Source organism: Manis pentadactyla, chromosome 8, assembly GCF_030020395.1.
Source record: "Manis pentadactyla isolate mManPen7 chromosome 8, mManPen7.hap1, whole genome shotgun sequence".
Lineage (NCBI taxonomy): Eukaryota > Metazoa > Chordata > Mammalia > Pholidota > Manidae > Manis > Manis pentadactyla.
The window spans coordinates 125,057,299-125,634,014 of NC_080026.1; the positions used below are offsets into that span (position 1 = coordinate 125,057,299).

Below are 576,716 nucleotides of genomic sequence, written 5' to 3' on the forward strand. Positions count from 1 at the left end.
AAGGAAAAGCCAGCTATCAGAGTCTAGCTGGGCATCCCCCTGTGGTCTCTGAGATCGTCTCTTGCACTTCCTCCCTGGTCTGGGTCTCAGTGTGTAGGTATGCTTTCTCTGCTGAGTTTGTTACCCCTCCCACCCACCTGTTCCCCTGAGCCTAGGGGAGGTAAGAGAGGCTGGAAGAATGGGCAGTTGCTGACCCCACCTATCCCCCTGTCAAAGCCATGTGGGTAGACAATGTAACATAGTAGCCTCATGGCAAAGGGATTGGGGAGCAACAAGACATGTTTGGGGACATGACCCGGATGAGGCGTCTGGAGGTGCAAGCACAGTCCAGATTCTGCTCCAGCTCATTGCAGGACTTTGCTTCCTGTGGCCCTGCCCAGTTTGCAGAGTACCGATCTGACCATCCCTGGGTTGTACAGATGAGGCAAGAGAGGCCCATGGTGCTGTGTGACTTGTCCCGGGTCACACAGCTGTTGGTAGCAGAGCTGGAACACAAAGCCAAGGCTTCTGCCCCCTGGGCTGGCTGCACCGCTCTGGGCTCCTCTGGTGGAGGAGAAGGTGCAGGCATGAGCTCTCTCAGCCTTGGCGCTCTCATCTGTAAAGGGAAAGGGTCGGACCAGATTAGTGATTCTCAACCCTGCTTGCTCCTTAGCTCCACCCAATGCCCCTGGAGATTCGAATTCTGGAGCTCAGGCAGGTGGTCTTCAGAGGCTGGGCAGACTCTGTTAGAAAAAGAAACAGCAATCACACATGCATCAGCTCCCTGTTCCAGAGGGAACCTCAGCAGAATCCTGAGGTCATTTATAGGGGAGCATCAGGGACATCAAACAGGTACAAGGAGGGCTCATCAGAAACCAGCATCCACCGTAACAGCTGAGCACAGGTTCAGAGAGGCTCGTTGGCCGAAGGACGTCTTTACTGAGTGACCTCTGCTAATGCGTCTCCTCCCCTGCCTCCCACTGGGGGAGATGGCATGTCTGCAGCTGGAGAATTTGCTGGTGGGACATTTAAAAAGGAACAGTATTTTTCTGTTCTCTGCAGAGCCGTGGGGATTCCTGGGCCCTTTGAAGTAATTCGTGGACTCATTCAGGAAATTTAGTGCCCAGCTACCGGGTGCAGAGAGCTGGGCTAGGCTCTGGGGAGGATTGGGGCAGAAGTGAGCCTGCCTTCTAGACAGTTCAAGGGAGCGGAGTCCATGGGAACAGCCCACATCATGGGCTGGGCTGCAGCAGGGATGTGCGCGTTGGCAAGATCTTGATGATCTCTGAATGCAGTGAAGCAGAAAGCCTCTGTTTTCTGGGAGATCAATTTGCTGCATTACAGAATGATTTTTTTTTTTAATTGCCTCAGCCTCTGTCTCATCCTCTGCCATTTTTTAAACAAATCGAAGATTTTTTTCCTTTAATTCAGTCTGCTATCTTTATTTGTAGTGTATATCTTAATTCTGCCTCTGGTAGCAAAACAACAGTGGCAGCGGCAGACTGGTCTAGACCTCACGAAAGGTATTTGTCTGGCAGCTCTCCACTGCAGCTGACTGCTGGTTCAGCGTATTGGACTTGAACCATCTTCTCTGTGAGTAGAGATGGAGCAGAGGACAAATCAGGTGAGCAGAAGCTGCCTACTCAGAGAAAAGGTAGGGGAGAGAATGGGAAATTCTGCAGAGGAGCCACGGAAGATGGAGCTGGGATCATCCCAGGGGGTGGCTGACTAAAAGGGAGCCACAAACAAGAGGTGTCACTCCTAGACCTGGACAGCACCTTTTGGTGTCCCCTTCCTAATACTTTCCTGGCAGTTGGCAATCCCTGTGGTTTGTGACCCCACCCCTTTTCCTGCTTCCCTAGCACCCCCCAGGCCCACAGGCCTTCATCTGCCCCCTCCTGGCGTGCTCTGGACTCCGCCCACCCTCGCTGTCCTTCCCCTGTGCTTACCTGCCGCACACTGATGGTCACAAAGCATCAGCATGTGTACTTCCCCTGCAACTAGACATTGGCCACATGCAGTTGGCTTTTCAAAATATCCCTCCCAGTGGCATTCTCAGGGTTTTTTACTGGGTATCATATAAAGAACAAAAGATTTATCCACGAACTTCCTACCCCAAAACTTTTTACCCCTCATTCATATTAATTGAATAAATAGATCAACGTTTTGTTATCTCCAGCACTCCTTTATCACAGGTACACTGAAGGGAGCATCTTCAGTGTTATGTTGAAGGATCACATTTTCCCTTCTTTAAAATTGTTCCCTTTACATCAGTTCCCAGGTGTGATACGGCAGGGTCAAAGGTGTAAGCATTCTTTTTTTTTTGACTCAATTTTTTTGGCCAGATTGTTCTCCAAAAGGGTTGTGCCAGTTTACAAGGCCATCCCTGGAAAATTTTTTCCTGATTTAATCTTTCCCAGTTACATTTAAATTTAGAAGCTGGTCATTTAAATATCTCATTGTTTGAGTGAAAGCCTTTTGTTATCTGTTTGAACATTTTCCCAGGTGCTTTTCTATGAATTCTATGAATTGTCTGTTTACATCCAAGGTTAATTTTTACAGCGAGGAGCTGCACCTCGGAGGGGCACCCAGTTATCATGCCTGACCAGGGGCAAAGCTGTCAGAATCAGAGGTGCTCTATATCCCCTCTATATATGTTTAAATTTTTTCTCTTAAAAATACTCAGATTTAAATACAGTGATACCTAAAAAAATAATAATAATAAATAAATAAATAAATAAATAAATAAATACAGTGATACCTAATAGAAGTAGAGTAATAGGAGGGATTTCTTTAAGTTATCCATCTGGTAATTTTTGAGGTGCAATATCATTCAAGAACTCCACATTCCTGTTTTCTCTCTTTTTACCCGTTTGCCCTGGTCATGTAACGTAGAGACCGAGTCCTCCCCTCTCTGTTGTGTAATGACTGCATCTGGCGTCTTCTCTCCCAGTGTGCCCATCCCTCCATCTTCAGGAAGTCTATATAAGCAGAGAGACCATTGGGAAGATTTCAGCCGCCAGCAAAAGTAAGTCCATGTTTCATTCAACCCTCCATTCAATGCTCGTTTCTATGTCTGTGTGATGGACCCAAGGAAAACCATGTTCCTGCAGACAGTTCCGCCCACTCCCGTCTTCCTGCCATGCTGCAGCCAGAGCCTTTTTCCCACAGGCCTGACCAAGTGAAAACCCTTGGCAAATCCCTGTCGTGGAATGTTTGACTTGCGCTTTGAAGTCCTCCGTTACGTGACCACTGTCTACCCAGCCAGCCTCATCTCCCGCCATTCCTTCCTCCACCTAATCAGCATCCCCCCCACATGCTTCAGCCCCACCGGCCCATTCCCAGCGGGCCTGCATATCCCTTCCTTCCCTGTCTGGTGAAATCCCCCTCATTCGCTGCTTTCTGGCTGGTGCTTCTCTGACTTCTGTTCTTACCCCTGAGGTGGGGGGTGGGGGGGTGGATTCGAGCCAGACAGCCTGCACCCGATTCTGTGCTCCACCACTTGCTGGTCCTTTGGCTTTAGGAAGTTGTTGAATTGCCCTGTGCTCAGCTTCCTCATCTCCCCAGTGGGAATAAAAAGCCGTAAATCTTCTTAGGACTTGGGGGAGCCGCGAAGCTAGGGAGCTGATAGCTAAAGGGTATAGGGTTTCTTTTCAAGGTGACAGAAATGTTCTAAATTGACTGTGGTGATGATGGAATGTACCTGTGAATATAGTCAGAACTGTTGAATTATATACTTTAAATGGATGAATTATATGTGAATGATATCTCAATAAGTCTCTTAAAAACACTAATCTGTCTCAGGGTGGTTGTGAGAATTACTCGATTAGTACATACTTAAAGTGTTTCAGGCAGCACATGGCGTATAGGAAAGATGCAGTCAGTGCTACCTGTCATTTGTTGAATTTTTGGGTAAGGGGACCTCGTGTTCCAGGGTGGCTGGCTGCATCCTGGGCTAGATTGTGGCCCTCAGAGCTGGGACCAAGGCTCTTGGGTATCCTTCACTGGCCCAGTAACCCCTCCTCTCATATAACATCACTGAATTAGACGTTTCCATTGTTACGAGGACTTTCATGTAAGGACCTGCTTGTGAGCGAGGTGCTGGTGTTGGGCCTGTGCTTCCTGCTGCAGAGGAGGGCTGCCTCTGGCTGGGAGCTTCTCCAGTATTATCCCCTCTCCTGTGCTCAGAGGAGCAGCAGCCTATCCCACCATGAGGTTGTTCCTGCCTCCACACTGCTTCAGGGAAGACCCACCTGGGACTGGACTGCAGGGGAGCTGGTTGTCACCTGTTTTGTTCCACTGTCCCCTAGTGATGCAGTGCTCGGCTGCAGAGGACATCCTGTTTCTGATAGATGGCTCTCACAGCCTCGGGAAAGGGAGCTTTGAAAGGGCCAAGCACTTTGCTGTCACAGTCTGTGACGCTCTGAACATCAGCCTGGAGAGAGTGAGTGCATGTCTTGTCTTTGTACCCTGGTATCTTTGGTTTCAAGTGACAGAAGTCTAATCATAAGCAGAAGAGGGCATTTACTGGCTTGTGGAAGGGTAAGACCAGGAGGGTGCGTCCTGGTTCCATGCATGGCAAGAACCAAGGGCTCAGCATCTCTCTTTTTTGCCTCAATTTTTGTGTCCTCAGTTGGCTTCCTTCCCAGGCTGGATTTCCTTGCATAGCAAAGGTGCCCTGAATTGTCCTTCAAGCCGGTGACCCCAGTAAAAGGAAAGTGGACTTCTTTCCCTGTAGAGCTGGCAGAAGTCCCACAAGGGCTCTGATTGGGTGGCATAGGTCACATGACAATCCCTTAGCCAATCCCAGCAGTCTGAGGGAAGAGATTGGCCAGACCTGATCATGTGGTGGCCCACGTTCTTGGGGTGGGGGTAACACGTGGATTCTGTTTCTCACTAATTGAGGTTGTATTTGTCAAGCATGGGAAAGGGAAAGCATGCTGGCAGGACACAACTGTAACTACTGCAAGGACTAATCTTCGAATGAAGCACAGCTCCTGCCCTCTCTGTTCACTTGAAGGAACTACTCCTGCCTGATGAACCCAGCCAGTTTCTTCATTTCTTGTTCTTCAGGCTCCACATAGTAGGTCTTAAACAGCAGCACAGTGTGCTCGCTGTGGCTCTTGTTGCTAAACTTGGCATCTTGGAACAATCCACGAGAAAAATGGGCAGTGAACACAGTTCCCAGAAAACAAAACACAAGTGTTTCTTAGATTTGTGAAAAGATGCCCAACCTTACTCAACCTAACAGCAAATCTCCAACTGATACACCATTTTTCACTTACAAGATGAGCAAAAATCCAGAAGTTTGGTGACATGCTCCATTGGCAAATCTATAGGATACTGCTGTTCTCACACGTGGCTGGTAGGAGTATAAACTGGTGCAGCCTCTAACCTGACAGTATCAATCCCGATTACAAAGGCTTGGACCCTGTGGCCCGACAGTTCCACTGCTAGGAATTTATTCTACAGATTCTCCCAGATGCAAAGTAACCAACACACAAAGCTGTTCACTGCAGTGTTGTTTGTGATCGTAAAAGATTTCGGGCAATCCAGATGCCCCTTCGCTGGGGACAGGTAAATCCACTGGGATGCATTCATCTAATGAAACACCAGGTAGCTTCAGAAAGTGAATGAGGGAGCACTCTGATGTGGAAAGACACCGAAACAAACTGAGTGTAAAAAGTAAGGTTTAAATGGCATGTATACTATGTTACTTTTAATGAAAAATAAAGGGAGATGAATAGAGTCTATATTTGTATTTGCTTGTTTACACATCAAGAAACTCTGGAGGGATTTATTAGAGGCTAAGAACAGTGGTTTCCCAAATACAACTTCCTGCATACCGCATACCCAGATTTTGTCCTCTTTGAGGGAGAGGGTGGGGATGAGCAGGTGGGGCACGAGAACAGGGGGTACTCATCTGGGTAGACATTTTTATACTTTATGGATGTTGAACCTTGTGAACCTAGTCAAAGATCAAATAAAAATTTTTAAAGGGCATTTTGGTCTGGTAAACCGTAATTACTTGAATTAGAGACTAGTTGTAGGTAGGTTGAGGAAGCAAGTGGTTTTCCAAGGTGACGTTCCTGGGTTAATCCGGAGTAGTGTCTTTTAATCAGGGCCAGATTTTCTCCAGAATGCATGTCACCTGGGCAGAGGGAGCACACCACTCTGGGCGGGGTCAGTCTCTCGTGGGTATCTGAAGGTGGCATCGCAGACATCATTCCGTCTAGCATGAACAGTCTAGAAGTTCCGGCCGTGAAGTCAGTCCATTACAGACCCTAAGAGGGCCAGGGCCGAGGACTGCCGAAGCCCCGCCACCTTCCACTCAGGGCCCTGCTTTTAAAAGGAAGCGATTCCCTGTGATGTCTCCCTAGTTTTTCATGGAGGAAGAGCCATAAAAAACAAACACCGTTGGCCCTGGCAGTGAAGTAGTGTGTTCCGAAATGGGTCACTGAAGACCCTGGAGGTGGCAAGTTGGGAGACACGAGCTTACAAGTTACTAGTGAATGTTTCACAGAGGAGGAAACAGGCCCAGAGAGGCTGAGTGCCGACCTAGGTCACACAGTGATTGTAGGAGAGCGCTGAGTGGGAGAACTGGGGCCCTTGACTCTCCAAGACATGCTCCATTTGGTCATTTTCCCTTCCAGTGGGTAGCCCTGGGCTGGGATTAGGTGATGACACTTAGCATTCACACCGCGCTGTTGTGTAGCAGGAGGGCAGCTGGCAGGGTGGCGCTGTGTGTGTGTGTGTTTGGAAAGGGTGGCGCCGCAGTGTCCTCAAAGGGTAAGAAGACCCAGGACAAAAGACTTCACGGCTGGTGCTGTTGGGAGGAGTATCACAACCCACAGGGTTCCTGAGTTCAGGGAATTTCATCTCAGTGTTGCAGGACCGCATCTAGAAATGTGGCAGTAAGTTCTGGAGACTGATTTTTAGGTTAGACACCAGCAAACCAGACAGTGCCCACAGCAAGGAGCCAGGATAGGAAGAGCCCCGGAAGCTTCCATGTGTGAGGGGACCTGATTGACATTTTCATGTGAAAAGAGGGTGAGAAGTGGCTCTATTTTATTAAGAGGTCAGAATCTGGGTGTTCAGGGAGGTGTATTTGGGCTTGTCCTGAGAAAAACTTTCTCACAGCAAGACTTGTTGAGCAAAGAGTTTGGGTGTGGGTCTCAGAGAGGGGGTGAGTGACTTGACCTCCAAGGTGCTCAGACTTGCTGGGATGCTGGTGAGTGGTTTTTGCATAAGGACCATTTCAGGTGGTTCAGTTGGACTTATGGCTCCAGGTTTCTGTAGCTGCATTTTTTAATTTATTTATTTTTATTTATTTTATTTATTTTTTATTTTGGTGTCATTAATCTACAATTACATGAAGAACATTATGTTTACTAGGGTCCCCCCTTCACCAAGTCCCCCCCACAAACCCCATTACAGTCACTGTCCATCAGCGTAGTAAGATGCAGAATCCCTACTTGTCTTCTCTGTGTTGCACAGCCCTCCCCATGCCCCCCTCCACATTACACATGCTAATTGTAAAGCCCCCTTTCTTTTTCCCCACCCTTATCCCTCCCTTCCCACCCATCCTCCTCAGTTCCTTTGTAGCTGCATTTTTTGTGTTTTATTATCTCCATGTACAAGGGATTTGATCTATACATCTTACTTTACTTTCTGGGAAGAAAATTTCAAGTGGCTGTAAATTAAGGGTCTTGATGGATACTCTGTTGTTGAGGTGGATTTAAGGTGTTTTGAAGTCTCCCTCTCAGCACTTAAAAGCTGAGAAGTTCACTACTTGGCTCTGCTAGAATGATGGCAACAGAGTGATTGCAGTGTGGTGAGAGATTTGGGCGGGCTTGCTCCTGAGCATACAGTAAACTGAAGATAAAAGGCAGCTTTTTTCTCCCAAACCACCAATTAAATTAAATGCCTTAACTACTGACTCAAGCTGTTTTCATCTTGTTTTGTTTTGAAGTTGTTTCCTTCCTGTTTAATTGAAGTAAATATAGCCAGCTGTTGGTCTCAAAGGAGTTTTTTTAAACTAACTCATTAACTTCACTGAATAAAAAGATATTTGATCAAAAGTACTCTTCCTACTCACATGTTTTCCATTTTTCCTAGCCCCCCTACCTGCTTTATTGAGTATCCTTCCAGAATAGCATCATGCAAATACAAGCAATGTGAATATATATAATTATTATCCCCCTTTTTACACAAACTGTAGCATGCTATACATGCTGTTCTATCTCTTGCCATTTTTTCTTCATGTTATCTTGGAAATCTTACTGTATCTAGGCATACAGGAAATATAGGCATTAATATAGGTGTTTTGTTTTTTTTTTTTTACAGCTTATTAGTGTTCCATTTTAAGGATTTACCAAGGTTTAATCAGCCCCTTATTGATGAACATTTGCTATTACAAATATACCATGAGCTTGTAAAGAAGTCATATCACATCTGTGGAAGTGTATCTGCAGGGTAAATTCCCAATAGCCCCATGCATCTGTGATTTTTCAATAAAGGTCGACAAATTACTCTCCATGGATCCTGTAGCATTTTTGCTCTTACCAGCAATGTTTGAGAACACTAGCTTCCCCGGCAAACATTGACCTAACTTTTTGCTCCATCTCAGTGTGCTGTAGTCAAGCATCTTTTCTTACATTAAAGAACCATTTGTATTTGCTGTTCTGTGATCTTTGTTTATACTCTTTACCATTTTTCTCTTGGAATGTTGATCTTTTACATATCAGTTCCTAGGCACTCTGTATATTGGGGAAACTAACCCTTTATCATGACATGAGGTGCAAATAACTTTACCATTTGTCTTCATTTTTTTGGTTGCACTATGGTATGTTTTGCCCTACAGAAATTTTCATGTAGTCAGGTTTATCAGTTGAAAGACTTGATTTCCAGTTCATAGTAAGGTCTTTGACACTTTGATGTGATAAAGGGGTTTTCCCACGTTTTCTTCTAGAGCTTTCATGGTTACATTTTTCATGTTTAAACTTTGAATCCATTTGCAGTATATCCTTTATTCTTGTGTAGGTGGCTAGCCAGTTGTCTGAACATCACTTACTGACTAGATCTTCTTTTCCCTACTGGTCTGAGGTGTCCCTTTTATCACAGGCTACCTTCAAGGGAGATTTCAAAAGGGTCGCTCCTCAGAAACTCCTTCTTGAGCTTCTCTTCTGCCCTCTTTTCCAGTGTCCATCTTCTGCCCATGCCCACCCAAGACTTAAACTTCTTCCTACTTAAGACACCAAGGGTGGCTCCTCAGAACCTCTTGTTGAAGGAAAGTCTGATGGGCCGTGTTCACCGGGAGATGATACAGTTGGCCCGTTGTGGCCGAGTGCTCTGATCCTCCCCCAAGCACCAGCCCTGTTCACGGGTCATCAGTGTAGGAATTTAAGTGGTGAGCAAGGGCAGCCTCACTGCTTCAATAGGAATCACTTGACCTATTTGCCATTTTGGCCTGAATTGGCATTAGTTATGAAAATAGGAAGAAAGAGTATCATTTCTCCAGGGGTTTTGCAGAGCCAATGATTAGGTGCAGGACTTGGAAGCCTAAACGTTTATAGCCTTCTCTGCGGGGGACACACTAGTGTCCTAAAGGTCCAGAGAATGACTTTAGTTTCCTTTCTCCAGTTTGCAAGGCATTAGATATTCTCATATGCCTCCTGAATTGGGATGTAAGATCTGGAATCACCCGTGGCTCTCACTCCTTCCCCTGCAGAGGAACTTCAGCTCCAGTACAGCTTGTCTCTGGGCAGGGTGCTGACTGACTATGGTCTGAGAGCCTGGAAGGACTGACGCACCCACAACCCAGGGTGGCGTGTGGTGGTCGTGGTCAGTGGTGACCCACCAGTGGTGGCAGCTGTGGTTGGCTTGGGTGGCATCCCTGGTTGGGTCAGCAAGTGTTTTGCTGAAGGCCTGAACTGGCCAATGAGAAAGCAAGCAGTGTAACTGAGGTTAGTAGGGTCATCCTCCCTACACTTTAGTTTCTCCTACAAAATGTGAGTATTCACAGTGTCTCTTTGGTAATAATGAGATAATGTGTGAGATTGCTCAGAACACTGCCTGACCTGGGAGGCAGTTGGGCAATGAGAGCAGAGACCCTGCCCTAAAGGTGCTCCCAGCTCAGCCGAGAGCTGCCAGACTGGGGGTGGAGAAGGTTGAATGGGGGCTGTCAGCACAGACCACCAGCAGATCCAACTGTTTCCTTCCAGATGCTCCTCCTGTTTTCTAGAACCTTCCTTTAGGGGACTGGAGAAAGCTCTGGCCCTGGTATTTGTTGAGTGGGCAGGAGGCAGGGCCAGTAACCTTTCTGGGCTCTTCTCTTCCCTTAGGAATGTGTTTGACTTGACCCTGCTCTGAGACCGCTGGGCCCCGTGTCTCCCACTGCCGGTCAGAGTGGGAGCATACCAGTCCAGTTCCACTCCTTGTCTGGAATTCCCATTGGATTCATTTTCAACCCAACAGGAAGTGAAGGCAAAAATCAAAAGGATGGTTTTCAAGTATGTATGATTAGATGCTACAGGGTTAGGAGGAAGCCAGCTGCTCTTCAGCTCACTCCCTTGAAGGGTGTGATTAGCTTCAGAGAGGGCCAAGGGCCAGCTTCTAGAACTCCAGCTGAGCACAGTGGGGTGACGGCATTCCCTCCTCAGGCTGCCCCTTATTAGTACATGGTAATGTCCTGGGTGGGAACGTAAATGCAGTTTTAAAGAAAGTACTTACCGCTATTACCTGTAGTTGTCAGCTACCAGGAGAAGGGGCAAGTGAAGGTCAAACCTGCGGTGAAGAGCCTGAGGGGGTGGGAGGAACCCCGGGTCCATCCTGGGTCTGCCCCTGCAGCTCAGCACACTTCTCAGAGCCTCAGTGCTGTGGTCTGGAGAGAGCAAGGGCCCCTGTGTTACCAAGAGTGCACTGAAAGTGGTGAATCACTGTGTGTGTGCTCATACGCACCCTGCAAGTACGTGTAGTGAGTGCCACAGCTTTACTCACAAGGCAGCTGATATGTGTGGATATGCACATGTTTCTACATGGGTTTTGTGAATAAATGTGATGTATGTGTATTATATACATACACACAAACATGTACCTGTTCTTCATAAGCCCTCACAGAAGAATGCCTTTACTTGCCTCTTGCCTCCCTGGTCTCTGCTGCTCTTTGCACTGCTGTCCCCTGAAGCCCTACTCAGGTCCCAGCCACTTACGGTTATCACCACCAGCTGCTAAGGTCCTGAGCTCTGAGGCTCTTTTTCCAGCCACAGGCCTCTGTAGGTCTGCCGGCACCTCAGGAGGCCGCAGTCCCCACGCTGGGTCTGGCAGGAACCTTGGGACCTCTACAGGCCCCAGGGGCTCCCAGTGACTTCATCTCAGGCTGTTTATCCCGGCCTGTGGGTGCCCTGGACAGAAGGAGGGGCGAGTCAAGTACAAGAAAGTAGAAAGGGAAGAAACACGTTAAAATGTTTTTAGAAACTACTCAGTGTACATTAGCCCTCCTTGTTCCCCTGTGTCCTCTTCCCTGAGGCCTCCAAGAGATGTGTTTCCTGTAGAGGACAGTTATAGCTTAATAATGCCCATACCTTGGGCCCAGATACACAGAGCAGTACTTGTCAAAGTGAGGTCTTTGGTCAGAAGATCTGGGTTGGAATTGCCTAGGGGTAGGAATTGGCTATGTCACGTCCCTCCCAGACCTGCTGAATCACTCTCTGGGCAGTGATACTTAGGACCTGCCCTTCTAAAGACTCTCTACCCACTGCCTCCCTGTGAGTGTTAAACACTAGCTTTTTGTCAACAGCTTTATTAAGCTGTAATTAAGTACCGCAAAGTTTATACACTAAATGCATGCAGTTCCGAGATATGAGTATATTTTTAGAGTTATGCAACTATTACCATAATCTAATTTTAGAAAATCTTCGTCATCCCAACAGGAAGCCTCATAAATAGGCACTTCCTCAGAGAAGGTATACAAATGGCCAAAAGCACATGAAAGGATGCTGAGCATCATTAGTCATTCAGGAGATGCAACTCAAAACCATATGGGGTACCACTTCACCCCCACGAAGGAGGCTGACATAAAAGACTGTAACAAGTGGTGGCAGGGATGTGGAGAAACCAGAATCTTCTTAGACAGCTGGTAGGAATGTAAAATGGTGCAGCCACTCTGGAAAATGGTTTGGTAGCTAAACATAGAGCTACCTTCTGACCTAGCAACTGCACCCTGAAATAACTGAGAACACATGCCTGCAGGAGAATTTGTACACTCCTGTTTACAACTGCAGAATTTATAAGAGCCCCAAAGTGGAAACAACACAGAAGTCCAAAGGATGAACTGATAAACTAAGTGTGGTATATCCATACAATGGAATACTGTTCAGGAATGGTACGATGCATGCTGCAATGTGGAGGAACCTTGAAAACCTCATGCTAAGTGAAAGAAGCCAGACACAAAAGATGTTGTATTGTATGATTTCATTTATATGAAATGTCTGGGATAGGCCAGTCTGTGGAGACAGAAAGTAGATAGTTGTTGCAGGGGGCGGTGGAAACGGGGACTCGGGAGTGACTGCTAACGTGTATAGGGCTTCTTTTTGGGGTGATGAAAATATTTTGGACTTAGCAGTGATGGTTGTACAACCTTGTGAATGTATTAAAACCAGTGAATTACATACTTACTTTAAAAGGTGAATTTTATGGTACATGAATGATATCATTATTAACCTAATATTTTATTATAAAAAAACACTTCGTACCCATTGTATGCACACTAACCATCTGCAGAAGAAAAAGCAGCCTGTCAGTTTAAGTTTAGGGCTAAATGTCCAAAACTGGATGACTTTGACTCAAATGATTTGGCCTTGCCCACTTCCAAAAAGCGAAGCAAGTCGCAGCAAATTGGTCCATAAAGGCACGTTAGAGATTGTCTAGTATCTCTCCCAACCTCTTACCTTACAGAGGAGGATGCTGAGATGGAGAAGGAGCAGGTGGCTGGGCCAGGACCCCAGACTCGCACTGCCAGTCCAGTAGGCCCCCACCCATCTGTCCTTTCCCACCCTCCCACCCCCGTGAATAGTCGGTTCAGCCTCTTCTTGGCGCTGTTGAAAGTTGCAACTAAGAGCTTGAGAGCATTATTTGTGACATATGAAATCCAGTCAATAAGAATGTGCTAGATGAGGACACTGGGGATGGAGAAAGAAGCCTCTTTATGTGTCTGAACAAGGTCAGCTTCTCTTCTGGGGATGTGGCCGGTTAGCACTTGTGTATCCTAGGGTGACTAGGAGAGGCAGCAGACAAGGCAAGGAGGCAGTAATGAGCTTCTTGGCCACAGTTGCAGGGTCACTGAGGACAGTAAGCATTAAGACTATTAAACAGAACAGAGGAATGTTGGCCCGAATGGCAGTGATGACTTCCTGGGGCTCTCTACCCTTTTTCTGCAGTAAAGGTTTAAGTGCTTCCAGACCAAAATAATCCCCCAGTGTTTTGAGGTGGCAAAAAAACCCACTCTGACCACCACCTCATTGCTACTTTGTAATTAGTTTTAAAAATATTACAATAAAACCTTCCAGTATTGCACCCTGTGATAACATAAAACCAGATAAAACGTGGCCTGCAGAATTGGCTGCAAATGTCCAGCAATCCTGGCCAGCTGGCCTGCAAGTTCACTCAGTCACTTCATTAATCTCACTTAACACAACTCTGAGTCCTTTGTGATTGAAGTTTTTTGGACCCCATCTATAGCTTTATCAGAGTTTTACAGTATTCAGATAGCTCTGCAGAAATAGCACTCACCACTTTACCTCAGCACAAAGCCTTTTACAGCTTTCTCTGGCCTCTTTCAAACCATGTTAACATTTACATGTAGCTTTGAGAATAGTTCTGATTGCAAAGCATTTTATTCTTTTTTAACCTAATAGTATTTGGTCTGTATTTTTGCATAAAGCTGCATTATTTTTCATGTTGATCCCTTTAAATGGTTATATAATAGTCCAACGAATTGAGCAATCACAGTGTACTGTATCATCCCCTCAAAGGACACATTTAGGTTGATTCCAGGATTTTTGTCTATTCCTTAAAAAAAGCTATAATCAACAGCCCTTTACCTACAGTGGGTTTTCTTTTGAATTATTTTCCAGAGTTTGTTCCATGGACTGCCAGTGTCAGAATCACTGGCAGAGGAGAGCTGATTTAAAATGTAGATTCCCATCATGTGATTGTATATTAATGATACCATAATAAAAAAAAATAATAATAAAATGTAGATTTCCCAGACCTGGTCATGCGTCTACCACTTTGGACACCCGCAAGGTAGGATCTGAGAATCTGTGTTATCAAGTCTCCCTAGGAATTTTTTATGCTCACTGGGATTTGAGACTAATTCCAAAGGTGAACTTGGAATAGGCTGTTAGTTGATTCATTGTGCAAACTCCCACTGGCACAGCACTCTCGCAGCCCCAGGAGACCCTGGGCACAGCATTTAATCCTCAATACTATTATTTTCCTGCTTTCACAGGGAGGCACGCAGAGTCTCAGGTTAAGTAGCTTCCGCATGCTCACCTGGCTGATATATTGCAGGACTAATATTTGAGCATCACTGACCCTGGAATCCATTTCTTAATCACTTAGTACACGATGGCAAAAATGTTTATAGATGTAGACCCCTCCCAGAGCCCATGCATTGCAGTCCTAACTCCCTGAGGCAGTGGTCTCTCTGTGAACTTTCACTTTCAACCTAGTTTAGTCCCGTTGGGGGCAGATTAGAAGAATCTTGGTGAGACTCTTGCCTCAGGCCTCCCTGTCTGGAGCCAGACCCTGGGCTCAGAACAGTCTCTGAGACAGAAACGCTCTACAGAGTAAGGGAAGTGGAGATAGCAGGGTTTTTCTCATTTCCCAGAGTTCAGAAGCTGCTAGGAATCTCACCTGACTTCTGTCAGAAGTCTGCAAAGCATTCTGGAAGGGCCAGGTAGGGTGCAGAGGTGCAGAGGGTAGCAGTATAGGCATTTGTGTGCTGAGTCGTATGAAGGGTGGGTACCCAACAGGCCAGTAGAGTTGGGGGCCCGGGCTCTCATGTCCTTGAAACTTAATTTCTCTCTAACCACAGTGTAGAGTCTCATGGGGCACACGGCTAATGGCACAGAGGCATGGTCACTGGGGTACCTTGGCATTTGGTGAGAAAAATTCTGTAACCATTAGATAGAAGAGTATAGAGCAGGGGTCAGCAAATTTTGTCAGTGAAGAGCCATGTAGTAAATATTTTAAGCTTTGCAGGCCATAGGGTTGTTGCATAGATAGTACATAAAAGAATGGGCCTAGCTATTTCCCAATAAAACTTTATCTACAAAAACTGGCAGCACACTGGATTTGGCCAGTGGGCTATAATTTGCCACACTATGGTGAGGAAGGACCATTGGCTTTGGAATCAGCCTGACTGGGTTTAAACTCCAGTTCTGACCTCCACTAGGAGGGTGAGAGGCAGGTGGCATGACTGTATGTGTAACATTATGGTTTAGAACTTGGGCTCTGGGGGTGGAGGGTCCAGGCCTCAAGTCCTGTGTGCACCGCTCATGAGCTGTGTGACCTTAGATAAGTCCCTACTCTGAATCCCCAATCTCATAGAGCTGTGGCAGGAATTATGTGAGTTAAGCATCTTTATACACACACATGTGCCTGGCACACGGTAAGTGCTCAGTAAGTATGAGCAGTTAGCATTGCTGTTCTCTGAGCAGTGGTTTCCTCATCCAGTAAATGAGGATAATATTGGCACCTTTGACTGTAGTTGTAAGGAGTACACTCAGCAACAGGTGGGGGAGGGGTTTGGCATGAAGTAGAAGCTCAGTACTAGCATTACCCTTTAGAAACGGGACATGATGCCTGTGCCTCCTGTCAGTCAGATGTATTCACATTAGAGTGACTGTAGGCCTCTCTGAGAGGAATGTGTTAAAGAGAGCCATTGTCCTAATTGATACTCAGTCCAATCTGAGAATACATGTGCTCCCCAACACCGAAATCTACATAGTCTATGATTAGCATTTCAGAATGATGATCTAATGGGGTTTTCTCTGCACGTGGTTAATAACCATGGTGATTCTATCAGCTGCCATGTTGTCGCTCATGTTTGGGTGTGTTACCACCCTCTGCAAAATCCACTGTAGTGAGTCATTGTTTTCTGCCCAGTTACACGAAGCCAGAAGTCCTTCCTCTGAGGACACTTGCATGAGTGTCCTTTCTTGACATTAAGTAGAGAATCTGTACTGGGATTCCCAACTCAGCCCTTATCACTGGGCTGTCGGGTTAGAGAATCTTAATGAGCCATGGCAGATGGGGGGCCTTTAGCATCCTGATGAGATGGAACCACTGGAACCTGCCCTGACCTGGAAGTAGTCAGAGAGCCCTGCCTTTCAGCACCAAGCCCTGCCCTGGAAGTGGGCCAGAAAGGCCTGGCGGTGGAAATTACCCTCCTCAGACACTCAGATCAAAGCCCTGCCCTTCACTTATGCAGATTCTTTGCACACCATTTTCCCAAGCTCGGTTATCTGCTATCCCACCCCAAGGAGGTGTTGCTCTGCGACAAGAAGAGAAGGATGCAGGGGCGGGGAGGTGGGAGCTGGGTGTTGGGCAGGCAAAGGAGAGTTGTCAGCCCGGAACCACACTAGTGGGGAGAGAGTAAAAACACACATACATGAAGAATGATGTTAGGACAGAATACAATGAGATGTGCCTGGTGAATCTTAAGTCCACAGGAAAGTTAACTTCACTGTTGTTGTGGTTCAGATGGTGAGAAAGTGCTTATCTCAACAGGAACTCTCACTTAGAGTCTCTGCCAGGAGAGAGCAGCGTCACTAGTAATGGAGGAGCCCATTGTTTCAGGTTCCCATTCCAACTTCACCTCCCAAGGTTGCTGACTCTTTCTTCTTTGTTTTTTTTTTCTTGCTGGTGAGCTCAGAGGAGGGTGCACAGAGACAGGCCTTGCTCTGAAATACCTTCTGTGCAAAGGGTTCCCTGGGGGCAGAAATGCCTCTGTGCCCCAGATCTTCATAATTGTCACTGATGGAGGGTCCCAAGGGCACGTGGCACTGCTGGCCAAGCAGCTGAAGGAACGAGGCATCACTGTGTTTGCTGTGGGGGTCCACTTTCCAAGGTAAAAGTCCCAGTCGCTCTGGGTTGGCGTGGGGACCATGGTGTGGCTGAAAGGGGAACTGGAGAATCCTGCCTGTTCCTTTCTTCACTTGGTTATATTATTGCTGGAGCACAGAGGGTTCCAAGTCTTTGGAAGTCTGAGGATTTGCATTGTCTTTAGTCTGGACCCTTGGTTATAAGAGCCAGAAACTTGACTTGAATTTATTTGGGTAAAAATGAAAATTCATGGACTCACCTCATTCACAGACCCATTAGATAGGTCAGGGGTCCCACAGAGTGAATGTCAGGTTCCCCTCAAGAGACTTGAGTGTCATGAAGACTCTGTCCCCTGTTGGTATCTGCTATACCATCAGCCTGGCTGTCTCAGGAGCCTGGAACAGTGGTTCAGGCAGCACCCAGCCCACATGTTGTGAGCTCCACCCTGCAAAGACTCATTTCCCCAGTTTCAACCTGAATGACCCGAGAAAGGATTCTGATGAGCCTGAGTCACAGGCCCGCTCCTGAGGCCAGGGGAGTGGGAGTCTGTGACTGGCTGGCCCCCTCCAAACACATGTGTCCAGATGCTGGAATATTCCTTCTAGAAGAGAGAGGGGCTCCGCCCTTAAGACTTTCAAACTTAAAATTAGAGATGTTGTCTCTGGGCCTCCAGTTATCATAGATGTTAAATGGGTTGACTCTGGGCACTGTGCCTGTGCGTAGAAGTCTCTTTATCGATTTTAATACATAATTTATTCTCTCAATAAGTATAGGTTGTCTTCCTTGTGCCAGACACTCTTCTAGGTTCTCAGGATACAGAGACAATACAAAGGTCCTGCCCTCATGGAGCTTCCATTCTAGGGAAGGAATAGATAATAAACAAGTGAGTGAATGAATAAGTATAACAGGTGGAAATAAAATGCAAAGGAGAAAAGGTACAAAAAAGGTGCGAGGTTAACAGTGATGAGGAATAGAGAAGATAGCTATCTCAGGGCGTCTGGCAAGGCTTCTTTGAGGAGTTGATGTTTGAGCAAAAACTGATATTTGGAAGGCTTGAAATGAGGACCAAGCCTTCCAAATATCAGAGAGGAGAGTAGGCAAGGCAGGCAGATGGCAAGTGCAAAGGCCCTGTGGCAGTGGCTAGCTTAGTGTGTTATAGGAACAGCAAGACAGCTAAGGAGTGGCTTGAGCCCAGCAAGCAATGGGTCAATTATAAGAAGCAGGTGGAAGAGGTAGGCCGGAGAAAGGTCCAGAGACTTTCTGGTTATAGTAAAGACTTTAGAGTTTATTGTGAGGAGGCTGGGAGGTCTGTGGAGGGTTTTGAGAAGGGAAATGACATGTATTGGTTTCTGGGTAGAGAGCAGACAGGCTCAGCAGGGCAGAGGGAGAAGCAATAACAGGGGAAGTGGGGAAGCTAGTTAGGAGGCCTCTGGAGTAGCTCACACAGAACAGTTGCTTGTAGCAGCCAAGAAGCTGTGACCCCACTGGGGAATGGTTGGGCTTCCGATACGGTTTGAAGGCAGAGCAGTGGACTGGCTGGTGAGTTAGACAGGGTGTGTGAGGAGAACTGAGGGCTTTGGCCTGAGCTCCAGGGTGAATGAATGGTGGTGCTACTCGGTGAAATGGGAAAGATGGGCGGAGGAAAAAGGGAGATTAGTTCCGTTTTCACAGTCAAGTTTGAGGTGCAGATTGGACATCTAAGAGCAGCAGCTGAGTTGACAGTTGGATGTAAGAGTCTGGAGCATAGGAGAGAGGACAGGCATAGAGACTAAAGCGGCAGGTGGTATTTACAGCCTCAATAAGATCACCTAGGGAGTGAGTGTGGAGAGAGACGACAACCAAGCAGACACCCTGGGTGTGCCTCCACCTGGTGGGCTGGTGGTCGCCACCACCACCACTGTCATTGTCATTGCGGAGAGGCTGGTATTTAAGAGAAGCCGCTTTGTCACTGGCTTCTTTTGTGTCCTTGAATGTAAACCCCTTGAGGGAGGGAGTGGGTCTTTGCTGCATGGCTCCCTGCCCAGCATTCTCCTCATGCATGCTGGATAGAGCACTTTGCACGTAGCAGTTACCAGAAGGTCTGTTGAGGAGGGAATCCATCACACAGGGGAAATATGTGGCCTGTTCCAGAAGTTTCCTGTCCAGCTGCTAGTTGGAGCGGTGCTGCTCAAATGATCTGTCATGAAGGTGCCATTTGTTTTGTTTTTCTAATCCATCACAAATACTTTTTTAAAAATACAAAAATAAAAAATGAATTACTAGAAAAATGGAACAAAAACGAAGACAGACTAAGAAGCTCAAGTGTTTATTATTCGATCCAGCAAACATAAAGTGACTCTGTCAAGTTGCTATACAACTAGTGTCTAAATGTTGCTCTCAGTGTCCGGGCTTGTCTGGTTCTAGACCAGGTTCAAACAGTTTGGGGACCTGCATTAGCCCACAGACTATGCTTTGGCATCCCCGGCTTAGAGAAATCAAGAAGCCATTGGTCAGGAGAGGGGGCACTGCCCAGAGCTGCAGGCACAGGAACCCTCTAAGGAAGCCTGTTGGGCTCCTGGGCCCACCCGACTCCCACCCCCACAGCTAGTAAAAGGCCAGGACTGTTGACCAGTGGTTCTCCTAGCCCGTTCCCTGGACCAGCAGTATCAGGATCATTGGAACTTGCTAGAAATGCACACACTTGGACCCCACCCCATTAAATATGAAACTGGGGCGAAGCCCCTCAACCTGTGGTTTATCTGGCCCTTAGTGCTTGCGATGCCCACCAGAGTTAAAAACTGGGCAGCAAGATCCTCTGAATGAGATTAAAAAAACAGATGCTCATTCACCTTCTTTCTCCTTTTTAGTGTTTATTAAGCACCTTCCCTGATGGTTCTCAACTAGGGGTAACCATCTGAATTACCCAGGGAGCTTTTCAGAAAGTCTGTTGCTGGGCCAGGCAGAGCTGCCCACTGATGCCAATGTGAGGCCAGCACTGTCCCAGGTACCGGGAGAAATGGCTGGTTTATATGGCTTCACAGGAGAGTGGGGAATCTTACCTAGGCAAATTTTAGAGGTAAATGTTTTTGCTTGGTCTATTTAAAAACATTTTTATTGAAGTATTGTTGGTTATAATATTGGTTTCAGGTGTACGACATATTGATTCAATAATTATATACATTGCAAAATGCTCACCATGATAGGTGTAATGGCCATGTCACCACACAAGGTTATTACAGTATTAGTCACCATATATAAGCCTTTACAGTATTAGTCACCATATATAAGCCTTTACAGTATTAGTCACCATATATAAGCCTTGCTTTATTTTGATGAAATTTTGGTGGGCAGGATTCTAAATGCATCACTTACTGCCCTATCATCTTAAAAGGAGGTTTCTCAACATGATTTAACCCTTTCTTCATGCCCTGGGGTCACCATCCCCACATGGGCACTCACAGTGATGCCCTCCAGCTACTGAAGTGTGCTGGCTCTTCTCTCCAGCTGGCCTCACGTTGCTGACCTCTGAGTTTTTAAATCCACAGTTTATAATGCTTCAGTGTGTTTTCCTATTGATAGCTGCCAGTGTTCTCCTGCTATCACCTAGAACCACTTTCCTTCATTTCCTTTCTGGTTAAGTTGTTCTCCTCAGCTACGGGTTACAAAACCAGACAACTAAATCTGTTAGGACCATGTCTCTGATAGGACCTGATGGTTCCAAGTGTGCGGAAGTATGTGGACCGTAGCATCACACACTGTGGCCCGTGGTTGGGTGTCCTGCGCCTGTGGTTCACCTCTGGGCTTCACCTGCATCCTAGATGGCCGACATTGCGGCTGAGTGGCTTCTGGGTTGGTGGGACTGTGTTGTGTCCACAAGGAGCCCATGGTCTGGTGATGGCTTGGCAGGAGGAGGGAGGCATGGTGTGGAGCTGTTAACTTCCCTGGTGGGGGTAGGGGACGGGTGGCAGGAGCTCCACATGCTGGCCAGCAAGCCGTTGGGGCACCACGTGCTCATGGCTGAGCCGGGGGAGGACGCCACCAATGGTCTCTTCAGCGCCCTCTGCAGCTCTGCTGTTTGCACCGCCATCCATCCATCCAGGCATGGGCAGGAGCAGCCTGGCCATGTGGAAGTGGGGATGCGGTGGGGAAGCTTCCCTAAGGCGAGAGGTTAGGACTCAGGAGGCTCCCTGGGGAGGGAGGCTGAAAGGAACAGGGCCCAGCAGCGGTGGGGCATTCTGCTCTGGAGTCGGCCTCCCTGTGGGTTCCTCATCTGGGAGCCCTGAGTTTGTCTCCACATGGCAGAGAGGCCCAGGGCTTGTCCCTAATTAAGGAGCAGGAGCCCAGGCAGCCTCCCCACTGTGGTCAGCATGGGCACACGTCAGCTTGGGGTCACCTAGGCACCACTGTCAGGGTCCACCCGGGAGCCAGAGCAATGTGTGTAAGACGTCCACACGTGCACAGCACGTGAGAGCTGTGCGGCCCGGGGCCCATGCCGAGGAGCTGCTCAGAGACCAGCTGCCCAGCCAGCGGGCAGAGCAGGGCCCCTCCCCTGGGGTGCTCTGCCTGAAAGAGGCAGAAGGTAGCTGGGGCTGAGGCTGGTGGAAGCACAGGCAGGGTAGTGAGGTGTGACCCTTTCTCCTCCGTCGGGTGTGCTCTGTGCCACAGACTGCAAGGTGCAGACTCACCCCTGTGAGCGCAAGACGCCGGAGATGGTCAGGGAGCTCGCTGGCAACGCCCTGTCTGGAGAGGCTCACGGGGGATGGATACACTGCTGGCCGTGCTCTGCCCCTTCTCCAGGTTGGTCCACTCAGTCTGGGGTCAGAGGTCCAGCACCTCTGGGGATCGAGGGTGGGGGTTGAGGCCCCCAAGGCCGAGTGCTTGACGGGGATTGAAGGAAACCTGGGACAGAGCTGCAGGGGCACAGGGGCAGTCATCTGTTTGGGATCAGAGTCTTGTGCTCAGGGTGAGTGACGGTGGCAGGTCACAGCCATTCTGGAGGGCTGGCAATGAGCCAAAAGCTGGCCCTACAGGGCAATAGTCTGAATTTGGGAGAGTAGTCTGGTAATTTGGTTCCTCTGAGCACTGGTTTCCATACTTAATGGGGGCTGAGGGAGGCAAGAGGCTTAAGATCTTGGATGAATTCCAGTTGTGGAGGCTGTGGGGGGTGTGGGATTCTTCAGGACTGGAGCTCAGACATGCTAGAGCACCTGCTGCCCAGCCATCAGACATTCCCTCAAATCCCTGCACCATCCTTCAGCACTTCATCCAGACCACCCGCCACACAGCACCTGGTCAGTAACTGGCGAGCCTACCCTGATGCCCTTTCTGGAGGGCTGGGGCAATGTTTGAACCGGCTGCACCTTTGCCCCGGACTTGCCCTCAGTGACTAGCTCGGAGCACACACAGCAGTGAAATGGATTGGCCTAGAAGCGTGAGGGCTGTCCCAGGCCAACAGAGAGTCCACAGGCCATCTCGACAGGGAAGGGCCATGCCCTACACGTGGGTCAGAGGAAATGGGGCCTTGTGCCATGTCAGAGGCCACCAGCAAACGTGTCCTGAGTGCCTGCTCTGAGCCGGACAGTGCATAGTGAGGAGACAGGTAGAGTTGCTGCCCCCAAGATACCCATCCAGATGGAGCCTTGGACAAGAAGACCAGTGACCACCCTGAGGTGTCCCAGGTGCCAGGAAGGGGCCTGTCCTCCCTGGAGCATCATGGAGAAGGGGATGTTTGAGCCATCTTGAAGGATGCAGGAACTGGTGGCAGGGGACAGAGGCAGTCAGAGCTGGGGGTCCCGGGAGAGGCCGGTGGGTAAAGACCATACTTCATGGCTCTGTGCTCAGACTCTGGAGTGAGGCTGTTGAACTTTTAATTCCAGAGTCACCACTAAAGAGCTGGGAACCCCCCTCTCCCGGTTTCTCCATTTGCAAAGGGGGGTGATATGAGCACCTACCCCAGAGGGTTGTTCAGAGCATGCAGCGAGTTAATATGTAGAATGCTCTAATGTTGCAGGCTTCTGGAATGATGGCTGCCTATAGTAAGCTCTTCATCAATTCCCTCATTCAAGAAGTACTCACTGGGGGCCTCTTATGTTCCCAGCACTGTCCCAGGCTCTGGCGAGTCAGCCAGACAGCTCACACATCTGGCCCCACAAGCTGATGCTCCAGTCAGTGGGCGGGGGCAGCAGTAAATCAAATGAACCCATGAAAGAAACTATTAGGTTGTGGTTAAGTGCTGTGGAGAAAAAGTGCAGGGATGGATCAGGGTGGGGCAGGCAGGTGGCTGGGAGCCGATCTATTTGCTGTTGTAAATAGAGTGGGCAGAGCAGGCCTTGCTGATCTCGGCGTCTGAGTGGGGAGGCATCGGGCCGAGGAGCTTTCTGGGCTACAACTTGGGGTTTTATGCAGACTACTAGGAGTAAACATGGAGTGGGAGATTTCTCTCTAATGAGTTGGGAGTTTGGCAAACTTTTGATTTCAGCAGCTGCTTGAGTTTATAATTGACCTGACTTTTATTCCAAGAAAATGCTTTGCTCCAGGAAAGACTTCGCCTTAGAGGTGAGCCCCATTAGCCTGCCTCTTCAGTGGGCAGCCTGGGGTGGTTATCTTGTCGGAAAAAGTCCTCACTGGAAAACCTCAGGGAACTATATTGCCAGGGCCCAAAGGAGGGAATCTTCTTAGGTGAGGCCGTCCCCTGGAGCTGCTGCCAACCCACAGGACTACGAACGGCTCCTGCTGAGCAGGCCCAGCACCCCAGAGGCTCAGGGGAGCTGGAGGCGAGGACGTGTGGGCTGTGGGTCCGTGTCCCGGCTCTGCTGTGTTCTGGTGACTGTGTGACTTTGGGCAGCCTGACTCCCCCCTCTGATCCCGTATCCCCACCTGGAAGAGGGAGGTTGCTGCCTCTTCACATAGCTGTGGGTTTGAGGTCAAGGTGGGGACACCTGGAGCCTAGAAGCCACCACGGGAATGGTGGCCCTTTGTTATCACAGAACGTAGTGCTCAGGCGGGCCTCGGAGGTCATCAGGGCCAGTAGTTTGCATATCCTCTTGAGCTGTGGAGCCTCGTATGAACACTTGTGCAAACCAGAAAAAAAGCACATTTGGAGTGAAGGGGTGGCACTGTGAGAGGCGCCCTGGCCAGTCAGTCTCCTTCCCTCTCCATTGAGGCTTCAAGGAATGCAGTTGAAAACTACTGACAGAGTTACTGTGTAGAAGAGGGAACTGAAGACCAGAGAAGGAAAGTAACTTGCGTGGGGTCACAAAGCCAGAACCCAGTGGCCTGCTTCCCAGCGTTTCCTGCCCCATCCCCACCTGCATTGTGCTGGCCGCAGAAGGTAACTCAGAGTAGAAAACTATCACCACAATTCTGAGTTTTGAACCAGACACCTCTAACTTCGAACATGATAGCCAACTTAACATTATTTTCTTTTTTTCAATTTCCTCTGGATAGTTTGAAACATCCCCTGCTCTAGGTGCAGATAAAAGCTGGGGTAGAATCAAGAAAGAAAACAAAGTCTTTCTTGGCCTGCTTCTGCATTGGAATCCTATATAAGCTTTCACTGTTTTAGATAACATTCCAGGTTTCTGCCTTGCCATTAAAACTTGATCTCCACCATTTGTTTCCTTGGGTTGTAGTTGGAAGAGAGTATTTGTAACCCACCCCAGCACCGGCTACCGGACCATCTGCCCAGGTAAAGTCTGCCTCTTGGATTCTCCTGCTCTTTCTGGGCCCCTGGACTAGACTGGCTTCTAAAGGGGCATTGCACTCCTGGGGCAGAGCATGTGGCTGGAACCAGCTCCAGGTCACAGAGACAGGCATTTCAAAGGCAGGCACAAGCATGTGTATTCTTTTTTCACTTGCTCAATAGTGTTTTTTTCACTAAGAATGGAGTGAATGCTTTGGAATTGCCTTCCTTAACTAGTGTCCCTTGCATTGACAAGATGCAGAGAAGGGCTTGCATTGAGCCCCAACTCTGCAGAAAGAAAGCCTCACATCCCAGTGCCAAACTCAGGGCAAGATACCTGAGCCTCAGTTTCCTCCTCTGTAAAATGGGGTAACATTTGCCCCATGCCCGGAATCCTCTTTTCCCTGCTCTGTGTGATAGAAGGTATACATGGGTGAGGATTCAGGAGATAATGCCCTCAGGAGTGCCTCATCAGCTATGAAGTCCCAAGCAAACAGGAAGGCTTACCAACATCTTTAAGCGTCATTCAGCTTGGTCCGCATTGAGCCTGCACTGCTCCTCACCCAGGGTCTGGTGCATTCCACTGAGCTGGGAGCATAGAGGCTGCACTCAAGTTCAAGTATGTTGGCATCCATCCTTTTAATGATTTGCTATTCCTGATGAGGTAAGAAGCCTGCATCCTGGAAGTTGTACATGTGGGCACTGTGGTGTTTTCTACATGGGGTTTGGCATTCTGTGTTGGAGTTCCCATGTTACCATCTCCTGAAACACGGGAGAAACTTAAAGTGGAGTTGTTTGTGCTTAGAAATAAAATTTCAAGGACTTGCAGTTTTAGAACCAGAGTGAACTGGATTTGAGTCCTAATGCTGCCCTTTTCCAACTATCTGACCCTCAGCACATGACTTCTAGTCATTGATCTTCACCTTCCTTGTCTAAAATGGGGGTTTTTATAGGACCCACCTCCTTCGGTTGTGTCAGTGAAATGAGATAATGCGTGTGTGGTACTTAGAACAGGACCGAGCCCATAGCAGTTGCCCAGTTGAAGGCCACTGTTGATGCTATGAATGGGTTCCTGGTTGTTCTCATGTTCCTCCAGCTGGCAGAACAGCAGGCTGGGTGCCCAGAGTTAGTAGCCTTAATAATTTCTACCTTTGAAAAGTATACATTTTAATTATAGCAAGTGAACCACCAAGTATATCAACATTTTTAAGTAGAAAGGACAGAAATCACCAATTCTAATGGTAGCCACACTCAGCTGTTTATCAAACCCTTTGAGCCTGAGATACATGAACCCAATGAAGGTCCTGCCTGTTCTGTCTCCCTGGAAGGGAGGACGTGTGGTATTATCTGCATTTTGCAACAATCGATAAGGAAATTGGTAAGGAGCTTAGATACTGACCACGAGGTATCATAGCAGAATGGGCCTGATTTTGACACTGGCTGCAGTTTCCTCTGTGAGATAACCACCTTTGAAAGATAACCCCTAATTTGTACGAAAAGCAAACACCGTCTTACCTGTTACAGAGTGTCTGCTTCATGTCAGGCTGTATGCTAAGATTTCCCATGGATGAGTTCATGTAATCCTCACCATACACTATGGAATAAGTTCAGTTTTCACCCTGTTTATATGAGAATACTGGAGCTTGGAGGGGCTAAGTAAGGTGCCTGAGTAAGTGGAGGAGGCCATGGGTATTGGCTCCAAGACCCAACCCACAGAGGCTGTCTAGAACCATGCCGTGGCGGGCCCAAGCAGCAGCACCGTCCGCACCGAAGCATCCCCCTGGTCCTGAGACCCCAGGCCGCTGCCGCGATGCTGCTGAGCTCTTCATTCCTGCCAGGCTCGGGTCTCCTTCCAGTCAGTCGTCACAGCCGCCTGGAGCGCCTCCCGGCCCTCAGCAACCATGGGTTATGCAGGCATGTTGGGTCAGTTTGTAGGGCTGCTACAAGAAAATACCACACCCGGTGGTTCAAACCATACAGATTTATTTTCTCACTGTTCTGGAGGCTGGAAGCCCAAGGTCGAGGTGTTGGCAGGTTTGGTGGCTCCTAAGGCCTCTCTCCTCACTGTCCTCACATGGCCTTTCCTCAGCACATCTCAGGTGTCTCTCCCTCTTTTGTGAGGACACCAGTCATATTGTGTTTGAGCCCACCCTATGACCTCATTTAGCCTTAATGTCCTCTTTAAAAGGCGCTATCTCCAAATACAGTCATATTCTAAGATACTGGGGATTAGGACTTCTGCATAGCAATTTGGTGGGGGACACAATTCAGTCCGTAACAGTCCAGGTCTTGGCACATCCCCAGGTGGGCCTGTCATTCACAAAAGACCTTATGGGTCCTTTACCACCCACACCCAGCCGCTCCTTTGCATACCTCGCTTTCTTTCCCCTCTTTGCTGCTAGCTTCCCAGTAGCCCCCAGAGGAAGGAGAGAGCAGGGCCATGGTGGGACAGGGTGACCTGCCAGACTCACACCTCTGGCCACACCCCTTCATGCTTCTGGGCTGATGTGCTAGGCTGTTAATTGGCATCTCCTTGACAGGCCCTGTGACTTACAGCCCTGCCAGAATGGGGGCACATGTGTTCCAGAAGGACTAGACAGGTACCACTGCCTCTGCCCATCGGCCTTCAGAGGGGAGGCCAACTGCGGTACATACACACAGGACTCCTAAGACTGACCATTGGGGAGCCGTAGAGCCAGGGTTCCCCCTTCCCACCCTTCTAGCCAGCCACTAGGTAGAAACTGGCCCTTGGGCTTCAGAGCCGCCTACTTTCCAAGTACCCCACTGCTCTGTCATCTCATGTGATACAGCCTCTCAGTGGTCTGTGAATAAGTAAGTCAGGTGGTGAAGCCCTGGGTGGGGCAGCGGCTCCTGCTTGTTAGCTGTGAATGGCTGCTGCCTGAGCTTTGTGTGTCCGAGCCTGGCTGCAGGCTGGAGCCAGTCCAAGCCTGGGTCCTGGTTCTGGGTAGTCTCTTCTAGAAGAGGAGCAGGGAGTCTCAACCATTTTTTGTTTTAAAGGTAGGTTATAATAGGCTTTACCCCTTAGGGTTGTTGGGGGTTTTAAATAAGATTACTTATACAAAATGCTTAGTGCAATGCTTGATACATAGTGGGAGCTTCTATATTTTAAGAAAATGTAGCTCTGAGTCAATTAGAGGTCTATGAGGAGGAAGTAAATCTTGATCCCCTGCCTCACAAGCTACACAAAAATCAATTCCAGATAGATCATAGATCGAAGAGTAAACGGCAAAGCAGTGAAGCTTCTGGAAGAGAATGTAGGAGCATATCTTCATGATCTCGAGGTAGAGTTCTCAAGGAGGACACAAGAAACACTCGCCATGACAGAAGAAAGTTATAAAATAGTTACATTTAAATTCTTAAAAAGTGATTGGATGGAGACCCGTAGAGCCAGACCTCTGTGTCTGGCCCTAACTCTGTGATGTGCACTGGTCACTGACCCCTGGAGCCTCAGTTTCTCTACCCTGTCTCCCTCCTGGGAGGAGGTTTTCTCCTGCCCTGTGAGGTGGTTGGGCATCTCGGGTGGGATGGTGATCTGCATGACCCAGGTGGCTGCAGCATGATGGCTGCTGTGATTCCGGCAGCCCTGAAGCTGAGCCTGGAATGCAGAGCCCACATCCTCTTCCTGCTGGCCAGCTCAGTGGGCACCACCCTGGAGGGCTTCCTGCGGGCCAAGGCCTTTGTGAAGCGGTTTGTGCAGGCTGTGCTGAGCGAGGACTCCCAGGACTGCATGGGTGTGGCCTGCTACAGCAGGGACCTGGTGGTGGCGGTGCCCGTGGGCAAGTACCAGGATGTGCCAGACCTGGTCAGGAGCCTTGATGGCATCCCCTTCAGCAGAGGCGCCACCCTGACGGGCAGTGCCTTGCAGCAGGCAGCAGAACGCAGCTTTGGAAGCACTGCTAGCACAGGCCAGGATCATCCATGCAGAGTGGTGGTCCTGCTCACTGAGTCACGCTCCCAGGATGAGGTGGCCAGCCTAGCACATCACATGAGGGCCCAAGTGCTGCTCCTGCTGGGAGTGGACAGCGAGGCTGTGCGGACAGAGCTGGAGGAGAGCACAGGCAGCCCCAAGCATGTCATGTCTACAGCGGCCCACAGGACCCGTTCAACCAAGTCCCTAGGCTGCAGGGGAAAGTGTGCAGCTGGCCACTGCCAGGTAAGGTCCCAGTGGTTATTGTTGCGCATGCTCTGTGAGGGCTGCTCTCCCACCTCTCTGATGGCAGCAGTGCACGGAGAGAAGCACATTGCCAGTTCGCACATGCACACGCACAACGGAAGCAAATGCTTCATGAAGTGATACCAGCCTTTCTACCTGAGATGTGTTCTGACATTTCCTGCTCAGTTTGACAACCAACGAAGTTGATTTTGTGACCCTCCACTGGAGCACAGTTCAGGAGAACACCGTGCCTGGGGGTAGACACGTGCCGTGTGGGGGGCGCAGCCAAGATTTAGATGCAGAAACACATCCACTCTGACTTCTAGACGTGGAGGTGGGAAGGTGCATGTGGAGTTCGGCTCCTAGGCCCAGATCACTCAGCAGAGGTGAGACCAGCTTGGAGGGCGGGTGGGAGGAGGTCTCCCCATGGCAGCCAGAGTGGGTTTTCTAAAAACAGTTTTAGATTTACAGGAAACCTGTGACAGTAAGAGTTCCTGCATATCCCATACCCAGTGTCCCTCTTGTAAGATGTTAACAAGGTACATTTTTCACAATTAAACCCATATTAATACATTATTATTTACTAAGTCTATATACCTTGTTCAGATTTCCTTAGTTTCTACCAAATGTCCTTTTCCTGTTCCAAGGATTCCACCCAGGATACCTCGTTATGTGTAGTTGTCATGTCTTCTTAAACTCCTCTTGGGACTTAAGTTTCTCAGGCTTTCCTTGTGAAAGAGTTGTTTTTAAAAGCCAGTAAGTCAGATCCTCTTTCTTTGACCTTTCCAGTGGCTCCCTCTGCACTTGGAATACAAGCTACACTCCTTCCATAGGCTTCCGAGAGCTCACTCGGTGGGCTCTGCAGCCCTGCGTGGGGTGGGGGAGCTCCCACACAGGCCCGTCCCCGCCACAGAAGCCCCACGTACGCCTCCCGCTCACATGCGCCTCTGCAGTGCTCAGTGAGACCACCACGCCTCACTCCTTGTCCCGGCCCACCACGCTGCTCCTTGCTGGCCTCTCTTTTCCCCCAGTGGCCTCTCACAGAATTTGTAATTCTCTGTCGGGTTCATGTCTTTCTCCCTAGACTGTCAGCCCATCGAGAGCAGGCATCAGTCCATTCTGTCCGCTTGGTCTAATTAGTGCCTTGTGTACAGTGCACAGCACGTGAAAGGTGCTCAGCGATGGGACAGCTGAGGGTGAAGGGGAAGTTGCTGTCACCAAGGGTCCCCAGAGTTCAGCGGCTTACCTGTGATAGGCCTTTATGTCTCTCACATCACAGCTCAGAGGGGAGTGTGGTCTGGGCCAGCAGGGTGACTTGGCTGTCTTGGGGGCCCACCTCTAGGTCCAAGGTCACTGTTTCTCAGCCAGCAAGAAGGAGGGAGAAGGGAAGTAGAAGGCAAGCAACTTTTTTTTGAGGACATAACTTGGAGGTTGTACATTTATCTGCAGTCAGATCCAATCAGACACATGGCCCCACCTAGCTGCCAGGGAGGCTGGGAATGTGGTCTAGGGGGTCATTCACATATCCTGCTAATATTCTAGAAGAGGATGGAGAATGGCCACTGCCGTGGACAGCAGACTGGCCAACCTGGGCTCTGCCCACCCAGACTAGTCCCCGCTTTGCTGGCCTGGCCCTTAGCCTGCCCGCTGAGGCCTAGTCTGCTTGCTCCCACAGGCTTCCAGGCTGTGGCTGGACCTGGTCTTCATGTTGGATGCCTCAGCCTCAGTGGGGCCTGGGAACTTCGCCCAGACGCAGAGCTTTGTGAGAAGCTGTGCCCTCCAGTTTGATGTAAATGCTGATATGACACAGATGGGCCTGGTGGTGTAAGGCAGCCAGGTGCAGACAGCTTTTGGGCTGGACACCCATGTCACCTGAGCGGCAGCGCTGCGTGCCGTGAGCCAGGCACCCTACCTGGGTGGGATGGGCTTGGCAGGCACAGCCTTGCTGCACATCTATGACAGTGATGACTGCCCAGAGGGGTGCTCGGCCTAGTGTCCCCAAGGCCGTGGTGGTGCTCACAGGTGGGCAGGGGGCAGAGGACATGGCTGTGCCCACCCAGAGGCCGAGGAACAGTGGTGTCTCCATCTGGGTGGTGAGTGTGGGGCCTGTCCTGAGGGGGGCACTGTGGGGGCTTGCAGGTCCCCTGGACTCCCTGATCCACGTGGCGGCCTACACAGACCTGAGGTGCCATAAGGATGCACTCATCCAGGGGCTATGTGGAGGTGAGTGGGGCTGCCTCCGTGGTGGGGACCTCAGCCTGACCCTTCACACACACCACTACAAGGACCACAGCTGCTCCCAGTTGCTGAACCCTACCCACGTGCTAGGCTCTGTGTGAAATCCTGTGCTTACATGAAACTGCAGAAGCTACAACTGTCCCCATTTGATGTTTAAGGTGCAGACAATTGAACACAGGTACCTCTCCTCAAACTTGAGAATTTCTGCACTCTATTTAAATAGAAGATATCATTAGGATACCCACAGGTCTCCCCAAGGGTGTAAGACCCCAGGTTGACCCTGACCTGGGTAGTGAATGACAGAGCTAGGAGCAAACAGGCCAGCCTAACTTCAATGTTTCCTTTTGCCGGTGACATCCACCTTTTAGAAACCGTGTGGCCGTAATGACAATCGTAGGCACTGCCGCGTGCATAGCACATCTGAGAGAACGATCTCCATACATGTGTAGGAAAGCTATGTGGGAGTTGGCTCTTTGACTAAGCCACACAGGATGGAGCACCAGCCATGTGCCAGACTGTTGCTTAAGGCCCCGGAAACACTAAGGTGTGTAAGACACTACTCCAGTGGCCTCCCACCTGGGCTGGGCTTCCTCAGAGTAGGGGTTTTTGGGGGTGATCCAGGCTGGTTCTCCTTTGTAGAAGCCAAGAGGGCAGTCAGCCTCTGCAAACCCAGCCTGTGCACAAACAAGGGCACCTGTGTCCTGCAGAACAGGAGCTACCGCTATGAGTGCCAAGGGGCTGGGAGGGCCCTCACTGTGAGAACCGTGAGTGTGGCTGGTCTGCCTGTGGGGTGGTGGTGGGGTGGCCTGGGACCTGCTGAGGTCCAGGAGCTCAGCCGGAGGCAGGTTCTAGGGTGTTTGCTCAATGGAAGGAATCAGGCAATCACTTGTGCATCCATGCACAGAACATTTAGTGGGGTCTCCTACTTCCCAGGCATTGTTCCAGGTGTGGGGAGCACAGCAGTAAACAAGACAGTAAGAATCTCTGTGCTTGTGGAGCTTCTGTGCTGGTGGGGGAGACAAGCAGTTCACGTACAACATGTAGCATATGAGGGAAAAATCACGGCAACTGGGAGGAGGGCCTCCTAGGGAGGCCTGGGTTCAGGAGCAGTGGGTCCAGGGCGACTGGAAGACAGAGGATGTGGGCACAGAGCAGGTGGAGGGCAGGTGTGGTGGGAGCAGGTGGAGGGCAGGTGTGGTGGAGCAGGTGTGGTGGGAGCAGGTGGAGAGCAGGTGTGGTGGGAGCTGGCCAGAGTTCTTTTATGAGTGTTTCTACTTGCTCAGAAAATGGGCACAAGGGCCGCCAGCTGAGTGTGGATGGGGAGGCGGTTTGAGAGGTGACTGGGAGAGGAAGGGCTAGACCAGGCCAGGGAGGATGATGGCTGGGCAGCATTACGGGCCCCCCTGTGGCTCCTGGTCCGATTTTAAGTTAGAGTGGCCAGCAGCCAGAGGAGGATTCCCACCGGGGCCTTGGGTTTCCAGCCACCGGCAAAGGTTGGCTTCCTGAGGCCGGGCAGTGGATCTGAAGGGCAGCCAGATAGGGCCTCTCATCTGGCATCTGCTTGGGTTGTGGGGTAAGAGCAAGACGTGCAGGGGCCCGGAGGCTGCTGCTTGGCCGAGAAGAGGACTCAGACCCTTCTCATGTCCTCACAGTTCACTTCTTTTCTAGGGACCTTGAGAGATGCCCCCAAAGCACGTGATGCCCACCAAGAGCCTTCAGGAGGGCAGCAGCTGTACCCCTCCCAGTGCCTATCAAGAAGACCTGGGCACCCTGGAGGCTGCAGGGTACCTGCCCTCAGTGGAGCACCCTGTCTGGTGGGAGTCCTTTGAGCATCTGCCTCCAGCTTGGTGCAGAGGCCCCCTGCCCACTCTCCTCACCCAGGGAGAAGAGATGCTCCAACCGCAGACAGGGCTGCTTGGGGACACAGCAGCGGCCGGCTCCGCCCTCTCATGACGGTGTTGGCGTGTAAGTAAATATGTACTTCGTGTACCTAGTTGTGTCCTGTTGAGCTTGTGTCACCTGCCCCCTTTTCCCCGAGGAGAAACAAAGGAATCTAGAGACTTCTGATGGCCTCTGTGAAGTTCACTTTGACCACAACAAATGCTAAACAATGTTTTGGGGACAGTACTACTCAAACGGAGGTCCTGACTAGCATCCTGTGGACTGTGAAGCGACGGCATCGCAAGGAGGAAGTGGGGACCTTTTCACACACCTTTCCCCAGCGATGTCCTGTATGCATCTGTTTTAGTTTGAAAAGGGACTTGGCATTTTTTACTTCATTTGGTGAGTGGCTGTGTGTGTGGGAGAAACTTGGAAAGACCCCAGACTGGAATGTGAGCCGTTACCCAGCTTGTTTGGCTGGTAGGGAGGGACCGAGTGCACCCACAGTCCTGGCCTCGGGCCACGTGAAGGTGGCCTTGGTTCTTGGCAACATCCCCTTGGAGGGCCGACCTTTCAAGTTTACTTAAGGGGCTTAGTTGTGGGGTTGGTTGTGGGGTATTTGAGTGCTTTTATTCTGCTTTTCGTGGGGCAAAGAGAATAGCTCAACAAATACAAAGAAACAGAGGGTTTTGCTTTTTTAATCATGTATCTTAGGCTGTCTAGGTTATTTCATATCTATTTTTTTAAGGAATATTTCAAGAAATGATGTTGGTTATTTATTTAACAGGAATATTTGTATCTGTGTGGGAAAGAGGCTTAGGTGAGCCAGAGACGGGTAAGATTCCTCAAGGGAGGAACAACCTAAGACAGGCACAGTCGCAGGGGGGCCATCAGGTGAGAAATTGGGGATCAACAGAGGTGAGGCTTAGAACCCCACCCCCCATTTTGAGAGAAATCTTCTGCATACATGAATGTTTTATTGCCCTTGTCTAGCTTGGATTAACACATAGTCTACAGGCACACACCTGATCATCTACATTTGCTCTCTTACAACACTAAACTATGTTTTCTACCTTTATCTCGCATCTACCTACCACTTCAGCATTTTATTAAAAATAATAATAAACAATAATAATAAGGGAGAAATGTGGGATTCACATTTAAATCAAGTATAAAAATCAAATGAATATTCATATTTGACCTGATTGTTTATAGTTCATGATGCATGAGCAAAACCGAAAGTTTCTGTGACGACTGCCCTTGTACTGTTCACCATGTAAGAACTTATTCACTATGTAAGACCTTGTTCACCATGTAAGAACTTGTTCGTTATGCTTCAGAAGATTGGAGACTGTTGAGATATAAGCTTGGGGTTGATTAATGACTGTGCATTGAGTCCCCTATACAGAATTTTATTGTTGTTAACAACCATTTGATCAATAAATATGAGAGATGCCTTCTCAAAATAAGAAAAATATGTGAAACATTTAGAATACCAATCATTGTATTAGACACTGTATTGCATTTATATACAATACAATCTATGTAACATTGTGTTAATAAAAAACATTAGTTATAGCCCTAAAAAAAAAAAAAGGCTTAGGTGGAGTATTTTCTGGCAAACTAGGTACTTTCCATACCCCTGTGATATCTAAGAATCAATTCTTCCCCTTGGTTGTGTTTCAAGTTGGGTTTTCAGTAGAAACTTTTGTAGAGCTCCAAACTAAATCCAGACACTGTATCATAGCTTTTCTTTTTAATATAATGTTTTTGTATGCAAACATTCAAGTCTACTTTGATTTAAATACTAAGTTTTAATAACTTCAGGGATTTCTGGTGCTATAAAAGCACTTGAAGATGTTGTCTTATGGTATTGTTAAACATTGAAAATAAATTTTTGATGTGCCAAGCACTGTGTGATGACATATCCTTCAAGGGATATTTTCATTCCTGTTGTTATGCTTACCTTGGCAGAAGGTGACATCAGAGCTGGGTCACATGTCCACCTGGCAGGTGCCTATAGGTGATGTCAGAGAACTTACATGAATCCATTTTCTTTAAGAGCAGTTTAATCATTTTTCTAGTTTTGTATGTTAGTCATTTCTAGGCTCTGTTTGGTTCTGGGCTATTTGGATGTTCGATTTGAATTGCTTGGATTTAAACAAACCCACAAAACTGGGTTTACACAGTAAAGGCTTACTGTTTCTATTTTTAGATCCCAACCCTCAAAGACTTTTTTTAAACCTTGTCTACTGAAGGTACCACTGAATTGGGCAGAGGAAATTCCTGCTTTATTATTACTGCCTAATCAGCCTAGCTGTTTTTTTTTCTTTTAAAAGTAATTGGCTTTTACTTACTATATAAACCTTTTCTCCTTGGAAAAATTGGAAGATTTATGGCCCATCTGCAATGTTTTATTTTTACTGAATGATTCTCACTCCAGCCAACTTGCTTAACACCCTAGTTCTAATAATTAGTTGATTCTCTTGCTTTTCTACAAAGACATCATTTACATATTGAGTTTTGTCTCTTCCTTATGAAGTTTTATACTACTTTGTCTCATCATTTTGCATTAGCTAGCACCTCCAGGATAACGTTTATAAAAATAGTGTTAACAGCATGTGTCTGTCTGCTTCTGGATTTTCTCATGTTATTTTCTGTGGTTTATATTATCAGACTAGGAATGCTTACTGCCTTTCTTAAATTACTGTCATTAGGATACTGAGATTTGTGGTATGCCTGCCTACTTTGAGACCTCTCTTCACATTTACTCTATTCATATGATCAGTGTATTTTCAGTTGTTGACCCACCTTTGACTGCTTGGATAAGTGATAGCTGGTCATGATGCATGATTTCTTTAAACACTGCTGCAATTCATTTGCTAACATTTTAAGACTTTTTCATCTATGTCCAAACGTGAGATTTGGTTTTTCTTTTGTGATATGTGTTGGAGTTTTCATGTCAGAGATAACTTTCTAAAATGGAAAATACTCAGCATTTTCTTGTAATTTAAAAATTTTGTCAGTATCTTTACTTAGGGCCTCCTTTTTGATTCTGCTGGTTTAACATAACCTTAGGTTGTCTTTTTTATTGTATCTGTGTTTTCAAGGAACCCGATTTTCTGTTTGGTTGTGTCATTTTTAAAAGAAACATACTCATACTTTTGGAAGGTTGCCTAAGTAGAAATTAAAAGAGTTCATAAATGTGTTTATTTTCCCCAACAATTATTCAGGAGTGTGTTTACCTTCTAGGAGTATTGATTTTCAGTCACTGCTACATGATCAGTTTCTGTTTCCTATGTGTGGGTAGATTAATTATACTATGAAAATCCTCTTTCAGCCTCACCTATGCTAAGATCCCACCTGTAGTTCTGCCAGTTTTTACTGCACGTATTTTGAGTTCAGCATGTAAATAACCAAGGTGTTTCCCCCTTGAGGTAGAAGTCTTCCAGGCCCTGCCCCAAACCATTCCATGAAATACAAGAAAAGTCCAAAATATAATGAACATTTTATTTTTAAAAAAAAACAAAAAACTAACTCATCACTTGGTAAACTGACACCAAGTGTTTATAACAAAAGAAGTAAATGCCCTGGGATTAGAAAGACAGTAAGAATCAAAAAACCTCTACTTCACAAGAACCAGTGTTAGAGAACTCTGAGAACCCCCAGAAATGAGGCAGAGATGATAGATGAAATGTTGCAACCTGTGTTAAACAGTCATCAAAAGAGAAGACGGGCAGCCCAAAGAATGGCACTGCCAATTTTAAGATGAGAGACCACTGCAAACAAAATTCACCACCCTTTTCTTGGAAGGGGCCTGGACCTTAATTTAGCACAACTTAAACAGCATTATATTAAATACCTCTTCCCTTAAAAATGGCCTGGCCACAGGACTGAATCTGTAAACAGAGTAATCTTTTTTAAATATGGTAATGTAAAAAAAAGTCCGTTTAATCTCAAAAGATACTTTTTACTGGTTTTAAATTACAGAGTTTGAACCTTTTTTTTCCTATAATACAGTATCACATAAATTGTATTTAAAAGCAATTGATCCAGTCCTTAATTTAGTGGTGATAGTGTCTTAGCTTAGTTCCAAATATCTTCCCCTGCTACTGTCTCTCAAAAAGCAGGTCATAAAATCACAGAAGATTGAGCTGGGCCTACTAATTTTGGAGAGAAGAAACCTGGAGGCAAGGATGGTTTAACCCCAACACTGCTGAGTATTGAATAAGAGATGATGGTCAGGAGTTTAGGTCTTCTTGGTCATCAACGGCACGTGACTGGTGGGCCAGGGCCCTGCTACCGTGATCCCTCCTTCCACCCAAGCCTCAACATCAGAAGCTTTTCACTACTTAAAAAGCTTGATAAAGCAGTTGATGAAAACTTCAAAGAAGAAACATAGAATAACCCTAAATACAGCATTGTTTACATCCAACAGACTGAAGTTTCCAAAAAAGCCTTCTTTTTCTGTTGTATTACTTCCTTTGGCTCCGAAAGGCAACAGAGCCTCCTCTCAGCTGAAGCTCTCCATCCACGGCACCCCGGTCCTTATCCTGTCAGAGTTGCCACTTTAATGAAGCAGGATTGTCACCAAGGTCCTCACCGATGGGACAGTCTTTAGATGAAGCCTGTTTCCTAGCTTGTTCCTTTTTTCTCCCATTCCTAGGGTACCATTCAAGTGTCAGCACCCCCAAAAGAAGAAACTTAGTTATTCGCTATAGCAACCTCCATATGCATAGAAAAATGTAAGAGAAAACTTTTTTCAGATTTCAACTTTTGTGTGTTCATCACTGCTGGCGGCACCGATTAAAGGATGGTGAGGCTGCAGCGGAGTGCTGGGGGTGGTCTGTGATGCCCACCACACAGTGAGGGAGCAGTGACAAGCATGCTTATGTGGATATAATAGTTACTGGCTCAAAATATCTCCAAGTAAGCAGGATAGAAATAAGGAGCCAAGTTTGCCAAAAGCAAGGGCAGCTGTAGGCGTGTTTACTATGCAAATGAATGAATTAATCACACTTTTGGCCTAGCCCTCAAGGGAACCCAGTAATGACATCCGCTCTCGGTTTATACCTTACCAAGCCTTTTGCCACTAGCTGGCTGGGTGGCTGTAGGCAAATCCTATTACCTCTCTGAATCAGTTTTTTTGTTTTTTTTTTCCAGTTTTAATGGCAGAAGTCCGTTAGCATCACTGACTTCTGTATTTAAAAACTATCCAGTCACAGTCTGTCTCTGAACTTCAGCTGTTCTCCCTGGAATCTGTGCAGAGGCCAGTGGTGGGGATGTGTGCAGGATGCACGTGTCCTCAGGCTGATGTAGGTAAGAACACTGGACTCAGGCCCAGACACCTTTCTGGCTGGTCAGTGCCAAAGACTGAGCCAAAAGCATGGCGGAGCCCCAGCTCCTGCCAAGAGCGAGACCCCAATGCAGCTCAGAGCATGGGCCCCACCTTAGGGACAGTTCTGCCATTCCCTGGGGACCCTGAAGGAGGCAGGGAGTGACTGCTTACCTTCGCTTTCTGGAGGACGGAGCCTTTGCCTGTGACCATGACCGAGAGGGGCCTGCTCTTGAGTGCTGTGGCAGAGTTGACTGGGGTACAGTCTGGGGAAGGGGTGGCAGCTCTGGGCTGTGGTGACAAGAAGAGAAAGAGGCCTGAGTCAAGGGGAGGGAGATGTGCCCACATGACCCGCTTCCCCCAACCCTGGTCCAGGAGGCTCTCTGCAAGAAGCCCAGAGGAGCTGTGGCTCCTGGCACTCACTCGGGGGCTCACATTCTCCAGGTGAGTGGTGTCCACAGTGGTGCCCAGCGTCACGGGCCCGGCCTCAGCCTTCTTCAGGTTGTCCTTCACCTCCATGATGTTGAGCTCGAGGTCCACACGCCTGCTCTCCTCCATCCTGCACTCGTCTTCCATGTCCTTCAGCTTCTGCTCCAGATTGGCCAGGACTCCTTTGTCTGTACAGAGAATTAAGCCGGCTGCAAGCAGCAGCTTTCCGGCTGAGGCCAGGACGCCCGGTGGGTGGGTGTGGACGCCAGTTTTGGCTCCAACACCCAGAATTGGGATGGGCCTCTCTGTGTGTAGTGGGCAGCCTTAAAACCCAAGTCCTATGTTGGAATCCTGCAAAGGCTGGAGAAGGTGCTAGAGAAGGCTCTGAAGAGAGCTGTCTTCACAAGAGGGTGAGCCTGCAGCCTGAGTCACTTCCGGTAGGCCCTCCAGTTGTTTGGGTACCTGCTGCTGTCACAGTGACCCCAAGGGGAGGGAGCTTTGATGGTTGGGCTGTTTCAAGCTGCCCCACACAGTTCCCTTAATCCTTCTGGCCCTGGGTACACCCCGAGGCCTAGCAGAGCAGTGGTCCTCAGACCCTTGTTTCTTCGCACCCTGGAGTTCTCAGGTGGTACTACAGCACCTTGGTGACCTAGGACATCACTGCTGGAGGACAGATGGTACCACATGTGCTCAGCATAGTCCCAAACACCACAAGTCAACAGCCGCTGAAATTAACTTGTGCTGTTTCCAAGTTTTATGGTAAGTAAGCATCTGTCAGCCTTTGTTGGTGACAAGTAGTCCCAAGGATCACTGTTTACAAAAAACTCATGGAGAAATTGATGTTTTGGGGATTGGAGTAAAAAAAATACAGGTTCATTACTTGGAGAATTATTTTCTTACGGTCTGTGGCTTATTGGCTGGGATCTGCAGGGCTTATTTGCCAGGAGGATAAACTATAGTGAAAACTTTCTCCTACCTAGACTATCCAGAGGAGAGAAGGCGCTGGGGACCTTCCTCCCAGCCCAGCTGTACTCTCGGGGTTCTCAAGGACTGTCACACACAAGCCTCTGGTCACACGCATCAGCACGTGTCACGACTCCCATCTCCTTACCTCCGTGCCCTGATAGCCAAGGCTACTGAAACCTCCAAGCCAGTGGGCAGAGATGTATAGAGACAGATGTATAAAGGGACAGGACGGCTGGGGGAAACCGGGAGTGGTGGAAATGTTCTAAACTGCATTATGGCGATGGTTGCACAACTCCGAATATGCTAAGAACCATTGCATTAGACAGTGTACATGAGTCAGGTATACGGTCAGTGAATTACCTGTCAGTAGAGCTGGTCATACAGAAAGGCAGTGACTGTGCCCCATCCCCAACCATCCCCCACCAATCACGTCACAAGCTTCGCGAGATTCAGCTGAGTTTGTCCTCAAACCTGCTTGTGTCAGTGGTGCTCCGTCAACTGCACTCAAGGTACTAAAGTGAGCACAGAGTCATGCTGTGCAAGTGAAGTCAAATGCCTCAGGAGAGGCCTGCAAAAGGCAAGCCGCTAGGAAGTGGCTGATGGATGACAGGTGGATTCAGAAAATAATCTACAAGGACTCAGATGTCTTTGCCAGTGTCTGGAAATTAAGGACGACACCATACAGGTGTGGTTAATGCAAGGACGAAGACATGGGACTCCCGTCAGCCGGACTGAGAAATATGCATTTGCTTTAGTGAAAGTAAAACATATATAACTTTTAGAAATGCCCTTTAGCCAGCTTTCCCAACTACCTCCTTGTCCTGTTGACAACAGGTCAGATGGTCCCTCTGCACAGGAGAGCAACCTTTCAGATGGGAGAGAGGGGAGAGAACATTCCGGGGGGGCATCCACCAGGGGCAAGGCCGGCAGGTCAGGTGCTCAGGTCACGGTTCATCCCAAGCAGAAGGCCCTCCTGGGGTCCCTCCGCCCGGGCAGCCCCTTACCTGTGCATCGTAACAGGGCCTCTCTCAGCTCCCGTTTCTCTCTCCGGAGCTGAGCCAGGTGGCCCCGGGTTTCTTCCCTCTTCTTCTCGAGCCTCTCCTTCTCCTCTGTGTACCGCTTTACTTCGGCTTCTGTTCTGTTTTTGCCAAGTTTGATCTCTACAGACCCAGAGAGGAGAACCCCCAGGTCAGCCCGTGCGACACAGGGCTGTCCCAACCCGCTGCATAGGCTCAGACCGAACCCTGGACTTCGGCAACAGATCAGAGCTAGACACCGGGCTAGCCTAGCAGAGACCGAAACAGGACGCTGGGCCCACGCCTGCTTGGCTGTGTGACCTTGGGCAAGTCCTTTCACCCCTCTGAACTTGTTTCCTCATCTGAAAGGGAGGGGATCAGACCAGCTTCCAAACATTCAGCTCTCATCTAGCACAGGCACCTGCAGTGATTGCTCTCAACCTGTCCTTCGTAGGTGGGCTGGCCCCGGCTGGGGTGACGGCCTCAGCGGGGGTGATGGCTTCAGCGGGGGTGATGGCCACAGAATCAGGGCAGCTTGGTGGGAAGGAGACTTTCTGCTGTTCATCCTGGACTTTGACTGTCATTCTCAGGGAAGCCTCCTCAGGCTCCAGACTCTCTTGTGGCATCTGGGTTGGAAGAAAACAAGTGCACAGCCAGCTGAGGGGCCAGGAAGGTGAGGCTGACTCACCTGCTAGGCAACAGCTGGTACCTGCAACTTGGGGTTCTCTGGGGACTCCACGAGGGGCTCCTCTGGGGCAGGGCCTGGGTCTGCAGAAACGGTCTCAGCCGGAGGGTCCAGTGGGGGCGGTGTAGTGGAGGGGTCTTGGGTCTGGGCAGCACTGGGGCCCTGCAGGATGGACTGGACAGGCGTGAGGTCCAGGTACACTCGGTCAGAGTCAGTCTCGCTTGGAGCATCTGTCACATGGGTGGCTTCCTCAGGGGATTCCACCTGCAGAGGAAAGAGAGTCAGGTGGCTTTCACCATTGCCCCTACTCCCTGGGCTCCGGAAGGGGCACCAGAGCTGTCTCAGAGCTCCTGTCCTGGTCGCATGCTGGAGTGCAGAGTGCCCTCCCTCCTGGGGAAGCCTCCTACTGAGCACTGGCCTTCTAACTTCAGCTCAAGTCCTGGATTTGCCATTCAAGGTGGGATACCCAGGACACAGCATTTGAGAAGAGACTCGCAGTACCTCCCTATAAGGTGGTCAGGATTAAATGAGGTCATCCGCAGAGGCCTTTAGCCCAGTAAATGGAAACTGCTGTCAGGATGACTGTTCCCCCTCAGCTATCAGTTTGGCCCTGCGTCCCAGCACCACACCCCTCAGCCCCAGCACTGATCCCGGTGGTTAACCAGCTGTTTCATCTAGACAAGTCCCCAGGCAGGGGGGACTGTGCAGCCCCAGTGGACAGTAGATGACCTCTTAGGTTTTTGCTGACGACCCTGCAGGTGACTTGGAGTCTGCTCATCTGAAGGACAATCCAATGAGCTCTGGTGCTGAGACACTGAGGTTTAGCAAAAGGAGGAGTGGACAGCCCCAGGCCGCTGCCCAGCAGGGTCCTAACCATGGCCGTCAGCTCCGACATCGCCACGTCGTCATATAGCATCTCCTGGTGATCCTGGCTGGGCAGGCCATCAATGTAAGTGTTCGGCTCTGAGAACTTTCTCTGCATCAGTCTGGAAGACATGGCAAAGCAGGAGAGGGGAGATTCAGAACTGGTAAAAGCCACCAGGGTCAAAGGATTTATGAGTTGAGGGGCAGGGACCCCGTAGGCTGTGCAGGGCCCCTGGGGGCCAGCACTGACCTCACTTTGAAACCCATTTATTGAGGGTTACCTCTTTCCTCTCCCCCTAGGGCCTTCCTACTAGAACCCCTGGTTCCAAATTCCTCCTCTAGGAAAACAAACTTCCCAGGCCCCACGCCTGTCCTCTCGGTCTCCTGCTGCCATCTCACCTGGACGCCTCCCTCTGTGGATCTCATTCCAACGACAACAAAACCCTCTCTCATTCCATCTTCACAGTGCACTTGGGGCAGCTGAGACCAGACTTTCCCCATTGTGTACATAAGAAAATGGACTCTGTTTCAGTTCGCTTGGCCAGCTGCCACCAGCACCACTTCAGCCACCCCGACCCAGGTCACTTCTCCCCTGGCCTCAGTCTGCTGGAGAGGGCTCCACGGGAACGTGCGGAACTAGCAGCAAGGAAAGTGGGCGACCAGGGTGGGCCGTGACTGCCATAAGGGGCTGGAGAGACGCCGCGGCCACCTTGGGCCTGAAGCCTGGCGCAGCGCCGAGCTCTTCCCTGGGCCTCCCTGAGGGCTGCCCCCTGGCGCTGCTCTTCCTGCTGCTGGAGGGAGTTTTCGGCTGCCCTGCTGCTCCAGTGACCACCAGAGGCCAGTCTGGGCCTGGGTAAGGAAGCCCGGCTGGGGACAGGAGGGTGCAAAGGGGAGGCCCCTTTATACTCACAGCAGAGACGTTTTGGCTGCGCTCACAATACAGGAAACCCGTTCGGCATCCACGTAGTCATAGATGAAATCTTCTGGGTCTGTCTGGGAGCCTGACTCAGAGAGCAGGAGGCCCAGCCAATGGCCCATTTCCTCGGAAGACTTGGCCTGGGAGGAGGCCGAGAGGGCCGTGAGCAGGGTGGAGCGCGCCACCTGGTGCCCAGCCCCTCCCCGGGGCCGTGCCCCCTCATTTCACTAGCATGTGCTACCCCAGTGACCTCACGTCACATTTCCTGCCACTAGTGATACCTTGAGGCCACCTCCACAGTGCTGTAGGCATTTGTCCCAAGTATCACATGTGACTGACAAACACGTATTACTAGAATGCTAATGGGCTAGGAGAGAACTGCTGAAATTGTTTTATAGGTTGACACCTCGATTTTATGAACTGTCACATGTCCGTTGATTGCCCTGGTTCATATATACACAACTGTCTGGATCCCTGCTATGAAATAACAAAATTCAAATTTATGTTTGTGTTTTCAGTAAAGTCAAGATGTCTTAAATACCTCAGACCAGGTCAGCTAGCTCTGAGAAGCTGTGAAGTTGGTGCCTGGTTTTTTCCAGGGGACAATTCATTCGAATCAAATACGTGTATTTAGGTAGTTCAATTAAAACGCCTACATCATTAATTGCCTTTGTGACAAGAAAAACCTGGGAATTCTGTCAACACTGTAGGTTTACTTCCATGCCAAAAAACAGCTACCACTTTGGCATTAACACAGCACTGCTCTACCCCCTTTTTGCTACGTTTTTCTTACAGAGGCAGCTATAAGCAGCGTCTGACATTGCCCATTCATTTTCAGGTGGGTTTCTCAGTACAGGTTTTCATGGGCATCCTCTAGTACCAGCTGCCACCATCCCTGCCCTGGGCACCTGGGACACCTTCCTAACTGGTCTCTTGTGGTCCTTTCTGGTCCCCTCCAAACCGCCCACCACCTAGCAGCTGAAGGAGGCATCTCTAACTCCATATCTAAACATGCCACCCTCCCTTGAAACCTGTAGTTCTTGGGATCAACCCCCTACTTCCCTCCTGGCCTCCTCACATATTCACAGCACCCACCCCACTGCCTTCCAGCACCTGTAAGTAATCAACAAACTAGGTAATTAGCTGAATACGATCTCACTCTTATATCAGAATGTAAGCTCCATAACAGAGAGCACATCTGTCTCATTTACCTTATTATTGTACTGAGTACATGTCTGTCAGTGGGACTGATGGATAAATGACAAGCTTGATCGTGGGAAGCAAATGGATGTTGGGTTCAATACAGCCACCAGAGGGCAGTATTGGAGCAAAATTGGGATGAAGATCCTGGATGTCGGACTAACTGGGTGAACCAGGGAGTGTGCTTATTATGTGCGTGTAAAGAATGCTAGCTGCAAGCTGGCCCCGGCTCAGGGCGAGAAGGCATTATGTCACCTCTTATTTTTGTAAATGTAACATCACATCAAACACAGGGTGGGGAGTGGGAGAAATGTAACTGTATCACAAACCTAATTGTTCTCTGATAAGCCCTATCCGTTGTTGTCATCTTTATATACGGAACCCCAACTGGTGATACACAAACCAAATGAAACCCACTGTGAGTCCCCAGGTTTTTCCAGCAGCTCAGGGAGTTATAAATACTCCACCTGCACTATGAGCAGGAAGTAGCTCATTGTCCCACTCCTGTAACCCAACCACCCTGAGGTCAGAAAGGGAACGGAATTTTTTTTTAAATGCAAACAATCTCAGGCAAAGGAAGTAAAAATTAAAGGCAGTTTCACTGCTTCTCCCAGTCTAGGATTATAGTCCCTGCAGCTTGCAGCAAACAGCCGTGACCTCCATGCCCTGGCTAGGCCTGCCTCCCTCAGGGGCCGCCGTACCTCCAGCTTGAGCAGCTCCTCGCCCTTGTGGAGGATGCGGAAGGAGTAGAGGTGGTCAGGGCTCGGGTCTGGGACCACCTCGCAGCCCACCAGGCTGAGGGGCTGCTGGGCCACCTTGCTCCTGTTCCGGTCCTGGTAGATGTGCAGGTGACTATCCCTGATGGAGCACCAGCGTGACTTCCACTGGCTGTTCACCAGCACGTTCAGGTAACCTGCAGGAAGGAACGAGGCTGCAGGAGGGCCTGGTGGCTGCATGTGCCCAGTGCTGCCACTTTGTCCAGTCCTTCTGGAATGTCTCCCAGAGTCTCAGTGCCAAGATCTGTCATACTTCGCCCAAGAAACTTGCTCACTTTGTGGAGACTGTGAGTCTCACGGCATATTCTTTCTCCTACCTTCGGGTGAGCGGCTAGGCCCTCTGAAGGTGGGCAGTATAGCTCTGCTGGTTTCTGGAAAAGGTATGTCCAGAGGGAAGAGCTGTGTCATTGCCTAGGCCAGGCTGGGCGTGTGGGTGCTCGGAGCAGAGAACAGAGGCTCCCACCACGGCCTTGCCCTCAAGGCCTTATGCCCCCAGCAAGCACAGCCGTCCTCCCTGCCTCTGCTCATTGAGGCCGTGTGCAGGGCCTCCTCGCTGCAGGAGCAGCTCCCTTGCCTCTCCAGCCTTACTTCCCTCAGCTTCCCTGACAGCCTTTCCATCGTGGGGTCGCTCAGTCTCAGCCTGCAGAGTCCTCCCCCCGCCGGCCTTGGCCATCCCTGCGTCCTGCACTCCCTGCCCTGCCTTCCCTCGGAACACTTGGATCCCGGAGCAAGGCAACTGGGCTTCCAGGGGGGCAGCCCCAGCTGGACACAGCGAGCTCCTCAAGGGCAGGGGCTTGCTGTGGTCATCACCAGGGCCCAGGGCTGTGCCCGTGGCCTCTGTCGGCCACCAAGGCAGGACTGCGCCCATCATGCGGTCCTCTGTTCTCACATGGTAGCATGGGCTGGGTCCAGCTTCCTGAGGAGAGGACAAGTGCTCCCTCTCTTCCCTGCCCGCTTAGGCCAGCGTTTACAGAGCTGACCCCACATGCCAAGCACAGTCAGGTCTGGGGCTACAAAAATGAGTAAAACCCAGTCTCAGGGCCGTTTGAACACCCCCTGTGTGATGAGCTGACATCGCTGCTGCTCACCTTCCCAGAGGCCCTGGCTTACCAAGTGGATGCCTTCTCCACCTAAGGGACTGGCGGCTGCTCTGAACCTTAGCTGGGATGAACTGGGCCCATGCAGCAGGGTCAAAGTGCACAGCCACCTCCCACCCACCTGGTGCGGGACACACAAAGGGGAATGTGAATTTCTCAGAGACATGACACTTCACAGCAGCAAAGCAGAAGAATCAAGCCTAGGACCGAGGACTTCTGGAGCCTCCAGGCGGGTGCCCCACTTGCCCATCACAGTTCTCTGGACCAAAGAGCACTTTGCATCAAGAGAGGTGGGGAGTTCAGAGGCCGAGTCCTGGGAAGGACAGCGACTGTGTTCTCTCCTGCCCTTCTCTGACCACAGGGGACAGAAGCATGCTTCACCGCTGAGACTTCCAGCAATAACTCACCGTATCTCCCAAACAGTGACTCACTGAAGCCAGGCCCCTGTGCCAAACACCATGCTCTCTGAGGCTGCAGAGGCCGGCAGAGCCAGGCCTTCACCTGAAGCCTGGGCCGGAGAAACAGGAGGCCCAGGCTGGCACATGGGTTCCATGAGGAAGAGGAACAGGCCTAAAGATGCATAGTAATGGCCTCCAGGCTGCACGGAGAGCTGTAGCAGTGAACGGCAGGTCTGGAGCCAGGACAAAGGTTTATCCAAGATAATTTCTGGGAAAGGTCTTTCTCTCCTGGTCTCGGTTTCCTCAAGGCTGAGTGAGACTAGCAGAGGTGACCTCCAAGAGCCTAGCAGCACCCATACACACCCTCTGACCTGTACATGGCTTAGTTACCTCCCTAATGTTATCAACAGTCCCACCTACGTATTTGCTCCTCCCCATGGGCGCCATCCCTCTCCAGCCCCTGCCAGACCTCTAAGGTCCAGGTTCCAGAAGTCGTTTATGACCACAGAGTGGGAAAGGTTTACTGTCCCTGAGTCCTTGTAGCTACTAAGATGACAGAGCAGGTGGTTATGGGTTTATAGCCATCATCTATTTTGGACTGTAGGCTCTCAGGAGCATGTCCTCCATCTGCTTGGTCCCCTTTCCCCAACACTGGGCCTGCCGTGCCCTAACATTATTGATCAATGAACATAATTTTTTAAAGACCATTAGGAGGACAGCCATCAATTACCCTTCACTTTCCACAAAGGATGCAGCACTGCAGCAAGAGCCTGCTTAGGCATGAAGAACCACCTGCAGTGCAGATACACAGAGGCTGCGGACCACTACAGACTCATCAGCCCTAGAGAGGTTTGAAGCAAGAACTAGAATCTCTGCCTTTGCGGTCTGAGCTGCCTTCCTGGAGATGGGCTGCAGCCCAGTAGAAGAGCACCTTAGTCCCAGAGGCAGCTGTGATTCTTACTGGATGTCTCGAGGGACTTCTCTGCAGGCTCCAGTGAGGTAGACTTCTTCCTGCCCAGGTTCATTAGGTTGCTCAGTTTGAGGCCAGCAGAAGATTTCTTCTTGACTGTCAAGATGAGAGAAAATGCCATCAGCACTGTACACAGCCCACTCACATGCCCTTAGGAAAGATAGGAAAAACAGTGGACTCATTCCCACTGCATCTGCCCCTGGGTGCGTGTACATAGACACATGCACGTGCACACACACACACACACACACACACTCCTGCTCCCTAAACCAGGGTCCACAGGCCAGAGTCACAATTCTCTAGAATCATACTCAAGAGGGACAAACCAACTTCTCTAACAGAATATGTCAGCATTTAATCTTTACAGACTGTATTGATTCAAAGACATTTGAACTAGGGTTAGCAAACAAGAAGAAATGAAAGAATAATCTACCCCCAGCGATTCATGGAACTCAACTTCAATCTGGTCATCTCTCCCTTGTCCCTGGATCTATTAATGTAGTATTTCCAAGAGTTTATACGTTGGAGGCATGTTAGAATCAGCTGTTAGAACCCACTAGGGTTGAGCCAGCCAGCCGGCCTCACAGCCCAGAAGCCACCCCCCTCCCACCCCCAGGCCGAGAGCCACAGTGTCGGTACCGTCTTTGGCCTCTGGCACCTCAGGGTGGCCATCTAAGGAGCTCCCACAGTCTGAGGCGGACAGGTACTTCTCAGTCAGATCCGGCTGTGGAAAAGAGAGACAAGTGGGCGATCTTGTCTGGGAATGGTTACTTCAGAGATTACAATGTAAGGGAAGATAACGGCTCCTGAGGGTAAGCCAGGCGTTACCTGCAAGTCCATGTCAGTGGTGGGACCCTGGCCGGGCTTCACCTTTCTCAGGTCCCCTGCCCCATCCTGGAGCACCTTCCCCTTCTTCAGGCCACCACCCACCCACTCATGTTCCCAAGTTCTCAAAACGGCTATTCATCCTGATGTGACAGCAGCCCCACAGCCACAGGGAAAGGCCCGAGGGTCACCACCCCGACTGAAGCTGTGGGGCTGGGAACTGAGGGGGCTTGAGGCCTGAGTGCTACCAGTGCGCCAGGCTCTGGGGAGGGCTGGCCTGTCTGCTCGGGGTCAGGTCATGAATCGTGTTCCCGAGCCAGGTGGGGTGCTCCAGTGACAGACCCCTCTGAGCCTGCTCTGCATGCGTGTACAGTAGGGATAACATCCTTGTCTGCAGTCCCGGGGCTGAGGGGGACTCAGGAGAATCCCCGGCAGAGGGTAGTGGCTGTTGCTGTTAGAATGTGAACCCCTCAGAATGTTCCAACAGGCTTCTTCCAGAGAACTGCTTCCTCCAGGCCTCGGAAAACAGGCTGAGGGGCTCCCAAGCAGTGCTCTGGCCTTAGGCAGGGACACTGAGGTGCCTGGCCAGGAGCTCTGCATGCCAGGTCTTTAGGGAGAGCTCGTTTCTGGCCTCAGTGATGTGAAGAGGACCCAAGTTTACTCAGACTTTGGTTTTCGTGCCAATGACCAAGGAAAGAGTAAGACAGTTAGAACCTCAGTCCTCTTCAGTCACTTGGCAGGGCTGTGGGGACTTCACGGGGTGGCCTGCGCCTTCCTGAAGCACAGAGGGCACCTCCCCTCTCAAGCCTCTGCCTCCTCCCTGCCAGGGGCGGGGACCCCAAGATGATACACAAGGGACCTCTGCTTTGCACACACCCAGGCACCTCCCTGCGGATACACAGGGACATGACATGCGACCCCACAGGTGACGGCCCTCCCCTTCTCCAGCACCAGCCCAACTTCCCAGACACTGACCCTTAAGCAGGGGCCCCACAGCTCCATGCAAATGAGCACTAGAGCCCTTTGGCTGGGGTCAAGGTCAAGACAATTCCCCCTGTGCTGGAAGCTCTACTGGGGAGCGCATGGGAAGGAAGAGCATCATAAAATACATCTTGATTAAGAATGGGGCATAAAGTGAGTTTTGTTCTAATAAAGCTTTCACCACAAGCAAGAAAATATTTTAGGTCTCTTATCAACTTCCATCAACTGAAGCTACTCTCCTTATCCAAGCATTATACACTTCTTAGTAATGGGGATGAAATGCAAAAGCAAAGCTCTTAATCTTAAGCTTTTAATTTTTATGGAGAAACAGTGGAATGCTTCCAGGCAGAGTAAATGCTTACTTTCTGGCAGTTCAGGCGCTGGGCTTCTGGGCTGTACTGGTTTCCCTCGGATGTGCCTTCTGAAGGCAGGCCACTCACCTCCTGGATGACCTGAAGGAAGACAGAAGCGGTCAGCGGCGGCCAGACTGAAACAGGAGCCCCTCAAGGGGCAGTAGGCAGGGGTGAGAGACGGTGCGTGGCTTCCAAGGAACAGAGACCACCTCCAGCGCCACCTGCCCTCGCCTCAGGCCCTGGCACCCGGGCTCTACATGGCCTCAGGGCTGAGCTGGGCAGGCTGTGGTGAGAGAGGTGTGTTTTTTTAGGCCCGCCGTCCTGCAGGCCCCCATGATTTCTGGTAGCAGGCAGGCGGCTGGTGGGGGACAGGGCGGATTATTTGCAGTAAAGCCTAAGGATGGCCAGAGCAGCCAGCCTCACCTCCAAGAGCCCCTTCCTTGTCCCCATCCTAGGCAGGGGTGGCTGTTCAGTTACGAGTATGATGAAAAACTACAATCGCCAAACAGCCCCCTGGCTTTGGGGGGCTGTGGGGATTGCTGTGGTGTGTCACCACGGTGCTCAGAAACTAGACCTGCAAATTGCCTCCGTCCAGCACCAGCTCTTCAGAATTGCTTCTGCCAGTCCCCTGCACCCTCCTCCAGGAAGGAGCCTTTGAACCGGCACCAGGGGCCTGCGCTGGGGGCACACAGGTCAGAGGGAGCTGTGGCCGCATTAGGCAACACAGCCTTTTTGAGCCGGGGGCCACCTGGGACATTCCTGGAGGGTAACAGCCCAGGGAAGCCACAAACACACTGCCCTCCTAGAAGCCCTTTGGAGATACAGACTTAGCAGAGAATGATTTCAAAATCCTCCTGTTTCAGTCTCCGCCTAAGGGTTTAAAATTAGGTTTAAATCAGAAAAGCCAAAGAGCAGAATGCAGAATGGCTACAGGGACAGAGAAACTTAAGGTATTTCTCACCCAGACAGACTCCAGTGCTGGACCTCGGTCCACGTGGTGAGCCAAATGTGCAACATGGCACTATGGGGAGACGGCAGGCCCTGGAGTCAGCCCCCTAGGGGTGTGACCTTGGGCCTGGCCTCAGTCAGCACATCTGTAAGGTGGGGCAACACCTACACCACAGGGCTGCTGTGGGGACATGAGTAAAGTACCCAGCACATGGCTGGCATGTTCATCACCATCCTTATCAGCTGGGTCCTGGATCCAGATGCCCCAAGCAGTGGAAGCAGGCTAAGCCGGGAGGGGGTGGGGATCCTCGTCCCTGGGACAGACCTCCCTTGTGCCTTCTGTTTCTGGGACCCTCATTCCATCCTCAGCATCTCCCATTTACTGTCATGTACCTACCCCAACCTGCGGCAAAGGTGTGATGATGCAGAGCTGCCCAGGGAAGGTAGGTAGGTGGGACAGTACAGATGCATCTGGTCACGAGCCCATCAGACAGGCTAACAGCCCCACCAAACTGCGAGTGTGTGCAGGTCTGACAGCCAGACTCTCATAGCAAGTCCACTCTGCACTCATGACCCGGGAGGAAGAGGGCCTCTCAGTGAAGGCCAAGAGGCTGTACCTTCTGGAGGTGGTCTTGTCTTTGAAAGCATCAGCAAGATTGGGGAGGGGGTTGGCAGGGGTCTCAGGAAGAGGGCAGGAGAGCTGGGGAGGGAGTCTGGGAGTCAGAGGAAGGGCACGTAGCTCTGAGCAGTCAGAGGAACAGCACTGGGAACGGTGAGCAAGAGCAGTGTGTGTGCGTATGTGCAACTATGGTCAAGAATTTGTGCACTTGCATGTTTCTGCATGCAAGTGTGTGTGAGAGCACACACATACATGTGTGCAGATGTGGGTGGAGGGCGGATACAATGCTCCTATGTTGGACACACATGCATGTGGCTGTGATGGAGGAGGGGGCAGCAGGGAGGGACGGAGGGGATCTCTCGGGCTCTCTGCCCTCCCCAGAGGCCCTTCTGGATTTGGAGATCTCTTTGCAACATCGGGCCCATTCTTGGTACCAACCTTGTATCTTCTGGAATTGTCAAGCTCATCTTAAACATGGGGCGGGCAAGTCCACCCACCAGGTGCTCCATTGTTATGGGGGCTACATCCTGGGTAGTGTAGGCAGAAGTGACCATGTGCATTTGTGTGGTAGAACACACAGGACTGTGGTCAGAGTCCTACGTTTGCAACCCAGTGTTGCCACAATGACCCTAATCAGTTACCTCCTCCCTCTGAGCCTTAAATGCCCCTCCTGTAAATGGGGATAGTGACGCCACCCAACTACCTCTAGTGTGATGAGGTGAGTTACACTTACTAAAAGTGCATGGCCCATGCTAAGTACTTAACAAGTGGCAATGGTATTTATTCTTCCTTAATTAGGAATCTGGTGATGCTTCCCTAGAGGCCAGAAGAAAAATGGATTTCAAGCAGAGCCCAAGTCCAGGCACCTGAGAAGGATGCAGCCAAATACTGTGATCCATTCCGTTCAGACTGATTGCTACCGCTTAGAACACAAGAAGCCCTGTGAACTTGAAGGATCACAGACCCTTTACCCATGACAACACCCCCCCTTTGGGAAAAAGCTGGGGAATCAGAATAGCAGGAGCCCCCGGGAGCCCAAGGGGGGGCAGGCCCCCTTCCCCAGTGGCCTGGAGCCTCCCTCACCCGGAGCCACTGCTCAGCCTGGTCCTTGCTCTGCAGGCCCAGCACGATCACGTCAGCATTCATTGGCGTGATCTTCAGCTTGTGCTCCTTCTTCCGCACTTGCTTCTCCTTGTGGATGACGCTGCTGCCCAGCAAGTTCACGTCCAGCTGAGGGCTGTGGTCCTTGGAGGATTTGTAACACTGCAAGAAAGGAGGTAGGATACGCTGCTTGTCGGGGCCTCAGGCAGATTCTGCAGCGCTGGGTCCACAACAAAACTGCAGGCTGGACCCCTGTAGTGCAGAACCGTCACCTCAAATGCTGCCAGCTCCTGTTCTCCGCAGCAGAGTGACCAGGCAGACTCCCCCTCCTCCAAGACCCCCCCCACCGGCCTCAGCAAGGATGCTTCAGGACCCTGCTCATCCACGCTGCCCTAACTGTAATGCAGGATGTGGCTACCCCTCAAATACGTCCGCTGCAGGGGACTCTCACATATCTGGGGAGGAACAAACTCCATTTCACTGCCTCTCTGCTTTTCTTGCTCAGCCTCCCCAGTAAGAGATCCACAAGGAATGGAGACTAAACGTACTCTCTGATTAGGTAGGCAGATGTGCTAGCCAAGAAAGGAAGGGACTTCCTTTCCCTACCAGAGAAAATACTTTGCCCCTTAGTTTGTCACATGTAAAATGGGGGTCCTCACAGGACTACCTGAAGGCACAGGACTACCTGAAGGCACAGGACTACCTGAAGGAACACCTGTACAGAGCAGGGCACATACAACCAGGGACAGAAGGGTGTTTATGACGTTTCCACGGAACCTCAAATCAGGACGTAGAACTGAATTTTAATTTAAAGTAACAGGAAACAGGGCTGTGATCGGAGTATTACCTTCTGACTCCCTTATGAGTTTTGTCTTATAATCAGTAATTCAAAATACTGTGACTTCTGAGAAGACACGGGGCTCTCCTGGATGGATGAATGTAGTGGCCAGAACTGGGGCTGGGGGCCAGCTGGGGAGTCCCGACTGGGTGGCAGGCTCCACACAAAACCTCCAGTGACCAGAATGTGAGGAAGAATGAGCCTCTATCAGGGGGACAGAAAGATCCCAGGGAAAAATGTCTACAGGACAGGACTGGGGGAGAGGTGGTGGTAATCACAGCCTCCTTTGAGTCTGACGGAAACGACTAGACTTTTCTAGTTAAGTAAAAGGACACTCATCCATGCATGCAGAATCCTGAATACAACTTCAAATTAGGGAAAGGTGGAGATCTGGTGGAAGAGGCTCTAGCAGTCTGGTAGAAGGGGCCATTTCCCCACCCTCTCCCTCAAAAGACAGAAGACCAGAACTCGATGGGAGGCCACTGACCAGGAGCCTGGTGTCCTTGATGATGCAGAGCTGCTTGGCCCACTGCCCCAGCCACTTCTTGCGCCACAGGAAGGCACAGATGCGGGCGTCACGCATCAGCTCGATGCCAGCCTCGGGCGAGGGCCACTGGTAGGGGGCGGGCTTGCCCTTGCAGCCCTCCTCTTCATCGTAGGACTCGTAGGAGCTGCTCACGATCTCTCCGTCCTCTGCAAGGAAGACCCACTTGGTCACGGCCCCCGCTGGGCAGGCGGTGCTCCTCAACATGCTTCGTCATTCGGGAGCGAGCGCAGCGGGCGGGGCAGCCAGTGTCCTCCAGGCTACAACACCCCTGCCCCTGCACCCTGGACCCAGCCCCACTGCCACCAGCCAGCCGCAGAGCCGGGCAGACTTTCCGGGCCCCAAACAGCCTCAGCGATGACCCTTGCATGCTGCTTCTGGCCACAGACGTGAACAGCTGGAAAACAGGAGTTTCTCTCCTTCCTCCTCAGGTCCCGTCACCTCACACTCCACAGAAACCTCTGACAAGACACACCCACAGTCACTCTTGAGAAGGCCGGTCCCCCTGCCCGGGGCTTCCGTCTCCTCGACCGAAGGATGAGGCGGTGGGGTGACCATCTCTCTGGGTCCCTCTGGGCCTGGCGCGCTGCCATTCTAGGGGTGACCGTCTGAGCCCAGAGCTGGGCAGGTGGCAAGCCTCCACCAGCTGCCTGCCCGGCGGGCCTGCTCTGTCCCCGGTTCTGCCCTGAGGGCAGAAGGGGACAGAGCTTCTCAGAAACGCAAGGCGAGATAAAGCAGAACGTGGCTCTCAGATGGAGGCGGCCACCTCCCGTCCTAAATGGCCCCCTCAGCATCATAGCCCTTAAAAAAAAACCTTATCCTCCACAGATCTGGCCTCCTTCCCTTCCACTTAACACCTCCCAGCACCAACTCAGCTTCTTCTCGTTTCCAAGCCATACCCTTCCTCCACCTCTGGCAGCGAATGAGCCAAATTCACATTTTAGTTCTGTTCCAGTGAATCTCCAAACTCACCAAGCACAAACCGCACTCGGCTACGTGCCCACTCTACATGCCCCAGTTTCTGCCCCCACCACCCCGCAAGAGTTACTGCTCTCCGGGCCCCACCGCGCTATTCAAGGCCAACAAAAACTAGGGGAAGAAAATGTAAATCAGTAAAACCCTGAAAAGCAGGACACACAGAAAAGGGAACCTCAGGATTCCTGGTCCAACCCCTGGCTCAGCACGGGAAGCCTGTCGTAACCTCGATGCTATTCTAGCCTCTGCTTGAATTCCCCACAGACGGGGCGCTTCCTACCTCATGATCACCGGATACCACCGTTACTGGGCATTCCTAACAAAGTCAGGCCACTGTCGACTCCCCTATGACCTGTACAGACATGTTCTGTCCCCCTAAGTCAGGGTGAATGAAACTCCCCTTTGCTCTCCACGACATCCTTCAGAAAAGAGACGGCCTGTGGCCCCCTGCTGCCCCTTCTCCAGAAGCCTCTTCTATCTGCATAGCTGGGCTCCTATGTACTAAGAAAGCAGAACCACATTTCAGTTAGAATATAGCAGAATGAACAAGGCTACTGGCCCAGTTATTCAGGCTACAATGCCAATTAAAATGTGTTTTATGTTGTTTTAATATTCCTAAAAATAACACTTCAAATATTTCAATACCGGTTTTCTTTAAAAGCAGTGTGGTACTACTTGCCTTCATAGCTTAATAAAAAGTTGCACAGTTCATAATTTTATACCTATTCAATAAGCAAAGGTTGAAAATAGCAACGCTACCCAGAGGGAGACCCGGAACGCTCATGTGGCTGGTAGCAACGTAGATTAACACAAGCTCTCAGGAAACAATCTGGCAGCCTGTTGTTTCGAGAGCCATAAAAACACCCAGGCCCTTTGACCCAATAATCCCAGTCCTGGGAGTTTATCCTAGGAAACTAGTTTTCAAAAAAGGAAGGAAGGGGGAAGGTTACATGCATCAAGACATCAATTCACAGGCTATTTATCAGTCAGCAAAGGGATATCAGGGAAAGTATGGTTTCATCTGCTTGGGAGCTTACGATACAACTGTAATCAGTGAGGAGTGTTGGTAAACTCGATAAATACAATGGTAAGTGAGAAAGTACCACTAAAATTACATATGTGAGTAGATCAGTACTAAAAGGAAACAGGAAGAGCTCAAAATGGTTGATTTAATCCAGTGGTAGGATGGGGGTGATTTTATAAATAAATGTCCTCAGCGTCAGTATCATATCATCTGTACAGTAAGTGAGGTAAGTAGGATGATGCGATGTCAGTGTCATTCAGTGACAAGGTTTATCCTTTAGTAACGAAAACTGAGGGCAGGAGGCTACGGAGTCTAGTGCACAAAAGTTGGGGTAATCTCCCGGCTGCCTGGGCTTCTAGGGTTGCCCCATGTGTCCCACGGAGAATTTTAACACCTGCCCGTCTGCCACCAGGGTGGGGATGGGGATGCTGAGAAGAAACAGCAAATCAGTGTGTCAAGTTACCTGGAGTAGCTTGGAGGAAACTTAGGGAAAACATACTAACAATTTTATTCATCCCTAAGAGCCATTATAGCATAACCATAAATGGAGGATAGTCTTAAACAGACGGTTGGCTTCCCGGGCTGGCGGGATGAACAGAAGTGAAAGGCAGGGTGCTCAGATAATTCCATCCCTATTTTTGCAGTCCCCAGGTGGCCTGCACCCTACAGCGGCTGAAGTCCCCAGAACACAGGGCAGAACAAGCATGCAGCACCCGGGGTGCTTCAGCCATGCATCTGGGTGCAACAGGCAAGGGCTTGTGGACAGCAGAGTAAGCCTCTCCTTCTGGAAGGATGACATACGGCATGTACATGCAGGATCTGCGCACAAAAGACAGGAAGAGGTCGACGGTGGTTTGGGGAATGCACCCCAGGTCTAAGACCCAGGCAGCAGGCAGCAGGCATGGGATCACTGACATTCCAGCTCTGGGGACAAGCAGTACCCAAGGTGATCGTGGCATAAATGACTCCTTCAGGCACCTGCACCCATCGGGGGATTCCAGTGGGGGTACATCTGCCAGAATGACCTGTGTGATACCAGAAGCAAAGAAAGGGGTAGGATGGAAAAAGACAAGATGAAGAGAGGGACAGACCTGACTGCAGAGTCGCAGAGACCCGGGTGGTGACGGCTGCTCGCCCACCGTGAGTCAGTGCTTCCCCGTGGGCGGTGCGGGCTTGTTCGGAGAGGCCCTAGCCTGGCCAAGGGCATTTTTTTCCCAGCCCCTTCACATCCAGAGACGACCAGGTAACTACCTGTCACCAGTGGAATGCGGGTAGAAGTGATGTGTGTCACTTCTGGTTGGCACTTCTAAGAACTAGCTGGGTGCTCCACTCCCTCTCTGCAGAGAAGTGTGTGTGTGGCCTCAGAAGGCACGGAGCCCATACTGGCAGGAGCCTGGGTACCAAAACTACCTGCTGAGCGGTAATACCCACCTTGAACTGCTCTGTGAGAAGCAGATCTGTGTTGTGTTACTATAAACTAAAGCGGAGTTCATTTGTTACAGCAGCTACCGTTACGCCAGCAGGAGACGTCATCAAAGAGGTAGCTGATGTCTTGGGCAAGCAGGACCGCCCCTCGCATCTGCCATGCAGGCCATCAGTAGGGAGCCCACTAAGCTTCTACCTGCAGAGTGGAACCTGACCCAGCAGAGCCAAGTGGGGACAGTGCTGGTGAAGCAGGACAAGAATTCAAACAATGGGTCTTGGGCAGGAAGTCAGCAACATCGCTGTTGGCCAATGAACTAGACCAGGGGCCAGCACCCAGTGTCAGTCCTCTTGCTGCGCCCTGCATGCCCCATTACTCAGACAGGTACAGGGGACAACAGGTAGGAACTGAGTGCAGGCCGGCTGGTAATGCAGGTGAAGCCTGCTCTTTGTGGCAGGTGTGCCCAGTTCTCCCCAAGTCATCCTTGGTCCTTGTCCTGGCAGGAGAGGAAAGGCAACCAAGCATTTTCTTACTCACCTTGCTGTGCTCAAGCAGTCCCTGTGACGTCACTCACTGCCCCCCCCCACCCCGTCCCAGAGGCGAACACCAGGAAGGTTCCGTCCTTCTGACTACTTGCTTGTGCCCAGATGAAGGATCTGCCACACAAACAGGCCCCAGAGAGTGTCTGGGAGGCAGGCCCCGGCTGGCACAGGCCACCCTGAGAGAGCCGGGCTTCAGGTGCCCGGGGATGCTCACCATGGTGAGGCACCTCTCCCCACCTGCCAGACGCACCCTCAGCTCTGGTCTGAAATCTCAGCCTGCCTGGTCCCTCGGCTACACATCACATCTCAGTGGGTTCAAGTGAAGTGATGTCTGCCCACAAAGCCAGCCTCTTCGAATGGAAAAACGTAGTCTGAACAGGCCCTCACCTCCCACCCAGTTCCTGCCATTGGAGGCAATAGGTTAAGTGTGAAGAAAGGAGTCCAATCCGATGGGGCTCCGAGTGGCTGGTCCCCTCTCATCCCTGGTCCTGTTCTTCATGGAGCCAACAGCCCCTTTCAGGCACGTTCATTCCCACCAGCAAGGCTCCTCACCTCTTACATTTGCAAATTGCTTTATGGCTTTCAAAGACTTTCACTTACAAAGGAAGGAAAGAGAAGGAGGTAATAGGGGCAGAAAGGACCAGAGTTCAGCTGCCTGGGGAAAACAGGTCACAATGTTTTTCTTCCATAATGTTTGGGGCCTTTCTGGGTTCTTGGATCCCTAAACCAAGAACATTTCTTATCTGACATCCTCAGGCTGAGAGTCAGTGACCAAGGACAGAGGGCTCCAGCAGGAGCCCTGCCCCTGTAGCACAAGACATCTTTTTAGTACCTAAGTGAGGTCAGTCACTAAGTAACCTTCCACAGGCTTGCAGCCTCATTCAGAGAGAAGCAAAGTCCTCACCGTGTCCTGCGGCTGACTTCTACGTTCCCATCTCCTGTCTCTTCCCCTCCCCCTCCCCTGCTCCTACCACACTGGTCTCCTTGCTGTTCCTCAAAGATGCCAAGAGCTCTTCTGCCTCAGGGCCTTTGTATGTGCTGTGCTATCTGGAGAGTTCTTCCAGATCTCTGCCCCCACCCACTTCCCACTGCATTCAGGTATTAGCTCAAGGTCACCTATCAGAGATGCCTTCCTTTATCTAAAACAACACCCTCTCCTGCCCCAACCCAGCCCCTGCTGTTTTCCATCCTAACACTTTATCATCACCTGACACAAGCTGTGTTTATCTGCTGTCTGCTTTTTATCACAGAATCTGAGGGCTGTGACTGCTCTCCTGAGCAGGGCTGAGTGCCTGACTCCTAGAAATGTACTTGGCACACGATGGGACCACAGTAACCATTAGTTTAATGACTCTGGCTCAGCCTGACTCCACTGCCATTGTTTGCAAGGGCCTGGTAACCCTTAGCCAACACACCTGTCCCCATCACATTTCTGTGCTAACTCCAGCAACACCCAGGTGGGAACACCAAGAGCATGAGGCACAGTGAACTGGCTCATTGAGGGCCATCCCAAGCCCCTCCTTGCAGGGGAGCTGGGTCTGCAGGAGGTCTCTGTAGAATGTCAGAGCAGAAGCTCAGTGCTCTATGGCCAGCTTGCAATTCAGACCACACTCTCTGGGAATAACAGCCCAGGCTGCTCTCTGCTCCGAGCACCAGCATCTGTGCTGGAAGTACTGGACCCCCCCCATGCCCCAGCCCTGGCCCCAGGATGTACCATTGAGGGATGTGTCATATGGCTCAGCCTCTTCATAGTAACCCTCTGGAGACTCCGTCTTTGGGATGGAGAGTTGTTTCTGTTCTGGAATCTGTGGTATGAACAAATAAACACTTTCAGATATGATACACTGGGAACAACTTGGAATTAACCCTTCGGGTGGAAGAATGGGGAAGTGTAAGAGGAAGAAATGCCTGGCTGGACTTCCAGCAAGTTGGGACAGAGAACATGGAATACCATGACTCCCATCAGCCACTCTGTCCATACTGTGTGGTTTGCATCCAGTGGAGGGCTGTAGGTGTGCTGCTTAACTTCTCCAAGCCTCTGTCCTCTCCTCTGCAAAACAAGGCCCAAACCGCCCTCCCACCCCATACGTGAAACAGCATCGTGCATGTGACTGTAATGCACACAAAGATCTGGACAGGCTGTTGTGGTCACTATTATAGCATCCAAACAGCATATACCTTCTAAAAAGGTTAAGAGCTAATCAAAGGCACATGGGGTATGACCACGTTTCTAAATCCTAGACTTTTATAGCAGTAAGTTCATTTGTTCATTCATTCAGCAGATACTGGATGACTTCTGTGACCTAACTGCAAGGGACGCATCCAGAGGCTCAGGAGTCAGTCTGCAGAAGGACTTAACTAGGTAGTGAATGTTCCAGCTCCTGATCAAGTGCAGCCCTGCGAGCAGGGCTGTAACAGGAAAGGTCACATTTCTCTGGGAACCAGGAGGGTCTGAGGAACACTTAGGACCTGGAGGACAGGATCTTTGAGTTGAGTCTCAAAGGGGACACTGAGCTGGTTATTGGACAAAAGGGTGAATGAGCACAATTTGAGTAGAATAAAGAACATATGCAACTGTGAAGAAGCAGGGAGCAGGAAGTCATTCTCTATTCCTCCATTATTCCACCTGTAAAATGGGCACCAGACTATTAAAATAACCTTATAAGCAATAGCAGGGAGAAAAAATAAGTAGACTATTGCATGAATATTATATTATACAGGTCATAAATATGTCAGCAGCCATCCACAAGAGTCCCAAGTGTCTTTCTGAATCATGAAACCCCTGAGGACAAGTAAGAACCTTCATGATGAGCTGAGAACAGAGACGGTGAAATCTGAAGTGCGCTCTCACTCCTGGATTTGAAAAGTCCTTGCGCTGGGAGTTCCACGTGAGGCACAGGCCTCGGCCTCCAGGGAGCTTCAGATGAAAGCGGTGGAAAGCCCTTCAGGTGAAGGGGTGGGGGGGGGGGATGGAAGAGGAGGCAGCCAGTGGATGGACTGCACTGGGTCCTGAGCTCAGACAGACTCCGGCCCTGGAGAATGCCCTGCCCTGCCTGCAGGGGAGGGATCTAGACCCTGCCTTGGAAAATGAGCTTATTTTAGGGACCTATGACAGAGCTCCCCTAGTCCTGGCCCACAAGAGGTGGGACCGCAGTCAGCCTGGGCTCGGGGTCCCTGCGGGACGGTACTCCACATGCAGTGCAAGCATGACGACCCTGGCCTCCCCCACAGCAGGGCGATGCTCCTGCGGCCACCCCACCAAAACTGGGGTCCCCGGAGCCACGTCCTGCGGTTTGGTGCCTAGAGTCTGTGTGGACGCTGGAGTGAATGTAACTGGGTTTGAATTGGGCTTGAGGACTCCATGGCTTTCCTGTGGGCGTGTGGCAGCCTCTCTGACCCTTGCTTTCCCTCTCTCCAATGCAGGAATAGAGCGAGGGTTGTCTAGAGGATTCATCGGTAAGACAAAGCGTGACAGTGCTTTCCCGGGGCCTGGCCCATCACACATACAAGGAGGCTCCTGTCTGCGCAGTCGGGGTGCCCTCCACGACCCAGGGATCTGCGGGAACCAGGTGACTGGACTGCTGTGCAACAGGCTGAGCCAGGGCTACATGAAGAGGGTCAGCAGAGGCCGGGCCACAACCTTCTAACATCACCTGGCCTCACACCAAGACAGCTGATAGGAGCCCCAGAGGCAGGCTCCCAACAGCGTTTAGCGGCGGCAGGTGAAACACCAACACGCAGGAAGGAGCAGAATAATCTGCGCATTTCCTGAACAGCCCCACTGCTGCTGCCCTGGGGCTGCAGATGTGGCTGTTAATGGGAACGGCTGTGCGTGGCACTGCAGGCCAGACTCCTTCCTAAGGGTGAGGATGTGTACTTGCACACAGTGCACACAGTCAGTAGCTGCTAGTTGGTGACCTTTCACCTTTGCTGCCATAGGCCTGGCAAGACGTCTCTGTTCCTCTCAACCCCTCCTGGCCCTTGGCCAGCCTGAGCGACCCAGCGGGGGTCCTCTGAGAGCCGGCTTCCCGGGGCCTGAGGTGAGAGCGTCTCCTCACCTGGGCAGCTGCACGGCCTCCGCACACGGGTCCTGGGGCTCCCGCTGCCCAAGCTGGGCCCCCAGTTCCAGCCGCCAAGAGGCCAGCAGGCAGGGCTGGGACCCCTCTCCCAGGGAGGTGAGTGCTCTCTGGCGATAAGCTCTAAGCACCCAAGATCTGGCGCTGGTCTGGTCCCTGTGGTTAGGGCAGCGGGGGAATGAGCCTTTCTGCAGGAGCTGCTCATGGTCATTACCACCTGGGAGGCACGGTGGAGGGGCGTTTACGAGTCTCCCAAGCCTCTCACTGTAAAATAGCCTGTTAAGTGAATCTACTGGGAGAAGCAGTAGAGGGCAGTGGTAGGAATACAACCTCCAGGGCTAGGGTTCAAATCCTAACACTGGCACATCCAAGCTGTGTGACCCTGGGCAACTTACTTGGCCTCTCTGGGCCTCAGTTCCCCATTGTAAAAGGGAGAAAGTAAGAAGTGTCACATGGGGTTGCTGTAAGGATTATACTGTGCTCTGCCCTGTTAAATACCCAATAAATATTAGCTTTTACTAAACTAAAAAGCATACATCAATCACAGGAGAAAAGTTTGGTGGAGGAAGAAAAGATGCCCTGGGGAGACAGAGACGTCTGGGCTCCACCAAGCTTATATGCAAGTTCAGCCTTGTTAAAAAAGGCAGCAGTTCCACCTTCAAGGCTGTCAGGGCCAAAGATAAGTGCCAGGGTCAAGTTAAAGGATAAAATGGTTTACACAACAATCCAAAAGAAAGCCACATAATCACACAAATACAATGGCCCATTTTCAGGGATCAAGGGAATAGGAGATCCAAACTTCCCAGAGGTAAGAATAAAGGGCTGCTTGTATAATTCCTGTCGTGGTGGTGATGCTGCAGGCTGTGAACATTACATGAAAATGGAGAAGAGACGTGGCCTCAGGCCTGAAATAATGTTCTGAGGGATCGAAGGGTCAGGGAAGCAGGCCACCCTGCCCAGACCAATTGGCTTGAGGTCTGCAAACTTCTGTGAGGGCCACACAGTGAGGACTCCCAGATCTGCAGGCCACTCATGGTCTCTCGGCACAGCGATTCTGCTTTGCAGCTGAGGCGCACAATCTCCCATGGCTAATACGTCACTGAAAAGTGTGGCTGTGTTCCAGTAAAAACTCATTTACAAAAGCAGGTGGCTGTGGTCCCCGGGGGCTGTAGTTTGCCAATTGTGACTTAGATTAGACAGGAGAGCTGAAGAGGAGGTGTGGCTCAGGTGCCCTGAGGCGCCCCTGCAGTTCTGAGCAACCAGCTGCAGTGCACACTAGGGAAGGTTCCCGAGTGGTGGATGGCAGATGCAGCCGGACACATGGTGGCACTTGCTAAAGGCACCCTCCCTTAGCTCCCACTCCCATTACCCTCAGCATCCTGAGCACTGTGGCCCTGGGCACATGATGTGACAACCATGGTGACATCCTTTCGTGGAGTAGCTGTTTCCCCCCAAAAGCAATTCATCTAAGACCAGTGCCAACGTATGTTCAGGCCTCAAAGGGGAGATGGGGTGGAGGCGGCCATGCTAGCCAGGAGCATGAACACGGCCAGCAAACATCTGTTTCTCCTACAGTGACCACAGCACCTGGCGGTACAGACAGCAGCCTGGAGGTGCCACAGCTGCGTGAGTCACTGGCCACACCCACGAGGTTGCTCCAGACCCCGGCTGCCCCTTCCGTGGCTGGACGGGTCTGCTATCCGCTGATTCTGTGGGGGATGGAAGGGGACCCAAGCCACCAAAGAGAGAATCAGGACATCCTAAAGGACGGAGGCCAAACTGCTGGCCCGGCCACAGGCACTGAGGAGGACCCCAGGCAGACATCCAGCTTCTGCTGCGGCCACAGCCAGCAGTGAGCAGGCATTCGGGTGGACAAGCCACCGTGGCACTCTGAAGCTCTGGAGTCGGGGTAGGAGCGGGTACGGTCTCCTCAATCTGAGGAACAGAGGTCACGGGGTCACCCCAGGCTCACGCTGCCACGCTCCCACCGTGCATCCGCCTACTGCAGCTGCTGCTCCGCTTCTCCTCCCTCAGAGCCAGAAGACACAGCTGTTCGCTGCTCCGCCTGAAGCCACTCCTCTGGGGGCCCTGGACTGACGGTTATGGCTGCTTCAGCCAGACGACCAGAGAGGCAGCGTGAGGGAGAGCAGAACCGTGGGTGCGCAGGAGGGAGGCAAGAACCTGGTGTGTGCCAGGCCCTTCCTCACTCCACATCAGGAAGCCCCATGGGGTGGGAGGGACCCTTTGTAAGCATGAGGGGGTAGCCGCTCAGGTGTGGCGGTCACCAGCATCGTCGGCACGGCGGGGCACCCAGGACCTCGGGCTCAGCCCATCAAGCCTCATCTGGCCTGAGACGGAGTCCCGCCAGCTGTCACCCAGCTTGAGGGGCCTCGTGCAGTGTGACACTGTCCTCGCGCCCCGCCCACTGCGAGAGCAGCCCGAGGAAGCCCGCTGCCCTCAGGAGGGCATGAATGGTGAAGGCTGCCCTGGGGCTGGGACCCTCGAGTGTGACCTGAGCCCACAGGCCTGGTGGTGAATGGCTCGGTGGGAGCTCAGTGACCATGATGTCCCCCAGCTTCCTGCTGGTGCTGACCCCCCGGGCACCCGCAGGAATCCTTCCCACTTCATGCCTCATATCATTCTAGGGAACCTCCCCAGTCCAGCCTTAGAGAAGAAAGAACTTAGTTCAAATTCTGGCTGTGTCCCTGGAAGCAGGTAGTGCAGTGTGGTATGATTTACATTTGTAGACGTTCACTGTGACCACAGCTAGACAAGGCCCTGCTCACATGGTGCTACCTAAAGGGCCAGGTGTGACCTCAGACACATGGTGGCACTTGCTAAAGGCACCCTCCCTTAGCTCCCACTCCCATTACCCTCAGCATCCTGAGCACTGTCACCCTGGGCACATGATGTTACCTGCGGGCAGGCGTCACTTTGCTCTCTGTCCTCCAGTGCCCTGCCCCATGCCCTGCACACAACAGGTGTTTAGACAAGGCTAGATGCTTGGTGGATTGATACCTGTGAAAACAGGTAAAAGTTTATGGTACCCAAGCCAGGAAATCAGGGGCCAACACTTACGATCTTGGGTGCTGGGAGGTCCGGAAGACCCTTCTGAGGGGCTGAGGACTGCTGGTTGGGCTCCCCATTGGTCAGTGGGTTCTGCTCCTCGGGCGCTATGGGCATAAGCAGAAGAAGGCTTTGGTGAGGGGTGCCCAGCCTCACAGTGGGGCTCGCTACCCAGGAGTGTCTGGTCACACATGCCCAAGAGTTCTACTTGGGCAGGTGTTAATTACCCAGCCAGGCAGTCCCAAGAGCCAGTGTTGTTTTTCCTCCAAGAATAGGGCACCGTGGTGCCCTAGCCACAGGCGGATTCCTCAGAAGGAACTGGTTTGGGGTTGCTGGCAGGCTCTGCACCTTCTTCTCCACCTGTCCCATGCCAAAAATGGCCTGGCCACAGACTTCAGCAGGCTGCGGCTGCCCTGCAGTCACTATATTGAGCTGCCCTCAGCACCGACCCTGTGATTACAGCTCTTTCCACCCCAGTTTCCCCGGAAGGCAAATGACCCTGGGCCCAGTGACTGCCTTCCTGCAGATGAGTTTTGCTGAGCCCCAGGCTGAGACTGGGACAGGAGGTGGCAGAGCCACAGTGAAGAACTTGGCCACCAACCTTCTTTGTGCTTTTAAGGAAGAGACACAAAATGCTTTCTGAGCCTGAGAGACAGGCGCAGGCAGGTCTGAGCCCAGGGCTTTGCTGGCTGATATTATGAAGCCAAGCTTTGAATGGGACTGAGTGCTCTGGGGTGCTGTGCCCCCACCTCTTACTGAGCCTCTGCATTTGACTCTCAGGCTTGGGAGTGGGAGACAGGGCTTCTAGCCCTCCTTCGTCTGCAACTAGGCAGCTTCCAGTGGAAGATAAAACGTTCTGCCGAGAGAGCACCTTTGCACAAAAACTGACAATTAAGACAGTTGCTGACATCACCACATCCTCCTCCCATCACCCTCAGCATGCATAAAGTCCAGGCTTCTATCAAAAGACATAAAGCTGGAGCTGTGGGATCAGCACGCCACACAGCTGCTTTCTTAGACAATCTGAATTATGACTTCCTATTCCTGGACTACTGCTGGGAAAAGCTGAGAGATTTTAGGGACAGATTCCTTATCCACTAAACGGCTGCGAGACCTTTAAGAGGCAAGAGGTGGCCTGATGAATTATCCCAAAATATATCAACCCAAAATATCATCTACCAAAATGCAACTTCCAAAAATAACTCTGCTGGGCCTGTCTGTGGTGCTGGCTGGGAAGAGGGCGGTGTGGCACAGGACCAAGGCTTGTACCTTTCCCACTCCCAGGGGCTGGCCATGCCATCAGCAGTCCCAGCCCTGTACCTTTGTCCTGGGACTTGGCATTCGGTGGCTTGTTGACCGTCACTTTGTTCATATAAATGTATTCCTCATCAGAATCTGCAGAGGGAGGATGCAAGACACAGGCTTCATGTGATTTCATGAAGGGCTAGGGCTTCTAGAGAGAAACAGTACCTCCCCACCCCCACCCCGAGACACTGTCATCAGCTTGGGATCCACAAAAAGCACACAGCATTTTGAGCTGATTGAAAGAGTCCATTATAGAGCTGACAGATTTCCAAAAAAAGAAATGTCAAATTGCTGAATGTGAGTTTTCTGGTCCTATGGGAGCTGTGGTGGGGGTGTGGAGGGGAGGGTATAGAAGGATAGCTTTAGGAATAAAAGCCTTAAGTAAAAAGCTTGAAGCACCCATACCTCAAAGATCCGCCTCCTATTCTACCAAGCTCTGGGTTTTCTAGCATTTTATTTAAATAGTAAAACATTTCCTATCAGTATTCTCACTCTCATCTGAGTTACCTGCAGGCTAATCAGAGTGCTGTCCGTGTAAGATAGGTCCATGGAGGGTCTTGTAGTTCCCAGGCCCACAGGTGGGGAGCCACTGAGGTGTGGGCATCTGAGACAATTAGGTGTGGGCATCTGAGACAGCCAAATCCTGAGCTCTGGGTCTGATGGGGAGAATGTGCTGGGAATTGGAATCGGAGCGCCGCTAGCCACGTGCTCTATGCTGTAGGCTGTACACAGCAGTGGCACAGCCCTTCCCCTGCTTTAGAAGTACTTCAACGCAGGTTGCTCCCGTTCCAGTGTTTGTCTGGGCAGAGAAAGGCTAGTCTCCTAACACTTGCTCAGTTTCTAATGCCCCAAGGCCTCTATCTTCAGATGACACAGACGAAGTTCACGCCACTGCTTCTCCTCTCAAAAATCCTCCTGCATTTCTTCTGTGGCCCTTAATTGGCATTTCCTAGAAGCCTGTGGCTGATAAATCCCAGTGGCTGGAGGCTGTGTCACTGAGCCAAGGGACCCACTTCAAACCCCTGGCGAAGGAGGCAGTTCAGTGTCAGTCAGTTCCACACCACGGGCCACCCAGACTCCTGCCAAGAGGCCCACAAAAACAGAGCCGTTACAACCCAGAGGAACAGGAGGAAGATAGGGCCTTCTGCCGTCAGCCTACAGAAATGCCACCCCAGTGCCCGGCCCTGCCAGGACCAGTCAGCAAAGTCACCCCTGCACCAAGGGCAGTGTCAGTGTATTGGTGGGGGGCGGGGTGAGGAAGAGTGAGTTCCAAACATAGGCACAACTGCGTACTTCCACCAGGACTACAGCGGCTGGGTCAGCACCTCCTCCACAGCAGGGCACCGGGGAAGCGCTCAGCCGGCGGGAGGCAGAAGATACCCGGTTCTCAGCCAAGCTCTGCCATTAATGGTGTAATTCTGAGCAAAACACCTGACCTGTGTGCCTTGATTTTCTTGTCTGCATAGTATGGAAAACAATGATGATGAAGCATTGCCTGTTTCTACCTAACAAAATTCAAATATTAGGTAATTTGAAAAAGTAAGATACCCTTATAACTAACAAAAATTAAAAATGACAGCCTAAGACATGGGAAATAACTCAGAGACTCAAAAATAGGAAATGCTGAAATAAATCATGGCCCTTCACCATATGGACTAGCATTCACCTTCAAAAATAAATGAATTATTGGAGAGTGTGTAAACTGGCACAACAATTTTGTTGAGAGTAATTTAATTCTAAGTGTTCATATTCTTTAACCCAGCATTTCTACTGTCAGAAATGTATCCTGAAGATAAACTCCAGCATGGAAACAAAATTTTATTTGAGGATGTTCATTGCAATATTATGTGAGATTTTTTTTTTTTAGTAAAAAAAGAACAAGACTTAAAGCCTAATCCTAGGTTGATGGTTGGACAGTACTGTTCATCCGTCAGTGGTTATCACCCAACTGTGAAAAATAACAAAGTAGCTCCATGTCTGCTGTTTACTAAGATATGTAAGACTTACAGTGAAAGGATCATGTTTAAGAAGAGCAAAACAAGAAAAATTATGTGAACTGTCATCACATGGAGATGCACAGACAGCAATTCTAAATGTAAAAATACTGTAAAGCAGAATGCAGAGGCGATCCACAACTGCACGAAGATATTCAACACAGATTAAGATCAAAAAAGGAATCAAAGGAATGTAAATAGTGTTTAATGTTCATTTTATGTTTATTTCTTTTTTGGTGTGGTTGGGTAAGCCCCCCATCCCACACCCCACGAGATACTGTTATTGTTATAACTGTTGGACCCTGAGCCCAATGTTTCCTCCCCAGGCTGGTGATTTGCAAATTGCAGAGAAAACTCACAAGGCTGCCTCTCCTTCCTTGGGTGCTCTGCAAGCTGTGGTTGACTAGGTTTTGCTTCTCTGTGTTGCTAATCCAGTACCATTCAGGTTGGTAAATAAGAGGCTCCCAGACTATTCGCCATCCTGGGAAAAGCCCAGTGAACGTGGCCCTGGAAGGGGAGGCTGCTGAGCTGTCCCATGTCTGGGAGGCAGTAGCCGTGGGTTGGAGACCTTTGTATTATTTTCTCATTCATCTTCAGAAGTGCACTGAGCACCAGCATAGGTGCTGAATACAGCAGGGAATAAAACAGACATTGTCTCTGCCTTCATGAACCCAATGTGGGAGGTTGGGGGAGGCAGACCCAAATGGGACAGTTACACAGCTAAGTAGGAAATGATGACGGCCACAGGTAGGGTTGGAAAGGGGAGCTTGTTGTGCTCTGAGCTAGTCTGCAGAGCAGAGTCCTTCCCAGAAACTGTGAGGAGCAGGGAGAGAAGGGACATGGATTCTCTTTGCTGTGGTTGGACAGACAGAACATCTGAAGCTCTTCCTATCAGAGGGGCAGCCTATGAAACTCTCAGTCTCAGAGCAGGGTATTGGTGGCCCCACAGCTCTCAGGGGTCAAGGCAGGGACAAACAGCAGGTCCTGGATAAACAGACCTCAATCTCTGCCTTGATCTCACCATCCAGGCAAAAAGCAAAGAGAGGAAAAAACTTGTATTACAGTAATACAGCAGAAAATCTGAACACCCAAACGGGCAATTCCAACCGAAAAGCATAAGCATACACAGATGCTGATACTCAGATCGAAATGTGTGGGCATCAGCAGCTCAGCCAGGGTTAGACCACAGACTCTCAAAATGAGTAACCTGCTGTTACCTACAAGCCCCATCAGGCTGAGCTAATTTTCTGGAACATACACAGCGCGGTAGTCTTGGGAGGCTGAGAGGAAGATGAGTGCTTTAATTTCAGGGGCTTTGGAGTCTGTCCTGTGGAGCCCAGAAATCAACATGGTGCAGATTAATCTGGAACATGGGGAGATGAGGGGGGTATAATGGTTAGGGGTCCAAGCCCAGTTCGCCACTTACAGTCATGTGCCTTAAACAAGTGGCTTTCCAGGCCTCAGCTCCCTTGCTGGTAAGACAAGGATAACAACCAGGTGCTGTAATCCATGTCATTTCATATGTTAAACCCAATGCTAGGACACAGGAAGTGCCCCAAAAATGTTAGCTGCTGTTATAACCACTCTGCCATCAAAGAGGGTGCAAACATGACCAGAAGCTGACGTTCTCAAACAGTGGCTTATTAATAAGTGGGCATCAACCTTGGGAACAGAAGAGGCAGCCACAGGCCTTGGTATAGCTGTGCACATGGTGGTCTGGGTGGCACTCTGGGGACCATTCACACTGGGGCACCCCCTGGACTGTTCTCAGCAGCTCCTGAGGCCCAGCAAGTTGCAGTGACCAATGGTGGGGAAGGCCTGGCTTGAGAAGAGCAGAACTTATGAAGATCAAGGGTGAAACAGGTCCTCCTACATGAAGCTACCTAGTACATTAAACTGAAAAGGGACCCTACACAGGGGACTCTGATATAGTGGTGAGAACTAAGAACCAGAGGTGAGACCCCATCACAGAGGTGCTTTCCAATTCCCAACAGAGGTGTTCTTTGTCATTGAACATTCTCAAGTCAAAGCACATCTAAACGGTCTGGGGAGTGTGCGTTTTAAAGGTTTTCACTGATGAACCCTTCTGTGAGTGATTCATCCCTCCCCAACTCACCTTCTTTGTAATGTGGATTGCCCATTTGCCATTCCCACCTTTGATGTGCTGCTGACCAGCACTCATAGCAGGCCAGCATACGCTGACTACAAAGCCAGGAGTCTGGGAACCACTGGGTGGCTTGGAGAGCTGCAAAGGCAGGATGGGGCCCAAGGAAAACGACTCTGATGAAAGGCTACAGAGCTGGATGATTCCACCAGAAGAGAAGGCTGCCAGACATATAGCAACATGCTTCAGCTTGACAACATCTCTGTTATTCACAGCACAGAAACTAGTTCCACAGAGAACAAGGAAAAGGCAAAGGGACCCTGAAATATAGCCTGGAGGATGCAGGTTGGATGAAAGGGTGAATTCCTGACTGTGACGCAGAGCAGGCGCACTTCCCTTCTCTTCCCTGAATTTAGGCTGCTCCTGCTGCCATGCAGATGGATTAGATGCCCTCAGATGTCCTCTTACTGTCCCCAAACATCACTCCCAATTCTCAAACATCCAATACAAAAATATACTCAACTAAACTGTTATGATTTCACAAGAAAGCTTTTCTTTACAGAAAAAGAGAAAATCTGAATGTGCTAGATATGAAGCCTGTGTCTATAAGACTTGTACAAGAGTTTCCAGACTTGCCTTATTATTCACAAAAGCCCAAATCTGTGAACAATTTCCATGTCCATCAACAAGTGAATGGATAAGCAGATTTTGGTATATTCACAGAATGGAATACTTCTTAGCAATAAAAGCAACAAATTACTGACACATGGACAAATAGCATGGATGATCTCCTGAGCAAGTAGGGTACACACCATAGGATTCCACTCATATGAGGCTCTGCAGTGGGCAATGCTAACCTATGGTAGGAGAAATCACAAGGGTTACCTTGGGGTGGGCTGGAGAGAAATTCCCCGGAAAGTGACCAGAAAGAACTTCCTGGGATGAGGGAAATGTCCTCTGTCTCGTTTTTGATGGCAGGTACACAGATGTATACAGTTGTCAAAACTCACTGAACTGATAACTAAAGATCTATGTACTTGACTGTATATAAAATCTACCTCAGTAAAAAAAAAAAAATAGAAAAACAATGAACTCGGGGTTCTGTGATTTACAAAGTCTTAAAACTGTTTTCTTGCTTTCCCTTGGGCCATCTGACAGACACTGGCCAGGTTATTTAAACTCTCCAGGCCTCAGTTTCCCCATCTGTAATAAGAACACTAACCTCATAGGGTGTCTTGAAGATGAAACAAGTTAATACGTGTGCATATGGGAAGTACTCAAGCATTACTATTATATAACAACTTATTATCCCATCTCTACTTTCAACCAGGAAGGAAAAGTGCTTTGAAAACACTTTGTTTAAAACCTCACTCAAGGACTGCCGTGTTGAGTGTTCAGAGATTTCTGGGAGTCTCGTTCACATTGTATCACTCCCGCACTACTGTTCTGGGCTGAATTTTGTCCCCCCCAACGCCAAATTCATATGTTAAATCCTCAATATCTCAGAATGTGGCTGTATTTGGTGAAAGGGTCTTTAAAGAGGTAATTAACATTAAATGAGGCCTCTAGGGTGGTCCTGATCCAGAATGACTGGTACCCTTATAAGAGGAGACCTGGACACAGACATTCACAGAGAGAGAAGACAGTGTGAAGACCCAGGGAGATGACTGTTTACAAGCCAAGGAGGGGCCTCAGAAGGAACTATGCCTGCTGACACCTTGATCTTGGATTTCTGGCCTCTAGAACTGTGAGAAAATTAATTCCTGTTATTTAAGCCACCCAGTCTGTGGCATCTTGCTGTGGCAGCCCGAGCACACATACAGCCACTGCTCTGGTCCCACCGGGACCTGAGGCCCGGGCCACACTTACTGCTGCTCTTGGTATAACGCCGGAGGAGCTCGGCCAGGCCGCTCTTCTTCACCACCGCTGTGCTGCTCAGGCTCTCCTGGTCGAGAATCTTGAGGAAGGCGTCCAGCTCTGTCAGCAGCTGCTCCAGGGCTAGAGACAGAAAGCAGAAGAACCCTCAGAGCAGCTGCCTTCTCTCCAAAGGCCCAGCTCAGATACACCTCTGGAGCCCCTGGCAGCCTGCCATAGACTCGAGGGCCCAGAGGGTGAAGGGTTGGGGTGAGACCTGGCAGCACATGGAAGGCCTGGTTGAAAGGCAAATTCCCAGTGTCAGAGTAATGGGGAGAGGGAAACAGGCCCTCGGCTTGCAGATGGACCACCTCTGCCGAGGCTACAGGCCTCCCATTTGCTGGAGTAAAGTGGCTAAGGTGGCCCAGTGAATCCCATCAAAGTCTGGAGACAGGATTGTCTTCCTCAATAAAAGGTCAATCAGAACAGCTCAGAGTCTAGGGGACTTGAACACAGGTCAAACCTGCAACCATCAAAAGAAGTTCTGTGGCTGACTCGGTTGTTAATCCTTTCCCCAAGGATGGAGAAACAAAGGCACTCCAAGGAAATGAAACAGTGGTTATTTTGTTCCCGCAGAAGACTGGATGACCCATCAAAAGCCATGCTTGGACAGGCAAAGCCTTCCCCTGGGTTTCCTCAGTGGCTGGGTCACCTTCGCTGCCATTGAGTCCAGCATCACTCCCCAGCTAGTGAAGGGCTCTGGTCCCCAGGAGCAAAATACCAAATATAGCTTTCTCAAAGGCCCCCATTGCAGAAGCACTTGCCCATTTCTAGCTGGAGCCACCACGTAGAAATGCTAGTGCAGAAGGCAAGAGTCTAGGAGCGGGGCATTCACTGTTATCTTTGCTGTTATTATTTATGACCTAAATCTCTGCTAAGAACAAGACGCTCATTTGCTGATGGGTTCATCATCTCGGCTGCCCAGCTGGCTCTCCAGAACATGCTCATCGCAGCAGCCGGCTCCTCGAGGTTCTGAACAGTGCTTTCCAACCCTGGCTGCACTGGATCACCTGGAAAGCTTTTAAAAATCCCGATGCCCAAGCCACACCCCAGGCTGATTATCAGAACCTCTGGGAGTGGAATCCAGGAATCTGTAGTTCTTAAACCTCCTCAGGTAATTCCAGCATGCAGTCAACGCTGAGAACCACAGGTCTGAACACAGGGCCAGAGGCCATACCTGGAGGGTGCTGCTCCTAAAGATGGCAGGCAGAAGTCATGACCTCCCCTGGATCACCTGCTGCAGGAACCGAGGGGTCATGCGACCTCTCCAAGCTCGTTTCCTCACTGAAAACTGGAGACAATTACGCGGGCCCTGCCCATCCCACAGGGTTACTATGGATGACAAAGTCTCTGCAGCTCTCCACAGCTGAGCTTGTGAAATCATCATCATCTCTTCTCATCCTGATTCTTTTTCTCACCCCAAGCATCATGAATTACTCATATTCCCCACCAAGTAGCATTCCTCTCTAAGATCCCTTTAGAGAAAAAGCAAGAGCTTCCAATGTAACACTCCCTACCTTACCACGTAACAGAGAGGGGGGAAAGGAAGCCCACCTCCTCGGAGAAGCCTTCCCTAACCATGCTTTTCCAGATGAGATATTTCGTGTCATGTCCTAACTCAGCATCTAATTCCTGCCTTCATAGCCCTAATCGCAACTTATTAACAATATGAACATAAAATATTCTTAAAATAAAAATTGAAAGTAACTAAAATCAGCAATGAATAATATTAATGGTCCTATTTATCTTGCTCATTTTTTTTGATTTTTAAATTTTGATATCATTAATGTACAATTACTTGAACATTATGGTTACTAGACTCCCCCCATTATCAAGTCCCCCCCACATGCCCCATTACAGTCACTGTCCATCAGTGTAGTGAGATGCTATAGAATCACTACTTGTCTTCTCTGTATATACTATATACTGCCTTTCCCATGTCTCCCCCCCTACATTATGTGTGCTAATCGTAATGCCCTATTTTCCCCCTTATCCCTCCCTTCCCTCCCCCCATCCCCAGTCCCTTTCCCTTTGGTAACTGTTAGTCCATTCTTGGGTTCTGTGAGTCTGCTGCTGTTTTGTTCCTTCAGTTTTTTCTTTGTTCTTATGCTCCACATATGAGTGAAATCATTTGATACTTGTCTTTCTCTGCCCGGCTTATTTCACTGAGCATAATACCCTCTAGCTCCATCCATGTTGTTGCAAATGGTAGGATTTGTTTTCTTCTTATGGCTGAGCAATATTCCATTGTGTATATGTACCACATCTTCTTTATCCATTCATCTACTGATGGACACTTAGGTTGCTTCCAGTTCTTGGCTATTGTAAATAGTGCTGCGATAAACATAGGGGTGCATCTGTCTTTTTCAAACTGGGCTGCTGCATTCTTAGGGTAAATTCCTAGGAGTGGAATTCCTGGGTCAAATGGTATTTCTATTTTTAGTTTTTTGAGGACTTGTTCATTTTTAAGTTGTATGTCTATCTTTCTCACCCTTGTACAGTCTGTTAGCTCAAGGAGCATTGAGACCACATCTGTTCTGTATCTTTGGCACCTCACAGTTATAAGTGTTGAATGAATTTTTATGGAATGAATGAAAAAATGAATGAATACATTTATAGGCACCTACTAGTGCACAACAACTCTAAGAGGTAAGCGTTATTATACCCATTTTGCAGGGGTGGACCTGGTGGCCCAGAGAAGGCCCATAAGGTCCCACACAGCCCACGGCAGGGCGCCGGTTTACCACCTGATGCCAAGGCGAGTGCTTGGTAACTCCCTACCCAGTGCCTCCGTGTAGGGCCTTCTTCTAGTATCCCTCAAAGGCCTGGATCCCCAGAATTAGACCAGAGCCCTAGCCTACCTCTTGCCTCATCAGAGAAAGGAGCCCTTGTGCTTTCCTGGTTCTAAAGGAGAGCCCAGCACCCTACTTCTGTTCAAACACTCCCCTGAGTCTCAGTGGGGTAGTAGCCTCTGAATTCCATGCCTGCATAACCAAGCCCCTGGAAGGAAGATTGCCATCAATTGTGGGGCAAGTTGGAGGCGGGGAAAGAGGGTGAGGACTGGTTTCGGCAGACAGCAGTGATAACAGGACTAAGGACTAGTGGATTGTCAGATCATGCCCTGGGGCTAGCCAGCACGCTCAGAGGAACAGATAGTACCCATTACAGATCAGAGCCCCCTGTCCCTGGCGGGAGTGCTCCTGGAAGCGTGAAAGTAGTCCTGAAAGAAACTCTAGTCTGTCCAAACTGGAGATGCAGAGAAACCTCCTCTCTCTCTCTCTTCAGCATCCAGGTGAAGTACAATGAACAAGGCAGCTTTCACAGAGGTCTGGGTGTCCACTTCCCTCTGGCTTCTCAAAAGTCCAGTGAAGGTAAAGGGCAGCCAGTGGCCCAAAAGCCGCATGTGGTAAGCGCTGGTCCGTGAGCCTACAGGTGGGACGGAAGATGGCCCTCCTCTCTACCAGAGAGATGGGACGGCAAATGACAGCCAAGGTGAGAGAGCAGGCCGCATCTGCGTCGGCTTGAGAAGAGCCACGGGCCAAGACTAGTCTCTCAGCCCTGCCCTTGGGTACAGGGAAGAACCCCGCAGGGGCGTCCAAGAGGCCAATGGCTTTTGCCCAGTTTACTTAAAACTGATCAGCCTCTTAATGGAGTGGGCTTTGAAAAGGCACCTGCCAGAGCTCTCAGAGCCCACCACTCAGTACCAGGTGAGACCCCACAGGGTGGCTAGCACCCAGCTGGGCTCTCAGCCTAAATTTCATGGGAAATTAAAAAGGGGATCAGGACAATGTGGTTCTTGCCTTTTGCAAGCTCACGGGCAGCACAAGACCAGCACAGGAGAAGCAATTTACAGACCAAGGCACACCATCAAATAGTCAAGAGCCAAGCAGGTGACATCAAGTATGACAGGAGATCGGGTAAGAGTCCTAGGCCTGGAAGGCTTCTGGGAAGAGGCAGAAGTAGTGTAAGGCCTTAGGATGGTTTTTATTTTGTTTCTTTTTTTTTTTTTGAACAGCTATTCACAGGTTTCCTGTTGGCTGCTGGAACTCAACAGGCTAAAACTCAACAGTCAAACTGGGGAAAATGAGGAAGTGACACTGAGCCTTGACCTCAGCTATAGTGGATGAGGAAAAGTGAAAGGGCCTTGCAAGGCAATTAGGATCTCAAGCTGCATTCTTCCTGACCTCCCGGACTCTTCCAGGATGTTACTGCGACTTCTGCATGTTACACAAAAAGAAAACAGCACAAAAACGGAAAGGGTCTCCACTTTCACATCCTTGGACATTCCCAAAAGCTGCCCAATTCCTGGAAAACAGTCTTTGTTTATTTTCATGTGAGCAAATAAGTACTGAGCCAAAAGGTATAAAGGGTTGTGCCTGGCTCTGGGGAAGCAAAGGTGACCCAGATGGGCTCCTGAATCCTCCCAGTGGCCCTTTCTGGAGAGGGGAACAAGTGATTTACAGGGTGAAAACAGTAGTAACTCAGGAATATCTCCAAGGATCAGGAATGCACCAAAGAGAGACAAATTCTGGGGTTATCAGGGAGCGGGCTTTATAAGCTGGTCATGGGACATTTCAGGAAGAGGGAAGGATATGCTCAGAAGACGCAAGGGCTGAAAGCACATGGTAGGTTTGGGAAAGCACCAACAGCTTTGTGTGTGAGGCATACGCAGCATGGGGACGGGGCCGGGTAGGTCTCAAGGGGAAGAAGGTGGGCTCTGAGGCCGGAACTGCAGAATTAGATCATGTGGGCAGATCATAAGGGCTTTATTTGCTTTGTGAAGGAGTTAGTGCCTTATCCTGCAGGGCCTCTGGGCCATGCAGTGGGGCAGGCCATGCAGCGATGCTCTTCCAGCAGGCTAGAGACAGAGTAACTGCAAACACGGGGAGGATGGTGGAAGCAGACCAGGAGGGGAGGCAGGCAGGCCGGGTAGACAAGTGTGTTGTGTGCAGTGAGAACAATAAGGGTGCGACCCAATCACAGTGGCTGGCGGTGTAGGGGGGGTGGCTGTGCAGGACGCTGCTCTCCTCCAGTCCTCGCCACCTCCTGCAGGTGCACGGTGTGGGAATGGGCTCCCAAGGCTGAATTACAACCTAACTCGCTCACACCTGCAGCCAGTAGTGGCACTGGGGTTCAAAGTAGTTGCTGTCTGCCATCTGTTGGCTGCAGCCCTTCTCAAGAAGTCAGGGAGGTTTGTCTGGGTCATGGCCTCTGCCTCCTGTTCCAGCAAACCTGGCAAGGCAGGGGGTGGGGAACGGAAAGGAGAGGTTGGACTCTGAATATCCGACAGAGGTGATATTCTCATTCGATACAGGGACTGGAAGAGAGGATGCCCCTGGGTGGCTGAGAGGTGCAGAATGCCACCAGACACAGAGGTCTGAGGACACTGCAGGGAATTAGGCAGCCTGTGGGCCCTGGTGGTGAGCCAGGCTGGTGGGCCGAGGAGAGCACTGAGGAAGCAGCGATACCCTCCTGTTCCGCTAGGATGGCTGTGCCCCGTGGAGGGCTGAAGACTCGCAGGACCAGGAGCTGGGGCCACGGAGCCTGGGGTGTCCTTTCCCTTCCTGCCTGGATCCTTCAAGGTCCGTCCAGGCCCCTTCTCCACAAAGTCGCTGGCCAGCAGTGCCCAGCTCTCTTGCCAGCTTTTGACCCCCTAGACTCCCCACTGTCAGATCCGGTCGTTCACGGTCATCTCGCTGTGCGCCAAGTCTATTCCAGGCGAGGCAGGAGCTCTTTCTGGTCAAGGGCCCGTCTTTGCAGTTTTGGGCCCCTGACAAGGTGCTAAGCATAGCAGAGGCCAGTGATCACTCCTTTTGGGTCCAGCTACAGGCTCCTGGAAATAACCATCCACAAAGGCAAGGCCCTGAGAGGCACCAGTGACATTTTTCGACCCTCAAAGCTCAGAGGAATGTGGCCATTTCACGGAGGCTCTGGGATGTGCTCATCCTGCTCCCCTTCCACCCCTCCCCCGCCCCCCATCTTCTCATGTTGGTCCCTTCCTCATCCTCCAGTGGAGGGAGCGAAAAATAAGTGTGTTGTTCATTCTGGAAACTGTAGGCCCTTGTGCTTTCCGTCCTGGCTCTGTTAAAGTTCAGAGTGGTCTGCTCAGGGTCTGACAAATCATCAATAAGATTCTTGTTCAGGACTTCCAAGGCCCACGCAGAGCTGGGCGCTTCAGCTGCTCGATTCATTGCCCTCTGCCAGGGCGAAGCTCTGCCTCCAGATGACCTCCTCCCCCAGCTTTTCTCATCTCGAAGCCGTCTTGCTTTTTGGTCACTAGGCTCCCAACCGTAAATGTCTTCCCAACATGCCGAAAACACTGCTCTTCATAGTTCCCCTGCTGTTTTATGCACACACTTGTATTTATTCAGCTGCATTTGCTGAAGACCCATGACTGAGCATGATTTTCCTTCCAAACATGAAACTAAGCAGACCTATTCTTGAAGTATAAAGACACACACCCCCTTCCTCACTCCAAAAATTCCCAAGAGCGAGCAACTGGGCATATTATCTGCACGAACTCGGCTGCTAGGGACCAACCAAAGTCATGGGGCTGAAAGGTTGTGTGACGAGCTACAGTGCCACCCAGTTGCGATGGAGGGCAGAAAAGGCTGAGAGGCCAGAGGGAGACATCAGGCCAAAGCGCCCTTTCTTCAAAAGTGTCAAATACCAAGCAAGTCTTTACAAAGTACCTGCTGTGTGCCTGGCATGTTAATACAAAGTGGATTTTCTCCTTCTTTTTTATGGTTGTAATAGACACATAAAATTTACATTTTAAGCATTTTGAAGTTTTCAGTGGCATTGAATACAATCAAATGTTATGCAACCATCATCACCACTATCTAGTTCCAGAACTTTATCGCCTGAAACAGAAACTCATTAGACAGTTGCTCCCCATTCCTCTCTCTCCCAGATTTGTAGCAACTACAGACCTGCTATCTGTCTCCATGGATTTGCCAATTCTGGACAGTTCATAAAATTGGAATCATATAATATGTGGTCTTTTGTGGTGCTTCTTTCACTAGGCATAACGATTTCAAGGCACATCTATGTTGTAGCATTTATCAATACTTCATTCCTTCTTGGGGCTGAATAACAGTCCTCTGAATAGACATACCACCATTTATCCCTTCATCATTAATGAGGAAGTATTTCTTCTAAACAAACAAAAAAAATATTTTAGTTGTGATATAATTTGCATGCAGTAAGATCCTCTTTTAACTATATAGTTTCAGTGTTTTTACAAACACACTCAGCTGTGGTAATGACCACCACAATCAAGATATAAAACATTTCCAACAACCCAAGGTAAGTTCCTTTGTGCCCCTTTGCAGGTGACCACTTCCCCACTCCCAAGCCCTGCATAGTCTTTGGAGTCTGACTCTTTTTACATGTAAAGTAAGGCATCTGAGATTCATCCATGTTGGTTGCATGTATGAGAATCTGTTCCTTTGGATTGCTATGTAGTCTATTTTATGGATGTAGGAAACCTGTATGTCTCCATATATCCATGTAACTCCTCTGCTGTATGGTTCTGCATAGACACAGCAGGTCCTGCGTCCTGACACCAGACTGCCATGCTACTGAAGGTACCTTCCTGCCTATTTGAAAGGGCATGCCTTCTCTCGATATTCTTGGTGGATGACCATACAGGGGCATGTGCAAATCAGTGAATCTCAGCAATGGCTGCACAATGGAATCACCTGGGGAGTTGAAAAAAATTCGGGATCTCCCCAGAAATCCTGCTGTAATTGCTCTGGGTGTGGTCTGGGCCTCAGGAGTTTGCAGAACTTCCCAGGTGATGATTCTTAAGTGCAGCCAAGGTTGTGAACCACTGAGACAAAGTTGTGATTATTGTTTTGTGAGGTCTTTGTACTTAATAAATTTATGATTCTTTTAATGACAAACTTCCATAGCGCTTCTATATGATTCAACTCTGATTTTACATGTAGAATTTTCTAGGTTCGTGCCTATTATATAAAATCAGATACACTTGAAAATACACTTTTCCCCGCTTCAAGTCCTTTCCTTTCAGGACAATAGCATGTGGAAGGCAAGCACCAAGGTGCCAATGTTTACACACCATTGAATTCAGCTCTTCTTCCTGCTTAAACAAGTGGGAGTTCTTATCCTTGACAATCAAGCACCCAAAAGATTTGCAGGCTCCCCCTCCAGCGGTTGTCATTGATCCTGCCTGCTTGGACCCCAGGAGACTGAACCAGAAATGTAAATAACTTCCTCCAGTATAAATACTCCAGGAGTTTTTCTTTATCTCCATCTCCAAGAAATGGCAAGGGGGGAGAGGGTTTTGTTCCATTTACTAGCGCTGTGAATGTGCTGCTCCCTGCCAAGCCTGACCTCCGGGTCAGCTTGTCATCATTTTTGCAAGATCTGTGTTTTCTCACCTATCTTGGGGTCTCAGCACTTTAAACACTCTCCCCAAGAAGAGGCCGCCCTCCGCATTCCCGGCTTCGCTGTGCAGGCTGAAGAGATGGGACAGATGCTTTGCTATGGCTTGAGCTTGCACTACTGGAAAAACAACTCGACTTGCTCACTGGTACTTCTCAAATGGAAAAACCCTCCCCAAGAGCAGAATTCCAAGCCCAACTATGGAGCCAGCTGGAAGCAGAGCTGCTCAGATAGGGCCCTTAGGAAATCCACACACTAACCCAAAGGCATCAAACCGTGCACACGGAAGCAGCGTGGCGCCAGGCCTGCCAAGGGCCACCGCAACTCCGTGTCCTCCTGCCCATCCAGTCCAACAGCACACATGCTACTGGCGAGTCTTCCATCTTTATTGTTTTCTATTTGTCCCATGAGTGCAAGTCCTTGTTCCCCAATGAAACTGAAAGCTCTGTATAGGTAAAGGACTGCATCTCCTGGTTTGGCTTCTCTCACTGTGCCGAAACAGTGCTCAAAGTCAGTGCTTAGAAAACATCTGCTGAGCATAAGGCTTCCAAACAAACAGACACACACACACACACACACACACACACACACACACACACACACACACGTCCTAATGGAAGCTCCTCCTGAGTCGTCTCCTACTAAAAGAGTCTGGGCTGGTCTGTCCAGTAGGGACAGAAAAAGGGCTTACCAATCCCTGGCCACAATTTCAGGCCCTACCTGGGCCAGTTAATATCTCTGGAATGAGCAGTCAGGGGCTGCCCTTGGCAGTCAGTGGGGCTAGGAACACACGAGGCATCTCACTTCTGGCTGGCACACTGGTGGGAAAACTTCCTCAAGGGTGTAGGTGGAAAGGGCATGGTGGCGGTTGCCCCCCGTGAGCCAGGAACCCTGGGCCAGAGGAGCTTGACCCACAGGACACTCTAGCAGCTCAGGGGCACATGAGGGCAGGGACAAGACACTCCAGGTTCCAGCAGCCACCAGGGTCCAGGCCAGACAAAGAGGCTTTGGGGCCCAGGAGGCCTTTGTTCCCCAGCCCAGTTAGGACATTCCTTAAACGCAATCTGCCAGAAGAGTGGCTTCATTCAGACTCCCAGGAGGCCAGTTATGCGGGTGGGAGGCACAAAGATTCAGCTGGGTGGCTCCCTGAGTGGCAAGTCTCACAACTGGCACAAACCATTTCAGTCTCTGAACAAGAGGCTGTTGGGGGTCACTCAAGTTCACACTGGAAGTTTAGGAAGTACTGTGTCTGATAGGAGAAAAAAATGGCAGCTAGAAAATAACCACGGTCATCTCTCAGTGGCGGGATTATGGGGAATCTTTTGTTCCTTCTCTACACCCTTCCCTACTCCTCAAAACAGAAGAGTGAGTTATTACACACAGAAAAGGTGCTGCTCTAGTGGCCGCGATGCTTTTGGTTTTTGTTGCAAATTTAGGCTTGTTCCTGCTCACATACTATTCATATTAGAGAAAAAGGACACGTACTAAAGATGTATGGAAAGAAAAAAATCACCATACCATTCGGATTTCCTGTTTATTCCCAGCATTTGGCAAAAGTAATGAAACACCATTGGACTGGTGTGCCGGGGTGGGCTGGGGGTGCTTTCATCCTGGGCAGGCCTCTGCCCGCCACAGGGTCACACTCAGTCCCGGCAGTCTAAAGCGAGCAACACCCTGACCTCGCAGTCAGCCGGAAGGAGGCGGCGCCGTCCCGATGCAGCGCCCAGCAGCCCACACAGGCAAGGGTGCTGCGCTGAGGCCCCGAGGAAGCTGGGCGGGAAGACGAAGGCCTCCAGGTGCCCCCAGCATCTCTGCCTGGCCTGGACCCTGGAGGCTGCTGGAACCTGGAGGGTCTCACGCCCGCCCTCACGCTCCCCTGGCTTCCTGGTTCGGGGTGAGCCATGCCCTCCCCACCTGTACCAGGTTTCAAATTCAAATTGTCTAAATCTTAGTTCAAAATCTTTTTTCATTCTTGGCTCCACCACATATTGGCTGTGTGGCTTTGGGAAATTTAACTAACTTCTTTGTGCTTCATTTTTCTCATTTGTAAATGGGAGAAAATAGTACGTACTTCATAGGACCAGTGAATAGATCACAAAATAATCCCATAAAGTGCATACACTAAGTTAGATGTTAGCTGCTAAAAATACCCTAAATTCCTCCTATAAGATGCATATAGAAAACCTTCATGAACATATACTCCCCCACCACACATGCATGATAATTTTAGTAAGACAGCTTCAAAACGCTAAGTGGAAATATCCATGCTTGGTTTTGCAGAACAACTGAACTAGGTCCTAGCAGAAGAAGGACAGCAGGGGAAACGGGTGGAATTCAGGTTAAGACCCTCTAGGGAACCACCTTTCTAGAAACACATAATGCTGAAAATTAAGCAAGTGGAGGTTTCCAAGGCTTCCTAAAGGTCCCCAGCCCAGGTCTTAACAGGTTAAACACACCAGAACACATAGGCAGAACAAGAGTCAGTGCCAGACCGTGATTTGAGAAGTAGCTGCCAGGTTCTTCAGCTTCTTTCCACCCTCTACCTCTCTAACCACCATCTGCCCTCCTTGACAGTCCACCAAGGCAATGCTCCTTCAGGCAAAGAACAGCATCCAGCGCTATTGCAAACGTGGCCTCCCGCAGGATGACCCATAAGCATGCACAGTGATAGCTATTGCTTCTCCCCCTTCCCCAGCATCCACCTGCCCTTACCTGCACATCATTTTCCTTTGGGAAACCCCTTTACCTAACTATATGTGTGAGTTGGATGGGTCTAGAATGCTACCCTCCACTCCACGGGCAGCCACATGACCTTGGACCTAGCCAATCAGAGTGCTTCATTCCTCCAGTCACAGTGATTGGCTTAGGGATGGCCTGCTGACCAGGGCCAAGCCAATGAGCATCAGCCTTGGGACTCTTTCTGGAACTACCATGAAGTGTCTCCTTCCCCGGGGTCTCTGAGCTGCTAGCACGTTACCCAGAGGCCTCTGTGGCCATGTCTGAAACAGCCTGCCTGAGGAGGGAAATAGCCTCGAGATTCTGAGGACAACATCTCAGCCCCAATTAAAATTGGCTTCCCCCTACACCACTCAATTATTTGTAGCCAAGATGTCCCATTTTTTGGTTAATCCAGATTGAGCGGGGTCTCTTCTGCTTGCAAATGGAGATTAAACTACCACAGTTTTTGACCCTGGAATCTGGGCCAGGCAGTCTGTATATACAATTTCAGTTCCTCCTGTGAGGTAGGCATTATTCCCATTTCATGGAGGGAAGCCAAAGGAGGGTCACACTGTACATATCAGAGCTCAGATTCAACAGGTCCTTCTGGCCCCATGCCTAGTGTTTGTTACGTTAATCTGAGTCTACTTTACATTGGTAAAGATCTGCTTATTAAAACAGACTGTTGAGAGAACAGAATTCAAAAACATTGTGATGAGAGCAAAGTGTGGGGAAAGATCCAGGGAATAAAAGCACTTTGAGAAGTCTGGGATAAAATGTCACTACGGCCTGGGTGAGGGCAGTGGGCAGTGAAGACCAACTTCTGCCAGCCTTAGAAATAAGTCAAGAGTGGGAACTGACAGGGATTTCCAAAGGCCCAGAGGGCAAAAGCAGAAAAGGGCATGACATCTGGGGAAATGGAAGGATCTGAACAAGACCTTCACTTATTCCATGCAATGCTGATGGATTTCAAGACAGTCAAGCCCTCCAGACCAGCCTGATGGGAGAAACAAGGGTAGAAGCTACAACTCTTGGCTCAGGAAACAAAATAGCTAGGTGAAAATCTAGCCCCAAACCTCCACACCAGACTCCCCAGTGCCAGGGGCCAATCCAGAGGATGGAACAGCTGATGAGATGGGTGGGGTGTGAATGTTAAGTTATGGAAGAGAGTAAGAAAAAGATCTGCTTAAAATAGTTCTTAATGTAGGAAAAGTGGAAAAGCAAAAGTCTCCACACAAAGGGAACTTTAGTAAAAAAAATTTCTTGACAAACGTAGTTCTGAATGGCTGTCTAGCTAGACTAACCCTGCTTCTTCTGAGCAGAACATCTCTAATGGACAAGAACTGATAATCAAGCAGAGAGCTGTGTATGATTGCTTTGTGTAGATAGACCCTGTCAACTTGGAGTCAATCCCTTGCAGAAGTTAGGAATCAGTAATGAATACAAATTAATTGTTTTAGTCTACTTAGCATTCTTTCCCCCTTCTTTTGGTAATGGGAGAACCTGTTCCATTGGGTTCTTACTTTCTAACCCCCAGCTTAGCCACAGGAGGTAGAGATGTAGCAGAAGACTGGCCATCCTTCAGGACCCAATGATATGTTTGAGCAAGGCCAGAATTTTCCAAGGATTTGCTATATGGATTTTGGGAAAAAAAGGTCTTTTTTTTCTTTGGATTACAATCCATGAGGATGTATAGTTGGAACTGCAGTTGACACTTCCCTTTCAGGATAAAGCCAGAAAACGCTGATAACTAGAGAGCTACCCACATTGCTAGAGTCCCTAGGTCCAGCCATGCCTGAAGCTAACTCTGCACTTACCAACTGCATGAACCAATAAATTCCCTTTTTCACATAAGTAGCTTTTTAATCACAGATGATCAAAAAACCCTTATTAATATGCAAGTGAAGTTTGAACAAATGGGGGCCCCATGTAACCACCTCCTTTATAAGGCATATCTCAATTTCCCAAAGGCATAAAATGGCCCAATAGCAATCTAAATTTCCTGCTCCTTTTGAAAGTCCAAGTACAAACCCTACAGGGCCAGGAAATTTCCTTGAGTAACTTATACATGGTGCCCAAAACATGAGAAAAACTGGTTTTTATGGCCAACAAACACTGAGGGCATGGCTGTGATGGTCCTGTTTAAACCACAATGGAAAGCAGCAGGCCTAGGAATGCACAGGGGAGGGGAGAAGTGGGGCTGCATCCCTGACAGAAGCCCATCTCTTCTCTCTTTGTTGACTGGTGCCATGTCCTTGCGCTGCTCTCCATGGTCATCAGAACAGAGTCTGCAGCAATGCTTTTCAAACTGTGGGCATGACCCTTTAGTAGGTCATGCTGTTAACTCAGTGAGTTAGCAGCAGCTTCAAAAATATAGTAGAAGATATCAGAATGCACTGCATCTAGTTAAGGAGTATACCTTTCACAAAATCTCTGTTTTGGGTGCATGTGCCTCTGCCCTGGGACACAATGTGAAATACATTGCTTACCATGATCACAATCAGAAAGTTTCAAAAACACTACCACAGGCCCATGCTCTCTTATATAAAACCTGCAAAGCCAGAGATGTTTTGGAATTCAGTATATTTCAGATTCTAGAAGAGGAGAGAGCATGGCGCATATCCTCCCAGAGAGGTCTGGGAAAACACTCAGGAATAAAACACATTACTATTTCCATAGCAAAATGCAAATACTCATGCTAAATGGGCTCAGTAAATTATAAGTCACCTCACATCACTTCCGACATCTCCAAATTAATTTGTGCCAACCTTGCAAAGAAACTTCTGGTTTTCCAAGTTCTGGGATTTTGGAATTGAGATGAAACTGTGAACCTATTCTTTTTCTTTCTTCTGTCTCAAAATCGACTTATGGATGATGGTGAATCCACACTGGGCTTTTAATGAATGTATGCAAAGTCACAAGGCCTAAGAAATTCAAAGGGCTGTGGGCAGGTGGGCCTTTTAAGGAACCTCTTCAAATTAACTTTGCTTCTGAGTTAGGTTTGCTGATTGATGGTCTAATATGGTACTGTCCCACGGTTTGGCCACTATGTGGTTAGTCTGAATACAGATGTGCTGTAAAGTGTAAAGATGGAATTCCAAAGACTTAGTGACTACCCCCCCACACACAAAAAAAGAATGTAAAATATCTCAACAGTTTTTAAAATATTGATTACAAGTTAAAATGATAGTATTATTCATGTACTGAGTTAAATAAAATATATTCTTAAAATTAATTTCACTTGCTTTTTAAGTTAAAGAAATTTTAAATGTACTTTGAAACTACGTAAATACTTTGGTTTATATTTCTGTTGGACAGCACTGGTCTGAAATGTTATCATAGACAGAGAGAAAAGGGACTTTGTCAACATCATAGGGTTCATTAATAGAAAGTTAAAAGTCCTAAAACTGACCAAGGCTTTCTAAACCTTAATTCAAGTCGTTTGCTGTCCTAAAGAGCAAAAGGAAAGCACGAGGCTCATTCTTTAATGGGAGTTCCTTGGGAGCAGCAGAGAAGGGCTCGGAAAAGGTAGAAACCTCCGAATGCATTGGTCATGATTTACGGAGGTCAGAAGGGGCAAGGAGAGAGAAGCTCTCTTCTCAGGAAAAAAGCCGTTGACATGATTAAGATGATTTGGTTCCTCGGTGCAAGCTGTACTTTGTTTACACGAACAAGAGCCAGTTATTCATCACAGAAATGTTCTAAATTAAACCCTTGAAGCCCTATTACATAAACAATGTAAAGGTATCACAGTTTTGAGTTGGATCGTTGTTTTTACTTAATGGCTTAGCCAAAATTTGTCAAAAGAAATTGCTGATGTCCAATTTCCGGCTCTTTCAGCACATTTCAGTTTGGGAGAACACTTTAAGATTGTGCTTGGTTCTTTATTCGTATCCCCTTTCCCATACTGGTCAATCTCAGAGGGACGTTAGCTCCTCAGCTCCCTGCCCCGCGTCTTCCCTCTACAACAATTTCTCCAACGCGGTGGCCCCCAGCCTCAAACAGCCTGGAAGTGCCTTCAGCCACTTTTTTCTCCGCTGTACCCAAGTTCTCCAAGGCATCACCCATGCACACCACATTCTCTCTGAGCTCCCTTGACCCTCTAACCAGGCTTCAAGAGCACTCCTGGGCGTGGTCATCACTGCAGCCCACCGGCTCGCCCTGCTCCACCCCACCACCGCCCTGGCCCTATCTACCTATACCAACTGGTCAATAACTATGTTCTGGATATCAGCTATACATCAGTGGCTTCTTTAAAGATGTATTTGAGGGTCTACCCTCCACCAGGACCATGCTAAGCAATGCAGTGGGGCAAACCTTTAATGTCCTATTTCTAATTTGCATGTATTCCTTGAAATCCTAAAATATGAATGCACGTTACACCTCTGTTTGCATGTAATGCAGTAGCATTTCCTTTATTACCTTCAACCACAGTGCCACTAAACTGACAATGCTTCTTATAATCAAGTGACATCTTAAAATCAATCATTCTGCAATCAGACCCTGTCCTCCCAATCACAGGGATTTTCCTTTCTCTCACAGTGAGGAGGCTATTTGCACGGTGTTAAGTTTCTTTGGACAACAGTTTACTTTCTGTTTTTAAGTCCCTTAAATGCTGAAATTGTGTCTGTTTCGAACCTCAAACTAGATTGTTACAGTGCAAGAGCTGGCTCTTGGAATTCCCTTTAGGTGCCCCTCCTGTACCTGCTAGGTACCTGTGAAGGCAGAAGGTGACTGTTAGGCACACAGCCCTGAGCGGGAACTCCCAGGTTTGACTGACAGGCAGTGCTGGGCCTGGATGAAGACTCCCTGTCCTCCATCCAGCCCACGGCTCTGGAAGTCCCTGCCCTTTCCATTCTAAACTGGTTGTTGGGACCACATCCAGCATCTCCAGAACAATCCCAGCTCTGAATCCCAAACCTGGTTCAGGAATTGCTTAATTAGGAGAGAGGCTCAATTGGAAAAAACTGGGAAAAAGGGAGCCGCCTTCTTTTTTTTGCCTTAACTGTTGTTCTGAAGGCCATGTGGCATAAAGCAAAGCAAAAATACAATTGACTCTAAATTAGCAACAAGAATTAATAGACCTTATGATGGGCCATTTTCTACTGAAACTTAAATTATGAAAATAGAATTACCATTAAATGAATAATAAAATGCTATTATTAATAAACTGGGAAAAGAGAAAGAATAAAATCAAAACAGAGAAACCACTTTTAAGAATAAAGTCAGCCAATAGTCAGTTTATCGCCCTGAACTCTTATAGTAAACCCATATGTTAGGTATGACCATTCCCCCAGATGAATAAACAGGGAGGTTAAGTAACTTGCCCAAAGTCACATAGGTAGTTAAGTCCAGATCTAAATTCAAATCACTCTGGCCCTCCCTCTATCACCCAGGCTGGCCTTTCTTTCAATTTCTTCTTTCATGTCCAGAAGGTAAAACTTAAAAAAAAAAAAAAAGACCTGTAGTCATTTGAAAATAGAGCCTAGCAAAAAAAAGCATGTCTAAGACTATATTTATATATAAATACAGAAGAACCCTGCTGGCCTATTTTAACCCTGCCTATTAATGCATGTTGCCAGTGACTAAGTCATATCCTATGAGAACAGTAACACAGTAAAAGAGAACAGTAAAGGACTCAGGGAATACATGTAACTTACAACAGGTGCTGAGACCACGGTCACTGAAGTTTCTGGTGTGTGACATTGACTTGTTCAAACACTAGATAAGTTTACCTGTAATTCTTGCCTGGTAATCATTGTACTAATGCAGTATTTGTTAAGATGTGTGACCACATTTCAAAATATATCAACTTTATCACTGGGTTTAAAATGACTTTGGGTTTTAAAAAGACGAAATGCCCTCTCATAGAGTTAAGTAATCAGAAACGATCAACCACTCAAATGTACTTTTTAAGCCCCACGTGTAAACCCTCCGCATGGTAACTGGGAAATGAAAAGTGATGGGAACGAGGCTGGATGACCACGTACCAGTCCTACTGGAAGTATTCATCCAGGTCCTCTGGAAGTGAGGCACCTTTCCCTGCCCCCTGCACGGCAGGTCTACTCAATCAGTGGGTTCATGGGAGGGTTACACCTGTTAATGGAAAGGTAAAGGAAGGGGTTTGGTTGGCAAATGATGCTTTAATCAAAATCTCCCTATGGCTATTAGAAATAGGTTCCAAATATGTGATCTGCTGGTTGAGTGCAGACCTGGTCAAAGAGACCCAAATAGCACTCCCTGCACTGTAATAACATATCTTATCCATCTTTCATTCATTTAAAAAAAAGGTACTGGCATGGTCAGGGCAAGAGGCAAAGGAGGTCAGTGGAGATTTAGAAGACTAAGAAAGCATCCCATCTTACCGGTTTCTGTTTTGGATTTCTGCCTTGGTGCTACATTCCTGTCTCAACTGAGCACACTTTTGTGGCGGACACCAAAAAGGGTCATATATATGACACTGCCACCTTACTAGAGCTAAGAATGAACAAAAGCCACAGAGACCGAGTGTGATAGTTAATTTTAGGAGTCAACTTGATGGGACCTGGGCTTCCATAATCACATGAGCCAACTCCTTATAATAGATCTCTTACCGTACAGATAGATAAATGGATAGATGGGTGAACAGATAAATATCCTATCGGTTTTGTTTTTTTCTATAGAACCCTAACACACAGAGCTTTTGCAAACTGAGGAGATGCCCTGCGCAAGTTGAAAGACATTTAGGAAAAGGCAAGAAAAACTTTATGTAGTTGGGAATTAAAACATTACTATTGCCCTGAAACCTGAAAACTCCTAGGTACTTTTCTTTCCCAAATTTACCCCAACAGACATGGTTTAAAACCCCACAGATGTGGACAGTCTCTTGAGTGTTGAGGTTCAGAAGTTCTCAGAACTGTGGACATGCATTTTCTTTTCCAAGCAAAATTTCTACATCAGTACAATTTCTTCCACTTATATCGGTTATATTCCTGTATTTCTTCCACTTATATATGTTCTATTCCTGTGAATTTATAGGACCAAGTGCCAAGAAATAAACCTGGACAGAAAATGTTGGACAAGTTTCTTTCTGAGAAGGTGTGGGATTCTGTAGTGATTCTGTGATGTCTCAACTGATCCCAGTCCAGAAATAGCAACGAGACCATCAAGAATATTCCCAAACTCTTGACATCTGGCTTTTAAAACAGACCCTTACTCTTGAGGAATTCTGCCAAACATTAAACTGAAAGTCTAAAGACAATATTCACTTGAGAAAAGCATTGCCCCCGACACGTGACACCTGAACAGAGCGAAGCGGTGGCACCATCTTGACATCCCTGTGGCAACTAAGAGGTCACATCCTCTTAGTGGAGTGTTGCTTCAAGCCAACCTTCTCACAGCTTCATTTCTTCAGGCATTCATTCCTTCACCAAATACTTATGGAGGACTTAATACTTATGGAGCACCAATATGCATGAGACCTTTAGACTGTACTACCAAATAATGATCCTCTTGGAGTGTACATCAACATGCCTCATGATAAATTCCCTTGCTATAATTATGTTAGCTTTTCTGCACCTTTTGGATGAACAGCGATACAAAATTCCTGGTATTCTTAGTGTCCTAGGATTCTGTGATTCTCCAGGCACAAAGTAACGGCAGAAAACCTATAGGCTATTTTATTATGGCAGCTGTTAAATTCTTTCTTATGATGGACTGGTAGTGAACAGAATAGATCCTCCCAAAATATGTCACTTTGGCATATTGATTATTTTAAATTAAACTTACTTAAGAAACAGCAGATATATGAATAACACTCTGACCTTCCTTTGTCCCCCTGAAAGCAAGAAATAAATCTCTCATGTGAGGTATCTTCCCTATACCAGGAGGACAGAAAGCATCCTTATCACCAGAGATAGGGAATTCAAGGCCAAGAAAGCTGTATAAACAAACCTTGTTACTTCTTCATTGATTTGCTACATCAAGCCCAAACCCCTTTGTTTTGTCAAATCTTCACAAGTAATTGTTGCTTTGCCTTAAAGGTATAAAAGCTGCCTGCCTTGGTCACTTCTTTGAGTCTTATATTTCCATGAGCTCCCATATGTATGAAATGTTTTTCTCCTGCTAATCTGCCTTATGTCAATTTTTAGCCCAGCCAAAATTTTTCCCACCTACAGAAGTGGGAAGAAATCATACTTATGTTGCAGGGTTGACATGAAGATTAAATGAAATCACACCTGAAAACCACTAACCACAAAGCATTATTCAGTAAATGTTAAGTAGTTATTATCCCCCGAAGGGGTTGAATGGTGGCCCCAGTCCAAGTCCTAACGCCTGGTCCCTGTGAATGTGTCCTTATTTGGTATTGGGTCTTTGCACATGTAATTAAATTAAGGCTCTCAAGATGGGATTCTCCTGGATTTAGGGTGGGCTCTAAGTCCCATGACTGGTATCCTCGTAAGGGAAGGAGAGGTAACTGTGAGATGCAGAAACACAGCTAATAGGCCACGTGAGACAGAGGAGTTAATGCTGCCACAGCCAAGGAACGCCAGGCACCACCAAACGCTGTAAGAAGCGAGGGGGAAGTCTCCCCTAGACTCATCAGTGGGACTGTGGCCCTGCTGACACCTTGATTTTGGGCTTTGGGCCTCCAGAACAGTGGGAGAATAAGTTTCTGTTGCTTGAAGTCACCTAGTTTGTGGTAATTTGTTACAGCATCCCTTGGAGACTAAGACACCCCCTTCAACTCATGGAACTAGGACTGCAATATTTGTTGCTAATCTTAAGAAGGAAAAAAAAGAACTCAGTAAGGAACAGATTTACAAGAGATGACATGGCTGGAAAAGGTCTGATTTTCCATTTGATCATAAGAATCTAATTAGGTTTAATATCAGCCAAGACAAAACTTCTGACTTTGAAAATTTGCTGAATTTGAAATTTACCATTCTGGTGAAACCAATCCCTCCATTTTTGCCATAAATAATCATGAACAACTTTCATGAAAAGTTGGGCAGATGGTGAGCCGGGGATTCTAGGCCCGAGCCCAACAGGTGCGGGCTAGACAGCTTCATGGAGCCTATTGGAGAACAAGTTGTCCAGGCTGCCCCCCCACCAGGCTCAGCCCTCATTAGGTGACTGACAGTGGGGTCCAAGCCTCACATACACTGGGAGTTGTCTTGTGAAAGTAGGTTCTGGACACAGGGGCAGCAAGTTCGGAAAACAGGTTTCTGGGAGTTGGGGTAAGGCAACTCTTGGATTGTACGCCAGTTTCAGAAATTCCAAGTCGCTCCTCTTGGAAGGTCCCTTGAGTGCCCTGGCTTCCCATGCCATGTGTGCACACCACACATGCCACAAGGCCCAGAGCCAGGCCAGCTGTCCACTGTGCCATTCTTAAGTCAGTGCCCTGGGCCCCCAGCGGCCCCAGGCTGCAGGAGTGAAGCTGAGCTCCTGTTCTGGTTTTGAGTCCTTGTCCCTCCTTGGTTTTCACCACATGAGCCTCCAACTAACAACACTGAGCAAAGGGCCCTGGCTGGGCCCTGCGTAATTTAGACTCATTTTACTTAACTCTCCACAATGCTATAAAACAGACATTATTAACCAATCTTAAAGTTGAGGACATGGAGTAAAATAACCTTCCTGAGGTTACAGAGGTAAGCAGTGGCGGAGCCACAGCGAAGCTCAAATCTTTGGCCTGGCATCCAGTGCTTACTCCCACACGGGGAGGCCTTTTGCCTCCAACATTCAGCCTGTTCTGTTCATAACACAAAAATGACAATTTGTCATGTGATGGCATGTATGCCAAGGTGTTCTGCCCACAATATTTTATTTAATCCTCACAAGCCTATATGAAACATGTCATTATTCCCATTTTACAGATGGGGAAATAGGGCTCTCTGAAAGGGAAAGTCAAAGCTACATAGCCAATACGATGTGGAGCAGGACGTGGGCCAGGGCCTGAGCCCATGCCCACTCCCGAACCCGAACCCTGGCCCTGCACTGACTTGATAACGAGGTCACCTGTTGCTGAAGTCGAGGGGTGAGAACCAAGCTGTCACTTCATTTTGTTCTTCGGGGCCCTTTCCCCTGCTGACCTCCCGTCTGTGAACACTGCCGAGGTTTGCCTCTGGGCTCCCGCTGCTGCCCCGGGCAGGAGGGGCCTGGCATCGCCCTGCATACGGGCAAGACCCTGGGAGCCTGGACCAGTGTTCTCGGGTGGCCAGAGACTGAGGGAATGTATTCTCTCCCAGTCCTGCAGGCTGGAAGTCTGAAATCAGGTGTCAGCAAGGGCTGTGCTCCCTCTGGGGAAGGATCCTGCCCCGCCTCTTCCCAGTTTCTGGTGGTTGCCAGTGAGACAGGGACCATGGGCTTAGACAGAGTGGGGTGAGGGCCTCCGGAAAAAGCCAGGCAAGATATTTACAGTCAAAGCAATGTAACAATGTAAAGTCCCTATCGAAACTCTGTGTTCAGCATTATGCAAAGTCAAGGTCACACTAAGTCTCTAGGGTAAAGATACCAGACTAGGAACGTAGACATCTTCAGTGAGATCAGTTAAAGGTCAAAAGGCCAGGAGCAACTTTGCCTGGAATGTCTGAGTGTTCTGTAGGGTATCTCAGCATAACCCATGACTTCACTGTAAAGAGCCCTAGCAAACAGACAACAACCCAGCCCACCTTGAGGGCAGGGCAGGTGGTACAAGTCCACACCCTAAGCCCTCAGTTCCCCAAAGTCCTCAACTACCTATAAATCCCCTAGACAACGCACCACCCTGGGCTCTCTTGTTCCCCTCTGGCGTGAGCCAGGAGCTCTTTCCTCTCACTTTATTTCTACATAAAAGCCAGTACCTTGCTCTCCTACCTTGAGTGTTTGTGAAGTTCATTCTTCGGCTTCGTGAATAAGAACTCCGGCATCACCAGCAATCCTTGGCCTTCCTTAGCTTATGGCTGCATCAGTCTGATCTCTGCCACTGTCACATGATGTTCTTCCTCTGTCTGGGTATTCAAGCTGCCTTCTTAGGAGGACAGTTATCTCTACTGGACAAGGGCCCACCCTAATCCCAGCAAGACCTCATCTTAACTGGATGACATCTGCATAGACTCTGTTTCCAAATAAAGCCAGTATTCTGGAGGTTAGGACTTAAACATATCTTTTGGGGGACACAATTCAACCCACAGCGAGTCCCTCTCTCCACAGCCAGCCTGGCTCAGCTGATTTACCCTCAGGCTGGTGACAGAGGGGCAGGATGGGGGTCCCTCTGGGTCCTCCTGCTCCCCCTTGAACCATGAGTTTTGTTTTAATATGCATGCCCCAGACCAAGTAAATGAGCTTCTCTCTTGAGGGGTGGGGTCCAAGCACCTGGGGGCTCCCCAGATGATTCAATGAGTAGACTGGATAGGAACCGGTATCCTGGGGCATAAATTTACTAAACCATTGGTTCAGAGAGGGCGTCATTCATATGCAACCAACACGAACACTTCTCTGCATGTGTTTCCAGGGTTTCCCTGACTCCTTCTATCCTGACATCTGGAGCCATCCAGGCTTGTTTAAAACCTGCTTCTCCTCTCCTCTCCCCACCCCCAGGCCTATAAGCTTCATGAGGAATATCCCTTGTGTCTTGATCACTTACTCACAGTGCCGAGTTTGGTGGCTGGCACACATCAGCTGCTCAGGACAAGCTTGAATGAATGAGTGAGTGAATGAATGAGTGAGTGACTGAATGGACACAGGTACTCTGAAGGGCATTTTAGGAGACAAAGCCACATCAGGAGGGTCAGCTGAACCCTGCCATTTTATCCAAGAGTTCATAATCCATATGGTGGGACAAACCCCACCCCACACCACCCCACAACTCAGGTAAGAACATGCTGAATCTACACGATTGCTATTCGATGGGGCAGGGGTTGGAGTGACAAGTGACTGAGTGATCAGAGAAGGCCAGATGGAGTCTGGGCTGGGCTCTGCGGATGTGGAGAAATGGAGACGGGGCAGTGTTCAAGGTGGTGGCACGAGCTTTGGCAGGAAGAGCGCCTGCAGCATGCGCTTCAGGAAGGCCACCAGTGACACGGGACTCCTGCGGGTGGCCAGGCAGGCCCGAGAGCGCTGTCAACCAGGTGGAGAGGTGTTCACCTTGCTCTCCAGATGAAGCCATCCAGCTGGCACGAGGGCGTCAGAGACGGCTTGGAGCAGAGGAGTGATGACGGAAACAGAATTGCAGAGAAGTTTGCTGGCTGTGGTGTGTATGTGATGATATGGAAGGAGCCAGACCAGCAACCTGATGCCCATCTCTGCTCCAGCCCAGCCACAAATTCAAGTTCACCATTCTGACAGAGGTGGGGCATTGTCAATACTACCCAGAAACTCCTAACAAGACATTTATTACAAGGCAAAAGTCTGAAACCAGTACTTCAACGTTGAGGGGTTTCAATAGGAAAGAATTCCCTCCCCCTTTTCAGTATGCATGCTGATTAAATCATTGTGATCATCTTAGCAAAGAAAGATACGAACTCCTCCAAGTCCTGCTTGACTCTCAGGAACATAACAGTGCCCTGCGATACAAGTAAAATGTGCAAAAGTGTTTGGTGTGTACGTTGTTTTCTTTCACTCCTAAACTAACATATAATCCAGGGATCCCCACGCATGGCCCTGTGGACTCTCCAGCGAGTCCAGTTAGTATTGGTATCTTGGCTGATTCCTGGGCACTAACATGATAGTACACATACATGAGGCACAAAATTCAGTACTAAGGTGGCCATCAAGATGATCTATAACAGGCTTAAAATAACTTTTTAAATTATTAGTAAGATGAAAATATAAAAAATTAAGATTCTAATCAAACTGAGGTCCAGTTTGAGAACCACAATCTTTATGTGACATAGAAAACCATCTACAGTAGCTTCCAAGGATAGTCCTTAGCCCCCACCACACTCCCTACAGAATTCACGACCTTCACAAATGCCTTTCCAGCCTACCCCATCCAAATCCAGTTACCACAATCAGCATAAGGGGCAACCTTTGTTTGAGCATCCTTGATTTTCTAGATACCCATCATGCTTTTGTAACTATCTCTATCTTTGGGGCTGACATTGATGACAAGGGGAAGTGTGTTCCTAGCAGGAATGTTTAGTGAGCAGATTCAGGAATTACAGTGAAGAGCTGTGGGTCTCAATGCCCAGTTACAAGGTGCTATCTCTTAGCAAAAACGGAAGATTCTCAGATTCCAACTAGGCAGCCCTGGATTAGGTCTGGCAGAGATCCTGTCAAGAGGAAGCACATGGCCTTCCAACAGAGCAGGCTGTGTTAGGGTCCTCAAAACCGAAGGACAAACTATGATAGAAGGAAGGGGAGGGAAGGGATCAAGGCCTGTGGACAGGTCATTTACTTGTCACTTGTGCCCATACACTTTCTAAAGGATTTTTGAAAATGGAAACAGAAAACTAAAACCCAACCTGAAAGAAGGGGAAGGAAAATATACCCCAAAGCTAGGCTAGAGTTTATGAGGAATATGAAATATGAGCTCTGCCTTTCAAAATAGTGAAAAAAGAAGTCAGGTATAGGAGAGGAGACAATTGTTCGTATCTAATCAAAGGAAACATACCAGTTCTTCAGAAGGGACAAGCCATTTCCTGATACTAAGTTGTAAGAGGAATTCCTCACATTCGACAGATCAAGGCTCCCCTAGTGTTTTTTTCATATTAACACTTAGGGGCAGGGTCACACTGATCAGCTGAGATGGTTGGGCCATACCACACCCATGCACAAGGCCCCAAACGCATGGAAGGTGACAGCCCACACATCACTTTCTGGCTGAGCCAAAAGGAAAATAGAGCTTTGGGTGACTTCCCATCTCCTCTGAGTAACAGGAGCCTTCTAGACAAAAGGCAGCAAAACAGAATACTGCCTGTGCCAGGGCACATCATCAGCTGTTTGCAGATGGACATGCAGGGATTTAGAGTCATATCAGGCCAACCTTACATTCTTTGAAAACATGCAACAGAGGGCAAATTTCAGGGTGCATTCCATCTCCAAAATGCCAGTGGAAAAATGACCCAGTGATTCGGTCCATCTGTCTGTGGAGGCTGTCTTCCTAGCACATCCCTCCCCTCCTTCAGCACAGGACAGCCCAGCACCATACACTAAAGGGACAGGATGTGGCTATGGGCAAGAGCTAAATGTGAAAGCGAAATGTCTGTAGAGTAACAAGGAACTGACCAATAATGAGCCCAGTCCCGAAAGCAGCGATAACAAAAGGCCAGAAGCCACACTAGAATGTAACCTTCAGTAAATCACTGTTAATTGCCAGGGAGCAAGGAATGACTGCCTGCTTGAACTTGCAAGTTTATTTCAGGTTATTCCAAAGCCTTCCTGGGCTCCCTGGCAAGGAGGCAGAGGCGGGCAGAGGGGGTGGAAGAAAGCCTGCTCTCCACTCTTTTTTAACTGTTACAATGTTTCACAACAACCACAGCAGCAGCTGAGGGCTACGGGACTGCATACACACTTCATACAAACAGAAAGAACGTGACAGACTTAATCTTCCCACCCTGACAGGCCAGGCTGAAGCGTGACATTTGGAATAATGACAACCCAGACACATTAACGTATTCCACGTGCAGATAGGGAGCAGAAATATGAGGCATGAGTCACCAGGAGCAGGATTCCACAAATGGCAGCTGAGACTGAGCTGGTGAGACCCTGTCCCAGGGATATAGGAGATAAGAGGGTCTTTGAGGCTGCACATGCCCCCAGGCAGCTGTCAGCACGGTGACGGTATGCCACTACTGCACAACTACAGCCCAAGGAGAACAGGGACAAAAATCCTACATTCATGGAAACTGAATGTGGTGGGCACTACAGGTGTTCTTTGTGGCAGCTGTTTCTTTGGCTAGGTGTGAAAAATCACTGCTGATTTTTAAAAACTTTATATGAAGAATTTTAAATGAAAGTCACGAAAAAAATTTAATGAAATATTTCAAACATACAAAGGAGAGAACAGTAAAATGTACCCCCATGAACCCATTGCTGAACTTCAGTTGTAAACATTTTGCCATTCATATTTCATCTCTGCCACCCCTTTTTCGCTGAAGTATTTGAAACAAACCCATGTAGGTTATATGTTTAAGAACCGCAATATGAATGAATACCTCAATGTATCTCTATTGGATAAAACTAGTGTATATTAATTCAAAACTGATGATCATCCACAACAAAATGAACATGCCTGAACCGTATTCTTCAGTTATTTTGGGTGCACACAGCCCCAGTGCAGGACGCAGAGGATAGCAACAGAAGGAGATGAGATACCCTGTCGTCTTTGGCCACCACCAAGCAGTGTGACCCTGGACAAGCTGATCAACCTCCCTGACTCTTAGTTTCCTTGCACTAACAGAGAATCAGAGGTTAGTTTCTTAAGTTTTATCCAAACTCCAAATATCCAAATCCTGCTGTTCTCAGGCCTCTCAGGGTCCCAAATGAGCTCTAATACTGCCTGTGATTATTTCGCTTGCACACTCTCCTTTGACTAGTGCAGTATCTGTATGCATGTTGGTTCATTTTAAATCCACATTCCATGGTGGGGAGCTAATTTTTAAAGTAACCAGATTTCACACCCCTAAGCGCTGCTGGTTAGTTAAAAGGTTCCAATCAGAAGTCCACACCCCCAAGGCAGCTGCTACAAGACTTCAGGTATTTTTTGAGGATGCTAAATCAGTTTCATGGCTGAAACAAGTAGTGTTCTGGATAAACGGACTGGCTGGACATCTTGTTCCAGCATCCTGCCCTGGCATGAATAGGATGCAGGATGTAAGAATCTAGGTAAACCCAGCAGCCTACATACACCATTGAGAGTCACATCCCAGGCACAGGACAAAATGCAATGCTCACATGTCACTGGAAGATTCTGTTGCCTGAGCCACTATGGTGGCGAAATCCTGTCACCAGCATTTTCCTGCACCTGCCGTGAGTGAGGCACTGTTTGCGCAGACCCCTGACTGCCAGAGCTAAGGCATCATCAGGCCAGTAGAACAGACTTGCAGACGATTCTTCTATCTCACAGATGTTTGGGGGCGGCTGGCTTCACTCTGCTCTCACTTTAACATTATAAACGGAAGTGACGTAGGGGAGGAGCCTGTGGGCCACTTCTGGATCTTAACATTGGAAGTCCCTGTGTTGGCCAAAAGCACCGACTATGTGGTTATCTTCCCACTTCTCAATTTTTACTTGCATTATTTCCCTCCATCTGGAATTCCCTCTTTTGTCCCCTTCTCTATAAATTCTTTCCATCTGTTCAAGCCCAGTTCAAGTCCTGCTTCCTCCAAAGAGCCTTCTCCAGCCATCAGAATGTCGGCGGCAGCAAAGCCGTGCTGAACCGATCTCCCCATTTCCCATGACCGGGAAGCGTATTTTGGGACTGCAGGGAGACTGGGAATTATTCACTGTGACAAGGCTGGTGTCCACAGGGCCTCCTGCAGGCCCACCATCGGCTGGCAGGGACCAGGCTGGGACTCACTCTTCCTCTCTCACCCTTCCCCACTTGCTGCCAGGCAGAGCAGCTGAAACAATGCTGACAACTTTCCTCAGCCTGGCTGTCGACGTGCTCAGTTCTCAAAGAAGAAAGGCAGGTGGGTTTGTGCTGGGGAAGACAAGGGCAGGGACTGGGCCACCAGGTTGGAAAGAAGAAATTCAGGTCAGCGGGCAACAGGCAGGCCCACGGGATAAGAGGGCTCCTGGGGTGGGTGGCTGTAAATGCTGATGCTGAAGAAAACAATACAAAAGGAAAGATGAATTACAAGGTCAGAATTTGGGCAATGGAAAATTCCGTGTGTTTACTTAATTTTTTTTTTTAATAGCACAAGAGCACAGGGAAGATTAGTTTTTTGTGGGGGATGGGGGAAGGCCCTTTTATGGCTCATAAACATAGTGAATTAAACAGGATTTCAGTGTGTGGGTAATATTGGTGAGTCCTATTGTATTTTATCAGAGAATAAAAAAAGATAAAATGGAATGTCTGTCCCCACGAGAACTACATTAACTTCTCCCCTGCAAGTCACATCCTGTAGAGACAGCAACAACGAAGGTTTCGTTCCCTTAACTTGGATGAAACAGCAAAATTCTTGACTAATTTGTTCCAAATTGAAGTTTTCCTTGGGCCTGAAGAGTGAGGCTGTAGTTGTTCTGTGGGGAACCTCAGGACGGCTGGTGGGTTTAATCCCCAGAATGACCTCTGGTCTTGTCCCTTGCTCCCCGGACAGTCACCCGGGCAGGCTCCGGGGCTGCCTGTGGGAGCGCGTGCTCCCAGCCCAGAAGCCTTGGGCACCGCTCTTCATTCCAGTGGGTTCCCAGATTTTCCCTCTGTAAACACTAAGCCCAGCCCTGGACTGACTTGCCATTGTTTTGTCCCAGAATTTATGGCTCAGATAAGGGAAGCTGCACAGGGCTGGGTGGGGTGGGAGGAGCAGGGGTTGCCACTTATGAACTAACCTGGTATTTACTTTTGCTTTAATTCTCCGTATCTCAATGTCCAGAACAGGCCGAGGGTGACCAGCTCCGGAAGTCTCATGATGCCAAATACCTTCTCAATGACTTCTTTTGTGTATTTTCTTCTATTTTTATTAATTTAAACTTTTAGTGGAAAACTGCAATGTATGCACATGGTAAAATGTGTATGAGTGTGTGTGTGTGTGTGTGTGTGTGTGTGTGTGTGTGTATCAATCAAACAGCAGTACAACACAGACAATGAAAAGTTTTCCTCCCATCTCAGAACTTCAGATATTGGTTCCCTCCCTGGCAACTACTGTCAATGGACTATGCACCCTTCCAAGAATTTCCTCTACATAATATTCTGTGTGAAAATATGTAGATGGAAAAATACAGATAAAGCTCTTTCATACAAGTAAGCTCAAACTACATATAGCATCTGAATCTTGTTATTTTCACTTGCCATATGGTCCCTTGGAGATCCACTTTGGGTAAACATGGATGTTTAGATTATGAAACCTTTAAAAAAATCTATTAAGAAACCTTTGTTATTGCTGTGTCTTAGAGGATGTGACTTGCAGGGGAGAAGTTAATCTTTTCCATCCATAATCCTTTTAACAGCTACATGGTATTCTACTGAATGGATGTAATATAAGTTTAATAATATATCTGATGTTTAGAAAACATGAAAGTTGTTATTTTGCAAAACTGCATTACAGGAAATGCATAGGAATGAGGAAAATCTCCCTCTTCCTCTTTAACTTTCAGTCCAAGCACTTCAAAGTCCCTCTGGGTTACCCCAAAATGATGGTACTGGGACATTCACTGGTGGACAGCAGCAAGAGCAGGGCAGGGGGGATAAAAGCCAGGCCCCCAGAGCTCTGGCTCCTCTCTCCGGCCTCCCCCTGGAAGGGTCCCAGCCTTTGTCACCAGGTTACCTGCCAGTGTGCACCCCTCAAACCCCAAGAACAAGTAACAAGATAATCTGTCCCTTCTCTGCAGGCAAAATCAGCAAAAACCTAGGTCCACAACAGACAGAGACGGACCAGGACCCCAAGCCCACATCTGCCTAGCATTTGTACAAGATACAAAATGTAGGAGCCCCCCAGTTTACGTGTCATGTCAAAGAGCAACAAAGCACAGCCCCATCGATTGAAACCATCTCACGCAAATACACGCCCAATCCACGCTCACTCCTGTTGCTTCAGCATTCCAGGCTTGCAAGGACATTTTGTTGGTTACTTCATAGCCCTTAACATGCCCACCCCTTAAATCTCCCAGGCAACCTGACCCTAAACATCCCAACTGAAGTTACAGATTTGAAATGCCTGCACATTATCATTGGATTTTTCTGAAACTTGGTCATTTAAGCAGAAAGAGAAAACGTGTTTCTGGGGACTTTCTGCATGAGACAAAGAGCACAGCTGGTTAAGGCTCTGGCTCGGAACCACAACGCCGGGAGCAACAGGCCCGACAATCAGGACCACGGTCTCATTCTGGGGGCTGCAGATGCGTCTTCTTCCCTGGAGGGTCTTCACGGATATCCAGCTGAGCGAGACAGACTTCTAGTGGGTCTTGAAGTCCCTCCCCGAGGCTCCCCTTCCCCAACCCGGGCCTCAAAATAAAGGCAGATGCCACGAGCCCTGGCTTTTGTGAGGCCGTTCTCACTGGTTTGGGAGCAGCAGGGTTCGCTCCAGATTTATTCCCAGATTTCTCTAGCTGCTAGCATTTACACAGGAGCTGCCAGAGTCCTGAACTCACCCCCTCGCTGGATGATTCTAGAAGAAAAAAAGAAGTCCTGCAGCTGTTTCAGCTTTTCTATCCTTGGAAAGGCCTTCCAACTAGGAGCTGGAAGGGACCCAGAGCTGACGCTGCATCCTGAAGAAACTCTTTCCTAGACAGATTTTAGAGAACTGTGTCTGTGGGTAGAGGGGTGAGGGGACGAGCAGGGAGTGAAGCCAGGGCGGGGAGGGTCCAGGTGGGTTCGAATCCCTCAGAAACAAGCAGTGGCACGTGGGGACAGGGGTATGCCTCATGGCTGTGGTGAAGGGAGTTTGTCGTGCGTGTCTAAGCATTATTTCAGGTTCACTAGGATCTCTGTGCTCACTGAACCATCAGCCATTACTGGGGGCTACTGTCTCACCCTCTAGAACAGGGGTCAGCAAGCTATGGCCCACTGGTCATACTGAGATGACCACTGTTTATTTACATATCATCTATGCCTACTTACATACTACAGTGGCAGAGTTGAGTCACTGCCACACAGACCATATGGCTGCCACAAGTCCTAAAATATTTACTATTCACCCTTTACACAAAAGTTTTCTGGCCAGCAGGCAAAACTGAGGATATCATATAGGTACTACCATAAAAAGAGAAAACACCCATGTCCACAAAGAAAGCTTCCATTCATTTTTATTCAATTAATTAAATATTCAAGATAGTGATAAGAATAGAGTACAATGTTTTAAAATAAAAATATACTAATGAGAATGAAAATCTTTGTTTTAGAGGGGTATAACATTTTGCTTAATTGGGGTTCAAAGGTAATGCTCTGACCAAATTCATGGCAAAAATTCATCTATCAAAACCATTCTTAGCTTGAAAGCCATTGGCCTGTGCAAAAAGGAAGGCAACTTCAATTTTTGATTTCTTATTTCAATTCCATAAAAATCTAATGGGGAAAAATACACAATTTTTAGATTAGATTTGGGACAAGAAAGTATCATGTGGCCAATTGTATTGTTGCTCCTACCCCCTAAAAATGTTCCCCCCTTAAAGGAGCCACACATGCTAAACCGTTAGAGAGATTGTGAGATCTTCCAGAGGAAGGACATGTGTATTCACTGCTACACCAGTGCTCTGACTTGTGAAATAAACCAACATATTTGGAGCATCAGCTACGAACCAGGCCTTGTCCTCGGATCTGGTGGAAGTAAGGCAGGGGTGGGGAAGGAAATACAAACAAGTACGAAATATTACCTACATGTAAGGATTTTCAACTTAGAGAAGGAATAATGCCAGTTAAATAATAGAACTAAACTCCGATGCCAACCAATGCTGATTCTACAGTAGCTTCCAACCAGCATATATATAAGCCATCTTCGCTGGAGTCTACAGATAGATTTCCCTTAACTCAGAACTGAAGAATCTCTAGACTCATTGCTCCTCTTGGAAGAGGGTTACAGCAATTATCTAACTCAAAAACCACAAGGAAGAGCATTTTGAAGCAATCTCATGGGCTGAAACAACACTGTAAAGTTAGACCCCTGATAATGCAGTTGAACTTGTTATGTCCAGAACTGTCGGCACTCAATTAAAAACACACACAACTTCAACACCATCCAAGGGATAGGAACACTGAAGACCTAAGAATAGAGAAACATGCAAAGAATAAGAGACCACCCAGGCAGAATCAGCCAGAGACTGAGAATCGATTGGAGCTTTTGGGCCTCCCTAGAAGTCACCACCCACAGAGCCCTGGGCCAGGAGGATGGGAAGGAAATGGTGGAGACACCCCAGAGGACTGGGCTTGGCACATCCTTCACCTGCTTTCCTAACACAGGGAAGGTGAAGGGCACTTAACTTGGTGTTTTCAAATATCACTAGGCGGCATAGTTAGTTAAGTTAAGGTCATAATCCACATAAAAAACATCTCCTCTGGCCCAATTTACTAATTCACACTCACCGCATCCCCCCCACCTCCTACCCCCAGACTTCCCAAATCAAAGAACACCTTTGAACGACCAACGTGAAATGCTCACGTGAACTCCATGTTAATTAACACTTGAAGAGTTATCACACAAGTTTTACAGATGGAATATTTTACTGGGTTATCTGAGAAGCCTGGCAGAGATATTTCTTTTCTAAGACTCTTCAGAGGGGCCAGTCTGAAGGCAAGGATAAAATGTGGCACAATTTGTAAAACTGGATTACTCTGGGTAAAATCCAGCCAAGGACAACGACATGCTTCTTGGAAAGAAGCCACCTCTGTGCCCGTCAAGGTGCGATGAACGGGAAAGACAATCTGTCGGCCACTTCCTATATCAGGCACAGTACCATAAGCCCTGTGCATTTAATCAAAGGAGAGCTACACCTCCTTCAGTGGTCAATGCTGTCTACAGAACCAGGGTGTTAGCCAAACAGCAGTTAATGAACAGAATGGCTACTGGTTTCCCCAGTATGATGATAGAATTATTCCTTAATTATTTGAGTTCTCATACTCGTTTAGATACAAAAATAAGTAGGATACATTTCTGCCCTCGAATGCCTAAATTTCAATTCAGCAAGACAGTAATGAAGTAAGGTCTGGGGAACACAGAGAAAGGAGCACCCATTGGCTGGAGAGGCTTTAGGAGATGGCATCACCACAGGTGGCTCCATCTCAAAGGGACGCTGAGAGCCCTCCCCAGGACTGAGGGTGTCTGTAAGAGGGCTCAATTGTGTTTTCTGCTATATTTTCTGACAGTTACTTACTTCCCCAAAAAACTGAATCATGGTTTGTCTGGATCTTTGCTGGTGCCACACCTCCAATGCGCTGTGCCCCTCTCTGCCAGGAAGCCTCTCGAACAAGGAGGGCTGTCACAGCACAGACTCCAAGTCGAGGGAAAGGGCCTTCAGAACTGAGGGCATGCAGCACCAGTGCTCCAGCACCTGCAAAGGGAGAGCTCTGTTGGCCAAGAGCACGGAGATGCGTTCTTCCTTACATTGCCAAGGAATTCACAGGACAGCTGCTTACAGTTCCTCTTGTTTCAATGCTAAATATATTTTTTAAAAAAAGCATTAGCCTTGTACTGACACGGGAAATTGACTGGAATTTTCAGTCAACCAGGCGCAAAACTCTCTCATACTACTGACGCTTATACCGCTTACTTTATTAATCCTCACCAATCGATACTCAAGTAGACACCTGGATGGAATACATGAGAGACTGGAACACATTCTAAAATCAGAGCCCTTTCCAGAACCAGCTGAGAAGCTTTCTATGAACAAATATTAAAAGTGCCATCACTGTCTTCATTATATCCCCAGAGGCCAGGAGACTTAGGATGTAAATGAATACCTTCTAATATGATGGATGACAATTTCCTCATGAGAAAGTCTTTTTTCCATAAAGCAATGTTCTCTTGCTATTCCTGCAAATGTACCATCTGCCACATTCAAAGACCTCTGCTTCTAAGATGATGCCTGAAATGTAATTAGCCCCCAAAGACCAAAATTAATGGCTTTGAGAAGTAATGGCCCCTTCATCCTCCACCTTCCCAAGGCCCTACAGTCCTGGAAGTCCCCAGAGAGGACCTATGAAGGAAATCAACCTTGGCCTACAGGGTACACCGTGTACACCAACACATCGCTGGTCATCAGTAAGAGGATCAGGGCTAGCGAGCCCCAGACCCACCAACGATGAAGAGGTACCTGGCTCTTCCATGTCTTAGGACAAGACACATACCAGATGAAGCAGGGACTATACAACGACACCAACTATGTGCTTCTAACCTGTACCAGCTCTCTTAAAACAGTGATGTCTGAGACAAAGTCAGCAAAACCAGAATCTTCAAAACCAGGTCAGACTGACCTAGCCTAAATATCCTATTTTCCCACAATAAAAAACAAGGAACAATCACCCACCATCCAGTGGAAAAGTTAAAATCTTGGAAAAATTCTCCCATAAGACAAACCTTTGTGGGGTAACAAGGAGGTGGAGGAAGAGACAGACACTTTCTCCTTTAATGGATGTTCTGAAATATCAAGGCAACTTGGGTTGCATTTTTATTGCCATTTCTAGGCAAAATCCTTGAGATTTCTTGTTCCACATGGATTTACCCCACATTCCTATAAGCAAACTCTTCCAGGGCAGTCACATGATGCTCTCTTAATCCCATAACCTCCAAACCCCAAGTGTTTGATGAATTCTGAGGAAGTGAAAGTTAAGTAGGTCTCTTCCTTGAGTAAATCAGTTCCCTTGCCTTACAACTCCCCAGAGGGTGGAAAACAGCCAAGGTCAGCAGTGTGAGTCTGCTTGGGAAGAGATGATTTCATTGGTGGGGACTTTATGGGGCTTAGTGTTTTATGTGGCAAATACTTTTGCTATCCTTTTGCAATGGAGGAAAAAACAAAACAAAACAAAACTCCATCCCTGGCAGGGATCTTGAGTCACACAATCTGTGAGGAGAATGTAGCCCAAGTTCAACTTCACTTCCCCAAGTCTGGGTTCTCAATGGAACTTAGTGCTGGGGAATGACTAAATTTATGCTCAAGAGGTTTCCATTCCAGGATGTGGGGCTCTCCTCTAAAGGCCCACTTACATCAGTCATTCCACTACGAGGGAGCAGACAATGGCTCCAGAGACGACCCTAAGTAGAATTTCCTACCACACTGCCCTGGACAGTCTCTCCATTGACAAGGCACCCAAAAGCACCTGATTCTGAACTATTTGAAAGACAACCCCCCTGTCTTCTGTCTCCAGGTGGTCTGTCTCGAACCCTTGGTTTCCTCATGTCTACAATGGGAATGAAAAACTCCACTTACCTTCATAGAATTGTAAGGTTAAAAAAGATAATTCACATAATGTGCTTTTTAGAGGGTATGGCAATATGAGATAACTTATTTATTACAAGCTTCCAGATGGCAGGAACAATGTTGGATTTGATTCGCACAATCTCTGACAGAGATAAGGGTTTACAAAATGCTTGTGACGAGTGGGTTTTTTAAAAATTAAGAGGGAGAGAACATGTCACAGAACTATAAAAATTAAAGCAGGGTGGCAATGGCATATGAGTGTACAAACAGATCAGGAAAAGACTAGACAGTATAGAATAGCCCCTAGTACATATGGTGATTTCTAATAAAGACACCAAGAGAGATAGATTATTGAAAAACAATGCTGGTACGACAGGGTAGCCATCTGGGAAAATACACATTTAGACCCCTATGTCATATTTTATGAAGAAATTCAGTGTTCAAAACTTAAAATATGGAAAATAAGGTCACAGAAGTACTAAAAGAAAACACAGCTGGTGGGATTGTAAAATGGTGCACTTTGGAAAACAGTTTGGCAGTTACTCAAATAATTAAACATGAGTCACCACACGACCTAGAAATTCTACTTCTAGTTATATACCCAAGAGAAACAGAAATATATGTATATATAAAAACATGTATACAAATGCTTATAGCAGCATTATTCATAATAGCCAAAAAGTAGAGACACCACCACATCAGTGGATGAATGGATAAAAAAAGGTGTGTTTTATCTACACATACACATATCATGGAATATTATTTAGCCATGAAAAACATGCTACAATTGTAGTACTCATAACATGCTACAATTTAGACTGACCCTTGAGTCAGTTAAAGAAGCCAATCATAAAAGTCTACATATTATATGATTTTATTTATATGAAAGTGCATTATAGGGAAATCTGTACAGACAGAAAGTAAATCAGTGGTTCTTTAAGGATAGTAGAAGAGAGAGAATGGAGGATAATGCGGTGATAAGGACGAGGGGTTTCTTTCTGAAGTGATGAAAATGTTCTAAAATTGACTTTGGTAATGATTGCATATATGTGAATATACTAAAAACCACTGAATTGTACACTTTAAATGGTATATTATATGGTAGGTGAATGATATCTTGATAAAGTTGTTTTTCAGAAAAGGAAAAAGATTTTTTAAGGTATAATTTCAGGGAAATACTTTCTAAGTAAAAATGAAATCTAGAGCCATAAAAGGAGATAAATTTGGCCACACATACAAAAATCATACTTCAGAAAAGTAAACATACAAGTGAAAAGACAAGAAACAGGGGTGGGGTTGGATCTGCAACTTACATCCAAAGGGCTAATTTCCTTAACATATAAAAAGTACACATAAAATTAATTTTAAAAGGCCCAACTTAATAAAAAAAAATGAGTAATGCATATGAACAGAGCATACACACACAAATGGCTTTTACATATAAGATTTCAACTTACAATAAATGATACCATAAAGAGATACCTTTGCCCATTCCAGATGGGCAAAGATGAAAGGTATAATAATGCATCGTGTTATGAGGGTGTAGAGACTGTGCTGACGAGAGTAAAGAGAACACAGCTTTCCAAGAGGGCACTTGGGCAATATCTCATCAAATTGTAAATGCACATACCCTTTAACCCAGCAATGCTACTTCTGAGATTTTATGTTGCAGATATCCTTCATGTGTCTCAAATGACGTACATGCAAGGACATTCCTGGTGATGTTTGTCATAGCAAGGAACTGGGAAACCCTTAAATGCTCAATGATTACATAAACTATGCCATCAACACATAAAGGAAATACTGAGCAGCCTTACAAAGAATGCAGCAGATGTATCAGGAATCAGAAGGTCACCAGTGAGTATGCTTCACTTGGGGAAAGGGGCACAGTTATGCATACATGGCTGCTTATATATGGGCTGGTCTTTTGAAGGCTACGCAGTAAACTGGGGTAGTACTTGCTTCCAGCAAGGGAAAGTGAGTGAATGTGGTCTGAGGGTCTTACTCTTTAGGGTACCCTTTTGCTTTTTAACACTTTATACCTTGGGGTTGGAAAGGAGGAGAGGGAAAGGGACACAGACATGAGGGGACAGGCGGAGAAAGAAAGAAGGGAAGAAAAGGAAGAGAGGAACAGAAAGAAGGAAGAGGGCAGGAGGAAGGGAGGGAAAGAGGGAAAAGTGAGCCAGGGACCATGAGGGTCACTGCAGAGTGCAGGAAAACTATTTGGACAAATACATCCTCGATAGATATTATCCAAGGTAAAATTCTAGGGGTTTTCACATTCCATGTCATAAATTTCTGCCATATATGCATACTTCATAATAAGCATGTATGATTCTTACCATTAAAAAAAGAAGCAAAATTACCGCACTGAACTGACAGTAAAATAGCAATTTGAAATGTGTGGCTGTTGATTACACTATTCTCAATTATTTAAAGTAACTCTATTGGAAAAAGTGAAAATAACAAAAAGGAGAAAGAAAAACTGGGTTAGCCTGGTTGGGCCCTACCAGCTTGGAAACCTGACCTTTTATCTTTGCCCTAGAAAGTCAATGGAGAAATGGAGACACAACCCAAGAGGGCGGATGGAAGCACAGCTTGGGGGAAGGGGGTTTGCAGACACCCTGCCTGAGGCTGCCAGCACTGAGACCCCTGCTCCCAGCTGCAGCCCAGCTCTGAGGCCAGCAGTCTTCACCAGTTCTACCTAACTCCCAGCTCAGCTTCGCTTCTTCTCCATCATCCCCTCCCACACGGCTGCAGGAATGAAGCAGACAGACGGAGCTGGGAGCCAGGGATCAGGTCCTGGCTGTAGCCCTTTACCTCTCCCAGTACCAGGACCCTCATCCACTCAACAACAGTGGATGTAGCAACATGCTCTGCCCTGGAAGGACTAGGCTCCCCCAAACCCAAGAGCCTATAATGACTGCAGAGGGTTTTACAAATATGTCAAGAGGAAGGGTCATCATTCCCTAAGCTAACTGCTAGAAGACAGTATGTGGTGCATGAGAGGAGGAAACATTCTCTCTGATTATTTGGGGCTTTCCCTGCAGCCATAAATCCCACCCTATTCTTGGCTTCTTGCTGCCTTCAGCCTATCTCCACGGCTGGTGGGGGCCTTCCTCACTGAATCAATGGCATCTTGTCTGTGGTCTTGACCCAGCTCCAAGTGATGAACCGGCTTCTTTGGGAGCGTCTGCTCAGCGCTTGCTGAGAAGGGCCATTGTTCCACACACACTTGTCCGAAGCCTCCATTTAGGGCCGGCTGCGAGCGCTGAGGGAGATGGTCAGCACCGGGGACATTTGCCAACAAACGAGAGACAGCTGGTGGGCTTGAATGGCGTGTGCCTGCATGTTGCCTGAGGTGAGATTTCTTTTCTAAGTGAGAACACCCTCATTTATCTTTTCCAATTTGTTAAGAAATGGGGAACATGCTCACCTTCCCCTGCCCTGTAAGAGACCATGACCATCACATGACCACAGAGCTCAGAGTGTCATGGGGGCAGCAGCCCAGGCCGCCTGCACACCAGCTAACCACCCGCCTCTGGGCCCACAGAGAAGTGCCCAGGTCACACAGGCTATGTCGTGTGGCCGGGCACCATGCCTGGCCCCCGCTGACCCTCCACACACCTACAGGAATGCTAGACCCGTACACTCAACAGGGACCTCCAAAGGCTCGAGGCCTGGTTGAAAGAGGCAGATGGGAAACTAGACAGAAGCTCCCGGGAATTAACCAGGAACAAAGTGAAGGCCCACCTGTGCGCCAAACACTCCAGTGTGCATTTTAAGGGCTATAAATCTAGTCGTAGGGATAATACAGGGATATGAGGAACAGAGAGCCACATCCGCCAGCACAGAGACATGCCAACTGGGTCCCGTGTGGAACAGCAGCGGCTCGGGCCAGACGTGATCAGTGAAAGCTGGCTGCCTGGAGGAAGAGGGGCTCTGGGTGAAGGCCGGTGCGTTTGGGAAGAGTAGAGGGATGAGAGCACACGAACAAAGGCCTGACTGGGACATGGCAGAGAGACAGGACACCTGGAACCCCAGCTCAAAGAGAAGCCCCTTTTCGGGCTGGCTGTTTCGTCAGGCCAGGGCTCTCCTCAGACAGGCAAGTGCCAGCAGCGAGCAGCGCTGGGGAGCCCTCCTCCCATCCCACAGGGATGCACGAGGTGGCTGGACTGTAGCTGGTGGACTCAACACTCCCTTGTACACCAGAATCCAACACGGCTGTAGGTCCGCGCTGAAACAACGTGCGGATGGAGATCGGGTCAAGCTCCGTCGGGCTAGACCAGGCAGCAGAATGTGCTCTAGGGCCTGATGGAGCTGGCTTGGGGTCCTGCCAGTCTGGCTGTGAGCTTTTGCTTGAGCTGCCTCTGGCCTCAATTTGCTCCATCCCCAGAGGCAGGACAGTATTTACTGCTGGATTCCTGCCTCCCTGCCCCCACGTCCAGTCCTGATTCTGCAGGCCTGGAAGAAGATGAAAGTGTCTGACGGGAAAGCTTCGGGAAGCCTTTTATTAACATTCTTAGCTCGGCCCAGCTCAGGGGAACAAGTCCCTGCATTCCAGGGGCCTTCTCCCCGAGCGAAGCAATGCCAAGAATGTCAGTGCAAGAGTCTAAGGTGCTCTTCCTATCAGCACCCTCCCAGCGTTTAGCTACTGCAGGGAGGCCACAGGGACCAGGCGGAGGGTGGGAGCTGGCACTTCATGTTCTGACCACCACCTCTCCGGGGCTCTCTAGGGATTAAATGAGATGGTGGGAATAAAATGCCCAGGGGAGGGTACTGCATAGGAACCTGTGACACGGTCACTGTCAGATGTGGGCAGCAAGGCTGATGCTCAGTGAGAATGAAAATCCACCTTCTGAGAGAAACAGAATCCTGCTCACCAGCTTTGTACCAGGTGAGTTTAAGGCTCAGGTCCTTGGTTACCCCATGGAGACAATGGCCATCACAGGACTTCCGACATCTCACTGGGGTATTTGTGAAAGCAAAAAAGGGAACATATATTGAAATATAAAAAGTAAAAGGTATTGGTATTCATTTTTATTTTTAATAATCACTCTTGATTCTTGATACTCCACTTGATGTCAAGGTGGCACCAGCTGCAGAGCAGGGAAGATGAAGGCAGGGCTGACAGATGGGGGGCTCTCCCCCAAAAGGTGGTGCTGGAAGTCAGGAGAGGCAAGACGAGCGTGTCCCCAGCGCCCAGCCCTACCCAGGTAATAGCTGCCAGGAGGCCAGTGGGACCCCACTGCCAGGCCAAGGAGTACCAGCCTGGGATGAGTGAGCAAAATACACCCAGCAGCAACGTGTCCCCAAGATAGATGCTCTTGTGGGGTTGCAAATGGTATCCAGGCCAGGTGAGCACCGGTCCTGTGAAACTTGTTATCCTCTGTATCTTGTACTGGGTACCCTGGCACAGAAGGGTCCACTGCCTACAGGACTCAAATGAGCATCACCGGCCTGACCCAATCTCTTACTGAGACTTCACTCGACTGTGATACTGTATCTAATTGCTCATCTCACCAGCCAATCTCAAACACGATTTTACCCAACCCTGAGTTCCCATGAAAAAGAGAGCCAGCCTTCTGGCCATAAGTGCCCCCAGGGAATTAGGAACAAATTAGCAATGACCAGGAGGGCACTGTGGACTTCCCTATGCCTGCTATGCAGTCCCCAGTCCAACACTGAAATAATCACCTTTTATCCACAGCAAGTGCTTTTCAGTTTTCAAGACACTACTATGGACAGCTTTTCACTGATACGCCCAACAAGCCTGGATGTGAGTAGAACAGTGACTATGAGAATGGGGAAAACCGGGCTGGGTTGACAGAGGGCTAATGAGGCATCTGTTCTCACACTAAAGGGTTCAGAAACAGGAACCGGCTCTTCATGACTCAGCCTTCCCCTCCCCATGCACAGCCTAATGGCAGCATTAGTAAAAGCAAAGGTTTTAGGCATCATAAAAAAAACATGGCAGATGCACAGCAAATTCAGCCCAACCACACCTACCACAGTAACTAGCATTTGGGGCTCTGACCATGTGCTGAACCTACTGAGCAGCATAAGATTTCACCCAGTCCTTACAAACCTCCAAGGAGCAGGGTAATCACTCCCTTTCAGAAGAAGAAAAGTGAGCTTAGAAAGGGCAAGTAATGGCCCAAGGTCACAGGTATCCAAGCTAGATGCAAACAAGGTCTGCAACTTGTGACCATTATTATATTTCCTACAGTCTGAACAGTGGGGAAATAGAGCATTTGGTGTCTCTTCAAGGGAGAGGCAATTCAGAGATGGCTCCAAGGTCAAATAGCTGCTCTCTTTCCCTGGCTTTGCCTGGTGGGAGGGACGCGGGACCATCGTTCAGGAATCCCAGGCAACTGTCCCACACCTGCCACTAATAAGCGGCGTGCCTGAGGGCTTGCTCCATGCCCACCCACCCAGAATGCCCTTCAGAAAAGTGTGGAAAACTGTAAGAGGTCTCTGTCGTCTCAACCTCTTCAGACAAGTATGAAGTCTATTCTTTTAGGATGTGCTTACATTTTTCCTGTGGACAAGACTTTCTGGAATCCAAGGTGGTGTATCTGGTGGCAACCTACCCATTTGTAAGAGGCAGAGGCCACATAACTGGGTGGCTGGGGAGCTCAGCACTGCTTGTCAAGTGCCCCCAGAATAAGACCCGAGCTCCCTGGCATGGCCCAGCTCTCCTCCCTCATCTCTCTTCACCCTCCCTGTGGCTAAGCTCTGCCCCAGCCCCCACCCCTACACCACCTAGCTCATGCTGGCCTCAGAACCTTTGCACTTGCTGTTCCCTCTGCCTGGAACTCTCGACCCTGGTTCTCCACACGCGGGCTCCTCCTCTTCATTCAGGTCTCAATTCAAATGTCACCTCCTCAGAGAGACTCTCCATCACCACCCTGGCTGCTTTTGTGGGACCATTCCCCCAACTCAATCACTCTCACCATACCCTGTTTTTGTTTTTCATGCTACTTACTACTATCTGGAAATTTTTTAGAACTCTGTGAGGTCACGGTCTGCTGTCCACCTCTAGCATGTAAGGTCCACTAGGGCAGATGCCTCATTCGTGTTGTGCCCAGCTTTACCCCAACACCTAGATGATACCTGGCACATAGTGAAGCTCAAAAAAATGCCTACCATGTGAATACTTAGAAATTCTCCCATGCAAAGGGACCATTTAAGGACATCAGTAAGTTCATTAACAAAATTGCAAATCCTCTGAACTGGAAAGAACCTTGGGCTGACACTTGAGTATAAGAAAACAGAAATGAAGATTTTGATGATTCCGTCACTGAGGTATCAGTATTCCAGTGGAGTCAGGAATTGGGAATGCAGGCCCGGAGATGTGGGGCAGTTTTTGGACATTGTCAGTAAACAGACAGGTCAGACAAAGGACAACTAGAAGATGAGATGTCAAGAAATGGCTTTCACGCATGAGAAAAAACAATGGAAGAGTCGAACCAACAGATCCAACCTCAGGGTTTTTTCCATTTTCTGAAAACCTTAAGCCTTAGTTCTTGGCTTTACACGCCGTTGGATTTGCTGCCCACCCACGGAGCCACACCCCAAAGAGTTCCCTGCGGCCCACGCTCACAAGACCCGGGGCAGCTCCAGGTCCCACCTCCTGGGCCCCGGTGGCCCCGCAGATTTACCACTGCTCAGAGCAAAAGTGGTCCAAATGGCTCTTCCCAACCCACACCTCTGAGTCATGAGAAGCCTTTTTTTTTTAAAAAATGACAAAAGGAAAATGACTACTATTTCAAGAGATGGAACAAATGTTTGGGGCCAACTCCATGCAGATCAAACAGTCCCAGGGTGGGAGAGGTGGGAGAGGCAGTTTATCTTGTTTGGACGTGCCGATTTTGAGTGAATAATCCCATCTCCCATGTGGAGAGCAGCAAAAATGAACTGCTGCTCAGAGTCTAGCAACTTTGCATTCAATCCATCAGGTACCAGAAAAATCCAAGTCCAGTGCATTTTTACTACACCTGGTAAACCTTTGCACATCAGCTCCTGGTCAGGACCCACACTATCACTGTAGACCCAAAGATGACTCCAGGTGCTCGGAGTGAGCAGCTGGAGGTGAATGGGAAACACACAACTATTAGAAGCAAGCTCTGCCTTCCCAGGCTTATCCCAGGGTGGGAATGCCCACTGCCCTCCCCTCGGGATGACGGCGGACTGCTCATCAGCACCACAGCTCCGGCAAAACAGCAGCTCCGAAGTCAAATGTAAGGGTGGTCGGTTATTAGCACCTGATGGGCAAAGGGTCTGAGACAGTCCAGCAGTTGGTAAGAAGGAAAGTGGCCCCCCATGGAGGGTACACAGTGAGGAGTTCCCTCCCCATCTTTCCACAGCACCACTGCCCGCGCTTCTGGGGTCATCCTCGCTATGCCAAATTCTGCTTCAAGTCCGATTTGTAGACCTCTGATATCAACAGTAGACTACTATCAGCAAACTCCCACAAATCCCCTTTCACCCCCATATGCCATTCCCCACCCCAACAGAGATGACCTTTCCAATAGGTACCTTTTTGTTCATGTGTGTACGGCTTTATGAATTTTTAGTGGCTGTAAATGCTTTCATCAAATGTCTTCTTCTGCTTCTTTCCTTTCAGTCAGCACTATGTCTTAAAGATCCATCTGTGTTGCTGGATCCACTGCTTCTACTGCTGCATAATTCTCCAGGATGTGCACACCTGCCGTCATAGTGCACCTGTTCACTCTCCCAGGTGACCCCAAGCCTGCTTTCCGCTCTCAGCCACCACAAATAATGCTGCAGAGATCCTCCTCGCCTGCCCCATGTGGACCCATGCAAAAATGTCTGCATGTTCTAAGAACACAAGGCCTCCTGAAGCTTCTCATTCCTGTCAGCCTAGGGTGGTCGTTTCGGTCCGTTTGTCTCTGACGACTAAAGGAGCCCAAGTGTTTCTTTAGAGGCTTGTTAGCTTTCTGGAGCCTCCTTCACCTGTACCCTTGATTCACCCTTTCTACTAAGATTTCTGCCTTTTTCTGGTTGACTTGCAGAGTCAACTCTATATATCCTGAGGTGTTAATCCTGCAAAGGTTTAGACGTCATAAATCATTTTTTCCAGCTGCTACTAACTTTGCCCAGGATGTCTACTTGAGAACAGAAGCCCTTAACTTTGATGTAATTAAACTGTGATTACTTGAGAACGGCAACCATTTCTCAATCATACAATTCCAGTTTCCTGAGCACTCACAATATACCACCCATGAGGTTAGGTGCTGTGGACACCAAGAAAAAGGATGGCTTTTGACCCTCAAGGAGCTTACAGGCTCCTAGGAATACAGACTTCCCATCACCTGTAACATGGACACAATGACCGTGGCCGTGGAGGGCTATATACATGGCGCAGTGAGGAGTTAAAGGCTGCAGGGCATCAAGGTCAAGGAATGAAGGCTGAGTGAGCCTCAACAAATAAGCCTGGCAGAGAGCCTGAGGGGAGGACATCCCAGGCCAATGCAAAAGCCCATCCCAGCATATGCAAAAGCCCAACTTGGAGATCCACAGGGAATCCAGCATGGCTGCGGCACAGAGCAGAGTGAGGAACGGCCCCAGAGGCTGACAAACAGGAGGGGCCGCACAGAAGGAGCTCAGATTTTCTCCAGTGCATTACAAGGGGAGGGCACATTCCCGTGCTCTCCCCACAGCCACTGGCAGGTTGCCTGAGACACTGCCTGCACTCAAGGAAGAGGGCCTGGTTCAGGGGCCTTAAGAGACCTGGGTTCATCTTAGCTACAGCAGTAATGTATGTACTTTAGTCTCAGAGAAATCCATAGACAGAATACTCTAGAAAGGACGGGCTTGTGAGCATCCACATTCAACCACCACGGGGATAGAGACAGCCACTGGACAGGTCTGGACTGTCCTGAATGACACGAAGACTCCCTTTCCTGGTCTCCGCTGGAAGCTGCTCTGCTGCTGCTCTTGCATGATGGACGTTCTCAGCCAAAAACTCCCAACTGCCCAGTGTGCTTTTGCCGGAAATGTGCCAAATCAAGTCGTTAGTGACAAGCGGAATCATACCCAAGACCCCTCCAGGATCTCTGCCAGCCAGCTGTTTCCTCCTGATTTTCACACTCAGTAATGGTAATTTTTAAGGAAAAAATAAAGGCACTGGTAGAGAAAATTTTACTCTGAATGATGTGACTGCCCTTATTTTTTCCAACTAAGAATTAATCTGCTTGCACAAACACATGGCAGCCAAGTATGAAGGCATCGAAGTGGGCAGCACAGTGAGGTGCTCAAGGCTTCAGCGGCTGCACACCCATGTTCACAGCAGCATTATTCACAATAGCCAAAAAGTGGAAACAATCCAAATGTTCATCAACAGCTGAATGGATAAACATAAGTGGTATTTTTTTTTAAAGGCTCTCAGGGGTTCAAAGCCAAGGTGTCAAGGCTGAATGAGCCTTGACAGATAAGCTTGGAAGCTGGAAGTCACTCCACCCCAACAGAACAGCTCTCTGCACTCTCACTTTCTCTCTCCAGGCTGCCTCAGCCTCCCCCACCACAAAAGAGAAATCTTGTTCTAGGGCAGCAATCACGTCCTTTGAGGCTTATATAGCCTTTGAGAGTAAATAGCCTTAGGGTATTTCAAGAAAGTGGGGCTGTCACCTGATACCTTTACACACACACACACACACACACACACACACAGTGTGAGGGTATTTCAAGAAAGTGGGGCTGTCACCTGATACCTTTACACACACACACACACACACACACACACAGTGTGAGGGTATTTCAAGAAAGTGGGGCTGTCACCTGATACCTTTACACACACACACACACACACACACACAGTGTGAGGGTATTTCAAGAAAGTGGGGCTGTCACCTGATACCTTTACACACACACACACACACACACACACACACACAGTGTGAGGGTATTTCAAGAAAGTGGGGCTGTCACCTGATACCTTTACACACACACACACACACACACACACACAGTGTCCCAAACAATGCACTCACTAGTTCCTCTCCCTTGCACGGTAGCCCCACCAGCTAGGTTTGTTTAGGGCTGCAAAGATGTAGAAGATTGGCAGCCACTCCCCTCTACGCCCCTGCCCTGCCCTCCAACCTACCAAAGGCATTTTCCAGCACAATCCCTGCAACCACTCTTGCTGAGGTGACCCCCAACTCTATGGCTAGAGGAGGGGAGCAATTCAGGGCAAAAACACCTCACACTCGAGAGGCCTGCTTAGCTCAGAGGCTCCTGCCTGCCAGCTGCCATGCCCTCCTGGGGAGTCCAGATGTACTTGAGAATCGAGGCTGAAACTGACCTGCGCCCACTCTCTTGCTCTGATCGTGGGCCCCATGTTCTCACACAAACAATGTGGGCTGCTGGTTCGCTCTGACGTCAACATTTCAGTGCCTTCCTGCATCCTTGAGAGCACTGGGGCTCTTACCTCAGGGTCTGAGATGCAAAACTCCACACATTAAGGGATTCACTAACAAATCAGAGTCCCCAAAGTCTCCTCCGGTCATGAGCGGAGACCTGGGGTGGGGTGGGGACATGGGAGGGAGACATACTTCAGAAGGATTCGATCTCAAAAGCAACAGACTAAATGCTCCCTCTGAGAGCAAAACAGCCTTTCCCACTCTCAAGGGAAGCAGTGCATGGCGAGCCGGGAGCGACACCTGGATCCCATAACCCTTGGCAATTTGCTCCCAGCCTGAACTGTTTACAGTGACACACACCAAACCAACATCAGATGGGCGGGAGCTGGACACTCGCCCACTGAGAAGCCAGGAGGTCAATGGGAAAAAATGATTTTCGTCCATGTTGAGCCTTCATGTTTGGAACTTTTATCCAAACTGTGGCAGTGTTCTCATGCTCCCCCGGTGCAGATGCCAGGCCCTCCCTTGATCCAGGGAGCTTGGATGGCAGTGGGAGGAGCCCCACACAGGGCTGACACTGTTTCTCCCACCCCTTGGAGGTTAGCAGGCCACAGGGCTATTTTAGGATCCACAGAGAGAGGATAAGAACCCTCTTTCTTGGGAATCCTAGTGACCATGACATTAACTGCACTAGGCCAGGTGGGATGGCTGGCAAGGTCTGGGTTAGCAAATGGCTTGGACCATGAGGGTTAAGGAAGATGGCCTTCTTTGCAACAGGCCATGTGGAGCAACACTTTCTAGGGCCTGATGAAGCATCAGGGGCCATGCCAAACAGATGTTCACCAGGCCTCCTCCTCCTCCAGGAGGGAATGAGATGCTCCTTGCCTGGCCCAAAGCAAGCCCCACTTCCCCACCCTGACTCTGAGATCATCAGCTTCTCCTGGGAAAGCCTAGGATTCTAGCCACGGCTTCTAGAAATTGAGGCTGGCACTAACAGAGAACTGGGGTCAAGGGAAGGTGCTCTCTTTCTGGGTCTGTCTGGCTTCAGGTTCTCAGGAAGAATCCCTTTTTCAGACTCAAGACCCAGGAGATCTGAATGGAATTGGCATTAAAAAAAAAAAGAGAGTGAGAAAGTGGGAGAAAACCAAGAGGGAAGAATAAGGGCATGAAAGGAAAGAGTGGAAGGGAGGGGAAAAGAGAAAGAGAGAGTGAAACGGCTGCATGTGCAGGAGCAGGTGTGAGACTGCATGCACTCAGAATGGTCCTGGGGTGCTGAACAAACACTCACACTTGCTTGTCATAGTTTTGCATTAATCTGACAGGCTTTGCCACACGTTAACTTTCAGGGTTTCTGGGATGTTGACTTACTTGGAAAAAAAGGCAGGCTTCAACTGTCTGCAGTGAGACACGAGCCTCTACCTGCAGAGACTCCCTCAAGAGAGCCCCCAGGGTGCAGACACCTGGAGCTGTCGCAGTGCAACGCTGGTAACACTCTAGACAACTGCACTAGACCATCCTACACACCACGATCCTCAGCCACAATTCTAGCAGTATCAGCCGCAGGGACCTCATCTCTAAAACATGCTAAGAGACATGTAACCCAACTCTGCCATGCCTGTCACGGGCCAGCGGCCCTGCCCTAGGCATTCGAGCAGCAAACATGAGGCTATTTAATCCTTTATTACTTCTACCCAAGATCTACTACGTCCCTATCTTTCGTTCCACTATGTAGGAATCTGCCAAGAAGCCACAGGGGCCCTCTGTTAACTGTAGTACCTAATGGTGGTGTCCATCTTTATTTCTTCAAAGAATGTGCTAGAAGGAGATTCCACAAAAGGCCTGACAATGTAAAGGGCAGTAGGGTGGCAACCATTTCAAGCTAATACAGGGCCCAGGATTTTAACCAAGAATACTCGCTTCCAAGGAGAACCAAGATGGTAAGATAAAGATGTGCCCCAACCACAACCACCCAATAGGTCCCAGCCCCAATATCAGGGATACCAGGCACCTCAGCAGAGTTCCTTCCAAAAAAGGACCACATTTGAATTTTAGTAAATCAGCTCAATATGTTCTAGGACTGTAGGCCTTAAATAAAAGGAGTCAGTGAAATCTCTGAACAATAAGCTCATTCAACACGATCCTTTTTTCTCCCCCCATCTGGGGACTTGAATAAAGTTAACATGAATAAATCCTGTTGTGTAAAAACGGGGGGGGGGGGATAAACGGGGGTGGAGGATAGAAGGAAATGGCAGGATTCCCACTTGTTGGTCTACAAGGAAGGCTAAGACAGTCCCCAGAACCCAAAAGGATGCCAGCATGGCAGGGCAGCCCTGGAGAGATGGTGGCAACAGTCTGCAGGCCAGGTAAGAAAGTACGTGGAATTTCCCCACCCATGCACCGCATCACCCCCGCTGCAGCCCTCCCATACTCGTACTCAAACCAGAAATGGGCCATTAGGCTGCCCCAAATCTGGCCCTTCCCAGGCAGAGCAGCCACAAGCCAGTCCTGACCCTGCATCAGGGACGTTTCATTTCAAATATGCACAGAAAAGATTTCCTGCCTCTTCCCCTATCTCCACTGTCCTTCAACAAAGCCAACACAATTAGAACTAAGGACCACACCAGCTATTATTCAATTCTTCCTGAATACTCCAACAGGTGGAACAGACTTGCCTTTGTGAGCTACTAGTGGCTTGGACATATTTGTAAGAAGAGTTGCACATGTGAAATGTTCCTTTGTAATTTATGGTTGAAAGTGACCTGGGCTCGTGTGGTCCTCGTGGATGGAAGTCCCACGGCCTTCCAACACACTACAGTTAAGGATGAGAAGACACAGATCCAGCAGCCTAGGTCATAGAGCCAGACAAGCCAATTCGACATTGGTTTTACTTTTTTAATGAAAACCACCAAGACCTTCAGGTTCCATTAGGTCCACCACCGTGACACTTCTTCATTCTCGTGGGATGCCATATCCCATCTCCTAGACTGGTGCAGTAAGCCCTGGTCATTCTGCCTCTGGCTCACGAGGTTTCTCTGCCTGGAAACAAGAGGACTGATCCCTTATATCACATGGGACCAAGGGCATTATTTTGTCAAATCACGGGCTTCCCCCACCCTGCCTTCAAAATCAATCCTAGCTAGCACAGACAAGCAGGACTGCCAAGACCAAAAAGTCGGCCAGGAAATACTTATGGTGCAGACTTGGGCACTCAATTCCAATTCAATAACTTTATTGGTTTAAAAAAAAAAACTACCTCAGAAGGCTGCCAAAGTCAATACATTAGCACCATGCGTATGTAGCGGCAGAATTCTCAGGGTGGGAACGGGGACCTAATGCTTGGATATTCCATGACCCTCCTGGGCTCATCTGCTGCCTCGGTTTTAGGAGGACTGTTTTTCCTTTGCTCTAAAGAGAGGGAGAGCTTCCACCATCACACTGTTTGTGCCTCACAGAAATCTCTCTCGCATTTAGGATACCTTCAAGCAGTCGGTCTTTTTGTTTTGTACCAAAAATCTTCACCCTCTTCTGCTACACCTCCAGATTGCTGCAGACATGCGACACCCAGACCTCAGATTCTATTTACGACCTGTGATGGTCTTAATCTAACCACGCACTTGATGGATTCTTCATCTCAGACTACAGTCTCACAAGCCACCAGGGTTTGTTTTAACGTCAGCTTTTTGGACGTACGATTTACACACATACATTGCCCCACTCTTGAGTTTTCAGAAACATGTAGAGCTACCACTACGACTATAAAGATTCAAAAAAACAAAGATTTCTATCATTCTAAGAATTTCTCTCATGCCTCCTTTTTGTCAACCCCTTCCTCCAGCCCCAGTAACCACTGACCTGCTTTCCTTCCCCATAGCTGTGTCTTTTCCAGAAAGTCAGATAAATGGAACCCTAAAGTGGCTAGGGTTTTTGAGGCTGGCTTCTTTCACTCTGCATACGAGCGTATTTCACTCATGGTTAGTTAAGACTGCTAGTTTTTAAGCTTCGGACTTTTACTTTCTGGTCAAAAGAGACAGAATCATTGGCTCTAGTTCATCTTTGCTATGGAAAAAACAAATTTCTGATTTGGGGTCTTTTAATAAAGCTGAATCCTGGGAACATGGTGACCCACCATCTCCAGGTGCCCAGGACTAAGGTTTCTTGGGACTTGGGACTTTTCAGTGGGAAAACCAGGAAGGTCCCAGGCAAACCAGGACAGCTGGTCACCCTCCTTGGGGAAGCTACCTCCGACGGCGGGGCTGCACATTCGCCAATGGGGTTCCTTCCGCTGAGCAGCAGGCTGCTCTCTCTGAGCTAGCAGCTGACTATCCTTTCTGGGTTTAATCATGAGCAGAAGGCCAATCTGCTGGGGCTGAGCCCCCTGCACAGAGCTCACCGCACTCCCCAGGCCTGCAGCCGCCCTGAAGTCCCTGGGAGGGGCTCTAGGAAGTGAGATGAGAACCCAGTAGCCTGTTCAGAAAACAGCAAGCAGGGCTGGTGGTGGGCTCAGCGCCCCTCCGCACACCTCTCTGATATTTAACACCCACAGAGCTGTGACGGGAAGGTTCTCCGGCTCACTCTGGTTTTGCACCAGATCAGTACAAGGCACCCAGGGTAAGGCCGGCTCCTACACGGTCCTCCTACTCCTTGCTTAATGGGGTTTGTGGTTAGTTTGTTTTGAGACTAACTAGGGAGAAGGTGAGAGCCAAGTGATAGAAAATTAGTAAAAGAGCTGGAGGTTCTTGTTGGTAGGTAAGGGTCTCTCATATACAAACTCGAGTGACATCAGAAAAGTCAGGCAGGCCCAGGATGTGGCCCCACACACAAGGCTTCAGAAGGAGCAATTCCTTGCCCTTCTCCTTCCCAGCTGACTGAAGGGGAATACACAGATGCTCTAACAGGCTACATTGCCTGGGAACAGGCTGAGCAGCCCCAACTCTAACTTCCCAATAGCTTTGAAAAGCAAGTGATGGGCAGAGCTGGTATCCAAATTAACAGCGGGGACCCCCCACCCCAAGGGGGCAGGAATTGATAGGGTTAGAGCCATGTCATAGAAGTTTTTGGGTATTTGCTCCCCTGAATTAGTTTAACATTGCCCCTTCTCAAACTATTTACCAGTAGCTCTTACAAGTTATTCCATCAGGCAGCCTGTGAGGCAGGTTAGTAATCATTATCCTCACTTGTACAGATGAGGAAACAAAGCCCAGAGAGATTAAGTGACTTGCCCAAGGTCGCACAGCGAGTTAGTGGCAAAGGCCAGATTAGAACTCCCAAGCCCCAGAGTGCCCAGGCCAGTGCCCAGCTCCATGAGATCCCTCAGCCATGGGTCCAGAGCATGGGCAGAGCCAGGTCTGTGCCCTCGGGAGCGCTGGAGGCCAGGTGAGCTGCTGCAGACGGCACAGGCAGACTCATACTCACAAGCAGAAACCTGCAGGATCCTTCTCTGTACCACCAGACAGCAACACCCCTGTGCTGGAACAGACAGAAATAAGGCTCACGTTGGAAAAGCCTTGCATCTCCACTTCTGGAATTTGGCTCTGAGACTTTGCGTCATTTCCCTTGGTGAAGCAGGTCTGCTCCTGAGGGCCAGGGTATGGGAGGATATGCACTCCTGTTGCCTGGAATGTATTCATTCAGTCATTCCCAAATCATGTCACACCTACTATGTGGCTGGCAGTGCACCAGCGACCAAGGACAGGGACACTTCAAGGGGAAAGACAAGATCCCTGTCTTAGGAAACAGACATACAGACATATAAGACAATGCGACATCAATTCAACTAATATTTGTTGAGTACCCTATGATGTGCCAGGCATTGATGAGGCTACACTTCAAGTCGGGAGAGAACACAGAGGCAATCAGGGGAGGCTTCGTGGGAGGGGAGGCATGTGGGCTAGGTCCTGAAGATTAAGGAGAATTTCACTGAGCAGCTAGTCCCTTCTGGCTAAAGGGACACTGATAAGGAATGAGTGTGAAATTGCTTTGAGTAGCTCTTTCTAAATAAACCCTTGCTGTTATTAGAACAGGAATTCGACCCTTTAGAAATTCAATCTTAGGGATACTGTGTTCTATTTCTGACTTTCAAGTTGTTAGGCCTCAACTGACCCATCTCTCAAATGGGAACAAATCATCCTTGTTTCAGAGGGTGGTTCTGGACTTCACTAACAGCTCTGGAGACACGCTTACACAGAAGTCCTTGAGAAGCAAATTCCTAACATGGCCGATGGCATGCTCTTTCCCACTAAGTCTGCTGCTCTCTGCTTGCAACAGGAAGTTGGTTTTATTTATAAGTATCACAGTCCTAAACTGATCTTTGTTGGACTATGCACATTCCCTCCCTCATTTCCCTCTCCTGCTCAACACATCCCCCCTCCGAAGATTCCTCGGTGACCACAGAGCAAGAAGCGTTGAAGAATGCTGTGGAAAATGATATGGACAAACATTGGAGGGTCTTTTCTAGAGGGGGAAACCGAGGCCTGAAGAGCTCAGTGACTCACCCAAGGGAACAGAACATGTGGGTGTCCCGGGTCCCAAGCCACTGCGTTCCTCATTGCACCGTGACTGCTCTGCTTCATGTGCCCCCAGCCCAGGCTCTGCATAGACATGCCATCCTCCCCCGCCCTCAGCTTGGAGGAAGTCTCCTTACTCTGAATGACCAAATTCTTTAGGGAACATTTCCCATCATTAAAGGGATTTGGAAGAAAACTGGCAGTTTCCTGAGCTTTGAAGCCTGTCGGCACCTCTTGGCCCTATAACTATGCCTGGATCCACAGTTCCCAGAGCTCCCAGCCCTTCATAACAGGGTTCGGGCCCAAAACAGAGGTCCCCTACCCCCCTGGCCTGACAGCACCACAGGTGACCTCTCGGTATCTGTTTCAGACTATCTCATTGCCAAAGCATCAAGGGCTTCCACACAAAGATCCACACAAAGTCAGAAGGGCTCAGGGTCAAGTACAACCCTGAGCTTAGGACTGAAGCATCACATTTGAGACTGTTTCTAAGCAGTGTTCCCACAGCCTTTAAAGTCTATACTAGCTTTAAAGATTTAAATTTAATTACTAAATTTCTGCAGGTCCATTAGATTTCTGCAAGTACCACAAGATTTGGTTAAAACACATTGTGTGAGTATCAGCTTCACTCTGTATTTGCTTTTACTTTTCCAGGTGAAGGTGTATATATATATAATTACTTATATTTTTTCAGTGGTTCTCAACTTGGGCTGCACATTAGAATCACCTGGAGACCTTTAACTATTAAACCACCCAAGCCGCACCCACAGACCAATTAAATCAGAAGGTCTTGGGTGAAGCCTATACATCATTTTTTTTTTAAAGCTCTCTTGATAGTTCCCATGTGTAGCTGAGGTTAGATGCCACTGCCTTAGGTAGACCATCAATGGGGGGAAAATCTGAGCTCCTAGGCATGGAAAAGTAATAAATAAGGATGATTTCTCCCAAGGCAAATGAATAAAATCCATCTACCCATCCCTTTTAATTAGTTTTTCTTTTTTCAGACCTTCCCTGACCACAGAGCTCAGGATTCTCATACACGTGTCCAAGTACTTTCACTGGCCTGACTTTTCATAGTCATCTCTATGTTACCCTAGCAGTACCCTAGAATGAAATGCCCTTTCCTGGGATTCAGGTGATCCAACTCAGAAACAAACAAAAAACCACAGGAAAAGAATGATTACACTTTCAACCAATTACCATGATCCAAATTTAAGTAAGTATCTCAACTGTGCCTGTTTGGATTCGAATGATGCAAATTCAGGAAGCTTCCATGTGGATGTTCCAAGTACAATCCACAGATAGTAGGTCAGTCACATTTGGCCCTGGTTACACTCACCAGCTGGAAGAACAGTAGGAAACAGAATCCTGGACCACATGGTGTGAGTTCAGCCAATGGGCTCATGCACAGCCATCCAAGGATGCCCTTATGAGAGTCATACATATGAAAACATCAAGGATGGGAACCTTTTGAAGGTACCCTGTATGCGTTAGCACCACTTACACAACACTGGATTCACATACAAAATACAGCAACTCTACCATCACTATGTATGACAACTCTCATAATACAAGTTCCATTGCTCTGGGAAGACACCCCCACAAACTCTCCCCACCATCCACACCCCTTGTTTTTGCTTGAGAGCGCCACGGCTGTCAAGAACAGCTTAGAAGGGATGAGAACAAAGCCTGGAAATGTTTCAGCATTTGACACAGGGTGATATTCCATCTTCTCTTTAGCTCCAGAGATCTCTTTACAGCATACAAAACAATGGGGAATCAGCACAGACCCTAAAAATAATAGGCTAGTTTTGGAGGATGTAAAATACATAACATGCAGGCTGAGGAACATGAAAAGCAATTTATCCTACATCAACTGCTTTGTAAGATTTACAAATTGAGAGAAAACATTTTTAGACTCTGAGACAGTGATGAAGCCGTCTACCTATCAGGAAGGGAGAGCTCAACATTAGGCACTTCAGGACATACTAGCAGCATTCACCAGCGAGGCTGAGAGATTTTCCTCCAGAATGCAACACTCCAAGATTCAAAGATGAGTTGGATTAATCCCTGTGATCCAGAAAATTCTTAAATGTATCCATTTATCACTCTCTGTGTCTGATTTACTGCAAGATGATGAGGCAGATATATGTGTTATCAAAAACATAAACACTCTGAACTGGAAAATAAGCTTCCTTTAGATGGCAAAAAGCCCCTAACTGATACTCAAGGGTGGGAGGATTTTAAGCTTCCAAGAGAAACAGATAATTAAGAAGACTTTCTCAGGTCAAAAGGGCCAAGTCAAAAGCTATTAAGACAAAAAACCTTCTAATAATAACTGGGCATTTGGAAAGAAGACCCCAAATATTATCATTTGCCATAACTTACAAAGATGAATATGTTGACTCTCAGAAAGTAGCTTGCAACTTGGACCTCCAACCTGCAGCTAGTACCCCCTGAGCTCCGCCACTGGGGAATGGCAGACACTGAGCTGGAAGGGCCCCCAGAGGCCAACACTTCCGGTCAGGAGGGCACCTCAGGTCCTGAATTCCCTGTGAGGGTCCCTCCCAAAGGGCAGAGGGGGCATCGTGGGGACGGGAGCACAAAACTGTCATTTTACAAGGAGAGGGCCTGTGACTTCCTCAAGTGTTCTGAGACTACATAAGGGCGCATTCAGTCATTCCGGCACAAAACTGACGTGATCTCAGCAGAATTTGAGACAAAAAAAAAAAACCACCCCCGTTTAGATACGTGAGAGTGGCTCCAAGGAGGATTCACAAAAAGAAACTAAAGGTTGCCAACTAATTTAACCCTGTCACCCCAGCTGGCTTTCGTGCTCTTGGCAAAGGCACTTCCTTTATACGTGAAGTGCTGCTAGGATTTAGGCCTTTCGCCCTCACCTGTAACCAGGTGACCCACATGAGAAAAAGCTATGAGAAAATCAAAAGACGCGACTAGTTTAGGGAACTACAGCCGGTCCCCAAAAGGTTCCTTCACGTCGGCTTCAGAAAGCAAAAACCACTGGGAAACAGATTCCTTGGGAATCTGGCTTTCTCCTTCATTACTCTCTCCCAGGGGAAAACAAATATAGAATGAGTATTTCCTCTCGCAGGTCTGGCAGAGACAAGTCCGGGACAAGAAAAGTTCAAGAGGCTTTCCTAAAGGAAAGAGGAGTTGGGGGCGCCCACAGCGTCCCGTTTAAGGGGCAGCTCTCTAAGCTTTTCCAAAATAGCTGCAATGCGAGGCTTCTAGACTCCAGCCCCGGGGCTCCGAGCACCGGTATAAACGGGCACCGGGCCGGCTCACGCACCAGGATTTGGCCAAACCCAACCCTCCCCGCTGCACCCTGGACTAAGCCCTGGGGCCGGGACTCCTCCACGCGCTCCACCTGCCGGGCATCCCATTCGGCCCGGACCCCTGCGCTTCTCCTCATCCCACTGAGGGCTGGAGGAAGCGAGAAGAGTCGGGGGAGAGGCGATTGCCGGAGCAGCGGGGAGCAGAGCTGCGCGCCCACCCCACCACCCAAGCGCATCCCCACGCAGGCTCTTTCCCGGTGTCTGCAGGAGGCCCGCCCCTCCGGCTGGCGTCCGGCTGAGGACCCCAAAACTCGCTCCTTTGCCTCCGAACAGCACAAAACGATTCCGACCTCACGCGGGGCCTCCTCGGTCCCAGGCATCTTTCCGGGGAGGCCGGGACTTGGGGGTGGGCGGTTGCCAAGCGCACCCTCCCTCCTCCAACAGGTGGGAAGCTTCGCCACACCGCCCCCGCCTCCGCGCCTGGGAGGATCAAAAGGCCTGGGCCGCGGTCGCCCCCTAGGAGCCCCCTCGCCGCGGTTGCCCCGGACTTCGGCCCAAGTCTGGGCCGGGCGGGGGCGGCTGGCTCTGCCTACCTGGGTCCCCGCGGGCCGGGAGGCGCACGCGGAGACGCCCTCCGCCATCCCCAGCCCTCCTCCCCGCGCCGTGCGGGGCGGGAGGGGAGTGGGTGCGCGCCGCTCCCCGCGCCCTCACCTTTGTACCGCTCCATCGGGCCCTGGCGTGCGCTCCTCGCCGCTCCGCTCCGGCGCTGTGCTCTCGGCGCTCGGCTGGGCGCCCAGAGCCGCCGCGCTGGCCCCTCCCCGTGAGGTCACGCTCGCAGCCGGACCTCCTGGCGCGGCTGCAGCGCCCGGGCCCTCGGACCCGTCCCCACCCGCGCGCCGCCCCCGCCGGGGAACTCCGAGGCCAACGGAGCAGCGTTCAAGTTCGCGCGCGCCCCGCGCCCGCTCCGCGCCCGCCCCCCACTTCACTTCTGGGCCCCGGGAGCGGCGGGAGGGAGCGAGGCCGGGACGTGCCTAAACTCTGGGAGAGGCTCCGGGGAGGAGCGTGCTAGGTTGGGCCTTCAAGAGCTGTTTTCCGAACCGGCGGGGGTGGGGGGCTGCAAACCCACTGCCTGGAGGAGGAAACTGAGGCGTGCGCCGGAAGGTAGGGACGTGTCTAGAACGCCTCCAGCTGGAGCCCCTTGGGCCAGAGCGCTGGTGCCCTTGGCCCCATCCTCGAGGAGCAACAGGGGGATAGAGGTGCCCAAGCCCTGTCCCGCGTCTGTCCCCGTTCTTTGTGACTCGCTCCCACCCTTTTGCAACCTCTCTGGGCAGCGGCTGCCGATCGCACACACATTGGGGCGTGTGAAAGCGTCCTACCACCGAGACCCAGGTTCCTGGGCGCAGTTGTTCCAGGCTCTCCTGAGGACTAGAGTTTCTAGAGCCGCCTAGGCAAATCCGGGAGCCCGCCCGCCACGGGAGGCATCTGTCCCCCAGGGAGCTCAGTCGTGGCTCCAGCTGCACCCCACGCTGCGCTTTTATTCTTTACCTTCTGCCATCTGTCCCTCCAGTCTCAACACGCCCAATTCTTCCCCATCTACCCCCAAAGGAGATCACGTTTTCCTTTAAACTTTCTGATTTTCACTTTAAATTCTCAGTCATGGTCTTTGCAGGACGCCTGGGTTTTCAACAAGTCTCCCCCAACTTCCTTGAAAGAACACTTGAGGATTTGTTACTGTTGCTGTTTTCTACAAGACTTCCTAATTCTTGGAACAGAAGATTTAGCTCTCATGTTTGGAGACCTTTAGCCCCTGCAGTCCTAGAACTATTTTTCTTAGTTGTATCGGCAGCTAACATCCATGGAGCCCTCCCCAGAAGCCTGGCATGGTGCTGAGCTCTACATGACCTGCCTTTTCTTTTCCTAATAATCCTGGGATGTGGGGATTATGATTATTTGTACCACATGGCTGAAGAAACAGGTTTACAAAGGTTAAACAACTTGCCCAAAGTCCCATAGTTAAAAAAGCACAGAGCAGGCATTAAACCCAGGTCTGCTTCTTCCAGATATTTGTACACAAAACTTTCCCAGCCCTCATAGAAAGTGCAAGGCTGTGTTACCATCTCGTAGAGCTTACAGACAAGTGAACAATGACAGCACAGACAGGTGGATGCTCTGATGAGATGGAAGCACCAGGGATTCTGGGAACCCTCTGGTAGAGGGTCCTGAACCAGCGTGGAAAAACCTTGTAAATCTGGGAAGAGCTGATGGCTGAGCTGAGTCTTAGAAGATGAGTTGGAGCTAGTAGGTGACCAGAGAGACAGAGTGAATACAGCCTCCCAGGCAGAAAGGACAGCAAGGACAAAGGCAGCAGGTAGAGCTGCTTCAGTGTCAAACAGTTCTCTGTTGCTGAAGCCAAAAGGGAGAAGCCAGGAGCGGAGGAGGTGGGGCCAGAGAGGCAGGCGCAGGCCTGTTTGGAAGGCCCAGAAGACTGAGTGACCTGACAGCCAAGGGGACACGCATTTCTGAAATATGAGGGTGCCAGGGGTTCCTCTGAGACTAGGTGGAGAGTGGAGGACAGGAGACAGTTGCACCAGCTGGGTCTGAACAGGGAGGAGAGGACCAAGGGCAAAAATACGCAGGCAGTCTGGTGCCAGGGCTCAGGGCCTGAGCACAGGTGTGAGGGGAAAGGAAGAGCTGACACGGGCACTGTAGTTTCCAGCAACCTGGGTGACTGGGTGGAGATGTCATCATTCATGTGCTCAGTCTGTCCTCAGATATTACCTGAGGCCCTGGTAGGTGCTCAGGGGACATGAGCAAAGTGGGCCAGGGGCTCTCAAGGGACTAACATAGGAAGTTGGGGGGTGGGGGGGTGGGACGGCAACAAGCAGGAAAAGCAATGAGCACCTTGAGTCTGAGTCAGATGCAGACAAGGGGCAGTGGGCTGGGGAGTTGGGGGCAGAAAGTGAAGGGCCCACGGCACCTCCAGGGCAGTCTGAGCCCGCACACTCACCCATTATCTCATTTAATTCTCTCAGCCACCCTTTCAGGTGGGCCAGGCTCAAGAAATAAAACAAGAGGACCCTGTGGCTAGAAGGCTGACATGTCAGGGAATCTGAAGACAGGAAATGGCCTCAGCAGGCCTCACGAGAGCTGGAGATGGCACTGGGTCAGGATGGATGGTGCTCTCGCCTCGTGTCCTCTTTTTCTCTTTTCCCTCCTTCCTCCCTTTCCTCCTCTTTCAAAGGGCCCAGCATGGCACCCACATCCTATCTACAGTGTCCACAGACCACCTCAGTTTCTTTGAACTCTCAGGGAGAATCTGATTGTGTGGCTCTTATTTTGAGACCAGCTTTGAGTCTGGTAGCTGGTCACTCCCGGCCAGATCCCAGCCCACCTGCAGTCAGCAGGGGCCAGGGGGGCGAGGATGCGCCGTGCAGCCCCACTCAGCAGGGTGTCCAAGCTGACCCTCCCAGAGGCGCTGGAGGGTGGGACTGGCCCTGACTGACCTCACTAAGAGCAAAAGACAGGGATTAAACCATCTCCATCCTACAAATGAGGACTCCAATAAATCAGACGCCTCACCCAACTCACCAAGTTAAGTAATCTCTTTCAGAACTAGGACTCAAAAGTCAGGCTTCCTGATTCACACCCCTCAGTGCTGCTTTCCCAGGGCTCGACCGGGACAGGGCTGTAGCCCAGCCAGGCCTCCCGCGGCCAGCAATTCCAGTCACCATGAAGCTCCCTGCCATCCGGGGGCGGCTCCGTATCTCTGTCGTGCTTGCTCCCCACTCACCAACACCCCTCCCACCCCTCCTCCCAACCCCACGCTGGCTTCAGCCCTTTATTACCTCTTCCCAAATCCTCTCTAGTTTATGGACAGACACTTGGCCTCTAGACAAACAAAAATCAATCAAAAATGTATGCGTAGTGAATTTAAAATGGGAATTTGCCGCCCTTTTCAAGAAGGAAACCAAACCCTACTTACAACTGTCAGTAGGACTCCTAGGCCTCTGGAGAGCTCAGCACTGCTCCCCGCTCTGCAAACCCTGGCTGGGTTTACCTGAACTACTCACAAATTCTAATTCATTGAGTTTCTGGCCTTAAGATTTGGTTTCCAGCTCATTTTCAACCCTCTGAGGGCTATGATTGACCCCTGCCCAGACCCACAGAATCTAAAATGGGCTGTTCTGACACCTACGGTCCTGAAACCAAATTGAGTGTCCCCACCTAGGAGGCTGGGTGCTGGGTGTTCCTGCCCAGCTCAACTGGCATGGGGGTGCACCACAGCCTCCGGTGTGCGGGTGTAGGTAACAGAGACACCAACAACTGAATGCCAGAGGGTTTTCTCCAGTAATTCCTAAACCAATTCTTAGCAGCAGAGAGGTTTCTCCAGCCACAGGGGAGCTTCTCCATGGACTCAGTGAGGAACAGGTGCTACTAGGAGGCGTTTGCTTCGCAAGCATTCATTGTTCAATTCTACAGTGATCCAGGCAGCAGATAAGATTCCCTCTCACGTCATAGATGGAGACCTTAAGTAACCCGCCCAAGGTCACCACTGGGCAGGGCCCAAGCAAGTCTGGTTTGAGTGACATCTCTGACCCAACTTCCCACCAGGGTCTCTTTTGCAATGTTTTGTCAAAAGCAACTATTCTTTACTTCATTCCTACTCATTCTTCAACAACCAGCTCAAAGGTGACCCCTCTGAGAACAGCCCCCTTTTCTTCTCTCCCCACTCAGCAAAGTTCTACTCTGGTTCCTCAGCCTTTCTACCCCTATTCCCACCATCCACCTCTGTGTGGTTTCATTAGTCCTCTGTCCCCACGTTTAACACAGTACATGCTCCATCATGACGTTGAATGAATGAATGAATGACTTTTCCATTTTTTCTCTCTTGGGGTTTCTGTGAAAAGGGAAAAAAAGTCTTTGCTGGTTCAGATTGATGAATCTAATTAGCAAAGGGCGTATCAGATCTAGCTGGGCCTGGGGTGGGATGAAATAGGAGGAATATGGCATTTGAACCAAGCCTTGAAGGGTTGAATTAATTCCTTTTAATTGTGATAAAATATACATGACATAAAATTTACCATTTTAGCCATTTTAAATGTACAGTTTACTGACATTAGGTACATTCACATTATTGTACAACTGTTACCACCATCCACCTCCAGAATTTTTTCATCATCTCAGTCTGAAACTGTACCCATGAAATAATAAATCTCCATTTCCCCTTCTTCTGGTCCCTGGTAACCACTATTATACTTTCCATCTCTCTGAATCTGACTATTCTAGGGGCCTCCTATAAATAGAATTATACCATACTTGGCATTCTGTGTCTGGTTTATTTCACTTAGCATAATGTCCAAGTTTCATCCATGTAGCATATATCAAAATTCCATTCCTTTTTAAAGCTAAATAATATTTCATTGTATGGCTAGACCACAGGTCGTTTACCCATTCATCTGTCAATGAACTTTGGGTCTTTCCCAAATCTTTTGGCTATTGTGAATAATGCTGTTATGAGCCCTGACGTACAAGTATGTGTTCAAGTCCCTGCTTTCTATTCTTTTGGGTATAAACCTAGAGTGTGATTGCTGAGTTATGGGGTAATTCTGTTTAACTTTTTGAAGAACACCAAACCACCATTCTTACACTCCCACGTACAATGCATGAGGGTTCCAGTTTCTCCACATATGGCCCAATGTCTGTTTTTGTCCATTTTTTATTACCATCTTAGTGGATTTCTTTCCTTTTTTAAGACTCTAAAATCAGTATGGCATATGTTGACATTTCTTAAATCTGAATGCTTGCTATACTAGTGTTTTTTATATTATACAGTGAGGACAGCTGGCTGGGGTCCAGTCCTCTCACAGTTTTACATTTGGGGAAACTGGGTCTGGAATCTCAAATTGAAGTGTTCATTAACTACCCAGGTGACTGAATCTCCTGACCAGCATGTTTGAAATATTCCAGAAGGTAAAGACAATGAAAATTTGGCTTAAGGAACAAAAGCCAAGGCTGATAGGAAGGGGAATAGATGGAAGAGAAGAGAGAGGAGGCTGGAGGTGGGACCTCTGGGTGCCCCCTCAGTTGGGCTCTGTGCCAAAGTCTACAGCAGAGGCAACAGGGAAAGTAAAGAAACTCCAGCACCATCACTGCCCCCTGCTGCCCCCCACCCACTAGGCACCTGGCAGAGCAGAGGGCTGTAGGCCTACAAACAGGGATTTGGTGACTCTTAGCTGCACCCCTAGGAGATGTCTATTCTGGTCACTATTCCTATAATGATTTAGTTTATGGAAAGGGCTATATAATTTTTATAAATTTCCTTAAAATACTCCTATGAGGTAGAGTAAATGAAAGGTGACTCTCAAAAGACCTACATAATTAAAGATTAAAGAGTCCAATAATGTCAGTGGGGGAAGTGGTACATATAGGACCCCCTCATTTCATGCAGAGAGATCAGTGATTCTAGGAACGAGTATCCTCGCCCAGGTCACACTGTGGGTCAGGGCTCATGGCCAGAGCCTAAGGGCCTTACTGTGGTCTGAGTGTTCAGGGGCTTCCTCAGTCCCCAGGACCACAGATTTTCTGGGTTTTCTAACTGTGTACAAGGGGTACACTGTCTTCTTGAATCCCTGCAGTGCTAGCCGGGCCCCCACCCTTTCTCTCCCTCTCAGGAAAAGCACAGTGGGTGCTCTTATAAACCATCCCCCACCCTCCAGATTCCACTGTGCCCCCTCCACTGCCCAGGAGAGATCAAGGATTATGCCCCCTTCCACATCTTTCCCACTGTCCTCCTGAAATCGCACGGCCACTCTAGTTAACAGGTAAGATTCTCACACTCTTTTCTGTCTTCTCTCGAGAGGGGGGTTAGAGGCAGTGGAAGGACAAATTCTGCCCACCCAAAACAGTGGTTCTGTAACTGACAACAAATGCATCCTTGTCCTGTCCTTTTCTTTCCCCAATTGCCTTTGTCTTTGCCTAACACTCCCCCGCCCACCTCCAGGCCGTTTGCCTCCCATTTCTTGCCATGATTCCCAAACCATCAATGTAGACCGTTTCGGAGCTGTTTGAAAATTTGGAATCCATAGCAAATCCAACCATGTGACCTGACATTAAGGCCTCGGGACCCACAGAGATGCCAGCACCTGTAAGGGTACCAGCAACTGGCAGGCGGCACCAGGGACAGACATGGTATTCAGGAAGAGCTCTTACTCCATCTGCTTCTCTTCAGGGCTTGGCTGCTCTTTCTCTCTGGGGAATCCTCAACCCAGGTAATCCTGAGGAAGTCACACAGTGCCACTGAAGTTTGCCTGAATTCCAGGGCCTGGGCAGTTGCCAGGGGCTTCATCTTGAATTTACTTCCTTGCTTGTTTTTGCTGACTCTTCCTGCGATTGCTAAGATCATCACTTCTCATATGAGGCTCGGGCAAAACGTCAGTCAGCAGGACCAGAACTGGCAGCCCCACAGATTGACCAGAGTCCTCATCACGGAGACCTCGGAGGGGAATTGTTCATTCATGCCAGAAGCAGAGAGCACTTCCTGCTTTTCCTCTTCCGGAATGCCCTTCCCCACCTCAGCAGAATCCCAGCAGGTGCTTCCAGACCCTGAGAGGCCCTCTCCCACTAACAGGGCTTCCCAGGAGGTCTTGAAATGAATGAAGCGTCAAAAGGATTCTCACAATCCTGTAATACTTTCTCCCAAGATGCTTTTCTCATTTAATAACAGAAAATAATGACCTTTTTTTTTTTTTAGGTCTTCTCTCTCTAAATAGCCTATAGGATCGCATGAACAGTAACTCAGTATAGGCCTCTTGCTAACCAGTTAGGGCTGGCAAACCTCTGGCGTTTGGGTCAGACGTGCTGGGGGTCTGCAGACCCTGCCACAAGCCCACAGACTCTCCCGCTGAGTCACCAACCTCTCTGCCCTAGGTGCTTCTCCAGTGCTGAGCTGTCAATGAATTTGGCTCCCCAGGCCCCTTGAGGCTGCCTGGGCATCACACCAGGCCAGAACAGTTCAGCCTCTGAATCCTTCTGCACTTCGCACGGCTGTGCTTCTCTGACTCTCATTCCTGGGTTCCAGAGCACCACTGTCCCCTGGCTGACACATGTGGCTACTACTTATTCCAGCACCTTGAGCGCTCCTTTTTGGACCCCTTTCCATTATTTGATGGATGGAACGGAATTTTAAGTCTTTTTCTTCCCAAAGTCATTGGGGCAAGGGGTGGAAATAGGAAGAAATTACATAAGGATTGGCCCAGCCTTGCAGAAAAAAACATTTTATTAGCATCTAAGGAAAAGTAGATGGGCACTGATGGGACTCCTGCCAAGTAGCCCCTGTGGCAGGTGGGAGTGACCTGGAAGGCCACCGGGAGCATAAGGAGTGCGTTTTTGAGACCCTGATCTGAGATGCTTCCTCAACAGGGCCTGTGTGCTGCTTCTAGCTAGTCCATCTGCCTACCCTTAGAACCACAGCACGGTTTTTCTTTAAAAGTGCTGATTTAGTTCAAACCCTTCAGTTTCAAGGTTGGAAACAGTGGTGCTGAGAAATGGAATGACCAACCTACAGCCATATATGCAGGTAGTGGCAGGCACTGGACTGGAGCTGGACTCGGAGTCTCCTGATTCATAGTCGGGGATTCTTCCTGCAGCAGCCACTGGGTAAACCCAGGGTCTTAACTGTTTCCTATGTGATGAGAAATGCTGCTGCACCTGGCCAAGGCCCCAGTGCCGTCTGCTGAAAGCCAGCCTTTGTAGAGCTCCGAACACCAGGCTTCTCACTGGGAGGAGCCTAGCACATAATAATTGTCCACAAATCATTCACGAAGGAGGAGGGCATTCTCCACTGGAATGACTGCATCCCCAAGGGGACAAAAACCGGTTCCTGAGGGAGGAGGAAAAAATCTAATATACGGTACATAAACACACAAAGCATATAAAGTGATACACAGTGTACCTGTGGCATTAAAATTTCATGGAGGACTGAGATCCTGGCCACCAATTACAAGTACATACGGGGTTTTCCCCACACCACCAAGCAATTCTCTAACACCAGCAGGGTGTCCTACAGTTCACCTCTATTTTGACAGTATCTACCTGGAGAGAGTATCAGATCCCACAAGTAAGAGTTCAGTCCTACCAGACTGCACTGTACTTCCCATGCCCCACTTCAGGCACCACTCCCAAGTCCAGGTTAGCACCTGCAATTCTGACCCACCACTATAGAATGGTGGTTCCATCAACCCCCTCCTTGGGTTCGATTAATTCTAGAGCTGCACAGAGGACTCAGAGGTACATTTTACTTACCAGATTTCCAGTTTATTCTAAAAGGATATGGTTCAGGAACGGCCCAATGGAAGAGATGCACAGGGCGAGGTGTGGGGAAGGATGTGGAGCTTCCATACCCTCTCCAGGTGCACCACTCTCTCCAAATCTCCCCATCTTCACCAACCCGGAAGTTCTCTGAATTGCGTTCTTTGGGGTTTTTATGGATGCCTCATTACACAGGTTTGATTAAATCGTTGACCACTGGTGATTGGTTTAACCTAGCGCCCCTCTCACCCCTGAAGGTGCTTTCCAAAAGTCACCTTATTAACATAAACTCAGGTGTGGTAGAAAGGGCTTGTTTTGACTATCAAGACACCTTTTATCACTTAAGAAATTCCTAGGGTTTTTGGAACTCCATGCAGAAATACAGGGCAAAATGTCTAAAAACCGCCTGAAGAGAGGCGATAGTTAAAGGAAGGTAGGAAATACTTGGAATATGGGCTACAGTTAGATTCTCTGCTCCACCTCCTTCTAGCTGGATGACCTTGGACAACTTATGTAACCTTTTGTACCTCTGTTTCCTTCTTAGTCAAATGGGAATGAAGATTGTACTCACCTCTTAGGTTGTTGTGAGGATTCCATGAGATAATATACAAAAAGAATTAGCTCAATGTCTGCTATGTAAGTTCACAATGGTGTTAGACAAATAATTACAATGAAAGAAATAATTAAGATTGCTGAAAGTGAAGAAGTCATATCCCACAACATGGTAATGTGGTAAGTCATTCATGGCAGAGAAAACAGAGCTACCAGTCTTCCCACACCATGCTACATGCAGGACGGTCCTATTTGGTGCCAAGGATTGGATACTGGTGCTTTGATTTCAGCCACCCAGCTATCCACTCAGGAAGCCACCGTCTACCTGTCTGTGTGTGATGCTAAGTTTGGTGCCAGGTGCTCTGTTGAATAATAAATTGCACAAAGCCCTTGAGGGATTTATAGCCTCAAAGGGGAAACTCCATCGCCACTGGTAAAAGAACCTAATCCACTGTTAAACCACAAAAATTCAACTAAGTAATTTAAAAGATCAAATCGACCTTATTGAACATCTGGCAGCATCCCATCTAGCAAACAGAAAGAAACTCTATGGAGCTGTAGAAAAGGAAAGGACTTTAAAGGCAGAGAGGGAACGGAAAAAGGGAAATTATTAGCAAAGAATGTATTGTTTTAGGCAAGGTCGCCCTCTTAAGGGGAATGGAAGGGGTCCATCAGTAAATTTCCTAGTGCTGACTAGGAAATTCCATGTCGACTGGTTAAAGGTTACATCACTGTGGAGACAGGCAGGGAGGGAAGAGAGTTGAAACTGCAGAGTTAGGTTCAATATTAACTGTTGGTTTTGTTGACATCGGGCCTTAACATCAGTGGCTCCATTTGGGCCTATGGTTTTCTTTTTAGTGCTATTAAGCCAGTGCTTTACAAACAGTAGCATGTATAGGACTCACCTGGGGATCTTGTCCACAATCATATTCTTATTCAGTAGGGGTAGGACCAGACAGTCTGTATCTCTCTCTCTTTCACTGCACTTTTTAATTTTAATTTTATTTATTTTTCAGCTTTCTGCATTTCTGACAAGTTCCCAGGTGACACTGAAGCCACTGGCCCTGGACCACAAATTAGGGAGCCAAATTATGAAAGAAGCTGCCTTTTCCCACAGTTAGCCAAACTGAGGAAATAGTGTTTCTCTTTCTGTGCTGATGGCTGTGCATTACTCTGACCTCTTATGGGGCCCACAGAAATGTCTAGAAAATATCATGCTGGGAAATTCTGGGACAAAATCTTCAAGGCAAGTCCATCCTGCAACCTAAGTCACAACTGGTGTCTGGGATTTCAAACACCGTGTTCCAACGAGCCGGCGTCAGTGCTCCCGCAGGATCACACACTCATACTTGTTTTTCTTTCTCTGTCAGGGGAAAAAAACAAAAAAAGATACAGGGAGAAGAGAGTAATTGTAATGCGCTTCCCGGCATCCTTTTGGAAGCAGCCTCAGGTAGCCACCATTGCTTCTGGCAGAAACAACCGAGAGAATGTAAATGGGATTCGTTCACAGAAGAACCTCTAGGAGGGCAGGAAGAATCCCAGGGGATCTTGCTCTGTCACTCGACTAGAATTTTTAGTGTAATTCAAGTAATGTTTATGGAATGCCCCAGAGCAGAAGGGATTGTGGTGTGGGGCTTGGAGCCAAGAACAGGCAGGTCCCAGAGGGCATGAAACAACAATCTTTTTTTATTTTTAATTTTTTTTTTTATTAATGTGTTTGAAGAGCAATTTCCTCAGAAAAACAGTAACCTGTTAACTTATAAAGATGTGGCAACTTGGGCCTTTTAGGGAATGAAGTTGCAGGTGTGTTTGTGGATTTGTTCTTAGATCTGTCCACCCACCAGAGGTCTCTGGGTAACATTCCTCTCCTGCCTCACTCAACTACTGCTGCTTAACTCAAACTGGGAATACCAAAGTGGTGCCTGTCCAACCATGGGCTAGCCCACAGGTGGGTCTCCTGCAGGGGGTGTGGAAAGGGGGGACAGCTTGGGAAGCTGTGAGAAAGGTTTTGCTGAGCGGGGGTCATGTCTTGATTCAAACATGCCCTTCAGTCTCAAGAGTTGAATGTGTGGGTTAGAATCCCAGTTCCACTATTTACGATCTGTGTGTAATGTTTCTTCATCTGCAAAATGGGGATGCTAATACCTACTTCATAAACACATTGTAAGGATGCTGTAAGAGGAAGCATGCAAAAAACAGCATAGCTTCTGGCACTGAGTGCTCAAAAAATGGTAGTGGGTGCATTTAGTAAGTACCCAAGTCAGAGTACAGGGGAAAGAGCTAAAAGCCTAGAAAGTTGTCTTTCTACCAATCCCTACCTTCTTGCACACAGACCCACATTCAAAGCCCTCACGCTAAGCCATAAGGGATACCCCCACCTGCCAGAGCTTCTTGGCCACTCCCACCAGAGAAAAAGCTAACAGCCATTTCTGAGCCTCTCGCATCAGAGCTCTGGAAATGACCACCTTGCTCTGGGTCATCAGCTTTGCCAATCTTCCGTCCTTCCGCATCTCCAGCTGACACTTGGCTGGGTCTTGCTCTTCTCCAAATTGGACTGCCTCTTTTCCACTGCATAGCTTTTGTTGTTAACAATAAAATAAAAAGAGCTTTATTTACATCTTTCCAAATTACAACACATTTCCTATAGAAGGCTTTGCTGACATTCTAGAATCCATTAGGCCAGTCATTCTTTACACACTTATACCCTCTGTTGTGTTTGTAGGATTAGTAGATTCATGTCTGTTTGCTCACTATTTTTCTCAAATGCTTAGCATAGTTCCTACTTTGTAGCAAACCTCTCAAGATTGGATATATATACAGATAGATAGATATGTATATATAATATCACAATTCTTTTACAACATCTGACAGATTCCAATACACTAGTGTTATCAATAAAATTTTGTTACTTGAACTAATTTTATTTCACAAATTTTTAAAATTAAGATATAATTTACAGATAACAAAATTCACTCTTTGTGGTGTATAGCTCTGTGAGTTTGACAAATGTATACAGTCATGTAATCACCACTGAAATTAAGACACAGAACACTTCATCACCTTCAAAATGTCCATGTGCCCCTTTGTACTCAACCCTCCCACTTCTCTGTCTTCTAGAAACCTCTGATTTGTGGTTTTCTGTCATTACACTTTTGCCTTCCCTGGAGTATCATACAAATCTAATCACATATTTTTATTTTTAAAAATATTTTTGCTCTGCCTTTTCTCTCACTTAGCATAATGCATTTGTGTTTTACCATGTTATTGCAATAGCTCATTCCTTTTTATTGCCAAGTATTTATTATTCCTTGCATGGATGAACTACAGTTTGTTTATCCATTCTCCATTTGAATGACATTTGGGTAAAAAGTCAGTATAAACATATATAGGTTTTTGTGTGAACCAAGGTTTTGATTTCATTTGGATAAATACCTAGGGGTGAGATTGCAGGGCTCTATGATAACTGTGTATTTAACTTTATAAGAAACTGTCACTCTGTTTTCCAAAGTGGTTGTATCATGTCACATCCCACCTGCAGTGTATGACAGTCCCAGTTGCTCTGTATCCTCACCAGTACTTAGTATGGAGAATTCTTTATATGGTTTGGATTCTAGTCCTTCATCAGATCTGCAAATACTTTTTTCCCAACTGAGGCTGATTGTTTCATTCTCTTTATGATACCTTTCAAAGAATAGAAGTTCTTAATTTTGATGAAGATTAAAAATTTTATGGATTATCCTTTTGGTATATCTAAGAACTTCTGTCTAACTCAAGGTCATGAAAAGTCTCTACATATCCTAGAAATTTTATAAGTTCAGGGTCTATATTTAGGTCTTGGTCTGTTTTATTTCTTTTTTATCTTGTGAACATTTCATCTGCTTTGGTCCCAAATCTGATCTTCAGTTTACTTGTCTATGTGGCTCTCCAGCCATTACGCTTGTTGAGGGCAGGGATGGTGTTTTCTCAGGGACAGCATTTGCGTGATCTGAGAGTGAGCTGACCTTGAATCAGGAGCCCTTGACACCTCACTTGCCTCACCCAAGTTCTTGCCTCTTATTCGTGTTCATATTTCCACAGTACCACGCACCGTGTCTCTCACTCTAGATACTAAAATTTAAAGATGAGATATTAGAATGGCTTTAGAGCTACTTAACCCATTGAGAATCAAGGAAAATTAGCACAACTAGGAAAAATCATTTCTAGTCATTCAACAAGCATCGAACGTATGCTGTACACATAGTACTATGCATCAGAAGTTTGAATGCTGCCGGGTGGCCCAGACCTCTAGAAAGTTATTCCATCTCCTGTGACCTTTGTATAATGCTATTCATCACATTTCCCAGAAAACAGAAGTCCAGAGTTGTATGATTAACCAAAGTGCTCTGATGGGTGTTTTAAAAATCTGAGGCACATTCAGGTAGAAAGCAGGAATGGACAGAGAAATAATACGTGAGCCCTGAGTGTGGAACAACTTTCTCTCTTGAGTTAGGGCAGGGCCTGATGTGAGAGTCAGGTGCCAAACTTCCTGGGATACTTCTCTCTCATTTTCTAGCTGCATTTTTCCCCCCTAATGTGAAAATTTTCAGGTAACATCTCCCCTCTGGCTACCTGGGGAGAATGGAATGGGGTGTTCTCCATCCAAGGGTCTTAAAGATTCAGGAAAAAAAATTTTTTTATTCATGTTGTGAAAAATATGAATATGAATTTTTTTAAAAATCTGGAATCTGACCTCCTGGCGGTCTTAGTCTGATCAAGCTACTACAACAAAAATATCATAGACTAGGTGGCTTATAAATATCAGAAATGTACTTGTTACAGCTCTGGAGGCTGGAAGTCTGAGATCAGAGTGCCAGCACGGTTGGGTGAGGGCCCTCTTCCAGGTTCACACTTCCTGTTTTCTCCTCACCTGGCAGGAGAGACTGAGGTTGTTTCTGGAGCCTCTTTCATGAGACCCTCATCCCAGTCATGAGGACCCCACCCTCATGACCCCATCACCCTCAAAGACCCCACCCCCTAACACCATCACCTTGGGCATTAGAATTTCAGCACATGAGTTTTGGGGAGACACACAGACTGTAAACTGACCTGTTTCAGGATGTTTTACAGAAGGCACTCCTAACCTTAGTCCTGAGAGAGACGTGTCCTTGACGACAGAGCAGCAGACCTAGAAGTGTGTGGGCTACAGCAGAGAAGGGGTATCTCAGGTGTGTGGGGCCGGGGTAGGTAGATGCTTCCTTGGGTCTCTGCTCATGTGCTTGGGCAAAGAAAAAAAAGTGACTAAAGAAGGACAAATGCATTCTCATCTCTGGAAAGATCTGGAAAGACTACCTCTGGAAAGTACCTCAAAGCTTTGACAGAACCCTTGGTCCCAGGCTGGAAAAAATCCATTTAAATACCATGTTGTTGTTTTTTTTCTTATTAAATTACGTAGATTGAGAAATGGTGAGCGTAAAGTTTAGGGATTTGAATTTAAGCACCTTCTGGGGGCAGGAAAAGACTCATTAAAAGAGACTTTATGACTTTGGCATTTTTGCATTATTTAAAAGTTACCATTACAGAAAATGGAAAGGAGATGCCAAGATTTCAATTTTAATTTTAAAGCAAACATAGTCCCTTCCTAGAGATTAATAATTAAAATAAACTTCATGCTTCTAAGGAACTGCCTACTTTGGGCAGTATTTTTAAAAATTATAATTGTGAACCCCCAGCCCCAGGATCACTGAGGGGCTTATTAATCATCTCTGTTCCCCTTGTTCCTTCCTTCTGTCTCCCCCTCTTTCTCTCAGGCTCTCTCTTTCTCACACACACACACAGAAATTACAGGGTTCCATTTTAACCTATTGAATCAAACTCTGGTGGTGAAACCTAGGAGTCTGCATTTTTAACAAATTCCTGGAATATAGACATGGCCATTCAAGTCTTAAAACCACTGATGTACAGGCCCTTTCTCCTCATGGTGGTAACACCCAGCGCTAAACACTAATAAGACTAATGATCATGCTAATATTTTGCTGCCATTCACAAGTGTTACTCTATGCGCAGGGTCAGTGCATCACATGCGCTGACTCACTGAAGCCTCCTGGCAACTCTCTGGGATGAGCATGGCCCCAGCCTCAGCAGGGAGATGAGGACAGCGGGGCAGGAGCAGCCTGTGCAGCTCTGCTGCCCAGCGACAACCAGGCACAAGTGCATCTTCCTTTCTTTTCTGGGAAGGAAAAATATCAGACTGTTATCTGCTTCCTTGGTGTTGGAGAAGCAGGCCCTGTTTCTCCACACCTGGGCAGGGCATCACGGTGTCCTGGGGCTGGGGGTTGGCACACCGGGGGAGTCTGGCTCAGGGCTCCCTCCACCCCCAACCGCTCCACCTTGCTGAGGAGCTAGAGACCTTTTCTCACTGGTTGGGACGCAATATTAGTTTTCTCAGGGTCTCATAACGAACTCCCACAAACTGGGTGGCTAAAGACAACAAAAATGTATTCTCTCGTAGTTCAAGCGTCCAAAATCAAGGTGTAGGCAGAGTCACGCTCCTGCTAAAGGCCCTAGGATGAGACTACACCATGCCTCTTCCAGGTTCTGGTGGAGCCTGGCACTCCTCGGCTCGTGCCAACTCCAACCTCTGCCTCCATCTTCACGTGGCTTTTTGTCTGTGTCTCTGCGTCTTTTCCTTTTCCGTCTCTTTTAAGAACACTCATCATTAGATTGAGGGCCCACCCAAATCTAGGATGATTTCATCTCCAGATCCTTGCCTTAATTATACCTGCAAAGACACTTACTCTAAATAAGGGCATATTCTGAGGTTCTGAGGGAACGTACCTCTGGGCAGAACACTTTCCACCCACTACAGACGCTTTCACATGTAAGGCTCAAAAATAAAAACAACCACTTTTACATAAAAGAAGGATTTGTAATCACAACTCCTGGCTTCCTGTGCTGACTCCCTCCAGCCAGGCCCTGATGGCAGCTCCTACATTTCCCTGGAGTGACTGTCTCAGGAGAGAACTTAAGAAGGAGTTTTCTACATTCACCCTCCTGGCATTGTCCTGGCACAGTTAACAAGATTGTGTGCCATTTTTTCACCATTCAGAGGTTTCTCAAGGTTGTGAGGGGAGAAAGCAAGGAGATCAGAACCAAGGGATCATTTTTCCTTTAAGCAACTATGAACCTGACCAGCTTACTCTGATCCCCTGCTTGCTTTCTTTAAATGCAGACAATCTCTTTTTGATCTCCTTGCAAGCGAAGTGCCATCTGAGTGGATTCTGATAGAATGTGTTCAGAGGTCTAGATGCTGGCTATGCTGCAGGGTGGTGCTAGTCATTTCCCAGGGAGGCCTCTGGGGACTGCAGCCCTCTTTGGGAGGGCAGACTTCCCAGGCCTTGGCTGACTTCTGGTCCCATAAGTTAGGGTGACAGTCAGTGACAAAGCCTGGGGATGGCTGGTTAGTCACAGACCAACTCCACTGTTGACCTGAGACCACACAGTGTGGGGCAGGGCTTCCCAGATTTGGCTGATCATCAGAATCATCTGGAAGCTTTAAAATTTTGTTTTAAGAGACAGCATCCCAGCTCCCAGCCTAGAACTGCGGAATCAGAATCTCCTATGAACTGAAGCCTGAGCTTTACAGTTAAGCCTGGCTCCAGATCTTCTTGCCTCCTCCCCAAACTCTCTGTGCGGGCTTGGACAAGTCAGGCGGCCTCTGATCTGTACATCGAGGGGTGACAAGGTTGCTGGCAGAGATCAGAGGTGAAGTGTATGAAAGAGCCTGCACCCAGTGGAAGCCATTTGATGAATGATTAACAAATACCAGCAATTTACTCTGAGTTGCCCAAAACGGTTTGTTTTTAGGTGGAGGAGAAGAGTAATTGTTCTTTTATTTTTTTGTAACCAGGAGAATCCAGCTGAACCTTGCTCCTATCTGAAGGGAATAGCCATTGACACAAGAGACACAAGGAGGCACTTCTGAAGGGAAATGCCATCGACATTTTCTAACTTTGAAGCGTATGTTTTCAGACAATAGCAGGAGCGAAAGAACCTACTCTTTCTGTGCCAGCATCCGTCCAGTTTAGAACAAAATGTTATTCATGGCCAGACTCCACCTTGCCGAGTAAGGCTGGCATTTGTCTTTGCAAGGACGGTCCTCTGGGCAAGGGTTAGAAAACCGCATGCTCACATGGAGACCCCAGATGGCTGTGACAGCCTCAGGAGGAATGTGGCTCTTGGACTTGATGGGAGGGGGCCAGAATCCTACCTGCTTGCCAGTGGGCCTCTCTGTCCTGGGTTTATGCTTTGCAGATTAAGCACAGTAATCTGTAGAAAAGTACTTTGCCCCATACCAGGCACACGGAGGCCTCAGACAATGTTAGCTGCTGTCATCATAGCACCACCAGTCATCCTTTCCTTATCATCTGGACTCTGTACCCTCCAGCCTGATTCCCAGGCTGAGTCTGGAAGCTACCCAGGCTCTGCCCTGCCTTCAGGCCCTTGGGGATGTTCTGGGAGGGCCCGCCACTGACACAAGCTAAGGGCAAAGCAGAAACAGCCTCTGCTTTGAAGGACAAGTTTTCCCAAGCCAACTTTTCTTTTTATCTGATGGGAAGGGCTGAGTTAAGAGGTAACAGCAGGGGGACAGTGCATATAAATACAGAAAAGCCTCCCCAGGGGTTGCTATTGTGCTTAGTACAATGGCAGAAATGGCAGGCCCTGGAGAGCATTTTTATTCAGTTGAGATTGGAAAGTAAAATAAATGTGGTCATATTACACCCTTCTTCAGAGCTGGATTCACTAAGGCCCTCACCTGAGGGCTCTAGGAGGGGAAGGGGCCCTTTTGGTCAGAGTCCTGGCCTCATCTGGGGAGAAAGGAGGTCAGGGTGTGGAGGCAGGTCCTCCAGTCTGGAGTTGGGATTCCCAGAAGCTTTGGGCACTGATCCTCTGACCACCCTGGGCTTGCTCAAAAGCTGCCAGCACCAAGTCTCCACCCTTCCCAGGGCTTTCCGGCCAACAATGGGCATGGCCAGCAGGGCAGGGCTGGTGACACAGCCAGACCAGGCTGTTTGGCTTTGTGAGGAAGAGGAGCCCCCAGGGATGGGCAGGAGGGGCTGAGCAGGACTGGTGGCTCCCTGGAACTGAGGAAATGTCCTCGGATTCTGTGAGGATTGGCAGCTCAGCCTTTGCTGACTTTGTTTTGAAGTAATACAATTGGAAAGATCTTTCTGGAACCAAGGGCATCTTTCATGGAGTCTCAGCTCTTTCTGCATGTGGTGTTTCTAAGCAAACCTCAGGCAGGCTAGGGAAATCCTCCCCACCCAGGAACCTGGGGCCCAACAGCTCTAAAATGCCTCTGAAGAGCTGAGCCCCAAGCTGGCACGTATGGATGCTTCCATTTTGAGCAGCCTGCCACCCTGGCTGGCTAGCGTTGTGGGGACACTCAAGTCCTTCCTTTCATGACATTCGTCCACATGCTGAGCTTTTAACTGGGGAGCTGGGGGTGGAGGGCTGGTTTAAGGAGCACTATGAAATAAAGTATGAGTATGCTGAGCTCAGGACTGGGCCAGGGCTAAGTCCTTATTGCATGGCAGCAACTTTGTTCATAAAAGCTTATGCCTGAGTATTCATTTTGTGTTATGCCAGGTCTTGTTCTAAGTGATTCTCACAATAACTATTTGGGGTAGGTATTGTTGTTATTCCTATTTTATAGAAATGGAAATTGACACTTAGAGACATTAAGCAAATTGTCCCTAAACAGATCATTACTGGTGGAGTCGGAATGAAAATCCAGGCAGTTTGGCCATGTAGCCTGTGCTCAACCGCTATGTACTTTTCGATCCTTAACTATTCATTGGCAACTATTCAGAGAATTTCTATCTTAGTATATTACTGGACAAAGAAAAGGTTGTTATTGAAGCATATAAAAGAAGTTGTGGGCTTGTTTTAATGCTGGAGTATTCATATAAAGACTAGGGGTGGGGGGAGGTAGTGGAATATCCCAGAACAAAAGCTAAAGTTCTTAAATGATAAAGCTGTTTAACATACTACCAAGAAACCCTCATTCCCCACTACCAGCTGTTGACATAACGCTTTCCTGTCTCTGAGCTGAAGGGCCCCCACCCATAAGATGGCGAACCTCCTGCTTCTCTTCCGAGTCCTAGGTTCCCGCCGGCGCCATCTGAACCCCAATCACCCGTCGCCCCCCTAATCCCAGCACCTAGCCAATAGCCACCAGCCCCATAGAAGTGACACCACAATCACCCCATGCCCCTTCCTATATAACCCAGCACCTTTCCCTAATAAAGCGGAATTCTCCGGTGAATTGCTGCTGTGTGTCACTCCTTTCCTTTCATTGGTGCCGAAACCCGGGAGACGGGACACCCCAACTGGGCCCCGTCTTCCCCCGACACCAGCAGCAGCTTGCCCTCGTCCCCTTTTTCCGGGGCTGGCTCCTCACGCTCACCACTCCTCTTTGGCCTTTGGGTAAGTTTTCCCCCAGAGTGGGCCGCTCTTCCCCAACAAGGAGGGAGCTCTCCCCGCCTCAGGCCTTCACGGCTGCGGCGGACCCTCAGGCCCCTCCTCCAACAGCCATAAACGAGGTGACTCCTTTGCGGATGAGAACGCTCCCTCCCCCCACCCTTCCGTTCCTTCCACCGAAAACTCCTAGTACTAGGTTCCTCGGACTCCGGCATCTGCCTTCTTAGAGAAGCCTGGGTGACGACCCACACTTCCTAAGAAACCGACTCGTATGCGAGTTTCCGCAGACCCCCAAGGACCACCGGGGACGCCCTTTGTCTCCTTGCCGTCTGCTCCCAGTCCGAGGGTCTCCGTTCGTCTTCCCCTGTTTGTCTCCTTCTCTGTCCTTTAGCCACGGGAGCCTCCTCATCCCTCCCTGGAAGCTCACCTCTTGAATGCCTGCTCAAGTATCTAGCCACCCTCTCCCTGACGCCTGATATAAAACCAAAACTTCTCCGCAAATACTGCTCCCAAGATTGGCCGACATGCCCCCTAGACAATCACAACCAATGGCCCGCAGGGGGAGCTCTTGATCCTAACATCACTCGCGATCTCTTTAACTACTGCCAGCGCCTGAGAAAATGGAAGGAGATTCCCTGTACCGAAGATTTCCGCCTCCTCCCCCGCCTCCCCCCAAGTTCTCCTAGCCTGCAAGCCGTCTCCCCTGCAGAAGCCTCCCTTTCACTCCCTTCCCCCTCCTCTCCTACCACAGCCCCTCCCCCTTCCTCCACCACCATCTCCTCCCCCACCTCACCCCCCTGCAGATCAAGCCTGAGCCTTTCAGCCCCCCTCTAAGTCCCAAGAGCCTCCTCCGTCTTTGCCCCCATCACCTGTTTCTCCCCCACAGACTGAGCCAGACCCTTCAGTCCCCCTCAGACTCGGTCCGGAGGGCCTCCCAAAATTATCGCCCCCCTTCAAGAAGTAGCAGGATCCGAAGGCATCGTGCGCGTTCACGTCCCTTTCTCCTTAGGAGATTTAGCCCAACTTGAGAAACGCCTAGGTTCCTTTTCCACTGATCCCATGACATATATCAGGGAGTTTCAATGGACCCTCCAGTCATACAGCCTCACACATCATGACATTTTCATGCTCCTGGCCAATACCCTCCTTCCTGAAGAGCACAGACGAGTTTGGGACTTCACCCAAATGCACGCCACCGAAACCCACAGGACTGACCCCACCTATCCCCCTGGCCCCACCGCTGTCCCCGAACAAGACCCACACTGGGATTATAACACCACTGTGGGTCTCCGCTCTTGAGATATTTTTGCCTCCTTAATAGCAGGTCTGAAAAAGGCAGCTCGTAAAGAGTCAATTTTCAAAAGCTCCAAGACATAATTCAAAGGAGGGAGGAGACACCCTCCGAGTTCTTAGACAGACTCACTCAAGCCCTATTACAGTTACCAGCCTGGACCCAGAAACGCCTGACGGGAGACATGTCCTCATGACATACTTCCAGGCTCAAAGCTACCCCGACATTAAAGCTAAACTCAAGAAGTTAGAACAGGGCCCCGCTACCCCACAGACTGAGATCCTAACAGTGGCCTTTAAAGTCTTCCATAATCGGGAGGAGGAGAAAGAACGCTGTAAACAAAAGGCTGATCAGGCCAATTTCCAAATGTTGGCCCAGCTGATAAAACCACAACCTGGGCGCCCCTCTACAAACAAGCCCCCCCCAGGAGCTTGTTTCAAGTGCGGACAAGAAGGACATTAGTCAAGGGCTACCACCCCATGCCCCAGATGCCACAAAAAGGGCCACTGGGGGTCTGATTGCCCAGCCACCCGAAGGGGAGGCTGGACGAACAACCCCCATCCTAAGCCCGCCGTAGTGGGGCTGGCAGAAGAAGATTGACGGGGCCTGAAAGCTTCTCGCCCGACCATTTCCATCACCAAACAGGAGCCCAGGGTTACTTTAATAGTACACGGTCGCCCCATCTCCTTCCTCCTAGATACAGGAGCCACCTTCTCAGTCTTGCGAGAATACCGGGGCCCTACCACGCCTGCCATTACTCCTATAGTCGGGGTAGGAGGTAAACAGATCTTCCCATTGAAACCCCCCCCTTTTATGCACAATCCAGGACAATCCCATACCTTTCTCCCACTCCTTCCTGGTTATGCCCCAGTGTCCCATCCCTTTACTAGGACGGGACATCCTTTCTCTCCTCCATGTTTCCATAACAATATCCACTCCCACAGCCCCCAGTACCCCCTTTCTGATGGCCCTCATAGCCGACGACCCCCCTCTACCCAATGAAAGTTCCAGTTCCGCCCTTATACACCCTGTAAATCCCAAAGTTTGGGACATTACAAGCCCCTCCATGGCTCTATGTCCTCCTGCCTCCATCAAATTACATGACCCCTCTCAGTATATCTGTCAGGCCCAATACCCCCTAACCACTTCAGCCCTCATAGGCCTCCAACCCATCATTCAAAATCTTTTAAACAAAAATTACCTCAGACCCACTCACTCCCCATTTAATACCCCCATATTAGCTGTTAAAAAAACCAACGGATCTTTCCGCCTTGTCCAAGACCTTCACCTCGTCAACATGGCCATCGTCCCTATCCGTCCCTTAGTCCCAAATCCATACACCCTTTTATCGCGGATCCCTGCCTCAGCCCCCCACTTCTCAGTCCTAGATCTCAAGGACGCATTTTTTTCTATCCCTCTGGACTCCTCCTCCCAAGATTTTTTCGCCTTTACCTGGATGGACCCATGCACAAGACATTCTGAGCAACTCACTTGGACAGTTTTGCCACAAGGTTTCCGAGATAGTCCCCATATTTTTGGACAGGTCCTAGCTCAGGACCTCAAACAGTTTCATCATGATCACTCTGAGTCCACCTTATTACAATACGTGGACGATCTTCCACTCTGCAGTCCCTCGTGGGAACAGTCTCAACATGACACTGCCTCCCTACTTAACCTTCTAGCTTCCAGAGGTTACCGGGTATCCCCTGTCAAAGCTCAAATCTCTTCCCCTTCTGTCACTTACCTCGGATTCCTTCTATCTCAACAAAGAAAGTCCATTACCTTAGACAGAAAAAGGCTGCTCTCTGACCTGCCCGTTCCCAAAACCAAGACAGAAATCCTTTCCTTTCTAGGCCTGGCTGGGTATTTTAGAGCGTGGATCCCTAACTTCTCCCTGTTGGCAAGACCCCTATACGACCTCAGCAAGGGCCCCCCTGAAGAACCATTATCCTCCTCCCCCCGACACTCCTTCATTAAGCTCCGTCAAGCCCTTGTGGAAGCCCCAGCTCTCCATCTTCCTGACTTGTCGAAGCCCTTCTCATTATACATTCATGAGAGGTCCAGTCAAGCTCTAGGAGTCCTAGGCCAACATTATGGCCCATCCTTTGCCCCAGTAGCTTATCTTTCCAAGCAATTAGACCCCACAGTTCGGGGATGGGCCCCCTGCCTACGGGCATTAGCCGCTGGACAGCTCTTGCAGAAGGAAGCTCATAAACTGACATTCGGGGCGCCCCTTACCATTCTGTCCCCACATCACCTAAAGGATCTCTTAACCTACAAAAGTTTACAGACTCTCCCTCCCTCCAGACTCCTGACCTTACTGTCCTCTTTCCTCCAAAATCCCGTTCACCCCCTTTGCCATCCATACCCGAATCATGACTTTTTCCTCCTTTACTGCTCCCTCGCTCTCTCTCGCTTTTTCTCCTCATTCCTACTGTCTTCCCCGCCACCCCAGCCTCCTTTGTATGGTGATTCAAAGTCAGACAGACTTACACACAGCATCAAACAAAAATTACTGCCCTCATTGCCACATCAGACTGCCCTCTGAAAGGCTGCTCCGAGCCTTTATACCTCCACTTTCCTCCCTCCACCGAAGTGCTCACTAGCAGCTACCTTTATTCTCCCTACCTCTGCTTCCTCTATGACCAAAGACAAGCCTGTTGCAGGCGATGGCCAGACACCTACGGGGGATGTCCCTACTGGTCTTGCGCCATTCACTACATGGGTAACTCCCTGTACCCACACACAGTATTACTCCTCCAACCCATTCTCTTCAATACTAGCAAACCCCTTCCTTACCTGGCTTTAGCCCATTGCAGGCCCTATAATAATCATTCTCCTCGCCTGTCTCTTCTTGCCTTGTATAGTAAAGTTTGTCAAATCCCAAGTCGGTAAAATCTCTAATCAAACTTTCAACCAGCTTTTACTCAGGAACTACCAGCTTTTAGCCACAGAAGATCCCTCACCCTCACGTGACCTCCTCACCACACACTGAGATGGACCCCTCTCTCCACTGGAAACTGTTTCTGGAAACAATGGCCGCAGACGCCTGGCTTCTGGCACCCGTATCCTCTTGGCACCATTAGAATCAACAAGTCCTTGACCTATGGTTACAGGGAACCTTCATTGATTTCCAACCTGAAGAAGTCCACATCTACTCATCCTTACTGTGGGGAGTCCTATCAACCCTTTCCCCCCAATCCTCAAGCCCTCACTCCCTTCTCCGCCCCCGTTCAGCAGGAAGCAGTCAGAGAGAAAGCAACGTCCACAACCCCATAGAGGAGAAAGGGGGGAATGAAGGGCCCCCACCCATAAGATGGCGAACTTCCTGCTTCTCTTCCGGGTCCTCGGTTCCCGCCGGTGCCACCTGAACCCGTCACCCCTCGCCCCCCTAATCCCAGCACCTAGCCAATAGCCACCAGCCCCGTAGAAGTGACACCACAATCACCCCGTGCCCCTTCCTATATAACCCAGCACCTTTCCCTAATAAAGCGGAATTCTCCGGTGAATTGCTGCTGTGTGTCGCTCCTTTCCTTTCATGAGCTCCCACCCTTACCTCGTCTGGCCTCACAGCCCCGTAAGATAGTCAGACCAGGTATTTAACTCACTGATGAGGAAGCTGAGGCTCAGAGTTTACAGGGTTCTTCAAGTCTAAGTGGTTAATTCCTCATCAGGAATTATGTGCTGGGTCCTGTGTGGTGCTTAGCATGATTTATTATTTAGCGACCATCTCCTGTAATATTTTATCTGTTTTGCAGATGAACAAACTGAGGCCTACAGAGGCTAAATAACTGACCTACGACACACAGCTAGTAAGTACCCCCTAACCATTGTTCACAACTGGTACCAAGGTGATAGTAACAGGGCTCATGGCCACGTGAAGGGAACTGGCCAGTTCCACACTGAGAACCCACTCTGGGCAGGGCGCCCTGGGGGATTTAGAGTGGGGGAGATACAGTCCTTGCCTTCAGAAGGCCACAGGCAGTGGGATGTGGAGGAAAACAAATGGGATTTGAAGCGGGACAGAACTGGGCAATCCCAGCTCTGATGCTCCCTGGCTGAGTGATCATGTATAATTAGCCTCTGGGTTGTGGTCTTCTCACCTGTACAGTGGAGCAGCAATTATCCATCTGGTAGGGCTGTCATGAGGGACACGGTTCACAAAGCCTGGATTTCCATGTAGGGAGCATCTCACTACATTTCAGCTGAGGAGCAGAAACACACACAGAGCTGGCAGTACTCGCAGCACTTGAGAAGCGCCAAACGTGATGTCCAACCACAGGCCTGCGCAGAATTTACTGGGGCAGGCTGGGCTGGGCCCATCAAGGCAGCTCTTAGAGAGGGTGTGAACTCAGACTCGTCTTTGATTTAGGGCAAATGGAACCCGTGGGGAATTCACAGGGTAACTCCAAAGAGCTTCAGGCAACTGGTTTCAAATAAAGTTGCCATTACCTCCTGTCCCTGGGGCCAGATCCTCATGGTGCTCCACCTCTTGGAAAAGTTGGACATTGTACAGAAAGAAACGCCATTGGCAAAGCTGCAGTGGGAAGAGGGCACGGCATGTTCAGTTCAGTGAATTTGCAGTGTTTTGGAAGGGTTGAATTGAAGATTCAAAGGTGGGGCGTTGTGGGAGGGGAAGCTACAGGGCGGGCGAGGCCTTGAGGGTCAGGCAGGGTTGGACTCCCAACAGAGGCTTGTGAGCTCTGCCGCGTGTGTGTGAGGGCTGCCCACTGAAGGAGGCAGAGTCAGCTTTCAGTGAAATGGTCAACAGTGGCAAAAGCCACAGAGTTCAAGGTAAGGACTGAGCACAAACACTAGCTGTGGTTAACTATGGACCAACATGGCGATGCTGGCGCGGGAAAAGGCAGAAGTGACAGAACACAGACCTCCAGCTGGGGCCTCCTGCCTGTTTTCTACAGGTGAACTACACGTGCCAGCTGTCTCAAGAGTAACCTGTCCCCAGCTTTGAGGTGAGGGTCCACGTGAATGCTAGTGTGACAGGCCCCTGGACAGGTGCTATGGACTGTAGTTTGTGCCCCCCTGCCAATGTGTATGTTGAAATCCTAACACCCAGAGGGATGGCACTAAGGGGCAGGGCCCTCGGGAGATGATTAGGTTGCCAGGGTCATGGAGGGTGGATGGGCTTAGTACCCTAGTAAGACACTTGAGAGAACTTCCTGCCTCTCCTTCTGCCATGTGAGGACACAGGAGAGGACGGCTGCCTGCACACCCGAGCAGGCCCTTACCACACACCAGAACGGCCCGCATCTTGATCTTGGGCCTTCCAGCCTTGAGAACTGTAAGAAATAAATGTTTGCTGTTCAAGCCACTCAAGTCTGTGGACTTGTTTTACAGCGGCCCAAACTGACTACAACAGGCTTGATACACACAGAGAACGGCACGGCTAGAGGAGGCCATCTGGAGTGTCAGTACCTCCTTGTATTTTCTAGCAGGCCCCAAATCTTGGCTGTGAAGATAAGAAGTAAATCAAAATCTGGAAGATTTCTTTCACTTGCAATTTGATAATGCACGGGAGGTCAAAGTGTGAAAGATGTTTTTCCTCCCATTGCACTGTAGTTTCTTAGTAAAATGGCCAACACACTTGGTGGTTCAGAGCTCTTGGCCTCCTCAAATCCCCAGTCTTACCTAAATGATGAGACTGTCACTTCTCAGTGTCCCCAGCAAAATCAAACACCAGCTAGACTGGTACAGTGCAACAGCTTTATTACAAAATGTTTTTCTTTAATCAACTTGGTTAATATGGTCTGAATTATTGGACAAATAGTCCTGGAATATACCATTGCTATCTGTTGCACTTCCCTCTTCGCCTGTGATAAAAACGCATCGCTGAAGCTTTGGTTTGCTTCAGAGTTTGCCATGGTTATTGGACGTTGGGCTCACACTTTTTCAAACCGGGAAGACCTTCAAAGCGAGCAGGGGAACAAGAAAGGAAGCATGGCGTGGAGGCGTTTAGGAATAAAGCACACACTTTATTCACCGAGTTGTGAGTACAACAGGACGCGGATTACAGCGGCAGGGGAGTGGCAAGTCTGCTGTCAACAGGAGCGCGGAGCAGGTCGGGAGGCACGCACAGCAACGGGGACCAGCCGGGCGCCTCCGCTCTGCACACCAGCACGCGGGACTTGGGCGCAGACCGACACCCACTCACTTTCACAAGGGACACGACACATCTTTGAAACAGCAGTTCTTCCAAACATTTGCTTTCATATTTCTGGAAGGGATGGGAAGGTAGGAAGACTGTATGCCTTCTGACACTTAAAAAAAATTCCACGAAACCCAACTTAAAATGAAAGGCAAGAATTTCAATGTAGGACTGTCAGCAACTCAACCACACACATTTATTACCCAACAGGCCTGTACATAAAACCCCAGAAGAATATCAATTTTATGGACAGTCATTTTCTCCTCCAGACTGAAGAGAGAGATGCACGTACAATCGTTAAGTGGTTACCACCTTTCTGAATGACAGTGTATACACGTTGTCTTCATCAACCTTCGGTGAATGGGCTCAGAAAGTGACCCACGGGATCTTCATTCCTGGGAGAGACAGACGCTCTGGGGAAGAATTTTATTTAATCACAACTGCCACTCGATTACACTAAGCTTCGGAAATGTTGGATTTGTTTAATTTTGCTGTGAACACGTATGTTGTTTAGAAAGTTTCTTTCTTTCGGCGTAAACTGACCTCCTCCCTTTCTTTTTGAGTTTGCCCTAAATTATCCTTTTCCAAATAAAAACACAAAAATCCATATGCAAAGCATGCCAGTCATCATCTCCCCCACTGCTTCCTGGGCAGCACATGGAAAGAGAGTGATTTTTTTAAAAATGATAAAGTGAAAGTTTCTCTTTCTTTCATTACAAGTTAGGTAGTCCCCTTAATGTCCGTCTTTACCATAAGGTGGTGTCCCTGCAAATCTCAAACCTGAAGTAATCTCTTTTTCTGAGTAGAACATTCTTCAGAAAGGAGTGCTAATGAATGAATCTTAGGGCATAGCGACAAACACTTGGTTTGTCAAAAGAAGAGAGTTCTAAAAATGAAATAAAATCAAGGCTGGTTTAGGAAGTAAATTAACCAGTGACCAGAAATACAGAAGTGATTTGTAAAAACTGAGCTTGCTTCAGAGGATGCAGAAGGGTGGAAGACAGTTTATTTTCCCTCCACTATTTTTCATGACAGAAAGAGGGCTCACACAGCCTGCAGGGGCTGCCCGCCCCTTTGACACGCAGGACGCCAACACCAGGTTTGCTTTAAAGAGTTTCTAGGAAGACCTACCTAGTCAAAAGTGGTTAGTTTCAATTTTTTAAACCTGCAAAAGCGTATATATTTTACATAATCATCTGAGAAGCAATTCTTTAGAAAAAGGTGTCTGCTTTGAAGTGTAAAGAAATTAGGCGTAAGTTTTATAAACATTCCAGCAAGACTTCTCCGAGCAGAGTTGATTGACATAACCAGACTGAGAGAAAAGCTAACTCTGGCTTTTCTGTTTGAGGTTTCAGAGAATAGGCAGTTTATCTTTAGTCGCTGAAGAAGTCACTTTGAGAACATTTCCTAACTGACCCACACAAACATGCAGATGCATAGTGAGCTGTAGAAGTTTCCAAATGCTCTTTACGGCTCATCCTAAATCACAGAGGAAGACTAAATGGTATCCTGGCTTCTCTGGAAGGAACTTTAATGGAAGCACTCTTTCATATTGATTTCATGCAATCAGTGTGTGATTAAAGAATCACAAGCAAGCTCAAGGCTCAAAAGTAGTGTAGCCCTTTGTGTGTGTACCAGGGAAGCTTGCCATATATTAACTCCTTTCCCGGAGTGAACAATTCCCATTAATTTGACGGCATTAACAACTGCAATTTTTATGTGTAGTGCAGGGGCCGGTGCAAGCAGAGAACACTGATCTCCTATGCAATGGTCTGGACATTTTGAGGACAAGCATGCTGAGCCCAGTTCAACAAAATGGATAGGGTGTTGTGGCCCATACATTAGACTGGGCAGTAGGGAGAGGCTGCTCCACGACCTATCCCTCCAGCTGGAGCCTTCCGCTGGGCAGCCCACCCTGCATTATGGCTTCCAGTGCCCCCTCCCCAGAGCACAGAGCTGCTCTGCTTGCAGATAGGAGGCTACTGACCTTTTCTTGGCGTAGTTTAAACTAGCTAATACACCTGATATGGAAAGAAACTTTCATCCCTTCTAAATTGAAGGCAGAACTGAATTAAAAGATACAAAAAAGGTAGACTTTCATTAGTGGGCATAGATTTTGGGCTTAGTTCTTTAACTATCACTGCAGCTTTTATTACACTGACATTTGATCTGCATGTGTGCAGGTCATAACTCATTAACTGATGAAAACCTTTATTATCCCCATAACAAAAAAACCAGTCCCACTGGCGTGGGGACCCATCAGGCGGTCCTTGGTATTGACTGCAGGAGGGAAAACCTGGAGGCACACCGTGGTCCCCACCCGTCACACCTCACCAGAGCAGAGCAAGGACTACATGCAGGCACGGTGTGGAGGCCACCAAGGCAGGAGAGGCCAGAGACAAGATGGGGCAGTGGAAACTGCGAATGAAGCAGGAGGCCACTGGTATGCAGCCTGACTTCCATCGAAGGAGGGGCTGGTCTCCTCAGGTCTGCCTCCATCAGAATCATCTGCAAAATGTGTCAGTGTGTCCAACACACACACACACACACATACACACACTCTTGTGAGAACAGGCCTCAAACACTCCATGCCTAGCATTGGAAGGACAGGCAAATTTAGATTCCTGGGAAAGAGCACAGGAGGATTACAGGAGACAATCACGGTAAGCGCTGCAGACCCAGTTGATGGAGTGTCGTGAGTGACAGGTCTGCAGCACGGAGTCAGAACTCTATTTGCTTTTCACCATTGGTGTCAGCTCTACTACTTCTAATACTTGGTACCAGCAGGAAGAATTTCTGCACTTTTCTTACTAGTGGCCTATGCAGGTGAATTCAAATGTTTTCTCCTTTGCCTTTGAAACGGGGTTTAAATTCCTAAGCAGAACCCAAAGCATGAGAATAAATGTGACGTCCTCCTCTGTGTGGAGAAGGAGATACTCCCCCTCATCTGACTCACATCCTGTTTGAGGCCTGACCAGAGCTCTCAGGGATCATGGCGTGGTCTGACGTGCAAGTTTTGGTGAAATCCTAGACTCCAGTTTGAAACTCGTGTTGCTGGGGTTAAGGACTCTGCTGAGATGCTCTGGTGTCCACACACAGCCAACTAGGTCTGTGGTCTTCAGTGTGATGTTGCCTTGAGCTGCATTGGTCATGTATGCTGGCTTCTGATGCCAACACCTTCCGTGAAGGACGCCAGGCTGAAGATGTGCTTTAGCCTCACTCTAGACCTTTGAGTCATGCACACCTGTGCAAATGCCCCTTACAAGCTGCAGCACATCATGACATATATTTAAGCATAAATGAAATTTAAGAGTACATGCAGATTCTCAAAACTACACTGGATGAGTTAAAACACGCACACACTCTCTCTCTCTCTCTCTCACACACTCACACACACACACACACACCCATGAAGTCAACAGAGCTAGGCCAAGAAGCAAGCTGAAAAGGCTCATCTTCCTTTTAAATCACTCTGAAGCAATCTACCTTGGTGTTGCAGAGATTTAAAAGACAAAAACATGCCTTTCCTTAGCCTACTACTAAAAAAGACCTTAAAAAAAAACAAACCCAAATCAGCATGGGCTTGCTCAGATTCAGAGATGCTGGGGAACAGCAGGGGACGCAGGGTGGATGAACTGGCATTGGTAGGACTCAGAACTTTGTCTTTTTTTGGCCAAGAGAGCTACGGCCCCTGGGCAAAAACCATCTAACAGCGAGCAACTGGGCTGGTCAGGAGAAAGTTTTTCCCTCCCCCTTCTTTGCAGCAGTGGGGCCCGAGACACTGCCTGTCCTTGCTGGGGAGGAAGGATGAAGCCCACTCTCTGCAGCAGAAAATGAGTTAAGGGATGTTTTCCTTTCATTCCCTTTTCCTCTCTTTGCCTTAAATTACTTTGGCTGCTGTTCAGCGCACTCTACCAGAGCGGCCGGGTTCCCCAACTCTTGACTTCCATTCTGCTGGAGCCCAGGCAGGGCTGCATCAGGCAGTGAGGAAAGGAGTGTGCAAAGGGGCTGCCACCAGCCACGTGGATGTGTCCCTCAGGCTCTTCCTTCTCAGCCACAGTGCTACATCATAAATAGATTCATACTTTGGAATTGATTACAACTGCTTTTTTCCATGTGGCATCCTAAGGGCACTTTCTGGCTCTTATCCATACAGTCATCACTATTGTTGGACAACAGTTAAAGGAAAACAAGAGAAGTAGCTCCTGTTGGGTACATAAGGTGACGTGAAAAGGTCACATGTGAACACTACTGTCGAGTGTGGGAACATAGAAATTTCTACCCCTTTGCTTCTTGGCAAGTGTTGCCATTGGCTAGCTCAATATCTGGCTCTTGGGTGTTTTAATCAGATTTTCCCTTTTGCTTGTTGCTGAGGGACAGTAGCCTGCAAATTCTCCACTCAAGTTGAGCCTTAATACAGCATCCTATGTGTCACTGCCATCGTCAGCCCTTTTTCTATTTGCCGTCTACACGTGGGACCTAGAAAAGTCTTGCTTTTTTCTTCATGTCGTTGCGTCTCCAAAGAGGTAACTTGTCAAACTCCTGTATGGACATTCCAAAGATATCCCGAAACACTTCCGGAGCTAAGTGGCGCTGTGATGGGAGAAAAGAACAGTGGTCAGTCTGGCTGGCCGTGTGCATGGCCTTGAGCGAGGCTTTCCAGTTGACCAGTACTCATTCTGAAGAGCAAGGCAGCATGATGGAAGGGGCTTGTGAGCAGGCACTGGACCCAGTAGTTCCTTAACTAGTCATGCCAGGGGGGTGCCCCACCCCACCCCCGGACAAAAGAGCTGGCAGAGTATTAATGATTATTCTAACACTGAACGGCGATGGGACATAGGGAGGTGATTCATTATGCTGGAGGCGAGTCCACTTCAGGTCCTCGGGATGTGGAGAAGATGTAGGGAAAATGGACCATAGCAATGAGAAGGCCAGAGAGAGAGAGAGAGAGAGAGAGAGTGAGAGAGAGAGAGACTTCCAGGGTGGTCCTGGGGCTTCCTCCTGGTTCAGTGGTAGGAGTCCAGGTGGCTGCCTGGACGACTGAGGAAAACCTTCCATCTGTCATTCCTCCTAGGAAAGTTCCCTTAGGATATGGGAGCCTTTATTCTCTGCCAGGCTGACCGCACATACAAAGGAACTGCCTTTTGTCAGGGAAAAGTAATGTTTTTTTTTTACATGACTGGCAGCCAGAATTTTTCTTAATTAAAACCATGAGATGGAGGACAAAGGTCAGCCTTCCATGTCTAAGGAGGTCTTGGGTATGTGTAGCCAGCTGACTCTTTAGCAAGGAGTGTGGAGACGGCAAGAGACACCTGTCGGTACAGACGTCTACTGAACGCTTCCCCTCCAGCCGCCTCAGCGAACTCAGCCCAGGCTCGGGGAAGATGACGATGTGGGGCCATCCGAAGGGGGAAGGAGACTCCTTTCTGCATCACCAGCCGTAATTCCGGCAGCCCCAAGTTTCCAAAGGGCTAAGATCAGGCTGTGTCTTCAGGATTTTACCACACACTTGGAGTAAATTCGGATTTTTCCTCCAAAGTTATCTTAGTTCTACCTCCACTTTGAGGTTGATCATTTTTATTTTTGCCTTCACTGAAACACTTAGGGGAAAGCTGGGGTGAAATGCACAGGGATCTACAGTCGGCACCGGATTTTAAAAAAGTTTTTTGTTTACCTCCAGCCTGGTTCTGTCCACATCACGCAGGATTTTGTTGCGCCCTCTGTTGGTCACCATCAGCATTTCATATGGAAATATCTGAGAAGCAAAGAAAAACACCTCTTCTAGAACATCCCTGTCCATTTTATTAACAAGGAAAATTTAGCTAATACACAGGACTCCCCAGGTGGAGCTTCTAAGACATCATTAATAGAGCAGCTGAGTTATGGGTGCTCTTCACTCAAGTTTCCAGAGGCCAGGAACAGGTTCTTACACCATCCCAACTCCCCACCACGACCCACACAGCGCTGTGCCTTCGGGGGCTTTGTTGAGGGAAAGAATATAAACTGAAGGTGAAAGTTGAGAGGCACTGAAATGATGGGTGCATGTTTTATCTGGCAGGATGACACTGGGATGCTTCAACAATCTTGTTCTGGGACTGGCTCACGAATCCACCAAGCAGGCAGGCCCAGAGGCAGTGTTCTGACGGGATGACACATTGAAATAAGCCTGTTATGCTCACCAGGGAGCACAGCCCTTGCACACCTTTGCTGTAACGTGATGTTCTGAAGCTAGGGTGACCCACCATCCCAGTTTTCCCAGGCCTGAGGAGGTCCCTGGGGATGCAAGACTTTCAGTGCTGAAACCGGGGAAGTCCTGGGTACACTGGGACACGTTGGTCACCCTCTCTGGAGTGGTCTGTAATCGCTCCATGGGCACTGGGCATGCCTTGCAGTGCTCACCGCAGGGGGCTGACTTAATAGCAAGGTCATAGGAGAGATGTGCTGGTCCTTCACGGTGCATGCACAGCACCACGCCCAGAGAGGGCTTACACCTGCTGATGTGATGCGGCAAAGCCAGGTGACTGCCAAGGGGCTCTGCGACATGGCTTGCCTAATGCACCAGCCTGGCACCAAGGGGCCTCAACCCTGACATGGTGAGAAGGCAGATGCCCAGCTCTGGTTCAGGTCGTGCCCCATTTGCTGTGCCCTCAAGAGAGGAGAGAGCAGAGGAGCTGCACTTGCCTTTGGTTCCAACATGTTGGGCATGGATACTCCCCGGTCCATTCTCGTTCCGGACATGTGGCCATCTGGGAGCATCTGCAACAGAGAAGGCGGCTCAAGGAGGGGTGTACCCCAGCGTGTGGAGCTGTGGGCTCCCAGACCTCCTCATTGGGTCTCAAACGTTCGCCACCATTTCAAAGATAGGTCATTTTAACTATCACAAATTTTTCTAAATAAGATTCTTGCTGAATAAGAGCATGGATACTGGAAATACTGCTCTTTTATAGTTAAGTTGGGGAAAGACCCCAGCTCCATAACTATTGACTAATCCCCAACTTAGACTCACGCATGAAAGGACAATTGGCCCTTTAACAACAACATAGATTTGAACTGGGTGTGGATCCACTTAGACATGGATTTTTTTCAGTAACTATGTGGGAAATTCTCTTGGAGATTGGTGACAATTTGAAAAAAACATTTTTTTTTCTCTCGCTGACTTGGTTGTAAGAATACAGTATATAACACAGATACAAAATATGTGTTACTTGTTTATGTCTTTGGTAAGGCTTCCCATCAACAGCAGGCTATTAGTTAACTTTTTGGGGAGTCAAAAAAGTTTTATTTAGATTTATGACTGCAGGGGGTCTGCATCTCTAATCCCTGTGTTATTTATTCAAGGATCAACTATATATGGTATATCAAGAAATTGCCAAGGCTCTGATTGTTTTCTTGTTTTAATCTTAGTTTACTTTGCATTTTTTTCCTTTTCTCATTCTCCATGATAATTTTGTAAGGTTCAGGATCTAGGAAAAAAGGAACGGTACCAGAGCAGCTCTTTCCTATTGGCTAAGACAGAGTTTCTTTTCTTGTGAGACCGCACAAAGGAGGGGAGGGCCTAAGGCACTGAGCAGGTATAAGTCAAAGAAAAAAGCTATATATGGACAGACCTTTGACGCTAGTCCCCTTCCACCACAGAGAGGACTATGTAAGGCCAGAGCCAGAGAGTCCTCTGACACCTGGCCTGGTTCACGCCGTGACCCCCAGGCTGCAGGGCCAGCTTAGGCATGCACGCTCTGCATGGCCCCTCACATCCATGGTCTAATGCTTAGACAGATCGGCCTGCAGAAAGATGTTCTCAACAGAAACCCTTCCCTGGAAAAGCAGCTCATGTCTGGATCAGAAATGGCTGTTTTGCTGTGTGGCCCACTTGAAAAAGAGAGTAGTCCATACCTGGTAGTCTGGAGAGGAAATAAAAAGAAAATATCAGAAGGGAAAGACAACAGAAAAGCACAGAAACATTATCAGAGAGACTACATCCTACTGCAGCCCCCCAAACACTCCCCAGTCACCCGTGCTCTGTCCCTGCTCTGGTCTCTGCACCTGCTGCCCCTCTGCCCCCTTGAAGCCATAAACTGCCTGCTCCAGTTTCAGCCAAAACTGCCTTTTCTCGTGGAGCTCTTCCCTGGCACCCTAAAGGTACTTCTGCCTTCTCTCTGCATGTCCGGGCACAGCATTTACCACACGGAGCTTCTCTCTTGTTCATTTGATCATTCATGCCCTCTCTCCCTCTCTTCCTGTCCCTCAGAGACATTTGCATTCTGAAGGTAAAGCATTGTTGTGCTTATGACCACACCTCCAGGTGTCTAACCGAGTGCTCAGCACATAGTAGGAGAATGAATCCACTCTTACAAACTTCCTTTTCATGGTCTCAATTCAATAGAGACCCTTTGTGATTTTCATAAGTGCGCCATTATCTCACAGCGGACAGATGTGACCCTGCTTCAGGCTGTAAGACAGCATGAACCCAGCCAGGGTACTTGTGATGGTCTAGCCTCCCATTAGCAGCCCGGCCACAGGGGCCTCACCTCGCACCCCTCCACTGACGTCTCCATAGCTGCTGTACTGAGCGAAGTCTGTAGAAACAGGCTGAAAGGACGAAAAACACATTATTAGAAAATGTACTCCACAGTGATCAGTTTGGGGTCAGGTGAAAAGGAAGAGAGGATTTACAAAATCCTAAGAATTCTTCCCAAGCTGAATTCCTTGACCTTTATTATTTTTCTTTCCTTTTTCTTCTTCTATTACTATGAAATCCCTTTGTCTTTTGTAGTATGTCCAGTGCCACTGCTCAGAAGGCCCTTGGTAAGCAGGTATCTCTTGCGGATAAATAAAAACACGTTTCTCCATGGAGTCACGCAATTACATTTGTTCTATGCTTTGTGGGAAGGGTGATTCCAATACTTTCCTATATCTTTTTACAGTAGAGATACTAGCTCAAATAATTACCTTTGTTGATTGTGGAAATATCTGCCACACAATTAATTAATCTAGTCTTCCAATAAATTTATACAGCTGTTCTGTCTAAAGTCAATTTCTCTTTCTCTCAATCTTATTGATAAGTCAAAGTAATTTACAAAGAGATCAAGGAGATGGCAGTTTTCATTACATCCCAACACTGAGATCATAGTGTCAGCCATATCCAGACAACATGTCAGCACTTCCACCAGGACTGAACGGGGAATAAACTCAGAAACAGTTAATTGACACTCTTACCCGGTGAAGCCCATTTCTTCCATAGCCTGGGAGAGAGGAGGTTTTAGATGACAGAGCATGTGAAGCTGAATGAGAAAAAAAGACAAAAAAAAAGAGCAGTTGTTAGGAGACTGGAAGGCTAATTCTTTAATGAAATCAGCAGTGCATCTTCTACCTTTCAGAATAGAAGATTTAGAAAAATGCACAGAACATTGGGCTCAAATGTTCACAAAGTGCTGTCATATGTGCGTGAGGCAGGGATTATGGGGGCAGTGATTGAGGTCGGGTGGGAAAGGAAGTGTGCTTGGATGCTTTATCTCTGGATCCTCGATATAGCTCTAAAAATGCTGTAATTATTTCCATCTTACGGGAGAAGTTGGGGCTAAGAGAAGTTAAGTATCTTACCCAAGGTTGCTCAGCTTGTAAATAACAGACTAATAATTTGAACCCAGGGCTATTTGGATGCTTAAGTCCACATCCCAGCTGTCATGGCAGGATTAACTGGCCTGGGAGCCAACCGTGTAAGTTATCAGATTCACTGGCCCACTGCAGGTGGGTTCCTGGGAGGTCTGGGAGAGGGCATCCCATCAATCAACAGCATGGATGCCTCATAAACTGCTGGGTTCTGGAGGCAGCCGAGCTGGGCTTGAATTCTGGCTCTGGAACTTAAAAGGCCTCTGTACCTATAGGCATGGTATTTCATTTTTTCTAAAGTCTTCACTTCTTGGCCCATGTAGATGTAGTGCTATGTGGGTGTGCTGCTCACCTGAGTTAATGGGAGAGTCATAGCGACCGGCTGACAGGGATGACCTCTCCCGGCCCTCCTTCTCCATCTCTTCTTTTAATATCAACTGCCCCAGGCCCGAGTTGAGCTATTCACAAAGCAAAAGGAAAGCAAATCCCGCCATCACTTTCATGCAGCTGCAGTTCCTTCTTTCGAAGGTCCTGAAGGAAGTTCCTGACCCTGAAGAGGCCCGGATGCAGACAGTCCCAGAGCCTGGTGGCTCCTCAAGAGGTAGCCTAGGTTTTGGACCCTGAACCCCTCCTTAGCCTTTTCATTATCAGGACTTCACTTCACTAAGCCCGGCCCCAATCAGAAGAACGTTCTTTCTCCTTTGCCCTCACCCAAAGCGCCAGCAGGTGACCTCGGGAGGTGTGTGTGGGTGCGGATTTTAGGTGGGAAAAGGGAGTTTTGGAACATTGTTCTTTAGACAGAAATAACACTGATTTATTTAAAAATAAGAAAAATTAAAGTAAAACCTGCTCATTGTACAGGTTTTAGAAAATCCAAAAGGAAAAGAAGAGTAACCAGTAATCCACCACCTAGAGAGTACTACTATTTACATTTCAGTTTATATCCATCCAGTATTTTTCTATGCACATGTCATACAAAACCAGGATCATGCTATAAATGGACTCATGTCCCTCCGTGTAACTAACCATACAACCTCCATATATCATGTCACGTGCATTTCCTGCATGATTAAGTATCTTTGGAAAATGCCATTTGAAGGGATTCATCAGTCCCTTATTGGTGGGAGGGTTTATAATTTCCTGGCTCCCTCTACCCCAGGTTGTAAATTGCCTCTCCTTTCGGTCTTCTGAGGTGCTGCAGGCCCATGCTAGAGGCAGGAGGGTATAATGAGGGCTTCTTGGTGGCAGCCCACTCATGTTCTCTCCTCTCTCCTAGCCCAGACATACACACAACTTACATGACTCCTGAGGGAAGACCTGGAGAAATGCTCAATCCCCAGAGAATTTCTTCTGCAGAGCCCGCTCGAGAGAAGGGAGGTGTCACGCTAGCTCGGTGGACACCTTGGCTCGACCTGGCCCCTGGCATCCATTCTTCACGTGCACAGCCCACGCAGGATCTCACTCTCTTTACACAATCCCGAACATCCCACGTCCCTCTGACCTCCAGCCTCCAGAGCCCACTGCGTATTCTGCCTTGGAGTCCCTCGATGCCCATCTTGCCTTGACTACCCGACTGCCAGCCCCGGAGGCATGGGACTGCCTCCTGCTCATCCTGGTGGTTCGCCCACAGCCGTCATTCAAAGAGATGGATCAGCGGAACGGAATGGAAGAGCGCAGCAAAGCAGTTCAAGGACAAACCTTCATCAATTGCTCTTCTTGCAGCTGCCGGCGTCTCAGAAGCTCCTCCTCATCTTCCTCTCTGCCACTAGATCTGCGTCTCATGTCGGCTCCTAATTCCACAGCAAAGACAACTTCTCACGTTAGCACCATGGCGAGGGGATTTTCAGGGACTAGTCCACCTGTGCTCACCTTGTCAGGCTGGCAACATTGTCAACAATACAAGGTAAACCAGAGCCTACCACTGATTTGGCACGACTGGCTGGCTTCTCAAGACAGCGGGCCCACTGACAAGCCAGTTCTAAGTGTGATCAAATAGGCATGAACTTTGACCTCCCAACAGTGATCTGCTCAATTAGAACTTGGTTTGCCATGACCACTGGATCTAAGTCAGCCCAGTGGCTACGGGTCAGGGCTCCCTATAGGTGGAAGGGGCATTTACGGTTATTATTTTGATGTTCCTGAGGTCCTTTTTCCAATTTCAATTTCAAATTCAATTCCTTGGACAAGTGGAATCCAAGCTCATCTATATACCAAATAGGTATGATAGACACTCTCGCGATGTTTTAAACTCTTGTAGTTTTCTCTGTTTCTGAATATTTAGATTTGTCATCATTCTGTCACCCTGTTTTCTACCCTTAATAAACTCATTAACAAGTGTGCTTTTTATTTTTATTTTAAGGGATGGGTCTCCAATGTTTCCCTTCCCTCAATCCTTTGAAAAATGTTCACAAAAGAGTTTTTTGATTCATGGGTTAATAAAAAGTGTTCAAACAGCTAAAAAGTTACTTATTTTGGTACAATAAAGCAGATCATGTACGATTTTTAAGCTTCCCAGAAAAGGGGAGACCGGGAGTGGGAAGGAGGAATCTGTCTGAATGGTTGGAAAATTAAGATAATTATTGTTTTTTCTAAATTGCTTGGGTTAAACTGGCTATGGGAGGAAACAGGAAAGCTTGCTAATCTAACCAAAATAAACGTTAACTAATAGCCTCAGTTTTTCTCATTTTGATTAGTGGACCAGAAATTTTCTTCATTTTTGGAATCCAGAAGAGCTTGAAGCTATTTAGTGATGATGGTTTCAAAACTGCAATGTTAATTCTCCCTCCCCAAAAGCGTAGTTGTTTTAGTGATCCCACTAAGCAACGTGACCGAAGTAGGAACCTCAAAGGCCTGCAGATCTAATTGAAGGGCACGGACTAGCAGAGAAAAGCTGATGATTGACTCTTAGTTTCTAAAAATCATAAACGTCAATGGGCATTTTCTCTCTTTAATCTACACTAATAAAATTAATAGACACAAATTTGCAGGAATTTGATAAATCTTAAGTCAACATAATGTAAAGAATACATGTGAATAATGAGCCCAGAAGGTAGAGTCTCCTTCAACTATTTCTATAATTATAAATTACTTTAAGACATACTCATATTGCTTGTAAAAGCTATTCCAAAGAGAATTTGATGAAAAATAGTGTGATGAAGAAAATTTGGACATTTAGGAAAATTGAAGGCCTTTTAGGTTTTCAACAGAAATGTGATAAGCTAGTCATATGTTTGGAAAGCTGACTCACTAATTTCAGTCTTAGTTTCTGAATTTGCTAATACTTTTTAGGCCAAGTGATTTCACTACTGACAAAACAGGAAAGACACAGACACAATTCTAAAGTATAAATTTGTGGTTGAAAGCAAAGCATGAAACAGCTCACATGTGACATTTTAGCAAACAATTCATGAAAATGATATGTGTAAAAGTCATATAACTTTTTTTCAGTTATATGTTTATTTCAGAACAGCCGCTAGTCTAATAGCCCTTCTTAGTAATGGAAGACGTGATCTAGCAAGAAAAGTGAAAGTCTTTCAGTGTTAAGATGAGAATTGTAATTACAACCCAGAAACAGTCTAACAGAAATTTAACTGAAAGAAGTCACGCTTCTGGGGACACTTGGTAAATTCATCCTCTAAACTTTAAGTATACAGAAAAGTGTTCTTGGCAGGAGGCTTTGATGCAGTTATGTTCAAAAGAGTTACTAATTTTGTGTTGGTGACTCTGAGAGCCCGTGCAAATCATCAGCTTTAGACCAGTTCTGCATCTCAGTGGTTCTGGTTAGTACAAAGCTCTGGTGGTTGGGTTTTTGTGACTTTGAAGCATTTTGCATCCATGTTAATACCACATTAGTTCTTTTCACTATTCTACCTCTTGGTTATACTTTTCTTAAAAATCTGTAGGATAGGATACCTTTTCTTGCATATCTTTAAGCACTTTGAGAGCTCCTAGCCATTTGACCCTTTGGCTTAGCTGCAACAGTTGCATACCTATGGCGGCAAGTGAGGGGGGACCAGGCCAATGGTCCGTCTCAATCTTTGGTATCTCGCTGGGGTCTGGAGCCTGGGCTGCTGGGAACTTGGAAAACTTGATGATATCTTCTGAAGACTTGCTCTGGGCTGCCAGGGCAGCTGCATCTAGGTGGGAATCAGGGGGAGCTTAGCTATTGGTCTGCAAGGCCCTGGTGGTACAACCCACTTACAAAGTTTCCTTGCTCTCTGGCAAAAGTTTCAACTCCAGAAAGCTGTTTATCACCAGTAGCATTGTCCTTATATTCTGCCAGTAGCAAAGCTTCCTTCTACATCTGTTCTGCATCTGAAAAACCTTGTTCTGGAGCCGTGCCACTCAGTATTAGCTGTAGCTACATGTGGCTATTTAAATTTAAATTAATGAAATTAAATAAAACAAAAATTCAATACAATTAAATATCAGTTCCTCAGTTACGTTAGCCACATTTTAAGTGCTCAATAGCCACATGTGATTAGTAGCTACTGTACTGGACAACAGAGTTATAGAACATTTTCCTCATAGAAAGTACCATTGGACAATACTCTTCTCGAGCAAAATTAGAAATCTGAATCAGTAATTTGAAATGAAGAGTCTAAAAGCAAGATGCTGTCATTTGATGTAGTTGCTAATCATAAGAGAGTTGGACGGCTTTGTATCTTTGCAGCTTCTTAGCCACAAATATGTTGGTCCAGTTCATTCTAATCCTTAGATATTATGTATGCGTTCTTGAGTGCTAGGAATAGAAAAGGGAAAATCCACTTTCAGCTTGCAGGAACTTAGTGTTTTGGCTTACCTATGCTGCCTTATGTATGTATATACGCAAAATACTCAGTGTTCTGTTCAAGGGTCTGCACTTAAAAGTGAGCCATCCAATTTTAAAACCAGGAAAGTGAGACTAGCAGCACCATTAGTTCATTCAGTTCTTAATGGCTCTACTTAGAGTTGTGAATGGCTTAGAGCCAGCCCCAAATCTAATCACAGAGACTGAGCAAAACAAACCAGGTTAAAAGGTCAGTCAGTCCCTGATTCCAGCTAATTTTGCAAACTGGCCTGGGATGTATATTACTGAACATTTCAAAATAAATTTATGATGCTTTAAATAAAACTTTCTTCTTCCCTGGGCTCACATATTGTAATATCTGGAAATAACTTTTTGAATCTTCAGCTCCAGTTCCCCACCTTTCCAGTACCCTACTGTGTGTCACTGTCCTTAAGTGACTTGACCAAGGTCACTCTATGTGATAATGAAGGGTAACGTCTTGGCCAGGCATGAAACAGTGTTTCTCTGAATCTCTAACCTCATGAGAAGAAAAAAATTCAGCTTGAAAAACACTGCCTACTATACCCTCCTCATAAAAAAAGACAAAATGTGTTAGCATATCTAAGACTGAGTAGTTCTGCATTACAAAAAAAATTGTGACTTCATTTTCCCACTGACACTAGTTATTATTGTAACATCTATTTCTATTGCATGGACCTATTTTGCAGGATATCCTTTGGGAAGTTCTGCTCTGGTTGTGCTACTCTTAATTATAACAGATCTACTGAAAATAAACAGTAAAGCCACAGTAAATTTCACAAAAAGAAGTCACCTAAACCTTTCCAGATAAATAACCTAACATCTAATCTCTTTAAGTCTTAATTATTTGATTATTTTTGTTCAGAGGCAGAGTCCTAGACATTTAAGTATTAAAAAAAGTAATTTCTACATTGATAAATCAAACTCTGGGAATCTTATGCTTACATTAAAAAAAAAAGCATGACTTCAAACAGTACTTACGCATGGGAATTGGTGAAGTCAGTAAACATTCACATGTTAATGAGTGGGTGAGAAGACATTAAACCATAAAAAAAATAAAAACAATGTTAATAAACTTAAAAAAGCAAGCACATGGCATGAATATCTTAAAAGAAAAAGATGAAAAAAATAATACTTCTAGAATCACTACAATACATAAATTCTCCTTTTTTCCCCTACAATGTTGGCTTAAATATTTTCCTTGTACATTTCCAACTTTATTTGCTTTTCATGTCATCCTAATCCTTAAGGACTCGTTAACATCAGCTGGATTCTAAAGCCAGCCTTCAAATTTCCAGGCGCAATTTGTGGGTAATTTTCTGAAATCACCTGAAGATCAGTCTTGGCTTTCTATCCATTCATAAAGATTTATGGCAGGTGAATCTACAGAGACCTAATAATGGTGGAGGGAAATGTGATCTCCATTTAGTATTGTGATTTCCTGGGGTTAAAAATTCCATGTTCCCAGGAAAGGAAAACACAATTTAAAATCCCTATCACTGATGCTTAGTTTGCAGGAATTTCAGACAAGCTGGCCTAAGTCACTTGTTTTTGCTGATGAGAAAACCAAGGGACAAAGAGATCATGTCCATATCACAGAGGCGAAGAGCTGGGAGCAGGGCTAGGACCTCTGTTTCAGCATGTGACCTGTCCACTCCACCACAGGGCACAGATGTCTGCATGCCCCATGAGAAACTGGGGAACTGGACAGTCAAGTTGACATAGACTTAGTCAAATTAGTTTTTCTCGGTAGCTGGCTTTTACCAGTTTTAATTCTTTAAACTAACTGCAAGCTCATCAAAATTATTATAGAGGTTGGTTAAATTATTTGATGGCCAAAACAAATAACACAAAAAAGTCTTGTTAGGGTGTTTGTGAACTGTTGTGTGACCAGTTTTCCCTTCTTTATGTGTGGATTGATACATGGTTTGATGGGCTCAGCAAATAGGCTAGGGGCTTCCTACCCAAGTTAAGTGCTAGCTAGGAAAACCAACCCACAATATTTGCATCTTAGGAGACCATAAAGGCAGAGTACACTGGGTGCCCCAGTTTTATTCTCCAAAGCAGATAAGCCTTTCAGAGGACAGCAGAATTCAGCTGATGCTGCTATGTAAGAGCTATGCAGAGGAAAGCAGGTTTTACCATGCTGTTTGTAGATGGGTGGTTTTCGGTAGATGTTGATCCCTTGATCTGTGGAAATGAAAAGCAAAGGTGTGTGATTATGGGAACCAGCCCAGCAGTGGGAAAAAACAGATCAACCAAGAGGCAAACCAAACTGAAGACTCTCGAACAAAAATAACTCAGAGGCTAACTTTTGTATTACAAAGATTCAGGTTATTGGAAGAAGATATTACAGGAATGAGAGAATTACTACAGACAAGTGACATGGAATCCTTTGTAATACATCTTAGGGTAGATAGAGATGTAATTAATTCATAAGCCATTTATTTAAAATACACGTTTCCCTAAAAGTGGGATTAAAACAGGAAGAAATGCAAGCGGTGAATGTACTCTGATGGTGAGGAAGACATAACCATTTTGGGGAAGATCCCCAAATTGCTACTGTCTAGAAATTGAGCTCCCAGCAGACACCAGTGGCTCAATTTACTTTTCAACTAATGAATGGAATAGTGGAAAGCAATGTAGTAAAATAAAGATTTTTTTTTTTCAAACACAGAAACAGTTTTTATGTGCAAGGCTAGTCTGATGTGCTGACAGGATGTTTGACAAAATCTTAGCTTATATAGGCCAAATTCAAAAAAAAGGAAGGAAGGAAAAGAAAAAAGATGCCAAATATTATTCATATATTTATATCGGACCCCATTTGATTATGCTACCATTTCACTTTGACTGCAAATACTAAGGAAATTTCAAAGGGTTTATTTCCCCAGAATCTTGGACACTGTATCTCAGTGGGGCATTCTTTTTTTTATTATTATTCATTTTATTATCATTAATCTACAATTACATGAAGAACATTATGGTTACTAGACTCTCAGTAGGGCATTCTTCATTTGAAAAAGTCACAAATGGGCAACATTGATTTTCAAGGTTCAGTGAAACTTGTTTTAAAAAAGCAGTCCTATCTCAGTGGTATGAATCTTATTGAACCATCTTCTGTTTTATTAGTTAGTTTGGAATGCAAATGGAAAATGATTACAGATTCCAAATATATATACTAACATTAATATAATGGGAAATTTATTGAACTACTTTGAATAGCTAAAAGAAGCAAAACAATGTACTTCCTATGGAAAAATGATATCATGACCTCTGATAAACAATTTTTTTGCCCTTAAAATTTGAGCTAACCCTAAACATCAAGATATTGATGAGTTCTGATTCTTCCAGCTCCTGATGGCAAATTGCCATTTGTATTGTGACAGTAAAGGCTTGTGACTATGGCAAAGCTTACAGCACCAAGCCTAAATTGCAAGATACCTCTGTGGGCTATGGAGGTGGTTAAACACAGCAGAAGGACCGCCCAATTGATCCAACTTGATCCCCCTCTGAATCGTACATAGAAAGAATCTCCACATTGGAGACAGATAGGAAAACAAAAGTACTCTCAAGTAACACTGTGGTCTGTCTTTAGGATGAGGGGATAACTAGATCGCCAATGTGATAACTAGCCAATGACATGGAACCACAGAGTGATATCATAGAAGGCACTAGTATCAAGGTAAAATGAAAATTTTAGTAAAAACAAAATAAGACATTAGAACAAAGCAACTCAACCCTTACTCCTTCACCCTCTGCTTCCCATCTCACTTCAGAAAAGTTTGAGAAAACTTAAGCTTTCAATACAATCCTGGCATTTTACATATATAACTTTTGAAAAGCCCCCCTAGGTCAGATCCTGCAATTTAGGGTTTATTGACTGTGTGCATCCCAATTAAAAGAGCATGAGAAATGGAGACGAGACAGAGGTATGTGGCTACATTCTACACTGTGACAGACACCAAGACATAGACCGTGTCAGCTCCTACCTGGAACATGGAAATGTTTAGGGGCCTGAGCGTAAGTTGGAGTTAGAGGGCGGCTGTCTGGCCGGTAAGGGAGAGGGGAGTTCCGGCCGCTGGACGGCTCATTGCCTCCAATGAGAAGAATGGAGAGAACAAAATGAGAGAAGGGAGGGTGATAAAGAAAACAAAGCAAGCATAATAAAAATTCAAAACAAGCTGGAAGGAGGTACATCAAAAAGGAGAAACAAAAGAAACAAACTCAATTTATCAACTTGGCTTGCAAAGGTGATTTAAGGTTTGTTTAGTTTTCCGAAAGAGAGGTTCAAGGTCAAGTGGAATTAGGTTAAAGCAGCTAGCAATAAGATGCGTCATTCCAGTAGCATGCGGTTGAAGGCTGTGAGCTAGCAGTAAACTGATTAGATGGAAATCACTTGCTAATGATTCAGGATCAGTTGTCAGATGGCTAAATCCCGAGCATGTAAAGGAGTGGGATATGCAAACCCAAATACAGTCACTTCCAGGCATGATGACAGAGGCTGGTGGTGGGGATGGATTCCTCTGGATGGAAGGCTAAGCCTGGGACCCTGTGGGGTCACGCAGTGCTCCCCCTTAGCAATACCAAGTGCTGTTAGGACAGCCTATGTTTCTGTTTCCTCACTTTGAAATACACGTGATAGAAGTAGACCCCTTTCTTCCAGGTACTTCAGCACACTTATACCTCTCCCATCTTGTTCTTCAAAAGCTTCTCTGAGGCTCCACCTAGTCTAGCAATTCCAGCAATAAAACAATTCCTGAGCAGCTGCTAGGCTGAGCTTCCACTAAGGAGAAGGAAATGAATGAGATACATACAGTCCCTGCCCACAAGGGGCTCCAAGTCCAGCTAAGGAGACAGACTTACGACAGATACACAGAATACCATGTGATCACTCAGGAATATGAAAAATTCTATGACACCCAGGTGAAGGTGCCATCGATTCATCAGGAAAGCTACAGAGAGATGTTAGATTAAGCTGGGCATCAAAGTGTAAGCTCACCAGGTGGGTAGGTGGGCAGAGGGGTGAGAAGGCCCAGATTCCAGAATGCTGGAACATCATGAGGAAGGAAAGGCCATGGTGTGTGGGTCAACAGGACTGACCACTGTGGCTGGACAGCATAGTATTCATGGAGGAGAAAACGGGGAAGAGGCTGGAAAGGTTCGCTGGGACTTGGCAGCAGAAGCCTTGGGAGCCACCACAGTCCCCGGCACTCCCTTCGGACCAGGAGAAGCGCGGGGGTGAACGGAGGCTGGTGCAAAATTAGAAAGAGATCAGCTACTGCTCTAAATTCTCCTCCGACCGCACGTTGGAGCAAACATCTGATCCAAGAATACATTAGAAGATGCAGGACTATCAAAAGTTAATGAATTAGAAATCTAATTACTTTAGTTATTGAGTTAAGAGAGTTCTTTATTCTGGATACAAGCCCTTTTTCAGATATATGATTTGCAAATCTCTCTCCCATTCTGCGGGTTGGTTTTCACTTTCTTGATAGTGTCATTTGAAGTACAAAAGTTTTAAGTTTTGATGAAGTCCAATTTATCAATTAATGATAACAATTTTAAATAAACCTTTGATCTTTAGAAGATTGAGCACGAGCCAATTTCTTCAAGTCAAACTGTTCTAAATCTGGCCAGCAAAGTATAAAAGATGTCAAATGCTGGGGTTTAAAAACAACATATTGAATCGTGTTTTAATTTCTCAGTATGTATATGTTTAGGTAACCAGAGCACATATCTGTACAAAGGGGCAGTAATTATTTATTATAGGCTCAAATTTAGATTCCACGTTTTTGGTTATCATGTTCTGAAACTTTGGTCTTTTTTCCTCAAGGGTCAGTTTATCATCTAGCTCCCAGTATATGACAATGTAGACTTTACCATTGAAGTCAGATATTAGCTTCTAAATATTATGAAGCTTAAACCAAACTGTTGACCTACTAAAAGCCTCATTTAAAAAATATGACTTCATTTACTATTATTCTCCTAAAGAGAATTAAACAGCCCATGTCTGGAAAAGTGAATAAAAAATACACAGGTAGAGGCAAGCAGGGGAAGGAAGAATATGGTTTATGTGTAGAAGGAAATTCAATTTTAAACCTACTGAATCAGAAGAAGATTTTATTCACCTTTGTGTGCTCAGCATAATACCTGGCCAAGAATAAGTGCCTAATAAACGTCTGTGAATGAATCCTTGAAGTAGACCACCTGCTGACTCCAACAGCTACGAATGGCCTAATTTAGTAAGCACGACTGCAGAAGTGACTGTCACCTTTCTCTTGATAATGACATCCCGATGCTAGTATACAGCAAGGGGATCCCAAGAGCACACTCTTTATGTAACTTTCCTGCTCGAGTTGATCCTCAAAACCCCAATTTAATTGGTTCACTTAATAAGAACTGTTTACTCCTACAAACTACAAAGAAATTACTCACAAGGGTAATCCATAATTGAGAACCAGGATAATTCTTGTGAGCTGTTCTCCAAAGAAGTTCTAGAGAGACTCAACTTCCTTGCGTTATTTGAGATGTCTCCAGGCTGCATAGCCTGAGCACTGGCCTCTATGGTTTCTGAACCACCCTGCTCCCTGCCTCTTAATCCTTCACCTCTAACCTTCCTGTTATTCAGGAACATATTCTCACAGGTTTGGGTCATAATACCTAATCAGATGAAATGCCATTAAATTTGTTTTGATAGTTATGAACCATTGTTATGCACACACAAATTTTTCTGCGTATAGGGGACACACAGGTTTAAGGTTATTAGAAATAGCATTTGACCAAGTATTAAATATCTTTCTATCAATAAGATGCTCTGCTGGCAAATGGCAGTAGAAGCCCATCGCTTCTTGGAGACAGTTGATGACCCTCAGAGGCAACTGCCTGAATTTCCAGTGGATGAACTCTGGCTGAATGCTGTCTCCAGTTGGGCACAGTTCTGTATTGGGCTGTGTATCTTCAGCAACCATTGCCCTTTCTTGTTGCTAGAAAAAACCCTAGTGTGTGCAAGTCTTTGCAAGTAGATTTGACTCTATAATTATTTAAAACCTCCACAAAATATTTAAAAATACTAGATAAAGAGAGACTCAGCAACACACCCATCTAAGTGATTCTGCCCAAGATGATCTCCACACGTCACAGTGGTTCATTGGGAATAAGGTTTCAGGATGTCTAATGTTGCTAGGTCCAAAATACTTAGCCCTTAGAATACCAAAGGCATTACCAAATTTTGGCAGTTATTATTTATTTATTTATTTATATTAAGGTATCATTGATATACAATCTTATGAAGGTTTCACAAGAAAAATAATGTGGTTACTACATTCACCCTTATTATCGAGTCCCCTACCATACCCCGTTGAAGTCACTGTCCCTCAGTGTAGTAAGATGAAAATTTTGGCACTTTTAAAAGAAAAATTCTCAAGAGCAGGCTTCTTTCCCTTTTCTGACTTGAACACCTTATCTTTAAATGGTAAAACTTTAAATTCTATCCTGGAAGGAAATATCTGATGAGGGCCATAACAGGTTGTTTTGGTGCTGAGTTCATTACTTAGGCAAAAGAATAGGCATCAGATGAAATATCATATATGTATGAGATATGATAAGGTGCTGTTATTATTAACATCATTGTCATGATCTGTCAGCCCAGAGTTAAGACACTACCTAAAAATAATAATAGTGTATATATCACATTCATAGCCATTTTGTTACTTTAAATAAGTCCTTGTATTGGTTCACTCAAAGTTGTTGGTGATCTTCACCATTGTGATAGGAGCTACCACATGCATATTTCTTGGTCTTCACTTTTAGCTCCTTCCATGGCAGCCTAATAAGCCAGTTTTCCAGTCCTTGGGAGACGGGCGGCTTGCAGGACGCTCACTGTACTAACAAATTCAAATGCTCCGCCTTCACTTTCAATCCTCTTTTTGGCACCCCGAGAGCCTAAGTGACAAGTTCTAAGACAAGAACCTGGAAATGGCTGTGTGTATGTATCTACTGGGGGGACTCATCCAAGTACTGCTTAGCTTTCTGGATTTTAAGTGCTTATATTCCAAAATATGAATGAGTATTTTGAGGGGTCCTTAGGTTGGCAACATCCAGAATTCCATGTAGAATTCAAGGTTGCTGGTCCTTGTCTAAAGCTTCAATAAGTGTTAAGGTTTCCTTCAGCAAATGTCAAACACATATTTGCACCATAGTAACTTATATCTATGGCAAAACAGGGAAGATTCCTTTCAAAGAGACTTAATATATGTAGCCCTCTTGTTCACGAATCTGATTTATACTTCATGGACACAGAACGTAATGTCTAGAGGTATTTCAAAGGGGAGGGAAGAGAAACTCAGCAAACACAGCACAAACAAAGCCCAAAACAAAGTGAGAATAGTTTCCAAATCCCTAAGCATGCACCTGTCCAAATGGCCCAACAATGACGTACCGATATAGAATGAGGCTGGAAGGGAGGTCAGAGGACAGACAAAAAAAAAATCACAAAATAACATAGTTGTTACAGAAAATGGATGGAGTAACCAATGTAGCAGAGAGACAGCCTGTGATGTGCGTCTCTGCTAAAAACTCATGCAGGCATCCTCAGCTCAGTGAACCCTGGGGGCCTAGGCCACATGCATTAGAAATAAGGACCAGGAAGTGAACTTGGCAATGGGAGGCTAGGCTTCTGGCTGCCAAAGCGGCAAGCGGCCCCTGCTTCTAGCTGAGATGGACATCTTACTCTGGGGTCCTCAGGCTCCCAGCTTACATTTGTTTTAAAAATAATTCCCCTGAGATCATGAAACAAGCTCCAAGATAAAATGTAAATGTTCAAAAGAAGGGCCCTGGAAAGCCCTGGGAGACTCTTTAAGGATATCTTGATGTGTTTCTCAAATGGTCATAGGTACCTTCTACACTGAAATTTCGAAGGGCTAGAGAGGTCTTCCATGTAAATAGATATATATTTTTCAAAACTAAGAACTAATTCCTTGGAGAATCAGCATGTAGCCATTCAACCATATTATGCTTTTAAAGCAATATCTTTAATATACAAATTCTCCATGATTTTGCAGTTTAGCAAAAGGCTCATCTGATTTTAAAACTAGGCTTCAAATTCAGACTGAAGACAGAAAAGAATGTATATCTACATTTGTAATAAAGCACCATTTAAGCACACAGAGGTATTGTAATTTTCATAACCATTTGGTATTTCTATTGAAAAGTAAAAATTTGTTAAATTTATAATTTAAATGACTGAAAGTAGTTATCTTAACCTCCATAAGAAGGTGATTTTCTAGTTAAAAAGAGATGGAAAATAAAAGTTTGTTTTAAAAGTTATAACTCATATATATTTATGCTGAAACCACCCCCACCCGGCATGACTCAGGGATGGAAAGGCCTGGGGTCTGGTCTTCATGTTGCCACTTCCTAGTTGTGAGCCTTTGACCAGGTCACTTAACCTGGGCCTCAGCTGCCCGTCTCCACCCCACCAATGCTGTGAAGAGTGAATGGAATATGCAATTAAAAGTGCGTTAAGAGGGGGAAAACACAGACAGTCGAGTGCTTATTACACACCAGAGCCATTTACCTCCCACCCCCCCAGTGACCTAGGAGAGGTTTTATAGATGAGGTAAGTGACACTCCAAAGGTCAAGTCAACAGACCAAGGTCCCCAGCTAGCAAGTGAGAGAGATCATATTCAAACCCAGGACTCCAAGTGTCCATAGGGGTCTTCATCTCCATAAGGCTGCTCACAGACACCAGGTTTTGTGAGTCTCAGTATTTTGTGATGTGTTATTTGTGCAAACTCTGTATAACTGTACATGGCATGGGACATTTTTCTTCCTACAAAAAGTATCTCTTCTGGAAGATGAAACATGTAATAACCACACAATAAAGCTTACATTTTAATGAATTAAAAATGGATTTTCTCTTGCACATTAGAAACAAAGAACAAAATCTTAATTTGGCCAGTGGCTTCAATATTAAAGTCTCTTTAAAATACATCTCTGAATTTTGTTCAATGATTTCTTATGGTTTTATAAACATTCTCTAAAGTACCATCTGGACATCAAGGTAACAGATTTCTCCCCTCCAAATACTAATTAGCGATAATAACTGAATAATCTGTCAAGGTTTTTAGAAAGTGCTGTGCTTATGGAAAAGACTGATCTCTTTTGCTAATGGCAAGTGGCATGCCTTCAATATGCATGTCAGCAGTATATGATTTTCACAGCATAGTAAAAATAGTAAATGCTAAAAGAGGACACATAAAATAACCGCATGCTGATAAGTGCAGTGCATCTCTATTTTAGGCTCAAAAATCCAAGTGAGCAAAAGGAAGATAGTTTGGGTAGACTGCAAACCAAAGTCCAGTCACGTAGAACAACATGGAGCTACTCGACAGAGGCGTGAGGGGTGTGAGCACTTGGCACACAGGGTTGGAAGCCTTTAGGCCTTAAGACCCCTGCCAACATCTTGCCTGCTACTCCTTCAGCTATTTTCATTGGTTAATTCGGTTTGAATCAAGAGCACAGAAAAAGTTAGCGTCCTTCTGGGAGCTCACATTCTTGGTAAATTATGGCCCCTTCGTGACTCCTTGGGACTCCTGGCTTCCTGACACGCGGAGGGGAATAAGAGCCCCAGCTGAGGACGGCCACGGAAGCATAATGGACGATGAGGAAAACAGAGGGAATGGGTGGAAATGTCGGCCCTGAAAATGAAGGCCTGGCCTCTCTTCTCTATCTATCACACAGAAACCAGGACAAATCAAAAGATTACTCTAAGGGTAATCTCAAGGAGAGAACTTTAAGTTATACCATCATAAAACTTTTTGTATTATCCAAATGTTTTAATATTGTTAATGGCTTGTCACCATTAAGACAACTTTTGGATATTCGTTGCTAAATACTATTGTGCTTTGCAGAGCCTTACCATATACCAAATTGGGCAAGCACCCCAACTATATATTATATTTTGCTTTTGACACATAGAAAAACAAAATAATAATATATATATATATATTTTTTTTCTAAGCAGTAGACAATGGATCTTACAGTCTTAAACATACTTCCTGTTTCTTCATCTAAAGCCCTTAGAAATGACATATTTCTACTGATGAGAGAGCTTATGCCAATTCTAAGACAGTGCTGGGTGTAGTCATGACACACGCAGGCATGCTGAGAGACCCAGAGCTCAGAGCTAACTCTTGGAGATACGCCTTATTAGCCTTCCCAGGGTGCTAATAAATCTCCACTATGCAGGGTGCTGCCTGGAGGAGGCTGCCTCCTTACCTTTGATATGGGGAATGAAGTGGTGTCGGAAGGGGGAGTTGGGGCGGGAGTCGCTGTGGGTGGAGCTGAGGCTGCTGGTGCGCAGGGAGGACAACCTGTGCACACCAGGAGACAGCAGCTCTGTGCAGAAGGAGGCAGGGGCAGGGCCAGGTGGAAACAGAAAAGAAGAACAGAAATTAACACAGGAGCGGGGACAGTGCCATCGTTCCAAGGGCAAGAAACCAAGAACGTTAATCAGGAGTCTGAAAGAGGAGGAAGGAAAAAGGATTAGGAATGCACCTGCGGAGGATTAGGCGAAGTGGGGAGAGTCTGCAAACAGGCTCGGGTGGGTACAGAGTCACTTTCTGAGAATAAATGGCGTTATGAAAAGGAAAGGTCACCAGCACGCTCTCTGTCAGGATGACACCAGCTACTGTCGAGCCAGGACCGGGCACATGACTTACACTCAAAAGCTGCTGTTTTACAAAAGCACCTGACAAAACACAACCCTCTAAAATACATGTGAAAAAATAAAATGACCATCATTTCAAGAACCTTGAAAAGGAGTGCTTATAGGTAAGAGTCAGATTCTTTAAGCTGCAAACTTCTCCCCAGTGGAAGTTTAATTTTATTTTGCCTACATAGAAGGAAAACCTGTTTGTGCCCCCTGGGTGGCAAAGAGCTGCTTATGATCCTGACAACTGTGCACTGGTGGCACTGGGGAACTGGAAACGTAGTATCGCGGAGGGAGAAGGGCCATTAAGACTAAATCCAGACCTAGGGGATTTGTATCACCATCTGGCATCCAGGTGTTCTATACTGACAACAACTGCACCACCGGAGCCCCACCGACTTCACTTTAGAGCGGAGACTGTGAAAAAATAGCCATTAACCCTAACTGGCATCATGCGCATCTGTAATACATCATGAAGAGAGAAGAGCACTTAGGATGGGGCTGTTCTAGAGGCTACTGGCATCAGAACCATGGCTGGAGCAGATGATAAACCTTCTAGTGCTCAACAAGGACATGACCTGGTAGGGAAACAGCCTCCCTGACTGACCACTTCCCTCACTATTCAGGGGTCTATGGAACAACTTCCTAGGAACCCCATGTCGTTCTGACAAGGTCATAGCTCCGGTCTCAGTGACCTCAGCATATGGCCATATGGACAGGTGATGACATAAAGGATTTCCCTCTACCCACATAGACAAGGGCTTAAATCCAGACCCAGCTCCAGGGCCTGAATAAAATGAATATAGTCATACATGATTAAAAATAAAAGGAATTCATTTCCTGAAAATTCTCATTTAATGTAACTCAACAAATACTGAGTAAATATGAGCTTAGGGAAAACTATAACTCACTGAAGGATCAAATAGTAAAAATTCAATCCTCCACAAGCATTAAATCTATGGCTTTAAAGAGAAGATTGCAGCCTTTTTATTTTCTGTTCATTTCCTTTGATTTTATTATAAAATAAGTTAGCATATGAATGGATTTGTTCTCATCAGCCTGGGCAGAAACAAGAAGCTTAAAGCGAAGTCTTCATAGGCATACATCACCACCAAGTTTATTTAGAAGGCCAGAATCTTCCTATGTGAATCTATTTCTCAGGGAATCCTGGGTCTGTGCTGTAATCTTTATTCTTTTTCTATTTCATCCACTAAGAGTAACAAGGACTAAATTCTACACAAATGAAGGTCAGCTGAAGTCCACTACTATTTGATATTCTCTATCAAAATCTATCACTAATGCTTTTCTATGCTGTCCAAGTCTGACTCAGAATCTTAGGGCTGGAAGGGTTCTTAAAAATTATCAATACAACCCTGAGGTTATACCCAGGACTTCCTTCTAGAAGGTGCTTAACAAGCACGTTAGTAACACCATGTGCCTGGATAGGAGAAACACAATAACCCCATCAACATATAGCTAATACTGGATTTTAGATTAATCTGATATACCCAAAAAGGCACATCGGAATATTTTCTCTTGAACATCATCATTTTAAGTCTCAAAGTGATGAGATTTTCTTCAAGTCTAAAAAAAGGAAAAGAAACATCTCCCTTGCTTCCAATTGTTCACTGTTAAGTATACTTATTTAATAAATCATAATGAAGATAACCATAAATAACATGTTTCAAGAAAAGATGTAACACAAACTATAATTGGATATGAGTTTTCACTTTTTTCTGGGAGAGGGGTAGATATATTTGGCAGCCAGATTTTTAAATACACTATCAGTGGCGGGGGAAAAAAAAATCACATAGAAACATAGACTGTAACATAGAGTAAATCCCAGGAACAGCTGTCCTTACCAGGTCTGTGAAAATGCTGGGGAGAGCGAGACGTGGTCGGAGTGTAGCTGTGGCGGCTGTACACGGGGGAGTTGATGGAGCCCTGGCTAGTGGACCGGTGGATCATCCGATCCCGAACATCCTGGTACCCCTGGAAACAGTGCGAGATGGCAGGAGCAGAAGGTGTACATCGTGTGAAGTGAAATCAAGTTGTGCAAAAGTTGCCCAGGAACTATCATGTCTACCTGTTCACGTATACATTTTAGGGACATATTCCTTAAATAAGACTGCAAACAGGCATTCCATGGCTAATGCTTTTGTTCAAAACCTGTAGAACTTGCATCTACCAAAATTTTAAGACATAAAAATTAAAAACTCTGATGTTGATAGAGCTCTGGGAAAAGAGGAAATAATGCCAATGGCCACATGGATACTATGCTTTACAGTTTGACGGCATGGTCATTTCATCATTTCATCAGAGCTGTACAGTACGGTAGGTCACAGGGAATTACCTCCCTTCTCCACAAATGCAGACGGTTTCAGAAGGTTCCAAGCAGGAAAGAGACCTGTGTGCAGGTGTGTACTTCATACAGGCAGAGCGAGCCTGAGAACCAGCTCCCGACTCTGATCTCACCCCTCGTTCTGCCAACCCACACTGTCCATAACATTGATCCGACGACAGTTTTAAGTAGATTTTCTGGGAGAACAATCTGGTGGTGGCCTCAAACCTAATAATTTCATTTCCCACTTTGGGTAACTTATTTCAAGGCAATAATAAAAAGGGACCTTTAAATGAAAAAATTCACTCCAAGATAATTATAATACCGCCATTTATAAAGACAAAACTTCATATTACATGCTTAACACACTGGGGAATAATGAAGTAAATTATGACATATCAATTCAATGGAGTACAGTACTGCCACTATTATGCCATCTGTACCCAAGAAGGTGGTCAATACAAGGGGTGGGTCAAACCAAAAAAATACTGAAACCAAGGGGTAGAGTGTGAAGGAGCTACTCCGTTTTGCAGATTGGTGTCATCGGCTTCCTGAAGATCTTTTACTAAACGGCTTGCAAGAGTGACTATAATTTGGGAGCTGTGTCTTTGCTTTTGAATGCTGCGGAGCAGAGAGTACGTCTGTGGCTCACTATGGAACAGTCACTGATGTCCCTGTGAGATCTGCATACAATGGGAGGTGATTCCCACAGGAACAGCCAACCTGATGGACTGGATAAAAGCCACTGAAAGACCTGTTTGCCCTGAGAAGGGGAGCAAGACTACTGAAATTAGACCAGAAGGAGTGGCCTCTTATGAAGCTGGCTCTGCTTACAGGGCACTCTATGACCACTGCAGGCCATTTCAGATAATCCAGCATTTCAGATCGATTAACCATGAACGAGGGGAGAGAGTCCCACCTCGGGACAAGTGGCTTCACTGCCCGCTTCCCAACCCTTTCCTACCACTTAAGAGTCACAGGTCAGATCAGTGGAAGGCTGTTTTTACCCCATAGTCTCCATTTAAAAAGAAATTTAGTGCTATGTCCTATGTCTTCCACGTAAAGAATCCCACGTGCATCATCATGTTGCACATGGGTTTTCTGTTCTTCTGTTTAATGTCCTTTTTCAAAAATTCCAGTCTAGGAAAGGTCCAAGGAACTGCCAAGTTCCACCTGTTATAGTTTTCAAAAATGGCACTTACTTCTGCTGATGGAGTAGGAGACAAAGTCCTTGGGGACTGGAAGAATAAAAAAGAATTTAAAGTCATAATGGCATTCACTTACCAGTTTTAATTACAGTTGCACACCCTCCAACACCCCTTTCCTGTCCCCGTCTTCTGATTCAGTAAGTTCAGAGTGAGGCTCAGACAGCGACACAATGACAAAGCCCGTGGGAGATCATGGATGCTATGTCTCTGCTAAGGACCTGGGTTTTGATAAATACATTTTGCTGTTCTAGGTGATTAAGCTTGACAAATTGGAATTATTTCCCCTATATACTCAAACTATGCTCTGTTTACTACTGTGAGTTAATGTCTGTGGAAACACAGAATTTTATAAACATGGTTTTTAACAAAATTATAACCACAGCAATCACATAAAATAGTTTGATGACTAAAACAGGCCTGTGATGACCAGGCCTGTAGCATCCTGCTCTGGTGGCCTTGCCAACCACCATTCACCTGGCTTCCATCCTTCTAGGCACACAGGCTTCCTCAGGGCAGTCAACAGACCAAGGCCTCTCTCACCTCAGGGCCTTTGCACATGCTGTCCCCTCTGCCAGCAGCGCTTTCCACTCAGATGCCTGCAGGGCCCAGTCCCCATCTACAGTGAAGTCTCTACTCAAATGCAGTACCATGCAGTTCCTTCTGTGACCCTTCTATTTAGAGTAGCAACCCAGCCCTGGCATACTTTTCCTTACTCTGCTTCATTTTTCCTCAAAGCACTTTCACCCTGTAAAATTGTATATCTGTTTGTGTATTGTTTGTTTCCGACATTAGTGCAAGCTCCAGGAGGGCAAGGACTCCGTTTACAGCTAAGTATGCCCAGCAACTACAGCCGGCCCATATTAGGCACCCAACAAATATTTCCTAAATGAATGAAATGTTTACAATTAAAATGGAAAAAGCTTTCAAATAGAAATGAGCTGAAATCAAAGCATAAGCATTCTGAAGGTCATGGCCAGTGGTGGATTTCTCAGCTTTAGAATTTGTCCCTTTGCCCAAATTTGTGAGAAGCTGCTGGGCTCTCTTGTGCTCTGCACTTCAAGCCCCATGGGCTCATGTGAAGCTACAGCCTGTCTCTGGGCGGCCTAAAGGAATAAATAATAAAATAGCTTGTAAAGCTTTCTAAGTTGTAAGATCCATGTTTCAGGGAAGATTTCACTGATACATCTGATTTTGATCTGGGGCACCCTTCCACTGAGATTCTGCGCCCAGAGAAACCCACAGGTCACCATTCCAGGCTATGACAGGAACGATGCGGATCATGACAGCAGCCAGCATTTTGCTAAGCGCTTATGTGCCAGGCAGTGTTCTAATCTAAATATCTCACTTAATTCTTACAGAAACCTCTAAGTTAAGTATTATTTTTATCTTAAGTTTACAGATCAGGAGACTGAAACATGTAATTTTTCCCAAAGTCATATGGTAGTAAATATGTGTCTGATCCCAAACCCAAACAATGTCCATGCCAGAGCCCAACTCTTGAGAGCTTGAAGTTTTACTGCCCAAAATGGAGCCATTGGGAAATACTCAGAAATATACACACATTCCCCAAACCCCAAACCCCATAAAACAACTCACCTCCCCCTTGCCTGTATGACTTGAATACTAGGCAATTCTCATCCATTTTGACCCAGGACCAGCCCCTGTGCACTTTCTTCAGGAAACTTCCTTTGCCCTCTGTCCCCTTAACTAAACTCTCCAGGTCCCAATGGCAACTGAACAACCGGGGCCAATCAACCTGCCTCGGGAGAGCCGCTGCGATGCAGTTACAGCTTTACGACCACTAGGAGGCACTACATGAAAACAGATAGTACTTCGGGCCCAAAGGACTGTTTGAAATACAGAGCTGCTATAATCTGGAATAAAACCCAGACTGGAAGATAAATACACAAGAAGAGCAATATAATATTATAAATAAATATAAAAATAATTATAAGACAATAAATATTGTATATATTATTGAGAACAAACTAAATAACATCACATTTTCATGCCTTTTCTTCCTGTAAGGTGTCAAAGCACAGTTTACAGTCTGGTTTAACCTTGGTTGAACAGCTAATTTTGGTCCACTGCTTAGGTAACATCTCTCTTATTGGACTCAAATTAGTCCACAGGTGGTTCCAATTTTAAAAAAATAGAGGGAAAAAAATTTAGAGAGAGTTTAATAGGCCAGAGGAAATGGTCAGGAGCCCGTGAGACCTGGGTAGGCAGTGACAGCCCGGGACCCCCGACCCAGAGAAGGGATGGGGAAGAGGAGGACCCCAAGGGGCTGAGATGCTGTGCTCCAGCTTCTGGACCATTAGTGTTGGAAGAACACGAATAAGCCCCAAGAAGACAGGTTAAAAACAATAGCAGTAGCTGTCATTTGCTGGACATTTACTGTGAGTCTGGCTATCTGCTAACTGCTTTAGTAGATGAGTTTATAATAGATTAACTTTAATAAATAACAAATTATCTAGACATTATATAATACTCATCTTTAATAGACAGTTTATTTAATCCTCACTAACCCTGTGAGGTCGATTATCATTATCCTAGCTGTTTTACAAATGAAGAAACTAGGCTGCGGACGGTTGTCACATGGCCAAAGCTGCACCCGCAGCATGAGGAGTCCGGGGCTGGGCCCAGGTAATCTGATTCCAGAGCCCTGGCTCACCCCATTGTGCTGAACCGTGGCCCCAACCCCTCTACTCTTTCTGATCTTACACATCATATCTTTAGATGCTAGAAACTGCAGCTGTCTAAGTTTAGGGGGTACACTCTCCTCATGATCCCCATGAATATCCTTCAGTTTGTCCCAAGACCCCCCAGAAGACCCCCCCCGCCCTCACTCCCTTTGCGCAGCTCAGAATCTGCCGACAGCCCTGGCTTGCTTTCCAGAGCGCCGGTTCTGCTGTCCCACCACCCAGGACTGAGGCTTATCCATCCTTCACTGCTGCTTTCTCTGGCCGGTCTGCTCTCCCCAGCACAGGGACGGCCTGACAGGTGTTAGGATACCTCAGAGCAGCCAGTATGGATGTCTGCAAGCAGTAGGCAATCAGAAGGACCATCGGGCTTATTTAGATTCCAATCAGTAGTTCTTGCACATGTCACAAAACAGAAGTAAGTTATTGTACAACTCACAAATTCTAGAAACCTATTACCTCTCCCAGGCTCTGCCTCTCCTGTTTGTCATCGTAGGCCGAAGTGTAGAAAGGCTCATAGGTAATAAGATCTGGACGTTCAATATCATAAATTGCCTTGACCTTGGGAATGGCTGCTAAATCCTTGTAATCCAGGATTTCATTGTCCACTTTTGCCTGGCACAGTTAAACAGAAAGAAAATTACTCCGCATTCTCATTTCTTTGGGGAATTATTGTTGCTGCATTTCATGTCTTGCTTAAAAAGCAAAGACCTTAGAAACAAACAAAAACCAAAACACTTCCCTTAGCATAGTCATACTCTTTAGAAAGTTGCCCATTTATACCATATCTTAATCATGTTTTAAAAAGAAGTCAACATAAGCTTAGGAGAAAGTCTACATAGAATTCATCAAGTAGAGAAGCCTGGAAGCTTTTAGGAAAATTTCTTAAATTTATTACAGAGAAGGAAAAGCTCAAGCAGATGGTCAAAACATCCTCCCAGATGGCCCAAAACAAGAACTGCGTATTTGACAAACCAAATATTTAAATATCTTTGTGGCAGAATTTAAGAACACTCAGTATCAGTGTTATAAAATGTATAATTAATCTTCAAATATCTATATGCAAGTTAGGCACAACAATTTTTAAAGTCCTGCATCAGATCACTGCACTTTACAGGACATCTGCTTGATGGGTCCGCTGATGGCCACATTCATATATTAAGTTCAATCACCCGGAGGAGAGTATGACTGAGAAGACTAATCTACAAAAATGAAAACAGGACCTCATAACAGAAATAGAAATCATTTTGAATTATTCTGTTTTGGATCACCCACGGCACTGTTGCATCCCACTTCCTTACCTGCCCCGGAAGTGTCTCTTCCAGAACTGGATACTTACATAGATAGTGTGACCCGGAGAGCCAGGGATACTGGAGCCTGGTCTAGAATAAATGCTTTCGGAGGAAGTCCTGGTAGGCTGTAAAACAAACAGCGACTTGTAAGATTTCAGACCATGGCTGCATAATCAAGACTGGCCTGAGTCCCTAAGCTTCACTAAAAACTAAGCTGGCTAAAAAAGGAAAGATTTGTGATGTTTCTGCATAGGGAAAATATAATCTAGAAAGAAAGGTAACCGAGAACTAGCTGTGTAATCAGCCTTGAAAATGTATTTGGGGATTTTCTTCTCACCTTCTCTCCCTTGTCCCTTACAAGACCATCTGACCCTACCTTTAAGCACATTTCTCTACAACTCCATTGCCACAAGCCTGGCTCCAGTCACCTCCTTATGTTAGTTAACCTTGTCATTTTCTCTCACAGTGTCATTCCTATTTTTTCCTTCATGAATAAAATACATAAGCCATATTTTCTGGCTTCCTTGTATCATACCTATCTCCCTCATCACTTTTAATTATGACTCCTGCCCTCATAGGGTTTATTTTTTCACTACTGTAAATGCCCAGTGTTTTGCACAGGTACTTAGAAGGCATACTCATTGAGAGAATGACCTAGTATTTATTACTTACAAACAAATATTCAGTGTGTGGACACGACTCATGTGAATTACATGATCTGAGCCTGACCATGCAGAGACTCACTGAAGTAAGGCTAGTGGGCAGCTGCACAGGAAGATAAAAGAAACCAGACTTTATAATGTGTTTACAGAATCCTGAGAGTGAGATGGTGGTGGAAGCAGGAGAGAAATGTATAAACCAGGATTAATTGCTCCTATCTCTCCTTGGCTTGGCAAATTCTGGAAAGCTCTGCCAAGAAAACCAAAGGCCTAGTCTTAGACAACTTGCTCTCCTCTATGCAAGTATTTCTTGGAGAGGATATCTTATAGTTCTTCATTAGGAATAGGACTTTTTTCTTTTGGTACTGTTTCTACTGGTATTTGGCACCTTGAATGTGAGTGTAAGTGGACCAAAAAAACCCCCTAGAAACAAGGATGCTGTATCACCATGTAATTCACATCTTAAACAATGAAAGCAAGCCCAGTGGCCAAGTCAAGTCAGGTAGTGACTGGACTCCCTCTAACATAGGAATTCACTGGAGGGTTGTGACAATTGTTCTGGACCAGTGCCTCCCGTATCTCTGAGCTACCTGGGTGGATGGGGTGGAGGAATCACACTGTGCACAGGTGGTTAGGCGAGGCTCATCCCCAGGACAGGACGGTAGGTCTGGCCCTCGTCCGCAAGACCTGCCACGGACAAGCACTTGCCTTCTGGAGTTACAGATTTCCAATCACAGGCATATCTCAGTGAGAAAATATCCAATTCTGAGTATATTGAAAAAGGACTCTCATAGTCCTCGATCCACTTCCCATTAGAAATACTAAAGTGTCACAACTGAAGTGCAGCCCTGCTTTAGCCTGAGATGCTGCCCTTCACAAAGCTGAGCCAGTAGCCGTCTCTGCGGGATGGTCACTAACTACAGGTAGTCCTTTGGCTTCCAGTGGCCAGGAGCTAATATTTGCCAAACCCAATACCAAAACTTCATAAGTAACAACACAAGAATACTAGTAGCAGCTAACATTTACTGCCCGCTGACTATGTGGCAGGCCCTGTGCTGAGCACTTCCTAGGTTTGGTCTCATTTTGATTTTCTCAATAACCCCATGCAGTAAGTTCTGCTATTGCCCCTATTTTACAGATGAGGAAAAAGTATGTATGCTCCCAGCCACACAGGTAGGCAGGTGTCAGGACTTGAGGCAGACAGCTAGAGACAGAGCCCAAGCTCTCACCTCGGCACTAAAATTTCCCCCATACTGTAAGGTAAATGTATCATTTACTCCCCACCAACATATGGGACAAATGAGGTAAAAAGAAAAATATTGACATCAGCCAGCAGTAGAGGGTCCGCTAACGGAAAATACTTTTATTGTAACTGGCTCTCTAAGAACCTGGCAATGGCTCACTAGGTGGGGGTGGGGCAGAAGAGGGTGCACCGCAGGAGAGTCAGGCGTCTTCGGTCCCTGGCGTTGCCATGGCAAAGGCCTGTTTTCATTAACAAGCAGCTAGGACATTACATGAACAGCCAAAGTGCACACTGAGCTTCGGGGTCTCTCCCACATCACTCATCCTTACTTTGGCCAAATGTGGGTCAGGGAGCCTGTCTGCTGTAACGATGCACCCGGGGGCGGCTCCGGGCATGCGCGGGCTGGCAGGAATGTAGGCAGAGCACATGTTGGGAAGTGATTCCTGATGCTCTCTTCCAGGGATGAAGAACCCCACGGAAAGAAAAGATGTCTTGGCTGAGCTAGCCTGGGTCAGTTCAGTCTCTGCCTCCCTGTGAGTCACACAGGTCCTTGGAAGCATGTATCTGGTTCATGCTTTACAATATTAATATTGTCGAGCTAAAGATTTTAAGAGTTATCTGACAATCTAATTCTTGTTGAGTCTCATTTGATTCTTTAAAGGTTTTCAGATCTGAATCACCTCTAATATGCATATGCCTGCCGCAGTTTCTCTGATTCCAAAATAAATATTTCAGGTTTTTTGTAGTTAGATGGTGTTCATAGTTAAGGCAATTGTTCACCAAACCCACTGATGCTCTGGCTCCTGTTGGAGAGACACTCAGCCCTGTGCATCTTCAGACTGTTTAGCCTTATATGAGAAGTACTCAGATGTCTCCTGGAGATTCAGAAACTGCCCTTTCTTTCATTGCCCTGGCCATTGTTTGCTTTTGCTTCATTCTGGCCTCCTAACCTTACTGTAAAATTTACTTCAGTGGACATCTGGCTTATGGGTTGAGTTATATACTTGGTTGCCTATTTTCTTACAAGGCCCTTACAGTAGCATTTGTTTTACAATGGCCCTTCAGAAATGAAATAACAGGATAAAACACAACCCTGTATAATATAGTGGAGTTTATAGGCTGGCTTTGGAGTCAGATAACATGGTTCAAATCCTGACTCTCCTAGTTGCATGACATTCTATGAGTTTATCTTTCCTTTTTCACTTTCTTTTTCTTTTGACATGCCTGAGCTTCAACTTCTCCATTTATAGAATGGAGGAGTGGGCTTTAACACCCACTTCATAGGGATAAATGAAACAATCTATAAATAAAGCTTCAGGCACCTTGCCTGGCACATGGCAAGTACCCAGCATTTTCCAGACATTTGAGATTAAACTGGATTTCTTGGATGCCTTCCCATCCGAACTCAGAGATGCTAAGTAATTTATCACAGTACACAGGGCAATGGTCCCACCTGGAGTTGACCTTCCCCTTGTTGAGAACTCGGTAAAGTGACTCTGCATAGTCCCAAGGTGGTGATTTACTGCTTAGGTCTTGGCTCCAGTAACTAATGCCTGTCCTGTGTCTGGTGGCAAAGACTTTGCACAGCCTTGTCTTATCTGACAGGATGGCTCCTGGTTTTCTGCCTCGTGAACTGTTTCAAGGCTAAGTGGCACACATGATGGTCTGCTTTTTGCCACAGTTCCTAATGGCTGCTGTCTTGCCAATGGGTTTCAGCCCTGGGCAAGTTCACTATGGATTCAGTGAGACTGAGGAATGACAATGGAGTGTTCTTGGGGTAAAAGGGTTTATTACCCAGCTTGTTCTTCGGGTGATAAGTCGAGCACTAGAATTACGTCTGCATCCAACAGTCTGCAGGTCTGCAATCCTCCTTCATCTCTGCCTCCTCCCAGAGCACCGGGCAGAGCTCTTTATATAGTGACTCAATCAATAATAGCTAATTACCTACACATGTGGAAGCAGTAGCCTAGCAGCAGGCCAGTTACATCACCAAGTAGTTGAGGTTCAGGTGAGGATCCTGGCCATAGGAACCTTTACTTTACCCACAGCTGCCCAAGTGTATTTTCTCAACCAGCAGAGGTTAGAAGTCTCTCCCTTATAAGGATACTAAAATTACTTCTAAAACCTGAACTACTGTTTCTGGAGTTTTAATCTTAGATATGTGGAATTTTACATTTTAATTCTAAATATAATTCTAAACATGTTGAACTATAAATGAAAGACACCTTATTATTAAAAGAACCTCTTTTATTCTTCTAGCTACAATTTTTCCCCTAATTAATACCTAACTTGCTGAGGGTCTCTGATGGCCAAGATATCTTCAAAAGGTACAGAACTATTTTCCAATATGTCAGCTCAAATCCAATTCCAGCCAAGTTGAAATTCATTTGATATAAAGAGTGACAATTGACTAGCGTGCTTTCCCTTTTTCAAATCCCATTTAGTGTCTTTTACCATAATCTTAACTGTAGTAACACACACTGAGCTGTAACAACATTTTACCATGATCCATATTTCCACAGGTGATCCTTATGTGCAGTTATTTAACCTGAGTAATTATTTCTATCCATTCGGAGATCCAGAGTAACAACAGTGACCCAGTAATTATGAATTGAATTCACTAACCCAACAGGTCAACAGCCTTTGTTTCTGGAATTCTCTATGAGAATGATTATGAACAAAATGACTCTCCTGCCTATATTATAAATGAAGATAATGTCAACTATTTATTCCCAAAGGTATGCCCCACTTCTGTTCTGCAGAGAAAGAAAACAAGGATCTGTGATCAGGCTATTAGAAACAGATGCAGTTTACTAACTTTCCTTTAAGTACCCTTTATTTGTGCCTTGCAGAAAAAAGCAACTTGAAAACAGTTGAAAAAATTCAGTTCTTTCTTTTGATACTATCTTTGGCACACACACACAAAAAAGGCAGGGGCAGAGGATGGGGTGGAAAAGGAAAAATAGATGTAGAAAGAATTACAGACTGGCTGTGATCTCTCAAAGTATTTTGCCAATCAAATTAGGCAAAGAATTCAATCCTTATTCTGGCAACAGGAAGAAAGGAGCTTCAGTAAGAACTTTCTAGTTGTATGTTGGCTGTGCTGACTCAGTCTCTCATGACTACATTTACCTCCCCAGCACACTTTCACATACTCACTTTTGATTTTAAAAGGGTTTATTTTCCTAAAAAAAAAAAAAAATCAACAAGGAGCAGTGTCATTAGAAGACTAGCAGTTCAATGGGAAAGAGAAAACATTGGCATTTGATCACTCACCGTTGATGCTTGAAATGCATGTCTTTCTTTTTGCATGAACTCTTTTTAAAAAGCCCTCTAAATATCTTCTGGCTGATTTTCCCCCTATGCCCTTGTTCATCTGTTCTACCACTCAGAAGGCAGTCACAGAATGAAAATTACATTGACGAGATCTTTCTATGTTTTACTCCACCTCCCTGATTGACCATTAAAACTTACCAGAGCTCTGCCTGGTGAGTGAGCAGAGAAATGACATTGTCCATTTACTTTCAATTATGGGCCACCATGCACGCCTGGGCCGTCCTTAGAAGGAGAGTGCTGGAGAGTACTCCGCCGCCCCTGCCCTCCCCCTATTCAGCAGGAGCAGGATGCAACAACTACAGTCATCTAATGTGCATTCACCCAAAGCCATGCTCTACGAAGGGAGAGAAACTACAGCAACTGGCCATCAGACTGGGAAGATCTTAGGAACATCTACGGGACAACTGCCGATGTAAGGTGATTGACACCTTACACGAACTGCTCTGAGGTTGACAGTACCTGCCTTGGGTTTTTGTTGAAGTTCACCAGACAAGGGGGTGATAACAGCTGCAGAAGAAGGAATACTTTAAAAATCTGCATACATGAAACATTCACTGTGAAGTCAAGAAAGGGTGAAATCACTTCCTTTGGGAAAAGGAATTTGTCTTAAAGAGGCAGCAGGAGGCGCTCAAGACACACCCTCCTCCACCCTTCTCTGGAGATGCCATCAGCCTGTACTGAGGCCAAGAGGCCTCAATGTCTTTCCAGTATAAATCTTAACACCTGGACCTTCTTATGCATTGTAAAGACATACCTTCATTGCGTGTCTTTCATTGAAAGAATAAAATATTTGAAAGCTAGGAATAAAGCACCATATACTACAGCGACGTTAATAAAACAATAACCAACACCACTGTTTCCTTGTTCTTGACACATGTAAAGCCTCTAATTAGCTCCTTTTAAAAAATAACACATACAGTATTTGGTCGGCATACTACAGGCTTGTACGTGCATACATTATGATAGGTGAATGTTAGTTTCAAACGAAAAAACATCTCACACCCATTTTGTAAAGCGGTCCACTCATGCTTTACCCTCCAAGTGCACAGCAGAGAAGCTGCTTTTTAGGATAAAGCAAGTGATCCACCCCAGATTACAGACTTGGTCCTGGGAGTATCATGTGCTTTGTCTATGATGAATTATAGCAGAAATCACAAGTGCTCAGTACTGAGTTTATCTATAGGCAAAAGTTTGCTATTCATATAAAACCCTAGCAAGTGAGTGAAACTGGAATGGGTTTTTCCTAGGTAATTCTATGTTCGTCATTTTCTTTTACCTGTAACTCAGCAAGAGGAAAGGAGGAGCAATTTCACCACATAAACAATAAAAAGACTTGCCTCCTATATATTTGACTTTCCTCTACAACAAAAGCAGGGCTTATTTCGGGGTGGGGCACAGAGTGCTGAGTGTCCCTGCAAGGTTACAATCAGTTTGTCTGATAACTAAAGGGGGGTGGATAGTATGTGGCTAAATGACCTGCTGCACAGGCCCCAGTATTTAAAAGACCAAAATATCTATGTGATGTGAGACTTGCTTTGGACTTTTCAGGCTTCTTAAAGGTTCTGGTGCACTGTCCCCCATTGGCCAGTGGGTGCAGGGACTCTGTGTCAGCCGGCCTGTTTCCTCTGCCAGGTCCCAAGCTGTTGACAGCTTTCTGTGAGAGTGCTAAAGGTGATGTCCCTGATATCTGCGGTCGAATAATGGGAATCAGATGTCCCCTCTGAACAAAGGAAAGGAAGGAAGAAGTTACTAAAACCAGACCTCTCTCTCTCCTCTTACCCATTACTTTCTCAAGATGTTCTGTATCTCTTAAACTAACGGGTCTGGAGCAAACCCAAACATTTCACACTGGATGCCGGTGTTTTTCTTTGTGAAAATGCATCACTTGGCTATAGCCTTAGGCTAACAAAATAGAACGTATCTTAGTATACTTTTGGGAAGAGACCCAAAAATGACTGAGAAAGCAACTTCTTGCCAAGTCTAGGTACTAATTTTGAGCAACACTCATTTGCTATTCCTCTGGATTTAGGAGACTAATTTCTCTGTATGTGAAAACTGCCTGTGGAGCGAAAGCTTCAGATAGACTGAAGAGCGTCCAGCAAGTGCAAGTGGGCATGTAACCCAGCACCACAGCCAGCACGATGCTTCCGAGGCCTCGATCCTGCAGGTAAGCGTAGCTGATTATGACCTGCGTAGCCTTGGCCTGATTTCACTCTACAGATGCACAATCTTTGGGGGTTGATAATCTAAAAAGGGTCTTTCCACTTGAAAACTCTACACTTCCAACTATCTTTAAAACCATTTAAAGAATGAAGGTAAAGTTTTAATAAATGTAGATCAAAACCAATACTCTTCTCGGCCTTACTGCAGTCCTGGCAGGCCCAAGAAAATGGCGTGGGCACAAAGCCCAGACTAAAGTGCTATGCTGCCTTCTTGAATTGTCAGCAGAGCTACAATATGGGTTTCATCTGGGCAAAGATGGGATTGTGGAAAGTCACTTGTAATTTAACAGGCCAAGGTTTCCACTGATTCTCAGGGACCCCTAAAGAAGGTCGAGCGTGTGCAGGGCGCACAACCTCCTGCTTCACTGCTCATCTGGGGAGCTGGCTGAGTCCTCACCTTGCTGCTGTGCGGCTGCTGTGGGTCACGCTGCTCTCCCCCATAAACACCGTCAGACTTAGCCAGTATTAATCTCACCCTCTGTATTCCCAGGATTCTCTCTCTCCCTCATTGAGGTATAGTGGAAAGAACCTAAGTTACGGCCTCACAGAGACCTGGGTTCCAATCCTTGCTCTTCCACTTACCGGTGGGATAACTCAGGGAATGAATGTACACAGACTCCCCCAGCCTCTGAAGAGTAAGTACCTGGCCTTACTGGTTTCCTTTCCGCTTGGCTACTCCTGGGCCAAGCGCTGCTTTTCCTGAGCTCCCTGCTTCTGCTGTTCTCGTCATGGGGCCCACCCCTTCCGCATCTTCACATGCTCACGTTCTGTCTAGCCTCCAAAATTCAATCAAAGACTACTTCACCCCTGAGCCGTCTTCTCTTATCTGACATGCCCTGACCTGGTGATCCATGTCCTGTGAAATGCCTCCATACCATTTTATAATTATTTATCTGTCTCTTCTTCCTACTAGTATAGGCCAGGAGCAACCAGTCCAGCACTAACTGTACCTGGGTGCTTGGCAAACATTAGTTCCCTGAAGAAACCTGTGAACACAGGACCAAAAGGGTAGCTTCTTGTGTGCTTGCTTTAATGAAGACAATGCTTTAGCCACTGCTGTCAACGGAAACAGTGATCAGAGAAGCAGCCAGAATCAGAATGTGAGATACACTCCGTGGGGTGAGCAGCAGCATCTGCCTCTGCAGGAGCCATAGAAGTTATGTGGGCAAAGCAGCAGGGGGAGGAGAAGCAACGGAAGCCTGCGGCCAGGACAGTGGTTCTGAGCCCTCTGCCTGGACACAGCGCCAACCTGGAGAAATGGAGACCGTCCTGTGCGTCGAATCAGACTTTTGGGATAAAAGAAATCAGATGAAGAATGACGAATGTTTGGTGGCTGCCATGAAACAGGAAAAAAAGGACGAATGAGCAAAGAAATGTCAACTCAGAAACACTATCCAAATGAAAAAACCTTCAGGAAAACAGATCTGATGATAAACACCAAGCGGCACCACTCTAGTTTGATGTGTGTGTGTGTGTTTTGAGGACCATGTTTAAAAGCATACTAACTGGTCTTCAAGTTATGACATCTTTACCTACATTCCAACCCCATTTATTTTGGCTTATACATTCTTATATATGAAAGCAAGAAGCCCATGAAGCCACTGAGAGATGTTCTCAAGAATCTTGTTCCAAATGCTCTCAAAGTCTTAAAGATCAAGGATGTGGACTACAGTGGGGTAGACTAAAGATTTCTAAAACATTTTCATTTTGCTATGGTAACTGCACTAATGTGACACCCAGTGAAAGGCCTGGGAATCTTGGCTCAAGATTTGTGATCTGTAGACACACCCTTCAGAGAGCATAACGTTTATTGCCTTATTCAAAAACTGATTCCCCTTTGGACCCCACCAGCGTCAGCCTGCAGCCCCGTCGGAGCCCACTGGAACCTCGTCCCTTGAGGGGCATCATCCTTCTTCCTGCTGGGCTCCCCAGGGGTGAGTGCCCCAAAGGCGGGCCTGACCTCCCACGTGGACAATGTTGGCTTTAGGAAAAGAGCTTTGAAATTCTCTGGAAAGCTTTACAGAAAGGAAGAAAAAAAACCAAAAGCTCCTCTTGGCCAGAGAGAGTGGAAGTACTTCGCTAGTTGTTCTCCTAAGCTTATCCAGAGAGCTGCATCAAGATGTGACCAAAAGTGGCTGTTCGTTGTTTTAAAATCTAGTAATAGGAGCAGCAAACTCGGGCAATCCTTAAAATGACACACATTCCACGCTGTCTGCACTGGTATTCTTCTCTTCATCACCCAAAAAATTTCATCAGGGATGAAGTAAAAATGATTATTCAAAATTACTACAAGCAACTGTAGAAGTAAGTGCAAACCACCAGCTGCTTGGGTGGTTTCTGGGTTGCATGCCCAAGCTATGCTGTGAATTGTACATTCTTTTGATAAAAGTGACAATATGTACTGTCTTTAATGTTCTAGTACTTCATAAGGATGACCCACTTCCAAAGCATCCATGGTTCCTCAAAAATCTCACTTGCCCAGACTTGGGAGACTGTTCCAGCATATGCCTGCCTGGTTGATGGACTGGAGGGTTACACACATGTGCTCAAGCGGAAGCTGTATATTGACAGAGACCAAAACCATCCTGGTATTGGTGGATACATTTGTTTTCAATTTCTCTTGTCTTTACTCTGTTATCCTATGAAAAAATGTTTCTTTTTCCCTCCATCAATTTAAAGCAAGCTGCTGCTGGGGTTACATACATAGCTCCTCATGCCTGCTACGGGCAGTCTCAAAAGACTGAATAACATACTCTGCAGTCTGGCTTCCAAAATAAATTCAGGCCAGTCTTTTCACTGAGATGCCAAATATAGTTCAATTCCAGTTTTTCCACTAAATAAGCTAAACTGAGAGACAATGGACTGGGATCCATTCTGATTATTGCTCTGAAAAGCTGGGTGTGTCTGAACAGGGTACAGATTATGACAATGACCTTACACCTGTGTGCAACAATTCGCTTCTGAAACAGATGAAGCGTTGCCATCTGGAAGTATTCGGAGAATTAACTAAGACCAGGGGAAGGCTTCAGCAGTAAGAGATAAAGAGGGTTTCTGCCAGCATGTGCAATGTTCTAGGATAGGTCCCAAGATGTGTTAATGTTTCCTAAGGGTTAAGTTACAAAATAATCCAGATGTCGCTCACATGGACATGTCTGGCTCATCATTATTTCCCCCAAAGCATCAGACAAAAGTGTTGGTTTTTGGAGATGATGGCTACTTGATGAGTTTAGATTTGAGAGGTCAGCAAAATGTCCCAAGAGCTGGGCATGGATGCAGAGTTTGGGTTGGAGCAGTGCATTATGGACTAAAAACAAAAAATGCCTGGTGAGGAGGGTACCAGATGTTGGAACTCGAACTCGATGAATCATTTTTTTCACATCTGTATGCTCTGACGTCTCCCTTGAACGCTTTCCTGAGAACCTGACTAGTGAGGTGAGGCTTACTTTACCCAAAGGAGACATTTTGGGGAAAAAAAAGCCACAGTCAGTTTAAGGTAGGAGGGGACCTGCTCCTCTGGCCAAATTGCCTTTCAACTTGGTCTGCTGTAGAGAGAAAAAATCACAGAAAAGCACCTTCAACCAAACTCTGGCCCCAAGAAGTAGTGACTAGGAAATACATGGCCTGTCAAGGCGCCTAGCATCACAGCCAATGGTTTCCTTACCTGCAGCTTCTCCTCGGTCTTGGTAGATTGCTTACAGTCGGGATGCCAAACGGTTGAACCTGCAAAGACACAGCACATCACTAAGAGTTACAGGAGGTGGAAAGCAGCCACAGTCCGAGAGACAAAGCTTCTGACAAGGGCTCGTGTCCCTCCTTCCCCATCATGGGGGAGCCCCAGAGCCCTCTGGCCACCTGCATTCTGACAACTCCAAACTTTAGGTGAGTTTTCCTCACCAAGTCTGAGCTTGTTCTAGAAAGGTCATAATTCTAGACCCCAGGGACCACCAATTGGGCACAAAAGTGTTTTGATGCAAGAGATACTTAATTCTTGACTGGGTATTGCTCTTTTTTAAAGAAGCCACATTGTTGTCCTTTAAAAGTAATGTCTGTGAGCCTGCTACAAGCTGCACTGAATTTCAGAAATATAAGCCATAAGCCATGTGTCCATATAAGAAAAAAAAATGTATATGAGGGAAATAAAGTCAAGCCAGAGAGTCTACATCCAGAAGCAAAACTCACTGAATTTTTTATTGATTCAATTACAGACTCATCAACACAGATATGGGAAATCAAGCCAACTAGTAGAAAGGTTGAAATTTGTATTACAAATGCAAAAAGGTTTCTTGAACTTTCAACCTTTTAAATAATGAAAAATAAAAGTCTTCACTCTTGAACTAGTGAACTTCACTCTAGAACTAGTGAAGTTACTACTTAAGTATCATTTTCCATTCCTGGAGGAATGCCTTAATTTCTCAGTGAGGCACTCTCGTGGATCTCCCAGTGTCACAGAACAGAGACACTTACATCTGATAGAAAGCACTTATCTTGTAAAGAATTCAAGCCTGCCATATGATTTGGAATACCTAGGAATATAATAGACGTCCTTTATATGATTATGGATAAGACTTATGTAAGTCCTACATTCATATAAGGAAATGTTCAAATGTGGGGACAGGCAGAACTTGGAGCACTTAATAAGACATAAGCAAATAAAGCTACTAAGTTATAAGCAGTGAGTAAATGATAGAAATTCAGCAAGAGTCAGCATGAATATTAGACTTTCTACATTTCATCTTTGAAATCTTTATCTCTTCAAGCAGCCATCTGTGCATGTCAAAAGTCACCAAATTAAAGTAACTCTTAAGTTATTTAATACCACTGAGCTAGAATAATAATGACAAGGAAAATATATTTTATATCAGAATAATACTTTAATCCCTCTTAGCTTGCTTAACCCAGCTGACCCCCACCCTTCCCCCAAAATATCAAACAAAACCAGATAGACACACAGTCCCTTCAGCTCTAACATTTACTCTGAGGTTGGCTACAAAGCACAGGAAATCCTCTTAACGTGGGGAGCCAGGACCCACGGGGTTAGGGCTGGGCCTGCAGGCAGCACGTGCTGTAGAGGTTTAACTGAGTGGCTGTCCTTGGCCAGCATGCCAGTTTGCACAGAGTGTCACCCTGTTCTCCAGAGGTCACAGACATAAGGAGTGTGACTCAGGGAACATCAGATGCTGAGGAAAATGAAACTGTCCTTCTTCAAGGTGTGCCAAAAGGGTAGATAGATAGCACCAAAGTCCAATGCCAGAAGAGATTTACAACAATCCCTGGCATTCCGAATATAGCCCATTCTAGTGGAAAATTGTTTATTTGCAGTAAGAATGCGCTGTATTTGTTCACAGCTTGAAATCACCCTCTTTATTCAGCTTCCAGAACCATGTGAACGTGCGGTGCTGCACCCAGAATCTTTGAGTCTCAGGTCCCAGCAGACCTAGACTTAACATGCATGCCTGTGTCATTGTTTTTGAGGGCTATAATGAGACACTAAAATCTAAAACAAAGCCTGGAGACCAAATAAAGAAAAAGTCTGCTCTATGCTGATAATGAACAGTGACACCTGACAATTGCTACTGCAGATTTACAGCCTGTCCTCGGGGTAATGTGTCATATAAAGCCCACATGAGACCATGGACCTGGGTGCTTGTCACATGCCTTTATCAGGCCCTTTAAAGTGCAATGATTTTTTTTTAATTAGAATTTTTCAGAGTGATCATTCAAAAACTAAAAGGATGTTTGGGCTGTCGATGACTCATACAGATTTCTCATAAAGCATTTTTTAGAGGAGAGTATTAAACTTTTGCTTTAATACTCAAGAGTCATTTCTGTTGACTTTCCTTAGTTGCAGAGAAACAAAAGCGAGAGGGAAGCAAACCATTCATTAAAAACACACATAGTGTTAGAAGCAAAGAGAAATGAAGAAATGACCTGCATAGGCAGATGAGACCCAGTAATTACCGAACTGAATGAGCAACAGCTCTTACGGTTCTTGCTAATTTTACTGATAAGCCCTTGTCTATTTAATGACTCTTTTTCTAGCTAAAAATAGTAAAATGTTTGCACAGATGGTGCTGTTTGACTAGAAGAGAATCCTCCCCTACAGCCTCTCCAAGAAGCTTCAGAATTTTAGAGGAGATTAAAAACTCGCCATAGTTGTACACTGGGAACATTTCTCAAAATTACTTTCAATGAAAAAAACAAATCCAGTGGCCTCCTGAGAATACATGCTTCCTTGCCACCAGAGACGTCTCCATGTCTCTTCCAGGGACGTTGGGTGTGTTCTCTCTCTCTTTCAGTATGAAAGCTATGTCATCTTAATGAGTGAGATACATCCGTGATGCAATTTCTCAAATATGATATTTTCTTCTTTCTGCAAACCTAGACAAAAGCAGCCTGACAGGCCTCAAAGAAAATCCTTCTCACAGGACAGTGAAAGTATAGCCATCCAGTAAGTAGCATTTCTAGAAATGTTTTTTCTTTTTTGATCTTTTTTCTCAAGCACATTGGTGGTGGTGGGAGAGGGGTTGGGAGGAAGCCTTGCTGATGTTCACTCTTGCCTTACTTCCACAGTATCAAACATCAAGCCCTATTCATTCATTCATTCATTCATTCATTCCAGAAGCAACATGTTCCTTTGTCAACAGCCTCAGGGGCTCCCAGCCTGTCAATCAGCCTGTCAATTGCTTGGCTGATTAATATCAACTGATGAGGTAACTTCTGGCTCCATTCATTTTGGATCTGGGTAGATGATCCAAATTATCTTGCTGCTAATGAAATGTCTCCTTCTCTAAAAACAAATGAATAGAGCAAGGTTTCCTTTCCCCAAGTGGGGAGAACTTACTGGGTTCTTGAGTCTCCCTTACCTTGAAGATACATTTCCTCTCCTTCTGTGAACATCTGGTTGCATCTGCTGCATCGTGCACAGCTGGGGTGGTAATGTTTGTCACCTGCCTGCAAGAGAAAGCATAGGGAATATTTAGCTGACTTCTTGTCATTGTTCCTAGCCTCTTTCTGGACTTGGAGATTTGGAGGAAAAATAATTGTCCAGTTAACCAAACTTCCTACACCAACAGCTGACTCCATTGGAACCCAGGCCTGCCGTGATGGGGCTCCCTTGCCTCTCAGAGCTCCTGGCTTCCATGTCTCTCGTGGCCTGGGCTCCCCTGGAGGGCTCCCGGTTGCACACCACGTGCCCAGGATGAGTCCACTCCATCTCCCAGAAAACCTCCCCTCAAAAGCATTTACATCCAAATTGATGTTGGAGACTAAGGCTGTTTGATACTAAAGCAATAAAAAGAAAGGCTCCTCATACTTAGCAGGTTTCTGCTTTCTTAGCAAAACTGACTAAAATAATAAAATCTACCCAGCTCACGTGAAGATGAGCAAACCATAGTAAAAGGCATCACCCACTGCTTTTATCTCAGAGGAGCCCCAACATTCTTCTGTGTTGCTTATAATAATCTTTTGCCAAAGTCTTATATTAAGTGTTTTCTGAAGAAGGCATTTAACTGAGGTGGCTCTGTATTATTTATGGGCATTTCATATTCCTAAGTGTGACAGATGCCATCACATCAGGTGATGACTTCCCCAAAGCAAAATGTCACTGGACACAGGGACAACTCTCTAGACAGGTGCCAAGTCACATTAGCATCATGCTCCAAATGCATGCTTGATAAAATCCTTTCATTCAGAGCTTAGCAAAAAATCACCACCACCTAAAAATGATCAGATGTTCTCTGTGATTAAATCATTTTATCCATCAACTGTGAATACATTTCTTTTGCACTAGCCATGTGCAAGGCAGTACAGAGAGTCTAGAATTAGAAGTGGTTGTGCTCTGTGCCTGCATGAAAACTCAACAGGAAATCAGAGGTCAGGTGGTTATGTCTTTCTCACACCCTCTTGTGGAAACTACAGAAAGCACTTAGCAACTGGAGTGTGAGATGATGGTCGGCTACTCAAGGTCATCAAGTAGAAAAAAATTGAAATCATTTGAAAGGAGACCCAGGAATGAAATCTTTTCAGTGGTGCCTGTCAGAAAATTCCAGAAGTGGTGCTCTTATTCTTGTCCCCACAGTTTTTTTTTCTGTGATTTTGTTTTTAATTACCTTAAGACTTATGATCACATAATTTACAGGTTTGTGCTATATCTCCGCTAATCCTATTGATTTAGCAAAAGCACCATTACCAATCATACTTGTACAGTAATTCTACAGTTGTTTTTAATAGCTGTTTAAAAGATAATCCTGAAATTATAATGTATTTTGACTTTAATAAAGAGTTCACAAGCAAAGTTTGCTGCTATATCCTGTCACACTCAATTTTAAAAACATATAACCTGGTTAAGACTATAAAATGTGAGAAGTGTTAAATATTCTTTATTTAGTATCATACATAAACCACACTAAAATGCCTTTCATTAAGTAAAAGGCAACATTTTAGATACAGCTTATTTTAATTAAATTGGCATAGTCAAGACCAAAAGATAGTGGACATTGTCAACTTATCTTCAGCCCTTGCCTTTAATAGGCTAATGAACACAACTTGAAACACAAGTGAGTCTTGCTGTTCTTTGAGACAATGAGGGTATTTCTTCAGTATTTAAATATATTGATACAACCAGTTATATAAATCTAAATATAAAACCAACCTCTTACAGGTTTTGAGATGGTATTCACTGTCCCTGTGAAAGTTGAACATTACTAATAAAATCCAATCATATCTTTGGAAGGGGAAAACGGTGACCACACTTGCTGAACTAGAATTACTATCAAGGTTCAAAAATCTGATCATATTCATCTAACCACAAGCCAATCTTATTTAAGTCAGGACTGTCCAAAAAGAAACATTCTACCAGCCATTCATGATCTGAACTCTGGTGTATGGTGTATGAGACCAATTTAAATATATGGTGCAAATAAAAAAGGTCATGAGACATTTCAGTTTTTTAATAAATAAGGCAGTGGCCTTATTTATTATTTATTATTTATTACTCCTTAGTAGCTTTTTTGAGATAAGCTATCAAGTCGGCCCTTTCTGATGACCTCTTAATGCCAGAGAAGATCATTTTTGTTCCAGGGATGTACTTCTTGGGATTCTCCAAATACTCCATCAGTGTCTCATCTCCCCAGGTGATGCCTTTGTTCTTGTTGGCATCTGTGTAACAAAATCCAGGGGCCTGACCTGTCTTTCGCCCAAACAGACCATGGAGGTTTGGCCCAGTCTTGTGCTTGCCTCCCTTTTCCACAGTATGGCAGTGGGCACATTTCTGAACAAAAATCTTCTTGCCCTTCTCAACGTCACCCATTTTTAAACCGCTCTTTCTTCGTGCTCCTATGAAGGTTCCCATTCGCAAGCCAGACGTCCCACTCTCTAAGTCCAAGGACACACCGGCCTGCACCTATGTACCGGTGTTAGTGCACCGACATTTTTTTATTTGTTATTTTTTCTCAGGGGGGTGAGGAGGACATAGGAAATGTCAATGCAAAGTAATTTCTTCCCTTAGGTCATCCGGGGTCAAATGTGAGTGAAAGGAGGGAAGAGAAGATACTTCTATGCCATTTTGGCTCAGCTGGGATGTCTATGCTAGGAGGTCCCATTCAGTTAGGACAATCTGGATTCTCAAGGAAAATATAAGGGAAAGAATTAAAGCCCCTTTATAGGAATCTTGCATCATCTACAGTGGAAAGCATACTCCTCAGTATACTAGGAACAGAAAGAAATTTCTTCAAGTTGAGAAAGTGTATGTAATGGTTCAACATTAGAGCAATCTCATTAGACATGGGAACAAGACAAGGATGTACTCTGTCACCAGTGTTTCTCTAGCCAATGCAATAAGTCAAGAAGAAATAAGTATGAAGGTCACTAACAAGAGTTCAGTCAAGTGCCTAGATTAAGAAATTAACATATAAAAGTCAAAAGATGATTTCCTACTTATCAATATAAATTAGGTCAGTGTAATGGGAAAACAGGATGCCATCTGTAATAGGGACAAATCCTTCAGTGCACGATTTATGTAAAGAAAACTACAGAACTTAACCGATGGACATAAAAGACTTAGAGACATATAATATTTCTGGGTAAGAAAACTAAATATTGTAAAGATGCCAATTTAACTAAAATGAACTTATTAATTCAATTCATTCCCAATCAAATAGTCACAAGGGTTTCTTCTGTAGACCTTGACAAGCTGACTCCTCACTGAATGGAAGAAAAAAATGCAGACAAATACTAAGATATATTTTGAAAAAGGAAGCAGCATCAAAGGGGGATTTTTCTCTTCTTGTTCTAGGAAGTTATTCTAAGGTTAAAACAACTAAACGCTTTAATACTGGTGCAGAAATAAAAAAATAAATGAGTGGAACAGATAACACAAGGAACCAGTTGCACAGCCATGCACACAAGAGAATTTAGTCTATGATAAAGCTATTGTTTCAAATGAGTTAAAAAGTGGATTATTCCAATAATGATGAGAACATGGATTTTCCACTAAGAGAAAGGTAAATCCAAATTCCTAAGTCAAACTACACAAAAATGAATTCTAGGACTTACAAAGCCAAATGTTGAAACAAAATTATAGAAATATTAGAAGGATACATAGGAGACAATTTTAATAAATTTGGGGTAGGAAGGCTTTCCAAAGGCAAAATCTAGAAACAATAAAGACAAATACTGACTGCATAAAAAAATGAAAGTCTCTACACATGAAACAAAGTATACAGAGAAACAGAAAGTACGTATTTGCCACACATTTCAAACAAAAGATTATTATCCAGAATATATAAAAAAGTGTCTATAATGAAAAATAAATGGCAATTAGGCAAAGGGCAATTTCCAGAGGAAATGTGGATGACCCAAATTAGCTCAATCCCACCAGGAAAAAGGGAGACACAATTTAGAAAAAATATATTTTCTTCATCAACTTGGCAAAGATAAAAAGAAGACTGATGTGAGGAAAACAGCCATTCTTATACACACTGTTAGTGAGCAAAATTCTTTTGGAAGGCAACTTTGGCAATATATATTAAAATTTTAATATGCATATACTCTCTGACGCACACAATTTTACCTCCAGGAAGCTATCCTACAGAAATTCTCACACATGTGCCCAGAAGTATATGTATTAAGAATACCCAATATTATTTATAACAGCAAAGAATAAACAGAAAACAACCTAAATAAGAAAGTAGTTAAATAAGTCATTGAATCATATGTAGCTATTCAAAGAATGAAGTAAATATATGGACTTACATGGAAAGAGTTCAAACTGATAATACTAAGAGGTAAAATTAGTTGGAAAAACAATGCTTACAATATAGTCAAATAATGTACTAGACAAAAGGGTGGAAACACTGGGATAAGTCTGAGAGGATTCAAATCTAGTTTCAGCCCTATGTGGTCTTATGAAGGTAGCAATCACTGTAACCTTCAGCTTCCTTATCTATGAAATGGGTATACATGGATAAATGATGAGAGGGCTATGAGGAACCTAGCACATTGCCCCACACCCCCTCATGGGTCCCATAGTCAGGCTCTGTTCCTATTCTTTATGTCAGAGAACACACATGTCTCTGTACATCGATAGTCTATGTGTGCCCTGATGGAGAGAAGATGAGGAGAGTGCAGACCAGTTTGCTGGGGTTACCACTGGGGAGAGAGGCAGGAATGGGGAATAGAACCTAACACTTTCCTTTGTATGCTTCTGTGTCATTTTGATCTTTTACAATAAGAACATATTTTTGTGTTACTGTATAATAAGAAAATAAAGACCTAGAGGACAAATAGTCCATCTGTTGTGTAGTCATGACACCTGGGCTTGAGTTTTCACCTGGGCTTGTTCTAGGAATGAGATCTTGGGCAAATCACAAACTCTTGGAACCTCTACTGAGAAGTAGAGATGATGATATTGATGATGAGAAGAATAATAAAAGTGAACATTTTTATTGTGATTATTCTGTGTAACTTTTACATTCTTCATAAATGCTTCATCACTTGTCTCATAGTAACCTAATTAGGTAGGACTGTTACTATTCCCTGCCTTGCAGGTGGGCAAGCTGAAGCTTGGAGAGGCGTAGTCGCTCATCCATGGTCACACAACTAGGACGGGGAGGCCAGGCCGTCTGGTTCTGGAGTCCATGTTCCTACCTAGAACCATAACTAACGGTCACATGGTACCCCACTGCTACCACTTGTGCCCAGACGTGCATTAGGGTGAATGATCAGCTGATATTTTGAAAATATTTTGAAAACAGTGTGACGTACTACATGCAACAACGATAATAGGAATAACACCCCAATAATCCTCTGCACAGAGACTGTCACAGGGCCATTCACTAAAAGGCTCCTTAGTGTGGCTTGGGGTGCTGATGCAAGGCTGTCTGGATGCTCTTCCCAGGCACAGAGTCACAGGGAGGGGCTGGGTTGTATGGACTGTCACTCAAGATGCACCGAAGGCACGTCAGGGCCCAAGGTGGCAGGGCTTTGCTCTCTAAGCCATTTTAGCAAAAAGGCTGCTAGGAAACACCACCACCAGAACACCAGGGACATCTGCCTTGACCCAGGTGCTTAATTCAGCCCACGACGCTGAACATGCTAACACATTCAGTGAGACAGACTCAAAGGGCAGTTCCACAGCCACTGAGTCTTTCTGCTTTAGCAGCAGCACAGGACTGGGGGGCCATGTTGGGTCAGGTGCTCAAGGATAAGGAGCCCCTCTTTTGCATGTGTGAGCTGCCTCCTCTCTGTTTCATTTCTTCTTACACCGGCACCCAGGCGATTCACAGACAACCCTGTGCACAGGGCCAGGAAAAGCACCAGAGCTGAACAGACCTGTAGTCACATGCAAACTAATGGAAAAAAATGGATGCAGCTGCATCAACATCATTTAAATTGGAGTCATTCTCAGAAGAAGGGAAAGTAGTCCGATCATGAGCAAAATGAAAGACCAAATAGTGCCCATATAGGAATGGATATTATGCACACTTTTTGTTGTGGAGAACGGGGTATTGATTACAAACATTTAAAGCGTAGTGTGGACTTTGTTGAGAGAGGGAACTTCATAAGCAACAGGTACCGGGCCTCAAGCCCATGCCTCTCACTGGAGCTTGCCCATGCCATGCCAGAGAGCCCGATGCACGGCTGGGCTTGTCCTCACCGCTCCCCGCCCATCTTTGAATCCCGCCATTTAAAAAAATTAGAACCTTATTTTCTTCATTTTCACATATTCAAAATGCACGTTAAAAGCCTACACCTTGGCTGGCATTAACCTCTATGGACAATAAGTAATTTGCTCATTTAGCTGAGTTGTATAAAGCACCTACTCACATGCAAAGTGTTGAAAATTGCTTGTCTTTAATAGTGCTGATTAAGTCAGGCTTCTGCGGTTATTATTACTATTTGGTTAATCTCTAAATTGAAGTGTGAGTTTTAGCATACAGGTTTGAATACCATCTGGGGAAATACATCTACTGTGAGGCAGGATTTAGTGTAAGGAAGGCCCCTAAATTATGATGAAACCCATTGTCTAAAAGAGCAGAAAGGAGTTCTGGACTCCTGGTGGATGCAGGGGGTCCTGGGAACGGGCTGTAACATTTGGAATCAGGAGATACTATTTCTTAGTTTGTAATCCAGGAGACCTCAATTATGTCACTGCTTACCCTCTCCCAGCCCCAGGCCTCTCATCTGTAAAAAGGGAAGGGTTGGACGGGACAATTTCAAGTCTCATTCAGCTGTAAAACTCTCTGATTCTGTGTGAAATGCCGTATCTCTACAAGTTCACAAAGCAGTAACAGAAAAGCACATCGGGTAGAGAAAGGAAATTCTTACCGGCAGGAAGTGAAGTTTAACCACTATTCTATAGTATCTGACACCCAGGAAGAATTCTGCTGCCCCGACTAAGCCCTGTGCCAATTGTAACAGGCCACCGGCAGCTGGAAAAGAGAACTGTAATTATCAAGCCCATCCTTGGACAGACAATCTGCTTGGCTCCTGGATGGCTAACTGTCCTAGGATTTCAGCTTCTCGTTATCCCCTTTCTCTTGGAGTGCTCCACTCCTGATATGAGCGCAGGAGATGTTGACCTTGAGGTCAACCTTCAGCCATTTATAACTGATGCCCTACCTCCTTCCAAACAGGACGTTTGGATTCTTAGCAGACAAGGCCATGATCTAAAAACTTTAGAGGATAAGAAAAATCAAAAGACTTTAAACTCCAGCAAACATGTTTGTTGTGTCCGAGCTTCTTAGGAGATGAGGACAAGAGGCGTAACAGGCTGCAAAAGTTTTGCTATGTGGTAAAAGATGGTCATATAACAATTGTCAGCAGAGAGACAAGGTTTCCTGATTCTAAACTAACAGCAGTCATTGTAGGCTAAACTTCCACAGGGTCTTGCTCTGTGACAGGTATCGTACCAAGGACTTTAAATGCCTGGTCTTATAACAGTCCTGTGAGGTACATGCAATTTTGCAATCTCATACTGTACACAAAGAAACTAAAGCTCAAAGTGAACAATTTAACCAAGGCCCCCACTGCTTCCAAAAAGTAGAGCTGGGCTTTGAGTCCAGGCTTACCCTGCTAACCTCTCTAAAGCAACAAAGGAATTCTCATAGAGGGACCTTGGCTCTAAAACTGAAAATCATCTTCCATGCTAATTTTGCTGATGGCTGGAAATGTTCAAGTAATTGTTTCTTATACAGACACATGAGAAAAACCAAGGGTGTAGCACTGACAGATAACTGAATGAAGTCATTTCCATAGAGGAAGTTAAACTCTCAAGGTCTAGGTTTATGGTTTTTTCAGATCTAACTTGATTCAGAGACAGTGCTTAGAATGCCCAGAGGAATAAACAAATTACTTTCCTATCCCTAAGACTCTTGCAAACTTAGCTGTGGTTGATGGTGACTTCAGATCAAGGAGATGAAAACATTTAGAGGTTAGTGTGTTTGCCTAGATCAGGAGTTTTCTAACTTTACTGCACATAAGCAACACCCAAGAGCCTTTAAAAATCGTTCAGTGGCCCTAGGGTGAGGCCCAGAAATCAGCTTTTAAAATTTTGTAAGTCTGTAGATCATCGGGAAACACCAGTCTGGGTGGCACCAAAACCCCAAATCTGATGGTAGATGAGGAAGCCGAAGGGAGTAACAAGGATATGCTGTTTACGTGGCAGGTGCGTGGGTGGGGAGGCAGAGGCAGAATCACGCCAGTCCCCTGTTTTGTTCCTGCGGAAAGGCGGTGCGGTGGCTGACTCAGCCTTCTTTGCACTCACTGCTTTTGCCCTTGAAATGGGAGAGGTTTCCAATGCATCTGGACTGGCCTGCTCTCCAAGTTAGAAGACTCATCTGTTCAGGAGGTTTTCTCCTGATGTAGCAGCCAGAACAGGCAGGATGGCGAGGGTGTGCCTTGGCTCACAATCTGTATCCTGAAAAAAGGTGAATAAGTCATTCTGCCCAGGAAGCCTCGCTAACCCCCAGAGGGCTCTACACCAGTCTGTGCGGAACCATCCCTCACGGATGAGAGCATCTTGCAGCCCACTGCCTTACCAACTGCAACTCAGTGGCTTACTTTTCTCAGTGAAGATGCACAAATAGCACAGAGAGAAACACACCATTGCTTTTCCGTGCTCTGGGTCCCTTTGACCAGCTGCTCAAAATGTAAAAGACAGAACCTACTCCCTTCTTTTATGGGGAAGTGGGGTAAAGAATGAAAAGTGTGGCAACATCCAGTGCAAATGCATATTGGCTTTGCACAAATGATTACTGCTTTCTCATCTCTTTCCAAGGAATTAAGGGCAAAAACTTTAAAGTGGTCTTTACAGTTTAATAGTGTTATGTAAATGTTATTAGTAAATGTGTGCATTCCTAAAGGGCCTAATCAGTCTCTTTAAATTGATCTCTAGATTCAGTGCAATCTCTACCAAAATCCCAGGTGGACTGTTTGTAAAAGTTAATATGCTGATCCTAAAATTTGTACAGTGATGCAAAGGACCTAGGAGAGTCAAATTTGTTTAAAAGAATAGGATAGAGTTGGAGTTGGAGGATTTAAACTACCAGATTTCAAAGCTTACTATAAAATTATAAGTAATCAAGATAGCATGGGATTGGCACTGGGACAGACATACAGATCAGTGTAACAGAAAAGAGAATTCCAAAATAAACCCACACCTTTATGATCAACTGATCTTCAATAAAGCACCAAGGCATTGGATGGGAAGGGACAGTCTTTCCAACAAATGATGATGGGACATTGAATCAAACCTCCACTTCACGCCACAGACAAAAATTATCCTAAAATGCATCACAGACCTAAATGTAAAAGCTAAAACTAAAACACATCTAGACAAGTACATTGGTCAAAATCTTTGTAATCTTGGTTTAGACAAAGATTTCTTAGTACACAAAAGCATGATTCATAAAAGAAAAAGATTGATAAATTGGATGTCATCAAGATTAAAACCTTTTTCTCTCCAAAAGACATTAAGACCACAGACTATAATAAATTTCTGCAAAACATTTCTAAAAGAAGGACTAGTATCTAGAATATATAAAGAACTATTATAATTCAATAAGAGACCGAGTGACTCAATTTAAAAATGGGCAGAAGATTGAAATAGACCTTCACCAGAGAAAATATATGAATGCCAAATAAGCACATGGAAATATTTTAAACATCATTAGTCATTAGGGAAGTAAAATTACACTACAATGAAATACCACTACATACCAACTATGACAGCTATAATTAAAAAGTCTTAACTATAACAAGTGTAGAAGAGGATGTGGAGAAAGTGGAACCCTCCCCCACTGCTGGTGAGAATGCAAAATGGTACAGCTACTTTGGAAGACTGGCAGTTTCTCAAAAAGTTGAACATAAAGGTACCATGTGACCCAGCACTTCCACTCTTAGGTTTAGAAATGATAACATGTTCACATAAAGGATTCTTTGTAAAAGTTCATAGCAATGTTATTCATAATAGCCCCAAACTGGGAACAATCCAACGACTCTGGTGAACAGTTGAACAAAAGGGAGAATATTCAAATAATGGAATATTGCAAAACTATTGCTTTTTATTAAACAGAACAGACTATGGAGACATGCAACAACAGAACTTCAACAATATTATATTAAGTGGAAGAAACTAGACACAAAAGACTATTTGCTGTGTGGTTCCACTTATATGAAGTTTCTAGAAAAGGCAAAACTAAAGAGTTATAATAGATTAGTGGTTGCTGAAAATGGAGATGAGAATAGGATTGGGAGTAGGACTGATTGCAAACGATCAGTCCAGATGGGATGATAGTTCTATAACTGCGTTGGGGTGATGGCTGCGTCCTGTATACAAGTAAGAAAAATAATCAAACTATATACTTACAATGACTGAATATTATAGTTTGTAAACTATCCCTCAATAAAGAGACATGACAATTAATTAAAAAAGAAAGAACAGAGACAGTAGCTGGAGAAAAGTCCTAACCAAGAAGACAGGAGGAACATTTTTACTATTCACTATCTACAATGACACATCAGGGTGCACATGCATTCAATTGTTTTGGGGGGTCCAGATTCTTTGGGGAAGCTGTTGAAAAGCATGGATTCTTTTTCCAGAACAAAATAGATCTGCATATATTTAACCTAGATATACACATGTAATATTGCACTGTTAGCAAAGATCTGAAGATCTAAAAAAAAAAAAGGTTTGCTAATATAATCATTTCTCTGTTTTCACAAGAATTGCTCTTCTCTGATATTACTTACAAGAATCACTATTCCAAGAAAAGAAACTGGTCTGCAGAGAGATTAAGTCCCTTGCCCGGGACCAATTCCGACTGTGCTCAGAACTGCTGAGGCTTATAGCCTTCCAGCCCCTCAGGAGGTCAGTTCCAAGGGAGGCCCCCTTGAGGTCTGCTCCAGCAGAGCAGATCTCCTATGACTTCACAGGCCCATCTCTAAACTTCTTCTTTTTCTCTTTTAAATACAAATAAAAGTTTATGGCTCAAAATTAAGACCTACATTTTTTACAACCTGCAAAGGCTTAAAGAAAGACTAGATAATTCTTTAAATCCTTAACAAAAATTTTACGTTCACTCTCTCTTGCCCCCAGCTATTAAAATGGTGTCTGACCAAATGTTAAAGACCACTATAAATACCACCAAGTCCTTTAAAGACAACTATCCCAGATGTTACTTCTTGACACAGGCGGTCTTTGTGAAATGAGACGTGTGACCCTAAATCCTCGTAAGGCAGCCTGACAGCTCCCGACTGCCTGTCATTTTCAGATGTAACAGCAATGTTGTGTCTCCCGGGTACCAAATGTGCTTCCTTAAAACCAGGAACTGATTCAATAGCATGGATAACATCATCTCATTATTCTCTTCTGGTGCAATATTAAGGAATACAGCACCACTCAGAGGGTAAGCAGGGCCCACAGATTAGGTGTCGAACCTCCTTAGCCAAATCTGGCCCTCCAGCCAGGCATCCTGTTTGTGGTTGGTTTGCTGTTACACGGTTTGGCTTTTTTTTTTTTTCCTCCTTGGTCATCAAAAATGTTACAAACTTTATCAGATCGTTCTCTCTTATAAGGTAGGTAGGAAGTCTGAATACTCTTTACTCCCCTTTTTTGGAGGAGGAAAGAGGTATGTCTTTATTTTTTTCTTTAAGGAAACGTCTCTATTGAAGTATAACATACACCGAGAAAAATGCACACATCATAACTGAGCACTTGCGTGAGTTTCCCTAAAGGCACCACAGCTTATAACTAGTCCCAAATCAAGTTGGAGAACATTGTTTGCACCCAGAACACCCTCTTGCCCTCTTCCCATTACTATGACATCTCAAGACTATGCTGACTTCCAACTCCATATGCTAGTTTCACCTGGTTTCGGAAGCAAACACATTTAGCTTCCGTTACTCAACATCGTGACAATCACCCACAATGCTGAGGGCACTTGTTCCTCCCTACATCTCATTCTTACGTAGTATTCATTCATGTAAATATGCAACATTTTATTTATCCATTCTACTCTTGATGGACATTTGGGTAGTTTTGAAAATCCCTGCTCAAGTCTTTTGGTGAATTACATACACATTTCTTTTGTTGGTAATGGAACAGATAAGACTAGATGGTATATGGCAAGGTCACTGGGTATGTTTATGTTTAGCTTCAGTAGCTGCTGCCAAACAGTTGTCCAAAGGGGTGTTTGCCTTTTATTCTGATTTTAATCTGAAAGGAATTTGAAGGAATTAACTAAAGAAGAATCAAATTAAGAGTGCTTTGCCAAATGGATTCCCAAAGTGTTTTTCTAACCGCTGTGAAGTGAATGATCTATTTTAAATGAAATGGTCTCTAAGTAAACTCTCTGTAGCTTAATCCCATCAGGTATCCATTATTCCAGGACCGCCAGCATGCCACTAAATAACTCTCAATCCTTTCGTGCTTGCCCTTCCATTGGTAGTATCCTTTAAATGGATGGACAGACATGGATGGAATGCAAATAACCTTTAAATTTAATTCCTGAATTGACTCAAATCAACAGGCAATGGCTGGCTTGCCCGGATCTCTTTGCGGCAGTCTTTGCCATAAGGCCTCAAAAGTGGCTTCTTCTAGTTAGGGCCAAGGCCTGCTGGAAACAGTTAAAAAAGAATTGGGTTTTGAAGGTTGAGGGCTTCACTGGCTACTTAAAGATCTAACTTTTCCTCTCATGATTGAGCTTCAACATTTCTTATCCATTATTTTCACTGTTCATAATAACCTTTGTTATTAATTCTTGGGTGGCCTGTTCAGAAAGACTGTTTGCATTTAATCCACACAATGCTTTGTGGAGTACTCTATTTTTTTAAGCCTATTTATGGGCTAAGGAAAGCCTTCAAAGCTACAGTTAGTGCTCAAAATCTAGGGTTTTTGATTAAGTCCATTTTCCCTTTCCCCCTCATCCTGCTGTATGTCAAGGGTGAGAGAGACTGAAAATTACTTTGGTAGCTGGACTGCTTAAAAATAATATGAGTTCTTCACTCCTCATTCCAACTTCTTTCATAAATTATCATGAAGGAAAACAGAAGCTAACCACTCACCCACACCTAAGATCCACGGGATCTCGTAAGGCTATCTATCCCTCACACTCTAGCAAACTCACTTGAGGGGATGATAATTGGAAATGGTTGACAAGAAAAGGATCCCGGTTCCTGGAGTCTCCTCGGCAGGGGGTCAATGGGACCATTTAAGAATATGTTATTAGGCTGCCCCAGTTTCTGTATGTGCAATGTCAGGAATGATACAAAGGTGGATGCTTGAGAAATCTGTTAGGTTGAACCATATACTGAACATCCAGAATGATTGGACATACCAGGACTCACCTGTGTGTTTCCCCCAATCCTATGTACTTTCTGAAAGGACTTGCATGTTCTAAAATGTGAAAGGGTATTAAAGTGATGGTTCTGCCTAGCTTGCAAGATAGCTGTGTAGGTAAAAGAAATGTTAATTACATATAAATTCACTTTGAGTCATTGGACATAGAGAAAGGATGATCTAGCTTGAAAAACACCAGATGACGTTAGCCATTTTCTTTCCACTTACACTTGAAGGGCATTTTTTAAAGGGGTCTCTTCCAGAAGTCGGACCTGCTACTATGAACATTCAGGAGGGTATCAAGTCTGCTGCAGCTCTGCACGTGGTAAGAACGATTAGCATAACTCCAGGGAAGGAACCAAGAGAAATTCATCACGGTTCTTAATAGGACTTGCTTTCCAAACTCAGACACCACCCTACAGGCAAGGTCAAAGGTTTTACATCCTTTCCTTTCTTAACACAAGAAGATAAATATTTGCCTTCAAGTTCCTCTTGAAACCTAATCCCAATTGGATAATTTGTGTCTCTTGTGCAAGGGCAAACACTTAAAGTTTCTTTTTACTCATGATCTCATTCCTGGTCTTTCCAAAGCCAGAGCATGTTGGATCAGGAATGTACCATGACAGTAACCCAAAGGGTCTCTTCCACGCCAGCCGCTCCAAGGGAATCAACGATCAATACATGTGTCCTGGTGGCTCAATGGCACAATTAAATGCCTGTGGTGGGGGCAGAGAAGCTGGGAAGGAGTACAGTGATATCAGAACACCGGACAGGTCCCCTTTATTTCCTATCTTAGGTATGATTCTGCAATTTTTAGGAAACATGGGAAAGACATGAGTTTTTAATTAAAAAGATTTAAATTTGTTATATAGTGTACAGCAAATGTGTTATCCCAATTCAGTAAGATTTAGTTTGTTAACTGCTTTTCTTTGCGAAGTAGCTATCTCTAAAGTGCATTCCTTTCTGTGATTTCTATCCTTCTCCAGGAATTACAAACATTTCCCCACCCCACCCCACTCTTTCTCCTTGCTTGGAACTGCTATTCTAAAATAACTCTTGCAGGACTTCATGGGGCTGGGTGAGACACACAGCTTTGTCCTAGCTTCGGATCTTCGGCAATCTCTTTAAAGATATTTCCACTAAGACCACTGCTCTGAGTTATCAACTCTTTTCCTTGCTTTTTTGATGCTTCAGCTCTGGGCTGCTTATAACACACTATCAGACTAAAAATATTTTTTCTTCCCCAGGGTTAGAGGAGCCTTCGGCGTGGGAACCAATAGTGGAGCAGGCAGAAAAACACAGCTTGCTTTTAAAAACATCCTTGTCTGATTTCCTTTCCCATTGTGGCTGGACTTCACCCCCTTTAACAAACAGACACACCTTGCAGCCCAGAATCTACAGAGCCCCAACTCTCTCGTTTTGCTGGGAGCAGTGGGGAGGGGTGCTTCTGGCCGTCCCTGAGTATCTGTTTTAATTGTCAGTAGGAAGGAAAACCAGAATGAAAAGTAAACTCTAAGAAGGAAGGCCGATATCTGAAAGAATTCAGGACCCCCCAGGTTTGGCAATGTCCCAAATCAGAGCCCGCTGAAGGCAAGGCTCATGCCTTTGGATGGGAGCCAGAGCATTTCTGTATCCTGCAGAGAAACAGACACCCAGATTCACATTCCACGCTCTGTGCACTGGGCGGGTGGGTGCTTGCCCTGCCCCAGTCTTCTGGATCCTTCTGGAAGGGCTGGCCTCGGGGGATGGAGCCAGGATAAGAGAGGAGTGGTGGCAGGGCCCTGCCAGCTGCACCTGCCGTTCCTCCACCAGTCAGCCAGGTGATGGCGGACCTGTTAGAGGGGAACCAGGGACCCCGCCGTGGTTGCGCGCTGGGACCCAGATGACAGCCTGAGCCCTTTATCTGCCAGTGATTTTGTGAACTCCGGGCTCCATTTTGTGCTGTCATCTCACTCCATAATCTTCGACATGCTAGACTGTGAACCAGAGCTGGTGTCAAGCCTGCGTTTGCTTTAGGGCAGCAGGCCAGCCCGATTTCTGAGGTAAAGGCATCCAAATGCTCCTTAGTGAACTGAACTTACAAGTCAAAGCGAGCCAGCTTCTCTGGGGACAGACCAATGGGAGAGGCCCAGCTGCCCAGGCGAGGACACGCCGCTGGTACCTCTGGCCAGTCCTCAACCCCTAGGGCTCATCAGCCTGGACTCTTTACTGAGGCCCTGTACTGAGCGAAGGACATTTTCAACACGGGTGAATTTTTATTAACTACCCTGTGGACCACAATACTCTCTGGATAAGAAGTCTCTAATACCATCCCATTGCTTACCGACAGAAGCTGAATTTCCTAACCCTGGCATTCACCATCCTCCAGTCTGGTCTCAAACTACCCATCAACCTTTAACAAATTAGAGGGGCCCCTCGAGAGGGGTGCAGTAAGTCAGGACAGGCTTGGACATTAGCACCTTTAAAAATCTCCCCAAGGGATTCCTAGGGGCAGCCTAGGCTGAGAATGAGCCTTCTTTATCTCCCCAGACAGGCATTCCTTTCCATTTGCACTTAATTCTTGTCCCAAATATACACTTTTATCCATTGATATAAAGTAGACACCATTCATCTAATGCATAATTACATTATAACTGCTGGTTACTTAGGCTTCCATTTCTCAGAACCAAGAGCAATTGCCTTATTCATTTTTGTGTTTCTAGAGTCCAACTGTTGCTAAGCACATGTAGGGTTTAGGGTTTTTTTTTTTTTTTGGTAAAAATTATCTATTTTATTTAATGAAATACCAATGCTCTAAGCTTGGTTCAAATGCTGCCTTTTCTAGGGACCTTTTCTTGCCAATCTAACCAGGTCCCTTCCTTCCTCTGCACTCTTACAGCATTTATTAATTCCATGCATATAGCCTTGAGCTTGTAGATATTTCTGTGTTTTATGACTTCTGCCAATTTTTAAGTTCCATGAAGGCAGGGACTGTCTTTTATAATTGTGTATTATCACTATAATTATGTTAGCACATTATAAGCATGAAATGCGCAATTATTATTACTTAAAGGATGAATTATACATCAAAGTAGTAGACCAAAACTATGTTATATAAGTACAATGCTGAGAAAAATCATGTTGCAGAGCAATGGCAGAATACATTTTTGAGAGCAAGCGATACTGGTGAATCCCCAGTAGGAGTTTATTCTAAGCTGTTTTCCTTTTAAAAATTCTTTTTGTACCTCCCTCATCTCTTTCTGGAATAGTCCAATTTCCTGCAGTTTTTCTCCTAGTGCATTTTTTAGCAAAGAGCAATTTTTAATTCTTTCAGTATGCAATAAACAGGTCATCTGCAGAAAATACTCCTAATTCTCAGCAGAAAACCCATCAATATTCTCCAATATTCCCTTCCAGCTGCTTATTGCATCAAAGTTTAAAGGCCTTCCTATCCTGTTGGAACAACTAGTTCCCCCTCTGCCACATTCTCAAACTTGAAGAAAGTGGCATCACTTTTTTATCAGCAAACTATCTCCAGTGGACAGACGCTCTCTCAGTGCCTTCCTGGAGCAGAAAGGCCGGTTTGAGCAAATCAATCCAATGTGACTGATGTCCTCATTCCTCATAAGAGGAAAGGGAGGCAGACAAGGGAATGACAAGTGACAAGAAGGCAGAGACTGGAGTTTGTTACTGCGAGCCAAGGAATGCCTGGGCTACCAGCAGCGGGAGGAGGCAGGAAGGGTCCTCCCCTAGACACCTCAGAGTGAGCTGGCCCTGCTGACACCCTAACTGCAGACTCCAGCCGCCGGAACTGTGCGAGAATACATTTCTGCTGTTTTTATTTCTGTGAAATACTTTACAGCACTTTGTTGGGGCTGCCCCAGGACATGAATCTAGCTGGCGTGAGGTGGGTTTCTGTCTTGAGTGCCCAAAGGTGCTATTATAGTGTCAGAAGTGAGCAGGCATTCCTCCATTGCAAAACTTAAAAAGTGCCTTGGGCGACACAAGAGGCAAGCTGTTTCCTCAAACTATTAAAAGCAGATCACATACCTGCCACCATCCTTTATTTTTGCATGAATGTTACTTTCTCCTGAGAAATTATACAAATAGATGGTACTGGTTATGCTGGCCTCGCATTGGATACAAACTTGGGAACCCAGCGATTCATGTTGGTTAATTCAGGGAACGTGCCATTGACCTGAGGGCACACAGTGAGTGGGCACCGGTGAGCTAAGTGCTCCCAGGGAATCACAAAAGACAGTTTATTCTGCTTCCTTTTCAATTAAAGTATCAGATACACAAACACGTTTCTCATTAGCCTCTTACTTTGCTGAACTCCTTAAGGAAATTCCTAGAAGTCTCACAGTTCTGGCTGGTGCTTTTCTGAGGCTGAATGAGAGCTAGACTTGCAAATGAGTGACAGCAGATGCCATCCCTGGGTTTCTGGGTTCTCCTCCAAGATTAGGGCTGCTGATCATGGAGAGAATGGCTTTTGCCCCTTTCTGCATAAACAGGAGGAAAAGCCTGAGATGGAACACTCCTGGTTTTAGACAGAGGAAATGGAGTGGGTTGAATTGTGGTGCTTACAAGGTATGTCCTCCTGGGACCTCAGAATATACCCTTGTTTGGAACAAGGGTTTCTGCAGATATAATTAAGGTAAGAATCTTGAGGTTGTGTCATCCTGGATGAGAGTGGGCCCTAAATCCAACAGCATCTGTGTAAGAAAGGAAAAGGAGACACAGACCCAGAGAAGGGGCAACGGGCAGATGGAGGCAAAGGTTGGAATGACACAGCTGCCAGCCAGGGCGCTCCCAGGAACCACCAGAAGCCAGGGGAGAGCATGGGACAGGTTGCCCATCAGAGCTTCTGGAAGGAACCATCCCTGCTGATACCCTGATACCAGTTGTCTGGCCCCTGGAACTTTGAGAGACTATCAGTTTGAAGCCACCAAGTTTGTGGTACTTTGTTACAGAAGCTCTAGGAAACTAAGATGGAACAGCTTGCACACAGACTTAAAGAGAGGACAGTGTGGTGTGGGCCTATCCTTACTCACCATGACTCACAATCTACAGCATTACAAAAAACTTGGAATTTTCAAGACTTCACAGAAATCTCATAATCAACCATGATGGTAACCCTAAAATTTGTTCTGAACCCTAATGGTCATGCAAAATCATTTATTAACTCACTACTTGCACACAGTGCTGGGCTGGGAGTAAGTTAGGCTGAAGCAAGCCCCCCCCTTTACTCTGTGGGGAATACAGAGTGGTACCCAGACACACAGGGCATGGTGCAGCAAACAAGACATCATCTTTAACTGTCTGCCAGGAATCATTTAAATATATAGTTACATGTTTTTTGTATGTGGCATGATTTCTTGGTGGAAGGTAAAAAATGAGGCCACTATGTAGCTATTATAAAGAAGTCATAATCCAGTGACTGTAATGGGGCATGTGGGGGGCACTTGATAATAGGGAGAGTCTAGTAACCGTATGTTGTTCAAGTAATTGTACATTAACGATATAAAAAAAAAAGAATTCATAATCTATAAGCATAGACCCTGAGTCACTGCCAAGCAAAGGAAACTGTAGCATATGCATAATATGGCTATAGTTGTATAAAAAAGAGTATGTACCCTCCCACATATATCTGTGCACAGGAAATGGGAGAAAGGCAAGATACAGAACTGCGCATTTTGTATATGACAAAATTTATGTGACTAAACTCATATTTGCTAACACTTCTGTGCATGTCAGGGAAATTACAGACCAGACTCTCAACAATAGCTATCTCTGGGGAGTGGGATTGGGGAGTTAATGGAGGATGTTTTCTTTTATCTTATACCAGGGCTGGAAAACCATAGCCTGTGGGCTAAATCTGGCCCATAGCCTGCTTTTGTAAATAAAGCTTTATTGTAATGCAGCCATGCCCGTCTAGTGGCACGGTGTCCCAAGCTGCTCTGGCCCTGCAATAGAAGGGCTGAGTAGCTGAGACAGAGACAGTATAGTTCACAAAGATGAAAATATTTACTATCTGGTTCATTATAGAAAGAGTTTGCTGCCCTCTGCCTCATATGATTCTATACTGTGGTTATTTGTTTATTCATGTTTATTTACAGTGAGCACACATTACTTTGTAAGGAAAACTTTAAGTTGTCTGCTTGGACAGCGGCAGGGGATCCCTGGACAATCACCAGCAATCTTCCTGGAAACAGCTGGGAACTCTGGAGTTTTTAGGTGGAGAAGAAAGGATCTAATGGCCTGGGAAAGGGAAGGTGTTCTAAAAACGAAGAAAATACGCAAGAAGGTTTGAGCAAGACCTTCTCAAATATCCACTGAAAGCCCAGAAGAGAAATCCACTCAGTGGCCTAGCACCTTGCTTCTACATAATGGCTTCAATACCCCACAGGCCTTTTGGAGATACCCGCTCTCCGCTTACAATAAGCAGAGAAGCCCCTGAAGGCTGAGTCTGGGAGTGTTGGGGGCGGTGGACGACTGAGCTCTCTGCAGTCTGCTTCGGCGCTCTCACCCACGGGCTGGGTTTTTCTGGGTCTCAGTGTCTTAAAGTTTGAGAAGGTCAGACTAGATTAAATCTGTGGAACTTCTGTGCCATGATAGTTCTTGGAGTCTTGAGCAAGAACTACCTTTAACACAGAAAGGCAGGTGGAGAAGAGATCTTTCTGGTTGGAGCAAGGCCAGGTTCAGGAAGCAGCCAACTGAGTTGCAGCCCTTGTTGCTGTGAGTTCAGATTAGGCAAGGCCCCGGTGACCAAGTGGCTCTAGGCTGGGAGTGGCATAAGTGAACAATTAACCTGTCAGAAACTCCTTTCCAATATTCTCACTGCACACTAAGTTATATTGCAAATCACAGCACATATTTATTAGTGAGGACATCCAAGGCCATTATGCTGTCTGAGGAACTGTGTTAAGCTCAAGTTCCTCCAGTGTGGCTCAGGGGTGGTTACAGGGCCAGTAAGAGGTGGTGTTCTTTGTGGTGGGGAGAGAAGCTGGATGGCGCATTGGAGGTCATGCACCGACGCCCCCATGTGCCACAGCCAAGCACTTCTCAGCAGTCCTTCCCCCAGCCCCCCAAGCTGGAGGGCCTTCGGAGTTTCCTCACATCCACAAATAGCATGTGGGCACCACCTTCCTGCTCCCACCGAGGAAAATGGGAAGCAGCCGGGTTGGCCCCAAACCTGGGTGAAACTTGGTTATGAGCCAAGGAAAGCTCTGGCGGACCAGCGTGACCAGGCTGCGGACTCTGCCCTGTGAGCGTCGTCATCGGGACTCGTTGCGTGCTGGAAAATTCAAGCCACCAGACAATGAGTGACCTGCCCCAGCAGCCCAACGCAGGCTGCCTGGTTCCACCCAAAGGCTCCTGCCATGGATGTGGAAACCTCTGTACACGAGCACAGTAAACAGTTTCTGCCTCAACTCTGTGTAGAGACAGCAGTTCTCTCACCTCAGAATGGGCCTACAGAATCAGGTGTACGTGTAAGCAAAGGAATCTGATCTTGGCCTTCTTCAGCACTGGAATATCCTAGGGCCAAACTCATCAAGACTGGTGTCAAGGGAAGGCAGGCAATTGGAAGTACTTGGTTATATTAAAGATACAGAAGAAATGCTTACACATCTACATTTTAAGGCTATTCCCTAGTCTTTTTCATTTGAAGCTTCTACCTATGGCTGGTATGGCATTTTTCTTGGTTTAAGCTTCACATTCTAAGGGAAATCAGTGTAATGCTGGGAGGATATGAAAGGGAAACTGATTCCTAGGGCTGCCCAGTGGAACCACCTCGGTTAAAGTACATACATGTGACTCAACAGCAGCTGAACTTTTTACTAGTAGATCTGCTTATGTAAAGAAAATGAGAGCTTAAACAATCAATTAAGCCCTATCAGTTAAAAAGTGACTTAAGATACGTCAGCTAGTTATCCCTTAGAGATAGATGAATAAGCTCATATTTATAATAGTTATAGGACATTACAGGTATTACAAATATTTATAAGCTCACATAATAAAGAAGAGGGAGATGAGGTCTTAGTTCTCATTTATTTGGCAAAGCCTGTGGTAGACCTTGGGAGTCAGCCAGCAGACACCTGGGAAGGAGGAGAAAAGGGCCAGATAATATGGGCTTTGAATGGAGACATCTTGGGTCCAAATCCCAGTCCTGCCAGTAATCACCTGTACACCCTCAGGCAGCTGCTCTCAGCCCCAGTTTCCTTTTTTGCAAAACAAAGATGAGCGTAATATTCACAGATGTGCATGTTGTAGATAAAAGGACTCTATGAGATAGGTTTATGTAGTGCTAAGACAGTTAGAACAATAACCACCACCATAACCACCCTTTAGTAGATACTCTATACCCTGCAGAGGTTAAGGGGGGCTGACCCACAAACAGATGACTGCAACAGGATAAGACTCTCAGCGTAAGGGGCCAAGTGAGGAGGGCATGGAGAGAAATCATCCAAGACTTCTGTGCTGGGGAGTCAGGGAGCTGTCACAGAGGGGGAGCACTTACATTCAAAGGTGAGGAGTGGTTTATCAGGCAGACAGCCACTGTTCCTCCCTTTCTTTCTCCATCCCACCCTCCCCATCCATCCATTCATTTACCTTCCATAAGATAACATTTCAGGTGCTGGGAATATGGCAGCACCTGTCATGTTTAGATTCTAGAAGCGGGTGACACACAAAAGCTATGTGTACAAACACAGAAGAATTTCAGATCATTGGGAAAAAAGTGCTACAAAGATAAAACAGGGCTGGGGATGGAAGACGACCTGGGGGTCGGGTAGTGGGAGGCAGCTTGGGCCGGGTGAAGGAGGAGGCCTGCCCAAGGAGTCACAGGCAGGCTGAATCTTAAGGACACCGATACCTGGGGGAGAATGTTCCAGGCAGAGGGACAGTGAGTGGAAAGACCCTGAGATGCAAAGAGCGAGTGCCTGAGGGACAGAAAGACGGCTAGTGGGGCTGGAGTGAAGGAGGGGGAGAGACGTAGGTGGCTTGGGGGCAGGGATAGGGGCTTAATCACAGAGAGCTGTGTCAGCCAAGGTAAGGTTTTTCGATAGGTTTTTATGACTGAGGTTTAGGAGTCAAAGCAAAAAACCCAGTCAAACACTCCCCCCACCCCAACCCCTTAGGCTTTAAAACTCTTTATAAAGCACAAAAGAAGACTGGAAATGTCTACCCCACCCTCACCAAGTTCTTAGGCCCTAAACTTTGTAATGTAAGAACCAACAGTTCTTTAATCTGCTGCCAGGCCAGATACACTTTGCATCCTAAATAAGCTGCCAAAGCAAAGCAGAAAGCTGGATTCAAACTTCGTTAGAGGATGTCCTCAACTTTGCAGAACACACTTCTCTGTCTTTTCAAGTATGTTTATTTGGACAAGGTATACGGATATAAGCACGGATGCAAAGAGCCAGCTGCAGAGAACCAAGACAAACTAATGGGATGAATAAATAATCACTTACTCTTAAATAGGAGTAGGGAAAGATAAAAGCAGTCTTAAGTGTAAGCAAACATTTCTGCTTCAGCTAATGTTTATGAGCAAAAAAACGACCTCATCGTGAAAGCAAGCTGAAGACGCAGACACATATTTGCCAAAAACATTCTGGGCTTGGTGACCACATAAAGCGGCAGGGTTTGTCCCCTCTGTTATTAAGGCCCCCTCACCCCAGGGCAGCACCTTCATTAAGCCTGTGCAGTTTGAGGTGCTGGGTAAACACATACAAGGTGCCCCACTTAGAAAAATGGAGCTGAGGTCAGTCTATGAACTTCAGAGTGAAGAACATGCTTGGCTTATTTCTCTCTATATATAGCACCTTTACATCCTGTATATTCAAGAAAAGTTCCCATTTCAAGTCATCTGCCTCATCTGGACCCCCCCTTGTCCTGCTACCTGGTGCAGGGAATGTGGGTCCTTAGGAACAGCTCCCTTCTGATTTCCTGGAAGATATTCTCAATCCTCTAAGACTTCATACTAGGGTATACAGAGAAAACAATATATATTTTTTCATTTGTGATCTATGAGTTTTTTCTTTTCACTGTATAATTTTCTTAAAAACAAAGAGACTGGGGGTGTTATGCCTTTGTGTCAAATCCTAGGGGTTGGTACATTCTTTATTTTATTGAATCCATGAGGCCATTGTAGTGTGGGGGGCTTTAAATAATAGACGTTTAATTTCAGGGCCTCATGAAGAAAAATTTATAAAGCCCTGTCTCCCAAATCCTACAACCCACAGACCCACTTTTCCTGTATCCTTAAAAGATTGCTCTGATAATCCCTCAAACATTAAAAGCAGCTTGGATGGGGATTAGATTTATAGTTTTGAAAAAAAAATATGCAGAACAATGTGGGCAGGACACAGGTTGCAAACATGTGAGCTTCTTGCAGACCAGGCTCCTGGGTGGTCTCTCTATGGGATTCACTGACATTCATTTGTTTTTTTTTATTCACTTTTTTATTAAACTACTGAGCAACCAATACGAGTAGGCATAGGCACTGTGCCACATCCTGGGGATAAAATGGGCCTAAAACACCAGTGTTCTCTGCATCCATGGATCCGAGATCTAGAGGATGAGGCGGTGAATTTTAATAATGAGGAAATGCTGCTGATAGAGCCCATGGCACGTGATATGTTGGTGACTTCAGGTAGAGGTAAAAGGACAGTTTGCCTCACCATCAAAAGCAGAAGAAGTAGCCTTTGAAAACACTATGGACCAGTGCAACTCCATCGGCAAGAATGGACTTCAACAAGTAGAGGCATTTCCCAATAATGTCTGGCCAATGCCACTTGCCATCTCCTGCCCAAGCCGGGCTGGACGGGAGTCCCCTACAGAGTGCCCTGTCTCATCCTGTTGGGTGGCAGCTCCTGGACATCATGGGGCTCAGTGCAACATACCATGTTCTCGGAGAAACCCTGTGACAAGGTCACATACATGACTCGGTTATAAGAGAGAACTCCTTTATGAGCTTGTGACATCTAAGGCTCTGACTGCAGCACGGGCCCACCAAAAGGACAAAGAGGGGAACTGAGCAAAACTAGCTTCAGATGTTTTGTACCAATATTTGCTAACTTTTTCTTCACTTTGTAATCTATTAACCTAGAGAGCAAAGAAGCGGTAGCATATGCTAAAGGCGTAAGAACATTTCTAAATGGGAAAAAGTCCTGCCACTGACTTCACTGTTATCTGCAGATTGGGAAAAGGTTGTGACTATTCTATTTCATGGACAAAATGAGACCCAATTCTAAGAAAAATCAGAAAGTTTGAGACTCACTGGTAAAGAAGGGAAAAGAAAAAAAGAAATGAAAGCACGTAGCTGCAGGTTCCAAAGAAAAAAAACAAAACAAAAGTTTACAGTTAATTATTTGCTTTATAAAATGGACTATTATGAGATTTTTTTTTAAACAGAGTATATTCCCAGGATGCACTTAAGAAAGGATTCAACTTAGAAAAATTTGATTACTATACAACCAAGGCACTGTACCAAACAAGGGGAGCGGCCAGAGCAGAATATATATCCAGAATGGTGCTTCACCCCTCTTCCCCCACCAAGCCCAGAACGTGATTTCGAACAAAAACAAACCAAAATAAAAACCAAAATGGTCAGGGCAAAAAATAATTGTATTGTCACTGTTCCCTCAACTCGGACACCTCCCTTGGGGCCTGGCCTCCAGGCTCACAGCCTTCTCTTCCTTGTCATTTAGCGGGTAGAGGCCAGGGATGCTGGTAAACATCCCACAAGACAGCCCCATGACATAGAACCATTCTGTCCAAAATGTCACTGTGCTGAAGGTGAGAAACTCCGGCCTACATGAGGTGAAATCCTGATGGTCCCTCTATAGAGTTAGGGAACAAGGAGGGTTTAGAACTTTTCCAACCTTTTAAATTAGCTATTATTTAGTCAGAAGGAAACACCTGCAAACCTCTGTTCTCATGAGATGATAGTCCCTGGACCAGCTGGACAAGCCACTGATGCAAGAGTTAAACTCATTGACACATGAAGATGCCTAAGCAACCACGAAAACACTTGGTCACAACTTGAGTTCAAAGTGCCATGAGAAGAGGCTTAGCGAGCCTCACACTTGGTCTTAAAAAGCCTTCTCCATAGTCATTTATACCAATAAGCCATGGCAAATTCACCTATTCTGGAAGTACGTAGGCAGCCACCAGGCCTTTTGATCCATTATAGACTGGCAACAATTATATTCTAATGACTTATTTTCACTTGTCAGAACCTGTTCGGGTAACTTAAATGACTTCCCCTCATACGGTCTCAGGGAAAACAGTCTGAGTTTTCTTTTAAATCCCCTATCCCAGTGCAGTGAGAGATGAAGCCGCTACAGCGACCACATTCTTGTTGATTTTGGGCCAGACTCAAGTTTTTTTCCTAAAATCATAAATCTATTTCTTTTACAGCTGAGATGATTTTTCTCATTTCATTCCTCCTTTAGTGCTACCACCGTACATTTTAAAGCTTTTTTTCTTCTAAAAATTAAACTGTAGAGTGTAATAACTAGGCTTTTAGAAAACCTTTTTATTAAAAAGGCAAAAATCTCTAGGTTTCTTTCCTTTCATGCTTAAAGGTGGCGGGGGGATTATCAAGTTTTTTCAACCTGTAACTGTAACCAGATATGAATAATACCCAAACGTTTGCTTCCTCATTTTCATTCATGGAGCCCTTCTTAAAGCAAACCCCACCCTCCCACATCTACAGTAACAGATTAATCTACTCAATTCCCCGCTCAGTCAAATCCCCCAAGTAGGACTCCAACGTCCTTTCATCTCAAATATCAGTTCCACAGAGATCCCCAAACCACAGGAGAGACGCAACAATCTGAAAGCCACCCCCTCTTTTCAATTTGGGGGTAGTAGCCTGAAAAAATACAAACGTTGTTTAAAAGGTCAATAAACTAGAATTTTCAAATAACCCGCCTATCCTGCATTCCTCTCGTACTTTATCAACAAAGAAAGTAGCCACAGTATTTCATTTTGTATCATAAGAAAAACAAGAAGTTTAAGTAAAATGTATTCCAAGCCAAACCTGTGGCTTCTGTCGCCTGCAGTCAGCAGACCACATCTGGAGGACCCTCGGGGTCTCCAGCGTCACCATGGAGCCCAGGAAATCTCCCATCTACCCTGCAAAGCAAAGGACACTTCGTGCAATGCCTGCTTTACCTTTGGCCAGGGCTCCTTTTCTCCAATTTCTGCTCCTTGGGGGTGCTGAGCTGGGAACACCTCTGGGTTTCAAACTCAGAACCCAGCGAGGAGGCTTGTAAATGGCAGACCTCAGCAGGACAGGCTGCAGCTCCCTGCCCGCCTGCCCGCCTTAGTTACATAAGAGGGCTTCTCTCTGAAGCTACGCAAACAAGACGTGCATCTCCCTAAAGACACACTCAAGAAAAAAGAACAGCAGGCTAGGCGCTCTCACGCCTGCCTCCCTCTCCTCGCTGTACTTGGCTAGTTAAACACACCAGAAACCACTATGGGCCAGTCCATGTCTCCACAGAAAGGAGGGGTGTAGGTTTTCTTTTTTAAAGGCAGGTGGGGAAAGTACCATTTTACATCCGCTCACAATTGTCTGCAATGTTAAGTCTGACAGTAATTGTCCCTGAGGCAGAGACTTGCATTGAAACCAGATTCTCATGCTTTTTACACATCTTTCTTGGATTTAAGATGATGGGAAGGTATACAACTGAGCACAGCTCTCTAAAGCTGACACCTTCTCTCCCAAGTCACTGCATCTGAGGCACACGTTATGGAATCCTTTGTGTAAGTATAATAAAACTGAGTGCAACTTGATTTTGTTTTCATTAGTTCTTCAGAGTTTTCATATTCATAATTTTGGGGGGGAATATAACTAGAAAATGGCTTTGCTTATCATGCTTCCTTGATTCCTATTTTTGGTACCATTCATATTGTGCTTTCTTTGCAGCAAAAAATACATTCAAGATACTTTATGCACATTACATCATTGTCAACTAAATCATCCTGCAGAAATCCCAGATGAGCCAGTGACAGAAGGAGAAGCCACAGGCTCTTCATATATGTAAACACAGAGAAAGAGCCCGAGCCGTCTGCTGTGGCAGCACTGCATGTTTTCATGTACCCCTTTCTCAGGATGAGGGAAGGATTCTGTTACCACCCTTGGCGTTTTTAACAAGATTAAAGTGATTTAAGGAAATATTTCTTGGAGTTTATTGCCTATAAAGATCAGCAAATGAAAAGACCCTTTGTGTGTATGTAGAATCTAAGCTGGTTTGGAAGCTTTAATCCCAAACACTGTTGAAGAAGTGTAAGGCTTCTAGCAACACAGCAGTGCTTCCAAAGTGGGGAGGAAGCTACTGGATTGCACATTCAATTATTACAGGGGGTTAACCGATTTTCTAGTGCACTTCTCTTCTGGGGGTCAAAAGCCTCCATGAATGCGCCTCATCACATGCTTGTAGGGCCAGTTTCCCCCAGTGTGATCTGTAGCTCCTCCCCACTACCACCATCACCCAGAGCAGGGTGGCAATGTTAACATGCAGATCCCAGACCGCGGCCTGCACCCCCTGAATCAGAATCTCTGGGTGAGAGTTGGGCATCTGTATTTTAAACAAGAGATACAGGTAGTTCTTATGCACAGAGGTTTTAGGACCCCAGCCTTGGCTGGTAAAACCAATCAGGTTCTATGCCTTTTGCTTCTTTGAGCTCAGAACTTTGCCTCCAGTGTGTGACGTTAGCAGGCAGCCGAGTGTTTGTCAAAAGAGTGAAGGGGTCTTATTCAGTCATAAGAAGAAAACAAATCCTACCATTTGCAACAACATGGATGGAGCTAGAGGGTATTATACTCAGTGAAATAAGCCAGGCAGAAAAAGACAAGTACCAAATGATTTCACTCGTGAAGGGCCCCCACCCATAAGATGGTGAAATTCCTGCTTCTCTTCCGGGTCCTCGATTCCCGCCGGTGCCATCTGAACCCCAATCACCCCTTGCCCCCCTAATCCCAGCACCTAGCCAATAGCCACCAGCCCTGTATAAGTAACACCACAATCACCCCATGCCCCTTCCTATATAACCCAGCACCTTTCCCTAATAAAGCGGAATTCTCCGGTGAATTGCTGCTGTGTGTTGCTCATTTCCTTTCAACTCGTATGTGGAGTATAAGAACAAAGAAAAAACTGAAGGAACAAAACAGCAGCACAATCACAGAACCCAAGAATGGACTAACAGTTACCAAAGGGAAAGGGACTGGGGAGAATGGGAGGGAAAGGAGGGATAAGGGTGGGGAAAAAGAAAGGGGGTAATACGATTAGCATGTATAGTGGCGGGGCGGGTGGGCACGGGGAGGGCTCTGCAACAACACAGAGAAGACAAGTAGTGATTCCACAACATCTTACTATGCTGATGGACAGTGACTGTAATGGGGTTTGTGGTGGGGACTTGTGAAAGGGGGAGCCTGGTAAACATAATGTTCTTCATGTAATTGCAGATTAATAATACCAAAAAAAAAAAAAAAAGGAGTGAAGGGGTCCCTTGTTACCAAGGAAAAAGGGGAACTCAACCCAGCTACCAGTCACGTGGCTGGAAGTATTCAGGCATTAGAGCTGGGACTGCTGCTCCCCAGACTCATCTCCTTTCTGCTCTATTATATTTAGAGTATTGGCTCCCCTTTCAGATTTTATTTACTTAACCACCTTGATAGAGATGGTTCTTCCAGGATAGAGAGAAAGAGGATGGTTCATCTTCAAATGGACCAAACAAATTTCCAAATGTGTGAGTTTCCAAGTGAAAAGGGCTGAAAATCATCACCATGGGGAGTCAGGGGGCCGAGACATCTACCTGGTTGGACAGCAGTTGAGAGGGCCTTCTTGTCGACCTGCCTTTTGTACATCCACATGACTATGATTTTGGGAAAGAAAGTGAAGAGTAAAGAATGAATACATGGGCCCAGGAGCCTGGCTGAGGTGATGGCAATGTTCTAAGATTGGACTGTGATGGTGGCTGTAAACCTGTATGTTTATCAAAGATCACTGATTAGCACACTTACCAAACCCAAATTAACACTGAATCACACACAAATCAAACTTGGGTGAATTATAAGGTATGCAAATAAAGGTGCTGCTAATAAAGGGGGTAGTTGCTTCAAATCTGTCCTGAGGGGACTCAGTGCTATAGCAAGGAACTGATAAGAGCCGCTTTGACAGCCCATAGAAACATGAGAAATGTCTTTATTATCATACTAAACACTGAGGAAGGCCTCACCTGGGGACATGTGCCAGGCATGCTGCAGAACAATGAAACAGAACAGCACTAAGCTTCCAGAAGTCCCTACAACACAGATCCTACTCTCGTGGATGCAGTAGATTGAATTTATGGGCACATATATGTGAATATTTAAAATTAATTTAAGAAATTTTTCAGCCAAAGCATTAATATGACTATTAACTTGTACATAGGAAATAATCACATAAAACTACATCAGAGAGTAAATAGATTGGGGTGAGCCTGACACCTTCATTCAAACAGGAAAGTGTGAGCTCATTCAAAATACTGGGCTTTTCGAAATTTGTTTCTTCATTTATAAAATGAAGGAAATGGGGGGAAAAAAACTTCTTGAAGCACTGTTTGTCAGGCAGTGCCCCAGATGACTCACTGATAATCTGATTTAAGCCTTTAAGAGGTAAATATGGTGATCCACATTTTACAGATGAGGATGGGATGGCTCAGAGAGTTTAGACAACTTGTGAACCATTATTTAGCTCCAAGCTTAGCTACTGGAATAAAATACTGGTGTGACTGGTTCTATCAGTTCTTTCCACTAACCACTCCTTTCTCCCTCCCTCTTTACCCAAGGCCACTTCAGGCTCTGAAATTCCAGCTTCTACGTTTCCAAGATGCCTGCAACTTCAAGTTTTGCTGCAGGGCTGTGAAAACAGGTAGTTTGTACACAGTTTTCTCTTGCAAGGCCACTCCAAAATGTCCTGTTGTGGGGTGGGGGTGGGGGCGTGAATTACCGTGCCAGTTCATTTCCGCTGGGCTGGATGGGCACCAGCCTGAACCATCCCTCCTCCTGACCAGCTGGCCAACTCTAAGCAGGTCCATCTGCTGTAATTGGCAGTAACACCCCTCCCAAGGTGGGAAGCGGTGAGGCCCCCGAAGCAAGCAGGTTCAGGTGGAAAATGAAGTAGGAGGAAGCCTGTTCCCAGGGGGACAGGCTGCAGGGCAACATGGCTGCCTGGGGCCCAGGGGACCAGATGCTCCCCTTTGCCCTGGAGCATTCACCATCTCTGGGGTCTCTTGGGGAGCTCATATCCTTACCTAGAGAAAGCTGTGCCCAGGAGAGAGGTCATCCTGGAGACCTTTGGGTGGTGCCATTTTTCAAGATATACTCCCAGGTAAGATGCTCATTGAAAGAGGCTAAGTAAGGCATGTGGACAAAACAGAGCTGAGGTAGCTTGAGACACCACCTTCTGTCTGAGTTGTCCTGAATCCAGAAGCTAGAGAAGATTGCCTGAACCTAAAGGGTTGCCAAATGTCTACCAGAGGTACAACCCAGATTCCAGAAGGGCTGGTCCTGGGTGTAAGAGCCATTTGGGTCTCTTGCCACCCACCATTTACCAGGGAGGCAGATCCAAGTGGGGGCAAGCATTTCCTAAGAGGGCATATCTTTCAGATGGAGAAACGGATCCAGGTGAGCCCACAAAAACCAGTTTTCCTCATAATTAAACTAAAATAATGATAGTCCATAATGGAAAAAAATATTCTTAGTTTTTAAAATTTATAACCTGACTACTTTCAGAAATGATTATAAGTGGAAATAGCACATTTGAGCATGCAACTGAACCAAACGGTGAAACCAAATCACAAGTTTAAAATCAAACAAACAAGGTAGGAAAAAAGTGACCTAAGAATTCAATAACAATAGCAGATGGAGATAAGTTTCCCACTTGGCACCTGCCTATAACTACCCATTCCTCAAAATCTAAAGCCAACCCCTTTTCTAACAGTTGACAAGAATCTCTTTTAAACTTGGGGCATTGACTGCGTGTGCCTCCTACTTGGCCTTCACACATCTCTGGGTCCTCAGTTATCTTTTGTGTACTGAGATACACTGCCAAAGATTAAACTCTTTTTTGCTCCACTGAGAGTAAGTCACAAAAATTACCTTGGAATTCATTGACGGTCACCTCTCTTGGGTGATGCACCTTGGGATCAATCGCTGAGAAAAGTGATCTAATCATCCCCTTTAGATTTACAGTGGTAAAAGAAGACAGAACAGAGGCAGGGATGAAGCACGTGGGGAACAGGGTGACAGGGAAAGACTGGTACTCCGGGTCCTTGAGAAAACAGACATGAGCCCTTCTGAGGCCCAGGAAGGGCTGGGTCCTGGAGAGTAGAAAGGACAACTCTGAGGGGTCATCATTTCTGTGTCCAGAACAGGGCCAGCCCAGGAGATCCATCCCTTCCCTGTGCTTGGCATAACATGTCTAGGAAGGCTGGCTCTCTGCTGTTGGGTCCTAGTCATTTCTAAAGTTGAGAACCACCCTCAGACCCTGAAGATGCTGCAGTAGCCTTGGGCCTACAGGGGGGTGTACCATTAGGTATGCCTTTCTTATCTATCAGAGAACAAGTCCTAAATCTTACATTTTCTTCTGGGGGCACCCATGTTGGGCCCACAGCATGAGCTCAATACTACTTGTCAATTTCTCTGGGAGAACTACATTCACCACTTGGTTCAACAGTCACCCCTCTTCCTACCATTTCACCAGCACTAAGCAAAACTCTTCAATAAGAAGTTAAATAAAACTAAAAACAAAGCATCATTTTAACTCAAAATACACATTCTTTTTGTCATTTCCAGATAAGGAGGCCCTTCCACATACCCTGGGAAATGGGGTGATTTTCTTCATAAATATCTACTTTTTACTTCTGAATGCAGTCTTCTGTTACCCTGGCAACACATTTCCTCTTGTCACTAATGTAGGAGAAAGTGGATAACTTTGGGTGAATCAGGTAGATTTTCATCAAGTCATTTATAGTGTCAATGTACTTATGCCCTACTGGGCCAATTCTAAATCTGTTAATGATGGAAAGAACAAAACATTAGCCTCAGTTTACTCTTTGCAAATAAGATGCTGCAACCAAGCCATATGTTGAATTTAAACTTGGGCTAACTTTCCTGCACTGGGAAGATTTTATGTTAATCAAGTCACACTTTACGATCCAGGGCATGGTTCTGTGTGACGATAACCTGTGGCCAAGCAAGAGAACAGAAGTTTAAATGACCGCAAAGGGAAAGAACCTGGCATACAATTTTGCATTAAGACATTTACTGACTTGAGTACCATTGTTGTCCTTTACCCACGGTTTTTCTACCTAACAAGTTAACTTTCAAAGACTGGAAGAAGAGCCAGAGAGAGAGGGGATGGAAAGCAACATGACTACTAATTATGCTAGGGGGTTTGCATGCCTTTATTTTTAATCCTGCAGCCCTATGAGGTAGCATTTAGTATTCTCATTTTACAGATAAAGTACCGAGAATAGCAGGACTCCAACTCTATCACCTTGTGCATCTCTGCATTGATAGATGTATTGGCACATATGTATGTACCAGTGTATTTAAATTGAGAATCCACATACCATAAAATTCACCTTTCAAAGTGTACAATTCAGTGGTTTTTAGTATATCACAGACTTGTCTGACCATCATCACTATCTAACACCAGAATATTTTCACTAACCCCAAAAAGAAACCATGTACTGATAAGCAGTAGTCATTTTGCCTTCCCCCAGTCACTGGCAACCACTAATCTACTTTTTCTCTGTGGGTTTGTCTATTCTAGATGTTTCATGTAAGTGGAACCATACAATAACTATTCTTTTGTGACTGGCTTGTTTCATCACTTAGCATAATGTTCTTAGTGTTCATCCATGTTGTTGTATGTATCAGTACTTCATTCCTTTACATTGCTGGGTAATATTCCATTGTATAGATATATCACATTTTGCTTAATGAGGCCATGGCTACAGTTTATTGTTAGGCTATAGTTTTAAATTAGGAAGGATAACCAGTGTCCTTCTATTGGTCCTATGCAGACACTGGTTTTCCACTGAGCTCTGGAGAGTCTTAGACTAGAGCTCTGTGGGGAAAGAGTGCTCCCCCGCCTGAGACAGCATCCGGCCTCTGTAACATTCTCCACGGGTCCAGCCAGGTGCTCTGTAGAGCCAGCACCCAATTAAAGGAGACAAGACACTATGAGGTCTGACTGCATGGAAATACAAAAGACACTACAGACTCTGTGACTTTCAGTGACATTTACACTGGTAAAAAGCCAAAGAATCAGCAAATGGTTATTGTCCTGTAAACAGGTGCCACAGGGCCACCAATGGGACTTACTTTATTCTACAGGAATAGTATATTCTGGTCCCTGGGCAAGTTATTTTGGGAGGTAGACTACTTGCATTTTTTGCAATGCTCACTGCCAGGAGGATCATGAAACTGTGTGTGTGTGTGTGTGTGTGTGTGTGTGTCTGTTCGTTCGTTCCTATCTCCTGAGAACTGAGAGACCTTCTGATCATGCTTCTGTTACTGATTAGCTCCTGGGTCTCTGGCACTTGGTAGCCTCATCTGTTAGCGGAGGCCAGTACTAACTACCTTACCACTTTACAGGCCTGTTGTGGGAATTAAATATTTATGAAGTCATTTGAAAATGTCAAAACTATTATACAAAACCAGGATATTGTGGTGGTTCACTGCCCACTGGGACATAGTCCAAGCAATATTGCTAAGATTACTTGGTTCTTTTCCCTTCCCTAATCCTCAAAAATATTTGGGTCCACAATTAAGTGGAAGAAGGAATGAATTCCTCTGGGCACAGTGAGAATGAGAAGAATGCAATTAGTTTTCTGTATGAACATGGATTATTGCTCTTGCTTTGCATGTCTGATACATATAAGAAAGGGAAAGTTGGCATTTCTGCCTGTCTTTTGCAAATTACATCTCTGATGGTGACAAAAATATTATATGTCATGCCAGTGCCATGGGATAACCTATGTTTCCTCTCAGTAGATAACAGGTTAGTCCAGACTGAGACCTACTCATCGCTTATGGCTTTACAACATAATGTGCTTAAATACCTACACCAAAAGGAAAGAAGGGGACAATCTTTTTTTTTTTTTGGTAAGGATGTGGAGAAATTAGAACCCTATTTGGTTCTTTTTTTTATTATTAAAGTTTCATTGACATATAATCTTATGAAGGTTTCACATGGCATCCCTGTGGTTACTACATTCACCTATATTATCAAGTCCCCCTCACACCCCATTGCAGTCACTGTCCGTCAGTGTAGTAAGACAGGCTATACAGCCTTCCCCAAGAACCCCCTACATTATGTGTGTTAATCATAGTGAAGGGCCTCCCAATTTACGATGTGAAATTAGTGTCACAGGAGCATCATAAACATTTGTCCCTGGGTTTTATGAAAAAGCAGTTTTAGTCAAAAGTAAAACAAATATTTTAATCCCTCAGAAAATCTAGGAAAAGGATTTGGTGAATCCATTGTGATTCCATTTTCTACATTGCAGGAGATCAGCAGGCAGAGTCTAAAGCAAGCCTAAATCCTACCCTTTCTTCCATCCACTGTTTTCAAGTTCACAGATAAGACAGGGCAGCTTAGCCCCCACAGGCATGAGTGGAAAGGCATTAAGGGGCCAGAGGACTAGCCTTGGCTACATTTGAGGGTCTCTCTCTTACACTGTGTGGACAGGCTGAGCCATCACATGTTCCTCCCGGAGAGTACAGGTGTCAGAGTGAATACCACATACAGAAGATGTGCCACTAACCTTTTCAGGTTGATTGGGTGTGGGGAATTTAGGACAAAAGGAAAGGGAAAGCCTCTGAGACCTGAGTAAGAAAAGCAGCATCCGGCGGGCCGTCCCCTGTGAAGAACTGCGGACAATACCACTTCCTCTGTCCCTGAGACAAGCGCCCGCAGGAGCAGCGCTGCGGCAGTGGTCTGGCAGGTGTGGCCGCTGGGAGCCGAGCTCCTGGCAGCCACTGGATGATGGATGGCAGCCTTGGTCCTGAAGGAGTGGGCAGAGTGCAGGGTAAACACCGAGCCCCTGGGGGAAGGGACTGTACAAGGCTCCAGAGACACCAGGACAAAGTCGGGCCGCCCCTGGCCTGCTGATGGGCGGGCTCAAGACACAGGGATGAGCCGATTTTCTTTACCGTTAAGACCTTCTGTTTTCAGAAGTTTGATATTGGCATTTTTTTCTGGGCTGCTTTCCGTTTGGAACTATTTTGTTGCTGTTTTCTTTCTTCATGAAGTTGGGAGGGAACAACCTGTATATAGAAAGGAATTTTGCTGGAGTGAGAGGTCTCCTGGAGCCATCCACCAAGGATGGAAGGGAGTTCCTACAGGGGAGGGCCCCGATGTCTACTGACATCTGTGACCTAAGTAGCGCCCTGTACCACGAGGCTGCTGAAACAGGAGGGGAATCGGGAGAGGGAGCCTGCTCCAGAGGAGACTCAGAGGGAGAGAAGGAGATAGAAGGTGATCAGCAAACTCGGGTATTACACGCTTAATGTGCTTCTGGTCTTCCATGTTAGGAGGCAGACTGCAAACATCTTCAAAATTCTCCTGAATTTATAGGTTAATTAGCATAAGCTTCTAAAGATGTGCCATTTACAGCAAGATCCCTCTAAAAAGAGAGTCTTGTTGATGAAAACAAAACTGAAAGCCAAATAACCATAACTAGGTTATTTGAACTGTTGGCTCTGACCCTCAGATCCAAGGCAAGAGAACTGTGGAACTCAGATCCTTGGAGTCAAAGGACTTGAGAAGTCAAGTGGTCCGAGGCTTGGATTTATATATGCATGTTTAATGCTTATCCTTAAGAAACTGAGGCTCAAAGCAGTTGAGAGACTTGCCCAAGGTCACACGGCTGTGAGTTCCAGAGCCTAGAGTAGATCCCACATCCTATTACCTGGAGCCCTTTTCATTAAAACACCAGCCGCCCTTCCAGCTGATGAGGTGGGTAGGGTTTATGACTACTGCAGAAGAACAGAGAGAGAAGTTTAGAGCAGGGTGGAGTTTCAGAGGTAACATGCCATTCCCTTACCTGTGAAATGGACAGTGCCAATGACCTGCCCACAACTCAGAAATTAGTGACCCGGCTGAGCCTCGAGCTTCTTGACTTTTGCCCAGGCACCTTGCTTCTCCTCAAAGCTCCCTGAGGTGCCCAGTGGCATCTCAGGGGAAACTAAACCCAGGGAAGAGGCTTCAGGGCACCTCTGGTGCACAGTGAGGGTTCAATTAAATCTACACCAGAGCTTTAGCTCTCCCCATGACGGTACTTGTGAAAGTTCCCAGGTTTACAGGAGTGGCTGAATGGTGGCCCCCATAAGATACATCCACATCAAATCTCTGGAACCTGTGAATGTTTGGAAAAAGGGTCTTTGCAGATGTAACTGAGCTAAGGATCCTGAGATGAGGAGATCGTCCTAGATTGTCTGGGTGGTGGGCCCTATGTCCAATAACAAGTGTCCTTCTAAGAGAAAAGCGAGGGGGAGTTTGACAGAGAAGGGAAGACGCAGAGGGGAAGGTATGTGAAGATGGTGGCAGAGATGTGGGTCATGCAGCCACAGGCCACCAGAGGCTGGAAGAGGCCAGGCCAGGTTCTCCCGGAGACCCTTTGGAGGGAGCAGGGCCCTGATGACATGGCAGTTTGGGACTTCTGGCCTCTAAGAACTGTGAGAGAGTCAGGTTATGTCATCTTAATCCATGACTGTTGTAGCAGATACAGGAAACTGATACTTTTACAATCTCTACGCATAAAATCAATCAGAAAAAAACAACCACTCCCACAACAAGCACAACAAAAAAACCAAGGATCCCAGAAGGGATGAGCAGAATGTGGTATACCCATACAGTGGAATACTATTCAGCCTTAAAAAGGAAGGAAATTCTGACACATGCTGCAACACAGATGAACCTTGAGGAATTATGCTCACACACACACAAGAACCTCCACTTATGTGAGGTTCCTAGATTAGTCAAATGCACAGAGAGAGAAAGTAGAATGGTCGTTGCCAGGGCAGGGGGTGGGGCTGTTGACTGTTGTATACTCACCATTATTGTTTAGTACATGTAGAGTTTTAGTTTTATAAGATGTAAAGAGTCATAGAGATGGATGATGATGATGAATTAAGATTATGAATGTATTTAATACCGCTGAACTGTCCATTTAAAAATAGTTAAGCTAGTAAAATTTACATTAATTTTTAAAACTGGGCAGGGAAAAACCCAAAAGGCAAGGATGACAGCCTTTACACACTCACAATCATAATGTTTCAGCAACAATGGGGTCAGAGAATGAAAGGCAGAGAAGGAAGGCGGAGTGTGTGGAGACCAGGCCTGTTTTCCAGTGGAAACCAAGCCAAAGTGACTCATGAGCTGTCACATGTCAGTGCGCTGACCCTGCAGGACGTTTTTCTGGATCCCACACCCATCTGAGGAGGTCAGCACATCCACTGGGTGGATCTTGAATCGACCCTGAACACAAACGACTCCCAGAAGTTCCAACTCTGAAGACATTTGTGGAAAGCCTCCAAGCCTTCAACTTACAAATGGCCCTGGCTGAAACCAGAAGCCAGTCTGGTGAGAGGCCCCCGAAGCCACAGCAGACATTCCCCTCCAGGGAGAAGCCAAGGTGAGCAGGTGTTCGTTTCTTCAAAATAACACATTCTTGGAGTTAGCTGATTTTACGTATTCCTCTCACAGTTGTTGAACTGAATCTGAAGGTAGTTGGCCTCCCTCCCCCAAGCCTTTTTGCCCCCCAGATCTTTGGGGGGAACACAGTTCCACCTGTGGACTGAAGAGACAGCCGCTCCGATCCTCAAACATGGCTGAGCCAAATCCTTGGGCTGTGTTTAGTGTCTTCCCACCTCTCTTCCTATGGCTGGACATCTGGGAAGTGGCTCTAGTGTTTTATTATTGTTCTTTGAAATGAAATTTCCCAATTGCTCCCAACTCAACAGGTTTACCTCAGCCCCAAAGAGCAGATCAGACTTGGGAACCCCAAAGGAAATGCTGTCAGGCCCCCTAGGGCTCCGTGTGAGAGGAGCTCTCTGGGGCTCTGGGGAGGGAAGAGGGCCTCATTCAGGGGACAGGCAGGGAGCGCCCACCACTGCACTTGGAGTCTTATGACTTCAGGCTGCTGTCTTCCCCAGCAGCCTTCCTGTCGATGTGCTTCACCCTGGGCCAGAAACCCAGCCTTGACTCTGCTTGGGCTGACAACTACAGCTCTACTGGAAAGGCCGTGAGAACTTCCCCACCCACCCAGCGTGGGGGGAGGGTGGGGTCCCCTTCTCAGGCTTCACCGCAGTCAATGCCACCACCATGCCATGCCCAGAGTTGTGCAGTCGTCTCCTAGTTGGCCTCTCTGTCCCCACCTTCACCCCTCTTCCATCCACTTTTTTAAAAAATTGGAGGTGAAATTCTCATACCGTGACATTATCCATTTTAAAGCGAACAATTCTGTGGCATTTAGGACACTCACGATGTTGGGCATCTGCCCCCTCTACCTAGTTCCCAAACATTTCAGCTCTCCAAAACTGGGCACCGGTGAGCAGTTCCTCCTCACTTCCCCCGCCCTGCAACTCCAGGCAACTGCCAATCTGCCTCCTGTCTCCGTGGATTTACCTCCTCTGGACATTTCCTCCAAATGGAATCACGCCGTATGTGGACTTTTGTGTCCGGCTTCTTCCACTGAGCGTGTTTTCAAGGCTCATCCAGGAAAAAAATTCCATGTGCCAGAATTCCTTCCTTTTGTAAGGCTGAACAATATTCCACTGTCTGTGTATATATTACATTTTGTTTATCTGCTCGCCCACCCATGGACACTTGGGCTGCTTCCATCTTTGCTGCTGCGAACAGAGTCGTTACAAAAAGGGGGAACACGTGTGTGGGTACCCCCATTCTTTTACAACAGTCTCATCTAGTCACATCAAACTCCAGCCACACTCACTTCATTGGCCTCCCACCCTTAGGATAAAGCCCTAATTCCTGAATGTGCCTCTCCAGGGCCTCACACCTTGACACCCCCACTCCTCCAGCATCCCCCGTCACACCTGTGGTCCTGTCACGTGTGCTGTGCTTGCCCTCACCGCTGAGCCTCCGCAGAGGCTGCTCCCTCCTCCTGGAGCACCCTTCCCCTGGGGAAGAGACAGCTGCATTCACCACCACTCACCTCCTTACTCCCCAAGTACAATGAGCTGCACTAGGTCCTCGCACAGAGCAGTGCTGGCCCCTCTGTATTTCATGAGAGAGGGTGTCACAGAGCTTGTGTGGGATGAGCAACGCCACGCTGGACCTTGCTGTGAAATCCCCCAGAAGCTGCTCAGAGATACTCTGGCAGCTCTTCAGGTCTCTGCCCTATGTCTCTGAAACATGCCCTGCTGAGGAGCTGGAAGGTATTGGTGTGGATCTGGGGCCCTGGAGTCTGCCCAACAATGTGATAAGCTGCAGGACCAGTCAGTCCCCCTTCCAGCTGCTGGGTGGCCTGACTCACCTCTGCTCAGTATATCCTCCACCCAGAGACGTGGGACGGGTCTGAGGCAATCTTTACTTTTTCAGCAGGAGTTGGTTCACACCCCACAGGCCTGGGAGAAGTGCGGCAGTGACTCTGATTCCCTGGGAATTCTGGCCCCAATTCCACAGGACAGACTCGAGCCCAAGAGTTGCTCAGCTCAGCTCAGCCCAGAGGCAGAAGATGGTGGGGCTGCTGGGAAAGCAGGAACCAAGCTCTCTGGTGCGAGGCGGTCACACCTGAACTTGACAGGCTTCAGCTCAGCCCAGGCCCCAGGGTGTTCTGGGTCACAGAGGATGTGGTTTTCGAAGGGTGGAGACGTCTATGCCTTCACGAAGCTTCACCCACCCTTTCCTTTCTGAGCCTCTGCTCACTGAGTCTGTACTCTCACATGCACACATGTACACACAAGAGCACAAACACATACATACTCCCACAAGTGCATACACGTGTACATTCCCACAAGAACACGAGCATACACACCATACATGTGCATGGTCCACACGGACACATATGTTTGTGCACACATGCTCTTCATTTCCTCTTTTCTGACTGATAAAAATAAGAAGTCTAATATGACACCTCCTTCTACGTAATTCCAAGTAGCCCCTTTATCATTCTTTTTCTTCCTTCAAATTCTCCATCATTCCAATTTCCACATGAACATTCAGCAAACTGCCTGTACACATGAAGACATGTGCATGTTAATTCTCTAAGACATTTATCATCCACAACTGTTTCTTCCCTCCATAGGTGAGAAAAAGATGAAAAAAGTGGAAAAGGAGACTCATGTTTCTGAGGGCCTCTGAGGAAAATGAAGGTGGCTTTGAGCCACTCGGCCACTTACCTCCAGGACCTTCCCTGTGATAAACTGGTGGCAGGCTTCACATTTCACCCCAAAGAGCCCCTGGTAGTCCTTTTCGCAGTACGGGGCACCATCCCTGCAAGACAAAGAGTGTTCAGCTCCTGAGAGGAGGCCACAGGGCGGGGGAGACGCCGAAGCACATCCCTGTGAGCCCTTTTCCACAGAACGGTCGTAGGACATACTTCTCTGCCACCCAGCACTCCCATGCCCGGAGAGCCGGTGAGATACGATCAAAACACACGGAACCAGATAACCCACAGAAATAACAGCCAAACCACCACACGATCACCACTGTGATTCCTCGATTGTCTCAAGTCCTAAGAAGCAAAACCCTGCCCCGCCCTCTTGCACCACCAGGCCAGATGCGCTTCGGCTGTGGTCCCAGTGTTCACTGCCCTCCGAGGCGGCCCGCACGCTGCCTGCCCCGTCTGCTTGAGCTCACACACCAGAGCCCCCCAAAGCGCTGAGACACCAGCACGTCCTCAGCCCGCAGGCAGCCTGAGGGGCCCGGCGCCTTCTCGGATAGCTTCCCACAACCTCCTTCGTTCACCTCGGAGCACAGTAAAAATGCCATTTTCTCTGTGTACCATTGCATTGGAAATATTTAAAAGCACCACTCCAGCCAGCCCAGTAACCTATGACTGCACAGCCTTCAGTGTTCGTTTAAAAGACGGTCACTTTTCTTTTCTTACTTCGGCTGTGCCTCAGAATCACCTGTGGAGTTTTCCTTCCTAATACGGCTATTTCAGCCTCCTCCCAGACCTACCCAGTTAGTTCTCTAGGAGGTGGGGCCCAAGCTACCTTCTTCGTTTTACTATATTCTTAAGTTAACTTCATTTAATATTTCTGAATAGGTGATATATTCACCTGGTTGTAGAACTTTTTTTTAAAGCATAAGAAGGTGTATAAGTGAAAATCCTTCCTCATCGCCACTGGACCCCCATGCTTATCCTTTGCTCCTTAACTCAAAAGGCAACCACTGTAGCTAGTTTCTCCAGGTTACATTAAAAAAAAGAAAAAAAAAAGGCAGAAAAGCCTTCACTGACTTGAGCTATAATCTACACGAGCGTCTGAACCTACCACAAACCCATTCCCCGGAGGGCCGTCTTAAGCAAGGCCCTAATAGGTCAGTGCCTAGACCCTGTGTGTCTTTTGGGTGGCCTACAAATATGTCTACATCCTGAAAGAGCAGGACAAAGGTCTACTAGTTCCAAATAGGGGGCAAGATTAACCAAAGCAAAATTAACGAATGCTTAATTGGCTACAACATACAGAGTAACAGGTCTGCTTCACTAATAGTTAAACCAGGCAATGATGATCATTTCATTAAATGTATGGTAGGCAAACTATGGTGATGGAAGAATAAAATTCTTTTCAAAGAGATTAGAAAAACTAAGACAGTTTTAGAGCAAAGGTTCATAATGACTGTGGGACATGAATGTCTTTCCTGTCGGTGGGTTGGGGTGGGCGGGTCCCTGAGGGTGGAGCCTACGGGGGAGGGGCCAAAGCACCCCTCCCACATACAGCATACAGGATCGCGCGGCCGAGACCCCGCCTTACTTGCTGATGTACTCCCCGGTGAGGACCTTCCCGCAGGACTTGCATTTGAAGCACCCCAAGTGCCACTGCTTTTCCAGCGCCAGCAGCGCCTGCCCGTTCTTGATGTCTCTCCCGCAGCCGGCGCAATCTGGAAGAGAGCGGCAGCCGGCGGTTACTGCATTCGTCCTGCTAACTCCAAGCTTTGAGGCCAGTTCTGAACCCCAGTGTGCACCATCACACACTCAATAAATATTTACTTGAGCACCATTTCATTCTGCTTTCTTTCCCTGCAAAAATCCTTCCCAGCCATCTCATGGGCCCCGTCCTCACACAGCATGGAAACTTCACGAACCTCTGTGGATCCAAGGGGATGCATGTCCTTCATCCACTTACTTCCTTGGGGGTTAACCACCCTCTGAGCTCCTGCTGGCCCAGAGAATATTTAATTACAGCGTCTGGGCTGTGATTTACAGAAAGCTTGCGTAGGCTTTTGATTAATTGAGGGCACATGTGAGTCGCTGAGCACCTCAAGCTGGAGGCCTCACTTAGCACTATGTATGTGGTTCCTGAAATGCTGCCATACATCTCTTTTTTGTAAACAGGACTCTACTTCTTTATCAACCTAAACCAGACTTTCGAGGATTTGGGATCATTAGTTAAATGGCTCTTAATTCCTTAGCCTTAAATTCTCCAAGGCTGGCGTCTGTGCAGCAGATACAGAAGAAAGTTTCTTCATGGTGCAGAGTGGGCCCTGGAATGAGGCAGCCTGGTTCTGAGCCACAGTACCCAGGCTAGTCGGCCTCCTTGCAAAGCCAAGTTTCCTCCTATGGAAGCTGGGTCATTATTAGCGCCTGTCTCGAGCCTTTGTGAAGACTCAGGGAAATAATAAAGTTAGCACAGGGGAGGCACAGAGGAAGTGGCTGTATGGATGTTTGCTTTAATTATAATTGCCATTACGATTCTGATTATTGACTACTTCACCATTAGGGAAGTTGAGTATTGAAAAGAACCCAGAAGAATGTAAATTGGTACAAACTTTTTGGACAGCAATACAAACATCTACAGACATTTAAAATCAATGTACCTGAGAAAAGGAAAGAAAGCACAGCTGGCAGGTTGGCCACAGTGCCCCCAACTGATCATGAAAACACTCATGGAATAAAGCACCGTCCAGACAAGGCCTCTTGGTAGACATCCCCCTCTTCTGACCACATCTGTGGCTGCTGCTTCTTTACCAATAACACTTCTAGCCCAACTTGAACTCTCTCTCCTCCTAGAAACACTTACGAAGATGCCCAGTCACTGACCTGCGCCTGTTGCCTAACAGCTCTCCACCCAGAACTGCTCCTGCTCCCTGAATCCTCCCTACTAACGCCCAGCACAAGCCCAAATCCTACAAAAGTTCCTTCGAATTCCACCCAGAAATGGCTCACAAGTCCTCTGGTTTTCTCCCTTGCTGCAGTTACAAGAATTTGAATTTTTTTTTTTTTTACTACAGGTGTGTTGCTGGTGATCTTCGGTCTATGGGTATTAACACACCTTTAGACTTAGCAACTTCATATCTAAGACTTTGGGACTTTGGTCTATAAATAAATTCGCAAAAGAGTGTGTGGTGTGTGTATGTGTGTGTGTGGCACCTGAAGCGTATATTCATTCCTGGCAGCACCTCTGTAATAACAAAACTGAAAATAGCCCATGTGGACATTAATGAGGAACTGGCTAAAATGATTATAGTATATTCAATAATGGAATACTACATATTGTCAAAAATAATGAGGCAGATTTGTGAGCTGACATTGAGAGAATGTCCAAAATAGATTATGTTTAAAAATCAAACTTCAGAACACTATACATAGTAGGAAAAGAGTAAAGAAATGAATATGCACATATGCTTCTATGTGAATAGAATATTTCTTGGAAAAAAAAAAACTCTTAAGACACTTCCCTCTGTGAAGGAAGACTTTTTAAATTCACATCCTTTGTATTGTTTGAATTATTTTTTTTATCATGAGAATTTAAAAAAAATACTGAGGAAATAAAGTTAAAAATGTATCTGCTCTACAAGTTATGACTATTACAGATTAGAATTTCTTTAATTACAGCCCTTCAGAAGCTGAGAGCATCTTATGTGGTCCCAAAGCATCGTGTATTTTTTTTAAATCTGGGGTTTATATGTATCCCAGAATCTCACCAAAAATCCTATAAAGGGGATTTCACATCTGGAAGTGTACTACAAAAATAAAAACAGAAGGCAATGATATTTGTTCACAAATACAATTTTTAAAGGTTAGGAGCACAGTATGAACTTAAGATGAATTGACAGTTTTTAATCCAAGTTGAACTGTATGCGTTCTTCATTAAATCATGTCCACTAGGTGGCAATAAAGATTTAAGTAATAAGAATTTTGAAATCAAAATAAACTAGAGATGGCTTTTCAATTCCACAGCTGAAGACAGCTGGACCCAGGGAGGTTGGCAACGCTGTTCAGAGTCTCCCCCTGCGCAGCACCGAGGTCTATGGAGATGGTAGGCACGGGGATGGTAAGAGCACAGCCTTTAGGATCAGAATGACTTGGGCACCAACTTGCAAGCTACTGTCTCTGCACCCTCACTTCCTCATCAGTGAAATGCTGACCCATTTCCTGGGTTGCTGGGAGGAAGACAGACCCTGAGATGTGAAGTGTTATGCATGACACTTATGCTCGGCACATTTAGGGTCTCACTGTGGCCCACCTTTCTTTGGTAGGGGCAGAGCTGCAACTAGAAACCACATTTCTTGATTCTAAGTTTTGCTCTCTTTATAAGCATGTTAATGCCCAGATCCCCGGAACTCTGAAAGCAGCTGAGACACAGTTTGAGAGCAATAATGACCTCTCTGATCACTCTGCACTGAAGGCTTTCAATGAACCAGGCACGTAAGGATCTTGTAGGCATGGCACCATTTATTCTTCACAGTCATTTAGTCAAAGTGCCTTGTATTCTGGGGCCCTCTGGCCTCTGGTGTCCTGTAGCTCTCAGATCCTCTATGCCCTGCAGTGTCCCAAGGAGGCCAGATGGTCTACAACTGATTTTGATAATGATTTATAGAGAAACATTCACCAAATGCTGAATGCTTGGATTGCCAGCCAGCTGGTAAAGCTGAACTCAAAGTAGAGGTGAGAGAGTAAGTAGAGGCTTCTTCATCCCAAACCTTAAGAAATAAATTTAAAAAATCAACACAGACCACCTCCTAGGAATAGAATACTGGCCTACATCAGCTGATTCAAAGTATTCCTGTGTGTTTCACAGATGCTACCCATTCATTCCTGTCTGGACAAAACCACATTCTCCTCTTATGCCTGATGTCATGCTGGGGAAAGTGGAAAAGATGCACAGACAAAAAGATTCGTGCTGGACTGTTCACGCCTCCTGTGCTCATCCCAGCTAAGCTCTTTTATAAAGAACAAAATGTCCTACTCTCTATCTTCATGTTTTTCAGCTGTTGAGAAAATTGTTTCCACATCACTGAAGCAGCTGCTGATAAATATAGAAAGCTGGTGATTGGCACTGGAATTATTGCCAAAGTCAGAAATAGGTGAATACGGAGTAGCACCAAGGACATCAAACCCCCTAGCAGCTCGCCAGTATTCTATCAAGGATGAATGAATAATGACCAAATGTGAAAAAGGGAAGCCACCACCATCACCATCTTAGATGCTTTGCTACAAGCCTTTCATTCTTGGCGCCAAGAGCCAAGAGAAAAGCAGGAATGTGGTGACATATGTCCAGTTAAACCACCATCCACATACACGCCTGCTTCCACATTTACAGCACTGTGTTTAAAGGCAAGAAATCCTGGAAAGTGGGGATCTTGCCTGTCTCCGTTAATATATCTAATTAAAAAATTTTTTTGGCATAGGGCCCTGGACACCTGGGCTTCAAAATCTAAGTTGAAGAAGGTAACAAATGGCTCTTGGGAAGGAAACCAGTGTTCCCAAGCTCAGAAACATGTCATCAGTAAGGCGGCACTTCAGGCCCTGTCAGACTGGATGTCTGTGTCTCCTCGAGAACGATTTCTGCCTTTCTAGAGTTTCCTGCTGGGGAAGAGTAAGGGCCAAAAAAGATGTCTTAGGCTATGAAGGTGCCGCTGAAGAAGAAGGCTGAGGACATGGAGCTCTAGAAAAGGCAACCGTGTGGTAACTAAACTCCCATTTACCTCCACCCTCCCAGGCCTGGGTACTGTAGTCATGTCTAGAACCATTAATGAAGGTGGAAACTGCCAGAGCAGTTACCCATCTATGATCCAAGCTCCCAGAATATGAGATTTTCCTAGTGTCTTGGAAATTTTGGCTTCAGTGTTAGAGGTAAAGACAATGGCAATAAACATCCCATCTTCCAAAAAAGGGTGCTAGGAATACCCTTGCAGGACTTAACAAAAGGCAGTAGAACCTGCCTCGTGGCTATCAACCCCTATTGCCTACCTGCTGCTGTGAGAGGGGTCAGAGGATCCTGCAAGGAGGGGAGACCAGCCTCCCACTCCCTTCCTAGATGTTTCCTGAGGAGGGAAACTCAGGTCCTTGGGCTGCCGAGGGATACAAGAGAAGCTTGATGGCAGATTTCTTGGGACAAGTTGGCTTGAGGGTCCTGGAGCTGGGAAGCATTCATGGACAGAACGTGTGGAGCCTGCTGAATTTGGAAGATGTGGCAGGCAGGAAGCTGGCTGGAGCCTCCCTTGATGACAGGCTAAGGAGCAGACGAAGTGGGAATGGTGTGCACCTCCATCATTTGGCTCATGGGGGCCCTGGGTCCTGTGGCTGGTCCTGGGTCCAAGCAGCTTGAATGCACCCTTCTGAGAAAGCTGCCAGCCAGGGTGGGGGACTTCATTAGCAGGAGGCTCTGAGGAGACCACGAGGGAGCAGGACCTAAGGCTGGGGAGGAGGGTGGGAGTTTTTGCAAAAGGTTTGCCAGAAATTGTACTGCTTTTGTCAAGGAACTCAAAACGTGCCCCAGAAAAACATGTCTCCGGCCTGTGTAAGCTGAAAGAGAAGCATGACAATGCCAGTTATAACACCTTGTCTCTCCTACCTCTGACCTGCTGTGTCCTGCCCAGACCTCAAAGTAGCTGCAAGCAGGACAGGAAGGAGGTAAAGCAGGAGTGAAAGAAGAGGCTCCTCACGGCAGTTCTCTAATTCGGGCCGGGTCTGAGCTGGGCAAAGGGTGCAGCTCTGCAATGGGAGCGAGAATAAAGGTTTCCACCGGACTGGACTTTAAGAGCTGGAAGTGACTAGAAAGCTGCGGCCTCTGCCCAAGATATTATTAAGGGTGGGAGAGGGAACTCTGATGGAGGATAATAAAAGCAGCTGTAGGAAAAAATTAGACTCCTCATTGTTTTGCTCCACGTGTGTTTTGGCCCGTGCTACAAGCTATGGTGCAACTCGTGGCGGTTAAGGACTTCGGAGGTAGGGAGACCAGAGTTGGATCCCAACTATGACACTGAACTGAGGGACCTGGGCAAGCCAGGAAACCCCTGGGCTTCAGTTTCTTCATCCGTAAAACAGGTAGGGGGGCTACTGTAAGGATCGGAGAGAATGAATATGCGCAGTCACTGGGCGGTGTTGGGCCCGTGGTGAACGCTCTGTGGCTACTGTTCTCGAAGCTGCAATAATCTCATAAAATCTGCATTTCATCTTTCCCTTAACAAATAAACAAGGCCACTGTCAGCCTCTGGGAAGGAATTCTGGGTTCTCTGTTTCCATAATCACCACCATCATTGTATTAACATTATTATTAGAGTTATTATTCAGCTTTTTCACTTTTGAAAGGTCTTGCACTTCTGTTATCTCAATCCACCTGTCGGGCTTCTGCTCCCCTGTAAGGACAGTGATTATCTGCATTTTACAGATCACAGAACATTTGAGAGCCAGAGGACCTTGGTAAATGCTTCATTTTGCACACAGGAAACTAAGGCCGAAGGTGGGTCCATGCTTTGCACAAACCGCACAGCTAACCAGGGTCCAGTTAATGGCAGAGTGGGACTGTCTGTTCCTCATGGCACACGAACCCAGGCCTTTACAGCTTACAGGACTTCGCTGGGTAAACCTCCAGTCACAGGTCAGTTTCCCTGGTTATTGCCTCTCCCACTGTCAATGGGCAAAAAATAGCTGTGATAGAACTACAGCGTGAGGTGTTCGCTTGGGGGTAAAGATTACATGAGTAGAGAATTATTGGAAAATAATGTGTACCATAAAAGGGACCAGAGAGTTTACTCATTTTTAAATTGATGCTTGCTGATATACTGACATGTTAGAAAATATCCATAGGGATTCTGAGTCAGTTCAGAGTATTTCCTTTCTTTATTGTGAAATATTAGAAATTAAGAGTAAAAAGAAAATCAAGTGTCAGTATTGAAACTTTTGCCATATAAGTTCCAGAAATTCAAGCTTTCCCTGGAATCCTTTTTAACAAATAATAATAAGAAGAAACTCTATTTTGTCATCAACAAAGATTAGCACATAAATTCATGGCTTCCACGTAGGTGAAAAATAGAAACAAAATCATTTCAGATTTAGGTTATTATTAATAGAAAGTGGAATAAGACTTTGGAGACCCTATAAAATACTCAAGTGCTGTCCTTTCAATAGATTGTTAACTACAAGCCCTCTATCCCTGGCCAGGACTCAATCTAAGGAGTACCAAGGAAAAACAACAAAACAAATTTGAGTTCCAGAGTTTGGCTAACTTGAAGTCCTGAATTTAATGACATCATATCTTGTTATTCAATTGTTCCTATAGCACATGGATTTTCCTTTATCTTGTGTGATAAAATGGTGAAGGTCAATTCTTCAGAACAGCTGTCCTAGCCAAAAGAGAGAGAAGGATGGGACACAAGAGAAGACTAACCTGAATGTGGGTTACATTTTGCTAGGCTAACAAGCTGCCTTAGACACAAGCCTTCAACACATGTCAGATCAGCCTCCAACACAAGGATTCCTTCCTGGAAATAGCTGCCTGGAGGCATGCAGTAGCTGCCCACTTTACATAGAACTGATATTTCCCGTTTTCCAGGGTTCCCATCCCTCCATAGGGTCTAATGTCAATTGCCTCCTGTCGTCACACTTGACTGCATGTACCTGTGTTAACAGCCTGGCCTTTTCTGTAGGCCCTTCAGTTGGCAACCCATGGATTTATAAATGTCAAGGCTTTAAGAAAGTCCAGGTTTTCCTTACGTTATTTTCATAAGAGTTGGAATAAAGTTTTAACATCTTTAAGATATAAAGGATTTGGGTACTTGAAAATCTTTCCTTGACCAAAAAGGCCACATCAGTTAGTAGTGATAAGAATGTTCATCTAACAAGTAGATATCAGTGATGGCTGACATTTTTCCATCTTCATCTTGCTGTTCAATGTTCCAAACCAGACATTTATGAGTTGACAAATATTGACTATCCGTAGTTCATTAAAAAAATTTTTTTAACCATGTAGAAATGCATCCACAATTTTCTTTTTTAGCATGTCATGGCAAACACCGTAGGTATGGGGTCACTGTAGGAAAGGAGAGTTTGAGGGCAAAACAGAACATGGTGCTGTAAATGTGTTAGGCTAAGCACTTTTCAAGAATCAGTTTTAAAAAGTACTTTGTAATTTCTGAAATTCGATGCTGCCATTAGACAAAAAGCAACAAGAGGTCACAGGACAAATCCTGGTGGGGGTGGGGCCAGTCAGGATGTTCGAGCAGATGCAGTGTATTTGCCAGTATATAGGGGGGAAAAGGGGCCTCAATGGTATAAATAATTTATATCTCATATTCACTCAAAATGAATTATTTTAAAACACTATGTGCTGCCTGAATATATAACCTTGAACCAGACATTCCATAATTACTCATGTCCCTGATTAGGTCACTTGTTCCCTTTGCTGTCTTTGTGGCCACGATGTTAACATCACAAGCCAGAACAGCGTCTGTCCTGCTATTTTAAGTGAAGGTTCTTGTTGTCTTTGGAAAACAATACTGCACAACAAACACGTTTTCAGGGGCCATAATAGCAACAGATTGTCAGCTTTCATCATGAAAGGTGAAGGCTGGCCTGGAAGCAAGTCATTTTCTAAGTCCTCTATAATCTGACATTTGGCAATAAGTCCTAACATTCTTCCTTAATAGTGTATTCGTGTATTTTTATAGAATTTCAGTTACTTTGGTCATAATATTTATAAGTACAGACCACTTGCACATGTGAAATCTCCAAGTCTAATCCCTCAACCAGTGCTCACAGAATTCTGTTGAGGGTAACTGTGGATAATCGAGGTCAAGCAACCCTCTCCTTCAACTACTACTGGGTGTGTTTTTCCCATATTCATGACCAGAATTTAAATGGGAAATTGAAAGGAGCCTGCTTGCTTGCTTTTCCTCTCCATTAGTTGGTTATTAATTTATTAAGCAGAAATCCCGTGGTTAATGCTCCAGGCATGATGATGAGCATCAGAGAAATAGAGGACAGTCTGTCATGGGCTTGGTACCAACCCAGACCTGCACCCCAAAAGCATCAGAGTTAAGAGTCTGCAAATCTCTCTTACTACACTGATGGACGGTGACTTCAATGGGGCATGGGGGGGACTTGATAATATGGGTGAATGTAGTAACCACAATGTTTTTCATGTGAAACCTTCATAAGAGTGTATATCAATGATACCTTAATAATACAAAAAAAAAAGTCTGCAAATCTCTGCTAGTTACCTTTGGAGGATGGCTTTGAATGGCCCATGAACATACCACAGCACTCAGAACCGGATTCAATACTGATTCCAATGGGCCTGTGGAGGCTGAATTTCTCATGGCCTACTTGGAACAAAGTGAATTAAATGGGTGACGTATCTAGGGTAAGGCTTCCAGGTTTTTGAGAGTATACCTTTATGGAACAGAACATGTACTTTGGAAAAGATACTGAAAACTGGTTAGAAGTTGAGAACGTTAATGCTTGCTTAAAGACAGTGTCCACTGCCTTGTATACGAATCTCTCAAACAGCCACTCTTCTATTTCCCCAAATATCAAATACAAATAATAGCATGCCTGTATTTCTGGAGGGATGTAATGGAGATTCGTTGATGGGAAATAGAAAATATTAGCATAAAACATTAATATTCTTTTGTCACCTGCTCTAATTTTTAGGTTTAAGATCCTATTACAGATAACTGTGTGTGTGTGTGTGTGTGTGTGTGTGTGTGTGTTCACATGCACATTTTCAGAACTGTAACCAGAAGGAGGGCCTAAACATAATTAATAAACCATCACCCTAATAAGTACAATCACAACTTCAAAATGTGCAACTACCAATTTCAAACCCCAGCTGGTGGAAGCCAGGCCCAGAGGTTCATTGCTTTGAGGCCCATGCCTGTCAGTCTCCATCAGTCCCTGTGATTGCTCAGCATCATTTCTGATGATGCAGACATCACGGAGATTCATCTGAGATTAAAAGTAGGATTCTCTTTTCCCTGAAAATTGCCACCAGGATATAGCAAGAGGATGTTGTTGAGAAGCTAGGAAAACAAAGCCAAGTGCCAGGCAACCATGGGATGCTCTCAGAAAGGCTATGGTCACACGGCAGCCTCAAGGACACCAATTTCCAACCTGCATGGGTGAAAAGTTCAGGCCACAGCTTCGATGGACAAGGTGTTCTCGCTGTGGGGTTTCCCCAAGGACAGGGCAAGTGACTGCTCACCTAGCACATGGCTCTACCAGTACTTCTCTGTGGACTTGGAGCTGCTCTCCTCTCTGCGTACCATGTATAACCCAGATATGCCCAGCAAACATTGTTTGATCCCCGAGCCACCCCTCTAAAGGACAGACGCTGTAGGTATTTCTGTGGGAAGATGGAACTGATGAACCTGAAGCTCAAAGCCTGAGTCCTCAGCACTGTTGATACCCTTTTCTGGACAGTGTTTGGAAAACTGGGGTCACAGTTCTACCTGCTGGATACACAATGACCAAGTAGTCCTCTGCTCAAGTTATGGCTAGTGGTGGGGGAGGAAAAGGGGTAGAAAAGAGGATGGAAGGAAAAGGGGTAGAAAAGAGGGAGCAAAGAAGGAAGAGGGACAGGTGCGCCAGCAAAAGGCGGCTACCTGCAAGCACCTGGGGCCACGCAATGGTGCCCATGCCACAGCCTGTCACACTGTGAGCAGTAGCGGACACCAGCCCAACAGTGTCTGGGAGAGGTTCAAAAAATTGGCAGCCACTGCTTTTGAGATTTGAGATAGTCCTTGACAAACCCCTCTTAAAACTGCCAAGATGAAGAGAGAACCAAGATGGCGGCGTGAGTAGAGCAGCGGAAATCTCCTCCCAAAACCACATATATCTATGAAAATATAACAAAGACAACCCTTCCTAGAATAAAGACCAGAGGACACAGGACAATATCCAGACCACATCCACACCTGCAAGAACCCAGCGCCTCGCGAAGGGGGTAAGATACAAGCCCCGGCCCCGCGGGAGCCAAGCGCCCCTCCCCCCAGCTCCCGGCGGGAGAAGAGCAGGCAGAGCGGGAGGGAGAGGGAGCCCAGGACTGCCGAACACCCAGCCCCAGCCACCCGGGCCAGAGTGCAGACACAGTGCATGCGCGGGGCCCTGGATTCTAGGGAAACGGGACAGTAAGACCTGTGAGCAGGTCCCCGCAGCCGGCGCACCCGGGACAAAGAAAAGCGAGTGCTTTTTGAAAGTCTTAAAGGGACAGGGACCCCACAGCTGGACAGAAGTGCCCCGAGACACCTAGCCCAGCAGCAGGGAATCCTGGGGAACTCTGGGCACCCGAACCCCCGCAGCGCAGCTCGGAGGCCCCTCACCGCAATAAACAGCCTCCCGCCTGTTCCCCCTCCGACGCGGCTCCGCCATATTGGAGAAGCAGCCTGAGGCAGGCCACGCCCACAGCAACTGCAACGCTACACTCCAGAGCGGCCGGACAAGATCAGAAGCCCCGTCTGCATGCAGCTGCCCAGCACAAGCCGCTAGAGGCCGCTGTTCTCCCAGGAGAGGAGGGCCACAAACTGGCAAGAAGGGACTTTCTCTTACCCAACACACACGCCAGCTCCCCACAAATATATCTATTGCCATGAAAAGGCAGAAGAAATTGATACAGACCAAGATCACAGAGGCAAACCCTGAGAAGGAGGTAGACCTAACCAGTCTTCCTGAAAAAGAATTAAAAATAAAGCTCATAACCATGCTGATGGAGCTGCAGAGAAATATGTAAGAGCTAAGGGATGAGGTCCAGAAGGAGATTACAGAAATGAAACAATCTCTGGAAGGATTTATAAGCAGAATGGCTAAGATGCAAGAGGCCATTGATGGAATAGAAACCAGAGAACAGGAACGCATAGAAGCTGATGCAGAGAGAGATAAAAGGATCTCCAGGAATGAAACAATATTAAGAGAATTTTGTGACCAATCCAAAAGGAACAATATCCGCATTATAGGGGTACCAGAAGAAGAAGAGAGAGAAAAAGGGATAGAAAGTGTATTTGAAGAAATAATTGCTGAAAACTTCCCCAAACTGGAGGAGGAAATAATTGATCACACCGTGGAAGTGTACAGAACTCCCAACAGAAAGGACCCAAGAAGGACAACACCAAGACACATAATAATTAAAATGGCAAAGGTCAAAGACAAGGACAGAGTTTTAAAGGCAGCTAGAGAGAGGAAAAAGGTCACCTACAAAGGAAAACCCATCAGGCTCTCATCAGACTTCTCAACAGAAACTTTACAGGCCAGAAGAGAATGGCATGATATATTTAATGCAATGAAACAGAAGGGCCTTGAACCAAGAATACTGTATCCAGCACGACTATCATTTAAATATGAAGGAGGGATTAAACAATTCCCAGACAAGCAAAAGTTGAGGGAATTTGCCTCCCACAAACCACCTCTACAGGGTATTTTAGAGGGACTGCTCTAGATGGGAGCACTTCTAAGACTAAATAGATGTCATCAGAGAAAATAAAATCACAGCAAAGAAAGCAGACCAACCAAATACTAACTAAAGGCAAAAAATAGAATCAACTACCCACAAAAGCAGTTAAAGGAAGCACAAAAGAGCACAGAATAAAACAACCAACATATAAAGAACAAAGGAGGAGGAATAAGAAGGGAGAAAAATAAAGAATGACCAGACAGTGTTTAAAATAGCTCAATAAGTGAGTTAAGTTAGACAGTAAGATACTAAAGAAGCTAACCTTGAACCTTTGGCAACCACGAATCTAAAGCCTGCAATGGCAGTAAGTACATATCTTTCAGTAATCACCCTAAATGTAAATCGACTGAATGCACCAATCAAAAGACACAGAATAATAGAATGGATAAAAAAAGCAAGACCCGTCTCTATGCTGCTTATAAGAGACTCACCTCAAACCCAAAGACTATAGGAACAAAGAAAGACTGAAGGAACAAAACAGCAGCAGAATCATAGAACCTAAGAATGGACTAACAGTTACCAAAGGGAAAGGGACTGGGGAGAAATGGAGGGAAGGGAGGGATAAGGGTGGGGAAAAAGAAAGGGGGCCTTACGATTAGCATGTATAATGTGTGGTGGGGGGCATGGGGAGGGCTGTGCAACACAGAGAAGACAAGTAGTGATTCTACAGCATCTTACTACGCTGATGGACAGTACTGTAATGGGGTTTGTGGGGGGGATTTGGTGAAGGGGGGACCCTAGTAAACATAATATTCTTCATGTAATTGCAGATTAATGACAACAAAATTAATTAATTAAAAAAAAAACTGCCAAGACCCAAATGAATTAAAAGCCAGGACTCACATACTCGTGGTCTCTCCACACAGCGAGTATGTTCAGTCATAAAATGGAATGGGGCACTGATAAACGCTACAACCTGGATTGACCTTGAAAACACTAGGCCAAGGGGAAGCCAGAAACAAAAGGCCACTGATGTATGGTTCCATTTATAGAAATATCCAGAATATGTAAATACTTAGAAACAGAAAGCAGATTGGTAGCAGTCAAAGGCTGGAAGCAGGAGGGAATAGGGAGTAACTGCTTAATGGGTATGGGGTTCTTTTTTGGGAGGGTGAGGAGGAAATGAGGAAAATGTTTTAGAAGTAGATAGAGGTGGTTGTATGACACTGTGAGTGTCCCAAAATCTTCACTTTAAAATGGTTAATTCTATGCTTTGTGAACTTCACTTCAATTTAAACAAAGTGTACCAAGAAGGTTTGTTACTCCATTGTAAACTCTGGTTTAGTTTGTAATTTAGTTGTAAACTTTAACCTGGTGAAGACTTTTATGACAAATCTTCAACTGGCTATGCCCCCTCCCCAGCATACATGGGCTTTTGCCAAAGAGGAAATTACTCTTGAAATTCTACATCAGTTTCTCAGGTTCAGTACTCATTAACAAACAGCAGTTTATTCACTCTTTCCCAAAGACAGGAAGAAGAAAGGGAGGGGTAGGATGTCAGTTTCAGTTGATCATGTGACCATTTAATAGACACATGGCTGGAGGTCACAGCAAGGGCACACTGCAATAAGACCTCAGTCTAGAATGGGCCTTTTCTTTTATTTTGTAAAGTTAGCATTATTTTATTTTTAATATACTTTGGTTGTAAATAGGTTACAGACATGGAAAAAAAAATTTCTCTATATAGTAAAAAAATGACTTCTTCCCCTGTACTGTCTCCTAGCCACTCCCTCCCTCCCCACTGAAGATAAGTGCTAACTAAAAGCAATTTCTCAAATACCCTTCTGGGGACAATTTATAGGAATATAAAACTATAAGTACATGCAGCTTAATTTTTACTGCTACTGAAAAATTAAAATTAAACTTGGGAATGACTGCTGTTCCAATCATTAAAATTATAGTTTTGCTGGTAAGTTGTTAGAAGGTGTGGGTCTTAGTACCACAAGAGGCATATTTAGTCAAACAAAAACAGCACATAGTAAAAATGCTGTTATTTTTCCATTCACAGAAACTTTTTTGCAGCCACTTTCTGTTTTTGTCCATTAGCTACATCCATCCCCTATTCAGCAGAAACTTTTCTTTCTTTCTTGCAGCTAAGATAATCAAGGCTGGTTCAGTGAAAAGATGTGGCATTCAGGGATCTTTATGTGTAGTTCATAATTGTTACAGGTTGTAGTCTGAAAAAGCTGAATATTAATGATTCTTTTTGCAACATTGCTTGTTCTTCTGCAATGAACCTCTGGCTACTACAGAAATTCCAAACTCTCTCCACTCTCCACTTCACACTCAGTAAAGCAATACTGGAACTGACACGCCAGGTTAGACCCCTTCCCCTGCAAGCTACTCCCCTGATGCCCCCGGAGGTGAGGTCTCCCTCCAATCTCACATTCAAACACACTGGGGAAATGCATTCTATGACACTTCTACTTTAAAAAACAAAAACCTTGTGATTTTGTTATCAACAAATTTATCTGAAGCAATAACTATTTCTCCTTTCATGAAATGTATAAATAAGATGAGAAAATGAAAGTGAGTTTAAACATGCCAATACACCTAACTTCCCATGCTCCCAAGCTGTAACTATGTAATTTTACAAAACCACAAAGATCATCTTCATTCAAGCAGCAGTTAGAACTCAACAATCTGGACCTGGGAGCTGAGATTTACTCCCTCCAAGGCTCTCCTGGGATGACATCAGTTCATTCGCTAAGTGAACATTTGTGTCCTTGCTAGGTGTGTTGTACTATTCATAAGGATAAAAAAAAATACAATCCTTGCCACCTAGAAGCTCATAGTTTGGCAGGAGAGATAAACACACAAAGCACTAACAGGGCCACATGGTAATAACTGCATAACAGACATGCAAAGCACAGTTCTGGCCAGGACACGTGGGCGCTGGCCCTGTTACCAAGGGGTCTAAGTGCCTTCAAGGGCTTTCAGCCTTTTGTGTGACACTCAAAAGAATAAATGCTTTCTAAAGAGAAGACATGAGCAAAATGCTATGGGAAAAATGTCTGTAAGATCATACACATCTACAGCACTTCACAATATCCAGTAGAATGTCCACCAAAATGTTAATGGAGATAATCTCTTTAGATTTCAGATGCTTTTTATCTCCTTCTTTGTATATTTCAGTCATATTGTATTGTTTTACCATGAACACCTAAACCCATTTAAAAAGGGAAGATTGTTATTAGCCCCATTCAGGATAAAGATGGCTTTGGTTCAATTTCCAGAATGTTTATCCAGAGCGTTATGAGCTAGACTTTGTGTAAGAGAGAGAAAAAACCAGCATCTTTGTATTTAGTGAGTTCATTATCTTGGTGGCAGAGGTGGGCACACATTTAACAACTAACCGTGAATAGGTTATGTACCAATGTAGATGTTTTAGTTGTGACAACTGTATCATAGGATTATGTTAACTGCATAATAAAGAATTTGGCTGGTGCCTGGACATACTTGGTGCTCAAAGAAATGTTTGTTGAATGAATGAATGAATGGATGACATCCTCTATCTTTGTTTGCCATGGCCCTTTCATTTACCTTCTTTGTCTTTCCTCACAGCCATTACCTGTGCCCACAATCAATGGTCTCCCCAATCCTGATCACTGACCTCAGACTACTGATTTTGCACAGCACTATCACCTTCATCTTTCTAGAACCTTGCTTTCACAGGGTCATCCCCCAGGTTAATAACCGTCCTTAGGAGCTGCATATTGCCAAACTCCGCAAGGCCTCCTGAGACCTGGCCCCAGTTACTCTTATCTTCCCAACTCCACTTCTCAGGATATAGGCCTTGGCTCTGTTTGGGTTTCCCCCTGTACTGCCTTTTCTGGAACCCTCTCCACATTTAGATGGTCCTCCCATGCAGTATCTCATTTAACTCTCATAACAACCCCTAGAAGTAGCTATTTTTTTATTTTTAGATGAGGGCACTAGGGTTCTGAGACATCAAATAAATTGCCCAAGGCTCCATGTTAGGATTCAAACCCAGGCATTCCGAAATGAAGAGGCTATGCCCTTAACCATTATGCTACACCCTCTTCTGTTCCTGTCTGATTCTAAATATCTTTAAGCTCAAATTCTAGTCCCCTAACTTCCTTAAAGAATAATGTTTAAAGTGATTTTACAGCATCTTACTACGCAGATGGGCAGTGACTGTGAAGGGGTATGTGGGGGGGACTTGGTGAAGGGGGGAACCTAGTAAACATAATGTTCTTTCTGTAATTGTAGATTAATGATACCAAAATAAAAATAATTTTAAAAAAAGAATAATGCTTAATACATAGACGAGCTTATTCGGTGTCATGAATCTTTCAAGCACTTCACTTACATGAATCCCTATAACAACTCACTGAAAAGGGAACTATTCTTGTTTTCCATCTAATCGGCAAAGAGGTGGAGGCAGAGATTGAGTTCTCAAGGTCACACAGCTTGTACTGGTAGAACTGGGATGACAGCCAGTCTACAACTGGTCCAGAAGCCATACTCACTAGCAGTGCCCTGCCGAGCTGCTGCCATCCTATCATACAGGAAGTGAGTGTCTAAACAAGGGGCAGATCTGTGCACAGAGACCCTGCCGTAAAACAGACTCCGACAATCCATTGGCTGTGTGTGTATGTGGTCCAGACTTCAGTGGTTTTTATATTGGTAGAAAATATCAAATGGGCAGCAGATAAAGACAGCTATCATGAAAAAAGCAGTCACAAAAATTAGAGACTGTTTACACAAAAATTCAGAAACTAATGCCTAAACAATAAGCTATTTTTTAATAAGTCCACAGCACTTTTATACATGTACTCATTTAATCCTACAAGTTGGGTAATCGACTACCAACCCATTTTACAGATAAGGAAATGGAGGATGAAGGGGCAAAGAGATTGCTAGTAAGTAAGTGGCAGAGCCGGGATCTGACCCAGGCAGATGTTGGTCGATCATCCCCGCTTGAGTTGTTGTTAGATGCCTCAGCAGACAAGTCCCATTCAGCCGGCAAATGACTTTTTAAAGAGAGAACATAAAGATCAAAGAAAAATTATCTTGCAACTATTAAAAGCTATTGCACCAAATAGAAAAGTAAAATAATTGAAAAATTCTTCCTCCCCTTTGAAAACATGCATGTGACTGTTTATCTGAAATGGCTGAAACTCAGTCCAAGTAGAACATTCGCCCTGGTACCTGTAGGAGGGCCAATTGCTGGCAGAATAATGACAATGCTGGGCAGAGCGAGGAAGATGGGTCTGGATGTATTTGTGCGTGGGCGTTTGTCATGTCAATTCGCCAAACCCACACGCAATCAGATACCCTCTGAAGTAGAGTGACTGTAGACAGCAGCCCACTCCTGCTCAGGTACCTGAAATAGTCAGGAGCCATGCAGGAAACAAAATCCAAACCCGATTCCCTGCACTCAAGGCTGCCACACACAGGCTTCTCCCTCACATAGCTCCTTACCCCATGGGGGCCCCAGCCCTCAACTCCGGGCAAGCACATGAAGAATCGGGTGGAATTAAGCTTTAGAGGAGTGGACATACCTCCTAGTAGAGCATTATGTCTTCTGGACATGATTTTATTTTAAAGGTAGGGTCAGCTAGACATGGGCAATTGACTTTTTTATTAATAATAAAAGCAGTTTAATTAATTTTCGTCATAATCCTGAGACAGAACTGTTACTACTTTCTTCATGATATAGAGTATTTGTTACTTACTGAATTCAAATTCCTTTATCTGGATGCCGCAACAGTTTTAATTAATTCAGGGGCAATAATCTTTAATTAAGGTAGTTTGTTTCTATGAATAACTTCCTGATGGCTTCCACTCCCAAACTTTGCTACAGAAGGAGGGCAACTGTGGCATGTAGAAAGCACACAGCCCTTTGGGGCAGGACACATGGATAAGCCTGCTGACAAGTCACTCAGCAGAGAGTGATACTTACTCGGTAAAATAAATATCAGGGTTGATATTACGGAATGTGCAGTCAGCCTGGGTTTGTAACCCCGCGCCATCGCTTACTGTCTGTGTAATCTGGGGCAAATTACTTAACCTTTATGGCCCTTTATTTCTTCATCTTTGAAAAGGGATCGTTTTTTTTACCAACCTCTAGGGTGCTTATGAGGAATAAATGAGCTAAAATTTGTAAACCAGTCTCACAGTGCCTGATCCACAGTGAGTACTATGTGAATATTTGATGAAGAGAATAAAATAGATATAAAGGTTAGAAGACTTACATGCAGGAAACAAGCAGAGTGCCCCTGTCATCTCTGGCCCTCCACGGGGAGTTCTCCTTAAATCTTAGCAATACAGACACAGCAGCCCGCGAGCTGCTGAGAGATGCTGCCCCTCTATCCAGCAAGCTCAGAGACGATCCGTGCAAATTCTCATCCCATCACTTACTTAGCTTCTGTTGGCTTCCTCTCTACCTCTCAAACTGTCTTTCACCTGTTCGGTGATGATGGGAAACCAGCTACAGAATATGAAATAGCATTGCAGTTCACAAGAGCAAACTCATTTTTGAAGGAACAGAGAAAGAGGACTTTGGCGCTCTGATCTATTTCACTGACTCTGTGAACATCATCAAAGAAGAACCTCGTATTGTTGCTTTTATTTAGGAAGATCTGTCAACTTGAAAAATATTATATAAGAATTTAAGTCACATCAGGATAGGTTTAAACTATAGGACAAGTCTTAAAGAATTACAAATAACAAACCTAGTTTTCTCTAAATAGGCTCCAGTGAATCTCAGAGACTTGCTGAGACTCCTCTTGCTCTAGTATTTGAGTGCCTTCCTAGTTCAGGTATTTTGCGTATGTGTATCCACATATACGAGCTCTTTATTTTACAGACACCCACACCCACATGCCCCAGAAGTGCTATTTGAGTACTTATCTAAATAGACAAGTACTTGTTGAAAATAAAAATGTTCTGACCAAAGCAGTTGCATAGAAAAGAGATTTTATCCACTGGGCACAGAGGAGAAAATACGATTTGGTCCAGCAATGTGCACATGAGCACTGACTGTGACAACTAGCATGAGGGATGTAACGGATCTGAGTATTTGGACATTTATAATTTTTGTTTCTTTTTAATGTGCATAAATGTGTGTCATATAAAATAGAAAATATAAACAAAGGGAAAAAAGTTTAACAAAAATTGGAATAACCATTGTGCTAGAGCTGTGGGCTAGGAAACGTGTTCCCAGATTGCTCGGACAGGGAGGACTGGGAGCTTTTGAATATTCTGCTTCTGTTTCTTAAACCAAACAATCAAGAGTATTAAATGAAACCAAAAGAGAGAGCCAAAATCCAGGAGTCAAAAGACCTGCTTCTAATTTTGCTTTGTTATTAGATAGCTTGTGTGACCTTGAGTAGGCCCCTGGCTTCAATTTCCTCGCCTATCAAGAAAGTCACCTGGACTAAAGGACTCCACAGGATTCGAGGATACAGCCGTTTCTATTACAGGCCTATGAACGTGACCCTCTGGTATAGCTGGCATCCTTTCCTGGAACTCATAAAATCCTTTTTCTTAACTGAAGAATTCCTCCAAAACTTTTGGTGATATAATTTCAAAGCAAGCCCTCCCAAACCATGGGGTGACTCTCCCCACCCCAGGTCACCTTCCTAGTGTGGGGCACAGGAGGTAAGAACAGTGAAGGACTTGAAACCCTACTGGGGGCCTGGCATTGTGCCTTGCTTTGTAGCTGTTGTCCTACCCGGGCTGCTGTTATTTACCAACAGGGCATATAAATTCACACGTTAAGGACCCATTATGTTGAATTAAGATGTGCTAATATGTTTATTTTCTTCCTTCCTCCCAATGGTCAAATGCAATTTCTATGCAAATGCTTTGGTCAGAACACACTTATTTTTAGGTACAAGGATTCTTCTACTTTGACAGGAAGATTTGGAACCACTATTATAAATTGCACAGAATTCTTCCGGAGAAGAAGTGGCTTATTTCATTCTTATCTACTGAGACTGGCAGAGCTTAAATGGGCTTATTCCAGGTTTCCTGAGGGCTGACAAAATTCACAGAAACCAAAGCAAACCTCTAGACCACTTCTTAATGCCCCAGGGAAGAGATGGAAGTAGAGCTTCATTGCTTGGTGCCCAGAGCTCAGAATACATCTCAGTGAAGAGTTAACTGACCTACCCAATATTATTTACAAGAAGAAATGGTGTAATTGGTTGCTATTTTTATTTGGGGGGTAAGTTAGCTTTCTTTGCATTCCCATTTCTCAGTCAAGAACTTGTCGTAAAGAATTACAAATCTCATGACGTATGTTATCAGCCTGTTCCCCACACCTTCCAACCCTGCTTATGTGTCATCTATTAAGACAGGTCTCCCCTGATGGCCCCACATAAAGGCAGCCCCTTTACACTTTGTCTTCCTACTTTAAGTTTCTGCATGTATTAGACATGTTGGTATGTGCATCTACTGTCTGTCTGCTCCCAGTGGAAAGTAGATTCCTGAGGAGGCTCTTTTTTTTCATGGCACATCTCCACTGTGAACGGAAGCACACATTGTAGGTGCGCAGCAAATGATACATTCAACAAGTAAAAGTCAGAAGCCCTCCATTGTGAATAAAGAATATTTAAAAGAAATAAAAAATAAAGAATTATTTAAGGGTAACTATAAGTTGCCACATTTGCCCTAGCCACTGTAGGGATAGCTTTCTTAACACACAGTTATATCAATCACTTCACCATCAAATGTTTTCACAGCTCGGCCTCTATGATTAGAAATGGGCATGTCTAGTGTAAAGCTTTACAATTCTTTTCCTTTGTTTGCTCTCAAAATGCACTTTGATGTCCCATTCTCTTTAAGTCTTTTTGAAGTAAGGGAGATGCTTCTCACTGCATGGGTTTCAAAGAAGGCTTCATGTTTTACAATAAAAAATGCCTTGGTTAGGACTGCTCTAGGCTCTAGCCAGCAGTTCCACAAAAATGAAGGTACCTGCCTAAGTACCATTGAGGAACTCATATCAATGGGAGGTGAGGGCACTTACTGCTGGAGCAGGGCATGTCTTTAGGGCTGGACGACATGGGCTGTGCACAGAGTTGACAAAGGCAGTCTCTCCCATTAAACGTGACTCGGTCTCCGGGTGGAAACGGGCGCCTGCAGACAGAAAGACATCACTCTCAAGGTTATCCCAGCAATTTCATTCCTTTTCCTTACTCCTGCTTGCTGCCCTATGGTGCCAATTCATTTCTTTGAGAGGCACGAGCCAAAATGTCTGAAATGCAGTCTTAACCCAGCCAGCCAGCTGGATGTAGGCCAAACAAACAAACATGCCTCATTTAAAGAAGGGAGAATACACTGCTTCTAAAGGCAACCAGACAGTCAAATGGAATGATTTACCTCTAATCATTAGTGGAGGGATGTTCCAACAGGTCTTAGCCAGGCACACATGATAAAATTTTCCATTTTCTAAATGGAAAATCCTTCGGGAAGATATTTCTTCATTAAGAAATATCTTAAATGCCATAAATTCCTATTCAGGCTAACGGCCCCTCCCCAAGAGAACTGGTTACAAGTGAAGCATTAACTCTTTCAGTTTCCTGTACCTATGTGATAATTATGCTGAATTAGGCTTTGTCCTGAACATCTGAATGGGTGAACTGAATGTTTCACAGTGTTAGAGACCCAGTCCCTTTTGAAGAAATACAACACTGCTGTAAATACCTGTTTAAAAAAAAGCTTTTTTTTTTTCCAGAAGGATAATTTCCTTTCATGGAGACATTCCTCAGTAACAGCCCATTATGCAAAAATACCGCTTTCTCACGTATGTTTATCAGTTTCTTCTCCTTCCAGGTCAGCAAGCGGATCACTTTTTAAAAAGTCGTAATTAACAGCCATCTGACAATTCCCATGTCTGTTTATTTGCAATTGGCCAATTTGCCAATAATCTTCATCAACACAAGTTTTCAAATGTGGGATTCTGTCAATTAGGAAATGTAAAACTCCCAGGTGAAACATCCCCACACATCTGAGTCAGAAGCAATTGCTTAATAACAAATTCAAGCTTCTTGACAGAGTTTTACTTTCACAGCCACTATCCTTCCTTAAGTTGACCTGGTGCTGCCTGACTGTTGGTGATTAACTGTAAAACACAGGTACTACATTTGGACTTAAATCCACAAGTGATGTGATACCATTCATCAAGGAGAATTTAAACATCCCCAAATTTGGTGCTGAGTTGAGATGGCCTTCTCTCCTCTTGCGGTGCTGTTACTTTCCATTGTTCAGAGAAGGCGCAGAGAGGTTAAGTGATTTGCCTGGATTGACCAGCTTGCCTGGAGACCAGGGCATAGGAGGTGCGGGAGGCATCCACCAACTCAGAACTTGCTCTTTCTTTAATAATCAAAGCCACACTCCAGCAGATGCCAGTGGGTCGACTGCTTCATTCATTAAACCTGAACAAGCCCCTGTCTGCTCTGTGAGGAGGGCATCAGGAAGTGAAGGGTCCCTAAGCACAGGCAGCAGAGGGTCTTTGCCTCTCTGATCAGGGCCCAGGACTAGAAGGAGGCCGGCTAGGCACCTGGGGCCTGAGCGCCCATGTGCAGACCCTGCACTGCCTGGTCCCCCATGTGAGAGCCCCCTTAAATCACCCTGGGCGCCTCACTTGCCTCACCCTAGTCCTGCCTGTGAGCTAAGCCTTTATTTCTAGACTTGAACCCCACATGGATCCACTATGGGATAAACCAGGGTCCAATTCTCAGCAGAGGGCCAGGTCTTTTGAACTTTGACTCTTATGTTATAAATGACCCTCTTCCTTACTTTCCTCTTTCCCTATGTCCTCTGCCCACATGGGTTCACTTCCTTTTTTATTTGCATGAATGTAACAGTAAGACAACTGGATTTAGAGTCAGGAAACCTGAGTTTGGATGTTAGTCTTGCAACCTGGGAAAGTCCCTTAAACTCAAGAGCGACAGTAATTCCTGACTGACTTCACACAATTGCCATGAGGGTTAAATTAAGTTCTACATGAATGCAATTTGTAAAATGTAAAGGGGTCCTCCAATTCAGGAGGCCTGGAGTGTCAGTTAGCAGTATAGCACTGAAGAGCAATACTGAGCACCCCTTTGCTGGCTCAAACATTCAGGGCTGGGGCTGGGGCTAATAAAGCTTCACACATCACTACCAACTTTAAAACAATGATCTCTTAGAGTCAGGATCAGGAGTTTATCTGGGCCAGGGCCTTCCAACCTGGCTAAGTAACATCATACTTGGGAACCTTCCAGAAACTACTAAGCATAAGAGGTCGCAGAAGAAAGGCTAGAAATAGATGTTTTTAAAGAGTCCACCCCCAGGGTGGGATTGCAGAGATCATTCAGGTTTGGGGGAATCACTTGTATCTAGTCCGCCAATGCTCATTTTGCAGATGAGGCCATTGCCTTGGGTAAGTTATTTCATCCAGGTCTCAGATCAGTGCAGGAAGCCGGGCTGGAACTTGGGAGTCCTCAATGCCCAGAGATCTTAATGAGACTTTGGGCTGCAGTCTGAAAAGCGAGCCATCAAGAGGAAACCTTGCTTTTGCTTGATTACAGAAAAGCTTCAGGCTCATTAATCCAGAATTTTAAAATTATGATTAACACCTATAAAAAGTTATTATAATAATTTTACTACGAATAATTCATCTAAATCTTTTTATGATTTAACTGAGTATTACCCTTGTTAATTAATAATATATAATTAAATTTACCTTTCTAGAGCTTACATCTATCTGGTCTAGAAACACGAAATGCTGAAAACCAGAACAAAGCACCTCCTGGAACCGAGTTTTTGCAAAGGCAGACAGAGCACATGACTGTCAACTCCAAAAGCCACAGGATTGCCGATAGAATCAATTAGTAGAATGACTGGCCTTGGTTGGGGAGCCTCATTATAGGAATCACACCTGTCCTAAGTTCTACATTGTAAGCACTCAAAACACAACAACAGTGAAACCATCAATTTTTCTCACACTTCACACAGTTGACCTCTCTCTCTTTTTGGTCATTTTAATCAGGTTGCTTTGCGCAGTTAAGATTTCACTTTGCTAGTTCATAATGGCCGAAGTGTGGGGCTCAGCCAGGTTTTCCCCCAAAGATTTAATTTTTTTAGATATTGTGGATTATGCAGTTTCTGTCACAATTCTGCCACTGTAGTTCGAAAGTAGCCATAAACATGCAAACAAATGGCTGTGGCTGTGTTCCAACAAAACATTTACAAAAACAGGTATTGGGTTTAATGTGGCCCACGGGGCATAGTTTGCCCACCTGGCTTCAGAGTAGATGAGACTATTTTACATACACATACGTGAACTTTTACTTCTGAATAAACCTTATCTTTCTAAGCAGTTATGACATTTCCTCACAATGTTTCCATTGCTCAAACTGTTTCAAGACCTGGAGCCACCTTCACACTAGGTTTCACACCACTTAAAATCAGTCATATTATTTAGCAGAGGCCATCATGGAAAAGGTTTCCCAACTAAATTACTTTTTGACTAAGATGAAAAAAGTAAGGAAGCATCTGAAAAAGAATGTTTAAGGACTAAGTACAACTCAAGACCAAAGTGTATATCCCAGCAGAACCAAGCACCTGGGTGTTGGGAGAAGCCATCACTTACTTGCAAATAGTACAAGCAAAGCAGTTGGGATGGTAGGTCTTGCCCAGGGCAGTCACCACCTCTCCTTCCACGAACTCCCCACAGCCATGGCAGCGTGTGCCATACATCCTCTGGTAGTCCAGTGTGCAGAGATATTCCCCATTCTTTATGAAGAAGCCCCCTTGTGCCAGGTCACAGCCGCACACTGTGGAGAGACAAGTTCATGGCTGGTCATCATCTGCCAGGCTGCTGGGCAGCCGTGCCTTCAACTGCATGCTGGTAACTTACTCTATGATCTCAGTGGTTTGGGGTTAGGGGAGGGGCCTGGTACAAAGAGCTATTTATTGTTGGACTCTGAATTCTCTCTTGCCTCCCTCCCCTTTCGTTTCCCTCCCTTTGGGAGCTATGCAATATCTCATACAAGTAAAATCCATTGGCTAGGTCTCAATATCTAAGATTCAGAGATAATCCACCTTTGATGGAAAGATACCATTGGTTCATGTCTCAAATACGAACAAAGGGATCCCTGGCAGGGCCATTTAGGAAAGGAGCCCAGTGCTTGCCCACACAACTGCTTGGTTTGGACTAAGACTGTTACTGAACTGAGTAATAAATTCCCACTATACCAAAAGCAGGAGCTGAAATGTCCCCAGTGTCTATTTTTTCACACTCTGGAAATACTTTCTCACAGTGATGAAAATTTCAGACATTCAATTTTCTCTGTGCAGTAAATAGGATAAGCCAATTATTTATATATTAGGGAGAGATAAAAATGAACAGAGGAATGAAAAGAGAATATGTTTAAGATAAAACCATCATTCAGGACCTTAGTACATGCAAAAGGGGATGCTTTGCTGTGTCTGGATTTTGGCATCACTTTCAAAACGGTGCAGCTGTGGATCATGGAGATGGTGCAAAGAAGCAGATCCTGGGGTGGATGCCAGGGGCTTGGGCCTGATCTACATGTTCAGACAAGACCAGAGGAAGGTGCAGCCACTTGTCCCAAAATAAAGCCTACGGCAGACCCTGGGAATAAAGGTTTTTCTAGTGCCACAGGCCTGGTAAGTACCAGCTAAAGCTGGAACTCTCCAATCTCAACCTGTCAATTCTCGAGGTTAGGTGACTCCCATATAATCAAGGGCCTTCAGCAAAGAATCCAGAATTCTTCTTGGTTATTCCTGCAAACATTTGGAATGGGCACTCAGTGAGGGTAGGGAACAGGTGACTTCAACCACTAAACTGCTTTCCTACAGACGTGTTCTAGGGTTCCTCTGATTAGGTCCCATGACTCGTTAATGCATCTAGATGATTTAGAGCTGAGCTCAGTAAGACTGTGAGAGAGCTCACTACTCTCCCACTCTCAGTTATTTACCTGTACTGACTGAAAACTATTAGAGATGTCAAGGTAACATAGAACCTACAAACAAGTTTTCCACCATGGATTTATCAGTCTGTTTAGATCAACACTCCACAGCTATGACCTCCTTTGCAATTTATAATTAAGTAACCCAAGATGATGGCTTGAGTCCACCACACATGAAAATGACCACCCTATAAATACCTCTGTGATCACATTACCTGGAAACCAGCTCATTCACCACCTGCTGCCTCCGCTAACCTGACAGTGCCCCAGGTTCTTACACCTGCTTCTTCCTTGCCAAATGGGTTCTGCAGGTTGAGGGAACTCAGGTTCGGACTAACATCACCTGGACTCTGTAAATTCCTTCTGCAGCAAGAGACAAAATTCTGGGATTGGGGGGTGGGGTCACAGAACATCTTAGAGATTTTTCTTCAATATTTTTCTATGTGCATATCTTATTTTTCCACAAGATGACAAGCGCTTTGCTGGTGGGCAGCTGTGTCTGGGGAGGTCTTGCCCTGTGCACCAGGAGAAACCTCAACCTAGATGGGGGAGGGTTCTTGACTCTGAATGAGAAAAAAATTCTGGAGCAGGTCGGAAGAGTTTAGGTAAGAAAGGAATTCATTAAAGCAAGAGTAGCCCGAACGGCAGCTGCCCTGCAGGCAGCAGAGAGCAGGGAAGAGCCAGGGGCAGGGAGGCTCAGTATAGCGCAGATCCCTTGTGAAATCCTAAAGCAAGGGTCACCTGGCATCCAGTGTCTGCTTAGATCTGCAAGGCCTGGGAGCTAAGTCTACCAGCCCAGGATCTGGGGGAGCCACAGAGCACTGGATGGAGTGAGATTATGTTCTGAGAACTCCCCAAAGCACAGAAAGGAGATTTTCAGGCAGGCTACTAAAGAGGAGGTCACAAAGCTGCAGTTTCATCCAGGTCACCCAGGCGACGAGAACTTGCAGGCCCAAATCTGAGCCCTCAGTTGTCCCTCCCTACTTTTCTGGAGTAGAACAGAGACAGAGTGAAGACGTGTGCTTAAGTCTGGAGCACAGAATGGAGTAGCAAAGTGACGAAGAAGCCTACCGCTGGAAGAGCACAGAGACAAAGCACAGTAAGTCGAGCAGTGAGAAGGCTTTACTTAAAAACTACACACTTGAAGAAAAGGGAGGGCGGGTGACCTCAGAGAGGAGGAGCACTAAAGGATCTAGAGTTTGGGGTTTTATAGGGCCTTTTAGGTAGGGGTGAGCATGAAGCATGATGGATACAGGTGATTCATAAATCCTGTTAAGTTTTGTCTTAAGAATAGGGTTATTTAGGTGACTGTGTTGGGTGGGATCTCAGCCTTCTTCACCCACATAGGTTCACTGCCCTTCTGAAGTCTCTCTCCTGCCCTGGTCCCAAAGTCACTTAATTGATTAAGAGGAGGGAAGAGGAAGAACAGCCTATAGATTAAGTTTAAAGAATAAACTGGGCCCTTTTCACAGGCTAAATAGATCTGACAAAGGCATGACCCTTGTCCCGTTTCCCTGCCCTGCCTCAACTTTATGGGTAAGTGTCCTCATCTTTACTTCTTTTGATTGTTCTTCAGGAACCTTCAACCATGGCATCTAATGTAATACCGGGAACAATAATTTTTGAATTAAGTTGAATCCAGCCGCAAACTTGGCAGTTCCCCTGGAATTTTACCCCTCAGTGACATCACTAGTTCTGATGAATCGGTTGTTCTTCCAAACTTGAGTATTTTTCAAAGCCACTGGAAGTGACAAAACAATGAATTTGGACTATCAGTATAGTAATTCCCTTTATTCTCTCCTCCAATCACCTAGGGTAGGTTTAAAAATTCGCAAATCCTTTGTAAGTGGATCTGGTGGTAGCAGGTAATCGTGCTAATGCAGATTTTCAGACAGCTTCAAAGCTAATTCTAAATGTTTTGGAGATTCCTCATATTTGTGGCTTCCTTAGTGTTCCCCTGCACAACCTTTCTAGTTCACATGGTGAAATCGACAGACTCTCCTTTATTGATAAAGTGCTAGTTTACATGAGGCCAATAAAGCCTTAGAAAAATGACTTTGCAATTACTGTTGAGAGTTGTCAAACTACAATCAAACTCTGCTCCTTTGCAATGTGGTTTGGTCTAGCCCTCAAATTCAAAGCAGTGGCCCAAACTGGCTTCGCAGATGGACCACCATCTCTGGTGGCTCTTACACAAGGAAACCAGCATCTGCAGAAAGACTCACGGAGGCAGCAGTCACTATCAGCACACAAACCAAACCCTGAGAAGGAGAATCTATGCTGCCAATACCTAAAAGATACTTAACATGATTACATTTCGGACCAGACACAGAACGGACCAGTTGTGACATAGTTTCAGACTCCCCCCCTTTTGCCCTCCAGCCTTTTCTTGCCTTTTCCTCTTCCTCTGATCACTACATCTCAGTCTCCTTGGCCAGACCCTTAAATGCAGGCACCTCCTCTGAACTCCATCTCCTTCCTCTAGAACACAGGCCTCTCTGCGATTTCATCCACTTTTACAGCTCAGATTTCATCCAGATCTCACCCACTTTTACATCTTTAACTATGACTCTGTACAAAGGGTCAACGTCTTTCTCTGTGATGCCTTCCCTACGCGTTAGGCCTTTATGTTTAGCTGTCTGGTGGACATAGCATGCCTGGCTCAAACTGGCATTTTTCAAACCCTTCCCTCTTAGCTTCTCTGCCATCCTCCCCAGTGACCTTCTGCTATTCTTCTTCTAGTTCCTATTTCAACAAAATGGTAGTACTATTCATTCTGCTGCTTTTATACTACATTTTTTAACTGGGCACTAAATCCAATCCATTTTCCCAACAAAACATTTCTGTGATCCAGTCCCTCCTCTGCCTTCTTGCTGCCACCACTAGCGTGCTGGCCTTCAGCATCACTCTCCTGTACTAAAACAATTTTACAACAGTGCAAACAACAGGCAAATAACAACAACTGGAAACAACCCAAATTTCATCAGTACAGCAATAGCTGAATAAAGTATGGTATGTCCAGTCTAAGGATCTGGTATTGAAAAGAAAGGATTAAATCAATATCTACAATCTAGAGGCCTGTCCAAGATGTATCATTCAGTGAAAAGACCACCACAGAGTAAAGAATTTTAACAATCCCATTTTTAAAAAAGGTCTATATTTTTATGAACAAGGATGAGGTTAGCACAAACATGGATTATTAAATTGGTTATCTCATGAGGATGAAGAATTAACTTTTTCTTCATGTATCTATGCATCAGCTCACTTAAAAATATTTTAATTGTGGTAAAATACACACAATATAAAATTCACTGACTTCATCACTTTTAAATGTACAGCTCAGTGGCATTCGTACCTTCCTATTGTCTCGCAGCCCTCACCACCACCATCCCTAGGACATTTTTCATCTTGTAAAACTGAAACTCTGCACCTCTTAAACAAGAGCTCCCCATTCCCTATTCCCCAGCCCCTGGCAATCACGTCTACTTCGTCTCGATGAATGTTTCACTACTCTAGGGACCTCATGGAGGAAGCTCACTTTAATAATAGAATGTTAGGAAAAATTATCCGAAACTTATAAAAAAGGTAAGGGAGAGAAGCATATTCTTCCAACTTCACACTGCAGCATTAACACCTCACACGAGGGTTGTTTCATTACCCAGAGCACTTGGGCTCTGTTTGACAAGCAATTTACTATTGATTAAAGGCCCAGACTTTCAAAGTTAGTGGTAACGTGTAGATTCTTGTCTGATACAGATGCAGATGATTTATGTACATTTTTATTGTCCTGTTGGACTGCTAATCAGTTTATATGTAACCCTGGCATCTTATCCTGACAGTCTTCCTTGAATACCTTTAAAACCTACTCCTTTGATTCTCCTCTGAAGAGCTTTACCTTCCTGCTGGAGACCCGTTAATGTGTTGAATAAACCTTTCATACATGTTCACACTTTATTTTTATGAGTGTCATATATTTAACTTTTGAAAATTACACTTTGATAAAGGGGGTTACTCTTTTTAACCAAAAATATCTGCAGATGAATGTTAAAAATCGTTTTCAAAAGCCTTGGTCTGTTTCACATTAACAGCTTAGCAAATAGTTTTAACTGATGGCACAAACCTTTCACATCCAAATGGTCACAGAACAGCCATTAGTAAGCTAAAGCTTCAGTGGGAATATATTAAATTTCTGACTTTGGTTATGCCATTTATCTTTGCTTTAGTTGAAAGTTAACATATGCCCAGGAAAAAACATAGATTCCTTTCATTAAAAAAAGTAGAGCTGCCAGTAAACGAAATGAATTGCTTTCTTCTCACTCATCAATTATTTAAAATGTGCCCCATTCCAGGCCGCACTGAACTAGCCTGCTTTGCCATCACAACATCATGGCCACAAACAGCCATACATCTTGTTGAGATTTACTCTTGAATTTATTCTCTGCCAACCACCGAATCTAATACCTGGATAAATAGGAAAATGTACATCTAAGCAACTTTACCCAAAATTTGTGAAATTAGTAACAGGCACATCTTAAAATTTTAAATCCTTAAAGAAAAAAGTAACAGGAGCTGCCCACATGGCAAAAATAACATGGAACAGGAGGGGAACAAAGTACAGAGGTGTCAAATAACAGTGAAAACAGAACGGTATTTTAGTGGCATGAACAGGGCTGCAGTAGCAACTATTCAACTTTCTAAAAACAGCATCTAACATTTTATGTCGCAGCAAATTCATTTCAGCAACATTCCAATATGAAGTAGTTCATATTGCCAAAAATTTAGGAGAATAGACAGTAGGTAAAACTCTACCCAGAAGTGGGTAAAATGCAAAAGTCATTTTCTTGATCTCAATCAGCAGACTGAACATCCCTGCTGGGCTGCTGCTCCCACTAGTATTTTAATCAATTCATACCAGAAAGAGAGGGAGGGATATCAAGCAAACGTGATCCATGTTTACAATTTAGTTTTGAGCAACCCAGGAATTTTAACTGGGGGATGGGAGCCTTAGGTGGGTCCTTTCTTCTCTTTCCTAGGATGGGGGCTGGTGTTTTGGTCTGGTTCTCTGCCAGCTGGTCAGCCCATCACAGGGCAGGAGGAGCCCTTCTGAACTTGCTCCTATGAAGTGGAGGCCCCCATGGCTGGAACCTGGGTGACACCTGCTCACTTCTGCTGCTAGGGGCCATGTGCTCCAAAGTGCTACTTTACCCTCAGCCAGGTCAAAGCCCTGTCCCACCCCCCTGAGGCAGTACCACCCCTGCCTCCTCCTAGACCTCTGTGTGCTGGAGCCGGGGGCGGGGCGGACACAGGGTAGGGAGCTCTCAGACACCTCACTGGAGGATTGGCACTGTGAATACCAAATACTTCCCATTCTCTGGTCCACCTAAATTTTAAAAGAATTTTATTTCATTCAAGATGTTATTCTGTTCATTTCCTGAAAGCAGACTTTGACATAGTGTCTTCCCAAACCAGCAAAAATTCCTTTAGTTTAGGATCTCATTTAATTAGTTTTTGCTCTGAAATCCAGAGCCATGTGCTTGAAAGTACCATATACTGAAGCTCAAGGGTACTATATGCTTTAGCCTAGAGCTCAAAAATAGCTGCACAGAGGCTCATAAACAATAGTGTGAGGGGGCAGCTTCCTACCAGAAATAACTATTTGCTAATGCATTATCTTTGAAGCAAATACTAAGCCTCAAAGAACACATTTAAATAGTTCTCCACATTCACCTCTAAATGCTCGTCAAAATCAATGATCATTTCTGGGAAAGAAGACAGCTAGAGGTCCAACCAGATGGCAAAATGGACCCCCAAACTAAGGCATTTGAGGGCTAGTATTTAATTCAGAGTTTTAATTTATAACAGTAAGTAAAGAGCCTTGGCTAAAAGGAATCATTTTAGAACCTCTTTTATTAATAACATCTTTGACTACACAGTAAGCCTATTTTTAACATCTGTTGTGGAACTTCATGCGCAAACAATATTAATTATAAACAGCTCAAATAACAAAGATATCACCCAGAATAATCTCTCCCAATGTGCTAATTTTGTTTTGTTTTTATGCCTTCTAAAATTTGGCCCATAATACAAAAACAAGTGCTAAAGTCTTCCATGATAGGATAGATTACTTTAATAATCAGAAGTATCAGGCATGAGGGATGAAAATGTGCACAAAAGGCTGGAAAGGCTGGCTATGCTTACCAGAACCTTGCTTTCAGAGTGTAAGCCCATCTCACACTAGGCCGGACAATTGAATTTAGGGCCCATGGTAAATTTTATTAAGATCTATATTCTCTCCTTTCCCCTTCCACTTTTCAGTCCCCATGAAGAGCTGCATCACACATCTTTGCCTTTTATGAATTTGCAGACATCAGGGAACTAGCCTCAGTGAAAGTCACATGTGTGTCTGCAAGCTGACCTGATAGGAAACAAAGGCACAGAGGCACCACCATTTTTACCAGCAGCCACACGAAGCAGTTGCCATGGGCTTTATTAACTCTTCTACTGGACTGTTTTTCTCTAGCCTCTTGCCTGTCCACTTTACCCTGCACACCTCCTCCAAATTAATATGGTAAGAGACTGCTTTTGTCATGTGGTTCTTTTCTCTGCCAAACACTTTAACCTTGTATATCAGGTCCCCACATCTACCAAACATTCCTCTCTTCCTGAACACCGACGCTTTACTCCAGCCAAACTGACCCTCTCACCCCCAGCCGGACAGACACCTCCTCTCACCTCCTGCCCATGCGAACCCCACCCAGCCTCCCTGGCCCCACTCAGGTCCAGCCTCTTGAGGAAGGCTGGAAGCCCCCAGTTTCCTCCAGCTCTGCTTCCTTGGGGCTCAGGACAGTTACTGACATTTGACTCACTTTTAATATATGTTGTCTTGTACCTGTGCTGCCATTGTGATTTTCCCCTTATCTTAAATGCAAACTTTTAAAGGCAGAGACCACTTCTTATACTATCTTACATCTCCCACAATACTTAAAGAGATGGGAAATTCTTGTCCTCTATCATTTCCCTCTATGCCATATTGCTTTAAGCCAGGCTAGGGTCTGGGCAGTGTGGGCGGAGCCAAGTTCCTTTGGCACAGCTTAAGGAACCAGTAATCCTGTCTTTGTTTCTGAAAGTACCTGGGGCATCAAGAGGGAGGTACCAAAGTAGTAATTCCACCCCCTTCAACTTCTTGAGTCTTAAGACTCTGAACTTCCTAAGCAACTGAAATTAACTGCAACTCAACAACACAAGAGACCCCTTCAATTCACACGTATATATATGCATAGGGTCATACTATGCTCTACTTTGTGTTTAGCAATACCAAGAAGGCCCTGAGGACAGAAAGTAAGACTGGAGCTGGTTAAATGCACCGTAAGTTTAAGGTACATGAGAAGGAAAGGAAGTAGAATGGAATGCCAGGGCAGCAAGAGCAACAGAAGCTGGGAGAGAACACTTAGGCAGGAAAAGTAGATGAAATTGGGATGAGGCCAAAGAAAAAGAGGTCAGGGTAATAAGTCTTTAAATATATGGTGGGTTATTTTTAAGGAAATCAATAATCAGCTCTTTTTCATCTAAGGACAAAATGTGGAGAGTTGACTTTACATGTTCCAAGAGATGTAGGTTAGACAAGCTTACGGCTTCAACCACAGAGGCGACTCCAGCTGCAGTACAGCTGAAGATGTACCGTATCTGTATTAGGAAGTATTTACGATAGAATAGATGGCCTTTCTTTCCAAGACAGCAAGCTTTGCACTTACGCTCTTTTATAGGAACAAGTAATAATGTTACTTTCTTGACCTATATACCTAGGTCAAACCATAGGGATTATACTGCAATGAAAAAAACATAAAATTCATCATCTTACCATTTTCTAAAGTTCCATTTTGGAAATGAGATATAAAGTGCTAGTTCTGACAGCATATAAACTTGATAATAAAATTTCACTTTTAAAACTATTTAACTTCACTTTTACAACTATCTAAACATAGAAACCCCTTAATTTGTACATTCAACCTGTCTACCCCCCAATTTTCATCTGTTTTATTCCAAAAAAATCCTTGCATTTTATAAATGCACATACTGTACATGGAACGATCCTGACCTGGTAAATGTATTATAAACTCTTAGAGGGCAAAAATGGAAAGTGCTATTAGAGCCAGGATGTTTTCCCCAAGCCCCTTCACAGAACTGAATTTTCTGATAGTTTTAGATAAACATTTAAAAAATAATTTTGTTGTTCATGGGCTCTCTTGATGGACTGAACATCGCAGAGGCCAAGGGATGTTTAAAAGCTATCAAAGGGTAGCATTTTCTACATCCTTGGACACATAATTAAGACTCATTGCTATGTGGCAACAGTCTCTGTTAAAACATAATTCTCTATGAGGATTTCTGCCAGTGCTACCTTGAGGAAAGAGTTCACTTGATCTGATTTTTAAAATCTCCCACAGATACCTAATGTTTAGAAGTCTTTTAGAAACCTAAGTGGCTATAAGTAACATGTAACACTAGTTCCATTTCTGAAGAGGAATAAAGTTACAATTAATATTTAAAATGCCACCTTTCAAGTGTCCGTGGAAATGTCACAGTTCCATTCATTTCCAGTAGAAGGTCAATGAAAGTCAATGTCAACTCTAGACACACCCCTGCCTTTATTACCCACTGCCTCGAACAAGACAGCCCTTCCCCATGACCACAACTGGCAGGCTCCCCCTTTCCAGTTCTGGAAGGTTATTTTCTGAAGCATCCATGCTCTACCACATCTTCCCACTCCTCAGCGACACTTCCTGACCGCTGAGCTCTAGGAGGGCCGCTACGGTCTCAGACTCACTGCACCTGGGCTCTGGACTACCTGACAAGCCCCTGACCTGCTACCAGCCACGGTTCCACTAGGAAGCAAGCACACTGCTTGCCACCAGCTCACAGATTTTTCAGGGGCAGGTACTGTGTCACATATATCTTTCAATCCTCCACAGCCTAGCATGCAAATGGGTAGATAACATGCTTTTATTCCATGCTCTTCACGTGGTAAAGATTCCCAGGTTGAATTATGTAAAAATTAAGTGACTTTAGTAAGAAAAGAATGCAATCTGTTCTTTGGAATAACAAAGTCCATTTAATTGACCTTTATTACCAGGAGGAATTAAGTGGTGGCTGTGTTTTGTTTTAGTCCTTTATCTGTCGGCTCAAACTTCTCTTCCTAGAGAGGTGGGGGTTGGGGGAGCCTTTCCTGACCACCTGCTCTCTGCCCCCCAGCCCCAAACACACCAAGATGTTCCTGCTGCAAAGCTCACATTTTTGCCCATGCAGCTCTATTTTCCCTTTATCACACTGATCACAGTTGGCAGATGTGTATGATTATTTGAATGTCTGATTAGTATCCTTAGTCTATTCATGCTACAAATACCATAGACTGGGTGGTTTAGAACAACAGAAATTTATTTCTCATCGTTTTGGAGGCTGGGAAGTCCCATATCAAGGTGCCAGCAGATTCTATCCGGCAAGAGCCTGCTTCTTGGTCCACAGTTGGCCATCTTTTCACTGGGGAACTCCCTGGGCTCTCTTCTTCAAAGGGGGCTAATCCCATTCATGAAGGTGCCACCCGCATGATCTCATCTCCTCCCAAGCGCTCCACTCCTAATACCATCACCTTGGGGTGTATGCACCTTGGGGTGCATGTATACCATATGAATTTTGCAGGAACACAAACGTTCAGGATATGGCATATCTCTATGAAGTCAGGTATTATGACTAACCTGTCTGTTTAACCTGATTATGTATAACTTTTTAAAAATCACTTAGCACTCAAAAAGTATTTGTTGAGTAAACAAATGTTACTGTTTATAATCAGAATGTATAGCATGCCCTACAGGTTAGCCAGGGTTTTCATCATTCACAGTCACTTGATTTCAGTTTTCAGCTTTGAACTTATGGATGCAGATCAGCCAGGCAATCGGGGCTTCTATACCCTTGCGTCTCTTGCCCCATTCAGAATCCACCAGATATATTTGGATAAAATGATTTTTTCCCCATCTCCTTATTACTAGGTATGTTTAGAGACTATATTTTGTATCTACTCTTTAGCTGAGTATTTTATGACTGAATTCTACATCTAACGAAGCTGTGCTAAAGAAAAGCCTAATTCCTGGGAATTTCATAAGAAAGAAGGGCCATGATCAGACAATCCTCATCTAGATGGGCCTGAATAGGCTACTGAAATACTCTTTCTTTTGTTCTTTCCATGGGCCTCCACTTTTTCCCCTCCACCACCCCACCACCAGTTAAGTCTCATGTCCAACAAAACAGTGGCTCTCAAATTTGGTGAGCCTAGATTGCTGGTTAGAAATGCTAGACCCCAACCATTGAGATACTCATCAAAGAGATGAGGGTAAGAACAGGAATTTGAACCCTTCACCATCATCCAGGTCACACTGGGGTAGGTGCTTCTTGGACCATATTTTATAAACTCTGCCCTAGGGGTTTCATAAATTTAACATCCCTCCAGGTAGCTTTCAAACCATATACATGGTATCTCCTGATACAGCATATCTCCTGAGACTCGCCTAATTCTCACTAAATAGTGGTTCTCTTACTTGTAAAACAAAGAGAAACTCAGCATTTTAGAAGCCTCCAGACATAGCAGAAAGGGTGTCTCTGGTTCTTAGTTACACCACAAATGCTTTTCTGGGAGGGAAGCAGGACCTACTCAATGACCCTGCTCGGCTTTCCACGGCAGACAATGGAACACTGCAGGGACTTACAGGGGTTGTTCATTTGTATCACGGGACAAGTAAAGGAACCTGACAAAGGCCACTTACCCATCTCAGAGAAAGGTGACTTGACACCTGTATGGTTTTAATGTGGACAAAAAGATGTTAAGTTGTTTATCCCAGTTGTATCATGGTTGATCTTATCAACCAAGGAGGGATTCTGAAAGGAACCCTACTTTGGCTCTAAGCTATCAGTCAGTTGATAATACCTCTCTGGACACTACCAGAATTCTTTCTCAGATTAAATAAAAGAAAAAAAAATGACAAGGTAGGGTTGATTCTTATAGGATACTTTCAAAACTACAACCCAAACTGCACTAATTCAATCTAATTAACAGCAGCCAAATCTCAACCATAATGGTTGAAAAGTTTGACTATATTTATGTAAGTGCAGTTTTTCTACTTTTCAGGGGATCTACGGTTACAATATGGTTTAACATAATTTCAGATGCAAATCCGGGCCTGTTCCCAGGATTTATGTTTCTCAAAACTTCCCAATTTCACTCATGTACCACCTTCACTACTTTTTTTTGGAGAGATTTGATATAGGGACTAGTTTTTGACCTATTTATTTTATTTCCTTAATGTCTTTAAAAAATAAGCTCACTTGTATTATGCACAGTTATTTTAAAAGGCAAATATATACCATAAATCAAAACTTCCAGTGCCACTTCTCCATATATAAAGAATTTGTAGAAATAAATAGTAAATGGTGTCATTCCATTTGAGCTTTGATATGATTGCTCTATCAAGTCTTTGGGCCTGAAAGCTGTTCTTTGTTGCAGAGACCTCTGCTTCACAAACTTAGGATTGAAAAAAGGACTGAAGAGAGAACATTTTTTCACTGAGTGAAAAATGCTATGTCTGGAAAACAATTTCACAAAACACAATTTCCTCCTTCCCATGTTTATGAAGATATCAATTAAAATAAAACCTGAGGGACCTGGAATTAATAATTTGGAAATAATGATCTATGATTAGCATATTACTCAATGATAAATACTTCATTCATTCCACAAATATTATTGAGTGCCTACTCTAAGCTAGCCTTATTTCTGAGGACTGCTCATAAATCTCCTGCTCTACTGGTACCTGCATTCTAGTAGAGGAGCCAGGCAATATATAAACCATAACCTAAATTGTACACACACACACACACACTTGTACATATCAGACAGTGTCAAGGATGAACTCAGTGATAAGTGACATTTGAGAAGAGACCCAAAGGCAGTGAGGGAAGTCATCAGGCACATATCCTGGTAAAAAGCTTGTCAGGGAAAAGGAACAATACGTGGGAAGGTCCTGAGTCTGTCTGGTGCTTGGTTGTTTAAGAACAATCAAGCAGGCCAGGATAGCTCAGCAGAATAAGCCAGGGAGAAAATGGTGGGAGATGAGGTCAGAGAGTGACAGTGGGGAGTGGAAACCAAGGCCAAATTAAGGTCTTTGGATTTCATTCTGAAAGATGGGGGAATTCTTTGGAAAGATGACAGGATTTGACTTTGTTGTTGTTGTTGTTGTTTTTTAAGCTCCTTGGCTATTGCACTGCAAATAAACTGCAGGGCCATACAGGAAGACCTGATACAATTATTAATTCAGGAAAGACATGAAGGTGACTTGCAAGAGTGGGGTGATCTTTGGATAGTGATAAATAGTCAGACCTTGTATCCACTGAAGATAGGGCTGACAGGATTTGTTGGTGGATTACTTGTGGCATGTGAGAGAAAAAGAAAAGTTAAGAATGATTCCAAGATTTCTAACCTGAGCAACTAGGAGGAGGAAGGTAATTGGCAACTGCTAAAATTAAAAGGGTAGAGAAGAAGAAAGGGGTAGGGATGGTGCGAGTAGTAATCAGGAGTTTGATTTGAGAGGCCTACTGGAGATGCTGAGAAGGCCTTTGACGTGGGCTGCAGTCTGGATTGCAGGGAAAGGTCCAGAGCTGGTAATTGTCAGGGTGCAGATGGCACTTACACCATGAAACAGGGTGAGATCACTAGAAAGGGGACCTAGAGATGAGGTCTGAGCATGGGGCACTCCAAGGGCTTAGGGTCAGGAGATGGAAAGAGCAAGCAGGAGGACTGGTTCAATCGTTGCTTTAATAATGCTTGAGGAAAATATCAGCTTTCCTGTCCCCTCTATAGTATACACACTTCCATAACTTTGGTGTACAAATCATTTTCTTCTAAATGTGTTCCTCCTCGATCAGGTTGGGTGAAGTGTGGCACACCCTTTCTCAAGAAATACGCTTTCATGTACATGAACTGAGAGTTGTCGAGAACTTTATGTAAGAACCTGAGATTATATTTGCAAGATACAAGTGAGCCTGCCCTCATCTTATGGATGCTAGAAGAAAACATGGAAGTCCTGGGTCAGAAGTGAAAGACTTTATTACTCTCAGCAGGTAACATGAGCTTCATATTTGTTCCTGGTTCCCCATGCCACCCAAGTCCCCCAGAGGCAAAAGACGTGGACCTGGCTGGCTGCTACAAGTGCAGTGGGTTCATGTCACAGCTGGAGAACTCTGAGCGTAGGAAACCCCAATCTTTTATAATGAGCTGCAAGCAAACGTGTCCAACCTTTGCTCCAGAGATAATATCTATTATCTTTGTTATACTAGACAGCAAACAAATTCATGCTCTACTCCAGAGGGAGACACTAGCTCTATCTTCCAAGGTTCTTTGCTGTATATCCAACCTTGATAACATAATTCAGAACAAAAAGTTACTAGAGCCTCTGCTCACAAGAGACCCAAGGATAATTATCTCCCAACAAGAATCAAAATTGTTAAGCAGTGTATTTTATTTTGGAGAATTTATAAGCCCTTTTTCTGTTTCAGTTAAGAATTCAAAAGCTTAACTATTGAAAAAATCTAAATTGTATTATCTGACTCAGTAACAGTTTAAATGGTATAAAATTCAAAAGAGAAAATACTCAGGATTATCATTTCATAAACAAAAGATGGCATGAAAGTGGGGTTTTCATTTGCTGTGAGAAGGGGACACATTTGTATCAGACTTAGTTTTCTTGCATCCTGGGTAATTTTGTAAAACTATTTCTGAACGACTAAGATTTTCTAAATAGGTAATGAAAGCCTGAGTTCAGCTCTCAGGGGATTTAAGAAACTGCTTCCAGTTCACTGGAGTTTGATCAATTTTCCACTTGAGTCCAAAAATAGCCATAGTCAGTCCACCCCTGCAAACCCAGGTGAGAAAGCTAAAGGTCTAAACCAGCATAAAAAACTAAGTAGCAGCAACGTCTTAGCCAGGAGTTGCCTGGCAGAAGCCTTCAGCACCAAGTTCTCTCACCCACTGTCTCTGCCAGGCAGATATGTGGCTCTGTGTTCAGTGATGGATGGTTTTACTTAACACTGAAGTTTCAGAAGATTCTGCTACTGTCTAATAAGCGTTTGAGGACATATATCACTGTGAGTACTTGACAAACTTTGTCGATTAACTATGCCAAAACATTAACTAATATTCAGGTTCCAAAGGAATATGTGGTCATTGTTTGTTCATTCATTTGCCTTACTGAGCGCCCACCATGGTGGGCATTGTTCTAGGCACTGGGTACAGAGTAGTGAACAGCACAGACAAAAATATCTCTGCCCTCAAGGAGCGCACTTTTTTGTAGGGTGCCAAAGATAAATGAATGAAACCTGTTAAATAATGGTAAGTATTAAGGAAGAAAAGAGAAAAGCAGGGAGAGATTTGATATAGGGACTAGCTGAAGTTCTAGGCAGAATAGTTCAAGAAAGGATCACTGAAAACAGAAAATATGTCTAGACAGACTTTCTTGGATTTTCTGGTCACTGGTATTTTCTAAAGAACTTTCTGGCAGAGAAATGGATCCAGGGCATTATCCTGACACAAATGCTTAGGATAAGCAGCAATAATTATACTGAACAATATAACATATCAATATGATGAGCTATATATACATGTATGTATATATATAATTATAATAAAGTATTAATGTATAATTAACTATTAAATATATAATAAACAGGTTTCTTAATCTCTCATAGAGCATGTATTACAGCCATGATGCAGACAAAAGTGCTACATTAAAAACTGCCACATCCCTGGAACTATGTCAGAATGAAAGGATAGCATTTTACAAAAAACTCCTTTAAGTCAGAGGGATGATTGCTGCTTAGGGGCAAGGGTGAGAAACAAAGCTACTGATTACTGAACATAAAGAATAGCTCCATCCAGAACCCTGCAGCCATATTTTACTCCCATTGGGTTATTACAAAGAATAAGCAAAGCTTTGGGGATCTCCTTTTCTTTTAATCATAGAATCCATCCGTTAATTAAATCACTTTTCCTCGACTCATCACCAGAGGGGTACGGAACATTTTCCAAGGTCACAAATGGGAATTGGGTTCTAGGTGTTTCTACACTGGCATTCTTTATTATTCGGTTCCTGCCTCTTGCCCTTTCCCAGGGAAATTCCACACACGATTATACAGCTTCAGCTGTTGCCTGGATGCCAAACACTCTGAAATGCTTCTTGCCAACACAGCCTAGTATCTTGAGTGCTAAGCCGACTGAACTCTGGATGCGCCATGTGTACTAGGCCTCAACACATGGCCAGTTGAACTCTCTCCCCGACGCTACCCTACCCGTGAGCCTCTGTTCCCTCAGTTGGTGGCAGCCATCTGTCCTCCAGGCATTCCAACAGGAAACCTGGATCCTCCTTCACTCCCCACATACAATCCCATCAACCTTAACTTTAAATGCCCCTTAAGTCTGTCCCCCAGTCTCTGTCACACTTGCTGTCACTTCACATTATTTCCACCTGGACTATCATTATCTCCCCAATGGGCCTTCCTGCCTCCAGTCTGCACCTTATGTATCAGAGCACTTACTACTCAGCATCATAAACGCTGTTTATTTACGTCTCTTCACATACCTCAGGAGTTGCAGACAAATGTTGTATGCTGTCCCTTTATTCTCAGCACTTAGCATAATAACCTGCATGGAGTATATGTTCAGTTAACATCTACTAACTGGATAAATAACTCCTGGACCATCAGATCCCAAGATGTCAGACACTTCAGGAAGTGAGATGGGTTCACCAACAAAATTCCTGCTCACTAACCATGATCCTGTTACAGCTAAACCAGTGAAGTCATGGACTGATTACTGGTTTACGTTTGAGCCATGACCTGTAACCCCGAAGTAATGCTTTTCCACCATTGTACTTGTCTAGCTCTCGTGTAAGATGTTTAGTGCCCTCTTTCTCCTTCTCCGTTCAAAACCCAATCTTAGTAAAAAAAGAGCTCACCTCTGCTTTTTGTTCCCATAGTATTTGCATTTTAGGGTTTTCTTTCTAATTGTGCAAAACCACCACTGGTCCCATTCGAGGACTGAGGCTTTGGCAACATGGTATATGTGTAAAGGAGAATAGGTTGAGAATTGAAGGGAGAAATTCTGGCCCCCAAATCACAGTCAGAACCTGAATGTTTCCCTCTGTGCTCAACCAGCTCTTGCCCAAAAGCCCAGGCTTGTTTTAGCAAGTGCCCTCTCCTCAATATCCTCTGTCCCAGGACATTCGCTCACTATCTGCACGTGACACCTCCACTGCAGCCGTAACAGGAAGAAGACAAAACTGGAGTCTAAAGACGCAGCGGCAGCCTGGCCCGCCTGGGTCAGGAGGAAGACGGCATTCCTCAAGACTTCTGTTTCTGCTGGGACACCATCCTAATGGATGGATTAAAAGTAGAGACTCCAAGGAAATTTACAGTCCCCATCTGACAGTGAGGGAGAAGGAAGCAGGTCCTGGGACGGAGGGCGAAGGGTCTTTGTGGAGAGAGCAGCCCCACATGGTCGCAGGCGAGGTTCTCAGTAAGTCTGAGAAATGGCTCTGCTCTGTACCTTCTGCTCACTTTTTCTACATACTTAAAAACTGCTCTAAAAATGAAGGTTCTTAATTTAAAAAATGGAAGAAAGAAAGAAATGGCACTGGCTAAGGAGCAATGTCTTGTTCAGGAGATGGCCTGAGAATACAAGGTCAGTTGTCGCCTACTCAGTACTACAACTTCCCTCGAGGGGACCTTGAGGAATCTCTAGAACTGTGCTGTCCCATACCATGGTCTTAACTACGTGGAGCTATTGAGCACTTGAAATGTGACTAGTCCTAATGAGATACGCTGATGAGCTAGTGTGAAAAAAAAAGTAATGTAATATCTCAATAGTTTTTATATTAATTACATGTTGAGATGATAATATTCTGGTTATACAGGGATAAATAAAATATATTATGAAAGCTAATTACCCCTTTTTACTTTGGTAATACTATAGCTATTCGAAGATTTGGAATTACATATGCGGCTCACAGCATATTTCTATTGGACAACACTACTCTAGAGTCTTAAGAAAAAGGGAAGAACTTGCTAGAGGATAAGGAATGGGGAGCTCAAGCCATTTTCTTTGGATAGTAAAGAAAAGGGTGACCCCACGGGCTGGGGAAATAAGACAGTAAACATTGACAGCCTGTGAGAAAATTCACAGGAATAGAAGACATTTATTTTAGTAAAGTTTTATTCAACTAAAAGTAACTCCTACGAACAGCAAGTGCTCCTAAAATATGATTCAGCTGATAGAAAGATTCAGCTTTTCAGGAACATATTTATAGCATGAAGCAAGTATATACAACATTCCAACAGAAATAACATTCAGTGTTCAAATTTAAGCTACAAGAGAACAAGAACAAGGACGCTCCCCACCCACAGGGGAAAAATGAATATGTCTTCTAATTCCTTGATGGGTTGAACAGTGACTACCCAGAACTGAGACTAAAATATTGTTCCTTCAACTAGAAATATAAATGCCTGCAGCACTGTGGTCGTTTATGGATTGTATTTGTTTCATACCAAACCCAACCGTTGAGCCATAGCTCAGGAAATTAATGAGCAAAAAATAAAACAAAATATAATGCCTGACTTCAAGTTAGCCACTCGGGATGTGACCAGAAAATATTTTTTCTCTGACGTGCCACCTGGCTCTAATTCAGTGCTTCTGGGTTCTCTACATCCACATACGTGGCTATATACATATATACATATATACATATATGGAATTGGCAAACTTCAGACATGGGGTGACTTAAAAATCCTTTGGCCCAGCCTCTTCATTTTACAGATAAAGACACAGAGCTACAGAGAGAGAGGCAATCTGCCTGAGATCACAGCTGCTCAGGGGTGATGGTGGGAACAAAGGCCACACAGTGTGGCAGCGCCCAGTACCCTACTGCTTCCTGATGACCAACCGGAGCTGTCCGAAAACTGGGAAGTTTTCTTCTTAGTTGCAGGAGTTTTCAGGAGGATTAAAGGATCTCTCTCTTTTTAAAAGTTATTTAAAATTTTTTTCCTGGAAGTATAGCTAACATACAATATTATACTAGGTTTAGGTGTACAACATAGTGATTTGACAATTGTATACATTATGAAATGCTCACCGTGATATGTGCAGTTACCATCTGTAACTACACGAAGTTATTTCAGTAATACTGACTCTATTCCCTAGGCTGTACTTTGCATCCCCGTGACCTCCTCACTTTATAACTGGGAGTTTGGCATGCTCAGTGACATAGTCTCACCTGAGCTAGATGCCAGTGCTCTTTTTCCTGAGAGGTTTATACTCAGTGATAGAAACAGCTGTAGACTCCAGAAAAGCCCCTGCCCATTCTTTTCCGCCTGTCTGAGAATCACTGGGCAGCCTGGAGTCTAGGTGAGAACCTCCCTGGCTGTGAACTGGTGGCTTAAGATGGCAATGCTGAGTTCATTGCCTAAGACGCCCAAGATGCAACACGGTTTGCAGGGATGAGAGCGGGTCCCACATACAGAGGGCAGGGGGCAGCTGCAGAGCAGGCTCACAGTCTTGTCCCTCTTCCATCTCTCCTGTTTCCCTCAACCAAACCCGAGCCCCCCAGACACACCCTCAGCTCAAGCAACTGTTTTCCTGAACACACAAAAACCCCTCTCTTTACCCATTTTCTCCACTCAGCCGTGCCTTGGCTCCAGAATAATGGGTCAACATATTTCATTCTGAGTTGCCAACTGATGAGCCCTAAAGGGAGGCTTGTTAATAGAAACCAACCTCAAATTGGTAGCTTCTTGGATGGGAGGTATTTTTCTGCTTGGAGGCATTCCAAGTGTTCTTGCTTAATTCCCACTTAACACACACACAGCAGGATCCAGTGACCTAGAACCCCAGCCGTACAAGTTTCTGAGCCCTCCTGTAAATAATGGCTTTGGGGACAAGGTGACTTTGTACTATGAGCCCTTCATTTTGAAGGAAAAGATAGATGAAGTACAAAACACAAAATTGCACTTTCACTGCTCTTCCACACTTAAATCTGCCCTCCCAAGATCAGGGACCTCAGCTAACACCCAAAGGCCTACGTGCCACAGGTCTTCGGGGACTCAGGCTTCTCCTTGAATCTAACCCAACCCAAACCAGAGGAAGTCAGTGATTCCAGGGCTTGTGAGTACATTCACTTATCACCTGGAGTGAACAGGAAGGCACGGCCCAAGACAAGCTCTGACAGTGGCATTTCAGCAAGCCCGCAAGCAGGAGGCGCCATACCTTTGCAGGTGAAACATTTGATGTGGAAATGTTTGGTCTGAACCCGAAGCACTTCACCCTTGCACGGCTCCCCGCATTTATGGCAGTGAATGACAGGCTTCTCCGAAGGGTGGTGAGGGTCTTGGGGATGGGCCACTGCAAGAAAAACAAAAGAGCCATGAGAGTAGAAGGCATCCCTACGAAAGCCATCTGTGGGGCCCTGTGTAAAGGTACCTGTAATTTTGGTATCAAAAGAGCCACATATTGATCCAGTAAGTGGGAACTGTGCCCCTTCTCCCCCATGCCATAATCATGGGGGTACACGGGTAAATTCAGGAAATGGTGGATTTGACAGACCAGTGGGGAAAACACCAGGGTTGTTCTTCTGGGAGCCAGAAGTCCCCTTATTTCCAAGCTTCTCTAGGACTACACAGTTGGGGCACTAAATATACGATCTTGTTTGGTTCAATATTTTGTAATACATATTTTTAATACATCTTTGAGTTAGAAAGCACCTTTTAGCACATTCACTGCAGACTAAGTTCCTTAAAGATGGGGACATTTCTTAAAATTCCTATTTTTGCTTCCCATTTGCACTTCTCCCCGTTTCCCCTAGCTGCTCAGAACACAGCAGAAGGCTCCTGCCCCAAAGGAGCCCAGGAAACGTTCATTCCCTTATTAGCTTGAACTGGCTGGTTTCTTGTCTGTTCTACCAGGTAGTCCTTCCTGATCTTAGTTTGGCAACTCATTTAACCTCTCCGAGGCCTGTCATGAGCCTCTGATTGTGTGCACCATTCCTAATACATACTTCGCAGGGCAGTCATTTTTTAAAAATTAGTAACTATGTGGATCTCTCTGAACCTCACCTCCTTCTTCTACAAAACATAGAGGATTCTGAAGGTCTTTTCAAATTCTAAAACCATATGTTGGAGCCTACAGTGCTTGTTTCCCCAGTTTCCAGAATAAGGCCTTCAGAGAATAGAAGTTACTGTGGTTGTCCTGCCCCAGGAAAAGGATTTGCAGCCTTTCCTTTACGAAGGACTAAGACACAGGCCAGGCAGAGTCTTCAGTTAATGTGCAGGCTCTCCAGCCAGAGAATGCAGATTTTCGCTATTAAATTCCTTTTCTGACTTGGGTCCTCAGGAGGAGGAACCATGTGATATATAAAAATGTATTACATAAGTACCTACATGAGCGTGATATGGGATAAGAACAGGGAACCCAAAATGAATCAGCCAACACAAAGAACAAAGATGATTTTTTTTTTCTCAAATGGTAAAACTGAATTGGACAGAGGGACTGTGGGTAGATTTTACTGACACTCAATTTAGAATGCACCTCGCTGCTACTAAGGTGCTCGCAGGATCCCACAGGTATAATAAGGCATTGTTTTTCTCAGACCACTGTAACGTTCTCATTTCACCTGGAAAGGGTTTGAACCAGACAGTCCAAAGGCTCCATTACGAGCTACATTCTGGGAAACAAGGTGGTTCTTGTGAGATTTTGACGAGGAGCTGAAATGCGTAGTTTCACGTTGAACACCTGATCCAAATTCTCTGCACCGGACGTGGGGAGGACCTGGTACCAACACTGTGGTGGGCCTGCATTGCCTTATCTTCTGCTGGGATCTCTCCTGGAAATGTGTTTACAACAGGAGTCTGTATTATCTAAAGGAATTAAGGAAGGGCATCCTTTCAAGATCTCTAAACAACCACTGACTTTTAAAGTGATATGTAACAAGGCCAAAAATCTATTTACCTGGGCATTAAAAAATGGTTGCCCTTAATACCAGCTTTATTTGCCAGTGGAGAATATGCAAATGGTTTCTTTAAGTTAATTCTTGCTTCCTATAAGAATGGAGGAAAGTGGTATGCCTTGAGCATCTGTCGACTAAATGCCAAGCATCATGCCAGGTGTTAACACACAAGTCATTTTATTCCATCTGCACCAGCCCCTCTGTCTCTTGGTAAGGTGGGTAATGTCATTCCCATTTGACAGATAAGGAAACAGAGGAAGGTGAGCAACCTGCCCCAGGAGCAGGTAAAGGAATCTCAAAGGTCTCCACTCCACCCTTTCTGACTCCCAGATTCATGCTCCTCCCACACTATTTGTCTAAATCAGAGATTGTTATAAGTCAGGCAATAATTTATTTCACCAAGTTCAAGTGACATTCTCAAAGCAGAAGCTAAGACTTGGCTTAAAAAGGGAATGCACACAGTGTGTGTGATGAAGTATGGCTAGCTGGGCATGGCACCCAGGTGGTGATCCTCAAGGTAGCTCTGCCCATCCTCGAATCAGAACCCCCTGGGCTGTGTATTAAAAATACAGATTCCTCAGCGCCACTGAACTGGGACACAGTGGGGATTGCTCCTCAGGCGATTTTTAGGCATATTACAGTTTAAGAACTATTTCCCTTTAGAACTCAGACAATATGGGTAAGCAAGTTAGAGAGAAGAGTTAGAGTGAAAAAAACAATCCACAAGACCATCTTCTTCAGAAACAATAATAGCACAGAACAGCTTACTTGTCTTTCCATCATACATCAGCCTATGCAGACATACATCAGAACAACCCACTTGTGAAGGAATGGACTTTTCTTATTAGGGAATGACAGAATCCAAAGACCAAAAGAGACTCAGTGTTTATTTCACCCCAACTCAAATTAGTGTAGGCAAGAGAATATTCTCTGATCTTCCCTCCCAATAGCACCATCTCTCCCTTAACCAGCCTTGGAAACCACCCTGCACTCTGCTTGATAGTTTTCCAAGGCCTGACATCTGCATTATCTCATTTCTCTGCAATGTAGGAGGAACAGGGACTGTCAACCCCAGCTTACAAATGGGCAGACTGAGACTCGGAGGAACAAAGTGATTCACCCAACGTGACTCAGCCAAGAAGTGAAGAGCAGGTAGTAAACTAATGCTGTGCTGCTCAAACCCAAACAATCTCCTAATCACGGATGCTTGGAACCGTGCTGTCACCCTTGATTCCACCCTCTTTTTCATCCCTCACTAACCTCTGTCCACTTCCACATCCCTTGGTTATCCCTCTCTCACCCCATGCACCCAGCCCTCAACTCCTGGCTCTCCGATTGCTGAGTTTCCTGTGCCCTGGCTTCTTCCCTCCCACAGCCTCCTGCAAAGAGGAGCTTAATCTCCCCTCCCTAAGTGTGGGTGGCGCTTGCTGACTTTTTCCCAAAGACAACAGCGTGGAAAGTGGGGGGAAAGAATAACTTTATAGTGGAGAAACCTGACAGACACTATCTCAACCAGGAGGTCGAGGTCAAGGTCAACGTCAACAGTGATAGTCATGCTGACAGGATGCACCTTGATCTAATGGGATGAAAACTGGCATGGTGCTTCTTTCTTCCAGAAAAACTCCGTAATCCTAGTCTAATCACGAGAAAATTCCCAAACTGAGGGACGTTCTCCAAACACCTGCCCAGTACTCTTCAAGGGTGTCGAGAACATTAAAAACAAGTTGGAAAGTCCTCTTGTCACAGCCGAGAGGAGCCTAAGATGACGAGAGGACTAAATATATCTGATAGCTCTCCTGGCCCCAATCAATCAAGCCTAAAATTCCCTGCAGGGCCTTAGGGATCTTCAATAGCATGACCCACACCAGCTACTGTGATATCTGAGAAGGAACTACATCTGCCGAGTACTTATCGCTGTGCTGAGTGATTCTGAACTTAGGCAGCCTGACCCCAAAGAACGTGCCTAAAACACTCTACTATTTATTTGTGTAAACATACAAATCCCCCTATGGTGGAACTTCGGACCACCTCCCGGTCCGTGATTGCCATCATGCCCAGTGACTTCATGCGTGCTGTGCCTCCCTTGGAAGGCCTCCTATTTTTCTCACCTGTGCAAATCCAACCTGACCCATGGGGCCCAGTCCACATCCCGGCTCTACTCTGAAGCTTTTGCTATGGCTTAGATGAATCAAAGACCACTTTCTTCTCCCAGTCCTTCAGCACCGAATACCTGTGCTGTCACCCAGGCACTTCATTTTCCCTTGCGCTGTGCTCATTTTGCTTTGTTTCACAATGCATCAATCCTGGCCTGGCAAAACTGCTACAATCAATGGTCAGTTCCTTTAAATTTCTGGGATACTTCTGATTTCACACATCAATAGCCTGGGTTGTCATCTTTTTACTTCCCAGTTCAATTTTTGAATTAGGAAAAATATGGTTATGAAGCTACAGAGCCCTGAACTTATGACATCTCAATGAATAACTACAACACCATTATACTATTATATAGGTATTATTTCTTGAACCCTTGTTATGTCCCAGGCACTATAAATACTCATTTATACCCACAATCACAAATAATCCTCATGGATACCATACAGGAGTGCCGTCTTATCATTCCTGCAATACAGATGATACCTTTGCAGAGAGGAGACACCTTTGCAGAGAGGAGGACACCTTTGCAGAGCTGGGTAACTTGTTCAAGATCACACAGCTAAGAACAAGTAGTCTGGCTCCAAAGGCCACACTCTGAGGCTGGGGATTTCCACAGGAAAGTCTTATCCAGCATAGATGGAAATCAAGCTAGTGCAATGTACTAACTAAATACTGATTACCCAGCTCAGAAGAGGTGACCACTCAGCTGCACCATAATACCAAAGGTCACACCTGCTAGCAAATAAGCAGATGGGAAATAATACTTCAAATGTAAAAAGAAATTACTCCAGGCTGCAGCAAATGATGGGAAAAGAACACTTACAGGGTAAGGGTTGTACAGCAAGGAAATACAACCTACCATCAGGAGGGCTCTCCCTGCAGCCGCCACCCTGAGCAGAAGCTGCCTCTGGTTGGCACTGGTCTGGATTTGCAACCACAAAATGGTATTCTGCTGGTAAGGTTGATTTCTGCTCAAAGACAGGAACCCTATTCTCCTGGCAATCTGCATTTTAGAGACCCTGCTTCATTACTTAGAATATTTTCTATTCCTCTACTCCTTTCATTCCCATTTAACTATAAACACAGCACAGAGATGAGTTCTCTGTACTCCTGCTTCTCTCCGCCTCCTACTCCCGTTCTTTATGCTACAATAGCACTAGTATTGAGCCTAGGAAACAAGAAATGCAAGAGCTTAAATAAATTCATAGAGTGCTTAATTTGCAGTTTACCTAAAAGTCCATTTCCTGGTATGGCAACTGGTAGTTACTTGAAGCTATGCACTCTTACCCTGTCATTAGTTGCCCCAAATGATCACTCTCTTTAATTGGCTTCCACAGCCCAGTTTTGTTATACCACATTAGCTCGGTGATCAGGAGTATGATCTGGCACAGAGCTTGGGGCTCCCTCAGCCCAAACTCCCGCAGCAGGTGAGCCGTAGGGTGGTTCTGCTCTAGCTTCCCAGCCATTTGTCGCTGTCTGCTTGCAAAAGGGCCTGATACTTGATTCGCCTTTTCTGGGGCAACTCAAGATAGGACTTTGCTATTCCTCTAAACATAAAAAAGACACTGTCAGCAGTCAGTCAGCTGGAATCCTGATTCTAGAAACAGCTCAGGCTCAAATCCAGTTAATCTGATTCCCTCAAGGCCCAGAGGTACTAGGATTATAATAATTCAGCCAGGAAAGTCCCTCCTTGTAAATCACATGATGCTCCTGCCCTGATGTGCTACACCTGCCTTCTGTAGGTGACGGTTAATCTTAGAAGGGATTTAAAATCAGCTTGGTGTCTTCTCCTCCTCCTTGTAACAGAATGACCCCCCCATCCACGCACCTCTTGCTTGAGATGACTCACTGAGACAACACCCTTTGCTGACCCCCCTCAGCCTTTCTCTGACAGCGCTGTTAGTAATTTTCCTCTGGAGTACAGTCATCGGTATAAAGTGCCACCTCTCTTCCCTAACAGCAGTCAGAAAGGACCTTGGTTGAGGAGTTAGGAGTCCTGACTCCCAGTCCTGCCTTGTGCTTCCACTTCCCTGAGATTGAAAAGAGGGGCTAAGCATACAGGACCTGCCTCTTGGGCTGGTAGTGGAGACAACATGAAGTCTTCCCTTTGTGGGAGCCCCAACAGCACCCGCCTGGCACACGGAGGTCCGTGTCTGCTGAACGTCAGCCAAGAGTGTTGCTAACCCATGAGAGCAAGAACTTCCAAAATCTAACGAAGTCCTTTCTGAAATGTGATACTGTCACCCAGGATCTCAAACAGTCCCTGTACGAGCAATGCCATTGAGAAATGGAACAAGCCAAACAGTTGGGCAGTGGCTTCGGTCTGAACCCTGCTGGCAGAACTCTGCATCTTTACGGACTGCTAGAGAGTCACTTCTGTGCCAATTCTGCGATTGGGAAGGAAAATCGTCCCCCTAGAGCCATTTATAAAAATGCAAATTAAAAGAGAGGGTCACAGTCTATTAGCATTTAGGCTTAGGGGCCTGAGACCTGGGTTAGCCTTGGCATAGTACCACCACTGCATTCTGCCACCTAATTCCAAATCCAGACATAAAAAAGGCAAAGAAGCAAGTTCTTGCTCGATGTGTCCCAGTGAGGTACAAGCCAAAGGCTGATAACAGCACAGGAAGCTTCCCAGCTTTCTTTGCCTTTTCTTTTTGGCTGCTTCTGCTTATTGCCCAGGACACATTTGGAATAACTAACTAGTTAAAGAAAGGCATTTTAGACAAACTGATAAATATGATGAATATGTATGGGTATGGTACTTCACAACTTACCAAAGGTGTTCAAACATAGTAGTATCTCCCTTGATCCCATCAACCCCAAATTCTCCTCATTCTACAGATACAAAAATGAAACTTGAGTGATGTGAAGGGATTTGCCCTCAGAATGGTGAGCTGGAGCCAGCTCCTGCCAGCTGCAGAGAGCAGACCGTGCATAGCTCTGCCCAACTGTGCGGTCAGTGTCTTCACCTCAGTAGCTTGAAATCAGTCATTACACAATGGAAATTGGCAGATTGTAAATCAGGGCTTTCCCCTGTCCCCACTCCCAGTGCCAGCTGTTAAACACATACCAGCACACCACTGGTCGAGGTTATACTGCTAGTAAACAGCAAAATGAGGCTTTAATTCAGGTAGATGCAAATTTCAGAAACAAGAAGTTGAACCCTTTCTGAAAAGGCACTCTCACTCCTACTCTGTGAATAAACACACAATCTCACCTTCCCCTGCATCTCTCCGTTGTTTGCGTGCCCATGGGGGTGATGAATGCAAATGACTTGTGTTCCCAGCATCCACCATGCAGGATCAGATGTGATTTTATAAATGCCAGAAGCACTCTCTGGGTGCTTAGGCTCCTCCCAGACCTGAAGTTCTGGCCCAGTTAAGCTTTTTATATGACATAGCTTGCCTGCTGTTCCCTTCCCAAGAAAAGGCAAATATGCATTATTTATACTTGACACCTTGCCAGGTATCCTCCTAGGCATCCAGGTGATAGCATAACCCCAGGTGGTTTGATCATTCCATCATCATTTTACTTCAGGGGTTCATCTGCTTGAATGGGAGAGAAGAGATTATCTCCTGAATTTCAACGAAGCTTAGACTTAGTCAAGTCAATCACTGGGAAAGAAAAAAATATGTTTGAAGTCCAACATGGGACTGGAAGGAGAGGTGAGGGAGAGATTTAAAAATGCTCCCATGAAAGAATAAAGCAGGGGCGATCTCGCTTCCCAACTTCAAGCTCTACTACAAAGCCACAGTAATCAAGACAATTCAGTACTGGCACAAGAACAGAGCCACAGACCAGTGGAACAGAACAGAGAGTCCAGATGTAAACCCAAACATATATGGTCAATTAATATACGATAAAGGAGCCATGGACATACAATGGGAACATGACAGCCTCTTCAACAGCTGGTGTTGGCAAAACTGGACAGCTACACGTAAGAGAATGAAACTGGATCACTGTCTAACCCCATACACCAAAGTAAATTCTAAATGGATCAAAGACCTAAATGTAAGTCATGAAACCATCAAACTCTTAGAAAAAAACGTAGGCAAAAATCTCTTGGACATAAACATGAGCAACTTCTTCATGAACATATCTCCCTGGGCAAGGGAAACAAAAGCAAAAATGAACAAGTGGGACTATATCAAGCTGAAAATCTTCTGTACAGTGAAGGACACCATCAATAGAACAAAAAGGCATCCTACAGTATGGGAGAATATATTCATAAATGAAAGATCCAATAAAGGGTTGACATCCAAAATATATAAAGAGCTCATGCACCTCAACAAACAAAAAGCAAATAATCCAATTAAAAAATGGGCAGAGGATATGAACAGACTCTTCTTCAGAAATTCAGATGGCCAACAGACACATGAAAAGATGCTCCACATCGCTAATCATCAGAGAAATACAAATTAAAACCACAACAAGATATCACCTCACACCAGTTAGGATGGCCAACATCCAGAAGACAAACAACAACAAATGTTGGCGAGGTTGTGGAAAGGGGAACCCTCCTACACTGCTGGTGGGAATGTAAACTAGTTCAACCATTGTGGAAAGCAGTATGGAGGTTCCTCAAAAAACTAAAAATAGAAATACCATTTGACCCAGGAATTCTACTCCTAGAAATTTACCCTAAGAATGCAGCAGCTCAGTCTGAAAAAAGACAGATGCACCCCTATGTTTATCGCAGCACTATTTACAATAGCCAAGAAATGGAAGCAACCTAAGTGTCCATCAGTAGATGAATGGATAAAGAAGATGTGGTACATATACACAATGTAATATTATTCAGCCATAAGAAGAAAACAAATCCTACCATTTGCAACAACATGGATGGAGCTACAGGGTATGATGCTCAGTGAAATAAGCCAGGTGGAGAAAGACAAGTGCCAAGTGATTTCACTCATCTGTGGAGTATAAGAACAAAGAAAAAACTGAAGGAACAAAATAGCAGCAGAATCACAGAACCCACGAATGGACTAACAGTTACCAAAGGGAAAGGGACTGGGGAGGATGGGTGGGAAGGGAGGGAGAAGGGGGAAAAAGGGGCATTACGGTTAGCACACTAGTAGCTGGGGGTGGGGGCACGGGGAGGGCTGTACAGCACAGAGAAGACAAGTAGTGATTCTATAGCATCTTACTGTGCTGATGGACAGAGACTGTAATGGGGTAGGTGATGGGGACTTGATAATAGGGGGAGTCTAGTAACCATAATGTTGCTTATGTAATTGTAGATTAATGATACAAACATAAAAAAATAAAATAAAATAAATGAAATGAAATGAAATAAAATAAAAAATAAAACAAAATAAAATAAAATAAAATAAATAAAATAAAATAAAATAAAAATGCCTCTGTGAAAACTCCGAAGTGCAACCTTCCAACCCTTGGGAAATAACTTCTTACCAGCAGTCAACAGATATTGACGCTGTGAGTGCCGCCGTGCGTGCATGCGGTGCCAGGATCTGCAGGGGACTCGAGCCTGGCTGCCTGCGCAGCCCCCCCGCCCCCCGTGGAGGGCAGAGATTCCAGGTATGTGCCGAGCCCACAGGAAGCCCCACCTGGCGAAGCTAAGCAACACAGATAGAAAACCACTTGGGAGCTGTCCTCTACCTTAAGAAGACAGAGAGGCACGGTCTGCATGCCAGGATTTCTGAAGAAAGACGCATGCAGCAGGCAGGGGCAGATAGGTGGAGAAAGTTGCACGCAGGAGGGAGTGGAATTTGACACGTAGGGTGGGCTGTGGGTGAAAGAGTAACAAGAGGAGGAGAGTTCGGAGAGCAGGGACACCATGAGCGAGGGCCCGGAGGCGGGAGAGCCCAGGCATGCTCGGGGCACGGTAAGTCGGGTGGTCTCCTGGGACAGGCCCCGGGGACAAGGGCAACCACAGGGCAAAGCCACAGCATTTCTCCCCAGACAGCCCTGTAAACTCCACATCCGACTGCCAAAAGCCTTCCGTTTGGTAGGGTAGAGGCAGGAAGGTCCAGGGAAGGACAGGGAGGGTGAGAGAGAGAGATTATAAATGGGAATGAATGAATATAAATACAAGTAGAGACTAAGTCATATGCCAGAAGAAAAGGGTAAGATGAGGAGAAACCAGAAAAATGCTTCAAGAAGGAACCACCCGCTCAGCTATGCCTTAAGGAAAGGGAGAATTTAAGTGGATAAGAAGGAAGTGGAAGGCATCTCGGACGACAAGAAGGGTGGGATGGGGTATGTCTGGAGAACATCGGGACATCTGGTTTGGCTCAAGCACAGAGTAAGTGAAGGGCATCAGGGAATACAAGGCCACGAGCGAGGTTTGCCCCTATGCCGCCTTGAAGAACAAGCTATGAGGAAAAGACTTTAAAGGTACCCCATTTCCCCCTGGGCCGAGGGTATGGAGAGGGGTGATATGATCAGAGTATAGTCTGGCCTATTTCTTAGGAGTTGAGACAGGACTGTTTGTCAGCTCGGAGTGCGGGCCCACTGGAGCCCCGCGCTGTGACGGGATGGCCTGTGCGGAGGGGCCACCTCCAGGGGGAAGCCAGTCCTGGTTCTGGGCAGACAGACTTGGTTCCAATCTTGGCTCTGCCCCTCTTAGCTGTGTGATCTTGAACAGTCACTTTTCTTCCCTAAGCCTCAATTTCCTCTTCTATAAAATGGGGATAAAATCCTGCTTTGACACTTAGGAGGATAAACGAGCTACTGTATATAAAGTGCTCATTGCCTTTCCTGATAGTGAATGTTCAAGAAAGGGAAGCCGTTTCTGTGTCCCTGGTGTTTCAATGCAGGCATATGGTGGGGTGTAGTTCAAGAGCCTGATCGTAAATGCCCGTGTGCTCCACCTTAAACTCAAACACGGTATGTAATTTCTCACTCTGTTGTCCTCTGCGTCTTCTGTGCTATGTGATACGCAGTGACTGTTCAGTTCGCCCCATGAATCTTACAGCTGTCTGTGCCACCATTTCAGGTTAACCCATAAGGGCTACAAGCAGTACGTTTTGTTTTAATAGCTTTTTTGAGAAATAATTCATGTATCACACAATTCATCTATTTAAAGGCAAATTCAATGATTTGGGGGATTTTCACAGAGCTACAGGACCGTCACCACAATTTAATTTTGCAACATTTTCATCACCCCAAAAAGAAACATACCCTTTAACAGTTACTCCCTATTCATTCACCTGCTCAGTCTTAGGCAACCACTTACCTATTTTCTGTCTCTATAGGTATTTTTTTTTGTCTCTATAGATTTTAAACAGCAAGTTTAACTAGTACCTGTTAGTCTCAGCCTCTCATCATTTGCACAGCAACTGGAAGGAGCTGTGTATACACAGTCAGGGTCACCTAATACCCTCTACTCATCTCACACATTATTCATGCCTGAAATCCTCCCCACTAAGGCATATAAGTGTTTTTCATCAATACATCCCCACCCTGAAAAATGTCCTCATTATCATTTCAGCCCCAGTGCCCTCTTGGTAAAGAGTTTCTGAAGACAAAAAAAAAAAATTCGAATGAGATACAATTAGATCCAGTTCACATCTCCAGTGGGAGTTGTCACAAATACAACCTGCTTGGAGGTATGTCCACACCAGTGTCAGCACCGAAGATTTGCCAGAAAATTAGAAACAATAAGCTATGACTATACATAGTTGATCCCTCAAACACAACAGTGTAGACTTCTGATTCATTTTTCAATCCCTCTGCCACATAGCAACCAGAATGAGCGTGCAAGGACGTAAGCCGAGCAGACCGCCACACTGTCCAGGGTGCCCTGCTGGGGATGGAAAGCCCCGCCTGCCGCTGCAGCCTCTTCTCTACCCCGCTCCCTACAGCTCCCAGGCACCAGATCCCACTGCTCCAGGCACATGCCCCTTTCCCATCCCAGAAGGCTCATCTCATCCTGTCCCCAGCTATTTGCAAGGCTGGCTCCTTCTCCTTCCACTCTCACCCTAAAGCAATCTCATCTGCCACCTCTCCGGGAGCTTTCCTTGGACCATCTAAGTAAAGGCAGTCTGGTCTCCTGCTTCCCCCATCTGTTTACTTTCTCTATACTTAACCACAGTCTAAACCTTCTGTTTCTCTATCTTCTGTCTTCTCTACAAGGAACTGCGGGTATATTCCCAGGGTCTAGCACCTTTCCTGGCACAAGGTCTGTGTCTATGAATGTTCAATATGTTCATTTACTTAATATTGGCCTGGTTTTCTCTCTCCCATACCAACAGCTTCCAGTTGAAACTGAAAGTTGGTTGAATACCTTGAGTTCAGCAACAGTATCAATTAGGTAATTTTGATGATGCCAGTAAACTCAACACATGACGCAAGATAAGTCTCTGATTCAGAAAAAGAAGCTGAAGGAAGGACCTTATCGATGGCTCAGTGTCAAATCAATTGTTGAAGTTTCTTGCAACAAAGTACAATTTCCCACTGATGTGAGCCACAGGCGGGAGGCCAGGCGGTACCAGAGCCTTGGGAAAGCCAACTAACTACGGTGTGCCCAGAGAACGACATACAGTGGGAAGAGCAGGCAGGGGCCGCTGCAGAGTGGGCGGTCAGCTTCCCCTGCAGGAATCCTGAGCACACCTGGATTCTGGCCTGACACTTTAAAACAATTGTTTTTACAAGACCCCCACATCCATGCACCAAATCACTTCATTCCACAGCACACAGACGAACAAGGGTCATCGGCTTGCTTGCCCAGGGGATGCGGTCATCAGCACCCGAGCAGGCAGAATTCCTTCAAGTTTTATCACTGGACAATAGGCATTACTGGCCACAGGAAGCCGTGCATATGGTCCTGGAGTCGCATAGCAAGACAAAGGTTTGCAAAGTCTTGAGCAACTTGAGGTGAACTATAAAGAGATTACTCAGCAGAATGAGGTGGCCTTCCTTGGTTCTCCAACTCACGTACCTCAGATCTATACTAGGCCTGGGACCCAAAGCTAATTTGCTTAATCATCTCCATATCAATGCACACATTACCTCTGATTTTACTCAGCCAAGAGGAATAACAGTATTATCAGCAGTAAGAGATCAAACAATTATTGAGTTCTTGCTATAGGCCAGTCATTGTTTTAAATGCTTTTCATGTATTGATTGATCCAATTGTCACAAATGTCCTATAAAGTTAATACTCTTACTCTCTGATGAGGCAACAGAGGCACAGGAAAGTTAAGTGACTTGTCCAAGGTCACACAACAAGAACAAAGTGAAGTTGGGATTTGTACTCAGGCAGTCTGGCTGCAGACCTCCGACTTATGAACACAGCAAGGTTTTTAGGCAAGCCTATACAATCCTGAAGGCTTAGGGGATAATTTTACAAAGCCACCAAGGTAAATGGAGTGATAATCATACTAAGAAAGAGATGGGATATATACAGGAAAGGGCTTCACAAGTTTGAGTTCTGAGCCAGTCTCTGTTGGGAACCTAGCTGCAGGCAGTTTGACGTTGCCACTCCAGCAGTTACACATTTCATTCTGCTTGTCACTATATCTTAGTTTTCTTCTCTGTGCAAGGAATCTCTGCCCATTCTCTTTTGGCTCTGGGCTGTGTACCTACCCTGTTATTTAAATAAACTCTACAGATCAACCGACCCTCAATCAACATGTACTGAGTACCTACTGCATGGCAGGAGCCATGTTTGAAGCTTTTACACATATTCTTTCATTTAAATGAATCCTGACAATAGAACTATGAACCGGTTAGTAGTGGTTCTCTTCCCATATGTTTTTATAAAAGTTTAAGGAACAAAAGAGGCTTATATGTATAATGATCAAGGATGCTAATAATGCATGATGGCAATTGCCTGTCCCCCATTCCCCATAGGCAGATGTGTTCAACTTTCAGTGATTTTCTGGTCTTCATTGCTATATTTCTTAGCACTGTGTTTATACCAGCTCAGCTGTTACTTAGTAGCATCCTGCTCTTACCAATACGCACCACCGTTTTCAGTTAAATCCGTGGTCAGCGCTTACCCTTTGAGAACCTAATCATGGTTCTGAGGCTCTGCAGTGCATCCTGAGAGCAGATTCCCTTTCTTATACAACTTTTTCTTCCTCCTAGATTTAATCATTTCCTTTTCTCCCACTTGCCTTTCTGGTAAACAATCCATCGTGTTTTTTTTAAAAAGAAAACAAGTTGGAATTGTAGATCTACCAATAATTCTTTCCAATGTTCAAACTTTTCAGATAATTTATCAAACCTCCCAAACCTCCCTAGAGAGAACACCGAGTACTAAATTCCCAGTACTGTTTTCACTGACGAAAAAAGTTGAACCTCACACAGGTCAGAACTTGGCTCTGTTTCCTCTGGGAAGTGTCAGAGACGTGATTCATCTGATACCAATCCCGGCATGGGCTCTCCAGCAGCATGCCACCTCTGGGTAACAAAGATGTACCGGCGATGGGCTGCACAACTTCCGAGGGCACTGCTCCTACTGCAGGATGAGAACAGTGCCCCTCAGGGGTGACGAACAGGCCCTGTAGAGAAGGGGCCTGGCCATCTCATCTCCAAACACTGACCCCCTGCTGACAGGATTGTATCGGCTACGCTCTGTCCTAGCAAGGGGCTGCGGCCCGGCCTTGTTTGCTTGGTTCATGTTCAGCAGCTGGCTTCTTTGCCTACTTATGCAAAACCACCATGTGAAGGCTCTCACTGGGCCCTGCGGCTTTTGTGGTAGGCGCAGCCTTTCCCTGGGGCTATCTCCACAATGTCAGCTCCTTCCAATTGGCAAGAAATCAGCTCTTGTTTCCAGGAGTGTCTCCCACTCAAGATAGGAGCGATGGCAGACTAACAGGAGGCTTGCTATGACAACTCACCTAGCAGAAATTCCCAAGGGAGGGCACTCTCTCTCCCAAGTCCCTAAATTGTAATATTTCTCAAAACGCTCTGATATATTCAAGATGAATGCTATATAGAGCACATGATGCCCAACAGATGGGGGTGAAGTGCTGTTGCAGTGACGATGGGTGAGATGCTGGTGTGTGACAGGCTGTCCAAATCCTGAACCTGTCCTCTCCCTGGATGTGACGCAAAAGCAAGGGGACCAGGTGAGGACGGTAATAGGACATGGTGATGTAGAATCACAGGGAAAAGTTCTTCTGGATGAAATAGCAGTTCCAGGAAAATCAGGCTTCTGAGGCCTGAGTGAGGGTTTCCTTTGGAATTTCTGATATTAACCAAGCAGCATTTTACTCTGAATTCAGCAGCTGGGACAGTTCTGATTTGTATCAAACACCCAAAAAGATAATAGCAAATTCTAGCTGACCTCTGTTTAAGATAAATGGCCACCAAAAGATTCTGAAATTACTCTGTTGAAACTTTTCCAGTTGGAAGTGAAGAAACTCAACTTAACCAAAACATACCTATTTTAGCCCTACTACAAGAATATCCAGGATGGAAATATGTTTGCCCAGGAAATTACCTTATTTTGTTTTCCTCCAGGAAATGTTAATGTAGATGTTCTAAACCATTGGTTTTCAAGCTTCAGGTCTTGACCCACTGAAACATGAAATCAGCTCAATGGGTCATAACCAGCACATTTAAAAAACAGAAGAGAAAAGAGCTGAGTAAAGGTAAGTATTGCTTCCCGTGACTTTTACTGTAGCCACTTAGATGTGTATGTGCAGGAGTTCTGGGTCTTGATGTGTGTAAATGTATTTCTTACTGTGGGCAGGTGTGGTGAACACTGTCTTAAGCCCCAGACCACAATCTGGAAGCTCTTTGGCTGATTCCTGCCCACAAACATGTTTTGCTTGGCTTACACAAAAGATTTTTTTTTAAGAGAAAGTTGAACCATTTGCCAACACTTAAACATCTGGAGATTTTACACAAAAAACTTTATTTCTAGTCTCTCTTGAGAATTGGGAGTTCTGGCCAGTTGGCCCATGGCCCTCCATGGAAACTGGCATGGAACAAGAGTGAGTTCTCTCTTCAGGGAGGGACATGTTGTCTGCCTTGCCCCAGTCTCCACTCATTTAGGTCATCTGCCTGGTTCTCGGAGACACTGTATGTACAACCTCCGGCTCTATTCATACTCACCTCATCTTGATCTGCAAAGCCCTCTGTTTACTCTTATGTCCACTGCTGTACTAAGTGACCAATAGTAGCTCTTGCCAAACTCAGCTGGCTGCATTTCCTACTGCTTCTCTTTTGCCAATTTGATGACCTTTCTCTCATTTCTTCATTAGCCACTTGTTGCACTCCTATTCATCCTTCAAAGCCCAGCCTGCCATGACCTTGCAGCAGAATTAATCATTCCCTGTACTACAGTCCCATATTACTTTAATAGTTCTCTGTTGAATACATTTCATATTGTATCTTAACTACTTATTTGTCCATATTCTTTGCTAGAATATTAGTGCTTTCAGGTCAAGAACTCTATTTTATCTTTTTTATTTTATATATTTTTTATTCATTTCTATTTATTGCTTATCTCTTGTTAGGTTGTATTGTATTGAATAAACACTTAAACAAGTATAACCATCTCCCCCACCGATACATATCATTCATTCACATATAAGTTCATTCAACATTCATTGAGCATTTACTATGGAGCAAACACAGTGTTATGAATACAAGTCGAATCAAACACCATCCCTAACTGTAAGAACTTACAGAACCCCTCAAGGCCAACCTTACATGCTCCCTTTTCTAGAAAGCCTTTATTCCATTGAAACACTACTTCTTCCTTCCTTTGCACCTCCACAGAATCTTATTTCTACCCCTTTCTATCACCTTGCATTGCCTCTAGGTGCACCCCTCCCAACACTGACTAGTTTATTAAGAAGGCAGGAACTTTCCAGCAGATCTGGTCATCCCTGAAATGCCTTGCAGAGAGCAGACCTCAGTAGGAACATGATGTGACCAAGAAGCCCACTGCTGTGGCTCATTGTTTCGGGCTGGGAACTTCCCACACGGCAGAACTTGCAGTGGTTTCCAGGTTGGCAGGAGCAGTGTTACTGGACTCCAAACCTCAGTCCTACCGATGGCCCTCAAACTCTGTTCCTCAATGGCTGTTCAGACAGGGGTCCCACATGTGGTACATAAACAGCAGTCCAGTAGATACTCATTTAGACCATATGTCACTTATGGGACCCTCCATGGACCTGGGAACCCACAGTCAGTTCCTGCTATTTTTCTGGGGGTACTCAGCCCTCTCTCCCATATCCCATCAGACACTTCCGTATGGAATAACCTTGCTGTCTGTTTCTACCATTCTTTGTTTTTCTTAATTTTTCTTAAACGTCTCCTTTCACACTATTTCAAATAATGAACAACAGGAAGAATATAGACAGTTAGACTATAGACTAATGTAGTGGTAGTGGGTACCAAAACCACTGGTTTTGAAAATATATTTTTGCTCCTCAAAGACTCCAGAGGGTGTTTTAGCCTTTGTGAACCAAGATATTTCCCGAAACTATCTTTTGTGAAAGGATTCCAGAGAGCTCTGTGAACCCCAGTAAAAATGCTCGCCTAAGCCTCCAAGAATTAGAAATGATGCCTAGAGAATGACACACCTGTGCTTCGACTCAAAATTACTGCTGCCGTCCCCAAGCCAAGCTGAGCCTGAATTCACTCCTAGAAAAAGGTGCCTTGTAATTTCCTCCCACGCCCGCTCTGCTCACCTCAGCCCACCCAGCATCTTACACTGACAGCAGTGTCTTAGCCACTCAGATCTCACAGAAGGTCTGTTCTATTGTGACCCATACCTTCAGTCTACACTGCAGCAGAGTCAGAGTGAGAACAATGCTCTTTGCCTTATTTTGGCCATCTGTGCCTTGTAAGCAAGAAAAAGTTAGCAAGAGGAAATGGAGAGGCTACCTATGTATAAGTTCTCACTTACCTGCCTGGAGAACTGATCATTTTACACACAGTAATCATGGACTACCTGGACAGTGTCCAACTGTGGTTCCTAGATCAGGAGTACCAACATCATCTGGGAATTGTTGGAAATGAAGCCTCAGGCCCTTCCCCAGACTTACTGAATCAGAAACTCCAAGCAGAGCCCAGAAATCTGTGTTTTGACAAGCCCTTCAGGTGGTTCAATATGTTTGAGAACTACTGCCCTAGGGAGTAATTTCCCAGGAAGTACTAAAGCAGCCAGCATCTTCATGGTTAAGTCCAAGTATTCAAATGAGTCAGCCCGTTTGATTGCAATGGACACAGAAACTCACCCCTGGTGTCCCCCCAGGGAACACTGGACCATAATAGCATTAATCATGTCAGCGTGAACACAAATACAAGGTTTCAGAGAAAGCAGGTCATGCATACAAATATTTGCTCTCCCCACTGTTAGCAAAATGTGCTCTTGAATACACAGCTCCTGCCAGTCTGGGATAAACATACCTCTCGGTATGAGTCACCATTGAACCCACACACAATGAAATAGGAAGCTGGGCTGGTTTCTGCTGTGGTGTGCCCAGATCAGGCTCAGCCACGATGGGAAGAAATTCTGCACCACTCACCAATCACCGAACCTTCTGGGAAGCCCTCTGGCTCGGTAATGCTGGCTCAGGAAAACACTTGGCATTTCGACTTTGGCATAGGAGAGGCCAGCAATAGCAGGACCCTGCTTCCTGACCTCCAGGGGCTGTCAATATGATGATACAGAGGGGCACCCTCTTCAAAGTGAATCAGATGCCAACATTCTCCTCTTGGTAGAGCGACTCTTTTTTCTGCAAGAATTTGGGAAAGTCGGTCTGTTGTTCTTCAAAAGAGGGTTTCTGTGATGTAGTACAGGTTGTCTCACCCTTCCTGTTCACTTGACCAGGTAATTGGAGAGGCAAGAGGCAGGGCCGCCTCCCAGCTCCTCTGGGACTAGCTGGCTATAGGGCTGGCTCACCCTCCAGCCTGGATGCCTCATGTCTCCCTGTTCCTGAGTTAACTGCACCCCCCCCCCCCCATCAAACACTGCTCCAAGAGCATTGGGTAAATTTAAATCAAAGTGTTCCTCTCTCAGATTTATTTGCATGTGCAACCTTAACTCTAATTGTGAAAATGAACTCTTCTTTTATTTCTTTCTGGATAAACATTTCTTAACATCAATGAGTAGGTGGCAGAGGACAGGGGATTTGTCATGATTTTTTAAAAATGTGGAGTTCTTTCCCTTAGCCTTGGAAATAGCCTGTCTGCAAGTGAAGATGAGCTGGGACAGACCATACTCCTGGTGACAGCAGCACTTTCATTCGTAACACAGTAAGAATAATTCATGCTCGGATATTTTTCTTTTGGGTGGAATATGATATCGAAAACTGGGGCTCCCCTCCTGTCAAAGATGCAAAGTTCTCAACTGAGTTGTGTGCATAAGTCACCCATCAAGACAATTTATTCTGAAGCTTGTAACATCATTGTGTCTCCTTAAATTGACAGCTTCCCTTTAGACCTTCCTTAGGGAATATTGCTGTCACTGCTGTTCCCTTGAAAAGCTTGGGGCTTTTCTAGTTAAGGGAAAGATGAAGAACAGACAATTCCAGCAGCAGGGAGGGGTGGGGCACTAAGCATTACCCTGGGAAGCAGGGTTGGAAAACGGAATCTCGGAAAGACTATTATACGCTAGTGAGGGGGTCTGAAAGGCAGCTCTGGCATATGAGGAATTATTACACCACAGAGAAAGATCTATTGTCCTCAGATCTTCCTAAGGATGGAAAAGAAATGGGTTTCAGTTATATTAGGCAGTGTTCACATGCCTGAGTGGGTAGTGTGTGTGTGTGTGGATGTGTGTTTGGAGAGTAGAATTGGGACAGGGGCAGATACCATTAGAGGCAACACCTCCCGCCTCTCAAAGTTGTTTTACAAGACCATGAATGAAGTCAACAAATACTTGAGGGACAGAGTCTTTCTTAAGTCACACAGGTGACTGGATTGTTGTTTGATTTCTCTGGCATTTACTTAGGTGCACAGAGTAATTCTAGAAGAATTTACAGAAGGGATGGGCCTTTGAGACGCATTATGAGGAAGCCGAGCTTGGGTTAGGTCCTGACACATACAGAAAAGCCTCCTTTTCCTCATCCAAGGGAAGGAACACCACCGATCTTGATGGGTTCGAAGAGTAGAGACAGTGTATGTGCAGCTCTCAACACAAAGCCTGCCATTTAGTATGTGTTCAATACCCAGCAGATAGATGCATAACAACATTACAAGTCAAAAAGAAAACAGAAACAAGATTGAAGATTGGCTTAGACAGAGGTGAGGAGGAAGATGTAATGTAAGAAAACTCGGGGAGAATCTGCAATGATTGGCAAGAAGTTTTGAACTTAATCTTGTCACCCATTCAGGTTTGTGAGCTGGGAATACAATGATTCCAGGGTCCTAAGAGGCTTGCTTGGGTGCCAGTCTGCAGGACACATTTGAGACAAGGTACACCACTGTTCTCAGAAGCTCATAAGAAACTGAATGTCAGGTGGACAGTAAACATCACTCCATCAAGACTGGACTGAATCCCACTCTACCCTAAAAGCAAGCTGGGCCATAGAACAATGACAGAAAGCTTCCAGGAAACAAAAACAAAAATTACTCTATTTACCTTGAAGTGTCTCCCTCACTGTTAAATTCTTATTCTCTCCCATCATTTCCAAACCATAAGCATCCCTTATCATCTCAAGTAGATGAATATTTACATAACTTGATCTCTAGTATTTGTTTATTGTTTTCTCTAACAAAAATAGTAAATCCCTTTTGTGTGTATTTTTTAAAACTTGCACTAGCACAACCACAAGCTACAATTACACTTTTAAGTGGGTATAGTGGCCTCTGGAGTTCAGGTTGATGAGCGTGTATTCAGGAAGACAGATATTGACTGATAAACCCACAAAAATCTCTCCTGTTTCTGTTATAGGATGCAGCAAGGGTAAGACGTCCTTGAATACATCAGAGGAATAACTATTTCACCAAGACTCCTGGATCAATAAATGTTTGCAAGTAGCAGTGGACAGGCGCCTGGTTAGGAGACAAAAGATAATGAGGGTCAAAATGCATCAGCAGATGCCATTCTGCACTAGAGATGTGCTCCACTAGCAAGCTTTCTCCAGGCCGTGCCAACCCCATGCCAGGCAGATACATGGAAAGTTTCTCCAGGAGAGAAAGGATGGCACAAACCAATGTGGGCCAGCCCATTGCTTGGTAGTGGGCACAAGACAGAATCTATGTCACTCCTTCAGAAGCCCACCATGTTTCTCAGGGTGGATGCAGCCATGATCTGCATCTGCTCAAGGGAGACTCACATCAGCTCCAGGAAGGAGGAGCCAGGCCTCTCTGGGAGCAGGAAGAGACGGAGAGCACTGGGGAAGGGTCCGAACTGGGAAGACACATGTTCTGGTCCTAGCTTGGAGAACAGGCCAACCTGTTTCAACTGTTTGTGAACCTAGGGTGGGCAGACCCTGAGCTGCGCACTGGCAATTACAGCTGGAGACACAGTGCTGCTCGGAGAGGCCTGCCACCTGGAGAAGGAGTCAATGAATGTCAACACACCACTGGTCCATGCACACCATTGGATGGAGCAGAGGATGAGCACCGGCCCAGCTACCTACTGGGTGACCTTGAGCAATGGACTTATTTCTGAAACCCCGTTTTCTCATTTCTAGCATGAATGCCTGGATGTATTAGCATGGGTTCAATACCCAGCAGGTGCATAATAACATTAAATACAAAAGAAAAAAGAAAAACAAGATTGGCTTAGACAGGGGTGGGGAGGATATAATGTAAGAAACTTGGGGAGAATGATTAGCAGGAAGTCTTGAACTTCATCTTGTCATTCATTCAAGTTATTTGCTGTGTGACCTTGAGCAATGGACTTACCCTTTCTGAATCCCAGTTTTATCATCTCTAGCATGAATGCCTGGATGCCATGCTCCCCTGTGCCCTTTTCGCTTAATTTTTAATTTTTTTGCATGCAAACGTTTACAGTAGTTTTTTTTAACTAAGGTATTATTGATATACACTCTTATGAAGACTCCACATGAAAAACAATGTGGTTACTACATTCACCCATACCATCGTGTTCCCCCCACACCCCACTGTAGTCACTGCCCATCAGTAGAGCAAGATGCCACAGTCACTATTTGCCTTCTCTGTGCCACACTGTCTTCCCCATGCCCTTCTCACTTTAAAAGCTATGATGAAATTCCTTTCTTTTCATGGAAGCTTTTGTGTACCTGCCAAAAAAAACCTGCTTTCCTCTGCTGCTGGCTGAAGTCAGCGCAATCAGAGAGCTGGGAGGTACCGACACAAACCTCAAAATAAAAAGGAACAGCCTTTAATCAGTGGCTAAGGGCTAAGATAATACTAGTATGTGACCCCTCAGTGACCTGTCCAAAGTGTTCCAGTTAGAAAGTGGCTACTGACTTGTAAAGCAAACATGAGCTCAGGCAACCTGAGCTTTGGGAAGCCTGCAATGACTTAGAAAGAGTTGCTGATTGGTACCTACTGATAATATATATACCACACACAGCAAGTCTGAGGCTCCCATGGGCCACATGGCAACGGAATGAAGAAGTGGCTTTTGTAATCCCCTTTACCATCACTCACAAATTACTTTTATTGGGAAAACAAACTGATCCATTAGCAAGAGAGATCAGGGTCAGGATGTTCTAGTTGGGCGGAAGGTACAGATGGAGAGACCTGACCCTTAATAAAAATCAACATCTATATTTGTTGCTCTTAGGGTTCCTAGAAGCACCCCCAAAAGATAGGAACCACTATTAGAAGCACCTTTATCTGCACCAAATCATTTCACTCAATTACCACTTACTCAGTGAAAGACCAAAACTAAAGCAAGCAATTATTAAAGATACGCAGGAGGAGAATGTATAGAGCAGAACCACATTTCTCTCTATCCTAAGGTGCGGCCTTAATACTGCCAGCTGTTATGATCCGAGTTCTCTAGCCAACCCTTAGCATGATAAAACCGAACTGTGTTCCCAGCAACAAGAATCAATTTGAGTTCAGCATGTTCACCTCAAAACTATTCCCTGTAGGGGCCTTAAGAGAAAGTAGATACCGATAAATCACTAACACGGTTCGAGACAGCCCCCAAAGAGCAGACATCCATGTTTATAAAGTTAGGTCCCACAGCAAGAAAATGTGGCAGAATGAATCCAAGCTTAGCAAAGGGCAAAATTAAAGGGTGGTTACTCACACTATAAAATCATGAGGTGAAGGTCCCTAAGACATATTATTAAGAGGAAAAAATCAAGTCACAGAAAAATGATCATAGAATGATACCATTTTTATACTCCACCCATCTATCTTATTCCTGTCTAGAAAGATACACACTATTAGCAGTTTTACCTCTAGAGGGGAAGGGGAACTGATGTTGACAGGGTAGAGGCGAGGGGCTTTCACTTTTCACTCGCTAGTCTCCTGTAAAATTTCACTTTCTTAACATCAGATACATTACTTGGAAAATTAAAATCAAGCATTGCTGCACTCTTTTACATTTCCCAGATAAACTAATAATTGAAACTGTAATTCAATTCTGAGAGGTTTAACTTACGTTTCAGGGCCACGCCCAGCTCATAAATAATGTACACCTGTTCGCAGCACGCCTGCCTCTCCCCTTTTACCTTCTCCGTGCCCCGTGATCTGCACTGCTGACACAGGTGCGTCCTTCAAGGTGTTTGGAGGAGTGACAGGAATACCAGAATGACAGGTTGTTAAAGCAGCACGCCTGAAACCTTTCAAACAGCCCGCCTCTCCTTTCAGCCAGCCCCAGCGAGGCTTGGGCATGTTCCAACACAGCACAGAGCTGGTGAGAAGAACCCTTTCATGACACACCTTAATTAACTTATTGACTCAGGTGGGAGTGAGGAAGGGCGTGAAGGGCTAGGATGGGGACAGAAAAGCAAGTCCCAAGCACACCCAAAAATTCAACATGCAATAACGATCACAAGGGACACACATCCGGGAGCTCAGAAATAGGACGAGCTTCAGATGTCGTGGCTGAACGCAAGGTGCTTAATGAAGTCTCCCTTCCATGGAAACCGAGACTCCACAATACAGAGATTCTCGCACCAAGAACATGTCTGCCCGGCTCCCCATGGATCACCCCCCGGGAGGTTGCCGAGCCCTGCAGCACCACTCCAACTTCTGCAACCTTGCTCGGGGATCGACATTTATAATTACCTTTCTCCTTCACCATGGCAACCGGGTCCTCTGGCGAGCAGCACTGGAGGAAGCAGGACTGAGCCCAGGGGCGGGCGCGCGCCCGGGCACCGAGATCCGCGGCTGCAGAGGCCGCGAGGAAAAGCCCCGGCACCCGCCCGCCAAGTCCCCGGCTTCTTTCTAGAATCCCGCCCCCATCTCGGAACGCCTCGCCCGGGTGTCTGCCCCAGGGACTGCCGCCCGGCGGCCGCGCCCTGCTGGGGACTCTGCCCTGGGGCCGAAACCGCTCGCCACAGCTGCTGCTGTAGCAAATGCAAAATTCCACCGTCCTAATCTCTGGTCACTGACACCTCCTTGCATTCCCAGGCCCGGGAAAACGCGCGACAGAACGCTCCCTCCCGCAGTCTGATAAATGATTGCCAGAAGAGGGGGCCGAGGCACAGCAGGCGCTGCTTCAGTAAGTAAAACTAGTCAATCGTTAGCTAGTAGTTTCCTGTTACTGCTGGTCTCAGTTCTTGGAACAGCTTCTTGCAGACAAACGCAATAAATACGATTAGACTTTGTAGAAAAATGCTGGTAACTGCTTCGAGTTCATTTTCTTCAACTTGTAAGGTCTTGGGGGCTCAGTTATAATGAATAATGACACTCGATTGGCCGTGCTGCTCCCCCCTTCACCCCAGCCCCCAGTCTGTGGTTCACCTGAAAGGCAGGATGGGGAGTGGGGTCGGGACTGAGACAATGAAGAGGATCTTTCAGGATTCAATTCCTTATTAAGGATCAGATTCAAGATCAAAGTAAAAATCTGATTTATCCATATAGGTAGGATTCTGACTTCCACCTTCTCCCAGCTTCACTGAATTGTTCTAAACAAGCCCCTTGGATGTATACATATGAGGGAGAAACCCTAGCCACAAGGTGAGGGGCAGAGTCACACCCCACTGCTCACGGGCCTGCACCTGGCCCAGCAGCAGGGCTCCCGACAAGGCTTTTGATCTCTGACCCGCCAGGGGCACAGGTCTGTCTCCAGGGAGCCGACGCCCACCCCATTCCAGCCCCTGTCTCCCAAGTCCAGATCTTCTGTGCCCCACCTCATGTGGTACACATCCACCACGTGGGAGAAATGTGATGAGCAAGAGACAAAAAAGACAGACGAAGCACCACTCTGGGGAGAGCGGCAGATGGCCCACACATCTTTCAGAACCAGAATGCACAGCCAGTATTAGACTGTATTTACTGCAAATATTGTAACGTGTTGGGTCTAAGAGAGCCAGGCTAGCAGAAAGGAATGAAGTCAGTCCACCTGCATCATCTTTGACTTGGAGGTTGTCGATAGCTCAGAGTGCTCGTGGTGGGGCAGGGCAGGCCCCTCCTGCCGGATGTCTGACGGTGAGCAGCAGCAGATTTCAGGCAGCTGTGACATTCCGACATCTGTGACTCAGGGCTTTCCTATTAATAGCTTGGGGCTCAGCCTCTAAGGGCAAGGTCCCCTCCAACCCCTGGGTCATCTCCTCTGACACCCTTTCCCCGCAGTGTGCCCTGCCCCCACTGTAGCCCCATGGGGTCCTGTTTTTCCTGAGTCAGCGTCCAGCTGGAGCATAAACACTGATGAGCCTTTAAGCAGCTCTCTCACATCCATTCATAAATATAAGCCTGGCATGACAGCAACACAACCTCAAGTCCGGAGGAGTGGGCAGTGCTCATGAGTATGGGGGAGACAAGCCCTTTGTGTTCCCAAATTTTCCTGGCTAAAACTGCACTTGTCTACCCTCCCACCGCTAATCACCCTCAGAGTCCTTCAGGAGATGCTGACACGCAAAATAACATCAGACGGCTGGACTTGATTTGGTGCTGTGAGCCCAGCAGGTGAATTTATTTTATTAAATTTTTGCTGCATAAATAGATTAGCACCTCACTTAGGCGCCCTTCTCCAAAGCTTTCATGTTATGCAGCTCAAAGATAAGGGAACAGTATTCTCTCTCCCCATCTCGCTTTCCCCCTCTGTCTCCCTAATGGAATATGACAGTAACACACCATTGAATTTTTAGTTCAAACCTAATCATACATAAGTGTTCCAGATACTTTCAATGCAATTAGCTCAATTTCTCTTCTATTCAGGATGACGATTTTTAATCTTGAGATTTAAGTTTATTAGCCAAACTGGTCCTTTCTGACAGTTCTGGACCTACCTGTATACCTTTGTGGATGAACTGTACACAAACTCTGGCAGCTTCAGAGACTAAGCAAGCAGAGTAACAGCTGGCGCCTAGTCATTTTCAGAGGAGCCTCTTCTAAAGGAAAATACTACATAGTGGTTCAGAGATTTCCACCACCCCCCTCCTGTGTTTTCCATGAAAAGAATTTTCCTGTACCACAAAGCGAATGACTCACCAGCATTGAGCTGCTAAATAACAGTCATATGGCTCAAGTCCCCCCAGCAATCAGACACTGCTGCTACTCTAGGGTAAAAGCATCCACTGCACTTTTAAGATAACCAAAGAGGGTATTACTAGAGCTATTTTGGGAATGTAGGAGAGTAAAACTAAACTGTTTTTGTCTCCTTGCCTCAGGGCCGAATAGTTAAGAGCTTTGAGCACAGAGGCAAAGTGTAGATCTATTCTACTTTACAGTTGAAGCTATAAGTGCAGCAAAATGAATCAAGAAAAAGATGAAAAATGTATGGTTCATAAGATGGCAGGACTTTTTATTATTATTTCCAGAAATGATTTCCAAGGAACTTATCTCAATCTCACTCCACTCAAATGAGATAAGACTCAATAATACAGACACCAACCCATGGTTTTATTTGTTGTTTTATTCCCCACAGACTGATTCACTGCTGCTTTTTCATTCACTCATAGTATGAAGCAAGGGTGGTCCACAAGTTGCCAAAGGATAAAGCCACATTTTGTTGGAGAGACAAGCTTTGTTAGCCTACAGCCAGTCTTGGCAAAAATTCAAGAGTACGTCATTCAAGAAGCCCTGCCAGTTAAGAGGAAAATGTAACAACCAGCAAACAAGCCACGTGGAGCCCACTTCCTCATTGCTCTGTCACTTCACCAGCACCCGGGGATTGCCTACTGCTTGTGCACCTGTAAGGCAGGGATGTCATGGCCCCTCTAGACCCCAGGACCCCAGGTTCCCAGGTGTCACACATCCCTGAGCACCTTTGGACTCACTGGCAAAACTGCACTCAAAATCCTTTCTGAAATCAGCTGAAAGAAAATTCAAGAATGAGTTCCTTATTTGTTTATTATTGAATGTTTACATTTATCAACTTCACTGCAGACATTTACGGAGCATCTACCATGTGCCAGGGTCTGGGCTGGCAGTTGGAAAACAAGCAGAAAGAAGCCACTGCTCTGGCATTAACGTCTAGTGGAGAAGATGCACACAAACAAATATTTTCAGTGAAATTAGGAAGGTGCTAAGACCGAAGAAGGGTGCTCAGGGTGCTGAGCCCAGTGGGGAGCCAGGAGAGGCTTCCAGGAGGGGTAAGGGGGCAAGTCAGGGCTGCCAGTGAAGAAAGGGACAAATCCAAGCGGACACAATAGGGTACAAGAAGCCACCAAGTAGTTCTCTGTTCCCAGGCAACAGAAAGAGGCTCAAGCTAAGGCCGGGTGGTCAATCAGGGACAGCTCTGAATGCCACATGAAGGAAGCTGGATGCTAGAAATGATGGGGTTAGCATCTCAAACCTGAGCTACCTATTTCTTTCCAAATTAAGTTCAAAAGACTTTGGCTACATTTCGAAGTCTGTCACAACTTGTTTCCATCCATACTGCCTCTTTCCTCCATATTAGAAGGGATTGGCACATTCGGTAAGTGTCTTTGTTTACTATTTAAATATTTCCCTGATAATCAGAATAAAATGATAGCCATGCACATCTCACACACAGCATTTTAAGTTGCACAAACCATCTGGGTTTATCCTTCTGCAGTAATAGCTTCATGTCCTCACCGAGGCTGTGAGCACCATGAAGGCAAGGAGGGTTTCATTTTTTTTTTCACTCTCAAGAATGCAGTATTGCAGACCTCCTCCAGGGCTAGAAATACTAGGGGTGCTTTAAATACAGACACCTGGGCCACACACCCAGACCACACCCAAGATCTGATGATTCTGGTCCTCTGGGGATGAAGTGTGAGCTACAGCCAGCATCTTACATGACTAAGGACCACTGGCCTAGCCCACTGGCCTGCAGAGCATGAGATGAATGAATGTAGATTTATAAACACACTGTCTATATACCATACCGCCACATCTAAAAACAACTCCTATCCCCTCAGTTGGCTAAAACAACAATCATCCTGACATTCACTGCAATCTTAATGCAAATGTATTGGAAGTGGTGATTCCAAAGTCTCCTACAGTCTGAAAAAAATTCCTAAATGTCTGAGCCCTCTGGATCCTACCTTCATGTCCTAAACCAAGAATTCATAGGATTTTTTCCATATGAATCTCATGGAATCAATGCCCAGCAAAGTTCTTTTTCATGAGTTCTTCAAGTAGAATTATTTTTCATTTGCATCCAAAACTTCTCTATGATCCTTCTCAGAAGCCAATTCTGAGTTTGGACTTAAGCAATAGGTTGCAGCTTAAGAAAAGTTACTAAGGTGTAAAGTTCCCTATAAATAACCCACCAAAGATATAAATTGCAGAGTGAGCCTTAACAGCCATTTTCCTACAAGTGTCCTGGAACCTATTACTGGAATTCAAAGGCTCTTTTGATAATAAAGAGAGTTTATGGATTTTAGCCTAACTTCAGGCACATGAGATGTTCACAAGAAGTACAGAAATAGTTCTGAATTACTTGGGAAAAGGCCTTTTTTTTTTTAACAGTTTATCATTAGATTTATCTTTTTCCCTAATATTTTCTAGGTAGAAATAGAGTAACTGGGAGAGAAAAATAGTCACTTCCTATCATCTCAACTGGAACTGCAATGCCTTCTCTAACAATGTTCCCTTCTTTCTGGTATTTAATGCCACCCAATGCTCTGGACTTGACTATATAGCAATGAGGAATTGTCATGTCTATTTTTGCAAAGGATTTGGGGCTCTCTGAAGAAGGGATCACATGTGACTCTGTATATACATAGTGATAGACACAAAGTGGGAATGCAATATTTGCCAAACACTAAGGAATAAATGTTACTAGCTTACCACAGTAAGTCAAAACGGCAGATAGGTATTCATTTTTATAGTTAGACTAATTTAAAAATTCTCACTCAAGTAACCTAATAGTAAATTCAGCCTCTTATATAAATCAATTTAATGGTGGCTTGAAACTATTTGCCAAGATGCAAACCAGTAATTCACCTTGGAAAGAAAGCAAGCTGAAAAAGAACTGAATCAGCTAGTCATTTTATGAAGTCTCCTTAATAACTAACCCTCAGTACCACTTCTCTCACCATTTACAGAATGCTTACTGTGTGTCAGCTAGCATTCTAGTCTCTTTACATTTACCATCTCATTTAATCCTCATATCAACTGGATGAGATAATATATTACACTTTATATATGAGGAAAGAGGTTTGTCAGAATCCAGAGCCAAGGGTCCTCCCTTCCACAGAGGTTGTAAAAGAGCCTCCCCTTCTTTGGCCCCAACTACACACACACGCGCACACACACACACTTTTTTTTAAGTCAAGGGGGTACCCAATGTACATTGATCTCTTTGGCATTTCCAAAACACCTGGCCTAATGGAAAGGTTGCATTTTGCCTTTTCTTTATAAAATGATCTTCTCTTCTGATACCTGATCCTTTGTTAGTTCTGGGACTTCTTCTGACCTGCTGGGTGAATAGCATTATAACCTTGGCCTGTTGAGCAAATCCTTGGCTGGACAGGGGAAGATATTATACCAGATCCACATATCAAGTCTTCTACACTGCAATTCAGTGATCCTTCTCTAGCATTCCATAGTTTACATAGAGAGACAATTTTTTTAAATTTGGAGGGGGATCAAGGAATTTTTGCGAGGTTTACAAAGCCTACACTTGCCTTCCTCTTTTAGCCTTACAACTCTAAATATGCCCTGGAACACTCCCAGAAAATAACTTCCCTCTCATTCTCCTAGAACATTTCAGCCATCATCTGAGGCACTGGCCAAATAAAGCATGCAATGTGCATAGCCATTGTGCATTCTCTCTCACAGGAAGGGCAGCATGTCACCCAACACACTCTCAGTGAGTTTCTCCAGTTCTTAGTTACAAAGGGAGAAGGGACCATGCAACCAACACCTTGGCTCATGGAAAACTATGAGCCATATGAAATAATAGGTGCTAATTTCATGTACCTGTAAGATGAAAACTAAAGTAGTAAGGCGACTTGCCCAAGGTTACACAGTTACTTAGCAATGGGTCAAAACTCCTACCCAGTGGGTATTCCATTATGCCACACAGGCCACATAGGTGGCCTGCTCAAACACAGCCAGGGCTTCAATTCCAGCTCTGCCACAGGCTGAGTGACCTTGGGCATGTTATTTTCTCTCTCTCTGGGTTTCCACAATCTTATCTGTGAACTGAAATAACACATTCACTTGGGAGGTTGTGGTGAAGCCAGGACCAGCTTCATGGGCATGCAACGCGCAGCTGAACAGGGTCCTGGGCTCAGAAGGGCCCTCTGTTTGATTTAATGCTTTTTTCTTGTATATGGAGATCTGCAATACTTTTGTCTTTGAACTTGTGTTTTGTAAATGAACTCTGATGGGCCAATGGAGTGTGCATGTGAGCAGATGAGATACGTACATGTGGTATGTGTATCTGCCATTGCTGCTGCCCCTTCGCATAGTATTTGCAATACCCCATGAGCACAGAATTCCAGTGGTGATGGAATTCCATGATGCATGAGAATTCAGGGAGCCTCGAAGTGAGCACAAGATACGCATGTTACATCTACGACTGAATAAATGGGTGCTGAGACGTCACTTTCCATTCGAACCAGAACATTTGCTTTGAATGCAGAAATAAGCAATGGTGTTCTAGCAACACAACCAACCCAGGAACCCTGTCATATCCTTTCTGACTCACATTACTTCCCAATATTGGCCAACTACGTATACTGAAAATGAAGACATAGAAAGAGAAGGAGAGAGAGGACAACACACTGCCCCTTTCCCTTTCGTCAATAAGCCAGCAGTAGAGAGTGATGGTAGAATGTGCACACATCAAGAAGTGAAACAAAAACAGTTGAGTTTGTTGTGTGTAGAATTCCCATCCTTCTGAAAAGAATGAAATGCATGAAGTATCTGCAATCGATATATAATATAAATTGTATAATTTCAGTGAGTCCACATATAAGTTAGATGCTCTTCTATTTGCATTTCAAATGAGCACTGCACAATATAAACATAAAAGGTAAAATTCAGGTTAATAATTTAAAACTGTACTTTATTTAAGACACTAAGTAGCAAATAAAAATGCCATGATAAGGTAAAAAAGAAAAAAGCTTTATGTTTCAGTGCCTTTAATGTGACTTTATTCCTGCACTTTGAACAAGGGACCCCACATTTTCCTTTTGCACCGGGTCCTCCCTGCAGACTCTGCGCCCAGCCCTGGCTGAGGACATGCCTTACATGGAAGTGCCTGGCACTGAGACGGAGGCGGAATGAGCAGTAACAGTTGCTACTGTTTAGTTTCTTACTGCTCCATCGATTCATAACAAAACAGGATAAGCCTGAAGACTGTGAAATTCAAATTTTTAAAACCATTTTAGACTATCAGCAGCCTTTTGATAATATTGAATCTGGGGAATTTAACTTAAAATGCCTTAAAGAATTTTAATACCTCCTGATACTTTACTATATGGCCTTTGCTGCCAAATGAGAAAATGCAGTGCAATGTCAGCCATCAAAGGACGAGTGGACTTCGATGCTACAGGAAGTCTTCCCAGGAAGGCAAAGCTGTTATCCTTAGCCATTCACTCATTCAGCACATATTTACGGAGTGCTTGCTAAGTGTCAGGACCTGTTCTAGGCACTGGGATATCACAGTAAACAAAAAAAGACAGAAATCCTTGCTGAGATGGAGCTTACATTCTAGTTAGGGGAGAGGGAGTTGATATAATGACTAAGTATATATGTGTAAACTCTATATGTATAATATTATGCAATAATTATCTATTTAGATAGATACATAGATAGAAAGATGCTAGAAATGTTAAATACTATGGAGAAAAATCAAGGCTGGGGCATAGTGTTGGGGGAAGGAGCTGGAGTTTTCTCTCTGAGAAAGCATCATTTGAGTCAACCAAAGGACCTGGGAGAAGAAGTGGTTACCAGAGGGAAGAGCATCCCAGAGAGAGTGATCAGTGAGAGCAGCGCCCCTACGGTGGGAGCTTGCCTGGTATGCTCAAGGCAGTGAGGTGGCGAGTGAGGCTGGAGGCAGGCGGGAGCAGGAGCGACAGTGATGTTAGAGAGGCGGCAGGCATTAGGGTCCTACAGGCAGTTGCAAGGACCTTGGCTTTTACCACTAGTGAGGTGGGAAGCCACTGGAAGTTATGAGCAGAGAAAGTTGCATGCTCTGATTATCATTTCCAACCATCCTTCCGGTGTCTGTATGGTGACTGGAGTGAAGGGCAGTGAGGTCAGAATGCTGAATCCATGTATGAAATAAAAAAAGAGCTCAAGAGGGAGATAATGGCACAATGGGATGAGATGGAGAGAAAGATTGTGGAAATAAGAAATGAAAACTCAGAATTAAGATAGTATCATTAGCAATAAATGAAAACATCAAAGAACAGGACACTGGCAAAAGATTTAATTCTTAGCCTAGAGAAAAGTTTGAGATGATCTCTATGAAGGCAGAAGGAAAAGCCTAAAACAGTGAGAGAAAATCAACAGTGCAAAATAAAGGAAGACTTCAAAAAACTCATGTCCCAGAAGTAGAGAACCTAAGAAGCCGAAGATATATTCAAACATCAGCGATGCCTTGATAGGAATCACTGATCAAGGATTTCCTTGATATGAAGATAGGTCTGAACTTATAGATTTTATTAAGAGTATAGATATAGTATTTTGGTGAAATTTGATACAGAATGCTGACTCCAAGTCCTAGCCTAAGCTCCTGAACTTCAAGGGGTATCATTGTTCATATATTCAGACTTTGAAAACCTATCACCCACAAAGAGAGAAAAATCCAGGCTAACCTCAGACTTCCCAGCAGCATCAGCGAGGCGTGTAATAAAATGGAGCAATCCCTGCAAGTCTTGAGGCAAGCAAATGTGTGTCCCAAGAACCTACCCAGCCAAAATGTGCACACCTAACAGCAGTGGGCAAACCACTGTAAGCACAAAGGTGCTCAGGGCATAAACACCACAAACTCTTCTTGGGAAAAGAGCTTGACACCAACATCCAGCCACTTAAGAGATGAGTAGAAACAAACTCAGAAATGCAAATATTGTGGTAAAAGGACTAGCGGTAAGCAGTGAATTCCTCTAAATATGAAACAGATACCCTAGTTATTGGATTAAGGTAATAGAAGAGAATGGGGATGTTTTGAGCAAAGAAAGCTAAGAACACCATGAAAACAATATTATAACAAAAATCAGGAGGTGGGCAGGAGAAAAGTACATGAGTGCTATGCTACTGCCCTTGTTTCCACAGCAGGAAAAGACTGACTTGCAGCAGACTGTCCAAGATTCTTCACCTAGGCATCTCAGAGGAGAATCTGAAATGACATCGCCCAGCTGCTACATCTTTGCCTACAGAATATGCAAAATCTCATCACTGTTTTTATACTTTAGCTCCCATTTCTTGAATTTGGTAAGGTGAAGGGGATCACAGGCAAACGTATCTCCAGGATTCTTTACGAAAAGGAATATGACGTACCTTTGCCTTTTTACTGATTATTTCCAGATTCTTGGCACAAGAACCAAAATTGTTGCTAATCTATTTACTTCTAGAATTTCCACAGCATCTTTCCTCCAGAAAGGCTGAGGAATTAAAAAAAAAAAGATGATACACTAGCTCTAAGGATAACCACATAGGATTTTGTGTTTCTATTTCATCTGTATTATGAAAATGCCATAGAGCTCCGAATGACAAGGCTTTCATTTATCAACACAGAGTTTTGCCCAGGTGTGATGATGTGCCTTGGAGGACCTTGCCCCATCCATTCCTCTTCTGTCCCCCTTCTACCCCTCTTTTGAGTGGGGTATGAGACAAATGACGACTCACATTGGCCACGGCTAGCTGGATCGTTAGTAGACGCTGGATGAGGGGTCAGAAACTTGTACAACAGCTGGAAAACACTTAATATTTAATAATATTAATAATATTGATAATAATAACACATAATGTATTTTTTAAAATGAGCTGAACCAATTAGGCTTTTACTCCTGGGAATCTGAATGAAGAGACATACAGAAAAGTCCCAGTGAGTAGCAGGTACTAGTATTAAAAGATTAAGTAAAGCCAGGCCAGGGACAGGCATTTCAGAGCCACCTGGATACCAAAATCCTGAGGGGTAGAGTGTCAGAGGAAGCCAAGTGGGAGGGCAGAGTATAGGACAGTCACCAAAACTGAACTAATGGCCCTGGAGCACCCTGGAACTTTATGCTTCCTGAAACCTGGCTGTTCAACATTTCCTGTGTTCCTATGAAGCCTCTCTATGTTCTTATACATAGACGTTCCTCCCTCTTTTGTTTGCTTGTATCTCCTTGGCATTCACCTCTACATGTCAAACCTGGTTATTAGAAACAATGAAGAGCATGAATTAATGTAGCTGGAGGCAACTCTCAACTAATGACAGATGGGGAGGAGGTAGATAAACAGCTCAGTTGAGATATCTCTGGCATATGTTACACTATCTCCCAGAGTTCCCAATCAATGGAGCTTGGCTGCCCGTGCTGGTGACTAATTTGGTAACTCACCTTTTGTTTGCTTCACTCCCCTACTAGTGTTTCCTGGGGTCACCTTCTAAAGAAATGACTTGCCCTTCAAATCCTTGTCTCAGGGTCTGCTTTTGGGGGGAGCTCAAAACAAAAGAGAGTGTAAGTTAAAAAAAAATAAAGAAAAATCCGTCTTGATCCCCTGATAGCTTTACTTTAGATTACTAGAGACTGATTCTAAATAGAACAATACCCTGAAGAGACCAAATATGCTCGTTAGACAGAATATTTTACTTTTCTCAAGAGAATCAATGATTAATTGGATCATTTTCTTGAACCAACATAATGAAATTTGTATGCACGCACGTGTGCTAAAGCGCTTCTTCCTTTAAGGTGTGTAAATGAGCCTCCTTGCATCAACTCTGGTAACTGGGGTCGGAACTAACAACTGCCTCATAAACAAATATGCCCCCAAACATCTTTTAAGCCTGCAGTTATATTTTGGGAGAAGGATGTGATTTATGACATTTATCGAGCTCTACAGAAAAATGTCATTTTATAATGATATTCTACTGTATGTACATATATACATGGGCTCTCTTTTAAAAATTTTAAACAGCTGCATATTGCTACAATTTAACCAGAGACTGTGCTCCATACTATGCCATATGCCAAGCTGGCCGTGTTTTTCAAAGAGGTATAGAAGGTAGTTTTATTCCCTTCCTCCCTTCCCACCATTTCCAGCAACATGGAAAACACTGTGCGTATGTATTGGATTTGCTGGGGTTTGGGGAGATTAGAGGGAGAACAGGAAGGGAAATATTTAGAACTCAAATTCTTCTTGGTTTTGGATCTGCATTATACAACATATTTTTTTCCCTTCCTGAATAAAATATACTAAGAGTGCTGAGAATTTACCAGTATGCTTCATTAGCTATTGTGTTTGCACACAGAAAAATGCAACAAAGCTATAAAAACAGCATTAAGTGATAGCATCGCACAGTTGAAAGCAAAGTGGGAAAAAAATCAGGGAAGAATGAAGAGAAATAGATAACTACTGACTCATTAATTTTGCTAAAAAATATTTATGAGCTTCAACAATATGCAAAATACCACCTGGAAGTAGATGAAAGTGGGGTATAGATCACGGACGCCTGGATTCAGGTCTCAATGAGCTTACTTTCTATTTAGGCACACAGCACAGGTACCTAAATAACTCTAAAAAGCAGGAGAAAGGGATTTGGAAGCAGAGATCCTGAGAAAATGCTATAAAGGTTTGGAGGAAGGAATTCTTGCCACTTAGCAAAAGAGATAGGGGAAAGCTTCAAGTAGAATGTGCTCCTCCCCAAATACAGAGTTACAAAAAGTTGGTTGGGCTCAACATCTTTTCACCAGCTGCTACAGATAGAAAGTGAACTCAACCACTCCTGCTATGGAGATAAAGAAGCTAATCAAGAAATGTGTTGGACGCAGTTGCTGGTATCCTCTTTAAACTCATAATATAGACCAACTGAACCATGATCTATGCTAGATCAAGTTGAAGTATTACTAAACAAATTAATATCATATGGTATTTGCATCAAGGATAATATTGGACCAATTGATGAACTCAACAAGTAGGCAGTTATTCATCAAGCAGCCCATATGCCTGCATTTATGCTGGCTACCAAGTGATTATGGAGCTTGACTGTACCCTTCAAGGACAAATCTGGCCTGAGCAAAAGATAACAGATGAATACGTCCAGCTACATACAAGAATCACATGATAGCACTTCAGGGAAGAGTGATATGAAACAGAATTGGGAGTTGTCCCAGAGGGAGAGTAAATGTTAAATACCCTGGAATATTCTAGTGATGTCAAAGATGACCTTACAAAATCATCTGGGTCGTGATGGACAGAAAGGGAGAAGGCTAGGTGTTGGCAGCAGCCCCAGCTAACTGGCTTTTCTTCTGAGCACATCTTTATCCCACGGGCACTCATTTTATGCCCTGAGAATTCTCTTTCCATTGCACCACATACAAACCTTTGTGAGCTGGATTTTCCTGGGCATTGTGAGTCAGAACGTCTCTGACATCCTGTGATTCATTTCAGTTGCTCTCTATGGCCTCTGAACTTAGATGAGGAAAGATGACAACCAAACTTGGGGCACGTGTAGCAGGGATAAGGAAACCAACTAATGTCAACTAGCATGAAAAGTAAAGGCCCTACCCTCCTTTAAAATATATTTGCAGAGCTTCAAGTTGTAGAGATAGAAGCAGTTTTAAAGATTAAGATACAGGATATAACAGACATGAATATACATATGGGAATTTTCATTCTAGTGAAAATGAGTTATGTCACTTTTGGACAATAGCTCTGACATGAAGGGCAAGTTTAATGCAAAACAGTGCAGTCACTGGGGAAAATGGTTTGGCAGTCTCTCAAAAAGTTAAACAGAGAGGTGCCATATGAACCAATAATTCCATTCTTAGGTATATACCCAAGAGAATTGAAAACACGTCCACATAAAAACTTGTACACAAGTATTCATAGAAGCATTACTTATAATACCCCCAAAGCAGAAACAACCCAAATGTCCATCAGCTTATGAATACATAAACAAAATGGGTATGTCCATACAGTGAAATATCATTCGTCCATGAAAAGAAATGAAGCACAGATATTATACTACCACATGGATGAGTTGTAGAAACATGATAAGTGAAAGAAGCCAGAAACAGAAGGCCACGTGCTGCATGCCTCCAATTTTATGAAATGTCTAGAGTAGGCAAATCCATACAGATAGAAAGCGGATCAGCAGTTCCCAGGAATGAGGGAGTGGGTGATAGGGAGTGACTGCTAATAGCTGCAAGGTTGCTTTTAGAGGTGATAAGAATGTTCTGGAGGTAGATAATGGTGGTGGTTGTACAACCTTGTGAATGTACTAAAAGATGTCACAGAAGTACATGTCAAAATGCTATATTTTTATGGCATGTGGATTATATTTTAATTTTTTTAATGTATGAAGTACCTTTATTTACAAAACACTGTAGTATACACTGGAGAACAAAGACCATTATGACCGCTTCTCTGCCAATAAGAACCTTACTGCCTGGTAGGGAGGGACACATGCACAAACATAAAACCAAGCATAAAGGTGCATAAGGACGCATATAACAATCCATGCATGGGCATTTGTACGCTGTAACGAGGGATCCCCAAAAGAGGGGAAGTCCAGAGAGGTTTCATTGGAAAGTTTCACCTGAATCTGAAACTAAACTAAAATCATTTTTGATAATCTTCAGTCTTCTCTTCTGCCATGTTAAACAGGGAGAAAGAAGGCTAGTTCTTCATCTAATTCCACCTCTAATTTATATTACAAGGCTTGGGAAAGTAATTTTACTAATCAAGGCCTCAGTCTCCCACTTCTTATAGGAAGCTGTTGGTATCAAAGCTGTATTTCTACCTTTAAGACACATCTAGAATTCTAACACCTACCAGTCCATCTAGAGTTCTAACATTTATATCTGCAGGTCCCATGGATTCTGACTCTGCAAAGGATTTCTCTAATGCCTGGGTGTGGAGCCTTCTGAAGGCTGAGAGGAGTCACTGCTCTCCTGGCTAACCTTCCCATCCCAGTGAATAGCACACAGACTATGCTACCTTCGTGTTGGCATCTTGTCTTGCCTCCCAGGGACAGAATCACTCCTCTGCTGGCTACCTGTCTACTCGAATGAGAAACGTGCAATCTCCTGTTACCCTTCTATTGCCAGCCTGTGTCTAGCATCCCAGGGCTATTCCAGACTCATGGCTGATTTACTAAGTTAACAGGAGTCTATAATCATAAACAATTGGTCATACCCTAGAATCTATAGGATCAAATGATGCTTAATCAGGGTTTCCGTGATGGTAGGCCACTCTTAAGAATCACATTTTTTTAAAGCCGGGATAAAAACTATGCCAAACAATATTGAAACAGACAACCTTACCTCTGACATTAAATAAGATTAGTTTTATAGTATACATAATTAAAACTAATGGGGTATTTCAGCATATTTAGTTACTCAGGGAAGTAAGTTAGTAGGGAACATTTCCTGTGAAAATAGTTACTTGTCCATATTCCTGAGCTGAAAAATAAATGAATAAAAACAAAGAAAATAAATAAAAACAAAGAAACAAAACAAGTTGGACCAAACAAACAGTGTCTTCTATTTTTTTCTTTCTACTTTCATATCACTGGAATATTTTCCTTGTAGTCATATTCTGGTTATAACTTTTCTGTTTTCCAGCTCAAATTCTATCTTCTCTTTCCCTGGCTACCCCAGGCCCAAGATATCTTTCCTTTCCTTGAAAACTAGTTGTATTTATTACCTAGCCATTTATTTGGCTTCTCATACATTTGGGGTGGGGAGAAGAAGACAAAGGGCAAATATTTATTAAGAACTAAGTGCTAGTATATTTTCTTCTTTTATATTTATATTTATATATTTTTTTAGTCCTCATAATACTACTGCAATGTAGGTAGTGTTTAAAACTGAGGCTCAAAGATATTATGTGTGTGTCCAGGTCACATAGCTAAAAAGACTGGTGCTGGACTTGGAACTTGGAAGAGCAGTTTGACACCACAGCCCAGAACTGCAGCCGCTATACTGTACTACTTCTCCCGGCCTCAGGCAGGCAGACAATTGTATGCCCATTGTATTCTAACATAGTGATTTGATTTCCACAAATATGCATTCATTCATTTATTTATACATTTACAGCTTTTGTCTATGCCAGGTTCTACAGTGGAATATAAATACATGAATGTGGCTCCCTGCACACCCTCAGGGAGGAATTCACAGTGTCCTAGAAGAGCGAGACTTACAAACAAGCAATTCTAACCGAGATGTGCACAGGATGCTGTGGAAGCATAGAGGGGGATGAGGTAAGAGGGAAGGTTAAGTTGCCCAGAGGAGAAAAAGCTTAAACTGAATCCTGCCTGAGAGTCAGAGCCCCGGGAAGGCTATGCCAGGCAGCAGAACAGCACATACAGACAGAGGCCCAAGGTGAAAGCGCTGTACAAACATCTGTGACAAAGAAGTTGGATGAGCGTGTTTGCAGGTTAATGGTAGGACATGATAGAAAGGCAGGGTCTAACCGTCAAGAGCTTGAAACTATGATGCTGGGAAATATGATTAAACTAATGGAATAGGAAACCTTGGAAAGGTAATAAGAGTTATTGATAACTATAAATCAAAGAAAAAATGCATACTATCCAGTGCTTTACCACACAGATGAAAGCTCAGATCTCTCCTTCCACGCCCTCCCAAGCCTCAGAAAAAACACTCCACCACCCATCATTTCCAACCTCAACAGAATAAAAGTCCAAGTGAGCCTGCTATTTTGAGGGAGTCACATCCCATCCACAAACTGGATGTGGCCCTAGTGGCCTGGCGTGCTGGAGGAACTGAGGCCTTGAGGTAGCACAGCTCCTTCCAAGCACCAGATTCCTGTGTGTTGAGATGACTACTTTGTGTTCAGAACAGCCACTAGTCTAAGCTGTCCGTTAGGAGAGCAGGGTGGAGGGGAGAAACCAGACATTCCTCCTTGCTGTATCTCTGGGGATGTATTTTTTCATGGCCAGGTCAAACACTTCTTTCAAATTTAAGGGACTGTCTTCATAATTGAGGCTGAGGTTTGCAAAGTATTCAGCATGTCTTCCCAGCACAGCATCGCCATACCACTAGGAAGATGTGATAGAAAGGCTCTGTAGAGACTTGAGGAATATGCTCTTCAACTGTAGACAACAAAGTCCTCAATGTCCAAGATCTTCCCTCAGGCCCTTTGACATGCATGCATGACATGATCTACAGGTCTGGGATTGGTGACAGTGAATGGAGGGAGAACGGGACATGAAAAGCATAATTATAGAATCACAATGTTTTTAGTTATGGTTAGTTAGAAAATAGGTTGATATTGCTTCAAGAAAAACAATGTACAGACTCCCACGGGTACTCTCATTTATGTGGCAAACCTGAGTGTTTGGGGCTTGGGGAGACCACCCCAAGTGAAGACAAGCCCTAGGAGTACACTGAACGCAACAAGGAGGATACAGCAGGTGCTGGAACCAAAGCAAAACACCTTTCTATCCTCAGGGACATGAACTGTTTTTCGGGGAGGGGACTGCCAAGCCCTCTTTGGTCCCTGATCTCCAGTCCAAAACATTCAGCTCTGGGATTTGGACTCAGCTGACATCATTGCTGACCCTTTCCAAGATACCCTTAGGGCTTTGGATAACAGGGCCAGTCCTTGCTTGTTTGTCAGGAAGGTAATTGCCCTAAATATGTTCTTTCATTGGTACTAGACACAAGAGCTCAGAAGGACAGAAACTCAGGTTGAAAAACTTACTCTAAGTTCCCTCAGCAAAGCGAGGAGAAACCCCATACAATATGGCTTATACTTGTGAGTGAGGGAAAAGGAATGTTTGTTAATTTTCTGGGCAAAAATAATGCATAAGAGCATCCTCCAATTTGAGTTGCTGAAATACTTAATTGGTGCTATTAACAAATTTTAAGTGTGCCTGTGCTTAGCAGATCTCATCAGTCACTTGTCCTTATGGTCACAGGGCTGAGCTGAACAGCATTACAGTCAAGGCCAGAAACTTGGGTGTCAAGCCAAGCTGGGTCCAAATCTAGTTCTCTACTCACACCTGTGTGACTTCTGGCAGGTTTCTTAACTGCATATGCCTCTATTTCCTCATCTGTAAAAGGAGGATGAAAGAAATCCTTGCTTTGCAGGAGCTCAGAGGTGGCTATTCTTCTAGAATAGTACTGCGTTCACGATCACAGAGAGTTACATCCACATGCACAAGCTGTTTTGTACATTTACATATATATTTGTTTTGTCTCCATGTCCCGGCCTCTTTCCTGTTCTTAAATGGGGAAAACAGTTCCTTCCCTACTGACTTCCGAGGGTTGTTTTGAGCGTGACATAGGAGAGATACATGCAGGAGCACCACGAAAAGCATGCAGCCCTGTGCAACTCATAGCAGGGGCTGAGTACCAGACAACAACAGGAAGCTGCAGGATCTTGAGGTCTTTCTGGCAGCTGCAGGAGGCCTTTGCCAAAAAATCCGTGAGCATCCTGTCAAAAGCTGCTCCTGAGCACTCGGGGGCTTCACAAGCACAGGAACTCGCCTCACTGCAGGGGGGCTCACTTCCTCCGAACACCTGTCCTAAACAGGATACTCTGAGCGCACATGGTGACTTCCTGGGAATCCTACTTCCTATGTGGTGTTTATAGTCCTGGGCCCCAGCAGGACAAAAACTGGGCCTCTTGTTGCTTCATAGCAATAGGAATTAAACAACAGAAATCATTATTTTAAATAATACTGAATCATTTTATTTTATTATGATTGTAGCTAAAATTTAGTGGGTGCTTATATGTGCCACTATACCAAACACTTTTGATATGAATGTACTTATGTAATCTTTATAAGTCAGAATTGCCGTTAGGCCTAGACAAGCAGGGCCCCTGGCCCTAAACCATACCTACCTGAACAATATCTAAGTCCCCTTCTTGGTGCCTGGGAACAGCTGGGGCCAGCAGTGATTTCTAGGTGGGGCACCCCAGCCTCCTCTTTGGGGCTCTCTCTGATCCTCTGCATCTCTCGCATGGTGTGCAGGGGGTTGACCGGACGGCCTGAGGAGATCTGGGCCTCCTGACAACTGGATTGTCTAAGGGCCCCGCAGCTGGCTCCGTTCCAGGAGGGGAGTTTGGTGAGCAATCATTCCCTGAAGGCTGCCATGGTAATTCTTTCCCATGATTGAATAAGATTGGGCTGTTGATACACTGATTTTTGGGTGGCTCAAATCAGTTATACAGACAGGGTTTCCACAAAAAAACATTTGTTTAAGAACTCATATACCCAAGGGGTAAAACTGTTCATATCACTCATATAAGGTCTACATTCTTCTGCATACCTCACAGACGGGGCAACTGTGACTCAGAGATTTTAACTTTTCAATTAAATACATTGAGTAAGTAGAAGAGCTGGGATCAAATTCTGGAATGTCCAATCCCAAAGCCACACACTGAACTAATTCCCCAGATTTCCTCATCTGCCTCCACTAAGATATGGATATCCCAATGATAGTTCCCCATTCCTTCACCCAAAGTTCTCTTTAATACTGTTCATTCTCTTGTGACTGAACCTACTGACAAGCCATGGTCCAGCATATTCTCATTCGGCCATGGTTTACCTGCTCTCCCCTTGACTTCCTGCCTTCTCCTACTGGAAGACCTCAGCTGTTTCATAAGCATCAATAGCTCATTCCACAAACATGTAATATGAGCCTCTTTCAGTAGAAGCACTAAACTTATTTACAATAAAGTGTTAGCTCCAGCAGAAACCTACATGTTTAGTGTTTATCCCTAATTGAGAGATAAACTTTTTTCCCTCAGGAAAGATATTTGGGTATCCGCCAGCATGCGAATTCATTATTTGAGAGAGGTGCCCTAAGCAGCAATAGGCATGGTCAGCTGGTTCTGAAAGTTTTCCTAAAATAGCTTATTAGGTAGTTGGGTGTGGAAGTCATGTTTTTCCATCCCCGCTCCTTGCTCCACTGGAAAGGATGGAGAGAGAGCCAAGGAACAGTCACCATCAGCCCTGGTCACATCTGCCTCCTGTCCTGCCTTAGCACTGACCTGCTATCCCCCATCAAAGCTCAGTATAGCCTCAGTGAAATACCACTTCCTACCCACTAGGATGAGGAAAATAAAAACTCAGGTAATAACAAGTGTTGGCAAGGATGTGGAGAAATTGTAACCTTCACATGCTGCTGGTGGGAATGTGAAATGGTGCAGCTGCTTTCAAAAACAGCCTGGTTGTTTCTCAGAAGGTTAAACACAGAGTTGCCATATGACCCAGAAATTCCTCTCCTAGGTAGACACTCAAGATAAATGAAAACATACACAAAAACTTGTACATGGATGTTCATAGCAGCATTATTCTAAATAGCGAAAAGGTGGAAATAACCCAAGTGTCCCTCAACTGATGAATGGATAAACATATGGTATAAGCATTCAATGGAATATTATTTAGCCATAACAAGGAATGAAATACTGATACATGACACAACATGAATGAACCTTGAAAACATGCTAAGTGAAAGAAGCCAGACACAAAAGGCCATATATCATATGATTCCAATCATGTGAAATGTCCAGGTTAGAGATATCTACAGAGATGGAAAGTAGACTAGTGGCTTCTTAGGGCTGGGGGGTGGGGATGGAGAGGTTGGGGTGGGGGTCAGGTAATAACTAAGGGTACAGGGTTTGTGAGACAGTATAAATATTCCTAAATTCACTGTGATGATGGCTGCACATATCAGTGAATATACTAAAAGTCACTGAGATATACATTTAAATGGGTGAATTATATGGTATATGAGTTATATCTCAATAAAGTTATCAAAAAAATAATTGCAAAAACACAAATCACCCCAGTATAGTTAATTTCCTTACCTCACTTAACCACAGTCCAGCCCTGCCCTTCTCTCCAGGTGTCTGGGAATTATCCTGTATATATTCTGCTTTCTGGCTCACTTGGCTCACCTTTGTATGTTTGTGGGGACTGTGTCCAGTAGTTTCTGCCTCCTTACTAATTCTAGAAACTGATTTGGACAAGGAGCAAAAACAGTTGGGTAGGTATCATCTTTATTAATAAAGTTTTCATTATAACTTCAGTCTGAAAACCCCCAAGTGCAATAACTCTTGTCCTCAGACTGGGCTTTCTCCACTTCTTCCCCAGACAGATGGACAAGTAACTATGTTTTAATGAGCTTCACTGAAAAGAAGCCTCAGCAAGTTCTCCCAATATTATAAATCCTTTCTTTTTCTTTTCTTTTTAAATGTTTCATAAGATGAGCACACCCTAGGCAGTGACACAATTTAGATCCTGACTTCACAGAGGTCATTCTTTACCAGTGTTGATCTGCTGCTTTGACTATTTCTTTTCAATTCAAACTTGATCATATGAAAGAACAGGGTCTGTTTGCAGAGATCTTTCTCTTTCATTATACTTCCTGTTATAGACAATTTTTAGTACCAAGTTTGAACAGACACATTTGTTATGACACTATAAAATCATGGACAAAACTATCCTCAGAATTTAGCTCGAGCTGTACTTGAGTTATATTTTCCATCCCTCCCACCTTACCCTACTCATTATATATTAAGGATAGTGTTTCCTTTGAGAATACATTGACAAAAGAAGAGTTCTAGATAGTACTTTGTTACTCATGCCAATCGCAAAACACAAAGCCATGTCCAGAATGGGATCAAAGTCACTTACCAGGAGGATCAAAGTTGTTAAGCAAGTGCTCAAGCATGCAGGAGACCTCAGGATGCACGTACAACAAATGGGTGATGGTGGCACGCCTCTGGGAGGGGTAGGGAATCCCAGTGACACTCACGTCCTCAACAACCCACCTCCTTCTAGATGAGGCCCTGGTGCTGGCTCTCTCAGATGAGGTGATTTTGCTTTTCTCAGAGCTGCACAATTTCCCCAGACACTTTAGACCAAGAAAGGAAGGCATCTTGGCATGAATTATAAAGAGATGAGAAATGGTCACCAGGAGCCCAAGAGGCTGTGCTTCCCCACAGCTCCTTATTGTTTTTTCCTCACTGCCAAGCAAAGTAGATTAAGGAAGATGTATTTAAGTGATAACCCTCAAGAGCTTAGGCTCCATATCTTCAGATAATCAGGTATAAAAACAGCCACGACCAGGAACTCAAGACTGTCAGTCTGAGACATGAATGCATATTCAAAAGTCAGATTGATATGCAGAGCAAGAAAAAGGACAATGCTGCAATATCTAAAAGTATTTACTGCAAATATCCCTGGTATATTCAACATCATGCAGGAAGAGTACTGTGACTGGGTCTAGACATATATATACGTGTTAAATCTAAAAATGCAGAGCAGAAAAACTCAGAATAATAATTCCAAGTTCTTCAGTACTTCAGATCTCACAGAGGGAAACCTCAGTTAAAGTTCTTCAGCTTCAACTAGCAACAAACCCCGCTCCAGGCCACAGTAAACAATCCTTTACGTTTTCTAGAGGGAAACCCCTCCCCCTAGTGTCATGAAAATCTTAATGCTTGTAACAGCCTTATTCGATTAATCCAATGTTAATAATATTCTTAATGCTGTTTCATACATTTTCTGTTATTGCAGACTCTAGCAGAATCACATGATGGAGACAGAATTACTATGGAGGCAGCTGTGTGCTTTCACAAGGGGCAGGCTAGCAGGACCCTCACGCAATTATGGTGCTGATATACAAAGGTCAACCCTGGTAATGAGCATTTACCCTCTGACATCCACTCAGTACGGAGAAGCACAATGTGTGAGTCAATAACCACACAATAATCATAAGACAGAGTGAATAAACCCACACCTTTGCTCCTGTCATTGGACTATTATGTTCTGATACCTTTTTCTTTTCATAAAACCTTTACACACTTTAAACAGAACACAATTTATAGACCTGGAAAGGCCTTCAAAAATAATCGTGTCCAGTGGTTCCCAAATATCTCTGTGCATAAGAATATTCTGTTGGATTTTTTATAAGTACAAACTCTGGGACACTAGCCCAGACCCCTGAATGAGGTTCTTTGGGCGCGAGTCCCAGGAAGTTATATTTCTCAAAGTTCCCCAGACCAGGACCAACATACAGAAAACACTGATCTACTCCAGCCCTTTAAGATGAGGATGGTAAGTCTCAGAGATACTAGGTGACGTTCCTATGACAACAGAGTAAGCTCATGGTGAATCTGGGTCTCCTGAGTCCTAAACTATGAGTGTTCCTACCCGAGTCATCAGGTCCTTCGACCAAAGTTATAGACAGATGAAGCAGAGAAAAGAGATATTTTGCTACTAGTTCCCAATCTTTAACGTGGGATTTGGCAACAGAACTCAGGAACCAGAGGATCCAAACTCACTGGAATGATTCCAGCCCAATGGGAAGCAGGATGGAAAGGGAGGAGATAAGACTGTCCCAGAGGCCATCCAGACTGGGGCAGAGCTGGGGAAATTGGGCAGCTGTCGCTACCACAGTCACATGGCGAAATTTATATTCTCAAATTTTGGGAATGAAGCCCTATATCAATGTTGCCCCCAGAAAAATCCTTCCAAGGTCTTTCTCTAAAAACAGTTTACAAAGCAAGTAAAACAATCTGAGTGTATTCTATTACTTGCTTGCCTATTTGAAGAGCCTTCAAATATATAATGTATATAGGTTAATACAATGAATAAAGGTTATACAATGTAAGATATTTTGTCAATGTTTCCCCAAAATGTGGTTTATCATTAAAACATAGATGCCTGAGACCCATCTCAGACCTACTAGATTCTTCTAGAGTGTTGTTCTAATAAATACCATAGTATGAGAACCTCTGCCCTATACCATTAATTCCTTCTTCCTGTGGTTCATTTCCTAGAGCCCTGCTCTTTATGCACTGAGAACCTGAGCAGCTCTATCTGCTTATGTGTGTTCACATGGCCTGCTGATGAAACATATATGTGTATTTATATACAGAAGCCAGAGGCAGCTACTTGAAATAGAGGCTCTAGTATACACTAAGAATACACAAATATAGATTTTGGACAGATGATTGTTTTCTTCAAAATCTAGCATCTTTCTGACCAAGTAAAAGTGTAACTATTCCATGACAAAGCTGTTCTGCCTTCTTAGCCTCTAAATTTGTCACAAATCGCTCACTAAAATGAATTCTATGGCATTGATTCCACCTTAGTGCTTGTTCTATCAGCAGAACATACTCAGGCCACTCCTAAATTTTGACAAGTCTGTAGACCTACATATTTAGTTCAAGGAGCAATTATGTTCTGACAGATTGCAAAAGGAAAAAAAGTTCTTCTTCAATAAAAGCATTGTATGTAAAAGTTCATGAATTTTAGATCAGGATGAACAGCAAATGAAACATGGGCCATAAAATAGGCTGATGAGAATACAAGAGGTTTGTTTGCTTTTAAAGATAATCTGACTATATGTCGATGTGAGGGGCTGGCTCCTTTCAGGTACTAGAGAGAGTCAGGCTTACATGCTGGGTGCTTAGGTGTTAGAGCCAGCAGTGACCAGGGGCACCAATGAACTAATCCTCTTTCCACAGTGTCCAGGGTTCTTAATCTCTTCTGCATAGGTCACAGTAAACACCCAGCAGAGGCCTCCAATCTTAAAAAGAGATTTTCAGTGGTATCTGCCTGACAGTATCCATGAAAGCACAGTATGGAGAAAATCCCCCAAACAGAGTAAACCCATGTTTTCCACTGCTGCATGAGCATCAGCCTCCTGCTACAACCTGTGTAAAATTATAGTCATAGCATTTACAAAGTAGTGTAGGGGTGTTTGTGACAGTTTATATGGTGGTATGATGAAGTATCACAATGCACTACACTACAAAGCTAATGCTAATTACCAATGCTCAACTTGCACCCAAGATTTTGCCTGTTGGAAATTTTATCCTATTTTATTAGATAGAACTCTTGATCCTGCTAGCAACAGTTCCTTTGCATCTTAATAAGCTCCTCTTCTATGATAAACTATGAAAAGACACCATCAGTGGGCAATTTCACCAAGGGGCTCCATCCCACACTGAGAGGCCATAAGCACTCTGCACACTGCAGGAACTCAATAATAAGATGAACCCCCCAAATTAGAGCCAGGCATTTTGGGAAACACAGTGCTCAGGGGACAGATGCTTTCACTACTGCTCTTAATTTGACAGTCACAGGTCAATCCCCACAGCAATTTCCATTAATGAACTCTGACTCTTCCTTAATTTTAGTTTATGAAATGATTTAGGCCTTTTTTTCACTCCAGACAAATGCCATCCTTTCCCTTTAAAATATCTGCTAAGATCTATCTGCTTCTTGCTAAGAAAAAATTTAAAGAGAAAATCACCATCTTAAAAGGTGAATCTCTACAGGATTTACTTCTAAGGAAATGGTCTGAATTTATAGCCTGTGGCTTCATCAGTGATAATGGGGTTACTTGCTTTTCAGTTTTTGTTTTTGTTATATTCAGAAATAAGCGAACAAAAGAGCCCAGCAAGGCCATTGGAAACACCTGCAGTAGCTCACAGTGATGAGGACGATCTCTGCCGCTGAGCAGAACAGAGTAAGCAGAGAAACAGCAGCTTTCTAAGTGGGAGGGAGTAGAGGAAGGGGCACAATTGCACTTTCGGATAACAATGCTTCTCCCACGCCAGCAGCTATACCGGCTTCCTGCCACCAGCAAAGCTTACGTTTTGTCCTTCTCTTCGTCTGCATTGTCAACCCTGGGCATCTCCTCTGCAAAGCCCAATGTTTAGGGGGGTCTTACCCATCCCTCCAAAGCAGGCTGTGATTTTCTGGGCATACTGGCACAGGCTCCCATCTGGGTAGGGCTGCTCTGGAAGACCTGCTTCGTCCATCACTCTGCAGGCTGCTGCCTCTCTTCCCGTAATGCCACCCGCCCAAGACCTGCTCAAAACAGAACAAGCAGCCAAACCCCATCTTCCATATCATCTCCATTAATAATTCATATACTACATAAAATCTGCTGAGCACTCAGGATTGAGAGGACCGAGGCACTCTGAGGACTGAAGCATAATTAGTTTAACAGACAGCAAGTGTCTCAGATTACCCTCCGACAATACTCCCCCTCGGCAAGATTTCCAAATGGCAGTGAAACCAGGCTTGGAATGCCTTCAAGGAGGCAGCCGCAGACGGGGATTGGCTCTGGGAGGGTCACAGGCATCCCCAGAGCTCAAATCCCGTATGTCAGACAAGGCTGGCCCAGGAATCTGTTTCATAGGACCAGAGCTCTAAGTAACTGACCACATATCACACCCCACCAGGCTGTGGTCTCCTTTAGCTGCTAAACATTCTCTATACCCTGAACGCATCCCATATTCCTCAACCATAATCCTTCCTGTGCTTCCTTCTCTTTTCCTAAAATTCCTCAACCTTCCCCACTGGCTCCTTCTGAAAATCCACCTGTGTTTGAAAATGCAACTCAACTGATACCTCCTCCATCAAAGCTTCCAGGACCACTACTCTGGCTAGAATGAATTTCTTCCTGCCTTTCACAAGACAGCAGCCCTCCCACAGCTTTTACCATGCCCTGACGGTTATCCACAGACGGTTCTACTTCCCTTGCTAACTGCTAAGCTTCCAGTGGGCAGGAGCTTATCTTTGCTACCATTTCTTACGCATAGAACTCTACACATACTAGGTGTTCAATGCCTTATAAGGAGAATTTGACAATTCTTGATAAGTCACTGTGAAATAGACTACCCAATACTTGGATGAAAGGCAGATATCAAAGACAAAACACACTTCAGTCATTATTAACTGTTTACACCGGAGAGGAAAATCAAGACATTCTATGCCAAGTGGCCTGAGAACTCCTATTCCTCCATGTGAGGCCGTAGGATGTGACTCTCCTCCAGCCAGTCAGAGCTGATCAAAGTGCCACTGAGCTGGAAGGCACCAAGTGACAGGCACATGCCTGAGAGGGCCAGGCCAGCTGGGGCCACAAGACAGTATCCCAGTGGCTGGTCATTAGGAGACAGGCCGTCCTTGCTGGCGGGATAAAGAGCTGAGCAGAGCCCCAGAAGCCCAGTGTCAGCAGTTCCCTGTACCTCCGCTGACGGAGGTGCTGGCCCCGGAGCAGGTGTGCACCGCCCGCCTGTTCCAGCTGCCTCTTCAGGCCCTCCCAGGAGGAAAAATGCAGATGGAAGTGTTTCCAGTGGTGCAGTTTGAAGTATTTATAATTCATCTACCTCAACACAGAATAGCTCCAACTCACTCTGGCAGACCTCATGTTCACTGTCAGTTTACTAGAAATGTCACACACCCACAAATACTCTATTTCTTGACCATGCAACCAGGGCCTCTTACCCACAGTGCCTTTTCTTGAGAGCATTCACCTCTGGTCTTAAATGTCGACTTCAATAAGGAACTTCCTGTAGTTTATGGTCCCAGAAATATGTAAGGTAGATAAGGAATATAACAGGCAGACCTGATTAAAATCAATGCCAGGCTTCTCTCCATCCTTTGTTTAAGGAAGCTATCTTCATTCTACAAATATTTACTGAGCACCTCTAATATGACAGGCCAGGTGTTAGCTGCCTTAATGATGAATAAGACAGGGGATCACATAAATTAGCAAAAGACACAGGCCTAACTCTAGTGTGACTTGGTAAATCCCACCCCAGTGTATAGTTACAGCAATAGAAGGCTGGGGAGTTGGCTTGTAGATTTTGGATATGGTTAGTGGTACCATTCAACCTTCCGTCTTAATGAAAGAAAATGTATTTCAGAGAGGGAAGTGGCTTGTGTTTCACATTTTACATGGGCAATTTTATGTATTTCTATTACATTCCCAACAATGGCACACAAAAAAAATGTTTCTCCTTGTAGGGAGTCAGCAGGAGTAGGGACAAATTTATTCCCTCACCACCCTGTCAATGCCATGCTCTAGTATTACGAAAAGACATGATAGGGAAAGATGAAGTCAACCTGGCGCTGGTAGATTATGGAGTGTATTATGTTTTAAGAAAAAACTTGCTAAGAAAATAAAGGGATTCAGGTAAGGCAGAAAAGAGCAACCCAAACAGGATGCTCCAGAAGGAAGCTTTGCTCAGAGATCACACATGAGGATGGCAAGGGAGGCCGGGGAACACAGATAAAGTCTTAGAAGGAAGAACCTATCCACCCACAGATTAACAACTCTGTTTAGAACTAATGTGGCATTGCCTTTGAGCAGGCACGAAACATGCCTCCAAACAGGCTGCTCATGACCATTCCTTCTTTAGAACTCTGGGGAGCGCTTGGCACAGAGCCACAAGTGCATTTCACAGATTTGCTATTAACTGCCTCTCTCGGTACTTTTTTTGTCCAAGTACTTTATGACCACACATTTGTTAATCACGACAGCCGTCCTATTGAAGGAGAGGGGCACACATCTCCACAAAGCCCCAACATCTCCAACTGAGAAACTGAAACCTGGGATGATATTGTTTCCCTGGAAACCAAACTCAAACCCACAATCAGAATGGGATGTTTGAAGAGAACCTGAACTCCCCAAAGGCACATCCAAGACCTTAATATGAATAAAAGATGCCTTTGGCTATTTTGAAGTTCAAGGCTGTAGAAGGTTTTAGAACACAGTGTTTTAAATGTGGCTATAGACAGACCACTATTTTTCTAACAAAGGAGAACTTTCCCCTTGTCTTCCCATAGTCTGGACAGATCTGGTGACTTTCCACTGCACCCTTTATCTGGTAAGGACGATTCATTGAATACAAAATCGGAGTCTGATATGAAAGATACTTTTCGGCATAATCATTCATCCAGGCACCCTTTCACCTACAGGTTACCAAAATAGGGTATGCAATACCTAAAAGATAACATATTGTAGTGTAGAAAGAAAATTCTAGAATATATATACATATCAATCTCATTTCTAACATTATAAAATATGTGTATGCTTTAAAGTATACATAATATTAATAAAGTGCAAATGTATTATTTATCAGTTAATAATATACATAAATATGTATTTTTTTTTACCTTTTTTACCATGAGGAATGCAAAATCAAGAGAGCTGGGAAGCCAGGGGTTATTTTAGCAAGATAAATCATAAGGAAACTAACAAGAACTCAACTAACCAGAAGTAAATACTAAATAATGGATGAAACCACAGTTAAAAGTAACCAGAGAAGAACACCGTGGTGGCTAAATGCATGGGCTCTGCAGTAAGAACACCTCATTCAAATCCTGGCTTTGCTACTTACTGCTGGGCAGCCTCAGGTGAGTTCTTCAATTATTTAAGCCTTGTTTATCTCATCTGTAAAATGGATATTATGAGAGTATCTGTCTTAAGTACCTGCTAAAGCCCTTATTATCTCCTAGTACATAGGAGGGGCTCTATATAAATGTTCATTCAAATGCTTCAAATCCAAATATTTTTAGGACTAAAACTAGAAATTAAAACAGTAACTGAGGCAGTAGCTTGGTCCTGAGGTACTTGTGAGTGGTGGGGTATGTGTAAAGTGCATCACCCATCAAAAGGAGGAGCTGCTACCCAGATCCAGACAATTATTACTGTTCTGGAATGCAAGCCAAGCATATCGCCAGATGTTCCAATTTTCATGTGACATCTCCCAAGTCTCAAACATTTGCAACTAATTAAAAAAAAAGAACCAAATTGTCCACATCCCTCCCCCACAAAAAAATACAAAAGAAAACATGTTCACAGGCCTACGATGGCCTGTGGGCTATCAGTCTGGGACCTTGTACTATTTCAAACCTGTGGTATAAACCCTCTCACCCACCAAGTTCAAACTAGTTGTGATTTATTTCAGGTACTGGAGGAAGGCAGTGGGGTGCAAGATTTTTATAAGCATTAGAAGATTTAAAAGCATTGGAACATTAAAGATTCATACCTTCTCATTTGTGAGATTGGGTTTTAATTGTGGCATCTCAGCTATGAACCACTGCAAAAGTTGCCATGTATTTCCAAACAATTGAGTGTATGATGCTAGTGGCACTTGCAGATTTGTCCACATTTTTTTTCTTGCCACAAATACAAAAGTGTGTCCTTTCTCCACTGTATTATCTTGTTTACACCTACCGTATGTTATCTTTTATCTTTAATCATCAGCAGGGTACTATTATGCCTTTACTCTGTTTTTTTTTCTTTTATAGAATTAAGTATAACTGACATACAGAGGAAAGCATAGATCTTAGGGGTATAATTCAATGAGTTCTAACAAATTCATTTGCCCATGTAACTCAGATCTCTATTAGGGTTGAACACTTCCAGCACCTCAGAAAGTTCCCTTGCTCCTTCTCAGTCAATGCCCACCCCCACACCAGAGACAACCACTGTTCTGATTTTTATCACCATTTTCACATGTTCTAAGAACTTCTTATAAATAAACTATCCAGGTTGTCCCCTTTTGCCTCTAGCTTCTTTTGCTCAGCCCATTTTTGAGATTCATCCACATTTTGCCAAGTTCTACCTCTCATATTTCCCCCAGTGCAAAAGTCATAGCTTCTCTCCAATATGCTATAAATAATAATCTGGGCATTATTACCCCATGGTAACACTGATTCCATGAACTTTTGGAAATGAGAACAAATGCAATTCATACTTTTGGAGTCCCAAAGCATCCCGTGTTGATACCACATCAATCATTGGGGCTGGCCATGATCTGGGGGGCTGCCTGGGTAGGCAGTAATTGGGGAAGGGAGAATTTAAGACTGTGCCAGATTGGAAGGGGCAGTACTTGGGGGAGTGAACCTATTGGAAGAGCTGTCTGTGCCTGGAAATACTGAATCCAAAAGGGAAGTGGAAATGGGGAAGTATTCAATTACACATCAGTATTGGGGAGGGGGGGAAGGGAGAGCACCTAGCCAGGCTGAGGTGTGAAGAGAGACAGATAAGCTAGACAACCAAGGGCCAAATGGAGTGATATAAAGTGATTAGTAGTAAAGGAAAACAAGATAGTTCTAACACCTTCCCACAAAGCTAGAGTACCCCTCTGATCCATCCCTTTCTCACATGGATGCAAAGATCCAGCCACAATGAGGACCTGCAGTGTTCACAGGAGTCTGCTCCAATGGACAAAAAGCCAGAACGAAAGGATGTAGATGCTTACCAAGGGAGATGAAATCTGCAATGTAAGGGGATTGCTTAGAACCTCAAAGATTAAGTCTGAGTGACTAGAAAAAAGTAGAGCCTTAGAGACAAGAGACAGAGGAAAGAGAGTGAGTTTTGGTGGTAATGAATTAATTTCAGTTGTCCTAATGAGCTTACGATGTTGTCAGAACACCCATGGGGGTGGATGTTGTCCAGAGGCAAATGCAACACTCCTCAGTGCCTCAGGGGAGAAGTCACAGCTGGGGGGGCAGCTTTTGCAGGGGCCCCCAAAGAGGGCTGGAGCCCCGGGAATGGGTGAAAGAGAAAGAAAAGGTTACTAGACCATCAGCTTCTTGAAAGCAGAGGTGGTCTCCCTCATTTGTGTCTGCTTCAGGGGAAGTGCTGCAGAAATATTTATAAACGGTGGACCTTAAAATGAATACTTCATGTAGGTTATTTGGGAAAAACATTAAAATTGCCCATCTAGACTCAGTTTATTCAGATGGGCCCTCTGCACATAACTGCTTGAATCTCTCAGCTTATTGCATTAAGTAAATGATTAAACTCAGCAGTACTTCCTAGCATTCTAATTAAAGACACATACATTTTTATTGATTAAAATTTCCAGTAACACAGCAGAATGCTATTACCCTGCCAAGAAGAGAAGCATTAAAAAAAAACTTAAAGAGAAAAAAAACACACTACTCACAGAAGGCTTCAATTAATCAGAGAATCTGAGAATATGGTAATTAAACTCACCTAAGAGGGATACAGGTTTGCAGAGAACAGACTCAGAAAAATATTGGACTCTAAATGATATTATCCTTCTACAATCTACTTCACAATTATAAATGTGCAGCCATCAGTAACAATGTGCCCAGAGAAATCTGAATGTGGCATAGACCATGATCTATATAAAGGCAATTCAATGAGCATTTACGGAGCATTTCTTTGCACACAGCCCTGCTATAGGTATAAAACAGAAGAACAAGTGCTTTGCTTGTCATTTCTGATGGAAACCAAAGTACTTTTTAAAGGCTCAGGACAAAGCAGACCAAAATAGCCAGCACCAGGATGAAGTGGGTGGCGGCTGTCTTCAACAGGACAGATGGATCATTTGGAGCTATGTGTGAGAGTGTGTGTGTGAGTGTGTTTCTGAGTTTCTTCTATTTACTTATTTTTCAGGAGGAAAAAATGGCTTGGCAAAATTAATGTCTAAACTCATTTCGGCATATGGAGAAACAGAGGCGGGGAAAGGCAGCCTCAAAATAGAGAACAGAGCAAATGGTAATGCCTGAAGATGTAAAAGGAGAGAAAAAGCTCTGTAAGAATTACAAACGGCTTAAAAGATCATCCATGTGAAAGTAGAAGAAAGAGCAGTTACATACCTGAAGGACCACAGGATCCACGACGTGAGCAGAAACAAAGTCAGACCCGCATAGGCTGAGGAACACAGGCCGAAACAAGGATCGCACACGGTCAGCTCACCAGCCTCCTGCCTTGCTTTGACTACATCCTTCCCTCGATGCTCCCAGCTCCTCTTAGGTCTACCTCTACGAAGCCTTCTCCAACTCCACGCCTATGAATTTGCCTGTCTCTGAATTGCTACTTTACCCCTAAACTCACAAACATGATTCATAATTGAGAGTCAAGCTATGTCAGATATGTTCTTAGCTATAGTTTCTCTCATTTCATTCTGATATTGAAGGAATAAACTTTTTTTAGAAGCCATTTGGGAAACCCAGAAAACTAAAAATGGAAACAACAGTCCTACCACCCCGAAACCCCTGTTTTTCACTATACTTTCTTTCAGTTTTTTTTCTATGAAATCTTTATAAAGTTCAGATCACACTACATATGCAATTTACAACTTTATCAAAACTTTCCCCATGTCATTAAAATCTATTGTTATAATGTTTAATGTTAAATTTTTCATTGAAATTTATCTTCCCTATGGTGAAGCACACCCTACAGTGTATACAGCTCAGCGAATTTTTAATGGCATACCCATGTAGTCACCTGTCAGATCAAGATCTAGAACATTCCTTACATGCCAGTCAATACAGCACTACTACCTCCAGGTAATCGTTATTCTGACTTATCTCAGCAGATTAGTTTTGTTCGCTTTTGGACCCGGATAATTCATACAGAACGTACCCTCCCACATTTGGCTTTTTACACGCCGCATAAAACTCAGCTCAATTCATCTGTGTTGCATGTATCAGTAGATTTTTTGTTTTGTTTTTTTGCTGCATAATATTCCATTTAAAGGATACACCACAACTAATTTATCCATTCTCCTGTTTTGGACTCTTTCCAGTTTGGGGCTATCATGAATAAAACTGCTGTCAACACTACTGAACATGTCCATGAGTGGACGTATATGCTCATTTCTCTTGAGTATATACCCAGGGGAGAGTAAATGTCTTAACTTTTGAAGTACTGCAATCACTTTTCCAAAGTGACTGGTTTACTCTATGCTCCATTGCAACGCAGGAGAATTCTGGTTGTTCCACATCCTGGCCAGTACTTATTATCAGTCCTTTTAATTTTAGCGCTTCCAATAGATGAATAATGGTACCTCACTGGGGTTTTAACTTGCATTTTGCTGACAGCTAATGATGGTGAGATGTTTTTCACATGCCTATTGGCCATTTTGATTATCCTCTTTTGTGGAGTATGGATTATTTGCCTTTTCTTTATTGATTTGTGGGAGTTCTTTATAGACATTGAATATGAGCTCTAGAAGGTGGCTTGCCTATTCATTTTTTAATGATGCCTTCAGATTAACAGTTCCTAATTTTAATAAATTTCAACTTAGCAAATTTTTTCTTTTATGGTTAGTGCTTGATTTGGGTTCTTTTAAAGAAATCTTTGTTTAATCAGTGGTTATGAAGCTATCCTCCTATGTTTTATTTCAGAACCTTGTTTTTAGCCTTTATGTTCCATCGCAAATTAATTTTTGTAAATGGTGTGAAATAGGGATCAAGTTTCCTTTTTCCCCACATGGATATCCAATGGCTCCAGAACCATTTACTGACTGCAGTGGCACTTTGGGTTAAAACCTTCAAAATCAGAAATTCGTATGAACACTCTGAGGGTCATGAAGGGAGTGAAAATTAATTTTTTTTTGCAAACAGACAGAACATCTGCAAGTTTATTGGAAGGCGGGATTTTAGGAAGTTTCTTGGCATATCCTTGACCTAACTCTTCTCGCAGCCTCTCTGCGGCTCTCTCGCTATGTGAACACACAGCTCTTTCCCTAGCTTTCACAAGACGAAATCAAGTCCTCCTCACCTGCTTGGTGATAACTAAAGGCTCCCTGTGTTCCGTGGGTGCCCAGGCATCCACAGTCATTGAAGAGCTGTCACCACTTAGTAGATGGCCCCACACTGGTGTCTCCCAGGCTGAAACCTAATAATATTATGGAGCATCCACTATGCTCCACATTTGTTTACATACATTAACTCCTATAATGCTTATAATGACTTTATGCACTAGATAAATGTTTCCATTTTCTGGGACTGCCTTAACAGAGCACCATAAATTTATTAGCTCAAGTGACAGAAATTTATTGTCTCAGTTCTGGAGGCCAGAAGCTCAAATATCAAGGTGGAGGCAGGGTTGGCTCCTCCTGAGACCTGTGAGAGAGAATCAGTTCGAGGCCTTTCTCCTTGCTTCTGGTATCTGTGGGCATTCCTTGGCCTCTGGATGACTATCTTTTCCTTGAGTCTTCACTTCATTTCCCTCTGTGTCTGTCTCTGCAACCAAGTTTCCCCTTTAAATAAGGGCACCAGTCATGTTGAATTAGGGCCCATACTAATGACTTCACATTAACTGGATCATCTGCAAGGAGCCTGTATCCGTAAGGTCACATTCACAGGCAACCGGCAGGCAGGACCCCAACGTCTTTTGCAGGCACACAATTTGATGCTTAACAGTAAGTAAGTAACTGCAAGGGAGGAAAGAGAACTTCCCAATAAAAATAGAAAACAACATTTATAACAAACTCAAAGAAAATGTAATATAATAATCAGTAACCGTGAGAGCTGATTTATTCAATTAGGCTACCTGGGAAAGTAGTGTTTTTCCAAGAATCTCAGGAGATGTCAAATGACTGTGTTTTCAAAACCTCCCAGGAATTCCTTTTAATTCTATTGCTAACCTCAGGTGTAATGACTAGGAATGGAGAACTCAAGTTCTTTGGTGGTGCTGTTTTATTTTAATCATGTGTATGTAAAATCAAGAGGGAGTTTATTTACCTTGGGGAAAATCCGTGTTGCTTCTGAGGACACTGGTCCCCTCCCTCTGGGACCCCCCGCACGTGACGTGCTGCCGTCTGCCTGCGTCTAGCTGTCGCTGGCCTGTGTGCACCACAACGGGAGGAATCAGAGCTCTTTTCCGTTGCTGTACCTCCAGTCCTAGTGCAGGGACTGGCACAAAGAAGGGACTCAACAGGTAACAGCGAAACAAGTGAAATATAATACCTTTCAGTTCCCACTTCCATGTACGTATTGACATCGTCCACAAGGAGAGAAAAACCAAGAAACACCCAAGAAAAATGTGAAGCTTTAGAAAATTTTTAATAAAATTAAGACTCTACTCCAAGGGACATTCTTCCTTCCCACCTGTCCTAAAGCTACACTCCAAACTCTTCTGCCTGTGGATTTAATCAAGAGAAATCTGTCAGAGCACAGCCTACTAAGGTTATGCTATAACCTTATAGCATAAGGATATGCTAATAAGCTAACTGTAAGTGAAGAAATAGGTATTAAGATTTTGAGCAGAAAAACTTTATTTTCTAATAGTATCTGAGCTTTTTCCTATCTTCAATATGAGAAAAAAACATGAAGGTTGCTAAGGACTACCTAAGTGAAACACAACTGGAAAAATACCCACTCGAATCCTGCATATTGCTTCTTAACAGTTAAAAATAGATCATTCCTATTAATCCTTTTAGTTTCTTTGTACAAATCTAGGTCACATCAGTCAAATGATATTTTTAAAGTTGCATAAAATCAAATCATTTTAATTAGGTATTTCTTTCATTTTATTTCTAAACCTTTTTTTCTCTTTCTACAGCAAAGGAAAAACATTAACATTCTTGGTAAACATGTTTTCAAACAGGCTTTCAGTAGCAGAAATGATTTGTAGCAAGTAATACTTTTGAAGAGTGAGGAATATTCATTCTGACTAAACTACATTTACCTGTTGGAAAATTTATCTGTTGAATGACCATACAGACTTTTCTGACTTCATCTCTAAAACATTTTGTTAAGCCTAACTAATACTTATTGCCTTTAAAACCATTATTTTCTTTTTCAAAAAGTCTTCCACAGATGACACTTTCTTATTTCTTTTAATATTCTGGGTCACTGGTCTATAAACTAATGCCTGCTGTGTTTGTGAGTAAAGTTTTATTAGAACCCAATAATGTCCATTCATTTATGTATTGTCTGTAGCTGCTTCTGGGCTATAATCACAGTTGAACAGTTACAACAGAGAACATTTGGCTGACAAAGGCTAAAATATTTACTGTTTTGTCTTTTACAGCAAAAGTTTGCTTTAGGTTAGTCACACAAACTGTTCAAGTCTTCTATTTCTTAGCTTTTTAAACATCTTATTCATTGGTTTCATCTGTAGAGCATTTCCTCAAGATGGTTAGTAAGGTCCCTGAGGGTTATAATTCTCTCTCTCTCTCTTTTTTTTGTTAAATGAAAACTGAATTTTCTATCAGGTTAACTGGGCACAAGACTTACTTCAGCGAGTCTCAATGTGTTCATTCATGCCACTTCTACGGCTACTGCGTAGAAGGCATGCAGACTGCATTAGGGGCCCGCATTTATCATCCCTCCTTGTATCCCAGTCCTTTGCAGTGTTACTTTCCAACGCTCTCCCGCCTTGAGACTGAGCTTGACCACATGACTTGCTCTGGCCTATAGGATAAAGAAAAGGTGGCTGTACTAGTTCTGAGCTTAGGCCTCAAGAAATCACGCACGTTTCTGCTTGCTCTCTTGTCCTGCTTCGCAGTGATGAAGATGTGGCTGGGGTGACCCGCTGGTCACTGAGGAGTGACGCGTGGAGCAAAGCAATCTCCAAACATGTCCACCACCAAACTGCCTCTGATTCAGCAGAAAGCAGTGACCCCCCAGACAACCCTGCAGAGCCATGAAAAATGATAAATGTTCATTGCTCTAAGTTTGGAATAGTGTATGAAGCAGCAATAACTAATTGACTTAAGAGTTCCCTGTCTGAAAATATTTCCTACTGATACTTAACATTTCCTTGGAATCTTAAAGAATGAAAAAGTTGCAATTTTGATAGTGACCTGGTTTTCATGTGACTATACTCTTAAAGGTAATGCACATAGATATCCCTCATCAGCCAAATCTCAAAAGAAATTAATCAATAAAAGTTCAGTGAGTACCCACTATGTGCTCATCAATGAGATTTTTGAAAGATACAAAAATCATAGTTTCTAATATTAGTGAACTTATGACTCTGTGATGGGAGGTGAAACAAAATGTGAGGTAATGTGCATATAAGGATAACTGAGTCCCAAAATCCACAGAAACTTTAAGTTTTGGTTAAAACATGGTGCTTGGATCATGTGTTTACCTGTGTATCTTCACAAAACCCCCAAAAGAGCAAGAGAGGAAAAACTGCAGACAAGAGATGTTAACACAGCTTTGGAAGCTAGAAAGTAAATGAAAGACATAAGCAAAGCAGAGGGACCTGAAACTTCTCTGGAGGGGAGATGGCAGCCAGGGGCTAGCAGGGAGGCCCCAGGTACCACGGGAGGCAGGATGAAGGCTGAGGCTGTCAGCAGGAGCCCGGGAGGACAGCCTTTATGGGAAAGAGCCAAGCCTCCATTCTGCCCCTGCCCTTCTTCTCTCAGGATCCTGACTCACCGGTACCAGCTAAATATGACATGAGGTGCCATGCCAACCAGGAGGATCTTCACCCTGCCCAGGTCCTTACTAATTTCTCATGTTGCTTGGTTGCCTCGCACATCTTTGGCACATATATGCCCGTGGTCCTTCCAAGATGATAGATTCGGAATGACAATTACTCTGAACAGTACCTAGAACAGTGTCTGCCACCTGCTGAAAGATGCTTAGGAAATTAATGACAACAAACAGAATGTTAATGAGCTGCTCTAATGCTAAGTCCAGGGAGGCTCTATGACACATCAGCAGACCCTCCCTGACGAAGCTACCAATTAGAGCCAGACTCTAACAGTGAGAATGCCTTTAAAGCTCAGGAAAGTAAAGACATGGGTGAGGCCCTGAGCCTCAAAAGTAAATGACAAATTAAATTCATGAATCTGTATGAGCATTTGAGTGTTCACATGGCTTCTATATGAACACCTTATATATGAAAACTAGGGAGAAGAGACTATTTAAACCATTTTAAAAGAGTCACTAGAGATGTGCTTCCCACAAAGTAACACCACAAACATGCTGACCTACTTCCGGCAGTGCTGTGTACCCTTGCCTTCTAACTCTCTATACTCCTTCAATTCATGGGTCAGCATGAGGTATAGTTGCCACTCAAAGGATTATAAAGAAGAGTAACACCTGGCTTGGGGAGTTCCTACTCCATGAAGGTCTCCAAGGTGCTGGGGTGCAGTCGCAAGGCTGTGGGGGGGGGTAAGCCTGGGACAGGAGCACCAGGCCCATTCTGTGGTTGGCCGTCCTATGAAAGCCCAATGCCCGGTGCTCCTGTGGCCCACTCCCCTGTGCAGCATGTTCCTGGAAATGTCATGCTCAGATCGACCTGGTCACTGACCTTGGCAGAACTCATTTGCAAAGGCAGCTGTGACTGCCTCTTAAAGCAGAAAAACCCATCCAGCATTCCATTCTCGGATATGAAGCCTGAAAGGAATGCTAATCAGCACATTGCATTTTTTCCCCTTTTTGGAAATGAATGGCATTTTAGAGATAAGTCTTGCTAAATTGATACCCTATCACCCCTACCTTTAACGCATGTTAATGATGGAGAAGTACACGTCAAGTCAGAATCTAGTCTAAAATAGAAGGCTGGGTATCTCATATGACTAAATTACCATTAATTGTACCAAACACTGGCTCTAAGCATATCCTTTTAAGCAGTAAGTAGTAAATCACTGTTATCAATGTCTTATTGCATCCATGATCATCCACCTAGCTAATGCTTTCAAGGTGTGCCAGGAGAGAAAGGACAGGACGGTGTGATCTGACTAAAGAGAGACAGATGAGCAGGTCAAAGCTTTGTTACCTTAAAGCATCAGGGACCCAGCTACAAGAACAAGAGACAAAATTAAGTACGGTTAAACTTGATTTCATTATATATCCTCTCAAAATAGCCTTCTGTTTAAAAGAACAGGTCATTGAAATATATATTGTCAATAGTCCCAATGACGAGTACTTTTAAAACTATGCAAAGTCATGAAACCTCTCCCATTCCAAATATAAGGTGCGCCTGTTTTTGAGTCTCAGAATAATCTGCCAACTTTCAATTTAATTATGGCTGAGATTCAAGCCAATTGTTGAATGTTCTAGGGATACACTTTCCATAGATTCCAGCTGGCAGCATGTGGGAACACTCCAGATACCTTAAAAATATGCCATGGAGTGAGAAGGAAGAAAAATTTTGAAAATATTTCATTTCTTTCCAGTTTGACCATGAAAAATATAACCACACATATGATTACTCTGCTTACTTACAATCTCTCTGTCATGTAAGATTTTCTAAAACCTACTCTGTCTTTCCTGTAAATCAAAACTAAAATCCATTCATTTTTCAGTGCAAGGAAAACAGGGCTTCAAATTTATTCCAATAGAGAGCCATCTTGAGGTATCCTAATTTTATCTCTAAGACCCCTTCAGTCAGGAAAAGACATCGAATCACAGTTTCCAACTCTAAATATCAGTAATACATTAATACTAATTAATATGCACAGAGTCATTAAAATGCATAGTCTATCTTCCAGGAGAGCCAGAGAGCATCAAAGAATCTGTTTGTAAATAGCATGTGATATTAGACTTTGGAAAGGATGGAGAGGAAAAAGTTGGAATAGGGTTCTTGGCTTACTGCTCACACAGGGCCACTGTCAGCCTTAAATTTTAAAATCTGATGTTTGTCAACTTTCATCTTCCCAGTACATTTCTAAGGCAGATCAATAAAGAAAACAAAACCGCATTTCCAGATTTTACAATCAGCATTGTCTTTCAAAATCACGTTCATTAACAGGAGGACATTTTATGGCAGAAGAAGCCATAATGCATTATTTACCAGTCACAGAGTAAGCCAGCCTTCAGGTCCTTTGTAGCTCTCAACAAGCGTGAACATGTGAGGTGCAGCACACCTCGGCTCCCCAGTCCCACCCTGGGTAGGAAGGCAAACCTTGGTAAAGCCAGAAGAGCAGAGAACTCAGACGTGAAGGTGGAAGAGCACAGACTGAACCTGCCTTGCGTGGAATTACCCCCCAGCCTACTCTTCAGACACCAAAATAAATGACAATCTCTTGTCTTAAGGGGTCTAGTATCAACAGAAGCACATGAATTGACGCAGTCTACTGGTTTCAGCGGAGTAGTGGGCAAGACTGCTGGGCTGCCTCTGAGACAGCGGTGTTGGCTGTCGACCCCCAGGGATGCCGAACAGGCTGAGCTGGGTCCCTCCTGAAGCCAGCCTCCACAGGGGGCAAACTCTCCCACAAACACAACTGCAGGGGAAGCCTTCTAGGGACAGCATCCACACTTAAAACACCCAGAGTGCCCCCCACACGGGCACAAAAACAGTATAGCAAAAGCAGGCAAAGAATCCATCTTGAAGCTCTTTTAACCCAGAGGCACTGTTATAGAAACGAGGTACGAAAGAAAAAGGGGGAGCAGAAATGGGACACAGATGTCCCCCACAGTCACTGAGGATTCCTTTTAAAATTCTTGGACAGACCAACCTACCTAAACTTAATTTACTTTAGCTGGACTCCTGATACAAAACAATTATTTCCATTTTAAAATCCCATTATATTAATAATACCTTTAAATGTGTTGATAGATAAGATACGCATTTTATACAAACATATGTTGTGCACAAAATAGATTAGAATGTTAACAGAATAAATGTAAAACTGCTCTAAACAATGGAAAAGTCCCTGCATCTCTCCCCATCTTTAAAGATAGCGAATCTGCTGAGCTGATAAAACGGACTGTCAAACCAACCTCGGTTGTCTTCGACGATGTGATGAGGGTCCATGAGTTCAGTCTGTTCCCAGGTCATTTATTTACATGCACAAAGCTCAAATATTTCAGCTTTTCTTTACAAGGTGGCCGGCACACAGAAGGGCCGCATCTGCTCCTCAAAGGAAAGGCCTGGGCTCTGGCTTCCCTCCCAGGAGTTTGTGGGCTGAGTTGGACTCAGGAGAGGGGTGTGCCACCCAGAGGGTGTGCCACCGTGAGCTCAGGAAGAATGAGGAGTTTCCTGCATAATTGCAGCTGGTTCCTCAAGGACAGAATCCTCGTGTCCTATTCTCTCCACTGTCTCCTAATGAATCTAAAGACCACCCTCATACCACACCTGCAGAAAACTGTCCTTTCTGGGAAGCCACCACTAAAACACATCCAGAATGTTCCTGGGATTTTCCTCCACTCTTCCCAGTCCACAATCCAGATTTTGGTCATTGTCATTTCACAAGAACTCAAACACATGAGACAAAGAAAGAAAAGGATCGATTTTTCCAAGCCTTCTTGCTCTTCTTTTCACTTAATGAATTATCATCTCACCAGATAGGCTCTTTATTATACTTTTTAAAAAATACTAGGATTTAACAAAAATACTATAACTTGGGGAAGCTTCTTTTCCTATCAGCCTGGCTTGTTCATGGCTTTGGATGTTGTTTCCTGACAAAACACTGCTATGAGGCAAGTTGCAGACTTTGAGCCCTTTTATATTATTAGGCAGAGGCTGCCCGAAAACAATGACCTCATCCGGAAAGGCTCAGGAAAGAGGCATTTTTTCCCTTAGTCAGTAATGCCCTGACGCTGGGTTGGATTACCTGCCACCCACTGTCCAGTTTTCCTTTCAGTTATTTTTGAACACCAAGGCGTTTGCAAATTAGAAACATTAGGAAGACACAGTTTCAATGGGAAAAGACACTTAGGACAAGTAGTCCCCAGCATCAGACACATTTATTGGCTAAGAAGCAGAAGGAAACTGGCATAATTGTTTTAAGTGTGAGAGTAAATCATTTAATTCTTGCAATAAAGACATAAGCATCAGCATCTATTCTGAAATATTAATTTATTATAAGGCCCATAATCCAACCATTCAAAGGAAAGACTGTACGATCTCACTGTTTAATATAATTTTTAATTAATTGAATGTTCCCAGATTATTCTCTTCCCTATCCAGGTGGCTTTTTTGTTTTGTTTTGAAATGGCTCTGGGGATAGCCAGACTCCTGGGTCACCCCATCCTCCTCTAGTCCAGGCCACTGCCTAGAACCTTGTGCCCCTGATAAAGTCCTCCTGACTTGGCTGAAGCACCAGGCGCCAGACAAAGGATCACAACTGGACTGTTCATTGATAAAATGCTTGGCATTTGCAGAGCTGTCATATGTTAGCTTATGCCAAAAGGTCAGTCCCATTTATTGAAATCTTCTGATTACGCCTAATGCATAGCATTCTCCTGACAGTGAGCTCACAGTTTAGCCTGAACATATTTTTGTTAGTGTCTCGGGAGTCTTTCCATAAGGAGGGAACAGAAGTCTTTTATAGTTTTTTTTATTGCCATTAGCCCTCATTTCAAGTGTAATGGAAGCTAGTTTCTCATACTCCCTTGAAATCTCACATTATCATTCCCACCCGATTTTAAATGAAAGGGAAAAGAAACTGTGTATAGGGATGCAGATATTTTCTGGGTCTAAAACAAGATCCTAGTGTAAAAACTACTTGTGTTGGTTTCTTGTCTTTTACAGGGGGCGGGGTTGGGAGTGTGTGTGTGTTAGGGGGAAATCCAGTATTGAATCTCTGACTTTTGAACAGTTTTCCAAAAAAGTAGCCCCTTCTTAGTCATAGTCCTCCAAACTGGACTTCTGTTTGGTGATTTATTAGCCTCCAGAAACCAATTGCTTAAAAATTGTTTAAAATGAGCAACTGTTTTCTAGTTAAATGGCTGTGGTATTTCTAAAATGTCATTTTAAAATCAGAGTTACTGCTGTGTGTTATTTAGCTCATGTTACTCAGTCATCTTAGGGACCTAGAACAGAAGTCTTTCCCTCAGAACTCCTCAGAACTCTTCATAGAAAAGCAATTATCAGTCAACATAATTAATAAGTAAAAAATACTTTAAATTGCATATTCACATATTTGAGAAATGCTCGGTTAAACATTGTTAAACAGGTTTCTGAACCCTGGACTTTTCAGAGACATTATTATGCATGTGCGCCTTGTAATTCTTTAAGAGGAGAATAAGCTAAGAAGCATTTCCTGAATTTATTTGGCCAGAGAAACCACCCCCAGGATAAATATTAACTTAGCACAAATGGAAAACACTGCTCTAAGATAGTAGAAGGCTGGAAGAGATTTTAGAGATAATTTACTTCTTTTTGTCAAAGATGAGAAATCTTAAAGTCAGAGGAATTTAGGGACGTGCCCAAGGCCACACAGAATGTAGAAGAAGGACAATTCTGCCTGGCAACATTCAGTTCTGCTATTTGGGGGCTACAATAGGCCAACATGCTTGGCTGTGTGTGTAAGTAAGGTATGGTCCCCAGGAATGCTGCTATGCCCTGGTAACATAGATGCTGTGTGTTCTTAGGTAAACGGCACATCTTACCACAGATTATGTTAAAAGACATAGCCTAGGAGATGAAGCCTACCTTAATGTAATTTATGACAGAGCTGAAAGAGAAAAATAGCAGATATCAGTAACAAAACATGCAAAAGGCCCTGGCCTCATCTTTTAAACTAAGCAGAAGAGACAGACACTTGAAGCAAATTTAATTCCATAGAAAAATGATTTCACTGGGAAAGATAAAAACTAAATTTCCTAAAAGGTCATATTCAATAAGGAAGAAGACCCTTCCAGACATAACTAAAAAGGCACAGGAAAAAATAGCTAGGTACAGATTCATCATTTTTCTTGAACTGGCATTCCAATAACATTCAGTTATAAGCCCAGATCATTGACACCAACACAAGCTCAGCTATGTGACTCCACGGGAAAGATCAATTTCAAGAACTAAAAAAACCTGTAGTTCACCACACACTTAAACAGAAAGCACTCTTGATGATTGCTTAACCTAGAAACAGTCTTTATAGCACACAGCTATCTCTGCTATTAGACCAGGTTGCTGTTTATGATTTCTAAGTGGGTCCCATATAATTATTTTATAACTTGAAATGAAATTTTATGGACTTTATGAAGATAACATCAATGCCCGTTATGTATGCTCACTATATATCTGAGCTTCATAAACTGCAAAGAGAACAGCCTCATTATCATTTAAAGCTCACATTTACTAAGGGCTCACTCTGCAGACACTGAACAAAGATTCTTTCATTGATTTCTTATAACCTTCTGAGGCAGGTATCGTCATTATCTCCATCTTAAAGATGAGGTAACTGAAACAGAAAGAAGTTAAAGCGATTGTCCAAGGTCACTCCTCTAACAAGAGATACTTGGATGTAAGCAGTCTGAATCAGAGACCATGCCCAGGAAGCTAAAAAACCCTCAAGAATATAAGCAGCTTTGGGTGAATCACTAAATGAGGAAGGTGCCAAAGCCATCTCTATGCCTGAAATAAGGGTGGGGCCATCCAAGAAAGGAGTTCAGCAGTACAAAAAGTGAGTGTGTTTTTTGCAAAAAGTCTAAATACTGAAGACTGTATGGGAGAAAGGGTGTCATATATTGACTTCAAAGGAATCATTTTTCTGAGATGTGTTCTAGTCTCATGAGGTTGTTCTTAATTAATCTCAGTTGAAAAGAGACTGAGCTGATGGGTAATAGCTGTCTCTGCAAAGGTTGCAGCAACGGAAGACCCATCATGGCAGACTACTACCCCACCTCATGCTCCACAGAGGGCACAACTCCATGTTTAAGTTGGAATTGCCATCCAAAACATACCAGATCAGGAAGAGGCAAAAGACCCAACTTCTTGACCTGGTCCTATTGCTAATTCAACAATGATGGCAAATCACCAAACTCTCTTCTAAATCTGCGCATTGGGCCAGTAATACCTGCTCTACCTACATCAGAAGAAGTGAGAGATAACAAGAGTCCATCCATATTTTCTATAAATTCTTTTTCTTTGCTTTTCCTCTCTTTCTTTCTCTCCCTCTTACACTTTCTCTTTTCCCTTTTCTTGGGGGTGGCCTGGGACTCATATTTGTCAAAAATTCTCCAGCACACAGAAACCAGACACCCTACACCAAGGAAGAAGCTGGATGAGGATAGAGTAGCTAGTACATGGGAATCCATCATCTGAGGGTTTGTCTCTGCCTGCTTTCAACTTTCATTTCTTCTAAGAAGATCATCTACTTACTCCAGCAAAGCAAGTTGGGCTAGTCTGCAACTATCTGCACCACAACTTTATAAATCTAGTCAAAAATTTAAAAACAAAACTGTAGGGAAAATGGAAGTTGCCAGGGCCAGGATCCTCACCTGACCCTAATCTACTTGCCCACTGCCCACATGCAATGATGTAACTGGCCTACTGCGTAGGCGCATGTTTGCACATGTGTTGGCAATGCACCATTATTGTCTGTGTTGCCATATAAAGAGCTCTGCCCAGTGCTCTCCCCGGAGGCAGACAGGGAGACAGATTGCAGACTAGCACAGTGAGGATGTGAATCTAGCACTTGACCTACCGCCATGAGAATAAAGCTTGGTATAAACCCTTTTACCCACAACATTCTGTTGTTATTATTCAGTCTCACCAAACCCAGAGTGAACTTGCCCAGATCTGAAAACCTCTGGCAAAACAAAAACAAAAATCTTTTTACTATGTTCCACATTCAAGAGAATAAGTCTAGTTAAAGGGACTTTAAATGGTAGAGCAAAACAACAGCATGCATTACACCTTTCAAAGTAAGTCAACACTGATGATGCCTTGTTAACCCTTATAGGGATCCTAAAAACCAACCCCTGAGTCAAGGGCAAAATTTGCCTTTAGCAGGCAAATCTCTCTCCCAGACAGTTGCCTGTGGATGCCTCATGTTCTACTCCTTTGAGCACACAGACACAGAGGGCATGGAAGCTACAGGGAGCCTCTCCATCATTGAGTCCAGTTGTTTTCAAGCTCATATACAGAATAATCAGGCTTTTCAGGGATTGACGAGGGGAAGAGGGAGAAGGGTTGACTCTGGGCTCCACCCCAACTTCCACCAGAGAAACTGCAGCTTTTCTGCTTCATTTCCTGTGCTTCCAGATCAGCCTTTATTTGAAGAAAGTGTTCCATAGCTAAAAACAAACATACGCTTTGAAAAATTTCCATCCCGCCCAATCCTTTCATTTTACAAAAGAGGAAAATGAAGGCCAGTGAGAGTTAGTGACTAGTCCCAGAAAGAGTGAGTGGCCAAGACAGGGTTATGACCAGTCACAGGCTTTGAGCAACATGCTCCTATGTAAGCACTGTCCCCAAATTGCCAAGCACATAGCCTCCAATGAAAACGCCGCTGACCCCGCTGTGGATGTGCTCAGGTCTATCCACTGCGGCTCTTACCAGAACTGCCCAGCCCTCCAGGGCAGGCTTGCAGTTCAATGGTAGTGGTGTTCTAATTCTTGTTTTAACATTTTTAAAGTACTAGATAGAGAGGTCTGGGGCAGGAAAGTAGCAAAAGCCCCTGCTAATTTAAGATGAAAAATGAAAACCTTCTGAAGTTTAATGTCACTAAATAGAAAATAATATTTGGTTGATAAAAGTTGAATTTACACACAAGTTAGGACAGAAGCAGGATCTGTCCTGTTCATGGTAACCTTTACTCTTAAAGTTTTGTTAATTAGCAAATCACAGCTGAGCTCTGTGCGGGGGTCTAACCCTAGATGCCACTCTAGGTACTCATCACAAGTACCTGGGTACTCATCACAAGTACCTAGCCTCTGCAGTTAAGTCTGGCATTGCATTCTGTATAAATACCACTGTTGCTGGCTCCAAGAAGGTGTAAAATGTTTTGTAAAATGGGATGAAACCAAAATGGGAAGAACAAGACCTGATAAATTAGAATGGGCAATCCCAGCTCTCCCTAGGGTCTCCTTTAAAGAAACTCCTAAAATGATCCCAGGTGCTGTGCAATAGGTGAGTAATCTAAGCAAGTTATTTTACGTATATGTGCCTTGGTGTTCTCACCTGTAAGATGGGGATAATTAGAGCACCTACCTTATGAGGTGCTGAGAATTTAAGTAAAAAGTTCCTGGTAAGAGTAACCTCTTTATAAATGTCAAGTCATCACTGTTGTTGTTACTCTTCTTCTTTAAAAGAAAAACCACATTATTTAAGTACCAGACAGAAATACCAGGGGCAGGAAAGCAGAAGCCCTGCCATTTTAAGATGAAAAATGAAATGAAATTGTCCTGAGTTAATGTAAATCAATGGAAAACAATAACTGCTTGATACAAGTGGAATTTCCAAACTAGTTGGATCAGTCGGGTTTGTCACCTGTTCTAGAGCCTGGCTACTCAGAGCCGACCTGGAGCCTCAGCACCACCAGCACCTGGGCACTTGGTGCAGCACTTCAGCACCCGCCCCACTCCCACCTGCTGAATTAGAATCTGCCTGGAAAGATCTCCAGGGCATTTATGTGCATATTAAAATTGGAGAAAGGCTGCTTTATGGCATATGCTTAGATTTTAGTGTTTGTAAGTTAAAGGAATAATATCTCCTTCTCCATCCATTATCTTAAATTCTATACTCCTTTGCAGTAGTCCTCATGTTAGTTTCAGCTAATCTGAATCTTAAAAGCAGATGCTCCTTTTATGGGACAGAATAATACTTTGGGAGGGCATGCAAGCAACGAAGTCGCCTCTTGTTAGTAATGTACATGATTTTAAAAAGTCATCATCATGATCATCCATCAATGGTTAACATTTGCTGAGCTCTTAAAATATGCAAGAATTAATGCAAGGTGCTTTCCATATGTTCTCACTGAATACTTACAGTAGTACCCTTTTGAGTGGGTATTACTATCCCCATTTATAGATGAGGGAACTGAGGTTCAAAGAGGCTACATCATTTTCTCAAGGCCAAGTGGAATGCAGAAAAAGACCCTTCTTAAACCTACTCTCTTTCTACAAATTAATCTCTACAACATCAAAATCCTGTATCTGTAAGCAATGATTTTCCTTTTAGATAAGGAAAACTAAGATACACAGTGAGTGGATGAACTATGTAGCATCAACAGTCTGAGACTTAGGTCCAAACTAGGCCCATCAGAATTCAAGTCTTTCAAATTAAAGAATTCTGTGGCTGGAGATGCCATGATAATGCAACGGCAGTAAAGAGATGGGAAAGAACCACATCAATGAAAAGAAGGGTTTCCGTTCATGAAACTTTGCACTTCAATCCTAGTCTCTGCAGTGGACGGTTTATCAGGGTGTCAGATACCTTGGCCGACCAGAACTTGCAGGTTTTTAATGCCATCACCCGGGGCAACTGGTCCTTATCACACATCTCAGCTAACATCCTACATGGTGTTATTCGTGCACACCTGTGAAACCCTCCCAAGTACAGCCTCTCTGATTTCCCTCACTAGATCTCTATCCAACATGGATGTTCAAAAAGTTCAGAACTCAGCAAAGTTAATCAAAATCTTTCCTTGATAGCACGAGTGTCATAAAGTCAAAGATACAGGTCTTCCACTCTTGTCCCCAGCCCCAGTGAACACCTTCCCTCTCCTTCCCTGAGGGCGGCAGGAAGACAATCGGGATTTGTTGGCTTAAGCTTCTGTGTTAGTTTGTGAGGGCTGTCACAGCACAATAATACCACAGACTGGGTGCTTAAACAACAGAAATCAATTTTTTCACAATTCTGGAGGCTTGAAGTCCAAAACCAAGGTGTTGGCAGGTGTGGCAAGGCCCCCGTCCTCAGCTCGCAGATGGCTGCCCTCCCACTGTGTCTTCACACAGTCATTCCCCTGCACGTAAACGTGTCTGGTGTCTCTCTTTGTGTCCAAATGGCCTCTTCTTAGAAAGTCGCCACTCCTATTAGATTACGGCCCACCCTAATGAGTCCATTTTAACTTAATCACATCTTTACAGGCCCTATCTCCAAATACAGGCACATTCTGCCATACCAGGGGATGGGGGTAGGCCTTCAACATATGAATTTTGGGAGGGCACAATTCAGCTCTTAACAGATGCTGAATGGACCTTTCCATCCATTATCACCAAATGCTGAGGCCACACTGAGGCTGTCTCGTCCAGTCCAAGTTCGCCATGATCTGAATCTCTCAGGCCCAAGACTCAGAGCCCTCTGGACAAGGAAGGAAGAGAACGGAGTCCAGGTCAGACCCTTTCTTTTCTGGTCTATGCGATCAGAGTAAAACAATTCTCAGGTTCCCTACCCACCAGCAACAGCCCATCCTCTTCCCTGCCGCCACTCAGCACCAGCTCATGTGAGGTCACTTGGAGGTGGGTTTTTAAAAAAAATTTGAGTAGCACTTACAAAACAGTCTGAGTCACAGACATGAACAGTTACTAAAAAGTACAACCTGGAATGAAGAGCTGGAGTCTGGCAGCCTGCAAGGCCGCTTGTGGCCTGGGGCAAAGCTCCTGAGCAGTGAGGAGATGCGGCCTAGGGAGCTGGCACGGGGCTCCCAGGACAGCCGTCCTGTGCAGCAGGACAGCCAGGAGGCAAGAGCCAGCCCCGGCCCGCCCACTCAGTGCCCGGGCAGCGGCACTAGCAAATGTCAGCGAGTAGGAGGGAGGAAAACTAGCACAGTGCGAACATGTCAGGAGGTGCTGGGTTCTCACAGGGCGTGTGCCGACGGCTTCCAACGGCGACCTAGACGTTATGTGTGCCTGTGCATCTAAGCCATGATACAATAGGAGCGGCCAGACAAAAGTGAGGGTGACATTTACTATTAAAAAACCCCGACACGCACCATGCAGTCTAATAAACCTCATTAATTTAGATTGCCCTTATTTTCAATTTTAGTAATGCAGCTATTCTTTCCATCATAAATTTTTTAAGTTGGTTCTCAAGACCTTTTCAGATTAACATAAAATTCTGTAATCTTCCTTGGGGGTTTTAAAAGATCTTTTTGCCATTTCATTTGGTATATGATAAGTGCTTTAAGTAAAAAATTATTTTAGGTCAATATATTATTAAATGTACTGAAGGGTATATTTTAGAGACTTCTTGCACTTGCAGATGCCACAACTCTAGAGGAAAATTACACCATCAAGGAAGCAGAAGGAAAAATTAATCTTCCAAATACAAATTTCCTTACTAAGCTCCCTATTCATTCATTAACACATGTGAAGAAACAACAATCACTATATATTTAAGGAAAACAAATAGCACAAAATGAGACCAAGATGAAAATACAAACACATGATTCTAGAGAAAACATACAATTCATGTAACAGAAAATGACCTAAATAAAAACTCAAATTCAATTCATATCTTCTAAGGCATTTGAGAACACACTCTATCCTCAGATGAAATAAAAATAGGAAAAGAAAAATAAGTTAAACAAGCAATCAGAGAAAAAACGTCTTGGGAAATGAAAAATGATTGTGAAAACAAAAAATTCAATAGGATAGAAGAAAATATCAAAAAGATCTCTAAGAAGGTAGAGTAAAATAAAAAAGAGATTGAAAATATGAAAGAAGAAGTGAGAGATGGAGGACATCCAACATCCAATGAGTCCAGAAAAAGAGAACAAAGAAAGTAGAGGGAAGAAAGTAATAGAAGAAAATTTCCCAGTCCTGAATAATGGACACAGATCTCCATAGGGAACAGGCAAATTGGGTGCCGAATAGGATGAAGATAAAAACAAACAGCAAGACATATCCTGGTGGAATTTCAGAACTCTGAGGGCACAGAGATCTACAGAGAGATCAAGAGTATCCATCAGAGACCAAATCAGGTAACCGCACAAGGAAGACAACAGAAGCTGCCATCAGACTTGGCGTCTCCGCTCTGGATGTCAGAAGACAGTGGAACAAAGCCTTTCGACTTTTAAGGAAAATGCAGCTTTGAATCTGAGTATCTATACCAGGTCAATAAGCATGTGGGTAATATAAGACATTTTCAGACATGCAAGGATTCCATTTACCTCCCATGCACCACCCTCAGTGAAAGATGTTACTTGAAGATTGACTAAAAAAGAAGGAAAAGTGAATCCTAAAACATAAAGCTATTCTAGATTCCAAGAAAATGTAGAATTAATTTAAAAATAAAATGGCAGGGGGTGGGGAGGGTGGTCTCACAATGATAGCTATGCAACAGATATAAAAATCAGTAAGCTCAAACTAGAATGTGGTCAGAGGGTTCCAAGAAAACATCTTCAAGTAAGTATGTGTCATTCAACAACTTAGTATGATTAAGAGGATGACGAGCTTAGCAATGTTATTAATACATTCATATTGCTTAGCAAAAAAAAAAAAAAAGAATTGGAATTAAACACTTTACATAAATTAACAATCTGTAGAAAAAAATCATGGTCCAAATGAAGCAAACTAAAAAGTACCATAATTTTGAGTATAAAAAAAAAGACTTTCTTGGAAAGGGCCCTTTGATAAGGATGTTTTAATAATGCGTGAAACATTCTTAGAGCAAGACAGGTTTCATGCACAAAACAGTTCTCCTATAGGTCCAACCACATACCTGCTTCTGTAGTTAAGAATTCTTACACAGTTTTAATGTTATAAATGTTGTCTACTGGCTTTCAAATCTAAAAATTAACTTACAATAAATGAGAAAGCATGAAAGTTAGATTTAGAATACTATAAACCTGGACAATGTAAATGTAAGGTATAGCCGAGAGCAGTGAGAAGGCAGAAAATGTGAGTGGGAGAAGAAAAATGAGGTGGAGAGGTGATAATTCCCTCACTTTACATACAGGGAGTCAGGAGGTGTTCCCTAAATTCAGATTAAAAAATAGCAGCCCATAGTTATAAAGACAACCAAGAGTAGATTTAAATCTAATAAAAATCCAGAAAGTGAGTATTAAAACTAGTTAGGAGGAGTCGTTGAAAGAAATGCAAGTGCAAACATTATGTACAATTACAGTAGTACTCACCAGAAGTAAAAAAATGAACTTTCTAAAAACAGTTATGTCTGCTCTCAAAGGGCAACACAAGGGATCCCCGTGGTGATGCAATTGTTCTGTATCTTGCCTGAACCAATGTCAACGTGCTGGCTGTGGTTTTGTCCTACGGTATTGCAAGGTTCCAAGATATTGGGCACAATTCCAATACAAAACTAAGCAAAAAAGTTATTTTAAGGACTATATTCTTAATTCTACCAAGCTTAAAGATTTTGTTTTTTTACCAGCTTTATTGAGGTGTAGCTGACTAATAAAATTCTAAGATATTTAAAATGCACAATGTGATGAATTGATATACATACACATTGTAAAAGATTCCCCCATTGTTACATCCACCACCTCACATTTAATCTTTTTCTCTTTTCCCTTGGTGAGAAGGCATGAGATCTACTCTCCTTACCAAATTTCAATTATACATTGCAGGATTACCAATTATAGTCACCATGTTATATACTGGATCCTCAAATTATCTTATAATTGTAAGTGTGTGCCCTTTTCCTAAATTCTATTTCCTTACAACCCCCTGGGAATCACCAATATACTCCCTGATTCTGTGAGTTTGACTTTCTTCTTTTAGATTCCACATGTAAGTGATATCCTAATACATTTCTAGAGGCCTAAGCAATAAGGTAGTTCATTTCATATGAAGGATGCATCAGAGCACAAGGACAGATTCTCTTATGAAATATCATTGATAAAGTTCTACAAGAAACACTGCAAATGATGGCTGATATAAATTAAAGAAAACCTAGAGATATATGTCATATTTATGGATTTAAAGATTCAATATTAAGATGTTCATTTTCCTGAAGTTAATTTATGGATTCAGTATAACCCCGTTAACATTCTTAGAAGGTGTTTTAAAATAGAAATTAGATATAGAAATGTAAAGGGCCTAGGATGGCCTTTTTGAACAATCATGAAAATGAAAAAAGATGGAGGACTTACATGATTTAAAGACTTTCTATAAAACTACTAATCAAGACACTGGGATACTGGCATAATGAAAGATAAACTGATCAATGAAATAGAATAAAAATTCCAGAAACAAAACCATACATATATGATCAATTGATTTTCTACAAAGGCCCCAGTGCAATTCAATGAGAAAAGGAGGCTTTTCAACAAACGGTGCTACAACAACTGGATATGCATGTGGGGGAAAATGAACCTCAACCTCTACTTGACAGCATACACAAAAATTATTTTGAGATGGGTCACAGATGTAAACTTAAAATCGAAACCTATGAAGCTTTTAAAGAAAACATAGAATATCTTTGTTACCTGGGGTTAGGCAAAGATTTCTTAGATAGGATATAAAAAGTACATTCACCAAATAAATTATTCATCAAGATTAAAAGTTTCATTCATCAAAAGACACTATTAAGACAATAAATAGGTAAATCTCAGCAGGGAAAATAAGACTTTGCAAAACAAAATGAACACTGAAATTGTATTCAGAATATATATATATATATATATATATATATATATATAATATATATTAAAGTCCTACAATTCAATACGAAGACAGACAAAACAATTAAAAGGTGGCGGGGGAGGGGGGGACTTGAACAGGCACCCCACAAAGAAAGGTATGCAAATGATCCTTAAGCACATGAAAAAGTTCTCAAATAATTAGCCATCAGAGAAATGCTAATTACAATCATAATAAGATTCCACTACACCACATGAAAATACTAAATGTTGGTGAGGATGTGAAACAATTGGAACTCTAATACATTGCTCATGAGACTATAACATGGTATGACAATTTTGGGAAAAGGTTGGACATTTTCTTACAAAGTTAAACATACACCTGCCCATTGACCTAGCAATTCCCCACATCTAGATATTTATCCAAGAAAAAATGAAAACACAAATACATAAAAGGAGTTCTCCAAGAATGTTCACAGCAGCTTTATTCATATTAGCAAAAAATTATAAAATAAGTCAAATGTCCATCAGCAGTATGGATAGCATCAGAAATGTGGTTGTCTGGGGGTAAGAAACATCACTGACAAGGGACAGAGGGAATATCTGGGCATATGGAAATGTTCAATATTGCAATAAAAATATGGGTTATATCGATGTGTCCATTTGTAAAAACTGTATAGCCAAGATTTTCACATTTCAGTGTATGCCAGTAATACCTTCAAAAAAATAACTTAAAATGACAACAGAGAGAATAGAAATTTAGATGAAATATGAATGACAGCATTGATAATTGTTGAAACTGGGTGACAGATATGTGAGGTTTTCAGTAGACTATGTTGTTTATTTTTTATTATAGGAATCTTCAAACACATGCAGAGTGAAAAATGTACACAGAATTTTAACTTCTTTATCACAGCAACATAATCAGATGTTTAGAATTCTAATAGTTTGAGATTTAAAATTCAACTGGCTGACTTTTCTTATTTTGATTCTTTCTTTTTGAATTGTAAGCTAAAATTTAAGACTTTAGTCTTATTTTTTTCAAGCTTTCCTCTCTAAATACCACACTGTATGTAAGGAAAGTCTTATTGCTAATAATCAAAAAGACAAATTGCAGATTATCATTAATATACTACCTTCCTAAAACATTGGCTTTTGAAATACCATAAATATGCCAATGACTTACAGGAGAATTTTAATTAGATGGCTGAAACTTAGGAATTTAGTGAAGATCAATGAAAATAAGAGTTTGCAGAATTAAAAAAATTTTAATGATAAGAATGATTCAATTCTATTTTAACTTCAAAATTCTTCATATTTCCTGTATTTAATCACTGTCATGCCTGTATGTTGAAAAATGTATGAGAAAGAATAAAAACATTTTAAAATAGCATAACACTTACTATCACTAGATATGGTCATATAAATAGTAAGTCAACTGCACCAATTAAAATACACTTCCACTTACTAGGCATTCAGGAGCTCTCAAGCCATTCATTTTTAAAAATGATAATGTTAAAATAATTTTCATTTGGTGATTTTTTAAAAATGTAAATTATAGCAGATACAATTATTGTTTTTAAATACATGAGCTTTGGGAATATCTAGATAAACTAATTTAGACATTTATGAACCCTACTAGGGAAATTCTATTACATAGAATTTATGCTGAGTTAAACTTAATAGGTATGATGAATGGAATAGCATTAGTGAAATACTATGAGTTTTACAACCTTAGAAATAAGTAAACAATATAAAATTGTCTGTGTTCCTTCAGCCTGAAATGCCCTTCACAAGGAGACATACTTTCTACCCACTGATCAAAAGAATTGTACCCACCTTCAACACAAAGCTCACGGGCTACTTCTTCCTTGAAGCTGTTCCTTCTAACTCCAGACTAAATTCATCAGTCCACCCTCTGCTGCTACATTAGATAGCTAAGATAACAGCATATTTGCCTTATTAGAATTGTCTCTGTGTGTCTTTTCCAACAGGTCTATGTATTTTGTAGTGGTGAGAAAAGTGGTAGGTATTGCTGTACCCATTTTACAGATGAGAAGTTAAATACTGAGAAGGATGAAACAACTTCCCCTGAAGTCCATCGCCGACAGTGGCAGTAGGAGGCGTCTTGCCTCCCAATCCCACGCGTGCTTTTAAGGACAAGCATACTGCCCTCAGAAACACCTAAGCAGCTCATGGCTCAATCGGCTCCATTGCCTCTAAAGTATCTGGTCTGGGCTTTACATATTACACACTTTATAAATGCTCGTTAAATTTGGTCTTAGTTTACATTACATACTGTGAAAATAAGATAGTCAAACAGTTTATCAGTTCACCCATTTGAACAGAGTCCAGAAGGTTCTCGAATCGGGCTGGGGGCGTGGTCCTCCACCACCCTCTACTGGAGAATAACTTTCTCACATGGAACTTTTCATGCCTTCTCACTAGAACAAGCCTGCCTCCTTTTTAGAGTCAATATACTCATAAATCTTTATCCCTGGAGAAATCTGTGGATTCTCCTTGTAGAAGTGGTATGTGGAGTGTACACTCCCATGCCAGGAATGCCAGAGGAAAAAACAGATATTGGACTTCTATTCCCTTGAACCGCGAACCACTTCTTCTCAGTGTGGTTAGATCAGCAAGGGCCGACTTTTGAATAATAACGGACACCCTATGCCTGTGAGGCTCTGTGCCTAAATTCAGGATGCCGCCTGCCACGTTTAATTTACTTGGTGTTTCTGCGGTTCAGCTTATCTACTTACTCAGTGGCTGGAACAATTTCTCTCTCGACCTCTCCCTCTCTGTCTCTCTCTGCCACACCCACACTCCATCTCATAACAAAACATCTCTGAGGCACGTTGGAGTAACAAGAGCTTAAATTGTTACTGTATAAACCACAAAAAAGTAACTGTATAGTCATTCTCAGTAGACTATTTTCATAAAAGGGGATTATCTATAAATCTGCTCTGGACAGCTGCTAAACTAGAAGTTAGGATGGAGATTGCATATTGGCAGAGATTTCCTAATGCCCAGTTTCAAGCTCCTTTTAAATTGATTATAGCTCACATCATTTTCAATCAAGCAATTCACAGGCAAAGACTGCCTTCGGTTATTCTGAGGGGGAAAAAATTAATGGGCAGGGAAACCAGGCTCTTCCTTTCTGAGTGGCTTTGTTGTAAGTCATTTGCTTATAACAAAGAGAATCCACAGATTGTTTCCACCATAAAGATTAAGTAGATCATCGACTCTAATGAGGAGTCAAGTCCAACTTCAGTGAATTCAGATTCTCAAAGACAAACTCATGAATAGTTCATCAGCTGAAGTAGGAAAGCTGCTTTGTAATTCCTTTCATGTATACCAGTCTTAAGGCTTTTTCAAATGATTGGGTAATTGTGCCAAAAATTTCTGAGCTCACTGATGTACCTTAAACACTATGGTGAGACAGTAGAAATAAAAGTGTGAGTGCTTTTTCATTTATATCAGATCTAGTTCTCAAAGTTAACATGTGTAGAATCAGCTCAAAATCAGCAGAGAAGTGTCCAGTTCATGCTGTGACCTCCAAGCAGAAATGAACTTAAACCATCTTGAACATACAGGCATGTTTGGGCTCATGCTCAAGACTTCTAGTCATGGGCATAGGAATTTTTTAAATGCTAAAACAAGAAAGTAGGCAGAATTATGACTTGACTAGAACCAACCAGCCTGAGCTGTGTTTTAAAGCAGTTTCTAAAATATAATTTACCGACAAAGACTTGAGATTAGGATACACATCCAACAAGGACATTTGCTGGACATTTGCCTCTATCCCAGAGTCAAATGCAGGCCTCATGAGGATCCGGTTATGGTCCTGGGGGGCCAGTTACCAGTGGGCAGAGGGCAAACTAGGAGAGCACGGCAAAGAACAGTGGAAACTGGGGGGAGTGTTCTGAAATTTATTGTTTTCAGAGGTTGAACGCCATGAAAAAGGACAAAGGAACAGGAAGCTGGAGATGGTTGGGGGAAAAGCAAACATAGGAGCGACTGACAGAAAGAAAATACTATGAAAAAAAGTCATTCATTCAACAAAAATTTACTCAAGCCCATGGTGAGAGCCGCTGTGACCATGAGAGGCACACGAAAGTAATCTGTCTTAAATTTAGTGCCATGCTAAAGCAGAAACAAGCAAGAAAATGAAGCCTCAATATCCTGCAAGACAGTTATTTAAGATAATCATTTTAATTTGTGCGGCTGACTCAGCACGGGAAATCATAACATAAAGTTGGAAATTGTACGAAGTATGTTGTTTTATGTGAAGAATGCTGCAGTCAAGCACAGGGCTATGGGGAGTGAGAAAGGGCTGTGGATCAAATTGTTTGTTAATGCATTTCAGTGGGTTGTTTCCCAAGACAAATCGCCAACGGGTCAGGTTCACCCTGAAACGTCTAATGCAAGGTAGTCATTGTTCTTACCCTAAAGGATTGGATCCATTTAAAAATCACCAAGTCAAACTCAAATTTTCAAACCTGAATCTCAAAGGCAGGACTACACTCCATCGTAATGTTACCCTAGAATCTAACAATCAATCAACACAGAATCTGTTGAATATCTATGAACAAAATACAATACACAATTAGATACGGAGACAGGAAAACTGTACACAAATAAGTAGAGCAAAGTTCAAAAGATTGGGAAGCTGTTGGGAGTTGCATCAATTTAGGCACAGGCTCTCTTTCTAAGACATCCTCTTATCCAAGTTACATAAACAATAATTAGAGCAGCAGTCCCAGCTCAGTCACCAACGGATTGTCAAACATTTTGTAGGATACCCTTATCAATAGATAAATCCCCAACTAGATGTTATTGTCACAAATGTCCACTGGCAGTGATGCTACCACAGTTGACCCTGAGAAACAAGTCAGTATGCTGGAGGCACAAATACAGGCAATCGCAGATCCCAACACTTAATGTTTATTTTCCTGGGAGAGTGTACCCCCCTGGGGGACAGCTGGTAGTCTAACCGAGGAGAGAGACCTTCTTCTCTCTCTAGACACCAACATGACGAAGCGTGAGGCTAAAGACACCCCCAAGGCAACTGCAGAAGTAAGGTCAGAAGTGATAAGCTTTGGGGAAAAACGTCTTCCCGAAAGCAGAGAACTGGTCTGTTGTTTGACTTGCTGTGTTTCCTAAGGGGTCTCATTATCCTAATTCCCATTCACTATAAAGAGAATGGCCTGCTATTTTGATTCATTTTGTTCAGAGTTTTGTTCAAGTTCAAAAAAGTTAAAAACCCTGCCCAGTCCTGCAGAAAACCAGATCAGCCTCTCCCTAGACCTCCAGGAAGCCTGTAAGGCATCCGTAATATACTTTCAGACACACAGGATGGCATATTGGAGACCAGCACTGTTGTTAGAAATACAATGTGAGCCACATATATCATTTAAATTTTCTAGAAACCATATTAAAAAGGTAAAAGGAAACAGATTAGTTTAATTATAATAGTTACTTCATTCAATCTGATACATCAAAATATATTTAGCCATATATACTATCCCTTCAACAAGTGCTCAGTAACCCCATGTGGCTAACGGCTGCTACAGGAACAATGCAGTTAGAGACCATAATATCCCAAAGTTCTCCAGTTAGGGTTTGGTTTGGTTTTTTTAATGACAAATTTACTAAACTACCAATCCCAAGATCCTGGGCTTCCTGAATACTAGTCGCTGGAAGCTGTTTACCAACAGAGTTTTCAATGCTTTACTAAGCTATTTTGGTAATCGCTATTGTTCACAGTCTATTTTGGTGGCAGGCCTTTTATTTGCTCATAGTGGTGATGCAGACAAAACACGTACAACTCAACTGTTTTAGTGATGGGAAACCTCATTAAAAATTTCCTTTGCCATAAGGAGAAGGGCATCTTAAAAAGGAACCACCAGGAGAAGGATGGCAAGAGTGAAATTCATGCTGAGCTATCTCTAGAGAAAGCAATCAGCTCCCGGCACATTCTTAGCAAAACAACCTCACCAGGCTCCCTTCCAAGGCTGTCATGTGAAGCAAAGCAGCCACACCCTCTGAGGCCATCACCAAACCTCTTGGTCTAACAAAAACAGCCTGCAATTCCCTGAGGGTGCTTCCTCCTACCTGTCAAGTCCTCATTCCCGGCTCTCTCTACCACAAACACCTCCATGCCGAGCCTGAGGCAAGGGTGAGGACCTCCTCTCATGGGACCCAAAACCACGTGGGACTGGTAATTGAAAGCAGTAGTGACACACATGAAAATAAATAGTTTGTTTCTGGTGAAAGAAGAGGTCAAGAGAGGGTAGAGGAAAAAAGTGGAGAGAATACAGAAAAAAAAGAGAATGAAAGAAAAGCAAATGAGCTAAGTAATTTAAAAAAGAAGTACTCTCCCCCTCTAGTTGGGGAAGAAATAAAGGAAGTGAGGGAGGGAGGGAGGAACCAAAATAATAAAATTACCTCTTCTGAAGTCAACTCTAGGGTCAGTTTCTTAATGCTTGGGTGAGTTGGCAGATAAGTTTTCTAATATAATTCACGTAAGTGGATTTGCCACAAGGCTAATGATGCTTAAGCTTCAGGGACTCTCACTTGCAGAAAACCCTTTCAAAGTCTGAGTGGACCCCTAATATTTTTCACATGGTCACATATCCATAAAATTTGCACATACACACAAAAATGTATTTTAATCAGAATCTTTTAAGACTACCATCTCTTTCCATTTTGACTTCTTCCCTTGTAGTACAGTGGCATGGGGTAAATTTTAAGAATGTGGCTAAGGAGAAATTGAGTCAGGAATACATATAGTTTGGGGTTTCATAGAATATATTTATGGGGTTCACGATCACTTCCATCTACAGTTACATTATTGCTAGCTATTGTTGCAAAGTGTAAGAATGACTTCCAGGAATATTCCTACTGGTTACGATGCTGACTCACCTAGTGTCCTGATATAAAAATGTGAGACCAGAGGTCATACGATCAGAGTGTGTCCCATGGCATCCAGCACAGGAATTATGTGGGTACTAGAGTTAGAAATGAGGTTTGAATTGTGCAAGGGGGAAAGCAGGTCTGTGGAAATATCTTCCAATCATCACACATGTAAAATCAGAAGCAGAGGATTCAGAACTTGTCAACCTCTAGTCAAAACAGAAGCTCTCTCCTATCATAAACAGACTTGGTAATGAAACAGATATAATTATAACTGTACCATACATTTTTAAGTGATATGAAATAGAAATTATCAAAATTCCTGAATTTATAGACCCCAAACTGTAGTAGTTAGGGCAACCGTGTATGAAATTGTTTGATTTATATATTCCTGCTAGCAATAATAAAAAATAAATTTCAATAAGCTATGCTAGAGGAAAACTAAGAGTATTTTTCTTTTCTCTACATAGAAAATAGACAATATTGTCTTGCAAAGCAGAGTATGCCATCTAAAATGTGAAGGGGGAAGTATTGTAAAGATATCTCATAATATGTTTATCAACTGCCTAATAATATGCTTAATTATTTATTAATTATTCTGTATTCTATGATATTCTGTAATTGTCACTTTAAAAAGTTTTGATAGTTCTTACGATTTTTTCTCCTCTTAAGTAAGGAGTCATTTTTATATCTAATTTTGTATTCATTATTTTTAGTCTGTTACCTAAAGAGGGCTCCTCAAATTCTATAAGCTCCAGGCTCTATAAAACCTGGATCTCTGCTAATTAGCAAAAATTACTATACACACCACCATCCCATCATGTGCACACACACGAACACATACACATATTTACTTGGGCAAGAAGACTGCCATGCAACCGAAATATCTGACTCTCTAAAGTCAATAGTTTACCCAGGTCAAGGATACGTACTGGACTTCCCATCCACAATTCTCACAGGTTCAAATGCCCAAAAGATCCAGAGGTAGGGTGTTTCAGTAGAGTGCTGGCTACTATAAGAAAATACAGTATATACATTTTAGTACAGACTAAAATGCAATCTTGACAGAATATCCACTTTGGCTTTCCTGAAGGAGATGCATGGGTCCATCTTGGCACACTGTTTGAGTTCCATTATTTTACTAGAATATGTGGGGCTCTGAAACATTTTTTCATCCCTCATTCATTCCTTAAAAGTTCAAAGCCATTCTGATATGTCCCACTCAAAAATGACCCATAAGCTCATACCTGTTTAGATGCAGGCATGAAAAGGCCAGTTGGTGACTATAATATTCATACTATTCTTATTCTATTTGGGGATCTGTAGTCCCTATACAGTATCTGTCTCACAAAACACCATGTATTCATCTGTTTCATTTGAATTTTTGCCTGTAACGAGAATGGCGGTAACAAAAATAATCTCATTTCTGGTTTTTATAAGCAAGGCAATGGACACTGCTATCCAGACTCCCATTAGAAATTTGGTTTCACTAGGATTTTGTGTAGTTTTCTTTAGTTGATTGTCTTGTTTGCAGCCATCCCATTTCAGTTTACCACGAGCCCTTCTGTTGCTATAGGATAGATGTTATAGGAACTGGATGTGCTCTCTTTCTTTTGATGTTCAATTTCCATGATGGTAGTGCTGAGACCATTGAAGAAGCCAAGTGTAAAGCCTACGATGGAGCCAAACATCACAGCCACGCACACCACTCCCAGGACCAGGTGAGGTCAGCCCTTACACTAGACTTACACATCAGTCAGGGTCCTGGTGGGGACCGATGGAACATTCAAACTGGATCATTTGGAGAGAATTGAACACAGGGGATGTTTACAAAGGTATGGGAATTGTGTAGGTAAACCTAAAAGGGACATGCACTGCACTGAGGCTAGCCACAATGAAGAGTGACTCTACTCCTGGGCATGAAGAGGGTATGAATTTGAAGCAGGCAGCCAAATGGAGGGACAAACAACCAACGGAGGCCTGGAGGGGAAGGAGTCAGAGGGACAGGTACCCCAATCCGTTTTCTCCCACTCTCAGGCAACTTGTCAGGGTCCCCATCAGCTGGACCCAGATCAAAGCAGAAGTCAAGGAAGCCATCAGGACAGCTGTAGAGGTCAGTCTCCCGGAACGAGAGCAGGGCAAAAGGTAGAGAGAGTGGAGTTAAAGGAACATGAGGAGATGTTCATCATATCCTTCAGAATGAAAGGAATATATTTTCACTACAAAGTGTATTAATGCCATAACTAAAACCTATAGTAATTCCTTCATAAAACGTAAAAATTACAATGCACAGGTATCAGACGGTTTTCAAACCAATAAAATAAATGCATAAGATATTTTAAACAAAATATTTTTAAACAAATGTTAAAACAAAGACATCCAGCCTGTGATAAGCTACACTCAGACTGCTTACACTGATTGCTCACACGACGTCTTCCTTCTACTTGCTGGGCTCCCCCGTGTCATGCTGGCCCTCTTGGTTTGGGGTTGTTGGCTTTTTGCACTTTGCTGTCACCATATTGTGAGACATGCATGTTAAGTGGATATAAACTAAGTAGATGACAGCTCCCACTCTGATGCTCCCACTCTGACAAATTCTAGTGGTATACGGAACAACCCTGGTATAGGTGTTTCCATGACACGGGAATATTTTGGGCTTTTAAGGGCAAAGCTGAATCTGCTCAACAAAACTGTCAATGATTTTATACAGGCACTTCCTACATATTACAAATCAAATGTTACTGACAGCAATGGATTGCTTCCTTCCCCTACCGTCCCACCCACCAAGGAAATACACACCTTCTCTCTCAGCTATTGCCATGACATGGTTGGAGAGAGCATTTTGATATCCGGCTCAGGGTTTGATAAGGAAGAGATGAGTAGGTGAGGGGACATTATCCTGGCATCAGAAAATGCGTGGGAAGGAAGAAACCAGTTCTTGCTGTGTTGGCCTTTTCTGGGGCACACGTTACTTGCCAAGGATGGCTACAGAACAGGGGGGAGGTTTCTGCTCTGGAACTAGTACAGGACAATCACCTGGAGATGAAATGCTCACAGCTCCTTGCATTTTGGGATGGTGGTGGTGGTTATAAAACTGTTAGCGAGTCATAAAGGAACACAGAAGCCATGCCCCGTAGGAACACGGGTACTGTTTTTAAATACACAAAAATAAGATCTGGCAATAAACTACGCATCCCAGAGAAATCAAGACTAAGTGCAAGATGAAGGGAAAGGGAAAATACAAAACAAGGATTATCAAGACACCCTCCTCAGAGTGTTTCTTATCCAGTGACAGGAACAATAAGACTTCTAGCTGCATACTTCCTACCACTGGTATTTATTTAGAGAAAGTATAGCATTTTCATGAGTGTCGGTCTTTTTTTAGTAACACTAAAGAACTTTCACAGGGTTATGATTTGCTTCCTGTTTCAATCAGCCAGCTTCATTCAACAGGATCATTTCCCTTCCAGGGGCAGCTTTTAAGAAAACTTCACTCCTTTCAGTAAAAGAATAATAAAAACTATGAGGAATTCACATACACCTTTCTCTAAATGCAAACAATAGTAATTGATAAATATCACTATTGCAAAGGATATCACGTCTCCCTGCTTAAAAATTCACACAATGACTTGAGTGACAGCCAAAAAGGACTCAAATGAGACAAAAATGGGAAGCTGACTTCGACCTATTCTGCACTGGGGAGGTGCTGTATTTGCTGGGTCTACACACAAACTTAAACTCGAAAATCATTTCCCAGAAATGCCTAAGAGGAACATTAATAAATATACGTCAGCTCTCATAAGCATTTTACTTTCTAGAATGTTCTTCCAAAAGAGAATTCTCTGAAGCGGCCCTCCTGTGCTCTTTGGGATTGGCCTGGGATTGAATGCCTTTTCTTCCTGTTTATTAACCACAGAGTTGGAGCTGGTTTTTTAATTAACTTCATTTAGATCATGAAATCATCCATTTGGCACCTAAGACTTTACATCTCATTTTACAGATGAGAAAACTCAAGTTCACTGAGGTTAAGTGACTTGTGGCAGATCAGCCAGCTAATCATGCTGAGCCCAGAACACGGGTCTCTGGGTATGGAGTCCAGGGCTTTTTCTCCTGGAGGACTTCTGGATCCCTGGCCAAACACAGCCATTCAAAAAGAGGCTGTCAACAGCCAACATGGAGAGACTCCAGCCATGCTGGCCTCTGAAGTGGAAAGCTACCCTTGAGAAAGACTGGGAACCCTGGAGGCCGGGTGTCCTTGTGACTAATATTACCACAAGATTCCCAAACCAGAGCTGGATGTGTCGAACAACTACTGATGCTGCATGGGTCTCCAACCTGTCACCCACGCAGGCAGCTCTGCAGAACGTAAAATGCTCATCCCTGTATCTTGGGATCACGCACACCCTCAGAGGGGGCTCGTTCTGTTCTGTTTTAGTACAGCCTACATAGAGGTCGTTGGTAGATTATTTTATGTAAACTATTTACAGATTCAGAAAACTAAAGGAAAACCTTAAGAAGACAACTAATAATCCATTTTGTAATAAGAAGTAAATCAACTGACCCCACCTGATGTTCTTAAGACATACATAAAAGGATTGTTACTTAAAAAAAAAACCAACTTCACATTTCTCTTTCTCTCTTCCTCCTTGTCTCGCTCCCTCTCTCTCTTTCCCTGTTACACCATGAAGGCAAGAGTGGTTCTGAGGTCAACTCCTGAGTATTCCTAAAGAAAGAAGGCAAGAAAGGAAAGGAAAACACAAAAAACAAAGCTGAAGTGGTTACCAAAGGGGAGGGGTAGGGGAGGGCAGGTGGGGAGGGAGGGAGAAGGGGATTGTGGGGTGTCATGATTGGCGCACATGCTGTGTGTGGGGTCACGGGGAAGACAGTGTAGCTCAGAGAAGACAAATAGGGACTCTGGCATCTTACTACACTGATGGGCAGTGACTGCAGTGGGGTATGGGTGGGACTCGATAATAAGGGTGAATGTAGTAACCACGTTGTTTTTCTTGTGAAACCTTCATGAGAGTGTATATCAATGATATCTTAATTTAAAAAAAGGATTGTAAGTATTTTGGCACTCAGTTGACTCAATTTCATGATAAAAATGACAATTATACAAAATATCAATGAGAAAAGATTGTATGATTTTATTTGGACATAACATCTGCCAGTCAACCCACAGTACAAACAAAAAAACACAAAAAAAACCCAAGCTGAAGCCACATCTAAAATTTCCTACCACTGGAAATCTTTGAAAATTTACTCACTTTTAATATAATATTGTTCTTAATAAACTTACTAACTTTCATGGAAGCACAGACTTGCTTATTTGATGTGGGGAAAAAAGGCAAAAAGATTTCCCAGACAGGCTGAAGGCCAAGGGAATTGGAAGAGTGAGCCAAGATGAAAATTCCAGTCATTTTAGTTGCTCTACTTAGGGAGCATTGCCCTTTCCTCCTAATTAGTTAGCCAAACACCATTAAGTTTTACAAACACACCTAGGATTAGTATCCAACCCTCTTCCTTCAATTCTTTCAACTGTAAAATCAGTTGTTAGAAAAGGACAAGCCTGGGAATTTGGGAGTCTTCTGCTCTTTTTCCTAGTAAGAACACATTTAGTAAAACAAAGCAAAAAACAAATTACATTCCTTAAAAGACACGTATTTCCTAACAATGCCTCCTCCCTGATAAGCGATCCAGGCTCGTGTTGCAGCTGACTTGCCCACGCTCAGCCCAATGGGTAAAACCGCCTGGCTGCTCACACACAAAATCGGTTCCCCAAGAAAGAGAAAAGGCAGAAGGGGACCATGTTCTTCTTGACCTCAGCCTTCACCTTCACCCTTCCTTTTCTATAAGAAACATACAGTAACATATTTAATATTTGGAGTATTGGGCCTATTTTAGCTTAAAATAGAAGTGCATACATCTAAGAGAAAAAATTTCCTCTGAATACTAATTTTTAACTTTCAACCAAATATACTTCTGAATTCTTTTATTTGCATATCAAGAGTAAGGAAAATGTTAACAGAAACATAATGTGGAAAAAAACATAAATAAAGTAAACTTATCATAGATTGTCCTTGAAATTCGTCCTAAGAGTTAGGTACACAGGATGGGGCAATCACATTCTACCATGCCATCCCATGGAGCCAGATCGTAGAAGTTGCCTGTCCCCATTTCCCCCTCTATTTACCAACCAAAATAACCAAGTATTTCCTGTCCACAAAAAGGATAGTGTGAGGATAAAGCAGAAAATCTCTGGTACTGTTAGAACAGCATTTTCCACCCACCCCAAGAGTCACTATTTTCTGTCTCAGATTACCTTCTGGAGTCCTCCAGGCCAGGGGAGTAGCTATCCAGTAAGAAATGGAAAAAGCAGAGAGCCTTTCATCATCTGGCATGTCCTTCCGTGTAAGGACAATTTGATCCTTCCATCTTTGTGGACAGAGTTAGAGCTGATGCTCCAGCTCTGGCTGCTATTCTTCAGCTACAGTAACGAATTAAAGCAGGTAGATGTATGTAAATGTTACTGACTTTTCACAGACAGGGGCCTAAAATGAGTAGAGAGAAGTAAAAAAAAAAAAAACTCTCCAAAGCCTACCCCCTTCCAAGAAAGAAGCAACATCACGGCAAATATGTTCATCTAATTTTCTTACGTGGGGACCATTATCTCCTGAACTTAGAAGAAATGTTTCCTTAAGGATAATCACTTCTCATCTGATTGATAGACTTCATCTTGAACACACATGCTAAACTGTTAAAATCATGTAAACTTCCCAGGTTAGAATTCTCCTGCTTAAATGACATCAATGATTCGGGAAGCCAAGGGAAAATCATGTCCTTTTAAACTCCAAGAAAAAGCGATCCCCTACGTGAGTGGTTTGTATGCAGGTCTTCAACACTGAGTTCATTACATGCTAGCTGCTTCTGTAGATCTGCTTCCTGTAATTGCTTGGACTGCTTGGAATTGTTCATCAACAGGAGCAGCAGGAAGATGCAGGAGATTGGTGACTTTCATTAATGGAAACACTACCAAATAAACACGGAGCTGCCGTGGAAGCCGGAGCCACTGTGAAGCCAAGGATACAGTGGTGCCAATTTCAGATCACTGCTGTGAGCCCATCAGCTGATGCTAAAGTATTGTAGTATTACTCATTCAACCACTGTCTACCGAGATCCTAGGGTGACCTGGAGCTGGGGATGTTATAGCAAAGGGAAGCCTCATCTGTCAATGATTCACCAGTGGGGTAGGTAATTCTCAACATCAGTGTCTGTTAGGAACAACGGAACTGTCTGCTATGAATAGATTCTAAGAATCTTACTGCTGAAAGGGATGTTTGCAGTCCTAAGGAATGGACAAAAACAACAAAATTTATTCTGCACAGCACAAGAAACCATCAACAAAATGAAAAGGCAACCTGGTGAATGGGGAAAAGTATTTGCAAATCATGTATTTGATAAGAAGTTAATACCTAAAAAATATAAAGAATCATACAACTCAACAGCAAAAAAAAAAAAAATGACTTAAAAAATAGGCAGAGGATCTGAGCAGATGTTTTTCCAAAGAAGATATACAGATCACTACAGGCACATGAAAAGACAGATGCTCATCTTCACTAATCATCCAGGAAATGCAAATCAAAACGACAGTCAGGTATCACAGAACACCTGTTAGAATGGCTATTATCAAAAAGACAAAAGGTAATAAGTACTCACAGGATGTGGAAAAAAACAGAACCCTTGTGCACTGTTGGTGGGAATATAAACTGGTGCAGCCACTATGAAAAACAGTTTGGAGGTTCCTCAAAAAATTAACAATGAAAACAATAATTCAAAAAAATATATTACCCTCATGATCATGGCAGCATTATTTTTAATAGCCAAGATATGGAAGTAACTTAAGTCCATGGATGGATGAATGGATAAAGAAGATGTGGTAATACAGTTGATCCTTGAACAATGCAGGGATAGGAGAGCTGTCCTGTGCATGATCAAAAATCCACATATAACTTTTGACTCCCCAAAAACTTAACTACTAATAGCCTGCTGTTGACCAGAAGCCTTAACCAATAATATAAACAGTCGATTAACACATATTTTGTTATATACTGTATTCTTACAATAAGTAAGCTAGAGAAAATGTTTTTTTCAAATTGCTGGAAATGTTCAAAAGTTTTTTCAATATATTTATTGAAAAAAAGCCTGCATATAAGTGGTCCTGAAGAGTTCAAACCTATATTCAAGGGTCAACTGTATAATGGAATTACTATTCAGCCATAAAAACGAATGAAGGCTTGCCATTTGCAGCAACATGGATGGACCTTGAGGGCATTATGCTAAGTGAAATAAGTCAGACAAAGACAAATATACTGTATGATCTTACTTATATGTGGAATTTAAAATCAACAAAACAAGTTCACAGACACAGAGAATAGATTGAAGTTGTCAGAGGTGGAGGGTGGAGGGTGGGAGAAATGGCTGAAGAGGGTCAAAAGATACATATTTCCAGCCATAAAATAAGTAAGTCATGGGGATGTAATCTACAGCATGGTGACTATAGTTAAAAATATTATATTGCATATTTAAAAGTTGCCAAGAGGGCAGATCCTAAAAGTCCTCTTCACAAAGAAAGAAATAATCTGTAACTGTGTGATGACAGATGTTAATTGACTTACTGTGGTAATTATTTTGCAGCATATACAAAATATTGAATCAGTATGTTGTATATCTGAAACCAATATAGTGTTATATGTCAATTATACCTCAATAAAAAAAAAGGTAAAAAAAGAAAAAACAAACCAACATCACCACAATGGAAATCATGAAGTGAGAGCATTGAACAAGATCAATCAACTAGGATTTCTCAAGCTTAGCACCTTTGACATTTGGGGCCAGATAATTCTTTGATATGGGGGATGTCTGTGCATCAGGGGATGTTAAGCTACATCCTTGGCCTCTGCCTACTAGATACCAGTAGCACCCCTTCCCCAGCTGTGACAACCAAAAATGTCTTCAGACATTGTCATATGTCCCTGGGGGTGGGAGGAGTTGGGTACCAATGACATAGATAACTAGTAATAGCTCTTGAAACTAGGGTTTTATGATATGTTTAAAAGGCAGGAAGCTAGAAAGAGGGAAAATAAGACTTCACATAGTTTCCCTCTGAATCAAACATCCAAATGGTCATAGTTTTTTGACCAAAAGTTAAGTGATTTGCTGTCCTCCCACCCCACATACACATTTTCTTTTCTCTACTTTATGATAGGAAGCCCAATATGAAAACACCTTTATTAAGACCTGCTATACAGTCTAAAAAGAATCACATGTGGTTCCATTTTGTAAGAAAATCTTCCTTCTCCCAAAGCTACTGGTAATGAGGACAAAGAATGGAGCATTCTCTCCTGATTCAGACTAGATGATTAATTACCTCTGTGGAACAGCAAAGCAGCAGCCATGTCTGCCAAGTGTGCCTGGGACCCGTAATTAACCCAGAAGGTCTTCCACGGGGAATCAGACTAGAGCCAAAGGAATATAATTAAATCCCTTACAGTTTTAAAGGTGCTCAAGTCCTACATTCTTAATGATATTCATTTTTTTTTCCTTGAAGCACCATTTCTCTTCCCGTTTTTGTCCAGAATCTACCAAATAATGTAGCTTTGTAGTACTCAATATTGACATTAAGTTAAAAAATAACAAGGTACAGAAGAGTGTGTACTGGGCTGCTCTCATTTGTGTAATGGACAAGGTACATATGTGTGCACATGTAAGCACAAATTTTGGAGGGAAACCAAAGAAGCTGTTAAAGTGGCTGCCTCTGAGGAGTATCAGTGGGGACATGGGAAGCTCATTTCACTGAATAGCCTTTCATGTCATCTGAACTTCATTCAAGTGACTAAATAATAACACCAAGTGTTAAATAATAACACCAACTATCATGGGACAAACTAGGCGAGAATTCAAAGAATGGCCACAGTTTCAAGTAGGGAAAATAATGTGAAACCAATGGATTCCATGCCCCTCATCCCAGCCAAAAGGCCATTGATCTTCCTGCTTTAAATGACAGACTTTACATTGGCTATGGCTTCACAGAATCCAAAAATTAAATGTCAGGCTTTCTCCATAAAAAGTGTAATGAACATTTTTTGACTACCTACTATGCCCAAGATATTGTACTAGGCAGTTTACATAAATGATCTCAGTTGGATCTTAAACAACCTGAGAAGTAGAATCTCTATTGTCATATATACTCCAGGATCCTGACCAAGATCACCTAGTTGGTTAAATGGCCACAGTGAGGCTTGAGGTTGATGTCAAATCCTGTCCCTCCACTGCACCACACATCTTCAGAGCACTAGGTGAAAGTAACCTATCAAGGCCATTGACCTCACCCCTCCTTGGAATATTTGTGAGATGAGTGGCTGGTGTTGGGCACACATATAATTCTAGATATTACAGTTATAAGGGCACCCATCCTTGTGTCAAAGTTTGTATGTGGTAGAGCAGGCCACAGGAAATTGAAAGTGGATCTTGCATTTGTCACACCCCATCTTCTGCAGGGCAATCCCAGCAGCTTTGTGCTGACTGATCTGGCTGAGGTCCGGGACTCCCCACTTCAGCTCTGTGGTGGCCCCTGGGAACAATCTCATTGTCTGATGGTTAAACATTTTCAGAATCTCCATTCTTTCATCAAACATACCTGCCTTTTCTACCATTCCTTCAGAATAATTCTCAATAATCATTCCTACAAACATGAGTCACAAAGAAGGACCTATGAAAAGTCCACACAAAAAAGTTCAATGAATCTTTCTTAAGTAATATATTTTCACAGCATTTTCAGGAGATGCAAGGCCACCTTGGACAATGAGCAAGTGCAGAGAGATATCCTTAGGAAAGAACAACTTAGAGAAGCCTTTGCACCACAACATTTACTCATCCTGAAACCTCTTTGTTGAGCCCTTTCCCCCAGTTCCTTATGGAAGTAGCAAGACCAGGGGAAATGTATTCAAATAAAAAACAGTAGCATGAACACTTCAACCTTAAAGAAAATAAGACAACCAAATCTACTTTGCACGTAATATGAACCATCAAACCATACTTCCTCTCATTCTGTGTCGGACATTTGCCTGCCATTTACTGTCCATCTTCACAACTCCGACTATGTAAATGAGCAAACTAGAAAACTAATGGTGCGTGTAAATGAAGACGTTTCCCCAGGAGTGGCTTAAAACCAAACACAGAATGTCTGAGACTCTAGTGCCTAATCTGAGCCTCAAGGGTCCTGAGCCAGGGCCAGCCCACCTGATAAATCAGGCTCACACATGTCGATTCCTCTATAAAAGCTGCCCTGGGAATTAATTGGAAATGGTGCTCAGTTAAGGAGGACTGCCACACTGTTTATTAATAGACCAGGTAGCTTTTCAAAGTCTGGTTTGGTGGCAATGGGGTTTCGCTGTGTTCTTTCCCAAGACCATTACGGGCCTGTTCCCTTTTGGGACAGCTTCCTTAGTGAGCAGTAACTCCTCTCAGGCGACCTTCACCTCTTAAGAGTGGAGGCAGCACAAGGAGATCTCCTCGGCCTCAGGAAAAAGCACAGTCACAGCTCCTTCAAGGACAGACTGTAGATTCTGCCTGGATAGCCGGGCCCCACTGAGTGTGTACATCCTGGAGGTGCCCAAATGCGTCTCCCTACTTAATGCAAACAGACCGGTCTGGAGGGACGTCCTCAGTAAATGGGCAAGCAGGCCCTGAAAATAACTAAATGCCCTTAGGAGGTAACTTTTAAGCCTCATAGTCAGATCTCAATGTGCAATCACAGTTTCTTCCTAATAAAATTCCAGAGAGCTAAACTTCTAAATAAATCCATTTGCCTTAAGAAATAAAAAAGTTGTCGACACGCAGTTTCCATGTCATATTTACACATACATGTGCATACACACACACATGCACACAGGCATTTGAAGGGAAAGGGAAGGGAAAAATTTGTTTTCCTGGCATCTTTTACCCCAAATCATTGCTTACAGGAATACCACTGGTGCCCAAAGAGGCCTTTCTAAGCAGAAGTTGCCTTATCCTCGCCTGGGCATGCGCACAGCCAAGGAGCAGGGGGCTGCCTGTCCTTGGCTGGCCAGGATGGACAGGAGGGCTCAGCACCTGGATTATTCTTTCCCACCTTTGCTGACGGGCAAAAGCCCACTGGTGCTTCTAGACCCAGCTTAAGTGAGCTAACTGCTCCCTCTTCTGCAATCACAGCTCAGGCGTATGTACCTTGCTTGGCCAAAGCACTGAGCACATTGTACAGTAATGATCATTTCCATGGCTGTTTCAGCAGCACTACAAATTCCTGCCCAAGCGATTGTACCTCCAGCTCTTGGCACAGTGCACAGCCAGAGAGCATCAGGACACATCTTTGCTGAATAAATGAAAACTTACACTAGCGTGATTTGCTTACTCAGGCCTTTCTAAGTGTCAGGCCAGATTTTGGTGAGGAAGAAAAGTGACAGATCTAGGGACAGGAATACCCAGGGGAGGCAGTCTCAGGAGAGGCTCACAGCTGCAAGGGGCAGAGGACAGCTTTGGGTACCAGGAGGGACATACGATGATGGGGGTCAGGCCCCTGTAAAAATACTCAGGTTATCCAGAGAGCAAACTCTAACCTGGCTGTAAACTGGAGTCTGGGGAAATGGAATATGGAGCAGGCAAATTTTAATGTCTAAAACAGGAATAAAGGAAGCAGAGCCTACTACCCAGGGGGGCCAGTGTATGGATCATATTGGAAGGCTGAGGCAGGCCAGTGTGAAAGGACTGGAGAAAAAGCTCAGCGTGCATCCTGACCTTTCCAAAACCTTGAGAAACATCATCCATCTATCCTTGCCTGACTCTTGCCCACCCTCTTCCTTAGTACCCGCCTACCATGGAGGCAGCCTCTGCTTTTGCAGCCTGTCTGACATGCCTATACAATTGTATAAAGATTAATATGTTTCAATGGAAAAAAAAATGTGTTGTCTGTATGTGTTATCTGATTCTAGCTCTGTTGATTGCTTTTGAGTTATTTTGTACCTCTTTGTATTATAGGTAACTGAGAGATATGCAATCTCTGTTTTATCTGGTATAGATTCAATTATCTTCCCTCCCACTTAGTGGGAAAACCAGTTTGTTTCCATTTACATATTTGTTTCAACATTTCTGATCTGGAAATGTGTCTGGTGTTCAATTCTTTTGAACTGATTATAACATGCAGGGTCCCTTTGTCAATTAGTGAGTAAAACAAAGCCTTTGACATGTGTTCATTTTGATATCTGCAGGACAATTATGATTTTGCCTTTTCCTGAAGACTCTTTCAACAATTCTACTGCCTCTACTCCAAAATTTCAGTTGCTTTTTAAAAAGAAGACCCCTCATTTCACATCTGGAAGGCTACTTATATTTAAATTGCACTCATTTGTCATTGTGCAGTGGAAAGAGCCCCTGATAAGAAACTCTTAGTGGCCCGCAGTTCTGCCACTTACTAGTTGTGTGTCCCTGAGAAAGTGACTTGATTTCTTTGGGCCTCGGTTTCTTCATCTGTAAAATAGTTACAGTGCGGATCGAATGTATATGAAGCACAAGCCTGCAAATAAAGCACCTGAGACAGGAGCTATTACCCTGGCATCATCATCTATATGGAAGTAAGGAATTCTTAAAATTAGAGAAACTCAGTTCCTCTCCTTTTTTGTTTATTTTTTGAAATTTGAAGACTTTGATTTTAACTTTATTATGGAAAATTTCAAGCAGGAAGAAATAATACCAACCCCATGTGCCCAACCAACTATAATTCCAAAACATTTGCAAATATCCTTATATCTCTCCTTCCTCATTTTTCTGTAGTATTTAAAAATTATTTTATCCATGTGTATGCATATATAACAAAAAAGGACATCATATTTTTAAATAACCACCATGATGTTACCCCAAGTTTTTTTTCAAAGCCATCATCATTTTTTAAAAATTAAGGTGTCATTGATATACAATCTTACAAAGGTTTCACATGAACAACATTGCAGTTTCAACATTCGCCCATATTATCAATCCCCACCCCACCCGCCCCACTGTAGTCACTGTCCATCAGCATAAGATGCTATAAAATCATTACTTGTCTTCTCCGTGTTGTACCGGCTTCCCCATGACCTACCTGTATTGTGAGTACTAATTATAATGCCCCTCAATCCCCTTCTCCCACCCACTCTCCCACCCCCTTCCCTGTGGTAACCGCTAGTGTCTTCTTGGGTTCTGTGAGTCTGCTGCTGTTTTGTTCCTTCAGTTTTGCTTTGTGGTTATACTTCACAAGTAAATGACATCATCTGGTACTTGTCTTTCTCTGCCTGGCTTGTTTCACTGAGTATAATACCCTCCAGCTCCATCCATGTTGTTGCAAATGGTAGGATTTGTTTTATTTTAATGGCTGAGTAATATTCCATTCTGTATATGCACCACATCTTTTTTTTTTAACAGAAAATAAGTAATTTACTTTTAAACATATATTAACCTAGAAAACACAATCCAGAAACAGGAACAACAGCCTTACACTACATGTCCTTGAAGATATAAGGATGAATTTCCAGCTGTCTAGATAGCTACAATAAGGAGTAACTATTTGGCCAATATCTACCCCAGCCAATGCCTTTCCACATACATCACTTACTGTAGCTTAGGTCTGCTTTTATCCATTTATTTATTTATTTGCTTATTTATTTATTTATTTTGGTATCATTAATCTACAATTACATGAAGAACATTATGTTTACTAGGCTCCCCCCTTCACCAAGTCCCCCCCACATACCCCTTCACGGTCACTGTCCATCAGCATAGTAAGATGCTATGAAATCACTACTTGTGTTCTCTGTGTTGTAGAGCCCACCCCGTACCACCCCCCACATGTACCTTTTTTATCCATTCATCTATTGATGAACATTTAGGTTGCTTCCATATCTTGGGCTGCAATAAACAGAGGGGTCCACATGTCTTTTTTAATCAGGGATCTTCTTTTCTTCAGGTAAATTCCTAGGGGTGGAATCACTGGGTCAAATGATATTTCTATTTTTAGTTCTTTGAGGAACCTTCACATTACTTTCCACAACTGTTGGACTAATTTACATTCCCACCAACAGTGTAGGAGGGTTCCCCTTTCTCCACATCCTCGCCAGCATTTGTTGTTTCTTGTCTTTTGGATGTTGGCCATCCTAACTGGTGTGAAGTAATATCTCATTGTGGTTTTAATTTGCATTTCCCTGATAATTAGTGATGTGGAGCATCTTTTCATGTGCCTATTGGCTATTCGAATTTCTTCTTTGGAGAAGTGTCTGTTCAGAACCTCTGTCCATTTTTTAATTGTTTTGTTGTTGTTGTTTTTTGGGCATAGAGCCATTTGAGTTCTTTATATATTTTGGACATTAACCCCTTATTGAATAAGTCATTTATGAAGCCCCTCTCCTGCTGTTGCCCAAGGATGAGACATGCAAAGTGCCTTCAGCAACAGACTCTCCCTAGCACCAGGCCTGATCTTCTCCCTTCCCTATCTATTCTCCTTCCCATCTTTCCCTAGAAGCTACTCTAAAAGGTATCTGTTTTGTATTTCACTCTTTCAAGGCCTTCCAAGGTAACTAATATTTCCACCCTATGAACAGAACAGAGCCTGGGGAGCTCTGAGGAATCCTGCCTTCCTCCCACGAGCACAGAGGGCACATTTTGTAAAGACCTTCTAGAGCCAGGCACTCACCTGGACTCTCCAACCTTAAGAAGAAACCTGAAGAGGGAGGCAGCCAGGGCAGTGGACTCCCCAGGGGAGACAGGCAGGTAGGCCTCAGTGTGCTCCTGAACCACACCAGCTATTTGCCACCAGATACTCAATACCTGCCATGCTTCGGCCTGCAAAGAAGCCGCGTATTCTCTTACTGCAAAGCAAAGCAATTAAGTTAAAACATGCTTTGCATTTTCATGTATTCTGATATACTGTGAGTACAATTATGTTTCTCTTTGCTCTAACAACGCCCCCAGCCACACAATGTAACTCAATGCTTTTTTAAAAAAGAAGAGGAAAGCTTCCTCAGCAAACATCAGGCCTTCATTCCAAAATTGGCATTTGGCAACGTATTTTTTAAATCTCCCGTATTGCATATTACACTGAAGAATTTAAAAAGTCCTTAACTGGTGAGTTAACAAGTCCCACCACTAGTAACTTACCCCATGGTTATGCCTGAAAAACAGGCCAAAGATACATGTTTAAAGATGTTTCTTGCAGCATGGTATGTAGAAAGCAAAACCAAAACAGAAACAACCAAAAAATCCTAGAAACACCTAAATACCCTTAATAGGGAGCAAGGAACTAGTTCTTTTAATATGCAGACCATCTGCACAATAAATGTGGTACTGGCATTGATGAGGACCCACACTTCTGTATATGCAGGTGTGACCCAACAGAAAGGTAGATTATCAAGTTTAAAGAACTAAGGACAAACTGGTGTGTAGAATGTGATCCTTAGGAAAAATGAAGTGCATTTCTTCTCAAAGAATACAAAGAAACTCCCTTGGAGGAGAAGCACTGGATATCAGGAAAGAAGAAGTCTCTGCAGGTACTGTTCAGATGTAAGCCATGTATGTGTATCACTTTCCTTGTTTTTAAATGTCCACAGGCATTTTCTGGATTGTATGACTTGAATTCATTTTAATTTTTGTGCATTTCTATATTTAATTGCTATTTTTTTATCCCTCCAAAGAATATGGGTGTGTGACTTATAAAAAAAAAAGTTTTAGGAAACAGGCTTAGAGATTTGTTGTTACAAAAGAGAACGAAACAGCTGTTATGAGTGTGTGGGAAATCTATTTTCTGCAGTTTTCACAAAAATACTTTATTTTGCTAGTGGGCAAAAAGGTTTTGTGAGCTATAGCAGTTCAGTTCTGTCTACCTTGCAGAAACAATGTTAAATGGGAATTCATATAAGTATAGCAATTAAGCAACCCCAAAATTCTACAGAATCTGAAAATGTTATCAGCAAAGATACTTACCTCTGGGAGGCTGACAGATCCCAAGGCATAAACAACTCAATACCATTTCATCTCCCTGCCATCTTTTCTAAAGTGAGTCTGATAGTTACAAAGATAAATGTATGGTGTCACCTGCTGAAACAAACTAACAAATATTTCAAAAGCTTTTACCAAGAAAGAACAGTTTAACCTCAGGTACAAGATAAAATTTTAAGTGACAATTCAAAAGCTTCTGTTTGTGTTTTGATATAGTATCAAAAAAAGTAGAATATGGAACTGTAGAATATGGAGAGGAGGAAAATATCTTTTCTCATCTTAGGTCTTTGCAACAAAAGATAGATTAACAAGAGGAAAGCATACAAATTTATTAATATGTGTTTCACATGACACAGGAGCCTTCATAAAAAAATGAAGAACCAAAGAAATGGTTTATGCTCAAGTTTCAGATTTTTAAAAATTGAGATACAATTAAAACATTGTTATATTAGTTTCAAATGTATAATGTAATGAGTCGATATTTGAATTTATTGCGAAATGAACAACACAGTAAGTCTGTTAACATCCATCACCACACATAGATTTTTTTCTTATGATGAGAACTTTTAAGAGCAATCCTCTTAGAAACTTCCAAATACGCAATACAGACTTCTTGTAGTATTGTTAACTATAGCCACCATGCTAGACATTAGATTGCCAGGACTTTTTAATTTTATAATTGGAAATTTGTACCTTTTAACCCCCTTCCCTCATTTCTCCCATTCACCACACCCCTCCCACCCCCGCTCTCTCTGGCAACCACCAATTTGTTTTCTGTATCTATGAGGTCAGTGTTGTTGCTAGGCTTGATGAAGAGTAGAAAGTTGTGGGAAAATGTGAAAGGACAAGGGTTATGAGCTAAGTGTAGAAATTGGGGGAAACAGCAAGGCCTGTCCAGATTCCTCGCACAACATCCTTTATCCTGGAAATAAGGGTGCTCCTTTCCTCTGGGCATTGCAAGGGCACCTCTCACATGCAGGCCTTATGACCTGCTTCAACGGAAGAGCAGGAACTCCTTCCTGCACCTGCCATTTCTCAAATTCCTTCAGTTTGAAATAGTTAATAAGTCAAAGTGCCATATTTTACAGTAGCATATCCATCAAATATCAAAACAAATGCAAAAAGGTATTTCTGTCTCTTTGTCATCCACAAATGGAGAATTTTCCCAGTGTTAAAAATAAAGTGGTCTTCTGTCAACTGGTTGCCCAAATAGGGGAAATAAGCTAGATACCCGCTTTACAGTAAACAAACAAATTAATTCCAAATGGATTTAAAATCTTAATAAGTAAAATTATAAAAATTTTAGAAGAGAAGATAGAATAGCTTTAATGACCACAGGGTAAGGAAGTATTTCTTAAACAGGGGTCCAGAGCATAAGTCATAAAGGACAAACCTGATAAAATTGACTACTTGAAAATTTAAAATTTCTGTTCAAAAACAGCAACCACAAACAAAAACAAATTGGTAGATTTGTAAAAGTATGACAAAGAATTGATATCCAGAATTTATAAACAACACCTACAAATGAAAAAGTAATAATAAACATAATAATCCATTGCCAAACAGATACAGATATTAAAAGGCAATTCACAATTGAGGAAAAACAAATTACCTTATATGAATATATGAAACAATGTTGTTCAGATTTATCAGTAATCAGGAAAATGCAAATTACAACTAAAGTGACTTATCGTCTCATACTCAAACCTGATAATGGCAAGTGTTGACAACTTTGTGGAGAAATGGGAAAAGGAATTTGTGGAGAAACAGTGATGCTCTTACACTGATGGCAATATAAAGCCATACAAGGGCTTTGCAGAGCGAATATTCAGCGTATCGTAAAACTGAAGATGCGGAAGTCTAAAGTACCACTAGTTCCTCTTCTATTTATGCACCCTCCATCAGGAGGACACGTCAGAATCTTTATTGCCTAATTGTTCTAATAGCAAGAAATTGAGGAGAAGGCAAACTGAAATATCCAAGAATGGATATATAAATTATGATACAGTCATAAAATACTATAAGGCAGTAAAAAAAAGAAAAGAAAAGAATTAACTACAGCAACATGTGTCAACATGAATTAATCTCAAAGACATAATAGTAATTTAAAAAAAGCAAGCTACAGAGTAGTACATAATCCTTTTATATAAAGAATGAAAATATGCAAAGCCATGTTGTCTGTTGTCCATTTACATATATTTGTGGGAATACTCTACGAGCATAGTAGTGATAAATTCGTAATAGCAGTCATCCCTTGGGAGAGAAGATTAAAGAAATTTGGGAGGAGTATATAATGGAATTCAGCTGTATTTGTGACATTTTTATTTCTTAAAATATCTGAAGCAAGTACGGCAAAACCACAGAATTCTAACAGTGTGTATATTACGTTTGTCTCTATTCTTTTCTATACATTCCAAATACTTTCTTTTAAAGTGTTCACAAAGTAGTGTTCTCCAACCTCTAGTTAGGAGGCCACTCATTCATGCATTCACTCAACAATTATTTGCTGAACATGGGCAAGCCTGGTTCTAGGTGCTGCGGGGTACCACTCAGCTCTGTGTAACCATGTGCTGGGCACTGTGGTCAGCACCTTCCACGCTTTAGCTCCTCTAATCATCTTCAGTCTGAGGTTCTCATTACCTTATTGGTCAATGGGGAAATTGGAGCTTAGGGAAAGTACTCGGGCCACCTTCTTGTAGTTAGCAAGTAGCAGAGTTAAGTAAAAACCCGAGATGACTCCAAAGCCAGTACTCTCCCCAGGGCACACACTGCCTTTCTCCAGAGGTTTCAAAGTATGGATATACCCTGAACTCCAAAACATGCTGGGGTTTTCCATTCAACATGGTGCCACCACCACGGTCCCAGAGCTGACCACACCGTCAAACTCTGGGGTGATATCAAGGCCCCAGGGGAATGAGGACCCCTTTTCAAAAAGGTGACGGGCTTCTGGACTATTGTGCTCAGAGTCAATTATCTATGGCATAAAAACACCCCAAAGGATCAAATCTTGAAGTAATCGCTCAGTCTAATTTCCAAATTGAAACAGAAGCTGGTGAATGAGTATTTTTTAACATCTTCTGTGAATGTCCATAACTGCCCTCAGGACTTAAGAGCATAGGAAACTGTGTGGCCTAGCTAACTAAGGAATGGAGTCTGGATATAAATCCAGGGTGTTTCTTAAACCCAACCTGAGAAAATGAGACTGGGCTACAGTATTATGGGAAATAGGGAAAAGACAATATTTTGATTGAATAGGAGTTTGCTATGCAAAACTCCTTTCTGATTCGTTTTGCTTTGTGGCCTATTGTTCTGCTAGCAAAAAGCCATGTTATTCAGCTCGGTCAGTCCAATTATTGTGTAAAACTATAAGTCTATTGAAAAAAGAACAGTTTCCTCACTCTTTCGGCTACTTCACTAGAATATAAACAGTTTGAGAAAAGAGGTATTATTACATCAGTTAACTTTCATACATGTAAATCAGCCTAACTCAGTGACTTTTCATTCTTCATTCAAAAATTGCTTTACTATTTATGCAACTGAGCTATGTCTCTTTTCTAAAAATAAGTATACACAAAGAATCTATTCCTTGAAGGAAAATATGGAATACAAATAGCTGAGGTGCTGTTTCCTCTGTTGAAGTACAAAATTCCACCCAGATCAAAATGGCCTGAGTAAGCTATAATCAGTCACCATAACAAAACCCTGAGCTATTGAACTAATGACACTGGATTATGTAGCTGATCCATAAATTACACAAATTAGAGCTAAATTCATAGCCAAACAATAGCAAGTATGTGAGCCTTTATAGGACTATATTCTTAGATCCATTTTATATCTATATGCTTATTTCAATTTTCTCACCTATTTTGTTTTAGAGATAAAATATACATATGATTATTCACCCTTTTGAAGTGTACAACTCAGCGACTTTTAGTATATTCATAAAATTGTACAATCATGACCACTATCTAATTCCAGAATGTTTTTACCACCCAAAAGAAATTCCCTCAGCTCTTGATAACCCCTAATCTACTTTCTGTCTCTCTGAATTTACCTGAATGTTTCATAGAAAGTTGAATCATGCAACATGTGACTTTTGTGTCTGGTTTCTTTCACTTAGCAGATTTTTCGAGGTTCATCCATGTTACATCATCATTCAGCACTTCATTATTTTTATTGCTAAAATATATTCCATTGTATGGATGTACTGAATTTTGCCTATCCATTCAGTTGTATATTTGAGTCATTTGCACCTTTGGGGTATTATGAATAATGCTGCTGTAAACATTCATTTACAGGTTTTTGAGTGGACCTACATTTCTCAGTCCTCTTGGTCATACAGTTCAGGGTGGAATTGCTGGGGCACATGGTGATTCCGTATCTAACTTTTTTTGAGAAACTGCCAAACTATTCTCCAATGTGGCTGCACTATTTTACATTCCTGCTCCCGGTGTTTTAAGGTTCCAATTTTTCCATATCCTCATCAACATTTATTATCTGTTGTTTTTTTAATAACCATCCTAGTGGGTGTGAAGCGGTATCTTGTTTTGATTTAGATTTCCCAAATAATAATGTTGAGCATCTTTTCACGCATTTATTGGCCATGTGTATATCTTCTTTGGAGAAAACTCTATTCAAACCCTTTGTACATTTTTAAATTAGGTTTTTGTGTCTTTTCAGTTGAGTTGTATGAGTTCCTCATGTATTCTAATAGACTTTTATCAGATATGTGATTTGCGTATATCTTCTCCTATTTTGTGAGATGTGTTTTCACTTTCTTGATAATGTCCTTTGAAACATAAAAGGTTTTCATTGTGATGAAATCCATTTTCTTTTTTTTGCTTGTTTACTTGTATTTAAAAAAAAAAAAATCACTGCCTAATCCGAAGTCATAAAGATTTACACCTTTATTTTCTTCTATCTCACCTACTTTGAATTATGTTACCTTGGCATGTTTTATGTATTATAAACTGCCTTAAAAATGTTTCTAGAAAAAAAGTAAGATATTATTAATGAATTAATTTTTTTTAAGTCACAGTCACTGAAAAGCACAACTATGCCAATTACTTTCATATATGGAAACTTCTATGACAAATACATAAAAAACTAAAGGATGTAAAACTCAAAATACAAAAGTGAATTTTTTATATCTATTTGGGCTCTATTTGAATTGCAGGTGATATAAACCTAGTTTAATGTTCAGATTCTCCGGCCTGTATTATTGTGTTCATTTAACTTAAATATAATAATTAAGAATATCCTGGACTCCTTGATTGCATATTATGAATCCTAAAGGTGGATTAGGACCATAGTATGGAGGGCCACAAGTGTAAGGTATAGTTCGGATTCCACTGTTAAAAAAAAAAAATAACACTTAGAAGTTTTTTAGCAAGGGAGTGACACAATCTCAATGGTATTTTAGGAAGATTTAGTAGAGTGTCTGGAACAGTGTGAATTACACAGGGGGTGGGGCCAGGGTGGGTAATAGAAGAAAGAAAGCCCTAAATAAGGGCTGCAGGGAAAAATGCAATTATCTTGAATCCTTTGACTGAATTGTCTAGCAATACAAAGCAGGTCAAAAATTGCCCCAGTGCTAGTGTGACTTGGTCATATGTAATTCAGCCACTGCAGTGCTGTACCCCAAGCAAAAACACTCTTTGAAGAGCTAAAGTTTAGTCTCTGAAATTAATTTAATCAGCTGTACTAAACAATTTTAAAAAGTCAGCCTTCTTGTAGCATGCCGAGCTGGAGTTATTTATTTATTTATGTGCTGTACTGGAACCTGCTGAGATAAACCCTTAGAGACGTCATACCCCATTTTCTTCTGTACCCAAGGAGCACAAGTAGCACAGGGGAAGATTGATTTACAACATCCAAAGTCAGTAGTCTCCTTATAATGAAGTAAAGGATTAATTTGCTCCCAATAAGTAACAGACCAGGCACTTTGCCAAATACCACCTGTACCAGAAACATCACCCTGGTGCTGTCACAACCTAGTAAAATGTTTTTGGCATCTCATCTTCCTTTGTATTTTCACCACTAACTCTCCATGTCAGGGCCATGAGACTTCAGTAGGTAGATGCACTAACTCTAACTGGTTCTCTTGGCTCTGATCCCTGTCCCCTTATTTAATTCATCCTGAACCTGGCTGCCCACTAAATCTTCCTAATATACCACTTCAATGATCACTCTCTTGCTGAAAACCTTCCAAATGGTTTTCTGTTTACACAGCCAAGTCCAAACTGCATAACCTTACACTTAGAGCCCTCCATAATATGCTCCTAACCCACTTTTCCAAGCTTATCAATAACAGTTCACTTTCCCAAGTTCTCCATTCTAGGCAAATTGTGCTTCTTCAGTTTCCCCCAAACACTTCTATTTTCCTTGACTATCACATTTTGCTCCCCTCATCCTCCTTGCTTGGAAGCCTCCTCACATCTCTGTTTTCCAAATCCATCCAATCCTGCCAGACACATGTATTTATTGGGAGCCTCCCAGATCTCTGGGCACATAATAGGTTCTGGGCTTTCCTGACCATGACTTGATTTATCATAGCATCAAATCCTCAAGAGATTATTTTACATGCATTACTGAATTTTCAAAAGGTTTACATCTTCTCTGCGCAACAAACTGGTAATTTTCCTGAGGGTGTGGTCTCTTTTAGTATGCCTTAAATCTAGTGAACTCTTGGTGGATATCTAGTAATTAAGGAAATAACACTCAAGAAGTTACAAAGGTTCTTACCTGCAATAGTTTTTAAGTGAGGACATGCCACCTACACTGGCTCCAGAAAGGACTTAAAGCAGAGTGCAGAAAATGCAGTGAGTTAGCAAGTACAACTTTGGAGTTCCTTTTGCTTTTTCCCCACCATGTGCACAATTCAGTGTAGGTACTGCAAAGGTTTACAAAGATAGATCCTTGAGTTTCTGCCCTCAAGAAGTTCAAAATCTAGTAAGCTAGCTTAAGCCTCGTTATTTTCTATATACAGTTGATCCTTGAACAATATGGGTTTGAACTGGGTGGGTCCCTGATTTGCCTATTTTTTCAATAAATATATTGGAAACATTTTTGGAGATTTGCGACAATTTGAAAAAACTCCCCGACAAACTGTGATGCCTTATTGAAATGGAAATATTGAAAAAATGAAGAGAAAGTTACAAGTGCATAAAATATATGAAGATACGATCTATTTTATCATTTACCACCATAAAATCAGCACCAAGCAGGTAGTTAAGGTTTTGGAGAGTCAAAGGTGATACATGGACTTTGACTATGTGTAGGGTGGGCACCCCTAACACCCACATTGCTTATGGGTCCACTGGAATAAGGCAGAGAGGACGGCACGAAGGGAGGAAGGCAGGCTCCTCCTTGGAGTCATACTGAAAGGTCTCGGTCTAAAGAGCAATGATTTCCCCAGGTATCTAAGATTATTTATTTTGTTATCTGTAGAGATAGTAAAGTATTGTCCTTAACTTCTTTTAGACACAGATAAACAAAAATTTTCCCACCTTTAATATGTTTCAGGGACTTAGGAGCCAAATAGAATCCCACTCTAAAATATTTTTATTATATTAATAAATATAAACAATTGGTCTTAGACTGAAAAGTGTTTCGGTAAAAGTGCCTTTGTAGTCGAGTCAAAGTTGTATTTGCAAAGCTGGAATAGGAACCCAGTAGTCAGATACCATGGAGAATGTGTGCCTCTGTCACTAAGGTGACCAGGGAAGGACTAGGGACGGGTCATCACTTATCTCTATATTACTTCCAAACATCCAACTGCAAGTCCTTAACCAATGGAAGGCGAGGAGATCTTTCTGACTCACCATTTGTGGAGCAATGTAACACCTCAACTTGCTGGCAAATAAATATTTTTATAAAATAGAATCACAAAGATACCTAGAGCTTCTGCCAGTGAGATTTTGACAGGTGGTAGTGTTTTTCCAGAACCATTTCCATAATCCTAAGGTGCCCCCCAGGAACCAGAAGGCACTGGTTTTGAACTCCGCTATTATGCCATCTGTCATCTGTGAGGAATAGCTTGGCCCTAGGATATGAGATAAAACACAGACACTGCTTGTGTGAAGCAAAGCCCTCATAAATAAGAATGTAATAAATGGGCCATAGTGATGTAAGTCTCATTGTCATTTGGAGTTTGATTATCAAGCCAAACCAGAGATGAAGAATTAGATGAATGTGCTGGATGACTCAGTCTAATATTAAAAAACAACACCCCAAGGTATCATTTTAGTTCCTGCTTAAAAAGTAATAAAACTGACCATTATACATATTCATTAACCATTGTTTTAAAAAAATGAAGAAGATATTTTTGCTGGGAAAAATATAAATGGTACATCCGATGACATTATCTAAACATGAATCCAGGGGCAGCATTGAGATTAGCAGTACACATGACAAGACGTGTATAAAATCATAAAATGTGCCTAAATACAGTGACCAACATGCAGATGAAATATTACTTCTACTACTGTGCGCTTTTAAAAAAGCTAACTTATTGCAGTGATCTTAAAATATATCTATCTGAAATAGATATGAAACTATATGTTGCTGAACATGCTAACAACTCCAGAAGAAGAAGAAGGCACACTGGCATGTCCCAGGTGCACTTGTGGGACTGTGGCAGCTAGCATCAGCAGGAAATAAAATGGGGACAGAAAATGGGCATTCCCTGATCAGTTTGAGAGTTCCACTTTTTCAAATCTCCTGACCTGTTGAAATCTAGGTTCTCTTCTACCCTGATCTTTGAGACTTTCATCATCCTTAGTGCTTCCTGACTCTTGGTTTCAAATACAGCCTCAGTTCTAATTCCAAATCCCTCCTACAATAAACCGTGCTATCCTTGGGACCCCAAATCCTGACCTTGTAAATAGACTTGTTCATGTCCTGCTGAACCCTTTATCCTAACTGAAGGAAGATTCTAACCTTGTATGAACAAGAAGTACAAATGTCACTAAAAATTTTTCCAAAAATTTTCATTTCACACTTCAAGATGATATACTAAAGATACTCAAAGTAGAGTTCAAAGCCACCCAGAAAAGAAATCTCTAACCTTTGTTGCTATACAATATGAAAAACACTTAAACAGATCAAATTGATTAAGGTCTTAGGAGACAGTGGCCAAAAATGGAATGACTCTGCACTTGAATAGCCACACAATAAAATACTTTGCATTTTTAAAGGTCCTGCATGTCTCAGAATTTAATGTTTCTGTAACATTAGTTCAGCCTCAGAGAAAAGGCACCATTACAGTGTTGATTCTGGGTAATGAATTTAAGGATGTTCACTGTGCTATTTTATCCTCTTATGCGTTTATTAAAATACTTTGCTAAGAATTAAGTGGCATAATCTTATGTTTTTACTAAAAACAACTAAATTGTAGATGTTATAAGGATGAATTTTATGGTATGTGAATTATATCTCAGTAAGAATAAAAAGTTAAAGCATTATGCTTTCCCCACTGGAGATGGGAGAAATTTGAGGCATTTAGAGAAAATCACTTGTTCAAAGCCAAATAGGATATCCATGGAAAAATGTACAAATGTGGACAAAATCTAATATGGCACTTTATCCCCTCCAGTCATTCAATAAAAGCCAATTAAAAGGTAATGTGATTTTGAGTAATTGTGGAACGTAACAAAAGAGAATCCATTTGCTCTTAAGGCTTTGATCATTCTCCTTCATACCACACAGCTTTGGTGACATGGAAGTGCATTTCTTTCTCTAGTTTCCCATGTTCAAAATAAGCCTATGGACAAATCTGAAGAGGTTTAATTATAATAACATCAGAATGTAAATGTCAAATATTTTGATCATGTAAAAAAGAGTGGTCCAGTCGATGGAGTTGAGGAGTTGGAGTGAAGGAGAAGTGGAGGATAATTAGGGGCTGTTGCTCTTTAGCTCCCATCCCAGTGAGTCCATAGAGACTGGAGCTGATGAACAAGAAATTAGGGTAAAAGTATAATTTTTAAAATTAAAGTTTGTAAGTTACAATTAAAATAATAAAACACCAGGTAGGGCAAAGAGAAGTAGAAATATAGTAGGTATACTAAAGCTTTATTCTTTAGAATGAATCTAATGTTAATGAATGAAACAAAGAGCGATGTAGAGTGGAGGTTACCCTCCAGAGAGACACTTTGCTGAAAAGTAGTTTCTTCTGATGTGTAGAACAACTGGACTGGAACATTTTTCTTTTTATTTAATACCATTCAGTATTGTCTGACTTTTTCTTTTTACATTCTACATGCATTGCTTTTACCATGATTTCTTGATTCTTTAAGTCACTGAATGGAGGGGAGAATAATCTGCACAACAAATAGGCACAGTAAAGATATTTTTGCTATCAAAAACATGAATCCGATTTCGGGGGCGGAAGATGGCGGCGTGAGTAGAGCAGCGGAAATCTCCTCCCAAAACAACATATATCTATGAAAATATAACAAAGACAACCCTTCCTAGAATAAAGACCAGAGGACACAGGACAATATCCAGACCACATCCGCACCTGAGAGAACCCAGCGCCTCGCGAAGGGGGTAAGATACAAGCCCCGGCCCGGCGGGAGCCGAGCGCCCCTCCCCCCAGCTCCCGGCGGGAGAAGAGCAGGCAGAGCGGGAGGGAGACGGAGCCCAGGGCTGCCGAACACCCAGCCCCAGCCATCCGGGCCAGAGTGCAGGGCCCTCGATACTGGGAAAACAGGGCAGCAAGAACAGTGAGCAGGCACTGGAGGCTGGGCCACAGAGGACATACGAAAAGCGCGCGACCATTTTTTTTTTTTTGCTTTTTTGCTGCTTTGTTTTGGCGAGCGCTTTTTGGAAGTCTTAAAGGGACAGGAACCCCAATACTAGGGAAACAGGGCAGAAAGACCGGTGAGCAGAGGCCTGAGGCTGGCACCGGAGAATAAAGAAAAACGAACGACCACCTTTTTTTTTTTTAATTAAAAAAAATTTTTTTTTTTTTTAATTAAAAAAATTTTTTTTCTTGTTTTTTTTTGTGGTCGTTGTTTTGTTTTCGCGGGTGCTTTTTGGAAGTCTTAAAGGGGCAGGGCGGGTCACTTAATCCAGAGGTAGGGAATCCGGGATCTCTGGGCACCGTAACCCCTGGGCTGCAGGGAGCAGGGAGGCCCCTTACGGAGATAAATAGCCTCCCAGCAGCTCCTGCTCCAACGCGAATCCACCATTTTGGAGTAGCTGCCAGAGCCAGGCCACGCCCACAGCAACAGCGGAGATTAACTCCATAGCAGCCGGGCAGGAAGCAGAAACCCTATCTGCGCGCAGCTGCGCAACACAAGCCATTAGAGGGCGCTGTTCTCCCAGGAGAGGAGGGCCACAAACCAACAAGAAAGGAAGTCCTTCCAGCCGTCACTCGTCCCAGTTCTGCAGACTATTCCTATCACCATGAAAAGGCAAAGCTACAGGCAGACAAAGATCACAGAGACAACACCAGAGAAGGAGACAGACCTAACCAGTCTTCCTGACAAAGAATTCAAAATAAGAATCATAAACATGCTGACAGAGATGCAGAGAAATACGCAAGAAAAATGGGATGAAGTCCGGAAAGAGATCACAGATGCCAGAAAGGAGATCGCAGAAATGAAACAAACTCTGGAAGGGTTTATAAGCAGAATGGATAGAATGCAAGAGGCCATTGATGGAATTGAAATCAGAGAACAGGAACGCATAGAAGCTGACATAGAGAGAGACAAAAGGATCTCCAGGAATGAAACAATATTAAGAGAACTGTGTGACCAATCTAAAAGGAACAATATCCGTATTATAGGGGTCCCAGAAGAAGAAGAGAGAGGCAAAGAGATGGAAAGTATCTTAGAAGAAATAATTGCTGAAAACTTCCCCACACTGGGGGAGGAAGTAATCAAACAGACCACGGAAATACACAGAACCCCCAACAGAAAGGATCCAAGAAGGGCAACACCAAGACACATAATAATTAAAATGGCAAAGATCAAGGACAAGGAAAGAGTGTTAAAGGCAGCTAGAGAGAAAAAGGTCACCTATAAAGGGAAACCCATCAGGCTAACGTCAGATTTCTCAACAGAAACCCTACAGGCCAGAAGAGAATGGCATGATATATTTAATACAATGAAACAGAAGGGCCTTGAACCAAGGATACTGTATCCAGCACAACTATCATTCAAATATGACGGTGGGATTAAACAATTCCCAGACAAACAAAAGCTGAGGGAATTTGCTTTCCACAAACCACCTCTACAGAACATCTTACAGGGACTGCTCTAGATGGGAGCACTCCTAGAAGGAGCACAGCACAAAACACCCAACATATGAAGAATCGAGGAGGAGGAACAAGAAGGGAGAGAAGAAAAGAATCTCCAGACAGTGTATATAACAGCTCAATAAGCGAGCTAAGTTAGGCAGTAAGATACTAAAGAGGCTAACCTTGAACCTTTGGTAACCACGAATTTAAAGCCTGCAATGGCAATAAGTACATATCTTTCAATAGTCACCCTAAATGTTAATGGGATGAATGCACCAATCAAAAGACACAGAGTAACAGAATGGATAAAAAAGCAAGACCCATCTATATGCTGCTTACAAGAAACTCACCTCAAACCCAAAGACATGTACAGACTAAAAGTCAAGGGATGGAAAAACATATTTCAAGCAAACAACAGTGAGAAGAAAGCAGGGGTTGCAGTACTAATATCAGACAAAATAGACTTCAAAACAAAGAAAGTAACAAGAGATAAAGAAGGACACTACATAATGATAAAGGGCTCAGTCAAACAAGAGGATATAACCATTCTAAATATATATGCACCCAACACAGGAGCACCAGCATATGTGAAACAAATACTAACAGAACTAAAGGGGGATATAGACTGCAATGCATTCATTCTAGGAGACTTCAACACACCACTCACCCCAAAGGATAGATCCACTGGGCAGAAAATAAGTAAGGACACGGAAGCACTGAACAACACAGTAGAGCAGATGGACCTAATAGACATCTATAGAACTCTACATCCAAAAGCAGCGGGATATACATTCTTCTCAAGTGCACATGGAACATTCTCCAGAATAGACCACATACTAGGCCACAAAAAGAGCCTCAGAAAATTCCAAAAGATTGAAATCCTACCAACCAACTTTTCAGACCACAAAGGCATAAAACTAGAAATAAACTGTACAAAGAAAGCAAAGAGGCTCACAAACACATGGAGGCTTAACAACACGCTCCTAAATAATCAATGGATCAATGACCAAATCAAAATGGAGATCCAGCAATATATGGAAACAAATGACAACAAAAACACTAAGCCCCAACTTCTGTGGGACACAGCAAAAGCAGTCTTAAGAGGAAAGTATATAGCAATCCAAGCATATTTAAAAAAGGAAGAGCAATCCCAAATGAATGGTCTAATGTCACAATTATCGAAATTGGAAAAAGAAGAACAGATGAGGCCTAAGGTCAGCAGAAGGAGGGACATAATAAAGATCAGAGAAGAAATAAATAAAATTGAGAAGAATAAAACAATAGCAAAAATCAATGAAACCAAGAGCTGGTACTTCAAGAAAATAAACAAAATAGATAAGCCTCTAGCCTGACTTATTAAGAAGAAAAGAGAGTCAACACAAATCAACAGTATCAGAAACGAGAAAGGAAAAATCACGACGGACCCCACGGAAATGCAAAGAATTATCGGAGAATACTATGAAAACCTATATGCTAACAAGCTGGGAAACCTAGGAGAAATGGACAACTTCCTAGAAAAATATAACCTTCCAAGATTGACCCAGGAAGAAACAGAAAATCTAAACAGACCAATTACCAGCAACGAAATTGAAGAGGTAATCAAAAAACTACCAAAGAACAAAACCCCCGGGCCAGATGGATTTACCTCGGAATTTTATCAGACATACAGGGAAGACATAATACCCATTCTCTTTAAAGTTTTCCAAAAAATAGAGGAGGAGGGGATACTCCCAAACTCATTCTATGAAGCTAACATCACCCTAATACCAAAACCAGGCAAAGACCCCACCAAAAAAGAAAACTACAGACCAATATCCCTGATGAACGTAGATGCAAAAATACTCAACAAAATATTAGCAAACCGAATTCAAAAATACATCAAAAGGATCATACACCATGACCAAGTGGGATTCATCCCAGGGATGCAAGGATGGTACAACATTCGAAAGTCCATCAACATCATCCACCACATCAACAAAAAGAAAGACAAAAACCACATGATCATCTCCATAGATGCTGAAAAAGCATTTGACAAAGTTCAACATCCATTCATGTTAAAAACTCTCAGCAAAATGGGAATAGAGGGCAAGTACCTCAACATAATAAAGGCCATCTATGATAAACCCACAGCCAACATTATATTGAACAGCGAGAAGCTGAAAGCATTTCCTCTGAGATCGGGAACTAGACAGGGATGCCCACTCTCTCCACTGTTATTTAACATAGTACTGGAGGTCCTAGCCACGGCAATCAGACAAAATAAAGAAATACAAGGAATCCAGATTGGTAAAGAAGAAGTTAAACTGTCACTATTTGCAGATGACATGATACTGTACATAAAAAACCCTAAAGACTCCACCCCAAAAATACTAGAACTGATATCGGAATACAGCAAAGTTGCAGGATACAAAATCAACACACAGAAATCTGTGGCTTTCCTATATACTAACAATGAACCAACAGAAAGAGAAATCAGGAAAACAACTCCATTCACAATTGCATCAAAAAAAATAAAATACCTAGGAATAAACCTAACCAAAGAAGTGAAAGACTTATACTCTGAAAACTACAAGTCACTCTTAAGAGAAATTAAAGGGGACACTAACAGATGGAAACTCATCCCATGCTCGTGGCTAGGAAGAATTAATATCGTCAAAATGGCCATCCTGCCCAAAGCAATATACAGATTTGATGCAATCCCTATGAAACTACCAGCAACATTCTTCAGAGTACTGGAACAAATAATTCAAAAATTCATATGGAAACACCAAAGACCCCGAATAGCCAAAGCAATCCTGAGAAAGAAGAATAAAGTAGGGGGGATCTCACTCCCCAACTTCAAGCTCTACTATAAAGCCATAGTAATCAAGACAATTTGGTACTGGCACAAGAGCAGAGCCACAGACCAATGGAACAGACTAGAGAATCCAGATATTAACCCAGACATATATGGTCAATTAATATTTGATAAAGGAGCCATGGACATACAATGGCAAAATGACAGTCTCTTCAACAGGTGGTGCTGGCAAAACTGGACAGCTACATGTAGGAGAATGAAACTGGACCATTGTCTAACCCCATATACAAAAGTAAACTCAAAATGGATCAAAGACCTGAATGTAAGCCATGAAACCATTAAACTCTTGGAAGAAAACATAGGCACAAACCTCTTAGACATAAACATGAGTGACCTCTTCTTGAACATATCTCCCCGGGCAAGGAAAACAACAGCAAAAATGAGTAAGTGGGACTATATTAAGCTGAAAAGCTTCTGTACAGCAAAAGACACCATCAATAGAACAAGAAGGATCCCTACAGTATGGGAGAATATATTTGAAAATGACACATCCGATAAAGGCTTGACGTCCAGAATATACAAGGAGCTCTCACGCCTCAACAAACAAAAAACAAATAACCCAATTAAAAAATGGGCAGAGGAACTGAACAGACAGTTCTCCAAAAAAGAAATACAGATGGCCAACAGACACATGAAAAGATGCTCCACATCGCTAATTATCAGAGAAATGCAAATTAAAACTACAATGAGGTATCACCTCACACCAGTAAGGATGGCTGCCATCCAAAAGACAAACAACAACAAATGTTGGCGAGGCTGTGGAGAAAGGGGAACCCTCCTACACTGCTGGTGGGAATGTAAGTTAGTTCAACCATTGTGGAAAGCAGTATGGAGGTACATCAAAATGCTCAAAACAGACTTACCATTTGACCCAGGAATTCCACTCCTAGGAATTTACCCTAAGAACGCAGCAATCAAGTTTGAGAAAGACAGATGCACCCCTATGTTTATTGCAGCACTATTTACAATAGCCAAGAATTGGAAGCAACCTAAATGTCCATCAATAGATGAATGGATAAAGAAGATGTGGTACATATACACAATGGAATACTACTCAGCTATAAGAAAAGGGCAAATCCAATCATTTGCAGCAACATGGATGGAGCTGGAGGGTATTATGCTCAGTGAAACAAGCCAAGCGGAGAAAGAGAAATACCAAATGATTTCACTTATCTGTGGAATATAAGAACAAAGGAAAAACTGAAGGAACAAAACAGCAGCAGAATCACAGAACTCAAGAATGGACTAACAGGTACCAAAGGGAAAGGGACTGGGGAGGATGGGTGGGTAGGGAGGGATAAGGGGGGGAGAAGTAGGGGAGTATTAAGATTAACATGCATGGGGGGGGTAGGAGAAAAGGGAGGGCTGTACAACACAGAGAAGGCAAGTAGTGATTCTACAACATTTTGCTATGCTGATGGACAGTGACTGTAAAGGGGTTTATAGGGGAGACCTGGTATAGGGGAGAGCCTAGTAAACATAATATTCGTCATGTAAGTGTAGATTAGTGATAGCAAAAAAAAAAAAAAAAGGGCAGTTCCTGTGTGGTAACCTCCAACGAGTTCTACACAAGGGTATAAAGGGCATATAAAAGTGTAGGCAAAGGGTCTGTTTGTGTTTATACAGAGGATCAAAGCCTAATTGTGCTACCCCGAAAATGAACTAAGATACGATATGAAAAAGAACTTCCAACATCTGCACTCTCTGGAAGACTCATGCCAGAAGATGATCATCAAAAAACCCCAACAAAGATCCACGCACTGCTACAGCTGTAGATGCACTCATCCCACCAGTTCCTGGACTTGCCATGGGAATGAGGAAGGAGATATCTAAGCTGGCCTGTGCATACAGTAAAACAACAAATTTGACTGGATCTATACTGTTGGAACTCAACCAAGAATTTGGAGAAGTGCAAATTGTAGCGCTCCAAAGTCTTACAACTACAGACTATTTACTCTTAAAAGAACATATGGCATGTGAACAGTCCCCAGGAATGGGTTGTTTTAATTTGTCTGATTTCTCTCAGACTGTTCAAGTTCAGTTGGACAATATCCACCATATCATAGATAAGTTTTCACAAATGCCTAAGGTGCCTAACTGGTTTTCTTGGTTTCACTGCAGATGGCTGGTAATTACAGATATGCTTTGGTTATGTAACTATACTCCTATTATGTTAATGTGTGTGCGCAATTTAAGTAGTAGCTTAAAACCTATATATGCTGAAGTTACTCTACAAGAAGATTTGTCAAAGAAATAATCAATCTTCCCATGTTTTCTTCCGCCTGCTACTTCTATAGCTTTTCTTCTTCCTTCCTAATTACAACCCTTAAATAGAATTCGTGCCTCATATCAAATTTACCGAGTATCATAATTCTTCCAAGTGGTAAAGATACCTCAAGACAAATGCTGGGCATAGAAGCTACAGGGCATAAATATGCAAAGAAATAAAAAGCTAACCATTTCAAACAATAAGGCTTCTCTCTCACTTACCAACTTTACATTTCCCTGTATGGCCCCGGAAGATGACTGGTTAGCCAGAGACGGGTAAGATTCCTCAAGGGAGGAACAACCTAAGACAGGCACAGTCGCAGGGGGGCCATCAGGTGAGAAATTGGGGATCAACAGAGGTGAGGCTTAGAACCTCACCCCCCCTGTTCTGAGAGAAATCTTCTGCATACGTGGATATTTTATTGCCCTGGTCTAGCTTGGAATAACACACAGTCTACAGGCACACACCTGATCATCTACATTTGCTCTCTTACAACACTAAACTATGTTTTCTACCTTTATCTTGCATCTACCTACCACTTCAGCATTTTATTAAAAATAATAATAATAAAGAGAGAAATGTGGTATCCACATATAAATCAAGTATAAAAACCAAATGAGTATTCATATTTGAACTGACTGTTTAGAGTTCATAATGCATGAGCAAAACCGAAAGTTTCTGTGATGACTGCCCTTGTACTGTTCACTATGTAACTTATTCATTATGTAAGAATTTGTTCTACATGTAAAAACTTGTTTGTTATGCCTCAGAAGATTGGAGACTGACAAAAATTAGGCTTGGGGTGGAATAATGATTGTGCATGATTGTGCATTGAGCATTGACTCCCCTATACAGAATTTTATTGTCGTTAACAACCATTTGATCAATAAATATGAGAGATGCTCTCACAAAAAAAAAAAAAAAAAAAAAAAAAAAAAGAAGGACAGACTTCCAATGGTAAAATAAATTAGTAACCAGGATGTAATGTATAGCATAAGGAATATAGTCAAGATATTGTAACAGCCTGGTAGGGTGATAGCTGGAACCTAGAATTATGTATATAAATGTTCTACCACTGTGTTGTACACTTGAAACTCATGTAATGTAATACTGTGTGTCAACTACCCTTCAATAAAAAATAATTATTTAAAAAAAAAAAAAAACATGAATCCACTAGATATGACAATTTCCCACTTCAACCCAGATGGTCAAATGCCAACTTGGCTGGCTTTCAGGCAGCGTTAGGTCCTTGTTTCAACACTAGAAAATAAACTGAATGCAGCCTGACAGGCTTAAAGGAAGTTCAATCAAGATATTTGCTTGCTAGGACATATTTCTATTGGTAAAAAACAAAGTAAAAAGAAGAAATAAATGCACTGGAACTGATTATAATGAGTGGACTCCTTATTTTTCGTGAGGATAAGGAGAGCCATTTCTAAAGCAACAACAAGCCTGTCAGTGTCAATTTTTTGAAGTCTTAATCTGAACATACCAGGTGCAATTATAGAACACAGAGAAAGAGTTGTCACCAAAAAGATTTAAATGTGTTTCTAGGCAATATATGAAGAGTCTTTTATAACTTGGTAGATAGCTTAACATGCATTTATGTGATTCTTCACTAAGTCTGGAAAATGCCAGCATATGCCTCAAAATTTTAATAATACTCATTTTGTTGGTTATTAGTAAGAATTCCATTTAAGAAAAGACATTTTCATCTTTTCATACAAGTACAATATACTGTATATAAGATAAGCAGGAGCACTAACACAAATAGACAGGCACAGATTTTTAGCAGAAGCTTTACCCATTTCCCTACATTCTTAGAGGGAAATCTGTTACCTCACTTGGGACTGTGTAGAAATAAATAATCCTAGGGGACTTCCACCACTTCCCTTGGAAGTCTTTCTTATTCTACCAGGAGGAAATCTGGGCATGATTAAATCCCAACTCCTACACATCCTCCTCGGGGACTGGTTAAAATGGAAAGTTGTGGGTATGGAAGGGAAGTGGCTACAACCTCAAATTTAAATTTAGAGGAAAATTAGTACTCTACCAATTAGAAGTTGACAGTCACTTGGACAGAGCTGGTATGGAAACAGACATCTGAAACAAGAAAAAGTCCTGCTTTTCGGAGCTGATGAATAGACTGCAAATTGGGGAACAGGCTGTCTTAGCACTTTGGAAACCTCTTCACAATAGTGGTACACTACTGTCCAGTTACCCTAAAGAATTCTCTGAGGCAACACCTTGATAGACGTGTTCTTAATATGAATCCTTTACAATAATGGAAGAACACTAGATTTCAAATCAAAGGCCTGCCAGTAACTGGGAAGGTGTATGTAGAGCATCTATCAGAGGAAAGGTTAATATCTTTAGGAAGAGAAATGGAGGGACATCCTCCTGCCACTTCTCTTCCCCTCCTCCTGCCATTAAAAGACAAAAAACAGGCAATTCACAAATTGAAGTATGTGGGAAAAAGTCAGACTCATTCCTAATCAAAATCACATTAAATTTGAACATGATTCTTTTCTTTCCCTGCAAATAACTGGCAGTTTTTAAAGTTTTAACTGGATTACTTTAAGTTAAAATCAAGAAACTGTGAGGGCAGCACTACGAACTGTTAGAAATTTAAAATGGTACAGCCTTTCAGGAAAACAAGTTGGCAACATGTCTTCAAATTGTGGTACATTCATGCATTGCAGTATTATGCAGTCATGAAAAGAAACCTACAGATGTTTTCATAAAAATGGAAGTTTTTTTATGGAAAACTATAACAAAACATAAACAAAGAAAATTCACCTTTCTGTCAAACACACGAAAACACAACCTGCTCATAAGTTATGGACTTTCTACATTTAATAAGAATGTTTAAGGCTACTATTAGGGTAAAGCAGGCTACTTCTATCCTTACTTAATTCTTATTGATTTTTCTAACTTTGTTAGAAAGCTAGCATATCTCTAGCTGATTTCCATCTTCTCAAATATGAATGCTTTAAAAGAAACAAGGAATTAGTCAATTTTTATATTTTGCATTATAAAATAAAAGCTCTACTGAGTATTTTTTTCCAGAGGTCTTGAAGATTTTTAAATTACCATGTTTATGTTATTTTACATGTTATCAAATCAGTTTGTGAATTGCAAAATACTCAAGTTTCTTTACAGACCAACAATTGTCAAAAGCACACTTTAGTTCCACCAAAAAATGTGGAGAGATACAATTTACCTGTGTCCCATTACAGTACTACTACATTACTGGAGTTTATTTCCAACCATTTGTAAGCAAAATAAGCAAAATACCAACATTTGTACTCCACATATCACCTGCTTCCCCAAGTAAAACATCCAGACCAGCAACATGAATGTGAAAAAAAATCTCCCTCCCCAATCAGTGATTTTGAGCCAGTCACTTAACTTCATGGTGCCACAGTTTCCTCATCTATCTAATGGGGTCACAGAATCATCTACTTTGCTGTGGTCTGAATGTTTCTGCCTCCCTCAAATTCATACATTAAGATTCTAACCCCCAAAGGTGATGGTGTTAGTAGGCGGGGCTTCAGGGAGGTGATCAGGTCATGAGTATGGTGCCCTCAAGAATGGAATTAGTGCTCGTGAGACAGAAGGGGTTCGGAGAGCTCCCTTCCACCACGCGAGCACATGGCAAGAAGACGCCGGCTGTGAACCAGGACGAGAGCCTTTGACGAAACATGACCAGGCTGGCACCTTGTACCGTCATCTTGGACTTCCCAGCCTCCAGAACCTGAGCAGTAAGTTGGAGTTGTTTACAAGCCACCCAGTCTGTATAGCAGCTCAAACAGACGAAGACATACCTCAAGGATTGTAAGTTAATGAATCTGTGTAAAAATCTTAGGATATTGCTTAAGTAGTACCTCAATAAATGTTAGTGTCCATAATTTTTTTATTGACATGTACTAACTTTTGTAATTATTACTATTACTACTACTACTAAGAAGTAATACACTTTTTAAATTATTATTATTGTCATTGTTATCATTATTATTATACATGAGGATATAAGTAGTAGCAGAATTAAAGCAACTAGAAAAAGCAACTTCAAGGGAATTTCGCCTAAAAATGAAGATTTAGAGTATCTTCTAGGATGAAGAGTTTATATTCCACTGGTGTTGATTTTAGGGGCAATGAAACCTAGAGAGCATCAGGGCTGCAGACGTGTCCTTGGTGTCTAGAGGGAAGCACTCTCAGAGCGACTCAATTAGTTATTAACGGTGTCATACATTTTAGAACTCAGGAAAACTAAAGGTCAGTAATAGAACCACTTGTACTTTTTGAAGTTCAAATTGCCAAACTCAGATACACTGCCAGATTTCTTGAATAAATTAGACAAAACCATCTTGGATGTTTCTGTGAAATAATAATGTTTTTAAACTCAATTTTAAATCAGTCCAAGTGGTTTTAGTACATTTTTTTTGTTGTCTTCCCTTTATTTTTTTGTTTTTCCTAGACATGAGGAACTCCTTTTTTTTTTTTATTAAGGTAACATTGATATATAATCTTGTGAAGGTTTCACATGAGCAACAATGTAGTTACCACATTGAACCATATCATCGAGTCCCCCCACCCAACCCCACTGCAGTCATTGTCCACCAGCATAGCAAGATGCCGCAGAGTCACTGTTTGTCTTCTCTGTGTTACATTGTCTTCCCCGTGACCCCCCCACACCATGTGTGCCAATCATAATGCTCCTCACTCCCCTTCTCCCTCCCTCTCCACTCGCCCTCCCCTACTCCTCCTCTTTGGTAACCCCGAGTCCCTTCTTGGAGTCTGTGAGTCTGCTGCTGTTTTGTTCCTTCAGTTTTGCTTTGTTGTTAGACTCCACATATGAGGGAAATCATTTGGTACTTGTCTTTCTCCGCCTGGCTTATTTCACTGAGCATAGTAATAATACCCTCTAGCTCCATCCATGTTGTTGCCAACGGTAGGATTTGTTTTCTTCTTATGGCTGAGTGATACTCCATTGTGTATAATAAGTACCACGTCTTCTTTATCCATTCAGCTACTGATGGACACTTGGGTGCTTCCATTTCTTGGCTATTGTAAATAGTGCTGCGATAAACATAGGGGTGCATCTGTCTTTTGAATCAGGGATCTTGTTTTCTTTGGGTAAATTCCTAGGAGTGGAATTCCTGGGTCATTTTTTAGTTTTTGGAGGAACCTCTATATTACTTTCCACAATGGTTGAACTAATTTACATTCCCACCAGCAGTGTAGGAGGGTTCCCCTTCCTCCGCATCCTTGCCAGCATTTGTTGTTCCTTGTCTTTTGGATGTTGACCATCCTAACTGGAGTGAGGTGATATCTCATTGTGGTTTTAATTTGCATTTCTCTGATGATTAGCGATGTGGAGCATCTTTTCATGTGCCTGTTGGCCATCTGAATTTCTTCTTTGGAGAACTGTCTCTTCATATCCTCTGCCCATTTTTTAAGCATGAGGAATTCTTAAACATCTAAAAATCAAATTTGTCCTTTTCAGAACTAGGCCAGGGAAGTAACTGTGTTGGTCAATAATACATTTAAAAAACAAGACCCTGAAGTTTCTGTTAAAGATCAGGACTGGCTGAGCGAGGCTGTCAGCGGCCTCTGCCTCCTGTTCCCCCATCATGAGCCTTATTTGTAGGGGTTAAAATGCAGGAAAGAGGCGAGATGCTGGGAAATGGCGATGGGATGGCCCTGTTTCTCAGCTCTGCCACACACCCCACGTCTGACCTCTAAAAAAAGAGGGACTGATGTAAAAGAAGAAAAAGCTGCTTTCTGCAGAGACTTCATAGAATATTTAAAAAAAAAAAAATCTGAAGTATAAACAGGGTTTCTCTGGGTATCCACATGACCAAGTGGGACAAGGAATTGGGGAAAGGACAATTCTCATTTTCCTAAGAACCAGTGGGGGTGCAGCCCCTACTGGCATCCTAGGTTAGCATCTTGGGAGACCAAAAGACCTAACGTGGACACAGAAGCAGAAGGTTCATGGTGGGATCCCAGCTCAGTTGGTGTTACATCATGGACCTTGTTATGATCACTCCCTAGGAAGAAGATTATAGAACACTGCAGTGAAGCACTTGTGCTGTGGAGTCAGACAGACTGGGCTCAAACCAAAGGAAAATCAAAGTTTTCCTTCTGCCTCACTGGCCATCTATTCTCTATTTCTTCCTTCTCTGTTCAATCCTAAACTTCAGACAGTCTTCTTCAACTGTCTGGGGAGAAGGGCCAGGTGTTTTTAATTTCCATTCCCCTACAGAACGATACTCTTGTATGAGCAATAAAAATGAATTACCAAAACAATGAAATCAAAAGCCATATAGAATACAAGCCACTGCTCAGGCACTTGTTGTAATTGCTGTAAAAGTTCCTAAAACTTACTCTCAATTCTGTTTTTGTCTCACTGGGGAGCAGTGACAGGGCGTGGGTGGGCAGCAGGCTGTGGACCACCTTGAGTAGCACTGTCCTAAAGACCACGTCTACTCCATCTACTCTCTCTTAACACAGAGAAATCCCCAAATTAAAGCTCTTGTTTGACCCTCCCTTAAGATAGGGACCCAGATGTCCAGCTGCCTGCCTGACGCCCCTCATGGATTTCTAGGGCCATCTCAAATTAGCACACGTTACCAGCCCCTACAGCTCTCCCCGCCCCAAACGTGTTCTGTCCCCTTAAACAGAACCACACCCTCCCTCTCCCCGAGGTACTTTCTTTCCCTCACAGTCTAACTCCATTCCATCAGCAACTCCTGTCAACTACCCCTCCAATCTGTCCACTCGTCCTTCCTCCACTGTCCCGCTGTCTAAGCCACGCTCCTCTCTCGCCTGCATCACGGGATGGAAAAGCCATCCCAGCTGCTCTGATTGCTCTCCTCCTACCTGTAACTAACTACCCCCAAAGCAGCAAAAGTGAAGTTTTAAAATGTGAATCAGATCACATCACGCCCCTGCTTAAAACCTCCAGTGGGTTTTCACTACTGTTAGAATAACGTCAAACTCTTACTGCAGCACACAAGACCCTACACCCTACCTGGCATGGGCTCTGCCTCCCCTCCAGCTTTCTCTCTGACCTCATTCCCATGAGTAAATATATTCCAGCCACACAGACCGTATGTCTTTCCTGAAACACACCAAGCCCCTCTCAGCAGCCTCACACTTGCTGTGCCCTCTGCCTGTGACACTCCTTCCCAAGAGCCTCGGGTGACTAGCGCCTTCTTTCCATTCTGATCTCAGCTCAAACGTTCCTTCTCAAAAGGGCTTCCCAAAGCCTCCTAAGATGCCCACCCACATTCTAGTCATTCTTTCTCACCTAACGCTGATTTACTTCTGTCACACGTCCTTACCACTCTCAGAAATTCTCCTTTTTGTTTCTTGTCTTGTTTATTGTCTGTCTCCATCTTTCCAGCCCCCCAACAGATTGCCCACCTGAGGCCCATTCCCTGCCATGGCCCAGCACTTGAACAGTGCCCAGAATATAGTTGATTCACAAAACATATTTGTAGAATCAATAAACAAGTGATTCCAAGAAATGCCACTTAATAACCCTTAAAATTTTTTATCTCAGTGCCTCTGTTTCTTCATCTGTAAAATGGAAAACTAATGCCTGCCCCACCTGGTGGCTGTGAGAATTCACTCATTCATAAACGAGGTAATGTATGTAAAGCATGGACCACAGGGCCTGGCAGCTTTCTGTGAATGGCGGCTGAATGAAAATTATGTGCAGTGGCCAGTAATAAGGAACTTTCTAGAACACTGTAAGCTCATTCACAGCATATATGATATCCCTCCTTAGTTCTGCCAGAAAAGGTGGGGAGAGACTTTCAGAGAAGAAGGTGCTAAGTTCTTCTAGTTTTTCAGCTGTGGACCCCTGAGCCAGCAAAATGTGGATACTTAGTAGCTGGTAGGCCCTGGGGGAAGTCAGTATGCCTTTGCATTTATACATCTTTCACACTAAAATACCAGCCTAGGTTTGCAGCTGTCTGGATGGAACCTGGAAATTTCATTTCATTTTATATTTAGAAGTAAACTTACTGTATACACCACCATTTTTTCTCAAATATGCCTATTAGAAATATGACTCCAGTTTTAGACTCTCTTTCAAAGGAAATGGGTGATAAACAATCATGATCTTTAGTGTAACATCCAGATTACACTAAAAGCAGTAGAGAACACACAACATGTGTACTGTATACTCAGTCCCCTCAATTTATCCTTTCATAAAATTCACATAGAGTGAACATTATAATTAACTAATGCTTCCCTCCTCAACCCACCTGATCCTCCATTTGTCTAAGGGCCAGCTTATCTGATTCTGTGGCATCCCACCCTTAAAATGATCTAGTTTTTTCTTGTGTTTTGATGTACTTTTATTATGTTCTTGTAAATCTGTGTCTATAACCAATTTTAGTTGAATGAATAGAGAATTAGACTAGATTAGAAGTCCCTAGTTAACATGGTTCCTAAGAATACATCAAGGACATTAACGAATGGATGATAACAATCCAAAAATTCCCTGGAGTGCTAAAGCTCCTCCTGTCTGTCCCCTTGTTTGATAAACAGGAAGTTCAAGTAGCACAAGAATGCACAAGGAAATACACATGCATCTGTGCAAGCTATTGGTTCTCTTCGTGCTTGAACAAGAGAAAAGTAAATCATGAACATTTGTAAAAATTGTTACTGCAGGGCTTCTTATTTCAAAACACTGAATTTCAGCCTCCCAACACTGGCTTGCCAACACGATCAATTTAACTAAATCAAATACTCAGAGGTAGGTATAGGCCTTCCTATTCTTCAACCTACAGGCACCTCAGACACAGAGAAACACTGACTCCACTGGTTCATAAAAGGTTAGCACTTGACAAGTTACACCAGAAGATATTATATGAAATTTGAAGATGGGTATAAAACAGTAGAACTGTTACAAAATGAGTGGATTCCAAGAAAGAAGGAAGAAGAAATTATCCAAACTCTCCCACTGCTATCTCTCAGCGTCCTGAAAACACAATTTAAGTCTAGACTGAGGCATTAATTTATCACTGATTTCATGTTGTTATGAAGTTTTAGAAAGCAGCATATTTTAACCACAAATATTTTATGGCTCTGTTATAGGAAGGAACTTTTTCTGCTGGGTGGATTTGTCCCATGAGATCAGGTGGGGAAAGAAGTTATGATCATCATCTCTTTACAAAGCAGGAGGATCTGAGGCTAGAAAGAGTTAAATATGTCCTGAAATACACCCAGCCAGTAAGAGGCAGAGGTAAAATCTGGACTCGAAGACCCACGCTCTTTCTGTATACTCTAGTGCTTTATAATTTCAACTAGAAAAATATTTCTTAAGCACCTATGAGTTACGCAGTGCCATGTTAAAATTTTTTAAATGGGTAAGACACATAGTGAGGTCAAACCAACTAAGATGTGAATCTCGGCTCTGCCATTTACTATCTATATGACGTTGGGCGACTTGCTTAACTTTTCCAAGTCTCTTTAAAATGGGGATAATATAAACCTCATTGAGCTTTTGTTAGGATGAAATATTATGATGTTTGCAAACAGTAATCACGAATATTAATTGAGTTTTTACTATCTGCCAAGCACTGTCCTAAATCCTTTTTTCTGTGTGAACTCATGTAATTCTCTCAACAGTGCCTTGAGACCCTTTGCTACTTCTGAGGAAATAGGCACAGAGAGGTGAGGGCACTTGTCCAGGGTTGCCCAGCTATAAGTGGCAGTGCTGGGATTTGAACCCAGGCACTCTGGTTCTAGACTTGTCTGAGCTATAATGTTATAATGCCTCTCACTGCCTGGAGCATAGAGAGGACTCGGTGAAAGCTAGCTTTAAAAATGTTTCCTTTCTAAGTACAAGGAACATAACTAAAACAAACACATGAATCTCCATAATGCAAAGAAGATTGTTACTCAAGAGATTCCAGAAAAGCAGAAGAGGTTTTTCTCTCTCAGAAAGAAACAGTTTTCACAGCATAAAATAAGATGGCCCTTAAAAAATAGACACTATTTTGTCAGGAACTTGTGAAGAAAAGGGCATCGCGGGTGGGAATGGAGTCAAAAGCGAAGTTGCATTTGGAAAAGATGAACAGTCTAGCTTAACCTAAGCAAAGGTTTCAAAGATGGAAAAGTGAAGTGGGCCATCCAGGTCATGCAGAGCCTTGAATGCCGTGTGAGAGGAATCTGAAAGCAACTCAACAGGCAATGGGGAGGTTATGAAAACTTTTCGTACAGTGAAATCAATGCAATCATGCAATCAAGCTGTAGAGAACTAATTAATTTGTAAACTTTCTCTGCTGAGTGTACCTGTCTCTTCACTCTGCTCAATGTGTGTGCATGTCCAATGAATTCATCTCTGACCTCCAAAAAAAGTGAAACATCCTGGTACTTATCACAAAGGAGCTTTGAATGCAATTTTTGACAGGGAAGCCATCCACTCAAGGCTAAACTGCAGAAAATTAATAGTCAGGGCTACATAAAATGAAATAGAAATAGGATATGGGATGATATTGCTAAGAGTTGTCCATATACACAAATGACCCAGTTTATAACTCTAATTTCTTTCTGTATATATGCTCAAAATATTGGAATAGCATTACATGAAATTAATTACTTAATAGGCTTTATTAGACATTGAAACCATGACATGATCACACCTGAACTGCTCAACTGCCAAAACAATAAGAAAAAATTACAAACCTTGTGAAATCCTGTGCTTCAATAACCCTCATTTTAACGGGAATCATGAACTAAGTTTGGAGAGTTGGCCTGTGTTTTAGCTAACTTATCTCTACTATTTTTCATTCTTAAAAAGCATTTGTAGCAGTAAACGAACATGAAATTAGATGCTATCTCTGGTTGGCCAGCTTATAACATGCAGTCTATACAAAAGTGATCCAGAAGGAAAAATTCCGTTCAATTCTGAAATTATGCCCTCAGATATAAAGAGACAGATGCAAAGACGACAGTGAAAATGTTATCTGTGCTTGTTTTAATATAGCCCTGGGCCTTCGGAAGTCATCTGCTGTATTGTGCCCATCCCTCATCTGTTCAATATCTATGCACATCCAATAAATAAATTCATCTCTTCCCTCCACTTTACCTGTTTCCAAAAACAAACAAAAAAAATCAAAACATTCTGGTTCATATCACAAAGACTAGGCAAGGACGGTAGCTGAGCTTTTTGACAGCCACACCTGCATGTTAGCTCTGTTCCAGGGGACTAGGCTCTGGCTCCAAAAACAGGCTAGGATGAAGACTTCCTAATAATTTAATTGCTGTACCATTCCAAAATTCATGGGTATAGTGAAAATATAATGATTTATCATCAGACATCTTGATTTCTAAGCTTAGTCACACCCTTCACGGGGTGTTTATCTACTTTTACAGCTTTTCCTTTCTGAAACCCCAGACGGAAGGGGTTTGCCTTCCTCTAGTAGTTGTTCTGGACTGTATCAGGTGCTCTAAGCCAAATGTCAGGCAGTGGCTGCCCATTATCCATTGGCGACATTTGCTTCTTCCTTGTTCCAACAATGTAAGTGATCTGTGGTACAGGAAATATACTTTGTTTGCTAGCTACAAATTATAACAGCCTGAGCTAAGCTTTATTCACACGGCTATTCCCGAATTAAAACAATAAACACACACACACACACACACAGCAGAAGTAGAGGGAGGGGAGCCAGGTGCTGGGTGCAGAAGTGAAAGAGGCATCACTTCTAGGATCGTGTCTTCCTCCCTCGCTCTAGTCCTGGCTCTGTGTGTACACATGCACATACACAAATGCCACAAAATCCGAAGATGACCAATACTGTGTAACACATACAAATAAACAAGTCTAAAGCCACAGATCAGGACTTCTCATGTTTTCTTTAAAGGTGTATGTGGTTCAGGTCACTTCACATCTGTGCAACGCTCTCCGATGGTCCCCATTTCCCTCCAGGGTAAAAGCCAGAGTCCTTATGGTGGTTCACAAGACAGCACATGACTGGCCTCCCAGCTCCCCACCGTCTCTCTGACCTCCTCCTCCTCCTAGCCTCACTGTGTCTCAAACACTCCAAGCACGTTCCTGACCCCGGTTGCAATGCTGTTCCTCCTCCCTAGAATGCTCTTACTCCAGATACCCACTCATTGCTTTCTCTCCTCCTTCTCTGTGTTTACATGTCATCTTCTCAGCAAAGCCTTTCCTGGTCACCCCATCCTGCACTCTTCACCCCTGTCCTAGCTTCATTTTCTCCAGCGCTCTTATTGCCACCTGATAGGCTATATATTTTTACTTACAGTTCACAAATTTTTCACGTAAATAAAATAACAACTCAAAGTGTCAGCTCCCATTGGCAAGGATATTTTTAATGTTTTGTGCACTGTAACAAAATAGCAGGGGCTTAATAAATATTTGTGGAATGAATGTACTAGGTACTAGGCAGACAGATTTAACTAAAATATTGTTTCTGCTATTCAGGTGGTAACAGTTTCCATGAATATTGAACAAATAAAGTCAAGCCTGTCAAATTAACTTCAGGAGGGTCTTTGTTAGTGTGGTGATCTTGTTAAACTTATTAAATCATTACCAAACGTTTTGGAGAAACAACTTTAAACACTGTTCATAATTAGTGCACATGTGTGTATAATTTATTTTAAAGCAGAGTAAAAAACCCAAAGTGAAACTAGGAAATAAATTTGAAGAGACAGTTTGGGAAAGTAAAAAATGTCGATAATATTTTCAGCTAAGTTGAAGGCAGATAAAATATATTCCTTCTGCCACAGCTTTATGTTGTTACTATTTATAAACTCCAAAGCATTCTACTGAATTTTAAAAGTATATTACATATGACAATTTCCTACAGAACATCTTTCTTCCAGCATTCCATTAATGAAATATATTTCCAGTAAATGTCATTTCTTTTTTATGACCAGTCAATAATAAAAATGGTTTTTCACAAAAAATTTGTCCTAAATGAAAGTCATATTTTACAGATTACACTTAGCATCCCACCATTACTTTCATGAGAAATATCTTCTTCTTCAAGAAACAATCCAGAAGTAGAAATCATTGTGTTTACTATAAAAACAACCAAAAAGTGTGTAAGAGCCATTTCCACTGACTTATCCATGAATACTTCCTTTTACTAACTGAGAAAGATGCTGTATAATTTGACCATCATGATGCTGAAGACTGAAGTGCTGGATGGAGAATCTGCCGTAAGTACCAAATTCATCAAAAGGAAGAGAAAGAAACATGTCTGTCACTGGTGCTTAACTGCAAAGTCTAAGAACTATATAAGGTAAACCAGTGCTACTCTGAAAGAAGAGTCAAATAGGTAAATCCTCATTTCCCAAATTTGCATTTCCTCTTTGCCAAATAAATGTTTCGTATTTTTTGTCTGTTTGATTCATACCAGAAACAACAGGCCAGAGGCTTGGAAAAAAACAAAGAAGATACTGACATTTTCCTAGTCCTTTGCATGCCATACAGAAGTTAGCATTTAAATTCTTTTATAAGTTAGAATTTCTTCTATGAGTTTTCTTATGTTCTTTTATAAGCTAGGTATCTTTACATTAAGCCTTATCAGTCAGTGCTTCCAAATAAATTCATCCAGCAAACCTAATGAAATTAGGGACCTTTTTTAAGAGCAAAGTAGGCCATCTGTCAATGTCTAGGTCTCCTTGACCAGGATACAAACATCATGAAAACCAGCATAAAACAACCGAAGTCAAGAAGGAGACTCTCCTTTCACTAAGCAACTTTTCACTTTTGTTGGCTTGAGGACAAACCCATTGCGGACTTCTTGGAAATTGTATCAGCTTTCCTAGTCAACTAGGAGCCACCTCTTGCAAAGGCAAAGGTGATCAATAGCCCAAAACTTTAGTGTCATGGCTCAGATGACAGTCAGCCCCTTCTCCAACCCCTGTGCCCAAGAAACACTACATAACATGCTGCCAGTCTCTGCCCTTGTCTGCTACAACTCCAGCCAAGGGTTAAGCATCACAGGAATTTATCTAGCCAAAGTAAAATGGACTCATCTGATCTGGAAATTCATTTTTAGTTTCAGGACTGGGAAGTGGAAGAGTTTTCTGAGGTCATCTAGGGGACAGATGGGAATAGGGGACAGGGCTCCGAGAGGAAGCCCCGTTGTGTGGTGTGCCTAGGATCACACAGGAGGGCAGGGCTCAAGGCCGAACTCAGGTCTCCCAAGTCCTCACCCAATTCACCCGTGAGAATGAGCTGCTTCCTGTGGAGGGCTTGCCATTTTGATTGTTTTTAAGTGAGGACATTTGGACTAAACTAAAAAAGAATTAATATTCAGGTTTTTCTTTAAACTGAAGGTAATACGTGACCATGAATAAGAATAACCCAGCCTTTGCGAAATCTATCAGCACCAAGCTCTTTTGTGATTATCTCTTCCTAAAAGCAATAGGTCTCTTGATGTCAGTCATTCTGGGGAAATCACTAAAAATTACAGCTTAATACCTATAATTATGCTCTAAAAATCTCAAAAAGGTACATGTACAAAGATGTTCAGTGCAGTGCTGTTCATAAAAGCAAACAAATTATCTATCAATAAGGGTTTATTAAAGCAGGAATGGTGTGGCCATATGCTTGAACACTATGTAGTCACAAAAAATGAGTTCCATCTGTATGTACCAATATGGAAAGATTTCAATATATATTATTTTAAAAAGGCAAATTGGTATTTTTTCAATAGGTAATATGTAGCAATAGTAGGTAATAATGCATAGGTAATAGATCAATTTTAGTGTCCTAGTATATACATAACTTTTCTCTAAGAGGGAATCTTAAGAAACTGATGATAGTAGTTATTGTAGGGGATATGGACCTTTCACTTCCCATTTATGTTATTTAAATTGTTCTGTTTGAATTTAAGTGCATGTGTATATTCCTCTTTTATGTCAAAAGAGTTTCCCTTGGATAGTAAGATTATAGTTCTTAGGATGAAATAAGAAACGTTTACCTTTTTAGTTTCTAGTTCATTCCTGAGTTACATGTTAGGGGGTCTCAGTAGTGCCTCTGGCCATGCTTAGCTCAAACCAGCTCAGGGAGACCAGCGGCCGGGCTGAGCGGGGGTGGGGAGGTGACCAGAGGCCCCAGGAAAACAGCGATCACACCAAGGATTTCAGCCAAGCTTGATGTCGGAACATAACTCATGCCTGGACACAGTGAGACAATACCTTCAGGGACTCTTAGAAATATCTGGGGGTCACTTTAAGGGGGGTTAATGTACACTACAGGTGTGGAGGCAGCACATTGCCAGTGAGCACCCGCAGGTCATCGTCACATTCCAGAACCTGGTGACGGGTGGGAATGCGGAGTGGGGTGGGGGAGAGGTTCAGGGTACCTGCCGTACACATAACCTAGTAAGACAGAAGGCAGGGGCAAGAGGGGGGAAACAGACCACGGAAGAGGCCACCTGGAGGCGCGCCAAGCTCCTTCCAGAAGCCAGCCTGCCAAAGAACACGGTGAGTCAGGTGAGCATCTGCATGTCGAGCACTCCGCATCCAGACGGGGAAAACAAAACTGTGTCCTTTGTCAGGTTAAGAGCAGAGACGTATGAGGAAATGAACTTCCGATTCATACCCCAACATCAAAGAGTTCAACTGAAAGGACTGAGAAACTCCTAGGACAAACCCTTCTTCTCCCACCCCCTTCGTATGTCTGTCTATCCCACCAAACCATGCATTTCATGGGTGGCAAATGGTTTTCCCTCTATTTTCTCAATAGCTGCTCGTGAAATGTCTACTCGGAGTCAGGTTCTCGGGTAGGCTAGGATCTGGGAATATGCATGTTAACACGAGGTCCCTGGCTTCTCAGAATTCAAAATCTAGAAGAGGATAGAGCCACCTAGACCACGCTGAAAAGTTTAGTGTCCGTGTAGTAGACACTAAAATGAAAAAGTCTGAGGGTGGAAGTGTAGCTGTCCAGGGAAAAGCAGAGTTATACCACCAAGTTCAAAATATGTTTACTAGCAGAGACAGCAGGGTGAAAGGAGGCTCCAAAGCAAGGCTGGATTTAATCGAAGGGATTCAGAGAGCCAGGGCAGGCTGATCCCCAAGAAACACTAAGAGGAATGCTCACGTAGATCACATGTTATGAACTCTAGCAAACAAGTATCCTGTATCACCTTAGACAGCTTGGCTATGGAAGGAGAACAGGCTGAGATAAACGAGTTCAGCGCAGCTCCAACTACTCCTTTGTCGTCTTTTTCAGAGTCAGTCCTCCAGAAGAAGAACACCCCCGAGTCCCACCCCTTTTTCTGTGGTAAAGGCACGCCAGTGTCAGAGCAGCCAGTATTAACCTTACAGCCGACAACCACTTAGTATCATCCTCCGGCTGCCCAGGAAAGGGATGAGGCCTCAGACCTGACTATCCTAAGGAGTGTGTATATTCAGGAAGGCAGGAAAGAGTGGGAGTGGCCATGGGCTTCTGATTCCAGACATCAATCCTGGGTCCAATGTGGCCTCTCTGAGGGAGGGACTGTGTGTGCCTCTTGCATTGGTACTGAAAACTTCCCAAACATGTTAGTGGAATGCATGAGGGAATGCCATCCTCAGAACTTCTTTAGCCTGCTGTATGCAGACAGGAGAACCCCAGGGAGGTCCTCAGGGGGCCCCTAACACTAACACTGTCAAAGCATCTGCCCAGCCTTCAGAGAGGCCCCCAGTAGTGTCCCACACCTGCTCTGCCTCTTTCCCTGTCACCTACTGGCTGACCTTCCCTGGCGCAGGTGGCCAGGTTCAAGCCAGCTCTGCTTGTGAAAACTACAAGCCAGAACAAAGGGTGTGGTTATTTTTAACCATGCAGAGTCTTTTATTTTTGTGCACTTAAATATATTCTGCCTTTTCTTTTATGACTTTCAGGCTTTGTATTGTGTATAAAAGGTCAGGAAACTTCTAACTTTCTCAGGTTATAAATTCACCTGTGTTTTCTCCTAAGACTTCTAGTGCTTCATTTATTTTACACTTAATTACTTAACACATTAGGAATCCTGTGTGTGTTTAAGAAGGGATCCGCATTTTTCTTTCTAAACAACCAGTTGTACCAATGCCATTTATCAAATAATCTCTCTTCTCACACTGATCTTAAAATGTCACTTACTAGAACTAAATTCATTTATATTTTTTCACTGTGCTCTAATTGTTTTCCACTACTCTAAGTTTTCTTCAACACTGAACTGTTTTAATTATCGCAATTTCATATTGCATTTTCATATCCAGTAGGGCTAATCTCCCTTAATTACACTTCTTTTTCAGAATTCCACATATTTTATTTTGAAAAACGAGTAAGAGTATCATTTTGCTATGCCCCTAAAAAAAGATTCTGTTGGCATTTTAATCAGAATTTCACTTCTTTTATAGAGAGATTTAAGGGAAACGAACATTTTTCCAATATGGTACCTTATTATTCAAGAGAATAGTAAGCCTGTCCAATGACTCTGAGCTTTCACATTCCCCAGTGTAGTTTTTAAATTTCCCTCACATCCTTCCTGTATGCTCCATTTCACTTCAAATGTTTTATTCTTAATGTTTGACATGCTTGATTGCCATTTTTTAAATTCTAAAACTATGCTGCTTCCTGTATTTGGAATACTTTTCTGCCACTTCTCCATTCGGCAAGTTCCACTCATTCTTCAAAGCCCCATTCCAAGAGGCCTTGCTTGGTAAACTTTTCCTTGGCCCCAAACCCAGTCAGGATGGACAGCTGTCCCTCCTCTGTGCTTCTGTAACACCCCGTGTGCACCATCACCACGCCACAGGCCACCATGCGCAGCGGCTTCTGTACACAGGGCTCACCCCTCATTAGTCTGGGAGCTCTGAAAGTACAGGAGCCTGGCTCATAGCCAGCACTCAGTGATTACATCAGATGAATAAATGAATGCATGAATGAATGAATGCCATAATCATAGAACATGCTTCTTCATGTTTCAGTAGTGCTGCGGCAGTGCTAACAATGATAACATTGGTAAATGGTAGAATTTGCAATCATGTGATAACAGGGTATTTTCCCCCCTTAAACACAAACCATGTTTAAAAATGCAACAGAATATCTCATAATAAGAAGTCATAAATAATTAAGAAATGAAAACCAGATATATTATTTTTCTGGCATTTCAGCCTAATATGAAGAGGCAGCACTGTGGTGGGCAGAGCATAGTCTGGTATTAATAAGACCTGAGTTTAAATCCTGAGTCAACTACTTACTTTAACTAGATAGCTCAGGTGAGTTTCTTCATTTCTCTGTGCCTTATTTCACCTATCTGGGCAAAATACATGTGTTCATAATGGGATGTCTAGGAGACATCTAAAATGTAAGTACTCAAAATGCTTGATTCCCCATCCCCCAGACCTATTCCTTACATACTCTTGCCCACCCATGAAATGACATGCTATCCTCTCAGGTGCTTAAAAAAAAAAAAAAATGGAGGAATCCACAATTCTCCTCTGTTACTCCACGCTTCCAACCCATCAGCAAGCCTTACAAGCACTGGCTTGCAAATACTTCCAGAAGTCAATGACTTCACACCAGCTGCTCTTCTACCCTGTGGTCTAAGCCACCACTTTCTCTTGTTTTGACCATTACAACAGCCTCCTGACCTGTTTTCCTGCTCACTCACGTCTATCATCCACATTGTTGACTGAGTGATTGTTTTCAATACATCAAATTATGGCACAACTATGCTCAGAATTATCCAAGGGCCTCCTACCTCACTCAGTCTCAAATAGAAGGAAACTCAGGCCCTCGCAGAGGCCTTCAAGGACCGATCTGACACCCGCCTCTTCCTGTCTCTTCGACTTCATCTCCACCCCTCACACCTTTTTCTCTGACCAGCCACAATGGCCTCCCTGCTGGTCCAAGGAAGTACAAGCAAGTTAGACCTCAAGGCCTTTGCATTGCTTATATCACCTAGAAAACCCTTCTAACCAGAATCTGCATGACCTCCTCACTTCCTTGTGTCTCTGCTCAAATGTAACTTTATCAAAGAGGCCTTCCATTATCACCTCCTAAAATATAGCACCTTCCCTGCCCCTCATGTCCCCAACATTCTCTCTTCTACTTGCCTTTCTTTATTTTTCTTCATAGCACTTTATCACCACCTCTCACATTACATGTTTATTTGGTCAGTGGCTGTCTTACCCCAATACCTGGAATAACTTGAGTACTAGTAAGTGTTCAACTAATACATATTGAATGACTGGAAAATGAACACATTATTTATAACTATAATTGTACCATTTATATAAAGTGTCTAACCACAAAGTAGATTCTCCTAAAACAAATAGTAACTAAGGAACTTGGGCAAAAACTAAACCATCACTGAAGCTCACATTCATTTCTTACCCAAATGCTTAAATGAATCAAAATTAAGACTCTCTTGTTTTCTACAGAACAACAAAAGTCTCCCTAGGATCCATTAGAGACTGCCAAACTAAACCCTCTTTTCTACTTCTTTTTAAACATTTAAAAATTATGACTTTCCTAACTACCCCCTCCCCATCCTCCTTTCTTCCCCCAGACTCTGGGGCTCTTCTCCTGTTCATTCCTATTTGAGCTGAAACCCAGAAATAGCTGTTTACTTCATTGTCCTCATTTCCTTTCATTGTGACCATTCAGTTCTCTGGTGCCTACCCTATAGTGGATGTGTTTTTTACATGAATTCTCAATAAGTTAAGAAAGAAAAGCGTGGGTAAAGACCTTGGACACAGTCTGAAGTAGAATATACTATCGGATAGCTTCTTTTAAGAAAAGCTATAAATTGACTCTAACACAGTTACACATATACCATCAAATATTATTCCATAAGTAATAATGTTATAGAGCTGGAGAAAGAACACACTGTACAGAATAAAGAACTTTAACCTATTAAAATGTGAATAACAATAATTATGCAAGTAGACCTCTTCCTCTTATGAGCCTACAAAGAAATTATCTAACAAAGGATCAAAATCATATGACCTCTAATTAATCAGCAAGTAGTTTTTGAGTGCAGGGCCTACAGATCCTGCTTTCATTTTTATGCTAATGCAGGGCCCAATAACACAAAGATTTTATACATACATCTACTAAATAAGGACTTACCCACCCAGTAACTATAAAACAAAATATGGACAAATTCCTTGAGTGGTAAATGCAAATTAGATAATTTTCCTGATAAAATAATACACAAAGGAAATAAATCTCTGATATATTGGCATACAGTCATCAAGTAGGTAGTAAGACCAAGAATAATCACAGGTAAATTTAACTACACGTTTTAAAGCTGCTCTGAAACGGCACTACTAGAAGAAATAGAGTCATTCATTTAAAATGATTATGGAGGGACCGAAGGCAGTAAACATTTCTTTTGCATAGCAGTTCTCTAGGTAATTTATACCAATAGAAGGAAACTATCACGTGAATTATCCAAGATAGAAAAAACAAATATTCCAAAAATTCATTTGGGCTTGACTTTGCACTAAATGTTACTGTTAGTCGATGGTGGTAGTTACCCCTGAGCATACCAACTTCCCATGAGAGGAAATAGCCCAGAAATGTGCTGGACTGAAGGGGAGGAAATAGCCAGCTCCGGATTTAAGTTAAATTTTGATGTTCATAATATACAAGGTAGCTAATACTGTATAGGCAGATATGTAGATATTGACCAAAATTTTATCTTTTGAGACCAAGGAATACTTTGACACCAAAACATATGCTGGCTGGAAACTCTACTAGCTAGGAAGGCCACAGTACCAGTTTTCATGGATGGCCCCATTATATACCTGTTGTTCCAGTATCCTGTCAGGTTTAGTATTTGTCCTAGACAGAATACTTTTATAGATGATCACTGACGTGGTACATATAAAATATGTATTTAAATGTGGGCAATAAATGTTGATTTGCCCTTATTTACCCCAGCCTTATTCAATTACAAACTCTAATGCCGTTTAATATTTTTCCACCCGAAAATGATGACACTCCTCACCCCAGAGTGCTGAGTAAGCATTTGTTAAATTACTTCATTAGTTGAAATATTAGTGTCATCAGTCCAGAAATAGGTGAGACTTGGAAAAGATCTGGCTCTCTAGGAAAAAGATTCAATAAATACCACAGGATTAAATATGAGTGAAAAATGTCAAAAGATCAAAAGTTAACCACTATCCATCAGTCTTCTCGCTTACTGTCAAGAAATTTAGGATAAACGGTTGACATTTCTGTCCCTGGGGGAAGAGGAGAAAAGAAAGCATGCATTTTCTTAATTGATGAACCCCTTTTCTATTTGATATTAATTGCAATTCACTAATTTCCATTCCCTTCTCAATACAGAAAAAATATAGTAATTAATTTATACTGGCAAATAGTTAATTTATACCCAAATCCAATGTCTCTATTTTCCATTTTTCAATGATCTTGTTTAATCTACATCAATCACTGTAATTGTTCCCATACCTTCTCTGCCCCAGGCTGCTGCTTTTTTACCCTTGAAATAGTTTCCTCACCAGTTTGTTTATGAGTTGGACTTGGTCCCGGGCTGTTGTCTGATGGCATGTGTGCTCTAGATCATGAGGTACTCAGAAAGGCAGCAAAGGTCATACCATAACTTGTAGGGCAGAAAATAACAGATAAAAACGGGAGTCCCTCAGTAGAGCCTACAGGACATAGAGGACTTGCTCTCTCCATGGGCTGGAGTCACAGATACCTTTTTTAGCCTTGCCACACTGACATCACCAAGGTGGGTAGACAGGATGGGCCACAGGAGATCACAAAGCTTCAAAATGTTTCTCAGAAAGTTCTTAAGGAAAGTGAACAGAACAGGTTCTTTTGGCAGAAGCTGTTCCATATGGCTAGAGATGCACATTTTGAGAGAGAACGAACTCACTATACTAGTGTAGTAAAGGCAGTACGTGCTGTCCGTCCCCAGTGACATTACAAAATTTAATGAGTATAGATAGCTGAATTTTTGATGAAGTGTGTTTGATTATAAACTCTAGAAAGGTTGTCTAGACATCCAATAGATGTCTATGGGATGGATGGATGGATGGGTGGACAGACAGATGAATGGATGATATTCCCAGAGACTGCTACTTTAACAAGGGTGAAATGCTGACCACTTATGCTCTTATTCCTTTCTCTACTCAAGTACATTAGAAGCCAATGATTAAGCAGATAATGGCAGCCACAAGTATTGATTCAGGTTGTTAGTAGATCTTGCGAATGGAGCAACAAAATGTCAAACTATATCAAGTGATAAGCACTATTTATGTCCATGAACATTAATATGGATTAAGTTAGAGAAGAACCTGAAACCACAGGCTCATGAAAAAGAAACATTTTACTCATAAAAGATGACGAAGACTAATTTACCATTTTGAAGAAAATGTTCCTTAAACTTTAAAAAATTTCATCTTTCATTTTAATGGGCTCTATTAATCAGCACTGTTTTGTTCCTCTCTAGAACGGAGGGACCTAGTAACATGCATGTAAAACTAGGATCAGTTAAGAGGGCAGACTTCTTCCTGGTGCAATGGCCTCTCCCCTTCCCCTTGCTATAGTCAAACGTGTTGCTTAGCCATGTTCTGTGCTTGGCCCTCCTTGTACCATCATGGTTAGTACTGGGATGTTACGGAGTCAGGCACAACACTAGCAATAATCTGCCATATGAGAGGAAGCGTAAGAGAGGGGCTTTTGGCAAGATGTCTGCCTAAATGAAAATGCAGTTAGTATAAAATGTAACTCACTACAGTATAAGCTGGCAATAAAATACCATCTCCAATGCATATTGTGGGTATTTGTACAACCAGGGATGAATTATTTGAAGTGTACCAAGGACAGATCTCTCACTTCCCATCTTTACATCTGTACTTCTCTATTTAGGAAAGCCTTTGATGTAGACGCTTACTAGTTTAATACATCCTTATTTGTCTGCCCTATTTTTCTGCTCCTTACAACAGATCCTGTGGCCCCCCCTCCCACTTGCACAGACTCCCTGCTCCCCAGTATCCTGCTCTTTCACTTCTCCCTGTTTTACCTGTGCTGTTCCTTCTGAAATGGACATCTTTCACTCTGCCTGCCAAATTCCCATTCATCCCTCAAAACCAACTCATACCTCACTCCACTGTGAGGGGAAGCTATTCTTGAGGTCTCCAGTTACAATAGTTGACCCTCCCATAGCAGTTTGATCATTCATTCCTAGAAGATAATCTTTGTCACATTCTATTCTGGTCAGCTGTGTATATAACTTTACACACACACACATGATAATTTGGTACCTAAGCTTTAAATATGAGAACTGGTCTAAGAATTGGTTTTACTATGAATTCAAGGGCAGATTTATCAAGTATATTAGAATAGGTGCCTGTGGAGAAAAGGAAATAGGATTGGGGCATGGGGACAAAAATAGGTCAACAAATCAGATAAGAGAGATGACTTATAAACTGATGATGAGAGTGAGCTATAACCTGAGAAACATGACTAACAACCTTCCCTAAGAGATCTCAGAATTTTTTTTTTAAAGTAATGCTGTTCACACACACAATGTGGGAACAATTTCACTTTCTGAAATCTTTCCTGAAACATGATTTTCCCACATGGCAGATACTGATGTCAAAAACTCTCACATGAAAAAAAATCTATTTATTGAATTGAAACCCATTTATTTTGAATGCCAAAAAGGCCTTCCAGGAAATAAAGTATGTTGCTGTTTTGATTTTTTTAATACTGAAGCTAGTTAATGGCTAAATGTGGCTTTCAAATATATTTTCTCTTTTCAGTTTGATAAGCTCCTTGAGAGTTATATAACTCAGAGAGGGAAAATGTAGCTAATAGAACCCAGAAAAATGGCCCCATAAACACCAAATAAGAACTCAGCGTATCTTTGTAACATCACCATGAACAAAACTGACTAAGATAGAGTGATACAACTAGTGATGTAACAGGCATAGAATTACAGGAGGAAGTGAAAAGAAAGGAGAGACAATGAAAGTCTCCCATTTTTCAATGAGCAGATAGATACACGTTTGCTCAGCCCTGCTGTAAGCATGGAAGTTGAAGGAGTCAGCAAAAATGAGTGTAGTTCTGATTCTTAAGGTCCCTCTGCACCTAACCCTTTGAAAGAGCCCCTGTCCAGCAGAGGGCTTTGCTGCTGTTCTGTAAAGCTGATGACAGCCCCCTCCACTTCTTGCTGATACTGCCCAGAACTCAGCTCAGTCTGCAACCAAACTTGTCATGCCTAAGTTAGGACATCTGAGGTCAAGCGTGCCCAACCATCTCCCTCATTCCTGCAGTCTGAGTCACTGAATGGATGGACAGCCCCCTCACTGCTCGATTCCTCTCCCCACTCAACCCTTTCTGCCCCATATGGCTTCCCTCCTGCCTCACATCTCTCACCCTGGCAGCCTTCCACTGTGCTCCCTGGACCCATAGTTGCATGTAAACAAAAACCCCTATCTATATCCTCAGTCTTTACCTAAAGTGCCCTCTGCACCTCCTGGCTCAGCTGAGATCTGGCTCTTCTCTTACCGGTAATCGTGCCATCCTACACCGACATGCTTCTCAGGTCAACACATGTAGCACTGTTTCTTTTTCATGCTCCTCTCCCTGGAAAGCCCTTCCCTCCACCCCAGTCTTTTTTATCAGGCTCATCCAAGAATCCAACTCATTTTCCAAGAAGGCAACCCTGCTTTCTTCAAGAGGCTTCACCTGATCTCACAGTCCTTACTTCCATGGCTGTATTTGGTGCCACTCTTTGTGTCATCAAAAAAACTCTCTCTCTTTATCCTGTATTAGCTCTCTCCTTCTCTCTGAACTCAGCATATTCTATTATAAATATTTATGTATTAGTCTCCCCTACAAAACTGTGAGCTTCTTGAAGGTATATACTGGGTCCTAGTCATCAATTGCCGGCACATAACAGCTGTTCAATAAATGTCTGTTGAATGAATGAATGAAAAACTATGTCCCTAATGCAAACAAATGAAATGAATGAATGGGGAGGAAGTGAACACTCTTTGTTCATTGGATTTTTCTCTCATCTATTAAAGCTATGTCTACTTGCTAGCAAACAACATAGAGATGTATTCAAAGAAAAGTTAACCGTCTCCTCTCCCCACCTTTGCCTTTGTGGTAACCTTAGTATGTACTGTTCTGTGATATTCTCTATGTCCCTGGTACACATAAATATGTACACATAGGAACTTTTCTCAGTTTACAAAACGGGTCATACAATACAAACACTTTATTATAAAACTTGCTCTTTTTACTTAATAATGTATTGTGGCCATCCCTCCAGACCAATATATGCGGGTCTAACTCATTCTTTCTAAAAATTGTATTACAGTCTGTGGTATGGGTGTACCATAATTTAGTCACTTATTAACCAATGAATGAACATGAAGGATGCTCTCAGTTTTATGGAGATTCTGAAAACAAAGATAACAAGACTAAACTAACATTTCTAGAGCATGCATACCTCAAGGCATTTCTCTGCCAGTACAATGGACGCTATCCACACACACCTGTATCTTTTTTCTCAAGACTCCAGCTCCTGAAAAGTTAATAGGCTGCTGAAAGATCTCTTCTGTGTGCAGTACCTGTTATGTGCCATTTGTCTTATACAGAATATGTATTAAAAATGTGTTGAATTGAATCAAAGCCTGACCAGATAGAAACTGTCTGGAAGGATACACAGGATGCACTGTTTGTCATGCTTAATTCTGAGGATTTGGTAGAGAGGGAGTAATTCATTTGTAATTTATATGCTTCTGATTGAATTTTTAATATATTACTTTATAATTTAAGTAATTTAATATATCCTTAATAAATGAATATAGTCTATTTTGATTTTATAGAGAGATAATGAATTTTTATATATTATTTTTATAACTCAAAAACAGCTTTTTAAAAAACTTTCTGGATAATACAGAACCCTGAATTAGAAGAAACAAGCTCAATTTCAATGGCTCCCAAATCTGCCTGTCCTGAAGAATCAACAGGGGCTTATTGAACATTCAGATTTCCAGCCCTTTCCCTGAATGTTCTGACTCAATAGATCTTAAACACAGCCCTGGTGTCAGTATGTTAATAAATACTCCAGATAATTCTTATGATCCAACTCTAATCTAATGGCCCTTAGAATTGCTAGAGAAGCTTTTCATATATGTGGATTTTTGGGCTTGCCGTCAGAGCTTATGAGCCATTAGATCTGAAATAAGGCTTGGAAATCTACATTTTAAAAATGCTACCTAGATATTTTTCCCCAGATTTGAAAACTTTATTCTAAGTGTGGTAATTTCCTCTAGTGGGTCATTTAAAAATCAAGATATGATGGCTTCATTTTGGTCTCTAGTAGTAAAAATATGTTAACAAGTTAAACGTCTTTGATGAGAATAGTCCACAAGTTGGGAATGTCTTAACTTGCCCTTTCATGGAATTAAAGAATACTTTTTATTGTTAGTTTGAATAATGAGTTGAATTTTAGTACTCTGTTCATACTAAAGAGCAGCTGAAGTAAAGAATGATATTTTCCTCTCTAAAATTTTTAATAAAATTACTTCTCTTAGGAAATTGCTTTCAGTATTTTCAAATTTAAAAAAATGTCTACCCCTACCATAACCTATAAGCCAAGATATTATAAATAAAGAGAGATCATTTTTAAAATCAATGAGACTTATCTTTCTAAATGTCCAAAGACCTTCCTATTTATAAATTAGGTATGTAAACAGACCCATTAACTTTCTGACCCTGAAACTCTATCGTACTTTCAGGAATATAGATGAGAGCGGATACTGAAGCTCACAGTTCTGACATCTTTCACAGAAAAGGAATGGCAAACAGACATTTTTTCATACAAGCTTGATTCAGTGGCTACTCTATTAGGCAGTCTACTAATAATTAAGAAGTGTTTTTTTTACAAATTCATAAAAATAAAAGGACTTCATAAAAACATAAGAAGAATCCTCAAGTAATTGGTGATATTGGAGAAGTTCTGGTCCTCAAAACTGAAGTAAGAGGAAACACAGAGTGGGAATAGCAAAATAACACCACCAGGGATCAATGGCCTTCTTTCCTCCACTTCGTCATCACCAAATACCTATGAAGACGTTGCTACACATATTGGAAATGCCAAGTTACTCACAATGGCCATTCCTTTTAAATTTCAAGTGGAGGGCATTTTCTGTCTCTTCTTGGTAAATCAATGATTTTGATGTTTACTATAATATTCAAAGAACTAATAATAGGGAGGCGGTAAAAAAAAAGTAGGTGTGAACAGAAGTCAGGCAGCCTGAGGTGGACATCAGGATCTGACATTCACTGTTTGAGCTGAAGGTAAATTACATAATCTCTCAAAACCTTAGTTCTTTAATCTATGAAATGGGGAGGTATTAACAGTATCTGTTTGATTCCGTTATTGGGAGGGTTAAATGATATATAACACATATAAAGTGCCTGGCATTTAATAAGTATGTAATAGCTGATATTTATTACCATGATTTTTCCCCTGCAATATTATCCAGACTTGAAACTGTTAAATGCAAGGTTATCCACATAGAGTTTGGAGGGGAAACAAGGCAGCTGAGTGAAATGTCTACTTCTAACTCCAAATCATCCTGCTTGAAACTAGGTTCAGGATGAAATATTTAAGAACTAGGCCCCAATCCAGGGCTCTAGCCCTCTTAATCACTGAAGCCATCTTCATTTCATATATTCAGATAAACCACAGAGGCCCTGTAACAGAAGGGGCTGCAGACAAGATGAAAGTGGGGGGGTGGGGGTGGGGTACCTAAGGAACTTGATGCTTCCTAAGATATACCAAGGTTCCCAGTAGTTACTCAGCTTCTAAGGTGTGCAAGCTTCTGCACTCAGGGGGTTGGGTGGTGTGCAGCTGGATCAGAAGTGGAGTCTGACCACAGAGTTTACAGCCTATGAGAGACACTCTCCACATGTTCCTTGTGGTACTCAGGACAGAGGTCAGGACCAAAAGCCCCAGTCTTACAATCCCGTTCAGAGATTGTACAGCTGGAGTCACTTGGAAGATCCCACACACAAGAGTCCCTGTCATCTCTTTCAATTTTTTTTTTTTTAATGTGCACAAATGATTAGGTGTCATTAAGCAGATAGTATCTCAGAGCCCCATGCCACCTCTGTAGCCCAGTATCTACAAATGTAAATTCAGCCATTCCATCCAGGCCCTACCACCCCATTTCCAGGCACAGAACCGACGAACCTTATTGTCAGATCAACAGAGACCGGTTTCCTTAAGAAGGAATTTAAACACTGTGGACAGAAATTACTCTATTCATTACATACCCTGGAATGAACCCTGAAAGGTAGTACTAAATTTTCTAACAAATGTTATTAAGTTCCTAAACACCCCTCAAAAAAGCAGAGTTAACCCTTCAGAGTTTAAAAAAAAAACAAAACTGCAACTCCTCACAAGTTTCAGGGTATCAAAAGGGGTGGTACTTACTGCTTTGCAAATACACTTTCTAAAAATAATCAATATTTTCCTTAAATGCCTAAGGCAAAGCAACCAAGTCATTTCGTTTTAGTTGCCGGCAAACTGCACAATGACTTGATCTCTGTAATATTGCACTTGTAGTAGCAGCCACTGAGCTATGACTAACCCACTCTCCCCAGCATCACCACTGGCTCTGGATGGCAAGAAATACATTCCCTTCACTCTTGCCTGAAAAGCAATTGTGATTTTTTTCTTTCACCCAGTTTCACCTGCAGTTAATTATTTCACTCCAGAAAGAAAACCGGTGTGTATACGTGGGAGAGAATTAATGCAAAGAGGAGTACAGGTAGGGGATTTACTTTTTTAATGGGGTGTAAAGCACTGCAGCTTTAAATCTTACTGCATCAAGCCCTGGATTCCTTCCATAACCAAGCTGCAAAATGGTAACAAGAAAGGAGGAAAAAAATACCTCTTTCTCCCTCCTGGACAGCCCTCCAGGCGGCTCCCCAGCAGGACAGGCAGCAGGGAGCCCATCCCCCACGCCCGCCCAGCCCAGCCGGGCAGCTTGTACAGGTGAGCCGGGCACCGACCTTGGCCCGCGGGCTTCGCCTCCATCCGGGGTTCAAGGTCAAGGGCGAGGGCTTCCTTCCCCCCTACCAAGCCGCCCAGAACCCAGGGATCCGCTGCCAAAGTTTCAGGCCGGATTGGGCCCGCGCGGCTCTCAGCCCCTGGCCCTCGCGCACCTGTCCGGCCCGCCCCGGCCCGCGCCCCGCCAGGCCCGACGCGGGGTCTGGGGACGGTGCCCACCTCGTCCCCACTCACCTCTTGTGGACATGGCTCACGCAGCAGGAGCCGCAGCTGGAGGGCGGAGGGGACACCCGGCAGGGCGTGGGGCGGAAAAGCCCCCCGAAACGCACCCCCTCGCCACGCGCCCGCCGCGGGGAGCCAGCTGCGCGCGGGGTCGCCTCCCGCAGGACACCTGGGCGTCCGCGCGGCCGGCAGGCGGGACGCAGGGCTGCTGGGGACCCGCCGCCGGGCGCGGCAGCGCTGACAGCCCGCGGCCGGCGCTGGGCGGGGCCCGCCTCCCCCGCCTCCCCCGCGCGGCCGGGCCCACCGGGTCCAGCGGCCGCCGGGGACGCGCCGCCGGCTCGGCAGCGGCGCCGGGCAGGGCTTTTGTCCCCGGGCGAGGTGGGGCGTGCAGCGAGGGTCTGCGTCTTCCCCTCCCCCGACCCGGGCTCCTAATTTAAAATAATAACTAATAATACTGCTGCTGTTATTAGTGACTTTCCAGCCTCCTCCTTTGGTCCCAGAAAAAGCAAGCAAGACGGCGCTGTTCTGTTCCCTCCCCTAAGGGATGCCCTTGACGGGAGGGGAAGACCACGTCGCCCGCGGGGCTTGGCCCTTAGTGAAAAGAGGCCTTGGGAGGTCCGCGCGCGGGTCAAAGCAAAATTCGCGACCCTTGAGCCCCTTCAAAGTGTGCTGGGTGGGGTGGGCGGGACCCTTCTTGCAGCGAGAGAGCAGGGCTGACCCGGCGCGGTGTCTTGAGTCAACAAACATTGAACCAACGTCTGTAGAAACATTTGATACACTGTATCAGCTCTGAAGTGTCAGATACGGGCTGGAAACAAATACGCTTTTTCTGTATATCAAGATAAAAACAAGAACAATCTTCTGTCCTGGAAGTTTATCAACTCGAGGTTGGTGCTAGTAAGTAACATAACAAAAGCCACCAGATTCATTAGTTCAAAACTGCACAGGTGGGATTCTCAGCTTTGAGAACAGTCACAGTGTCATATTAAAATCATACTAAACCTCTAAGACCACTCAAAGAATTCCAAGTTCCAGGAATTCACACCCATGCCCTTCTCTGTTAGCTATTCCTCTGTACACCCTCACAACAGATATTCTAGTTGTTTTCTATGTAGGCACTTCACAAATCTATTCTGGTATGATGGGAATTGTATTATAGTTCTGACTATTTAGATGTATCCAAAGAACAGGGGAACATAGCTCTGGGAAAAAAAATTGACATAATCTAGCATCACTGAAGATATCCCAATCAAATGATCGTGTGGGAAGGAGATACTAAGAAAAAAGATAAGTAACAAAGGTGAAATTCCCAAAATGATCTGCAAAAATTAACTCATTACTTGTCCACCTTGACATCCCTTTCACTGTCTTCTGGGTGAAAATATTGCCAATAAATCACAATCCAGTTGCTTTCAAAACAACTCTTCTTTGCCAGTACACTCAGTCCACTATTAACCCTTCTCACTCAAGGATGATTTCATGAATAGCCTAGCTTGCTCTCCCTATATTCAGACTCCACTACCTTCCAGTTTATTCTGCCTATTCCTTGAGAATAGTTTTCCTAAAACAATATTTATAACAAGACATCATCATAATCCAAAACCTCCAGTGAATCCTCACCAGTCCCAGATAAAGACTCAGCATTCACAGTGTCTTCATCCACACAGTCCATTCAACAGAATTTTATTGAACATATACTAAGTACCAGTTTCTACAATAGGTACAGAGTTATAATGGTGAATAAGATAGACATTTTTCATATCTATACAGAGTTTAAGGTCTAAGGTTTTAAAGTCTTCCATAATCTATGCTCTCTTACCTTTGCAGCACCATCTCTGCTACTCCCCTGAGCAAACGCTCTGTTGTAGACAGAACACTCTTTCCCGTTTCTCAATAATATAATAATATCCAGTCTCCTTCATTCTCATTGCTCTTCCCAAATCCCCTCTGCCTCACCCAAATCAACTAATATACTTCCTCCTCATGAACTGTTCTCCAGCTATCCTAACCCACAATGATCTCATTCTTTCAACTTCCATAGCCTATAATTTCAGAATTACCTATGTTTACTTAATACAATGCTTTGTGTTACTATTTAATGGTTTTGTTGTATGTGTTTCCTGTCTTCCCAACTAATCATAAATTCCTTGAAATCAGAGACTTGGATCATGCTGTTGAATTGAATTTGTTCTGGAAATATATTACACAGAATATTTTTACCAGACACCATACCAGTAAGACAGAGGAGTCCCAGAATTCTGTGCCTTTCTACTTTAACCTTGTAATTAATATCCAGTCCTTTTTCTCTAACTGCCACATAGTTCTGGCCCTTATAACCTTACACCAGAAATACAGGTACAGTGCAAAAGTCTCATAATGAACAGATCTTACTCTTATCTTTAAGATGCTTATCATAGACTACATACATGCTTGTAAGATACACTCCTCTGGATAATTCTAAGCCTGAAATAGGTACCTTACACAATACTGTTAGGTACACAGCTATTACTCAGTATCCAATTGACTGGAAGGTTGGAAAATCATAAGTTTATTATCAAAGATCACCTTTGGCTAAAGGAAGTTTTCCCTATGAATTTGTTTTAAGCTTCAGGTTATGTATTAGTTCAAATTTTAAATACATATATATATATATAAAATACATATATATGTATTTACACACACACATATACACATATATACATATGATTTGCTTATATTTTGGAGTTACAATACTTTGAAATGTCTTTTAGGGTCAGTCACATCATCTCAGAAATTCTGCCTATAATCTTAGAAATCTGAGACTACTTATTCTAACCACACAGCAACCAAGTTTCTGTTAGTAGCTTGAACATCCTAATTTTCTCATCTAAAATAGCTTGTAACACTTTAGAAATCATTGTGAAGGCAAACTGTAAAGCAGAAGGAATTATAGAAGAAACATTAAGTGACACTTTTTAAAGTCAGAAAATAAAAGTATAGTCTGTTGGTTGAAATTATAAAGAAGAGTTTAAATATTTCCAAAGGGAAGAAACACATTCCAGTCTATATGTTGAAGATAAGTTTCTATTTGACTCTTGCCAAAAATACCCTTTCAACCTCTAATGGAAGGAAGCAGTGTTTTAGTGCTTTCTATTCTTTATTGATTTTTTTAATGATTGAATATGGATTCTTATTCCTACAGCTTTTCCACTGCTGATTAACCATCACTTTTCATTCTGAACATAAATTTCTCCTGAGTAGCACGATAATAATTCTACTTTCTACATAACACCCAACTTACACAAAGACAGGTTGAGCTGCTCAATAAATTTTCCGCAAATACCTTTATAATACCTACCATGTGGTAGGCAATGAGGAAGGTATGGCAAACAAGTTAGATAAAGTCCCTGTGCTCATGACATTAAATTCTAGCAGGGAAGTCTGATAAATATACAAGGTGGAGAAGCTAGACCTGAGACTCCTCATTAAGCCAGGCCACTGAAGGGGGCTAAAATGATTCCAGGTCAGTAGCATCTTCAGCTTCCAAGAGAAGCAAACAAAAATTCAATGTTGATAAAATCATTCCCAATGTAGATCCTCTGGATTTCACAGGTGATCAACCAAAAATGAAGTTACCAAATATGCAAGGAAACAAGTTACTCTGAGTGAGAGTCAGAGTGAAACAACAAATAGATATAGATATTGTGTACTTCAGATATTGTAATACCCACATAACAAATATAAAATAAGAGATGAAATATATAAAGTAATAAAAGATAAGCATCACAAATATGAGCCAATAAGAGACTATCAAAAATGACCAAGAAAAGAACCAAACAGCAATTTAAAATATCAACTTTACCAATTTTTAAAAAATTCAGTGCTTAAGTAAAGCAAAAAACTAGTTGAAACCAAAGGAAGAACTACTGAAATGGAAGGTAGATATTTAAAAATTACTAAGAAAATAGCTCTGAAATACTAGGAGATGGATAAGAAAAGAGAGGTTAAAATCTATGGATTATAAGATGAGAAGGTCTAATTTGTAAGTAATAGGAATCCTAAGAGAGAATAGAAAACATGGAAGAGACGCCGTTGGAAGAAATAACAGCTTAGAACTTTGCAAAAAGACATAAATCCATAGATAAAGGAAATATAATATACATCAAGTAGGATGAATTAAAATAGCTTAGGCCTAGATGCACTGTATTGCAACTGAATAGCACTAAAGACAAAGAGATCTAAAAAAGCAGAGACACAACACACAAAGAAAGGACAAAGGGACAACAGACTTTTTGGAGGGAATAATGAAAGTCATAGAAGTTTGGAATTCTGATTAAATTATAACTAGCCAATTAAAATTGTGTTAACAGCAAAAATATCTGACAAAAATAGGGCAGAAAAGTTAATTTGAGATAAAAAATTGAGTTTTCTACTGAAGTAATTTCTACATTATTTATATATATAAAGGCATAATATATTTACATAAGGAAAATAATCCCTGTTAAAAGGGTAAGAAGGAAGAAAAAGGAAAAAAAATTTGTTTACATGTAGACAAATCTAACTAAACAGTAGGTTTGAAATGATAAACTAAGAAAATTTTAATGAAATATTAATAAAATGAATACCCTTTAGTGTAATTCATTAAGAAAAAAAGAGAAGGCATTAATGAACAACACTAGAAATAGAAATAGACATTTAACTACAGGCAGAGTAGATGTTTAAAAGAGCCATGGACTGGAATTCTGTTTCTGGCATGATGAAGTAACAAGAATTGGACTTGCCTTCCCATATCGAACAATTAAAAAATTGAGTGGTGAGACAACTATTTTTAGGGATTGGACAACAGGCAGCTTAGGACAGTGAACCCTTAAAAATGGTAAGATAGTAAGTTGAGTCCTGCAAATGATGAAGGCCTTAGCTTCTGACTAGAAAGGATTTTCAAACCACAGGTGAGGAAGGAGAAATTCACACAGAGTTCAGTAGTCTCACTGAGTTTAAGAGGCAGAGATGAGAGTCCTGGGAGGCTCAGGTGGCTGGGAGTTGTGGGACAAAGTACATAGAAAAAGAAACTATGTACAGAAAGAGCGCCAGGAATCTGCACGGAAGTCCTCTTGAGACTTTATTCAGTACTTGGCTGCACAGGGAAAGGATGAAGCTTCACAGGGTAGTTAAAATGAACACTGTTGAAAGCTGAGCAATCTGTAGGGCCCACACAGAGCTGGAAATAGTTGAGTTGTGACCAGGCACAGTAAAGATTCTTTGGTGATAATCTAAAGCATTCACTGAAGATCTCATCGGGGTCACACCTTAGTAGGAAAGCTAAAATGCTCCTTGGAGTAAAAAGTACACTCCATCAACCTAGAAAACCTTAAAATTGGCTTTGAAGGGATCAAACTGATATGTAAATAACTTAATTGCCTATAGAACAGAGAACAACAATTTTGAAGAAAGGCAACAAAAACTAGCACCCAATAAAATAATGGTTACAATGCTTGGCATCCAGTCAAAAATTACTAAACATGGCAAGCAGCAAGAGAAAGTAGCCCATAATGCAAAGAAAAATCACTCATTAAAGCAGACTTAGAATTACAGAGATACCTATATCTAAAGAAAATGTATAGATAACATACAGATAGATAATATATAATAATATAATATGGGAGGAACAACCTAAGACAGGCACAGTCGCAGGGGGGTCATCAGGTGAGAAATTGGGGATCAACAGAGGTGAGACTTAGAACCTCACACCCGCATTCTGAGAGAAATCTTCTGCATACGTGGATGTTTTATTGCCCTGGTCTAGCTTGGATTAACACATAGTCTACAGGCACACACCTGATCATCTACATGTGCTCTCTTACAACACTAAACTATGTTTTCTACCTTTATCTTGTATCTACCTACCACTTCAGCATTTTATTAAAAATAATAATAATAAAGAGAGAAATGTGGTATCCACATATAAATCAAGTATAAAAACCAAATGAGTATTCATATTTGAACTGTTAATAGTTCATAATGCATGAGCAAAACCGAAAGTTTCTGTGATGACTGCCCTTGTACTGTTCACTATGTAACTTATTCATTATGTAAGAATTTGTTCTACATGTAAGAACTTGTTTGTTATGCCTCAGAAGATTGGAGACTGATGAAAATTAGGCTTGGGGTGGATTAATGATTGTGCACTGAGCATTGACTCCCCTATACAGAATTTTATTGTCGTTAACAACCATTTGATCAATAAATATGAGAGATGCCCTCACAAAAAAAAAAAAAAAAAAGAAAAAAAAGGACAGACTTCCAATGGTAAAATAAATAAGTAACCGGGATGTAATGTATAGCATAAGGAATATAGTCAAGATATTGTAACAGCTTGGTAGGGTGATAGCTGGAACCTAGAATTATGTATATAAATGTTTTATCACTGTGTCGTACACTTGAAACTAATGTAATGTAATACTGTGCGTCAACTACCCTTCAATAAAAAATAATTATCTAAAAAAATAATAATAATAATAATAATATAATATATCTTCGTTTACCATGCCAAATATTTAAAGGAAGACATGAAGATAGTGAGGAGGAAAATGAAGGATTAAAGAACGAATGAGCCAAATAGAAGTTTTAGAAATGAAAATACAGTATCTTAAAAATTTCACCAAATAGAATAAATAGCTAAAATTACACTCTTCAGAAGAAGAGATCAATAAACATTAAGTAATCAATAAAGTATGTTCAAAATGAAGCAGATAGAAAGAAAACATTGAAAGAAATAATAAACAGAGTTTCAGTAACCAGTGGGACAATAACAAATGGCCTGCTAACATATGTATATTTGGATCCTAGAAGGGGGAAGAGCAGAGAATATTTCAAATTTGAGGAAAATAGTAAACCCACAAGTCCAAGGAACTCCATGATTCTCAAGCAGGATAAACATTCACACACATACAATATACATATATATACACACATACAAACACAGGTATCTCATAATCAAATTGCTAAAACTAGTGATAAAGAGAAAATCATAAGCTACTAGAGTAAAAAGATAAACTATGTGTAGCAGTTTATAAGAAATAGAGCAGACTTCTCGGCAGAAACTAAGCAACGCATAGACAATGGAAAGACTTTTTAAAGGGCTGGAAGAAAAAAACTCAAACTAGAATTCGATGTCCAGCAAAAGTATTCTTCAATAACATTAAAAGTTATTGAAACAGAAAACAGAAAATGCATCACCAGCAGATCTGTACTACAAGAATGTTGAAGGAAGTTCTTCAGGAGGCAAGAAAATGATACCAAATAGAATCAACAGATCCAGATTCAGGTATGACTTGGGTTTTGGAACTATCAGACAAAGACTTTAAAATAACTATGACTCTGAATTTGGTGGAAAAAAAGGACAATGAATGAAGAGATGGGGGATTTCAGCAACAAAATGGAGACAGTAAGAAAAAGCCAAATTGAAATGCTAGATATATTTGAGATGAGAATTCCTTCAATGAGCTCATCAGCAGACAGGACATACCTGAAGAAAGAACCAGCAAATGTGAAGTAAAACAAGTTATGGTATAGCCACACATTGGAATATTATACATTTATGATAATGAACACACCACAGTTATACATAGTTGAATAGAAACATGTTTAAAAAAAAGCCAAACTGGAAAACACATAATTTAGGAATATATATTTGTATGGTAATTTATTTTTTTTAAGCAAGAGAATTCTTCAAACCACACTACAACTCAGCACTATAGCAATCGCAGCTTGGTCACTAGCCTGGAGTGAGGACCCAACCCAGGCTTGGCCAGTCCAGCTCTCTCTCTGTAGAATTTGGATTGGGAAAGAGGAAGGACTCTTATTAGTCATTGTTGGGTCTCTGACCTGGGAAGTGAGGTGCTATGATGTAACTGGGTCCTCCCAAAATGTGTTGAAGCCCCACTCCCCAGTGTGATGGTGTTTGGATATTGAGCCTTTGGGATGAAGTCATGAGGGTGGGACCTTCATGATGGGATTAGTCCCCTTATAAGAAGAAACACCAGAGAGCTGGCTTGCTCACTGTCTCTCCCTGCCATGAGAGGACACAGCTGTTTGGAGGTGAAGCATACTTCTGTTTGATATCAGTCAGCTTCTTGGGAATTATGTTCTGAATGGCTTCTGTTCTATCCTTTAATAAATTGTAAATGCTTTACTTATTATTATGTGGGAGCCATAACATAATTAAACTGTTAGTTTGAAGCAGAGGATAAGAGACTGGTCATGAAGCATGCTAGAAAAGTTACATAGAAGTTGGCAGCAACTTGGGGGAAACTGAAAGGAAAATTGGACTGAAAATGGAAAGATAAAGTCAAAACAGAGGAACAAGTAATTGAGTCCAGGTCCAGGTCAGAATGTGAAACTTGAAGGGTCTCTATTCTAGATGAGAGGACCACTGGCAGGGCTGTAGAGCAGAGGAGAGATGGTAAGTATTTCAGATACAGGCTGTTATTAAAGAAAATCCATACCAAGGGAATCAAGGCAGAGGTCAGAATGGATTCCCTAACAGGAGCCAAAAGATACTACCTGTCCAAAGGTGGCCAGCCCAGGAACAGGTGCTCTGAAGAAAGAACAAAACAAGAAACACAGGTGTTTAAGCAGCCTGAGAAGGGATCTGGATGTTGAATGGATCACTTAAAGGGGTGGCAACTGGACAATTCTAATAATCAAGGACTGTACTCTTCTCCAGTGCACCTTGCTGCACTTTGTCCCAGGATGACTATAAAAAAGCAAGACCATTAGAATACCCATCTGCAGAGCTGTTTGACACTGATTTATTTTTCTTTTATTAATTTATTAAGGTATGATTGATATATACTCTTATGAAGGTTTCACAAGAAAAGCAATGTGATTATAACATTACCCCCTATATCCCATTGCAGTCACTGTCCATCAGTGTAGTAAGATGCCACAGAGTCCCTATTTGACACTGATTTTTTTAAGGTACATTTCCTGAGGTCTCACTAGTGCCAAAATATGAAGAATGTAATAATTTTTCTCTGCCTAGAATGAAGTCACCAATGACTTATTCTTTCCTAAATCAATGATACAAGCTAACACTTAACATAATCCATACTAGGTGCCAAACACTTCACATGTATCATATTATTTCACCTTTTACAACCACTTTCTTAGGTAGACACCATTGTTAACCCATTTTACAGAGGAGGCAACCCAAGTACAGAAGGTTAAATAAGTGGCATACTGCCACCTATTTAAACCACAGGTTTAATGATGTATACAGGTTATCTGGTTCCAGAGACCATAAAATTAACCTCTATACTACACTGCATGCATGCTTTCCTTGCCTCTTTCTCATAAGTGTTTAATTATATATGTAGTACATTAATACGTTAACTTCACAAAAAATTCAGAAACAAAGAAAAGTCCACTTTAATCCAACTTCTACACAAATGCAACTTTCTTCCCTGAAGTAATCGCTGCTATTTGTTGGGTGTCCTTCTAAACCAATTTCTTTTGTTTCTATATCTATGCACATTGTGTATGTGGGTATATAGACATAGAGAAATAGCTTTCTGCAGATTTCTATTTTCATGTAGAATTTGTCTTAAAGATCTTTCCACATCAGAATATAGATCCATTTTATTCTTTGGATATATTCCATAGTATAAATGCATTCTACTTCAGCTAATCATTTTTCCTTGGTTGGTCATTTATATTGTTTCTGATTTCATGGTTACAAACAACACTGCCATTGAATATCCTTGAATATGTCTCTTTACAACTGTTTGCAAATATACATCTAAGAAAGACACTTAGAAATACAATTGCAGTGGATGAAGGATGTGTTGATACTTCTGCTAATGGTGACACGTGAGCTGCCCTCCAGGGAGGCTGTGACTTCCATCCGTTGTCATTCAGATTGAAAAGGCTGGGCCTGCTGGGTTTCCAGGAAATCAGTTCTGCATGTGAGCACGCTCCCACCTCTACCACATGAAGGAATGCCAAGGTCTTCTCTCCTCCCCACTTCCTGTTCAGGAAGGGGGAGTTTTGACATAAGTTGTAGAACAAACGGGGTCCTTGAGAACAATGGGATTCCCAAAAAAGGAGACGGCCAGCCAGAAGTGAAACCTTCTGTGGAGAAAAAAATGAAGTGGGTGAAAGATTTATTTTTCCTCTTGAGCCTCTTTTTTTCGGTGTTTTGTGGTCTGTGTGGTAAACCAGGCAAAGGGGTGTCCCTTTATTCCTGAAAGGTCACAGTGGACAGTGCAGGGTTCAGGGCTAAGAGCACAATAAAGTGAGGAGTTCAGGAACATCTGCTCTAATCCCTTAAGAAAGATACGGGCAAGAGACCAGAGGGTGAGGATAAAGATTTAGTTAGAGGTAGTGCGGCTGCCCGGAGGGCCCTGGTGCATACCCACCTCACGGCTCCAGAAAAGTCACAGTGTTCGTGGCTCCTGGTTTTGATGGCATCAGAACCACTTCTCATGACACACAACCAGCAAGTATTTAAATACATTTATCTCCTAAATTGGTTTTAAAATTTGATGCAAGTACAGTGTTATTATTTTATATAGGTTAATTATAATATTATTTTTAAAGTTACTTATATATGTTATTTATGATGTTATTTTACATTTTATCTAACTTGACTATACTGTTAGTATAGTAAGTTGATGTTACCCTCTTAACCCCTCTCTCTCTTTTTTTTTTATAATCAATGTGGCCCCATCTTTGTGATTTCATGGGTCCCTAATGATAAACAAGCTGCATTTTAAACATGAGATTAAGTTGCAGAATTTTTCTGATACCAAACTAAGTGACTAAATTTATATTCATAAAATTAGAGGATTATCAGCATCACAGTCTAAAACCTATTAAATTGCCAAAATCCAAATATGTTTTTTCCATATGTGTTTGATGAGGGAAAAAAAGACATTTATGACCTAATAGTTTCACTGGTGCTTTTCTCTTTCACCCTATTTGAGTTACCGTATTTCAATTCCCATCAGGAAACTCTAGTTCTTTGTCTTACAAGTACATACTTAGTAATTCAAAGCATAAATGCTAAGCAGCCTACTCATCTGTGAAACCAGGAAGGGAGAATATCCTAAATTTTAATACTGTCACCTTCAGGACACGACTCTTTATTCAGGAACTTTGGAATAATAAAAATTAAATTAAATTTACTTTCGCAATAGTTGCCTCCTGCCCCCACAGTTGCCATGTATTTAACACATACTCTATATCAGGCTTTGTGCTAAGAACTTTTTAATATTTTTTTAACTATTTTTTTCAATAAGGCAAATCCTTATTCATATGTAGACTCATTCACTCACTCATCCATGAATATAAAACAGGGGGCTGACATAAAAAGCAAAGAAAAGGTAGATTTAACCTGATTTGATAATTAAAGGAACAGAAGGAGAGAACCACAAAAAGCGGATAAAAGATCACTTCAGACAGGGGGTGCATATATCAAAAGCTCCATATGGGGAAAAACCCTTGGCACATTCAAGGGCTGAAAAACCAACCACTGTGGGCTTGGGCAGAACATAAACAAGCTTAAACTATCATGCTTCAAGTTGGACAGATAATCTGGAGCCAGGTAAAAAACCTAAAATTTCATTTTTAAACTAAACGTAATGAAAGACCATTTAAGGATTTTAAGCAGAAAATGGTGTAATCTGATTTTACATTTTATGATCTGGTCTACATTTTATGGTTAATTTTTGCTGTTACATGGAGATGGATTGCAGGGGAGGTGGACTTTAAGTTCAGATATCAGTTTGGAGGCCATTATAGTGATTGATTGGAGAGATGATGGGTACTCAAGATGTGATGGCAATAGAAATGGAGAATAAAGGTAAGAATCAAAAGATATTTAGGAGGTAGAACTGGCAGGTTTGCTGCTGGATTAGACATGAGGATGAAGGACAGGGAAACCGTGGATACACTTAGGTTCATTCGGTAAATGGTGTGGTTCCATTTGTGGAAATAAAGAATGTTGTGATGGGGAAGTTAAGAAAGGGAAAGGCTTGTGGAATTAAATGTGGAACTCTGTTTTGGCCATGGGTCTGAGATGTCTGTGCGACACCCAGGACAAGCTTAAATAAATGGTTTGATGTTTGAGTTTGGATCTTAGAGGGGAGCTGGGCTGCAGATGTAAATTGATTGGCGGAATGGTAGTATTTAAACACATGGAAATTAGTGAGATTATTTTTGAAGCTAGTATATGAAGGGAAGAAGAGAGGGCCCAGGACTGACTCCTAAGGAATATCAACATGTGGTGGTGGGGCAGAGGAAGAGCCAGCAAAGGAGCAGATGGAGAAGCTAAGATGGGAGGAAAACCAAGAAAAAGTAGCATTGAGCAAACAAGAAAAAAGGGAGCTCTGTGCAGGGGAAAATGGTCACCTATATCCAGGAGTTTGAGGGCAAATGTTTCACAAATGGCTTTGTGAGGGAGAAGAAGTTCTGATTTGTAGCACTTGCTGATTGTGGTGATGTAAATGCTCTCGCCGTGGCCAGTTTCAAGCTACCAACATGTCTTCACTGAATCTGGAGTTGGAAAAAGACGCACACAATTGGCTGCCAAGTACCATTACTATCAGGGTCCCAGACACTGCCGCTGGGAGAGCATGAGATGAAGACGGGGAAATGTGCATTGAGTATGAAACATGCAGGTCACTACCTTAATAAGGGTCATTTTTGGACTATGGGGACAGAAGCCAGATTGAAATGGGTAGAGGAATGCAATGAAGGTAAGAAAGGAAAGACAATGTACAACTTTGTTAAAGAAATTGATGGTAGTTTGGGGGAGAAGAGGAATCAAGGTTTAAAAAAATTTTTAACTCAAAAAGATTAAGACTTTTGAGCTAAGAAGTGCCAAATAAGTATAAGTGGCAGGGAAAGGATTTGAACTCAGGTTTGTTTTGATTCCAAAGCTATTTTGTAAGCTATCCAAACATAGAATTTTGGATGGTTTAAAAAATACTTCTCTGTATTTTACAATGTTTTTCATTAAGAAAATAAATTACCTTTATAATTATAAAAATACTGATAAAATACAATAAATTGTATATTTGCATTTTATATACTTTGCTGGAAGACAGCAAAGTATATAAAACCCATTAGCTAGTCAAGTTCAATATAAATAGCATTTACCAAAGAGTGCCACCTAGTGCAAAATTTACTTCTCAGATAATTATTTAAACTTCCATTCCGTTTTACAGCTTATAAATCAACACACATTAAAATATCTGTGAACTAAAACACCTAAAGGTGCTACCTTCAAAACTCATGATTTCGTAGATTCTAATTGTTAGGTTTCACAACATTAGATATGGGAAGGGACCGTGTTCTATTTTGTGTGGTGCTAAGTACACTGTCAGAGCTGAAAAGATAATGAATAATGGTAGGAATCAGAAAGGGATGTCAACTTCCTATAAAAAATCAAAGGCTCTTGCACTGCAATTCACAAGAAATTGTAGTTATTTTTCTCTAGAATACAGTGTGTAATAATGGAATAAGTGTCTTAGGGGCTTTAGTGAATTTCATTGGGATGTTTTTCCTTTGGCTTTGTAAAAGACAGACCTCTGGGGTAAGAACAAGTGTCCTTAGTAGAATGGGTAGGGTGTCAGGCCATGGGTATAGATGCAATATATAATTGAGGTTCCATTTTTATATAATTCTATAATATATCAATCATGTTTAAATGTAATTATAAGGCTATATATTTTTGGATTATAGTATTAAACTATAATAATGACAATAGTTTTTGAGTGAATGCAAAATTTCATACTAATAGAAATAGCTTTTAAAAAGAGCATCAATATAATTATTTCTTTTTCTTCTTAATACTTATTTTTAATAGAATTATATTGTTTCTTAAAGCAGAGAAAAGAGATTACTATTAAAAGGGAGGGGAAAGTATATTACTTGCAGATAATTTAATTACCTATTAGAAAATCCAAGAGTGTTTATAGTAACACTATTTAAACTATAGAGTATGGCCTTAAACAAAAACAAACATACAAAAACCAGTAACCATCTTATACTTCAGAAGTAGTTTGTTGGAAAAAATGTAAGGAAAATAGATTCTATTTGCTATATCATGAAAAAATCAAAATTCTTAAAATATCATTAGAAGTGAAATGGCACTATAGCCCTCTAAAACTGGACTACATGTGGGTTTGAATCTGATGATAGGTTGTGGGAAAGATAAAGACTGAATTATATTTAATTTTGAGCACCTTCAGAATTTTTCTTTTGTGAAAACTTCATTTATATCAAAATGAATGTTTAAAAATATATACATATTTTTTAAATAGCCTTATGAAGAGATCAATAAATAATAACAGTATTAAACTTGGATTTGCCCAGCAGGTCCCATGAAAGTATTTGATCAGACTGCCACCTACAGGTGGCAAGAAAAGCAGAGTTGGCACTAAAATGTTTTTTCCACCTATTATGTATCAGGCATTGTATTAAGAAAAAAAATAGGGTTGCCGGATAAAATACAGAGCCCCTGCTTAAAATTGTTTTCAGTTAACAACCAACACTTTTTTTTTTGAGAGGGCATCTCTCATATTTATTGATCAAATGGTTGTTAACAACAATAAAATTCTGTATAGTGGAGTCAATGCTCAATGCACAATCATTAATCCACCCCAAGCCTAATTCTCAACAGTCTCCAATCTTCTGAAGCACAATGAACAAGTTCTTACATGGTGAACAAGTTCTTACATAGTGAATAAGTTCTTACTTGGTGAACAGTGCAAGGGCAGTCATCACAGAAACTTTCAGTTTTGATCACGCATCATGAACTATAAACAATCAAGTCAGATATGATTATTCGTTTGATTTTTATACTTGATTTATATGTGAATCCCACATTTCTCCCTTATTATTATTATAATTATTTTTTAAATAAAATGCTAAAGTGGTAGGTAGAGGCAAGATAAAGGTAGAAAACATAATTTAGTGCTGTAAGAGGGCAAATGTAGATGATCAGGTCTGTGCCTATAGACTAAGTATTAATCCAAGCTAGACAAGAACAACCAACACTTTTATAATATAACTATGTCCCAAATATTGCATATGACCTACTTAGCCTGGAAAACTATTCATTGTTTATCTGAAATTCAAATTCAACTGGGCATCCCGCAATTTTATTTGCTAAATCTGGCAACCCAAAAAATGGAGATAATAATCTGACCGCACTCTGCTGCTTAAACCTTTCAACAGCCTCCCATTGGCCTCAGGGTAAGGAACAAACACCTTAACATGGCACATAAGAACATTCGTGTCTCTGCTCCCAACTGGCTCCTCTCCCTTGAGCCAGCTTCCCATCAACATCAGAATCTTCTTAGGTAGTTTGCTTGGCCTAGAATGTATAGGTCCTGATTTGTCTGCCTTTTTATAGTTTTATTACATAGTCACATCTTACCTCTGGATATTTACTGAATGGCAAAATCATAATAGCAGATTATAATTAAATAACACATTACTTCAAGGAGAGAAAAAGCTAATCAGGACACATAATTTACAGAAGAACATTACCTTGGAAAGACACATTGAAAAATATTGTATTTTTAGCAAATTTTGTGTTCCTATTTAAATGTCATGAAAGAAAAATCCTAGGGAACTTAAATTGTGTTTGTGTGTGTTTGTGTATGTGTATTTGGCTATATAACTTGCAGGGCCCCAAGTAGTATGGAGCCTCTTGCTCAAAAATAATTAAGAATTTCAATGTGGTAACAACACAGTGTTAACCCAAGCATGAGACCTTTCTAAGAACGGGGCCCTGACTGCTCTGGTCACCTGCTCTGTATATGCCTGTTTTTTCTCCCAATCTGAACTTCCCCCAACCTAAATCTGAACTGATTTGGAATTGAAATTTCTCCAAGGGAAGTTCCTTTTATCTTAAACCAGAAGTATATGAATGACTTAAAATTTATGTTTTGAAATTTTGCTAAGTGGATCTACTAAATAATCAAGAAGAAAATAAAGCTTATAAGAACATGGACTTTACAGTCAATTAAGGCCTGGCTTCATGGCTGCTTGGAGAGCTCATGGGCTGGCTTTAGAGATCCACAAACTCGCTCTAATTATAAATAAAATAGTGTTTGTGTGTGTGCTTGTATGTGTATTTGCTGGGGGAAAAGCATTCATCTGATTCTCAAAGGTATAAATAACCCAAAAAGGTTTAAGAACCACTTTTCTGAAATTATTTATCTAGCCAGCATGCTTTGCTTAAAGAAGCTTCTGCTGGTAACTGAAAAAAAAAATTTCAACACAAGGAATTGTGCAGATTTTTTAAAGCAATTTTGTTTCAAAATATAGAAGACAAAATAAACAAGTACATCAGAATCCCAGTCAGTGAAATGAAATCTGAAAATATCTACATTCAACCCTTACATCTTAGCTGCTACCATCAGAAAACTCGATAGTAAAATGTATCTTTAATTTCAATGTTTCTATGTAATAATACATCATATTTATTGAACACTTATCATGTGGCAGGTACTATCCCAATAATCATTTACAAGTAGTAACTCACTGGATCCTCTTAACAACTCTACAATCCCTGTACAAATGAGAAATCAGAGGAGGGGCGGAAGATGGCGGCGTGAGTAGAGCAGCGGAAATCTCCTCCCAAAACAACATATATCTATGAAAATATAACAAAGACAACCCTTCCTAGAATAAAGACCAGAGGACACAGGACAATATCCAGACCACATCCGCACCTGAGAGAACCCAGCGCCTCGCGAAGGGGGTAAGATACAAGCCCCGGCCCCGCGGGAGCCGAGCGCCCCTCCCCCCAGCTCCCGGCGGGAGAAGAGCAGGCAGAGCGGGAGGGAGACGGAGCCCAGGGCTGGCGAGCACCCAGCCCCCGCCATCCGGGCCAGAGTGCAGGGCCCTCGATACTAGGAAAACAGGGCAGCAAGAACAGTGAGCAGGCACTGGAGGCTGGGCGACAGAGGACATAAGAAAAGCGCGCGACCATTTTTTTTTTGCTTTTTTGCTGTTTTGTTTTGGCGAGCGCTTTTTGGAAGTCTTAAAGGGATAGGGACCCCAATACTAGGGAAACAGGGCAGAAAGACCAGTGAGCAGAGGCCTGAGGCTGGCACCGGAGAATAAAGAAAAATGAACGACCACCTTTTTTTTTTTTTTTTTTAATTAAAAACCTTTTTTTTTTTTTAAATTAAAAAAATTTTTTTTTTCGTGGGCGTTATTTTGTTTTGGCGGGTGCTTTTTGGAAGTCTTAAAGGGGCAGGGTGGGACACTTAATCCAGAGGTAGGGAATCCGGGATCTCTGGGCACCCTAACCCCTGGGCTGCAGGGAGCAGGGAGGCCCCTTACGGAGATAAATAGCCTCCCAGCCGCTCCTGCTCCAACGCGACTCCACCATTTTGGAGCAGCTGCCCGAGCCAGGCCACGCCCACAGCAACAGCGGAGATAAACTCCATAGCACCTGGGCAGGAAGCAGAAACCCTGTCTGCGCGCAGCTGCACAGCACAAGCCACTAGAGGTCGCTGTTCTCCCAAGAGAGGAGGGCCACAAACCAACAAGAAAGGAAGTCCTTCCAGCCGTCACTCGTCCCAGTTCTGCAGACTATTCCTATCACCATGAAAAGGCAAAGCTACAGGCAGACAAAGATCACAGAGACAACACCAGAGAAGGAGACAGACCTAACCAGTCTTCCTGAAAAAGAATTCAAAATAAGAATCATGAACATGCTGACAGAGATGCAGAGAAATACGCAAGAGAAATGGGATGAAGTCCGGAAGGAGATCACAGATGCCAGAAAGGAGATCACAGAAATGAAACAAACTCTGGAAGGGTTTATAAGCAGAATGGATAGAATGCAAGAGGCCATTGATGGAATTGAAATCAGAGAACAGGAACGCATAGAAGCTGACATAGAGAGAGACAAAAGGATCTCCAGGAATGAAACAATATTAAGAGAACTGTTTGACCAATCCAAAAGGAACAATATCCGTATTATAGGGGTCCCAGAAGAAGAAGAGAGAGGAAAAGAGATGGAAAGTATCTTAGGAGAAATAATTGCTGAAAACTTCCCCACACTGGGGGAGGAAGTAATCGAACAGACCACAGAAATACACAGAACCCCCAACAGAAAGGACCCAAGAAGGGCAACACCAAGACACATAATAATTAAAATGGCAAAGATCAAGGACAAGGAAAGAGTGTTAAAGGCAGCTAGAGAGAAAAAGGTCACCTATAAAGGGAAACCCATCAGGCTAACGTCAGATTTCTCAACAGAAACCCTACAGGCCAGAAGAGAATGGCATGATATATTTAATACAATGAAACAGAAGGGCCTTGAACCAAGGATACTGTATCCAGCACGACTATCATTCAAATATGACGGTGGGATTAAACAATTCCCAGACAAACAAAAGCTGAGGGAATTTGCTTTCCACAAACCACCTCTACAGAACATCTTACAGGGACTGCTCTAGATGGGAGCACTCCTAGAAAGAGCACAGCACAAAACACCCAACATATGAAGAATCCAGGAGGAGGAACAAGAAGGGAGAGAAGAAAAGAATCTCCAGACAGTGTATATAACAGCTCAATAAGTGAGCTAAGTTAGGTAGTAAGATACTAAAGAGGCTAACCTTGAACCTTTGGTAACCACGAATTTAAAGCCTGCAATGGCAATAAGTACATATCTTTCAATAGTCACCCTAAATGTTAATGGGTTGAATGCACCAATCAAAAGACACAGAGTAACAGAATGGATAAAAAAGCAAGACCCATCTATATGCTGCTTACAAGAAACTCACCTCAAACCCAAAGACATGTACAGACTAAAAGTCAAGGGATGGAAAAACATATTTCAAGCAAGCAACAGTGAGAAGAAAGCAGGGGTTGCAGTACTAATATCAGACAAAATAGACTTCAAAACAAAGAAAGTAACAAGAGATAAAGAAGGACACTACATAATGATAAAGGGCTCAGTCAAACAAGAGGATATAACCATTCTAAATATATATGCACCCAACACAGGAGCACCAGCATATGTGAAACAAATACTAACAGAACTAAAGGGGGATATAGACTGCAATGCATTCATTCTAGGAGACTTCAACACACCACTCACCCCAAAGGATAGATCCACTGGGCAGAAAATAAGTAAGGACACGGAAGCACTGAACAACACAGTAGAGCAGATGGACCTAATAGACATCTATAGAACTCTACATCCAAAAGCAGCGGGATATACATTCTTCTCAAGTGCACATGGAACATTCTCCAGAATAGACCACATACTAGGCCACAAAAAGAGCCTCAGAAAATTCCAAAAGATTGAAATCCTACCAACCAACTTTTCAGACCACAAAGGCATAAAACTAGAAATAAACTGTACAAAGAAAGCAAAGAGGCTCACGAACACATGGAGGCTTAACAACACGCTCCTAAATAATCAATGGATCAATGACCAAATCAAAATGGAGATCCAGCAATATATGGAAACAAATGACAACAACAACACTAAGCCCCAACTTCTATGGGACACAGCAAAAGCAGTCTTAAGAGGAAAGTATATAGCAATCCAAGCATATTTAAAAAAGGAAGAGCAATCCGAAATGAATGGTCTAATGTCACAATTATCGAAATTGGAAAAAGAAGAACAGATGAGGCCTAAGGTCAGCAGAAGGAGGGACATAATAAAGATCAGAGAAGAAATAAATAAAATTGAGAAGAATAAAACAATAGCAAAAATCAATGAAACCAAGAGCTGGTTCTTCGAGAAAATAAACAAAATAGATAAGCCTCTAGCCAGACTTATTAAGAAGAAAAGAGAGTCAACACAAATCAACAGTATCAGAAACGAGAAAGGAAAAATCACGACGGACCCCACGGAAATGCAAAGAATTATTGGAGAATACTATGAAAACCTATATGCTAACAAGCTGGGAAACCTAGGAGAAATGGACAACTTCCTAGAAAAATATAACCTTCCAAGATTGACCCAGGAAGAAACAGAAAATCTAAACAGACCAATTACCAGCAACGAAATTGAAGCGGTAATCAAAAAACTACCAAAGAACAAAACCCCCGGGCCAGATGGATTTACCTCGGAATTTTATCAGACATACAGGGAAGACATAATACCCATTCTCCTTAAAGTTTTCCAAAAAATAGAGGAGGAGGGGATACTCCCAAACTCATTCTATGAAGCTAACATCACCCTAATACCAAAACCAGGCAAAGACCCCACCAAAAAAGAAAACTACAGACCAATATCCCTGATGAACGTAGATGCAAAAATACTCAACAAAATATTAGCAAACCGAATTCAAAAATACATCAAAAGGATCATACACCATGACCAAGTGGGATTCATCCCAGGGATGCAAGGATGGTACAACATTCGAAAGTCCATCAACATCATCCACCACATCAACAAAAAGAAAGACAAAAACCACATGATCATCTCCATAGATGCTGAAAAAGCATTTGACAAAGTTCAACATCCATTCATGTTAAAAACTCTCAGCAAAATGGGAATAGAGGGCAAGTACCTCAACATAATAAAGGCCATCTATGATAAACCCACAGCCAACATTATATTGAAGAGCGAGAAGCTGAAAGCATTTCCTCTGAGATCGGGAACTAGACAGGGATGCCCACTCTCTCCACTGTTATTTAACATAGCACTGGAGGTCCTAGCCACGGCAATCAGACAAAACAAAGAAATACAAGGAATCCAGATTGGTAAAGAAGAAGTTAAACTGTCACTATTTGCAGATGACATGATACTGTACATAAAAAACCCTAAAGACTCCACCCCAAAACTACTAGAACTGATATCGGAATACAGCAAAGTTGCAGGATACAAAATCAACACACAGAAATCTGTGGCTTTCCTATATACTAACAATGAACCAACAGAAAGAGAAATCAGGAAAACAACTCCATTCACAATTGCATCAAAAAAAATAAAATACCTAGGAATAAACCTAACCAAAGAAGTGAAAGACTTATACTCTGAAAACTACAAGTCACTCTTAAGAGAAATTAAAGGGGACACTAACAGATGGAAACTCATCCCATGCTCGTGGCTAGGAAGAATTAATATCGTTAAAATGGCCATCTTGCCCCAAGCAATATACAGATTTGATGCAATCCCTATGAAACTACCAGCAACATTCTTCAATGAACTGGAACAAATAATTCAAAAATTCATATGGAAACACCAAAGACCCCGAATAGCCAAAGCAATCCTGAGAAAGAAGAATAAAGTAGGGGGGATCTCACTCCCCAACTTCAAGCTCTACTATAAAGCCATAGTAATCAAGACAATTTGGTACTGGCACAAGAGCAGAGCCACAGACCAATGGAACAGACTAGAGAATCCAGACATTAACCCAGACATATATGGTCAATTAATATTTGATAAAGGAGCCATGGACATACAATGGCGAAATGACAGTCTCTTCAACAGGTGGTGCTGGCAAAACTGGACAGCTACATGTAGGAGAATGAAACTGGACCATTGTCTAACCTCATATACAGAAGTAAACTCAAAATGGATCAAAGACCTGAATGTAAGCCATGAAACCATTAAACTCTTGGAAGAAAACATAGGCAAAAACCTCTTAGACATAAACATGAGTGACCTCTTCTTGAACATATCTCCCCGGGTAAGGAAAACAACAGCAAAAATGAGTAAGTGGGACTATATTAAGCTGAAAAGCTTCTGTACAGCAAAAGACACCATCAATAGAACAAGAAGGATCCCTACAGTATGGGAGAATATATTTGAAAATGACACATCCGATAAAGGCTTGAGGTCCAGAATATATAAGGAGCTCACACGCCTCAACAAACAAAAAACAAATAACCCAATTAAAAAATGGGCAGAGGAACTGAACAGACAGTTCTCCAAAAAAGAAATACAGATGGCCAACAGACACATGAAAAGATGCTCCACATCGCTAATTATCAGAGAAATGCAAATTAAAACTACAATGAGGTATCACCTCACACCAGTAAGGATGGCTGCCATCCAAAAGACAAACAACAACAAATGTTGGCGAGGCTGTGGAGAAAGGGGAACCCTCCTACACTGCTGGTGGGAATGTAAGTTAGTTCAACCATTGTGGAAAGCAGTATGGAGGTACATCAAAATGCTCAAAACAGACTTACCATTTGACCCAGGAATTCCACTCCTAGGAATTTACCCTAAGAACACAGCAATCAAGTTTGAGAAAGACAGATGCACCCCTATGTTTATTGCAGCACTATTTACAATAGCCAAGAATTGGAAGCAACCTAAATGTCCATCAATAGATGAATGGATAAAGATGTGGTACATATACACAATGGAATACTACTCAGCCATAAGAAAAGGGCAAATCCAATCATTTGCAGCAACATGGATGGAGCTGGAGGGTATTATGCTCAGTGAAACAAGCCAAGCGGAGAAAGAGAAATACCAAATGATTTCACTTATCTGTGGAATATAAGAACAAAGGAAAAACTGAAGGAACAAAACAGCAGCAGAATCACAGAACTCAAGAATGGACTAACAGGTACCAAAGGGAAAGGGACTGGGGAGGATGGGTGGGTAGGGAGGGATAAGGGGGGGAGAAGTAGGGGGGTATTAAGATTAACATGCATGGGGGGGTAGGAGAAAAGGGAGGGCTGTACAACACAGAGAAGGCAAGTAGGGATTCTACAACATTTTGCTATGCTGATGGACAGTGACTGTAAAGGGGTTTATAGGGGAGACCTGGTATAGGGGAGAGCCTAGTAAACATAATATTCGTCATGTAAGTGTAGATTAGTGATACCAAAAACAAAGCAAAAAAAAAAAAAAAAGGGCAGTTCCTCTGTGGTAACCTCCAACGAGTTCTACACAAGGGTATAAAGGGCATATAAAAGTGTAGGCAAAGGGTCTGTTTGTGTTTATACAGAGGATCAAAGCCTAATTGGGCTACTCCGAAAATGAACTAAGATACGATATGAAAAAGAACTTCCAACATCAGCACTCTCTGGAAGACTCATGCCAGAAGATGATCATCAAAAAACCCCAACAAAGATCCACGCACTGCTACAGCTGTAGATGCACTCATCCCACCAGTTCCTGGACTTGCCATGGGAATGAGGAAGGAGATATCTAAGCTGGCCTGTGCATACAGTAAAACAACAAATTTGACTGGATCTATACTGTTGGAACTCAACCAAGAATTAGGAGAAGTGCAAATTGTAGCACTCCAAAGTCTTACAACTACAGACTATTTACTGTTAAAAGAACATATGGCATGTGAACAGTCCCCAGGAATGGGTTGTTTTAATTTGTCTGATTTCTCTCAGACTGTTCAAGTTCAGTTGGACAATATCCACCATATCATAGATAAGTTTTCACAAATGCCTAAGGTGCCTAACTGGGTTTCTTGGTTTCACTGGAGATGGCTGGTAATTACAGATATGCTTTGGTTATGTAACTATACTCCTATTATGTTAATGTGTGTGCACAATTTAAGTAGTAGCTTAAATCCTATACATGCTGAAGTTACTCTAAAAGATATGTCAAAGAAATAATCAATCTTCCCATGTTTTCTTCCGCCTGCTACTTCTATAGCTTTTCTTCTTCCTTCCTAATTACAACCCTTAAATAGAATTCATGCCTCATATCAAATTTACCGAGTATCATAATTCTTCCAAGTGGTAAAGATACCTCAAGACAAATGCTGGGCATAGAAGCCACAGGGCATAAATATGCAAAGAAGTAAAAAGCTAACCTTTTCAAACAATAAGGCTTCCCTCTCACTTACCAACTTCACATTTCCCTGTATGGCCCCGGAAGATGACTGGTTAGCCAGAGACGGGTAAGATTCCTCAAGGGAGGAACAACCTAAGACAGGCACAGTCGCAGGGGGGCCATCAGGTGAGAAATTGGGGATCAACAGAGGTGAGGCTTAGAACCTCACCCCCCCTGTTCTGAGAGAAATCTTCTGCATACGTGGATGTTTTATTGCCCTGGTCTAGCTTGGATTAACACACAGTCTATAGGCACACACCTGATCATCTACATTTGCTCTCTTACAACACTAAACTATGTTTTCTACCTTTATCTTGTATCTACGTACCACTTCAGCATTTTATTAAAAATAATAATAATAAAGAGAGAAATGTGGTATCCACATATAAATCAAGTATAAAAACCAAATGAGTATTCATATTTGAACTGACTGTTTAGAGTTCATAATGCATGAGCAAAACCGAAAGTTTCTGTGATGACTGCCCTTGTACTGTTCACTATGTAACTTATTCATTATGTAAGAATTTGTTCTCCATGTAAGAACTTGTTTGTTGTGCCTCAGAAGATTGGAGACTGATGAAAATTAGGCTTGGGGTGGATTAATGATTGTGCATTGAGCATTGACTCCCCTATACAGAATTTTATTGTCGTTAACAACCATTTGATCAATAAATATGAGAGATGCCCTCACAAAAAAAAAAAAAAAAAAAAAAAAGGACAGACTTCCAATGGTAAAATAAATAAGTAACCGGGATGTAATGTATAGCATAAGGAATATAGTCAAGATATTGTAACAGCTTGGTAGGGTGATAGCTGGAACCTCGAATTATGTATATAAATGTTCTACCACTGTGTTGTACACTTGAAACTAATGTAATGTAATACTGTGCGTCAACTACCCTTCAATAAAAAATAATTATTAAAAAAAAAAAAAAATGAAATGAGAAATCAGAATCAATTAGAGGTGGAGAAACTTGCCCAACGACACAGTTCATGGTGTAGGCAGGTTTTTCAATTGGGCACACGGTCAATATTCTTATAAGCTTTATTTTCTTCTTTATTATTTAGTAGGTCCGTTTAGCAAGACACCAATAAACTTCATAGAATGTTCATTTAATACATATCAAGATTTAAGAAATAGAATACTGAAAATCTATACTTCCAGAAAACATTGCTTGGCTTCTGGGACACTGCTTCTCTGTGAGCCTCCTCCTACCTCCTACTGGTCACTTTTTCTTTAGTCTTTTTTGGGTTCTATCTCCCCGTCAGGCTTTGAACCTCTCCTCTCCATCTATATATCTGTTCCTTAGGTAAACTAATCCAGTCCCATGACTTCAAATGCTGCTCATATGTTGATCTTCAAATTTGTATTTCTGAGTTGGAATATTTCCTTAAAGTCTAAATTCATCTATTCAGCTGCCTTCTCAGTATCTCCACTGGAAGCTAATCAACATCTCAAACTAAATATGGTCGAATGAATGGCTGATTCCCCCATTCAAGACTCCCACAGTCTTCTCTCTCAATAAGTGGCAATGCCCTTCTTCTGTTACTCAGAACAAAAGTCTTTGGGCCATCTTTGTTTCTTCTCCCTCCCTCACACCCCAAATCAAATTTATTGGCAAATGAATTCTGTTTGACTTTCAGGATATGTCCAGATGACTATGGTAGCCTAAATCCATCTATTTCCTTAACCCAAGCCACCATGATGTCTCTAACCTGGATTATGGCAAAAGTCTCTGTAATGACCATATGCTGCTCAGATCTCCCGGTGCAGGAGGATGACTGCCTGGTGGTCCCAGCTGCTGCACTCATATCCATCCCTGGGTTCATGCTGAGACCACACTTCCCAAGGACTACTTCCAGCTAATGATGGCCCCACCATGGACACTAGGGCAGCCCATTCCTGGGAAGTGGGGCACTTCTCCGATGGGCGACTTCAGTTCAAAGGCTCTGAACTGGCTTTGCCAAACTCTCCTGGAACTGAACTGCAGTTTCAGACTCCTCCGTCCAACCTTCCTGCCCTCCACCTGGGCCAGACCTTCCCTGCAGTATAAAGGCTCTGAATGCCTGTTCTGACACCCTCTCCATTCCTCTCAAAGGTGTTCCTCTTAGTAAATCTCTCCCACACCTAATCCCAACTTGGTTTCTCAGAGGGCTTGGACTAACACACTCCTAATTGGTTTCCCTGCTTCCACAATTACACTCTTCTGTCTCTTCACACTGCAGCCAGGAGTGATCGCATTAAACCAAACCTCTTGCTGCAGCCCATGGGCTCTATAAGATACGGCCCTTGCTTCCCCCAAGGGTCTCATTTCTTTGCTGACTCTGCTATGGCCACACAAGTCTCCTGGCTATTTCTTGACCCATTAGGTGTGGTTTACCTGCCTGGCACTTGTCCTTCCCTCTGGAATGCTTTTGTGCCAGACATATACTTACCTTGACCTCTCTTCTCATTCAGGTCTGTCACCCTCTATCCTTTTATCCTGCTTTATTTTTTCTTTGTAGCATTAATCACCATTTCATGTACTATAGATCTATTTTGCTTATTTTTTTAGTGACTCTCTCCCCACTACAACACAAGTGGCATGAAAACAGAGACTGTACATTTTATTCCCTCTCATATCTCCAACACAAATAAAAGCAGCTGGCACATAATAAGTACTCAATAAATTTTATTGAACGAATAAATGAATTCTTACTAAAAAAGCATGTATAGGGTCATAAAAAATCAAAGGACTTTACAAACATAAGTTTGATTAGGAACGTTTGAGTTTTCTGAAGAATGAGAACTTAACTAGAAAAATTAGTACTATCATAATTAAGGACTCATATTTTTGGATTTTTAAAAAATTTTGATTATAAAAAATAATGTTGAACTTTTACAAAACAAAATTCAAACTACACATTAATCACTAACCTACTTAATATAGAATATGAGATTGTATTTTATCTCAAGCAAGCTCATGCCACACACAATTAGCTGGGTTACAACCAGGAAAATGCTAAAATGTCAAGAGAGTAAAAATTGTCCTTCTCTGACTTTTAAGAGAATAAGTGATATTAGGAGATAGTTGGAAAATCTATTTTTTTCAAGCAGAGTGGGAAAAAGATACAGAACATTAAAGAATTTTCCTAGTGCTAGTAATATATGGCAGCAAATTAACTTACAACTGTATAGAGGAGTCATTGGAAATACATCAGTGTTTCTGTGAGATTTAATGAAAGTGGAGCCTTGAAGACCCTTGAGATTAATTTTTTTTTAATCCATGCTCTAGTGAAACCCATACCTACTTTTTGCTTTTCCCCTACTCTTCTAGCTACCTTCTTAAGGAAGGAAGAAACTACTCCTTCGTCCAACCTTCCTGCTCTCCACCTGTCCTTCACCTGGGCCAGACCTTCCCTGCAGTATAAAGGCTCTCAATGCCTGTTCTGACACCCTCTCCATTCCTCTCAAAGGTGTTGGATTAAATGCTATTTAGTCACATTTTTAAAAACTGAATCCCAAACCATAAGTCAGCAGGTCACACAAAATTTCTCTTGACATAATAGTCATGCGCATTCAAATAGCAGGCTCTATGCCATGGAAATAGAAGCCACAAAGTGCCTTTGTGGCAATCTGCCCTTTTCTGAATATTACATTTAGAGACAACAGATGGAAATGCAGACATTAGATCCTGTCATTGATTCACTGTACAGGAAGGTCAAAGTTACTGAAGTATTTAAATGCTATAACCACTACTGAGTAGTCTATGTCATACTTGTCAAGAGGTTAAAAGAAACCAAGTAGAAATTACATTCTACTTAGTGGTTTTACCACTAAGCTATTGCACAAATTTGAATTAGTCCTCTCAAACCTTCCCAAAACTATTGCAAAAAGATGTAAGCATGTTTTAGAAATGCTTAGGTATTTTTACATGAAGAAAGAGAAAATAGTTACCTTACTGAATCTTATTCTGACTCCATGAGGAAGCATGGTCCAGTTTTCATTTTATTTTGCCTATGAGAAAACAGAACTATCATCCATTAAAGTTTCTGTTAGTTGCCAGTACCTCCTCAGTGCAAGTGTGTCTAACACAAAAGAAGTCCAAGATATGCCAGAACACAGCATGATCTAACAGAACACTGAGTGAGAGTCAGGAGCTCTGTGTTCTCATTTTAAATTGGCCACTAACTAGCTTTGTGACTTTAAGTAAGTTACAAATAGTCTCAGTTTTATTTATCTTTTGCTGCTTAATAAATTACCCCAAACTTAGTGGCTTAAAACAACAAAGATGTTAGTTTGTGTAGATTAGGGGTCCAGGATTCAGGCTCTGGATCTTATGAGAGAACAATCAAGATGTCAGCTAGAGCTGCCATCATCTGGAGGCTCGGCTGGGGCTGGAGGCTCTGCTTCTGTACTTACTCACATGCCACTGGCAAGAGGCTTCAGCTTCGCCTTGTGGGCCTCTCCACACAGTTGCCTGTCATATGGTGGCTGGCTTCCCCTAAAGCGGGTGATTCAAAAGTGAGAAAGTGACTAGGCAGGCACTGCAATGTGCTTTACAAGCTCATCTTGGAAACAACATACCATCTCTTCTGCTACCATTCATGCAAACTAACCCTGGTCACTGTGGGAGAGAACTACACAAGGGTGTGAATACCAAAAGGTGGGATTACCGGAGGACATTTTGGAGGCTATTTGCCATACTCTCTGACCTCAGTTTCTCCATCCGTAGAGTGAGGTCTTTTAACTAGATGGTCTTTAAGGTTAGTGGTCTTGGTGCTCCCAAATTCCACCTCCAGATCTCTCTTATCACCCCCATGTAGAAATTCCTACTCCTTTTAGGTTTAAACCACCTGCCTACACCAACTTTTACCCTTCCATGTTACTGTCACACACAGACTTCCTGGTTGCCATCTTTCCCATCACTGTGACTTAGCCCTGGGCTTACAGTTGTCCTCTTCATTCCAAGTTCTGCCATCACCCTGCAGCTCCCAGGTTCGCATGGGCGAGCCCTCCTTTACCGTGGCTTTGTGGCTGCTTATCTTCCTCATCTGCAGTGCCCCTCCCATCCACTCCAATTCAGAACCCATTCCACGCTGTTTGTCATCACCAAAATTGTTCGACTCTGTAAACAATAAATTCAGTCATCTTATTTTCTCACTGTAATTTCCTGTTTTTCCAATTCTCTAACCATCGAGTCCCAAGATGGGCCCCAGACCTGGTTGGAAACTGTCACATTTGCTTTCTCTGTATTGGACCTCTCTTGTCTTCACTTCATTTCCACTTCAAAGTACATTTTAAAGTCCATCACTTGAACCACTCTCTGAATAGATTCCTCAGATACTTTCTCTCATAGTTTTTCACATCTGCTTGAAAAATCCTCAAACTCCATTTCTCCCATCACCCTCATGTACTTGTTACTCCCCAAAGAAAACAGAATCCATTAGCTGAGGACCCTGTGTCTGGACCTATTCTTTATTTCTTTCCTCTTGTTATAATGAAAGAAGAATTTTACCTCTAATCTGAAGTTGGTCCCTTCACCTATGCTTAAAAGTTAATTCCTGCACACCTTCTCAGAATCTCTGGTATTTTTTAACCTGGTGAAGTCTCACTTCCACCTTCCTGTCTTCCCTGAAGTCCTTTCTTATATTGTTGACTTCCTCCTTTGCCTAAAACTGCTGACCAATATGGTAGCTGGTAGCCACATGTGGCTATTGAGCATTTGAAATATGGCTAGTCCCAACTGACAAACCTCACCAGGTTCCAAAGACTTAGAATTTTAAAAAAAGAACTTAAATGTTCTCATTAATCACTTTTTATATGGATTACATGTTGAATGTATGGCTTTTGGAGGGGTGGGTGAGTGGGACAGGATAGTTAGACTGACATCTAACTCCTAAATATTCTGTCACCTGGCATTATGAAATTATCTGGTATAGTTTATTCAAATAACACAGCACATTTTCCTCGGTTTACAGGCACACCTCATTCTATTGTACTTTACCTTACTGTGCCTCTGTCTCAAATACTGTGTTTGTTACAAATTGAAGCTTTCTGGCAACCCTGCCAGAAATGTCTATCAGTGACATTTTCCCAACAGCGTTTGCTCACTTCATGTCTCTGTCACATTTTGGTAATTCTCACAGTATTTCAAACTTTTCCATTATTATTATATTCGTGGTGATGTGATCAGTGATTATGACTTGCTGAAAGCTCAGATAATGGTTAGCATATTTTTTAGCAATAAAATATGTTTAATTAAGGCATATACATTGTTTTTTGGGCATAATGCTATTGCAGACTTAATAGACTACAGTATAATGTAAACGTAACTTTTACATGCACTGGGAAACCAAAAAATTCTTTATTTTGATATTTGCTTTTTGCAGTGGGCTGGAACTGAATCTGCAATATCTCCAAGGTATGACTGTATATATAAGGTTAAATTTCTCACACAGTTGAACCCATTATAAAAAAATTCTATCTTTGTGATGTACAAGAAATTAGTTATTTGTGAAGAAAAATAATTAGTTCTATTTTAATATTAATTGTGTTCATAAAGTAGATATCTGGTTAAAGACTAATTTTTTACCCAGGGAAGTTAAATGTGTCTATTTTCTCCTTTATAACACAACATACTATTATATACTATACTATATATAAAGTGTATAGTATCATACAATCTACTACATATAGTATTTATATGAGATTAATAATGCTGCAGATGTTATTCATGTATGAATATAGAGCTTTTTTGGATTTAACCCAGTGAAAACCATTCAGGGCCTCTGAGCTCCAGAACTATAATAGATGGTAAATTTTTGTGGTTTAAGCCAGTAAGTTTGTGGTAATTTGGTAACAGCAGCAATAGGACACTAATACACCAGTTATAGACTGTTTGTATAATGACATCTATTGCTAAATTATTGTTAACTGTTAGTTTGTATATGATGTTTATTGCTGAACAGAAATAATTAATTTTGATAGGGTAAAATCCCTAAATCTTTCTCCTTATGGTTTGCCTTTTGGTTGTCTTGTTTAAGAAAATCTTCCAGCTCTACAGTTCCCTCCATTTTCTTTGAATATGGTAACTATGTAAATTTACCTTTCATGTATATGTCTTTAAACCATTTGCTGTTTGTTTTCATGTAGGTTCTGAAGGAGAAATCTAGCATACAGTTTTTCCTTTTAGCAATACAAATTTTTCCGATAGCAGTCTTCATTGTTACACTGGTTTATTAGTCTCTCCCTACAATGTAACTGTGCTATTCTATTGCCTTCGTTTTACAGTTGGGTTTTTAAAAATTCAGGTGAAATTCACATAACATAAAATTAACCATTTTAAAGTGAACAATTCAGAGGCATTTAGTATAGTCACAGTGTTGTGCAACCACTACCTCTATCTAGTTCCATAAAGTTATGGTTGGTTTTAATATTTAATAGGATATGTTCAACTTTGCCTCAGTTTCATCATCATTAAAGTTAACAGCATAATATATGTCAAACAATGGTTATTAATTTTTAATATATTTTTATTGATGCATAGTTGATAAAAATATATTGGTTTTGAGTATAAAACACAGTGACTTAACAGTTACATATGTTATTAAATCCTCATCCCAGCTAGTATAGTTATTATCTGTCAACATAGAAAGATGTTACAGAACTATTGACTAAATATTCTCTATGCTGTACTTTCATTCCTATGACTGATTTATATGATGGTTAAGATTTTTGTGCCTCTTTACCCCCTTCACCCACTTCGCCCACCCACTCTAATCCCTCCCTGGTGGTAAGTACTGGTCACTTCTGAGTATTTGTGAGTCTACTACTGTTTTGTTCATTTTGTTTTGTTTTTAGATTCCACATGTAAGTGAAATCATATGGTATTTGTCTTTCTCCACCTGACTTATTTCACACAGCATGATATACCCTCTAGGTCCAACCACATGTCACAAATGGCAGGATTTCTTTCGTTTTTTTGGCTGAATAGTATTCCATTGTGTATATATATCACCTCTTCTTTATCCATTCATCTGTTGATGGACACTTTGGTTGCTTCCATATCTTGGCTACTGTAAATAATGTGCCAATAAACATAGGGGTACATCTATCTTTTCCAATCAGAGATTTTGTTTTCTTCAGGTAAATTCCTAGATGTACAGTTACTGGGTCATATGGTATTTCTATTTTTAGTTTTTTGAGGAAACTCCATACTGCTTTCCATAGTGGTTGCACCAATTTACATTCCCACCAACAGGGTAGGAGAGTTCCTTTTTCTCCACATTGGCAACACTTGTTATTTCTTGTCTTTGGATAGTGGCCATTCTGACTGGTGTGAGGTAATATATATTGTGGTTTTAATTTGCATTTCCCTGATGTTTAGCGATGTCTAGCACCTTTTCATGGGCCTGCTGGCCTCTATATTTCTTCTTTAGAGAAATGTCTGTTCAGGTCCTCTGCCCATTTTTTAATCAAGTTATTTGTTTTTTTGGTGTTGAGGCATATGAGCTCTATATATTTTGTATGTTAACTCCTTATCAGTGGAATCATTTATGAATATATTCTCCCATACTGTAGATTATCTTTTTGTTCTGCTGGTGTCCTTTGCTGTACAGATTTTTAGTTTGATGTAGTCCCACTTGTTCATTTTTGCTTTTGTTTCCCTTGATGAAGGAGATGCATCCAGGAAAAAATTTTTCATTACTTGTGTTCAAGAGATTTTTGTCTATGTTTTCTTCTAAGAGTTTTATGGTTTCATGTCTTACATTCAGGTCTTTGATCCATTTCGAGTTTACTTTAGTGTATGGAGTTAGACAGTGATCCAGTTTTGTTCTCTTGCATGTAGCTGTCCAGTTTTGCCAACACCAGTTGTTGAAGACGCTTTTCCCCATTGTATATTCATGGCTCTTTTATCATATATTAACTGACCATATATGCTTGGGTTTATATCTGGACTCTCTTTTCTGTTCCATCGATCTATGGGTCTGTTCTTGTGTTTTGATTATTGTAGTTTTGTAGTATAGCTTGAAGTCAGGGAGCATAATACCCCTAGCTTTGTTCTTTCTCAGGATTTCTTTGGCTATTTGGGGTCTTTGTGGTTCCATATGGATTTTAGAACTATTTGTTCTAGTTCATTGAAAAATGCTGTTGGTGTTTTGATAGGGATTGTGTTGAATGTGTAAATTGATTTGGGAAGGATGGCCATTTTGACAATATTAATTCTCCTTCTCCATGAGCATGGGATAGATTTCCATTTATTTGTGTCTTCTTCAATTTCTTTCATCAGTGTCTTATAGTTTCCAGAGTATAGGTCTTTCACCTCCTTGGTTAGGTTTACTCCAAGTTATTTTATTCTTTTTGATGCAATTGTAAATGGAATTGTTTTCCTGATTTCTCTACTAGTTCACTGTTAGTATATAGGAGTGCAACAGATTTCTGTATGTCGATTTTGTATCCGGCAACTTTGCTGAATCCAGTTGTTAGTTCTAATGGTATTTTTTGATGGAGTCTTTAGAGTTTTCTATATAAAGTATCATGTCATCTGCAAATAGTGACAGTTACATTTCTTCCTCTATACCAATTTGGATGCCTTTTGTCTCTTTCTTGTCTGACTGCCATGGCTAGGACTTCCAGTACTACGTTGAATAAAAGTGGTGAGAGTGGGCAACCTGCCTAGCCTCAGATCTCAGAGAAAAGCTTTCAGCTTTTCACCACTGAGAATGATGTTAGCTGTGCATTTGCCACATATGACCTTTATTATATTGAGGTATGTTCCCTCTGTAACCACTTTGTTGAGAGTTTTTATCAGGAATGAATGTTGAATTTGGGTAATGATTTTTCAGCATCTATTGAGATGATCATATGATTTTTATCCTCACTTTTGTTAAGGTGATGTATCACATTGATTGATTTACAAATACTGTACCATTCTTGCATCCCTAGAATAAATCCCACTTAGTCATGATAGATGATCATTTGATGTATTTTTGAGTTTGGTTTACTAATATTTTGTTGAAGATAATTGCATCTATGTTCATCAAGGATATTGGTTTGCAATTTTCTTTTTTTGTATTATCTCTGGTTTTGGCATTAGAGTGATGCTGGCCTTCTAGAATGAGTTTGGGAGTATTCCCTACTTTTAATATTCTTAAAAATTAGTATATATTAAGTGCTTGTAATAGTGGTTGGCACTATCATAAAATTATTATATCATGTTATTGCTTTATAGTCAAAAAGCACAGGTTGATGTTATCCTCCTTTGCTGGCATCTCTGCCTCTTCCCAGATTGTATATTTTGGAGTAGTTCATTCCTTGAAACTCTTCTCTTCTGTATCTAAATTCATCCCCTAAGTTACTGCATCCAAGTTTATGTATTTACATTTTTGTGTAAGTCCTGACAACTCCTTAGTTTATACTTCCAGCCCTAACCTTACCAGTGAGCTTTAGACTGGTATATGCAACTGACTATTCAGCATCTCCACTTGGATGTCACTAGACATCTTACAGATCAAATACAGAAGTTGTGATTCCCCTCTCTGAAAATCCACTTCTTGTATTTTCCATATTTAAAAATGGCACCACCATGTACAGCTGTTTAGGTCAAAATCTTGGAGTCATGCTTGATCTTGTTCTTTGCTTCATTAATATTCAATTTTTCAGAAAATCCTGCCTGCTGTATCATTCAAATATATCCAGAATCCAACTACTTCTCAATACATCGTCCACTACTCAAGCCACCATTACCTCCTACTGGAATAATGTGAGCCTCCCATTTGGACTCCCTGCTTCCATTCTTGACATCTCCACAGTCCATTTTCTGCATAGGCAACAGCCAGAATGATCTTTTAAAACATTAAATAGAATATTTCTGTTCAAAACCTTCAAATGGCTTCCAGTTTACTCAGAATAAAGTCCCAAATCCCTATGTCCTTGCCTTGGGGTAAGGTCCTCTGGTGGTCAGTCTTCATGGAGACAGTACCACCATATACTAGCAGGTGTTTTGGAAATTCATAGAAAACCATGACAGGTAACAGTGTTAGACAACCTGTTACATACAGGATATTCCCATAAAAGAAATAACTGTGTCTTGTCCTGCAGAACTTTTGAATTTCTGGCTGGATATTCTTGTAGGTGAAAAACCTATTTACTATTAGTTGAGTGTTTAATATGTAATAAAATCTCCAGGAATGCACTACCCTGTAAGTTAAGGGAAAGCAGTACATTACCTTTTTTTGGAACATTACCAACAGTTGCTCACCACTTTGGAGAATCACATTACACATGGCAACACTGTTTGTTATTTGCATTACTTATGTAACATATCTGAATAGATTTATAGCTTCAGATATAAATCTTCATGCTGACTCCACATATAGTCAGAAACATCTGTTTCATCATGTCCTTTATTGTAATTGATTCTCTGCATTAAACACTTGTAATTCCATTAAAAGCAGGTCCACATCCACCCTCCTAAACTCCACTTTGTGGTGTGGGTCTAGATTTTTGCAAACTACATTTCTCTTCCCCAGGTAACTCTCTGTTCGGTTCTGCCAGCAGGGGGTGCTTGAGGGAGGGTGTGGGGCAGAAGAAGGAAAGTGAAGATTCATGCCTGCTGTGTGCTGTTGCTGTCATTCTTGCCTCAACAACAGCACTTCCTTCTGGTAGCAGAAGTTAGCTCCAGTTCTTTTGCTTCCTTTGGCACTTCCAAAAGTAGCCTTAAGTACCCCACCCCTGAAGTCCCAGTATCAGCAGAGCAGCACCTTTTTCTCAAGAGTCTAAGTCTTAGCTCTGTGCGACCCGTCCTTCCAGTGTCTAGTTTCTGAAAATATCAACTTCTTCTCTTTGTTCCCCTGGCAGGTTATTATCTCTGGGCTTCAATGGTTGCTTTTTTAATTCTTCCAGTCCCACTGTAATACACTTCTCATATAAAATTCTCTCTGCTGAAATGACTGGTACAGTTTCTGTTTTCCTGATCGCACTCTAATGAATAATGAATATAGTACTTCATGCCAGAATAGTTTCAGGAAACAGACCTTCAAAGATGGGATTTAGGATTGCTTGGTTATATCCTTAGCTTTGAAAGTGGTGCTGAGCTCTTTGCTAATAGAAAAGTAGAGTTGTCATTACTTCCTGTTTAGCAATCAGCAAATCAGTGTATTAGACCAGCATGGTACCCTATGAAATGGAAGGTTGATCAAGGTTTCTGCACACTAGATTATAGCATAGGGATGGAGAGTGGATATCTCTCAGCAGAGTGAAGGTGTATTGCTGGCTGTGTCCACCAGAAGTGGACTACACTTGATCTTTACAAAAGGTCATCTAACTATGGCCCAAACCAAAATTTGACCCAGTAGCAGCTTTTGTAAATGAAGTTCTATTGGAAAACAACCATGTCAGTATATTTACATATTCTATATAATATATGTATATTTTAGTACTTTTCACTAGAATGCAGAGTTGAAAAGCTGTGAGACCAAATCCTAAAATATTTACCATTTGGCCACTTACAGAAAAGTTGCTAATCCCTGGTCCAATTTACTAAAAAGTATTGAGGAAAATACATTTGTCCTATTAATAGCAAGCCAGGTGCAAGAGGATATGTTCATTTGCTTCAGCAATGAACACACATCTGGAACAACAGATGCAATTGGAGTCACCACCTAATTAAGTTTACAAAATCCCCTGTGGTTATCCCAGACGCATCTGTCTTCTGCAAGGCTAAACAGGCACATCTAATGGAGATGTGGATGGAGTCAGCATCCCTGCATCTCTTTAGTCCCGAATGGCAACACTAATCTCTGCACTCCTCCCATGAATATGATATTGCCTCACTATTTTCATAAACTGCAGCAGTTATAGGGGCTCCCACTTGGTCTTGCCTGCCAAAATAGCACTCACTTCATGAGTCAGGGAATAAATTTGGGGATTCTGCCATTTGGCTGAGTATGTCTCTTCCATTTATGCATTACAGACCTAGGCAAATAACCATAGGGTAGATTCAGGTACCCACTGGGACCACTCTGAAAAGAACCTAAGCCAAAACTCCATTGTTCACCTGACTTTGATTCCCTATGGTCTTATTCTGACTATTGTACTACAGGGACATTTTGGGTCTCTAAGAATTAGTTCCAGTTCAGAGGTGGTATCTAGTAATCCCTTTAAAAAGCCTGACTCTTTCTCTTCCCCCTAGTAAACCCCAGTTATCCCAGTAAATGACTACATGTCCCTTGGAGGAAGACTAGCAAGAAGACTAATGGTACAAATATTTGGCAGTATGGCATGCTCTGTTCTCACAGTGACCTGGCTTCCCCTTTATTCAAGGGACTCCAGACCTGTGAAATGACTAAAGTCTGGAAAACGACTGAGTAGCTGAGGCTCTCTGTTTTGATGATTCAAGTCAGAGTTCTGTTCACCAGACCTAGAGTAAGAGACCAAGTAAGACTGTAGTAGGGAAGCCCATCTATTTCAGTTCCAGGGACACCATGCCAAAGATTTCTGCAGGTGAGGCTATATATGTCTGACAACAATCCAGAAGAACAAAAGGTAATTAATGAAATTAAAGCATTTTCAGGTCCTAGCATTATCACAAAAGTGAAAAAGATAATAATTTGTATTAAAATGTCAAGGATGGTCTAATCTCGAATTATTTTAAAAAATAAAATAATGTATAGTTAATGAATTCTGATTTGTTATATAATAATATTAAAATATACATAAATTATATTTTATATTACATTAATTATATATAAATATTAAATAATGTATAACTAACAAATTAACAAAAAGAAAAAAGCAAAATAAAAAGTCTTGATTAATCCAAGGAAAACAAGAAATGAATGAAAAGGAAACAAAAGCAGACAAAACAGAAAACAAAGTGAGACACTAGACAAAAACCCCAAATACATCAGCAATTACTTAAACAGATTAAATATTCCAAGTGAAGAATTAAGATTGTCAGACTGGATGAAAAAAAAAATTTTAAGCGAAGTTTGAAAGCAAAAAGGTGGAAAAATATACTATGCAAACAGTAACCAGCTACACTTACATGAAACACAGTAGCATTTAAGGAAAGAAGCATTATCATCCTAAAAGGGACATATATAAAGAAGTCAATCCATCAGGTTACCCAAAGTAAATGATCTGAATATAAATATAGCATAACTTCAAAATATATAGAACAAAAACTGACATAACAGTAATAAAAAAAGCCACAAAGTAGGTGACTTAATTACATCTCTCAAAAGCTAAGAGAACAAACAATCACTAAGGATATAGAAAATTGGAACCACAATATGAACGAACTTGACCTTTAGAACACTGCACCTAACAATGAAAAAAATACATATATTGTTCCATTTATGTTTAGTTCAAAATGAGGCAAAACTATGATGTTATAACTCAGAAGAGTGGTAGCTCATGGTAAGGGTTAGTGACCAGAAATGGGCATCTAGAGGCTTCTGAAGTAGTGCCAATGTGCTATTTCTTGATCTGGGTGCTGATTGCCCCGGTGGTTCACTTTATGATACTTCATTAACCTGTACACATATGAATTTTCTGTGTTTGTTATTTTTCTGTTTGTTATATTCCATTAACATTCTTACATTAAGAAAAAGAGGATGTTTTGATTTTATAGTATAATTACTGCTACATGATCTGACTCCTAGCCACCTCCCTAACTGTATATTCAATTTTTCTAATTTTTTTCCTCCTTAATCACCTATCTACTCCAGCCACACTGGCCTCTAAGATATTCCAAAGTCTTTCCCATCATAAGGCATTTGCACTTGCTGTTCTCACTGCCAGAAATGCTCTTCTTTCTGCTATTCTCACTGTTAAATCCTTTGCTTCATTCATATGGCATCTCTTCAGGGAAGACTTCCTTGGCTATTTTATATAAAATAAGACTTCCCCAAATCAACTATTCCCTTACTCTGGTTTATTCTCTTCATAGCATCCATTACTACGTGAAATTTTACTATGTGTTTTTTGGTTTTGGTCTTTCCCATTAGGACATAACCTGTGTGTGTGCGTGTGCTGCTCAATCTGTATTTGGTTAAAGAATTAAAATTGAGTCTTTGGAATTTCCTTAGCTTTCCTTTGTGGCTTGGTACATAACCAAATTTTTGTGAATGTTCCATGTTTGCTTGAAAATAGGATTTCCTTGATGGGTATAAGTTTCTACATAATTTTTAGTTGGAGCTTAATAATCATGTTATTCAAATATCCTGTATCTTTACTTATTTTAGAACTTGATCTGTTTATGTAAGGGATGAATTAAAGCATAGTTTATTTATCTCTTTCTCTCTATAGTTGTCAGTGCTTTATGTATTTTGTATCTATATCAATTACATTTATGAACATAAACATTGTACCTTCTTGATCTACTATTATTTTACCAATGTTGTATTTGTCTTTATTTCTTCTGATGCTTTTCATCTTCAATTCTATATTGTATATGTATAATATAATTGTTACCCCAGTTTTTCTTTTGTTCATATTTCCCTGGTATATATTTTTCTATTCCTTTTTATAGGCTTTCTCTCCTCTTTTGTTTTAAATATACTTCTTCTAGAAAATACAGTACTAGATATTTTTAGAAATTGAATCTCTGCATCTCTAGCTTTTAATTTTAGCCCATTTACATTTATTATAATTAATAGACCTATTTCATGTTTCTTATTTTTCATGCTTCTTTTATATATATTTGATCTTTCCTACATTCCATTGGATCGAGCAAAAAAGTTTTGCACTGAATTTGAAAGTTACACTTTATATTTTTATTTTTTGGTGGTTACTCAGAATTCAACACTAAATTTCCCATCTTTCTTCCCCAACCACTACATATGGTTATATAAGTTCTGACCAATAAAATGTAAGCAGAAGTGTGTAACTTTCAGAAAGTATTTATTAAAAGAGAGGAGGTAACCCATTTTCCCCTTGCTTCCTCCTGCTATTGACCCTAAAATTGGTCATTGGAGCTCCAGAACCTTATGGGAACATGACATGATCTTCAGTATAGCAGTACTGAATGGTGTGCAGAGATTTAAGAGTATGGCTCCATGATAATGTCATGGAGTCACCATACTAGTACTGACTACTTACCAGGCAAAGTTCTTTTATTTGAAAGAGAGTGAAACTTCTTTAAGCCACTAGTTTGGGATTTGGGGGCAGGGTGGAGGGCCAATATGCTGCTGGACCTAATAAGGCACTGCTCATTTCCAGGAATTGTTTCCTTTATTGTAATTTCCTAGCCTATGGGGTGAAGGTGTATCGCCCTTAGTCTATACCCAATTTGTGGCACTTGACTTTCCCTTCAGGCTCCTTCCACTCTAACTTCCAAACACATTTCCTTAAGAGTCTCAAAGACTTGACTGTAAGTGGTTTACTTCAGATCCCATGAAGTAAGGAAGCGGTAGGAATAAGAATGAAGGAGGAAAATGATGAGAGGGCTTTTGAGGTCACCACTGTGGATAGTGGGTACTTGATCCCACTGGGACCTCCCAAGTCATGTTCAGAACACTTCCTACACATGCTTCCCACCACAGACAGGACACTGGAGTATTTATCCATGAGATTCCATCCCCTATTGGCTAATAGCTCTCTCATAGGTTCTAACTCTATTGCACATTAGGAAGAAGTAGGCTCTCCCATGCAGTTTTCAGTGGCAGAAATTCTAAAGAGGGTAGCAGGAGACTGGGTGACATGCTGTCACTGCGAGGTGAGTCTGAGCTTACACAGAATTGCCCTTCGTAGCTGCAATTGCAATTGGAAGTGGACCAAGAGAATGTGACACCAAACACCAGGTATCTGCTATATTCGCCAAGGAATTTCCACAGTTTTAATGTAAGTTTCTGAGATCTACCAGCTTCTCTCGTTTCTGTGGCAGCTTGTATGGTTGGGTTCAAAAGATGAAGCCTATAGCCTATGATAAATCACCATTTCCTCTTTAACCAGCCTCCCAAATTTAGAAACTCACTTTTTCTTGAACTTTCCCCCAAGTTTTGCTATCTCTTTGACTGTTCTTTTCAATGAATGCCTCTTCCATATCCCAATCCTTAAATTCAGGGAGTCCTCGGGTTTGTATACATGCTTTTTTTCTTTCACAATACCATCTCACTAGACTATCTCAGTTATCCCTGTATCTCAATCACCACCTTTAAGATATGACTCAAATCTTCATTTGCTGCCTACATCCCTCTCTCTCTCAACTTCCTAAGCCAAAATTATCACCCCATTCTAGATATCTTCACATCTCATCTAACATATTTTTTAAAACCCCATCTCATTACCTTTTTACTCCATATTCCTTATCTCAATTAATGGCATCTTTACCTAACCTCATCCAAGCTAGAAACTCCAGCAACATCTTTGACTTCTCCCTCACTCCTTATATTTAATTATTTGTGAAATTTGGTTGATCTTGTTTCATCTTTCAAGTCTACCATTTCCTTCCTATTTCCACAGTGATTAACTCTTATAATCTCCTATCTGAACTTTGTAAAAAAGCACCAAAAATGGGCTTCTTTCCTTTAGTTACACCCCTTGCAAAACAAACTGTGGGCATACTGGTTACACCAGCATCTAGTTTAGTCAAGAGGTTTTACAAGGATTGTTATGAAAGCTTCTGTCTGTCCCTCCAAAACTCCTAATTTCTTGCTCCACAGAGGCAACCTCTTTCAACACCTTGAATAGACTTTTTTTTCTATTTACTTCCTTTATTTAAACAATATGCTTATAATGTTACTTCATAATATTTCTGATTTAAGCAACCCTAATGCTTCCTCACTATAGATGATGAAGACTTAATTTTCTTTCTCTTTCTCTCTTCTCAAAAACTGCAACAATACCATAATTTTAATTACCGTTCACCCTTGAACAACACATGTTTGAACAGTGTGGGTACACTTATATGAAGATTGTTTTCAGTAAATGCATTGGAAAATTTTTGGGCGGATTTGCAGCAACTAGAAAAAACATTTTCTCTGGCTTACTTAACTGTAAGAATATATTATAAAACATAAAACATATGAAACTTGTATTAATCAACTTTAATTTAACTTAGTTACCACTAAGGCTTCCAGTCAACAGTAGACTAATAGTAGTTACATTTTTGCAGATTTTCAACTGCACAGGGTGGTTGATGCCCCTAACCCCTGTATTGTTCAACTGTCATCTAAAGATCAGTGTTCACATCATAATAGTTATCAAAATTTTTCCCCCGTTTTTCATCCCTGTATCATTTCTGCTCTAGTCTTGGGGAAATTTTTTCAAGTTTATTTTTATTTTCCATCCTTCATATCTTGATTTTTTACTTCTATTATCAGACTCTTGATTTCTGAGATTTCCTCTGTTGTTCTCTAAATGCTTTTTAAAAATAGCATACATACATTCTTGTTTTACAGATGTAAATCTTCTTTTATTTCTTTGAGAATTTTAATGATAGGCTGTTGTGTTTTTTTTGACATTTTCTTCCCCATCTCTCCCTATCTGTTGAATGCAAGCAACTTTATTTCTTCCAAGTTTCTTTTTTGTCTTTTTTTTTCTCTTGCTCTCTATCATTAATGTTATAAGCTTTCCTCAAATTGTGGACCACCCAGGCTGATACTATTTAAGAGAGGAAAATACTCAGTGGAAGCTCTGGGCCTGTGGACGGCTTATCAACCCGGAGCTGCACTTACAGAGTGTCTGCGTTCCCTCTGCAGAATCTTTAAGTCTTTTCTTTTGGACTAACCAGATTCTCCAAGAAGACCCTCCCTATCTTCTTCCTGGGGGGATCAGCCTGATGCCTGTATGTTGGGGGCCAAAAGGACAATGAGTGTTTGGTGACATGTGTCTCAACAGACAATGTTACCTTCACTTTATCCTCTTCTTCCCTCCCTACATCCTCCTGGTATGGAACCCCTGATCTTTTTTTTTTTTAAGGTATTATTGATATACATTCTTATGAAGGTTTCACATGAAAAAACAATGTGCTTACTACATACCCCTGTTTTTAAGTCTCCCTCATACCCCATTGCATCACTGCTCATCAGTGTACTAAGATGCCAGAGTCACTATTTGCCTTCTCTGTGCTACACTGCCTTCCCCATGATCCCCCCCCACACCGTGTGCCAATCATAATACCCCTCAATCCCCTTCTCCCTCCCTCACCCCTCCCCTTTGGTAACCGCTAGCCCCTTCTTGGAGTCTGTGAGTCTGTTGCTGTTTTGTATGGAACCCCTGATCTTTCCAGGAATGTCTCTAATCGTATACTTGGGTGGGAAAGGGAAAGTCAGCCAATCTTGTGGAGTGGGAATGGGTCTATTCAATTCTAAACAAACTTTCCATCCATCCTATTTTCAGCCCCATTTTTACCTCTTCTTACAGAGGTACTTAATGTCTCCAATTCCTGAGCCTTTGAGAGGTTCTGTGAATGTATTAATATATCCCTTTGGTTCTTGGTTTTCTGAATTTTTGCCTTAGGATTCAGCTTTGTCACCACATCAGTTAGTCCCCTTTATTGCTACTTTCCAGTTCTCAAAATTTTCTTGCTTTTTCCTTTCTTAATTTGTTTGCCATCCTGGGCTTATACTTTGAGAAATCCCTTTACTGTAACTTTAGTGGCATTTGGGGATGGAATGTTGCTAAATTCAATCCATATATTTAACCAAAAGTCTGCCAACCTTTGAAAGAAGGTATCATCTAAGTTGATTTCTTCTTTCTTCAATTCTGTCCCAACTGAGTTTCATTTTTATGAATTGTTGTGTCCCTACTGATTAAACTTTATTCAGAAAGAATTTAACAAACTCACTCCCTGAGGTTTGATGGATGACAGAGTTTGATGTGTTATCTCTCCCAAGAGTATTTTCATTTTGGCAGGGACTAAATTTCTTACTTGGCTTAAGCCAAAGGAATAAAGAAATAAAGTACTAATTGAGGAATTTCAGGCATCCAGGTCCAAGTGTTTTGGAGGCCAAGGGAAGCCTTTTCTAGCTATGCTTTCTCAAATCACACTTTGTTTAGGTGGGTCCAATTCTGCCCATGCATAGACTGATGATGATGTTTAGTGTCACTATAGGCATTCTAAGATGAGAATAAGAAGTAATATCTGCTCAATTACAATTCTAGTCCACCTTGTATGTCTTGGAACATAGGTATCAGGTAGATGAGTCACCATCCTAAATATTGATATTAATCTAGAGCAAAGCATATGTTTCAATTGGATTTATAATAAATCTACAAAGATAGGCATCATCAAATGCACACAAGTCTAAGTAAGCCTGTGTTAAACAGATGTCCTCAGACAATTAGTGGTTCTAAGACATTATGAAAATACAAAACCATATAAATGTATGACAATTAGGTCAGGAATATAATTATAGTTAATGATATGACTAACCCTCTTAAACTGCGTGGATAATAATAATAATAATAATAAACATTATGTACTCTTGGTTGAAGTAGACACAATTAGCCCGAATTTGGTAAGGAGCACACTTCCATTTTTAGCAAACAGCAAAGGATGCCTCCAGCATTCTGGAGGCTAGTACATAGCAAACTAAGGTTAAATTTATCTGCCATGCAAGAATACAAGCGACAAAACAGGAGAAAAAAAAAAAGATTACAGACAGACAGTCCTCGACTTACAATTTTTTAACTACAACAGCTCAACACCAACACACATTTGGGCGTTTTCCAGGGATAGCAACACGTGGTCTGATTCTCTCTCAAGATGCTGGGCAGGACAGTGAGCAGAAGCAACCATTCGTTTTTCACTTTCAGTACAGTATTCAATAAATTACATGAGACATTCAACACTTTATTATAAAATAGGTTTTGTTATGTGCTTTAGCCCAACTGTATGTTAATGTAGGCAGATAGGCTAGGCTTAGGCTAAGCTATGATGTTTGGTAGGTTAAGTATATTAAATGCATTTTCAAGTTAAGATATTTTCAATTTATGATGGATTTGTTGGAACACAACTCCACTGTAGGTCAAGGAAGATCTGTAGTTAAAGTATCCTCCTTAAATCTTGATTTCTGGCCCTGCTATTTTGTTAAATACTATTACTACTAATAATAACAATGATAATAAATGCCTATGTATTGCTTGCTGGGCATGGTTAAAGTACTTTACATGTTAATAATATATTAATAAATTCCTACACAATCTCAGGAGGTAGGTGCTATTCTCTCAGTTTTACAGATGAGCATAGGAAGCTAAAGCACAAGGAGATTAAATAACTTGCCACAGTGAGTGGCAGGAATGGGGGTCAAACTTTGGCCACGCAGCTCCAGAGACTGGCTCTTACCACCACTGGGCACCACTGATAACCTTTCTGCCCTTTTTCTGTTCGACTAATTCAATTTCAAATACATATTTTCATCACTGGTTGTGCAAAACTTACCCTGCCCTCATCTTATCAAGAACTAAACGGTCCTTCTGATAAAATACCATAATGGGAAAAACACAAAGTTCTCCAGGACACGATTTCATAGTCTCTATCAACACAATCTAAAATTTACCAGCCCAAATTGTGATTCTTCAAGGCTTGACTAATACACTGTTGCATAGTATTTTAAGAAGTCTCCATCCAAGTGCTTATACTGTAGTTCCACTTATCTGTTCTACGCATTTGGTAGAAATCTCTTCAGATGCTTCCCCTCACTAATATTTTCCAGTATCACTAATAAACTGAACAGAAAATGCTATACTGAATGCACTGCAGCTAACTAAAAATGTTACAAATTATAAACTGAACCATCTTACCATTTGCCCGTTTGGGCTTCCTGTTTTAATGCTGAATAGTTCAAAACAGCAGTATATTTTACGGGTAGCAAAGCCATTTCACCAGCATTAGCTGATTTGTTCTAATTCTTGGCATTTAAATGCACAGTCCCTTTTTTCCTTAGGCATACTGTGCTTTTTCTTACCGGTTTTGCCAATCTGCCTCTAAAAGACGAACCTTTGAATATTACACACAAATATGGCTACGCTTTCCCCACAACATCGGCAAGTTACTACTTCCACTGGAAAAACAAACAGTGCGAGAACGACTGACTTCCATAAATGTAAGACTAACCGTGTCCGAGGCGCCCCGAGGCCGGGAGAGGGCGGTGCCTGCGCTCGGCCCGGCTGCCGCCCCGGCCGCCGCGGCCCCTCCCGCCCCCGCGGCGTCCGGCCGCCCCGCCGCAGGACCGGCCTGGCCAGGGCCTCCCCGGGCGGCGGCGGCGCCCCCTGCAGGCCGCGGCGGGCAGGGCGGGCGGAAGGAACCCGTCCGGCTGCCACCGTGTCCCACCGCAGCCGCCTGAGCGTCGCGGGGCCCCGAAGCCCGCGCCGAACGCCCTCCCCGCCGCCCGCCTGGTCCCGGCGCCTGCCGGAGCTGCCGCGGCCCCGCGCACACCCGGAGCGGCCGGGCCGGGCCTGCCGCGGCCCTCTGCTCGTCCTCCGCGCCCGCACCGGCCTTCAGTCTGGAGCGGCCCCGGCAGCCGCAGCAGGGGCGGCGGCGGCGGCGGATCGAGGAGCTTTCCAGGTCGTCCCGGGAGAGGCTGCTGCAGTCCCGGGACAGGATGTTCTCCAAGTTCACCTCCATCCTGCAGCACGCCGTGGAGGCGGTAAGGCCGCGGGCGGCGGGCGCACGACAGGCCGGGGATGGCGGCGGCCTACGCGCCCTCCGGCCCCGGGAGAGCCGGGCGGCCTCGGAGACTGAGGCCCGGGGCGGGCGCCACGGGGTCGACGGGGCGCCCGGGGCCTCGGGCCTGGCTCCGGGAGGGCCCTCCCCTCCGGCCTGGACGGGCGGTGTGGCCTCTTTGCCAGCGCAGGAGGGTGGGCGGGGGTGTCGCGGAAGGACCGGCCCTCCCGGCGGGGGTCGGGGGTCCCGGGCGCCTCTGGTGGGGTCGGGGAGCCGGGGAGCACCGGGCGGCGCCGCGGGGAGCTCTCCGGACTCCCGGACCGTTAACCTCTGGGGGAAAGTGGTCATTGTTGAGCGAGACAAAAGAAACGGCGGAGCAGCGCTGGGCTGGGGGTGGTCCTGCCCTGTTTTTGGAGGCAGGGGCTGGGGGCAGGATGCGCGCTCCGGCGGGGGCGGCGCGGGCCGCGAGGACCCCGCGCTGCCGGCTTTTGCCTTCGCAGGCCTGGCGGCCGAACTCCGCTGGACCTTAACGATCGATGTGAAATAGGAGTTTGGAGGGTCTAACGAGCCCGCCTTAGCTTCCGAGCCCACAAAGCACCGAGACCATCTGTTGTCTTTCTTGTCTGCTCTTGACGCTCCCCCCCGTCCTGCAGTGGGCTACTCCCCTTTGAGGATTTTAGACGCCAGCATAGATTGAGACATTCAAATATCCTAACAGACTAATAAAAGAAGTAACTTTCTACAAAAAAAAATGTCTTGCTGCGGCTTTAGGACTCAGATGTCTAGTTGCTTTGCTTTGGTTATTCACTTTACTCTGGGAGAATTGCCATAGATGAAAAATGCATCTTGTGAAGAAACTGTAACTTTGCTAATTTTTAAAAATGTCATTCTTTTTCTGTGTTCAGAGTGTGCGATGTAGCACATTAAAATCCATACAGCCTTTTTTTTTAAAGCCATTTGCAATAGAACAGTTTTTATGGTTAGATAAAAATAAAATGGATTTCTAAAAATTGGTAGTTAAAACAGGAACTTAGTACAATTGTTATTTTAAGTGATAAGTGGGAAATATTTAAAAATCATTTAAACTGTACTACAAGTTCTTAGAAAAACGTGTGTCTCATAGAGAAAGACAGGGTTTCTTATGAACAAAGAGCACTATTACATGTGAGGTAGGGAGGTTTAAACTTTTAAGTCAACTTTTAGTTTTCCTTTCTAATATACAGTGTACAGCATCTTCCTGATAAAAGAATTTAACCAAAATTTATAAACGCACATTTATACCTTATATTATTCTCTAACTTAAAATTATAAGAATTATTTGATTGTAACATTGAATACAGCTTAATATTGAGATAATTGGGAATAAAAATTTATTACATTATTTATATCCTTTATCAGGTTGATATTTACAGAAATAAGTACTTAGAAAAAGAAAGATGGAGTTCATGCTCTCCCAGTAAACACTAATTTTTGTCCTGAGGCCTATGTTTTCTGTCCTCATTATCTTCTTATAATTGTGTATGTTAGCATCTACCAAACTATCCATGTAAATTGTCAGACTCTGGCTCTGTAATATCCAGGTTCTATACTTTGCTGAAGTTACTGGGAAAAAGTTAAGAGTGGATTATATTCACCTAGTAACCAATAAACTGCATTTAGAAAACATGTTTTTATTTGCTTCAAGTTAGTCTTTTGAGCTGTGGTATCTCCCAGTTTGCCTTAATAAACTAAATCTGAAAAAATTTTAATATATTTACTTTTTTTTTCCTTTTAACATTCTCTTGGGAATGAATTTACACATAATAATAAGCCATCTTTTGTAGTACTTGAAGAATGTTTTATCCTAGCCCAGGATTGGTTTCCACTAACTCTGTTGTTCTGTTTATTTATTTGCTTGACATTTTCTTCTGGAAACTGTTCTTAACCGTTCCTCAGTTCGTTTCATTAACTTTTCTCTGTACTCCTTTTAATTGGCATACCCAATTAGTATTTTCTGATACAGTATTGCAATGAGCATAATTATTGGGATTATTCAGAGATAGGAGATTATCCTGTACGCAGATGCTGTAAGGTTTTCTCAACCATTTTGGTGTTACTACTTTCCAGGTTTCTTTGTTCAATTGGATCAGCCTTCAGATTTTTTTTTAGGGTTGACCAGATAAACATACCCATTTAAATGAGGTTTACAAGTAGAGTTTTCCTTATTGTTTAATTAATGGTTTCTCTTCACTTCCTGTTTACTACCTACAAAGAAAAATACATAACTAAGGTATTTCCAAAGATTAGTGTTTGAAAGTTGTGTTAGCTGATAGACTGTAATGTAACTCTGCTGCCGTTTTCAGAAATGACAGTCTTCCCTCCGTATAGAAATGATTGGCCAGTAAGAGCTGTGAAATCAATCTGTTTGGTTACCCAGTTGCCACATGTCACAAGAGTGAAGTCGAGCCATGAGTAGTTAGTTCTAAGGTTAGGCTGGATCATTTTAGCACAACTTCTCCAAAGGACAAATAAAACACTTTCCATTTCTTACAGTTCAGTATTTGTTGAGGGCCTAGTCTGTACTACGTAAGCTGCCAGAGGCTGTTTTCTTTTAAATTCCAGCCAGTTCTGCCCTTTGAGGGCAGATTTATTCCAAGAAGATAAAGGGTAGTGTCAGAGAAGAAAGTTTTATATATTTTAACTAATTAGTTCAGTGGTAGTCCTCTCAGAATTTAAATGTTTTCAAATTTTAGTGAAGAGTTAATAATGATTATTGAGACTGGCAGTTCTTTTAAAAACTACTCTGCCTTGGGAATTCAAACCTCAAATCAAACATATGTAGTGTTTTCTTAAGTGTGTTCTTTTCCAACAAGCGAGCTCTAACTTCAGTCCTTCAGTCACTCAGCAAACGTTTTATGAGCCCACCATGCATGCATGGCACAGTGTGAGGGAAACAAGTTGTATCTGTGCCCCTGCCCACAATGTTTATAGTCTGATTTGGGAGACAAAAACAAATACACAAGTTAGAGTAAAAGCACTTGAATGTGGTCTGGTCCCTAGAGCCATACAGAGCACGGTTCCAGGCCTGCTTCCGTCCCTTACTTTCCCACTGGACAAGTTACTTAATCTTTGTATATTTCAGTATCCTCATTGTAAACTTGTAAACTGAAGTTGTTATTCCTTCCTCTTAGAATTATGGAAAACTAAAATAAGAATGTACGTGAAGTGCTGAGGCTATAAATTTTTACTACATGTAACCATTGCTATTTGTATGTGCATGATTGTTCAGCCCGTGAGTTCTGTAGGAGGAAAGAAGCACTTAAGATTGGAGTAGTTGGAGAAGGCTCTCTAGAGGAAGTGAGGAAGAGAAAGAAAGCGTTGCTAGTTAGTAACCAGCAGTGTTTCCTTGGGTAAGGCAGTGAACTGGCTTTGGGTCTGCATAGGAGTTTGTTTAGGAAAAAATTGGACTTATTGTGAGAATTAGGACCATAAGTGTAAACTTTGCAGCACTGTGCCTAGTGCAGAATTACTCATTAGATGGCAGGATTGCTGTGTCACTCAGTTACTCACTTGATACTTGTTACTGAGTGCTTACTGTATGTCGTCATATGGTAAGTTGGAAACTGGGGATTCAGTGATGAAAAAGACGACACACCATCCCAGTCTTTCTAGAGCTTACAATCTAGTCGGGGAGATGGGTAATTAAACAATTAGAAACGTAGGGTAAGGGCTGAAAGCGAGCCAACAGACTGTGGGAGGGTGCTGCAAGCAGGTATAAAGGACCACATCCTAGACTCAAGTCTGGCAAGGCGTCCCAGTGAAACCAGTGGACAAGTTAGGCACTCGTGTCAGTTTTTGGTTGAGAGAGTGATGCATGAATTTTCAAAAATCTGATGTCTGTATTGTGAAAAGTTAACTCAAATTAGAATGCCTCATCTGATTCATACATCTCTTCCTTTTTTTTTTTTAGCCTATTGCTTAAATGTTTTTTTAGGCAATGATAAAAACAGGCAATTTGCATGTTAGAATTATTAATGAAAGAGGCAAGTTTACTAGGAAGTTTTACATAAATAAGGAAATTTATTCATGTTTGAACACTACTGTTACTAAACTAAGTTATTAGCAATTTAGAACTGTTTCATTGTCTACTTAAATAGATTTCTTATTTAAATCAGACTCCTGGGTGAGAGGCATTGACAAGTAGGCAACAGCATCCTACTTTGAATTTGACTAGAACAGCAAGGTGCTGACACCAATCCTCTTGAGGCCTCTCTGGTTTAGTGACTCACCTTGGAAATAGAGTTAAGTCCCATGGGTGAAACAGTCTGGAACAAGGATGCTGTAATTTCTTATATACCCAGAGATTCCCTTGGAAAAATTTAACAGATACTTACACTTCAGAAATTAGGTACATTTTTTGAAACACGAAATTTCAGTTGGGTTTGTCCTAATTGTTAATACATCTAACTTTATAAAGCTGGTGTATAAAAAACAGGTTCAACAAATGAGACATTTTATATATTATGAAGAAAAATCTAAAAACAAGTAGTGAATTAAAAGAGATCATTTTTAACCTAAACATTTCAGAAAGTTTCCAAGTTACACTTTCTCTAGTACGTTTCTCAATCTCCCATAAGTCATTTATTTCCCCATGTTCTTCTTGAAGTGTAGTAATCCCAAAGGTTTCATTCCTTTGCTAAAGATATTGAAGTCTTTAAAAATTTCATAGCATTCTATTTGAAAATGAGATGAATGTTTACATTCTCTTGATCCAGTACTCTTCAGAGTGGTGGGAATAGGAATCATAGAAGAGTTAACAGTAATATGTTGACTGAAAAATTTTCAGGTCCGTTTTTTTCTTAAGTACATTTCATCTTTTGGATCGAAACACTTAGGATATCTATGTTCAATGTTTATCACTTGCTCAAGAGTTTGAAAAGTATTTTGACAGGGTTTCAAACTTCAAGGTCTCTGCTTGGAGACACCAAGAAATCAAAATGGAACAAGTAGCACAGGAGGAACATGACCTCATAGGTCATCAACGTAGATGAAGTATATGAAAATGGAAGATTACTCAGCCATAGTTTAGGTTCTCCGAATAGTAACCTATTTGTTCTTACGTAAGCTGGGTCAGCTCTGTATTTCTCCAAAAAGTATTGATGGAACTAGGACTGGAGTAGTGTCCTCTCTATTCAAGGAAAAGAAAATGTTGTAGAAGGTACATCCAAGTCTTTTTATCATCCATTTGACACAGATGAAATACTTGCAGGTTTGCTATGAGATGACTGAGGGATATAATTTTGGTCTTAAAATTTCCGAGGTAAATTTCAAAGCTAAAATGTACAACAGTTTTGGCTTTGTGGAATTTAAATGGGTAGTGTCTTGTTCACATAGATATTTTGCTAAAAATATGCACTGCGTAATCCAAGCTTAAAAAAGAAAAGATTTACACCTGTATGTCACAGAAAGTAGGGACCGGTTTTAATCTGATTACAGAGTTGACTTTGGTATGTGCTCCTAGTGGTGATGTGTAACTGATTGCCTAGCGGCTTTTTACTGTTTTGCATTTCAAAGTCCTAGGTACAAAGATCCCTGATTATCTATAATTTCATTTTGCTGATACTTTAAATAGAATATTCTGTGTTTTCATTTAACTGTTACTTTTGAAGCCATGTGTTTCAGGAGAGGAAAAAAACCCAGTACCATAGTTTAATAGTAATGTTGATAAATGTGTTTTTCCTCTTTCTTAATAAATCAGTTTTACTTTCTTGGATGTGACTTATTTTGTTTCTCTTTGTTAGCTGATGTATGAATTCAAATTAAAAGTCACCTCTTATATTTATACTGTTTTTGCATTTTTAGACAAATACAGAGTTATATTTGTTGGAAACTTTTATGATAGTTTCTTAATTGTCGTGGTCCTTTTGTGTGTGTGTTTATGTAGCTTGCACCTTCTCTTCCTTTGCAAGAAGATTTTGTTTATCACTGGAAGGCAGTTACCCATTACTACATAGAGACTGCAGGTAAGAAACTATGCTTATATTAAACAGAAAATTTGTGAAATGCTAAAACATATTTCAAACTACTTTTCGGTTACTTTAAATTTATAAACAATTTATTTTACTTTTAACTTCTCTTTTAAATTCATAAAAAATATGTATTTTTTTATTTTTGAGCACCTATCTGTGTGTAGGCATTGTCCTATCTGTTGAGCTCCTGTTATGTGTAGGCATTGTTCTAGGGGGATAAAACACTAAATCAGATCAAATCCTTGTCCCAACAGAGCTTACATATTGACTGGGGGGAAGCAAACAATACACAAATACATGTAATGTATCAGATAATAAGTGTTAAGGAGAAAATGAAGCAGGTAGAGGTGGCTAAAGTGTCCTTGGGGGAGCAGGCCGGTTGGCTATTTTAGATTAGAGAAAGTGTCATTTCCTAAGGTGACTTCTTAGCTGAAATCTGAAGGAGTGAGGAAGCAACCTGGGTGGAGAGGGTGGGGGGTGGGCCTCTGGGGAAAAGGTTCCCAGAAACCCTGAGGCTGGAGCACTGGGCATGCTTGGCATATTCTAGGAACTACAAGGAAGCCAGTGTGGCTAAAACAAAGTGGAGGAGGAGGTGACATCAGACAGGTCGGGGTGGGTGAAGGTCACACAGGGCCTGGTAAGCCATTCCCAGGGCTTTGGCTTTTACTCTAAGGTGGGAAGCCATTAGGTTGCTTTGAGCAGAGATGTAACATAATCTGTTGTAAAGGGATTCACGTTGGCTTCTGTGAAAAAATTAGATTGAAGGGACGTCAAGGTGAAGGTGGTAGAACACTTGAAGGAGGTTGCAATGGTCTGAGATATGATGGTGGCTTAGACCAGGATGGAGGTGGTAAGAAGTGATTCTGGGTGTATTTTGAAGGAAGCTTTGTTGATGGACTGGATGTTGGGAATGAGAGAATAAGAGTCAAGGAAACTCCAAAGTTTTGGGCTTAGGCAGTTGGAAAAACGGAAAGGCCACTTACTATGTATGGGGAGAGCAGACGGAACAGATTTGTAAGAGCACTTAAGTTTGAGGGCAAGTTAAATTTGAGACACCAAGTGTATATACAGCTGGATTTGTCAAGTAGACAGTTGGAAATAGGAATCTGGAATGTGGAGTAGAAGTCTAAACTAGAGATAGAAAATTGAGAGTTATTACATGTAAGTAGGATTTAAGGCCACGAGACTAGTGAGATTATCTGGGGAGTAAGGATACATGGAAGAGAGAAGATATACAGGAACTGAGCCCTTGCCATTAATGTTGAAAAGTTAGAAAGATGAGAACAATAGCAAAGGAAACTGCTGTTACCAGTGAGGTAGAAGACAGCAAAGAGAAAAAGGTATCCCGGATGCTAGAAGAAGAGGAGGGAGGGATTAGTTGTGTCAGATGTTGGTGATGTAAAATGTATGAAGACCAAGGGTGAACCATTGCATTTACCTGCAAGCAGCTCATTGGTGGTCTTGATAAGGGTTGTTTTAATAGCAGGAAGAAAAAGAAGATCTGATTAGAGTAAGTTTAAGAGAACATGTATAGACAATGTGTAAGGACTGCTCTCTTACGTTAGTGTGAATGGGAGCTGAGAAGTGGAGCAATAGCCGGAGGGAGATATGGCATCAAGAACGAGTTTTAAAATTTGTTTGAAAGGTGGAAGATAGTGCAATTTGTACCTCAGTGGGAATGATATAGTAGAGGGGGAAAGGTGGATATTAAGAGTCAGATGAAATCATTTCTGAGCATTATCCTTCAGCAGACAAGGGGGTGGGATCTAGCCTTACTAGGCATGTAGACTGTTCATAAAAGTAAGGTAGGAAGCAGAGTATATGGGTATAGATTCAGGAAGAGGGTAGATGTGGTATAGGGAGTCTTTGGAAGTTATGTTCAGGTTGCTTCTATTTTTCTTAGAGAATATGAGGGAATGGGAATTAATTAGGTCAAAGGTTGGCAAACTTTTTTGTAAAGGGCCAGATGGTAAATATTTTAGGCTTTGTGGGCTATACAGTTTCTGTTGTAACTACTAGGTTCTGCTACTGTGGTGTAAAAGCAGCCAGGAGCTCTACGTAGAAGAATAGCATTCCTTTGTTTCAATACAAATGTATTTATAAAAATAGAAGGCAGCACTGGATTGGTTTCCTACAACCAAAGTTTGGCAACCCCCTGAAATAGAGAAATACAAGAGCATTGCCACAAAGCACTGTGAGCGCCTTGAGGAATGTATAGGTAAACACTAGTGCATATGCAGGTTGGACATGTGTCCTTTACCTGGAAGGACACCTGAAAAAAGTGAGAATTGTTGGTTTGGCAAGCTGATGGGGTAGGTCATAGATGATTATTTTTTTAAAGAAAAAGTCCTTGCTATGTGTATAGTAAGTAAAAAATAGACTTTGTATATGTGTGTGTGTGTGTGTGTATATATATATATAACTTTAAATGTAAAATATAATTTCTAAATTTGGATATTTAGACAACAGATCTACAAAAAAGATTTTTGAGAGGAGCTGCCTTTTCAAATGACACTTCTTAGCCCATGTGAATTTTTTACCCTGGCATGGCTTTAAGGAAATGCTTTGAAGGAAAGCTTTAAGTTCTTGCTTTAAATAATTTTTTATAATCTACTAGCAGAAGTAAGTACATATATTACAATAAAGTATGGGACAAAGAAGTCCGTGTCAGGCACGTTGGGAGAACAAAGAAGGTGAACAAGGAGGCAGTGTCTGACCTGGATTTTGAAGGTTGAGTAGGAGTTTATGAAGTAGCTAAGGAGGGCAAAGACATTTCAGGTAGAATGAATAGCATATGTAAAGGCACAGAGACCTTAATCTAGCTTAGGAATGATGAGAGTGGATGGCAGAAACTAGATCTTGTCTTTTAGGGAGCTAGGATTTTAAGTCTGTTAAGTCAGATTTACAGTTCTTTTATTTCTCAATTTTAAAAGTCTTATCATTTTTCTCCATAAATAACTATAATTAAACCGTGATTGAACATTTTTTCCTGGAATGTCTATATGAAGTCTTCAATTATAGGGAAAAAACTCTAAAAAAGTAAGTTCAAAATGAACTTGGAAATTATCTTTTATGAGCACTAGACTACTCATTTTAGAAGAATATGAAATGAGATAACCTAAGTTACCATTTCTTGAATTCTTACTATATGATAAGCACTGGGTTTTATACACATTGTTTCACTGAAATCATACAACAGTATTTACTAGTGTTTATTAGCTCCATTTTATGCATGTTGGTAACTGAGGCTTAAGTTATTTATTCAAGTCATCCAACTAAAAGCGACAGAGCTTTGTCTAACTCCAGGTCGCAGCTTTTAACAACCCTCCCATACTGTATCAGATTTGATACATATGTCCTGGGTGGACCTATAAGGGTGACCCTTTCTGTTGTTTTCTCTGTAAAACAGTATTATGGTTTGTACTGTGTATGTGTACATACATGTGTATACAAAGGCATATATCATGAAGTACATAGCATATCAAGATTGTGTTGTACAAACTAAAGAAGTACTAAGTAAATGGCCATAGAGACATAACTAAGATCTTGGCATTTCCAAATATATTTTGTATTTAAACATGCACATTTTATTAAGAGTAATTTAACTCTTGTACAACAAGGATAGGTTGATAAAACCATATGATTTTCAAGTCCAACTGCAGTATCAATGAATTTTTATTTTAAAAAATCAATAATATTTAATAAAAATTCTCCTGAGAAGCAGCTTTGATTTGGGGAATAGCTGTCTGTTAACGAGAGGAGAGGTCAGCAATTTTTAATAGAGGGTTTTTCTTTGAGCTCCTCATGTTTTCATTGATGGAGATGAATGAGGGACATTAAGTGTCTGACTTCCCAATGTTAAGAAGTAACACAGCAGCAATCAAAAACAGAACATGTTCTCTCCACATATCCTACATTATTCAGTTTAATGTTCAAGGCCAACCTGTTTCTGTATAAAGAGACTTAAAATTCAGATCTTCTGAACTGGCTAATTGAGAAAAACTTTTTTAAATTACAAGTGCATACAAAATTCTGATATTATCTGTATTTTTCCAGATCATGTGCCCATTTCCCATATAAATGGCTCTCATTTCTGAATTATGCATGAATACTAGCTTATAGAATGTATTTTGGAATATTGATTCAGTTTTGAATAAGAATATGGTGAAAAGCATCATCTAAATTGTAGCAAAGATAATTATACAGTGAGTACAAACCTCACTTAAGCATGTACTTAAAGATTTTTTCAGGTTAAATAGGAATAGGGAAATACAGAGAGTATTTTAGGTGCAAATATGTTTCAAATATTTTAAACACAGTTTAAAAATATTTGAATGTTTGATGTTTTTTATTGTTTAGATGATAAAGCCCCAGTGACAGATACAAATATTCCATCTCATCTGGAACAGATGTTAGATATATTGCTACAAGAAGAAAATGAACGAGAATTTGGGGAAACCGGGCCATGTATGGAATATTTGCTTCATCACAAGATCTTGGAAACATTATATACTTTAGGAAAAGCTGATGTAAGTTCCTAATACATATCATGTTCTTGGGCATGTAATACATGCATTAATGTCTTAGAGATAAAGACTCTTCCAGGTACTAAATTTAATTTTAGAGGCATGCATTAAGCATGACAGGATTCAAGTCAATATAGTTTAAAAAAAGAAAACTGTGTAACCTATATGGATATGACCTCCCAGAGATAGCAAAGCTCCCAGTGCTTTGGCTGCTTAAAATGACAGTGTAAACATTTATGAAAATAAACTCAAGTGTATGTACTCAGAATCAAAGGAAATGAAAAGGAGCCCCATGAAAATTGGGTTGCAAAATAGGAATTATTTTTCATTATCCTGAAAGAGAATGTTACTGATTATTCTGACATTTCTGATGAGTGGAGCCAATTCAAGTTCTTAGGCTGAATTAATCTTGAGAAATCTTTACAAAACTGATAATATGTAAATAATATTCTGTACTGCAAAACTTTCAAATTACTTCTAAAGTTAGGTTTCAACCATGTGGTGGTGTGGAGGAAGGGGAGCTCGGGCTTCAGATAGTGAGGCCTGGCTTTGTCACTACTACACCGTGACCTTCAGCAGGTCTCTGGGGTTCCTCTTCCCCCTCCTTACAAACAAGGAGGTGATTCTCAAGTGGCCTCCCCCAACTCTAAAATCTGTGGTTCTGTTTTGTGACTTTATATAATATACGTGAAAATCAACCTAAAAAAAAACCAAACTAATTTGTTTAAACACCGAACAGAGTTATGAATAGTGTAGTATTAAAGGTAGTTTCCTTTAACTAAAACTGTAAGACTCCAATTCATTTTTAAGTTAAATTCATTCAATTCATATTTTCTAGGCAGCATATCTGCTCCCTAATATCCTGCATTTCATTCCTTTCCTTCCTTCTTTTTCCTATCCATTGAAGAGAGGGATTGTACAACACTAAATTGAAAAATATTCATTGCTCTTTGAGCAAATGTTAGTAATTGTACTACTAGCAAATTAATTTTGATATAGGTGATTGCAGCTATTAATGTTTTAGTTGAATAAAGCAAGGTGTTGCAGTCTTTAAAAAATCTAATTTCCAGATAACATGTCTGTGCTGATGCATTGGAAATAAATGACCATTTTGTGACTATATTGTAAATGTAGTACAAGTAGGTTAGTAGTAGAACACATTAACCTTGTTTAACCTTGTTAATTCATAGTCTCTTAATCTGCCACATGAGTAATCATCAGTTTTACTACTGTTTAGTAAATATTTAAGACAACTGTCATGCTATAAAAATTTATTTATTAAATATTCGTTGCCTAGAATAACGTAAATAATTTTGTAACCAATTTAAAAGTTTTATGAGACTGAAAGCAGTTTATACCGTAGAAATCCTTTTATTTACATACTGTATTAGAAGACTTTATTTACTCCTACATATATGTGATAGAAAGTTACTGATTACCTGTCATTAGTATAAGTAACAAGATTCTACCTTTACTTTGGCCAAGGAATTAACTGTAAAAGTTTCATATTACCCTAGCATTTAGAATATGAACAGGTTGATGTTGCCTGAACCAAACTCTAATCTCAGCAGCACATTATCACCATGCTGGTTGTAATTTCATCAGCCTAGGGTCCCATATGCTTTATTACAGTCCCAGGTGTAGTTTTATTTCTAGAATACCAGTCATTAATATTTTATTGAAAATTTTATTCTGACAAAGTCATTAATTGGCTAATTGCTTTGACTTTTGAGGGTGGGATACATTCACATACATCAACTCCTATTTTTTAAGTTTTTGAGTAGGTGTGTTTGTATTGTCTATTCTGTTTTGCTTTCTTTTTTCCCTGCTCAGTGTCCTCCAGGGATGAAACAGCAGGTGTTAGTGTTCTACACGAAGCTTCTGGGAAGAATCCGGCAGCCACTGCTTCCACACATTAATGTATACAGGCCAGTGCAGGTATTTTGTTCCCGTTACATAAAATTATTTGGTTTAATTTCTTTCAGTATGGAAATAATTGTATATGATTTCTTAAGAGTAAAAATAATAAAGGAAATTTTCCTAAAAATAACATGCAAATAAGCAAATATGGAGCTTGCTTTATGCATGACACTGTATTAAATGTACTTCATGTCTTTATATTTCTCTTTTAAAGTTTTATTTGTTTTTCCTTTAACTTATCCCTGTGATATCTCAAGGAGAGTTTAGTTTATTAGATGCCTCATTTTTTTTAGGGTAATATATTTGAAAAATTTACTATTAGTAAATTAATTTTGATATAGGTAAATAGTGTTTTATCTGAATAATGCAAGGTATTTGTATTATTTGAAAAATGTAAATATCTTTAAGGTATATGGATGGCTATTTACATACTTAAAAAAGTAACTAATAACATTAAAACAATTTTTTTTGACAGAAATTAATTCGACTCTGCGGTGAAGTCCTTGCAACACCAACAGAAAATGAAGAAATTCAGTTTCTCTGTATCGTATGTGCCAAACTGAAACAAAATCCCTACTTGGTTAACTTTTTTCTGGAGGTATGGCATCCTTCTTGTCAATCTTTAAAGTATGCTTACATTAAAATTATTATGAAAATTGAATTCTGTGAATAATATTAGAAGGAATTATATTTTGTGAATATCCAGTAGTTTGTTTTCCTTCCCAGAATTATTTTTAATTTACAATCACTATTTTATTTTCACTTGAAATCTGCTGAGAAAAACAATTTTCAAACTGTCGTTGAACCAGATATTTGGGGTGGTGCAGGGACTGGACAAATACAAAGTCAAGGCTTAGAAGGAGGCTTAAAGGAAAACCAGGGAGAGAGAAGTCACAAGAGTTTATAAGCCATCATATTTTCACCATACTTGCTGTAGTGTGAGTGTGGGTAATCTGGCCTGGGGTAGGGATGATGTGTGTGAATTTGAACAAGACGTGAATAATCCCAGGTCACCTCTCCAGCCTGGCAAAGCAGTTGGGATTGCCTGGCTATTTTGTACTCTTTTCTTAGCCATAGTCACTGAATCTAGTTTACTTAAATCCATTGATATTTTGGATTTTATTTGTGGTTTTAAATTAGAAAATAATTTTTGTGTACTTCTTGTTTTCATTCTTTTTTTTTTTCCAGCAGTGAAGTAATTTAGGAGTATATTCATAAAAATAAATTTTTTTTTTTAAGTTTTTTTAAAAAAGTTTTTTGTTTTCTTTTTTTTTTTTTTTTTTTGATTGAGGTGTAAGTTGCATACAGTTCAGTTCAGTCTTTTTGGTCTACAGTTCTCTGAGTTTGACAAACATACAGTTGTGCAATCGCTGCCACAGTGAAGCAGCACGGCAGTTCTGTCACCCTCCTGCACCCGCCGACCCTAGCAATCACAGAGCTGTTTTCTGCCCCAAGTTTTCTCTTTTTCAGAAAGTCATAAAATGTAATCAGCCTTTCAGGTCTGGCTTTCTTAGCATAATACACCTGAGATTCATCCATGAATATGGTCCTTATATTGTTGAGTAGTAGTCCATTCTACGGGTGTGCTAGGGTCAGTTATTTATCCATTCTTCATTCCAGGAAGTTCTGGGTTGTTTACAGTCTGGGGCAATTATGGGTAAAGCCATTAGAAACATTCACATGCAGGTTTTTGTATGACCTTAGGTTTTTATTTCACTTGGGTAAATACTTAAGAGTAGGTTTGCTGGATCATGTAGTAAGTGTATATTTATTTTCATAAGAAACTGCCAAACTGTTTTCTCAGGTGGGTTTACCATTGTGCATCCTGTCAAAACTGTGTAAGAGTTCCTATGGTTCCACATCCTTGTCAGAGTGGGTCTTGTTACGGTTTTGTTTTGTTCTGATTTAAAATCTTAGCCATTCTAATAGGTGGGTTCTTGTTCTATTGCATGTTACTAAATAAGTACTTCAGGATTTTATTCTGCAGTCTTACTGATGGTAGGTAAACAGCCAAGCCACAGAATTGCATGAATTTAAATTTCTAGGTAGTAGTTCAAAGGACTAGGGATGCCTGTTTTTCATAGTAAGCATCATATTTTGAAAGTTTGCTTCAAAATGGCTGGAAGAACCTTAGGATTTCAGATTTTAAAGATTTATTATTAAGGGTGATATCATAGCCCTTTTAGTTTTTGATATAAATATACCAAATATCCTAATTTGGTTAAGTATGACATTTTTTTCTGAAAGTACACTTTACTAAAGTTTTCTGAGATACCTTAGTTACTTTAAATGTGTGGATTTTTTTCCATGCTTAAGCTTTAAGGGATTTTTCTCAGACTCTCTGAAACTTGTTCAGAAGTACACAGCCATAGCCTAGAAGCAGAGAAAATTTGCAGGCATATGTATGTTTATGATGAGATGTTCTTTATTTACTTTATCTTCAGAAAAATATTTATATTTAGACATCAGTGCAAAGAACACCCTTCAGAATTAGTAACATATCTGCTATAATGCAACAGTTTTATAGCATGTACTTCTCCAAAGCCTGAGGTGGTAGGTTTCTCCATTTTCTGAACTCATAGGATTATTCATATGCTTTTAATGTCAGTACAGTCTCCCTGGCATTAGAGTTATTTGTATGCACTTTATTTTCTGCTGGTTGATAAGCTCCTTGAAGACAAAGACTCATTAATCTTTGGGTCCCCACAGCTTCTCTGGTACCTAGCATGGTGCATAATAACTGTTGAATTAATACTTATGGAATGAATGTTCAGAGAAATGTAGCTTTATTAATTGTAAGATAGATAGTAACAAAAGTACTTTGCAATTCCCAAGCATGTATCCCCTGAAATGTAAGTTCTGTTCATTTATTAGCTAATTTATGCATCTATTACGGGTTCAGTGCATATGGTAATGAGCTAGAAAGTCATTGCGCTAAAGTTTATAGTCTGCTGATGAGAATAAGACTAATACTCAGATACAGTCATCTAAGGTAGAGCAAGGTGTTGTAAGAAAGGTACAAAGTAAATGTGCCTTAAGTATTTGTAGGATGAAGAAATTACATCTGTTTTAGGTCACCAGGAAAGATTCATGGAAGAGGTTATATTTGACATAAACCTTGACAGATATTTGGATAAGAATGAGTAAGATAAAAGAGTTTGTGGTGCATTCAGGAAAAAATATAACTAGGATATGTGGTAAGAAAAGGCCTAGACAAATGGACTAGGAATTGTCAAAGGCTTTGACTGGCTCCTGTACAAGCTGGCTGAGGTATTTGTGGGAGCCACTGAGGATTTTTGAGCAGAGATGTTATTACATGATGGTATCTGTGCCGTAAGAAGTTAAATTGGTGGTAGCACCTTGTACAGTGGATTCCTTTGAGAGGAGAGACAAAAGCCGGGAAGCTAACTTGCAAGCTGGTGAAGTAACCCGGACAGGAAGTAACAAGTGAGTCAGAAGCAGGAGGTCGGAGTGAAGTGAGAGTCCTCAGGGGACTCCAGAGGTGGACTCAGCCGGCTTGTACTGGAGACAGGAGACAGGATGAGGAACACTCCAATTCCCGAACCAACAGGCTGCCTCTGAAGGAAAGGAAGCCCTGAGGGCACTCGCTTTGAGGAGAAGAATGGTAATTTTGGTTCTGGATGCTCTTTGAGACGTCATGATACCCAGATGGATGTAGTTAGCAGGTATTTGGTATCGCAAATACACAGTTTGGGAGCACAGTCTGGGTTTTAGAGATTTGGGGGCTAAGAATATAGCTGTGCTGTGGGTGCCAGTGAAGTCCCAGAGTAGAAAGAGAACAGTAAGAACCAGAGCGCAAGAGAGGCCAACAGTTCCTTGTCACCGAGGGGGCTTCTTCCAAACGCTGGTTCCTCGCCTGCACCTCCGCATGCTCTCGTTCAGTAGGTCTGGGTGGGACCCAGGAACCTGCAGTCATCAAGCCCCACAGAAGACCATGGTGCCAGCAGTCTTGAGTCACACTGAGAAACACTAAGGAGTGAGTGTTAATTCTAAGACTGTTCTTTCTCTCACAGTGGTATTGAGATACCACTCCCAACAATATCATTACTATTTTAGGTGGGATAGACTGTGATGTGCAATTGATTTTTGTTTCACATGAAAAACACTGTGGTTACTACATTCACCCATATTATCAAGTCGCCCCCATACCGCTTTGAAGTCACTGTCCATCAGTGTAGTAAGATGATGTGCAATTTGAAATTGGGAAGTTGTTTCATGTATTCATTTAGTTCCATGGAACTGTTTTCTTTTAATATATGTGCTGTGAGCTCAATTTCTCAAGAAGATTGGCCTGAACTATACTTCTAACAGTAATAAAAGGGATTTACAATATCCATAATATAACCTGGGAAGAGTAGAACATTGAATTCACCCAGTATTTAATGCACTTCTGTGATGGGTAAATGCTGTGGCGGGCCCTGTGGAGAGGCTGGTTTATGATCCATTCTGTCTGGTGTGTGTGATTTGTTTTTTGCTCCAGTGTTCAAATGGAAAGTAAGATACTTTTGCCTTGAAACTAATAATTGGCTTCAGTTAAGTTTCTCTTTGGGGGGGTCAGTGGCTGTGGGGAGGGGCAAACATTTCAAGCAAATCTTACTTTATCCTCAAAACCACTAATAAAAATGTCCTTAGAATATTGAGTTATCTTTATAGAGCCAATATTTATAGAGCCAAAGTATAAGGAAAATCTTAGGAAACTGGACTTAGAAGAATCAACATTGAGCCTGCTATATATTTTTAGTAGCACAGTGATGAGAAAACAACTAACAGTAATTGAAACCTCCTGAATCTTTTTTCCCCCCAGTAACATCAGTGTTTTCAGTAATAGGTAGTTACCACTAATGTTGCTTATTGCTTATGGTCAGTGTAAATTATTTTATAGACAGTGTGAAGAGTGTCATAAATACCCATGCAATTAAGAAATACCTAAAACACAGTTTAAGGCTGAGTATTTTCATTTGTCATAACACTTTTATCATAATATCTGTCATAACACTGTTACATTGGCTAGACAGTGAATGCTAATTATAGAAAACCCCATTAAAATGATTTCTGTTTTATAAGGTTTTTGATGTGAATATTACAAAATGCATATTCCTTTTCAGAATAAGTTGAAACCACTGGCTTCCAAAGGAGCACCAAATGTAATTTCAGAAGACACATTAAAAGGTCAAGATTCCTTGTCAACAGATACAGGGCAGTCCTGTCAGCCAGAGGAGCTGTCTGGTGCTGTTGGAGTGGAGCAAGCAGAATTAGGAGATGAGCCTCCTCATCAGATAGATGATCTGTCCACAAGCGTGGAAGGTCTCACCGTCACTTCACTGCCAGCGGCCACACTTGTTCGTCCAAACCAGGACTACAACTTAGTGAATTCTTTGTTAAATCTTACCAGAAGTCCTGTGAGTCATCATCTTTACTTTTTTTCTGACGTGATCACAGTTATGTGTACTTAAAATAGAAAAACAATGCTATTCTTAGTTTAGTGTAAAACACTACATCCTTCTAAAGTCAAATCTCTCCAAACAGCCTGACGTTCATCTAATTCAGGAACTGAAGGGCTCTGTGCTCTTTCCCTCAGGACGGCCGGATCGCTGTGAAAGCCTGCGAGGGCTTGATGCTGCTGGTCAGTCTGCCGGAGCCCGCAGCCGCCAAGTGCCTCACGCAGAGCACCTGCCTGTGTGAACTTCTGACAGACAGACTGGCCTCCCTGTACAGGGCCCTCCCTCAGTCCGTGGACCCGCTGGATATTGAGACAGTGGAAGCGATTAACTGGGGGTAAGAACCATTATTTGTGTTTGCCCATAAAGTGGCTTCTTACCTCTACACTTGTAAATCTGTTTCTATTTGCAATAATAGAGGTATTTAACTTTGAAAAAAGTAACATTACTAGTGATCAGTAATGAGTCCTGTTTTAAATTTGTTATCAATCAGGAGTGAATTGGTGTGGCAACAGTCCAGCTATTAACGTACTCAAATGACTTTTTCTTTGTCCACGACAGTGATCAGTTAAGACCTTTATAACATTAAGACTAATAACTTTATCTCATTATTTTCTTAAGAAACAAAAAACCCTGAAAGAAGGGATCCTCTTTTTATAAATATGTTCTGTGGCCTCGAGGGCAGTCTCCCGTGTTTCATGGCCTGCTTGCACACAGTATCTGATCCTTCCTCACTCTTTTACCCCATTTAGGGCCCCTATCTTGATTCTCACAGGAAAATGTGATTATTCCAGAATATTTATAAATCATTAAAAAGTGAAAAGCAGCATAAATGAAATTACCCATAATCTCACCACCTATAAGCAGTCTAAATCTTTGACATGGTAACTTGTTAGTGTTTTTCAGGGTGTTATATTAACCCTTCTTTGCTTTTTTACTTGTTTTTCTCCACCCTGTATTCTGTCTGCATCCGTAGGGCAGACCCACTGGTTAGCATTGCTGCTGGATTGTGTCTTAAGGCAGGAAAACAAGCAGGCCAGTCATTCTTTCCATGGATCCTCCTTAACCTTTCTTCTCACCCATTGCCAGTGGCTGAGAACCCCTGACTTTTTGTTCCTCTTACTTGGTCAAGTTTGTGGCAGGACAGTGAGAAGCTGTCTAAATGGTTTTTCTCCTACAGCTGCATTCTCTGTAGTCTCTCTCTTCCCACTTAATGAGTGAAAATTATTTATAACTTCTCTTTAAAAGGTTTTCTCTTATCTTTGGCTTTCTTTTATAAAATCCTCTTCTGGTTGTCATCCAGCATTGCCTGTGTAAATATATCACACTGTGTGAATTCATTTGTGCGCATTCATTTTTCTGTGTGTATTAAATTGGATTAACACTTTTGGATAACTTTGGACTTAGCATTTCTTCCTTGTCCTACAGCTTGGACTCATATAGTCATAAAGAAGATGCGTCAGCATTTCCAGGAAAACGAGCCTTAATTTCATTTCTTTCCTGGTTCGATTATTGTGATCAACTCATAAAGGAAGCACAAAAGGTTTGATGATTTTGTTGTTTATTGAGAATATAAAAATCTAAATGTCTATTAATGAAATTTGAATCCTCAGTTTATATGTGCAAATATATCTTAATTGTCTTAGGATAACATAGTAAAATAAATAAAACCAAATAAACCAACATGTATATATCTATGTGTGTGTGTATTGAACTATAGGATAAATTGCAGTTCAAATTCTGCCCTTATATTTCTTTAAGTATTCCAGTAGAAAGCTTCACAAGGTAAAATTGGTCTCCCTCCATTTCTCCTCTTTGGGGAGATGTTAATTCTGTAAGTTGATTGGGGTATTTTTCTCCTGTTTCTCTTGTTGTTAGAAATATAGATAAAATGTAAAGGACCCAATAGCTAACATCTAATCCAGGCTTGTATGCCATCAGCAGGATGGTAATAAGTAAGTTTGTTTTTCCACATTAATTTGGATGGAGAGTACAAACTGATTTATTGATGTTACAAATTAATCTCCCTTTCCCATTAAAAAAAATTATGCTTATCTTCTAGACTGCTGCTATTGCTCTTGCCAAAGCTGTTCATGAACGATTTTTTATTGGTGTTATGGAACCTCAGTTAATGCAAACGTGAGTGGCCTCTTTTCCTGTAAAAAAAAAAAATTTGTTGTGTCTCTGTTATTTTGCCCACTAATGACCTGTTTGTCACGTGCAGTTCTGAGATGGGTATTCTGACATCAACTGCTCTGCTGCACCGCATTGTTCGGCAAGTAACGTCTGACATTTTGCTTCAAGAAATGGTTTATTTTATCCTTGGAGAACAGAGGGAACCAGAAACGCTGGCAGAAATTAGCACACATCCTTTAAGACAGAGGTTAATTGAACATTGTGATCATATATCTGATGAGGTGAGCTGTTTAATGATTTAGAGTTAGACTTAGATTCTTTGAAATACTGATTTTAATATACTTGTGATGTTTTGAATATGGGCTCTTTTTCATGTGGCTTAAAAACTGAAAGCATGACTTAAAGTATGACAAAAAGAGTAACTTATTTAAAAATATTTTTCAGTTATTTATCATTTTTGGTTTCAGATAAGTATAATGACTTTAAGAATGTTTGAACATCTTTTACAAAAACCCAATGAGCACATTCTTTACAACTTGGTCCTAAGAAATCTTGAGGAAAGAAATTATACAGAATATAAACCTGTGTGCCCAGAAGATAAAGATGTGGTGGAGAATGGATTGATAGCAGGAGCAGTGTAAGTTTCCTTTCTAAATCCACGAATTTGGCATTTTATATAGAGCTATAATTTTCTCTCTTATTTTTCTCCCTTATCCATAAAAAATACCTCTTAACAGTTTAAGATTTTAAAAAATAAAATTTAGATGCCGTTATATCACCATCCCTTTAAATTACAGGTGATATTATTCATTAAACCTAAACAAAATCCATATATTCTTGAGTTTGATGTCATATAAAATATTAATTTCTTTATAAGATATAAATACATTTTCCATAACTCTTTCATTAGCAAAATTATGTAATATTTCCTAAAAACATAGTGGGAAATTTTGGGGTTTAGAAAATATAATAAATTTTTTTTTATACATCATTAAATTACACTTAGAGATCTGGAAGAAGATCCATTATTTACTGACATTTCACCAGATAACACTTTGTCAAATCAAGAGTGGCTTACTTCTTCACCTCCTGCTACTCCAGACCACCCCAAAAATGATGGAAAAACTGAAGTCCATAAAATTGTAAATAGGTGAGTTTGACTTATACCTCTTTTAGTTGTTTTTATAACATATAATAGCTCTGCTCTTAGATTGTTACAGGGATATATTATGAACTGCATCCTCCCTTCCTTAATCTAAAGATTATGTCAGCTTTTTGTCATGTTTATGTAGCAAGTGACAGCCTAGGGGTAACAGTCAATAGCAAAAGAGAAAACTCTCCTATTGGTATAGAAATAAAAATGAGTAGTAGGGTTATATACACCTTCAAAGTACCCTACTTAGTTTTAATATAAAAATTTTAAGTAATTCCCAACTGAAACAACAATGAAAATTTCCAGCCTGACAAGTTGTACTTAATAGGCAGGTACTTGTGTATGCTAAGCATAGGGCTATTCCTTTTCGTTAGTTTGTATCTTTACCTTTTTTTTAAAGTACCCATTCTGTGGGAATTTTCTTCTTTGTCTTCCTTTGCAGTGCTGCACTGATAAATATGCCTGGTTCTGGCAGATGACTTTAGAGAAAATTGCATGTGGCTCAAGATGCAAAATTAGAGTGCATAAGAATCTTAAATTACATTACTTAAAAGTCAGTTTCCTGAGATTAACAAATATCAGGCCAACCTGTCATTGTGCTGTAATGTAAAAGGAAAAAAAAAGTCATCTTAGGCTTACTTCTACTTTAAATGGAATGAGTAATTTTTTAGTAAAACCTTTTAAATAATGAAAAAGTATTTAGTCAGTGAATTATAAGACTGATTCAAGATAAATATTTAAGAACATGTAAATTTTTTCCCATGTTTCCATTTGCATTAATACTTGGCTCAACTGAAGATATCACTAACTAGTTTAGTACCTCTAAAGGTATTGAATCGGGAGAGTATTTATGTTATTGATTAGGACTTTTTCATTTAAGTTTTCTCTGTCTGGTACCCGATGAAGCAAAATCATCCTACCATGTTGAGGGCACTGGATATGACACCTACCTCCGAGATGCTCACAGGCAGGTAAGAGAAGCAACTCATGTTTTGAAATGAAATCTAGTAAGAGTGCACACACACTCATCTTGTCACATTTCCCTCAGTTGGTCTCCAAAGGTTTCCCTCTTTCTGCAAGACGTCAACTTCACTCTCCTGACTTTGACTTTCTGCAGGTGACCTTTGCATTTCACTGACTGTGTGTCCCTATCTTAAGATTTCTTTTTGCCTTCCCTTCCTCCCTCCCTCCCTCCCTCCCTCTCTCTTCTCTTTCTTTCCTTTCCTTCTGTATTTGAAATGATAACTCCCCCAAATCCTTTTCCCTTTGGATCCAAAAGCTGATCTTTAAATGATTCTGCCTGCCACCCTCCCTTGCCCCTCCCCACCCCTTCCACACAAGCAGTGATGTGTATGGACACCTCTGTCACACTCGCTCCCTGCTCTGTCCCCTGCAGGCTGGCTCTCTACCTCACTGAAGCTACTTTCTCACAGGTCTCATCTTAGTTATTAAATGGCCTTCTCTCAGTCTTCTTTCCTCTATATAGAGTTTTAAAAATTCCAAATGTTAAAATGTCTTAAGTCAGAAAAATACACATTTTATTTTCATTTAAATTCTTTGGATGGAAGTGCTTTAAACAATTGATTTGAGTATTCCTCTAATTCATTCATAATGTTTTAAGCCTGAATTCAAGACCCCATCACTACCTGAGTAACGAGGGATTAGGTAGCAAGTACTTCCCTGTGAAGTAAAGGCAATTAAATTAGTACCAAATTCAGTAGTGCCAATTGGCTTTTTAAACTGCCTTTATTTTTTTCTGTAAAGTTTCATTTCCATTTCCTGATTAAAAATGCAGTTCTTATGATTGTTTCAGAAATATTAGAAAACAAAAAGGATTGAAAATTTTAAAACTATTTCTAGATCAGAGTTTCACAAGTGTTAATGTAAAAATGCTTTATTAAATACTAGGATGTGGTTTTATAAAGAAAATTGTCTATTGCAAGCCAAATGGTTCAAAACTCACAATATATTGAGGCAGTTGACTTTAATGATTTGAAATACATTTTTCTTTAAGAAGTTGAAGTTAGTGCTTCATGGTGAGAATTTTTTGTTTTAATGTCAGGTAATTTATAAGCTAGAGAGGTCAAAGTAATTTTGCTTTATTGAATAAAGATAATCTGGAAAGGGAACGAATGTGGAAAGAAATTGTACTCTAAATCTCTTTTGTTTAAATTCAAGTACATTACATATTGGGAAAGACTTTTAAATTAATTTTTATTATATGAGATAGTCTTGTGCTTGTCAAAATCTGTATTCCAGTGATAAACTCTACATAGTAAGAGGCCAGTTTCTTCTTATTTCCAGTCTATCACAGACCAACACTTTTGTAAAATGTAATAAAAATGGACTACTAGAAAAATGAAAATAAAAAACACAAAATACATGCCCTAATTATTTTATTAGATTCAGCATAGAATTTACTCAGTTAAATTACAGTGCAGGTTTTCTAAATGCTTACTCCTGGTTTTGTACTTGTCTCCTCATGAGAGTAGCAAGCAGTTGGTGGACCGCACTTTGAGCAGCGCTGTTTTATTCTGTCTTACCAGCATGCCTGGTATACGTGCTTTATAGGAAAATCAAGCTTGCCTTCTCAGATAACGTACATCTGTTCATCTATTAACCTTACATTTTAGAATAGATTTGAAAATGTAACTAGGACTTACTTTCCTTTTTAAATATTCTCTAAATTTGTGATCAAAAGAAGTTAAGGATAAAATTCCTCTTAAGGACAGAGCAGAAGCACAGTTGTTACAGGGGTGCTTTGGTCAAATTAAAATAGGCCCATTTTTTTCATTAGCGTATGTCGGTCCTGGCGAGTATAATCTCCTCTCGCGCCTCTGGTTACGTTATCTCAATCATCTCCTCTTCCCTCTCCCATGCACTGCACACAGAGCAGACCCTCAGCATCCAAATGGGTTTGTGTGTGCCTGTTTGAGAAAACCATTTCTATTCGGTCTCAGTTTGTTTGGGATGGTTCTTCTTTAATGACCCAAATGCTTTCTCCTCAGTTCCGGGACTACTGTGCTATCTGCTTACGATGGGAATGGCCCGGGTCTCCAAAAGCATTGGAGAAGTGCAATTTAGAAGCAGCTTTCTTTGAAGGTCATTTTTTGAAAGTTTTATTTGACAGAATGGGAAGAATTCTTGATCAGGTAATCAGTTTTAAAATACTAATTTTTGTACTATTTTGTCACCATTCACCATAAGTTCATCCCAAGTCTCAGTTTAGGTCTTCAGTAAAGTAATTTTATTGTTCTCTTAGTTTTTCCAATAAATGACTTTTCTATAAAGCTTGATATGCCAATGACTGGTGGATTCCCATGCACTCATTATGTTAAAAGCATTTATCTTGCCTGATAGCTGTTAGAACTGCATATTTAATTTCTCATTAGAGGCCATGTCTTAATATCCTTAACATGTTTGGGAAGTGACTATAGGGTGCTTCCTTTTATGACTGACTTAGGAGCATTCTAGTCAGTATAGTTAGCATAGTTTTAGTACAGATAGAGTCAACTTTGTAAGGTTCAACTGCAAAGACCTTAAATGTCATGTCAACACTGGTCTCGTTAAAATTGCAGAACAGTATTAGATGGACCTGCTTCTTCAAAGAACTTGTGAATGATGCTCATTTTCATAAGGGGGAGGTGAAATTAAAAAGGTAAATTTACTTATTCTGAGGTGGATAAAAATCACCGTCAGCTGGTATGTTGCTATGTATGTCTTACTGTCAGGCAGGAGAAATGAATTTGGGATTATAGAATCCCTCCCTCCCTCTCTCCTTGACAAATAAGCAGTGCTGATAGAGCTTTGAAATGCTTTATGCCCTGGGATATGCACTTGAGATAAAACAACCTGGCATAATATCTCAGCATAGAAACTCAGTTAACCAACTTGGAACTAATTTAAAATTGTGTACTAAATTTTGTGTTGTGTTTTAGCATTTTAGTTAAATATTTACGTGAGCATAGAGAGTTATAAAAGAAACTTACTTCATAAGCAGGCTGTCTTCAATAACCAGAAAGTCAAATAAACTATAAAAAGTACTTCACTAGGTTAGATTTCGGTCAGTTACTGTTCCTGATAGTTATCAGTCAGAAGAGTAAGTCCCTTTTCTCTTTTAACCTTGTGATATAGCATGTGCTGTATTTCTAGTATGTCGTTTTTTCATTGTTCATTTTATGCTTGACAACCAAAGCATTTAAATCCAGCTGCTGTAGGTGTTAGGCGCTGTAAGTCATGGCTGTGCAAACGTCCTGAGTGGCCAGGGTTTATCAGTTCGTTGTGTTTTTTTGTGCTGGTTTGCCAGGCTTAGTTTGGGTCTGATTCAACTAACACACAAGAGACTTAACAATCATTATCAAGCCAGTAGTCTTGAAAAATTTTGACCAAAAGCACTAAAAAGGAGCCTAAATTTAAAAAGTAGTTTCTTAATTGAATTGAAACATCTATTCTGAATCTTCATCACACTTGAGCTTTTTTTTCCTTCAGTTTGTAGAGGGCTGGCACAAAAGGTAACATTGAATGCAGACTATTCCAAAATGCTTAAAATTCTTTTTATTTCACCAGAGAGCACTCACAGTGCAAGCTGATGCCTCAGTCATTCTTCCTGTAACCCTAGAATTCTTTTATAAAAGCTGAATCTGTAGTATCAGTTACTATGACTTCTGGCTAATATGAAATGTGTTGTCTTTAAAAACCCTTGGTATTCCATGCCTTTTTTGGTAAGAACATTATATAGTCAGATCTCAAAGATGATCATGACTTCTGGTGTGTTAAGAGGGCTTGTTCTAGTTTCATTTTCTTTCTTCTCTAAATGTTTTTGCTGAATATGATGTTCGCTTATATTTTCTAAGTATATACTCCCCATGGGGTCAGGATAACCAGGTGAGGATTAAACATTTACTATGGACAATTAATAAATTAGTTTTCTATATGTATAACTGCGAAGTTAAAACATCAAGTATTCATGACACTTGGGTTCTCACAACATTAATTTTTCAAAAATACCTTATAGCACAAAACAGTTAGTGTTCTTTGTAGCTGGTGATTTTTAAAAGGTGGTAAAATGCTAAGGTCCACAGCAGAATGTAAAGGATACCAAGAAAAATGTAGGGAAGCCCAGGTTCTTGTTCCTGCCCTGACAGGGAAGAATTTGATGTCGGAAACTCACTCAGCCATTTGTCACATTTTCTTCTTGTTAAAGTGAAGTTGATATTATTTGCCTTAACCTCTTATTTGGATTTACTTGTAAGAGTTAAACAAAGAAAGCAATTTCAGATACTTAAAAAAAAATCTTCTTAAATGTAGGTATTACTAGAAACTTAAGAGACATCAGTTGTTGAGATTTTTAAAAATTTGCCTTAAGTCTTATTATTTTGACTATCTACATTCTTGGCCTTTAGTCAAAAGACTGAGACTGAGTTTGCTGGTGACATCAGTGTGCTTTAAAATTCTGACCTTGTATTTAGTGTGAGCTCAGTCAAAAATGGGCCAAGTCCATTTGACATGTCAGAAAAATCTGGTTAGCTTTCATTTCAGGTGAATACTGTATAAAGTACAAAATAAAGGGATAAAAAATAATAGGCATTAAAAAAACAATCCCCAAAAGGCCAACTTGTTTTATTTAAAGTTGTTACCAATATGAAGTAGAGACCATTTCAGGATATGGTGGAACAATTTCTATCTAAAATTTAGTTGAATTTAAATAATTTAGCTAATTTCTAGGTGAAATTTATCTTCATTTCACAGTATTAAAAAATAATCTATCACCTTAAATTTCTTAGCCAAAGACATAGATTCTTGTCCAAATAAAGCTAAAAACCTAAGTAACTCCATATGGATAAAATATTGAAGTGGCAGTAAAATGTTTAAAGCCAGATTTTGTTGATTAATTTATTTAAGCAGTTGTAAACGGCAGAATTTAGTAACGTAAAATCTGAACCACCTGAAGTGAAGTCCCATATGAAACTGTACTTGCTTTATTTTAAATGATGTTGTCTACATTTTTAACAAATGCATTCTTCTTAAATATTTTAAACAATGTTTTTGTGTGTAGGTGTGTGCCTAAAACAGTTTAATGTGAATTCATTGTTACTAGTTGAGTCTTGGAGAAGGGTATTCTGTTGCAAGTATCAAGTAGGAGAATATACAATTCAAACTATTCTTTAGTAGAATAGTATCTCCTTTTCATTCATCTTGCTTAAGGCTAGATTTTGAATAGGGTGACTTAGGGATGGCTTTTCTTTTTTCCCAGAAAATCCATATTCATGAACCTAGTAGTAAGTGAAAAAGACTTACAATTAGACCTGTCACACAGGACTTGAGGTTTCGTTCACATAACAGGATCTCTGATACCTTCTGGCACATACCTGACCGTTTATTGTCCTCTGAATGCCAAACATTACCTTCTTAATTGGTGTTCATTATGATCAGGGTTTAAAAGCTGCTCAGTGAATGAGAGTGAAATACTCAGAGCCTGTGGTCAGTGTTTGCAGGGTCCTGAATCACTCTCCCTTCCTCCCGCTGTGACCTGTTTCTCACCCACCCAGTCACCTGGCTTCTTTTCAGCCTTCTCACTGCAGCCACTTCTCCCTCAGTTTCCTTTGGCTGCTTAGAAAAAAACTGGGTAGGAGAGACTGGTGCTGAAAATTCTAGGCACAAAAATAGCAGCTCTTCTTGTACAGTATGCTTGTTGCTTTGATTTTGACTCACTAAAGCACCTCCAAGCCACTTTCTATGAAGAATAAATAGATTAAAACTAAAGGACTAGAATCCAAGTAAAATTCTGATACTACATACAAGAAAATGTATGAGGAACTATACACAACAGTTGTCTGGGAGGATAACGCCCATGCAGTGTATGAGATGGTCTCTATCTGTAATCACCATTGCAGATCTTTTCATTCACTTTGAGGCATATGGTAGTCATTTCTACCCCCAAATGTTTTTGTTCTTTGAACAAGGTTTTGTGATGGGTGTGACTGTATTTTTATTATATACATACCTTTGGTAATTGGCAGTAGTTGGATAATCTGAGATGAGGAATATAATTTCTAAAATTAGTCTAGTGTATTTAAAAGTGTTTTAATACCTTCCCTTCTGTCTTTGTTCTTGTGTCCTCTGTTGTTTGTAATTAGTGTTACATGTGACTAGTGAATTTTGATGACCTCTTAAACTATTTCATTAATTAAAACAACTTGCATAAAAAGACATTCTATGTTATATATTTGGTTTTTCTATATGTTTATATTCATGTTTTTTGTTAAGTTTTAGGACTGTGATAAATGTACTTTGCAATGGTGAGAGCTAATTTAGTTACAGATATTTTCATTGTAGAAGAGCATGCGAAGAGAGGAAAAGATGGTAGATTTTCCTTTCTTGAAAAGACAAATTGAAATGGTAAATTAAGTGCTTATAAATAACGTCCAATGTCTTTGTTTTTACCTCTCCACAGCCATATGATGTGAACTTACAGGTGACCTCGGTGTTGTCTAGACTCTCTCTTTTCCCTCACCCACACATACACGAGTACCTTTTGGATCCGTACGTGAACCTTGCTTCCGGCTGCCGATCTCTCTTCTCTGTCATCGTCAGGGTGAGTTTCTAGTTCTGTTTTATTCTCTAGATCTGATAAACCTATCCAATTAACCTCTTAATATCACTGTAGGTAATTAGTGTAACATAATGAAAAATACTGTGTACTGCTTTTTAGAAGTAATCATTTTATTATAGAACATGGAGATGAAAATAATAAAAATTCATTCTTTTAAGTGATAAATGTAACTTTTATATTTTAAGAAATAGGTATGAGTCCTTTGTTCAATGATGGTTAAGTGTGAAGTGTGCAAGACGGCATTCCTCATTTGGTAGTAGGAAATGAAGTATTTTTTCATCCTGAAAATCCCCATGTAGTTGATTTCAGGAGCTGAGTTCCTTTTGTCCCCTTGATACAGGTTGTTGGAGACCTGATGGTTCGAATCCAGCGCATCCAAGACTTTACTCCCAAGCTTCTCTTAGTCAGAAAGCGGTTACTGGGTTTGGAACCTGAAGGCCCTATGTAAGTCAAGTGTTTTACACATTTTATTAATCTAAGAATTTTGCCAAAACTTGATAATCTGTTAATATCTTGAATCGATTCATTACCTGCTCCTCTCGTACCAGTGTTGACCACATCACATTGCTGGAGGGTGTGATTGTGCTGGAAGAGTTCTGTAAGGAGCTGGCGGCCGTTGCGTTTGTGAAATACCACGCTTCCTCCCCACCATAAATAGCATCTTCCAAGTGACTAAGCGAACGGAACTGCTGTGTGCATTTCATCAAAAAAGACTCAGATCTGCCCAGCCAAGAGAGGATAAAAAGCCTTTTCAAATCATGTATTGCTATGAACTGGAGAGAAACCATTAAGAACCAACCCACTGAGTGGACGCTTCCAGAAAAATGTTGTATAATGTTGTTTTCATTGGCTTTATCATAATGGTTCTATATAAAAAATTGCATGTTCTTGAATCCAGGATACAATCAAAGGAACTTCAGGAAGTAAGCATTTCTAATGCCTGTGTGAAAAGCTGCAAAATTTCTGATGTCATAACTGATGATATTTCTGTTATTTTAAGATCCTTTCAGGTAGCATTTTGAAATTCTCTGGGACTCAAATGCTTATATTCTTTTGGATTAATAAGTAGCAAAAAATAATTTTATAACTTTTTAAGGTCAGAATTCTTATCAAACAAAATATGAAAAAGACTGTAAATGAGAAAAAATAAAATTCAGAAACGTTCAAATGAGTTAATAGATACAAATGTGTAGAGCACCATTAACTTCAGCTTTTCTAAGAATAACACTTTAATATGATAAAGAAATTCTTGATTAATATATATATTTTTAAAGAAACATTCTTTTACTCTTTTGTGCACATAGCCATGTTAGAGACTAATTTTCATGTATGGGTCCCAATTTATTTAAAATGTGTCATTTTTCCAACAATGTTCAATTTGTGCTCAACGTTGGTAGTGTTTGCTAAATAGTATTTTTTAAGCTAATTAACATGTAATTGGATTGAGAACCTTTTTTTCTCTCTCCCTCTCCGAACATTGCTTTATAGAATTGCTTTATAATTTGGTTTCCTTACTGAAATGCATGGTAGCGTACAGGTGGGAAACTGATAACTCTTTGGCTGCAATCAAAATGCCAGTGGCCTCCCTAATGTTTACATTTTTCTTTTTCATTTTGTTCAGTCTTTTGTTTTAAATGATTCTAAACAGATTTACAAAAAAACAAACCAATCTGTCCTGTTTACATGTTAAAGAATTTGGGTAAATTGGGTATATATGTCGGAACACGTGTGGGAAGTTTAGCAAAGCTGCGCTATGCACAGCATGCTTGTACTTGATTTACAAAATGGTATTTGCTAATCCACTTTCTGTTCTTCCTTTAAGTGATGCTTATCACTCAAATATTGCTTTTAAGCTATCCTCTTCTTTTTTTTTTTTTTAAGTTGAAACGTTAAGCAGCAGCACTTTCCTCTTTATCTTTCCATTTACTGATACTTGGGGAAGCAGACTATCAAACTTTCCAGCTTGAAAGGAGCTGTTGTTTCCCTTCCTAAATTATTTTTGTGTAGCACACTTGCATATGTACATCATGTGGCATGAGCATAAAAGCATGTTTTACACCTACTGCTAAAATTTTGTTCTATTATCTTTGCTGACTTATAGTTTTTGCTATTTATTAAGAACAAAATATCGGAAGATTATGAATATTCTTGTCTCTAGAATGCTTAACCACTGTTAACAGAAGACAAAGTTTATAATTTAATGTAAATCTTTGCTAGCTCATTCTAAGAAATTCATTAAGCAACACAATGAAAAAACAAAAGTGGGAGATAGTTATTTTGTGCATGATTTCTTAAAAATGATTTTTAATGGTGGGAAACCATTGTTCAGTTTGCTGTATTTATTGATCAGTCCATGTGAGGAACACTACAACATTTCCATTTTTAGATGTAGCTGTAGTCTACTTTGATGTAGGTGTATTTAAAATAAGGCATTAAGAGATATTAGATATTTCTTAATGTTTTTGTAGTGTTCAGCAGGTGTGATAGCAATGATATTACCTCTCAAACCAAATACTATTTTACCCTTGATTTCACATTGGGACCTTATAGCTAATCCATGAAATGAAGCTCAGAAAAGCTTTAACTTTTACATTTCTGTGTGTGTATGCTGCTTCTTAAGATATAATTATTTTCCTAAGTTATTGTAATGACTTTGATTTGTAATCAGTTAAAGCTTAAGGTATAAACTGTTTTGCTTCTAAGTTCCTTTCTTTTTTATTCATATTTAGTTCAGACCTAGAGCCAGCACAAGTTCTCACAGTGAGTTGGATTAGTTAATGAAAATTGTAGCACATTACTAGTTTTCTTCTTACTGTCTTTCCTTGGAAGCTGAATATTTCTATTACTCAATACTTGTAAAACAGTGACTGAAATGCACTGTTGGGTAGAAAGTACCACCTTAACATTTGATTGCCATAGAGAGTTCCAACTGAACTTTAGCTTTGCTTTGCATATCTAAGTTTGATAAAAATAGGTATGTACATTTGTTTTTTTAACTCTAACAATATAGTCTTTGGTTTTATTTTCAGTAATGAGCCACATTCTTTACTTGATAGAACTCAGATTTGTCCTTAGCCAATTATCATGGTAGTGCTCACATTAAAACTATGTAATTAATGTTTTCATAATGTATCTGTGCAATATAGAAGCTATGAATGGATTCATAGCTTTTTGGTTTAATTGTACATTATTGTGTGTACATGTGTGTGTGTGTATATATATATATATGTATATATATATATAAGGACCAAAATCCTTAGCTTGCTTACACTGTTGCTAGTGTAAAAATTGTTACACTTGACTTTACAGGGCACCAATTATGGAATTACTTCATAATTCATGGTAACATTACCATAAATTACTGCATTAATATACATTACCATTTAATTATGGAGTTCATAGGTATTGACAGAAGTTCAGTGAAATGCTGAAACCAGAAATTAGATGGTAATTATATTTTGGGTTGTACAATTAGTCAAAATATGCATGTCATTGTGACACTTGATATGTTAAAACATGATAATCATATTTCTGGGCCCTGTAAAATAGTGTCACTGTAATACTCTGTTTGCCTCCTGTCTTGTTTACATTAAACAAAGGATATTGGGTAAATTTTTCTATGAACATTGTGTAGGTTGCTGACAGTGTTACCAAGGCCTGGGATTCTTGGGCCGTTTATGAAGAAACTTCAGGTGGCGATGTGTACCTACTCTCTTCAAAGGAGGTTGTGATCAAGTTCAACTTTTTGTGCTAATAATGCATGCAGGACCAAGAGGGATGATCTAAAAATAAATAATGTAATTTAAACAAAATATCTTCTTATATTTTTCTAGAATTCTAATTGGAAACATTCACTGATAAGCCTAAGACAATAATTCCTAACACAAAAGGATATGACACACAATAATTAATGGTCATTAGAGTATTGATTCCAATGAGAAGACAGTTTGTTGGACTATGTCAGAATATTTGTAGAGCATAAATGTGTAGCTTGAAAAATCCCCCTGGGAGAGCCTCATATACACTTTCACCCCACTCCTTAATAATCATTTCCCTAAAAGAAGAAATATTTATACAAGCCTTAACAAAAACAATTCATTGTAAGCATTATTCCTTAATATAATACCTATAAAAACTTTTTTCTTTAGCTGACAGTTGGAACAGTTAGACTCTAGACTTAGTCCACTCTCTTGAGCATTTGTCAAAGTCCCTTAATTGGAAAGAAACATGTAATAACATGGCACAGCCAGAAAGAAAAAAAGCTAGTTATTAATCCCACCTAACCATGATTCTTTTCAGCCACTGTTGCTCAAAATAATTTTAGAAGGAAATAACAAGGAACAGGTTGAAAGGATGCAGGGAGGTAAGGCTTAGGCATCGAAGAGGTGAAACTACTCTCCTTGCCTTGAGCTACTTTAAGAGAAAATTGCATTTTAAGAATGCATAATCAGGTCTCCAGTCCAAAAACTTGGTTCAGACTGCTAATTAAGAATTTTGCTATGTTTCATCTGGAAAGCTAGTTAATTCAAGGGAATCTGAAGATTAATGTAAAATTGTTAAGATTAAAATATTGTTAGAGTAACTCTCAAGTAAAAGCTGTATATATCTCTTTCTCAAAAAAAAGCAAAAGCACTGCTTGACAGTTTGATGCTGAGGATCCATGGAAAAAATGGAAAAGGTTTTAGTTGGCCCTAAGGCAAGTAGGGAAATTGTTGCCTTTGGGCCTAGCTCCTGGGAGACTGTTCCTAACCTTACTTATCTATACATACTTCACGACTGACATCAGAGAGATCCACCTAAGCCTATTTTCATGTGCATTCACTACTCATAGGTTTTGATGGTTGTGTGCATTAGAGATTTTTTTGTGTTATAATAGCATTTGTAAAATGCATGAGAAATAGGACACATGTCAACCAAAAAAGCAAAACAAAATAATTTGGTTTATTCAACAAATATTTACTGGTAACTTTCTATGAACCAGGTTTTAAGGTGCTAGGAAAACAAGCAGTTTCTGCCCTCAAGTCACAGTCTCAGTGAGCATTCAGTGTGCTTACACAAATAAATAACAATATATCTTGACTGAATTCTTGCATGTAAGTGTAGATAGGCGAGATATTCAGAGAAGTCACAACTATGAAGTCCAACTCGGCAAGAAATGGAAACCTGTATCCTATTATATTTACCAGAATTAGTCTGTTTCCTTTCACTTTCATTCTGAGGTCTGTGTAAAGCATCAGCCCAAACAGTTGTACTTTTGGGCCTATATTTTCTCAGCTGGTGAATAGTAATTAACTGTTCAAATTTAAATTCTCTCCTTCTAGAACTATCATATAGAAGGCAGAAAGTCTTTCTTTTGTGTGCATTAGAGATTTTTTTGTGTTATAATAGCATTTGTAAAATGCATGAGAAATAGGACACATGTCAACCAAAAAAGCAAAACAAAATAATTTGGTTTATTCAACAAATATTTACTGGTAACTTTCTATGAACCAGGTTTTAAGGTGCTAGGAAAACAAGCAGTTTCTGCCCTCAAGTCACAGTCTCAGTGAGCATTCAGTGTGCTTACACAAATAAATAACAATATATCTTGACTGAATTCTTGCATGTAAGTGTAGATAGGCGAGATATTCAGAGAAGTCACAACTATGAAGTCCAACTCGGCAAGAAATGGAAACCTGTATCCTATTATATTTACCAGAATTAGTCTGTTTCCTTTCACTTTCATTCTGAGGTCTGTGTAAAGCATCAGCCCAAACAGTTGTACTTTTGGGCCTATATTTTCTCAGCTGGTGAATAGTAATTAACTGTTCAAATTTAAATTCTCTCCTTCTAGAACTATCATATAGAAGGCAGAAAGTCAATTGAAATATTAAAACCAAAAGATTCAAGTAGGCTTAAAAAATGACCTGAACATTAGGGGTAAGATTTGGTTTAGTAAAATCGTAGAGTCATATCTTTCTCTTTGCTATAACTCAGTGCTTCCTTGACCACACTCTTCATTCTCACCTGGGTGGGGCACAAGGTGGCTGCATATCCAAATAAGAGAGACCCAACTGTGATGGATGGAAGCAGGAGAGGTGAATTTAGAAGCCACATCCCAGAGATCTGTGAAAAGATGAAATGTGTGAATCGCCACTGGGTTCTCATCCCTTAACTCTTATCCATTCCTGAAATTTAAGCCTGGAGTCAGGCTAGAAGGCAGGTTTATGTACAGGCTGGGGTCCCAGCAAAGCAAGGATGCCAGGCAGCAAGGTGAAGAGACCTGCCTTTGTTTCCTTTCCTGTCCTCCTTCCTGAGACCAGCCTCAAGGAAGTACCTGATCTCCCAAGGGAGAACCTGAGGAATTAAGGAAATGGTTTTATATTATGTGCTTTAGAGTTTTCTATTATGATCTTATTCTTCCCTCTGGTTAGACTAGTCAGTATTTAGACTAGTCAGTGTTACCAAGGAAACAGCAAAGATACTTTTTTTTTTAAAGGGGAGCATTACAGTATAATTCTCTCAACTGAGTAACCAAATGCTGACACAGAACTTGGACCCAGTAGGACTGTCAGACATTGAAGGAGGACTATGGGTTACTTTGCTTCCCTTTGAGGAGGTGAGGCTGAGGAGAGGAAGAAGGCATCCACTGAGTTTTGTAGGTCTTAGTTTCATAGTGGTGCTCTGTTGCCAGGTGCATTCATTTACACACTGATCATTCTCTTCATTCCTAGCAAAATGTTGATTCCAGTGATGTGTTAAAGGCTTCAGGGAGGATATTTAGTTTAGAGGATTCAAACAAGCCAGAAATGCACCTTGATTTTAACAGATCACTCTTTCAAAATGCATTTTTTAGCTTGGGAACTATATCCAGAGTTGAAGCTTGAAAAGCTAGTTGTGGTATAGAAAAAAAAAAAAAAAAGAGCCAGGGACTCCCCAGCCTGGGAGACTAGAGAAACAGAACAAAAGCATCTCCAAATCTATTGCTGCCCCAGGCCTGTAATTTATGAGTAAGGAATCATGAAATCAATTTCACTGTAATGCAGAGAGATGAGATGGCACACAAATCCATTATAGTCTGGATAAAGTTGTATTTCAAAGCCCTGAAGATGAGATTAATTTATGTAACAACATGAAAAATGTATTCCTCATTCTACTCACAAGTGGAAGAGCATGTAGGGTTTTAATTGATTAGACTTCCCAAGAGAACAACGTGTTGAAGATTTCTAGAGGGAAACAAATTAGCCATTCCTTAAACATTACTCTTCCATGTCTAAAATGTGCTTTCCTTCTTGCATCTCTTTATCCTGATGCTCTTATCCACAATGTAACAAGTCACAGAACATTTCTGTGGTTCTATAATCCTTGTTGGCTGCTTCAGTTATGTGAGTGCCCTGTGATCTTTATTTCCATTCTGTTTTAGAAATGATTAGAGAGTAGGCCTTTTTCTTAAATTGAATTGGTGGTGGGCTCCAAAAGAAGTGGAAGTAGAAAAGAAAACATCTACTTTTAGGATTGAAATACTGCTCCTATAGTCCATGTACCTGGGACTCCTTGACAATAAACAGGTTTCATTTTATAGAGCCCTGCATTTTCCTTAAAATGATCCTGTGTGATGCAGCTTCAAATAAATCTTTCCCTGAAAACAATGTTGGCTAAAGCACACAACTTATTGGAGTTCGGGTTCAAAATCACATCCTAAAAATAATAAATGCTGTAAATGCAAATGTGCAGAACCATTTCGGGGCATTTTTTCTTTGGAATGTGACATTGAAATAAAAAGAATTTTGCACAGTTCTTAATGGTTAGTCTTCAATGCATGGCATATGGTATAATTGATATTCATTGAGTTCTGAGTATTTCAAAGAAAAAGCTGATGTATATCTTCCCAAGAAGTGTTGCTCATTTAGTATCATTTTTATTTCAGTAGAAGGAAAAAGACTAGGGAAGCATAATTAATTTGACACAGATAATCCTGGGCTGAACATTTCAGCATCAACACCATTTTCAGGCCATTTTGAAAAGTTCTCATTACACAGCTTCCCATTGCTCTACTTCCTGATTACAAGGCCATTGTATTTTGGACCGTCCTGCAGCGAGCTGTGTGATCAATCCCTCAACTGATACCGTTAACTCCTTAGAAGAGAAAACCTATCAGCCTGTTTTGTTTAAGAAAGATGCTGAATAGATGTAAATGATGAGTCTTTCTACTGGTTCCTGGGTTATTTTTAGAAAGACCTTGCAAGTTTCCCAGACCCTGCATTATTTATTTTTTATCTGCAAACTCTTCAGGAATCCTCCCATTACCAACGGAAGCTTTGGTCACTGTATAATGAGAACCCTGCCTCTTGCAATGATTTTTAAAAAAAAGGTATTTTACAGGAATAGTCAAGCTTCCTTCAGTACCTTTATTCATCAGACCACTGACAGCAAGAAGGCCACTTTTACAAAAGGAAGGGCTCTGCTGTCCTGATAAAACTTTCCAAAATGGTGCTGCTTAGAACGGGAAAAACTTGCTAATGAGACCCAATGAGTGCTGCGTTCTTACATGTTGAGGTCTGAGGTCCAAAATGGATTACGTTGTTGCAGGATTGTAATAACATCATCCATGATGCTCAGCCAATATTTGCTAAAGCTGTGGCAAGGGGAGGGGATTCCAAGACAGTGCCTCTCCTTGAGAGGTTTGCTTTTCCAAGTAGCGGGGATAAGGCATGTTCTGGGCAGATTATTACTAAACTCTTACCCACTTCCAAATCCACTCTTGTATACTCTGCTTTATGCTGAGGGGCTGGGATTTCACGAACTCGATTTCTCCTTTACTAGCTGGTTTTCTACTAGATTTGTCAAAAGAGATTGTAGAGGGAGAAGAGGGAAGAGGAGGAGGGGGGAAGGAAGTTCTTTTTTCGTCTGTGTGCCCTTCCCAACGTCATGACCTCAGCAGTGGGTTTGCAGCAGCTGGCTTCAGCCTCCGATTCCTTAAGCTCGCCCAGAAGCAGCCTCCTCAGCCCTCGGGAGACGCAGTGGTGTCATGGCTGCGGCCTCTCCGAGGCCCAAGACCCTGCGTTCCAGAACCCGTCCTCCAAGCTCCGAGGTCCGTGAGCCCGGCCTCTGGCCCCTGTCGTCTCAGCCAGAGTGGCAGCTGCCCCTGAGTTAGGATTTCTGGATGACCCTTTTCCTCATTCAGCCCTCCAGTCTTGGGTAACTGACGCCCATATCAAATCCCCCCTGTGAAATCACTATGACGTTTCTGTCTTCCTACCTGGACCCATCTCAACAGCAGCATCTAGTGCTGTGATCCCCACCTAGGGAGGCGAGCCGCACAGAACCGCTGCGCTCCTCTCATTAGCCTATTTCTTCACACCTTTGTGAAGACGCCATCTGGCCCCGTCAGGAGCTATGGCTGGGTGTCCATGCCCCATGTGGACCCACATCCCTGTCTCCCTAAGTCTCTGGACTCATTTTCTGCATTATACCAGGAAGGTCTGGCATCTCAGCTCATTAAATGTGGGTCACCAATGTACACATTTCTTTAAATCAATCAAGAAAACAGGGCCATTTCCAGCTGGGTGAGCCTGCACATTAAATCCAGACTGAGATAAGTGTACTCAGTCCATACATTTGTCCTGATTTAATGTTACATTTTATCTTCCTTTGACTCCAAGCCCGCAATGAAGTCACTGTCTGTGTTGGAAGCAGGTCGCTATGCATAGCCCACACTTAAGAACTGGGGAGTTGCCCTCTATCTTCTTGACCGTACAGGGTCCTCGTAAATTCATTGGAATTCCTCTCTGAGGAAAACATGTGTCCCCTCCCCCATTTATTTATTTACTCACTCATTTATATCAATATTGACTTAAGGGTATTTATTTTATACTTTGGGTTATAATCCAATACCGCTGCATTGATTTTTCTTGCTCAAATTGTTCCAGCTTTGGTCACTGGGAGCTCTTTCAATTGGCTCTTACGCTCCTTTGCAGTGACCCCCATCAAGGTAGGGGTTTCTATTTGTTTTTGAACACTTCCTTACTTTCTGGTGCTGTAAGGTGCTCCAGGCTCATCTCGTGTATTTTCTGCCCGAGTCCTAGGACTAGCAGGTTCTTCCAGAAGCACCAAAGTTGAGTTCTGCAGCAGTGCATTGATTTGCCATGCTGCTTTGGGTCCGAATAGCCTAAAAAAGGCTGGTCAGACCACGTGTACGGTATTTATAAAGCCCTTCCAACCTGAGCACTCAAGACGGCCTAGAGGACCCTGATACACTGAGCTGTTCGGTATGTGTGACAGTGGGAAGAGCAGTAGAACTTACTCGGAGACAAGAGTGTCCTTGTTAACAGCAGGCAAACCTCCACAGTCACTGAACAGGGCTGCACAAAAAACTCCAATTTTAGACTTCTTTTGCTATTTCCGAAGGAATCATATACTGACAGCATTGCAAGAAGTTTTTCAAACTAGTGTCACACCTGAGTCCCTTACCTATGGTGTACTACAAATTATTACTTTTGACAAACCTGCTATCTATCAGCTTTTAACTAGAAAAATCATATTGCATTCTATCTTCTGTGTTAAAAATACTAACTTGCTAATGATGAGCATATAAAATCAACTACAACTTTTCTAACCTTATCCTAGCATTTCTTCATTTGAAAATTACTGGGAGACTCAAAAAGTGGAGGTGACCGAAGCCTCCCTAGGCCACCAAGTCCCATGTATATAGATTTTCCTTTCTTCTGACATAACTGGTTTGCTTAAATCTGTACAGATGAGAACACAATTATTGTAAAATGGGAAAACCCACATTGGTGGCATGTGCTTCTGTTTGCTCTGCAAAGGGCAGCATTTACATATCTCAGCTGCATCTTGAAAGTGTTCCTGTCTCAGAAGCCGGCTTGCATTAAACATGAGGCACTGATAATGCTATTGCCACAGGGAATGGGGCAGGCAGCCTCTGCAGCCCAGGAGGATCTCAGCGCTGCGGGAAGGGCGCAAGCACACAGGGGCTTCGGGCCTTCAGAGCCTGCGCACTGTGGGAAGAAAACGGGTGCAGCTTTTGACTGCAGCCAGATCTGATTTTGATGTTTCTCTTTATTTAAACGATTGCTTGTTCTCATTGACATCCCGTGAGGAATACCTGATGTGCTGTAAGGATATGCCTTGCGTCTGTGAGGGAAGATAAACCCCTCCTGTAATGGGGAAGAGAAGCAGGAGGAAAGGATGTTGGAGAAGTAAGAAAGGAGCATGGAAGATCCAGAAGAAAGAGATGAGCTCAAGGAGAAATGACTGCAGGAAGATGCAGGGGACAGGCACCCAGCTATCCAGCCCCACAGCTGACCAGCACGGGCCTCCCCACTCCCACCTCCTTCTGCAGCTGCCCGCCTGGTTTCTGGGCTCAGCCTCCTCCTCTCTCTGCCTTCAGTTCCTCCCTCCCCACCTCCCTACCTTACCCCCAGCCTTTTCTCCACCACCAGCATGGTCTGGCGCCATGCCTGTCCTGAAGGAGAACAGAAGGTCCGCAAGGACTCAGCTGCGTGCCTGTCACATCTCTGGTCCTGCCCTGACATTTGGCTCTGCACCTAGTAATTAAGGATTTGACCTGTTCTTGTGACCTCTTCCTGAGATCAGCTCTCCCTCCCACCCCCAACCTGGCTCATCAATGCCCAGCTATGAGACTTAAGGCACCTAATGCCGCCTCTTTGAGCCTCAGTTTTCTCATCGGTAAAATAAGAATGACACCATCTACCTTGGAGGGTTGTGAGGACTCAAGGAGGGAGCAATATCATAAGCACCATGCCTGGAACAGGTCGGCACTGCATAAATAGTGGGCTCCTCTAGAGCTGCTCTAAGTCCCTCAGATTTCTAGGCTGATTGAATCATAACTGGTGGAATGGACCTTCACAGAAGCTTTCCGGACAAGCTTCCCACGTGGCTCTTGCATACAGTAAAGTTTTCTTCAAAGAGATTAGTTTTCCCCACACACTAGCTACAGAACCCAGGTCTGCATAAAGTCCGTTGTCCCTGTCCATCCTGGTAAGACTTCCTTTGAACTGCTCCCTCCCCACAGTATATCCCACCTTCCTTGGAATTCTGCCCCCACACAAGGGAAAGAGCTGAACTGACTATTCTAAAGAGTTTGTTTTGCTAAGTATCTACACTTTCCCTCTTTCTTGTACCCAATAATGGGTGTTGACATGATTTTTTTTTTCTTTAAAGTGACAGGAATAATTCTAGCTCAGCTCAGCATTCCCAGTGTCAGCAAGCAATCCAGCTTTTATCTGCAACTGTTGCTCCTGATAAGGAAGGACCACTCCAAAGACTCTGTCCCAAGTGATGGTTCCAAGTCTGTCACCGACATGTCAGGACAGGGTGCACAGAGTACTAACTCAAGGGAGTTTTCAAAGGGCAGGCTCATGCCCAGCCAGTCATTGGCTCAGAGGACCACTGACTCCTTTGGAGGTTCTGTCAATCAACATTCAGAGCTGCCTTTGACCCTGTTACTTGGGAAACTTCAGTGGGAAGGAAAGGTGACCCCAGGCCTGTCTAAACAGTTACCAAGTGTTGCCACTGGAGGGCAATGTCTCCAAACAGTCTCTCTCCTGCAGGAAGAGCATTGCCCAGGGGGTGAGTTCCAGCCTGTGACCAACTCATTCAATTAGGGCTTTTGGAAATCGTGAAGCAACTTCTGAAATCCTCACAAATATGATATATTAAGCTGTAGAGAATGAAATAATTGAATATATAATTTTTCATTCAGATATACTCGATCAGTGGTCTCAATCCTGCCTGAAGATTAAAATCACCTAGAATGGTTCAAAAACTATAGCTGTCTGGACCCCACAAAAGACCAATTAAATCAGAATCTCTGGAAGATGGAGCAGTGATATTTGCCTATTTTTAAAGGCTTCCTGGTAACCTGTTAATTATGCAAGATTTTAGTTGAGATATTGGTACCAGATATCAAGGGAAATTTTATGGGAGAAAATACTATCAATCATGTTTTCTCCTGCAAATTGGAAAATCACTATTCATATTTGGTTTTAAGGTTAGAACTGTTTAACCTAGTTTGGAAGGGATCAGTGGTTGAGAACTTCTGCATAAAATCATCTTGCTTCTGGAAGCCCATTTTCAATAACACTCTCTGAGAGCTAAAAAGTTATTAACACCATGTGCAAATTGGTTTATCAGCTATCAAATAGCTAGGATTCTGACAAAACTGAGGCTGGAGGAACTTAATTTTTTAAAGAGAAAAAGAGAAGAAAATTCACACTGGTTTTCCCCCCTTGTATATAGACTGTTCTTAAGAGTCAGAGGTATTAAAAAATGAAATAAAATCATCCATACCCTCTCCATCAGTATTGACATTTTATGTATTTCCAGTATTTTATGCATAAATGTATATATTTTTAATCTATGAGGTCTACATATTTTTTACCTCAACATTATAATATGAACATTTTTCTCATACTTTAAAAAGTTCTTAGACTTATTATGAATAGCTACCTAGAACCATGCCATATGCATAAAGTCCAAATCACACAACTATAGTGGAACACAACTGTCTGTTTTATGCCTGCCTCACTCCTCACTGTAGGCCTTGTTATTATGCTTCCAGTAGGAAATAGCTGCATACTGTTACAAGTTTATGTATTCTCTTTCCAAGAGGCCTGGAGACACAGGCTGGAATCTCTTGGGCCCAATTACAAATTCCCAGAACACGGACTCATTGGCCAAGCTTGGGTTGGGTGTCCCCACCTAGTCCAACCACTTGTGACTGGGCATAGGGGAAGTGAGGTCACACTGTTACAGAAGCTGCTGGAAGCCCACTACTATAACTTTTTGAATGGATGATGAAGTCAGGATAACCCCTAGGAAAGGCACTAACTTAAAATGCAGATATCTGGCCCCACACACGATTTATTGAATCTCCAGGAAGGGGACTTCTCCCCTTCCTCACTATCAACAGATTGGTTGCCTAACTGCCTTATAAGGGGCAGTGGGCCTGGCTAGCGGCAGGGTTTTTCTTTTTCTGAGTAAAGTTTTGTTTTTAAAAAGTTTATGAAAATGTAATTCACCCACGTAACATGTACAATTCAATGGCTTTCAGTATATTCACAGACCTGTGCTTCCATCTCTACAATCGATTTTAGAATATTTTCATTATCCCCCCAAAAAAACTTGCTTCCTTTAGCTACCACTCCCAGTTGCCCCATCCCTGCCCTCCAGCCCATGACAATCACCCTGTTTCTTAGGATTTTTCTATTATGGACATTTCGTATTAATGGAATCATAGAATAATGTTGTTGCTGAGTGTAGTTTGCAAGTATAGGGCCAGGGAAGATTTGCTGCAGGCCGTGAAGAAGTCTTCCCTGCTTAACGCCAGGTGTCTCTCATCTAAGTAGGTGTTAAATACATGGTTAAAGAATATTGGCTTGAAGGAGGCCAAACAGTCCATCTCCCAGGACCCCTGCAGATCCAGCCCTGATGACAGGAAGCGGTCACTAAGAGCCCTTGAACATCTGAAGGCAAGTTCCCATCTGCTGTTTTTCAGGTCTAGCTGGGCAACTGAATCACCTGAGAGGCTTTTTAAAAACGAAGAATCCTGTGCCATTCTCTGGGATTCAGTGCATCTTGCGTGGAATGGGTAGAGATATCTGTATTTTAAGGACATAATCTGGTGTTTCTGTATGTTAGTTGTCAGACAGGCATTCAGAAACCACTATAAAAAGCTTTCTTTCAGAGACAAGACAAAAACTTCCTTTGTTCATACACTTCCCTGTCAATTCATCTCCATCTTCCCCTCCTTTAAGTAGTGGTAACGAAGACTTTACTTCTGTACCCACCTCAGTTATTACATGGAACTTCCAGTCTTACAGAGACCAAGGGAAACTTTCAAGGGTAAAATACCCTGGAAATCCCCGGAAACAGCTGCAAACTGCTGACCTGCTGAACATTCCTGATTTGCTGGAGGATGGCTTGGGGAACTTTAAACAATCATTGTGCCTGAACCAATGTGGGCATTTAGTGAGGTAAACACACCTGAGAAATCTCATCAGCCTTGCAGCTCCCCTCCCTGGGTCTGAAACTCATTTTCCCAGTGAGTGGATATGCTTCCTTAGCTGAGTCCCTTTTTATGGCTTTGATTTACAGAAGCTTCCCAACAAATAAACACAAGTTAATTGCTAGGTCACAGCCTCTGGAGAGCTTTCCAAAGGCCTTCAAGGGTAAAGAAGATAAACTGGAACAATATTTGAAAAATATTCCCTGTTGATTGTCTATCACTTCACCAGGGGCTGAGTTACCAATTCTGTGCCATGTCCGCTCCCCACTGCCCCTGAGGTGCATAGCGATTTTTAAGCTACTTTTTGCAGATGAAGAGAGGAGACTTGGAGCAGTTAGGAGATTTGCCCAAGATTACACAGCTGGCCAGAGGTAGCTTCAGCCTGGGCCTTGGTCCCAGATCTCCATGCCCCTGGGCTTACCATGTTGCCTCTCTGCAATAAATATTTTAGAGAAGCCTGCCAGGATGTAAGAAACTTCAGAGATTTTTATCCCAGCTGTTTAGCCACAGAGGCTGGGTTTACAGAGCCACTAATTCAGTCTGACAATGTCTCGCGGTCTGCAGAGCCTCAGCGGGAAGAAGGAGAAAGATCTGCACATTTCAAGGATGACTAGCCCAGGGATTCTTCCTGAATGACTATTCTAGGGCATCTCAGAGCTCTGCTAGACACATGCACACACACAAACACAGAGACAGATGCATATTTACACATACACACAGTCTCTTTCTCTCTCCCTCCTGGAAAAAACAAACAAGACCTGATGTATTTGTAGGTTTACTTGAAAGTCCAGGAGGCCAATCCATTTCCAAGACATTCAAGACCTAATCATTAAATCATATTTGTGAGCACATGCATGCACATGTGTGTGCTTGCGTGTGTACTTTGTTTATTTGTTTGTAATGCCTTTGGTTTATTGAGGCTGCATACAGTTCTTCCTGTTTGGCCTGAACAGGAGCAGACAGCCAAGGCTTGCTGACCTAAATCAGCACTGTGTGCTCCTCTTTGCACGTGTCTGCTCACCCGTGAACAGAGGAGATGCTTAGGGGCTTTTCTGAGCAGCCTCAGCCTGACAGCAACTGCTCAGACCTCCCAGGAGTGAGATAATCTCCAACAGCCACTTCTAAGCACAGGATGAGGCAGACCCAGCCCCTAGCATTTCTGTTGCCTTCACAGGACAGGAGTAGCTCACATGGTTGGAGAGCCTACTGTGTGCCACGCTCTTTGTTTGCATTGTGTCCTTTCTTCCTCATAATAACCGATATGGCACATGCTCCACTGTACAGATGAGGACGTAGGCTTGGGGAGGGGAGACACACTAAATAAATTCTTACTAGCACCCTAAGAACTATGAAGGACATGCTGGGGGAGTGTTTAGAAGGACGATTAGGACTGAGGGTCAGCAAACACCTCCTGAGTTGGTCATATTTGAGCTGGCTCCAGAAGGATGACTAATGGACAGTGGAAGTGCAGGGGAGGGGAGGGCAGGGAGGAGCGGCCTGGGAGAAGGACTAGGAACTGTGAAAGGCTGTGACAGGTGGAGCATGGGAGGCACTCAGAGGCCGGTGCGATGTTGTCAGTGTACAGAGTGAGGAGGAGAGCAGGAGACAGACCAGAGAAGGCCTTGGAGGCTAAGGATCTGGGATCATTTCATGCAGTTACAGAGTGAAATGGTTTTCATAGCTGATACCTAAAATAGTAGGACCTTCTGTAACATTCTTCCTATGGGGAAATACTCCAAGTTTCACACAGGCAATTTTCCAAGGGACTTTTGGAACACAACCAACCAATGGATAAGCTGGAGAAGGGCTCTACCAACTGTTAGCTCTCCTTGCTTCTTATCTATGAATCTGCTCTTATCTGCAGTGCAATTCCTTGATATCCAAGACATCATGCTTTTTAAAACATCCTCCCCCACCCCCCGCCCCAACACACACACACACACACAACAGCCCTATTATTTACTGTTAAAGTAAATCTATTTGAGGGTAAAAAAGATAAGGCATCCTCTTATTCTGTACTGGATGAAAATCTATGCAATATTCCATCCCAGCTTAACATACAACACAGTAGATTTTCTTATTCTATAGGTCAAATCACGCTCCCCTCAGAGAAGCTGTGACTGGTAGTAGAGCCTGGTTTCCAGCCTTCACACACAAAGATCCATCTGATTACAGCGGCATCATGTACAGAGGAATGCGTCCATGTCATGATGTGATATGCCAACACAGAATCAACACACTGTGCCATCTCTCAAATTACAGTAGGGGTTGGACTGGAATACATTAGGTTGCAAGAATCAGAGGCTCAACCTGAATTAGCTGAAGAACAAAGCCAATTTATGGAAAGGTTCGTGGTTTGATGAGGGCCAGCAAGGTAGGAGCCGAATAAAGATGGCAGCTCTTATATGGTTAGAATGAACGCTTACCAGGAAAAGGGAGATGCTCCCTGGACAAAAAGTTAGTGTTAACTACAGGTGTCCACTGTTCAAACTTTGAGGCTTGTTTATAATGTTATCAGAAGAACACAGTTAGTGTGGTAAAACAGCATGACATTTTGGAGTCTGGCAAAACCAAGATTGAACCACTAATCTGCAACTTAGTAGTGCCAATCACTCAGCACATACTGTGAGCTCCTGAGCTTGTTTCTCTTCAGCTGAAGAAATGACCACTGAAGGATGTAACGAGGACGTGTATGGATGAACATAGCACAGTGCTGGAGACTTCCAAGCGCTTGGGAGACGATGGCATCATTCCTCTCTCTGTTCTTAGGGAAGGAGGAGTCCTCTTAGCGTAGCAGAAGACCCAATATGCATAAAGTACTAGGAGAGTACCCGGCACGTGTCAAGAGCTCAATAAATGTAGCTGCGATTATCATGGGTTTGACGATGGTTTCCATTTTGCTATAAAAATACCCCTGAACGAAACCAATGGGCTGCCGTACTTGCCCTCCTGCCTGGGGGAAATAAACGGGAAACGAGGGCAACCTTGTTCTCTCTCCTTTTTGCATCTTAATGCTTGGAATTGCTCTAGCTCTGTAGTGCCCAAAAGACTTCAGACACTTAGTCAATACTAATTAATGTTGTTGGTCCTGCTATGCCAGCACTTTGACACAAAAAATTTTTACGTCTGCAAAGCCAAGGCAGAATTAAGCAGCCGTGCTACCTTGTCTCAGATGTAATCACCATTCACTTTGTTCGTATTCCCCACGCTGCCCATGCTACTTAATTAGTTCAGATTTGTTGCCTTTATGCTGATTGTATTGATGCACCTTCAGAAGCCCCTTTAGGAATAACCCTCCCTTGCTTTTCTCTTCTGCAGCTGTGGGCGTTGCACGGCCCAGTCTCTCCCTCAGTGAGGCCTGAATGTAACCTGTGGCGGAGAGAGTGTAAACACAGCAGCAGGCTTTGCTGCCCTGGAGCACTGGGGATGCCAGGGCTTTGCTTACGTTGATAGTTTACCTGTCATCATTGGTTGTCAAAGAAAACATTCCTGGCAACATAAAAGGATGACCCAGACATGGTTCAATGAAAGGGGCTTCTCAGGTCAAAGACCACGACGTTCTCAATGTCAGCAGCACTGTATAAAGAAAGCATGTTAGTATCTCCTCTAGTGCTTAATTTAGTGCCTTGATCAAATAATAATAACAGCAGTGGAAGGAACGGCCAACACTTACTGAGTGTTATGGATGCTCAGCGATATTCTAAGCACTTCACATATTATAAATTATTTAAATTTCAAAACAACTCAATGACATGGTTACCATGACTATCCCCACTTTACAGATGAGGAAACTGAAACATCAGCAGGTTAAGTCACTTGCTGAAGGTCCCCCAACTTTGATGTGCTAGTCCTGGCTCCTCAACATCAGCAGCATATTTTAGAGTCCAGGATAGTAGAAACCAGATGAGGACTCTGAGTATCAGAGAAGTAAATAATTTTCTTAATACTGTACAGTTAGTAAGAGGCAGGATGAGATGGAATTTGAACCCTCCTGTTTGACCCAAACACTGTAATTCCATGCTTTTCCTATAACTGCCAACTTTGCACCACAGACGGAAATCACTGAGTCACCTTCTATAAGATTGGCACAGTCCTTATGAGGTATATCCCCCAGGTTAGGTACCTACCTTTATGTAAGTATACCTTCCCATTATAACTATACCATGTGAATAACGTCCAAAAGACCCAGGAGAACCTCAATACTAGAAAAGCAGTCTCTTTACAAGATGAACCACCACCGTAGTCATAAATAACAATACCAATAATTATAACATTTTTCATTTTTACATTATGATTACACTAATAATAAGCACCTTCATGATACTTACTACATGCCTGATATTATTCCATACATTTCATATGCATTAAATCACTTACTCCTCTCAAAAACCCTGTGGAGTAGGTCTGTTTCTTCCATGGGAAACTGAGGCACAGGAAGACAAACAATTTGCCCAAGACCACTCAGTTAGGAAGTGGTGAAGCCAGACCCAATCTTAGGTGGAATGGCTCCAAAGCCATGCCCTACACTGCCTCTCATTAATTAATTATTTGAGAAATGGTAGTTCCATTCCTTGCCCCATTGTTTAGGCAATGGGAATTAATATCAGAATTAATTATGTATACTGCATCACCCAGTAGGTGTTTTGAATGGTCTAATATTTATTTATTGAGTGTTTACATATATGAGGCATAGTACTAGGCCCTGGACATGAAGCACCTGCCTCCGAGGAGCTGCAGTGAGCAGATGGGCAGGGCCTTGTGATGAAGGTCGACAGTGGGAATAGTGTCAGCTGTCTAGTCCGTCTATTCTCTACACCTCTCTGTCAAACCTCATGTCCCAGGAGATGGACTCAGGCTTTCGTGCCCTCTGACCTCTGGTTAGGTACAGCCTACAGGCAGATACTGGAGAGAGAGAGGAAGGAGAGAGAACTCAGGGTTATTTATTTTCCAAGTCCCCAGTGCGGCCTGGCCTCCGTTCTGGCAGTGGTTATGATTCTCCATGGCTAAAGTTAATCTTGCACGGCCCCAGCTCTTGTGAATGCTGTGAGTGACACCATTCCCTCCCTTTGCCCCTTCGGGTTTAGGGGTAGGAGGGGCTTCCCAGTTAGGGATCGGGATGCTTCCCAGGTGCCTCTTCTTCCTGCTTTGGTTGCCTTAACCCTTTGCATGTACACTTGTTTCCTGCAGGGAGGTTGACCGCTGATACAAAGTGTAAGCAGAAGATACTGTGGGAGGAGCATTTGGGAAGAGGACCTCACCTAGACTTGGAAGGCAAGGAGATGCTCCTCAAAAGAAATGAAATCTAAGATGACTTCTAAAGGACGAGTGGGAATTATCCAGGCTGGAGAAAGGGAGACAGGAAGACTAATCCACGAAGAATGAGTAGCAAGTGAAAAGACAAGAAAGCTACAGGCTAGAAACTTCAAAGAACCACAAGACACAGTTGGAGATGGAGAGTAGTGAAAATGAGGCCTAAGTAAGCAGGTTCCAGACCATGAAGGTGAGGATTCTGGTGAGGTTAGGCTGTCTGGCTTGTGACATCATCTTCCCTTCTGTTTCTTTATGAAGGATGCAGCAAAATCTGTATGACTTACTCAAAGTTCTGGATTTGGGTTTTGGAGGTTGCTGCATGATATGAAGAGCTGAGTCTGGTCTCAAGGAGAGCAGGGGGCTAATCTGGCATCGATTTTAGATGGCTCCGTCAGATTTTGAAAAATATGAGGCCACACATACCATTGTTAATATGTGGCTGTGGGGATGGATAATACATGAGGCCAGGAAAGCTCAGTTAGGATAAATGATTTGGAGACGGAAAATGAGCCAAGGAAAGTTGAGAGGAAAAGAAGGCAGCTAGTGCTCAAATGCTATGAAAGAAGCCTTGCTCTCTGCCACTATCTGCAAAATCCTTAGTAAGACACCTGAATTATTGGCAAATACTATTGCAAAAATAACACTCAGTTCTAATGAGGAAACATGAGTGTCAGCCCCAGGCAAGTTCACTATGGATCCAGTGTGACCAAAGAAATGACAGTAAAATGTTCTTGGGGTAAAAGGGTTATACCCAACTTTATTTCCAGGTGGCAGGTCAGTCACTAAAATCCCGTTCACTCAGAGCAAGCCTATATGCAGCAAGCTAGTGTCTCCCCTTGCCTCTGGGCCCCTCTGTCTGCATAGCTGTGCTCTGGGCCTCTCTGCACAGCCGTCCCACACAGCCGTCCTCTGGGCCTCAGTCCTCAGCACTGCCACCACTCCAGCCTCTACTCTGCTCTCCTGCAGCCTTGCAGCCCTGCCACTGTGTTGAGTCCAGAGCAATGGGCAGAGCTCTTTATATAGAGTCAAATTGCCCACAGGTGTGCAGTGAGCTAGTCAACCAGGGCCAGGTGAGAATCCTGGCCACAGGAACTCTCATTTTATCCACAAAGGGTTATATCCACCTTTATTTTCATGGTGGCAGGTCCATCACTAAAATCTCATCCACTCAGAGCAAGTCTGCACGCACCAAGCCAGTCTCTGCCTCTGGGCCTGTCGGCCGGCACAGCCGTCCTCTGGGCCTCTGTCCTTGGCACTGCCACCACTCCAGCCTCTGCTCTGCTCTCCTGCAGCCTTGCAGCCATGCCACCGTGTCACCCAGAGCACTGGGCAGAGCTCTTTATATAGAGTCAATAATGATGTACTGCCCACACCTGTGTAGTAAGCTAGCCAATCAGGGCCAGGTGAGAATCCTGGCCACAGGAACCTTCATTTTATCCACGAGACAGAAACTTTCTTACACTGTTTGCTTCTTCTTGCCTCCTTCTTCATTACAGATATTAAGTACCACCCTTGTTGTTTCCTGTTTTGTACTTAAGGGTGCTTTGCTCTATTAGATATCTCCAAACCTCCTTATGGGTCAAAGTCCCTTCCTCACTGCTAGTCATAACAGTAATTATGACCTGGCTGCTGGTGGCTGAGTGCTGTGACCACCCTGATGACTTTGAGGCCTCATGGCCCCAACTTTGAGACCATCTTTTCTACCATCAGAGAAGCACCATCATGGAACTTCTTAGCAATGCTGGTGTCACCTCACCAGCACATTCCTAATGGCCTTAGTAAAGGGCATGTCCTCCTAGTAAAGGGCCTTGTAAAGATTACAGTCCTCTAGTGGGTCTTCCAGTCCTGTGTTAGCCATCCATGCAGCCTGCCTACTTCCCTTAGCTACTCTCCCTTAGCCTTCCTTTCTCAAGCATGGATCAGGACAACTCAGGCATTTCCACTTTCTGGAAATTAGCCATTGCTTTTGCCAGACTTCAAAGAGCTGCCCAATGAGTTTGGCCTCCTGAGGTTCTTGGTCAGTATTGCGAAACAATAGAAAATAAAGTATGCCTGTCTCTGCCCCCAGTTTCTGACACAGAGCTCATCAAACATTTGTCATTTCCTAAGTATTCAGAGAACTGGAAACATCTTTTGTTCTAATGTGTGGTGTCTGACCCTGGTTCCAGACATAGAGCTCCTAAGTTCTGAATTTCCTGGGTGATCAGAGCATCTTTTGTTCTAATAAGGCAAAACTCTTGGTGGGCTTCCGAGTGGCTTCAGGTTGGAGGCTTGGACCTTTCAGACCCACCCCCCCATTCCAGAAAGGGGAGGGAAGCTGGTGACTGAATTAATAGTCGATCATACCTTGTGACGAAGCCTCTGTAAAATCCCAGAAGCGCGGGGTTCAGAGAGCTTCCAGGCCGGTGAACACATCTATGGGCTAGAAGGGTGGCACAGCTCAGCTCTGCAGGGGTAGAGACTCCTGGGTTCAAGATCCATCCAGACCTCGCCCTATGTATCTCTTCCCCTGACTGGTCATTGGTATTCTCTAATGTATCTTTTATTATAAGTCAGGAAATGTGTTTCCCTGAGTTCTGTGAGCCATTCCAGCAAATTTTTGAACACCAGGAGGAGGGGTCATGGTAACCCCAATTTATAGTCAATTGGCCAGAAGTACATGGGACAACCTGAGACTTGGTGATTGATGTCTGAAGGGTGGCAACCTTGTGGAACTGAGCCCTTAACCTGCAGGATATGACATAACTCCAGATGGATAGTATCAGAACTGAACTGTATTGTAGGACACCCAGCTGGTGTTGCAGAATTGCTTTGTGAGCAAAACCTACATACCTGGTGTCAGAAGTGCTGTGAGTGTGGTAGGAGTGTGGGAGGAAGAGAAAACAGTGCATTTTCCCTATAGAGGCATGAAATCCCACATGCTAAGAAAATGCCCTAAACCAAAGAAGTTTGGCTTTTCTAGTCTAATATTATTGCCCTCTTCATCAATCACCCTCAAAATTCATTCCCTTTGCTGGGTCATTTTTGCAGGTCTGCACAGGTGAAACCTTTAGTAACTGAGCTGCCTGTGTGATAGATGGTACACACCCCACTTATCAGTGAGGATGTCATTTTCTTTGCCACCTGGCTGGCTGTTTCCTCTGATCACTCTCATTAGCACTTGTGTTAGCCCAGGTCCTCCAAGAAGCATTTACCAAAATCAGATTATTCAGGCAAGTGATTTATTAGGGGAAATGTCTGTGAAGGAAAATGAGGAGAGCACCAGAGGAAGCTGGGAGAGCCATCAGACGATCTGCAGGTCTGACTCTGGTTGAAGGAGAGCAGGAAGGCTGGAGGTTGAATAAAGGATGCTTAGATGGCCGTGCAGATCTAAGGAAGTTTGACAAGGCCAGTGGAGAGTCAGTGAGCCAAAGTTGCCTATCGGAGAAGTCCCATGACCCCCAGAATTGGCCTGCCTTGGTATTCCCACTACAGTCAGTCATTGGCTGGAAGCAGCCATTACATGGGTAGTGTGGCCTTGGCATGAGCACATTCACAATTGTGCTATTACACTACCCACAGTCAAAGATGAGAAGGGCATATTTTCATGGCTGAATAACTACTTATGAAATATATTGCTAAGGTAAAATTAAATAGAATCCACCCTAGTCTTGGCTAGACATAATTACAAATTTATACGGCATATAAGAGATGGAAGAACATGTTAAATGATACCTCAGGGATGTAATTAGCAAAATTCAGGATGCAGGAAAATCTATAAGACAAATAGCTCAATTTCTAGTTTCTAATTATCTTTAGTTGCATAAGTTATCTCAAAACTTGTTGACATAAAACCACAATTTATTGCTGTCTTTCATGGTTCTGAGGTTAAGAGAGCTCAGCTGGGACTTCTAAACTGGGGTCTTTCGCGAGATTGCAGATGGCAGCTGGGGCTAGAATTGTCTCCTCTGGACTGGACTTTTAATGTAACTTACTCAGAGGGCTGGCAGTTAATGCTGACTTTGGCCTGAGAGCTTAGCTAGGCCTGTTAGTTGGAGTGCCTCCAAATGGCTTGTCTATGTGGCTTGGGTTTCTCATGGCATATGGCAGCTGGGTTGTAAGAGAAAGGGTAAGACGTAAGGTTCATTATAATATACCTCCAAAATCCCAAAATGACATATGCCACATTCTATTGGTCAGACAAGTCACTTAGCCCAGCGCAGGCTCAGTCTCTTAATGTAAGAAGCAGCATGCACAAATAGAAGGGGAAGACATTGATGGTACATATCTTTGGAAAGCATCTACCACATTCTTCTCCCAAAAGAAAAATTACAAACAAAAGTGAGATGGGGAGCAATATATAAATTAATAGAGATTAGAGAGATATCTTAACCAATTACAATGTGTAGATCTTGCTTGGATTCCACTTAAAACCAAAGAACTTCTAAAGCAACTAGTCTGTGAACTATTCACATCCTTAACCTAGGAAACTCAGGTAACAAGAAAAGAAGTCAGGTGATCCGGTCTAATGTGCTTGTCAACGTGATAACCAGACCTCCAGATGAATAGATCAGTGATGTACACCAGGGGGAGGGGATTTACTTATAGAACATTCTTGAAGGCTTGTCCCTGGTTAAGTATTGCTTATAGTAAGTAAGCCTAGAATCTATGGATTTATGAAGCATGGCTTCCTGGACAATGTGACATTGAAAATGGAGATGTTTCATATTCTAAACACTCCCTGGGGTGATAATCTTTATACTTAGAAATATAAACATCTACATGTACTACTGGCAGTAGCCTAAATTTAAAAATCTCTCTGGAGACCATTTTGCTTTTCTTTTGGTATCATTAATATACACTTAGATGAGCAACATTGTGGTTACTAGATTTCCCCCATTATCAAGTCCCCACCACATACCCCATTACAGTCACTGTCCATCAGTGTAGTAAGATGCTATAGAATCACTACTTGTCTTCTCTGTGTTGTACTGCGTTCCCCGTGGCCCCCCCCTTACATTATGTGTGCTAATCGTAATGCCCCTTTTCCCCTTATCCCTCCCTTCCCACCCATCCTCCCCAGTGCCTTTCCCTTTGATAAGTAACTGTTAGTCCATTCTTGGGTTCTGTGAGTCTGCGGCTGTTTTGTTCCTTCAGTTTTTACTTTGTTCTTATACTCCACAGATGAGTGAAATCATTTGGTATTTCTCTTACTCCGCTTGGCTTATTTCACTGAGCATAAAACCCTCTAGCTCCATCCATGTTGCTGCAAATGGTAGGATTTGCCCTTTTCTTGTGGCTGAGTAGTATTCCATTGGGTATATGTACCACATCTTCTTTATCCACTCATCTACTGATGGACACTTAGGTTGCTTCCATATCTTGGCTATTGTAAACAGTGCTGCTATAAACATAGGGGTGCATCTGTCTTTTTGAAACTGGAGTCCTGCATTCTTAGGGTAAATTCCTAGGAGTGGAATTCCTGGGTCAAATGGTATTTCTATTTTGAATTTTTTGAGGAACCTCCACATGGAGACCATTTTTGCAACACGTTTATCAAATGTCTTAACACTTTGCCTTACTACTTGACTTAGAAAGTCGACTTCTAGGAATCTATCCTAAGACAATAAATACAGATATGTGTGAACATTTAGCTACAAATATGTGCAGTAAGTCATTGCTTATGATAACATTTTAAAAATAATATGATCATTTAATTATAATACAAGAAATAGGAAAGCAGGAAGACAGGCAGTCAAACATGAACAAAAAGAAAGAGAGAAGGAAACCTGAATGTCCAACCATAGAAAAAAGTTAAATAAATTGCATCATTTACAGATATAGATATACACATTATTATTCAGCCATTAAAGGAGACTACATGAGGCTGAGGAAAGATATCAATGACAGTTAATTAGGTGAAGAAAGCAAACTGAAGAATACTACCAGGATTTCTAATTTGTGTTTATTTGTATAGTTCTACAGAAGCACAGAAAACGGACCAGAAGGGTAAGCACTGAACATTAAACAGTGATTATATGGTGGGAGGGTGGCTTATAGATGATTTTAATTTTCTTCTTTTTATGCATCCATATTTCCTAAATGTTCTGTAATGAACCTGGATTACTGTTATAAATTTAAAAAATATATCCACTGCTGAGTCAATAATCCACTTCTAGCAATCTTTCCTAAGAAATTAATCAGAGTTGTGCTTAAAGACTGGTTAGGATGGTCACTGCAGCATTATTTATAATGGTCAAATTGTAAATAATCCAATCATCCCGCGGAAAGAGAGTGATTAAATACAATAAAGTATCAAGAGTACAAACAATTTTATATTCCTAGGAAAATGCTGATTGTTCGGTAGTCATGGCAACAAGGACCACTAGAACCAATTTTAAACCCTTCCTATGGAACAACTTGTTTCACTTAACATGCTTAGGCAAACCAACCAGTAAGTGAGTCTCTTATGTCCCAATGCTAGCCAATCAGGGATGGAGTTAGTCCAATAAAAATGCTTCTCAATGCCAACCGATCAACAGCAGTGTCACTAGGGTAACCACATTACTAGAGTTGATGTCAACTCTATTTACATCCTGAAAATCTGCCAATCCCAGAACTCCACGCTTCCCAAAAATGCTATAAAAAATCATCAGTCTGTTATGCTTGGTGAGATTGTGGCTACCCAGCATATCTGTCCCTTGCTTTAGTAAGAAATAAATTCACCTTTGTGTTATGCAGCGTTCTGTGTGTGTGTGCGTGTGTCCTTTATGACGGTAAGTAATAAACTCAGCTGTGTGCATTTGTGTGTGCACGTGTGTCTGCGTTTGTGTACACACACACTGAGGGAGCACACATACACACATATATACAAACATATTATGGAATATTGTGCGTTCATTAAAATTTTTATTTTCACAGACTGTATAATGACAAATAAAAGTGTTCAAAATGTATTATGTGAAAAAGCTGAATACTAAACTGTGATCCTAACCACAGAGACAGAGAGATGGAGGGAGGCAGGGAGGAAAAGAGGGAGAAGGATGGAAAGAGAAACTGGGAAGAAAATAAGTAAAATATTACATCCGGATCATGAGATTATGGACAATTTTTACCTTCTTTATTTTTTTCTTTGAGTTCCCCCCAAAGCTAAAATGACCATTTATCTGATGAGAGAGGAAGGCTGTTTCTAACAAAAAGATCTCAGTTTAGCATTATAGCACTAAACCAGTTAATTTCTAAATGCCATTTGGAAACTCTAGGACCTCCTTATGAGTCCTTCTTATAAGATTCTTTCACTGATGAAACCAAGGCCAACATTCAACAAATATTGTATGTCTCTATGTACCAGGCACCAAATTTGGCACTCAAACAGGTACTGAAAAAGTAGTCTCACTTTAATGATGTAACACATCTCTGAAAACCATGTGGTAAAGGACATTTTCAGAAATTGCACTGAGCATCTGAAATGTGCTTTTTCCTTTAAATGCACTTAAATGCTTATTATTAGTGGAGACCATCAAAGAGGCAAGTAAAGTCCAGAAAGTGAAGTATAGGTGTTTGTTAGGACTTTGGATAATCTATGAACTGTGAACAATAAAGAAGTGGAAGCAGCCTGGACTGGATATTAGAAAGTGGAAAATAAATTTTAATTCCTTCTACTTTTTTTTTTTTTTGGAGGGAGAGAGCTTTAGCTTCTTTTCTTAATAAAAATTGTGTCAATGTTCTAATTGCATCTAATTAAGCCGTATTTCTAGTGCTGAGAATGTGGGAAGATGTGCTGAAGCCCGCTGGTCCCCATTTCCTAATTCATGCAAGCAGCTCTTAAATGGGTAAGAAATGATGATTGAATATTGTGAACAGGCACAATAGTTAATCTTGTATGAATAGGCAGTAGGAGGGGAATGTGTTTGTTGGGTTTGTTAGAAGGGTTTTCATGATCAAACACTGAAAAAGGATTTTCCCTATTTTCTGCCTGCTGACAATGCATCACTGATAGTTTGACTTAATGAGGTTCTTAGATTTAATAAAATAGAAAAAGGCAGTGAGCAGTTTCCCAAAATGACTTGAAAGAAATATTTGGCAAAAATAATTGAGATTCTGAGATTACTGGTACAAAGAACTCTATCAATTTCTTCCACCCTAGACTGGGTGCACTTGCTCCGTTTCCTGCTGATTTTAGAACTTACCCCGTGTGCTGCCCAGATGGCAGCAACTCCCCTTGATGGAAACCATTCCTCATAAACCATGAGACGCCAAGGAATTAATCAGAATTTCAGTGGGTAAGCAGTAAATGGAGAGCCTGTACAAAGCCTTACTAACAATGCCTTACCTTTATAAAATCTGTAGAGTTTACATAGTGGTTTCTTAAACCGTTAAGTCATTCCTTCTCATTGCAGTGCTGTGAGCTGGGGATGGTTATCCTGGCTTTACAACTGAGAAATCCAAGGCTCAGATACCCAAGTGAGTTGCCCAAGGTCTCACAGTGAGTAATGTTGGAATTCAGACCTGGTCTGGGGCTTGATCCAATCTTCCTGAACTACCACATGTGAAGGAGCAGAAAGGAACATTCAGATCTGAAGTCTGAGGACCTGGGACCCTACCTCTTATTAGCAGATGACTGGAGGCACATCAGTTATCCTTTCTGAACCATACTTTCCTCATTAGAAAAGTGGAGATAATCATGCCAGTTATCAATTTATCTGTCAGCTCTGAACCCACCCTTCACTGCCAAGCTTTGTGACACTGCTGCTTACTGGAGAATGAGACTCTCACCTGGCCACTGTCACTCCTTAGGCCCACTGAGTCAATAAGCAGATAAAGCTGCTGTGCTTATCAAGGGGAATTTGCCAAGGCAATTACCAAGGGGAAATTGAGTTGCTTCTATACAACAGGGGCAGGAAGGACTCTGTCTGGAGCACAGAGGATTCTCTAGAGTTCCTCTTAACACATGGTAAAGGTTAAGAGAGAACTATGGAATCAAACAAAAAGCAGGATGATTGAGGATTCAGAGGCTTAGGGAATGAGTGTTAGAGTCCTTTCACCAGGCAAAGGCCTTGCCCACCTGAGATTCTGCCTGGAGATAAAGTAACTATGGAATGAATGGGCTGTGGAAGAAGGTCACAGATGGTCAACTATGGCTTAATCACAGACATGAGGATTCTAGTAGCTTGACATCTTTTTTCTTGGCTTCTTATATGTGTAAATGTATTTGTATATGATAAACACTCTCTCTTTCCTTCCCATTACTATTTCATATATAAATTGTTGGCGGTTAGCTTTACAATTTAGTCTTTAGATAACAGAATATTCACTAGGCCTGGGACTCATCTTGGGAGTTCTTAACAAAGCCAGAAATGGAGACAGTGACTATTGGGACTGTGTGTGTCCTCATTTTGAAGAAAGGTGAGCACTTCCTCACTTTAACAAAGGAAAGCTGACTTGTTAGTTGGAAATGGAGGGGTTTGTTTTCCTATAGGAGTTCTCATGTCTGCAAAAAGGGTGCCTATGGAAGCAAAGAAGCCAAAGGGCTGGACTGTGCCAGTTATCAACTCATTACTTCTCTCTTCCCTTTGTTGCCGTGCTTCATGACACTATAGCTGGGCCCTACCTGTATTTCTCTTTGCCAGCTGGCTCAGTGTAAAGCTTTGTCAGTAGATAGTGCTGTAGGAATATTGCTAGTGGAAGGGGCTTCTTGTCCTGGTTTTGCATTGGTCTTCTCTTCTCGCTTGTAAGGCATGGCAGCAAATGCCACGTATACAGGACAACCAAGGGCACTCATACTCCTGTAAGTTTTTTTAATTTTTTAATTTTGATATCATTAAACTATAATTACATGAGCAACATTTTGGTTACTAGACTCCGCCCATCATCTCATACTCCTGTAAGTTTTGCTGGCGCTCTGGTGAGGTGCCCATGGGTCCTGGCTCACCAGCCTCAGCTCACCAGCTGGTAACCAACTGAGGCCTGGGGCAACTCAGCAAACTTCACCATCCAGTGGCCCACAGGCACATCCCACTTCCCCACCCAGCAGTGACATCTGAATCCCAGCCTACTTTCCAAGTTTGTTCTTTTCTTGAATACTCTCCCTGACCCCTATGTTATTTTTTAGAGTTGTTTTTTATTTCTTCCTAGTTGCTAATCCCTTATTACCAGTTAATAATGTTTTATATTATACTTTCCTGTGCAAATTTTTGGCGGTGTTTCTATCTTCTGAGGATCCTGGCTGATACAATAATGAAACTGGTTTTGAGTATTTCACAGGGTTATTATGGTGCTCAAAGAAGTGAATGTACTTGAAAACACTGAAATTTGTAGAGTTTAGTGAGAATGTCCTCTTGATGAACCATCCTTCTGATAGCCATGTTATTTTAGTTACACTATGATTCTGGGTTTGGTTGATAGATTTGCTTTGGCCAATGGGACACCTATATGATAACAAGCAGAAACTTGATAAGTTTTCTATCGTGGGGCCTGACCCTGAACACTGCCAAGAGACTGCCATGTGGAAAAGCATAATCTAGGCTTGGTGAGGATGAGAGCCACAGGGAGAGCCAAGCCCTGCCCAACGCGACATGCCGGTGGGATGCAGGCTCATAGGGCAACCCAGGGAAGGTCAGCCCTCAAACCCTCACCCACTGAATCAATAGACTCATGAAAATACAAGATCATTATTGTTTTAAGACACTAAGTATAGAGGTGATTTGTTGCACAGCAAATAAATAGCTGATGCAAATATAACTGAGATCATGACTGAAAAAGTATACAAGTGAAAATATTGCTTAAAAACCTTTCTTTAGGTAAGTGACTAAAACCTACCTCTAGTTACTGTAAGTAAAAAAGGGGCTTTATTGGCTTGCATAGCAAAAAAGTCTAGGAGTTGATTCAGCACAGCTCCATCCAGGTGCTACAACTATACTAGCAAGGTTTAACAGTCTTACCTTCTCCATTTCTTGGCCTACTTTCCTTCATTCTCAGGTATGCTTTTCTTTCATGGTAAGATGGATTCCAGCAGCTCTGATATCCTCACAGCTCCAGGTTCAGCGAAAGGAATCTCTCTCAACGGTTAGCACAAAATCCCGGGCCTCGGATCACTTGCCCACCCCTGAAGCAAACACTGTAACCAAGTCTTGGAAAATGATTGGCAAGGCCTGCGTCACATGTCCCAGCAAAATACGGGGATTGAAAATGTCCCAGGGGAAAGCAGGGAGCTATTGCTGGGAGAGAGAATTCTGCTACAGGTATCAATAATACTAATATCAGTAAAACATTAGCCTGTACTTCAGTTCATTAAGGATACATTATATTGGTCTTGCTTAGTCAGGAATCATTTGAATGCCCAAAATGTAAATGCTCTTAATGTAAGGGAAGGGGAGAGTTTATTGGAAGCATGTAGGAAAAGCGTATATGGAAGCCAAGAGCAGGGGAGGTAACTAGGTCTCATGAGGAATTGCATCTAAGCACTAGAAATTCATCAACACTCAAAGCCTCTTTGCTCCTTCTATCTCCCCCCCATCACAATTACATGGCTTTTTATCTGGTTTTCATTGATTATTTATTTATTTATTTATTTTTAAATAATTATTTTTTATTGAAGGGTAGTTGATGCACAGTATTACATTACATTAGTTTCAAGTGAACAACACAGTGGTAGAACATTTATATACATAATTCTAGGTTCCAGCTATCTCCCTACCAAGCTGTTACAATATCTTGACTATATTCCTTATGCTATACATTACATCCCGGTTACTTATTTATTTTACCATTGGAAGTCTGTCCTTTTTTTTTTTTTTTTTTTTTGTGAGGGCATCTCTCATATTTATTGATCAAATGGTTGTTAACGACAATAAAATTCTGTATAGGGGAGTCAATGCTCAATGCACAATCATTAATCCACCCCAAGCCTAATTTTTGTCAGTCTCCAATCTTCTGAGGCATAACAAACAAGTTCTTACATGTAGAACAAATTCTTACATAATGAATAAGTTACATAGTGAACATTACAAGGGCACTCATCACAGAAACTTTCGGTTTTGCTCATGCATTATGAACTCTAAACAGTCAGTTCAAATATGAATACTCATTTGGTTTTTATACTTGATTTATATGTGGATACCACATTTCTCTCTTTATTATTATGATTTTTAATAAAATGCTGAAGTGGTAGGTAGATACAAGATAAAGGTAGAAAACATAGTTTAGTGTTGTAAGAGAGCAAATGTAGATGATCAGGTGTGTGCCTGTAGACTATGTGTTAATCCAAGCTAGACCAGGGCAATAAAACATCCACGTATGCAGAAGATTTCTCTCAGAACAGGGGGGGTGAGGTTCTAAGCCTCACCTCTGTTGATCCCCAATTTCTCATCTGATGGCCCCCCTGCGACTGTGCCTGTCTTAGGTTGTTCCTCCCTTGAGGAATCTTACCCGTCTCTGGCTAACCAGTCATCTTCCGGGGCCATACAGGGAAATGTGAAGTTGGTAAGTGAGAGGGAAGCCATATTGTTTGAAAAAGTTAGCTTTTTACTTCTTTGCATATTTATGCCCTGTGGCTTCTATGCCCAGCATTTGTCTTGAGGTATCTTTACCACTTGGAGGAGTTATGATACACGGTAAATTTGATATGAGGCACGAATTCTATTTAAGGGTTGTAATCAGGAAGGAAGAGGAAAGGCTATAGAAGTAGCAGGCGGAAGAAAACATGGGAAGATTGATTATTTCTTTGACATATCTTCTTGTAGAGTAACTTCAGCATATATAGGTTTTAAGCTACTACTTAAATTGCGCACACACATTAACATAATAGGAGTATAGTTACATAACCAAAGCATATCTGTAATTACCAGCCATCTCCAGTGAAACCAAGAAAACCATTAAGGCACCTTAGGCATTTGTGAAAACTTATCTATGATATGGTGGATATTGTCCAACTGAACTTGAACAGTCTGAGAGAAATCAGACAAATTAAAACAACCCATTCCTGGGGACTGTTCACATGCCATATGTTCTTTTAACAGTAAAGAGTCTGCAGTTGTAAGAGTTTGGAGTGCTACTATTTGCACTTCTCCAAATTCTTGGTTGAGTTCCAACAGTATAGATCCAGTCAAATTTGTTGTTTTACTGTATGCACAGGCCAGCTTAGATATCTCCTTCCTCATTCCCATGGCAAGTCCAGGAACTGGTGGGATGAGTGCATCTACAGCTGTAGCAGTGCGTGGATCTTTGTTGGGGTTTTTTGATGATCATCTTCTGGCATGAGTCTTCCAGAGAGTGCAGATGTTGGAAGTTCTTTTTCATATCGTATCTTAGTTCATTTTCGGGGTAGCCCAATTAGGCTTTGATCCTCTGTATAAACACAAACAGACCCTTTGCCTACACTTTTATATGCCCTTTATACCCTTGTGTAGAACTCGTTGGAGGTTACCACACAGGAACTGCCCTTTTTTTTTTTTTTTGCTTTGTTTTTGGTATCACTAATCTACACTTACATGACGAATATTATGTTTACTAGGCTCTCCCCTATACCAGGTCTCCCCTATAAACCCCTTTACAGTCACTGTCCATCAGCATAGCAAAATGTTGTAGAATCACTACTTGCCTTCTCTGTGTTGTACAGCCCTCCCTTTTCTCCTACCCCCCCATGTATGTTAATCTTAATACCCCCCTACTTCTCCCCCCCTTATCCCTCCCTACCCACCCATCCTCCCCAGTCCCTTTCCCTTTGGTACCTGTTAGTCCATTCTTGAGTTCTGTGATTCTGCTGCTGTTTTGTTCCTTCAGTTTTTCCTTTGTTCTTATATTCCACAGATAAGTGAAATCGTTTGGTATTTCTCTTTCTCCGCTTGGCTTGTTTCACTGAGCATAATACCCTCCAGCTCCATCCATGTTGCTGCAAATGATTGGATTTGCCCTTTTCTTATGGCTGAGTAGTATTCCATTGTGTATATGTACCACATCTTCTTTATCCATTCATCTATCGATGGACATTTAGGTTGCTTCCAATTCTTGGCTATTGTAAATAGTGCTGCGATAAACATAGGGGTGTATCTGTCTTTCTCAAACTTGATTGCTGTGTTCTTAGGGTAAATTCCTAGGAGTGGAATTCCTGGGTCAAATGGTAAGTCTGTTTTGAGCATTTTGACGTACCTCCATACCGCTTTCCACAATGGTTGAACTAACTTACATTCCCACCAGCAGTGTAGGAGGGTTCCCCTTTCTCCACAGCCTCGCCAACATTTGTTGTTGTTTGTCTTTTGGATGGCAGCCATCCTTACTGGTGTGAGGTGATACCTCATTGTAGTTTTAATTTGCATTTCTCTGATAATTAGCGATGTGGAGCATCTTTTCATGTGTCTGTTGGCCATCTGTATTTCTTTTTTGGAGAACTGTCTGTTCAGTTCCTCTGCCCATTTTTTAATTGGGTTATTTGTTTTTTGTTTGTTGAGGCGTGTGAGCTCCTTATATATTCTGGACCTCAAGCCTTTATCGGATGTGTCATTTTCAAATATATTCTCCCATACTGTAGGGAGCCTTCTTGTTCTATTGATGGTGTCTTTTGCTGTACAGAAGCTTTTCAGCTTAATATAGTCCCACTTGTTCATTTTTGCTGTTGTTTTCCTTGCCCGGGGAGATATGTTCAAGAAGAGGTCACTCATGTTTATGTCTAAGAGGTTTTCGCCTATGTTTTCTTCCAAGAGTTTAATGGTTTCATGGCTTACATTCAGGTCTTTGATCCATTTTGAGTTTACTTTTGTATATGGGGTTAGACAATGGTCCAGTTTCATTCTCCTACATGTAGCTGTCCAGTTTTGCCAGCACCATCTGTTGAAGAGACTGTCATTTCGCCATTGTATGTCCATGGCTCCTTTATCAAATATTAATTGACCATATATGTCTGGGTTAATGTCTGGATTCTCTAGTCTGTTCCATTGGTCTGTGGCTCTGCTCTTGTGCCAGTACCAAATTGTCTTGATTACTATGGCTTTATAGTAGAGCTTGAAGTTGGGGAGTGAGATCCCCCCTACTTTATTCTTCTTTCTCAGGATTGCTTTGGCTATTCGGGGTCTTTGGTGTTTCCATATGAATTTTTGAATTATTTGTTCCAGTTCATTGAAGAATGTTGCTGGTAGTTTCATAGGGATTGCATCAAATCTGTATATTGCTTTGGGCAGGATGGCCATTTTAACGATATTAATTCTTCCTAGCCACGAGCATGGGATGAGTTTCCATCTGTTAGTGTCCCCTTTAATTTCTCTTAAGAGTGACTTGTAGTTTTCAGAGTATAAGTCTTTCACTTCTTTGGTTAGGTTTATTCCTAGGTATTTTATTTTTTTTGATGCAATTGTGAATGGAGTTGTTTTCCTGATTTCTCTTTCTGTTGGTTCATTGTTAGTATATAGGAAAGCCACAGATTTCTGTGTGTTGATTTTGTATCCTGCAACTTTGCTGTATTCCGATATCAGTTCTAGTAGTTTTGGGGTGGAGTCTTTAGGGTTTTTTATGTACAGTATCATGTCATCTGCAAATAGTGACAGTTTGACTTCTTCTTTACCAATCTGGATTCCTTGTATTTCTTTGTTTTGTCTGATTGCCGTGGCTAGGACCTCCAGTACGATGTTAAATAACAGTGGAGAGAGTGGGCATCCCTGTCTAGTTCCCGATCTCAGCGGAAATGCTTTCAGCTTCTCGCTGTTCAATATAATGTTGGCTGTGGGTTTATCATAGATGGCCTTTATTATGTTGAGGTACTTGCCCTCTATTCCCATTTTGCTGAGAGTTTTTAACATGAATGGATGTTGAACTTTGTCAAATGCTTTTTCAGCATCTATGGAGATGATCATGTGGTTTTTGTCTTTCTTTTTGTTGATGTGGTGGATGATGTTGATGGACTTTCGAATGTTGTACCATCCTTGCATCCCTGGGATGAATCCCACTTGGTCATGGTGTATGATCCTTTTGATGTATTTTTGAATTCGGTTTGCTAATATTTTGTTGAGTATTTTTGCATCTACGTTCATCAGGGATATTGGTCTGTAGTTTTCTTTTTTGGTGGGGTCTTTGCCTGGTTTTGGTATTAGGGTGATGTTAGCTTCATAGAATGAGTTTGGGATTATCCCCTCCTCCTCTATTTTTTGGAAAACTTTAAGGAGAATGGGTATTATGTCTTCCCTGTATGTCTGATAAAATTCCGAGGTAAATCCATCTGGCCCGGGGGTTTTGTTCTTTGGTAGTTTTTTGATTACCGCTTCAATTTCGTTGCAGGTAATTGGTCTGTTTAGATTTTCTGTTTCTTCCTGGGTCAATCTTGGAAGGTTATATTTTTCTAGGAAGTTGTCCATTTCTCCTAGGTTTCCCAGCTTTTTAGCATATAGGTTTTCATAGTAGTCTCCAATAATTCTTTGCATTTCTGTGGGGTCTGTCGTGATTTTTCCTTTCTCGTTTCTGATACTGTTGATTTGTGTTGACTCTCTTTTCTTCTTAATAAGTCTGGCTAGAGGCTTATCTATTTTGTTTATTTTCTCGAAGAACCAGCTCTTGGTTTCATTGATTTTTGCTATTGTTTTATTCTTCTCAATTTTATTTATTTCTTCTCTGATCTTTATTATGTCCCTCCTTCTGCTGACCTTAGGCCTCATCTGTTCTTCTTTTTCCAATTTCGATAGTTGTGACATTAGACCATTCATTTCGGATTGCTCTTCCTTTTTTAAATATGCTTGGATTGCTATATACTTTCCTCTTAAGACTGCTTTTGCTGTGTCCCACAGAAGTTGGGGCTTAGTGTTGTTGTTGTCATTTGTTTCCATATATTGCTGGATCTCCATTTTGATTTGGTCATTGATCCATTGATTATTTAGGAGCGTGTTGTTAAGCCTCCATGTGTTTGTGAGCCTCTTTGCTTTCTTTGTACAGTTTATTTCTAGTTTTATGCCTTTGTGGTCTGAAAAGTTGGTTTGTAGGATTTCAATCTTTTGGAATTTTCTGAGGCTCTTTTTGTGGCCTAGTATGTGGTCTATTCTGGAGAATGTTCCATGTGCACTTGAGAAGAATGTATATCCCGCTGCTTTTGGATGTAGAGTTCTATAGATGTCTATTAGGTCCATCTGCTCTACTGTGTTGTTCAGTGCTTCCGTGTCCTTACTTATTTTCTGCCCAGTGGATCTATCCTTTGGGGTGAGTGGTGTGTTGAAGTCTCCTAGAATGAATGCATTGCAGTCTATATCCCCCTTTAGTTCTGTTAGTATTTGTTTCACATATGCTGGTGCTCCTGTGTTGGGTGCATATATATTTAGAATGGTTATATCCTCTTGTTTGACTGAGCCCTTTATCATTATGTAGTGTCCTTCTTTATCTCTTGTTACTTTCTTTGTTTTGAAGTCTATTTTGTCTGATATTAGTACTGCAACCCCTGCTTTCTTCTCACTGTTGTTTGCTTGAAATATGTTTTTCCATCCCTTGACTTTTAGTCTGTACATGTCTTTGGGTTTGAGGTGAGTTTCTTGTAAGCAGCATATAGATGGGTCTTGCTTTTTTATCCATTCTGTTACTCTGTGTCTTTTGATTGGTGCATTCAACCCATTAACATTTAGGGTGACTATTGAAAGATATGTACTTATTGCCATTGCAGGCTTTAAATTCGTGGTTACCAAAGGTTCAAGGTTAGCCTCTTTAGTATCTTACTGCCTAACTTAGCTCGCTTATTGAGCTGTTATATACACTATCTGGAGATTCTTTTCTTCTCTCCTTTCTTGTTCCTCCTCCTCGATTCTTCATATGTTGGGTGTTTTGTGCTGTGCTCTTTCTAGGAGTGCTCCCATCTAGAGCAGTCCCTGTAAGATGTTCTGTAGAGGTGGTTTGTGGAAAGCAAATTCCCTCAGCTTTTGTTTGTCTGGGAATTGTTTAATCCCACCGTCATATTTGAATGATAGTCGTGCTGGATACAGTATCCTTGGTTCAAGGCCCTTCTGTTTCATTGTATTAAATATATCATGCCATTCTCTTCTGGCCTGTAGGGTTTCTGTTGAGAAATCTGACGTTAGCCTGATGGGTTTCCCTTTATAGGTGACCTTTTTCTCTCTAGCTGCCTTTAACACTCTTTCCTTGTCCTTGATCTTTGCCATTTTAATTATTATGTGTCTTGGTGTTGCCCTTCTTGGATCCTTTCTGTTGGGGGTTCTGTGTATTTCCGTGGTCTGTTCGATTACTTCCTCCCCCAGTGTGGGGAAGTTTTCAGCAATTATTTCTTCTAAGATACTTTCCATCTCTTTTCCTCTCTCTTCTTCTTCTGGGACCCCTATAATACAGATATTGTTCCTTTTGGATTGGTCACACAGTTCTCTTAATATTGTTTCATTCCTGGAGATCCTTTTGTCTCTCTCTATGTCAGCTTCTATGCGTTCCTGTTCTCTGATTTCAATTCCATCAATGGCCTCTTGCATTCTATCCATTCTGCTTATAAACCCTTCCAGAGTTTGTTTCATTTCTGTGATCTCCTTTCTGGCATCTGTGATCTCCTTCCGGACTTCATCCCATTTCTCTTGCGTATTTCTCTGCATCTCTGTCAGCATGTTTATGATTCTTATTTTGAATTCTTTTTCAGGGAGACTGGTTAGGTCTGTCTCCTTCTCTGGTGTTGTCTCTGTGATCTTTGTCTGCCTGTAGCTTTGCCTTTTCATGGTGATAGGAATAGTTTGCAGAGCTGGGACGAGTGACGGCTGGAAGAACTTCTTTCTTGTTGGTTTGTGGTCCTCCTTTCCTGGGAGAACAGCGACCTCTAGTGGCTTGTGCTGGGCAGCTGCGTGCAGACAGGGTTTCTGCTTCCTGCCCGGCTGCTATGGAGTTAATCTCCGCTGTTGCTGTGGGCGTGGCCTGGCTCGGGCAGCTACTCCAAAATGGTGGAGTCGCGTTGGAGCAGGAGCGGCTGGGAGGCTATTTATCTCCGTAAGGGGCCTCCCTGCTCCCTGCAGCCCAGGGGTTAGGGTGCCCAGAGATCCCGGATTCCCTACCTGTGGATTAAGTGACCCGCCCTGCCCCTTTAAGACTTCCAAAAAGCACCCGCCAAAACAAAACAACGCCCACCAAAAAAAAAAGAAAAAAAATTTTTTTAATTAAAAAAAAAAAAAAAAAGTTTTTAATTAAAAAAAAAAAAAAAAAGGTGGTCGTTCGTTTTTCTTTATTCTCCGGTGCCAGCCTCAGGCCTCTGCTCACCGGTCTTTGTGCCCTGTTTCCCTAGTATTGGGGTCCCTATCCCTTTAAGACTTCCAAAAAGCGCTCGCCAAAACAAAACAGCAAAAAAGCAAAAAAAAAAATGGTCGCGTGCTTTTCTTATGCCCTCTGTCGCCCAGCCTCCAGTGCCTGCTCACTGTTCTTGCTGCCCTGTTTTCCTAGTATCGAGCGCCCTGCACTCTGGCCCGGATGGCTGGGGCTGGGTGTTCGGCAGCCCTGGGCTCCGTCTCCCTCCCGCTCTGCCTGCTCTTCTCCCGCCGGGAGCTGGGGGGAGGGGCGCTCGGCTCCCGCGGGGCCGGGGCTTGTATCTTACCCCCTTCGCGAGGCGCTGAGTTCTCTCAGGTGTGGATGTGGTGTGGATATCGTCCTGTGTCCTCTGGTCTTTATTCTAGGAAGGGTTGTCTTTGTTATATTTTCATAGATATATGTGGTTTTGGGAGGAGATTTCCGCTGCTCTACTCACGCCGCCATCTTCTTGATAATTTATTTTTAACTCTCTAATTTCTGTGAGGAACCCATTTTGTGAGGTTTCTTTGGGGGCTGACTCAACTTCCTCCCACAGGGGTAGGTGCATCTCCCAGGCTACCAGTGAGAGTATGGCATCTCCCTGGTTATGTGGTCCAAGTTCAGTCAATCAGAGTCCTTCTGACCTTTCCACTGCGGCTGTCCTGATTCCTCACTCCTCTGGGGGCTCCTAAATCAATGTGTCATCGAGATCTGTGGCCATCATGCCTAACACATGAAGAGAGCTTGTAGATGAGGAGAGAAAAACAGCCTCATAACATAATCTGAGTTCCCAGAACCATCAATACCTGAATGAATCCTTGGGCCTTCAAATTACTTGAGCCCTGGGCTAGTGCTTTTGGCTTAGAAAACATCTCAGAGTCTACCTAACTTTGCTCAGCTGCCCTAAGGTTGTGCTGTTTCTCTTGGGAATCAAAATTCCCAAAGCGAAGAGAAATCATATAGAATGACTATGGAGGGGTTGGTTTTATATCCTGAAAAAGCTCTACTTTTTAAAAAGGACTCCAATTTGAGGTCCATGTAATATTCCAGTTGTATTAATTTTCTGTTGCTGCTATAAATAGATGACAAATAGCTTAGTGGCCTGGAACAGTACTAATACATTATCTTATGTTTCTGGAGGTCATAAGTCACCAGTGAATCAGCAAGGCTGTGTTCCTTCTGGAGGCTCAAGGGGAGAATTGGTTCAGTGTCTTTTCCTGTTGCTAAACACTATTCACATTCCTTGGCTCCTGGCCCCTTAGAGAACTGTCATCACTCCAACCTCTGCTTTTATCATTATATCCCTTTTTTTTTTACTTTGGTCTTCCTCTTACAAAGACCCACATGATTACACTGGGGCCATCGAGATAATTCCAGGATAATGGCCCCTCTCAAACTCCTTAATCACATGTGCAAGTGAATCACATGTGCCATGTAAGATTCAAATTCACAAATTCCAAGAATTAGGACATGTACATCTTTCGGGAGATCATTATTTAGCCTGACATTGAACCAGTGCGCTCATCCATTTTTTTAAGAAAAACCTGTATTGCCCAAATAATATTGTAGTAATTAATGAAGAATTTGAAATTAACCATTCAAAGCAAATGTTTGTCTTCTAAGAGAAAGTATCTAACTCATGTTTGTCATTCTGTTTTATCCTGGGCAAGGAAGGACATTGGGATTTCAAGCACATTTGCTTCCTCTGCAGAAATTGATGCCACTCATGGATCCTAAGGAGTATCATGTTCAAATATACTCATTTAAATTTTTGCACTGCCCTCTGGGGTAGTGTGGAAAAGTAAAGAAAAAGGAAAAAGAGGGAAGGTTTCGAGTAAGATGCAGAATAGAAGGTGGACAAAAATTCAGAACAAGCTTCTCACCACTGCTTCAGAAGGGGAGAAAAATAAAAGGAAAAAGGCACAGACGTACCAAAAATATTAGTTACTCTCCTAAAATGGAACTTGCATGAGAGGAAAGTATGACCTCTGGCTTGGAGGGTGCTTAGGGCCAGGAAAGCTGCCTTCATTTGACCGCATTTCAAAACAACACAGAGCAAGTGAGTGTCTCTTAGAGTAAATGGCAAAGGGGATTGATTTTTAAATTACTTTCAAATCGTAAAATCCCACAACCGTAACAGCATTTTGGGTAATCATCCGGCAATATACCAGGAAATTTGTTGGAGGAAAAAAAAATCCAGGAAGACATTTAATGAGAAGCACTAATAAATGCATGTCTCTGTTCTATTGAAGCTGTCTGTTCTCCTTAGTAATTGAGTTTTCATCCTAGAAGAGGATTATTTATGAAGAGTGAGCAATTGAAAAGCCTAACAACAAATATGACATTTTATAAATTTAATAAAACTGTATATAAAGAGATGCCTGTCTGAGGGTAGACTTCAAGATTTTCTTTAACTTTGATTATTGGAAGCTTTAAAAAATACCGATTTGTTTCTTTAAGCAGGTTGTGTTTGTCTCAAAAGGTGGAGGCTTGAATTCAATGTAATTTTTCCACATTTATGTCAGTATTCTTTCTTCTTTAATGGAAATTGAATCACTTCTGGGTGAATTATCTGAAAATCAATTTGCCAAATGCCAGTTTACAGAAATTCAATTCATCCAATGACAATTTACCAAAATGAACAAGTCTCCATATCTAGTGAATTTACTGATTTACCAAAACAACCTGTTTTCAAAAACTATTTCAATAATATTTCTTACTTTTCAAAGTTAAATTAACATTAAAGAGTACCCCAAACAAATACCAAGTAGATTATGCAACCTTGCCATGTTGTAAATGCTAAACATTTTATTCCTAACCAAGAAAAATTATATACATAGACTCCACAGCGATCTGCAGAAAGACTCGATGTGAAAAAGGAAATTACTCAACTGAGTGTAAAGAATGCCTAGAAGGGTTTAGCATGAACTGTATGCCTGATAGTTCAAACTTGAATTACCTTAACCATAAACATGACATTGTAAAGGAAGAATTTTTTTAAAGGGTTAAAAATCCTAAAAAGGCTAAATCAAGAAATGAATCAGAAAGTGAGTCAACAATCAGCACACGTAATACATTGAAGCTATATTTATCTAAAAATAACAAACACTGATTTGTTACTTTTTAAAAATGGAGAAAGTATCCTAAAAATGCTAAAAATATTGGAAAAACAGAAAATTATACTGTTAGAATGACAGTAAAAAGAATTAGAAATCAATGTAAACATAAAAATTCCTAAATGAAATAAATGTTCAGGTGTCAGTTACAGTTGATTTTTTATATTAAATCTATTCATAGAAGACCAACTAAAACATTCCATAATCTGGTTTATGATATGTGGTTCACTCTCTACCTGTTTCTTAACATGCTGCTGTGGAGACAAAAACAGAACCAGTCAACCCAAACTTCACAAGAATCTTCAAAAGCTGTTAAAACTATCTCATCCAATTTGAAATACTATAAAACTGGGCAAGTAAAATCCATTATGTATTGCTTTAAACTTTATAAATAGCTTTTTAAAACAAACTTTTGGTCAATGGATAAAATTATTGGACAGGCTTTCAGTCAGATCCTTCGACTCACATGGTTGAAATCCCCCAAGGGCTCTTCTTTGCCATAGAAAAATCCAAACTCTTAACCGTAGTCTACCAGGTCTCCCACAGGACAGTTCCCACCTTCTCTATCCTCATCTAACCTGTGGTCAAGCATGCTGTTCCTGAAGATTCTAAAAATTCCACTTCTGCTCTTTCTGACTTCAAGATCTTTGCTCTTGATAATCCCCCTCCCTGGAAGATTCTTTTACTTCTCATGATTGTCTCATTTCTGTCACCTTTCAGGTTACTGCGAATATGTCACCTTCTCAGGGAGGCCCTCCATGATAGCTCTCTATAGTTTCTTTCCCCAGTTACCCTCCAATTACCCTATACATTTCTTTAAACAAACAAACAAACAAGCCCTATCACTATTGGAAACTACTGGTTCTTTTGTTTTTCCACTTACTTGTTATTCTTCTTCCTCACTAAAATATGTATGCTCTGTAAGAATTCAAATTATACTTTAAATCTAGCACCTTTTCCTGACATACAGTAGGCATAATGCAAATATTTGTGGAATGAATCCAAGGATAAACACATTTATCTTTGAGAACAGACTGCTTTTTTACTTTTTCAAAAAAATCACTTGACTGGGTCTTTTAGGAATGTGAAAAATGGAACACAGAACATATTTGGGAATGGGGGCTATTGAAACAATGCATCTTCTGCCAGTCACCTTTACCCTGTGTCCAAATGAATAAAAGATTCCCTTTCCACTTGAGGAACATTTCCCACCTAATGGAAAAGTGCTTAACTCTAGAATGCACTGACTGTGGGGATTTGGAAGGATCTATAAGAGGCTGTCTATGAAGAGTCCATGTAAGGATGACTCATCTTGTAAGAGCTGTCTGTCCTTGAAGACAAATCTGAGGGTGCATAGTTGCATGGATCAGCATATCTCAACCAATGGCCCATCTGGGAATTATGTCCGCTTGTATATATCAATACCATCTTCGAAAGGCTTGGTTCCAAAGCATACTTTAAAGACAAAAACATTAATCCCTAGAATTGCTTCAGAGGAAGGGATAAAAGAGTCCCATTACTTTAGCAACCTGTGTGCCCCGGGCAACCTCTCCGACTCTTTTCCCTTCCCACTGAAGTCTGGTTATTGAAGCAAAGCTAATTAGAAGTCAGAAGGGGGTTAAAGTTCCCCCAAAGACAGAATTTCAAACAGAAAACTAGGGAAAGTTTTCCAACCTTGACAGTAAGAAGGGTTTTGATAGTTATTAAAGTGACCTCAAGTTCACCTTCCAGCAAAATTTTGAGGAAACTGGTGTAAGCCTCAATCTATTTTTACTCAATGATCTGCAAGAAAAAAGGGAGAGAATCTAGACATTGTGTTTCCTGTCCTGCTTAAATCAATAAGGAGGCTGCTATTTTTCAAAGGCTTGTGTGGGGCTTAATGATCCTCAAATCCTGAGTTCAGAATTCGAAATATGTATGTATATGATCATTGCAAATCTCTCTCTGAAGCACTAGTTTAAAATAAAAGACTCCATGAAAATGCATGTGGAATGCTGATGACAAATTACTATACATATTATCATCATCTATTCAAATATTTATCTTTTCTGGGGACTCTGCTCCTGGGGATGGGTAGTGAGATATCGAGCATTTTGCCGTCAATATTCTGTCTCAGATTGAGCCCAGCTTTACCGGGAGCACGGCGGGGGAGTGGGTGGGAAGGGAAGCTTGTCTTCTCAGTTTTCACTGGTTGCTCTTTGTAAAGGGATAACAGGATGCTGTCAGAATTGGCTTTATGAGAAAAAAAGTTGAGGTTGGCTTTCACTCTTATTTCAGTCTCATTTGTCTCTCATTTCCTTAGGTCTTCCTATGATTCCCCCACATTTCTGAGAGTCTGCAGTGTACTGTCCCAATAAGTTAGCTCCTTTACTGGGACCTCTCTCTACCTTCCCTCTGATCCATCAGAATATGCTCTCTCTGTTCTTTGAAAGCAAAGAAATTGAAGAAAAACAAAATCTCTTTAGTGTGGCTGTCACTGTGTCCCTCAAAACCTTGGAAATCAAGTTGCCTTCTCAGAGATAAGCTGCAAATGAGTTCTTAATGGTTCAGAGCAGAGACTAGGAAGACCTTAACCAGACCAAATGGTTTCCAAGGCAGTAAGAATGGATATCAGTCAGATTGAAAATATTAATATGTATCTAAATAATGGGGACAGGGGAGGGTTTGGTCAGCCAAGGAGGTAGAAATCACTTGTCAGAGATAAGACTAGTACCATGTAAATACTGATCACAGATGGGTCCTTCTAATTGCCTTCCTATTGTAGTCCTGGGTGGATGCCACCAAGTGTCCAAACTGTAAAACTTCTGCCTCACATCCCTACACCTCCAGCTTTTTCCATTCTTTCAAACAAAGTGTCCATAACTTAATTTCCCATGTAGCTTTCCTATGTGGAAAAAGTGCATTGATCAGGCTGACACAAACATTTAGTATGTCTAATGATTTTCATATCAAAAATGTATAAGCAGGTACTCTGATTATATGAGTGTGGTGTGAGCTATACAGGCACATCACCTCTGGATTCCCATGATGTTTCTGTGGCTACCAGGCTAATATGAAAGGAATGGCCAAATGGGACCAGCCCACTGTCTTCTGTGGGTAGCAGGTAGAAACATTCTAGACATAGACATTACATGGTCTGTAATCAACAGAAATGCAAATTGTACACTGTTATGGGTTTAATTGAGTCCCCCCAAAACATATGCTAAAGCCCTAGTCCCTCAGTACCTCAGAATGTGATCTTATTTGGATATAGGGTCATTGCTGATATAATTAGTTAAGTTGAAATGAAACTGTATTGACATAGGGTGGCCCTTAATCTAATATGACAGGTGTTCATACAAGAGGAATGTTTGGACACAGAGGTGCAGAGGGAAGCCCACCCACCATGTGAAGATGGAGGCGAGACTGGGGTGATGCTCTCACAAGCCCAGAAACACTAGGGGCCACCGGAAGCTGGAAGAGGCAAGGAAGGATCCTTCCCCCGCAGCCTTCAGAGGGAACATGGCCCTAATTTCCAACACCTTGATTTTGGACATCTAGCCTGAATTATGAGAGAATGAGTTTCTTTTGTGCAAAGCCACCTAGTTTGTGGTAACTCATTTTGGCATCCCTATGGAAATAATACACATATTTAAGAAGAGAGGACCCCTAATGGCTTCAGAAGCCCATAGTGTCTGAAGTGTTCCAGAAGGAAACAGTCTCTCAGACCAGGGCGGAGTCCAAGAAGAAGTTTAAGAACAATGGTTTGAGAAGGAGAAGTTGGTGAAGTCCCCTCCTAGAAATAAAATCTCAAAGCATGGAGCTCATCTAGGCTTCCATTTACTAGGACTGAATGGGAAAAGGAAACCAGAACTCAAAAACTCTTTATTAAGCTTTAGTTAAGACTTTTAGGGTCTTAGTATCTGTCTGTTTTTCCTATGTGGTTAACACTGAAATCCTTAAGAGTTATAGAAATAGCAGGGAAGAGTGCATGGGAAGGGCTGTGTCTTGAGAGGTAGGTCACTAGGCCGGCTATCACATCCTGTAGCCTGGTTTGGGGGAGAACTCCAAGGAAAGGGATCATGGAGACGGGAAGAGAAAGCTGATATTGGTCTCACAGTCTCTCCGGCTGCTGGCTTCCAGAAAGGGGGCTGCTGGAAAACCACCCAGGAACCACCACTTCATTTGCCTTATGAGCCATCTTTTCCTCACTCCCCAAGTCTTATGCAGGCCTACTGTAAATTAGGTAAGTAATCCCTCCATTTCTCAAGCCAGAAATCTAGGAGTCATCCCTGATTCTTCCTTTTCCTTCACTTTCTCATCCCCACATACTTGCAAATCCTGGTTTATTTCCAAATACATTTCCTTTACCCGTCGTCTGTTCTTTACTCCCCATTTCCATAACCCCACCTTGGTCCAGTTTTGTACCATCCTTTGCCTGAACAACACAACCACCTTCTGATGAGCCTCCCCGCTTCTACTCTTCCTTCTCTGATGTATTCTTCACCCACAGCAAAGTGATCTTCTTAAAAAAAATACCTGATTCTATAACTCCCATCCATTTTACTTAAAATAAAATCCCAAATCTTTTACAATGGCTTACAAAGTATTTTACTATTGTGTCCTGCCTCTCTCCCCACTGTTCCTTGGCTCTAGCTGCACTGTTCCCCTTTAATTTCTCTACCTGGAACTCTTTCTCACCACAGGGCCTTTGCACGTGCAGTTTCTTTTAGCTGTAATGGTCTACCCACAACAGCATGGCTAGCTACTCCCCATCCTCAGTTTCAGCCTAAATGACTCCTTGGAGAGGCATTCCTTGGTGATCACCCATGTCTATTAATCTTTATCTCAGCATCTCGTTTGTTCCTCATAGTAGGTATTATGACCTGCAATTACTTGATCTCTCTTTGTTTCTTTAAAAAATGTAAGCTTCATAAAATTAGGGATCGTGATTGTCTTGTTCACCACTGTACACTCCAGATCTAGCATAGACATATAGTAGGTGCTCAATAGATATTATTTGAATGAATAAATATTTAGTGTAGCACAGGCCAACACAATCCAACAAGGCCCCTGGAAGCTGGGGAATAGTTAGATACATTTGGCAGAAAGGATGTTTTAAAATGTACACGTGATAGTTAATTTTATACATCAGATTGACTGGATCAAGTTAAACATTATTTCTGAGTGTGTGCATAAAAGTGTTTCTGGGTACCATTAACATTTGAATTGGTAGACTCAATAAAATAGATGGCCCCTCCCAATATGTCTGGGTATCTTCCAATCTGTTGAGGCTCAGGATAGAATAAAAGTTGGAGGAAGGAGAAATTTGTCCTTTCTTTCTGTCTCGTTGCTTGAGCTGTGATATCTCATCTCTTCTCCTGCCGGGGACTGACATCATCAGCTCTCCTGGTTCTTAAGCCTTCAGACTCAGATTGAATTACACCACTGGCTTTCCAGCTTGCAGATATCAGATCATGTGACTTCTCAGCCTCCAAATTGCATGAGTCGATTCCTCTCAGTAAATCTCTTTTTGTATCCTTATTGGTTCTGTTTCTCTGGAGAACCCAGGCTAATACAGTACATGAAGGATGATTTCACTCAATATGACAGTATCTTATTTTCAATCCAAAATACTGGTGAAAAATATTGTACTTAAATATGTTCATCAAGGCCTTAATTATAATAGCAAAAACGTTGAATAATCTCTTGGCTACAAGTAGACAAAAGGACATATTTAGTAATAGTCACCATATGGAACTTATAAAACCATCCAAGATGATATGTAGAAGCAAATCTCAAAGTAATCTTTATCTGTGATATTAATCTGTCAAATAAAAGGTCCAGTTTTATGCCATCTTTTCAAAATTTGTAGCTTAATAGAATTACAAATTTATCTTCGGTTAACAACAATGTTATGCAAAACTCCTGATAAAACCTGTAGTATGGGAACATCTTTCATAATAAATACAAGTAGATTCAGGGGTCTTCAGAAGGATATTTGTGGCCCAAAGACAATGCAGCTGTCTTACAAGAGGAGGAAGCCTAGTGGCTCTAAGATGGCCTAAAGCAGTGGTTCTCAGTGTGGTCTAACACTAGCAGAAATAGCAAATTCTCAGGCCTCATTTCAGACCTGTTAAATAAGAAACTCTGGGGGGTGGGAGGGCTCTGAAGGCCAGCCAGCTGTGTTTTAACACTCCTCCTAAATCATTCTGATGCACACGAAATTTTGAGAACCATGGGTTAAAGCTGCAGTCCAATTACAGCTCAGTTTCCTGAGATCTGCCAAAGGAGTGAGGTTCTGTTCTTGAGCTAAGGAACCTGTTTTGCTGCAGATCCTGAATAGGAAGAGCAGCCCCACAGTCCCTTCTCCACCTTGAGCATGCCCCAAATCCTGCCAGGAGGGGGGTGAGATTCTGTCCCCCTTAAATCTTTTCTTTGGTCAGGTGGGCTTCTCCTTTCATACCCACTGGGTCTTAGGAGGTGAGAGTCAATAATGAAGCTTGCTTAACTGCCTCCATGCTCTGTGAGTCTGTGTCTCTGGATAAAAGGCCACTTATTTAAGGGGGACAGCTGTGTTTAACACCTCCTCTGGAACTAGAGCACTGGTTCCTAATCTAATATACTCACATTAGTACCTGGATTAGATTGAACAAAACCAGCTCTAGAGTTCCCCGGCTGAAAAAGAGGACCAGCACACTCCCATTATACTTAATAACAAAGGAGGGCACAGAGGGCGGAAGATCGTAGGTGATCGGGCCCCAGATTTGCAGGTTCTAATTCAGTATTTTCGTGCCTCCACTCAATTCAGTTCCCCTTCTATTTCCAGGCCTCTTCAACATCTCGTGGCTTTATTTTCCACATCTAGGGAGCAGGGCCTCAGAAGCAGGGCCACTGTGAGTCCTAAGGCAGTTTTGGGCTGATCAAGAAAAGCCCTACTGAGGAGTTGGGGGCAGAGGACATCCAGAGCCAAGTCCTGACCTCTGGCTTGGGGCTGCATCTGCCAGAGGTGAGTCCCTTTACAAATAAAAGGAGGGGCTCCTGGGGCCTCTACAAATACTCATGTCTGAGCCACACCTTACACCAATTAGATCAAAACCTCTGGGAGTGAGGAAGGCCATTCATAGCTATTTATTTAAAGCTCATCAGGTGGTTCTAATGTGTGGCAAGAACCACGGTTCAAAATTATTTCCAACCTTCCTTTACCACACTGTCATATTTTATAGTGAGGTTATAATTGACATATAACATTATATTAGTTTCAGGTACACAATATAATGATACCATATTTATATACATATATATATTGCAAAATCATCACCATAGTAATCTAGTTAACATCCATCACCATTTATACCAGTTACAAAAAAATTCCTTTTTCTTGTGATGAGGACCACACTATACTTAAGTGTCTAATCTTAACCTTGTCGTAGAGGCAAGAGACACTGGAGTTTTACTTAATGATTAAAGTTAATATAATCTGGTCATCTTCACACACAAAAAAAGCACTGTTTGATAAAGTTAATATTTCATCCAACACTGTCTGAAGCCATCAGTTCCATAATGCATTTCAAATGATCTCAAAAGCAAAGTCTGTTTTAAAGGTAGAGACTATAATTTCTATACCTAAAGACCGACCACTGAAAACTGAAAAATAAGTCCCTTGTTTTGCAAAGCAATGACATTTTGGAGTAGCTGGGATCATTTTCTCCTTCTTCTGGCTTTCCAGTCTTGGCTCATAAAGTAGGAATGTTCAGGCTCTTGGAATAATTGGGTAGAAGACTCTGCCTTTCTTCTTTTGCTGGCTCCTTCTGCGGTGGGATTTCTGGATGAGTATCGAGCTATTGGCATCCATCTTCTCAACTAGCCTGTCCACAGGACACGCACATGCTTCACCTCAGATGACAAGCACAAGGGCAAGCCTTACTCTGCCCAGGGCCGTCCCTCGGTGCGCATCTCAGGAAAGAAAAAGAGAGCAAGCTTTGTCATGGGCTCAGGCAGCTTATCTGAGTCCAGCTTTACTAGCAACAAATTTCACATTTTGATTTTCCCTTGACTTCTCTGGGTCTATTCCTGAACTGATTCAGCAAAAAGATAGGACTAATTAGCCCCCTCAATCCCTCACAGTTTGACCTACCTGACCAAGATGGTCAGCATGACTGCCTGATTGGCTGTGTTTCTAAACGAAAGCCATACAAAGGGGTGTTGCTAGCGCTCACTGCGAAGTTATTACTCCAGCTTTCAGTCAAACCGATTGCTTTTGGCGGAGAGAAATGTTGGCTGGGTTGTTAGAGGCTGGGAAGTATGGGGCATCCTCATTATACTCCTGTGTTGATGAGCTGAGGCTGATTAATTCAGCAGAATGTTTCTTTTGTGATGCTTTGTAATGATTCTAAGCTAAACACATGAACACAGCCTGAACTGATTAATAGCTCCCATAAATTGCCAGAATTTGTTGTTTTTTTGGCATGTGGTAGTTAGGATTGGTAGAGTCAGGATTACATAGGAGTCTTCATAACCTTTAAAGTCTGATTTTCACTATTATCTTTGCTCTGCTGGAAAGTAAGATTTGCTACCATTCTTAGAAAAGGGCTGGGATGCAGACATTCTAGGTTTTTTAAACAGAATGACTAGTTAAATCTTTTTTTGTACTGAGATGTTTCCAACTGTAAAATAAACTATTACTGGCCGAGGAATCATATAATCATCGCTACCATGGGACTTCGGTTACTCAATAGTTGCAAAACTAGTCAAATATTTATGAAACTTTGTGCCCAAATGCATAAGATGAGGATTTTAAAACAATGTATAATTAACTTAGATGATCTAGGTACACATGGATTGAATTAAAGATATTACCTTGATTCTAGAAGCTACAACAATTCACTTTTCTTTTTAAGAAACTGATGTAATTACAATATTGCTTCTTCACAGTAGGCTCCAGTTTGAATCTATGAAGAAGCTCAGTTTCTCAGATTTTGAATTCTGAGGATTCACTCCGAAGAAGATTGGATGTTTTCAGCCACAATAACTGATTGAAAGAAGTTTCTGGAAAGAGGATATCTTAATAGAAATTACATAGTCAAAGATTTAGGTAAATTTATGAGCATATGTCCTCAGGCTATATGATTAATAATTTAGAACCAAATTTAGGGGCACTCCACCCAGAAAGAATTACATTATCCAATTTCTGTTAGGTTATGCTGAAGTGTAAGCAGCAGTCTCATTAAAAATTAATGAGGTAATCAGACAAATTCTATGACTATGCGTGAGCTTCTCATTAATGTTTCACTAGACAGCATTAAGGAAGACTAAATAGACTGCAGTAGATTTAGAAGTAATAAATGGACTTCAAAAGCAAAGCAACTTAATGACCTTCCAGTAAACACAAAGACTTGACACAGAAAGGACGAAAGATTTTTAGAAAACGATCAGCTATACTTTTTGGCTAGCATCTGCAACGGAAAAAGTAAAATAGAGTATGATCAATTACCTGCTTAACTATGTATTGTTTGACTGGAGCGTGGTTTCTCCACAGCAACACTATTGACATTTTGGCCTGGGTAATTCTTGTGGGGTGCTATCCTGTGATTGCACTATGTTTACCAATACCCCTGGCCTCTACCTACTGGATGCCAGGAACATCGCCCAGTTGTGACAAAAATGTCTCCAGGCCTTGCTAATTGTTCCCTGACATTTGTACCTCACACTGGTGAAAGGAATCATACCTGTTACAGAGAGGCAGAGAACTCCTGGAATAGAAATAGCACGTTTCAAATCAGAGTGGGAGGCTCCGCACAGCATTAAATGAAAGGATTACCTTGCAATTATTTGGTCAATTTGCATTTCCCAGACAATTAAGCTAGTTAATTCAGATCAAAACTTCTTCTCTGGGACTTGACTTATCAGGAATGGCATTTACATGGACTCAGTGCACAACTGCTAGGCGTGTTTTTTATTGGGACTTCAGGTTTCAAGCCCATAAATACCTCAAGGGCAATGATCAGATCTAAAAAGCAGATGGAGTAGTGAATAATCAGGTGATTATATTTCTTGGGCCTTGTTACTGCACAGTCACATACACACATGCACACTCACTCCTCCAAGTGTTCTTCCTGCTGCTCTCTGGTTACCTAGTCCTTGCTCTGGTATCTGCACTGCCCCTCTCCTTTCCTTCCCCTGTCTAAGCTTGTCTGATCCAGCTGGACTTACTGGATAGTTTGATCATTAAACTTATGTACTTTAGGGCCAGATAAAACTGTGTTTGAATTCTGACTCTATCATTTATCAGTCCCTCATCATGAAAAAAAAAAAAACAGAGATCAGTCACAATAATATTTCCGAAGTTGTGACAATTGTATGAATTGGTTAAGAGGTTAAGGCTTCTACCCACAACAGAGACCCAACCACAATGTTACAATAAATAAGGGTTCATGTCTCATATAGAATTCTAGAAGAATATAGCCTGGGGCTGGTGTGGATGCCCCAGGAGGTCACCAGGAACCCAGGCACTCCCTGTATTTCTGCTCTGCAATCTCCAGTGAGCCGTTTCTGCCCTCCAGGTTAAAAGATGGCTGTGGGATCCCTAGACATGATCTTCTCATTCCTGGGTGGGAAGAAAGGAAAGCCCAAAGAGTAAAGGAACTTTAGAAGGGCTTCTTGCTAAGTTCTTTTAATTGTAATTTGCCCCACATGTGAGAAGGCTAGGCAATGTGGTTTTTAAGGTAGGTATAGTTGTCCCCAATAACATGGCAGGTTATGGGCCTGCATTGAGAATTCAGATCAATTATTTCTTCTTGGAGTATGGGAATTCAAATATTCAGTGTATAAGGCTGGGCTGTCTTATCTGGGGTAAGAGAGATGGGGACACATACATTAGGGCACACAAACAGCGTTGTTATTGGAGGGAAAAAGAAGAAACCTTTACATTGACCAGTCAATGCCCTCAGCAATTATAAAAATGTGTTTTCATCTATGTGGGAGAAATGCAAATTATTCTATGATTATTTCAATAATCATAATAAGTGGGCCTTTTTCATTTTCTCCAATGCCATTAGAATGCTAAAAACATAACACTTAATGAGTACTGATACTACCCATCAAAAGGTAACTTGCTTTTATTTTTCTCTAACTATACGAAGAAAAATCTGTTCCTGTGTGTTAATGTTTAATGATTCTTTTTCTGCTCTCAAGCTTGTATTTTGCCCTCTTGAAAGAAAATGTTAGTTAAGGAATGAGCAAGGAACTTCCTAAGTATGTAATACTAGGGAAAACAGTTGTAAATCTGTGTTTTGTTGAGTAAGTGTGACAGACACCAATAGTTGGCTACCCAATAGCCTTTCTCCCCACTGCCCTGACTACCTCCTTTCTTTCTTGGTAGCTGAGCCCTCATTGTGCTCAAGTATTTACCTTGCACGCACTCAGCCCCAGGAGGGAATAACTGATTTAGCGCTCTAAACCAATTGCATTTCCATTTCTCTTGCTCATGATTGGCTTACACATGGACACACAATGCCCAGTGAGTCATCTAGGAAGTTTACTTCCTGAAAGGACACAAATGAGAATTTGCCCCTCCCTATGTTTGGGTGTTGTAATGTGAAGGCCCAGTGCAGCCATCAGCTGGCCATAGAGAAAGATGTTGTTGATATATTTTGAATGGTAAAGCAGAAAGTTGGAAGGTGCTTGGGTCTTGATAATATTCATGAGCTTCTGAACGAACCCTGAACCCAGTCTTAGTGTGTAGGATAAAATTTGTTGTTTAGCAGCCTATTAAGGGACGTAAGAGACTTTGCTGTGGAATAAGACTGCCTGTATAATATCTGTTGCCCATTTTTTCTTGTTAACAGGACCCTCATTATATTCTTAGAAGCACCTGATTACATTTCCCAGTTTCCCTTGAAATCTAGGACTCAACTGAGATGTAAACAGAAGTTGATGGGGTTGTTCTCTGGGACTGCTCCCTAAAGGGTACTAACTCAGCTCTTTCCCTCTTTTTTTTTGGCCTTGAATATGGATGGAAAGGATGGTACTCTGAGTAACAGCCACATTTGACTGTGAGTAGACTTAAGAATGAAAGACATACAAAGATAGTAGAGCTGAAAGCAGTTTCAGTCTCTGACTGGCTATGGAACCACCAGGCCCGCACTGGGCTCTCTCTCTCTGAATTTTTTTTTGTTTAAGCCACAGTTATTTGGGATTCCTGACATGCAACCAAACCAAATCCTGACTGTTGCAGCTACTAAATGGCATTAAAACTGATACTTTTTGGAGGAAATTAAGATAGAAGCAGAAGTTTTTTCTTAGAAGACAGACTTATTTTTTCAGATTTAAAAATTGCCATTGAGTTATTTTGAAAGAGCAAAGAGCCACTCAAATTGTATTTAATAATTGTAATATATGTATTTTATACAATTATCCTAAAAAATATTTGGAAGCTGACTGAGGAAGCAAGGAATAGAAATCATTGTAATACTTGTTACTGTGTTTCTGTGAATGCCCAGAAAGGAATCCAAAACTGGGTCAACAAATTTATTTGTTCTGCACATATTTACTGAGCACATAAAACTATGTTAGGTACTGAGTGTGTGTGTGTGTGTGTGTGTGTGTGTGTGTGTAAGAGGGGTTTAAAGAGAGAAAGAATCAGATATAGATGCCATAGTCATAGAACAAAATGAATGTTTACTGGCAGGAAAGAATATGAAAAAAATAAGGCCAATTTTGCAAAAAAGCAAAGGTAAAAAATAGAAATAGTTGCTTAGAGTAAAAAAAGGAAATAAGCCAAATTATTAAAAGTTCTATGTCTTATAGTTTTAATTTTCTTCTTTATATCTTTTTCATGTTTCCTTAGGACAAAAATTTTTTATTTGTTAAAAAAATGTAGTTGTTACAGGCAAGGAATTTGGACCCAAAGCCCACTACCCATTATGTCCTGGGAATTCTGGGCTTTCTATGTTTCTCTTCCAAGGTTGCTTAAAATTCTTCACTTGATCATAGTGGTTTTAGTTGCAGATTTTGAACCTATTAAAATGCAGATCTAATGGAAGGTCAGTAATTCTTAGTCAGGAATGCTCATGGGCTTTTAAATCATGAAAATTTCTGTTCCCATTTCTATGATTCTGACTTACTAAGTCTGGAGTAGAACTGGACCATGGGAATCTTTACTCTCCATGTGATTCTGATGTGCACCACGGGCTGCAAACCATTGCTTTAGGTTGTTGTCATTTATTTGCACGTTAGTATTAATGAAGACCCAAGGACAAGTTCGACAGGGAATGAGGAGATAGGCAAGTACAGTTGCACCTAAAATTGAAGGGATGTGGGGCAGTCAGCATTGGAGAGCCTGTAACTTCACCATTCTCCCAGGGCCTTGCCTCAGGATTATAGAGAAACAAAATGCCTGAAAATGTATTCTTTATAGTATTGCAGTTTATTGGGACAATGAAACAGCCAGACCCATGTCTCAGAGGGGTAGAATGCATGGTAGAGGAAGAGAGAAGCAGTTTGCGTCTTCTGAGGAACAATGTGAAAGCATCTTGAATGCATTCATTTTTTAGCTTAAATCAGGACCAAAGGTCAGGGGAGGGCCACTGGAGACACATCGAGAGGGTGTGATCCGGGGGTCTCCAGATACCATTAAGAATTGGGAGCTGGTGTTAAATATAGGACACTGTTTCCTTAGGCAGTTTAAGGAACTCAGCTGGGACTCTTCATAGTTTTAATACAGAGCCAAATTCTGCTCCAAGGTTTTCATAAATAACTCTTGCTATGAATGGTGTACATACATGCCTGGATAGGTCCTAATCTCCATCTTTGTTTGTCACACTGACAAAGAAAGATGACTATGGGAATCGTTTTTCTCTCTCATATCTTGCCAGAACAAAAGATCAATCATCAACCCCAAATAGCTGGTTGTTTACACTGGTAGTTTTGTGAAAGTGCTTACAGCTCTACATTCCACTGTGTTACAGTAATTTCTTCCCCAATTCTTAGAGTATTACTGCTTGAAAAATGAACATTTTTTATTGCAAGTAGAATGATAATAAATCTTATAAATTTAAACCAGGAATCAAAGCCCCACTGAGTTAGGAGGAAATCAAAGGACTGTAAAATATATTTCATCATTTTCCCTTGGGCGGTCTGATTCTTCTAATGTCAGGCCTGCCTGCTGTCTCATCATAATAGGCTTGTATGCAGATATTCAAGATGAGACTTTATATTGTACATTACTAATTATACACATAGAATTCTGGTGCTTACAGATGTTTGAAACCTTTAAAGGGGAAAAGCCTTTATTAAATACCTTTTTGTTTATTGGCTTCTATAACTTATCCTCTTGGATATAGTTTGGAAAGATGTATCCAACTGAAGAATTAATGTTTTAAAAATCAAAGTTAAAGGAAACTAAAGAACTTCCAGAACTTAACATGATGAAAATTAGAATTCTCTGTAGGAATGGAGACTGGTAGTGCCCTGGTAAGCCTATATATTTTCCTTTACTCATTCCCAGAATAAGAGAGAAATACTTCAGTGAACAGTAGCCATTATCAATTCTTTCCGGAGTAATAATTACCATACTAAGTATTCTCGCAGCATAAAGCATTGTAGTATTGCTGATAGGTGAATATTTTATGTTAGCCCCAGTAAAATCTAAAATCTGTCTTTTATTCGAAGTACCAAGTTAAGTACTTAGAACAATTACAGAAAAGCTTTCTTTTTAAGTGCAAGAAAAAGAACACTGTGTTATATACCTCGAAGGAATATTGGAAATGGTAATTCTTGCTTTGGAAGAACAAAATATAGTTTCTCCAATGGCGATTCTTCCCTATCCAAGAGCGAAGAAAAGGCTGTAGTCTTAAAATGAATCATTGAACACTAACACCCAGTTACAGGTTTTATTACTGTAATCACAAAAGGCCAAAGACCAATATCATTTCCTATCACAGCTGTGGCCAGTTAACAACCTTGTAGAGAAGGCCACGTTCGAAGAACACACACCAAAATAATTGACGTCACCTGCAAGAAGAAATAGGAGTCTGCAGACGCCATCAGCAATCCTGAACGATGGCAGGTTATAAAGAACACCCCTTAGCCTACACGGCTGCTTCTGGCTGCGAAGCAAGCTTTGCTCCACTACATGAACCTTCTGAATAACGATACCCACCTTCAGTTATGCATTAGAAACCACCGACACACTTGCTTTTTATTTGTTCATAAAAAACTGCTCAGTATGTCTCTTTGAAGGTATGAATAATTTTTAGTTTTCAAGATGATAGTACAATACATAACCCTACCCCCACCCCTATTTAAATAGGTGTGTTCCAAAGACACCCTTCCCCTGGCTCTGCACACCTAGTGTAATGCTGGGTACGTTGTTCAGTAAGTACCACTGACTTATTGGTAGATCATTCAATGGCTGCACTGTGGATTAGCTAGAGTGGGTGTCCAATGCCGGCTGAAAGATAGTGACCCAACTCCGAACCCTCACTGGCAGCAAGCCAAGGAATTTAGGTCTCATCCATTCCAATGCCTGCAAGTTATAATGAAGCACTTTCTGAAGCTCAGTAAAGAGAGAAAAACCTTGATTTACTACTGCTGGCATTGCCTTCCTCCTTTCTTTCTTTGTTCTTCTCTTCCTACCTTCTTTTGTACTCACTTCTTTTCCCTTTGCTTTCTGTTTGCACCCATAAGCATTTATTGTCAGGTGCTGAGCTAGGAGTTGGGGCATGTACAGAGAGATGTACTTTTTCCACACAACTGTCTCAAAGGAGCTCCCAGTTTAGTGAACTACCATTTATAATAATGATAATTCCACTTACTGCACATTAACTTCATTCCAAGTTCTTTTTATACATTGTTGTATGTAATCTTCATAACATACTGGAGAGGAAGTCATTTGACCACCCCATTTTGCAGAAAGGAGAAAAGCTCAGAGGTTAATTCACTTGCCAGAGTTCACACAGCGAGTAAATGACAAATGTGGAATTCAATTTGGGGTCTGTTTGGATCCAAAGCCAATGTTTATTCCACAAAAATGTTTTGTTCCTAGGAAGAAAAAGATGAGCTCCAGGTTGGGGGGTTATTCACCACTGCATGAACAGGTGAGTGATCTTTCCTCATCTGAGCGACGCTTTTCCTAAAATGTTTGCATCTCAGTTTGATTCTAATTCATAAAGGCACACACTTATAGCACATAAGGATATATAAAGTGCCAAAGGCTGTGGCATAGGTCAGTGCTGCTTAAAGCCTGTGCTACAGACCAACACCAGTCGGTGAAATACGTATTATCAGTCTGGGATGAGATAAATACAGAAATTTAATGTAAGCCTTTGGAACTTTTATAGCAATTTGGCAGAGTAATAATAAGTATTACTTAATTATATACAGTAACACATAATAATAATAGCAATGTGGCATTCTATTTTGGGATTTCTACATTTTAATTGTCCTAGTAGTTCATTTTTATTGTATTTCATAAAAGTATCAGCCCACATGGATTGGACATTTTAAAAAACTGGTCTTTTACCATAAACAGCTTAAGAAATACTGGTTTTGGTCATCCTCAATATAAATATGTAAAATTTCAATCATGTTAGCAAGCTATTGATATAATTTTCCAGGCATACCACTAAAATACCCCAAATAGATCTTTTCTCTTTACTGATAAACTGCTAACTGATTAGTGGGCCTTCTAGTGTGGGACTTGGGGGCACCAGGCTGCACCAGGGAGCTTGCTGGCCCTCAGCTCCTCTAGCTTGGCGCCTGGAACAAAGGGAAATTTCAGGAGGTACTTGGTGTGTGTTGAATGGAACAATTAGTGAACAATGACACATGAAGTAAGAGTCTCTTTTGCGTTTTAATTCATGTTTCTTGGTAAAAAAAAAAAAAAAAAGAACTGAGTATAGACATATTAGTGAATCTTCCCAGTAATTTTGATGGTAGGACTTAATGACAGACATTGAAAATACTTTTAAGTGGTGCCATTTACATGCTATGTTGATTGAGAGTTGCGTTCTTTACCTTATCTTGGTGGAGTATTTCAGGGAATAAAACAAGGCTATCAGACAATCTCAGGGCTTTTCTGTGGGCAGAATAGAGACGTATAATTTGGCACTTGGAAGAGACACCCTGGACAATTTATGTACCCAGGAATCAGAATTGGCTTATTCATGACTTCTAAGGGAAGTCATGCATTTAAAGAGTTGGTTATTGCAACTGGTGATAAAATGCTGCTGCTAGCAGAAAATGTTATTTTATGAAAGCTTTTAAAAGAAATCTCTTCCCACATCCTGAATGACAGTATATTTAAGATTTCAATTGCATGTGTCATTTCCTTATTTTCAGAGCAGTGTCCTGATGATGAAAACATCTTCTGCTTATAGTGACCCCTTAACTGAAGTTGATAGGGTTGATATTCTGCAGGTTGGTGACCAGCATGAATCCTTTATGGAAAAATCTGAAGAACTGAGTTGTATGGCTGGCCCTGCCCCCAGAGACCAGCAATGAGAGCACAAGGCTGCTCTTTTATCTGTGTGACTGAAGAAGCTAACAGGATGACTCAGAAGCCAGGGGAAAGAAAACATGCTCTAGGGATTTCTTCTTTCAGACCCCTAAAATGGGAGGAAGATTAATGGCTGGCAAAGTCACACTGCAGATTATAATTCTCTTCAGGCAGCTTACAAAGGTGTACCGATGAACTCTGTGAGATGGGGGAGATGAGGAAAGGGGAAGGCCAAATAGCTGCTCTCAAAGCCATTTATCAGCAAAAAAACTCTCTCTCCACAAAATGACGCCATGTCTAACAGCTCTTGCCTGGCATCCCTATCTGTTATATGCCGAAGTGTGACATGTATGTGAAATATGTAAATATTAGCTACATATATTTAATAAAACAAGATGATTTGTTTAAAACTCTGAATCAAGGCTAAAATTTCATATTTGAGTTTGCTCATCTTTTGGATGAACTACACAGATTGGCAGCTCTATGAATGCCATAAGCATCCCAGCTTTTTGATAAAATAAGTAAGATGTATTTTGTAATACAGAGAGCAGGATGTCCATATTATTCTAAAAACTATGTGTGTATATAAATTAAGGATAGAAGGAGATGTTCCCCTGGGAATAGTTGTTTATTATCAAAGATAAATTTGTTTTGGGAGTGACGAGGTTCAGGAAAATCTACTCCAGAATATGGCATCATGGCATATTGAGCATCTTAAGATGAAGGAATCTGAAAAAATGGCAGGAGCAGGTAGGTCACTCTGACCTTCCCCCACTAGTCTTTCTTGCCTGAAAGCGAGAGATAAATCTCCCATATGAAAGGTGACACTCCTTGCACCAGGAGAAAGGAAAACATTCTTATCAGAGATGGGGAATTTGGGATTGAGAAATCTGTACAAAGAAACCTTGTTAAAATAACCCTTATCTTTCAGCTAGTTCTTTACCATTTACTACCCCCAGTCCAAATCCCTTTGTCTTGCCAGTTCTTCACAAATTTCTTGTTTCTTTGTTTAGAAGGTATTGAAGCATCACTTCTTCAAGTCTTCATTCTTTTAAGAAGGCTCCCATACGCATGAAAAATTTCAATAAAATTTGAAATCTTTTCTCCTGTTAATCTGTCAGTTTAATTTCGAGATCCAGCCAAGGACTGAGGAAACCTTTTTCCTCCCTGAAAGGTGGAGTATGTAATTGTGGGTAAAATTGCAATATTTCCAGAATCTCTCCTCTGGCCTTAGCACAGCTCCAAATCAATAGGTGCTTCCAAGGGGTGGAGAGAAGTAGTTCATCTCCATATCAATAGGTGATTACAAGGGTAGGGGGAGCTAGAGTGTATCTGGACCAGAGAGGTTTGATGGAGTTCCTTTTTGCAGCCAGGTCTTAAGAGACACAGGGGAGCAGAAGTGGACAACTGCTTGTAAGCAATAAACGGGTTTCTCCCAGTTCATTTCTCCCTTTGACTGATTTTGGTTTCAAAGGTAATTTGCCCTGTGCTGGGAAAATATTTTTCCCTCTGGAGTTACAATAATCTTTAACCAGATAAGCTAAAATAAGTCAATTCAACCATTGACTGAGGCATTATGTTCAC

At 43.1% G+C, this 576,716-nt stretch overlaps 5 protein-coding genes and 2 long non-coding RNA genes across 26 annotated transcripts; 3 read left to right on the forward strand and 4 right to left on the reverse strand.

Annotated features, from left to right (window-relative positions):
* The first annotated feature begins 290 nt into the window (after nucleotides 1-290).
* VWA2 (von Willebrand factor A domain containing 2) lies at nucleotides 291-33,049 on the forward strand. Its single transcript, XM_036898623.2, is given in 19 exon segments — nucleotides 291-558; nucleotides 2,933-3,007; nucleotides 4,290-4,427; nucleotides 5,892-5,894; nucleotides 10,388-10,490; nucleotides 16,919-17,113; nucleotides 18,199-18,205; nucleotides 21,036-21,160; nucleotides 21,731-21,804; nucleotides 21,807-21,864; nucleotides 24,699-24,754; nucleotides 27,288-27,395; nucleotides 28,351-28,845; nucleotides 28,848-28,927; nucleotides 30,598-30,881; nucleotides 30,883-31,145; nucleotides 31,800-31,892; nucleotides 31,895-31,924; nucleotides 32,829-33,049. Coding segments are annotated over 19 exon segments (2,616 nt in total). The 3' UTR covers nucleotides 32,990-33,049.
* Nucleotides 33,050-36,537: 3,488 nt separating this feature from the next.
* On the reverse strand, nucleotides 36,538-129,470 carry AFAP1L2 (actin filament associated protein 1 like 2). Of its 8 annotated transcripts, none has more exons than XM_036898678.2 (21): nucleotides 129,311-129,470; nucleotides 124,213-124,261; nucleotides 72,281-72,409; nucleotides 66,329-66,403; nucleotides 65,021-65,115; nucleotides 59,581-59,671; nucleotides 56,843-56,926; nucleotides 53,846-54,051; nucleotides 52,503-52,682; nucleotides 49,862-49,951; nucleotides 48,333-48,417; nucleotides 47,685-47,789; nucleotides 45,154-45,365; nucleotides 43,247-43,392; nucleotides 42,347-42,458; nucleotides 41,497-41,736; nucleotides 41,209-41,413; nucleotides 40,776-40,931; nucleotides 38,800-38,993; nucleotides 38,551-38,667; nucleotides 36,538-37,703 (listed from the first exon to the last, which is right to left on the reverse strand). In XM_036898678.2, the coding sequence occupies exons 4-21, from the start codon at nucleotides 66,378-66,380 to the stop codon at nucleotides 37,677-37,679; spliced, it is 2,397 nt and encodes a 798-aa protein (XP_036754573.2). In that variant the 5' UTR covers nucleotides 66,381-66,403; nucleotides 72,281-72,409; nucleotides 124,213-124,261; nucleotides 129,311-129,470; the 3' UTR covers nucleotides 36,538-37,676. The 8 variants fall into 8 exon arrangements, with proteins under 8 accessions (XP_036754573.2, XP_036754570.2, XP_057362344.1 ...); XM_036898675.2 differs by having other exon boundaries at nucleotides 124,213-124,266; nucleotides 129,311-129,427; XM_057506361.1 differs by lacking the exon at nucleotides 129,311-129,470 and adding an exon at nucleotides 126,643-126,729 and having other exon boundaries at nucleotides 124,213-124,266.
* Nucleotides 129,471-156,171: 26,701 nt separating this feature from the next.
* ABLIM1 (actin binding LIM protein 1) lies at nucleotides 156,172-440,052 on the reverse strand. Of its 13 annotated transcripts, XM_057506374.1 has the most exons (24): nucleotides 356,714-356,893; nucleotides 292,026-292,160; nucleotides 271,333-271,516; nucleotides 267,727-267,836; nucleotides 246,816-246,942; nucleotides 245,238-245,331; nucleotides 204,360-204,447; nucleotides 201,158-201,216; nucleotides 198,746-198,829; nucleotides 190,084-190,161; nucleotides 189,204-189,359; nucleotides 186,037-186,072; nucleotides 184,356-184,485; nucleotides 174,772-174,876; nucleotides 172,925-172,972; nucleotides 169,965-170,111; nucleotides 167,674-167,765; nucleotides 166,328-166,433; nucleotides 165,583-165,647; nucleotides 164,895-164,955; nucleotides 164,260-164,267; nucleotides 163,051-163,125; nucleotides 162,044-162,124; nucleotides 156,172-160,962 (listed from the first exon to the last, which is right to left on the reverse strand). In XM_057506374.1, exons 1-24 carry the CDS (start codon nucleotides 356,769-356,771, stop codon nucleotides 160,849-160,851), a joined length of 2,241 nt encoding a protein of 746 aa, XP_057362357.1. In that variant the 5' UTR covers nucleotides 356,772-356,893; the 3' UTR covers nucleotides 156,172-160,848. The 13 variants fall into 13 exon arrangements, with proteins under 13 accessions (XP_057362357.1, XP_057362350.1, XP_057362346.1 ...); XM_057506367.1 differs by lacking the exons at nucleotides 156,172-160,962; nucleotides 162,044-162,124; nucleotides 356,714-356,893 and adding exons at nucleotides 179,220-179,234; nucleotides 182,061-182,180; nucleotides 439,818-440,052 and having other exon boundaries at nucleotides 163,054-164,267; XM_057506363.1 differs by lacking the exons at nucleotides 156,172-160,962; nucleotides 162,044-162,124 and adding exons at nucleotides 179,220-179,234; nucleotides 182,061-182,180 and having other exon boundaries at nucleotides 163,054-164,267; nucleotides 169,965-170,105; nucleotides 356,714-356,934.
* Nucleotides 205,853-207,936, reverse strand: LOC118919097 (cytochrome c-like). The gene has a single exon (XM_036898668.2). The coding sequence runs from the start codon at nucleotides 206,843-206,845 to the stop codon at nucleotides 206,486-206,488; it is 360 nt and encodes a 119-aa protein (XP_036754563.2). The 5' UTR covers nucleotides 206,846-207,936; the 3' UTR covers nucleotides 205,853-206,485.
* Nucleotides 221,129-231,165, reverse strand: LOC130684660 (uncharacterized). The gene is made up of 3 exons (XR_008999030.1): nucleotides 230,993-231,165; nucleotides 224,250-224,454; nucleotides 221,129-224,090 (listed from the first exon to the last, which is right to left on the reverse strand). It is a non-coding gene; the product is annotated as an uncharacterized LOC130684660 (long non-coding RNA).
* LOC130684659 (uncharacterized) lies at nucleotides 240,161-247,061 on the forward strand. The gene is made up of 2 exons (XR_008999029.1): nucleotides 240,161-242,520; nucleotides 245,144-247,061. It is a non-coding gene; the product is annotated as an uncharacterized LOC130684659 (long non-coding RNA).
* Nucleotides 440,053-485,838: 45,786 nt separating the features above from the next.
* On the forward strand, nucleotides 485,839-518,808 carry FHIP2A (FHF complex subunit HOOK interacting protein 2A). Its single transcript, XM_036898694.2, has 17 exons — nucleotides 485,839-486,165; nucleotides 492,106-492,184; nucleotides 496,550-496,719; nucleotides 498,550-498,654; nucleotides 499,112-499,234; nucleotides 503,763-504,056; nucleotides 504,236-504,432; nucleotides 505,524-505,638; nucleotides 506,158-506,234; nucleotides 506,320-506,512; nucleotides 506,699-506,868; nucleotides 507,238-507,381; nucleotides 508,265-508,355; nucleotides 510,393-510,536; nucleotides 514,838-514,978; nucleotides 515,337-515,440; nucleotides 515,545-518,808. Exons 1-17 carry the CDS (start codon nucleotides 486,121-486,123, stop codon nucleotides 515,648-515,650), a joined length of 2,298 nt encoding a protein of 765 aa, XP_036754589.2. The 5' UTR covers nucleotides 485,839-486,120; the 3' UTR covers nucleotides 515,651-518,808.
* The last annotated feature ends 57,908 nt before the right edge of the window (nucleotides 518,809-576,716 follow it).

What these genes read in the sequence shown, in the direction of transcription:
- ABLIM1 (XM_057506374.1), bottom strand. Translation starts at nt 356,771, where the DNA reads ATGACCTGGGAACAGACTGAACTCATGGACCCTCATCACATCGTCGAA. An exon ending in ACCGGGGAGTACATCAGCAA is followed by an intron (nt 245,332 to 246,815) that starts GTAAGGCGGGGT and finishes TTTGTCTTGCAG; the next exon opens with GGATGGTGCCCCGTACTGCG. An exon ending in GACGGTCTCCATTTCTCCAG is followed by an intron (nt 190,162 to 198,745) that starts GTTGGCGCTGTG and finishes TTTGTTTTACAG; the next exon opens with CCTACCAGGACTTCCTCCGA.
- AFAP1L2 (XM_057506361.1), bottom strand. Translation starts at nt 126,682, where the DNA reads ATGTGGTCCAGGATTCTGTTTCCTACTGTTCTTCCAGCTG. An exon ending in TGCCAAGTCCCAGGACAAAG is followed by an intron (nt 65,116 to 66,328) that starts GTACAGGGCTGG and finishes TTATGCCCATAG; the next exon opens with CGCCCGAGGAGCAGAACCCA. An exon ending in TGTCGGAGCTGACGGCCATG is followed by an intron (nt 41,737 to 42,346) that starts GTTAGGACCCTG and finishes TTTCCTCTGCAG; the next exon opens with GTGGAATCCCCTGAGGAAGC.
- FHIP2A (XM_036898694.2), top strand. Translation starts at nt 486,121, where the DNA reads ATGTTCTCCAAGTTCACCTCCATCCTGCAGCACGCCGTGGAGGCG. An exon ending in TAAATCTTACCAGAAGTCCT is followed by an intron (nt 504,057 to 504,235) that starts GTGAGTCATCAT and finishes TCTTTCCCTCAG; the next exon opens with GACGGCCGGATCGCTGTGAA. An exon ending in TGGGAAGAATTCTTGATCAG is followed by an intron (nt 510,537 to 514,837) that starts GTAATCAGTTTT and finishes ACCTCTCCACAG; the next exon opens with CCATATGATGTGAACTTACA.
- LOC118919097 (XM_036898668.2), bottom strand. Translation starts at nt 206,845, where the DNA reads ATGGGAACCTTCATAGGAGCACGAAGAAAGAGCGGTTTAAAAATGGGT.